Source organism: Pieris napi, chromosome Z, assembly GCF_905475465.1.
Source record: "Pieris napi chromosome Z, ilPieNapi1.2, whole genome shotgun sequence".
Lineage (NCBI taxonomy): Eukaryota > Metazoa > Arthropoda > Insecta > Lepidoptera > Pieridae > Pieris > Pieris napi.
The window spans coordinates 3474809-3966667 of record NC_062259.1 but is presented as its reverse complement, the minus strand read 5'-3'; the positions used below and the strand labels follow the sequence as shown (position 1 = coordinate 3966667).

General features: G+C 33.2%; 17 protein-coding genes and 1 non-coding gene across 29 annotated transcripts; 12 read left to right on the top strand and 6 right to left on the bottom strand.

Annotated features, from left to right (window-relative positions):
• Positions 1–10651: 10651 nt before the first annotated feature.
• Positions 10652–16244, top strand: LOC125062185 (zinc finger protein 266-like). 2 transcript variants are annotated; one of them, XM_047667896.1, is made up of 2 exons: positions 10652–10753; positions 14086–16244. In XM_047667896.1, the coding sequence occupies exons 1-2, from the start codon at positions 10705–10707 to the stop codon at positions 14739–14741; spliced, it is 705 nt and encodes a 234-aa protein (XP_047523852.1). In that variant the 5' UTR covers positions 10652–10704; the 3' UTR covers positions 14742–16244. The 2 variants fall into 2 exon arrangements, with proteins under 2 accessions (XP_047523852.1, XP_047523853.1); XM_047667897.1 differs by lacking the exon at positions 10652–10753 and adding an exon at positions 12627–12808.
• A 6895-nt stretch (positions 16245–23139) lies between these two features.
• Positions 23140–32653, top strand: LOC125062184 (transcriptional repressor CTCFL-like). Of its 2 annotated transcripts, none has more exons than XM_047667895.1 (16): positions 23140–23316; positions 23696–23806; positions 23979–24115; positions 24376–24504; positions 24908–24994; positions 25118–25188; positions 25666–25835; positions 26127–26263; positions 26684–26834; positions 27246–27412; positions 27719–27855; positions 28413–28531; positions 28843–28952; positions 29927–30134; positions 30316–30446; positions 30952–32653. In XM_047667895.1, exons 2-16 carry the CDS (start codon positions 23704–23706, stop codon positions 31096–31098), a joined length of 2004 nt encoding a protein of 667 aa, XP_047523851.1. In that variant the 5' UTR covers positions 23140–23316; positions 23696–23703; the 3' UTR covers positions 31099–32653. The 2 variants fall into 2 exon arrangements, with proteins under 2 accessions (XP_047523851.1, XP_047523850.1); XM_047667894.1 differs by having other exon boundaries at positions 30313–30446.
• Positions 32654–33171: 518 nt separating this feature from the next.
• LOC125062183 (SET and MYND domain-containing protein 4-like) lies at positions 33172–43029 on the bottom strand. The gene is made up of 15 exons (XM_047667892.1): positions 42747–43029; positions 42256–42514; positions 41825–42005; positions 41556–41706; positions 41211–41363; positions 39958–40095; positions 39256–39457; positions 38975–39158; positions 37450–37546; positions 36640–36826; positions 34955–35102; positions 34481–34618; positions 34015–34094; positions 33828–33904; positions 33172–33429 (listed from the first exon to the last, which is right to left on the bottom strand). The coding sequence occupies exons 1-15, from the start codon at positions 42893–42895 to the stop codon at positions 33231–33233; spliced, it is 2343 nt and encodes a 780-aa protein (XP_047523848.1). The 5' UTR covers positions 42896–43029; the 3' UTR covers positions 33172–33230.
• A 339-nt stretch (positions 43030–43368) lies between these two features.
• On the top strand, positions 43369–51287 carry LOC125062586 (gamma-soluble NSF attachment protein). The gene is made up of 7 exons (XM_047668596.1): positions 43369–43559; positions 44182–44249; positions 45763–45917; positions 47115–47270; positions 47577–47795; positions 49861–50103; positions 50849–51287. Exons 1-7 carry the CDS (start codon positions 43510–43512, stop codon positions 50936–50938), a joined length of 981 nt encoding a protein of 326 aa, XP_047524552.1. The 5' UTR covers positions 43369–43509; the 3' UTR covers positions 50939–51287.
• A 2838-nt stretch (positions 51288–54125) lies between these two features.
• Positions 54126–56136, bottom strand: LOC125062523. The gene is made up of 2 exons (XM_047668515.1): positions 55842–56136; positions 54126–55768 (listed from the first exon to the last, which is right to left on the bottom strand). Exons 1-2 carry the CDS (start codon positions 55972–55974, stop codon positions 55359–55361), a joined length of 543 nt encoding a protein of 180 aa, XP_047524471.1. The 5' UTR covers positions 55975–56136; the 3' UTR covers positions 54126–55358.
• Positions 56137–57391: 1255 nt separating this feature from the next.
• LOC125062534 (potassium/sodium hyperpolarization-activated cyclic nucleotide-gated channel 2-like) lies at positions 57392–61841 on the top strand. Its single transcript, XM_047668532.1, has 4 exons — positions 57392–57655; positions 58049–59150; positions 60809–60982; positions 61692–61841. The coding sequence occupies exons 1-4, from the start codon at positions 57396–57398 to the stop codon at positions 61839–61841; spliced, it is 1686 nt and encodes a 561-aa protein (XP_047524488.1). The 5' UTR covers positions 57392–57395.
• Positions 61842–69956: 8115 nt separating this feature from the next.
• Positions 69957–74206, top strand: LOC125062850. Its single transcript, XM_047669046.1, has 4 exons — positions 69957–70091; positions 70362–70423; positions 73074–73389; positions 73711–74206. The coding sequence occupies exons 1-3, from the start codon at positions 70074–70076 to the stop codon at positions 73354–73356; spliced, it is 363 nt and encodes a 120-aa protein (XP_047525002.1). The 5' UTR covers positions 69957–70073; the 3' UTR covers positions 73357–73389; positions 73711–74206.
• Positions 74207–74954: 748 nt separating this feature from the next.
• On the bottom strand, positions 74955–78803 carry LOC125062560 (mitochondrial thiamine pyrophosphate carrier-like). The gene is made up of 5 exons (XM_047668566.1): positions 78494–78803; positions 77563–77657; positions 76620–76815; positions 75801–76019; positions 74955–75242 (listed from the first exon to the last, which is right to left on the bottom strand). Exons 1-5 carry the CDS (start codon positions 78719–78721, stop codon positions 75018–75020), a joined length of 963 nt encoding a protein of 320 aa, XP_047524522.1. The 5' UTR covers positions 78722–78803; the 3' UTR covers positions 74955–75017.
• A 1219-nt stretch (positions 78804–80022) lies between these two features.
• Positions 80023–92396, top strand: LOC125062408 (probable 3',5'-cyclic phosphodiesterase pde-5). Of its 6 annotated transcripts, none has more exons than XM_047668317.1 (15): positions 80023–80041; positions 81101–81199; positions 82896–82944; positions 83104–83226; positions 83543–83685; positions 84042–84092; positions 86662–86820; positions 87716–87826; positions 88067–88281; positions 88527–88814; positions 89060–89624; positions 89834–89992; positions 90267–90445; positions 90932–91124; positions 91429–92396. In XM_047668317.1, the coding sequence occupies exons 2-15, from the start codon at positions 81140–81142 to the stop codon at positions 91876–91878; spliced, it is 2745 nt and encodes a 914-aa protein (XP_047524273.1). In that variant the 5' UTR covers positions 80023–80041; positions 81101–81139; the 3' UTR covers positions 91879–92396. The 6 variants fall into 6 exon arrangements, with proteins under 6 accessions (XP_047524273.1, XP_047524274.1, XP_047524270.1 ...); XM_047668318.1 differs by lacking the exon at positions 80023–80041 and adding an exon at positions 80074–80238 and having other exon boundaries at positions 88070–88281; XM_047668314.1 differs by lacking the exon at positions 80023–80041 and adding an exon at positions 80075–80238.
• Positions 92397–92720: 324 nt separating this feature from the next.
• On the bottom strand, positions 92721–94313 carry LOC125062410 (MIF-like protein mif-2). Its single transcript, XM_047668320.1, has 3 exons — positions 94138–94313; positions 93080–93255; positions 92721–92819 (listed from the first exon to the last, which is right to left on the bottom strand). The coding sequence occupies exons 1-3, from the start codon at positions 94243–94245 to the stop codon at positions 92753–92755; spliced, it is 351 nt and encodes a 116-aa protein (XP_047524276.1). The 5' UTR covers positions 94246–94313; the 3' UTR covers positions 92721–92752.
• Positions 94314–130546: 36233 nt separating this feature from the next.
• On the top strand, positions 130547–134660 carry LOC125062785. The gene is made up of 4 exons (XM_047668942.1): positions 130547–130658; positions 132495–132842; positions 133174–133407; positions 134210–134660. The coding sequence occupies exons 1-4, from the start codon at positions 130638–130640 to the stop codon at positions 134519–134521; spliced, it is 915 nt and encodes a 304-aa protein (XP_047524898.1). The 5' UTR covers positions 130547–130637; the 3' UTR covers positions 134522–134660.
• Positions 134661–143540: 8880 nt separating this feature from the next.
• LOC125062386 (alpha-1,3-mannosyl-glycoprotein 4-beta-N-acetylglucosaminyltransferase A) lies at positions 143541–201618 on the top strand. Of its 4 annotated transcripts, XM_047668273.1 has the most exons (13): positions 143541–143558; positions 143637–143749; positions 178425–178550; positions 183505–183617; positions 185715–185817; positions 188977–189185; positions 191037–191149; positions 193320–193548; positions 194609–194821; positions 195679–195786; positions 196128–196327; positions 196647–196863; positions 197705–201618. In XM_047668273.1, exons 2-13 carry the CDS (start codon positions 143728–143730, stop codon positions 197741–197743), a joined length of 1692 nt encoding a protein of 563 aa, XP_047524229.1. In that variant the 5' UTR covers positions 143541–143558; positions 143637–143727; the 3' UTR covers positions 197744–201618. The 4 variants fall into 4 exon arrangements, with proteins under 4 accessions (XP_047524229.1, XP_047524233.1, XP_047524232.1 ...); XM_047668276.1 differs by lacking the exons at positions 143541–143558; positions 143637–143749 and adding an exon at positions 156918–156936; XM_047668274.1 differs by lacking the exons at positions 143541–143558; positions 143637–143749 and adding an exon at positions 175960–176077.
• A 931-nt stretch (positions 201619–202549) lies between these two features.
• Positions 202550–213063, bottom strand: LOC125062798 (probable cytochrome P450 303a1). The gene is made up of 4 exons (XM_047668960.1): positions 212974–213063; positions 205792–206849; positions 204471–204588; positions 202550–203568 (listed from the first exon to the last, which is right to left on the bottom strand). The coding sequence occupies exons 2-4, from the start codon at positions 206847–206849 to the stop codon at positions 203251–203253; spliced, it is 1494 nt and encodes a 497-aa protein (XP_047524916.1). The 5' UTR covers positions 212974–213063; the 3' UTR covers positions 202550–203250.
• Positions 213064–222943: 9880 nt separating this feature from the next.
• On the top strand, positions 222944–296793 carry LOC125062388 (Krueppel-like factor luna). Its single transcript, XM_047668279.1, has 4 exons — positions 222944–223107; positions 287342–287555; positions 290348–290512; positions 291470–296793. Exons 1-4 carry the CDS (start codon positions 223009–223011, stop codon positions 291643–291645), a joined length of 654 nt encoding a protein of 217 aa, XP_047524235.1. The 5' UTR covers positions 222944–223008; the 3' UTR covers positions 291646–296793.
• Positions 256740–258057, top strand: LOC125062387. Its single transcript, XM_047668278.1, has 2 exons — positions 256740–256873; positions 256938–258057. Exons 1-2 carry the CDS (start codon positions 256843–256845, stop codon positions 258008–258010), a joined length of 1104 nt encoding a protein of 367 aa, XP_047524234.1. The 5' UTR covers positions 256740–256842; the 3' UTR covers positions 258011–258057.
• Positions 296794–298344: 1551 nt separating the features above from the next.
• LOC125062570 (adenylate cyclase type 6) lies at positions 298345–442776 on the bottom strand. 2 transcript variants are annotated; one of them, XM_047668575.1, is made up of 30 exons: positions 442691–442776; positions 396304–396542; positions 387938–388132; positions 369220–369316; positions 354044–354180; positions 344332–344507; positions 343421–343545; positions 340953–341073; positions 334907–335063; positions 333783–333932; positions 326622–326743; positions 324248–324340; positions 322645–322791; positions 320662–320820; positions 320410–320554; positions 317092–317189; positions 315870–316026; positions 313614–313711; positions 312132–312216; positions 311360–311476; positions 310423–310485; positions 309987–310147; positions 309388–309527; positions 308602–308711; positions 307573–307792; positions 306693–306824; positions 306256–306380; positions 305623–305778; positions 304885–305017; positions 298345–304138 (listed from the first exon to the last, which is right to left on the bottom strand). In XM_047668575.1, the coding sequence occupies exons 2-30, from the start codon at positions 396403–396405 to the stop codon at positions 303738–303740; spliced, it is 4122 nt and encodes a 1373-aa protein (XP_047524531.1). In that variant the 5' UTR covers positions 396406–396542; positions 442691–442776; the 3' UTR covers positions 298345–303737. The 2 variants fall into 2 exon arrangements, with proteins under 2 accessions (XP_047524531.1, XP_047524530.1); XM_047668574.1 differs by lacking the exon at positions 442691–442776 and adding an exon at positions 425954–426052.
• LOC125062889 lies at positions 349884–350002 on the top strand. Its single transcript, XR_007119354.1, has one exon. It is a non-coding gene; the product is annotated as a 5S ribosomal RNA (ribosomal RNA).
• A 5150-nt stretch (positions 442777–447926) lies between the features above and the next one.
• LOC125062445 (SET and MYND domain-containing protein 4) lies at positions 447927–490831 on the top strand. Its single transcript, XM_047668381.1, has 13 exons — positions 447927–448006; positions 451931–452128; positions 464412–464583; positions 467813–467995; positions 473526–473669; positions 474271–474350; positions 474895–475016; positions 475685–475821; positions 476519–476956; positions 479274–479457; positions 486954–487169; positions 489449–489593; positions 490246–490831. The coding sequence occupies exons 2-13, from the start codon at positions 451931–451933 to the stop codon at positions 490426–490428; spliced, it is 2202 nt and encodes a 733-aa protein (XP_047524337.1). The 5' UTR covers positions 447927–448006; the 3' UTR covers positions 490429–490831.
• The last annotated feature ends 1028 nt before the right edge of the window (positions 490832–491859 follow it).

Sequence of the window (491859 nt, the reverse complement as noted above, 5' to 3'; positions counted from 1 at the left end):
GATGACTTCATTGGACAAATTTTATGGTAAGAAAGTTCTGATACGTTTAAACTTTTATTTGATATCTGACTTGGCAAATGTTGTTTTGCCATATAAATCTTACAGTACTAATATTGCTATTATAAAGCAGGCTTGGTGGTAATAGGGTTGAAATTATATGTATATTTATAGCTAAATTGAATAAAAAATGTCCAATTAAGTATCAATAAATATGCGTTTCTTTAGCAATGCCTACGCCGAAGCCTCTGGAGCCTGGACTTCAAAGAAAAATTAAACGTGGGACGACCACAGAAGCGATGAACTGACGACATATTTAAGGTTTCTGGGGAGAAATGGATGGAGGTAGCTAATAACAGATGCAAATGTAATATTCAGGATAAGGGCCTTACACAAAAGGGGTCAATACTGCAGAACACAAAGAAACAGATATAACAATAACTTACGTAGTCTAAGAGTATGATAACAAAACTACGCCTTATTATAGCACTGGCTAAGCTAAACATCGTGAAAAAGCAAGTTTATATACTTAGTCTGCCCATAAATACTATTACAATTAAAAATAAACAAAATATTACATTTGAATTTGGAATCTGTCATTGATTTTTCTCATTTTGGCGCCAATACATTGTACAATATTCTGCAACATTAAAATGGAGTGGGGTGATAAAGAGAACCGATGAACCGAACCGTGATTTACACAAAGTAGGTATACAGCCAAATGCAATGCAGCTGAAGACTGGCCGTCGTCTAGTCCCGATCTTAATCAGCTGGATTATGATTTATGGTGAGTTTTAGAGAGTACAGCTTGCTCTAAACGCCATGATAATTTGGAGTACCTAAAACAATCCGTACGATTGGCAGTGAAGAATTTTCCCATAGAGTGCGTGCTTCTATTGATAACTGGCCTCAACGTTTAAACGAATTTTGCAGCCAATAGAGACCACTTCGAATAAGCTTTTTATATTTTAAAATATTTTATATTTATGTATGGAAACTATTTTCAGTATTTATGGCAAGACTAGTTATAAGTACTAAAAGGGGTAATAATATTAATGGAAGCAATTAGCACGTTCTTCCAAGAGAACTATTTATCCCCAGCAAAAGTAGTATTTTGTCCTGAAACCAATCGCGTTGCAATTTTATTCACATACTCACTATAACATTCCTTCATGTAATGCAGTACATTTTCAAACCCATCGAAACCAAAAGACAATTGGCTAATCTTGCACCAAACAAACATCTGTATTGTTAAAGAAATAAGCATCATTTTACAGCCACACGAAGCCTAGCTTTCACTCTCATCGGTTTATCGAACCTTAAATTTTAGACTGTTCCATCTATGGTGGTCGGGAAAGTAGGTGATAAGGCTGTGATGATTAAGGATCTGTCAGCTTTGGCTTTCTAGTAAGAGTGCGGTTCATCGACTACTTATCCAGAACTTAATATGTTCGGAAGATCAATTAAATTTAATTAAAAAGCATTGTTAAACCGCTATTTCACTATTAAATACCCAATCTAAAATTGGACTTGTAATATTTTTTACTTTTTTGTAATATTAATGTTTACCATACATTTTACCATAACTGTCATTTATTTTAGAAAATGTAGTTATAGTTTATACATATACTGTAGATAGCATTTTATATGATGAGGTTAACTTTAATGAATTCATAAATCCCGGTAGTTTACAGGACATGAGTACATCAATGGACTTTCTACGTGCGTACTTAAAACAGTCGCTTGGTGTAGGAAATCATCATGTTTTCCTTGCTATAGATCCAAAGTCGATGTCGTGTGTCATGTACAATGTACATTACTAAGTGTTCATGGCAGCAGTTTTTTTACCTTCATTTGTTCAGCATTTAAGAAATTAAATATTAAACTTGACAGTAAATGGTTTCCCTAATCTTTTTTTCTTTAATTTATACAAAAATATTTTTTTTATCCTAAAGGTAAATGTAACATCCTTAATACGTACTACCTCCAATACAACCAACATTTTTATTTTTTTTATGTTACGTGGTATAAATTATGAATAAATTGTAGGAATACTTATTTTTGTGTGTAAAATTGAATTTAACGATTGACGCTTAAATAAATAGATAATATACCTACCACTTACAATGCGTTGTTTGAAGTTCGCTAAAATAGCTATTTTGTAATTTATAAACTCCCGAATAAATTATCTCACTTAAAAAACAACACCAACGTAGAAATCGTTAAGGGTTAAAACCTATTATTGGTGTAATATGTATAGGTAATTCTCGTTTTTTAGTCAGAAATATAAGTATTTCATTAATCGTTCGCGTGAGCGTGTCGTTAAAAATAAAAAGAAAATGAATCGAAGAAAATTTACAAATATACGGATATAATAGGTTAGGGAAAAAGTTTCTTCGCATTTTTCAAGAATATTCACAACATTTTTTAATATAGTTTATTTACATTTAACTAAAGTATGTAGGTACCATTTTGTTCGATAACTTTTTGCCATCTTGTAGGTAGGGATATGATCCCATTGCTATAGAAATTTTGGGGCTTCTGATCAAAATACCGCGACAATTGGTTTTGACAGTCCTCTCGTGATGTTAACCTGACACTGCCTAAAGAATTCTGAAAAGACCGAAACAGGTGGAAATCTGAAGGTGCAAGGTCAGGTCTATACATCGGATGCATTAACACCTCCCCAGCCAAGCTCCAAGATATTATTACAAGTTCATACATAGTATAATGCGAAAAGATTTTTTCCCCAACCTAATATTATAGTAGCTTAAAATATCATTATAATAATTTATAATTCATTTACTAAAAAACAAAATTTTGTGCCTATTAAATTTTACGAGCAATGGTTGCGTATGTAACTTTAAAGGTATTATTATTGCAGGCGTTAAAATTTTGAACGGGGCAAACCCGCGGAGGACTCACCAGTCACCTGATTTATAATAGTTGGGAAATCAATCGATGGATATCCTAAAAACGCTTATTTAATTAGAATTTCACATTTTTATCTTAAAAAAGTTTCAAAAAATCGATACTATGTAAAAGCTTGACCAAAAAAATTATTGAAAGTATATTTTTACCCATCAAAAACTTGTCATGAGTAGTGATAGACTCTCGTGCTAGTTCAGCATTGCACTAATCCTGGTCGGGCACCATCAGACACGTCTTTTTGTAAAGGATTTCTCTTGGCGATTGCGTTCAGCGAGTGATTAAACTAATCTAACTTAAGACTCTTCTCGCTCAAGGCCGTGTAATATGAAATTATAAATAAAGAAACCTTAAACCAGTACAAGATCCTTTAAAAAATGTGAAAACTAAACTAAACTATCTCAATATTCTTATGAAATATTGCAATAAATAGCAACACGCATTGAGAATCACCTCTGCACATTCAAACATCTAAAAGTTCAAGCTTCATGTAAAAAAAACAGAAATATACACCGAGTCTAGAGATGAGAAAATAGTACTAATAATACAGTTAACTTAAGGCAGGTGTGTAAAGTAACTGTGTTGTATTGTTTGATAAATAATAATAATATGGGAACTGGGAGCGCACCCCTGAAGACTGGGCCCCCGCCGCTGCGCCCGCGCCGCGGGCTAGAGGGGAGAGTTAAAAGAAAATCAAATAACGGTTTGAACTTTGTAAGGAATGGAATCTTGCGTATTTAAGATATTTTATTGCGAAACTTCTAACCTTTTTACATTTTTAATAAATCCTAGACTTGATGTATGGAATTGAATACGTTCTCGTAAAACCAAATAGCAGCTATTTTTTTATGAATTGTTTAAAAAATAATGATGTTGTGAAAATATAATTTATATTTCCAGACATTTTCTGTCCACCAAGATGTCAAAAAGACCACTTATTTAGATCAATGATATTATGTGACCAATGATACGATTAATTTGTAATTTTATAGAGATTATATGCCAGAAAAATACAGTTTAGTCGTTAAGGAATAAAATATTGTTTCCGAACGTTGTACGTCTAAGCTGTAAAATCTGATTTAAATTTTTTGATAAAAAAAATTAATTGGAAAATGTTGCTAAGCGCAAAACTCAAAGACGACTGGACCAATTCGAATATCCTTTTTATTCGTTGAACTCGCGCGAATTTTTATGGAGAAAAATATTATAAAATGGAATTTGAAAAATTAAGTTTTATTTAGTACTTATGCTTTTATATTCCGCGACAGTCTCTATGCATATCAAAATGTTTCATATGGTGGTATGCAGCTACAAAGATGCTGAGGCGGCCTTTCTCATTGCGAAGCTCCGGGCAGTAGGTCTTTGCGAGGCCCTTTGTCCTTCGTGAATAAATCAAATTTGAGTTTTAAAATATTTTACATTGAAAGGTTTACAAAATTACGAAACACAAAGATGATACATTTTAAAATTGGCTCGGCTATTTCTCTCGCTGTTACAAGTCATGACTGAAAACCATTTTATCGATAATTTAAGTTAATTCATGATCATCCTCACTGTTTTTACTTAATGATGGCGGCGGCACCCATGATGATTGATGATATGGACGGAATATTTTCAGCTTGATCAGGATTAGAGTCACTTTCAGTCAATAAATGTTTTGTAGAGGTTTCTTGATCATCACTTTTTATATATTTATATAAAGATCCACGTAGATTTTCTTTTACGGTCTGCTATCTGTTGATAGCTCGTTACCTTTTTGAACTACCTGACTCTAATTTTCTACCGGCATCACGGTCACGGGAACAAACAATTCGTGTATACTACCATTATCACTTACTCTAGGTATAAAAAATTACGACCTATTCTCAGACCGAACGAACAAAATTCAACTAAGAGCCTTCAAGAAAAGAACGTACCAATTCGTAAACGGCTGGCAACGCACTCGCGAGCCCTCTGGCCTTGAGAGCGTCCATGGGCGCCCTGCCCTGCCCGATTGTTCTATAAAAACAGTAAATGTAATAAAGCTTGGTCAAACCGATTCGATGGAGATCAACTTCAGCATTTTTATATATATATAGAAAATAGATACCTAGTCATTTTTATACTCTAAGGTTCTGATCGGATTAAAAACTGCACATCTTAGCTGCGCGCGTTGTCCTGCGCTCACAATTTTGTTAATAATTTTTATTATATCTTTATTTATTTAAGTTTGTACGATTAAATAAATATTGTGTACTAGCGGACCCGACAGACGTTGTCCTGTCTTAACTATGAATATTGATTTCAAATTGGTATAATGAATTAAAAAATGTTTCAGAAACAAAGTGTTTATTATTCTAATGCTTTATGTTATACAACACTCTTTGTTTGTTTTTCTGGCTCGCATATCATTATATTATCAATATAATAACTCCGATCGAAGCATTTATTTTGAACGATATTCATTTTTCTTACATCCTCTGACGATATTTGCAGCACGCATTCTGTCAATGTTGTGTTAATGTCAAACGCCATAAGGTTACACCAAAAAGTTCGAATTGTATGGTGGTTAAGTATTCTTGAATTTTCTAATTTTCCGCGCAAAGTTTTTCTTTTTTTCTTTTTTTCGTCAATTACAAACACAACAAAAAAAAAATCAGACAAATCGGTCGAGCCGTTTTCATGTGATGTCGTGACAACGGAAAACGGGTTTCATTTTTATATATATAGATAATGTTACTTACGTAAATTTTATTAAACAAAAATTATTTTTTATTTTATTATGTTACTGTTATAACTCAAATCATGGAACGTCTTAAGATTTACTAGTATAAAACGCGTTTGAGTTGACAACACACAACGATCGCTAGAATTTTACAGTAACACGCAATAAACTGAACAGGTTTGGCAATTTAATAAACAGTGTTGTTGTTGAGTATTGTAATAAAGGGTCATTGAAAAAAACACGTGTGCGATTCTCCCCCATTTCTAACCAGTTCTAACCCTATGATAAAGGAAACGCTGATCGTTACTAAGGAGTTACGTATAGGTATCCAAAATACTAAAGTAGTCGACTACTTTGGTCTGAGTGAGTAAAAGCTGATGATTCTTGATTAAAATTCATAATAAAAGTCAAGGTTACCCTTTTACCGGGGTTCGAACCTACAAAAATACTTGAACGCGTGAGCGTGACCAACAAGGCTCCAACTTTATTATGTTCTATTTCACCGCCTTATTAGAAATATAGAAAATTGCATAATAAATATCAAAATACTTAAAAAAATATTTTTAAACAAACCAACTCTTTTTATTTATCTTTTCTTTGATAAACTTTGCGAAAACTTGGACGCGGCGGAGGGCGCTTGCTCATGCGCAGGTGTGCTTTGTGAGAAATCATTCCCCTCTCAAAAGTCGGAAGGCGGAGTGCATTTCGCGAGATTTCTGTGCGGGGCTATTTATTCCCACGATTTTAATTCTTAATGGGGAGGTATACTATGGAACTTTGCAATTCACACTTAAGGCAACTTTAACCAAAGATAATTTTCTCTAAAGACAAATCAAAATACTAAGAACCGCAGCACAAATACATTTTAATATCCTTATCTATAAAACAAAGGCTCTATCTAGTAAGAAATAAAATATTTTTTCATAATTCATTTATAAATATTGTTATATACACTTATTCGCCAATTGCAAAAACAAATTAAAAGGTCTAAATTTATATTTACTACCAGTTCCCAAATCAAGGGCGTATAGTGAAAAAAACTGGCATGAAACTGTGTGGCTATGCCACTCTTTTTGATCGCCATGATTTGGGTTGAAAAGAATTTATACGTGTTATCCCGGATAAACTTCATACTGTGCCTATTATTAATTATGGATATAAATTAACTGAAACTAGGAATTATTGTTGAATAGATGAATGCCAAAATCGGGAAATTTAAATAAAATCGTTAAACAGCTGTTACTGTAAAAGCTCGAACTGCAGTAAATCCTAAGATATTCCAGTAAAACCTAAGATCTACCAATTCCTAATGGTAAATGTCCCAAAAGGTTTGCGATTCGAACTCTTACCACCATTCCGTTCGTAAATCTTAGGATTTAGATTAATGGCACGGTAAATGTTGAAAAACAAAACATGACTAGCTTATGTAAGCATTATGTTTGTCTTTCGTTGTTAAATTCCAAATAGAGAACTACTCATTCAGTTAGATAGATATGATAGAGATTGAGATATTCAGAGATATACGTTATATGTTTTTTCAAAATAATTTAAATAAGTTGGTATTAGTTTGTACTTATTACTATCATATGATACCTTTATAATACTATGTACCTGTTTTGTCTAATAGTTCATTAAAGTAAATAATTAAGAATTACTCATTGTTTTATTCCTAAAACCAACATCTACCAGCTGACAGTGGTAAAACCTAGCAAATACTGAATTCAAATGGTAAAAGCTCGAAAAAATCGTCGTATTTTCAGAAATACTTACATTTACCAACTCGGTACGGTAAATCCTAAGACTTACACTTAAATCTTAAGATTAACCGTAGTTCGCGCTTTTACAGTAACATAGCCATTGAAGGAGTCTAAAGGGCGAGGATGAAGCATGCTTTGGATCTCGATCTAATGATGAATGTGTATTTTTATAGAACATGAGGCAAACTACTTCTAATTAATTTGCGATATTTGTTTTAAAATATGTTTTGCTATTATAAAAGAGTACCGAGAGTTGTTTACGCCGGCTTTTTCTCTCGGCCTTCACCCTCTGTCTTCCTTGCCGATGAGTAGGGATGCCTACGGATTCAAATTTAATATTATATTATATTATGTTATATTATATTATATTATGTTATATTATATTATATTATATTATATTATATTATATTATATTATATTATATTATATTATATTATATTATATTATATTATATTATATTATATTATATTATATTATATTATATTATATTATATTATATTATATTATATTATATTATATTATATTATATTATATTATATTATATTATATTATATTATATTATATTATATTATATTATATTATATTATATTATATTATATTATATTATATTATATTATATTATATTATATTATATTATATTATATTATATTATATTATATTATATTATATTATATTATATTATATTATATTATATTATATTATATTATATTATATTATATTATATTATATTATATTATATTATATTATATTATATTATATTATATTATATTATATTATATTATATTATATTATATTATATTATATTATATTATATTATATTATATTATATTATATTATATTATATTATATTATATTATATTATACTATATTATATTATATTATATAAACGGGCAGAAGACTGTTGTGTCACCGCCACGAATAGGCACGAAAATTGCATGAGGTAGGGACAACCCCACGAATTGATTATGTAGGTATACTAAACTTTAATTCCAACTCACAAATGCACAAAACAGAAGAACAATAAAAACAATAACTAACCATAAATAATACAGTATTTACAATTTTCTTAACCTACAAAGTAATAATAAAAATAAATAAAATCAAAAGTTTGGTCCCTGTATACTAAACTCATATATAAACATTTAATTGTTAAGATACTTCTTAAATGGCTTTTTGCTTAATATGAAACACACGATTATAATAATATTAACTAGGTACAGTGAATGTGACTAGTGAAACAGTTTTGACCATTCTATTTTAATATATATATATCGACCCCAGTGAGAAAGAAATTTTCTTTCATTTTTATATTAAATGAACTGGTGGTGCTGATACCACTATGACGATTGTGTTATAGAATGTCCTCGTAGTTCATAATTTGATATTACAATTCGACACTTGTTTATATTTGCCATTCCCTATATGGGAGTAGACTGGGTAATCAGAAATTAAAGCGGGCCTACCCCGTAACATTAATATAAATTACGATTTAAATGTTTAGAATTCATGCGATACTCGGAAATCATCAGCGATGTTGAACATAGTTTCAAAATCTTTATTTATTTATAAGTTATTCCTCCAACTTCGATTTTGTTCCCTTGGGAACAGATGGCCATGGGGTTCAAGTGCACATTTAATTAAAGATTTAAGTTTTTTTTTATAAAACAGGGGGCAAACGGGCAGGAGGCTTACCTGATGGTAAGTGATACCGCCCACAGACACTCTTAATGCCAGAGGGCTCGCGAGTGCGTTGCCGGCCTTTTAAGTTGGCGCCTGTTAGATATAAATATTACACTTTAATTTTAGTTTTTACTAGTAATTTAATAATACATATTCGCTTGACAACGCTTGAAGTCTAATAATAGAAAAACCGTATCGAATAAATAATATTGTTAATCGATTAAAGACTAATTAATAATAATCAATTATGACATCACTAATGAACCGTATAAGCTATAATATATTTAAAACACGTAGTACTGTAGAAACCTTTAATGCTGGCAAAAATTCCTTCCAATGCCAGCGTCTTGAAGAGACTTACAGAGTAACCCTGCTTTTTTCGATACTGCAATAAAACGATAATTTAAGAGCAAATATTATTAATTTTTAATTTGTAGAATACTTCTCTTCACTATGACGAAGCCTAAACTCTCTTCCTATAAATCTATAATAACCTCTTTCATTTTTTTTTATCCTCCTTTCCCAATCTTTACATAATTTCATTTAAAAATTTCGGCGTTGTGATTTAGGCGTAAAAACGTAACAGACAGACATATACATTCGCATTTATAAACCTTCTACTTACTGATTACTTAAGAACTTATGGAGTGTAGTAAATTCTAGAAGTCTCGTCGTTCCAACGCCGAATTACCCCCACACTACGCTAGTAACCAGGTGCCACTCGTGAGAATCTTTAAGCGTAGGGAACCTACACAATAGATAAGATTTGATTGTAATTATTCAGAAGTAGGGTTCTCCCGTGGTTCAATGGTTAACGCAATCTTAAGTCTCAGGTTCGCCAATGACGTAAAATAGTATTTTTCGCACTCTTTTGGTACCCTGAAGAGAGTTAGTAATATTAATCGTGAAATTAATAAAGGCATGATATATGTTTTATGAAAAATGGGTCGTTTATAAGGATTATACCAAATTACATTCTTAATTAAAAAATATTTACAAAGAGGAATCGAACCGCCAAAATATAATCTGAAGCACTACTTTATCAACTAACCGAAATGCTTTATTAATCCTCAATATTACAAAAATAATTAATAAAACTAACTTGTATTGCTTCCATAGTTGGAAATGAAATTTTACGAACGTCGTTCTCTTTATATTTTTTAATCCTGTAATCAATTTTTAACGAGTTAAATTTTCCATTAATTGAAAGTTATAATGAAATTACAAAATAACATTTTATACAAAATAACACATTAAACTGTTGACATGTAATTTAAAAATATACATTAATATCGCTTTTAAAATAGAATCCACTTTAATTAAAGAAGCATTTAATTTAAAAACAATTCTATAGTAAAACAAAACAATTGAAAATCCTTTTTCGTAAGACCAGAACACTAAGGTCAAGAGTGGGTGTCGGGTACCTTCTTAGACTAGAGGCAGCTGCTAGCAAAACCACCCCCGTTCCCACGCTAGCTACCCTAAACTCGGACGGCGCAAACCCCAAAAGATTTCAACAATCTACTTCTTATTATTTTTTTTTACCCTTACCGTGATTTTCATAACTGTACTCATTCTGTGTTAAGAGCTGCGCGCGTGCGGGAGCTCCCGAGTCGGCCAGGATTGCTCAGTTATAATATGGACACGATCTTCAATAAAAGTGTTTTGGCGAATATGCAGTCGACTGGTAGGTTGTTTATTTTATATTTATGTGGTTAAGTTTATTTTATGTTTAACGGCTGAGAAATTTTTCGAACGAAATTTTGAAATTACGGGTAGAATTGCAAACGGTGTTTTCGGTTATAAATAATATTTGCCGATTTATATTTTAACGTAAATTATACGCGATAATTATAAATTTTAATATTGTAGCTTTTTTAATTGTATTTATTGTGTTGGTGATTATAAAGTAACAATGATTAAAATTGCATTTTCTAAAAATCATATACATATATCAAAGATTCCTTTTTCTGAACCTCTCTTTTTACATACTTTTTTTAATATAGAAGCAAAATTAATAAACTATTGACTGTGATGAAACTCATATTTTAATTACAAAACTAGTTGTGCTACGGATTGTATGCATCGGACTGAGGACATGTAATAAATAAATTCATTTGAAAGTTAACATAACATATAGCTCTCAGTACTTAAGTATTACTTATTAAATACCATTTGCGTCGGCAGTACGTATAGATAGAAATATAGCAACAGATAATTATTAAATACATTTTTCGCCTGACTTTATATAATTTATAGTCAACGTAGGAGTATGTGCATCGGGCACGAGTGCAAATTCTTTTCCAATTCTAACCAGCCTATTATAGGCTGGGGGAAGACCGGGCAAGACGCATATATTAAGGGATAATGTAAATTAAAGTCACAATCTGTTATTCATTAGAACTCTTTGTACTTTTAATTTGTACTATGGTTAATCATCTTTGGAAAATAGTCACATAAACTTAAAAACTTTAATGATTTCTATATTATTTATGAGAATTAACAAAAAGTATCAATTAGCCGTTTTGCCAGGAGGGTTCGGAAACGCCTCTAGGGCAAAAAGGATAATGTTGAATTAATTAAGATAATTCTTGGTATTCATCATAGAAGTAGCTGCCAACTTTTGCATCCATTACACTGAATCCAATCTTGTATTTATTATTTTTACTCAGTGTATTTGTCAGCGCACATTTGTTCGGTTGTTTGACTGAGGTTTTTTTAGTTTTAGTCTTGCTGAGGCCTGCTTACTCTGAAATTTTGGACTTCTTAAATTTATTTGCGTTCTGAAATTTTAATGTTTGCTCAGTTTTGACGCGAGTAGACGTCTACACTTCTTTCTTTTCTCTGTCATTTTAAATTTCTAAACAATAATACATATCCGTTTTGCCCATATTCTTTTTGCCCAACACGCTAATATTAAAAAAAAACTTGAAGACTTGTTACCATTTTAGTAGGTAAACAAAAAGTAACGAATACAATTTAAATGTTGGGTCCCTGTGGCAGTATCTGTCAATGCTGGCAGCTTTAGGTGTATTACGATTCTTACTCGTTGAGCGAAGTACCAGCTCTTCGGTCAGCTACTAGTCTTCATCATAGGGAACAAAATCAAAGTTGAAGAAAAGCCTTGGATTTTTGCTTTTTATACCATACCATTAAATTTTATCATATTTCGGTGCCTTTTAGAGAGAGAGCCTTAGTTACACAGAGATATTTACTTTTTTAATTCGGTCCGGTAGTTTATAGTTTATTTGTTACGTGTAACATACAGTTGTATGTGTTTTTCATAAAACTGTATGTCACTTAGAATAAGATTCAGGGCCGACACTGATCGGTGAGCATCTCATGTCAAAAATATATTGGATTTCAACATACGGTATAGTTCGCGCTTATTCTTATCCATACAAGTTTGCAGGCAAAGCTCTTAGAACAAACCAAGAATAGTAGTAGCAATTTAAGTGCGACCTGATCAACGGTGATTTGATCACATCACATGCGTAGACGCGCGATGCAACTCCAGACAGGTGTAGTGGGGTGGATAGCGCTCCGCCTGTGTTTGACGCCTGTCAGACAACTCAGTTGGTTAGGACCTAGCCTAGGACGTGCGCATACGCTGTATTCGTGTCTCGCGGAGGCAACCGGACCGGTATAGGCGACCTTACAAACCGTTCACTGACGTACTCTACGTGCATAGCAAAAATGCAATCCTGATACCGGAGTGCTGTGATTTCTTGTGGATAAACATGTAGGTTTTACTATTATTTATTTTGTTCTGTTGTTCAACGTGTTATCATATAAGATATTGTTCTAATATCCGTGGGAGTATATTGGGTATCATAGGTGTAGGTACATTGGGTGTCTATATGAAAGGTAGGATTAGTTTAAACTTTCAATTTTATCCAGCAATCAAAATGTACTGTTTTATATCGAGTAAGAGAGTGCAAGTACTCTGTTTAAACTTACACCCTTATGCGTTTGAACTCTTTTTCTAAGAAATTGTTTGATTGAGGTACTTGAAGACAGAGTCTCAGGTGTTTTATTGTTTAAGAGGTTTTGCTTAGTGTCATTTTAAAATTAATTCCGTAAAGTCAGTGAACACATTTTAAATACATGCTATATATTTAAAAGAACGTTGCTATGGTATCTTATTAGATCTTGTCCTTATTAATTAGAGTTCAAACATGAAACGTTTACTCAGCGAGTAGGCGAAGTAGTCAAAACATTTCTTTAACTGATATATTTTAAAATTGAATTTTATTTAAATATTATACGATTTCCATTGGCAATTAAGATTACGCCTCTAGCGGTGTTTTGTAAATACTTTCTGAGAACTTAGGCTTTAACACTAGTAGGTAATCAGATCTAAAAGCTAGAATATAACAAGATATGCATACAAAGTAACCCCACCCCGAACACTTCATCTTATTCACTCTTAGAAACGCCTTATTCAAAACCAGTACAGGCACTTCTCAAAATATTAGGGGAAAAGCTATTGTATCGTCCCAAAGACATGCCATTGGCTTAAATAGCTTACGGTTCCGCCAATTGAATGTTTAAGATAAGGGTCACCGTGATCGAAGGCAGATGCGTAAAAGGTGCAATATATTATCAATGTTTGCGTATGTTCGACATCTCGCTATGTAAATAAAAAAAACGTTTTTAAGTAAAAAATAGTATAATAGAGACCTTGGGTTCGTTACCTAATCCATTATATTCATATTAAAAGGTGTTTTTATATTTATATTTACTAACGTTTAATTATTGTTTTAGGTTTTTTAGAAAGACATCAACAGTTAAGCTAATCGTGTTTTAGTTTTTTTATTGGTATTCATGAGTCAAAATAAAATTTATACATTATCGTAAATAATCAATACACCTAAAACGAAGAGGACATTATTTTTTTAAACATTCCGAACTAACATTTATTATATTATGTTTTAATATATTAATTTCATAATTAAAAGTGAATATTAAAAACCTTATGAAAAAAACAAGTCTGAACAACTATTTTTTTCGTTTCAGGTTGGAGCACAATATTGGAGCCCAGAAATCATGGAGAGGGAAGCAGCGAGTTCGCGGGAAGCATGGCTGAGCCTACATCTGAAGATCTCACATTAATGGTGAATAAGCAAAAGAGATTGTCTAAATTGCTTGAAAAGCTCTCCGTGCAACTGAGCAACAATAATCAGTACCCCTTTCCACATTGGCTAATGCGTGAAACATCACCAAACGGCGTGACACTACCGGATGACGTACCACTAGACCTCTCTATAAAATCCGCAGTCCCGAAGCCCAGTCCACCACCCGTATACGCCTGCGAGATATGTGGACAAACTTTTACAGTTCACGACCGGCTCGCTAAGCATATTGCGTCACGGCACAGAGGTAAGGCCCCGAAATCATCTCGAGCCTACGAATGCGACGTTTGCCATCGTCGTTTCGCTCGTTCCGACATGTTGACTCGCCATGCGCGCTCTCACAGTGGGGTGAAGCCGTACTCGTGCGCAGTTTGTGGACAAGTGTTCTCCCGCTCCGATCATTTGGCTACTCATCAGAGGACACACACGGGAGAAAAGCCTTACCGCTGCCCAAAATGCCCGTACGCGGCCTGCCGCCGAGACATGATCACCAGACACATGCGTACACATACAAGGCGACCACATCTTGCTGAGATCTAAATGATTTATTAACTTTGATTGCCCCAAGTTATGCATTTTCATTTACTGGATTTTATTACTGAAGGATGTATCGCCTAATATATTTGCATTGGTAAGACATATCACATTGCACGGCATTTGCGAATTTTATAATATTGCTGCTATTTGCAATGCGATTTGTCAACAGGTTTTTTTTTAAAGTGTCTTGTTACCAACAAATTAGGTACACAATCCTATTTGGAATAAGTATCTGGTCAGCAATATTCGGAAGTCGATTTTTTTAACCAAACGCCATATAGGTAATGCATTTTATTGATTCATGATTCGAATAATTTTGTAGGATTTTCATTAATTTTGTAAAATATTTTCTTTTTACTAACGCAGACCTCCGTCATATAACGGTGACGGATATTTTTTGTGAATTAGATTTTAATTATGGTTAAATTGTATGAATAGTAGATTCATAGAATTGAACATTAATTCATAAAACATTGTTAAAGTACCATAAAGGTTTGTTATATGTGCTTAACTGTCAGAGAAATGTCGATCTACATTCCATATTTAAAATATACAAAATCTCTCTCTAAATAAAACCTACCGGTCGATGTAATTATTTTGACAGACTTTGGAGACCTTATTCTGAGTTCCTAGTATCTGACTGTGAATTTCTTGAATCTTCCTCCTCTATAGGTCTTAAATTAGGCATAAGGCTAAAGTATGTTATGTTTTTATTTATTGTTTGCCGAACTTCTCGGATTCGCGGAAAGAGGCATCCTTTTGTTTGCTTAGCGATGTTTTTAGAAACTAGGAAAAATATTAAAACTATTACATTGAAACTATTAGAGTTTTTACTTCAAGCTAAATGATAGTTATCGTGTTGCTCTATCGTCCGAGTTCGTGAATAAAGCTACAAATTCGTTGTAGGGTCCTGTAACGAGAGATAGCAGACTCCAAAACCTTGCTAACCTAACCGTCAACAGCAGAAAAGCGATCATTTTTCATCTCGTTCGAGACCGTTCGAGCTATGACTAACATTATATTAACGTTTATAACTTGACGAAACCATCGCAAAGCTCGAGGTATGATTCAAAAGTGAGACCAATTCTCTCTGAGTCTAGGGTCATAGTTTTACCAAAGCCTCGTGTCTGAATATAATATCACTTAGTTGCGATTGGCCGGAGTCGCGTAATCGACCAATCGGGAATGTGACTTAGCAAGTGAAATCAACAAAAGAGATTAACAGAAGGGGCTGCTAATGATGTGTTATTATTGATATATTATGTTTGCAAATATCTGTATAGTTGTTATTAAGGATAGCTACAAAATTAGTAAGTTTTTGTGTATTTTTAAAATTTAAACGCATTTTGTTATTTCTTACAGTTATAAATTTATTAAGTTTCAATAACTGCGTAAATTGTAAATATTTGCTTGTATATGTTATGTTTGTATTACATTGTGATAAATTGAATAGGTATAAAAAAATAATTTGAGCCTCTTGACAATGTTATGTTTAATGTATCGTAGTATAATAGTCCGGGAGGTAGCGTTGCAAATGCGAAAGTCATAGTAAGCCGGCTGATATTAACATCGATAGTTGATCTTATATGACTAATAAGTGAACCGACCGTCAGCTGCTCAAGTAGCGGTGGGTGCGGGTGTAGGAGGCTGCGAAAGAGGTAAAAAAAATAAAAAAATAAAGTAATAGTACGCCGGCTGAAACTTGTTCCATGAATAGTTGATGTCATACTGAGCAAAAAAAAAATCATCAGCTGCATCGTGGAGGGGGGATTATGCGTCAGCTGCCCGCATGCACTTGTGAAAAAAAGACGTAAAAAAAAAAGTTATAATACGCCGAATGAAATTTAACTCCGTGATTCTACAAAAAATATAGAGTACGAAAACAACAATCAGCTGTTTATGTAGCGGTGGAAAGACCGTCAGCTGACCCAGTCAAGATTTAAAATTTTGGAGCATTGCTGTCAGGCTGTTCGCTTTCAAACACATATTTTGCGATACATTCTGGCCTTGCTTGAACCCATAGCACGACCTTCGGGCTACCTAAACCTCTCCCCCTAAAATTTCAAAGCAGCATCTGCCTGGGGAATCTTTGTCGTACACAATCAGTTTCGGTTCTCCTCGTCGAACGAACGGACCTTGGGAACCGATTTGTGCTCTGCGTTGCCAGGTTTCCATGCCCTCACAGGCTGTGATTTTAATCCCGCATTTTACAGGAAAGAAAAAAAAGCCTTTACAATTGTTGCGAAAATCACAGGCATATATGCAAGCGTTGGGGGATATCGCAACTATTCCGAGTCGTGAATTAGACAAGGTCTTCATAACGATTGAAGAATTAGTTTGTCGCTTGTACGGGTTTAAATCGATAAACGATGTCAACGCTACACGCGTTGCTACCTTCGCGAAAAATTATCAAATCAATGAGAAAAACGGCGTGCTCAAGTGGAAAAGCCGTATCGACGGGGCGATCTTCCCACCATGTAAATCCGAGCTACGCCAGCATTTACTGCGCACATCATACATAGCGCACCTTTGGAGCCATGCTCACCTTCAAGATCCATCTCAATTATCTCCCACGGACTGGGGATGGGAAGAAAACGACGACAAATATGTCTTCAAATGGTTCGAAGGAGATCAAGTACCCCTATCAGTCACCAGTATAACGGATAGCAGCGACAATATTGGCGGTATGGAATTTTTGTCGGTGACACTTTCTTTGAGCTTTCTAGTAGCCTAATTTTGATAATTTACATGGTCATTTACAGATGACGGTGAAGAGAATCGAGGCCAAGAACTCGATCAAGACGAAGAGAACGATTTCCTACAGGACAGTTCGGCCGATGATTCGTCAGACAATGATGATGATAGCGATACCATCGACAACGAATAACTTTTGCGATCTTCTTATTTCTATATTTCGATTTTGTTTATATCACCCTTCATTTTATTTTGCGTTTATTTCATTTTACACTCGATTTTATTTCATCTCGTGCATTTTGTCTCGTTTTTTCACAGTTCACAGAAGTTCGCAGAAGTGCATTTCTAGAAAAATCTTTACCTTTACTGCGTCAGCTGACGGTCTTTCCACCGCTATACACGCAGCTGATTGTTATTTTCGTACTTTGAATTATTTAAACGATCACGTAGTCCAATTTCATCCGGCGTACTATGACTTTATTTCACGTGATTTTATTACAAGTTCATGCGAGCAGCTGACGCATAATCCCCCCTTCACGATCCAGCTGACAATTTTTTTTGTGCTCAGTATGACGTCAACTATTTACGGAAAAAGTTTCAGGCAGCGTACTATTACTTAATTTTTTAATTTTTTTTACTTCTTTCGCAACCTCCCAATTCCACACCCACCGCAGGTGCGCCAGCTGACGCTTGATTCAGTTATAAGTATTTCGAGATTAATAGTGAAAGAAGGAAAATAGTCGGCGTAAAATCACTGCCAAAAATGCAACGCTACCTCCCGGACTATAATTCCTGTGTCTATACAAATTAAACGTTATGTAACACAGTTGCGAATACAGAAAAAAATTTAAAATATGGTCATATAAGACTTCAGAAAACCTATTATTAAATGTGTAAATACTAAATGTATGTGTAAATTCGATGTCTAATATATTCTCCCTATTGTAAAATAGTAATATATTCCAATTTTTATGAATAAAAGTTAAATTTATAAAAGTAGTTTCATTTAAACCTAGCCGCAACATACCTACTATTTTAGCCATTATAAACACGATTGAATTATGAGGTTTAGTATTAGTATATTGTTATTATCGCCTATTTCACTCGGGAATAATTTAGTTTGGTTTAGTAATCTTACTTACTTACATTCACATTCCAACAACCACATTCCGTTTTTAAACTTGAAAAAAAAAAAACTTTGAATTCGCATTTATAGTCCTTTTCATGAAAGAAGTCCCCCAGACGCGGCGCTGCAATCGCATAACGTAATGTTGCCATTTATGAGTAAAAAAATTACCTATTTTATTTACATTTAGCAGGTGTAATTTATCAAATATTATTTTCTGCATACTTCGATGAAACAATATTATTGTTATGTAAAAAGTATATTTTTATTTACTTATATTAGCGGTGTTCTACCTACTTACAGAGAAAAGATGAGAAAATAGGGTAAATAAAAGCAATACAATTTTTTATTCAGAGTTTTATTGCATAATTGTTGGGTTACAATTTTTTTCGAAGTACACGCCGCTATTATACCTTCGTTTGTAATTCTTGTTACAGTTTTCTCTGACACACCTGCAATTAAATTATGAACCATTTAAAATAATAGTAACTTTAAGTTTATAATGCTTATGTAATATGTAATAAGTATGTTTTAATTTCAGTTACCTAGTTGCATCACGTTATGTATTTATTCAATTTTGTCACAAAAACGAATTTATATCATAAAAGTCCCATCAATACAGCAAAAAATTATTAAATGGCAACTCTAAAAAGTACCCGTTATGGCGCCAACTCTCTTCCGAACATTGTTTAGTGGTATTAAAACACCTTGATTCTTATGTTCCGCTTCACAGAACTCTTTCACCTTTATATCATTTCTCGAGCCGAACTTTTTACAACTTTTGGCATTGTAATCATTCTTTAAAATGCACTAAGCTAGTTAAAAATTCACAAAAATCTACCACGACAAACGAACTTGATAACATCGACGAATGACAACATTGCCGACCTGTCAAAATTAGTTCCAAAAATCACCGCGGGACTTCTTTCATGAAAAGCACTATACGTTCATAGTAGCCATTGCTAATTGTCGATGTCGCTAAAATAGTCTCTGGTTACAAGGACAGTGAAGTATCCGAGCAAAACTAAATTAAAAAAAAATCCAGGCCACTTATAACTACAAAACTGAAACTGTACTTGAATCGAAGACCTCCGGGTTTTTTGCCTGATTAAACTTAAGGCTTGACCACTGAGTTTATATCTCCTTTCTATATAGATAAGTATGAGAAAAAAAAAGCATTTGTACAGAAGATTCTTCTAGCATGTCTAATGCTCGGTTCACATTATTCCAGTCCAGTAATCCAGTGAGTCATTCCAGTCCAGTGCTGTGCTGGAATGGAACGTCCACATTATTCCAGTCATTCAAAAGCTGTTAGATCGGTAACACTACAGTGACATAGCTTTCAAGAAAGAAGTTTAGAAATTGTTTTAAAACTGTTCAATTATTACTTTTAGAATCACATCACGGCTCATACACATCGCCACTAGCAGTTAGCACCCGACTTAGATGATTTTTTAATATTATCCAGTTCAAGGTAGTAAATAGATCGCATACTTTTTATTTTATTTTTTACATCCTCTACTGTAAAACCTTCTATTTGCATACCATCACAAATTTTGTGCAGGGCGGATTGGCGCATGCCTTTGTGTTTATAAAATTCCGAAGTGATATCCCACAAACACACATGTTCTCTGTACAAAGAAACAAATTAAAGAGTTTGGTTTTCAGTTAACTTCATTGTTCGGAATTACCTACAAAATTCCATAAAATAACAACAATGTGTGTTCACTGTTAAACGTGTATTCAAGTACTGGATTGGCCGTTCACACTTTTCCAGTGGCTCTGGATTGGGTTAGCTGGAATGAAAAATAGACCGTCAACAGGACTGGATTATTCACTGGAATGGTACATTCCAATGCAGGTTCACATTATTCCAGTCTAGCGCTGGAATGCTACTGGAATAATGTGAACCGGGCATCAGGTACAAAAATATTGACAGCGTGTGGCTGGCACAGAACACTGATTATCCTGTAGAATTAAAAAAGTTATGGAATGCTTAGGCTAAAGAACTTCGGGGAATTTATTTTTGTGAAATGAATGCATAAATCCCCTTAAGCGTCCTTGCATACGAATACACAGGGAATTACTACTACACGTAATTTTTAGTTTCTTTAAGAACCCCGGAAACTTCAAACTTTTATCTGCCGAAAGTTTGATCGGGCGGGGGCAAAAGCTCTGGTACACTGGGCCAACTAAACTGGGAACTGGGGGCCAGTCCAACCCATTTAATTAATTTTCCGGCAATACCAATTAATGGGTGTAATGTGCACACTTTAATACATTTTCATACTCATTAAGAGCCCGATTAAACAATCGACCGATATAAGTTTGCAGCTTGATGTGCCATGTGCTTGCTATGACCATCCGGTCCTTTTACGAAACTGCTAAGCCACGAGGCTCTTCCGGAATGTTATGCTCCAATGGGTATATCTAATGGGGCATACTGCTGGTCGGCGGATGATATACTAATACAGTCAAAACCGTTTATAACGACATCGTTTACAACGACCTATCGGTTATTACAACCAGATTGTATGGTCCCGTCCGAATCCCTAGTAAACTATTCAGTAAACAAACCGCTTATAACAACGTAGGATACAGCGACATATCGCTTACAACTACGAAATTTTATCGATATTCATCGGCTATAACGACCAACCGCTTCTTGTCCCAGCAAAACAAAACAATACAAACGATTTTAAATCTTATTTAAAGGCATTGAATATTTAGGCATATTATTACCTACGCACTTTCTCCCAACGAACAGTTTCAGCCAACAACGATTTCGGAGGCTCTTAAAGCTGTAACAATTTTGCAAAAATTTGTTGCCTTTAACGAACAGTTTGATACTGGTGATACTCATACCTTGAGGAGTATGAAACGTAAAATGAAAAAAATATTTGAGACTGGGCTAAAAAAAACAGACCAAAATGACTGATTACTTTAGTACCTAATTATTTCGTAATAAATATTTTTGTTTCTTTTTTGACTCGTTTACATATTATAATATTAACATACCATATTATAACCCATACCTACCTATTCTAGATAGATAACTATGATAATATAACTATGTATTGTACATACATATGAACTGTACTTGTGTATATATGACATTGCTTATAACGACTATCGGATATAACGTCGGCAACTATACGTCGTTCCCTTCGTCGTACCCTTCAATGTCGTTATAAACGGTTTTGACTGTATGTCTATTGGTTATAGGAAATTTTAATGGAAAATACTTCAAAAGAAAAAGTCTATTAGCGCAACGCATTTAGAACACAAACAAAACTAAGCAAAAACACTAAAATACTTTGAAAAATTCACAGCTTTTCAAGTACTTAAATCAAATAAAATTAAAATTTATGTAATATACGGATAAACAATATAATTACGCATTTGAGTAATTTATTTATGCAGTAAGTACTGCTATAGGTCATTCATGATCGCTATACCCATGCAAAAATAATATTATAGCGTGGTTTTTATGTTTGAATAAAAATGCCGCATCTATTCAGTTTGAGAAAACTAACATTCGATGCGTGCGCAATAGCTTAAAAGCGTCCCACAGGCGACATTCGCTATTCTCGTCTGACAAATGATGTTATGCGTTCTCTTTCACTCTATCTGAAATATTTATCATCTTGATGTTATGCGTTCTCTTTCACTCTATCTGAAATATTTAACAGCAGGTAACTCTTATTTGCGGCCAGATTTAACTAGGCACCTAATTAATGGAAAAAAATAGCTTTAATTTGATATGTAATTAATAAATGTACGTTATGATCGTATGACGTATAAATGTATCGAAATCGTACCTGTTTACACCTGGCTACGAAAAAGTGCAGCCACGTGGGCAATGGCACTCGTGATTTTTTAAAATCTTTATCTAAATTGCCGTGATGTAGACGATATTTTATTTAAATAACAAGAGAACGAAAATTTTTCCCAAAAATCAATTCAAAATAATTTCATCAAAAATACTAGCGGCCAAATTTTGATAGGCAACTTGGTAGAAATACATTCTCCATTATAAATATACATGAAAATTTGGTTTTTAGCAAATAACCGATGAGCGCACTAATCCTGCAGCCGGATCTAGTACTATAACGCCAAACAACTTTGAATGAAAATGGTTACATGACAATGCGTGAACTAACCGTGATAGCCATAAAAATTAATTTAGCGTTTGTGGATGACAACTGTCGAAAAGCCCTAATATGTACCCGTAAATAAATTAAACTAAAAAAATGCCTAAGTTCATTGTAAAAAATTAACATGAAGTAATAAGAAATTTCTCGATTCTAATGTGGTAAGGTACATTACTCACTACGCTTACTTAATACTTACAAACTGAGGTACAAATGTAAGAATTAAAATAAATGGTAACTGTCATTGAACCACCTCAAATTAATGAAAACTAAGTCAAGTTGGAATTTAACAAGAGTATATTTTTTTACATACATTTATGATAAAAAAAAATTATTTAAGAATATTCATGTCAATATGTAATAAACTGTGGCACGTTGGTCGAAAATCCTCGTCTTCACCCCATGTCCGCCATATCGTGTCACGGCGCGGCGTCACAACTCGCAGTGCAAGTGGCGACGATTAATCCGTCTGTCTGATTTTGATGTTTGGTTTTAGAAGAAAATGGCAGTTCTATTTTTTTCTATTCAGTAATGATTTAAGTTTTCCAATATAAATAAATAAAGTCATGGAGGACTAGCTCAAACGTTTTTCGGTTTCGAAAAGGTATAAATGCTTCAGTAGTCCTAATTTCAACATGTGCAATTAAGTTTTCAGGATTTTCATTTGTAACTTTACTTTGGGACGACTACAGCGCCGCCTATATTTTAATTCGTTTTTGGATTATAAATGTAACGGCGTGATAAGTTTTGTGTATTTGTTTTTGATTTGCTTTAAATACTAAAATTATGCCCGCGATTATTTTTGACATCACTAAAGATGGCCGACTATATTGTAATGACAAACTAGTATGCTAGTTTTCAGTTGGGACAGTAATACAGCGCCTTGAAGCCACATTTTCTTTTACCTGTTTTTGTATTTTTGTATATTCAACATAAAATAAAAAATTAAGATAAAGAAGATTTTAAAGTTTGGTTTTTACCAGTTTACATCATGGCACCTCTTCGTGAAGGGAATTCTAAAAACAAAGCCTGTGTTAAGCAGGCTATGACGGTTTCTGCTAACCAAACAGCTCAGGGACCTTCTACCCCTAGAGGTTAGTAACTTGAATTTTTTCAACAAATTTCACCGACATATTGGATACCTTGCTTGATTCAATCTATAAAGAAATCTACGATAAAACACATACTTGATCCATAGCTTATCTATAAGTAAAGAAAATTACGATAAAATGCGTACCTACTATCACATTGTTTATTTTTTTTTAGTCACTGTGAAAGAAGATATTAAGGAGCCAGAACAAAGTGTAACTTATTTTGTGGATGAAGAGGGCAGATACTATTACCAGCCTTCTGTGGACAATGAAAATATTACCATGACTATTGCTAATGCAAATGATTCTGAAGTAAGTTTTATCCTGAAATCAATCAAAATAATAATAGGTTCTTACTCCCTTTTTCAAAACTATAAGTTATCTTTTTCTGTCTACTTTTTCTGTGAGGAAAAGACACAGATGGGTTATGGTTTAGTTAAAGTTGTCCAATTAGACTGAAAAGAATGAGTTGAAATTGTGATGACATAATACCCTATTACACAAATGCCATATCAGAATAACTGTCATGTTTTTTAAATTTTTGACCAAAGTTGTTTAATTGTTACATGTAGCAAAAGCATATAATAGTCAATGAAGATTACCAAACAGTCACATTAGTTCCGTCGGAGACTGATATGGGTGAAGTCAGCTATGTGCTGGTGGTTCAAGATGACAAGCAAGTTATGAATATTAATATAAAGGTTAATGAGGTATTTTTAAAGTATAAGCTTGCTGCATAATTTTATATATTCTGTAATATTTTTAAAGTATTTCTACTATTTACTCAATAAGTTATCTATCTACGGTTTGTATGATGGTAAAGTTTGACAATAACAGTAGTCTTAGGCAATTCTAATATTGATTTATCTTAACAATATCAAATAACCACTTTACAATAACACTAATTCCATTTGGTTTTATACATTGTACAATGATTTATACCTGGTGATAGTATCATACTGGTACTTTTACTTTGAATTAATTTGTATGTAAACAAAATTTTTTTTGCCTGCTTTAATTATTTTTATTTAACATGCTTGGTGGCTGAATGTATAGAATATATAATAATTGAGAAGATATTTTTATATATTTGTTTTATATTAGGAGGAGAATGAAGGTGATGTTTATACATTTGAAGATGAAGAAGAAATAACAGAAAAAGTTGATGAGCCTTCAGATTCCTTGGCTAAGGTGAGTTTTAACAAGTTTTTGCAATCCTTATATTAACCTAATAAATCATACTAACTACAACTTTACTTGACTAATTATGAATAGTCTTTCCCTCACAAATTTAATTTATTATTTTTGTTGTAGCCAAAACGCAAGCAAAAGACTTCGCGGCCTAATTATAATTGCAATTATTGTAATTATGTGAGTCACAGAAAGTAAGTAACTATCTAAATTTATTTTATTGACCTTTCACATTTCACCCATATATGATTTTACCCACCTGTTTAATTAGAATATTTCAGAAGCAAGTAAAACCAAGATAATTCAAATAATAAATAATTTTAATTTAATAATGAACAGTAATAAATTATATTTCTTGCATAAAAGCACATGCCACTTCTGAGTTTTAAATAATTAATTAATTATTAAATCATTCACTACATTTAGTTTATGTTTAAACACATTTTAAAAAATAATTCTAAACACCTTGTATAGATATTGTGCTACAAACTATCTCATTACAGTGTTTTAACTAAAGCAGAGATGAATATAGATATATGTTTTTTTTCTAGTATGTATTGTGTTTTTGACCACCTATTACAATTTCATTATAATTACTATTGTAGTGCTGCTAATGAATCAACTCACTATATATAAATGAAGATGTAACAAATATAATTCATCCTTTTTAGGTATTTGCTCTTAAGGCATATGAAGTCACACTCAGTTGACCGACCATTTAAGTGTACAGTTTGTGATCGGGCATTTAAGACCCGGGTTTCGCTGAACAATCACACAAACACTCACAATGGTATCAAGCCTCATATTTGCAAATATTGCAGCACACCATTCACTACTTCAGGTAAATTTATTTATTCTTTATTGCACACAAAAATGTGGTCTAAATTAATGTAATTTAAATCTCTACATCAGTAACAATGAGTTATAATAATAATAATACTTACTAATATAACATCAACAACAGTATGATTACACTTAAGAAGGTTTTGGGAGACTAGTATATATATATATATTCTTATAACTTGTTTTGTTGCCAATCAAATAAATTATTATTAAAAAAAATAGTACTATGTAAGATCAAAAACAGAGAAATCTGAGGGCAAGATAATATATATATATGATAATTTCTTAGGTGAGCTTGTAAGGCATGTTCGCTATAAGCACACCCATGAGAAGCCACACCGTTGCACTCAGTGTGACTATGCCTCGGTGGAACTGTCCAAGCTAAGGAGACACATACGCTGTCACACTGGAGAGAGGCCGTATCAGGTAACATTGATAACCGTTATTTAATAGTTAGTAGTTACAATGTTTAAATTATTGTAATTATTATATATTTAGTATTTTTTAAGCAAGTAGACCAAAAGTAGAAAATGAAAAGAACAGAATGTCATGTTTAATAACCATGGATTTTAAAATCTGTAAACTAATGTGTGATCTATATGAATAAATAAAATTTAATTAAATAGGGAACTAGGAAATATTAAAAAAATTAAAAAATCTAACGATTATAACTTTATTTGATTTGTAATTATATATTTTCAAATTTATTTATTAAAAACATCCTCCCACCGAGCTAAAGAATGCCAAGTGCCTGTCTTTCAGACAGTCTCAACACAAACACCTGTGTATCATACACGGCCAGTCTCAATAGAAATAGGGTGTTAAATTATTGTTTATTTATTTCAGTGCCCGCATTGCACATACGCTTCACCGGATACGTTCAAATTGAAACGTCACTTGCGCACGCACACCGGCGAGAAGCCATACAAATGCGATTCTTGTAACATGTCTTTTACCCAATCCAACTCGCTGAAAGCACACAAACTTATCCACAATGGTAAGTTTTCTTGTAAATTAACCTTTTATTATGATGAAGTAAGTTATTTTCATTTTAATATTTAGAAATGTTTATCAAGAGAAAAGAGATGTGTTGAGACATTTTTATTGTACATGTCTTGACACAATTCTTCAACAGTTTTTTTTTTGTGTTAAAACTAAAATAAAGATTGCATCTTTACATATTTATTTTAACTACCTAAATTTTTTATTATGTAATACATTTATAACAACAAATTATACATTAATAAAAAAAATTGATTATTCAATGTTAAAAACCCAGATAAGTTTAGTTAAGAAGCAATTATTGTTGCTTTGTCGGACACAGCATTTTTAATTAGTGAATGCTAGGGACTAGTAATCGACAATTTTTTTTTATTGATTATTATATAAGGTCTTTACGTTTCTATAGTGTCGGAGAAGCCAGTGTACGCATGCGAGCTTTGCCCGGCAAAGTGTGGACGTAAAACGGATTTGCGTATTCACATTCAGAAGTTGCATACATCAGACAAGCCCCTTAAATGCAAGCGTTGTGGGAAAACCTTTCCGGACCGATACTCTTGCAAGGTTCATAATAAGGTAAGATTTTTTGTGTATGGCAATAAAAAACATATTTTTTTTACAGAGAAATTAAAATATAATAGAAGAGAGGCTATATGAAGGAAACGTTATGGAATAAAGCTCAAACTTTACTTTATAAGATAAATTATTTTTAAACAGTATAAATTACCAAGAGTATAGTTTTTAAGTTATTAATGAATTTAATTCTTGTTATTTTGTGTTAGTGTTTGTCAAATTATTTTCTTTTGTAAATGAAATTTTTAATGTTTGTTTAGTTTTGCGTATAAATTATGTTTTTATTAAAATTGCATATAAATTTTACAGACCCATGAAGGCGAGAAATGCTACAAATGCGAGCTTTGTCCCTATGCATCGACAACTCTTCGACACTTGAAGGCCCACATGCTCAAACATACTGATGAAAAACCGTTTGTCTGCGATCAATGTAACCAATGCTTTAGGTGAGTTACAAAATACCATTTAAAACTCCAAAGAGCCAGGCACAATGCATTCACAATTATATTAAAATATATACTAAGGTTTTCGAAGTCGAGTTTACGAAGAATAGAAATTATTAAACAGCCAATAAATAACGGAAAAATACAGTGATATATTAATATATTTATGACTTAATTAATTTTGATGGCCCGTAGTTTAAAAAAACACAGCCAGGCTTAATGTTAACCATTATTACATATTATATTTATGTACATACATTCTGCATAATCTGACATCTTTTCAAGTTTGAGGATATCAAATTTATAGCAACAAGACTTAAATGACTAGTTTCAAATGATTTGAATTTATTTATTAATGCTCATTTTAGTGATAGATCCTTTTTCTATTTTCTTTACTTTTTCTGTGCCAGTCAGAATGTTATACAACACATAAAAAATTCGATCCAGCAGTTTCTGGTATTAGTCCATTACAAACAAAAGAAATTAGTATGAATTCCATGGATTTTGTTTTTCTTAAATATTAAATGGCCGCTTTATTAAAACATTGTGAAACATTGCAGGCAGAAGCAGCTTCTTCGTCGTCACCAAAACTTGTACCACAACCCTGATTATTCGCCAAAACCACCCAAAGAGAAAACTCACGTTTGCCACGAGTGTAACCGCAGCTTTGCACACAAGGGTAATTTGTATAAAAAAATATATGTGTTCGTTCTTCGTAATATATAATACAAGTAATACAGCTATGCAGTATGCATTTTAATGGGATAATATATTATATAGTATATATCATACTCTCTATAATATAATTTATGTAATTAACGAAAGACTAATAGTTTCGAATATTTGTGATAGATGTGATCAACCTAAGCCTGGCAAGTCGATTTTTCAATCCATGGCATTACGATGTTTTTTAGCCTAGGTCCGAAGTCCTTAAAAAACAATACTTAAAATGGCTAAATGTTTTTTTTTAAGTGAAGTGATGAATTTCAGGCAATCTCATTCGTCACTTGGCTATTCATGACCCTGATTCAAATCATCTTGAGCAGGCGTTAGCTCTAAGAATTGGCAGACAGAAGAAACTTAGGCCATACCCGGAAAAAGTAAGTCAATTCATTGGTTTAATGCTTTGCGCAAAGTATTTAAAAATAACATAAACGGTCTACTTTCAATTAATACAAAAATTCCCTAGCACAGCATAAATTAGAAAAGTAATTATAAAAAATAATTAATTTATTATTAATATGGTTAGTCATTTTGAAAGGGATATAATTATGATCAGTTGAAATGGGCAGTTTTTCTTGTTGTTGGTTAGTGGTTTTTACTGTTAAAATTTGTGAACTTTTAATAAACTGATAAACCATTTTTATGTGATATCAAAATGAGAAATGTGCTTATAATTGCTTTGCGGTAATATTGTATTTTTGAGTTAAGTTTTAATATGTAATTGTATAAAATTTTACTTTAAACACTGCTTTGCATATACTTTTTTTATGGTTACAAGGTTGGCCTACGTAATCTTTTTAAAAGAATTTATTATGTGAAATTAAAATTTAATGCATATGCGAAATCTTTACATGTATTTTAGTTTTACAGTATTTTAATCGGTACAAAATTTTATATAAAGTAGAATGTTTGAGTATCAGATAAATCATACCCGAAATAACAAAATATTTTAATGTGTATTTATTTTAAGCAATATTGCATTAATTTAATATATGTATTAAATCAGAGATTGCGAATGTTTAATTGCTCTGCGAATATATTTATTTCGCGAGTTCATTAAGGTGATTTATAAAAAGATGCTAAAGCTAATAAAAATAACTCAAATTTTTAAAAAGGGTTGTTTTATTGTATATTTCTTAAGAGAAAACCAATATATGACAATTTGGCCAACCTATAAAAATGCGAATTTCAGAGAAACACTAAATTGCGAATTTATATACAGTGTACGACGCTAAAGGGACTATATAACTTGTTATATGAAAAGAAACAATTGTATGGCAAAGGCTGAGCAAAAGTTTAGTAATATTAGAACTTGTTTTAATTTTGAGTTAACAAAGTATTTATTTTCCAGACAATACGCGAAGAGAATTCCAGTCTGCTTCAAGAAGAAGTTGTTAAAATAGAAGTGGCCAGCAATGAAAATAAACAAGATGAAAATGTGGAAATAACTGGTGAAGAAAATCAAGAGTACGTGGTCTTAGAGGTCATACAATTGGAAGATGGGTCTGAGCAACAAGTGTGCCTCATCACACCGCATTACTCTGACATGGAGAGACGAGGTACTAATTATTAAGTTAGCATTTTGATCAATGTTAAAACATATATATTGGTATATTTCATAATGCTAATAGTTATTATGGTAATACTGTTAAAAAACCATTATACTGGTGACAAAATTAATTTGATGCATAAGGCTCACAACAAAATATGTATAAAAAAACATGGTTTGGTTTTCAGAAGAAAGTGATTCAGTAAACGCTGATGATAATTCAGAAGGCAACCAAGAATTATTCTACAAAGAACAACTAAGAAAGACAATCGAACAAAATTTGAAAGCAGAAAAAGACTTAGATACTTGCTTTGGATTTGATGTAAGTCCTTTTGGATTTTTAAATACTATTAGGTTGTTGAACTATTATTCTGCACTTGTCTGTCAGTCCTAAGTTGATTTTTTTTATATGATTTAAAAAAAAATCTTACTTTAGATTGCATAAAGAGAGAGTGACTTTATATGAGGTAGAATCTTTTTACAATAATTATGCCTAATAACTAATATTATGTAGAACAAATTTACTACAATATTAGTACATTGATCTATATTTGAATGTTATTTTCTAAATCCAAATATAAAGAATATTTGGATTAATGGAATAGTAGTCATTTTTCTATTAACTTGGACATAAAATACCTTGAGTCACTTATTTTAAATAATAGTATAAAATATATGTTAATTACCCTAAATTTAATGAAATGAGAAAGGCCAAGGTAGGTTTTGAAATATCTAGTACTGTACGGGCATTTTCTATGAATATTTAAAAGGTTTCACATTCTACCCAATTAGCTTTCCAGTTTGTATTTAATTTGTTTAATTTGCAGGAAGAAGAAGAAGAGGAAGAGGAGACTGTACCCAAATTTGAGCCACCGGAAAATAAATATTATAGTCTCCAGTATGAGTTAAGCGATGAAGAAGATTTTCCACTTCAGTATGAGTCAAGCGATGCATCTGAAAAAGATGGTGAGTAATGCCTTCAAGGTAAAGTGTCTAAGCGTTTAGTACACAAGTAATCATAAAGTATGTTTAAGTTAGAGCAATTGAATTGGGGACCGAGAAATGCCTCAAAAAGCTGAATGAACTCACAAAGGTGCATATCCAATGTTTTTATTTATTTTTTGTGCTTAGTTCTTTATGAAAGCACACACATTCTTCATCCTATCCATAAATTGTTCTACCTTGTTTATTCTTCAAGAATTTCTTATAAATGCATGATTATGAGTATTCAGGATTAGATAACGTTTAGGAAACTCAAAAAGCGCGTTTGGTTAAATACATATCTGCACGTTCAATTGTTTTCGACAAATTTTAATATTTTCTTATAAGAGAAAAACGGGATGGAGGCTCTACTGTATCTTCCTAAACCAGTTTGCCTGGTTGTTCTATCGATTTAGGGCCTGAAGGTTTAAATGGACCAAAACAATCATTATTTGATTTCTTTAAGATCTTTCAACAAAAACATTTGGATATGCACTTAAAATTACATATTTGTTTCACCTGCAATGTATAAAAAATTGTTATTTCAATGATGTTTACAATTATAAACTGTTCATTTACAATCAATGTGGCCTTTGACAAACCAAAAATTTATCAAATCATTTAAAATTGTTTATTTACAAATATTATGTACTAATCATTTACAGATCAAAAAACAGCGAAATAATCATATAGTTATAGTTAGTTTTGGTAATGTAATGTAAATATTTAATACACAGAGACAGAATTTAAAAAAGGTTATCTGTGTCTGAAACTCCTGAATAGTGTTATGATGCTTTATATAATTGCAACTTATAAGAGCATGGATGATTCATTGGTATCAATATAATCATGTTTTTACACAAAAGCTATTTTAGATTAATACACAATTCATAGACTTGATGTAGAAAGCTTAAAGCAAACATAAAATTCAAGAAACTTGTTAAAGAGCACAGTATATTTAACGGGTTTTTTTTTTAATATCTGGTATGTAGTGGTGGGGTATTTCTATGAAACTTGTACTAATATCACTTCTCAAAATGGTTGTTCATTAAGCAAAAGAGAATTGTTGTTGTCGCATTTTGAGTAGCTTCTGTGTAACCTAATCTATGATTAAATTATTTACTTAGATAAAAAGCAGACAAAATGTAATATGAAATTTTATTTTTAAATTTTTATTGACTTATTTGTCGAATTTTAAATTTTTATTGACGTCTCAAGTACAATGAAAGGCGCTTCAAATGTAACACCTGTAATCGCCCTTCATTGTAAATAAAAGGTAAATTTAGCCAATAACAATAGTATATGTATAATGCATGTGGAAAGTGTAAATACGTAAGTTAATTGTAAATTTAATTATGTATTGCTAATATATCTTTTCGTTAGATACTTTAAAATCGACTATAACCTATTCTATTCATACTACTGTTACTTTCACTTAGCCATGGGCATTTTCAATAAAAATCACAACCCAAAAAAATGTTTAGTATTAATAAGCGTCTATCCGTTGTGTAATAATAAGAAAGTTATTTAATAAAGAAATTTAGTGTCTTATGTTTCCTTATTTTTTATTTCCTTAATTTGTGATTTAGATATTAATTTTATAAAATGATTAATATCTAAATTTTAATGATCCTTATCTTTGGGATTGATTTGCCCCAGTCCAAACAATTAGTATGACTAAAACTTGGCGGAAAGTTTCTTGCCAGTTCTTCTTGCCCTCTCTACGCCCTTGACTTGCGAAGTGGTAGTAAATGTAAATTTACAATTAATTTAACTTGTTGTGTATGACGTTCATACGTATACTTATTTACTTATATGAATAAAGTTATTTTGAGTTTAAGTTTGAATGAATCATATTTTTTATTTGTACACCTTTTTTCCTACTTTCCAAGCAAATTTGTGGTATTAATCTGAAAATTATGAATTAAATGTATTTAAAATTAATTTCGTTATTAGCGGTCTTTAATTGTATTTGTCGCTGTGAATATTTAATAATCTTAGTGTCAGTAGTATATGATAAGGTAATGGAACAGGGGAAAATGGTTTAGTTAAAAATAAAAAAACAGTCAGACTACAAGTGAGTTTAATAAGATAAACATACATAATTCCCGTGCAATTGAGAAGTCTATATTTTAAGATTATAATGAAGGATGTGATGTATATTATCAGTTTGTGATAGCCCAGCTGCTGTATCTTGCACAAGATCACCAACTACTCGCTCTTGGACCGCCAACCGCCGAACCAATGGTTCCCATCCCCCATAGTTTAATTCAGTCAACTGTACGGCTTTACGAACTATTTTGTGTGTCTCCAAACACCACTCCCTGAAAGAGATGAGAAAAGTTTGTCTTTTAAAAACGCCTATGAACTCTGAACCTATATCCGGGTTTTATCAATTATTTTTTACGAATTATTAGTTCTTCGCTTATTTTTTAATTTTTAATATGATTAAACCATTTGATTTAAGCTCAGCATCAGACTTAGATCTTAAAAATTGTATATTAAAGTGCTAAGTCTTAGAAATTAATACATTGACTTATTATATTGTTCTTATATTATTATTATTATTATGTATCTTAACACACTGGCAGCTTTTAATAAGCTGATGCGCGTGTATTTTGTGATTTGGAGAAACTATCCAATCTATTTTTAAAGGTGTTTAAAGATGGTGCACTGACTACACTTTCCGGAAGCCTATTATATATATGATAAAGTTTTATACCTATATGCCGAATTTCGTGGTGCATTGAGTATTCGCTCCAACATCACATCTGACAGTTTTCGTAACTCGTGCGCCACCTAAAACCGCAAATATAACATCAAATATATATACAATAGAATTTTAGAAGACAGTTTTTTTAAAGAGGTGTGAATATTTTTATTAAAACTTATATTTTTTATAAACTTACTTCAACACTGAATGATCCATACTGATATTCGAGGCTTTGTATGTTTTGCTTTATCAGTTCCACGCTCTTGCTAAATTCCCCTTAAATACAAAGCGAGATATTTATATTATTATCTATTAGAAAATACACACATAAAATTAAGAATACAGGAAAAACAGCACAAAACGAATAATCTAAATAAAAAGTCTAAACAGATAAACACAAGGGATATTTTTAAATAAAAATAATAGCGCAGTTTGCCAAATTCCGAGAGAGAGATCAAGTTGAGAACATTAGAAATTATTATTCTATTGAACAAAAACCTAGAGGCGTTTTAACAATTAATTGAATTGATTTGCCGAGTCCAATTTTAAATCTACCTATATTAAGAAGAAAATTACCAATTACAGGATAAATGTTTTTTTTATAGTACAGGCCGATTTAAAGTCTGAATATTTTAACATTTCCTTTAAAATTAAATCCTTACCGGCATCTGCATATGATTTAGCCAATCTATCAGCTGCGGCGCGTAATGAGGCATGATGTCTGTACCATACTTGTTGCTTTAAGCGATACGAAGCTTGCATTAGTTCACACCCCTCTTGCGGTGATTTCGCTTGAATTGCTATTATTAATTTAATGAATAAACGGTAACTAATAAAATATACACAATAGGTTATTTGAGAGTATGAAAAATCGTTACGGAGTAAAATGAATAATCATATACATGTTTTGATGCGTCAATAAAAAAAATCAGTGGCGCTACAACCTCTTTAGGTCTTGGTCTCAGATTTCTGAATCTGTTTCATGATCATTTTTAAATCTAATAGGCTAGTAGGTGATCAGCCTCCAGTGCCTGACACTCGCCGTCGACTTTTTGGGTCTAAGACTACTTACTTTCGTCTTAAATTGATTTTGATTGAAATAATATTTTTATAAGATATAAATAGCAAATAGCAACCTTGAAAAGCCAGTTCTTCAGCCCTGTCCAGTATTGGTAGCGCCTTTTCCGGAAAGAATTCCGCATTACAATGCTGGCAATGCGCTTTCTTGCCTTGCCACAACACTGGTCCTTTGCATGATTGGCATGCATATGCATTAAATAACATCTGGAATATTTTGAATACTAAAAAAAAATTGTTTTTCCCACAAAATTATATTTTACAGTGTTATATATATATATACACTAATGCGATAGAACTACACAATAACCTTGTTAATCCTGTATAAAAAAACGAATTAAATCTTATGAATAATAATAAAACTAGCATCTCTTTTGATCTCAGCCAAACAAATAGGTCTACCTCGATATAACCTTATTAATAACGAGTGCCCTCCTATGGTCGGCTCCTCGCTAAGGTTGTGTCTTCATCCAACAGTTGTGACCACCATCTCAGATTCTTGCTTGGCGAAGATCCCATAAGAATCCTAAATAGGTACACTGATATAGCTAGCTCTCTTGGCGTAGCTGGTGGGTATTTAAGCGAATACAAGGTATACTCGAAAATAAACATTACTATTTTTTTTAAAATAAATTTTCGACCTCTTGGGTTTTTTTACCTTTAGTAGTGCGAACTAAGACTTCCGTATGACATAAAGAAAATCGTTAATGAGAGAGATATTTGTTTTGATAGTGAGGGAGAACAGACGTCGACGAAAATTCATCTATATAACATAATATTAAAATTACAGACATTCTAAAACGCTTTGAAATTTTTATAAAAATAAAACTTAAAATCGCGTCTGGCACATAGTTAGCAACGTGAAAAATGTCTGGCAATAAAAAAAGTATGTCAGGTAGACGTATTTAAAAAGGAAAAATTTAAAAATTACGCTTCTTAAAATGCAATGCTTCATCATACTGCAATACTTTATCATTTTAATTCAAGACTTAACAACCGAATGAATGTCTGGCAAATTCATTTTCAGTTTTTCTTATATTTAAATAACATAATATTAAAATTACAGACATTCTAAAATGCTTTGAATTTTTTATAAAAATAAAACTTAAAATCGCGTCTGGCACATAGTTAGCAACGTGAAAAATATCTGGCAATAAAAAAAGTATGTCAGGTAGACGTATTTAAAAAGGAAAAATTAAAAATTACGCTTCTTAAAATGCAATGCTTCATCATACTGCAATACTTTATCATTTTAATTCAAGACTTAACAACCGAATTAATGTCTGGCAAATTCATTTTCAGTTTTTCTTATATTTAAATAACATAATATTAAAATTACAGACATTCTAAAATGCTTTGAAATTTTTATAAAAATAAAACTTAAAATCGCGTCTGGCACATAGTTAGCAACGTGAAAAATGTCTGGCAATAAAAAAAGTATGTCAGGTAGACGTATTTAAAAACGAAAAATTAAAAATTACGCTTCTTAAAATGCTTTTAAAATCCAGGATTATTACCTGGACAGATAGGATGCGCACTAATGAACGCAACCGCTACCGCCAGCCAGATTGCCCAGACTCTAACCGGAAGTGCAAGAAGGAAGACATATCACAAAATCAGCTGACCTAAAATTCTTTTTTTTTCAAACGTTGCTACCTCCCGTACTAATATGAGAGTTCATTATGTATTTTTGGAGATGACAATTTTTAAATAGCGCAATGATATACAGAAATAAAATACATACAGCAAACTGTTGTTGGGCGCCATCCGCGCAGCCGCTGCACATACATTGGAACATGTACTGCGCCCGTAAGTGGGCGCGTCTTTGGGCCGTTGGTTCACGTGCGCGATGCGGCCCATAGCAGTTAAACACTTCCGCACCGGCCGATAATTCGCGCGCACAACGTATTATTAATCGATTCTTGTAGAAACTGTAATATAATTTTTCTAGAATAAGAGGCAAATGGGCCAGCGACACCCGATGAACCGACCAGGAACTTATCTAATTATTTTCTCTTAAAATCTGTTTATGTGTTATTTAATGTATTTTGTGACTACCTTTCTTAGGGCTAATAGGCATTGAAGTTGTTTTTGACTCACTTTTTATCATCGTAAAATTTACTAAGCACCAACATCCGTAATTTGAAGAAAAAACTAGATACGATATCGTAGAACTAATATAAGAAGTACCTACTAATCAGTATTTAAACGACTTTCACTCGTTTTTTTATAGACACTAATACAATCTAATAGAAGTAATACAACACTAATAGAATATAATAATAAGACACTAATAGAAGGCTCGCAAGTCGCTGTTTTTTTAGGAATTGGTACACTATTTTCTTGAAGGACCTAAGTCGAAGCGTAGGTGGTCCCCAGAGTGTTGGTGCGTGATAAAAAGTGCCTTAAAAACGCTGTTGATCTAATATTATGAAGTGAAAATTTGTATGCTTGTAAAAAACTACTGAATTGGATATAATTTCAAAAATTCTTTCGTTCTTAAAATAGTACATTATTAGTAAAAGGAAATATATTAAAAAATATTTTTACTCACGTATTAATAATATTGGGGTCGCAAGAATGGTTCATCATTGCAGCTGAGGGATATATGGCAGTTGCACGGCGCACCTCTCTCTCGGTAACTGTACGTCCTAGAAAAACGTGTATTTCATAGAACGGGCAGGACTCATCTGATGATGAAAGCAAGAATATAGAAATCTTTTCTTGGGAGTTTAAACAAAAGAAAAGAGACCTTTGCACACTAACATTTTACAGTAAAGTCGCACAGTGATTATTTATTTACGTTACGTTAAATACATATAAAAAACAGGTTACATAAGTTATTAGGCATCGGGCGGCCCTTTCTGGCAACCCTAGTATAGAAAATACCTACTGAGGGAATGGTACAAGAAGTGCATAAATAATTACCACAAAAATATAAAATTACATGTTCATAACACTATACTCTGATTTTTAATTCCGTATAATTTTGACAGCTATTATTATTTGACATGTCAGAGATGGCAAAACTGTTTTGGGCCGGGCCCATTTTTCAATTTCAATACGAGTCTGAACATCTAATTCTATTCATACATTTTATTGTTAGTTGTTGTGCTCCACATTAAAAGTGGTTTAATGGCGAGTAATAATTACGTCCCTTTTCATCACAAACAGTAAAAAAACGCCAAATAAAGATAACATTTTATTTTTTTTAAAAGGTTTACTAAACCTGGAATTAGTAGATAGTGATGCCAGCTAAAGAATGAAATAAAGTAATTAAAGTTGATTCGATATAAAGTACTTAGATTTACCTTTTTGTAGGTAAATCATAAAAAAATCGTAACATTTTTTTTGGCCCTCAAATAAGTCAAATTTGTCCCTTTATCGGTGAACTTTTTTGGCAGCAACACCTATGAAATGTCAGAATTTTACGGAATGAAAAATCTGAGTATAGAAATATACAAACAAAAACTAAACTAGAATGTAAAAAAATATTAATAAAGAAGTAAAAGCTAATCTTAGGGTTAATTAGTCAAAATTAATATTAAAGTAGCTACGTTACGTTACGTTCTTATACACATTATAAAATGGTTAAATACAGAACAGTAACCTCTAACTGAATATTAACATTGTCGTCTCTCATTCCCAAGGTTTAAAATCAACACAATCTTCCAAATTCCATCTGTAAAAACCAACCTAGGAGTTCAGGCACCTCTCATTCGAATTCTTCGTGAATAAAACAGATTGAAGGGTATCAAAACCTTGACATATTCAATACCTAATCGCATTAAGCGAATAAATAATTTTTTAATAGGTTTTCATTACTAGTAAACATTAAAAATAGTAGCGGAGATTTTATTGCCAGTTCTTCTCTTCCGTTCTACGACCTTGATTTGAGAACTGTCACTAAATGTAAAGTTAGTATTTCATATACATTTCTTTTTTTAACGTTCATAAGTGTACATTGTGTTACCTATATGATTAAATGTTTTTTTCTTGACTTTATAATGTAGAAAATGTATTATATATGATATGGTGTTAATAAATATTTCTATAAATATACTTTTTGTATACAATACCAGTTCCGTCATCGTAAGTAGAAAGGCTTAACGCCGCGTGTCCATTGCATACAAGTTGGCCCATACATCGTAACATAAAAGCGGCCGCGAACATTTTCCTCTCCCTATCACTCAATGGACCCGATTCAAACGTCTCAAAGAATGACGTATACCTCTCCAAGTATAATATCAACATTGTTGCGGTCTACAATTTAAAAAAAATCTCTAAAATTACTGGACCATGACAATCGTGAAACTTGGACTGTTGGAAGTTGAAGAATACTTGAATCAAAAATACATACCACAGCATACTGTACATAATCGGTATTGTTCATCTTATCAAAGTTTGTAACCAAATTGAACATCCTGTAGAAGTCTGGTGTTTCAGCCCTGTATATGTCAATTTTGTCAACTTGACTGTAGCTCTTGAAAAGTTCATACGCTGTGGGCTTTGCCAAACTTATCGGTGTTGGTAGACCGTGGTACTGACTTATCAACAGCACCCTGTAATGAGAACAATAGATTGAAAATATTTATAAAGTTTGCATACAAAAACGTGTCAATCTCTGCTGTCATTACGTACTAACTGATCTAAATTATAGTGATTAAAGTGCCCTTTTCTTTTTCATGTCCTGTTTTGATTGCCCTTTTCACTCTTTTTATGGTTTAATTGCTTTGTTTTATTCTAATGGAACAAAACAAAAGCTTCTAGTGGATGACTTTTTTTAACTGTAGTGTAGTTAAATATAACAGCAAAGGCGTATAAATAAATAAATACAATAATTCTAGAGAAAATGATTTGATTGGTGTTCAAATTATATTTAAATTGGAAATCCTGATCTGTGTCTTAGCGCCATATCTCTTCAATAGGGCATCGGTGAAATTTTCTGTTTCATATAACACAAACAATAATTCTAAACGTTTTAAATCAATCACGAGACAAGAAAGCACAGCTCCGACATCTGTCGACAGCAAAAATTAACATTAATCAGAATATGCCATACCGTAAAGCCAAGTGAGCGATGCCGATAGTGGGGAAGAGGTCACTTTGAGCTCCGACACACTCCCACTTATGAAACATGGTATATGCTTTACTCCTACAAGCTTCACTACAGTAAACGCTGCGTGAACAACTGCTGCATCTAAAAAATACATATTAATATTTTTTTGACACCAACTATTATCAACATTAACCAAATTTCTTATACTTGTCACTCATCAATAGTGAAACGTAAACCAATGTAAATTTTAGGATAAATTAAATACTTATTCATATGTGGAGGAAGAAATGAGACATTTTTTATTGCGAACTGAATTTACACATTCACAAAAATACAAAGAATTTAATGAAAAAATTAACCTTGTTTTATTTTTATTATTTATTTATTAAAATTTTGTTACATTAAAAAAATACAAGTAACATAAATTATTATTAATGATACAGTGGCGGCCAGTAAGGAAAAACCTAAAAAAAAATTAATGGTAAAGTGCTAGAACTGCATAACCATTTCAACAAAAATACAAAATTTATCAAAGTTATCAAACTTAATCCAAAAAAAATAATAAAATAAACTAAAAGCCAATCTCATCATCATGCATTACAATGCAAATACAAAAGAATAAGAACTAAATGAATATCAAAAGTCACGATTGAGCGAGATAGGATATGGTTAAGAAATGAAGAGTTTTAAAAGGTAGCCTATTGTATGGAGTCGGTGAGCGTATTCCACAACTTAATAGCGGAGATTCTAAACGAATTGCCTACAAAGGATGCGATGGAATTTCCAAAAAGCATCTAGTAAGGGAGCGTAACATATAGTTATAAGGACCTGAGAATTTGAATGAATTTTTAAGATTTTCCTTTACTTTAATTTTTAAGATGACCCCAGGACAACGTTTGGTTATTTTATTTTTTTATATTAGTTATAAGATGTCTTTTAGTATTAAGGAACTTTAAGAATTGAAAACTGGGAAATAAACATATAACTTTATTTTTAATACATATAATACAGTGTAAACTCTATATAACGACGCTGAAAGATCGAATACTATTTCGTAGCTAATAAAACTATTTTATTAGCTATAAAGATAATATTAAAAAACAAAATTTATTTCAATTAAACCGCCATTCATGGCTAAGTATTTTTTATAAATTTATCTACGATGGCTATAATTTCTTGGAAGAAGTAGACCAAATAAAAAGACATTCTAAGAAAGAACATTTTAAAGCATAACAATTTTGTTTTAAATGACTCACGGTAATGGATTAATATCTGGTTGGCAACACATGTCACATACAGGATCTTCAGAAGGCAGCGTGACCCATGCGTAAGGTTCTTCGGAGAATAAAACGTCACCACGCTTTAAAGCCTCCTTCACGATCACATGACGTCCTACTGTGTCGTTGTTCCTAAATAATAAACAAAAATGATTTATTATTATTATTATTATTATATAGTTATATGTTCTTTTGTATCTTCAGTTATTAATGTGTAATATATAATGTCATATATATATGGTCACAAAACCGTTTTGATGCAGTATAAAAAAAAAATGGACATTAAATTATTTCTCATAACATGGATATAAATCAGAGACATACTTTAGTTCTATTGACATTGACGCTGCATTGAATTGTGGATTGACACCATTACGACATTCAGGTAATACAACATTATATTCATCAATTGTATGTGTAACTTCTCCAGTATGTATTTTCCTTTCCAAAAGTCGTACATGACGCTCAAACTCAGCTGTAAAATAAATACAGTCTCACTAGAAATATGTTTTTTGAACTATGGGCGATTTTTTTAAATGTTTTTTTTGAAACTTTACTTTTACTTAAGTTATATACTTATAAATCTGACATACCCATTTGAGTAGCTGACAGTTTAAGAGAAATTGCATGTTCTGAGGCACGTATAATAGATGCCTGGGCATTCTTAGTCTGGTTCAGCTCGATGTAACAATCAGCCTTTCGTAAGAGCAACTTATGTAACATCTCCCTCTTGTAACCACTAGCAATGGAGAGATCTATATCGGCAATACATTCCTACAAAATAATACTAATGTTTCACAATTCTAAATTTAAGTTTAAATAGTTCGGTAATGTGAACGGACAATTCAAATTTATTATTTTCAATTTAATGTGTTGGTTTTAACACCGTAAAATTGTTGCTAGCTATTCTGTAAATATTATGAAAATAGATTACATATTTCATTTGCCAACCCTTATGACTCACATTTACTCAATTTATATTGCATTACAGTATACTAAGAAAAAATATGTTGTCTTTCCTTACCTTGAAACGTTTCAGTCTAAGCAAAGCAGCGGATCTGTTTGCAAGAGCTAAGGCATATTCAGTATCATTCTGATTAGCATATATCACACTTTTGGAATAGCATTGGTAGCTATCATCTATTAAGTTAGCATGATACTTGTCATTTCCTTGTTGTCTCCATAAAAAAGAAATTTGGTTACATTTTAGTGCAGTATCATTTTCAGATGTCTTCCTTGCATATGATAAATTCATTTCATGTAACCATTGCAACAGTATTTTTCTGAAATATGTTAACAATGTAGTAAATAATGAAGCGTTTTACGACAATGTTGTTACACAGACAATAATATTTAAGAGAATATTGAAGGTGTTTTCTTAATTTTATAAAAACTTTGCGACTGTATAGTTGATACTTACAACAAATTTACGTTAAGTAAGCGACGGGATTTTTGGAACTAATAACTATTGCACGTAAATTAGATGTACAAATTTATTTAGGTAACTATACTTACTTAACACCTTCATTGTTATAAAAATAGTTCATAGTATCGATTTCATTTTCGGTTGTTCTGTCGATGTTTTTCTCTTCTGAAGACAGCAGAAGCAATAAAACTTCCCATTGCTTTGCACAATCCGGTGATATATAGGTACATGCGCTCATCGTTGTAACTTTAATAATAATAACTCACACCTCAATATGTCTAAATTATGATAATATTATGATTTATGTTTTAGCGGTACGCATTGAAAAAAGTGTTGTTAGTTCATAGTTGTTACTTGTTTAATTCGTATTTCGTAGTCACAGAGTGCTGTAAATAATTGTTAAAAATGTCAACTGAAATCTTATGATGTCAAATGATGACGGCATACCACAGAGCATGCTACTAAGGTCTTAGTAAGATACAATATTTGCACCTTAGTAATAATCACAAAAACCTTTATTTTCCGATACTTACATTAATGCATGTTGCACCATCCACCTATGATAATATGGTTATTTATATGTTTTACAGATCTTACAAGTTAGACAGACACAACGGCGATAACCATGATAATATATATCGTCCTATCCTGTGGACTCTCCCCTTATCTGTATTATCAGACATAGTCATTTATCAAGGTCACTTATATTTTGACATTATAATTTTCAGCTTTAGAAGTCTGAAAGACTTCAGTATACGATTTTGTATTGATTTTGTGGCCTTTCAAGCTGAAACTTTTGAGAAATCATACTGGTCTTCCACATACAAGTGATTGATCGTAAAAGTTGCAAAAATGTCTAAAATTCTTGAGGCTCAGGAACATTGTAAAGCAGCAGAAAAATAGTAAGTGGGAAAAGAGATTTTTTTATTATAATTTAACGTTTGTAATTTTTTTACTTGTATGGATATGTAGTTTGACTTATTTAAGCATTTATATTTTACTACCTTTAGGATACGCAGTGACTATTCATTCAAAGAAAATATGCTATTGATTGATATTTTTATCACCATCATTACTTGTATATATATATATTGTGAGTGGGAGTAAACTCAAGTTCTGTTATATTTCTCTTTGGCTTTCCAACACCAATATCAGCTTCGTCAAAAAGCATCCATGCCGTGTAACTAAATGATGATGATTAATTATCTTAAGATCACGCTAAGAGTTAAGATCATGTAGGCTGTACAATACCCTCTTTGGCATATACTGTCGAAACCGATTACAACAACATCATTTAGAATAAGATACCGGTTATATTGACCAAAATCAAAGATCCCAGCTTAATTATATTTTATAAGGTACTTAATAACAAAGACATCAGCTATAGCTTAACTATAGCTTTTTCAACCAAATATGAGTAGTCCCTTTGATGTTGTTATAACAGATTTTGACCTTACTTAAATATTTTACTATCTTTTGGGTGTATCACATATTATCATGCCTTTAAGAATACATTGTTAACAGTTTAAAGACTGGTTTGCTGAAGTGGAAGCCCGACTATGATTCAGCTGCTGATGAATTCAGTCAAGCAGGTATGTAATGTAATTATTTATTTAAGATATACATAACAAAAACAAGAGTTTCAATTTAGAACAGTAAATGTTTAAAATAAAAGTAGTAAATGTCTTAAAATATGATAATAAATATGTATTTTTCTGATGCTAACTAAACTCATTAGTTAAATGTGATTAAAACAAGTGGTAGAAAGTTTCCTGATGTAAGAATTTGAGCTAAACTTAATTGATTAAGAGACATTATTTTATATATTCATAAATAAGTATACAAAATATATCTATAAGCATGATTTATTATAGAATTTTTTGCTTATTACGATAAATAAGATTTCAGGCTGTAGATTTTTAATACTTGATAGGTACAATAAGATATCAATGGTAAATTATATCACTTTACTTTTGTTCTCTCGACTTAAAGGTAACAGCTAGCTGATAACTATATCGTTGAAATCTCATCTCATAACTCTTTATTTCTTGGTGAATCCTTTAAGATCTTTGCAGTAAAGCTATGGAATTCATTTCTCGTCCCTACCTGCTTAGCTCCTTCTCCATCTTGCTTTAAATCTCTACTGTACAAGAATTAACTGTCCACGACATATCCCTTACGTTTGTACTAACTGATCTGAAATTCGTGATTCATGTGTACTTTTTTATTATTGTCCTTTTCAAAGTTTACATATGTTTTAATTGTTTGCTTTGTTCCATTAGTATTGTCTAATATGTCTTATGTAGTTTTGCACGTCTTGCGCTCGCCTTATCTGATAATTATTTATAATTTTTATTTTAGACAATGATTGCCTTGAAGCGGCGATCTCTTCTAGGCATATCGTTATTAGGCCCCTTGTTACCTTCCTTTTTTATTGTACTGTTTTCTGTAGTAAATCAACGAAATGTAAATAAATATATAAAATAACTCTAGAGAAAATGCTTTGTTTGGTGTTCAAATTATATTTAAATTGGAAATCCTGATCTAGGACGCCATATCTCTTCAATAGGGCATCGGAGAAATTTCCTGTTTGGTGTAACACAAACAATAATTCTAAACGAACTCTTCTTAAACACATTAACACGACACAAAAAAGTACAGCACAGATGTCCATCGACAACAAAAAATAACATTGATCAGAATTGTCTATTTTTTTTGTCTCTCACATGTTAGTTGCCCTCCTTTTTATTTAATAATGTAAATTGTACTATATATTATGTATACTTACAACGTGTTAATTAATTACATTACATTTCCATAAATAATACAACTTTTTGTAATGTATATTATTTATTTATTTATACTTTATTACCTTAATCAAAAACATACACATAACAAAAATAAAAAAATCAGGTTACAAAAGTTATAAGGCAACGGGCGGCCTTATCGCTAACAAGCGATTTCTTCCAGGCAACCCTATATTAAGATGAGATAAAAAAATGACAAATTATGTATTTCAAATAGCAATATTTTATACATTAAATCAGCATTATGCCGAAGAAAAGATAAGTTATTCTATAATAATTTACATATGCTTTATTGTAGCTCAATGTTACCGCATATCCCGTGATGTAAAGAACTCCAAGGAATGTCACATGAAGGCCGCAGAGCTATATGAGAAGAATCGTTCATTCTTTCATGCTGCTAAGGCTATTGAGAATGCAGTTATTGTCAGCAAGGAGTTGTCTTCACCTGAGGAAGTAAGTTTTTCAAATAACTTATAGATTTCGAATAATTTAATAGTTTTTTGAATATAGAACTACTTATAGGGGAGCCCACGATGCTAAATGGGAATTTACTTGAGCGTCATGGAGACCTATTGGGTTGCGAAGCTTAGATAATTATAAGAAAAAAATGTTTTATAAAAAAAAAACCTTTTCATTGGTGGGGGGAGCGGCTATAGACTTTCAAAAATGTAAAACAAAAAACTGTGCCATGGACATACTCGAGCGCGTCAGATATTGATAGCATCCATGTCCTACGGATTTTTAATAATGTATGTATGTTAATCTGATTTTTTGCGTGGTGGGGGTGGTCGTACGTAAGGGTTGAAAATTAAAAAAAAAACCGGAAGAACCGGTTTACTTCGACGATATTTTAAAATATTTATACATTTTTCTAATGTTTATAATGTAAATTTTATTGATTTTTGCAAAGTAGTTTCACTACAAAATACACACTTTATGTTAATATTACTCATAGTTAATATTTTTAAACTAATGTAGGCATCACGCAGCCGCACGTATTAAACTTTTTCGACGAATTATTCTGACTTTGGCTTGTGGAAATCGTCAGATTATATATTTTTTGGCATCCTTGAATTATTTCCTTAAAAATAAAAAAAAATCAGCCACGCTCGAGAATGTCGAGATGACGTTTTTTTTTTCAACTTTGCAGCCCTCCCCTTTCTTTACGTTACTTGCATATTGTCAGATCTGACAATTTAGCATGCAACTAACTTAGCCTACCTTAATCTGATGCGCTCGAGAAAGTCTGATCATTAACTTTTTTTTACTAATCTGATCCTAAGGGTACAAGGTATCTCCCTGTATATTAATCTGCCACGCTGGAGTAAATCCCCACTTGGGCTCCCCAGCTATTAAAGTTCTAATACATTTTCTCTATTACCAAAATGTGTTTAAACTAACTTAGTAATTACCGTAAAGTAATATCATAAAAAAAACACCTTTAGATTTGCTATAACGCCGAATGTCTTATGTTTTTATTCTGGTAATAGGGAATACGTCAGTATGCTATATGAAAGTCCTCTTTTATTTTTAGTACTCCCGTATTTTTTTAGCTCAATGTTATTATACACAACTAAATGTTTTGTACAAAAAATATTTTTATATAATACATTTATGTAGTTGGCTATAATACAAGTTTTTTAATGTCAGTTGTACAACATGGCATGCAATTCAAGCAGCTTGTACCAGCAACATGGTTCAGGAGATGCTGGCGCAAATGTCCTAGACAAAGTCGCCAAGATTATTGAAGAGAAGGCTCCCGAGCTTGCTGTCAAGTTATTCCAGCAGGCAGCTGATGTGTCTTCGGTAAGTTATTTATTATATACATTGATCTATTATGTTTATTTAAAAATATATATCATTACTCAACACAACTTTCTCTTCCAAATATACATAATAATCATCACGTAAACAACAAGATTATGGTAATGTCGTATTGAACTCTACAGGACGATGAGTAGCAAAGGAAACGAAACGAAACCTTATTATAAATGAATATAGAGCGATATTCACGATAATAAGGTCATTCATCCATGTCTTGCTATTATTGTAACCAGAGGTTTTTAAAGCTTTTATCTATAACAAAATTTAAATGAAAAACGTCTTTAATAGGTCGAAAGCTCTCAACATCAAGGCACAGAATACATAAGCAAGGCGTCCCGACTTCTTGTTAAACTGGAGAGATTTGATGAAGCATTGGATAGCCTTAGACGTGAGATTGGCTTCCACCTTGAATCAGGTTATACTGGGGCAGTGGGACGACTTACAGTTGCCATTGTCCTTGTGCAACTGGCTAGAGGCGACGCTGTGGCAGCTGAAAAGGCTTATAAGGTAAAGACTATTCATATTTTTTTAATATGTCATAATGGTCCGAGAGCTTTTTTTTGGATTTATTAAATATTACTCTGCAACATACACTCGGCGTCAAAAAAATCGCACCTTTCCTAAAATTCGTGTCAAGCGATTATAACTCCGAAGATCCTTCCTGTACCTTATCATTATTAGTATCATTTGAAAGCTAATGAAATCCCTTATTTGAAAACGGTAGGAAATTGGCCACCACCCCCATAAAAAAAGAAAATTCTGTGAAAATGTGAAACAATGTGTATTCTGATCAAAATTACAAATAAAAGGAACAATACAAAAATTAAAAATAAACAATGACAATCCTTAAAAATTAGTCTTAAAACTTAGTGTTGCCTCCTCTATCTCTCCAACCAGCTTCCAAGCGGTCAGTCATGGACCTGATGAGCGTCACGACGTGTTCCTGGGGAATGTTGTCCCACTCCTCGATGACGGCATCTCTAAGCTCATCGAGAGTGGTAGGAGCTGGATTACGGGCCCGAACTCGCCGTTTCAGCTCGTCCCAGAGGTGCTCGATAGGATTGAGGTCGGGGCTTCTTGCTGGCCAGTCCATAACCTTGATGCCAACTCGACGTAGGTAGTCCTTGACAATCGAGGCTCGAATGTTCGGCATGAACTCGAAGTTGGCGCCGACAATACCTGCACATGGGACCACATGCTCCTCCAAAACCTCGGTGATATACCGGTGGGCAGTCAGAGACCCCTGACCGCGACGATCTCCAGCTCTGGAGACGCACACGAGGTCTGTCTTGCCGTCGATAGAAATACCGCCCTAGAACATGCAGGATCCTCCTCCATACCCGACGGTTTCCACGGTCCAGGCTGGTGTGAAACGCTCCCCTGGCCGCCTGTAGACTCTCTTACGCATGTTGTTGGTGTACAGGCACACTCGGGTTTCGTTGGAGAACAGGATATTCCTCCACTGGTCGAATGTCCACGGCACGTGCGTTTCGTAAAATCGCTTCCTTTTCGTCCGGTGGATGGCAGTCAATAGGGGGCCTGTAGCAGCTCTCCGGGGCAGCAAATTCTTCTCTCACAGCCTTCTTCTGATAGTGGAGACGCTGTCAGCTGTCCTTCGAGTAGCTCAAAGCCGCTGCTGCAGCTCCACAGCGTTGAAGAAGCGGTTCCGCAAAGACGTCGACACAATGGAGCGATCACCTCTGACGGTAGTGCAGCGACGTCTCCCGGATCCATGTCTCCTGATGTAACCTCCAGTCTCTTGGAACCGTTGGTATACCCGTTGCACTCGAAATCTGCTGATTTTCAGTTGCCGAGCAACTTCAACGTGCCGTAGTCCGATTTGCAGTAGGGCCACCACTTGAGCTGCTTCTTTGCCATGGTATCCATTTTCACTGAGTTTTTTCTTGTCGAAGCTCTTCAGGAGTGACCTCTGTGACGTCTGGATAGCGAATAACCCATCATTGACTTTTACTCCCTCGTTATATACGCGTCCAGGGTGGTATAATTAGTGAGCCACCAAACGCGTACATCGCCACTTTTTAATCAAAGTGCTGATGATTTGTGGTTTTTGATTCTCCGTAAACAAATGATAATTTTTTTGAAAGCTTATTAATTAAGCTTTTAAATGATACTAATAATGATAGGGTACAGGAAGGATCTTAGAAGTTATAACCGCTTGACACGAATTTTAAGAAAGGTGCGATTTTTTTGACGCCAAGTGTATATAAATTGCGTATTGCCTGAAATATATTTTTGGGGAAAAAAATTAATATTTTTAAAAATGTAGGGGTTGATTTAGCCCCGCTACTCACCAGCCAGGTCTGCAATTCCGTGTTGGAATATAATAGGAGAGGTATGTGACAAGTTTTCAGCTTGCCTCAAATACCTGCCCAAAAATTGGTGCCAGCTCTCCTACTATAATGGTTGTATGGGGAGAAATTTTTTCACTATGTTTAATTTACTATTTTGATACTCCTTTAACAATTCAATATTGCTGTTTATTATGTAATTTTATTTGCGAATTGTATGTCAAATGCCAGTGAAGTTTAGGCCATGTATTTTGGTTCATTAGGAATGGGGTAACAATTGCGAAGTGCCCGAAATGCAAACCTTGGAAATGCTCTTACAAGCATATGATGAAGAGGATCGTGATGCTGCGAAAAGAGCGCTTGCGTCACCATTTATACGTAGCATGGACGTTGAGTATGCGAGATTGGCGGGAACTATACCTCTGCCTGAAGGGATTGATCCTGTTCCAAAAGCAGCTGTAAGAGAAAATGCGGCGCCGTCCTATGTCAGCGTGAATATAAGCGAAGTAAGTATAAAGTGCCTATGATAGTTTATTAAAAATGAAATTATAAAAGGTCTTTGATGCTCTCAATCATATGTTAATATGGGACGGGTATTATCCAACTTCAAAAATAAGTGGTCAGATGGACATGATCTATTTAGGCTTCCAAGTATAAGTTGTTAAATTTGATAATTGTGTTGGTCCACAAATTTTTAGTAACCTTATGGGGAGCCCCTATTTGATTTAATAATAAACTAATACTTATTACTACTTAGAAAACTGTTCATCAAAATCAATTCGGTAGTTGTGGGATTTGGGACTTGTGTAACACATAAATTTTGACAGGTATTTGAAGTCGGTTTAATTTTTTTTAATGGTATTGGTCTATTGGCTTGAGCGTGTGGTCGCTAAAGAAACTTTTGTGAGGTAACCGATATGCCTTAGACGTGAGAAGTATATATTATCTAATATATAAAATTCTCGTGTCGCGGTGTTTGTGGTTAAACTCCTCCGAAACGGCTTGACCGATTCTCATTAAATTTTGTGTGCATATTGGGTATGTCTGAGAATCGGACAACATTTATTTTTCATGTTGAAATGTTGAGGGTAGTCCACCCCAAAATATATTTTTTTTATGATACAACATTAAAAAATACATACAACCCCTAATTTTCACCACTCTACGATCAACACCTTTTTTTTTATAATTGATATACATGGCAAAACGACGTTTGCCGGATCAGCTAGTAATAATATATATTTCTGTTAGGGTGAAGTAGCGAACACGTCACGAGCAGAGATAGAAGAAATCGATTTCGCTGATAATAGAAAGACCGAAGAAGAAGACGATTTGTGTTGAATATCAGGTATTATCTCGGTGTTCCATATGAGGATTATCCCTAATTTGCACTTTAGTTGTAAATTATTGCATTGTGTTGATATGAAAGTAAAAATCGATTTGTAATACGTAAAAAATTTGTTTGTATTTTACATATATTCTGCACTTTGTTGTCTGAAAATATAGCCTATTCATTCAGGTATTCTAATTGTTTCACAATTTTGACATCTGTTCAGTAGTTTTTGGGTTTGATTGTCACAAACATACATATACATATTTCCTCAATTATTATTACCGTATTTCAAAACACGAAAGTTTATGCCCTCACTCTATAGAAGAAATTTTAATTTTTATAATTGTTATGTCTGTTTAAAAAACCGCAGCAGGTATAGCGTTTGGTGGTTTTGAATAGCCAATTTGTATTATACAATTTCTGGATATAATCTTAAAGAAGTCGGTTATTTTAAAGGTGTAGTTACTGCAGTTGTCTTAGTTAATAGGGACAGAAAATATGTTGAATTAAGTATATAATGAATACTTCAGGTAACAGCCGAAATAATTACCTCTTCATATAATATTTATCCATACATATATTATGTACTTAGTCATCTGTTTGGTTTAGTGAGGTAAGTAAATGGCGCTAGATAGTGCTTTTTAAAGTAAAAGGGAATTCTATTTATAATACTAATGTTTTAATTGTCTGTTTCTGCTAAATGTATCTAGAAAATTGATTATTTAAATACGATAACTTTTAATATTAAACTTGTAGTGAATAACCGATTTTGAATCTAAATGTATATTTGACATTTAACTGAAATTTTTCGGTCTATATTCTAAAATTTAAATCAATCTTGAATGTAGTTTTACGATGGCTTAGATTGATACCTTGAGATATTTAGATTCAAGGGTAATATGCTCATAGATCTTAATATCATATCAATTAACACACGTAACATATATTTGTATCAATTTTATTTTAAGTACCATATACTGTTGAAGCTTTTCGTAATAACTAATTTTATATGAAGTTAATTGCATATAAGGATGCATTTATTTGTATGTAGATTTGCTAGTTGTATTTGAACAACAATATCCATTTAAAATTTCTTGTATCGTTAGTAGGATCGGTGCAACAAATGTTTTTTGCTTGTATAACTTGTTATATCATTCCATGTAATGGGATAAGTCTACGCCCCTTTATGGCCTATTTCTCTATGAATTTCGTCCACAATATACTCGCTTAGCAATGTAATGTGAATAGACATTACCACCACAATGTACTTTTAGGCATCACATTCCTAATTTCTGGGTAACGTACTCCTAAGACGCTGGGAAGACTACGAAATACTGCGATATCCGTTAGTTTATTTGGTAAACACACAAACTTTTAAATAATTCTCGACTATTTCAACCCTTAAAAAAGATTTAAATTTTAACATGAATATTAAGTACCTACATTCTTATTCTAAAACAAAACAATTGGACAGTAACAATAAGGAGAAGAAAATATTTTTAACAAATTTATTGAACGAAGACATTGAATTTTCTGATGGGTTTTAAATAAAATAATGAACTTAATTGGAGATGGTAGAATGTACAGTGGAGATTGTCTTTATATACCATTGTTTGTAAATTAAACGCAATTTGATCGATGGTAAGGTCACCCTTTAGATTTAAATGATAATTGTATATTTCAGGTATAATAGTAGTGTCAAAAATAACCTTAGTATTCCGAAATTTAAAAATAAAACTTTTAATATGGTCACAGGTTTTCGGTAAGATCCAACCAGCTTTATGAATTTTTATAACATCCAAACACACTCTAACATCGCTAATGTTAGTTACTCAGAACCTGTAGCTTCACTTTCTAAATTATCTTTAGAAACGTACATTGATTTGTTAAAAAGCAAAAAAGTTAGTGTGTTGTAATATTAAAAGCATATGAAAATATATTAGTAATTTCCCCTTAATATTAGGTTATGATATCTAGTTAAAAGATTTTTGATTAAATTAATATAAACATATTTATATAAAATGTATATATATGAATAAACTTTTACATGAATAATATTTTTCAATCTACTGATAGATTGATATTTTCCAACATGTTGTAGTTATTCTAGATGTTGGGTTCTTATGTTATATATTCTGTTAGTTCTATTATAGTAAATACATTCATGCATAAATGTTAAATTAGTATTTTAATATATTTAATCATGTGAACATTTTGTGATGAGTTAGGCCGGCTTGGCAGATTCTATCTTAATTAATTGACAACGACAGTAGGTTAACATGAGAAAATAGGCACAGCAGATTTCTGCAGTTATTTGTTATTGTGTGGTTTTTACTATTAAAAAGAATTCAAAGTTAGACTATTTCTTTGTTAAATAGCAAAAAATTTCATAGACACTACTTTTAAGCTGTATTTATAAACTTAATACATACTAAATAGGAAATAATTTCGACAGAGCGGAACAGATTTCAATTTGACATGTATTTTTTATTAATAGGAGATTACCTGAATTATGTAAACTTGATTGTATAGTTTAAGTGTTATGGATCTTATACAAATATTGTTTATGTTGATATCATGTTATGTCAATTTAAAATATTTCGTGCATAAGAATAAAGCTTTCAATGATTTTGTGTTATTATTTACATCTGTAATTTAGATTAAAACTGCATTAAATTTTAAAAAGAAGTTGGATTCAAGTTCCAGCTTGTTCTAGCAAAATAATCGTATCTGTAGCTACTTTGTAAATTATTTAATTTTTGTGTCAGCAAATTACTGACTTCAAAAACAAAATATCTTCAGAACTCAGATCTACATTAATGAAACATACACTAAATATCAATGCAAGCAGCCCTCAACCATCTGGGGCCTGTGGAAAATTTTCAAAAATTCAAAAGTTATTAAAACCTTCGAGATTTTCAACGTACTCAATTACACGTTGTTTATGTCCCATTAACGGCCATAGGCCTCCTCTTTTAGGCGAGAGGGAATGGTCTGTAGTCCCCATGCTAGCCTAATACGTATTGTAGACTTCACATGCATCCATCTCTTGGTCAGAGCCCTCTTGGGTCGGAGCCCGTGGCATTGTGCCAGCCCTGCCACCCTATTGTTACGCTACTGCCTCAAAGTGTATTCATTTATAGACTCCACTAAAAGCAATTGTGTTAAGGTAAAGAGATAATAAAAAAACATCAGTTTTATTCCACATAATATATTTTATAAAATGATTTTGAGTCCTGTTTATACACAGTCACATTTGCAAAACGAGCATTGTATACACAGTGATCAATTAAAATCCTTAAATTCTAAATACTACATTGCCTTACATACTATATTAGTTAATTCTAACTTAAACAATAGTTTAATGAGAATGCACCTCATTGTAATTGATTCAATACACTTAAGGTTTTAACGTTTTTTCATGTCAGAACTAAAATAACAGAACCAACATTCTAGAACAATGGCCAGAAATATGCTTGCTTCACTACACAAACTACCATAATATTGTGATACAACTAGAAACCTTTGAGGATCATAATAAGATGAAAATTGCTTTTTAAATGTTGTCTCATCATGCGCTGTCTATCACTTGTTGTCAGTTTTAAACAAGACTCTTAAACAATATGTATATGTACGTATAAGATTCTTAACATATTAACTACATGATTAGTCACATTTTTCTATTAAGTTTAAGTTCATGAAAACAAATGATTAAATCTTTTATTATAGTATTGTATTATTCTTCTCAATAGAAATCGAGATTGTAATTAAAAGAGATATCATTTTACTTGTTGAAGAACCTGTAAAATATTTCTAAATAATACATGATGACAAAACTTACTTTTGTCATTTCATTTTGTGATAGTAAAATATAAGATTCAATAATCATTATAGTATACGTCTTATAATTCATTTAATACTAACAATAAAAACAGATCTATACCTTAAAGCTAGTATGCATCTCCACATTAATACTTTATTTGTTATCATTTAAAAAGAATACATCAATTCATAATTTTGTAGAGTTATATGTCCATTTTCATTATATTTAACCTGCTAATTGGTATACTTAATGTTTATCTGTTGGTTGCTAGCGTAGCTGATTATTCTCAGATCATGCTGTGATAGGTTAGGGTTAGGGTAGAAGGACTCCTTTCTCCTCAATTAGACTCGTGGTTGGTCCGTTGTGCGTACAATCATGCTGTGATATTGGACATGCTGGTACTACAAATGACTTAAAAGCCTTTAGATGTTTTAAAATAAATAGATGTGTTACAGACAGAGCATTTTGTTAAACATTTATATAGTTTTTAAACTAAAATGTACCTAGTTTGAGTGCAATATTATAAGATATAGAATTGACTGCAACACATTAGTATTTAAGAATAGTTCTATTATTCAATAGATCAACAAAGAATATAAAGGTAATTATTGTATGTTTTTGTGACTAAACATAGTATGTATGTATGGAGGCACCATAGCAGGTACAGATGAAGTTGCTTCTGGTACAGGTTCTTTCTCTTTGTTATTTTTAGGTTTTCTAAATTGAAAACCATTTTTACGAAGTATTTTTCTCAGTGTTTCCCTTGAACCCTTAAAATTAATTTCTTCTTTTAATATTTGCAAGAGTTTGTTAATGGTAGGTACTTCTTTTTTAAAAGTATAGAATTCATGTATTGTTCTCTCAATTACTTGTAGATCATATTTATCAACTTCAATTTTGCCTTTTGTGCGTACCCTCTTTTTAGGATTCTTTTTCAAGGTCTCTGGATCTAATAAACCTTGCTCTATAAGTCTTGCCTCTTTTACTATGTTTAGTACTGTGCGTTCAGATACACCTATTAAAAAAATCCATATAAGGTTGTGATAATAAGTTATTTAATGTATTACAAAAATTTATAAAAAACCTACCAGTTGCAGCAGAAACTCGAACGTATACTTTACTAAGTGGAATAATAGGAACTTGCATTCGCTTTTCTTCATCCATAAACTCTTTCACCTTTAATATAATTTCTCGAACTTCACTCGTTATATTTTTTGGCATTTTTACAAATCACTTATAAAACAAATCCCAAAGAATTGTAAATGTTAAGTTATAAAAATTAAATGTCTATGTACATATTAATGTAAATTTGTAAATATTATAATAAAAATTCAAAGATCCCGAATTTATTGATTTGAGTTTGAAGTTTACAAATAGATTATAGAATTATAGTTCTTAAATGTGACACTTACCGACTGTCAGTGCCAAAATGCCAGATGCCACTTATAACAAAGTGTGTTACAAGGCGCGCTATTTTAAATAAAGGCTGACCGAACAAACTGATGATATCAGGTTTCTAGTCATAATGTTAAGTATAAGTTTTATTCACAAGAAATATTTTTAATAGTAGAACATCAGAATTTTCTAAATCTAAATTTATAAAATATAAGGTTAATAGAATACTCTAACTCAGTGATTGATTTTTTTATTTTGTTCTTCTTTTGTTCAGGTATGTTTTTGACGATCATAAGTGTACAATGTGTTACCTATATGATTGAATGATTTCTGAATTTGAATATATGTAGATGTAGAAACGATGTAGTTTTTTTCTGTGTAAAGTCTATGGTTTATTCAATATTGACGTCGATTGTCGTTATCAAAAGGAATGTTACTGTACAGAGAAAAGTGCTAATAAACTTTAAAAACACGCAGCAAATTGTAATTAGTTGAACTTATAAAAATTATAATATAGGTATTGTCTTTACTTAAAAATACTTTTAGATTGGGTCTCGTGTAAAAAAAGTAACAAAATAATTGTTTTGTATTTTGTAAATAAAAATAACTCTATTACTTTAAAATTTTGCTCGAAACTTGCTAAAGTTACAGCGTTTTCTAATCGTCTCCAAGAATGCAATTATCATGGCAACAAAATTCATCAACAAGCTCATTTGTGTGAATAGTAATATTATTTGGTATTATATTTTCGTAAGCTCTAAGCGGCACTTACTTGACTTAAGGTCCCATTCACATGGGGGACACCTGGGGCAGAGGTCACCCAGGACAGAAGTCCAAATACAGGGTCTATTTTAAGTGTTATGAATATGCTTTATCCATTTCTATTGTCTTTCGATGTGGAATCCTTGGAAGTTATTCTTCTGAATCTATTCCATTATTTAGTTTAGTCTCAGAGTAAGATTCGGATTTGAGCAATAGCGCTAAGTCTCCATTCTGAATCTTGCCGTTAGACCAGATAATTAACAGCGGTATTGCCATAGAAAACCCTACTCATAACAGATGCAGAAATCTGATCTCAATTCTAAAGTGTAGTAAGACCCTAGAAAGAAGGAAGAAAAAAGTAATTGTTGGACAGCCCTGTTTCGACTGCATGAGCTTAAGCGTAAGGACTTAGGACGACTTGTTTTTACAGTAATTAAACTCAAATTTACTTTTGGTGTCCTCAGAGTACACTACTTTTCTTGAAAATGTATGGACGTCTCTTGTTTGGAGAATCCTTTTATGAACATGCGTGCTTAGTTATGCACGAAAAGGATGTCTTGGATTTGGAGTTGAGTGGGAACAGTTGGTTCAAACGCTTAAGAAGATCGTGGGAGGATTTGTTTCTGCTCTCATATAAAGATGAAAGAGCACAGGCTTATTACACGAGCCGACACGCATTGAGAATGGAGAGGGCAAAGCAATTCTATATTTATAGAAAGTGTATACATCCGTTGAGTAAGTTTAGGTAACGGAAAAAAATTACTATTAAAAATTGTGTAAGGAAGACATATTTTAAAGTTATAATATTCACTTAAGCTTTTATAAAAAAAACTGTCTTGCTAAGAAGGATAGGCGGTTTTTAAGTCGGCAATTGTTTTTTGATCAAAGATATTCCTACCATTTGTAGTTCGCCGAATAACAATTCGTCTTCAATTTGAAAAATAAATATATAAAAAGGTTTATATACCTTTATTATGTTGTTATTTAGTTTAAGGTTAGTTAGTTTGTATGCCTATTGCCTATATTACTTCTCTGCCCTCTGTAAATATAACGCCACCAGTTACAAAACGAAAGCAGGATAAACTTATGACTTATATTTTTAGAGATAAAGTAATTGCCAATGGCGCGTTTTTTTCAGGCAATTTTGGGATTACGCTATTGTGCCGATTGTGATATTAAATATGATTATATTTTACCACAGCACATCGCTTACGTACGGTGAGGCTGAGTGGCAATTTTACATGGCCAACGTATTTCTAGAAAGCCTTCTTTTTCTGGATATCTACTATAGTTTGAGGACTGGCTACGTCCATACGGATTCAAAACGAATAATTCTGAATAGTAAAAAAATATTGTTACACTACGCTTCGACCAAGTTGTTCTTTCATGTTTTGGCCTCCTTTCCTATACAAACAATCATGTTCATGAGATATGGTAGAAGTATTAACTGTGCTATCTGTAAGGCAAATAAATTCATTATTGCGTTGCAATTTATCTGCATATTTCGTATGTATCGATTAATCGATGCCACAAGCCAATGGAGTACATATAGAAGATCTGTACAAGTTACGTGCTGGCTTAAGTTTCTTCGTATCGCTATTCTTTGTTTTATCTCTATGCATATTTTGATGCGAATAGCTGATATAATATCTGTTCATAATATTCTTTCTAGGGGCAGTTTAAGCTCTCATTCTTTTTATGCCTCAGTATTGAGTATACGATATGGTAGAGATCCACCGCCGACACACGTGTTCTACTGTTTAGACTTTGCAAGAATCTGCAAGTCATTTCGACTGTTTAGCTTTAGCCTCACGCCTAATGCTTATTTTCCGGATAAGATGACGTCATTGCTCGCGTATTTGGTTGCCATGATGTTTTATATGTGGAGTCTGGTTGAGTGCTATTTTTTATTGAGCTACCTGAAGTATCCCGAAGACCAAATGTACACTTGTGTAGACAGAACTTTGACTTTATCGCGGTGGAGAAGGTTGCCTGACAGTTTTAGTGAGAAGTTATTGACGTATTACAAGTTTAATATGACAAAGCTAACTGTAACGGAGAGACAGAATGGGCTTTATAGAAGTCTTCCAAAAAGTTTAAAGAATGAAATTGCTATATCCTGCAACAGTCGCTTGTTAATGAGAATACAATATTTTGCTGAATGGCCGTCTGAGTTGATCGAACAATTAGTAATGTGTCTTAAAGAGGAAATATATTTGACAGGAGATGTCGTTGCAGAAGTTAGTATTTATTACGTGCTACTATCTGGTTCTTATTTTATAGATTAGATTTATGAATAAAGGCGATATGTTCAGGCATTGCATATATGTTCACTTGGATTTATAAATCGTAAATGTATGTTTCTTTGAATGATTGTGTTTTATATTGCGTCATGTTTTTCATTGTGAGATTTTCTAACAGAATTTATTTGTTCCTGTTATGTATATTCAAACTACACCTAATATGATGTTAAAATTACTAAACAACGTATTAATTATTTAAACTTATTAAGGAACGTTTTATTTTTAGGCGTTATTGAGTTGCAAGTATAGTTTGTTCAGGCATTTGGCAGTACATAAGAAAGCTTTTAACTACTAGGTATATATGTATATAAGACGTACTATGTATAATACTTGATTTTAATAATTTCATCTACACTTTATATATAAAAGATTTAGACAGATTCATATATTACAAACGTGACCTAAATTTAGCTTGTCTTCATTTCAACTATATTTATACATTATAAATTTACTGGTTTTGAACTTTATGTATTGTATTGCTTTTGTTAATTAGGGCAGTAATTCTTTTTTAGGCATGTTGTTTTAGGTATCAGTTTTAGAAAAACCTTTTTTTATATTTTTTGCATTATATTTCTGGAGTAAACATTATATCACACTAACATTTTTATTTACCTCATATTTCGCATGCTTTTGTTTTAATGGCAGATATATCAAGACACTTAGGGTCTGTTTCACAATGTATGGATAAAGTACCAAATAGCTATGTAACACATAAATTATTTGGAAGATAAATTGTGCTATTTGACCTTCATCGGACTCATATATATCATACATAGCGCTATCTGACAGTCGTGAAACGCAACAATAGTGGTCTAAGATCCCGCTATACAACGACCTTCACCGAGATGCTTATTTAATGAAACTTATTTTATATATAATTTAATATGTCAATAAATATAATCCATATGGGTTGCCTTGCAAATTTCAGTCCAGAGTATTTTTAATTAATTTAAAAAAAAATATTTTTTTAAACATTTCACCGGTATGATTATTAGATAAATTCTATACCAATCGAAAGTATGAAGCCCATAGAATATGCAAAAGTTAGATTGTTTTTAATCAATTAATTATTTATGTGTTTATTTTTTATGTGACACTAAAGAATATATACATCTTTAGTATAAAAGAAGGTTTTAGTGATACATATATAATACTACCCTGATTAAAAATATTGATTGAAAAAAGTTCAAAAAATTTACTACATGCAAATTATAAAAAAAAATTTTTTTTAAATATTAATTAAACATACTCTGGACTGAAATTTGCTAGGCAACCCATATGGATTATATTTATTGACATATTAAATTAAATATAAAATAAGTTTCATTAAATAAGCATCTCGGTGAAGGTCGTTGTATAGCGGGATCTTATACTATAGTGTTTATCCTACCAATCAGTAATAAATAGCTAATTTGGAACTTATGTAGAACTTATCCATACATTGTGAAACAGACTAATCTATAAAAGAGTCAATAACAAAAGCTTCTTTATTCAACAATTATTATTCGTCTAATTCCACTGTTTACCAGAGGTAGTCTTCTGTCTCTTATTATCACAAACAATTTTTTAAACCTAATTAAATACCAATATTTTAGTCTTCCATACCAAGTGACGGTCTTATGATAATAGTTGTGGGTGTGTTAGCAATTTATTCGACACGAGATGAAGAGGTTGGCCATTTGGTAGATGGTGATTACTTCTGCGAATTATGCCTAGTCACGGATAGGGAGATACGTATGTCCTCGGTGATCGCATTAACAGCGTGCAAGGTACTGATCATTTATCCAACCTCTACGGATCAGTTAAGAGCTATATATTTATTTTTTGTTGATGTTGGTACTAAAATTAGGGTCTGTTTCACAATGTATGTATAAAGTACCAAATAGCTATGTAACACATAAATTATTTGGAAGATAAATTGTGCTATTTGACATTCATCGGACTCATAACTTATGATGGACTTTATGTGACGAATAGCGCTATCTGACAGTCGTGAAACGGAACAATAGTGTTTATCCTACCAATAAGTAATAAATAGCAAATTTAGAACTTATGTAGAACTTATCTGTACATTGTGAAACAGACCCTTAGTCTTTAAGTTGTACTTACTAAAATGTTATGTTATCAAATCGAATAAATTATTTTTCACTTTGAATTCAGATTAACCTTTATATATACTTTTTACTTTGAGTTAAGAAACTGAATTACGAGTATATCTTTTATGCAATTCAATGGAGATACAATCTCATGAAAACTTCACAATCTGGTACTATAGCCAGATCTGATCTCTTTTTCGGCCTTGATTTGAGACTATTATGTAAATTTAGAATCACTTTTATTATAAAGTAAATAATTATATTGATTAAATCTCTAGTAACGGTAATTGATGATTACTATTAATGAATTTATCTGTTTTTGATTAGTTGACTGAGTATAAATACTGTGGTTTTCTTTTCCGTGCACTTGTTCATTTTTCAGATATTGTTTCTGGAGAAAATAACATTCAGAAAATTGCTGAGATCATACCCAGAGCTGTTTTATAAATTGAAAGATTTGTTAACGGAAAAATACACATCGCAGCGTCAAGCCTCTATTAACCCACTTCCAGTAAAATCAATAAATATTTAGTTTATTACTTTAATTAAAAACATACAACTTAAGTTACAAGGTTTTTTTTTTTACTTGGGGAAATGCATTGCGCATACCCTACCGACGCGACTGCTTAGTGCTTAGTGCGGGAGGGTTATGCGGGACTCGCAATTGTGCATACCTACTAAAACCCCAAGGCGCCACCAACAATCGCCTTAAGGCTGATTTACATTATCTTAGTGTTTAGGAGAGTGCTTTAGGATAGTACTTTAGTTGAAACATGTAAACGCTACTTGCTTTAGTAAACGCTACGCTAAAGAACTTGCCTTTCAAGTTGTACTAAAGCACTCTCCTAAACACTAAGATAATGTAAATCGGCCTTTAGGCGGGATGCGGTAACAGCAGAGCCTTATCCGCTTCCCGACATGCTATGCGGCGGTTGCGTCCGCTTCGTCCCGCCCATTGTTGATTTGTGATGATACTTGACACAGCAAGTATCCTTCACAGATCGGGCCATACGCTTTTAGGAATAGCTAGGGGAGATCGTGTCCAGTGCTTGCAGGGATCTCCATCCCTTCTTTTGAATTGCGAAAGGTTCCTCAGCCGTCCTTCAACTATAATATGTTGATGGTAGTGAATGGGACGCACGGTGAATAGGTACAGTGGATGAGATGGTGTTGGGTTATAAATTTTTCGAATCTAAGTTTGAAAGGTGTAAATTTTGTTTTATTATTGATTTAGGAGTTTTGAAGCCTATTTGAGGTCTAAGGTATATCAATTTCCACGCTATCACCTTCAACCGTAAGAGCGATAATTGCGTGGACGGAAAGTCCATTTCTGCCCAGTAGAACCTACGCCCTCAAGGTTGAGAGTCGAACGCTGAAGCCACTGAACGCACTGTATGAATATTAGAGTTTGTAAAAGTTTAGGGAAAATCTTTAGTGAAAAGGTTTGGATAACCCGAAACCTCCTGTAGTCCACTTTTATTGGTTTAAGTTTATATTTATTTATCAGTATTCCTACAGCTGCTTATTATATATATCTAAACAATAACACAAAATATAATATACACAAAAGCCAAAAATGGAATACACATTTAAACAAACATAAAACACAGTTAACAATTAACAAGTTAATTTTCTCCAAACATTTAGGTTTTAATATCATTGTAAGTATTAGTTATTTTTATTGTTTCATATTTATATAAATATCCATTTACCTATTTTGTTTTGTTTTACTGGAATAATTTAATTATTTACACTTCGTTATCTTATACAAAAACATACATATAAAAAAGCAGATTACATAAAATATTAGGCAAAGGCCGGCTTTAATACAGGCAACCCTAGTATGGAACAATAAAAAAAGAAACGCCTACAGAGGGTAAAGCACAAGAAGTGCATGAATAATAAGCACAAAAGAACATAACATGTAATACTAACTTTAACTAAAATAAAGTAAAATTAAAAAAAAATGTAAAAGCTAATCTTAGGCTATGAGTCACAATTAATATATATATATAAGTACCTAATTACGAGGCAGATAAATGATAAAAAAGAAGATTTTTAAATAAATTAAAATACTGAGCTCGTCTGATATCAAGAGGTATGGAGTTCCAAATTACCTATAATATATTATCCATTCTTCCGTCTTCCGACAGATATTTTTCTGGGATGAGGTTACTCAAATCAATGTATGTTATTATTATTTTAATATATTTATTCACAAAAAGTTACACCTTAATTCAAACCATGCCCCGCAAAACTGCTTACGCAGTTTGACTGCAGGTAACTCGCCTTATATAAACATATCTTCTAAATCACTAAATTAGGTCACACTAATACAATTGGTTTACTTATAGGTTACAGCATATTTAACAAATGGTTTTTTCATACACCTCTAAATTTATCCAGTGAAGGCTAGTGTAGTCAAGTGTAGTCCACATTTACATTCAATTCAGACAAAAAATTACGTTCGCATTAAAAAAATAGTGGTTACTACTTGACCCACAGCCGATATCCGCATTCGTCTTACGATTATTGTTCCAAACGCAACAGATGTCGCTCCTACGTGACCGACATTGTCAATAGATGACCAAATGTTTTCCCAATCGTGACCAAAGCGGGCCATTATAGAAGTAAGGTTTTACGAGAGCTGTGTAGATTCCGCGATCGTGGTCACCGCGCGAGGAATGCGAAATAGTTTTTTCCTTTATTTTAATTAATATTCACGTAAGAGGCGCGTTACAACACCTGGCAAGTCACAAGTGTTGTACAATGTATGGAAAAGTAAATCGAGGCATTCTAAGTAGCCAGCCAGCGGACGGTGAATTAATTAGTGTGTATGACCAAGTCAAAATAAAACTCGAGATTTATTTATTAAGAGCGTTTCTATGCATCATTTTATTCATCTTTGCAACCTATAGAGTTCACTAGGAGTATTAGCGCCCTATCACTTGTCAGTTCCGCCTCGTGTCAGTTTTGTCCCCTAAGCTAATAAAACAAGGCTTGAACTGTAAAAATCCTTGAGCTTTAAAATATTTAAACTCTAACCTGTTTGGTAATTCCTCCGTGTGAGTGAAGTACATTTGGTGTCCGTTTCCTGGAGGCATTACTTTGCATCTATAAACGATGGTTCTTTATAGGTAATAAAATATCGTCAGTGGAAAGTTGCAATTATAAGTTTACGAAGCCAATGCAAAAAGTGATAGTAACACACATCAGGTATTTCAAGTTCCGAAATTGGGTTTCTCGATCAAGCCTCTTGGATGCACTTCCCTACTTTTTTGTAGCAATCACTGTTACGTGCCAAGGATATTATCTAATGTAATACTCTTTACATAATTGCGTAGCCATGTTGCGAGTTGAAATTAAGGTAATACCAAAATGAATACGTGTAATACTTTAAATACTACTGACAAATATTTAAAAAAATCCTGGAATCAGTAGAGTAATTTTCGGCTAAACTGTAATAAATAGTAATTTCGTCCGAGAAATTGTAACATAACAATACTAATAAAAACCTATTTTAATTCAACGAAAAAAGTCGTTATAAACATGATGGCAGACACATTTTACCGATGTTTTCAAAAACTGAACTTAGGATACCTTTGACCTAATGTATGGCGGTGGTAATTATTAAATCACAGAAATGTAAAATATTACCATGAGCTTGAATCAGTTTAGAAGTCGAAGTCAGCTTCTTCCGCGATCTCGAAGTGTTCGGAGGAGTTTGGATACCTGCAGCTCCTTTCATCTCTTGATGTCGATGCGAAATTCCACCGGTATCCCCTCGACGTTATATAACTGAGCATTTCCTACGAAACTTCTAGCGCACCAACGCTATATGTATTCAGAGATATTTCTGAACCAATATGACTCAGGGTCCTTAAAAATAAAGCGTACTGATTCTTAAGAGGCAACAGCGAGCCTCGTGTAAGTCTCCGTGGGCGGCAATACCATCTAACACCAGATGTTCTATATAAAACAAAATATATTAAAATAGTTAAATGTAATATATATATTCTATCTTTCTGTATGGAGCAGATTAACGTGGACAATCTTAGCTCGAGAAAGGCAAAGGATTGACGCTTTTGAAATGCGGTGCTGGAGGTGTGTGTTAAGAATAACCGCTAAACCAATGCATCGCTCCTTACCCAGCTCCATATTAAAACCTGTTTATCAAATATAATATGCCGACAACGCATCATTTAGAAGCTACCTAAAGAAGCTCATCGTGATTGGCAACACCGAAGGTAAAAGATCGCATGGATGTTCGCCAATAAGATAGACTGATAAAGTCAAAGACTCGTCGTCCACAAAATTGTTGTAAAAACATCGCAGGACCGAAATTGGTGGAAGAAAATGATTCGCACCAGATGTTACTATACAGCTGAACACGGTACTCAAGAGTCACCGACCCAGTGAGAGAGAAATGGAATAGCGATTCTTTCATTATGGACATTATTTTGAGAGAAATGTAATTGTTATAGTTCAACCGTGAAGTTTAAAATGAATAATTATGAACAGACAAGAATAAATTAGCTTAAAAGATTTTCTGTGGTTTAAATTATTGTAAGATGTAGCTGTGTTTGTGGCTGTTGAGTTTGATAAGGTAACAAAAAGCTGTAAAATATTTCTATGAAGTCTAGTTTGAGAGTAAAATTTCTCAGCAGTGCCGGTAGTCTGTAACAATATTGAGTTTTGTTACGGTGCTTTTGAAATAACTATATAGGGTACAAAAGCTTAATATCAAAGTCGTGATCGCTATCAATATTCAAAGTATACTGGTACAGGCGAAAACAGGTTGATAAGCCAAGATGTGTATGTTCGCACTATCAGGCATTTATTGCTTAATTCAGAACAATATGAAACGAGAACTAATGCGAAATCCATTACCTTTTAGACATACGGGAGTCATAGTTCGTGCCAAGTGTTGACTGTCAGTCAGTCAGAAGTCTAAGTGCTTGTTCGCGTTGACTCGCGGGCGCGGTCACGAAATATCAAACATATGGCGTAATATCCAAGTGTTCATATACGAAACGCACGTGCGGTCTAAGTAGCGCCATATGTTTGATATTTCGTGACCGCGCCCGCCAACGCGCCCGCGAGTCAACGTGAACAAGCACTAAGGGCTGAGTATAACTCGTACGTCAAAAATATATTAAATTGACATACGGTCGTAACGCTAATTGACTCTTAATCAGAGGATTTGTGTTGTTAATTACGTGACCTCTGGTCACCAGTTGTTTTGCTGAATTTTAAAATCAAAATCAATCGCTTTAAGAATATTTATTGCACATTCTATTTGAAAGCATACTAACAATTAAAATAGATATATGGGGTATTAGCTGCCCGTCCCGGCTAGGTATAGCTGGATTTATATTACGCAGGGGTAAGGTAGCGTGTGATGTTGAATTAATTTTTAATATCCTGTAGTTGAGATTATTCGTTACAAACTAAAGGGTGAAAAGTTGGCCAACACTAGTCCAGCTTATAATGAAATAGCGATATGTTTACCAAATGCAATGTGTATTAAGTTTCATTCCAATGGTTACGCAAAGATTACATTTACAGTCTAATAACATATTACTGTGAGAATTCCATACTTAGTGATGGCATCCGCAATTTTTTTGTTTCCCTTTCTATTCATATGGCCTAGTCACGGAAGTGGATTGTTAAAAATGATTGTTGTAGTAGTATAAATAGAAAACAGGTTATTGCCATAAATGGTCGTCGGACATTGACGGTTTATAAAACTAATTAAATTAATTAAAATCCGACTACAAAATCATTGCTACCTATGTATACCCCTTCAGGAATACCATGTTTAAAAATATGTGCAACCGGTTTTGGTGATAATTTGTTCCTTGAGTTGAAATATACCTCATTTAAATTACATCTCGATATGACTTTAAGTTTCCGAGAAATTTATTGACAAATGCATGTTTTTTAGTAAACTTTTCCAAGCCAGTACAATATCACACCAAATTGATACCTCCGTTTTTGTAGTCGGTTAAAAATAGTAGCATGTCTTAATGGTTGTGTTATGCTAATGAAGGTTTTTTCGTTTATCCAATTTTTTAATTTCATATTAGAAGACGCATTCTTCGGCCTATTTATCGGTAGATAACCTAATAAAATGTAATTTGTCAAGGTTCTATAACCTTTTGTTTTTTTAGAATTTGTATAACGATATAATTGCATTAAGTGGAGAAGATGCGGACCAAAATAATTACTGGCGTTTTATTAAATAAAATATCTTAGTAGGTGGGATCACTGTAGGAACTGGTTTTATAGTACCTAGAATTTTAGAATAAGCTTACAGAAAGCACAGCTTTAACTAGCGAATACGTGAGGCAGGTCTTTGAAAAGTAATTTTTAAATTAAAATCATTGTATACTACTAAAACAGATTATTACAGTACTATCGCTGTTAACACATGGATACTTGACCCTTATCATTAAAATTCTCAGGCAGAGAAAAATTCAGATCGTGACACAAGATTGTAAATATATAGAATTATATTTATATAGATTTTTACGCTAAGACGCACCTCATCTCATGCATTAGATTTCACTGCAACGGTGATGGCGTAAACACGATGAAACCAGATTGAGGATATGTTACAATGTTGCCAAACTATTTATTATTAAATTGTTAATATCTCATTTGGTCACGCACTGTTTCGCGACTTACGGTCCGCCTGGGAATCAATAGTTTGAATGTCAAAAATCACAGGAATAAGATGAGTTTCTTAAAACAATCGTACAATTTTTTTTTCAACCAAATGAATCTGGTATTCGTCAAGGATGTTATTAATCTTATAATGTTAGGTAGATAACCCGAGCATTTATGGCTTATGTATAGGTTCGGTGATAAAATAACTGTTGCGGATTGCGAGGCGCAAAGGGCTGATCACTTTTAGAAACCATCACTGAAACAAAAGTCAAGGGTAAGGTGACTTCAAACACAAAACAAATACTCAATGAGTCAAAATGGCTTGGATTTCTTATAAGATGAAATTGAAATGTCTAGAATATTCGCACGCAAAACACAATTATGAAAGTATTTCCCGGTTTCATTATAACGCAAAGGTTTCGTATAACAGCGAAATTGTGTGGACCTCCGAAACGGATGAACGGATCTGAATGATGATATGTATATAAGTAGGTCGTAAAATACCGCAGTTAAAAAATCCCGCTAGGAATAAATGTAAAACCGCGGGCCACAGCTAGTCATAATATACTTTTTCTGTGTATATATAAACCATACTTCTATAATTTTCATAGTTATTGTAATATTTTTTCCTGGTAAAATTGCCTAAAGCCGCCGTGGTTCTATTGATTATTTTAGTTCTCTCATTGATTAGTAAAAGTGTTTTACTTTACTTACCATTACACTCTTTTCTTTCTATAACATGCTTGCAGCTGCACTTTACAAGTCCCCATTTAAGTAATTTTTATTACTTCTATACTTTACTATACTTTTCGCGGCAATGTTAGCCAAGCTCTTAATTCTATACCCTGAGTTCATCGTTCGAACCCGGCTCTGCAATTTTCTATGCTGTAACTAAAACTGCGTACCCAAAATCTAGGTGGGTCAGAAGCGGAATGTTAAAAAGAAAAATATCAATGTAACACGTGAAGATCTAAGAGAATGTAACAAAAACAAGGGTTCCAACACTACTCAAGATACATTATTATTATTAATAGCTTTTTCCAATAAGTTGGTCTGACCTTAGTATTATTTTGTAAAATCCGGGAACCACTAGTTTAAGAGAGGTATAAAACAGGCAAACAAAATAAATATTTACCTAACACTAATCTGTTCATCAGCGTAATTGTATTAAATGTTCTCACACGGTTTTAGGTAATTCATATTATGTAAACAAAGCCAATAAATCTATTTATTGCGCATATCGCCCTAAAAGTCGATATTTTGGAGCTGTTAAAAGCTGAAGTTATCAAATATACGAATACTCGACGAAACTATTCTGAAGTTAGTGCTGTTGCCTAATGGGATTAAAAGAACATCCGAGAATTACTGTATGTCTTTATGAATATATTTAGGAACATTGCTTCGAGGTACACATCTCTCTATTATAAGCTTTAAAAAAAAAAAATTACAACACAAAAGAAATTTTTCAAGTAGTCTCTTTGGACTGTTATAATGTTTTCTATAACGCTATATATGATAAGGTTTTTTACATAAGGAATAAAACTGTTAGTTATGAAATTATTTTCGCAGGGCATAGAAATCGCAATTGCAATAAGTACAGCTTATCATAAAAAGAATGAAGTTGCTTACACAAAAGTGTTTGACACATGATATAATACATTGTATATTATTATTTCATCTAAAACTTTACACATTTCCATAGTTTTCTCTAATATGTTTAAAATAAACATAATTATAGTTCCGATTAAATCGATAGTTACCTCATAAAATTCCGTACATCTTATGAAAATTCCCGACGCTTGTACGTTTGACTTTTCGAAATCACTTTAATAGCAATCACTTGATCAAGTTACACCCCACTTTGACAAGCCCCACCGAAATGTGAAGGTGCCTATCTGTGTTCCTTACACCATAGTAAACGACCTTTCTAAAACAGCCGGGTTGCCGGTTAGTAGGGATGAACTAAGGGGCAGAATTATGCAATTATTGGACTCGAGTAAGCCATATATAAGCATGGCAATGGACTGTGGTGAGTATACAGACAGCAAGTGTCAGACTAAGTGTAGCTAATCAGTCCAGCCAATTACGCAAGATGTACGCGAAACTCGCTGTAAGTTCAGGCTTTTATCAGTGTTAATCTTATTTATAATTCTGTCATTTAAATACTATAAATAATATATAGGCAATTCATCATCTCGGTGCCAACATGGTCATCTTTCAAACAAAATTATTTCCTAGGAATCATTACGCATAAGCTAACCTTTACGTTACGAGTTACGGACTATTGTTTATAAATTTTCCGGGTTCACATTTAAAGTAAAACTGTTTAATAACGATGCAAATACAGGTGTTTTAGCATTAAATGCATTTGAATTTTCAGCTCTTCACCCTCTTAGTCGCCGTGGCCGTGGCAGTGCCGACACCGGGAGGCTTCGGTGGACAGTAAGTACATAAAAACATTTCAAAATGAAAGCTATTCGAGCTTCAACAACTTTTTGATGTGTCATTTAGTTCGTGATTACTTAATGTTTTGACATTACTCATCAATGGCATGTTTACAATCTCCTTATAATCATTGATAAAATATATCTAATTATTTTAGATTTGAAAGATTGTTTACATAATTATTATTCAGCATCTTATGTCTATTGTATGATTAAACTAAGTTTAATTGTTGAAATTGAAATGTTAACTGAAAAGTTGGGTTAATAATAATACAAATGAAAAAATGTAAAACGATTTATATACATATAAGTGAATAATAACAGAATATGTACGTAAAGTCCAAAAGCGATACTAAAAATTTCGATTCAGATTACGTAATTTGCAAAAAATTTTACTTTCTGCACTGTTTAATATAAATACAATTAAAACCGTACCGTAATTAAGATATTACGTATCGCGAAAGGATTTTTTAAGTTTTGTAATCTTATTGGTGTAACGCGTGAAATGTCCGTTGAGAAGTCTGACCGCGAACAGCCTCTCATAAATAAAATAAATTATCTAAATATTAATTTTTAATTTAACTATCAGTCAGTAAAATGTTATTCATGTACCGATTTATCCATTGTGGCTTTGACGGCAAACAGTCTTGTCGAAAGAAAATAATTTAAAATGTACTGATACTAATATTACGCATTCTGATGCGACTAAAGCTGCAAACGGAAGTTAGTGGCACTAAACTGTCTATATGCAATAATTGATCTGCATAATCCCAGTGAAAGGATTGCGTTCGAAGCAGCCTTTGTTTATTAATGTCGGCTTATGTAACGATAAATGCTAAGAATTCTAAATACTATGAAATTGTAACATGCGAATATTCACTATTTATTTAGACAAAAGGGCTTTTATTGGTTATACAATTATGATCGAGAGCGACCGTGCACGTCTTGCAAGCTCTGGTCTGTACCGGTTTTCGGGGCAAAGGGTCTCGCTGTATAGGCAGATACACTAATATAACAAGTTTGCCAGACGCCTCTTGATTTCAACTAGGTTTAGCTTAATAGATGATATAATATGAGGTCATTATAACTTAATGTGTTTGGGTTTGTTTGGAGAGTCCACACTTTACAGTCTCAGGAAAGTTAATAAAAAAGTGTGTGAAGAGTACAACTAAAATACTACCGCTCCTATATAGGTAATGTTTCATTAATTAGCCGTAGTTAAAAATTTAGACCTCGAAATTGCTTTAAAGTTGTGCAACCAGAATGTAATTCATAAAATACATATGTAATTTGAGTAATCTTTTAACAATGCCTGTCAAATTAGAGCAGAAAAATGTAGAGCATCACATGTAACAAGTTAATATTATAGTACTTGCGAATAATAACAAAACATTCACTTGTTGCGCAATAGTCTGTATGGAAATGCTGATGTTAATTGGTTTCTAATTACTTTTATATCAAGTTCCTAATTAGAGTACTTTCATCTGTTGTTTTTTAGAGAATTGATTTGAAATTTATATGAGAATTAGTTTTTTTTTAAATAACTTGACCTCAGCTTTCTGTACCTGTTCTAATAGGCAATTAGGTGATCATCATTCTGTGCCGATTCCATGATTTTATCTTCACCGTATGAGCAAGTGTTAAAAGCCATTCCATTCACAGTCCATTGGTTCATTGGTTTAGCACAAACGGGGTTCAAAAAACGATCTTAGGGATGAGAGTCGCTCGCTGTAGCTAACACTGCTCAGTTTCTTTTATAAATTCTCCCCTTAAAAATATAAATATCTCGCGCTCATTGGTCTTATTCAGAAACGTAATATCCGGCTGATTAAATATTCCCTTTTTACGCATAAACTGACACAAGAGAAACATTCAAAAGCTGCCTGAGAATTGTTCTAATTGATGTGATCTGTAAACATTAAAATCCTCTATATTGTGCTTTCGTTACAAGGTTTCCTATCGTTTATGTAACCGTTTATGCATCTAACTGCATTTGTTTCTAAAAATAACCTACGAAACACATTCATTCATCACACTTAGCTAGCCAACCTATGTCATACGGGTCTTGACTTAACAATTTTTTTTAATTTTACTTATTCATGTTTTATGAGGTCATAAGCACAAGCCTAGTAGTTTATTACACAATACTTGTTAGTTGTTGAATGCGATCGCTTTCTCCGATGTAGTGAAATGGACAATTTTCTTGCGCGACAGAATTACTTAACTCGATGGTGTCCTAGTATTCCATAACTCACTTGGTGCTTTGAAATGTTACCGCGTAATAATATAGCGATTTGTGCTTCCTAGTTAAAAACGTGAAAGTCTTATAAACATAGTGGCTACTGTTTAGGCATAATACGAGCTAAAGAATGTACCATTGCCAAATAAAGAGTTTCAAACTTTTAAGTAATTGCAAATTTAAATAAAGATGTCTTATTAATCTACGGACTTTAGGTGTCCATTATTTACACAATGACACGTTTTAAAGCGACAGGATAGCGAGCCTGATATAAACAAAATATTCGATAGTAAATATTGATTTAGAAGTTTTATGAAAAAAGGGTTATGAGATTCCACGAAGCAAATGTAATTGCAAACCTAAGTGCTGTTTTATTTAACGTATACTAATCATAGTACAATCTTTCCAGCAAGCACGTGACCATCCACGTACCGTACAAAGTGCGCACCATCCACCATCACCACGTCTCCAAAGTACCGGTGCCAATCCACGTGCCAGTGGTAAAGGAAGTGCCTGTGATCAAGGAAGTGCCCATCTACAAGCACGTACCAGTCCCCGTGATCCAGCACGTACCATACCCGGTGATCAAGAAGGAATACATAGAGAAGGAGGTGATTGTGCCTGTCCATCATCATGAAGAGCACATCTCCCACGGATGGGAGGGCGAGTCGTTGTCGCATGGCTGGAACTGAAATCGTCTCTGTTAATTAAGGAATTAGTCTAAGGTGGGTAATTTAATTCCGTAAAATATTTTTGTTATTGAACACAGACTCATATTCTACATAATTGAATAATATCCAGCTTTTAGCTAGCTAGTTGTTTCAGTGATTTCAATTTTACAGCATTAATAAGAAGCTCTATCATGAGTTTGACAATGTTATTTTATAACAAAATTCTTCAATGGCTAATGCGTTTAAAGCTGGGTCTTTTTTCCGGTCAAATAGTCTCCGTTCGGAAGGATACACACCACAAATGTTACTGCGACACTTGTATCAAGATGGAATTCGTTTAGATAAATTTCCTAAATACTAATTAATTTGTTTCAGATAATATTAAGAACCCTCAAATCATCATTGTAAATACAAACAGTATTACTTATATACAGAAATGTGAATGTATGTGGATTATGAAGCCGTATTCTCCTTCAATTTTATTTCATTTCAAAAGTCAAAGTTTGTCTGATCTATTTTATAGATTGTATAATTCTCGTTCGTGTTCTTGTTAAGATGTGAATTGTTCGTAGTAAAATTTATGCTATATTTTAAAAATATGTATAATAATTTTGGGCCAAGCCCAAGTTTTAGGCTTTTCCCCTGTCGTATTTGGAACAACTTGTTTTTTTCTTGTGTTTAAATGATACATTCTATTCGATTCAATTATATAATATTCAAATTACACGGCTGGAAAATTGTAAAAAACTGTACTGTGATAAATAATTTGTTGACTCGATTTGATAATTGTAATTATGTTGGATACATGTACCTTTCTTAACACATTTGTATATACAGTAACCAAAGAAAATAAATGATGAATATTTTTTAATAACTCTTTTTAATTTCTCCATTTTAATACCATAATACCACTATAGAAACTTTTTAAAGTTTTAATTTTTCCACTTTACATTAATCCAATTCAGCCTCGTATATTATGTCTTGCTTATCTGGAATAGTTATCGCCAGCGTCCAGGAATCACTTAAAAAATAATATGTAGTTAGTACTTCATTATAAATTGTTTCTTTAAGACTGAGTTCTGTCTAATTTTATAAAACGTAAAACTTCTGTAAGGCCTAACTTTAAACACATCCTGCAATATATTGGATACAATTTATGTAAATTGTAGTAAATTATTTAAAATATACAAATAAATAGGTAATTCATCATGTTTTTGAAGTTATACTTCTTTAGGCGCGTTATGAGTGAAATTTTACGATGCGCGCGCACCGTGACACAAAATTAACAGAATGAAGTTTCCCACGACGCTATGCGAATAATAATAGAATTTATGTTACACTTAATGTAAGAGAATAATAATAAATATTTATTTATTTGATTTTTCAAATGTAAACTGAACTTTATTTACTATAATGACTCCTTTTCCAGTGTGTGTAATTTTAATTAATTATAAGTACACGCACCCTTTTTTTTCAACTATCTTCGAGTAAATACTAAAATCTTTTACATCTTAGCCGTGACAGATAAATACGACGCTATTGAAAATTTAAATACCAATTTCGTTAAAGTTAGACACAAAGTTATTATATATACGGGTATAAATAAAACTTCTTTTAGATTGTTTTAAATGTATGACCTTATAACTTCAAAACATTGGCAATACATGTACTGTAAATAATTGCTATCTTTTCCATAATTCTCTTAACAAATGACACGAAAGTTCATACGTTGAGAAAGTGAGAATATTAGTTGATAGTGCTTTATATATCGTTACTTGTAAGCCTCTATAAAGGCCAAAGTATCCCTCTATCTTCACGGTATCAACAATACATTGGATTAAAGTAGTACATTTAACTAGATTTCTTGAGGTCGACGGAGTGAAATATTTGTCTTCAGCTTTATGACTCTGTAACAAAAAAATAACACCATAATGTAGCTTTTTTTAATTAATAAAAGTTGCACAAAAAAAAGACACAAAAAGGAGTGGCATAGAGATTAATGGCAGTACTATTTCTACGCTCTTAATTTGGGAACTGGTAGTAAATGCAAATTCTAACTTTTTTTTACATTGACCTTCATAAGTCTAGCTGAACAAATGAATTGATTATAAGTTAAAGCACCGTTAGTCCAGCACTCAAATTCATGAGGATTTTCATAAAATATTTAACTCTACTGTAAAATACGTCTATCAAATATTAATGAAATAGTAAAAAGCAGCCAACTATGCCGTATCATTAAATTTGGTATTTCAACTAATAAAGAGCCTTCTATGTTTTGTTCGAAGTTACTTCCGTAACTTATCACTGTTTAGAGAGTCAGCTAATGAACACATCGTCTACGTCTAAGTTTACGGAGTCGGGTCCTGCTTTTCTATCATCACAAAGGTTTAATTCCTCGTATCACCAAGTGGTGTGCACAAAAATCCTCTCTATTAAGTATATCTAATAAAGTAAAGAGAACATACAGAGATTTGTAGTCTTCTCTTTGCTAAGTCGAATGGGTACATAGCGACTTTTGAAATGAAACCGGCAACCAGTCCTGCAATGCTGGTAGCTAAAAGGAGGTGTTCTGGTCTTGTCGGCGCCTTTATCTCTTCTTTATTTCTATAAGAGTCTAAATACTCCAGTATTATTGGCTGCACGAATCCAAATACAGAAAATGTAATACCCACTTGAGGGCCGAGCTAAAACAGAAATAAAAACATTTATTCTTTTTTTATAAAACAGGGGCAAATGGGTCGAAACCTCACCTAACATTAAGCGATAATAATAATAATTAAGCGATAAGCGACAGGCGCCCATGGACACCCACATTACCAGAAGCGTTGCAAGTGCGTTGCTGTCCTTTTAAGAATTTATGAGGACCCTTAGTCGAATTGGTTCGGAAATACTTCAGTCTGAATATTTAAAAAAATAAGTTGTTGAAATATCATTTTAATAGTAGCCTTCTGTTTCAGTAGTAAACAGTTATTGGTTTCCACATAGTAGGGTCAACGCATTTAAAACTAACACAGGCAAATATCGAGTAATTCTATCTGTGCAAGACTTAAATTCATACTATTCTCTTAACACCTTCTCTTATCTCTATGTTCAAAGGAGAACTTTCCAGGTCAATCATTTCCTTTTTTAGTTCATAATCCAGGTAAACCTTTTACATATGTTCTGTATAACTATACTAGTTCCCTATAGTTCTATTCGGGCTTTAAAACATTTAGTTTGGAGTTTTAATCAATATTGCTAATTTGTTAAAGCATTTGCTTTGGCGTCTAAATAAAAATATTTACCATTAATACCCCAGCAGTCCAGCCCTCATAAAAGGCAAACAACCCACCGGATCTATATACAGCCTTCGCTCCATTAAACAGCCCTTTATACTGTTGTTGAACAATCATCTGACGAACTCTTATAACCTCCAGTGGGGTCACCAGCGTGGCGCTGCAGGTACCAGCACATATACCGCATAGGAATTGCAGTATGTTTCTGAAATTTATTTACAGGTGCGCTTGAAAAGTATTGGATCTCTATCTATATAAAATCTTACAGACACTTAAAATCTATCTCATTTTATGTAGAAGAACAAACACCATTAAGGACCGATATGGTCGCCAAACTCCAAGAGTACATTTTTTCTTTCCAATTTTCGTCATCGTTTCTTGAAGTAGAGCGAATGGAAAAATATATGGTGGAGTTGAGTAGTTTATGTATCCATTTTTAAAGATCGATACACGATTTAAATAACTTCGCTCGATAGAAAAAAAAACCAAATATTGCCAATTCTTGACACTTTGAATTCATTTTATGACGAAAATGTATATAGAACATGATTTTGAAATTTACACGATATATTTTATCGCAAGCCAAGTAATTCAGAGAAAAATATAACATTAATTTAATGGGGCCTGCACGCCTCAGTGCTCCAGCTCTCCACTGCGCCCCGCAGAGTCCACCCCGAGAGACTGACACAGCAATTCGTGCTGGGATAGGGCCTTTAGCTGCATTTTTCTAAACCTAAGATCCACTTGGATACTCTTGTATGCGAGTACTGTGGTGCTGGCCCCGGCGGACTTATAAAGGTCGTGGTGCTACTAAATCACTATCATTACAATTACAGTAAGCAAATACAAAACAAAGAATCTCGGTCATCAGTTTTCCATTTACAAAAAAATATGTTGAGCAAAAATGGCTCTTCATAACATTATCATTAAAATATGTAAGGCGTATATTTACTTGTGTTCTGGTTCGACCGATGACGATTGAAAAGCATATCTTGTTGTTAATTCGTACACGTAAAACTGGCTGCTTGTTGACAATATTGAGTGAACCTGATACAAACATAGTTTTAAAGTATTGTAGAATGTTAGTTTAAATGGCCTTAGCACGTTAATAATAATAATTCTTTATTTTCTCCCATATAACATTTGAAACAAACAGTACGATTAAAATAAAGAGACTGGTTTCCAAGCTAGGTAAGAACTTGGTAACCAGACTGAGTCATTACAAAAAAGTACATTTATGAGTAGGCAACAAAATTAAAAGTTCATAAAAAAGGGAAAAAAAACCATACAAAACAAACAACTACATTCCTACAGTAATAGAGTTATATGGGTGTCTGTGTGAGTGAGTGAATGAGTGAATGGGTGTGTATGTGTGTGTGTGTGTGAGAGAGAGAGAGAGAGAGAGTATGAGAGTGTGAGTTAAATCTAAATGAATAGTAAAATAATCGTAATAGGATAATTTTTTGTATGGATGGGCGGTAACATAGTCAAACTAACTAAAACAAGTTTGATTCCAAAAGGGAGAACCCACAAACCCCTGGATCCGGTCTTGCATGAACAGTCAACTTTCAATCAATCGAAAACTAAACAATCAAACTAATATGCACCTTAGTAAAATAATTACAAGGAAGATAAAGTTTTGTTTTTTATTTGGATTGCAACATTAGGATAAAATTTACGAAGATACGTATATTGCCAACATAATACATATAAATTCGGCAAATAAGTTGGCTAATGGCAAAAAGAATTACATTTTTGCAATTTTCTTTTAAAAGTAAACACGCAAAATGTGTCGAGACGTATACAAGATAAAACTGTGTTGTTTACTATAAATTGTGAAGTAAATTTATAAGGAATTTTATGGACCAGGATTAATAACCTACTTGGCCAAGATAATGCCCATGCCAGAACGCTGTCATGCCTTCCTCCATGAATATCTTTCGGCTGGTTTCTATCAACGTTCTCTGCCTGCGTTTACGTCTTTCCAGCTGAGTTCGGATTTTTAACACATCCAATGGTTGGGTGAGAAATCGAGTTACAATGCCTGATATACAACCTGCTATGATTTTTTGGTGAGGCGTCATATCCTCGTCTTTAGTGAAACCAACCATTATTGAAACATGGTTCGATGAAATTGGATTTTTTAATCATGATGTGTTATTATCATTTGTGGCCGTGACATTGGCTGTGTCAGTGCCGTCTAGGATTTATGATTATGAATTCTTCTTTAGTTTTTTATTGCTGTCAACACTATGTAACGGACGTTGGCGTATCTCGTAGATAGAGTATAGAACTAGATGAGCTTCTAAAATAACAATAATAAGTAAAGAGAGAAGGCATTAACGTGAAAAACTTAAGTGCGAGCGAAACAGAGTATCAGTTTTTCTGTCTCTATTTGCGTATCGGGTTTTATTTGTTTACCACCGAGCCCTTGGTGGTAAACAAGTTTTCACCGCTTCTTGATAAATCTGTGAAACCCAAGTCAAACCCATATTTTAAGACTTTATCCTTATAAGGGGTGTATTTAAAGTGTCAGTCATGGTGAATCGTTGCATAATTGGCTGTAAAAGCTATAGTCAACGTAAAGAACCAAACATAACCTTTCATCGGTAAGTAGCTTATTTTGTCACGACTCAGTAACTTTGTTCAAGAATTATTCATTCGAATGTGTATTTTGGTCAATAATAAGCAATCTTCAATGAATTAAAACTGTAAATACCACAATATTAGTGGCATATACGTATAGATGTATATTATGAACTTATGTCAATCATTCGCTATCTCACACGCTGTACGCTGATGCCTAGTCTATACCATAGTCCGTCTACGGCGTATCTAGAGTCATTTTATATATTATAAAACTGACTTTTTCTTAGAGGTTTAAGTATTTCTTTCCATCAAAAAAGAAAAATTGTCAATCTTTAAGAAATCAATATACAGATCTTATTGATCGTAGAATTGAGTCCACTCTCATAGAAAATGTTTTATTTCTCCAACTAATACACTTAATGCATTAAATAATCTTTATGATTTACGACGTGTGTATAAATTAATAATTTCTTAGTAACCTGACTATATCTAACCTTTATTTATTGATTAAAAATACCTCAGTATAATTACATAACTTAAATTATTTCTTACCCAGCTTAAACCTAGCCGACCGTGTACTTTATTTCAATGGTTTTATGATTACGGTGGTAATAAAACTGAACTCAAAATAGCCTACATCAATTCAGCCTGTCCAAAACTTGAACAGCCTTCATCAGTTGACGTCACCTTAATTCTTAACCATGAATGGAAATAGCAAAATTAATATTGTTCTATACATTAATAATCCAAATTTGGCGCATAATTGCTTATTGTTTTGAGGCGCTACGGTTAGGCGTTATTATTCGAACAGACGCTTTTCAGTGAAGTTAACTCGCACACGGGTGAGTAATGCGTTATCATGCTAATAAGCAAAACATAATATATGTTTCTTATCAGTTGTGTGCTTATTATGCGAGCGATTGTATGTGCGATTTAAAATATATTTATTAAGAGTGGGTACGAGTAAAAATAGTTTGATTCTCAGTATTTGCATTTTTATGTAGTGCGCAATACTTGTAATATAAAGGACTTTCATCAAGTAAGTAGAAATTTAAGGTTTACATATAATATTTTTAGAAGTGTACTCGGCGAAAACAACTTTTTATTATTCTAACGTTTTACGAAGATTAGTGAACCAAGATTCTATTTGTATTGATGAGAAATGTACTTGATGATTCGAATTTATTTGTTGCCACTGTTCTAGTACTAAGCTTAGGTAGAGTGTATAGGCAAAAGAAAGTGAGTGATAAAGAGCGAGTACTCTAGAGTTAACAATTAACAAAATTAACAATAACATGCTAAACTTATCACTAAAGCATACAATGTTGGGAATGTTTTGTGACCTTAATGCTTGGGAATAACGCCAGTATTTATACGAAAATGAACTAATTTGAACGACTTTGCCCAGTAATAGCATTAATTCTAGTTAATCTTATGATATTACAGATTATTAAAATTTAATGATGATTCTTTGTAGCGAGTTTTTGGTTGTCGGTGCTGAATTCTTTGATACTACTATATACGTATAGTAATCAACTGCCCACTTCTACCTCCGAACTATTTCTATTTAGGGTCCTTCAATAAAGAGCGTAATAATTCTTAAAAGGCCAGTAACACACAAGCGAGCTCTCTGGCAGAGTCCATGGGCGGTGGTAGATATCACTGAACATCTGGTGAGCCTCCTGCCCGTTTGCCCCTTATTCATAAACAAAACATAAATCATGAGCGGAATTGTTATGCTTGATAATATACATTAACGTTAGGTATTATTGTCCCTCCTCTTTCATTTTTTTTTAAGTAACTAAATATTATATATGATAATATTTAGTTTAGTTTTACACACACATACATATTCAAGAACGCAACGTACGCACAGACCCCTGTACAGATATAATAGTTAGTTTCAGTGAAAATCACATTATTCCTATGCCGAGGAAATCATGTCCAGTAACCTGATGCCAGGAAATAAAGGAACAAGTACTGATGAAGCAATGAGAAAGGTATATTTCTATATTTATTTAGACGTTCTTGAAATTGTTTGTTTATACTTAAATAGCTTAGCGTGTTTAAGCGTCGAAAATGAACTTATTTATGACGGCATTAGATCTAATGGCCGATTTAGAGAGTGCTTTAGGATAGTACTTTAGTTGAAACATGTAAACGCTACTTGCTTTAGTAAACGCTACGCTAAAGAACTTGCCTTTCAAGTTGTACTAAAGCACTCTCCTAAACACTAAGATAATGTAAATCGGCCTTAACGGTTACAATACTAGAAGTTAATGTATGTTCTGATAAAATGATAAACTGAGAAAGTGTAAATTCCTATTATGGATGTAAGATATGAACATATTACATACTTAGTTTAAAACCATTAAGAAAATAATATTAATACTTATATTTTATTGATAGAGATATTTCTGTTGTGTAGAAAATGGTACCATGGTAACCGACATAGTACAATTTTCAACCTTTTATTATGTCCTTTAAATTTCTATTGCAGCTTTCAAGTATATGAAAGTAATAACGTCCAATCACTATTAGGTACTTAATTAATCAATAACAACTTATAATACCTTGTTCTGTGACCTTGTAGGGAACATTTATGGTTTCTATGTGCGAATGTTCATATACACAATTATATACAGTGTAAACTCTTTATAAAGGCATTCGTTATTACGAAAACTCTCTCTATAACGTCTCTCTATAAATTAGTTAGATTTATTAACCCAATACACATACATTAATTCTTCCCTCCCTATAACGGAATCTCTCTATAACGATTAAAATGCTCGGTCCCTTGAAATTCGTTATAAAGAGTTTACACTGTATATGTAAAAATGATTTGCAAAACTTATGAATTCCTTGAGAAACTCTTTAATTATTTTACTGAAACACATTTCTCGGAATACAGCTTTATTGTGTACCCTTGTTTAAATTTTTAATTAATTGCTAGTTTTACTTTGTAAAGTTTTTAAGAGATTTCAATAAATATTTCTGATTATTTGTAATTTTTTATTTCTGTTAATTATTTAAAAAAGCTTTAAAAATTCAAATTTCATATTCATAACTTTAAGAGCCAAAACTCTAGACAAGATGGCGTCGCACCATCACCACATAATTATGGTACCATGCCTATGCGTTAACAAAAGTCAAGTTTGTACGTGTTAAATGCTTACAAAAGTATTATATTTTGAAAAATAAAGTCTCCGGCGATTTACTGTAACAGTTTTGTGTCACGTGACGGACTTATGAAAATCAAAATTTTTAATCATCGATTTTTTGATAAATCAATAATTATTTACGCGTTTTTAAATAACATTTTATACAGATTATTATCAACAAAAATTAGTTTTTTATACTGTTACGGAGGACCATTTCTGTATTACACATTGATAATTTGTCTGGGAATTTAGAGCTCTAAAATCTGCCAAGTCGTTGACGATTTCCTTTTGCGGTAGAATTAACGCATATAAAAATAACAATGTGAAGGTCGTAAACACTACGCAGTTGCGAATCGCTTAGCTAAGGTATTGAAATTAGTCCGTAATCTTCTTTATTACGTATTTAAGCTGAAGTAATGAATTATAATGTAATTGCATCACGTACAAAACTGACAACGGAAATTTTGCAAATGAATTCTAACACGTTTTAAAAACTGCACAAACGAAATTTCTATTGTTTTCTGTGTCATTACAGAACGCGCGACCTCTTCATCTACCAGCCATTGCGAAAAATGGAGACATAGGTAATTATACGCTAAAAAACACCCGTTACCTGGGATAAATGAATGTATAATCAAAATGAACTACCAAATCACATTTCAAATAGAAATATTTTAGCTCTAACGATAAATTAGATTTAGATGAAGTGTAAAAGTTTTACCATATTTTTGTACTAAATACAGATAAACCATTTCATGAATGGCCAACATCTCCAGTAAATAAAACATCAATGAAACCTGGAACCTTTGAAGATGATCAGAAGCTGCCCCCTGTAAGACCCCAACGAGGAATCAAAGCAAGAATAAGTAAGTATATTTTAGTCGGTTGTATATTTCTCTTGTGGTTAATTAACCTAACCTTCTAATCAGTTTTATATCATTTTGCATCGCATTGTTTTATACTCAATAGCAATTTTAATCTTGAATTAACATAGAATTTATGTAATATGTGAAAGGGAAGATTTATAAAATCGAAAGACAAAAAATAGATGGTATTATTGGCAGAATATTATAGGCAGAACATGGAAATATTTACCTAACAGACTAATGATACCGGAAATAGAATTGACGAGATTATCTACTGTTATAAGGATGGGATGGTTCATTTATTTAAATATTTTAGACTACCGGAAAAGAAAAGTGTCAACAGTGACAATAAAAGATTATTTTGATAATAACAGGAAGAATTTAGAAAAATATATTATGGAATTTGTGACTGTTGAAGAATTGCAACAGTGGCTAATTAGGAAAACCACCTGTAATAACGTGAGTGTTAATACAACATACATTTTACGATTAATATGCATTAATTAAAATATGATTTGTTTTGACATAGCAAATATACATAGTAAAAATCACTTTTAATTATTAAAATACATGTTAATTAGTAATAGTAATAAATCAGTTTATTAATATCTTTACAGTGATTAAATAAATATTTCCTATTATTTGTTAGTATATTTGTTTAATACAAATATACTTATACTGTAGCAAAGTATCACTATATCACTATATTATATCTATTTAAAATTATCGCAGAATGTACAATAATATGAATAGTTAAAATCGCTAGTTTCCTACTCTTGTATAAGAAAATATAATATTACAATATTTTTTTATAGATGTGCTCAAACGACGAAAATAATGAAGTGGGGAATAAAGAAAAGTTTTTGGTAAGTTACATAAATACTTCTTATTTATATATTTTAATTCACACCATTATAAAACAAACGATTGTCGGAACGCCAGTTGCCCTCCTTTTATTTAATTTTGTCAATTTTAAAATGTTATTGCAACGAAGTATTAATACATAAAAATAAATAAATAGATAAATATAAGAACCATATAGGTAAAAAGCTATTCTTAAAAGGCCGGCAACGCACTTGCGAGCTTTTTGGGTATGTGAGTGTCCATGGTATCACTTAACATCAGATGAGCCTCCTTGCCTCCTGTTATAAAAAATACCCCGTAAACACAGCTTAAACAGAATTCGACATAGAGAAAGGGTACAATCGACTGATTTTGTTTTTATAACTAAAGGGTCTTTGATAAAGGCATACATTTACAAAAAAAAAACAAAATACCTATTTATACAGGTAATTGTAAAGTACAAAAAGTGTCCACCGTACGACATGTGCTTCTTTTCTTCTCAGACTTCTGCGCATAAGAAGTCCTTTTCTCTTTGCTATCTTGCTTTTCTTTTTGCACTTAACAATTATCACACTTGCTGGATTTAACATAATATTAAACCTTTGATCTATTTTATACAGTAATTTCTCATATTTACACAGAAGTTATACTATCTTTCAAGATCTTAATGAAGGCGTATCGTTTGTAGGAATTCAATATATTCCAAACTAAGGTTCTGGATTTTATGTGACCCTGTACGGTTCTTAGGCTCAGCCCTGCGATTGGGTGGGAGCTTGTAGTTTATTGTTTATCAGAATGCCAAATCATAAAATGACTGCTTCACGACTGATTTGAGAGCGTCCGCCGATGCGAAAACCTCTGTGTGAGTTCGAAAAGCGAGTTACAGAATCGCAGGGCAGGTAGCATGCGTTTATCATTTATATTTCATAGACAAGTTTGTGATCAGCCTTCTGTCTGTCAGATAGCGTCAATTTTCGGATTTGAGAAATGCCGGTTGTTTCATATTTCTGTCTACAAGCGAGTGTTAGATGCGCACGTACAGAAAGTCCAAGGTGCACAACCGGAGATCGAACTTAAGACCACAGGGATAAGAGACCCACGCTGAAACCACCAGGCCAACACTGCTCTTGTTTTTCGACAAGAGCAGTGGTATTAAAATATGCTTATGTTAATTTAGTTTTATGCTCCATTGCTTAATCGTAATATTTAATTGTATTGTGTCCAGTCGATTGTGTAATTTTACATAAGCATTTAACAAAAATGTTTTGTTAATAAAACAAATAAAGCCTTTATCAAAGTACAAACAATTGAAACTTCAACATATTATTTTTCTTTGCAAAAAGATTTATTGTCATGTTGTCTTCTGACATAGACCTTTATACTTTGAGTATTCTATCCTATCTATCTCTTCTATAAATCGGTAGATTATTTGGATGATCTTTTTCTTATTTCTCTCGTTAGCTAAATAATGTTGATCCATACTTTTATTAATATATAATTTTCTAATATTTAGTCACGTGACCATTTCCAAATTTTTATTTTATTGTTCAAATATTTTGTTGTTCGCCTGGGGGTCTATCGTGACTTCTTGTTGCGAGATTACTGACCTAAACAGAGCTTGAATCGCAATGAAATTGATATTATTACAGGAACGCTAACTAACAAAAATAATCAATATTTATATATTTTAAAACTTAGAGGTCTAATAAACATAATACAATATTTTATAATTTCCTAGATATTGCGGGTAATACCACTATAGGGAAATACGTTTCCAGATTGTTCATACAGTATTTCCTTAATAGCTAGCAATAACTATATAAAAATGTTAATAGTATTTATTATAATGTAATTTAATATTCAGTATGCCACTAATTATTATACACTAGCTTTAGCCCTGTAATTATATAGATAAACGTTTAAAGTTGTATCAAGCCAGTCTCGTATCGTATTTGGCGAGGGTTGATGAGAGCGGATTTTCGGTGGAAGCTTCTAATCGACCTTTTCATCTTTAAAATTAAAACTACCATAGTTTTTACAAGAAAATATATTTTGTATTACGCTGTAAAGTCTTCCGTATATATTTTTAAGTAGATTGTATAGATCCTCCTTATCCGCAGTTAAAGTATTCAAGTGTCTCTTTTCAACAGTGTAAACATAATTTGAGAGAATGAGTAAAGTATTATTATATAATGTATTTATTGTCTATAAGTTATCTAACAGCTACACAAATACATATTATAAAAGAAAACTTAAACAATATAAATCAAAACGGATTGCATTGTTAAAAAAAATATTCTAAACAGAAAACACAAATCAAAGTCAGAGTCTTTCCGCTCGCTAAAGTATTTCCTCTCGCCATCTTTGGTAAGGTGGAAAATGTATACATCTTCATAAATATTATATTATATTCTTTATTTTCTTCATAAATTGTATTGTAAAACCCAATACACTGGCGCATTATAATACATGTACGTACGAGGCACGTGGAACAATTGTGAACATCTTTGCATTTGCCATTTGTAATCTAAAGTTCATCTATTACGAAATCAACTTTGTCTCTTAACAGTACATAAGTCGATTTTATTTCAGAATACTATAAAATCATTTGACAATGTTAAGGATGAGGAGTCTGCAATAAAGGAAATAGCAATTTCAGTTGGCACAGCATTGAGTGCTGGTGCCTTTGGAGTATACAAACTGTTTCCCGATGACCCGGCTGTCTTTCAATACTATGTGATTGATAATCAGGTAAAATTGGTGTTTGAACGTAGAAATAACTAATTGGTAGTAAAAAAAAATCATTTAATCACATAGGTAACATAATGTACACTTATAACTTGTCAGTAAAGAAATCCATATTAATGCTTCTAATTTTACATTTACTGCCAGTTCTCAAATCAAGGGCGTAGAACGGGAGAGAAGAACTGGCAATAAACTCTCCGCCACTCTTTTTAATCTCCATTTTTTTGTTTTACAAAATGTTTGTAAGGAGCTGCAACCATTACACCATGTCCCATGTGACATTTTAAGTAATTAATAATAATAACATAAATTAAAAACAAATATTTGTCCTCTATCAGCAAAAGGCATGGTGAAATAGGAGCACGCACTTACATTCTCGTGGGAACAACACGCAAAGTAAATAGTATAATAGTAAGATGAATTCATATACAATCACATACATCCTCAACGTTCTATTAAAAATATGTTATGTAATTTTTAATAGTCTTTGCGTGTAAACGTTCTTCCAGTTGTTAATATATTCGTATTGTCTCTTCCTATTTTATTTCTCAATTATTTAAAGTATTAAATAACTTTTTCATATTTCGTGTTTTCACGCAAATGCGTTAGTTCTTATAGAAATTACAAAACCATTAACAAAAAATATCCATGAATATTTATAAATATTAGTGTGTCTGTGCGTGTACGTATGTGTTTATGTGTGTATGCGTCTATGTGTGGCTATTTACTTAATTATTTTGTATATAATTTTTGTGGGAGTCCTGTGTTTTATTTAAAATGTCAAATTTAGACAATAGTTTATTATATTTTATCAAATTGAAACCTTACTAGCAAGACAACTCCTATTTGTCTGGAATAACTCTTATAAATTTCAAATAAAAATACCAAAATTTTTGTTTAGAATACATTGCTCCAGACAGAGGCAGAATATACAGAGAACGTCCTGGAAGTGGCTAAGACTGGTGCAATCCTTCGGTTATCCACAGACATTGATCGCTCATCAACAAATACGGTAACTCAGTTTTATCATTTAAAAATACGTATTACCTGACTTGCCCGCTGACCCTCAGCTCTCTACCCTCCCTTCTATACCCTCAGATCTCAGAAATTAAAATTTTAAAAAATATTATAAATTAATAAAAAAATTAAATTAATTTACAATGTTTATTCTTTATACACCAAAGTCAGTTCTTGCTGAAAGAGATCTCTTTTGCCCAAATTCTTTATTAGCAATGTCGTAAATTCTTTTCAGAAGCTGAAGCACGTAATGTATCAACCGATCTTAAACGAATCTGGACAGACTACTTACATTGTAGAACTGTGGAGATCCGACTCTTTTGACGAAGCAGAAGAGAAATTATGCTCAAACTTTATTACTTGGAACAGTCTAGCACTGCACTATTGTAATTTGTACTGGGCAAAGAACCAAGAATATGATATGTACGGATTTTTACTAGAGTCTGTGAAGTAAGTTATTTCACCCATAAGTTATTTATGAGATTACAGGTTCTTGTTTTTCCTAACTGAGCAGTATCAGTAAATTCGAGCCGACCAAAGTTGCTGATGATGCAGTTTTTCTGTTCGAATTTACTACACATTATAGCAATATAATCTTGCCTTTGCCTCAACCACAATCAAAACTTAATTCGAAATAAACACACTTATCGGTAAATCCAGATATTATAATTATAAAATAAACTTAAAAATTCCAGATCTATATTTGAAGACATCGAATCCCTAGATCATGTGATGAAGAGGGTTTTAGAATTTGTGCAAAAATTGGTTAAGGCAGATCGGGCGTCCCTGTTTCTTGTTGATAATAAAAAATCAGAACTGGTACCACCGTTATTTGATATTAAATATGAACCGTGTCACCTGAGAGCTAATGGCGAAATTCAAGAAATAAGACTACCCCTGAAGAGAGGAATTGCTGGCCATGTGGCAGTGACGGGTAAAAATCTCAACATTGCTGATGCCTACTCGGATCCCAGATTTAACAGGTGCTGTTGCGAATGTTTGTATGTGAATTTTTAGACACTCAGGTGAACGTTTTGATGCAAACGTTATTCTGGCATTTTGACAATCAGGGATACATTTCAATAACTAAGTAACTAAGTAACTAAAAATCCTAATAAGCTAGGCTAAGATAGGCTTAGCAAAAATTATTCTTAATAGAATCCATAGATTTATAAAAAAATATATTTGGTTAAAAAATTGAGCATTTATTTATAATTTATTATTACAGTGAAGTCGATGAACTAACTGGATATAAAACTAAAAATATTCTTTGCATGCCTATTAAGGTGCAAGGTAATGTAATGGGCGTTGTTCAAATGATAAACAAGAGGAACAATTCTACATTTGACCAAAAAGACGAAATGGCATTTGAACGTTTTTCTACGTTTTTTGGACTAGCGTTGCAGCACGCCAAACTATATCATGACATATTAAAACAAAAACTAAAGTATGAAGTTGCTCTGGAAGTGCTAAGCTATCATAACACTTGCAAAGATCGTGAAGTTGACGAAATCAATAAGGATATCGAGACATTTAATATCAATATGGATAATTTTTATCTGGATCCTTATATGTTTGATGAGATCCAAAAATGCAAAGCCGCCATAACAATGTTTGATGACTTATTTGATTTATCAAATTTCAATAGATTATCTGTAATAAGATTTATACTTACTGTGAAAATAAACTATAGAAACGTGCCGTATCATAACTTTGATCATGGATGGTCTGTTGCTCATGCGATGTATGTCATGTTGAAAAATGATACTGAAAATCGATTCGATTCCAAAATGGTATGTGTACTGGTAAACTAAATAGAATGTTGATATTAGCTTGCTTTTACCTCGTGTAACGCGAATTTCCGGGAAAACAAGTCTAATAATACATAAAAATCCTATTATTGCCGAGCAAGACGCGCTTATTACTAAGCTTAAAATATATTCATTTTTTTAATAACATTTCGTATTATACCGACATCTTAATAACTAAACGTTGATTACAGCGACAGGCTCTATTTGTGGCTAGTATATGTCATGACTTGGATCATCGAGGCTATACTAATAAATATCTTAACGAAACGGCATCACCTTTAGCTACTATGTATTCCACTTCTCCTCTTGAACACCATCACTTCAATATCACTGTGAAGATCTTACATCAGGTAAAGTTTTTGTTAAAATTAGTTTTTATCATTACACACATTCATAAAGCCCAATATAAGACGCAGCGTTACATGATTCATGTAAATGTATATTATGAAGAATGTTCCATCCAAACTGAATTTTTTCATTTTCTCGCGAACAGAAGACATCGAGGTTAGTTCATAGACCAAAAACAATAGTCTACACCTGCAAACTTTGTATGCTCCTTTCATTGATATACAAAAAATATAGTTGCATACCGTTTTATGACTGGTTAATTATAATGTCTTTCAGAGTGGTCACGATATATTTTCTCATATGGCACACGATGAATATCGAGACATTTTAAAAGATATTGAACATTGTATATTAGCAACGGATTTAGCAGCATTCTTCCCAAATATGAAGAAAATGAAATCAATTTTAGAAGTAGACAAAGTTCAACTATTTAATTGGCAGGATCCGAAAAATTGGTATGTATCATGATTTTCAATTGCAGTTTTTTGCAATTATGTTGAATGATCAAATTTTGGGTTCTAGATAGTTAATTGTTAGTAACAATTATTTTAATGAACTAACTCTTGAAAAATTATTATTGAACTAGTAGACGCGGCCAAGCGTTGCAGTGGCAAGTTTCTGGTAATATTACATAGTAATAAACTATTCAAGGGAAACTGTAGGAGAACACCAGTCATGGGACCACCACGCTTTTTTGGTGGATATGCCATTAAATTATAGCTTATCTGAAACGTTGGTACTTTCAACACAGCGCCATCCGTTAGAATTGTGTTCAATAATTTGCAATAAAATAATATTGCGGGTCTAAATTAAGAAGTTAGATCAAACTGCACACGATGTGCTAATTTGATTGAAATCGGTTAAGTAGTTTAGGAGTCCATAGCGGACAAACAACGTGACACGTAATTTGTATATATTAAGATTACGATTTTCTATTTCAGCAAACTGGCAATGGCAATATCAATGACTGCTGCTGATCTATCCGCATCCACAAAACCATGGGATATCCAAATAAAAACTGTACAAGTAATATTTGAAGAATTTTACGAACAAGGTGATAAGGAAAGGGCGGCTGGAAAAATACCTGTGCCTATGATGGACAGATATAAACCTGAAGAACAAGCGACTAGTCAGGTAGAAGAATAATAATTTAATGAATTTGTATTTAATTATGGTTGGGCTGTTACGTGGTTGTCGCATCGAAACAAATGGCACAGAAATATATTTATTTTATGAAATCAGTACAGTAGTTTGTATCTGCACAATGGGACCTATGGTACGAACAACATTGTATTAGTTTTATAGAAAAATTTCTCGATTCTAGGCCATGTAACTGTAAAGACCATTTACTAACGGTTCAAATCAATTCTAAGTCTATGTTAAAATCCGTAGTTTGAAATCCAAATCTGCTTTAAAAATTACAATCTTTTTCTTACAGGTCGGTTTCTTGGAGGAAATATGCGTACCGTGTTACGAAATTCTTCGACAAATACTTCCGAATACAAATCCTATGTACGAAATGGTTGGTAAAAACCTCGAAACTTGGAGATCAATCAAGACAAACAAAAATTTAAGTAACGTAAAGGAAAACCCGGCTCTTAATGATGACTTACAAACCTCTGCTGCTCAGAATGATTTAGAACAGAAAAGTAATGTAATCAATGAAATAAAAGTACCGAATGATCAATCGTATAATGTCACTTTAATTGAAAATAAAATAAACAGTACTCTTCGCAAAATTGACTCGTTTGAAGACCTTAGCGATAAAATAAAATTTAAAGATAAGGTTGGTAAAATAATAAAGTTGTTGCCTATGGAAAGTTCCACTGATGACGAAGGTGTAGTAACACCAACACACAGCCGACACACAACACAGAAACCATATTGAATAGGTATGATTGTAATCGGTATAGCAGTAGTTGTCATTATGTAGTAGTATTTAATTATTATGTTCTCAATGCCCGTGAATGCTACTTGTTTGAGTCCTATTTCTGCTGGTAGTAGGTATATCACATTTACAGGGTGGATTCAGTTGTTACATTTAGAAAGTCGGCCCATTGAATTGGCTCACTTTGTTAACGCTTTTTCTCTAAGGGTATAAACTAGAAACTTCAGTATTTGTATCTGCACAATGGGTAATTTCTGTATTTTTGTAGTAAGATCGTAAGAAAAAAAATATAGATTATATTTTTTGAGAGAAGACCGTTGCAAGTTACCAAAGATAACTTAAGCTAAGTTAATATTATCGATAGGTTAAGTATTATTTGCTATACTTCAATTGGTAGTGTAAATATACTGTCTTGACGCGACCTCGTTGAAGAACTGACATAAAAAGATGCTGGCATGAAATACTTTAATGCCTGATAAAAACGGGAACAATTCATTCATTATAGTTATGTGACTTAACTGTAAGAAAAAATATTTAGACATTCACCATAAACAAATAGACGAAACTGTTTAAAACTTGCTTCTACTTAATCTAAGAAGGAGCACTTCCCTGTTTTAAATAGACAAACGAAATTAAGGTTTTAATTTTGGTTAAATTAATACTATTGAATGTTGGAGCAGCGTAAAGGTACTACATTATCTATGTGATAAAGCAATCAAGATAAGGCTCCCTTATATCGGAAATTATTATTTTCATGCAATTGATAAATACAATTTAAAACATATATTGCTGAGTATTACTGAATTATAATAATCAAGTAGTTTAACAATAAAATAAGATCGTAATAAATAGTTTGTTTTATTTCGAAATCCATTTAACCAATAGTGTCCCCATCCCTAGCGACGTTGTAAGCTGCGAGGTCGTAAAACGTGAGGAAGAAGCTGAAAAAAATATAAATTATTCACTTCATGTTTTATAAGAATGAGGTTTCAGGTATGAAATAGCAATATTGAAATCCATAGCATCAACAAGTAGAGGATAGATAGTAGGAGCCATATGTTTCCTCCAAAGCAAAAAAAATCTTTAGCAAGAGCATCGAAATCCTTAGAAATCATTTACTAAACCGATTGCGCAAGTGAAAATGTTAAACTATCGCTTAGCATTTAAATATAGTAAAAGTAATCAAGAAAATATCACTTACTTATTTGGTTTTATACCCAGCTCTTTGTTAATAAAAGCGGTTACTTCCTTAGTTATGACTTTGTTATCATCAGGCCCTAAATGTCCAATCGATTCTATCGATGCCACTGCCCCATATTCTGTTGATACTCCACCGAATGACAACTGACAATCTCCAGATATGACGACCATGAAGTTCTGAAGACAATTTAAGACACTTTAAAAATGGAATTTGTGCACACACTGGAATCGAAAGACCTTAGAAATGATATATTTTTGATAAGGAAAACTTGCAGAATTTTATACTTGTAGAACCCTCTTAAGTAAAAAAATATATGCGCCAGCTCTTCGGTATCATATATTACTAATATGACAAGAAAAGTATTTTCACACACGAATGTGTAACTTTTAATTTTGGTTTTGGTTTGTTTTGTTTCTTACACTTTATAAATACATACTTACGATTCCTATTAACTTACGTGCATATCCAATTTGACATTTAACGTATAACTTTGGCGATGTACTCATTATATATTTCAATCTATTTTAAAAAGCATAATTATATAAACATATTTGTTATCTAACATTAGAAAAATGTCCAGCCGCTCCAACGAGTATTTTTGAAATCGAATAAATAATAGTTCTGTTAAACACTAACTTTAACTGAAGCTTTTTGTCACTCTTCATCACGATGCTAACAAAAAAATTGTAGCAGGGCCTTTACTTCCAATACAATACCTACAATAATCCCGATCCCAATACTGAGATTTTTGTACCTCGCGATTTCAAGGTTGCATGAGCCCTACGGATTGACACAAATACATCGAACTTACATATAAAATCGGTTCTTAAGACTATGTTACGCAATATGCAACTACCACTAAAACTATTGATAATAAAGTCTTTCATAATAAAAGTATGGAAAACAGATTTATATCTGGTACCTATAGGGAATAGTGTCGGAATTATACACAAACTAAAATGTTATTTCATGGTTAAAATACACACGCTCGCAGTTTTCAATGTAAATCATAATTTAAATATAATATAATATATCTTTGAACGTTCGCAAATACTTACTTCTACTGGCTTCCTCACGGATTTGGAGAGCACGGGCACGATTTTATTGACAAAATCATTGGGAATTTTGCTGTTCGGCAGATTTGTGAGCACCTTCAAGCACGGCATGTTTAATATCTAATATGCGACTGACAGAAATCGTAACTGTATTTATGTAAAACAATATGAGCTAACAAATGATAAGAGATAATTTTATAAGTATAGCTTGTTTACTAAGATAAATACGATAAAGTTTTAAGTGTGTATAAGAGGTTAATATTGATAATTAATTAGGTAGCTTTAATGTTATGAAATACCTAATCATTATATTGATTGAAGGACTGTGTTACTTCCGGATCCACCCATGGTTTTATGTGACAAAAAGTACTATATTGATTCAGCCAGTTATAATAGGTTGGGGAAAAAGTTTCTTCGCGTTTTTTCAAGAAAATTCACAACATTTTTTAATACATATAGTTTATTTACATTTAAGTATGTAGGTACCATTTTATTCAATAACTTTTTGCCATCTTGTATGTTGGGGTTTCTGATCAAAATACCGCGACAATTGGTTTTGGCAGTCCTCTCGTGATGTTAACCTGACACTGCCTAAAGAATTCTGAAAATACCGAAACAGGTGGAAATCTGAAGGTGCAAGGTCAGGTCTATACGTCGGATGCTTTAACACCTCCCAGCCAAGCTCTCTTAGTTTTTGCTGAGTGGCTAAAGATGTGTGAGGTCTAGCGTTATCTTGATGAAAAGCCACACCCTTTCTGTTGATTAATTCCGGCCGCTTTCTCTATACTCCTTGCTTTAATCTCATCAGTGTTTCGCTGTAGAGTTCAGAAGCGATGGTCCTGCCTGGTGGTAACAGCTCATAAAGAATAATGCCCTTCCAATCCCACCACACACACTAGATAGACTAGATTAGATTAGACTTAGATTGTAGATAAATTTGAATTGGTTTATCAGTTAAGGTTTGACGCAAATTTTAAATTATTTTTAATTTATATTTTGTATATATTTCTTGTGTTTGTTCTACGACTTGTGTATAAAATAGTGTCTTAAGGGATACATGTAAATCATCTTAAGACATATTGACGTTAACTGAATATCACAGGGTATATATTGTTTTGGAATCGATAATAAAGAGCGAATAAGACTACCAGCTTACTAACTTAGCTTTAAACACATATTTTAATAGTTACAGTATACCGAGATAGAAATAGAATAATAACGAAGTCTTGGCAAAAAAATTAAACGCCTGCTAAAATTTAAGAGCAATCTTGCAGAAAAGAAAAGAATCCTCAATTCGGATTTTTCTTTATCCAATTTCCACATAAAATACCCGGGTAGTAAGAATTTAATACAAAAGATGCAACATCATGACGCCGACATTCTCACTCTGAACTAAGAAATTACAACACTCAGAACCTCATAACAGAAGCGCAATGATGTCCAGGTGTAGATAGAATGATTGCGCAATAGAAATAAATTATTTTAAGGCTATTGACATATTGCTAGACCGCTTGGTAATTAGTTGTGAAGGATTGCGCAGGTACTCTGCAACAGCCAATAGAAGTACCAATCCTGACATTTTTGTATACAATTATGTTGTAGTTCTTTCCAGATCCGTAGCGCTGATGGCTTGGGATTGGCTTCAAAATCTTTGATTCGATATTGCTATAGGAGTTACAGAGTACGAGTTATTAAGACGCTGCCCAAGGGTTGTAAAAAAAGGTCATTGAACTATGCAACAATGTATGAACTCGTCCTAGATCTAATGGCACTGAGAAGTGAGAGGCTTCAGTCGTATTGATTTAGCATAACAATAGATAATACATTTAAATGACGTTTTATTACAATTTGTTTGCTTTCTAATGTTTGTCCTTGTTTCTATTGTTTGCATATTCTATATTTATGACACCTATAGGACACACAGTGAGATAATTACTGACTAGTTAGCGAAAAAGGCTTGTTTGATTAATTGATAGAAAAAGAACTCTATAACCTTTTTATACTGGGCCTCAGATTTCTATATCTGTTTCAGGCTCAATCAAATAGGCAAGTAGGTGATTAGACGTCTGTGCCTGACACACGTCGACTTTTTGGGTCTAAGGCAAGCCGGTTTCCTTTATCGTTCGAGCGAATGTTAAATGCGCACATAGAAAGAAAGTCCAATGGCGCAGAGCCGGGGATCGAACCTACGAGGTTCCCACGAGAATGTATGTGCGTGCTGCTATTTCAGCATGCCTAGATTCTGCTAATAGAGGACAAATCTTTGTTTTTAATGTAATGTTTGTAATGGTTGCAGCTCCATACAAACATTTTGTAAAACAAAAAGCTTAGAGATTGAAGAGTGGTGGAGACTTTATTGCCAGTTCTTCTCGGCCGTTCTACGCCTTTGATTTGAGAACTGGCAGTACATGTTAAATAAGAAGCATGTGTTTCTATTTTAATTGACGTTCATAAGTGTGGATTGTTTTACCTAAATGAATAAATGATTTTGAATTTGAATTTGAGGGTCGGTGAAGCCACTAGACAGTAGCTAACACTGCTCTTTTATTATAATCATTAAAGGGTCCTCCTTTATCGATAAACGCCTATTAAATATTTTTCACTGCTTAACGGAATTCTACATTTAAACAGATATAAAAATTTAATTACTAACATTCTTCTTTTTATAGCGATGATATCAAAATACGTCACATTTTTTTTAGTATGCGTAGGCGACATAGCATTGTGTTTATGTTCGCCATTTGATATTACGAGATCTGCAACCACACCCAGTTGGCTAATGGGCTAATAAAAAGATAAAATACTAATGCAGTTTTGCGTAATAAATATTAAAGTTAATCCTCTTTTATATTGCAACAGTTTAGCTGTTAATCTTTTAATTTCTATGCCAATACCTTTCATTGATAATTATATAATTACAGTGTTGTTATTTACTATGGATAAATTTCAATTACATGCACACAGGAATAATCAAATACTTACAATCCATTCCTCAGTTTTAATAGTGTCAACACTGAAAAAATACCAAATATTGGTCCAGCCAACTTCGACTTTTGAACTTAGCAACATATTTTGCGATTCATTTTTATTTGTATAGGGGTTTAGCTTCAATCTCTCACGTGTAGAAAAAATAATACTTGTTATTTTTTTCGTATAGAAAACAATGAAAATAAAGGTATGTTTGTGTGAGAACGAATTGTATATTATACAACTGGATTTGAATTTTTACTCCCATTGCTTGAGAAATACCTCGATGGGTAAATAATAAGATGCTTGTCAGATGCCATCAGAAAGTTATTTTGAAGCAATCAAGATGTAAACAACAATGGCTCTTCACACGGTGTTACCTTCACATAGGTCAAATAATCGTTTCCGTAGAAAGAAAAACATATTGTATAAAGAAGGTATGAATATGAAGAAGTATTCACGTACATTATATCTATGGTTGTCATATGGACCTATAAAAGATATAAAGCTCGAATAGGTGATGAAGAATCATGAATTATACGTTTTAGGGGAGAGTGGAGGAAGTCATACACGACCTTCAGAAATTAAGAGTGCGACTGAAGAAGAGAAGTATCTTATCACACGTTAGTGATTGGTAAATTCATCTATTCTCACCGCCATGTCATTCCACAGCCAAACATTTTCTACGATTACTTACTGGGTCAAGTTGTGAAGACCGTCCGCAGTTCTAAAGGACTCAAGTACCTAAGAAAAGTGTTCACTCAATGCGCATACGCAATCGCACTGTCAATGTGTGCGTCATGATAGTATCTGTATTTTATATATGTATTTTATAAAACGTATATGTAATATCAATTTTTAATACAATATATTTTGTGGAAGAGATCAAGAGCACGGTAGTAGTGCTGTGCAAAAAGTGACAATCGTTGCAGTTGAATGCCATTCAAATCTCATCTTCCATTGGAATAGATAATTATGGGAACACGTAGGTAATAAGGAAGGTGACTCCGTACAATCAAGATATTGGTAGGGTTGAACAAGTGACGTTATAAGATACGGCATTATAATTAATAAAAAACATAATGGTTACATCTAGATTAATGTTATGAGCTGAAAGATTTTTTGGTCTCTGGCAAAATAAGTTCGGATTATTATATTTAGCAATTGGATTATTATAATTAATATTATGTTTAAACGAATTAATTTGGGTTGAAACGCGTAGCATGGCTAGTTTTAATGAAACAAATGGTAAATTGTATCTATTTAGAGCTTCTTGTATTCCGGCATATCGCTAAAATAAAATCAAAAGCAGCTGTGCATGTCCCCATGTCCCAAAATTATTTTTTCTGAACTGAACTTAAAAATAGATTTAGCCTCATAAAAAGGTATAAAAATTATATTCCCGAAATATTTTTAAAAAAATGAGCTACGGATCTTACGATATTGTAACTTATATCAACGCAAACAAAAATTTCACTTAAAAGAGATATTTGAAGCACTGTCTAAGTGCGCACTTGACACAAACTTACGAGTTGAATTTCAACACATAACTTTATATAATGTAAATTTTACCACTTCATACAAATTTGAATATCTGAGAAAAGCAAGTGAAAACACTCAGTCTGATGACTCAGACTCGATCACATTCTCAAATTCATATAAAGGTACTGGAATATTCAAGAAATCCTCAAAAACACCAAAGGTTTCAGTTGCTAAGTCTTCTTTTGTCTTGTCTTTCTTGCTTTCTTGAAAGACTTGAGAGAGAGAAGAAAATGTAATGAACCTGCTGTTCATCCGTTTTAATTTCACTCTATTCTTTTCTTGGTGGCTGCAATCATAGTTCAACACCAAGTTTTTGGTAATTATCAAGAGGGGATTTAGCGTTCGCATCACTGGTACACAGTCATAGTTATCAACCCTAGCCATGACCTACAGTGTCGGAGTCCTGTAGCGGTACCATTTACAGGCAAGCTGTTCGTTTAATCGTCTTTTATTATAGAGAATTTGTGAGAGTCAATATTGAATATTGATAGCAAGGCAACTTAACGATTAAAAGCATCTTGTCGACAACCCTATGACGTCGTGTCAGACTAATGGATGAGCAAGTTCACGTGATTTCCTTGATGAAAGTTTCGCTGACATTATCCTATAGAGGTCATGCATGCTATTATTATGCTTCATTTCTTCATGTTTAGGAAACAGATTACAATTTAATAGTTATACTTTAGTTTTTTTTTAATTAAACGAATTTTAAATGTCACTTTGCGCCATTTGTTCGGAGACATCTGATTGATGATTTTTAGTAAGTACATAGACAGAAGAATGGTGGTGTGACATACATAATTTTGTGTTCGTTACAATAATTAATTACTTAAGGCAAGAAGGTCAGACTTCTGTGTTTATTAACTAACAATAATTATTTCTCCGGAAGTCTTATCTAAGGAATACGTTACATCAGGTGGCTGCTAAAATAGGGCGTGAAGCGAAAGAGGGAAGGGGTAATTTTTGTTGTATTAAAATAATAATTTGTCCTTTAAAGTATGCATATTTATTTTGCAAGCTAAGTTGTATCTATACTAATATATAGAAAGAGGATTATATCAAAAAGTATTGGACCGTATTTAAAAATTCTTATAACATTATCACTGATTAATATAGGCTTTTAATTGCAAGAAAAAGAATAAGAATCCCTACTAAAACTACAATGTAAAACTAAAATGTTATCCAATGTGTAAAAAAATGCATATAAAATATCTTTCATCGCATGCGCTGCGAAAACTTTTGATGATAGAACAAAAAAATGTTCCAAAATATTAAAGAACATATCTACAAAAAATTGTTAAAAAAATAAATGTCCACCCGTGCGAAGCGTTTCCAGAGGCGAAGTAATAACTTTAAAACAAAATGTCGAAATGGTTTTAAAGTTATTATGTTAAAGGTTTTTATATAACCAGATGACCCGCTGAACTTCGTATCGCCTACAATTATTTGTGTCAAAACTTAACACAATTTCTTTTAAAAGAGACCAAAGAGATCGGTACTTATACTATGAAACACAAATTTCTGCATCTATAAATATATGACAACCATTTGAAATTTTTTTTATTTTTAAAAAGAAAAAAATACCTCAAATATTTCGCAGCAGTTTTTAGTATTCTCATTTACTTATTATTTCCTACGTTTAAATCTTCCCTGAACTTGCGCAAACATTTCAAGATCATAATTACCAAAATCGGTCCACCGATTCTCGATTTTTAGAGCGACAAACGATCAGCAATTTCATTTTTCAAATCATTTTTATATAGGTATACTAGCTGACCCGGCAAACGTTGTTTTGCCATGTATATTATTTCTAGGAAAAAAAATTTTGTTCAATATAAATAACTATTCTACACTAATAAAAAATGGGGGTTGATCGTAGAGGTTGTATGTATTTTTGTATGTTGTATCATAAAAAAATAAAAACATTTTTTTTTTAAATAAAATATTTTTTTGGGGTGAACCTATCACTTAGGGGTTGAAAGATAGATAGTAGCCGATTTTCAGACTTACTGAATATTCATAAAAAATTCATAAGAATCGGTCGAGCCGTTTCGGAGGAGTATGGGAACGAATTGTGACACGAGAATTTTATACATACAGAGTTTATAGATTAATACCCGACAGCGATTTTCATTATTTCGTTCTTATGCCAACCCAATGTATTTCATTCAATAGTCACCTCAGCCTATTGCACTCTTTCAGCAAATATACTGCTTCGTCTCTTTCTATCAAATTGTATTTCCGCTGTGAAGAACAAAAACAGATGAGAAAGTAGTCATTTTTTTCTTTCGCTTTGTTATATTATTACCTTATTGCTATTTATGAATTAACATTGTTTTTTTGTATAATCAGGGACTCTTGGGGAACCCATGCGACTTCTTCGATACAAAAAAATCTCGTGAATTGAGTGCCGCGAATTCGCGGACTACTCGATTGCGAGGATGTTTGATCTGCGTCTGATTCGTAATATTTCATAAGTGTTTAATTGTTCTCGTTATATGTGTGATGTTTGAGAGCATAAATAAAATACGTTTTATTTACACTAATTCATTTATTTATGAATGAAATTGGGTCAGAACAATTTTTTTCCGTATAGTCTCAGGCAAAAACACGTTATTATATAGTTATTGAGTAATCTATCACAGTTTATTGTTAAGTAATAATGGATTACATGCGTTTGAAACCCAGAATGGGTTTCGTTTAACGATCGATAAACTAGCGTGAACTTTGTAGGTGTATTGTAGGTAGATATTTTATGAAGCTATTAGGTATAAGACCTTTTTGTAGTAAATTTTTTAGAAATCTCCATAGTGACTTTTTTTAATGTTACAGTAATGGCGTCAATTCAAGTGTTTGAATATTGCCTAAATAAATAATTTTAGTTTAATAATTCAGTGAGTTAAAAACCTGCCGATTCATTTAATGTTCAGTATATTTGATGTTAGCCACCAGATAAAATTTACATTTGTCAAAAAACCTGTTTGTGTCACATGGTTATCTACTTAGATAAATCTTCGGCTAGTAGCATTAGGGTATGTCTTTTATTCTTACTACTACTGACCTATGGACTCTTTTGTTCCGGACATAAATAACCTTAATAATAAACTAAACGTTAACTAATGTTTTCACTATGTTTACTAAGCCCCAAATTCAGAGTCTATACTTAAAGCTAAGTGTCACACCCGTATCTTCGCATTGTATTTGAATTGACATTCTGGTTTACGAGGACGTACTTAGCGTTCCGACTTTGCTGAATTTATTTAGCATGTTTGACTACAGTTTTGATTTTACGCTTTTATCTTAATAAAGTATTACTACATAGAGCACACAATCCATATATTTCACATTCGATTTCGAACCAAGGTAGTAACGATTGTGAGCCTCTCATAGTAGGTCTGTATTTGCACAACCAATAGTAACGTAAGATGGTATGAAAAATTTACTTTACTTGCAACTTATTGTATTTTTATTGGTTAATTAACGATTTTTTGCAGTTGTTTGTAATTCTATTTTATCCATTAAACGTACAGCTTTCGTGGCCAGTAAAGGCTTTATAAGTACTTGAATCTAAACGAAAGATTTGACTTAGGCCGGCAATGCACCCGATAACATCAGCTATCTGTTATATATATAAAAAAGCATGATAGGTACGTCGTGTAAATAGAAATTTAATGTGGAATGTGAGATCATATATAATGTGGAAGTGGAAGTATCGTAAAGTTCGTGTAAAGTCCTCTGCTATGTGTAACAAGAGGGGATTGATTTGTGATACTTGGCACATTCAGATTACATAGACTTATATGACTCAACACGTGACAGAATTCGTTTGGAATAAATTTCATTTAAGTATGTATTAAGAATGCATCAGGCTGTGCAATTTTGCGTAAGAAGATTAGCATGTCCAGCACTCTCTTCCTGGTTAAAATTCCGTTTGATTTGTTGATCAGTTCTTGCTTAATTCTCAAACTTTTTCATTGGCCAATGTCGCGGTTAATAACAATAATAACGTTTACGACTCAATTAACCGATACTCCGAATATCCCGAGCGTGTTGCAATAACTCAAATGACTAAATGATACTATGCCGTGAGGTATATCTATTATAATTATAAGGCCTACGATTTCACGGTACAATTTCATCTTAAGTACCTTCGTATTTACGTAAGACCGTGATATGATAGAACTAAAGATTCAGGGCGCTACGCGAACGTCAGGGTGAGTATCTGAATACAAACTTTATCACAGGCCAAAGCCTCACGCCCTTAACTATTAATTAAAATAAAAACAACATTAAAAAAGCATTGTTAAGTACTTATCTGATACCTAATCATATTTGTCATATATTTTAGAATAATAGCTTGTAACATGCTGTAAAGCATTATATATGTACCGCAAAGAACGGTCGGTGGCCGTCCAAAGTCCGGAGTACATACCTCGTTACGATGTATCCTTACCATGAAGGCACACAATTGTCAGTCGTAAGGATTGCGAGAAATTGTAATAGTTTTGCAACAATAAGAGAGGTTAGACTGATAACCTACTGATACCTTGCCTTACAATAGTTCAAAGTAGTTCAAATAGTTAGAACAAAACGCACAAAGCACTCACTACGAAATTATACATTGAGGACGTAACTATTAAATGCGCCTATCAATATCGACTGAAACTAAGCAATGACTATCTATATTTTGGGCACCCTCAACAAAATTTAACTAAAATTATGTATTTCGAACAATATTATCAAATAAACCAAAACTCAAAATCAAACCCATTAACCAAGCACCTGACAACTGTGCCACGGAGATGAAATATCCATAAACTTCGTTAATTACGCCTTGAAGTCAACGGATGCGTGGTCCAGACATAACTTTCTACAGTTGTTTCATAATACGGTCGTGGAATCAAGATAGTAGCGCAGAAATATTAAGGCTTTTAATATACGTTCAGATTATTAATTGGCATTATAGCAAGATACACAGATAATAGGTGGACCTTAAAGACAACTGTATGGAAAGGACCAAGAGGAAGAAGGAGAAGAGGTGGCCCAAAAAAAAGGTGGATAGAAATAGAAGCGGTAGCAGGAAACGAATGGAGATAGAGAGCCATAGAGAGAGTCAGTTGGAAAAAGCTGGAAGAGGCCTTTGTGAAGGGGTTCCCGATCGACGGTACTGAAGGAAGCTAGGATATAGGATAGCAAGCAAAAGAAAAAAAAATGTAAAATAATCTACGCTGTGTATTATAATTTGTTTTTGTCATGTTTGGAAATAAAACGGGCTTTATTATTATTATTATTAAGGGAATAATTTTTGTCATATATCTATGTCTCAAAAAAGGTCCTAATTCTAGATACGTGTCAATATCAACTTTGTAAAGAAATCCAGTGGCTCGGCAAGTCTACATCCTTAATCCAGGGTGCAACATTCACTGATTCCCTGGCTCATGGGCCCAAAAGGAGTATAGGCTTTCGAAAGAAGAATCTTCCACGGCTCCCTTATCATTTTTCTTTAGTGGATTACCCTTCAACAGAACCTGTATTGGAAGATGCACCCGCCTCTCTTTTTTGGTCTACTACCTTGACGTATAGGTCTTGTAATTATTTATTATTTGGCTTAATCTGTTGCCAATCCAGGTATATTTTCCGTTTATTCGAGTAACGTAATTTTTAAAATGAAAATTTCACAGTAATGTAAATACTTGGTATTGGATATACTATTCTCATCTAAAATCCAATAATCATGGTTCAATCTAAGACTAAGATTTAAAAAAATATAAGCGCAACTTACAAACGGTATTTTTACCATTGACCATCGTAAGGCAATTAGTGTATGGTCAGCCTTACTTGATACATATCTTCGCATTATTTGACCACACTGAACTCTGGCGCCATGTTACCTAACATAACATTGTTATAAATAAAACTATAAACGGTGTTAATATTCAATAGTTGCGACCAACACATCGAATGAGAGGACCTTGGAACACTTTCTATTCTCCTTATTAAATTAAATACCTTCTGTATTAGAATTTTAATCATTTAAAGATTTTGAACTTGAGAGAATTTGATATCCACTTAACATGTAATAGATATGGTAAAAACGTTGACTATTGAACGTACTACTTGATGACCTATTCTGTTGATAGATGCCGAAAAGGTCCGCCACAAACATTTGTATGAAATGAGCGTTGATCTTTTGTTTCACTTCTGAAGCTTTCATAAACTTTTTGATAAGAATACGAAAAATGAATAAATAGATAATCTACATCTCTAAGAAATGGTTCACATACACAACCACACTTGTTGTATATTGTTATTAATATAGGTAATAGCAAATGTTTATAATAAAGAAATAAATCTTTGCGTTAGTTTTTTGACACTAACAAATGACAACGTACAATAGTAAATTCGGGTGTTCTCCCCTTGTCTTGTTAATAAGCTTAATTATATTAATAAATTGACCAGCTAATATATATAACTGTGTGCTTTTTGGCTTGAATTAGGGCATTGGGTAGGGAACTAAAAAGGGGAAACAAAGAGTATAAATAATTTCAAGGTTCTACCTCAAAAACCATGTATAGCGGAAAAATATAACTAATAATCTAAACATTCATTCTCTTCAATGAACCAACGAAAAACATGTGTACACAAATAAATCAATGATGTCGTAACAATACGACATATTTGAAAATTTCGCAGACAAAATCGGAGCTAATATCCTTTGTTGAGTTAGTCACGTGGTTCAGAATATTTAACAAATAAACACATTGAATATGATGTATTCCATTAGTTCTGCTGTTTAAAAGACAGTTACGTAAGTGCACTAGTATTCTTGACCTCCAAAATGAATAGCTTGTGTTAACTGAATACATAATGCGCTATTGTGATTGTTCAAGTTACATCACCCTACAAGACCACCGTACCAGTAAAAGCGTGGTCTGTTAGCGACGTGTCAGCTCCTTTTCCCTTTGCATAATAAAATATTTCTAACACAAAGTATGCGACATGATTTGACGTAATAAAACCGAGATTTGGCCGTGGTCGTCATTTGTCACACCAGAGACCATCACGACGCTCAACAGAGAGAAAGCCAACAAAGAAGGTGTGTCCTCCACCATTCTACAATAGAAATTTAAGAAAATAACTATATTACCGCGGCACAAGTATATATTTCAAAAGCCTATGATGATTGTCCGTGTACATGTCCGAAATGAGTTGTCAAACATAGAGAAGACGGCCTAAAATTGTCAAACACCGTGGAACCAATAATATCCAAATTTAAATCTCAAGCTAAACAATCCACAAAAATAGGACACCGTGAGCCGTTTCTGCCAAAACCCTCCATCTTTTAGTCGATACCAACTCCGAGGAAATAAATTCAATTAACACAACTTTTTCTACAGCTGTGATACTTCAACACCTTTTGTCTTCAGTCACCGTGACCACGCACGCTGTAAAGCACGCGAAACGTCGGTTAAATTTAAAATTATGTAAAATAATTGTAAATTTATAATTAAACATAACTTCAAATCCAAAAGTGTTTTTCTATGTCTAAAAGACAATACTATATTCATGAACAATTTCAGATCATTCGTAGGTTGACCGGCATTACATTTGCCAAGGAACAGTTCCACAAATCAATACCGATTTCATCGATTGAATAAATTATTAGCAAATTGACCAACTGTAGCATTCCCACATGCAAATTACCAAGAATCAATATCTCAAGAACAAACTGGTCTAATTATTATTGTGTATATAGTAATTATTTTATTATTTAAATTATACTTAATTTAGCCAAATGCCAAAAATGAGTTTTTAATAAATTTAGTTAGCATTGTTCTTAAATAGGTAAAACTTTTATTGTTCTAATTCAGTACAATTAAAAAAATCATAATTAGAAGATTATTATGCAGTCACTTTATTTTAAGAATGTTTCAAATTTAAATAATATTGGTAAACTGTTTATATTAACAATAAAATAACAGTTAAATAAAACAAATACATTCGACTAATTAACATAATCAGGCATTAAAATTTAGAAAAGTTATTTTAACGATCGAAAGACAAATACATTTACATATGCTCAGTTGACCTTATAATTTTATTTGAAACGGATTAATCATTAATTTGTTAAGATTATATAAAAAAAAGGTGTGGCACTCGGGGACTGCCGCGGTAAAGCTATTGCATAGCATTTTTTATCAACTTATGCAATTATAATAATTATTTATTTATGCAGTATTTTTTTTCTTTGATATTAATTCAAGTTTTTCCTTGATCATTCAGTCTACCGCTCTACCAGACTCAGGCTAACACGCCTATATAGTCTGTCTCACTCTAACGCGTACGCTACGTCACCGATCTCGTCAGAGAGATGTGAATACGCAGTATACGTTCTGTCCCACTCTAACGCTCCTGCGCTACAGCACCGATCAAGCCTGACCGATGTGAGGCGTTCTGTCCCGCTCTAACGCGTATTGGCCGCACCTATATTACGTCATCGTGAGTTAGGTTTATTTTCGTTACGGAATTTCTTGATTCGGTCGCCGTGCGCAAAACCCGCGAAAAAATCTATGCAATAGTTTTAATCAGCTTGTCTCTCGACAAAATTCTCTTACAAATGTCACCGATATTGATCCGTCCTCGCTATTATGTACCAGAATGGGATCTAATGATATAGTTACTAATAAAATAAAAGTATAAATGTATTTATAAGTATAATCTTATGTATTTCTATTTTGCGTATAACATAATATAATGACTATGTGCATAAGTAATATAGGGAAACAATAATTTTTAGATAGATCCTATAAATCCTTAACTTAGGTCTAATCTTTAGTATTTGTTATATACTTGAACATTACAGCCGTCCCTTGTCATAGTCGTTTGGTGACACTAATGGGATAATTATTATTTATTTTAAATTAAATAATAATAATTCAATAGCGCTACATGCATATATGAATCGATCTCTTTCTTTCATCGTTTTCCATTATAGCTTAGTAGGAAGTCGTCGAGTTTTGGGCCAAACGCATATCGGATTGCGAATGATGTTTACTTTCACTGTACGAGCAAAAGTTAGCGCACAAAACAAAGGGACTTTAACACAAGGCCTCAGAGATGGGAGTCACAAGCTGAAACCAGTAATCTGACGGTACATTTAACAAGAGAACGGTGTAAATTTTACCGATTAACCACAGTTTAAAAAAAAAAATTGTGACGCTACAACTTTTTCTTGTCTAGGCCTCAGATTTCTGTAACTGTTTTATGATGCTTCGTTATTAAAATAGGCAATTATGTGATCAGCCTTCTGTGTCTGACGCACGCCGTAGACTTTTTGGTTCTAAGGCAAGCCAGTTTTCTCACGATGTTGTCCTTCACGTTAAATGCGCACATAGAAAGAAAGTCCATTGGTGTAGCCGGGAATCGAACCTGCGACCTCAGATGAGAGTCGCACGCTGAAGCTGAAGCTAGGAAAATACTGCTCTAACCACAGTTTTAAGTCAGCATACTCTCAGCGTCTATACATGGTGAACTTTGAAACTTTCCTTAATTATACTTAATCAGTTGTTAAGTTTTCACCCTTTTAACGCATTCAACACTTTACTAGTGTGTGTCATGGTAATTTATGTTCAATTTACTCAAGGTATTGCTTGATTATATTAGCTGCGTATTACTTGCGTTTGTGTGTACACACAGTAGCATAAATAAATATTTAATGTTTGCGAGAAATACGTGAGGCGTTAAAGCATGGTTTAGAAGTGAAAAAGGTATGTCTTAAAGTTATATGACGTTCTTAATATGCAAAGTTAAGGCACGAATAGAAGTGGAAAATTGTATGGATCTTGAGCGGGTCGCTGCCTGGGTCATCAGGGTCCTATAAATAATAGAGGGTTTTAATTTTACTCTATATTTACCATTTATAACAATAGAATAAACCCGAAACAATTAAGTGGTAATTGCTGTTAAACACATGCTAAATGTAATGTAATTTCTTGAAGAGCATGCCTCCTATATACTCTCGGAGCGTAATTCCGACAATTGAGGTAATCGCCACGCTTTTTTTTTTTTAATTGACAATTCACACCAATTGACCTAGTCCCATGCTAAGCTGGTGAAGCTTGTGTTATAAAACTAAGAAAGCTGTACACTGTAATAATAATAATTATATTTTGTTTATTAATGCGCGTAATGTTCCGAATGTGTCAAACGCAGATTACAGAAAGTTAATTTGGTAGTCTGTACCAAATTGATATTGACAATTGACAGTGAAGTTCAGAAGATGCAATTTGCTTTTCTGAGAATTACAAAAATCCGCAAAACAACTGTATAAATAGGTCAAGTTAGGTATGCGTTAGGTTCATTTTGGCTATGAACGGCCCGTCCGGACTGTCATGAAAATATTGTCAAACTAATGACAAGCGAGAAGATTCCAGCCAAATGATATCTAATATATAAAATTCTCGTGTCACAGTTTTCGTTGCCATACTCCTCCGAAACGGCTCGACCGATTCTCATGAAATTTTGTGTGCTTATTGGGTATGTCTGAGAATCTGACAACATCTATTTTTCATCCCCCTAAATGTTAAGGGTAGTCCACCCCTAAATATTTTATTTTTATTTTTAGATATTTTTCTGTTTTTATTTTTTTATGATACAACATTAAAAAATACATACAACTCCTAACTTTCACCCCTCTACGATCAACCCTTATTTTTTGTTATAAATGATATACATGGCAAAACAATGTTTGGCGGGTCAGCTAGTTTTAAAATAATATTTTTAAACATTAATTAACTTAATGGTATTTAATTTTGTAACAAAAGTTAAAATTACTCTAAACAAAAATTAAATTTCACAAATATTTATCTACAAAATTCCATAGAAACTGGTTTATTAAATTTGTGATACTTTCGTAAATAAATGACTCTTTTACTCGTAATCTGTAATTATATGCCAAGAATTTAAAAGCATGTACGGTCTCGACACACGAAATGTCAACATACCGAACAGTGAAATTGAGCTTGCGATAATGTCGACTTGATTAAATGTTTATAATTCGCGTGGAATTTAAAAAAACATTTTTCGCTTTGTTATTCATGAACTAACTATCCTTCTACCATTACAGCTTAACACTAATTCGATAAAAAAAAATCCTATCCTTTTATTATACAATAAAGCCTACGGTACACTACGACTACTACTACGATAAAGGCAAGCCGATACGCTCATCGCAGCCCATGGCCACCTAATTAGGGGCCATGCCGCGGGTGCATTGCCGGCCTTTGAGAGAGGATCCTTCGTATCTCCCGGGGAAGAGCTTCACCGGAAGTCAATGCCACAGTTCGCTAGTTCGCAAAGTACCTTATCGTAATGTAATCCGGTGATTTCGGATCGGACTTTACCGCAACATTATTAAGTGTGAACAATGCACGCGTAAGTAGTGAATATCTGAGTAAATTAATGCGCGCCCGCGACTCAGCCAGCAATAGCCGCCGTTTCCCATGCCTAATGCGGTTAATCGGTACTTGGAGCCCTAATCTCTCTAACACATCTACATTCTATAGCCTACTCGTAGAATAATACATAGAATTTGTAAATGGGAAACCAACATTAATAAATTTAGTTTTTATCCACCAAAAAAACAAAAACAAAAATATCTACTTATTAACAATTATTCTTATTAGTAACTTTTAATTTTATTTTATTTACTATACACCCTTACACACGATTTTCATTACTCACACTGCTAACTTTAATATTAGGTATTATTATTATTTCTACTTAGTATTATTATTTTTTCTTTGCTACTGAGGCGCAAACTAGCTGCTGTGGTCTCTGGCAGAATGACCAGCGCTGTGGAACTTTTTGCTCCTCAGCATAATGCTGAGCCAGGGCCAATTACAACCATAGTACACACACATTGCACACTTGAAGCGAACCGAATGGCAAAAGGGAATTTTTAATTTTAACTTTTATTGTTTTTGATATGTCTTATTTTTTTTTTTTTTGAGCATTGTTATTTTGTGTGTTTTCGTATGTAATTAATGTTATGTCTATGTCTAATATTTTTTAATGTTTTATATTAAATAAAGGGTCGCTATCGTTGTTATAAATTAATCTTTGATACGTGGGTACTAATTGCTCATCGTTTACATAAACCTTGTATAACGTATCGTACGTATATAACGTATACGTAAAGACGATTTCCCAGAGGTGGTGCTTTCCTCGCTCAACGAATAAGTATCGCAATACAGCGAGGAAATGCTGCCAGCTTTAAAGGTAGATACACTGCCAATAGGGACCAAACCTTATTATGACTATGTAGGTTAAGAATATTGGAACACGATTTTATTATATGGCAAAGACTGCCGCATCAATTTGTAATAAGATTATATTCAAGTTGATATCCGTTAAAGAAATATAAATTATATTACCAATAACACAATTATTTAATAATTATTTTATTGAAGTTATATTTCTTTTGGAAAAATGATGGGAGTAAATTTTTACTTTGCGCGCGCTCACCGTCACAAAAAACCGACACCCTGAAGTTAACTATTTTCTGTTGTTAGTATATATATAGTTTTTTCTACAAAGGAAGAATAACATTTTTTTAAAGATTTTATCTTGTTACGTCAAAGAAGTACTATAACTTCTAGCGCGTGTACATAAATAAATAAACACATATTTTTTAATAATTATTTTATCTATTGTATTTCTAAGTTAAAGGATGAACGATTTCTGGACCTATAATGAAATTATAATAAAATATATATATAATATCAGTGGCGCTACAACTTCTTAAGGTCTGGGAATCTGTTTCATGATCATTTTTTAAATATAATAGGCAAGTAGGTGATCATCTTCCAGACGATGTTTTCCTTCACCGTTCGAGCGAATATTAAATGCGCACATAGAAAGAAAGTCCATTGGTGCACAGCCGGGGATCGAACCTACGACCTCAGGGATGAGAGTCGCACTCTGAAGCCATAAGTCCACCACTGCTCTCATTATATATTAATTATAATAAAAAGTCACGCTTATATCCCCGTGTCTTGTTCTTTGGCTATAATGATTTTAGAAATATACTGCTTAAGAATAATACATGTGAGAAGGTCATTATTCGAATCATCTGGTGTTTGCGTATATAAAAACATGACCCCGCAATTTAAGTGAAGTCAAATATTATGTAATTGCACTTAAAATGTGTTATGCACTCCACCTACAACTTGAAGTTCATGTTTTAAATGTCTTAAATGAAGACTGAGCCCAAGAGTAAGACAGTCCAAGACTAAGTATTGGGATTTCTAATCGTATTCAGGAACATTGTGCTAGTGCTATTGTTTATGATATAAGTATATTTATTACCAATTCTTAAAAAGTCGACAACGGACTCGCTAGCCCTCTGGCATTGAGAGTCTCCATGGGCCCATATCACTTACCATCAGATGAACCTCCTGCCCTTTTGCCCCCTGTTCTATAAAAAAAAGCTTTTCCTAACCTTTGTGGCAAGGTACAGTCTCCGCTACAATTATACCAAGTGAGGATAATCCGCCACTAGTTGCTCCGAATCATGCACCATCGATGCAGCTGGGGTAAATCTTATAGAAATTTGACAAGAAGTTTCACACGGGTCACTTCTGGTTAGCGACATACACAATAAATAACTATCTCATAGTAAGCCACAAAAACATGATTGACAACGTGTTGAGTTATTTAGAACATAGCAACATATTAATTAAATTTGTGGAAGATAGAAAATGTTAAATTAGTTCTCGTTTTATTTTTGTCACTGTATTTATTCCAATTTTGAGCAGTGTTGGCCTAGTGGCTTCAGCGAGCTCTCATGCTTGAGGTCGTAGGTTTGAACCCCAGCTGTGCACCAATGACTTTCTTTATGTGTGCGCATTTAACTTTCGCTCGAACGGTGAAGGAAAACATCGTGCGGAAACCGGCTTGCCTTAGACCCAAAAATTCGTTGGCGTATGTCAGGCAAAGATGGTTGGTCATGTACTTGCCTATTAGTAGACAAATAACCATAAAACAGATTCAAAAATCTGAGGCCCAGACCTAAAGAGGTTGTAGTGCCACTGATATTTTTATTTTATTTATTCCAATTGCGGCGCTCTTAATCCAAATGCTAAAGCTATTGCGAACCCCACGCTTTTGTATGAATGTTTTACATAGTTTAATCAATACAGCCTCGATGTGTAGGTTTTGCGCGGTACCAAAACTCAATGGATGTCAGGATTCCAAACGATACTGATAGTTACAGACTTATTAATTATTGGTAATTAAGACATGCTCCTTAAAAGTGTAGTATGTCTTAGGGTACGAGAGACATAAATTATAGTGAACTTTGACTCCTGTATTTAAAATCCAACAGTGTTTGAAAAAAAAATGGTAGTTCTCCCTTAGACCCAATTTTCGTGTAGAACGGTTGCACAAGCGCTGAATAAGAAAAATAAGTCGATCTATTTATAACATATAGCTATGATTATGTGTTTAATATTTTTGTATAGAATGAGGATTGAGCAATGAGTTGAGCGATGAGGCATTTACCTATACATCATCTATTTGTAATTGACAGCAGGGTTTTCGTAATTATTTCTAACTAAGGCCTTCGTGGAAAGTGTTTGCTTATCGTAAGCATCATAATGTAATTGGGTGTTATGCGCCTCTAAGGATTTTCGTTTATACGTAGAATGCTTTGACTGATTTCGAAATTTTATTTCATAACCTAAATCAATATGTCTGAACCCAGAATTAAATGTCTTGAAATTCAAAGGGTTTAACGCAAAGAGGGTTTGACTTCTTGCGTTAATCAATTAAGTAGATACTGAGAAAGCCCTCTTAACCATTTTATTATATTAAATCTAATCTAATATATAAAATTCTCGTGTCACAGTTTTCGTTGCCATACTCCTCCGAAACGGCTTGACCGATTTGATGAAATTTTTTGGACTTATCCGTTATCTATGAGAATCGGCCAACATCTATTTTTCATCCCCCTAAATGTTAGGGGTAGTCCACCCCTATTTTTTTTTTTTTAACTTTTAGATATTTATTTCTGTTTTTATTTTTTTATGATACACCATTAAAAAATACATACAACCCCTAACTTTCACCCCTCTACGATCAACCCCTATTTTTTATTATAAATGATATGGCGAAACGACGTTTGCCCGGTCAGCTAGTATACCTACCTACCTTTAAAATTCTCGTGTCACAATGTTCATTCCCATACTCCTCCGAAACGGCTCGCCCGATTCAAATGAATTTTTTAATGCATATCCAGTAAGTCCGAGAATCGGATAACATCTATTTTTCATCCCTCTAAATGTCAAGGGTGGTCCCACCCCTAAATTTTTATTTTAGACAAAACTTTATTTTGTTTTTATTCGATTCGAACGCTCTTGGTTGAATACGGTCAAGTGGAAGGAGGGAGCGAGATACAGGGGTGCGAACAATAATTCCTAATTTAGCCTTTACTTCCAAATGGCCGTTACACTTTGCCTCTAAGGAGAGTGATTCGAAAGACGAAAAAGGACCTACCCACGTGATCGGTGATATGATCGGCGGACAGGATCTTTTCAAGCATGGAATCTCTAGCCATTTGGATGTTCAATGAGTCGGTCAGTTTCGGCATTTCCGCCATTACCTTTACACGCGTAGAATAGCGGTTGGTCATAACAGTCTACGCGTAGCCAGAGGCTCCTTCCTGAAGTATTCACAAACTAAAAATGCTCCAATTCGTACCCCAGATAGGAGAAGTAAGAAGTATCAGCCGGGGAGGATATCCGAGACATGGTAAGGAAGAATAAGGCCGGCTTCGCAGTTTCTAGATGGTGGTGAACAGCGTTCTTGTTAAACTAAGCCCTGAGATAGATAATCTCTGTTTAAACTGCACCACGGTGAGTGGGCTCCGGGAGTTTCACCCACCTCACGAAACGTGAGTACAATATAGGTTCATCACCTTCACGCCATCACCATGCCGGCGTGAAGTAGGTAAGTACGCCGGTTTTCTGTGTGATCTATAATTAAGTATGGTGCCTCGGTAGAATCAGCTTGCAGGTAAATAATGTATAATTTTTGATTTCGTCGTTTGGTCCAAAACTTTGCAGAATTGTTTCACAGTCAATAAAATAAATGGAAACTGACGAAATTACAGATCACCCTGTTCACGAAAGAAATCTTTAACATGGCGTCTTATAATGAGAACTGTTGTCATGGCAACCGGCAAAGCTTCCGACGGTGTTATTGAATTGTTAAGAGGGCTAATTAACAGATTATTCAGCCAAACGTTGTTATTTATATTCTGAAATGAATTCTATTTTTAATGCGTAAAGTACAGACAGGTTAATTAGGGTGGCATTTCGTGATATAGAAGGTCGTAACTGCCAATATTAATCATACGACTTATGCTTTTATTAAACAAACTTACATAACATTGAACAGGTTTACTGAGTCGACAATTTGAAAAGTTCAAATTAGTTAAATTATGGTCTCTTTTTAAATAATAATATACAAGGCCTACCTCTATATCGTAAAAGGTTAAGTTGAACGGTTAACACTTTCTCGTGTTCGATAGTCCAGTATCAAAGCAGGCGTAAGTAAGTGGAACAAAAAGAACAATAGAATAAAAACAAAATGAACGATTCTCGAAATATATGATATAATCCATGTTATCATAAGCTCTATTATCGTGTCTACAATTGCCATATAATATATATTTGACTATTCGTCAAAAGAAAAATTAAATGCATCATTTCTGGACAAAGCTTCAAGATGGTGTCGCATCTCTTGATTTCATTATGTTAGATTTCTCTTCTAAATTAATTATTTTTATTAATTATAATACTTTTAACGGATAAGAAATCAATGGTCGTTTGAATCCCGACGGTACAACAATATAATTTTTCTCATGCGCAATCATCGTGACCAGACCAACACCAGATCTTCCAAAGAAAAATTATCATTTTGTTTTTAAATTATACTTGCCAATGTTATATGTTGCCATTACCATTTTATTATGTACTAAAGATTAAATTACGCATATTGTATAGACGATCATTAAGTGTTAACGCACTGCGTAAGCTATCTTGGGCCGTTCATTACATAACAATATTTTTACGTACTTACTAAATAATTATTTTCTAAATCTGACCCGGTTGTTGCGTTAGGGCTGTCAAAGATTATTTAAATACATATAATTTATATTATTATTGTTTCAATAAATATTACATACTGGTAATTAAATATTTTCGCGAATTATAAAGTTATGTTATGTCGAAATAAGAGTTAACGTACGAAACCAGTCAAGCGCACTCCAAGATATTGTCACTGGAGAATCGTAAAAAATTATTTGATATATGGTTTGTATTGTTTTAAGATATTTAAGAATCAGGTTGAGTGCTCCGACCTATTAACTAAATTTAAATGATGTGTACCGTCTAGATACCCCAAGTATCCCATCATCCCATCTTTCAGAAGAACGCGTTTTGGTCAAAACTCACCGATATTCAAATGGATCATTCTCATAAACGAGCTAGATCTGGTATCCATAGCTTCACACTTTGAAATTAGGTCCTTTAGATTTTATAATTTAACTTTGGTTTAATATGTTTTGTCGTGTTCTCCTATAAGTGCTTGTCACATTAAATATTGTATTTAATTTTTCTTGTACCAATGTATCAGTGTCCGAGCGTTGGTAAGCTTTTATAAATAAATAAATAAAAGTTGTCGTAGTTTTTAAGGTAATAAATTCAAGTCAAAGTTTTTTATTGAACTGGCGGCGCATCACATTAAAACACCGGAACTTGCCTTTTAAGAGTATTATGTGTAAATAAAACACAGAAAATATATATCACACAGCCATCTATAAAATTATGTTTTTTAATTATATACGACAGCTTAGTAACAACTGAACCTATTTTACGTATTCCTATTGAACGTTTCTGAGTATGAGAGATATACTTAAGAAATCTTTTATACGAGATTACATAAGAACAATGTGATACCTTTATTGCTCTGTTACAACCCTGAATAATCTACGCATAGTTTAGAGGCGAATTTTTATAATTATCACGTTTACCAAGAATCACTTTGTTTGTAAATGTACTATTGGGCAATTATCTCGGTGAATTATTTAATACCGTTGTATAATCCGATGGAATTTACTCGGCGATGAGAATGGAAAACTTCTAAGGTAACTTCGACTTTATTCAAAAGGCTGGAATTCATTTTACTTTCTTGACAGAGCAAATTGGTTATAAGCTCTGCCCTGGGGTTTCTCACGCAACATCAACATTTTAACTTATGTTAGTAATCGTGACTGCGTAATGTTAGGGAGAGGACTGGTATTGGAATATTAAAAATTGAGAAAACATTTTCAATCTTTGACGTATCATTTTTAGGCTGGCCGAGGCCTGCGTGTGAAGGTGTCAAAAAGTTCTATGAGCTAACCCGACATCAAAGGGCGGGAACTGGGCACACATTTTGCAGTCTGACACTCTGTGTGCACATTTTCGAATTCCGTACATGGCAAGCTTATCAAGGGTAAAGTTTCAAACTAAACGTAAGTTTGTATCAAGAAGTCTCCAATACGGTTTGACATACGAGAGTCACAACGTTTCTCAGGCTGTGTTGTTGTCAAACATTGTTCTTGTCAAACTACTTCTAGTCTATTATAGAGGAAACTTTTATACGAATATTCACACATCTACTTAAAAAAAAAATTGTATAAGAAAAAATAATCTTAAGTTCTAAAGTGTATACTAAATGTGTCCTGGTAAGATTATTCCTCTTACACATACATGCACAAGAGGCAACGCGGGTACCGCTCAGTTGCTGGGTCGCAGTAGCTTAAACCAATATGTCCCACGTTCTTTATATTACGCCGTGCATGCAAAATTTGACACTGGAACCACTAGCATTTAGTATTACTACGGCTATACATAACAATGCTGTTTCTAAATAAATAAACAGTCGGTCATATCAGTCATAAGATAGAGTGATTCTTGCGAAATACGATTTGCGATGAGATAGGTTGGTCACGTTTGTAGGGGCAATGGTCATAGAAAGTAAATGCACGTTACACGGTGTATAAAACTTTAATTAATTACGAGAACTTCTACGACTGATTATCGTGTAATAAATGATGAAACTTTTGATTTATAAAATACTATACATAATAATACGTTTCCCGACCGCTTTGCTGGGCGAATTAAAATAGGAAATAAATAAAATTTTATGTTTCATTATTATTTTTTTTTCATATATTTATTATTCTTCTTTTTAACTTCCCGCTAAGAAAATTCAAAATTTTCGAAAATCGAGTTTTTAACAGTGTTGACGTTTTGAGGTTCTAGGAAGCCTCCCCGAATGTTTCCGCGGTGAAGCCCGTATGTATAAATTTTCATAAAAGTAAAACAGCAATAAAAAAATGGAACGTTGGAATTTAAAAAATAAATAGCCATAAACCATCTAGGAAAAATTGTCATGTCGATATGATCAGTGGTTTAGGCGTGAAGGAGCCTCAAACGAAGACCATTTTTCTTATATATATATATAGATATATAATCCCTTACCTAATTAATTTGAATAAAGGATTAGAACCGCCCGAAATTTTGCAAAACAAAATGTTTTTTCGTAATTTCTCAGAATTAAGTTAATCGGTATTGGTTTTCGATATATAAAAATTAACATTTTGCGTTGAATTATGCAAATTAAAAATAGTCACGTGCTTTAGTGAAATGAATATTTTATGTTTCACTTGCACAAAACTAACGACTGATCTGAATAATTTTTCCATTTACGGTCGCGAAATGTTTTGAAGCGCTAGAATGGTATTGTTTTTAAATTGTCCATAACCAGGTTGCACAATGATGCAAATAAATCTATTATTTGTTTTACGTTTTGTAATTTGAATTTGAAAATGAAATTGCTTAATATAACACACAAATTTAGACGATGAGACCGAAAGTCGGGGACAAATTCTAATTCCTATAATATGTATTCACAATTGTTCCAAATAACAATTAGTCGTGTGTTTACCTAGGCTATGTAATTTTTACTATGTCCGCAATTTAAATTTGTAGGTAAGTAGAGTAAAAATAAATATAGTAGGTAGAAAGTGAGTCTCAAAAATCAGTGCAGATTATCATCACTTACATAAGCTAACATCAGAAAGATATGTTTGTATGGAATAAAGTAAAAATTAGTGGACCGAAGCAATTCAAAACTTCTTAATTATTATTAAGTAAAATTAGCCTATTTAAAGAAACAAGCTGCAATCGGACCCATATCCATAAAGCGTTGTAGCGCCAGTGCATTAGTAATACAGCTAACTATAGAATCATATTTTTTTTTAATCATTCTAATAACGCTAATTCGCAAATTTATTAATATTCATTAATATATTTTACACTTCCTTTATATAACAATAAGAATATGTACATATGTAATTGCATATTAAAGAATAAAACACGATAATTGGCTATTTCATAAAATCGTCCGCATTCAAGATCGCTTTTCGCGATAACGCGCGAAAAATACGTATGATTATCGTGATTAAGGTAATTTTATTAACTATGCTCGCGTACACATGTTTTATTAGTAGCTAAAAACTCGAAGAATGAGGTAGACTTCGATGTGTGTGTTCTGAGGACTGTACACTTGTGTTCTGAGGCACCAAAAGAAGAGTCATTAGCTTTGAAAGTCCCATAGAAAAGGGAAATATAACTAAATGCAATAATACTTAGAGTAGTTAGAGTATCGCCACCATATTGCACTTTTATGCTGCTGCCTGCAAGACTCGTAATCGTGCTTTATTTCACGATCCTTACATCAACATCAACTATGAAAAAAACTCAGTTTTGTATCGCGCAGCGCGGACATACAACTACCAATATTATAATTAACCCATGACTTGTTTTATCTATTGTGGAATATGCTTAAAAGTAATATAAACAATATCTCTATAGCGATACATCACCTGCATCATGAGCACACCCCACATACACACCCTCACTTTCACACCATCATAACAATAAGAATATGTTTATCACAGCCAAATTAGGTATTACTTACTTAAATATATTAAATATTTTTTATAGATTTTTTCCTTTTATAATATTTGAAATTTTGTATATATGATGTATTTCCACTTTGGATACATCTTTAGTTTAATTGATTTTTGTTATATAATTTATGTTAGCTGTAGTATTACGAAATAAATTAATACATTAATAGCTCAGTTTGTAAGGCTTTCCACTAGAGACTAGACCTTTGATGACTTTGTTTTGACGTCTTTTTTATCACAGCAATTCAGAAACAGCTGTTAATAGTGAAGGTTCAAAATAGTAATTACAATAAAGATTATAGATTGTCTCGGTTAATGTTTTTACATATACTGTGTAATGATGTATAATGCTAGTAATGATATGGCCATATATGCATAAAATAACATTAACTTGATGTACTTTTCTTCCTTATTGGAAACCTTGATTTATGATAATAAGAGAAAAGAAATTACGATTGTCCATTATCGTATAACGAGGAGCAGTACTACTCTATATTTATTTGTTTACATGAAAATACACCTCACCATGCGACACCAGACATTAACAGTATGTAATTAAATTTTACCCCCTCGGGTAAAAGTCTCCACCAAGGTTTTCCACAATTTTCTATTTTCGGTATCTCCAGCCATCTTTGACTCGCCTTCATCACAATTTCATCTGTCTGGTACAATACCACTCAATAAATTTATTGAATTAGTGAAAAGTGCGAATTTTTATATTTGTTCAGTGTTTAGATGAGAAAGTTCTAAGTGAAAAATGTAACAAAATCAATTATTGAATTTAAAATGGAAGTCTCTCAACAGGACTAATTATCTCGAAGCTTCGCTTTATTTAAATAACGTTTCTACGAGTTAAAAGGTTTATCTAAAAGCCTTTTTACTTATCAAACAAAAGTAAGGTGACTTTGCAATAAAAAATAGAAATATTATACAAATTATCAAGGCTACGCAATTAGCTTCTCCAATTTTCTTACTTCCAACGATTATAGCTCTGTGTAGTCTAGGAAAAAGAAAGTGGGATTTTTAGCGCGCTTTCAATTTTTTTCTAACCCTGTCCGGGTATCTCTTATGGCTATTGTAGTACTGTGGTTAGCTTGCAGTGCAGTAATTACTTCGCGCAAATGTGCGAAAAGCATTACAATGCAAACATTGGCTTAGTTACAACAACAAAGGACACGAACCTTGCGTAAGAGTTAACGTTTAATCCTTTTTCAATTGGCGATAACTTTTACGGTTATTATCGCCTCCGTGGCTTATTGGTTAAAGGTTTCTGATATCAGTCATGCGTTTGCAGTAAAATATTAATACAGTGGCTCTTTAACTATACTGTATTGTGCTGTCAATCTTCTAAATAAATAAATAAATAAATAAATAAATATCCTTTATGGGTTTTGGCTTCATGTTTGTTTTTTTTGATAGCTTCAATTTTTTAGACAAGTACGCGACTGACACGTCGTCGTTATTTTGTTCTCAGACAAACCGGTTCCTTCACAGTGTTTGTCTACAGTACGAGCAATTATTAATTGCGCTCATGGAAAGAAAAATCCATTACACTCAGCCGTCATTCGAACGCACGATATGGTCGCATGTTTTAACCACTATGCTATCACTGCTCGCTACGGGACATACAACATACATTACGCTTAACAAAACACGATAATTAACCGTAAACTATAATAATAAAAAAAAAATATTAAAAGGAGTCTCTTTAGGCAAGGTTCCGAAGATACTGGCAGCGTTCCCCCTTTGAATAGCTAGACTAAATCTTTGTCCGAAGTAGCTGCCAGCTCTTCGGTCTCCTGTAATGTTTATACCTTTCCTTCTATGGCTGATTTCTGGTTTAATAGTATGTGCCTATGTCTGGCATCCGTATATCGAAACAGAAAATATGCATCTGTTTATATGACGACATGTGAAGTCTTCGTTATTGCAAGTCATCACCCATCAATTTTTTTGCAAGTCATGGTTATTCGGGCCTATTACTGAATGTGGAAAAGGTTAACTAATGTGATACGAAAAAAATTACGAAAATATTATAAATGGTCGTATAACAATTATATTATAAAAAATGTTTATCGTGTTACGTTCCAGAGGTCCTTAACGGAATCACTTAACATCAGATGAGGCTCTGAACGAAGGGCTTTTCTAAAATAATAATAGAATTTGTGAAGCCCACGTAAGCCGTTTTAAGGACTGAGACTTAATAATAACAAGGGGCTTGGAACATAAAATTGATAAATTTTATGTTATCAGGAGAAGGGGTTGATCAATTATAATACATTAATAAAACTTATCAATAGCTCAAACCTGATGTGGTGGTAATGGTAATGGCGCTACTAACACTTAGTACGCTGACGGTAAACACGGACACCGTGGGTTCGGCATAGAAGACTAATCATCTCGAGCTAGGTCTGGATATACATAGTTGCTCCCCTCACACTATAAAATGGATTTTTGTTTAGTTTTTTGTAATTAGAATTTATTCTTTGATTAGTAATTGTTTTGTTTTTTTTTATGATCTCTATATGTATGTCATGTTTGCCTATAAGTGCTTGTCACATTAAAAATTGTATTTTGTGTTTGTTTTTACCAATGTGTCAGTATGCCGAGCGTTGGCAAGCTTTTTCTAAAAAAAAAATCTCCATGGATATAGATGAGAAACGATGGAAGAAACAGTTGTTATCTGAGGCCAATATAATCTAGATTATGTAGTTTAAAAATATGCAATATATGTACTGAACACCAAAATGACCTTTCTAGGAAGTCACATAACAAAAGTTAACCTTTTCGACCCTTTTAGAAAGTGGAGAATAAACTGCCCCGATCCTTTGCTTCCGTATGCTCAGTGCATTACCAACTATTACGCAATACTTAAAGCATGACACTTCAAGATATTATCGAATTAAAATACAGTTACGCAATTTGGCTGCAAAACTATGGAATTTTTTTATTTCCAGACTGGAAAAAAAAATTATAGCAAATATTTAATTGAGTAATTTCCGGCATAGTTCAGATTGATCTACAGATGGAGGAGATATCATCAGTCAGTGATTGTGGTGTCAATTGATTCGGCTACTTCCAAAAGACTGAAAAGATATACGAGATACGTACTTCGTATATAAATAAACTATTCTTTAATATTTAAGAAAACACTTTTTTAAACGGATTGAAGCTACATATGTATAAACTTATAATTATTTTACATAATTTTTTCCCGACGTTTCGCCTGCTTTACAGCGTGCGTGGTCACGGTGACTGACACAAAAGGTGTTGAATGTCAAAAAGTATCACAGCTGTAGAAAAAGTTATATTATCTGTATTTATTTCCCCGGAGTTTAGAATAATACATAACTTCAATCAATCCGTTAAAAAAGTGTTTTCTTTAAATGTGTAAAAGTTATGTTCATAAAAGATAATACTATAACGATTAGATAATAGTATGAAGATATACGATAGTAATTCTTTAATATATTTTATTATCTTGCTAATTCAAGGTCAATTAAAAGAAATAATAAATATTGTTAATTAATACTTTTTAAACTATTTAAAAAAAAAGAATTTATTTTTTCCGTTCTTGTTTCCAGTCCACCTAGCAAAACAGTTGACAAGTAACCCATCAGCATAGCCAGGTCGAGCAAGAACCTCCTACAAGAGCTCCTGAACACTATCCAACCATCGAAACTGTCCTGCCGTGACTTTGCCGGCGTCCGAGGTTTCCGTATTGGATGGAAAACCTCCGCGGTAACCTCCGACCACCTGGTCAGAATATCCAGCCCATTGTAGCCTCTGAAGCTGGATGGTTTTTACGATATCTAGTTCACGATTTGGTGTAAAGATCACCTTTTAGTATGACCCCAAAAGTTCTTAGAATTTTTCGTTCAAACATTATCCGCTGAGGCGATAAAAAACGAATATTGACTTTGTTACTTATAAGCCTAAATTCCCGGGGCAACTTTTATATGACTCTAAGAACCAAATAAATACATTTAAATAAACTAAGCATGTGAAAGTAACATCATCATAATAGACTCTCATTGCTTTATAAAATTAATTCATTAATTCATATGACTGGCTCTATTATATGGGTTTTATTCAAAGACGAGAATAGATTACATTTTGTTATGTAATCGTAAATTGTGATAATTAAACGCCTTAACAGCTTCAACTTATGAGTGTTGAATAGATATTTAAAGAAATGATCCATGATGCCTCGCAGTAGACCGATTCAATATATTTGTATACCTGGTTTCCTTTATGAAAAATACAGCGCAAGTTATATAACCTAACATTAGTTAAGTTACATATATATAATAATAAATAATGATACCATATTTTCTACAAACTATAATGTATAATAACTAACCTTAAAATATAATAACTAAAATATATTATTAAATGGAGTCCCTTTAGGCAAGGTTCCGAAGATACTGGCAGCGTTCCCCCTTTGAATAGCTAGACTAATTCTTTGTTCGGGGTAGCTGCCAGCTCTTCGGTCTCCTGTGATGTCGACTAACCTTATTACTATTTCCTTAAAAAGTAAATAATTAGAAGCGTAAATCAAATGTTAGCAACAATCGCACACTTGAAGCCAAAATTAGCCCTTTAGTTTTTCCCACACTCATAAATTAATACATATAACATTCTTGATCCCGATAATGTCCGATAGGTCGACTACACTTATATTGAAGTGTCACTTCGATTTAAGAATCCTGAAATAAGCCAATTTTGTTTTTGGTAAATCCAGCGTCGCAACACGGGCTATTCAAGTAATCACCTACTACGAAATTGTATTAGTTTTTACAGGAAATTCCCAAACGAAATTAGAGAATTATCACAGAATAAATTCAAAACTCTCGTTAAACGTTAATTAATCAATAAAGCTTTTTATAAACCATTATTTAAATGATTCTTATCCTTGGGATCGATTTGCTCCAGTTCAAATATTTATGGCTGCTCTTCTACCTCACAAACAATTTTTTGTTAGACTCAAAACTTGGCGATTTAAAATAGTGGCGGACAGTTTCTTGCCATTTCTTCTTGCCCGCTCTACGCCCTTGCGAACTGGTAGTAAATGTAAATTTAGAATCAATTTATCTTTTCCGGTGACGTTCATAAGTGTACCTATATGAATAAAGTTATTTTGAGTTTACTTGCAACTACATATTTGTATAAACAAGGGTTTTTAAAATAAAACTAAGCGTGTACTATCTACTACTAATTTCATCCGAATCAGCTTAGTAATATGTGAAAGCGAAACGGCCGTTGTATTCACGTACGGATGTCTCAACAGCAAAAATTGTTGCTTGAGGATGGAATAACAATTATTAGATATGAATATTTATTCTTTTGTAATCTTATTAATATTCGTCTCCGTGAGACCTCGGTTAATGGAACTAGTGTGAGGTCACGGATTCACCCGAATTTTTGCTCAAACACATAAAAATATTTAAATTAACCTTCCTTCGATTTAATTATTTTTATCATAATGTTGAATATTAATGTTCGTCAGTGTCCCTTGAATTCAGTTTCAATTTCTTCGACTTGGGATTTAATTAAAACTGCAACGCCTTGCTGCACATGGCAATAATTAATGCTTGGATTAAATTATATAGAACTGTTAATCTAAATGTCGAATCTTATGAGAATTAATTCCATATTTTTTAAAATAATACAAAATTATAAAAACCAAATTATAACTGACTTAGAGCTTTATTTTCATTTAATTATAATTTTTGGATTCTATTGAAATATTCCCTGTTATTGCATATTTGAAACAAGTTAATAACATGAAGGAATGTACAATATTCCTATTTTTGATACCTGCCCTGCGATTCTGTAACTCACTTTTCGAACTCACACAGCGGTTTTCGCATCGGCGGTCGCTCTGAAATCAGTCGTGAAGCAGTCATTTTATGATTTGGCATTCTAATAAACAATAAACTCCCAACTTTTCAGAATGCCAAATCATAAAATCTGTGTGAGGTCGAAAAGTGAGTTATAGAATCGCAGGGCTGCTAAGACAGAAGCCCCTGCTCCGCGTGCGTTGTATTACGCAAATCAAATATTTACTTAAAGCGCAAGAGCCAGGTTTAAGAATGCTACTAACATACGGAGTTCTTAATTAAGTAGTTAAAATTAGACATATTAATTTTCCCTTGTGTCTGTTTGTATAAAAGTATACACATAATATATAGTATCTTTGTTAAACTCCATAGAAATATTGAGAATCTACTTCTCCATCGATATTGCAACATTTCAATAATAAATAATAATATCATTTAATTATCTATCATTTAGAGAACGTAATAAAATTCTTTCTATAATAAGACTTAATAAGCTCTCACAATCTCGAGTTTAACGCTTAATTATAATGTTAGTCTAGACGTCGTAATTGGTAGATTTTGCATATAAAGTAGTATATTTTGATTGCGAATCGGATACGTCCTCGATTTTACTAATATTCCTCGCACAAGTGTTGCGAGAGTGACCAGTTAGAGTATGTTATCGGTAATATGCATCTTACGAAAACTTTAATTGATTAAGAATTAATAATCACTTATAAGATTTAAAGGAAATTGAATGAAGTTACTCGAAAATGACAGCCGGCAGGCACTTAGTGAAAACTTATAAAAATAAAAACTCAAATTAAATAAAATTTATTAAAATCAGATTCATAATGGAAACAAAATATTTTAAACATTACGGGATTTGAGTCTTAAACTATTTTTAGAATTATTTATAAAATATATTGATTCATGGTACATCGCGTAAACTTCACTGACTCTGTATTATTATTCGATTAAAGCATTATATGTACTTATATAATAATAAAATGATTTCCAATGTTTAGAAATGATGCATATACAGTTTAGATTTGTACACTCGACATCCCAACTTCCTTCAGTAGGTACTATTGATCGGAACACCTTCAAAGATACAATGGTCCGAGACTATTTTCTTTAGGTAAAGGGGAAAAACCCCCTTTTAAAACTTTTTGAAACTCATTTTATTTATATTGGTATACAATTACGAACGTAAGTAAATGCAGATTTACATTGAGTTCCCAAATTAAGAGCATTTAACGAACGAGAACTGGTATGTATCTCTCCGCGACTCTTTTTAATCACCAAGTTTTAGATTCATGTCAGCAGCTCTATATTATTTCTTCTTACTCTAGCTGGCTAGGTCTATCGAAAGTTCTAGATCATTTATAAAAACACTTAGGAGACATAGGATGCTTGACACATTTTTAAATTGGTTAATAATACGTAGATAAGAGATAATTTCTGTCACTACGCGTATTATCTACGATACAGGTAAGGTAACGCACAGATTTCGCAACAATAAGTGTTGTAATACATTTAATTGTCTTTGACAGTCCCACGCTTCATATTTGTAACAATTTATAATTGTTATATATTTATTAACTCTTGTAATTTGTTACATAAGTAAAATATGGTATATGACTAGCCGAACTTAATATTCATAGTAAAAGTTTTTCCTTTATTTAAAGTCGGTGTAATTGGAACAAAATAAATCAATATAAATGATCATTTACCACACCTTTCAAAGAGATATTATACTTTTTAGAAATAGGGGGAAACTCAAAAATTGCTGCAACGTTTTGGTTGAAACTTGGGTCCTTTTTTGAAATATAATTGATTTAAATAAAAACTATCTATGATTATTATTTTACTGGAAGTTTGTGAGAAAACAACACGTTAACCCGTGCTTGGAAGCCAAGTAATTTTTCACAAAATAATATGTGATTTTTAAGCTTTTATTATTTGATTACTTTAAATTGGTTTTTAACTAATCAGGCATTATAGCTGAAATGGTTTAAACATAAATCTATAATAATTTGAACACAACTCTGCAAGTTTTAATATCAAAGCCAGCACGCTCAAGCTATTTTTTCCTATTCATAGCTTGTACAAGGACTAACATTTGAATTTTCAACTCATATAGGCCAAGTTCAGTAGTAAAATACACTTTGAATACTGATCTATTGACATTCTTATATTTCGTAATTTTGCCTTACTGTGTGACTTAATTTGCTTTTAATTATTTCGTGAAGCTATTCGTTCAAACGATTTTATAGAAATAGAACGTTGAAACAAAATAACAATCAATTTGCGGCTAAAATTTGTAAAGCCGACTTAGCTTAGACATTCCAGAAGACTAGAAGTATTTATCTCACCATGACTCTGGCTGATAGAGGACAAATCTATGGTTTTAATTTATTATATTATTATTTATTACTTAAGATGTCATGTGGAACATGGTGTAATGGTTGCAGCTCCTTACATAAACGTTGTGTAAAACAAAAAACTTGGCGATCAAAAAGAGTGGCGGAGAATTTATCGCCAGTTCTTCTCTTCCGTTCTACGCCCTTGATTTGCATTTCATATAAATTTTATTCAAACACCACATATTTCTTTTTTTGACGTTCATAAGTGTACCTTGTGTTACCTACGTGAATAAATGATTTACGACTTGACTTGACTATCGTCCTTTTGGATTAAGAATTTACTAACTTCTAAGGAAAAGCTCAAAAAAACTGTCAGCTGAATTGAAATACTCTTTTTAAATTTAATTTAAATGAATTCTTCGGGTATTTTAGCAGCAGTTTACACATAAATATAATAAAACACTTAGATTTAAATTCTTAAAAAAACCAATGAAATAAGTGATTAAATAATTCCTATAACCGACGAGCATGCTTGGTGAATGTCAAGTGGATGAAGCGAGAGAGGTAGAGTACCATAGCAAGTGGAGATCCGTGGTCTCTGCCAACCGCTCGGGAAAAAGCCGTGGACTCCACGCGGTCTGGATCTTCCATTGAAATAACATAATCATGTGGTGTTTTAGTCCATCATTGATGGTCGAGATAATCATTAAGGTCGCTGGTCTTTATCAAACATAACAAAATAGTTGCGAGAAAACATACCATACTTATTTCCTAGAGTGAATGTGTTACGTACTTACACAGGAGTTATACGCGAACCACATATCTGCCACAAACCACTGGTTACGTCACAAGACTAGTCCAGCTAACGAATCGTTGACATCGATACTACATACTTCCTTTAACTCATGTTTACTGATTAACTCTTGAACAGGAACGGTACTTCGTCCCAATAGCGATCACAAATTCCAATTTTTTTAGATATTGTGAGAAGTATCAAAATTTCATACGGAAACCTATACAGATGCAATAGTTTTTCAAATGTCTATGAAAATGACAAGAAAGAATTTCTGAGTCATATTTTTTGTTACTACCAATACGATTGAGGTATACCAGTTGTTGTGCTATCGTCAAGTCTGGGGTCGTAGGTTTGAATTGATGATCTTGTCTATGGAACAATTGTCGAGGCACAGTCGATTTTTGTAAGACATTTATTACAATTTTAATCCTTCACCATACAGCATGAGTTCATAATATACTTTTACATAGTTAATTTTTGCGAGTACATATTGTCATAGATATGGCCTTATTTTTTAGTAGCAGGTAGTAGTAGTTAGGTAAGTGTGCCAGGAATCTTCCTTAAATACACTTCTCACTACATCAGGAGCTATTCGTGTCGTATACGTGTTTGTTACGTAATCTGTTTTGCCAATAAACAAAATGATTATTATTTGCAATCGAATGACCGGAACTAATTATGATATTCACTTTCCGTTTAAGATGTAATCAAAATATTTTTAATGATAAATATGTGATTAGATTTCAAAAATAGTCCTTAGTATTAATTAACTATATTATTAATAACAATGGTGTCGCTAATAAACACTCCAGGCAACCTCAGTGAAAAAAGTATATCCAATACAAGAGAAATTTTCTATTAAAAATTTCGACTCATTTTTGAAATATGTTACATACAGATATACCATTAGTTTATATAACGTTTGATGGATGGCTCTATACGCAATCCATATCTGAACTGCGTGGGAAGATATAATAATAATAATAAGGCTTCGGTAATATAATTTTGCCATAGGCAATTCTTCACATAGGACACATTCTTATTTTAAAATACACAAATATATACGAATGTCAAGTATACAGTAATATGTTGTTTCCTTTATTGTAGGTCGCATATGTTTGACGACTCATTGGTCTAGTGGTTAGTACCCCTGACTGCGAATCCATGGGTCCCGGGTTCGATTCCCGGCTGAGACGAACATAGATGTGATGAGCATTTGGTGTTGTGCTTAGGTCTTGGGTGTTTAAATATGTATTTATATATCTATCTATCTATAATATGTATGTATATCCGTTGCCTAGTACCCATAACACAAGCTTCACCAGCTTAGCATGGGACTAGGTCAATTGGTGTGAATTGTCTTAAAAAAAAAAAAAAAAAAATATGTAATCCGTATATAATTTTTCTCGCCCATGCTCGAAAAAGCGAGGAATTTTTGACTCCAGTACCTAGTTGCGTGACTCGCAAAGCTTGAGGTCCGAAAAATCCGTTACAGTTTTTACCATTCAACAAATTATATTTAAGAACTATGATACTTTGAAATGCGGTGAAGAAAGGAATTTGTAAAAGCTTGAGCGAAAGGAGTTTGAAAACATTAAAATTGCAAAAAATCGATAGTGTATTGTTTAAACCAGTTCTTATTGCAGTGTATGAAATTGTCACCATGGTAACAACTGTGTATTGATTACATTAAGCGGTGAGTTTATTCCGAACATAAATATTTGATTGTTTCCAGTGCATGCGCATGTGCAATTGTAAATACCAATGCATTGCCGGTTTCGAGAACCTTTGAACTCTTGGATTTTCTCAATCGCAGACCATCCCGAGTACAGGTAGTAAAGAGAGGGGCTCGTTGATAAATAGATGCGAACGCGCACCACAAGTAACTGGTAGTTTTGTTTTGACGGCGTCCGCCTCACATCGAAATGAGGTCGCTGGCTATTACGGTGGGTGTTGTGATGTGTTTGTGATCTAGTGCTAAATTTTAGCGATTTATGGACTATTTTATTGTGTTTTTTAATCGAAAGCTTTGCGTATTCCTTTTTTAGTATTTTTTTACATTTCGGTAATTGAGAAGGGTTTACTGTAGGGAGTCGATAGAATTACTTTAGCCCGCTTAGAAATAACATTAAACGTTAACTTGGTCCGTCTTTAGTCAGCATTAAATAATTTGTCCATTCAATTAAGTTAATTTGTAAAATGTGAATATTTTCTAGAAATGTTTTAAACCACCAGAAACCACAATAAAATCGCAAATGTTCGTAGTCCTTTCATAAAAGCCAGTAGTTCTAAATTTAACGGATTTTAAAATTAAATTAATCTAAAAAATTTACTCTCCTCATTATTCCCTAACGTGCCAAAAGAACGCGCAAAAAAACTGCATTGATCGTAGAATGTAATATTGAAGCAACATTCAAAGGCCACATGTTTTTTTGTAGAGATTAAGACTCAATCTATAAGGGCTGCGAGCGCTTTCATCGACTTTTGATTTCCCGGAGGTTTCCTTCAAACCGCATTAAGAGATCAGAAACAATGTTTTAAATTCAAACTATTCAATACTCCGTCAGATGTATCTGTGGGTTTAGACGAGTATTGCCGTGAGTGAAAGAACGCACTTAAAAATGATTTATAAACGTTCATTTAATCTCATAAAGTTATTTCATTTAGCGATATCAGATAGTTATTGAATCTTATAGAAATATAGTGGGCTGTTTATTATAAATACGAGCTTCAGCTAATTGCTTGTTATTTTGCTCAAACAAATTTAAACAAAAGATTATCCGTAATAAAAAGATTAAGATCAAAATAATTAAATATAACTTTTACTCGAAAACTGATTTAAATTATTTAGATAACAATAATATAATGTTAATACAATAACAGTATGTTAATCTTTTAATACGGTATTTAATACCAAATAGTAATATTAACTTTCACATAAAATGAAAGATATTTAAAAAGGGGATCATAGATGCTATTGAAATCTAAAATACTACAGTGCCCCTTAGTTATTTAATTAGGCATATGGTATTAAGTCACGACATTTTATATAAATAATACGGAATAATGATATATATAGAAATTCATTTTATTAATCGACGATTTAGAGGGGTGAGACCCTTGTTAGACTAGACTCTAGTTAGTTCTATCCAGTTTCATACTTTCAAAATGGTTAACCAATATGAACCATTCGTGTTAAATATGGGATAAATACCAAAAAGGTTACAACACTTCTTGTGACAGTCGGACATACAAGGACACACGTTTAAAAATCTAAGCAGGCATCTGGTTACCACGTAACTTCTAAAGCGATTTCGATTTCAAAATTTAGATTTCGTTCGTAATTCGAAGAATACGTCAGCTTTATGACGAACTGACGTAATAGGGTTTCGTTGTTTTGATTTCTCGGGTTTTTTTTTGTAGATTTGGCTTTATGGAGTAAGGGGCTGGTTAACAGTATTATTTCGCTTTCCTTGGACCGCGTGATATAAAGAATTACGTCCCTTATGGCATTATTTGTACCTTGAATTAGAGGATATTTAATGTCATCTATATTATTTCCGTTCTATAAACATAAGATTCTTGATCAAGTAAGTCCATAGATTGTATATGTCACAGAGGCAGTTTAAGCACCTCAGTAACCATTAATGCTGAAACCATTAAGATATATTATTTGGTTGGAGAATGCTAATAGATATGTTCCGCAAAAAGTGATTATGAAAGACTATACATTAATTACAACAAAAAAAAAAAAAAATTACAACATAATCATTTGTTCGCAGTTATGGGTGGCAGTAGCCATCGCAGTTGCCGTTGCGGTGCCCGTCAAGGAAACTGAAGCTGAAGTATCAAGAGAAAAAAGATCACCATTTGGATGGCATTCCGAACCCGAGGGTGTATGGGAGAAGAAACTTATATGGCGCGAAGACTGGAAAAAGACGTGGAAGAAAGAAGCCAAGGTTGAATGGAAGATTGAACATGTGAAGGAGAAAATACCTGCTTGGAAAACGGAAAAGGTCCAACAATGGCGAGAAGAACAAGTGCCCGCTTGGAAAATTCAGAAAAAACCTATCATTAAGGAAATCCAAGTGCCCATTACTAAGGAGATTAAAGTTCCGGATTGGAAAAAGGTTAGTATCATATTTTACGAAGTTGTATTATAGAGTTCTAGTCCAGATTAAAAAATAAGTCACAAACACCTCCTCTACTGTATTAATTAAAAATAACTTAATGCTTCGTACCTACGTAATAATAGTAAATCATAGTATTGGCATAATTGTATTTTAATGAAAAACTTCTAAGGCGAATATTATTTCTCGAAAAATTTTATCATTTTCCAATTTAATTTTTTTATGTGACGGCCAGTATTACGTACGTAATAACGGTAAGGAAACGCTCCAAGCAAGCATTTATTATTAAGTTTTCATCAACATATCCACCAAAATATTCCTTTCTTATCAGGTTTATAAACCAATTTGGCGTGAGATCCAAGTTCCCGTGACTAAAACTATCGAAGTTCCGGAATGGAAGCAGAATTACGTGCCTGAATGGGTCAAAGAGGGCGTGCCCGGAGAGAAATATTTAGGAAAAGATCATCATGGCTGGGAATACACCAGCCACGATCTTTGGAGGAAGAAGTTAGTGTGGCGCCCTGTTTGGAAAAAAGTACATAAAACTGTGCAGAAACAGGAATGGGTAAGCTTTCCTTTTAACTCTTCGTTTACCATAGTCCAAAGAACCCGTCATATTCCTCTGCCCTTCATCTTTGTAGCTTTGGGCAGGGTTAGGAATAGAAACTTGTCAAAAAAAGGGGGGGAGAGACTACACGTATACGTCATTATACGTCAGTAAGCTTATTAATATAAATTTAAATCAATGCTACACTCATAACTCAGTATAGATTACGTTATTATACAATTGAACGAAATAATAATAGGGTCTCCTGGAAGAAATCGCTTGGCTGTTATAATTTTTATTTAATTCATATTTCTCTTTTCAAATAAATAAAACATATTTCTCTTCCGCGAGTTAAAAATAGATTACAGACTAGAATAGTTTTTTTTTTTAAGTGAAACTTTTTTATCGACGTATGGAAGAAATTTTGTAGCAAATCATCACGTTTTTCGGTTACGCACCATGTTGCTTTTTGAAGTCAAACTTCTTTATCGGCGTTGGAAATAAATTACCGTCACATTTTTCGGTTACGCGCCATCTTTTTCTTGACTCTCTTTTGACAACTGCACCAGGGCACTTGTTATTTGTAAATTTGACTATCCCATCAACACAGCAACTTGGAAAAGTCACACATACTTGCTATATTAGGGGAATTTCTATTTTTAATTGTATTTTTTCACGGGAGCCGATGTGTACGGTACCCACCTCGCGTAACCAACCTCGTTTCTCCTATTATATCAATATATTTCTGGGCTCAAGCCTATATTGATAATATAACATGATTAAACTGTTTATGGTGAACTATTTTATGTGGTCTTTATAGGTAAGTGAGAAGAAGCTTGAGTGGAAGGAAGAATGGCAGCAGATATGGCGTAAAGAACACAAAACGGAATGGCTAACACAGAAGAAGGAAGAGTGGGTTGAAGAGAAGGTTCAAGTGTGGAAAACAATAAAGAGAGAAGTTTGGGTTCCAGTAAAGAAGCAGGTGTGGTTGGAAAAGACTAAAGAGGTCAAAGTCCCCGTGACACACTACGTTGACGTTCCCGTATACAAGAAAGTTTTTACTCCCGTGTGGAAAAAAGTGTGGGTCCCACATGAACATCACGATCACCATGAACACCATGGATGGGATTAAAATTAGGTAGGAGCCATATATTGTACATATAGATACCAAACATAGTCATTTGTTAACTAATTGTTACCAATAAATCCAAGGAGCGCATGAGCGGCGTACGCAAAGGCGAATGCACATGATTTCAACATTAAAATAGCCTGTCCCAAAGTGTTGTAATTTACATCGAGAAACGCGAAGTTTAGGAATTGGCGAAATTTTAGCTGCGAATTTTTTTCATTTCTTTTGCGTGCGCCCCTTCGATTTAACCAAAGCGCAAATTGTATAAAAGATATATACAGAAATTGCAAATCAATATTTCCAAAACGGTTTTTGCACATTTTCTGTGTCTGTCCTAAATAATCTCAGATACGGAAGCTAAAGTTTTGGATATTCGATTTTTGTCGATCCGATTATAATATTTTAAACATTTTTTATAGGTATATTTAGTTGTTATTGTACAGTTTGTGCTCTTTTTTTATAACGTAATAGAGATTATAAAAAAATTATTCTTCATGTTTTAGTTTTATAAATTCTAAAGTTTCTATTTTAAATATCAGTTAAATATTTCTATAAATAAAATTAATATCAAATCAAATAAATTCTCGTAATGTTAAAAGTTAAAACATGAAGGACTTTTTACCACCTCTTTGTTAATATCTTTATTAAAGATTTTTTTATCATATTGATAATATGACCAAAAATTATTTCTTTTGATTTTGAAAATATTATACAAATATAATGACCGTGTGTATTTTTATTTTCCTTCTCGTGTTAAGGTTTCTTCATCCACAGCTTCATCTAAAAGATCAGGTTGTATATTATATAGTGAGTATATTATTTAAAAAAATGTGCGTGCGTACAAAGAACACATGTCAGAAGTGAAATTTCTTTTTAAATTAATTATTGAGTAATTAAGCTGCCCAAATACCATAATTAAATTTTGCCATTATTTCCATGGTAATGAATGATACTAAGGCTAATTAAAACCCAGAACTAAAATTAGTTGTTGTTATGTATATAAAAATACCACCATAAATATGGTAACAATTACCAAATAATATAACAAATTCATTATTATCATAATTGCTAAGTTATGTCCACATTTTCTAAAATAGGCAACTGGGTCTTAGCAAAAAAGGTCTTGCTTCTGTGCCCTTATAGAAATACAAAACCAACAAAAAAATGGTAATTTAGTTACTTAATAAAATAATAATGATATTTATATGTATTAAAAACACCATCGGTGTTCAAGTATGAATTAATGCACCACAATATTATACAAGCACATCTTTATCAAAGAAAAAAAAATCGACAAAAACGCTGCACATCTTCGTGACAAATTTTACCCTCATGGGCCTAAAGAAGTTTCACTAAAATCAATAAAAATTATATGCCCAAAGTTATATATGTACATTGTACGTACAAAATATTGCATAACTGAAGGGCAGCCTTATGGCTATTAATCCATCTATTATCGACATTCGAAATAATATGAAACGTAAGTATAAAAATTTGGGAAAGATATAATATAAGAAAGCAAGAGTTAGAGGTAATAATAATGATCAATCAACACTTAAAAATAATATGAATTTACCAAAGAGTCTAGAAAAGCAAATCTATAAAATAACTCATTTTTAATTAGACGTGCTTGTTTAGCTTTATAGAAGAGACGATAGAAGAATCGCTAACTAAGTATGTACTAATCCTTTAAGAAAATGAAGAAAATGTGCGACACACCGACGACGCATAGAGCCACAACACATGCTGCTTTCGTTAAACGGATAGAACCTCTTTAACACGATTGAATCGTTAAGTATGACACAATAATGATCTTATATGCAATGTAAAAGAGACAACGTAATCACGTCGTATATTATTTATACATACATATAAGCCTATATGCCAATATTTGTCCATTTATCTGTCTAGCAAATCGCTGAAGCCCAACATGTGTACGTCGAAATGAGAACTATTACGTCTCTTAGTTGATAACTGTGTGATTACAATAAGAAACGAAAAACCAAAAGTCAAAGCACGATTTTAGGATTGGAACAAGTCATTCAGACGAACTTTAGACTGACTTTTTGAAGAAGTCTATTAAGTAAGACATCAGTGTTGGCCTAGTGGCTTCAGCGTGCGACTCTCATACCTGTGGTCGTAGGTTCGAATCCCAGCTGTGAACAAATGGACTTTCTTTCTATGAGCGCATTTAACTTTTGCTCGAACGGTGAAGGAAAACATCGTGAGGAAACCGACATGTCTTAGACCCAAATAGTCGACGGCGTGTGTCAGGCACTAGAGGCTGAACACCTACTTGCCTATTAGACTTAAAAATGATCATGAAACAGATTCAGAAATCTGAGACTAAGACCTAAAGAGGTTGTAGCGCCACTGAAAGTAGAATGATTAACAATCTAGGCAAGAATTTCATGTACACCCATGGTCAAACATAATACGGACCGCCAAAGTCATAACACGTAATTTGTAACATAAAATTTTAGATTTCATAATATTAATCCAGTAGCGCTATAACCTTTTATGTGTGACCTCAAATTCCTTATAATTTTTCTTTTATAGGTTAATGGGCCACCTGACACTTGTCGATTATTAAGTGTGAGAAAAGCTTCTTACGACGTACGAGCGAATTTGGTGCTTATAAGCCACATTGCTATGCATTCCTTAATACTATGGGAACACCGGTGTCCTCTAGCATAGCGACCCAAACTGCCTTGCGATTCTGTAACTCACTTTTCGAACTCACACAGCGGTTTTCGCATCGGCGGTCGCTCTCAAATCAGTCACTAAAGTTTTTGGGTAAAAATAAAACCCTATTATAACTGAATGTCATATACGTATTAAACCTGCGATGTAGGTATAAAATTTATACGAATAAAAACACTATAATATATAAGCAAGTCTTCTGCGCTTTTCACTGAATGCCGGATACCTCTAGTTATTCAAGAAATATTAATTACACTTCTCGATATCCAGTCGAACAAAAGCTTATTGCATCGACCGAGCAATAAAGGCGAGACACGAGAATTTGTCTACCTTACACTCTATTTTCCGTGAAAATCATAGTTCGAACGAACGACGAGAAATGTTTTCTACAGTGTAATACGAATTAAACTTTCTATTAAAGCGTTCCTGACAGTGGAAAATCTTATAAGGTCAAAAGACAAAGACTTTGTTATTGACGTATACTATATAACATCATATAATATATTAAATTAGAGATGATATGATGATATTTCGGATCTGGATACGAATATGGATATAAATATATAAAATTATTATATATCGGTTTCGGATACGGTTACGGATATGTAATTATTTCGGATTATACGTTAGTTTCGGTTACGGTTATTAGATTGAAGTAAAATATAAATACAAATAGGATGTAATAATTTAGTTTTAATTATAGTTTTTATTTAGTCTAGGTTATCAGTTGGTATTACAAACAGTCCAATAGGTATATAATTAGTATATACCTCCCCAGTTTTATCTAATAAAATAAATTTAAAAGCTGTAAAAAAGCATTTAGCTTTATACATTGCACATCTTAACTTATAACCTATGTATAACATATTAAATGTTTTCTATTTAATAATTTTTGTGAATAATGAAACCATCAACAAAAACTTGTCGAAACATGTCGTTTTATTTAGATTTTAGACTATTATTATTCTTATTTTACTAATTCGAAGCTATCCGTAACTTGTGAAACGGTTACGGATATATTTTTATTTCGGATATCCGATGATATGGAAGTATCTCTATCTCTCCTATTTGGTTTAAGGCGATTTCTAAAACCTTTAACCGGAAATAGTACTTATTCGGGGCGGAATCCTATAGTCTGAAACGATGACTGTAGAAATCGCAGGGCTAGAAAAAGTAGGACAAATGTTTCCGCAATTATAATGCGTTTATCTAGAGCTATAATAACATGTCCACTTTCACTCTGTTAATTGTTCAACAACAATGCGAGCGCACTAAATTCTCTTGTAACTTATATTATGTAGCTCGGAGCCGCACCTCTCACGTTTTAATGTATATTATGGCGCCAAATTAAGCAAAGGAGGTTCTAGCGATATGTCTCGTCATTTATATTTATATTCAAGATTAAGATTGTATTAAAACATAAAAGAAAGATTTTTTGAATCGTTTCATTTATTTATAAGAACTTTATTAATGAATCCATACAAAAGTTAGTTAACATATCTTAATATGAGAATTAGTTGTTAGTATAAGTTGTAAAAAATTGACTTAATTTTTGGCGTTATGAATAAGGGCGTTATTAACGTGGTACTTATTATTGATTGTTTTCCGGTATGCTGTAGGAGGGATTTTATTATTAAATTAAATATATAAAATTAAACTTCACACAATTAATGTTTTGTTATACTCGTACAAATCACAGTCATTCGTCAGTCTTATAATTTTTGGTAATTATTTTTTGCTAAAACAAATATAATTAAGATAATTTCAGCTTAAATTAGATAAGTTGCAGAACAATGGATAGTTTATACAGTAATTTGACGGAATTTTAATATCGCTTTGGTCAAGGTGTAATTCATTTTGCTACGAAAACGAAGGAAGCACTTATAGTCCATTGTTTCAAACTAAGCTATCATACTGCTATTATGATTTGTTCTGAGCCAATGTTAGGGATTTTAATTCACTTGCAACCCGAGTCTACTAATTACCACCACTTGGCGTCTTACGTACCGAACTTTCTAAGAAATCCAAACAAATTGGGATTGACGTGCTTTATCACGAAGATGCCTCAATATAGCAAGATATGAATAAATTTAAGTAAAGAAATTCAACATAATTACTGGTGTTGCCAGAGACGTCAGGCGGAAACAATAGACGCAATAGCGTTAGTCCGAAACCTATCCAAGTGATTACATGTAATTTGTTTTCGTACACACAGAATAAGATAATAAAAATAAAAATAAATAAATAATTAATTTATGTAAACAATCAAAACAAAAGAATAAGTAACGTATGCTCTACTTTACAATAGACATACAAAGAAAAATTGTAAAAATAATATTTTTGGTGATATGTTGGGTACAACAGCAGGACTTCTTACCGTAATAGTTTTAGGTTTTAAACCAGTACGGAGGGAGGACCTTCACCTTATTATTATTTGTAATTTCAGGTATTGTATTGTATAACTAAGCATGTTGTAGTGTTTAATCCAGTATATTCAATAGTATAATAATAGTTATACTCGATATACGAAAAATATGGCACAGAGCGCCCCACGCTTTTTCACAATAATACCAGTATTTTTTGTTCATTACCATTTTCAGCCTAAATTAGGAATTATTTTTCACTTTTTAGTTTTTCACAATAATACCAGTATTTTTTGTTCATTACCATTTTCAGCCTAAATTAGGAATTATTTTTCACTTTTTAGTTTGATGTGCTTTAAAAGCGTGTTTTTTAGTTTTTTTTAACTATTATTTATTTTTTAGTTTATTTTTTTTTATTTTTTTCGGATTATTGCATTATCATCGATCTTTGACAGGTACGCAAAGTTTGAATTAAATCTGTCCGTTAAACGTGGGTCAAAATCGAGTCCGAAGGAGTCGGTTACATACATACATACATACATACAGGTGAAGCTAATATAAAGCGTGTAAAAAGAAATAAAATGGGATCGCACTGAAGTTGACAGATCACGCTTATCGTGTCGTTACAGAGCAAAATGCCTGTCTTTGAAACAATACAGCTGAAGAAACAGTATTACATGTCTTGACCGACTGTCTGAAGTTCTACCTGTCGTAGCCATACATTTTGCCGTACAACACTGAACAAATTATTGAAATGAGAGAAAACTTCAATGAAGTAATGATAAACAGCTTCTAAAAGTTGCTGTAAATGTAATACTAGAAATTGTAAAAAGATTTAAGTAGTACTTAATCATACTAGTTACAAATACGATTTTGCTAATGGTATATTAAATATATATAAAAGACTAAGCTATAATAAATAATAATAAAATAACATATTATATATAGAATCTTCCCCGTAGTTCTGCCAATCTTATAGATTTCCTTCTAAATAATAAATTTAGTTTATTTAATTTGACCTCTTTGTATATTCCCATTACTTCTCATACAGATGTTTAAACTGGATTCTTAATAAAAGTTGTTAATAATATTTAACAAAATATAAAACTTTTAAATAGAAATAGACATTTGTCTTTTGTGTGCATGAAATTCAATTAAAAGTTTCAAAACTACAGTTAATTTGACACAAAATTGTCATAACTATACAAATGAATTGTATGCGAGCTGGTTTAAATAATAAGTCTTGAGCAACTTGAAAAAAACATTTGTTTCTCAAATTATATGGAGGTACTAACAATCAGTTTCCTTTACACGTACAACGTAGTGTAGATACTTGTCAGTGGGCAAAGTAGTTAAATGTGTGTCGTAATTGTCTCTTAATTTCCGACGTCTGTTTAGAAAGATTATTTATTTATTTTCCTTTTTTCCTATTTATACAGTAACTAAATACTAATACTAATAGAAAACTAAACTAAAAACATAATATAAACAAAACAATTAAAAACTTAAAACCTAAACCATTTTATAACTAAATATAAATAATGCAATTCTTGTGAATTCAGCCAGTGTACAACTAAATATATCCGTCTCACAAGCAATAGAGTTTAGGGTGCGCAAAACACGCGTAAATGGTGCTACTCTGAGTAAGTTCGATACATTATTTATTACAAATAGTGTACTTTAATAAATAACATTAGAATGTATTAACGTGCTAATGTTCTTAAGTGTTATATGGATAGATATACAACAATTTATTTTCAGTTTAGTAAAAGTAATTTCACTTCAAACCTAACCTAGGCAAATCCTGTCACAAACATATCAAGTTAGCTTTAGTATTAAAATCCCTACATTGACTTAAATTGTATTATGGCAATACTTTAAATACATATATGATCTCCTAAGATATTAGTTACAATAGTATCAAGGACAATTTTGTTAAAAATAAAATATATGTGATACCGTATTATTTGGGTGAAGATAATATTATGTTAATAATGGATGGATGGATAATGGAGCGTCCATGTTTAAATTGGTTTGTGACGTTTTAATGGTGCAATTTATTGGCTATGTTATGTATGTCATTGTGTATGTCATTGGCCTTAGGATATAAGTTAATTATTTCAATCTGTTCCACGTCCTGGTTGATAGAAAAACTGTGTCCAGTTTGTGTGTCACAGTGTAAGAAACTTATTTTTTATTTCAGATTATGTATAAAATAAATGAATAAAAAAATCTTCAGGAAATAAGGTTAAAATAAATTTAATTTAACATATGCTGTTGCGGATACACACCAACACTCTGTTTTTAACGTACGTATACACAGAAATGAATTATAAATGCCAATTCTGTTCAATAATCAATATCTATTGTGGCTTTACCCGTCAAGTTTCGCCAATGGCAAAATTATACAAACTGTAGCGCTAAACGATGCACTGTTGCTCAAGCAATGTAGACATTGAATACACAAAGAGCCGTCGGAAAGACAATTTTCAATTCACAAAGAGATTAGAGCGTTGTTAGGTAACAATGGTTAGAATTTGTTTGAATATATTTAATGTAGTATAGTAATTGTTGAGCCATTTATTTTTTCATTCCATGTAAAAAGTCTTTAACGAAAAAGTTTATATTATTCGTAGTCATTGATAGTTGACGATGCGCTCTGTGCACCACATATTTCATCGGTTTAGAATTTAATTATTTTCACGCCGTGTTTTCCTTCACCCTATCAGAGGCATTTCGCATTTATAATCTGGGTTCTAAGAGAGCACAGCCCAGGTTGAGAATCGCGTTTCCGCCTAATACTGCGCAGCGAATAATATATTATGTAGTTATAATTATAGTGAGAACATGACGTAATGTATGGAAAGTATGTTACGTGTCCGTAATTGTAGGTTATAAGTTCACGTCTCAAAACAAAGCTTGAACTACTATGTTATGATGAAATATACCATAGTTCCGGCAATCTTTAAGAGCCTTATAGACATCTAGCTTTGGATAAAAAGTCTAATTTAATATTTATAGGTAACGCCCAGTTTCTATATATTCTAAACTCAAACTCAAACTCAAAATATCTTTATTCAAATGGGTAACCAAGTACACTTTTGAATTGTCAAGTTAAATTAATTGTAAATTTACATTTACTACCAGTTCGCAAGTCAAGGGCGTAGAGCGGGTAAGAGGTATTAGTTAGGTATTAGTTATGATTGGTACGAGGTGAGATTTTTCATTAATGAACGTACTAGACAGTTTTTTTCCATTTGTACAATAAAAAGTTAATGAATGTTTTAAAGCAACTTATTGTAAGTAATTGAACAAAATTAGGAATAGGACAATCACATAATATTATACACTAATCTTAATAATTTTACGTTAACATATACAACCAAGTTTAACTGAAACCTTTTTTGGTTGGTCAAAAATAGTATTGCTATGATTTTTCTGTAAGCGCCATCTTTTGACATTGTTACAAAAGAGGTATCCCTTTGTCATGCCTTGCGGACCGCGTCAGTATCACCATTCATAAAATTCACAATACGTCGGTAAAGCAGTACAATACATGAAAAAACTTTTATCAATGCCAGAAAGTAGATGTCTCTATCTGTGATGAAACAGTGAATTTGGTATTTATTAAGAGTAGTGATAATATAATTAATAGAAATTTTGGTAATAATTTAATTTCAAGATAGATCTTTTTTAATGAATAATACAATATTATTACCGATTTTCCCATAGTTAACAATTTACTATTGGAATAATAACAAACATGACGTGCATTAATTACTAATCTATTGATTTCTTGAAATGGAAAAACTGATAACTAATATCAAAGAACTAATAGATTATTATTGCCTACCAAACACGGTAAAGCAGGATTTCTTTATATTCTGCCGCAAACATCGCATGGTGTGCTGTCGCCTGTCGATAAAACAGTTTAGTGTGTACTGTGTACTGTGTTATGTGTACGCTCATTGAAGGTTAGTCAATTTAAGACAGTGCTAATGTGTGTAAATATTCTAGCATAATTGTAAAGAATGCCATAATAATAATTCCAGCACCATTAAAACAGGGATACATATTATAACAAGTGATATAAGTTTGAATTAATGAGAATAAAATTATCACAATGTTTCATCATATTACAATATGAATGTAACTTTTGGCCCAGGTGAGTTTTTGCCTTATTTTTACTTAAGTATAAATGAAAGTGCATAAAATAACTGCATTGAGTTAATGATGTGTGTTAAACAGAGTAAATGAGATAAAGTTTGATAAAAATAGTTGTAGTTTATTACACGAATTTAAGGAAACAAAATCGTACGTATGTTACAGTGGTGTTATGATTAATGAATAGGCCCGGCGCGGCGGCCGGCGCCCGGCATTGATTTTATTTACATCACTACTCTAGAGATAACGTACCGACAGTATTACCAACTTCTTCAAATGAATAATTGCAATATAGTATATATTTTATTATACAATATTACTTATTTACTTTTTGCAATATCGATAGATTTTTATAGGTATTTAATACTGTTATTTTTTGAGAAGTAATGATTATTACTAACTAACCTAAAATTAATTTATGTTTTTGTTTTTAATTAATTTATTTTATTATTAATTATTAACTATTAATTACTTAAGACGTCATGTGGAACATGGTGTAATGGTTGCAGCTCCTTACAAACATTGTATAAAACAAAAAACTTGGCGATTAAAAAGAGCGCCGGAGAGTTTATTGCCAGTTCTTCTCTTCCGTTCTACGCCCCTGATTTGAGAACTGGCAGAAAATGTAAAATTAGAAGCTATTATATATTTTTTTTTTTTGACGTTAATAATTGTACATTCTGTAACCTATATGAATAAATGATGTATTCTATACATATCACAGTCCTAAATTGATGCTAACAATAGAAACTCGTTTGAAGTCGATATTTATCCTAGTATGAAGTCTCGTAATCACATGCCATGAACACATTTTTTAGTTTCATTAATAATTATGTAGGGGTAGTTGGTCAAGAGGAAGCTTCCCCACCTGGCAATAGCGTGTGATTCTGAACCCTGAGGTCGTGCGTTCGTATCACAGCTGTACCATACGATCAAGAGAATATAGGATATATAACACAATATATTATCGAAATCAGAAATTGTTGAAAGGAAATCGCAAACGCCAGTAACGTGGCGAGCTTCTTAATGTTTAACTAAGAAAATCTTCAATTTCAATCATCCCAAAGAGGTAAACTTAGAAAATATTAAGTTTGCGCACATATGTGTTTTAAGTTATAAACTATTCGGACGTCGTATAGCTTCTTTGAGACTGCTATTAATTAATATAATGTATTCTTACATTCCCACTTTGCAAGTTTGCGTTTCCTCAAATAAGATGAATTTCTGTATCCCATGTCGACTTGCCTTTTAAATTAAGTTAGTCCTTAACTTATAAGTTAAGTTTTCGCTCAGTCTTATTATAAAGAACTTGTTCCTAGGTCTTGAAAAGCCATACCTATTTCTTAATAAAACATACTAATACCAAAATGTTATCAGTTTAAATTCATAGTTTCAGGGGTTGTTTATATTTAGGGCAGTACTCAGAGTCAGTTATTACAATAAAGACTATTGTATATAATCAGCAGTGTTGGCCTAGTTGCTTCAGCGTGCGACTCTCATACCTAAGATCGTAGGTTCGATCCCCGGCTGTGCACCAATGGACTTTCTTTCTATGTGCGCATTTAACATTTGCTCAAACGGTGAAGGAAAACATCGTGAGGAAACCAACATGTCTTAGACCTAAAAAGTCGACGGCGTTTGTCAGGCACTGGAGGCTGATTACCTACTAGCCTAATTATCATGAAACAGATTCAGAAATCTGAGGCCAAGACCTAAAGAGGTTGTAGCGCCATTGATTTATTTTTATTTTTTTACTAACTAAATATAAAATACAAAATATTTAAACAATTTAATGAAAACTTCATTTAAGTTTATTTTGTATTGACTATAAGACGTAGGTATGTGTGCTGTGTAAATAGATAGCTTGCTTTTTCTATACAGGACATCCTGTTGTCGTGATTACGCGCGTAAATTGCAAAATCAGCTATTAATCGGGTAAACCATAAAACTTGACCTTTTTTAAATCCAGATTCACATGTCTGTGTACATTTAGTTAAATTTATTAACCGACTTAAAAAAACGAGATATGAATTCGAAGCGTTATTTTTTTGTTCAACCGTACATCATCCGTCCGTTGATCAAGGTCATTCTCAATTCGTCATAGCTTAGTCATTCATAATTCAAATTTATAGCAAATTGGTCCCAATCAAATGGTTTGTTTTATTAACTAAAATGTGTCGTGAAAAATCTATAAAAAATAAATAAAAATTAATCAGTGGCGCTACAAACGCTTTAGGTCTTGGCCTCAGATTTCTAAATCTGATTCATGATCTTTTTTAAATCTAATAGGCAAGTAGGTTTCACGATGTTTTCCTTCACCGTTCGAGCAAATGTTAAATACGCACATAGAAAGAAAGTCCATTGGTACACAGCCGGGGATCGAACCTACGACCTCAGGTACAAGAGTCGCACGCTGAAAGCACTAGGCCAACACTACTCTAACTCTTGAAAAATCTATACCACGCGATTAGTCTCTTATTTAAGTCGATGATTCATTAACGTAGATCGATAAATGAAACGGTTTTAGATTCAGGACGAACAAAGGCATTTGTATTATAAAATAAAAAGCGATATTGAGGATTATTTCGTAAATACAATTAAACATTTGGGTAACGATTTAGAAATACGTCGCCCGAATTTGATGATACTGATTATGTAGGTGTCTCGGGGGACCTTGATTGGAATACCTCCAAGATTTTTGCTGCCGGAGTCTAAGTATAAAATTATTTAAATATTTGTGTAATGTATTGAAATTCGTAAGCAAACCGTACATTTTCTACTTTTCTATTGGTTATTAGATATGTGACATTCTGCATAAAAAAATAAAAATTAATAAAATCTAAATCCAACGTTTGTGAAGAGATATTTTTCGACCTAAATGGCCTGTAGATTTGTTATGTCAATATGTTAGTTGTTTTAAGCTATAATTATTAATACATACTCTGACAAACTGTCGCAAAAGACATTCGTGAAGTCTCTAAAATCGAAATAGCCTAAATAAAATAGGATCTCCATATAAATAATTTATCGTTTAATACATGATTCTCTATACGATTATACATGTTACTGTAAAAGCTCGAACTACGGTTAATCTTAAGATTTAAGTGTAAGTCTTAGGATTTACGGACATGAGTTGGTAAATGTAAGTATTTCTGAAAATACAACGATTTTTCCGAGCTTTTACCATTCCAATTCAGTATATGCTAGGTTTTACCACTGTCAGCTGGTAGATGTTGGTTTTAGGAATAAAACAATGAGTAATTCTTAATTATTTACTTTAATGAACTATTAGACAAAACAGGTACATAGTATTATAAAGGTATCATATGATAGTAATAAGTACAAACTAATACCAACTTATTTAAATTGAATATCTCAATCTCTATCATATCTATCTAACTGAATCAGTAGTTCTCTATTTGGAATTTAACAACGAAATACAAACATAATGCTTACATAAGCTAGTCTAACTTAATAATTATTTTTCTTATTATTTGGTTTAGAAGTAATGCGATGCGCTGAGTACGTTATGACATGTTTTGTTTTTCAACATTTACCGTGCCATTAATGTAAATCCTAGATTTACCAACGGAATGGTGGTAATAGTTCGAATCGCAAACCTTTTGGGACATTTACCATTAGGAATTGGTAGATCTTAGGTTTTACTGGAATATCTTAGGATTTACTGCAGTTCGAGCTTTTACAGTAACATATACAAAGCAAATAAATACATTTAAATTTAATACTTTGCAGTCGGTTTAATAATTATGTGTCCTTTCAACAATTTTAGATACTTATTTTTCCGGGAAATTATGACATTAATCTGTGCAAGTGTTGTGGTTTTGAACAAGGAAAATGCTAAAGCGAAACGTGCCACGTACGGTTCTACAATAAAACAAGTGTAAAAGACATCGTTTGAAGCGTTAAAAACTAATTATTTAACGTCTATAATATTAACTTGTGCAGGTTTTAAAAATCGAGTTCTAACAAACCTAATTTTAATGTTAATTAATCGAAAAAAGCTAACGACAAAAACATAAGGAAAAAATTTCATCCATAAAATAATGATCATTTTGACAATGTTTGTTACTTACCACATTAATTATTCCATATCTATGTATATCTATAGTGAGTAGTGTTGGCCTAGTGGCTCCAACGTTCGACTCTTATCCTTGAGGTCGTAAGTGCGATCCCCGGCTTTGCACCAAAGGACTTTCTATGTGCGCATTTAAAAAACGCTCGAACGGCGAAGGAAAACATCGTAAGAAAACCGGCTTGCCTTAGAGTTTAAACCCAAAAAGTCGACGGCTTGTGTCAAGCACAAGAGGCTGATCACCTACTTGCCTATTAGATCGACAAATGATCATGAAACAGATCTGAGACCTAAAAAGGTTACGCCACCGGTTCATCTATGTATCAGTTTTTATTCATCTATGTTCCTGTATGTATCTATATCTGATATTACTCCTGGAGCTTCTAAAAGTTCTAATTAGACCCAGTCTTTTATAATCCTTACATATATGTAATGTTGGATCCTTACATATATGTAAATGTATATATACAATAAACTCCCTCGGCCGCATCTGTCTAAAACGCGAAAAACCCAACAACTATCGCACGGATTTTTGTAGGGTTTTCACCAATAAATAGTGTGATTCCTGAGGTAGGTATAGATGTATATTTCATAATCTTTTTATGTAAATTGACTGTTATATAACGATAATTGTTGAACACGTCGCAAACCTAGTCAATATAAAACTAGTCTTGTCCTCAACGTTACGTAGAGTAACGTTTATATATAATAAACGAATTCGTATAAAACTTTTTTAATTACTAAAAGTTATAGCACATTCTTTAAGTAATTATTCCATACCGCGGATAATTGTTAAAGTTTTCCCTAATAAGGTTTGATTTCAGATATAATTTCCGTAATTATGAAACAATCATTAATTGTTCCATAACTTGTACTAAAAACTCCAGGTTTACATTCGAAGCGATTTTTGACCACGCATAGTACATTTTAAAATACAGTCCGCCGTAAATCCGTTAACGACATTGTTAAGAACAACATACCGGTTATAATGACCAAATCAAAGATCCCCGCTGAATTCTATGTATGAGGTACCAAATATGAGTAGAGTAGTCCCTTTGATGTCGTTATAACAGATTTTGACTGTATATTAAGAGTCATTTAATATACAGTTGCACTTGAGTAAGTGACAACTTGGTACGAGGGAAAACTCTATTTATGAGAGTAATTACCGGGTCCCGTCATTTTGACCCCCTAAAACCTGGATAAGTGAGAAACATGAAACCAGCCCTGCGATTCTGTAACTCACTTCACGAACTCACACAGCGGTTTTCGCATCGGCGGTCGCTCTCAAATCAGTCGTGAAGCAGTCATTTTATGATTTGGCATTCTGAAAAGGTGGGAGCTTGTACTTTATTGTTTATCAGAATGCCAAATCATAAAATGACTGCTTCACGACTGATTTGAGAGGGACCGCCGATGCGAAAACCGCTGTGTGAGTTCGTGAAGTGAGTTACAGAATCGCAGGGCTGTCTAAGTGATAGTCATTTTTCACGCGTGAATCTCTATAAGTGAGAGTGATACTTGCCTATACGTCTATAAGCGACATTTAAACGCATTTAACTGTTGCTATGTATGAATTATTCTTAAACTAGCGACCCGCCCCGGCTTCGCACGGGTGCAATGCTGATACTAAATACACTACAGAAAAACTGTGCGGCCGGCCGGTACCGCCGCAAACGCTACGTCCCGCAATTTTTAAATCTGTAATATCTTCGAAAATATTCACTTAAATCATACGGTGTAATATAGATCTATATTAAATGAACAATGTATTCAACGTATTTAATTGGTTAAGGATTAATGCTGTATTGGTTAAAATCACTTCGAAAATTAGCCATTATTTGTCGTAAAAAGTAAATGACAAAAAAAAGTTATTGTGGGTTATCCATAAGAGATAGACATATACCATCACGGACTTTTCTGTAGACCTTTTCAAAGTGTACAATACTTAGTACATTATTTTGATAAAACTCGTAGGGTTCAGCCTCCGTTTGCAATGTAAGCGGAAAAAATGTAATTATTTACGACATCACATTAGAAACCTCAAAAATAACAGTACTTCTCCACTATTTAATGGATGTTATTATACATATAAAACTTCCTCTTGAATCACTCTATCTATTAAAAAAAACCGCATCAAAATCCGTTGTGTAGTTTCAAAGATTTAAGCATACAAAGGGAAATAGGGACAGAGAAAGCGACTTTGTTTTATACTATGTAGTGATTTCAAGGATCTTTGATTTAATTCAAACCAAATGAGCGTCTGTTATTGTTTTCTATAGTTTTAAAGTTCACTATGAAGAGACTGACCCATCTGTATCTCTGTAACAGTAATTGTACTAGAAACTCAGGTTAGTGAGAATAATTCTCAATTCCTCTGTAAGAGAAAATGAGATAGCGATCCCTTGATCCTTCAGTATAAGACTCAGTAAATATTATGATTTTAATATGTTTCAAACGTCCTTGTACTTGAGCAGAACTTGTACTGTTATTTTGTTCATTATATCTAGTAGCTACTTTATAAACTGGCTCCCATTGCTAATTGGTTTCCTGGGACCCTGACACCTAGGGTACGAGTTCCAGTCGCAAATTATGTTTGTTATCAGCTTAGGTAGGAAACGTAAAATATTACGTAGCTAAGGAACGCGAAAAATGCATGCACATTATATTCTTTAACTTGCTTTTTACGTTGGTTAAAAATTTGAGCAGTTGGCCTAGTGGCTTAAGCGTGCGAATCTCAACCCTGAGGTCGTGCTTTCGAATTGTAATTTCTATGTGCGCAATTAAAACATGAGGGCAAATCTTGAGGAAACCGGAAATCTCAAAACCATTAATCATGACGACAGAAGGCTGATCACCTACTTATCAACAAAATAAAAATATTCAAAGAAACGGTTGCAATTAGGCCACGTCCCATATGGTTATGATTTTTACCGTTAAACTGTTTACTAACTGACCGGGTAGTACATTTATTAGCTACGGTAATAAATACATTTATTTTTCATATAAATATACTTCATGACCACAATTATAACCGTTTTTAAGGTTTTAACCTGTCAAATTAATATATGTACATTGTCTTACCGCCATTGCATCACCATATTACATACACAGAAGTTAATTAACCTGAAGTTGAAATGTTTTGACTTTTATTCAAGGTTTTTCAAATTAAACACGACTGGAACGACACTCAATTTCGTTTAATCAATTTCATCAATTTAACGAATTAATGATTAATGAAATATAAAAATTAATCCCGATTTCCCTTGGTCACGGCATCAGTGATGCCGCATCACGCATGAACGGCTGGACCGATTTCGCTACTTCTTTTTTTGTTGTGTTTGTCCTTGTCAGAAAATTAAAAAAATTAAGAATACTTAACCACCATACAATGCAAACTTTATTGATGTAACCTTATGGCGTTTGACATAACATTGACAGAATGCGTGCTGTCGTCAAAGTGGATGTAAGAAAAATTAATATCGTTTAAAACAAATGTTTCGATCGGAGTTATTATATTGATAAAATACATATAGAATAAGTAGTAGTATTATATAAATTAAAAAAAAAAACGACTACTGACAGGTATAATGGATCACGTCTCGGAGTGAAATAACCTAGTAGGGAGATGTCATTGCAATAGTGGTAGCCCAAAGTTAGAAATTGGTGCCTCTGGTACTCTGTTAATCCCAATTGCGATATGCCGTCTTCTTTTTCTAAGACAGCTTTTGTTTTGCGCGTTCCCAAGGTTAAAATATCAGCGCTATGGAGAGATCTATACCGAAATTGCATACATACTTCGGAATGCAAGCACTCACTTATCAATTATGACCAACACCTTAAAGATAACAAGCGTAGAAAAGGCATAGTGTGCACTTCAAAACCCTTTCGCACAAGTTTTGCTCAGAAATTCTTCTGTTTTTTGGGGGATTACTTGTATACTAAGGTCAACTCTTCCGTTTCCACATATCCCCTAACTAAACATGAGTGCAAGAAGACGGTTGCACTGTGGCTACTGGACCTCAAAACTATGAGGAAACAGAAAAAATGCTTACCATAATTAAATAGTTGAGTATAATGTTGATGCTAATCTATGTTAATAATAGGGAATAAATTTTTAGTATAATAGTTTTAGCTTTATTAGATTAACACTTAAGTATGTTTTATACATACACAGACACACACCCACACACATACACATAATTTACGCATACACACATACCCCATGTGGTTTCCTTATATGTGTATTCTTATAAGTATTGCAATAATGATTGTTTATTCTCACTAGATTTTTCTCTACTATCTATTGTATTGTATTGTATAAGACCTTCTGTCGATCTAAAGTGGTGGAGGCCTGATTACCTGTAACACAGGTACTCTTACCTTTAGCAGGCATCAGTCTCACACAAACTAGCTTTTTCCCTAAACAGAAGTAAGACAATTATTTATTTATAATAGTATATAACTGTCACTAACTGTCAATGTATATCGCTATCGGAAGTTTCAAAATCCGGGCGATCCAGATCTCGTGATGTTCTTGACGTTTAGGACTCATTTGATTAAAGGAATAATTTGCGCAGCAGTGTCGGCACACACACATGTGCAATATATATTTTGATATTTGTTCCCAATAGCAAGATAATTGCCGACGGCGGCACACGCGCAACGCGGATTTGAAAAACGTGTATTAATAGTATTTACCTAAGTTCATTGTTAATATTTAAATAACATATTTAAAAGATACACTATAGAACCTAACCTAACCACCTAGCTGTTCAACTCACCCTACCGGAGTATATAAACCGTCTCAAAAGACGAAGAATCCTGCAGCAAAGCAGCATTGACTGAGTTAATATTATTATCTATATCTTTACTATATAATATTATAAAGAGGAAAGATTTGATTTTTTGTTTGTTCGTTTGAAATGAATAGGCTCCGAAACTACTGGACCGATTTCAAAAATTCTTTCACCGTTGGCAAGCTTCACTATTCCCGAGTTACATAGGCTATGTTTCATTTTCAAAAAATAAGGGACGCTTACTAAATCTTGAATAATCTAACCCAAGGTGTAAAAAAATAGACACAAAAAACTTCCTTCAATCGCGTGCGCTGCGAAAACTATTAATGATAGAACAAAATGATGCCTATTACAGTTTTTCAGGACACATCACTATCTATAAAAAATGTCGCGACAGCATGTCTCTATCTTTTATAGTTACGTCACAATAAGCGTCCTTTTATTAATTTTTTTTTATTAAAATACCACCGCTAGAAAAGGCTCTTTATTCGTACCTAGGTATTTCAAATAAGCTACAATTTAATGGCATAACCACCAAAAAAGCATGGTGGATTGGTGTTCTCCTGCCGTTTCTCTTAATTAGTTTACTACTATGTAATATAACAAAAATCGTAGCCACAGCAACGATTGGCCGAGTCTACTAGTGGTAGATATTCCTAATGAGGAATATCTCCACCCGCAAATCATCCTACAACTCATCTGATCATAGTCAGACTGATTGCAAGATGCGCTCTTATAAAAAAAAAGATACTCTATTATAGCACAGAAGTTGTCACAACTTACCTACTTTGTAGTAAAGTGACTGATTCCAACCGACGGTGTAAATACACGAAGCTGAGACGGTTTAGATAATATGTATGAAAAAAATTAATATTAAAGAAGAAGAAATGGACTGTTTTTGCAACGTTATTTTCAAAGCATTTAAATGTTTTTAAGACACTTTTTGTCATGCGCTGGCCGTAGTACTTCCAAACCAATTTGTAAAACAGTGACGATATTATTTAAAACAAATTGACGTGTGTCAATCCGTCAATCCGTCAATCGTCAATAGCAAGGTATTGTAATTCAATTCCCTTGAATCTAATACAATAAACGTCATTAATAGTATCAAATTCGCTTTAACGGGATGGGTTCTTGGGAATGTAGTGCATGAGTTCCATTCACTAACTTCTCTGTATGAATGCACGAGAAACTGCATCATGTATGACTTCTCACAAAGATTCTTCACGTACATCCACGCATCTTTGCGTTAACTCTTTGTAGATTTCATTTCAAAAAAGATCTTCCGTCGGGTTTTGTTATTCGTTTGAATACATATTTTAACAGCGTACTGATGAATGATTAGATTTAAGATTCATCATTGGCTTTGACAAACATTGTAGAATTATTAGTAGCTAGCTAGTTTGCAGGATTAAAATAATATATGTATGTCCAAATGATGTGGCGTGAAAGACATATTTTATCTACTTTTAATACCAGAAGCGATAAAAGTATCTATTATCATTTAGGAATCAATTTATTAATACCAAATGTGCATTTGTGCAATTATTAATTTTTATTGTAGTTATGGTTCACTATTTTGGCTATAATGGCTTACATATATAAGATATAGATATATACTATGGCTTTTTGTAGGACTAATGAAGATAAACATTTCCATCATACATTACATTGTGTAAGTCTAGCGGTTTTGGCACCGCACGCCAGAATAGCTCGCAGATGGTAGATTTTTTCCTACTTACTTGATATTTTGGACAATCCATACAATCTTAATATATATAAATTACGTGTCACGTTGTTTGTCCGCTATGGACTCCTAAACTACCGAACCGATATCAATCAAATTTGCACACCGTGTGTAGTTTGATCCAACTTAAAAGATAGGATAGCTTACATCTCAATTTATACCCGCAATATTATTTTATTGCAAAATATTTGTTTATTATTTGATAGTCACAATTCTAAAAGATGGTGCTGTGTTGAAAGTACCAACGTTTCACATAAGCTACAATTTAACGGCATAACCACCAAAAAAGCATGGTGGTCCCCATGACTGGTGTTCACCTACCGTTTCCCTTGAATAGTTTGCTACTATGTAATATAACAAAAACCTTAGCCACAGCAACGCTTGGCCGGTCTGCTAGTATCTTTATAAATTGTAGCCTACATGTTATTCTAATGTATAAGCTATGTTATTGTATAGTTTCAATAAAATCCATTAATTAGTTTTACATGAAAGCGTAACAAACATCCATCAATACATCAACTTTCGCGTTTATAATATTAGTAGGATATATTTACAGCGATGTTCAGTTGTTAAACACACTAGAGTAACTAAAAAGCCCTTTCTTCCTTCAATGAAACAGCGTAGCTATTTTAAAATGCCGGTAATGCACTTGTGAGCCCTCTGGCAGTAGGAGTGTCCATCACTATCACTTAAGATCAGATAAGCCTCGTGCCCGTCTGCCCCGTGCTCTATAAATAAGATAAAAATAAATAAAGCTGTACAGAATTGGTTCTTTTTGCTTAGGAACTAGTGGTTTGTTTTGTAACAGCCTACCATACATTTCCGTATACCGCCTATTGATCTCGTAATGGAGGCTGTTATGAACAGTTCTTTGGATGTTACTGGGATATGGCTCTTACTTTTGGATTGAAAGAGGTATATATATATTATATACCCAGCCAGGTCATGGTTCAGGTGCTTTCAATTCGTTTTAAGTTTAAAGAATAATTCTGTATTCGTTATAATCTGAACTACCCTCGTTTTTTGATAATTATTTGTGTTAGACATAGAATACACATATTGTTATTTATGTATTCTATATTGAGGGGCTCCCCTCGGTATCAAGAAACGTTTTATTTCTCTTTAGAAGTAGACTTCGTTCGTTCGTTTCAGCCTGTTGCCCAACGCCTTCCCACCATTCTGACCAGGTCATCCGTCCACCTATTGCGACGCCGTCCAATGCTTCGCTGGGTCCTCAGCCTTCATTCCAGGTCTTTTTTGCCCCATCGGCCATTCGTGCTTCAGGCAATGTGCCCCGCCCATTGCCATTAATGCTTTTTGCCCTTTTTCTGACTAGTTCTTCTACGGATATCTTCACTTCTAATTCGATCACGTAGAGATAAAAAAGCCCTCTCCATAGCTTGTAGCTAGTGACCAAGTCTCAGAGCCTGTTCGAAGATGTTTGACTTTTAGTATTGAGGGAGCGAAATCGCTGAAAAGTCAGGTTTCAATTTACTGAGGCGTAGACTTGCCTTGAAAGAAATAATAATAGATTGGGGTAGCGGGTAACGGTTCGAATATTACCATACGTATTCATTTATTTTTTAATTTATTTATTAAAGGTAAATATATAAAATGTATATATATAACTACAGTATATGTTACAAGCTATATTTTCTAAAAACATGATATTTATGGTTAACGTAAATGTTACAAAAGAATAAAAATATTACACTTCCAATTTAAGCAAAAACTTTTACTTTACTTGTTGTTAAGCAAATATACAAGTAAAGCAGCCGATTAGGTATCAGATAGGCACTTAAGAATGCTTTTTTTGGCCACAACCGAATATGCCATCCTTTATATTAAACGGGTATATGAAGATTGTGTACATCATGCGACGTACATACGCAACTAATACGCTTGTCCGCAATGTCGCGTTATGTATAGCAAAAATAATGAATTTCTCATTAAAATTGAATTATAAACTTCGAATATACCGAAACAGCTCAAACGGCTTGTATTTCATATTCCTGGAAATATTTTGTTTGTAGTCGTCATGTTATGCACACATAGGACGAACCAATAGTAAAATAGTAATTTTATGCGAATTATGCTGCAAATTTTCATTGGACAGCACCTGCCGGTAACCGCCTACAATATCGTGTTTTATACATATAGCCATATAAATTTCTCTTTAAATTTTAATATAGAACTTCGATATAGCGAAACAGCTCAAACGGCTTCCATATCATATTCCTGGAAATGTTTCGTTTGTAGTCGCCATGCTATGCACACATAGGACGAACCAATAGCACAATAGTTATTTTGTGCGATTGAAGATGCAAATTTTCATTGGACAGCAGCTGCAGGTGGGTAATCAGACCATAACGTTGGTCCATAGAGTCCTTTTTCTGTGATTTACGGAATTGCATTAATACGCATGCGCCTATGAGTTATCATTTTAAGTTTTAAAAAACTGTGGTAGTTGTTCTGGGACTGCTTCGGTGGCAAGTCCTTTCGGGTGCAGTAAGTGCATAGTGACGTGTACGAGTTCTCCACCAAGGAAGGTAAGTTCTTTGTTTCAAAAAAAAATCAACCCATAAAAATAATTTATTGTTTTAAATTATTTATTATTATTTATTCCTCATGATTTTTACGTGATATAAAAAATATAGCGCAACGGTTTTATCGGTATCAAGCATCTTTTTCCAGCAGCACTAAATCAAGAAAAAAAACTTCCCGTGGATTCGCGTTTAATAATAAATCAATTTAAAAATTAATTAAATTATTTTCCCAACTCCGGACTCAATAATAAATCAAAATTAAAATTAATTAAATGATTTTTACAATTCCGGACTGCGGCCACTGCAAATACGACAAATTATCAAAGCGTTTTATAAAATCCTACAATAATGTCGTAATGCTCATTATAATATTTTGACAAAAATCTAAATTGAAGTAACGCGTTTAATAATTAATCAATTTAAAAATTAATTAAATGCGTTTTACAATTCCGGTATTGCGCCACTGCAAATACGGCAAATTATCAACGCCCTGTTAAAAATCTTACAATAATGCCGTTATGCTAATTATAATATTTTGACAAAAATCTAAATTAAACGAACGCGTTGAATAATAAATCAAAATTAAAATTTATTAAATGATTTTACAACTGCGCACCGGGGCCACTGCAAATACGACAAATTATCAACGCCCTGTTAAAAATCTTACAATAATGCCGTTATGCTAATTATAATATTTTGACAAAAATCTAAATTAAACGAACGCGTTGAATAATAAATCAAAATTAAAATTTATTAAATGATTTTACAACTGCGCACCGGGGCCACTGCAAATACGACAAATTATCAACGCCCTGTTAAAAATCTTACAATAATGCCGTTATGCTAATTATAATATTTTGACAAAAATCTAAATTAAAGGAACGCGTTCAATAATAAATCAAAATTAAAATTTATTAAATGATTTTACAACTGCGCACCGGGGCCACTGCAAATACGACAAATTATCAACGCCCTGTTAAAAATCTTAGAATGATGCCGTTATGCTAATTATAATATTTTGACAAAAATCTAAATTAAACGAACGCGTTGAATAATAAATCAAAATTAAAATTTATTAAATGATTTTACAACTGCGCACCGGGGCCACTGCAAATACGACAAATTATCAACGCCCTGTTAAAAATCTTACAATAATGCCGTTATGCTAATTATAATATTTTGACAAAAATCTAAATTAAACGAACGCGTTGAATAATAAATCAAAATTAAAATTTATTAAATGATTTTACAACTGCGCACCGGGGCCACTGCAAATACGACAAATTATCAACGCCCTGTTAAAAATCTTACAATGATGCCGTTATGCTAATTATAATATTTTAACAAACATCTAAATTACAGGAACGCGTTCAATAATAAATCAAAATTAAAATTAAATCAATGATTTTACAACTGCGGACTGCGGCCACTGGAAATACGACAAATTATCAACGCCCTGTTAAAAATCTTACAATGATGCCGTTATGCTAATTATAATATTTTAACAAACATCTAAATTACAGGAACGCGTTGAATAATAAATCAAAATTAAAATTTATTAAATGATTTTACAACTGCGCACCGGGGCCACTGCAAATACGACAAATTATCAACGCCCTGTTAAAAATCTTAGAATGATGCCGTTATGCTAATTATAATATTTTAACAAACATCTAAATTACAGGAACGCGTTGAATAATAAATCAAAATTAAAATTTATTAAATGATTTTACAACTGCGCACCGGGGCCACTGCAAATACGACAAATTATCAACGCCCTGTTAAAAATCTTAGAATGATGCCGTTATGCTAATTATAATATTTTAACAAACATCTAAATTACAGGAACGCGTTGAATAATAAATCAAAATTAAAATTTATTAAATGATTTTACAACTGCGCACCGGGGCCACTGCAAATACGACAAATTATCAACGCCCTGTTAAAAATCTTAGAATGATGCCGTTATGCTAATTATAATATTTTGACAAAAATCTAAAATTAAAGGAACGCGTTCAATAATAAATCAAATTTAAAATTAATTAAATTATTTTTACTACTCCGGCCATTGAAAATACGACTAATTATCAAATAGCTTATTAAAAGCCGACAATAATCCCGTAGTGCTAATTATAATATTTTCTTTGGTATACATTAAAAAAAAACTTCTAAGTAAAATCGAGTTTAGAATTGAATTAAATTTAAATCACTGTCAAATTCCGATATAACTACATCACTCTTTTGATCTGAGAGTTAGCGGCTGTTAAAATAAGATAAATTTAATATTAACTAATAATAAAAATGGCATATGCGTGAAGGCTAAAGAATTTCTTGAAAAAAATGCATTTGAAATGTTTCTTATTTCAATCGGTCCGAAGTGGATATATTAAGTAAAACTAAAATGTATCAAAGTGTATGAAGATCCTATAAGGTTGTTCGGAAGGGAGCGCTATAAATCAATTGTATTTCTAAGATAATTCTGATTTTAAATCCGTTTAAAGTAAGTTGATAAATCGTCAACTTATAAGCGAAATTCAACGCGTCGCGTCGGCTCGAGAAGTGAAGTTTCAGTCAATATCCGGGAAACTGTTCATCTGATTACAATACCCTTTATTATTTATATACCTAGTCCAGCCATAAGTTCTAATACAAATGAAAATGCATTTTTTAAATGAAGTAATGTAATATTATTAAAATTTACACCTACATTTTAAAGTCTCAGCAAAAAATAAAAATATGTTCTATTCGAAATGGCCCCCTTGGGCTTTTATACAGGCCTTTAATCTGTTTGGCCACGAATCTGTGGATTTACGGACTGTTTTCAAGGGAAATTTTGCCACTGCTTGCTCCAAAGATTTTTTAAGAGACTCAATGTCGCCGAGACAGGCTAGTTCTAATTCATTTCCGATATTTCTTTTGAAATAACTGTTGTTTGGCATAGTCATTTTGTATGATGATTTGCTATTTTAAAAGAGTTTGCTATTTTTTAAAGCGTTGTATCTGTTAATAGTACGATATCCGAACATACGACTGATACCAAGCTTTTGCATTGTCCGGAATATGCCCGACGGCTCCATACTCACTTTGTGCAAGGCGATCACTGCAATCCTATTTTCTTTAACACCCCATTCCATACGTATTGTAATTTGATAATTAACACGAAAAAATATGTGAAATGACGTAAAAACGAAAGAAGTTTTAAAATAACATACGAGTTCCTAATTCAAAATAATTAAAAGTTGAAAAAAGTGCATTTTATTTGTAACAAAACTTAGAGCTAGTTATACTTAAATAATAAAATCGGTCCGAAGGAGATATGCTTGAACATACAATAAAATACACGAATTGTAGAATTCCAGACATCTCCAGATATTAAAACTTGATTAAAATATTTGCCAAGACGGAGGTTTATTGAAAAGCGAGCACGCATAATAAAGCGTTAGAAATTGATCTTAGATTATATTACTAATAAAGAATAATGCTTTGTAAGGATCAAAATTGAACTTTATTATAATATCTTCGTTCGATTAGTCTTCATTTTCCTAATAATTAATAATTGTTAATTATTGGACTTGAATATTTGAAAACTATTTTAAGTATTATTTCTTTTTTTAAATTTTATCAATGCGTTCTAATAAAACATCTTGTTTTAAATAATTAATTATTCTTTGAGTTTATATTATTATACAATAACGTGTTTCGTATCACATTGCCGTGACAACGCTAAAGAGCTCACCGACCTTAAGCGATTTTCAAAATTTGAATTAAATATGTTAAGCCGTTTGGTCACAATGTTTTTTCGTTTTAAAAAAAAACTAGTATGTAGTAAAAATACAATGGATAGTTCCCGTTAATAGGAGTTGTGATTTGTAAAAACCCAATATGAATTAATAAGTGATGTTATTATAGTGGTGGCTTAAGAACCTAGGAATAGAAACACCAATTAACTATAGGTACAAATAAATGTAAATTAATATTTGCTAACAACAAATAGAATTTCGTTGACATATTCACTAATAAAAGTCAACCGATGAAGTGCCGCAAAAAAAGTAAAAACCTTCTTGGAAACAGCAGTAAGTTTCTTACCTCAATATTGTATTTGATTTTATTCTAAAGACGCTTACATTTTATTTAACACTTACTCGTACGTCATTAAATAAAAAAAATGTGTACGTGAACTATGTGTACACGCGTAAGAAGTGAAACTTCTTTATGACCTTATTTTTCGAAAAATGATCTACTATATGCAACTTTACAGAAGTTAAATTAGATAAAGTTTAACAAAAGGCTTTTATTATCATAGACATGAATACTAAGATTATTACAGAATTTCATTAATTGTAATATAATTATTACTATCATTGTTATTGTTGTTATATATATTTTTGTTATTAATGGCTTTGAATCTCTTCGGATCAACCGTGGTAGGGACAAGAAAAAGATGGCGCGTAACCGAAAAATGTGACGGTAATTTTTTTTCCAACGCCGATAAAGAAGTTTGACTTCAAAAAGCAACATGGCGCGTAACCGAAAAACGTGACGATTTACTATAAAATTTCTCCCATATGTCGATAAAGAAATATCACTTCAATAATTTCCATACACAAAATAATCGTCGTACATGCAACATAAAGTAGATCTACTCATTTGTTTTGATTTGGTTTGGTACCGTTGTAACATTTTTGAACAATGCACAAAATTCTTTGATGTCGCCGACAGCTCTAGTTCAAAGCTTGTCGTGCGCCGCGAACTCTTCGTCACAAAATCGTATGATGCTACGTATGGTTTTTTAGTTTTTACATTAAGTTTAATAACGTCAATTAACCCAATTTAATTAAACGTGAACCTATTGAATTTATTACAAAGATACATTTATCATAGGCTACACGGCACACATTAGGTAAAGTTGAGATTTAATGAAATATACTGCTCAAAACAATTACGGGAACAAAACTTTAAAGTAGAACTAAACTTTTTACTTAAGGTTTTAATTATTACTGGCCACTAGATAATGTTAAGGCATTGTCGAAGAAATAAAAAAACAAAAGAGCATCGGCGTTTTGGTTAGTAGTCCTTTAATAAAGTGGCAGTGTGTCTAGAAACACCTAAAAACAAAGTGACGTCTTTTAATTTTCATTACTTTCTAATCACAGAAAACACATTTTAAGTAGTTTTTTTCAATCTTTTGAGTATTAATAGAAATTGAGGTGAGCCTTTTGAGTATTGTTATTCATTGAAGCGAGTGAGTTTAGGTCATAATGCCAGATCTGACTGAATTGCATGTCTCCCGAGCTATCGCTTTGCTTGAAGAGGGTCGAACTATGCGTTATGTAGGAAATGATCTAGGAGTAGCCCCTTCTGTTATCTACAGACTTTGGAAGCGATACCGTGAGACGGGAGAATACTCACGAAGGCGTGGTCAAGGTCGAAAGAGAAAAACTACACGTTTGCAAGATCGCTACATCGTCAACTGTGCTTAACGTAACCGCACCACAACTGCAAGAGATCTACAAAATACACTAAGGACGGCTACTGGTGTAGAAATTTCCGACCAGACGGTAAGAAATAGGTTGTTGGAAGCCAATTTGAGATCACGCCGACCAGTTCGGGCTGTGCGTCTAACAATTCAACATAGACAAGCTCGCCGACAGTTCGCGCAAAATCACGCTAATTGGCAACTTCGACATTGGAGGCCAGTGCTTTTTACTGACGAATCACGATTCCGTCTAACACGTTGCGATGGTCGTCTCCGTGTTTACAGACGCCCAGGCGAGCGATACAGTGCAGCAGCAGTCCAGGAATATGACAAATTTGGATGTGGCTCTGTGATGGTTTGGGGCAGTTAGTTTGGACGAGCGCACAGATCTCGTCGTTGTTCCCTGACGCTTGTGTGCTCAAACTTACATTGAAAATGTGCTCGAAGATCATGTTTGGCCAGCAGCATATGGTATGGGCCCAGATTTTCTTTTAATGCAAGATAATGCCAGGCCGCATACTGCAGCCGGAAATCCGTGTAATGGAGTGGCCTTCCATGAGCCCTGACCTAAATCCAATTGAATACATTTGGGACTTGCTTGACAGGCGCATCCGGAAGCGTCCGATTGCACCTCAAACACTGCAGCAGCTCACTGAAGCGTTGATTGAAGAATGGGAGCGAATTCCACAAGAAGATATTCGGAGGATCATACAAAGCATGCCGCGTCGTTGTCAAGCCGTGATTAGGGCTCATGGAGGCCACACACTTTACTGAAAGTCACTAAAGACGAATATTCAAATGATATAAGAATATTTCTTTGATGGACCTTTTTTATCACCAATTAGTTTTTCGTCTACAATGCACATTTTAATTTTTTTTTAATAAAAAAAATACAAATTGAATTTTTTGAACAAATTAACAAGGTTAAAAAATAGCGTACAAGTTAAATTAAATCTAATTTTAGTTTAAGCAATAGAAAGGAGAAAAATCTTGTTCCGCTAATTGTTTTGAGCAGTATATTTATACGACACTTCTGAACATCTTAAAAGTAAACAATCGTATCCTAATCTTAATTTGTTATGATTTTGATACAAGTGAACTTAGCTGTAATATTTAGGTCCCGGTTGTAGGTATTTTTTTGATTCTACCGAACTAGCACGCCAATGCGTGCCTTTGTTCATCGAGTATGAATGAATTTCCAAGGGTGTTAAATTTATTGACTCATTTTACCCCAATTTCTTTGTATGGACAAATGGGTTTCTTAATTATTAACATTTTCCTTATACTTTTTCGTTAATATGCATATTGGCACTGATATCCTTTAAATAGAAAAATAAATGACATTACGTTTAAAACACGTTGTATATAATTTATTTTTAAAAAAAATCAGTGGCGCTACAACATTTTCAGATCTGAGCCTCAGATTTCTGTATCATGATCATTTATCAATCTTATAGGTAAGTAGGTGATAAGCCGGTTTCCTCACGACTAATTGGTATAATAGCACAGTAATATATTCATAAGTAGCAAAAAAGACAATAAAATATTGTGTTCCTCTTGATTTTTATTTTGTATAATTTTTCCACAATCTTATATTTTCGTATAAAGTGCCTTGTAAAAACACATTTTTACACGCTTTATATTAGCTTCACCTGTATGTATGTATGTATGTTACCGACTCCTTCGGACTCGATTTTGACCCACTTTAAAGACAGATTTAATTCAAACTTTGTACACTTATAAAGAATCAGCGACAATATAATAATTTCATAGGTTTATCTCGAAAAAAGCAATGAATTCTTTTTTTAGGTCCACAAAGCAATACGATTAAATTGAGACAACACGTATTGCTGCTAGGACTAAAAAGTGGAAAATAAATATAGTTAAAAAAAACTATAAAACACGCTTTTAAAGCACATCAAACTAAAAAGTGAAAAATAATTCCTAATTTAGGCTGAAAATGGTTGCTCGATAGATGAAAAGTATGGCACAGAGCGCCCCACGCTTTTTCACAATAATACCAGTATTTTTTGTTCATTACCCTTTTCAGCCTAAATTAGGAATTATTTTTCCCTTTTTAGTTTGATGTGCTTTAAAAGCGTGTTTTATAGTTTTTTTTAACTATATTTATCTTTTATGAAAATTCAATAATATAAACATAATTTCAAACAAGTTATTATTATTGTTTTACATAAGTTGCTCATAACACAAAACAACATTAAAAAATACAATCGTATGGTTACTGTCATTGTTCGATTATAATTACTACATTGTTAAATTTTGTTCCAGACAGTTTACAAGTCATAATATTTTGTATTGTTGCGTAAACGAGGACTAAAATGCTATTATCAATCCCTAAATTAGACCATAGACAGATGAACAAAGAGGACGTCATCGGTCAGCCTGGTTGCTACGGAAATCCAATTATGACACTGAAATAGAGATGTTTGCTCGTTTACGCACGTTCGGGCCGTACGGGAAACGGACACCTTTGTTCGTTGTTATATAAGAATATTGCTTTGCATAAGTTCATAAATTGAATAAACCTATTTTGACTCCGCATCGTCCCTGTCTGCATTCGAAACGAGAAACCTTTGATAACGCTGCGCTGTTACTTGCTAATTGCTTATAAACGTAATATATTTTTGGTATCCAGACAGCTCGCCTACGTGGTCTTTCCATTAAAATATACAATTCTATTATTCTATCTATTGTTGAATAAACACAGTACGTAATGGAATCCTACGACACCAGCTTCTCTATTTGAAATGTGCAAAGATACCCGTTTCATTTCAATATAAATAATTAACCGTACCTACCCTCATACATTGATTTCATTTATACAGGGTGGTCCGACTAGTGAGGTCAACATTTTTTTTAGATTCCTCACACCTGGGGGTATACGAAAATACCCCATAAGTTTAGAAACTCCGCAGGATTCTAAGCCACCAAATGATAGAAAAAAATGGCACTTAATTGGTCTTTTTTTGTTGTAATTGGCCTTTTAAGGTGGATAGGCTAAAAATCATTGAAGCATTAAAAAAATTTTTTTTCGACTTTTATTATTCTTATGTTAAATTAAAATTTATAATGTGATTTTAATTAATTTGAATACCCATGTTTGGACAAATCCAGCTAAAAACTAAACTTCTAACTTTAAAACCTTTTTTGAGTAGCTTTAACGAATTTTAGGAAGCTGAGTTTTTTTTTATTTGAACAACATTTCACAGAAAAGAAAACATTCAAAAAACACAAAAAAAATATAACTCGAAAACTACAAAAAATCGCGGAACATACATGGGGTATTTTCGTATACCCCAGGTGTGAGGTATCTAAAAAAATTTTATTGACGTCACTAGTTGGACCATCCTGTATATTACCATCATTCTTCATTAGCGCTCTCACTAACCTAGGATATGGCAACGAAGTCTATTGTTAGTTTGTTTTGTAGCTTTGCCTCTCGTAAGCTAAATAAAATAGAACTGAAAAATATTTACAGTAACACGTAGCAGTGTGATCCATCCATCAAAAGTACGTCAGTATCTAGTGCAAATATGCGCTGAATTTTTATCTAGAATCGCAATCGGTATATTTTCTAACAAACTTTGTCGACGGAGTTTTAGACATTTTTAATAGAGCGTACTTATATTCTTTAACAAGACAATACGTTCCATGAATAAGAGCTCTGGTTATAACGTGGCTATTCCGGCAATCTTACTCTCGCGGCTTTATCCCAAACGCTTGGAAGATCCCTAAAAACGCTCTAGTCCGTCCCACTACCGCCCTAAAGCCATCACTTGTTCTCTAAAATTATGGAGTGCATTATAAACAGCCAGCTACTTTGGTACGTAGAGGAGCGCCAGCTGATTAGTGACCGTCGGCTTTTGCCGTTCAGCTGGTACGCCGACGGGCAGTGGCTGTAGAGTCCATAGGGGAGGCACTGGCGTTTGGACACTGCGAAAGCTTTCGATCGGGTTTGGCACAAGCGCTTCTCTTAAAACTTCCAGCTTATGGACCATCCTTGAAATTGCGAATTAATCTCTAGTTTTTTGGCTTATCGGAACATTAAGGTTGTTGCCGACGGTAAACTGGGGTCGACGTAATTAAGTCTAAATTAACCCAATGAAGACACAAGTTTACCGTTAAAAAGAATCTCTTCGTCGTCTTACCGTTATTTGAAGACACTTCCCTTAAAGCCTCGGCCAGTATCAGAATTCTCGTCGTTGACATATAGAGCGACGTCCAAATTCGCCGTTATTTGGAGGGTAAAGCTAGATTAGCTGCCAAAAAACTTGGTGTGCTCAGTAAGGTGAAACGGTACTTCACTCCGGTTCACATGAAGTACTGAAGTACCTCTGGCCGGGAGCTCCATAGCACCGGCTCCTTCCTTTTGATCGCATCCAACGCAGGGCCGTTCGAATCGCTATGTGCTATGAAGAATTGTTCGGACTAATATCTGCAGCTAAATTCCATCATCGAGACAGAATGCACAATTTCGCCCTTTCCATGTTGACGCCTGGCATTCCACAACACAGCGCTTTTTATTTCACGCACCACTAGTTTTTAAAAGGAACAATAAAATATGGAAGGTCGGCAACACACCCGCTAGCCGCTAGGTGTCCATGGGCGGCGGTTATCACACTATTAAAAGTGCTGCTCTGCTCGTTTGCCTCCAGTCCTATAAAAAGCGTAAATAGTTGTAACATAATAAAGTAGAAAATCACTGTTCACGGCGATGCCGGCGGATTTGATTATACTCGTAGCAAAAAGAAATAGAGTGTAAATTGTAAAACTGTTATTTTTATTTAAAGTAAATAATAAAATGATGTAGGCAATAGACTAAAAGCTTAAAAATTATTCGGTAGGTTCTAGGTACCAGTTATCACACCATTCTCCCCACTCACTCATCAATCTAGGGCATTAATCAGACAAAAAAGTGGCGTAACTTGAGTAAATATATATAAATAGCATTTAGTAGCAATATAGCGGTTGACTTGATAGAAATTTCTCACACCCAACGATTTAATTACAATAACTTTAAAACTGTTACTTAAAAAAAAATTTTTTTGTTTTTTTATTGTGTTACTTCTCATTCCTTTTAATTAATTCAATGCTTTTGCAATTCAACGCCATTTTTTTTAGAGTGGACTACTAGTAGTTATAGATTAGTTTTTCAATTAGAGTTAATCAAAGTTCGAAATATGTGACACCAACTTTGCTTGGAATGTTGTGTGGTAGCCGGGTACTGAGTAGCAGTTCGTACGCCGGGATCAATAAATCAGTTTGGTGATAATTTTTCTACATTAATAAGCGAGTAAGTTATCAGCCTTCTGTGCCTGACACACACCGTCTATTTTCGGGTCTAAAGCATGCCGTAGTTTAAAACAATATCAATTTGTGTAGTCGGAATTAAAGAAACCAAAATAGTCGATCACAGATTTGCACTGGATTTTTGCTTTCAATGCGCGAAATTATTGTCTTTCTACTACTTTAAATGTGGCTTTAGACCCAAAAAACGGCGTATCTTAGTCTCAAAAGGCAGATAATCTACTTGTAGGTTAATATAATAAATGATAAGACAAAAGAGTCTCATGTCACTGGTTCTTTTAATTTCTCTCAACTAATCTTTGCATTGAGCTCTTTGTTAACTGCAGTAATTACCCATCACGCACTCCAATGAAATATCAGGTGAAAAGTTAAAGGTCTGTTAAACGTTTTTCAATTTACAACTTTTCGATTTGAACAATTCTGAAACGGTTGAGTTCCAGTCAATACAAGCATCGAGTAAAAACAAATAGCAGCCGATTAACAAGTTCGTTCCGTTCATAGTTTGAAATCTGACAGTAAATGTTATAGACCACAAGCCCATGAACAAAAAATACCTGTGAAATGACCCAACCTGAATTACGCTTAGAAGGCTGTTACTATATCTGAAAATAGCTCTGAGCACTATGCCGTCATTTCTGAGCGGTACATGTGAGTACGTGAGTGAATGGACTTTCTCATGTACAATGGGGGAATTTCGACTAATTATTAATGTACGGCTTTGTTATAAGTGTATAGATGATTAAAAATAAATGTCGAAAAACCTAGTGCCGTACAAAAGTGATGGTGCCGGAAGTCGGTGCAAATATTTAATTCGACGACAGTTGCAGACGCAATATAGGTCATTTATTACTGTACGGCATTTGTGTCATTCCTTTTGGACACATATACAGATACTTTACCCGTAAACGCCGTACATATTTCCAGCGGAGCGGTCGAAAGCCAAGGGTCGGAACCCTACCCCTACACCTATATACCCTAAGGTCATTGTAAAATGTACGGCAACATGTTCAAAATATTATTTAACACGGACAATAATGTTTTATAATTATGCCGTCCAAATATTATAGTTAATATTTGTGTAATTAAATATTTATCGAAATTTCAGGATTTACCAAGTTCTTACTGCTGTAAGATCAGAGAATAATGTACGGCAACTTGTTTTTTTACATAATGTTACTAAATATTACCGTTGTACATTATAGCCGTTAATTATAAATGGTAACAAATAAAAATATTATGATAAAAAATATATGAAATTTCCGAAATTTAGATGACTTTTCAAATGCTCCTAGAGTAATATGGAGAGTAATATTTTCAAAGATTATTGTTATTTTATATGTAACAAATATAAATAAACAAAAAAAACCAGATGCCGTACATTTTACTCCAGATTATTCTTTACAGCTGATAAAAACTTCGACGACGTTTGAGGTGTCCCTTAAGGTCATTAATAACTGTACATATCTGAGTATACTACCATAAGGCTGTAAAGTATATTTACAGCCTTATCGTACCAGCAGAGAGAGGTAAAGGAAAAATATTTTTAACAAAAATATATATAATACAGGGCGTCCCAAAGTTATGAGACACAAAGGGAAAGTACCTTAAATATCGCAGATAGGGTATTTTACTAAAAGAAGACTTTATGTTATTTATAAAAGTTAGTAATTCTGCATTCAAAGATTTTTTAAAAACTACTTGCCTCGTCTGGAAATCGAACCGGCTTAAATTAAAAAAAAAACACCCTTACTTTTATGATGCCAATCGAAAGAATGGCCAAAACCTAATAACTTTTCTAAAGTAACAGACTCGTATGGGATTTTTTTAGGCCGAATACGATAGATAATGTTTTCAATTTGATTAAAAAGATACATTCACGCTGTTCCTTTCTTTTAAAATACTATGTTACTTAAGAAGAGTTATTCGTTTTTGGCCATTCTTTCGATTGGCATCATAAAAGTAGGGGTGTTTTTTTTACATTTAAGTCAGTTCGATTCCCAGACGAGGCAAGTAATTTTTAAAAAATCTTTGAATGCAGAATTAATAACATTTAAAAATAACATAAAGTCTTCTTTTAGTAAAATACCCTATCTACGATATTTAAGGTACTTTCCCTTCATTTCCCATAACTTTGGGACGCCCTGTATTGGTAGGCGGTGGTAGCGGACTATCGAAAGTGTACGGCATTTATCTTTTATTGAAGATTGTCTAAAGTATTAATAACCTGTGTTATTGCCGTACAGATAAAAGTCACCGGAAAATGACTCTTTTCTGAGAAAAGTAATTTACCCCATACACCTATGTGTTCCACAAAAAATGTACGGCATGCTGGAAAATGTTATCTATTTGTGAAGTACTCTCAATATCATTTAATTTTATGTTGATTCATATCATCATCACCTATATGCTAATCAGACATATGTTGCGACCCTTGGCTTTCGACCGCTCCGCTGGGAATATGTACGGCGTTTACGGGTAAAGTATCTGTATATGTGTCCAAAAGGAATCACACAAATGCCGTACAGTAATAAATGACCTATATTGCTTCTGCAACTGTCGTCGAATTAAAAATTTGCACCGACATCCGGCACCATCACTTTTGTACGGCACTAGGTTTTTCGACATTTATTTTTAATCATCTATACACTTATAACAAAGCCGTACATTAATAATTAGTCGAAATTCCCCCATTGTACATGATAAAGTCCATTCACTCACGTACTCACATGTACCGCTCAGAAATGACGGCATAGTGCTCAGAGCTATTTTCAGATATAGTAACAGCCTTCTAAGCGTAATTCAGGTTGGGTCATTTCACAGGTATTTTTTGTTCATGGGCTTGTGGTCTATTAAGTACTTAATTTTTTAAATAATTACTAGCATTAAAAAATTAATGTAATATAATTTTAATAGTTAATATTGGATTTTGTGTAATACAAACGACATACCTGCTGTATTCCCTCATCCGATTTATCCGGGGTCAAAAACCGCCAACAACTAAACTTAGGACTACCGTTGAGTTTTCCTTTAAAAAAACCAATTGATTTTTCAGCCCCATACAGCCTGTGAACATAATGCTGTTTCATCAATTAAATTAAAGTGACATATTTATAGTGTGTTGACTGGTTACAAAAGGTAAAGCAATAGGCACCGACCCCCTGTTGCACCGAGGGGGAACATGTAATACACGTTCAATGCTTATTAGTCTCCCTTATTGATTGACAGTATGAAACATGTTTTAGTAATGAGCAATGTCAATCAAAAACTCGGGGTCAAGCGTTGGAATTACTTTATGCGGACGGCGGAGGGTATCCTATATCCTATGTTGTGAAGGAAAATGTGTGGCAACCGGCATGTCATGAAGATGACAACGACGAAGTCTGTCAGGCATTTTTAGGTCTAGGTTTATAGTTCGCCTTACATGTCATAATATTTTTACACTGAGCCCTTGCTACCGCTGCCGAAAATATTACCGTAAATACTTTTTGCTGCAATAACGCCAGGGAGTGTTCACACTCAGTCTTTTCCTCTTATACCGATTTTTCTACGAAAAATACCTACGTTATTGCACAGGATGAAAATGCAATCAACTTGAGTAATAATACTAAAGATAAATAATCCAACACAGGAATGAAATTGTTAGAAGTTATGAATGCGGTGTAATTTTTATCAAGACAACCAGCCCGAGGACATTGCAAAGCTAGTTGAACAGGAAATTGTTTTTTATCATTTAGCTTCTTGACATAACTTATCAAATTTTCTTTTCGAAACATGTGATTTTTTTTAGCTCAAAGCCACGTTCATGTGTCAGAGATTCGCTTTGACTGCGACATTGGCAATAAATATTGTATGAAATCGGATGTTCTCGAAGGGAAAATTTTACTTATTATTAAATGGCTTTTAACATAAATTTTATAAGAAATATCTAATTATATCAGAGTGAACAATACGTATTGTTGAATTGAAGTAAGCGAAAGTAACGTCATATGTCTCATCTATACTTAGATATTTGAGTTTTAGCTAAGTGATAGTTTAGGGAAATTCAGTCGAAGTAGATTTCGGAGCAAACTATCTTGATAGTTGCGTTTGTTTAAGAAGCTCAAAATTTTATATCTTCCCACGTATGTATTTTTTAGAAATGTCTTTATTCGTTACCAAAAAGACAAAAATATTTTTGTTAACGGGGTGAAATCGGTTATTTTATTGTGTAGGAAAAACACCTTTTCATACAAAAGGTGAATCAAGGTTTATAATAATTTACCAAAAAGATTTCCATGGGCTAATTAATGCGATCATTCGTATGTTTTTTTAGTTTTGATATTTTTATCGACCTGCAAACATAATAAGAATGCCGCTCCCAAAAAAGATGTGAAACATTAAATATATGAAATAAATAACATTAAAAAAATTCAAATGGTCTGCTTTCGGAATATCAGTGGCCAGGATGTTTGTCTCTTGAGTTTTTTATAAGCAATATAAACAACAGTCAAAGAGGCAGACTCTATCAAATGATATAGCAAACTTTTTTTGTCGACACTTTTGAAGCGCTTTTAATAGAAAACGTTCGTGGGGTTTTTTTAAACGAACTCTGCAGGTCAGCCAAGCGTGCGTTTCATATACATTTTTTAATTTTTAAAAAGTCTTTAAAATTTAATAACTTGACAAGTCCTTTTTATTTTTCATTTTGACAAGGTCTCTAAACAGCAGCCATAAAGGCAGACAAAGGAAAATGATAAAGTATATCTCTTTTTTTTACATTTTTAAGGGAGTGTCAATCGACAACGCAGCGCTACGATGTTTGCAGACGTGTTAATATTCCTTATCGTATAATTATCGTTATTAAAAATGTCTGCCATATGAAAAAAATCATATAGGTATTCATCAGTTCCCTAGCTATAAACTTCCTCGTAGGCCTTACCAATTATTCATACAAATTACAGCAATCTAGTTTGACAGCGTCACTGGTCCCCAGAGTAAGTTATTTTTACAAACGATTACCTCCACAACTTAATGATATATTTCTGTACCTATTAGGTCTATTGCATGTTACGATGTCTACGTTCGTTATGATTCACTTTGACAACAGATTGATAAATAACTCATAGGCTAATTGTTTAGACTACGTGGGACTTAAAAATCAATGTTCATAAAACCATATTGTACATTTAAATCTTCCTGATAAATTGTACAATATATTGGTGAAACCAATCAACCATATGTTTTGGTCGTTTTTGAGGTCGTCGCGTTCATACGGTCAGACAGACACGGCCGGGGGGAATTATACGAGGAGGAAATATATGTATGGATATTACTATTAGCTAGTTTATCATAGGAAAGAAAGTTAGTAACAAAGAATTTGTTAATAGTAACAGCTTGCTCTAAGGGCAGGTCACATCAAAAATATCCTGAGACTTTCGACTTAAACAAATATACAGTTTTGTGTCTAAGTCATATAATTTCTTAGTATGGATTGTTTAATTTATTTTTTCCGCACGGAAAAACAGTGTTATAATTAATATTATTAATAAAAAGTAATTAGATACTTCTTTCATATTCTTTCTTACGGCTTTTCTTTCAAAACAGCTGATAAGAAATTTAAATGCATTTATAGTATGATTTCTTGGAAAATTTAGAGACATATGTTTTAGGTTGTCTTAAAAATTGTACATAAGTTTACCCGACATTAAGAAATTATATTAATTTTTTTTTAATATAATGCCAATGGTGGCGTTACTGATTAGAATGCCTTTGTAAGGCTAACTTAATATAGCATAACAATGACGAAGCCTATTGAATACTGATATCAGTGTGAATTAGGACTAATACCGCTTTTGTTACCGCATTCCTATTATTTCTCAGTACATACGCAGAATTAGTGTGCAAATTAATGTGAAACGTATATCAATTGTGATTTTGATGTTGTTTCGCGGACCATCGAATGTTTAAAAATGCAAACAATTTAAGCCTTGCATTTGTTGTATTATTTTACTATGCAAGCGGGCAACAGGTTGACCCGATGTTTGATGACCATGGACTCTGGCCATCAAACTCCATCAGACTCCCACCATGCCAGAAGACTCGCGACCGTAAGGAGACAGGCGGAGAGGTTTTTAAATACCGCCTTAATTCTAAATGTCTCCGCCTGTCTCTTTCTGTCTGACTTAAAAGTCCCAGCGGAACTTCGTATTCTGCTGCGACGTCCGTAGTTGAAACTCTCCATGTTGTGGCCAAGGGTGATTCTTTATGTGTAAACGCACTTGACACAAGTTACGCGCTAGAATTACGAGTTCTGACACAAAAACTTTTCACTCACTTTGCACTCATAGACAATTTAGAATAGGCTACGATTGCTAAGTTGTACCATATTGTTATGCAGAAGCGATAGGGTCGGAGATAAGACACAGGCCTCGAGGCATTCACGACTTTGATAGCCAAAATTCTGAAAACCCATACGGTAGAAACTTCGGTGAAATTAAACATATTCCTGATCTAACCACCAGTGTCTTGGAGTCAATTGCCTCTGGTCATCTGTGTAAGATATACATACAGGCACAGACAATGCCACCAGTTGAGCAACCGTGAGGAAGCCGTACTAACAGCCCCGAATGAGCTGACGTTCTAAACGTTATACCCGTTAATAATATGGTTATTGGGGGATAGTTAAACGCGACAGTCCAAAGCGTCTTCTATTTCTAGACGGTGTAGGTCAGCGTGTCATTCTCTGTCAAAACGGAGTAAAATAATAATTTGTGCTTAAATAGCGGGTCACCTTACAAAACAAACTCTTCTTTATGATATTATTATAGAAGTAAAGTACTATTTTTTAACACTTAATAAAATGTGTGGATTACATGTTGAATTATGGTAAATATTATTGAAGTGCTTTAGGCGCATGAGGGTAACATTTTTACGGATGAAACGCAATAATAATAATATTAGTGTCACGAAGATGTGCAGCGTTTTTTTCGAAGAAAATGGATAGAGCGATTGAGAGAGTGAGAAAGGTCGAACGTATCATGAAGCAAATAGCCATGGAGCGAGAGTAGGGAGCAAGCAAGTGAGAAAGATCAAGACAGAGAGTGAGATGGAGCGAAAGTCGCATCACGCACAGTTCCATGGAGAGAGGGGTGGGAAAGACCTATAGTGAGAAAGATTGAGAGAGAGTAAGGGAGATCGAGAAAAAATACACGCTATTGGTTGATGTATTCGTTTAGTAGTATCATATTAAAAAAATATAAATTACTTTCTTTGAGTACTAGGCGTAATCTGACAGACTGTGTCACTATTAGAAAAATATGTGTAAATGAAATAACTTGTTCCCATCTTCTCGAACTGATACCATTTAATGTTCCTGCCAGATCTCTGCGCTCGCACAGAACTTTTAACCTTCCGACTCCCAGAACCAACATTGGGTTCCGTGAGCCTCTTCACAGGATGTGTTCCACCTTGGATTCCATCACGAACATCGACCCTTTTTCGCACTCCTCTACTGCTTCATTTAAGAATAAGTTAAAACTCTTATTATCTTAAGCTTTGTGTCGTCCTTGTTTTTTTTTTTTTGTTTTTGTAGCTGCTAGTTTAGTGTCAAATTTTGCTGTCATGTTTTGTCTTGTCTTACTTTGTATTGTATTTTTTATTAGTGAAACTTTTTTCGAGGATATGTCCAATACCTATGTCTATTTATTTTATGTTTACATTTATTTTTATTTTTTCTATATAGTGATGTATCTGTTTAGTTTCCAATAAATAAATAAATATTAGAACTTTAGATGGCAATTCTGTCGCATAAGTCATAACGTCTTCTGCAGTAAACGCAGATTTTTTATTAATTTATATTATCATTAGCACGTATACAGTGTGTAAACAGTGTGAATATAGATATACAAATACATGGAGTGATCAAATACTGGGGCTTTTACCTTAGTGATAATTGATTTACAAAGAAGTTTCACTTCTGACATGTGTACTTTGTACGCACGCACTTTTTTATGTGAATGTATGTATATTATTATAAAATGATTATTATGTATTTAATACCATGAAATCGTTATTGACCGAGTTAGCCAGCTGGTTAGCTCTCGAGTTCTATTGGATCAAAGATAACCGGTTAAATGTTAGATAACATAATGATTGGTGGACAATTGTAAAGATAATGTTATCGATTTTATTGATAAGACGCAAAGACGATAACAGTAATTCGTCCGTTAACTTAGCGTACACGCTACAACGTTACAACGTTTGTGGGGACATAATTATTTTGCTGATTTTGTCTACTATATATTGGAGTATACGGGATTTTTGGTGCTATCCTATCGAGTAAAACAAAGGGTTTTTCTATTGGTATGAAACTTTTCGGTGATACATCTTTGATAATACATTACCGTATTAACACATGTTTATAGTTTAAAATATAAAAGTGTGAAATTCCCGCGATTGTTGCGTAAAATTCGGTTGTATGTATAAAATAGTTTTTTTTTAATACCGTTCCGAGGTTAGTACAATTTCGTATAGAGCAGTAGAAGATCGCGGTTAGAACCTTAAGTGTGTAAGGACAATGAAAAAACATTAATACATGATGTATAATATATGTCTCAAATATATATATATATATATATATATATATATATATGCACGTCGGTTTATTAAGACAAGACTATTAATTTACATAATAATATAATACTAGACATTTCGACTATGTGTTTGCGTGTTGTTCCCACGAGAATGTAAGTGCGTGCTCCTATTTCACCATGCCTCCTGCTGATAGAGGACAAGTCTTTGTTTTTAATTTATGTTATTATTATTTATTACTTAAGATGTCATGTGGAACATGGTGTGGTGTAATGGTTGCAGCTCCTTACATACGTTGTGTAAAAAAAACATGGCGATTAAAAATAGTGGCGGAGAGTTTATTGTCAGTTCTTCTCTTCCGTTCTACGCCCTTGATTTGAGAACTGTATATGTAGAGTTAGAAGCATTTCATATACGTTCATAAGTATACATTGTGTTACCTATATGATTAAATTATTTTTTTACTTTTCTATTAAGAACGCTGACTAATGACGCAATGTAACATATAGAATATGTGTCAAATATACTCCTTAGTTCTTTTAAAGTCGGAAAAATTGTCTTTTAAAAGTAACTTTAAGTTTCATAAATGTTATATTCTAAAATACTCGTTGTTTTCAAGCCTTATAAAATGGTGGAATAAATTTAAATGAAAATGTATTAAATGAGCCATATTACCTAATTAATTTTAACACTAGGGAAGTACAGTAATACGGGCGATTGGCTGCCGTTATTAAAATTATGAAATTGATCAAAGGTTATTTACAACATTTCTCTCTTTGATGTTTATTTGAGAATGATCGAACTGCTGACCATAAATTAATTGAAATACTACATTGCTTTCGTTTATTTTAATTTAATATGCATCTACTCGGAATGTGTTCAATCAATTAGAGTGTAGTTGTCAAAAGGATAATTGATATGAAATAAGTGATGAAACGCGCGAATTTGCCAATTAATTCACTCATATTCAGCTTCACGCTCAGGGGAAAATAATAAATAAGATATATATCGGAATAAGTAGACGACAGAAGCTTTCATAATTCCCTTTGACGTATTACGAAACATTGAGTGGTAATGGTTTTTGTCTATTTTGCATACGAAATTCAATATTGAGAACAGGGGGATGGTAGAACGAAAGATTAACGATTATGCATTCCGTTTGATTGTACTTTTTACCAACATTTAGTCCGTTCGTCCAAAAACTAAGGCAACGTTTTTGCTTTAGCTTCCTTATCTTAATTTAAAGATAAGGAATTTCACCATTAACAGAAATCGCTACTACAACCTTTTAGGTCTGGACCTCAGATTTAAGTATTTGTATCGTGATCATTGGTTTTTTAATAGGCAAATTTAGTTTGTAATGAATGTGATTTAATGGACGAACACTTAAACAAGTTAGGCATTTTTATCAGTAAGGGGTTAGTGATTTTTTCAATAACTTTCAAAGTTTTTAGCTGTCAAACTTATTAAAGAGAAATCGTAAATCTTAATCATCTTAGCCGGGTTTTGTTTTGTATTCTTTTCTAACAACTGCCTCAATCTATATATATATAATGAAAATGGTCTTCGTTTGAGGCTCAATCACGCCTAAACCACTGATCGTATCGACATGAAACTACCACCATTCGATGCGAAATTTAGAAAAACACCTAGATGGTTTATGGCTATTTATTTATTAAATTCCAACGTTCCTTCATTTATTTATTGCTGTTTTACTTTTATGAAAATTTATCCATACGGACTTCACCGCGGAAACATTCGGGGATGCTTCCTAGAACCTATAAACGTCAACATCTGTTAAAAACTCTATTTTCGAAATATTTCAATTTTCTTAGCGGGAAGTTAAAAAGAAGAATAATAAAAATATGAAAAAAAATAAAATAATGAAACATAAAATTTATTTTAATTCGTCCAGCAAAGCGGGCGCGAAACGGCTAGTATTGTATAAATAAGGGAAGTAGCGAGCCAACCCCAAACACAAGTGTCTCTGACTACTGTCTCAACTCATGTATTTAATGTAAAATGTGAGACACAATTTTTTTTTTTTTTAGTTACGTGATGCCCACAATTGAGTTCTTCACTCTGTAGCCTAATAATTTGTTTTTATTGTTTGTTTCAGCTAAGATGGCGCCTGGCTGCGGCCGAGGCATTTGTTGTTCGCTGCCTAGGAAGAGGCTCCTAGTATGCATGCTTCTGTTGCTTGCTGGGACTCTTTGTACCATCGGCATTGTTTCATCAGGCTATTGTAAGTATACCTCAATTTCGTTAGTTAATAGAAACCGCAATCGCACTTATATTTACCAAACAAATAGCAACCAGGCGAATTCTCTTGAACTGTCTCAGGCTTGAATTCCATTTTGATTTTCAAAATTTTACATGAAATTATGATGGCCTTTATTCATTTAAACTTACTATATTTATTACTCATAGTTTCGCTAAATCAATATTCACAGCGTAATAAAACGTTTTAAAAATCTGCGAAATAGAAACTGCCGTTTCTTTCTAATTTAATTTCTAAACTGGCTTAGGTCGGAACCACATATTTAACCTGGAATTGTCTTAGTATTTTATAGGACATTTTGACGTGATAACGTCTTTAAAATCGCTTTAGTCGGGTGACATGTTCAGAAACTTGTGTCACACCAAAACCTCACGAGCGCGATCGCAGGTATAACGAGAGAGAGACGGACCGATCTCCCGTCTCATCTCGAGCGCTGCCAGTCATTCCGTGAATGTATGAAGAAAAATGTATATCATAGTCGAATAAGTAAACTTGTCATTTTACACCCGAAATTTATCATCAAAAGTGTGAATAAAACGATAGATGTAATTTAAAATTTGAAAAAATTGTTATCTTCATTAATTCCTTACTTCCCAAAAACTTATCACCAATAAGACGTTATCACGTAAACATCTCGATCGTAAACCTACTTTACAAACAACCAATATTTTTTTTTTTATTCAATAAGTATTTTATACACAAAAACTCCTATTGTGAGATGATATTACCATTAAATGTTTGTTTATCACGCCCCACTTAAATAAAGTTGTTGTAATGAAAAATCATTCTAGTGAAAATATGAACAGATAATGATTAAAAAATGTATTTTGTAAGTTCTCTTTTGTCCTTACTTTTGAATGTATTAAATTTATAAGCTTATGTATTATATTGCTTTAATTATGGTATTCAAAATTCAAGTAGTATTTTCATGATCGATATCGTCTAAGAAAATAAACGGATATTAATATTTTCTTGGTTCGCTTTTCTTTTCCCCTTGCCATGTGACCCATTTCAACTAAGCTTGTTTGCTTTTGTTGTGACATCTTCTATCTTAGATATACTTAAAGAGCTAATTATTATATTACTAAGATCCTGTCAAGGTTAGCTAATGGACCTATTGTACCTTTGTGGATGTGCCGCAGCTAATGTTTCCAGTTAATTGCACTGTATTGTTAAAGGCACATGAACTCATTGATGTATATGGTTTTGTGGTGGACTTCAATGGCATTGATAGACAAACAAAGTCATGACATGCAACTGGCAGCCTGAATACGTGACGTCATTTATGCGTTTAATCGAGAGGAATGTGTTTATGTTGTAAGAGTTACAAAGAGCCAAGCTTTAGGAAATATTTTCATTTGATTACGTGACATCCGGTCACGTAAAATTCTGAATAAAAAATAATTCTAATTTCGGTTGAATTCTGTCTAAACCAAACAATAATTTACAAATATTACTCAAAGTACTCCATTACATCAGCTCTTATTGCTGAATAATTCTATTCTATAATTTGTCTAAATCTCCGTTTTCAAAGAAGGTGGCGCAAGGAAGATTATTTTAGACGCGTGCGTCTACGAGTATTAGGTAAAACCTCATTAAATAAATATATGATGACGATGCGAAAACCCATAGATTCTCTAACCAAACTTCCAAAAGTCAGCCTAATAAGACATAATTACTTCAAAAATAAACTAATTAACGCTTAGTCAATTAAATTAATTTAGTATTACAAGGCCAATTGAAATAAGAAGTACTCTTTTTTAACACTCTTTAGTGCACTTTGGAGACAGAAAATGTCAATACATGTCAGAAGACAGTATTCAAAGTAAATTTAGCGCGATCCCATCTTGTACGCATAAAATATAATGCACGTAAATATAATGAATGACGCATGTGGCGTGCATACATTTTTTCTAAGTTTATATTTAAGATAGTTACATTTGGGTTCGTAAACTACACACCAATATTCCAGCATAATCGTCATTTTACAGTGCTTAGATTAAAAGCATGTATTGTTCCTATTATCCTCTAAAATTTGCGAACGTAAATCCAAATCAAATTCAAACTATTGCTTATAATTGATTTGCTAAACCGCAAAATTGGCTAAAGTAAATTAATTTAGTTCTGTTATTACAACGATATTAGCGCCGGCTCTCAAACGCCGGTGCAACAATAAAATTAAAATCAATTTAATTCATGTATTTTGCTAGTATAATATAATTGTTCTAACACTTATGCCTTCCAATTGTAGTTAAAAGGCTTTACACAACGTAGCTCTATTTAATTAGTGTGAGTTGCAATTAATTAATACTTCCTCTCAACGACATCTCTTTTGTTTAAGTTGGGAATTTGGTTATTTTGTACAATGTTGGCCTTGTGCATTAAGCGTGCATCTCTCAAATCTGAGTTTGCCTTGGAATTACGGCTGGGCACTAATGAAACATCCTCATGCCACTTTAAAATGCTCGATAATATTCAATTGCAATTGTAAAAGAATTATTGAAATCCGGTTAGAAATAAACACTTAAATATCTATCCTAACTACAAATATTATATAGCGATTTCGATTGTCTAGTGCGTGTGTTAGATGTATTAATATATTCAGATATAAAGACAGAAGATGATTAGTAAACGCTGAATTAAGCAATTCAATTACGGAACTGTTCCTTAAATAGCGTGTGACGTTCTAAAATAAATATATCATTAATTCATACAAGCAACACAATGTACACTTATGAACGTCAAGAAACAATTAAATGCTTCTAAATATACATTTACTACTGAGAACTAGTAATTTGTCTATAACCTCAAATCAAATCAATAAATTATACTGATAAAAAAATCAATCAAAAAATCCGAAAAGGGCTTACTATATGTCGCATTTTTGAATTTTTTTACGAATGAAACGCAATAATAATAAAATTAGCGTCACGAAGATGTGCAGCGTTTTTGATTACCTTATAGAAATTATATTTTTAAAATTTAAATTTCGTAAGGGTAATTTATGAAATATTAGTATTTTATATTTTATGCAAAATAATTTATTGAAATCTCAAATGACGAATTGTAAATTAAAAAGCCACGTGATTTTATTATTTTAATGGCAATTAAATTCATTAAATTCCTAACATATCTTCCATTTTTTCTCCCTCTAAGTCTCGGAAATCTAAAGTTTTAAATTTGTATAAATATGAACAAGACTTAAAAATTAGTTTTCCAAATAAGTTTCACTTCTGACATGTGTACTTTGTACGTACGCACTTTTTTATGTATGTCCAATCATAGCTCCACCGGCCGTGTACTGATCTGAATGATTCAGGCGTCAAATTGTTCGACTCTAAGGAATTGTACCCATAGATAGGGATTCGTAATTAAATGGATAGATTTCAGGATATTAACTGAAAAATCGAAAATTTACGCAACTGCGATTATTTTTCTTGTAAATATTAATACGGGAACACTACTGTGCCTGACAGATGTCGTCGACACTTGTGTCTAAGCCACGTGTCACGACGTCTACCCTCACAATGACAGCGTTTAATGCCCACATAGAAAAATCCATTCGTATACTGTCGAAATTGAACTCACCCAGTCGTACAGAGAATTTAATATAGCCTCTACAAATTGTAATTACAGTCAAAATCTATCGAAAATCTATAGATTTACTGGTGAAATTTGACGTTTTAATGTAAAATGCAATTTCAGAAACATATTGAAGCTTCTGTTTATTTAACAGAATGTTTATTAAACTGTTCCTGTAAACACTACTGACATACTCAAAGGCCTTTGAAACATGTCAAAGTTAATTAAATATCTGTCCGAAGTCAAATATTAAAGCAATAAACCAAAAAAAATAAGTAATATCAGTCAGTTCGAGACTCAAGTCGCATTGACTTGAGTGTCTCGCAATCCCTTTACTATGGCTACTAAGCTAATTGCTAACCGCCCACAACCCTCAACCAATCGGGGAGGTTTCCAGCTCTGCACGATACCCCTCTCCTGTTTTCAGGAACTAAAGGAACTGGGAAGTTTTTTAAATTTATTATTTAAGTTAGCCTATATAGAAATTACAATTCTAATGTTTAACAACGAAAACAATGTTAAAGATACTCTAGTGAAGAATAATCTAAATTCTACAAATTTAGTTAACACTTTGCAATTAGACTTTTTTTATAAGTTACTAGCGGACCCGACAGACACTGTCCTGCATGATATTTCAAGCGATTAGTATATTAAACAAAGTGTGATAGTACCTACCGACTGCAGCGCCATCTGCTGGGCTGAATTGTCAATTTGACAATATTTGCAGCACGCATTCTGTCAATGTTATGTCAAACGCCATAAGGTTACATCAAAAAAGTTTGAATTTTATGGTGGTTAAGTATTCTTAAATTTTCTAATTAACCTGACAATAACAAACACAACAATTAGCGAATAGAAATCGGGCCAGCTGATGAAACTTGGACTGTTTTCCAAGTTTAAAAATAATTATGACTTAAATCAATAAGAATCTGGAGATTACATTTACGAAAATTATTACAAATTTTAGCACACGTAAAAACCGTTCTACGCCCTTGATTTGAGAACAGCCCTGCGATTCTGTAACTCTCTTTTGAGAGCGACCGCCGATGCGAAAACCGCTGTGTGAGTTCGAAAAGTGAGTTACAGAATCGCAGGGCTGGCACTAAATGTAAAGTTCGAAGCATTTTATATACATTTCTTTTTTTTTGACGATGTTAAGTGTACATTGTGTTACCTATATATAAATAATTTTTGAATTGAATTGAACCTAAATATCCTACTTAAATATTATTTAATTACAAGAATATCACATCTAAACTGATAAATGGTCGAAGTCAGTTAAAAGGGAAATATACTAACGACGTTATAAGTTAGTTAATTTAAAAACTTATTACAGCCCGGATACCACACGAGTTTCAGGTTCAAACTCAAATAGCTGAAATGCAAAGCCATCTTAAATTTTTGGAATCATTATACAGGGCACGACAGGAGGATATCATTAATTTGGAGGTAAATGAATTTTAATATATGAAGGCAAGTAAGTGGTGAAGGAGGTATTTTGAGTTCGATTTTCTATATTTCTTTTCTTATTCATATTTTTTCTTTACTTTTACTTGAATATTCATCATGACAATTTACTGGCATATATATGCAGCATGTATAGACCACTCGCTTATTGCAATTTTCAACTTTTTAATTAAATTTTCAATTTTAAAATTCGCAAGTTCTGCGGTTGTCATTATTTTGACAGGTTATTATAACGGACGCGGAGCCAGGAGTAATTGACTGACGCAGGCAAACTCTAGGTTTAATATAATTTTTTTATTTCACCTGAATGCAACTAAAAACAATAAACAATTCCCGAGTCAAGGGAATGTTTTACATGTTAAACGGTCAATACTATTTCTTGAAATAAATTTAAAGCAAACTAATTTAAATTTAAATTTAATAGACTTCCTATATAAGTCTAGGAATGTTTTGTCCCTCTCATGTCAGTAAACCGGTGTGAGAAAACATTCGTAATATCGCTTGCCCTGGGGAACAAAGTCGAAAAGCAAAATCCTATTATACCTTCCTTTATTTTTCTTGAAAAAAAAAATTTTACAGATGGTATATTTAAAGGTATGAAATATATATTATGTTTATCAATGAAAGCTATTTTTTACAATTTGACGATCTAAACATTGTTGTTATGTATATAGTGTTATTAGTTAAAAAGTAACTAAATGTACATTACAGTAATTTATACAATTAGACTGAAGAGCAAAATCGTATTACGAATATTTCACTGTTTAAATATAATTACGGACGACACAGTAACCTTACGCGACGGGACATTTTGACGTATGTCTAGAACGTAAATATCCATTGGTAAAACACATATTACCACTCTTTATTTGTTTTTAAACTGTCGCATTAACCTTTATAATTATTTGGTAGAATTACAATCTAAACTTAAACTATCTTTATGGTTGCGGTCTATTCCAGGAGAGTAAAATTAGTATTATCTTTGATTGACATAACCTTTACACATTTCAAGAAAAAACTTTTACCCCGGAGTTGGTATCGACTAAAAGATGGAGGGTTTTAAGCGATGGAAATAAATACAGATAATGCAACTTTCTCTACAGCTGTGATACTTTTTGATATCCAACACCTTTTGTCTTCAGTCACCGTGACCACGCACGCTGTAAAGATCAAAAATTTAAATTTTATAAAATTTAATTAATTATTAAATCGGATAAATTTAAAATTATGTTAAATAATTGTAAATTTATAATAATACATAACTTTAATCCGGTTAAAAAGTTTTTTCTTTAAATGAGTAAAATTAGGTAAACGAGTACCTATTACTAAAACTGCGCAAAATAATTATCGTAGAATAAAGACATACACGTGATTTTAATCATAAAATGTTTTGCAAAAAATTTAAAAAATTTACAGCTACAGTACCTACATTACCCAAAGAAGTCAAAAATAAGAAAACATTAAAACACGACTTTGTTCCCCCGGGCAAGCTATATATAAATCAATAAAGATTAATTAGTTTACGCAGGAGTTTATTATTAAAGGAATCTTTCTCAATTAATAAATTATGAAAATATTCTTTATTCACCAGCCTAACTTTAGTTTACGTCAAACACAACAGTTTAGTTAGGTACGTCAAACAGCCCAAGTTTAGTTTACATAAATTTCATCGTATACTTGTAGATCGGGTGTATCGTTGAAGCAAACTTTTTAATTTTAAACAACGTCTAACATTCGGAGTATTGTGTTGAACACAGTTTTGTAACTTGTTTACTGTGCATTGCTTGCTTGGTATTTTAAAATCATTTACATTAACAGTACATAGGGTACTAGAAATGCACTAGTTTATAAACAACTGGCGACTGCGTTGATCTAACATGCTTATCGTAAACTGGTCCTAGTGAGCGTATCTTGATGTTAAAGATTCGTCGCTGTTCCTTAAAGCATTATCATTAATCATATATCATGCCATTATGTGTCAGTTTGTCGTCTTGATTTGAATTATTTTTATTTATTTTATATTTTCTAATAATTTTTCTTCGTCAGTATTTCTACAATTATTTTATAACTTTTTTCCAGCACAAAATTGGAACCACTTCCATCAATGTTTCACAGCGTCCAACTGTTAATGATAACCAAAATATAATAAACTCGGACGTTACAACTCTGCTTAACAACTCGGGTATGATAAAAGTTGCATTATTTTTATTTTAACCATAAAGTCTGAGCGACTTTATTTTTATTTTTTTATATAACAGGACGCAAACGGGCAGGAGGCTCACCCGATGTTAAGTGATACCGTCGCCCATAGACACTCACATTTCCAGAAGGCTCGCAAGAGCGTTGCCGGCATTTTAAAAATTGGTACTGTTTTCTTCAAGACCCTAAGTCGCATTGGTTCGGAAATACTTCAGTGGGCATAAGGTTCGACATAGTGGTGGTGCGCGGCAAACTGCCTTAAAAAACGCTCAGTTGTGGAACGACGGACGTCAAGGTGATACGGGTATTTCGTATTCTACCTTGACGTACGATTATGAAACTCAGCTGCAAGTATAAATTAATCCGAACAACTCCTGTGAACACTTTCCATGGTAAAGATGGTCACCGAAGGGAGGAGTAGGGTGTTTTTTTAGCGAACAACTCTCAAACTTGTGTCTTCTTGGGGTTACTTTGGACTAGATTTAGTCGACCCCAGTCCATGCATCCATGAAGCAAAGTTTCGACTTCAACAACAAGTTCCGATACTGATCGACAACTTCCCCAGAAATACAGAGCTTCCTGCACAGCCAGTGTAAAGAGTATTTCCTGTGCTGTCGTCTCATGATATGTTTGCAACATATCATTGATATGCAGAAGAAACAGGGTCGGGGATAGGACACAGCCTTGTGTGACCCCAGCGTTCACGGGCTTAAGGTTTCAACATGCTCCGTCGGTGCCGACCTTCGATCTGCGAGAAAGCTGAAAATCCAGTAGCATATTTTCTCGGGGATCCCATAGGGGAGCTTCAAAAGAAGTGCTCTGTGCCACACTCGTTCGAAGGCTTTCGCTATGTCCAAACTGACGACCAGCGCCAACTCAATTGTCTCTGGGTACCAGTGTAAGGGAATCGAGAAGGACACCAGCTGCGCCACCACCACGAAAGCCGTACTGACAATCGCTAATCAGCTGGTGGTCCTCTAGATATCTCAGGAGCTGGCAGTTAATAATGGTTTCCATTATTTAGGAGATAGTTTAGTATAGTAGTTTGACGGATCAGAGCGATCGCCTTTTTTAGGGATCGGATATATTGAAGCTTAGTTATATATGTTTATAAATACCAGCCCGTTCCTTGGCTAGACTAATAAGCAGATGTAGTCAAATGAATACAGTCTTATTCAGTCTTTAATCAGGCTAATTGCACTCGTTTAACATTCATTCATAACACCTTAGTATTGATGTCTTTTTTTATGAAATTGCGTCAATGTTAGAGCGTACAATGTACACTGTACAATGTACATACTTAAAACTGCAATAGGACTGATATATTTTTTGAACGGATATTGTATATGAAATTGTATTATGAAATTTCATATTATCATATTCCGATATAAATTATTGATAGCCAATCTAGAGTTCTACTTATTAACAGATTTGTTAGCGTTCCGTTTAACTCGCCCGCTCTAGTACCATTGAATTTAATACTGCAATTCAACAATTCAACTTCATAAAAATGGCGTCCCTGTCTAACTACTGCCCTTAAACGGAGAAAGCTGATAAACACTAACGGCACCGAATGTAACATTACCAGAAACAAATCCGGACATCACTTAAACTCCGTTTTACACGATTTATCAACAGCCCACGCTCGATTGACGATTTCGACAGCGAGAAGAAACAATCATCAGTGAGCTTCAGTTCAGTTCAGTCTGAATTGAAGGAAATATCAATTCCAAGAGATCCACGATTTATTTTACTTTGGCGCATGTTTCTAGTTCACGATAATAAATGTGTTAATGACGGGATTGGGAAGACTGGTGCTTGCAAATAGTTTTAACCAATAAACCGAATTTGTATTGAAAGGTATGTCCGATTGGTTGTGTGAATGAACGATGGTGTAATTTCCCTCTTATCTAAAAGGATGATCCTCGAACAAACACTGACCGTGGCTGTGACAACCCAGTGACTAAAGTCGAGAAGTTTTATCTTTAACGGTCGGAATATCTTGGTTAGCGCGTTTCAAGTATGACATCATCATACGATTTGTAGCAAATTAAGGTATCAACATATATGTTAGGGAGTGTAAAAAGTGTATGTCAATTGATACGATACGATTTTATCGGTTTGAAAGTTTATAAACGTTATCGATAGCTGTTCGGTTGAGAGGTGCTTAGGATTACGTAATTAATTATATTTAGCCATTTTATAGGAATTTTTTGGCTTTAAGCTGTAAATAAATTGAATCATGTTTATTATCGGATGATAAAAGATATGGATATATCTTCTTAATGATAATTGAGATAAGATACGCAAAAGTGTCTAATTCTAAATTGTACCCGTAAGATAAGCTTAGATTAAAATAATTCCCCGTATCCTTAGCTATTATTAGTACATACTTATCCAGTGTTTTTTTTATATATCGTTAAGATTTACAATAACTTTTAAAAATAAGTTATAATATTCCAAGCTGTATAGGTCCCACAACATCCTCACATGGTATTCCCATGTAATGGACAGGAAAAACACAGGTAACTTTTAAGGTAAAATTTATAAATGCACTATTATTTAAAATGCTAATGTACATATAATACGATTTAAAATACACATCACGCGCAGATAGTATGTTGATGACATCATGTTGTTAAGCAATAAAATAATTTCCCTTAATCCAATGAAGGAAAAGAGCCGTAAATTCTTAATTGAAACAGATTAAAAAGACCGAAGTACAATTTTACGATAGTTCCGTCAACTTTTCGTATATATGATAATTTCAGTTTTTTTACATATGTAGTACTAAACGTGTTCGAACGATGTTCCTGCTTTCATTTTGTTCCAAATAGGTAGCGGCACTAGCGTTTTCCATACAAAGTCTTTCGTTACTTTTCTTTTCTTACAACTTTAGAGATAGCTTTGAATGTTAGTAGTAGTTCGTTCTATGGCATCTGGTATCGGAGTCAGCGACAAACATTCTGCGCGACTACAGTTACTAATTACATACAATATTTGCTAAACAATATCCAATCCCAACAATTCACTATGCAAGTAATTACATTGTTTTACAACACTTTGGACTTTATTTAACCACATAAATCTCTGTCATTATAAAACTCATTTCTAACTATCATTTTATTAATTTTGTCCACAGACACAATGCTCTCGCTAGCATTGCACACCCAAGAACTAGCCTCGATGAAGTCTGTTTTTGTTTTCCAACTTCTGCCTTATCTGATGAATGATCCTGCAAGTCTACGTCCAGCCTTCCACATGCAGGCGAACCGCGGATTTGTTAAAAACGTCATAGGAATACCAACTGTAAAGCGAGATAAGGAGTCATACCTTATGGTCACCTTGACGGTAAGTCTTTTGTTTTTTGTGTTTCCCTTAGCGATCAAGTAAAGATATGCAATAGGCAACGCACGTGTGCCTTCCTCGTAGGTGTCCATCAGCGGCGCCTACCTCTTAATTCTTAGGCACCCGTCTGTAACCCTTATCCCATGAAAAAACAGTAAAAAAAACCTACTACCAGCGCACCCTGTCCTGTGCAAACTCCCGCTAATTGCTAGGTTCCAGCTGTAGCAGATCCTGCTTCACTCTGTCGATCCAGGTGATCCTGAGGGTCCTGGTACCCGACCACTATGCCGGCTTAGGTAGGCTTCATTTACTGCCCAATCTTGGTCCAAGCTCAAATTTCCCCAACATAGTCGAACGTAGTCGTTGTATTCTCCTAAGATTTACGATAATTATCGCCTAAGAACCTAAGGTTTGTAACCTGCAATTTCGTAATTGATTAACAATACAGGGAATAAATTCTGCCAGCATTAAAGTTACACTGCCACAGGGTACAGACTTTTTAAAATTGTTTTAATTTTCTGTTTATTAAATAAACAATTTGAACGGCATTATTTGTTCTTCTTAAGCTCCATGGGGTGCCGAGTTCAATTCTGGTGGAATGAAAGAAAAACAATGGATATAATATAAATTTACATTGTTTTTGAATGTTGGTAGGGTTTACCGCTATTTTTAATTCATTTAATTATACGACTCTAATCATTACAATATCACTCTACAATTTGCAAGGTAATGGCTATTTAAGTTAATTATTCTTATAGAAATCTGAAAAGTACATTGTCCCAGATGCGAAATGCTGAAAGCTTTGAACGCGATAGTGTGAAGTATGACTCAAGCTATAAAGAGAGTCTGGCAATATTGTTAAGGTTAATAAGATTGAAGTACGTATTGTATAAACTCGTAATTAGCTATTTATAGCGATCCTTATGAAAACAATTTAATTGAAGTAAACATGCCTTGTTTTTGTAGATAATAATTAAAATTAAGCCTCTTTTATTCCTTGAAACATTTACAAAAACAAATTGTTTTTCAACGCCCTCTTATAGAGTATAGGCCTCCTCCAATAGGCTCCATCTCTCCCTGTCTTAAGCATTTTTCTCCCAATCTTCTCCACCAACTTTCTTAAGCTCGTCGGCCCACCGTGCAAGAGGGCGTCCACTCTTTCTTTTTCCTGGTGGCCCTTTCTACTTTGTTCTTGTAGATATTTAAACCAATTTAAACAGAAGATAATATTAAGACTACAAAATATATTTAAAAGAAAATAAATAATAATCAAATATTGATGACAGTAATCTGTAGTGAGGACCGCAGAGGCTCCATTTTTTCCAACATTGTTAGTTATTAAATAAACTTCTTTATAATTAACGCTTATAATACATGGAAAAAACAGGAGACACAGATTACGATTTACACATTTATAAGTCCACTTATTCAGTCCATTATTAATTCCATTTATTTTACCACGCACATCTTTTGAATAAATACAATAAACCACTATTACGGTACTGGGGCGTCATGTTTCAAATTCAAATTCAAAGCCTTTAATTTCAACTAATACAAGAGAACAAAATATAAACGTATATTAAAAAAGTTCAACAAGCACAGCTGTCTTCTTGTACAGCTTGCCTTTGTGGCACAAAGGCCTCCTCCAGCTGTTTCCATTCCTTCCTATCCCTGGCACGTCTTTGCCACAGAGGACCAGTGGCTTTTTTAAAGTCGTCAGCCGTCAGCCCACCGGGCACATGGTCTTCCTCTCTTTCGCTTGGTGTTGGGGCGTCATGTTTAGTAGATTTTAACTTAACTGCTCCTGAGGCAGACCTCTTTGAATAATAGTTCAAAATACATGTCGTTCCTCAGCATTTAATCGACGGCTTAAATGACGAAGACTTAGAAGACACCTTGATTGTAGTCTTCGTGGGCGACACCGACACCGAATACGTCATGAATATTGCTAAGGAAATCAAGAGAAGGTGAGTACAGATTTGAGTAGTTTGTAGTATTTTATTTAATACATAGGTTCACCAGGACTTCTTCACAACATATTTACCAATCACGCAACATAATAAAATTAAAATTGTGGGCACTACAAAGGTACATTAGAAACAGACCACTAAAGTACGAACTGTATTTTTTTTATTTCAAACTCAAAATAACTTTATTCATACAGGTAAACAAATACACTTACGAACGTCAGAAAATAAGTAAAATTAAATGAAATTTACATTTACTACCAGTTTGCAAGTCAAGGCGTATAGCGGGCAAGAAGAACTGGCAAGAAACTTTCCGCCACTCTTTTTAATCGCTTAAGCTTTGAGTCATACAAGTTGCTTGAACTGAAGCAAATCCCAAGGATTAGGATCATTTAAATATTCGTCAAATTTATAAAAAGCTTTATTGATTAATTTACGTTTAACGAGGGCTTTGAATTTAATTAGTGATAATTCTCTAATTTCGCTTGGGAGTTTGTTGTAAAAACGAATACAATTTCTATATAAGGAGTTGTTTATCTTCTGGAGCCTGGTTGGTCGTACACTCAAATTGATTCTGTTTCGAGTATTATACTGGTGAAAGTCACCATTTGTTTTAAAGTCGTTTATATTTTTTTGTACATACAACAAGGCTTTAAGAATAGATTGACCAGATTTCTATCTGATTGCAAACAAAAAATTCATATAGATTTCTCTTTTTCCCTTATTTCATGACAGTTAAAAAACATTAACATATTATATGCATGGCCTGTTAAATGTATGCGTTTGAATTGAACTCACGTGGGTGAAGTCGCCCTGAAGAAATAAAAAGTCCAGTAAGACTAACCAACTCTTCACATATAGTATTAACTTTAGGTTTTTGTCAGCAAATAATAATAAGCTTTAAAACTGTATATTTAAAGTAACACCTCGTTATGTCCGTCTGGTTTCAATCACATCTGGTTTTTGTTGATCGATTTGTTCATATTTACAATGTATTACAGTAAGAAAATCGCGGAAAAGTGTATTTAATTAAAAAAATAGAACGATTATTTGAATACTCAGCCCAATTGCGGATTATAGCTTACATGCCGCACAGACCCTTTAAGGGTGGCTTTTAAAAATGGTTGGTTTACACGCGTGACGATTATCACACAAATTCGATTGGTCAGGTCACTCCGTCGCAAGCTGTTTCTGGCTAAAGCCCAAGATGTGTTAGACGCGTAGTGCGTTAGTGTTGCAAGCGCAAATATTTCGGATTTACGGGACTAAAATTCTGATTACTTTTTAGGAACGAGAACACTGTGATTCAATTTTACCTTAATCTATTTGGATAAAAATTTCGTATCTACACCTATGTTATAAAGTTTAAGAATTGAATCGCACTTAGGATTACGTATTGGATAGTAGTTGAATAGTATATTAAAAGCGTCGGGTAAAATTATAATACTTTATAAAAGAATACAAAAAAGATTATATTTTGTTGCTTCAGTTACCTGCGTGTTGTAATTCAATTATATCAATACATGATATGTAATAATCATATTACTGATAATAGACGTTATCATCTATATGTTGGTTATTGGGACAAACAGTACAACAATGAATAATATTCTCCAAGCAGAGTTATATTATTATTGAGACTTATCATGTATGTAGAAGATGGGCATGGGTGTAATACACGATATTTATTATTATATACTATTCTTTTCTATTTCCATACTACGATAGGACGGGGGTTTTCAAACACCACAAACCTCCCAACTTAATAACCCTAAGCCACTTTAAACTCAAAGATTTTTTTCTTCAAAGCGTAATGACGTTTAAACGCTAACCACGAATGAGCCAGTATATAATTCTACCTTTTTTTAGAAGTATGTACATCATTAAATTTTGTTTTAAGCAGCAGCTCTTCCAAAGCAAACTTAACACTAAATTGTACTCACAATATTATGATTTTTACGAAAACCAATTCTTAACAATAACAATACAAATTAAACTTTTTACAATAGTGTACACCGCATTATCGCGTGGTGTAACGCGCCGCATTGCATGAATATGTGGATACAAGTGTGTGTGAATGTAAAGCTATAGGTTAGGTTTGAGTAATATCTCCAACTCAAACTCAAACACAACATGTAAGCATGTTATAGTGAGAGTCTTATTTACATAGATTTCCGCAACACGTCGAAAGTGGGCTCATCGAGGTGCTGTCACCAAATGCCGCATATTACCCTGATTTTGGATCAATTCCGTTGACCCTTGGCGATTCGGCTAAGCGCGTCAAATGGAGGACAAAGCAAAATTTGGACACACTCTATCTCATGGCGTATGGCCAATCCCGTGGTACATATTATCTGATGCTTGAAGATGATGTTAAAGCGAAGAAATCGTTTATGAAGGTTTGTGAAAATTATAAATGTACCTACATTTAATTTAAATAAGAAAAAATACTAATGTAATTGCTTATGTTTATTTGTAAAATTTACTGTGAGCAGGATTTGGTATGAAACCAAAATCTTATCTAATCGTTCAAATAAAAGGTAAAAATTCGGTAAAAACGTATCAATATTCTAGAATTATATTGACAAGTGTCTTAATTAGCAAGTATTAAAAAAAAACAATTTAACAGCCATATCTAATATTTGAACAACAATTATTAACGTTCGAGAGCGTTTTTTTAATTATCATACAATACTTAGTTAGTTGCTTCTAGCTTGTGCGAATTATTTTAATAATATATATAATCAATGTGTTTTGGACCGTCTTGGCCACATCGACTATCTTGACACTTGCGAAAGAGATTTAAAATGTAAAGGTGGTGTAAAACTGGCTTACGGCTTACGCTTTCAACTTAAGGCATTAAAACCTCGAAATTTTTCCTCCGGGACCCGATCCCGGTCACTCAGGCAACCAAACTTGCCAGCCACTGCACCAATGAAGTTGTGTAATACAGAAACTACTTCTGTCTTGTGCACAAGCGCTCACATCCTGTTGCTACTTTGCCGACACCGATTATATTCAAATAAATATGCCTTAGCTTATGTATAAGACTTAACTTTTCGAGTAGTGTTGTCCCAGTGACATGAGCGCGCGACTCTCATCCCCTAAGTTAGCAGGTTCGAACCCCGGGTTTGACCTATTCCTATTTCAATACAATCTCAATGGCATGTTTGGTATAAAATGGGAATGAAAGTAATGTTAGATTAACAAGTACTAATAAGAGAAAAGAATTTGAGAAGTATTTGACTCTTCTATCATAAATTCCTTGTAAACACCATATTGTTCGATTGGCTTTCTATCTGCACAATCGACCCTCATACGGTAAACGAAAATATCGTGAGGTATCCTGAATACCTTAGACTCTAGTCAACGGCTAGAAAAAACAAATGATCGCGAATCGTATACAGCAATCTGACTCCAAGGCCAAAGGTTTTAGCGCCAATTGTATTTTTGTTACAGGATATAAAACGCTTTACGGCAAGTACATCTGTCTCGGTACCCAATTGGTTTTTGATAGAATACTGTACTGTTGGTGGTATTGGGAAACTATTTAAGTCTGCTGATCTCGTACATTTTATCACCTACGTGCAGCTCTTTTATTACAATATGCCCATTGATTGGCTACTTGAGAGCTACTTGGCTGATCGCGTGTGCCCTATTGACAAGACAACTGTAAGTATATTCTAAAATTAAATTAGGTTAAAAAATTGAAGTTTGATCTAATATATAAAATTCTCGTGTCGCGGTGTTTGTGGTTAAACTCCTCCGATACCGCTCGACCGATTCGTACCGATTGGGTATGTCTGTGAATCGGACAACATCTATTTTTCATCCCCCTAAATGTTAAGGGTAGTCCACCCCTAAATATTTTTTTTTTATTTTTAGATATTTTTTTCTGTTTTTATTTTTTTATGATACAGCATAAAAAATACATACAACCCCCCCTAACTTTCACCCCTCAACGATCAACCCCTATTTTTTTATTATAAATGATATACATGGCAAAACGACGTTTGCCCGGTTAGCTAGTAATTTATATAATCCTCGACTGGGAAGGGGCTAAAATGTGAGCTTCTTCAAATATCTAATATTGATAATCCAAAAATATTTATTCAGTATAAATACCTACAGGGTTTGTTACGGTTTCGGTGTAAAAAAAACATAGTATAAGAAACATTTTTGTGATCTTTTCTCTTGTTAATTAGAGTCTGTTTTAAATTTCCCTTTTTGAGTTTAACTTCAACGAATTTCGTTGAATTATGTCTGTTACCTAAATTTCTTACCATTTTATCTGAATTTTCGTTCGTGTCCCTCGGATGATATATAAACAGAGAGGCTGCGGTATATCGTTATTATTTAATTATAACGTGTTATATATAATTTGTACATATCTTTGAGAAACAGTGTTGACTAATAGTTTATATTATTGACCTTCATTACCTCTATGAAATGGCTAAGACCGATTTTTAAAAACCCCAATAAAGAAGTTTTATTCAACGTGTAATTCTAGTAATTCTTTTGCGTTTTAGAAAGCATGTGGGGATAGCAAACTTAAAATCCGCCCCAAGTACAAGGAGTCTCTCTTTGAACACATTGGCTTTTACTCTTCTCTGAAAGGAAAGATTCAAAAAGTCAAGGTAGGTACCTATATTATTGAAGTTTGTGGATTTTTGTTCTATCTAGGCGAATAATGTATCAAAATCGAGACGGGTTTGCTTTAGTAACATAGTGCCCCTAATTATATTTTTTAGAATGTATTTAATAACGATTATTTGGAGTAAGAACAGTATTGGCTTAGTGGAGCGATGAACTCTTAACACTGAGTTATGCGTTATTAACAGCATGTCATAGATCCAAAAATCGATCACATATGTTGGGCACAAAAGACGAATATAATAACACGTTAAAATTTTAAATGTAATGCACTTCAGCTATATTTGCAACTCTATTGGATCATCAATATTTTTGTCAACTACAGGACCACGAAATCACCGGCGTTATACCTAACCACTTCCCACACCGGAATCCACCTGCTCGTGATGTGAAAACGGACATCGAAGTTCACAATGAGTTTCATATCATCAGTGCCTACAATGGAGATACATTCTTTTGGGGTGTTACTCCGAAGGCGGGAGCTTTAATCGAGTTCTGGTTTGCTAAACCAACAGACGTTATAGGGTAAGTTATAAAAATTGGTAACATAATACATAAAAAATTCAACAACTAAAATTTTAAAAAAAAAAGTACGCCGGCGAGCGAACCGTTTATTTAGAACGATACGCAGCGCCTACAAAACTAAGAAATTCCACCTTCACCATCAATTAGCGTCACAAAACGTTTCAGTGTCCTTATCTATTTATAAGGTATACTAACAATAACAGTAAATATTACACTAAATTACAACAAGCATACATGAATCATTACAAATACAGATAAAAATAAACGTTTATAATATATTGTTACCAAATTATCCATAATTTTGAATAATTAATTTCAGATACACGTTCCGCACCGGCAACGGTCTGCATCCGACTGACATATTGAAGGACGGTGTAGTTGAAATCTACCCTCACTACCAACGACAGTTTATAACGATTAACGCTTTCGACGAATTCGGTCTTGCTGAGGGCGCGATTAAACCTGAATATGGCCCCCTCGACGCAATCCGTATCCGTGTTACCAAGACTTTGACTCGATGGCTGGTTCTTAGCGAGGTAGATTTATCTATATTTTCTCATACATGATAAGATTTTGAGTGCGGCTAAAACCTATGTGCTATGCGAAAGAATTCAATACAATGCTATTTGCTATTTACATTTTTTGCTTTGCGTCAATGCGAATTAAGCTAATATTTCGGCACAGTGCCTACATAGTCTGCATCCTGGGTTCAATCCAGGTGAAATGAAAACTGTTTTGGTTTGAAGGTTGAGCATTACCTTCCTAAAGAAATGTGTGGGAAAGACGATAAAAATATATCAATGAAGTTTTTTTAGATTGTTTCTTGCGTGGACTGTTCTGTCTGTTACAAATTGACTTGACTTTAACTAAGAGATAAGATGAAAAAAAAGGGTGCGTGTACTTATGTACGCGTGTAAGAAGTTATACTTCTTTGGCATTATTAAAAATAGTTTTTGATAATTAATTACAAGTAAATAATCAAAGACTGGAAAAGGAGTCATTATAGTCAATAAAGTTCAGTTTACATTTGAAATATTAAATAAATAAATATTTATTATTATTCTCTTACATTAAGTGTAACATAAATTATATTATTATTCGAATGTTGTTTTTAAATTATGTCCTTACTTCCGTGGGCAACTTCATTCTGTTAATTTTGTGTCACGGTGCGCGCGCATCGTAAAATTTTACTCTCTTCATTTTTTCATAACGCGCCTAAAGAAGGATAACTTCAAAAATCTAAACCTAATATTAATAGCTGGGCGTAAAGTCGTTGATTATAATACTTAAGTTAACCTTTAAGGAAAATATTAACATAAATAGAATTTCGCAGAGTTTAAAAATTCAGCGCAAGCGTCAAATTTTGTCCTTTTTCAGATTGACCTCAAGACGGCTAACAAGACAGTTGAGGATTGACGCCCATTCTATTCGCACCCCCCACGCAGTCCACACGCCCCAGTTGCCAAAGACGCGTACAAGGAATTCGAAAAACATCGCATTCTTCAACGTTAAATCCAACGAAAAAGTCTTGAAATATTTTCATTTTGTGTTTTTCGAGTTTCGAAATGTATTTTTAATAACTTGTTTAGTTTTGGTTGCAATTTGTTTCCAATTAGGTAGAATTTTCCCGTATTTTAATTTATTTAAAGGCGTTATTGTGAAAATTTTAGGATTTCTGATACCTTAGAAATTGTTTCGTTCATTTCGTACTTAATATATTTTGTGTATCTTTTTAAAATTTATTTAGAATTTAGTAGTTATCAGTATTTCTATTACAACGACTAGGCAAGTTAACGGCAACGAATAATCCAAAGCGAAATTTTTACCTTTTTTTGTATTGCGATCAGTTCCCATATTAGGGAATCCGTCAGTAAGATCCAATGACGAAAAGTAATTGATTTTTTTAATTTTGTTATTTAATGTTGATTTGTTTGCGGTTTGATATATTCAAATTATTTTTTATACTATTTTGTAAATATTATTATTGTATATTTTGTTTAATTACTTAGTTTATAGTTTAAGTTAAAATTTAACTATTTTTTACATAAACATCATAATACCTCAAAGAAACAGAAAAACATTGTTTAAACCAACGCTCCATACAAGCGGCAAAATGCACTTAATTAAATAACTTAACGTAATTTTCGTCAACCGCATGAACTTTGCTAGATATGAGGTTTCTTTGAGAAGAACACTTGAATTAATGGACCCATTCTGAGAGCAGAACGGGAGTAGCGGTGTTTTTGGGTTTTGTCTTCCGGTACATCCTGATACGACCTAAGTGTTGATCTCATACGAGTACAGTTTAAACTCCATATAACGTTAAGTACACCCCGTAAACGTCGAAAGAACACGATTTCCCTTTGACGTTTCCTTAACAACTCTATAAATCCTAGAAACGGGCAGTCGCTACAGTTTTTACTGTAGTTATTTTACGGAAGACAAAACTTCATTTAGAATAAGGTATTAACCAAAGTTAATTGCATTTAAGTGTACCAATGTTTCGACATTGTAAGTGTTAGTATAGTAAAAAAAAAAATCCACGGTTCACACGATTTTTTTATATAAAACAAATCGTTACTTATTTAATTTGTAATTTTTTTATCATTTTTCTATCCACAGATCTTGTGTATTTTTTGTTTAATTTTACATTATACGTCTGCGCTTTAAGCTGGTTTCCCTTTTCGGGTCGTTGTTTTAAGATCTGAGATTCTATATTAAAATGACAGCTGTACTCTCGTTGGAAGAAATTCTCTTCTCGTCGAAAATCTCGTCCAGAATTCGGGTTACGGTGGGGGTGGTATTTTTATGATTGACCGTATACGCAAGTTTGTGTTATTTACTAAAAATTCTGATTGAGATCATTATTATAAAGAATTTGTAAATTACATTCCATGCAATTGCGTAACATCACTAAAAAATTGTAATAAAGCCAGACTATCCAGGCTTCTGGGAGCCCCTAGATTCGCCCATCGAGGCCATTCAAATACTCTTTCAGTCTATCTACAGACATCGTTAGACCTGGTGATGCCTCAGCGGGTTTGTACAGCCGCCATAGTTTCTTCTATTTCGTGAACTGTGGGTTACAAAAAAATAGTTGTTGTCATTCGATGTTTAATCTTCTTTAATCTATCTTAGTGTAATTTTTGAACTCGATACCTCGGTCTGAACTGAGGGTTACGAAAAAATAGTTGTTGTCATTCGATGTTTAATATTAATCTTAGTGTAATTTTTGAAGTCGATACCTCGGTCTGCTCAATTGTCTAAAGACTAACAAAAAATCCGGACCATCGAAAAATGTATTTTTTGGAATATTATGTAAACATTCAGTGATATAAATTCGTGAAGACTGAAATTATATTTCACTTAAAAAAGGCTCAAAACTTAAAGAAGGCTCAAAACTTGAAGTAGGTCTAGTTTGAAAATAGAATTCAGATGTATCGATTTCAAAATCCATGCTTAATCAATTAAATGACTAGCCAGTGTTGTACAAATGTAAGGTAGTAATATAGGTTGTGTCGACGGACTGATGTAATAGACTGACGGTGAGGTATTTGACGCAGGCCATGTCGGTTACCATATACGGTAAACATAGTAAAAAACGAACAATTAATATTAAATTCCGAAGGGGAAATTTGTGTATGAACTTAAAAAATTAAACGTCGCTCATTGAATTTCTAAATTTACTAACGGTCCCGGAGGGACATTTTTCGGTCAATATTAAAAGGTATTTAAGATTTGGTATAAGAATTATTTAAATATTTACAGGGAGTGTGTGTTCGAGAATCGAATTTGTATACACTAGTTAATCATTTAAAATGTAGCCAAAGTTGTTAGTCGTCTAATTGTGACTTATGTATTGATGTTATTAGGAATAAGCTTCTTTTCTGCTTTTCTATGCCTACATTTATGCTTAAATTCGGGGAAGAATATAGAAAAGGCTGGGTAAAGACTTATACAACCGAAGACTGCACCAACCAGTCATTAACAACAAGAATGCAATTATACCGACATGCAAGTCGAAAAGAATACATTCGAAAAACAACGATGCCCCAAAGCCTGTTGAAGGTAAATCAACTAACAATGTTCAAATACCCCGATGTTATGGCTTTAATAAAATGTGTTTTGGTGTTCCATGGTCTCTCCGATATCAAATACAAAATCAACGGAATTTTGTTTTACTATGGTAAAAATGAGAAAGCTATCACTTATGTTGGTCTTCTTATCACTTAAGGGAGCGTTTTGCGTAACGGATTGTGGTTCGATTTTCGTGGGGGGTTACCACCGCGTAAAATCCCCAAAAGTTGCGTACGATCGCTCCTTAACATCTAGTTCCAATCGCTATAAACAGGCCATTTAAAACTCAAAACTCTTTGTATAATGGTAAAGTTGTTATTAATCATATTTGCGCATTAACTAGCAAATTTAATTAATACGTGGTATTCCCTTTATACAAAGATCGGGTATAAATTCAGTTCTATTTCGGATAGTCGATATCATCGAACCCGCGTTATACGTATAATATTTTCTTTAATGCCACCCCTGTACGAATTAACATTTTTTAAACTGCAATGTGGAATTGAATACGGTATTAAAGAAAATAATATATAATTCGCGTGTTAACCGGACCATGTAATACCTTAACACATACCTACTATGTTTAAATTCGCCTTCTGCTTATGCGCTGTGGAAACTGTTGATGTCTTATTTCTAAAACTGTACGCATATTGCATCACCTAATCGCGGTAAGTCGGAGTACATAAACTCGTCGAACAACTTTCACAAATTTTAGTCCTGATCCACAACTTTCCCTATTAACTCTGAGGTAGGTTTATTATTTTTTATTAAACGTTCATATTTGTTAAACATAGCACGTCGATCAATAAGAATTGCGCTCTGAGAATAGATGCTGGTACAACGACTTATAACCAAAGACGATGATTTGCATTTAGTTTAGCCATTTAGTGCAATTTATTATTTAATTACAATAGTACGTTTTAAGAGATATCCTATACAGTTTTATTTTTGTAATCTAGAATATTTATACATTTTTGAAGACTTTATGTACCTATCTATAGTTTTACCTAAGGAAAGTCTAGTTTGTAATTTAAATTAACGATCGAATCGTTATATTATTTAAGTGTTATTTTGTAATCTGCCATTCTATGTTAAGGACATTGTATTCATATAAAATTGTAAATATCCGCACAAGTACACCCTGATATTATTTTTCTAATATATGTTACAAAAAAAATTTACTAACACTCAAAACAATGTTGAGACGACGAATTAATTAAAAAAAAATTTGTACGGATATTAATATGCGCGCGATACATTTTTCCTACTTAACTATTTTCCTATTCATCTCGCTACCAACGCTGTTCCTGTCTTAGCAATTAAAATGTAGTTAAATGTCTATCGATGTTCAATTATATACTGGATGTAAAAAAAATTGTTTTATTTACTTCCCCTGATAAATTTAGTCAGTAGCTCAAACAATTTCACCACTTATATAGGGTCAAAACATACATGACCATTCTGTTGTCATAATAGATTCTCTCACTCATATATCGAATTAATTACTTTTTGTCAGCCTTAACCCTATCTAGAATAACAGTTTTGTTAGAGTAGTTTCGGTTTTAGCCAGTCATACGACAAATTAACCCGAGATCGGGCTTTTACTTTAGATGTACGGTTCCTTTGCTTGTACGATGAATTAAACGAAAGACAACGTCAAAAAGGTTCATCTACTAAATAAAATAATCAAGTAATGTTACAAGTCTTATAAAGCTGGATCATTACTACATATTCAATGAGATTATGTTAGTTTTTGACAGCATATTGTCAGTCACAGTAATTAAATAATCGGCTACCGGATCTGAGACAATAGAAAAATGTCGAAGTGTGGCTGTTCAAAATGTTATTTTATGCATGAATTTCGAAAAAATATAGCCATTTTAATGTGTGTAGGACAGTCCCTTCTGTAGAGGCTGTCTAAGAGGAATCAATCACCCACGTAGTCCTGGAATGCGAATGTGCCTTCCAACGAATAGAAATCCTCGGAGCAGTTAGGTCGCTCCTTAAGCGTTCGAAGTGCCCAGTAAACTGAGCGTCCTGATCAGAAGTTTGCCGCACAACGGACCAAATGAGAGTCCATTCTTGAACTTATTCAGAAAGGTTTTCTGCTGCTTGATTTTGTTTTGGAAGGTAATAATTAAGAGCTTATTTCTTAATTTCTTTATTAAAAAAATGAACACCTGGCTTACACTTAACTTCAATAGTGATACCGATTTCATATCACATTAACTAGCATGAGTTATATGACGTCATAAATATTGTAATCGGAGCGTTCTTAGGGAACCCTTATCTAGCAATTACCAAAAAATAATAACATAGAGTAATCCTGTTCTATAAAAAATTGGGAGTCAGTAAAATAACGGTAACCATAAATAAACATTCATAACTCGATAGTAATTATGCATTTTGTACAAATGGAACAATGATTTTGCTACTTGAAAATAATTTCAACAAAACATTTGCAAAAAAGCAAGTAACAATCAAACATAATATTAGCCTACAATCTCCGGTTAGAATATGTCATATCCGGGCTTTCCGAGTGTTTCCGACTGCCACTGGGGTCTTCCGTCTAATCAGTGTTTACACTGGTCGATGTTTCTCCCTTCAAATTACAGTAATTACAGCTTTTCCTTCGGAAAAACTAAGCCCGATTCAGAATACGATGACATTGTGTGTTTAAAAAATGAGTTATCTAAATCTTAACCGAGTTTAACTACCTAGTAAATTATCTTAAACTTAAAAACTAACATGACATCAAGTTAAATAAATCTAGTCTTAATGAATCAACAGCGTCGCAGCATGCCATTATTTCGTTTTACAAATTGAGTAAACATCGCTTATTAACATTAATACCTATTGACTATCAATGCCCTAAAAGGAGCAGCAGATGGCGTTGCGCCATCAACATGATTCAATGATGGAGGTCCTTCCGGTCCCGGTAAAAGGGAAAATTTCTGCAGAACAGCAGTTGTAAACATGAAGATGTTGCATTTCGCCAGAGCATCGCCTAGGCATCGGTGCTTCGCTAGTCCAAACGGGAAGTAGTGATCAGGTAGACAGACTTTGCCATCTCTGATAAATCTCTCCGGTTTAAAGGAATACGGATCAGGGTACAGCTTATCGTCCATCAAAATATTTGTGTAGTTTGACACGACCATTGTGTCCTGAAAAATAAACGCGTACATTGGATTAAATTAATCACTAGCTTTGATAAAGATTGTATTGTTACATTTATTTATGTTTCGTTACTGAAAGGAAGGAGGGAGTAAGGACCAAAGATTTCCGTTTAGCAGATATTGTATTAAATATTTTTTATAATTTCTTTTGAGTAAGTTTGAATACTTTTATAAGTGACATATACCTATATGAAATAATAAGAAACAAATAATGGTATTTATAATTACGTAAAATTACTAGCTGACCCGGCAAACGTTGGTTTGCCATTTTTTAGTTCAATAAAAGTATTTACTATAATAAAAAAATAAGGTTCATTATAAAGGGATAAAAATTAGGGGTTGTATGTATTTTTGTATGCTGTATCATAAAAAAATAAAAACAAAAAAAATTGTCTAATAAATAAATTTTTGGGGTGAACATCCCTTATCACTACGGTTTGTAATATAGATAGTTATCGATTCTCAGTCTTACTGAATATGCATAAAAAATTTAATAATAATCAGTCAAGCCGTATAGGTCATAGGAGGAGTATGGGAACGAACATTGTGACACGAGAATTTTATATATATATAGAGATATAGAGATAATTTATAGCATTTAGTCCCTACTCTGCTAGCTTCCGTGCCTGGTGTATCCTTTTTTTTTTTTTTATTGTTGGGAAATCAATTTACTGACCCCCGCGCCGGGGCAACGAATTCCTGTGACATATACAGCTCATGTAAATAGTTGTTTATATTTAAATTCTAGACTTCATCTATAGAAACACTAAGCTTGGAAATAACTGTTCTTAGTATTCGTTGCAAACTTATGCAAAGCAAACGTTTTTTATGCAGAACTTATGAAGTATGATTCTTTAGTTGCAGGACCCTCCCTATACTATTATTTATACCTTTGGAATTCGGTAACCAGCCAAGGTAGTGTCCTGCATAGCACGATGAGGAACGCCAAATGTTCGTCCCATGAAGTGACGTACACTCTCGTGGATGATAGCTTCATTATATGGCATGCTGAAAAATTAAGTAATAATATTAATATATATGATATTTTTAATACTTTTTTTTAACCTAAAATCTATTGATTTAGGTATGGTTTTCACCAATAGTTAGCGTGATTCTCGAGGAAGGCTTAGAAGGTATATGGTTTTATGTAAATTGACTGAAATATAACAATAACTTTTTTTATGTAACAGGGTTACATAACGGTAAACGGACAGGATGCTCATCTGGTGTTAAGTGACCATAGACACTTACATTGCCAGAGGGCTCGCAAGTGCGTCTCCAGCCTTTTAAGATCGCTCTTTTCTTGAAGGACCCTAAGTCGAATTGGTTCGGAAATACATCAGTGGGCAGCTGGTCCCACATAGTGGTAGTGGCAAAAACTGCCTTAAAAACCTTTAAACGAATTTCGAATTCTGCCTCGACGCCCGATGATTATTTCGGTAGCAAAACATTGCTAAAACACAAAATCCTCGCGGGAGGTTAGTTAATTATTAAACTACAGCTCGGTACACGTATTAAAATTTGTTTCATGCGTAATTAACTGTTAATAATCTTTTAGAACGAACGAGCAGTGTTGGCCTAGTGGCTTCAGCGTGCGACTCTCATACCTGAAGTTGTTGGTTCGATCCCTGGCAGTACCAATGGACTTTATTTCTATGTTTGCATTTAACATTTGCTCGAACGGTGAAGAAAAACATCGTGAGGAAACTGACATGTCTTAGACACAAAAAATCTACGTGTGTCAGGCACTGGAGGCCTATCACCTACATGCCTATTAGATTTAAAAATGATCATGAAACAGATTCAGAAATCTGAGGCCAAGACTTAAAGAGGTTGTAGCGCCACTGATTTATTTAATATTTTAGTACAAGAAAGAAAATCTTTCAGACTATAAAAGATTACAAATAAGAACTAAAAAGATATCGTATTTAATTAGAAAATCAGAATAGTCTTATTTCTGTTTGTAAAGCTAAAAAGTAAAATTGATATTTTTTATAGAATCGGAGGTAAAAGCGCTGCTAAGTAGTCAAAGTCATTAGGAATTTTATAAACAGAAATAAACTATTCTTTAAAAGCTTCTTAGAATAATGCTTTTGAAATAATGGAGTTAAATCTTCGTACATAAACGGCATAATTTATATATCTAATAAATGGTAATACATAAATAATTTTAAGTGAACACGTAAGACTTTTAACAATTGGCTTACTTACTTTAGCTTATCCTCTGAGGTGGGAGGTCGATCCCTACCAACAACTTGATCTATTTCTTCCTGAGCCTTTTTTTGCACTTCTTGATTTCTAACCAAGTAGCTGAAGCAAAAGCTCATACTCTTCGCTGTCGTTTCAGTCCCAGCCATGAACATATCCATGCACATTGCAACTAACTGCCCCTCTGAGTATGTAGGCTTATCACCAGGTTGACTCAACACTCTTATGTAGACGTCCATGAAGTCTTTGTCCTCGTTACTTGGATGGAATCGTTCTTTATGAGTTGCTATTTCATCTCGCAGGAATGCCCACAGACGCTCGTGTGTTGTTACGAAGTCTTTGTATCCAGATGCCTTCGGTGCTATCACACTCAGTATAGGAAAATGACTGAATGCACAACCAACCATATCAATAGCAGCAAACAAGTCAAATAAGAGGTCCTGAAGCTTCACCATCCGCGGATCATCTGGTTCATAACGAAGACCAGCCATCATTGTCCATAGGGTATTTAAAATATACGTGTTGAAAAAGTTGTGCATGTAAAGCTCTGCGGAGGTTTTGTCTCCTATAGCTTTTGACAGGTCCTTTACTAGATGTCTGGCTTCAGAAAATGATATTTCAGACATACCCTTTCGGCAGAAACCGAACTCTTTCAAATGTTTAATAAGGAAGCGCCTCTGTTCTTTCCATAGTTCACCATCAGTTAACATAACACCTTTTCTCTCTCCCCATGTTCTTGTTTGATAGAATATCCCCTTTGGGCGTCCATCGATATCTTCATTGTAAAGCATTTCTTTATTTGCCTCAAGACTGTTTACCAACACGATGCGGTCTTTGCCAATTTTGATTCCTACGACGGAACCATCATCTGAGTATTTATTAGTTACTTCTTGTATACATTTGTAAAGATAACCACATTTATCTCTGATCCTTTGTATTTCATGTGCGCAGCCAAGTATTGGTAGCCATCTTGGGCCAGGAGGAAACTTGGGCGGTTTGACAGTGTCTAAGTAGAGGATTAGAACAATGATAGCGATGACAACTAAAATTGTTAACCACATCTGAAACAAAGAAAATCAGAGTAAATATTATTTTGAGCTGTTTATATTTATATGATAAAGGATTTGACGATAATTCAGTATAATAAAATTAAATTTAGCTAAGTTGAATAGAACTTAATTTTATGCGATAGGTACATGAAACATAATAAACGTAGGTAAATTTTCTTTGATAGTAATAAATTAAACTACGTAATTAATTGAAGATAAGGTAAAATGATATATTTCCAAGGATCTACGATAATTCCAAGTATAAAAATGAAATCACAAAGATTTTTAAGATTAAAGAAGACTATGACCTCCATGTGGAATGATTTCTCCCTAATTAAGTATTTATGTAGTTTTGAAACATGCGATTTGGTATAATTTACATTAAATGGTCTCTAATAAATTTTAAGTAAAACTCATTTTTACACAATATTTTACTTTAACACTAAAATATTTTACATTCAGTCCCGCAACCATGGATCACGGGCCAGAGTTGACGTCCTAAATAAATACATGAACATACAAAAAATTACATATCGAATCAATAAAACTACCACTATGGTTTGCTGCTAAGTATAAAAATCCTATAAATTTCCCGGTATAGTACCTAGTAGTAGTATTACACTACTAAGGGTACAATATAGAGGCTTTACACCTTTATCGTACACCTAAAATCTAGACAGCACTGGAAATTTACGAATATTAACCTACATTTTCATTAAAACTACGAACGACTCGCTTCGATGGGTAGGAAAGTAACGTGGATGCGTAAGAACCGGTAGCGTATGAACCGGTAACTAAAATGAATGCATATTTATATTTAGGCCGTGGGGAAATGGCGAAATTATCGCTTTGCTCAGATCTGACTTCAGAGTAAGTATAACAGAATGTTAAATTTTTTTAATCCATCAGCAATCAGCCTCTTAGCTTTTATCAGATTTTATGAGACATGATGGCAAGTGGAACGCAAATACAATATTTTTTATTCCCTGCGGCAAGTTTCGCCCTTCTCAGCCGATACACACTGACCGTCGTTTCCAAGAGGCCCGAAGCTAGGGGTTCGAATGTTACACGTCATAAATTATTGAATTCCAAAATAAAAAAATTAAATTAAAAAAATTTAATTAATTTTTAAAAATAAAAATAATGACTTCAATAATTTCAAGTATTCATTTTAGTTACGAATTGACAAGATTGAAAAGGAAAACCATACGAATTAGTGTGAGTAGACGTTGGGCTTTAGTGCTAAACTGTGGTAAGTGGTAAATAGTATACAAGAACAAATCGTCACCCCCTACTGTAAGTTATATATAAGTTAAATATTCGTTTTAGGAAATAAGGTTAGTTGGTTATTAAATTGCTTATTAGTCTTACGTTAGGCTATATATATCGTAAAATTAAATTATATTTGCGATTTAATGTTACCATAAATCTAAAATTAAAAAAGTTATTTTATCAGAACAATTTCGTAGAGGATCTCTTCCTAAAGGTCTTTCCTCTTTAATTGGAAACGCTGATAAAGGGCTCCAAAGTTGACCGGGTTCGTCAATGCTCATGACAAGCCGGTCAAAACAACATTTTGACGGCATTTATGATCTCTCGTTAAAACAAATTTTCAAAAATGTTTGTTCAATTCCAACAATTTTACTTATATATGTTAACGTAAAATTGTATATGAAATTGACCAAAAAAGTTTGAATAATAACTAAGTTAGTGTAGTACAATCTACCGAATAATAATATGTTAAATTGTAAGCAGTAAGCTGAGGTTCACAATCTTTCGACAGTTTATAATCTCGCGAGATAGATTACAATCTAACGGTGTTTACAATTTTACGGTGACATATATAACTGACTGACCCCTACATGTCCCATAATTAAATTGCTTCCTCTAACAAATGTTCACCCCATGCAACATTTCAATGGACTAGTAGTTTAATTTCGTTTCTTTTAAAGTAAGAGCAATTTGAACTCGACATATTGGATGCAAGAGACGGACAGGTGCTTGAACTAAATTACTCCAGGCAGGGCTACGCTAAGCGAACTTGTATGAAAATGGTGAAGTGGCAGTTCATTTAACCTTAGTGGCTCCCAGGTGATATTGTCAAAGGCTCCACTTGGGATGGAGTATGCAATATGAGAGAAGTGTTAAGAAGTCAGGGAATAATGTCACCTTGACAATAATATAATAAAGGTGTACATGTCACCGTAAAATTGTAAAAACCGTTAGATTGTAATCTATCTCGCGAGATTGTAAACTGTCGAAAGATTGTGAACCTCAACGAACTGCTTACAAATTAATGGGAAATTGTTGGGAAGTAAAATTAATCTGTAATTGACCAAAGAAGTTTGAATGATAACTAAGTTAGTGTAGTACAATCTACCGAATAATAATACGTTAAATTGTAAGCAGTACGCTGAGGTTCACAATCTTTCGACAGTTTATAATCTCGCGAGATAGATTACAATCTAACGGTGTTTACAATTTTACGGTGACATATATAACTGACTGACCCCTACATGTCCCATAATTAAATTGCTTCCTCTAACAAATGTTCACCCCATGCAACATTTCAATGGACTAGTAGTTTAATTTCGTTTCTTTTAAAGTAAGAGCAATTTGAACTCGACATATTGGATGCAAGAGACGGACAGGTGCTTGAACTAAATTACTCCAGGCAGGGCTACGCTAAGCGAACTTGCATGAGAATGGTGAAGTGGCAGTTCATTTAACCTTAGTGGCTCCCAGGTGATATTGTCAAAGGCTCCACTTGGGATGGAGTATGCAATATGAGAGACGTGTTAAGAAGTCAGGGAATAATGTCACCTTGACAATAATATAATAAAGGTGTATATGTCACCGTAAAATTGTAAAAACCGTTAGATTGTAATCTATCTCGCGAGATTGTAAACTGTCGAAAGATTGTGAACCTCAACGAACTGCTTACAAATTAACGTATTATTATTCGGTAGTTATATGAAATTGTTGGGAAGTAAAATTAATCTGTAATTGACCAAAGAAGTTTGAATGATAACTAAGTTAGTGTAGTACAATCTACCGAATAATAATACGTTAAATTGTAAGCAGTACGCTGAGGTTCACAATCTTTCGACAGTTTATAATCTCGCGAGATAGATTACAATCTAACGGTGTTTACAATTTTACGTTAACATATACATATTAATATTCTAAACGCGAAATTTCGTAAATATGGATGTTTGTTATTCTTTCACGTAAAAACTACTGAATGGATTTTATTGAAACTTTACAATAATATAGATTATACATCAGAATAACACATAGGCTACAATTTATAAAGATATTGTGTGTCCAAAATATCAAGTAAGCAGGAAAAATCTACCATCTGCGAGCTATTCTGGCGTGCGCTGCCAAAACCGCTAGTCACACATATGTAATGTATGATGGAAGTGTTTATCTTAAATAATAAAAAAAAATAGATCTACAAAAAGTATATATATGTCTTATGTGTAAGGCATTATAGCCTAAATAATAAACCATAACTATTGACAATAAAAATTTATAATTTATTTTAAATGCACATTTGGTAGTAATAAATTGATTCCTAAATGAAAATATATTCTTTTATCGCTTCTGGTATTTAAAGTAGATAAAATATGTCTTTCACGCTACATCATTTGGACAAATATTATTAAGTCGCGGACACCAACTAGTACATATATAAATCTTAATACTCTTTAAATGAAAAGGGTTTATTTGATTAAATTTGTTGAGCTTCTGATGTACTTTTTCTTTATATTAACCGACCCTTCAATTAAAGAGGATCGTTTAAAGGACTGCGTTTATTTTGAGTGGATTTCAATTCACTTTGAGGATAGGGGCAGTAAATATGACCGTTTATACACATAATCGTATTTTATTATTTACCAAATATAATTATATAACAGATAAATAATACTTTTTGAACGCTCATGCTCATGTAATATATCACGCGCATAGACATATAAAATGAGTCTCGCGAGTGCGTTCCCGACCTGTTAATTGATATGCCCCTTTATCGAAGTCGAATTTGGACGACTGGAAGAGCCTTTGATAGATGTACTAGAGCCACTATTTATTTTTTAACTGATCTTTTAATTTTTATAATTAATCACTAGGCACCTTGGCAGTTGCGACACGCTTGCGGTGCCTCCAAAACCTTAGTACTTTATTTTTATATCCCACGTCATGTGACTTAATTTACGCCCGAACCCAATAATCAATCCACAATCTCAGATTGAAAACAATCTGAGATTGTGGATTGATTATCATTTATCTATTTGATTATATTATTGATCAGACCGTGACAGTCGATCGATCTCCTATCTGCATCCCAATAACCAAAACCTTCGAAGACAATCCATTTTTGGCAACGTAATGTATAACGTATAAAATGCTCTTTGTCGTTCCACTTTAGCGAGTTTTCACTCATATTTGATAATCAATGTAAACCAAATAAAGTAAATAAAACCGTACAAATAACATTAAAATATACATGTGTATGTTTACAACAAAACAAACAGTTTTTTTAATTATTTAAAAAAACTGGTGTAAGTTTAAATCTGTTAAAATAATTAACTGTTGAAATCGAGCTTTCGTCAACTGTCATTTTCATACAAATTTTCTATCCACATACAGATGGCTATTACAATCCGTCGATTGGTTATTGGCACACTTGTTACAATATTTTGGATTAAGATTACTATCTCAGATGGTGGATAATGGTTTGAGATAGGGTATTGGGGTCGGTTAAGCTCACATTCTCTTGACCGTCAGTCTGTTGAAGCGTGTCTTGTCCTGTGCCAGATGCAGCAACTCTTACGCAGTTGCAATACCCGCCCACTCCCTAAAGTTGCGAAGCCATGATTTCTTCCTTCTGTTGGTAGCGGCCATGGCGCAATACGTGGCCCAAGTACACAACTTTCCGTTGTTTAATGTTCTGCGTAAGTTTTTTCGACATTTGAACTCGTTTAAAAACTCGTTAGTCACCTTCTGCATCCAGCTTATAAGAAGCATGCAACGATTTTTATTTAGCTCACATTAATATATATTAATGTGCTTATATATACTTAACATATAGCAGAGTCCTCGTTTGCAGTAACTATAGTGACATATTCAATAAATGTTACATGTACAAAAGAACTGTCATTCTAGAACGAATTAAAGATTTGTGTTAAAAACTATTATAAGGACTATCTTACTAACATTATAAACGCGAAAGTTTGTAGTATGGATTAATGTTTGTTTCTCTTTCACGTTAAAACTACTGAATGGATTGTACTGAAACTTTACAATAATATAACTTATACATCAGAATATCACATATGCTTCAATTTATAAAGATATTGTGTGAATTGTACAAAATATCAAGTAGGAAAAAATCTACCATCTTCGAGCTATTCTGGCGTGCGCTGTCAAACCCACTAGAGTTACAAATATGTAATGTATGATGGAAATGTTTATCTTGAATAGTCAATATAACTACTCGAAATACTAATCCAGCGCAGACGAAGTCGCGGGCACCAGCTAGTATTAAATAGTAGTAACTTTTTAAAATTTCCATTCAAAACGAACCACAAAGATATAGTCTCTAATATGTGGTATAAGAAAGCGTCTAGCCGCAATAGGTGTTGTTTCTTTGTTAGTAAATAAAGAGGTAGAGTAACATACCCTGATGGTTTTGAATTTTAAATAATACCTTTTTTGAAGTCGCATGGATGCCTTAACAAAAACCATAACTTCCCCTGTATCGTACGTCAAATAATAATGTTCTTGTAGATTTTGTATGGCTCTTAATATAGTCTAATTTCATTTATCTATGCATGATATATAAATATTACCCAAAGTCTTACAACGATAAATGCAATAAAATTATTGCATAATTTAGACACATTCAAATCAGTATATTTTTTCTTTGTTTAAAAAAATAAAAAATTCCGCGAACAAAGCGTGTGCCTTATAATAAAATTAAAAAACACAAATAAATTGTTTCGCGAAGAGAAATTTTCTGTTACACTGTTTAATATTGACACACTTTCACTCTCATTATGGAGAATACATAATATCATTCGCCGCTTGCGCAATAAGCGTTACAAAGATCGCAAAATACATATATACATACCTTTATATCACTATTTTGGTGAACCAAACAATATATGCGCGAATACGTGAACTTCTGCGATTGTCAGATTCGCGAGTGTGGTCGGGAACTGAAAAGAAGGGGAAAGACGGGTTTTTAGTGTATAACTTTTACTTCTAAGCGGTTTATGTTTGTTGTCAGAAAATGAGGTTCCAGCTGTTCGGTAAATTTCGATTTTTATGCGAGTTAATATCGAATACATTTTAATTTAATGAAATAAGAAACTTAAGGACGGACTAAGAATTGTCGTTAATTTAAAACAGCATGCTTTTTGTTTATTTAGAAAATATATTAATTTATATTTTCTAAAATATTTTCCGTTATAGAAGAAAAATAACTTGTATCATAGTTTAATTTAAATTAAAAATGGCCAAGTGCGGTTTAACATTTGTACGCGCAACCTTGTGTGGATCTGAAACATTAAAGTAACGTGTAAAGATGCAATGGGTCGCTCCACTTCACATAGACGCTACAACCTATAATAAAAATAATAATAATAATCTTTATTCATTTCTCTCAAAAACTTAGTACATAAACAAGTGACAGTTATATACTATTATAAATAAATAATTGTCTTACTTCTGTTTAGGTAAAATGCTAGTTTGTGTGAGACTGATGTCTGCTAAAGGTAAGAGTACCTGTGTTACAGGTCATCAGGCCTCCACCACTTCGGATCGACAGAAGGTCTTATATAGTAGAGACAAATCTAGTGAGAATAAACAATCATTATTACATAGGCTGCAATATTTATAGTGATACACATATACCCACAACCACATGGGGTAAGTGTGTATGCGTAAATTGTGTGTATGTGTGTGGGTGTGTGTCTGTGTGTTTATGTGTGTACGTGAGTGTGTATGTTTTATAACTTAAGTGTTAATATAATAAAGCTAAAACTGTTATACTATAAATTTATTCCCTATCATTAACATAAATTGGTATCAACTTTATACTTAACTATTTAATTATGGTAAGCATTTTTTGTTTCCTCATAGTTGAGGTCCAGTAGCCACAGTGCAACCGTCTTCTTGTACTCATGTTTTGTTAGAGGATATATGGAAATGGAAGTGTTGACCTTATTATACAAGTAATCCCCCAAGTTCATTTTAGCTTAGAGGGCGACTATAAACAACGGCAAAATTGTCCAATAATAGTATATATTTAAGCGCCACCTAGTGCGGATGTCTGACAACAACATGTATATATTATATTGTGTACGGTGTTTATTAGAATACAAGTTTAAAGCGAAACAAGGCGCTAGATGGCGTTGTATTTAATAAATGCTGCCATATAGATTTAATAACAATATTTTCTTTACATGAATTTGTTCAATCTAATAAAAATATTCAATGATGGTCACTTAAAGTTTTATTATTATTGATAAAAAACTCGTTAAAAATTATAAACTTTTTAGTATCAGAGACTTTCCGTTACGTTCGAAAGGGTCCACGTATTTACATCCTCATTTTCTATCATATGAGCAACTTAATTTAGTTGAGCACCAAAACAAAACAAACAAAAATAATCTTAGCTTGTACTTTGTTTAAACAACATAAGAGTAACCTAGTTCTGGCTAATTCGACTGGCCCAGGAACCTTTTGGTCGGAACAAGAGCATAATTTCCTTCCTCGATATTGGAAATATATATGTCACCGTAAAATTGTAAAAACCGTTAGATTGTAATCTATCTCGCGAGATTGTAAACTGTCGAAAGATTGTGAACCTCAACGAACTGCTTACAAATTAACGTATTATTATTCGGTAGTTATGTATATGAAATTGTTGGGAAGTAAAATTAATCTGTAATTGACCAAAGAAGTTTGAATGATAACTAAGTTAGTGTAGTACAATCTACCGAATAATAATACGTTAAATTGTAAGCAGTACGCTGAGGTTCACAATCATTCGACAGTTTACAATCTCGCGAGATAGATTACAATCTAACGGTTTTTACAATTTTACGGTGACATATATATATATTCTTTACAATATACAATGTCATAAACATAGGGAATCTGAAATACAGACCATGTCTATTTGTATAATAAAACATTTTATCATAGTATTAATATTTATAAGAATTATCCTAAAAGCAACCTTATCCTCCGTGGGACCGACACGGAACATTACTTATAATTCCGTAAATCTTAATTGCGTCCTTATTTAAAGATTTAAAGTGTTTTTTACAAGACACGATAAAAAAGTTATTTATAAGTCTCGCGTCTGTGACGGTCGCATTCTCATAACTACCACGGATTAGCTAAGTAGCAATCGAAAATGTAATCGTAATAGAAAAGTATTGATGGACTTTGAATGAAAACATTTGCGCTCCTTAAACTCTCCTCTCCTCCTCGTATCCTTACAGTACTAAGCTAATACAATGTGTTGAAAAAAAATATCGGTTGTCTGTAAAGTCGGTTCACTGACGATAGTTGAACGTGACAACGTCATAAGAAAATACTGATGGAATGGTTGCATTCTTCAAAAGATTTTTTTTTTTTTGTTAGATACATATTTTGTATGGATATAGAGAAGGAAGTAAATGGAAATCATAATTGAATTGATCAAGTTACATTTATTTGTCCGCATAAATACAATTATGTCAATTTTTGTGTGCAAGCGAGAGCGCGGAAAGAGTGCTCTCGCTTGCACTTCAAGCCTTAAATGGAACGCCTCAGAGAGAGGTAACGCCGCATGAGTCATGTTTTTTCGTGCGTGCAGCCGGCTCCATCGAATTATAAGACGTTGTCACGTCAAAAATATGAAAAAGTGCGTGCGTACAAAGTACACATGTCAGAAGTGAAACTTTGGCAAAGAAATTTTTAAGTCTTGTTCATATTTATCTAAATCTAAATCTTTAGATTTCCAAGACTAAGAGGGAGGGAATAAGGAAGATATGTTAGGAGTTTAATGAATTTCATTGTCATTAAAATATTAAAAGTGTTGAAAATTGATACAAATTATAAATTTATTTCCTCGATAATAAAAACACGTGTCATTTTAATTTGCATTGCGTCATTTGAGATTTCAATAAATTATTTTGCATAAAATATAATATAATCATATTTCATAAATTATTCTCTTTACGAAATTTAAAAATAGAATTTCTATAAGGTAATTCTCCCTAAATCGGTCTCAATCGCTCTCTACCTTTTCTTCGACAAAAACGCTGCTAATCTTCGTGACGCTAATATTATTATTGAGTTTCATCCGTAAAAAATTTACCCTCATGCGCCTAAATACGTTTCACTTGAAGAAAATATATATTATAATATTAAATACATAATTTACACAATATCGCTCTGCGAACTTATGATAAAGATCTCCATGGTCGGAACTCGGAGACAGCATTCAGTAAGCGACGACTTTGTTAACGGAGATCTGTGCAACAGACATTATCTACATGATACTATCGTAAGTTGTTTAGATGAAATTTTCACGTCTCGAAAATGCACAGTAAAGATATAAAATTATGTTTTAAAATACTACCGCTTAATATAAATTTTCATGTTTTTTAAATATATTTTATCCTGTGGAATAGTTGTACATTTAGTAATCCTACAATAACGAGCCTCAAATTGCCCGAGAGAGCATTTTGGAGATTGAGAGGTCAAGCTTTTGACCTAAATTTTAGCTTTTATTTCTGCATTTTTGACCTCGTTGAAACTAAAAAATATTTTAATTTTAAATACAGTCAAGTCGAACTCTATAATTACTTTTTCAATGTCATTACAATTATTTTTTTAACCCTAAACTCACATTCAGATTCACACTTTGTCAGATCGTTTCAACCTGTCGAAATCTACAGGACATAGGGTCTTCCCTAGATTTCCAGTAAAATTAATAAAAAATCAGTTATATATTTAGTTACACAATGTAAATTTATAAACGTCAAAAAATAAATAAATATTAAACGCTTCAAATTTTACATTTACTGTCAGTTCTCAAAGGGAGTAGATCGGCGTGGGTGATACACAAAAGTTATCTTTTACTTGTCTATTTTTTTCCTCCAACAAATTTCACACAAGAGAGTGCGCTTTACATAAATTATAATCTAGCCTATACAATAATTATGGCTACTAAGTAATATTATGTTGGCTAATTATCTACAACACTAGTGAATAGCTTAAACTAAAGTAATGTTCTTTAACAGTCAGTGTTCCATAATGTTTCGACACTATGATCGTGTGTCTTGTCTATTACGAAAAATAAATGATCACAAATACAGAAATTTGTTCTTTTTAGTACGTATCAAATATTATTATGGAACGGTCGAAGTCGTGAACCACTTAAAAAGCCATGATACGTTTTCGATCCAGGATTTTGTCTCATTCAGCGCTAAACCTACTCTGAATCTAATCAATAAAGCTTCCTGCTTCCAGCTTCCCACAAATCAAATAATATCAATTGTAATTTCAATTGCTTTGTCTAAAGGATTAATATTCGATATGCGTATAATCCTGAATCAAAGAGGCTTAACTCCATTTAGCCTTATTCGCTAGATGCATCCTAAGCGCACTTAATTAGCGAGGATTATAATTAAATTATTAATTATAAAAGCTCCTCTGTTGGAGCATGGACTGATGGAGGTTTTTTCTTCCTAATTTTCTAGTAGACAAAGGTTTCTTCACTTTCCTGCTACTCCAATTCAATTGTCCACTGTCCAGCCGTTTTGTTTAATGACCTTGGCTCATTACATTTACAACCTTCGCTAGTTTTTTTTTCGGTGTTATTATATCAATCGATTTTAATAGAGGAACACTAATGACTGGGAAATAATCAATTTCGCATGTAATTTTAACGAATCTATTCAGTTACCAATATTGTATATTTGGCGAGACTAAGCGACATACCTAGGCTTTCGTGCTTTTAAATATAATACGTTTTTGACCTGGACGAATGTTAAGCGAGTTATTATTAAAATAAAGCTTTAATCTAAAGGGAAATACTATTAAAGTAAAGCTTTAAGACAAATCGTTGTTTATTTCCCACGAGAATGTAAGGGCGTGCTCCTATTTCACCATGTCTCCTGCTGATCGGACAAATCTTTGTTTTAATAATATTTAATAACATTATTATTAATTACTTAAGATGTCATGTGGAAGGTGGTGTAATGGTTAAAGCTCCTTACAAACGTTGTGTCAAACAAAATTTAGCGATTAAAAAGAGTGGCGGAGAGTTTTTCTCCTCCGTTCTACGCCCTTGATTTGAGAACTGGCAGTAAATGTTAAATTATAATCATTGCATATATATTTATTATTTGAGGTTCATAAGTGTACATTTTGTTACCTATATGTTTATTCATAATAATTAATTTTTGAATTTTTGAATAGAGATTATAATAAGAATAAGTACAGGAACAAATACTTTCATTAGCACGAATGTTAGAACCGTCCATAGCAAGCCGATGGAGATGGGTTTTGGTAGATAGGGGTCAACTGCGCCTCGCAGAACCCCACACACAATCAAACAATTAAAAGTCAGGCAAATAGGTGTGTGAGACAAAACAACCCGCGCCCCGGATGAAATTCAGGCATCCTTGTATGACAAATCGAAGAATTCATTATCATAGAAGTAGTATTATTTTGATATAAAATTGTTTGTAGACTATGTATTAATAGTTAATCGTTTAGTCAAAGTTATGGAGACATAAAATTACAATTTTTGGGTGCTATACCATATCTGTATAGTGTATTTATATAAAAACGTTATGAAGGTTTGTGTACGCTTCAAAAACTCAAAAGTTCTGCACCGATCGAGCTAAAATTTTAAGGATTGTTTTTATCTATTTTTTTTATTTTTTCATTACTTTTTTTATTGTAATTGTATTGCAAAATTAAACTTATATGAAATGTTTTCTTTGTTTTGTTTCTCATTTCTTAACGATTCAATCAAAATGTGCCACAGCGAAGCGTGGCAGGGAACAGCTAGTTTAATAAATTTTAATATCTTGATATGTAACGAATTACTCAAACAGTAATTGCATATAGGGCAACTGCGTAATAAGTCAATAAAATTTTCTACAACACCGTAATAAATCGTTTATCGAAAGCAATGTTTACAGGTGCACTATAACCTAATTACACAGTTCAATGACCTTTTCCTTACTTTTAAATCTTGTAACTATAATCTCTTATACTCTTATATTTATTATTTTTAATGAAATCTCGCTGTTTTAAAGGCCTGAACTCATTTGCTGTGTTAACATCAATACAGTATGGCCCTAGCTATAAAATTAACTTAATATACAGTGGAATCTCGAAAACTCAAACATTGTGAAGTCGAAATCCTCAGTAAGTAGAACCCCTAAATACGCGGTAAGTAAAAGGTCTAAATAATTCGGGATTTATTTAGACTTTGTCACTCGACCAAAATGTTATTTCCCTATGAAGTATTCATAATACATATTTATTCTCTATAACTCGAATTTCAAAAAGGAGACTCTGTAAGTGGTAGTTAGTGATATATAATGACATCTTACTTGGAATTCCCCGAAATAATTGCAATGAAATCCCAAAATGAATGTTCGGGTTCGGGGCTTCTAATATATTGTTTTTTTGTCTTGTACACATGCAATGAATAAATACAGTAAATAAAAAAATATAAACTACAAAACTTAAGTTGAATTGTTATTCAAATTCGACTACAAATCGAACTTAGAAATCGCGCCTCTGTAAGTCGAAATTTCAGCATTTAAATCATATGTATCTCGAAGATATAGATAAGTCGAAAACTCGTTAACTCGATTTTTTTGCCGTTCCCTTGACATTCGAGTTATCGAGATTCCACTGTATTACTATGACTTATATGTTGTATGCTCCTAGCAGATCCGGCGAACTTAAAGCGCCTAGCAGTTCATGAATGTCGTGTTGTGGATTATCTGAACGTAATTTATGATTTTATGAAATAAATACTATATCATAATAACACGACGATTAAGCGATGATTAAGCTTAATATATTTTCCGTATACACAAAATAAATGTCAGATCGCATGCCAAAATATTTGACAAGCGAAAATATAATATATCAATCCTTTTAACTAACATTTTTAAATATAAAATACGCCATTGTGCGAATGCTGTAGGAGATTTCACCGTATCGGGATGAACATTAATTGTTACACAGTTATCTCGTAACTGTCAAACAATTGAATGAATATGAATTGTATTTGAATTTTTTACTAGTCAATTTTCCAAGAGTTATTTTGTACGGAGGACGGAGTTAATCCGTTCTCGAATTATATATTAGCAAACCCCACTTTGATTTATTTATTTTGACATTATTTTTGAAGTGAAACTTCTTTAGGCGCATGAATTGTACCCCAATTAAAAAACGTCACGAAGATGTGCAGCGTTTTTGTCGAAGAAGGGAGAGAGTGATTGAGAGTGAGTGAAAAGGTTAAATTACCTTATAGAAATTCTATTTTTAAAATTAAAATTTCGTTAAGAGAATTTATGATATTTTGGTATTTTATATTTTATGCAAAATAATTTATTGAAATCTCAAATGACGAATTGTAAATTAAAATGCCACGTGTTTTTAATATCGCATAAATTAGAAAAATTAAATTTATTATATGTATGAATTTTCGACACTTTTAATATCTTAATGACAATTAAATTCATTAAATTCCTAACATATCTTCCTTTTTCCCTCCATCTAAGTCTCGGAAATCTAAAGTTTCAGAATTGTATAAATATGAACAATAGTTAAAAATTTGTTTGCCAAATAAGTTTCACTTCTGACCTGTGTACTTTGTACGCACGCACTGTTTTTTAGAGTTATTTGAAAACTCTTAAAAGTCTGAGGAGGTAACACTACTTCTAGAAGTTCACAAGACACCCATATTGTACAATCACTGCGATGACAATATCCCCGAAACGTGCCAAAGATTGCCATAAAAAAAACGTGGTAAGAAGTTTTTCCGGTCGACGGATACAACTTCTCGACGTTAGTCTATGGCTTCGGACTGGTCATAGCTTGGATACAAATTAAACCTAGCCCGTTCAACGAAACCAACTTTATTGAAAACTTCGTCGACTTTAGCAAGGCACAACTTTTACTGAGACCATGACCACGAGCTAGTAACAAAAAGTAGTAGTCAAACATTAAATATAATAGACTAATTAAGAGAATGAAAAATGAAGTGTAATTATAAAAAGAAATAAAAAAAGTTTTTTATTTTTTTAAGAATAATATGTATAAGAGTGCAGTGATGACCTAGAGGCTTCAGTGTGCGACTTTCCTGAGGTCGTAAGTTCGATCCCCGGCTGTGCACCAATGGACTTTCTGTCTTTGTTTTTCACACGTACGTGAAGGAAAACATCGTGAAGAAACTGCGTCGAAGGCGTGTGTGCACATGAGGCTGATCACCTACTTGCCTATTAGATTGACAAATAATCACAATAGATACATAAATATAGTATAAAACAATTAATTTATAAAAAATACATAATTTAAATATATATTTCATACGTCAGTACATGCCACAGATTATCAAACATCGATTTGGTTAATCTGCCACAGATTAGTCAAATCGAGGATACGTAGCATAATGCAAAGATGTGTCTATCTAATCCTAACAGAAGAATTTAAGAGAATGACTTTTTTTGATCGAAATGTATATATATATATATATATATTTTAACATTTCACATTATTTTGACATTTGCGTTGACAGGCATAGTCCACACAAACGAATTGAGGTCGTGTTTTTTAAATGGCATGCTTGAACTGGTGCGAAGCCATATTGGCTAGATAATGAATTAGCGGGTTCTTGAAAATATTTAAAATTGACTTTAAATTTATAAAGTATTAACCAGTTGCTCGGATTAATATCTGCAGCTGAGTTTCATCATCGGACGTCGAGGCAGAATATTCCACCAGCATCATCTCGATGTCCATCATTCTACAACTGAGCGATTTATCACCACTATCGGGAACTCACTTAAGTAGGTGTTTCCGAACCAATTCTTAAAAGGCCGGCAACGCACTCGGGAGCCCTCTGGCATTGAGAGTGTCCATGGGCTGTATGTGTCCACCTAACATGAGATCAGCCACCTGCCCATTTACCCCCAGATTTAAAAAAATAAGAATATCGCTAATAAATAATGTGATATTTTTTAATTTTTTTCTCAACTTATTAATAAATTAGTTTAGTAATATTGTTACATATATATAATATTATATTACTAATAGCTCATACTATTTTTTTTTAAGATTACTACCAAAACAACATATTTATATTTTAGGTATATGTTACCAATATTTACTAAAAAACAGTTTTATTGCAAAAAGATAGCGAAGATTCGCTGGTACCTATTCAATAAAGATTCAAACCGTCAAAAGCACGCACACGCACGCCATTACTACTTTGGCTCGTGGAATTTCATGAAATAGTGATGTGCCATTTAGGATTAGTGCGTTCAATACTCACACTAATATCACCATACTCCTACATATATTAAAGAACATTTAACGCTGTCAAATTATATACTAGAAATTTGTCATAAATGCGAGTGTATTTTGAATAAGCATGTATTGTGATAAAACCCACGTTTTCGATTAAGGGATATACGTGAAACTCCTACCACATTAAAATTAAATACATACATAATTCAAGTACAATATATTGTCATAAGTCGTAAAAGAAAACTGATTCATCGATCAACAATAGTATAAAATTTAAGGTTTTCAAATATCTCTACGCAAACGAAACCTAATAAAGAATTTAATAGACTAAAGTTGTACAATATTACACTGTCTTACATATAAATATACAAAAATCCAGTTAATGCAGAGAAACAAATGATAATTATGAATTGTATTAGAAAAGTATCTATCTACTCTTGTTACTAGCTAGTATCGATAATGTTAAAAATACGCGCGTCTCTACACTACGCCGCGGCCGTTAAGAACTTCCCTAGTCGTACTTAATCAGTTGTGCGCGTGCTGCCACAGTAGTAAGACGCGTGGTGTATTGTTATTTTTCGTGTCGCGATTATATGTAACGACGATGGATGTCCTACCGAGCGGTAACCTGTTCCGCGAACTGCAGGACGTGACCGACACGGGGTACTTTGAGTGGAAATCCCTCGAGGATTATTGGGAACAGGTGAGTGGCTGAGCGTCTTTTCATTTGTCATAGCATGCTAAGCGAATGGTGGCTGGCGCATTATTGTTTTACCATTTAGGATCTTCTGTAGGACACTGTCGCGCTTGCGTGAGACTGTAGAGCGGTCGATTTCCACGAATCTTCAAGTTAACTTAGTTCTCTTTGAACTTGGATTAGTTTTAAGATTTATTTTTTACGCTGTTTGTTGCGATGATCGCGCGATGCCGACCGACGTGCTTACGGCATTACTAAAAATATCCTAGCTATGTTTCGGATTTTATGTTTATCTCTGTTGCGGCTTTATACTCCAACTTTGCCATGACTATTGATATTAAGTATGCGGTAGTTTAATTAAGCAACAAGTTGGACGTTGTATTTCTAAAAGTCAATTTAATTTAAAAGGATAATGATGACTTATACCTAATTTAAACGGAAGTTTCATAGCAATGGTTAAATTACATGTCTAGAAATTTTGTCGTCAAATATATTTTTGAAGTCGTAATTACGAAGTCTGTAAAAAAATTAGATGATAGTTTTGTCTGCGGATTTTTTGCAAAGTTTAAAGAGTTTGGAATCATGCATTGTTAGTTATCATCTGTCCGAATATATGCAGTACTAATATTTTACTAAAGATATGTTATCTCTCTCGCTGATAAAACTAACAAAAAGTGTTCATACAAGTCTTAACAATACGATATTAAAAAAAAATCTGCCCGTCTTAGTTATTTTGCTACGTATTGTTTATCCCTTATGGAAAAACATTTATCAACTTCATACCTTTAGTATAAAAACTACGCGAATTTTCGCACGATACTCAAGTCCTGCGCCGCGCAAAATGACAGATGTCTCTGTGACAGTTGACACTCAACGTACCTATATTATGGCAATAGTTTTAACTCTCAACGTACTTGTGAATTTTCTCTATTATCCTTGTAAATGTAATTTAAAGTTAGTTTACTCCAAAACGACGTAAATATTCAGTACCTATTTATACTTCGCAGTATCATCCATGCTTAATTGCTTAACCGCTGGTAGGAGCTTTAAACAAGCACACATATTGGAATAAGCTCGGATAAAGCTTAACTAATACGTGTATTTAATGCAATAATAGATTTCCTGTAATCGAGCTACAAGCGATAATTCGGTGCCAATTACACAGAGCGCTAACAATTCCGCTTCCCAGATTCCGAATATATGACGAATTTAGAGTATTCGTAGGAAATTGATATCTAATAATTAATTGTTTCATGTGAACATTTATTGTAAGCGTTTAAGTGGAAGGGATAAATTATATATAAATATGTCAAAACAAATTTTAGTTAATAATAATAGATACAACCTCTTAATAGGCCTGATATTTCGTAAAGTTTTGGAATACATGCCAGTTACCTTACGATGTTTGCTTTCGTAAGTGTTAATGCGTAAAAATCAGTCGTGATTCGAACGGATGCCGTTTGGAGCCTGAGCCATTACGCCAACACTGCTCAAATGTTATAAGGATATTTTTACAATCGTAGTATTTTTTTATATTTTTCCATAAAGAAACTGTCTCTCCTAGACTTACCTATTGTTAAGCACTCGAATTTAATAGCTGATAAACGTGTTTAATCCCCAATTATTAACCATCTTTAGATTGATAACTGGCGCAAACATTTCCACTTGTTAAAAAAAATCATCGCCCCTCAATATTGACGACTAATACTTTTTAACCGACGGTTACAAATGAAACCTGAAAATTTTACTAATAGATTCTTCCAATATCCATAGCAAGCGATAGCTGAATACCGGAAGTTTTAACCGCGCTCTACTCAAAGAAAATCCACGATTTATTTATTAATTATCCTCATATTTTTGTATTTTAATGTATTTTCAAGTAAAATCCGATTTACAGCCAATGAGGAATAAAAACAATGTGTTCTCCCATAGTTGATGTCATATATCTTCATACATAATTTATTCTTTATTTTTTATATGAATTACATCATGGGCCGTTAACGATTCTTGAATGTTTATGCCACAGCAACTGATATGTATAAACATAATGGTAGAAATATTTATGAGTTTTAAAAACGGGCAGCATTAGCTCATGTTAAGATACCACATGGGCACTTACGCAGCCAGAAGGCTCTAACCATGCGCGTGCGCTTTTTAAAGACCTTTAGCTAAAGTAGTTCAGGTTTTACAAAGCGCAGCCAAAATTAAACATATGATAACAACGATTGGTTTAGGGAACGAACAGTTCGCTCGATATAGTATATAATACACACGATGCTAAATGTATGCGAGAAATGTGAAAACCGACCAAATTCGGTTTGAATATTAAGTGTAATCCTTCAATAGCACTTCAGCTCACGTTCCAGCTGTATTTGTGTTCTTTAATTGCTATTTGTTCCAAACTGGGAGCGTTAAAATTCAGTCATTCTTTTAACCTCTTTTGTTCTCTTTATAAAGTGCTTGTTCATATTTCGCCATATTTCTGATAACTAAGCGTTTTCATCCGTTCTAGGCCGTTCAGAACTCGCGGTTAATATTATTTTGAATCGGATAATATTTTTTGGCTTCAAACTTACTACCAATACATCCCTGCGCCAAAAATTTTAATACGCCGTTGTGTTTGGGAGGGAACTTTTATTGAAGCCCTAAGTACCGTTGTATAAACATTCTGAAGCTGCTGATAAGTAGGTAAAACTGGTCCAGCATCTGCTCTCGTGGTATTCCATTACAATATTTGATTTACCAAAGTTTTGTATGCCATGATTCTTGACTCATTTCCTTCAGCTTCATAATGATGGACTAGTTCAACTGCTCATACAGTATTTGCAGCTTTGGTTATTTAAATAGAACATACTGGAAAAGTCGTAACGATGGGGGCGAGTAGAAAATCCCAAGTTCCATTTTTGAATTGAAAAATTCCAATAAGTTTTAGTATAAAGGAACACTCAGGCTTGATTAAAGGAATTTGGAATATTCGGAGGCCATTCTTAGTTCACTTTCGAAATTGTGAAATAATTGTCGCCACCGTTGACCAGATGCTCCTAACAAAATTAGACGTAAAATTGGTAACCTCCGTCTTCAGATATTTTAAGTCGGCATAGTTAAAAACAACATTAAAATACTTGAAGCAAAATTTAAAAAGTACCTAGTCACAATTAAAAATTTAATCCTAAGATCAATGCCGTGTTACAGAGACTTAATTCTTTTAATTTATAGTTTTTAATACTCTCCAAGTAGCCGGTTTTACCCTCAGACTTAGCGTTAAATGTGACTCATTGTACAACCCTTCTACATGTTTAGTATTAATGATAATTACTGATGTATTTGTAGGGAATATACAATTTTTATATGCACAAACAAAAACAAAAATATACTTATCAATATCTGATAAAGAAGTTGATAGAAAATTATGAGTGATAAGACGAATACCATTGATTTTTTAGTATAAACATTGTTATTTATATCAAATTGAAGATTTGTATAAACATTTTTTTATTTTATTTCAGCTTATTACTAATACAATGGTTCATTTTGATAGTAGTTTGTTTATCCCTTTACTGTAGAAGTCTGCCGGAAGAGACTGTGCTTATTCCCAATTAAAAAAAATCTAAAATATAGAATTCCGTTGCAAGGTCCGATGAGTACGGTGGGTGACGGAGAGCTTCCAGCTGTAACTTTTGTAGCTTTGAGATGGTCTGTTGTGAAGTGTGAGCACGTGCGTTGTCGTAGAGACTCGCTATGGGGAAGAGTCATTCTCCATCATTCTTGGCAATAGACATATGTCGTCACTGTTGTGACTTGTGCCATGTGATGTGCCATTCGGTAAGAAGCTGTGATGTACTAGTCCGACAAGATTAGTTCATCAGTCAGTTACCATCATCTTTGAGTAGTTTTTAGCACACTGATGAGGTGCAGGTTCCACCCACTGAGAAGAACACTTCGACTCCCATCCACTTTTCATCGCAGTTTCCAATTCGATTTAGAATTCCCTCGTCTCTATGCCGATTCAGTGTTCGTTGTTTGTTCGTGTGGAACTTCTTATCTAGCTTTTTATCTTTCCGATTTGACGCAAGTGCTTCAATATTGTGTTGACACTCCAAAGCCCGCAGCAAGCTCAGCCGTAGATTGCGTTGGATTCGTTTCCTCTATCGCCTTCAATTCGTTATTGTCAACAATGGTTACCGGCCGACCGTGAGGCTCGGTATTTATCCGAAGATTTTCAGATAAAAAACGATTGATCCAATAATGGACCGTGTTATTTGCGCAACGGTATTTCCACGTAGGAACGCTGTACGAATATGAATATTCGAAAATTGTACGAATTTTCAGTGGCGCTAAAAGCTACCGCAATTTCACTAAAAAATTATTGACTCCGAAGTAAAATAAACACGGTTTACGAATCAAATTGTATTTCGTGTTGCATTCATATCCATGAATAATGAAACCTGTAAATGCTGGCTATAGTCTCCATTTACTGTAAACAAACCTATTATTTCGAAAATTGTGGAAGTGTTTATTGCATTATCCGTGCATATTAAAGCATTTGTTTTTGTGCAATTTTATAAACTCCTTATAAAAAAATAGAAACGAATCCGAAATGCATTTAAAAGTATTTAATGACAAGCATTTCTTATTTGCTTCTTATATACGACAGGTATAACACTGAACAAGCTATGGGCATAAATGGTTAATAGGCATATTTTTGATATTTGTTGTAAAGATCATACAAAAAGTTGTTAAAAGAAATAGCTAGTAGTGTTTACTCATCCGACTACGTAGTCGGGGAATATCTAGAAAACATAAAAAAAATCATTTCATATTCCTATTGACTTTTATTGTATTGTATTACATAGAGAATTACGTACCTATACATTATTTATTTACGGCGGATGTATATGAGTGGAAGTCGGTGCCGAGTCCATAATATTCAAGTATGTTTTCATGGCTTTCGTAAGCCTATCCTTATCCTTTTGAATAGTCATCAATTATATATAGGTTGACGATTGAAGTCATTACAATACATACTCGATTCTTAGCGCCCACACGGCCTTTATATGATCTACGCTGAACAAAAGAATACTGAAGAACCATTCAGTCGATTGAAAATTACTGCGGAAATTATTATTATTATACATTTATTTGGCTTTATAAAATACCTTCGCAAAACAATATTGTAAAACAAATAATAATAATAAAGATTATAGAGAGAAACTTAAATCATAGACATTTAGCTTTACAAGGTACAATTCTGTGATAGGTATATGATTTTAACTTTGACCGTTTAGGTGCTCACAACCTTTTTGCAACATCGGGTTCCCCTCATATCGACGATCCGGCAATTCGCGCGATCAGCGTGCGATATTGTATCGTAGTGGAGAAATTAATTCAATGATAGTAAAATATATGAGGAAAACATATAAACTGTACTACTGTGTTGTGTAATAGTATCAAATCAGCTGATAGGTTAATCTAAATGTTGATAGCATTATAGTTTATTGTTCTTTATAATGCGATAAGGCGTCGAAAATGCAATTCTGGAAATATTCTCTTTAGGTGACGTAAAACAAGTCTTACTTAATTTACAGTCAAAACCGTTTACGACTAATGGTTTAGAACAACATACCGGTTATATTGACAAAAATCAAAGGTCCCGGCCGAATTCTATTGTGTTAGAGTTTAATCGTCATCGGCTGTTACGACTATCGGTTTTTACGACCAAATATAAGTGTAGTCCCTTCGATGTCGTTATAACTATATATATACCTACCTACCTAGATATTATATGCATATGCATATACATACTTTTTATTCGTTTGATATACAGAGTTTATGATAGCCGCTCTGCTTTATTTAATTTGCGAAAACACGAATAATATACGTATTAAACAACCTCTAAAATACTAGGTCGTTTTCGGTTAATGTTCCGCCAATGCCGGAAGCAAATGTGTAAATAGTTATTGCTGCAATATCAGTGTGTTCACTCACTCTTTATTCTTATACCGAACTTAATCGAACTGAACGACTTTAAAGAGGTCATAGCAGCGACATGAGCATTGGCAGCCTGGGGGACCTAATTACATACTCACACTGCCCACCAACCTGCTCACTTGCCTGTCCATCATTGAACAGTGAAAAAATACAAAAGGCAACTTATGGATTGTTATTAGTAAGCTAAGGCACCCAGTATGATATATTAAATACATGTTTTAGGTACATAACATAACTTAATCTAATACATCAGATGTGTCGCTTTTAGTGATTAGCGTGTCCCGTGACACATAGGCCTCTTCCAGCTGCTTCCATTCGTTTCTAATGTTAGCTCTTCTTGTCCAAGTTGTGCCTCCTTATCGTCTGCCCATATCTTGCTCTGTCTTCCTCATTTCCTTTTTCCATCTCGTGGTTGCCTTTATAATAACTAACTAACGTTAAATAACTTTTTCCATTTCAACCTGCTATCTCTCGTCATGTGCCCCAGCGCCGTTTCAATTTCCTTATTTTGTTTATAATATCTACTTTGGTTATACTTTATTTTTTTTATTCACATATTTTTGTGAACTTTCTCTTGTAGTAGTTGAAATAAAGGCTTTGAAATTGAATCTAGGGGAGCGTGGGGCTAGTTGTAACAATTTTAACAAATAATTGAATATCATGAAGTGTATTGGCTAAATTACTAGTAAATAAATTTTGATCGATACTCTTACTATTTATCTATGAAGTCTAATCGAAATATTATCAAATCTACAGGCAACTATCTCACAATTATTATTTTTTTGAAAAAAAGGGAAGTGTTACAACTTACCCCGTGGTTGGGGCTAGTTGTAACATCTGCTGGAGCAAGTAGTAACAACAAAAATGACACCTTCAATTGTTTAATTTTTTCACATCTTGGATCATTTTGCTTTGTATATAACAAAAACTAACTAGGTATTTCTATAATGTGTTTTTTATGAAATAGTTAACTGGAAAAAATATATAATCAACAAATTAAAGATTTAAGATTTTAACTATCTTTATTATTCTGTACTGAAGTATAATATATATATATAAGGTACTTATATCATGTCATGAAGTATATAAGGTACATATATCATGTCAACATGGCACTTATTATACATCCATGCAGTCTGTGCTCTGTTCACGTAGTTTTTAAAAGACCGTAGACTCCTACATCTTCTACAGATTGCAAATTGTGGGAGCAATTGCAGGGAAACTATAACATGACAACATTGTTTTCTTTGGCTTTTTCGACAACTGCAATATTCACATGTGAGCCATGGTTATCAAGCAGCAACAGAACTGTCTCTTTCTTGGTAGGTTTCGCGTCTTTGTTAAAATGATCTACAAAAATCAAACATTCTTTATCAGTCATCCACCCTGAAGAATTACCAGCTCCAATGCAATCTTGAGGTCCACCGCGAATGAACATTTCTTAGTATTTAAGCTGGGGAAAAATGAACATCGGCCGTCAGTAACTTACAGCAATCTGGGGGCAAATTGTAACATGTTACAACATACCCCGAGGTTTTGTTACAACTAGCCCCTTGATATAGTTCTTAATATTTATCCTGATAACTATTAAATCAACTTAGTAATCTTGAAAACTGTTATACAACATCATAAATAGTTATATTTTAGCATAAAATAAAATACATAAAACTTCAAAGCTACGAAAATAGTGAAACTAACCAAAAATTTACGTTAGTAAAATTATAGGTTACCTGTCAACAATAAAGCGTTTGCACACACCCACTCACTGAGCCGCCTGGCGGGACCCTGGCTGTGGTAAAGTGGCGTGGCACGTTATAAGTTTAAGATTAGGTAAAAAAAAAACGTGAATAAAATTCAAATTCCTATTGAAAAAGGTCTGTTACTATTTACCCCTGTTACAACAAGCCCCACGCTCCCTACTTTGGTCGTTAATATTATCTCGTCTGATCTTTTACGATGTGTCCGTGTTGCCCACCATGCTTCAATAATATGTTATATGGATTACTAAGTTACAATTGGTTGTACTAACTGGTACTCGGTAATGACTGATTCACGAACTAGATTATCGTGTTTACTTTTGTGCATATGACTGGTCTTATGACTCATATGATACGCGACGCAAAGTCTAAGTGGGGTGCTTACGAACCGTATACCAAAAGGTTAATAATGGGATTGTACTGCGCACTTACTGTTTTTCACCAATTGTACATAAACCCATACAATGCTCTGGGAAAATATATAGTTTATCAATTATTAAATTAAATATTTTTTGAGTCGGAATGGCCGGGTGTCAGACCCGTAAAGTTTTGGACAAACAACAAATTAAATAACGATTTTGAGAACAATGCCTATTTTGAGATAAACGAGGCGATTAAAGTCCTGAACTCTAAGCCATATAAATGTCCGCGATTATACGATTTTTTAGGATCATTATTATACAGGCTGTCCCAAAAAATTATAACTCCTAAATTACAAAAAATCGTACATGATGTTCGGGTTCCTCTAAGGGTGCTCTATCTCTAGACCAGCGCTTGATACCCTTTTTTGGACATCCTGTACACCCTTAAAGGTTTGACTAAGTACATTTTCACGTTTTTCTCCGAAACGATTCAGTAATCCCAAACCGCATTCGGAATGTAAATTATTTACTTGGCACTATTTTTACAGAACGATTAACTCTCCTATCGACTACAGGTGCAAACTTTCCTGTGGCAAGCTGTTTAATAAATTTTTTATTAGGTTAAAATTACAGTAAGCATAGATTTCTGTTTGTTGTTGGTTTTTCTTCATTGTTTTTCTTTTGTTTATTATTGGTGGTTCGTTGGGTACACCTGACATAGTTTCTTAAACCATGGACGTAGTATGGAGGAAGGACAGCCATCGTAGCCTGTGATAAGTAATCACAGTTATTGTATTATATTTCATTATCGTAACAATACAGTTGATAACAACGAATAACGACTTCAAGCCAGTATTATTGGCGGAAACCGTACAAAAATGTAATTTTTGAGTTTCGTAACAATAATATTCTCACAATCTCACCACCAATCTCTACGAATGTGTCATCGAACGTCCGACAAATTACCGCCAACATCAAAGTTGAGTCATACATATTAAATAAATGTATTCTCATTAAATTGAACGAACACCAAACGAGTCCACCTCATTTTGCTGACCTAATTTTTACAAGGATATCACAAACTTTGCACATAATTTATAATAACTAGCGATCCGTCTCAACTTCACACTGCTGCATTGCATACACTATTATGTGTGAAGATAGCCGCAAGTGCTTGGTTGATTCGAAGTTTCTGCAATAAATACTTGATTAAACAGAGAAGTAAAGTTTCTCGCTCAATTTTCTCATCCATGATTTCAGAAATGGTAATTATAGAATTACAGTCATTTTTATATAGATGTAACTATGAATTGAATAAGTTATAAGCGAACAGATTTATAATCTCACAATTTTTTTTTCTTTTAAAAATATATTAAACTTTAAAATATATTAAACTTTTTAAATATATTAAACTTTGAAATGTAGGCTACATTTAAAATTAAAAATAATTAAATATTTAAATTACGTAAATGTATACTGTAGGTCCTTAATAATGTTTTAATTTTTAAAAAACAATTACAGATTTCTATTAGTATTTCATACCAATATGGCAATGTAATCCTATAATAATGAATGCCGCTGACTATTCATTAGTCTTATATGAAGAAGTCTTTCTCTCACGCAATCAGATAGGTACACACAAACACAGCTACGCACACTGACGACTTTTTTACATATATTGACTATTTTCACTGTCTTTTTTGACTAAATCGAAATCGGTTTTATACAGTATAAAATAAGTTTACGCACTTGTCTCTTTCTACCAAGCAGTGTTATCGTTGTGATTAAAAGAGACAGATATCAATGTGTGTCATATATCAAAAATATAAATCAATATAATCAGAATTAGAAGGAGTATGTCAAGTAGGTACTCTGCTTTTATTCCATATCATATATAGAAAAGACATTTAGTAATATTGCGTACATAACTACTCACCATACTCTCACAACGAACATGCCCTCATCTAAACAGCAACAAGTCAAGGGCCTTTGATTAACTTAAACTGTTCCTATTCAATGAACCCGTATTAATTTATATTCTATTCTTTGTTTTCCAAAGAGATTCGTAAATAAATATTTGAGAGCGATTTCGTCTCAAACGATTTGAAATAACAATCTTAAACAATATATAAAATACATTGTAGTATTATAAATACTTTCCAATTAATAAGTATAGGGAGGAAGTATCACGCAATTTTATGAGATTATTGACCCCCCCCCCATGTAACGCGTCGTAACGTTTTTCTGTACCCAATAGTAAAACGTTTCGTGACCACGCAGTGACTCTTTATACCGAAAAGTTACCATTATGTGGTGAAAAGTACTGGAAATAGTCGAAAATAATATTAACAATAACGCGTAATTCAATCCCCGTCCCGCATCGTAACGTTTTACAAAAGGACCCCCCCCCCAAAATTCGTTACGTCATACTGGAACGCTACCTTAATCCATCGCCCGTCGCCATCATGTTACAATGGATATTTCTTGGGTTTATATTTTATAGACAAGTAGGTCTCTCAGTCCACTGTGGCTGACAGATGTCAGGTGTAGATTACCTTGACAAATAAATGGGAAAGAAAATCCATTAGGGCCCAGACGGAGTTTGATAGCACTGCCTCAGGGTTGAGCCTCGCAGGAGCCTGTGTTTAATGATTTATTATATTTAAAAAAGACGTGACGCCAAATAAAAACGCGTCAAAATACACATCGTTTACGATTTCAATATCCTTGTAGTTTCTAAATTCATTAAATCCATGACAGGAAATAACACTTACTGACTCATTGTTACTAGATAAAACCGTTTCAAATGCTTTGTAAGTTAATTCAAATACATATGTCATAAATAATTTATTAAAATATCCAGTAACAAATCTAATAATACTCTAAAACACTGTAATGGCCCGCGTCAAGATACCCGGAGAACAGGAGGTGTTTGATAACCCTACCGTGACCGTATTCGATTGTTTTTAAACCTGAGTTCATGTGAACGACGAACGTAAACTCTTGGTGTAACTCACTCACGCAATGCAGCTCAACATGACCGGCGTATTCACCATCCCTGGACATTAAATTGCGATAGTCAGACGCCTGATGTATACACATCCCGTATGATCGGTCGCCGATTATGAAATCTTTGTATCTGATCCAATTATCCACAACTCGGTCGACGACTCGCTGGCGTATCTCCCTGTGTTTCTCTTGCGTCCCGAACAAACAATAAGAGACCGATCTAAAAAGACAGTTACCGTCGCCACGTATTGGTACGATGCGGCGAGACATGCAAACGTCTCTCCGAAGTATCTGTCTCGGTTTGCTTTGGTACATCGTTATCAATATGTTGAATTGTTAGAATATTTTTGTCTCATCTTGTCGATTTGGTAAAAGCTTAGATAAAATAATTTTGAATCACCTGTTTCTTACGTTCATGACAAATGTTTTAAATGTCACGTATCAAATTCGGTCCATTGTCAGATACAAATTGGGTGCCACACATCGATTTGAGCCGGTTAGTTTCGCATCAAATTGACGGTAACGAGGCGAAAGTGTCGGGTTTATTCATTTTGGATTTACCGGAAACTGTGAAATAGTAAAAATTCATAACAATTTTGTAAAACAATATAGATTTTATTATAACAGATAAACTTCATATTTCGTGTTTATGTCGTAAGCTCGACACAGCTTAGAAAACGTGGGCATAGACTCTCTAGAGTCTATGATATTATTGACGACTTGTTGACCTTGAACTTGTGTTCGTAACCAATGGGTGAGTTTGTCATTGTATTCGATAAACTTTTGAGTTCGTTATACGTTCAAATGATTAGGTAATAAAAATACTAATCTTACGCAATTTTTATCTTATTTAATCAGTTTTAATTCAGAATTAGACGTGTCATTTATAGCGCGTATTTTATAAAAAAAAAGTAAAATCACTAGGAATTTAATTATACGTTATTGGCAATTAAAAGTTCACGTAGGAACGGAAGTTTTATTTCCGTTGCCGTCGTTTCTGTTAAGTATTACGTGTATTCATAGCTACGTACTTATAATATGTGAATATGGAAGAAAGGCTCCAGAGCTATATCTCTACTAAAATTAAACCTCAAGCGTATTGCATACTTCCTTCGTCTAATTGCTTGCATATTTCGGATTTGAATTCCTTTCATTCACTGTACATACGTTTTTGTATTTACAATCTGTGTTCTAACTTTGCATTGTGAATGTATTTTATTCGGCGTTTTAGCGTAGTACTTATTTTTTGAAGTGAAAAGTTGTTCATACTTATTCAAGAGTTTCTTTATTGTACGTATGAAGTCCCGAATAACGAGCACAGGCTAGAAGCATATCAGCATATATTTCCTTGATATATAATTATTTAAAGCGGAAAAGTATCGCAGTAATAATAATATATTTTGAGTTTGTAAGCTGATTTACTGGAGAGGGTTCTTGATACATACTAACTGTAAAAGATGTTCACTAACACAAGATAATTAGATATTTTTGTATTAGGAAATAAGATAAGGCTATAAATAAAATAAAAAAAATAAAGCTAACTACTACGCCATGAAAACAGTTGTATGGTATTAAGTATATGCAATTCTAATATTTAATTACTTTGTTTCGTAATTTATTTATTTAATAAGTAATTAATAATAACATTTTAGTAAGAAACATCTCACAGCGCCTCTATGCGCAATTATGTTCCATACATATAATATAATTGCATTACCGTTTTAAATTCTATCAAACTCATGGCATACAGTATACACTTGCCTTACGAAACAGTTCATGGGATAACTAAAAATAAAAATGACTCGTTCCTCGTGGTATCTCTAACCGGTTCGCAATTTTACATTCACTATCTCTGTCCTTGGCATTTGTGTAAGAGAGAGGGAAGACCAACCTACGTTTTAAGTTACTATGTTTTGTACGCTGAGTCACATTTTGATTTTTTGTCCTTGTTAGCCATGAATGGTTGGTTTTCACCCCTTCCTGTTGAGAAACTTGATAATATTTAATATCTACAGGTTGTTGTTGCTTATTTTTTTAAATATGTCTTTATTAAAACAGTAGATTTTTGTAATACGTAGAATATTTTAGTCGCAGAAAATATACGTTAAATAGCAATGTTGCTATTTCAATTCGCATAATTAACTCTTAAAAACATCGCGAGAAAGACTTGGGTACTTATGATGCAGGAATGTGATTGCCAGGTGCCACCAAAGAGTTACGTCACTCTGCATCTTCTACCGCATTAGCAAGAGTATTCAGAGGAGTTGTTAAGATTAACCTGCAGCTCAGTTTCATCATCGGACTTCGAGGCAGAATACTAAATTCCACCCGTAGCACCTTTTTAGTATAGGCTATACTGTGGAACCAGCTGCCTATTATTATTGTGATGTATTTCGGAGCCAATTCGACTTAGGGTCCTTCAAGAAAAGCGGATCAGCGTATAAATTCTTAAAAAGCCGGCAACGCGCTCGCGAGCCCTCTAGCACTGTGAGCACTTAACATCAGGTGAGCCTCCTGCCCGTTTTCCCCCTGTTCTATAAAAAAATTAAAAACGCCAGCGTACAGAGTATAAATATTGCAAGGAAATTGAATATTGTTTTTAAAAAGCCGGTCCCTATTGAAATCTTGTTCATGTAACTACACCGAGGATTATGTTGTATTGTAAATTGAATCGATTCAAGAGGCTTGTTTATTGCCTTGATGAAAATCTTCAACTTCAAATAAAATGTTTATACTTAAGTTCTCCGAGATTTCAAACGATATAAGACCTTTGACGATTTTAGCTATTGAATATACTAGTGATCTGTAAAGGCTGTTAAATAGTAATAATAATAATGTCCTTTAATTCAGCCATTGAAACAGGTTTCTATTTTAATCTTCTATTAGGTATCTGTGTGCCCTTTTAGGCAAAAGGCGTCCTCCAAAGCCCGCCATTCCTCTCTGCACTGTGCCACTCTCTGCCATATGCCACCTGCTGTTTCTTTCATTTCGTCCATCCACCTTCTAAGTTGTCTCTTTTTCGTTTGTACCTTGGGCTTCCTCTTGCCTTGCCCCGCTCATTTCCACTTTAGTATTTTTTTTAAACCTGTATTCTTTATTCTGTCTATTCTTTTCTTACCTATCATACATCGTTCTCTCGATCTTTGACACACCTGTAGCTTTATATGCCTCGCTGTTAAATATAAATACTTGTTATTCTCCATAGATAAATTGGTCTTAAGGCCGATTTACATTATCTTAGTGTTTAGGAGAGTGCTTTAGGATAGTACTTTAGTTGAAACATGTAAACGCTACTTGCTTTAGTAAACGCTACGCTAAAGAACTTGCCTTTCAAGTTGTACTAAAGCACTCTCCTAAACACTAAGATAATGTAAATCGGCCTTTATACTGACATTTATGTTTACAATTTTAGTTAGGCAGTTATCGTTATGCGCACAAAGAAAGAAAGCCCATTGGTGCACAGCCGGGGTCGAACCTACGACCTCAGGGATGACAGTCGCACGCTTAAGCCACTAGGCCAATACTGCTCTTTGCGGGATTTTAGTTAGACTAAATTTTGTCTTTGATTCTATAGATACCGATAGATACATCAATATGGTCAGTATACCTCATCAAAGGAGTTGGAATCTGAAGGAAATAATGATTAGGGGTTCCTAGTGTACACGATGCTCTTCCAATATTTACAGTGAAGTCGGTTTTGTGGATAAGGTGGTATTTGCACTACTTGCTAACAGAGGCGGGTCTTAATCTTATTCCCCTGTTAAATATCGAGAGAATTCATGAGTAGAGAGATCTGAGTTAAGCTTGCTAGAATTTTAAAATAACCGCTCAAGTTTTAAACATTTCAAATCAAACATTTATAAATTTAAGAACCCTTGGTGGCTACTTTTTGGAGCTTCCCTCGGCAAGATGGCGACGCAACAGTTCATATTCCTTTAAACACATATTATATATATTAATACATAAGTAAACTCCAAATCCTGCTAATTTACGATTTATGATTATACAGATTTCCCTCAATTTATTTTGCAAATGTCAATTGCCTACTAGTAATCTATGTAATACATAAATGAGAACTATATGCTTTATTTTTTATACGTTTAGTTTAGTTACGTACACTTATTTACTACATTATTCAGTGCCTAATTGTAATCACTCTTTGGGTGTATCTTCGTCAGGTTCTTAAGGCACAAATGTATAGATTTCTACCTCTTTTTTCCTTTGGCACATAAAAACAAAATACAGGTAGGTACCAACTTAGCGCGCTCTTGATATTCCATTTCCACCTAATAATTATGAAACAATGGGCATAGAAAGAGTGATATGAATAGGGCAGTTATACACCCATTGTTAACGGTGAAAGTAATAACGATGAGACAGCGCTAATGAAAAAATGTGGGAATAGCTCGGGAAAATACGAAATTTATACAACACGTAAATTGTGATTATGTGTTATATGTAAAGCTCGGGCCTCGGCCAACAACTCAATTCATCGAAGCGGCAGTACTCTGTAACTTCCAATACTGATATCGAGTCTGAAGTTTTTGAATGCTGCTTGGTACAGGCAATATCCGTTGCCATGACGAAAACTTAGAATCGCGTGGTATAGAATTTAATTAAAGTCAGCATGTCAGTCGCTCTTGGAAGTTACAGAGTACCGGTGCTGTTCCGATCACAACGGACAACCCAACTTGTTGACACAGTTGGATTATTGTCTATTCTGCTTACGATAATAGGGCAAATGAGCAGTTACTGCAGCCCACACCTTGAAGAGAGTATGCTCTTTTTTTTAAAGGTTTAAAGGTCGTTTCTCAGGAAAGTCCACTAGAAGTCGCACGGCCTGCTTATAGAAACTGTGAAAGACATCCACAGACCGCATGTACTGCTATAGAAAGTATAGTAACGTTAAAAATCTATAACAATTGCCTCGACTCGGTCTGTTCATATAATGCTGATTTGTGGAATTTTATTTAAAGAGCTTATCGTAGTACGAGTTTTATGGAACTGCAACTATTAAACTACTCCACGTGACATCTTGAAGCTGACCTTTCAAGTCTTATGCCTATTTTAAAAAAGATTGTATCTACCTGGTAAAATGTTATATTTTAGTATCATTATTTAAATATTATACCCGGTGTAATTTTTATTTTTTTTCCACGTAATGATTCTATCTTAACAGTTAGGTACTACTAATACAGAACTACACAATAACAGCTACACTGATAATTCTACAATTAAAATACATACATCAAATATATATATATATATACATAAATAATAACAAGCAGCTCTTGTGAACTCAGCCAGTGTACAAACAAATAGGTCTATCTCGTTAGAAATGTTATTTATTATATGTATCGCTCTCGTTAGTGTGCGGTACATCCAAAAGTTGTAACTTCCGCCTCAGGTTCTTGCCCGTAGACCCAGTCTCTATTATATCCACATTATGCACCCGTAAGTAACCTAAATAAGTACACTGACAAAGCAAGATGTCTACTGAGGCGTAGCTGGTCATACCCAGAACAAGTATAGTTACAATCTTCATATCTCCTACATACATTTCAACGACAAAGAGATCAGTTCTCATACTACAGATATGAAACACAAATTTATGAAGGCACCTTTATATGACAACCAAGTGACACTTGTTTATTGCTCAAAAGACAAAAGAAATCAAATATTTCCCAGCTAGGAACAGTTTTTATTGGAAAGTACAAATGTCATTTTCAGTATTTTTCTTTATTCCAAGATCATTTATTACCCAAATCGGTCTAGCCATTCTCGTGTTTTAACGAAATAGACGAACAGCAATTCGTTTATATATATTGTCAATTGTCATCTAGTAAGATTATGTATTAAAAATATCGCTGTAATAAAAACTAAACTGTCTCTTCATTCTGCAGTAATGTGGAGAAAGGATTTATTTATTCATAGCGAAATGTCACATTTTCATAAGCCTTTTCATAAAATAAAAAGCTCTTTACAACTTTCATAATTATTTTTATTCTTGAATTGTATGAGAATCTCTTCTAAATTATTATAAAAATGCTAAGTTTTAATTAGTTACATTTCCAACCACTTCCCGTAAGCAAGACTTTCTAAATGACAGTAATCTAATACATTATACCTACACCTAAATTATATATAATTATAAAAATAATAATCATTTCTTTGGTCACAGAACCGTCAACATAAGTTGGAAGTAAACTGGAAGTTGGTGGTTGGAAGAATCAAATATGTATTTGTATATTGAATGTAAAATATCTAAAATTTGTAAAAAAAAACAAGCAAACACAGCGATACATTCGTATATAATCAAGTGTAAAATTATCGTTAGAAAAAAATCTATAGAAAATTTCTATCGGATTTGAAGGGTCCGGTATTGTCCGGTCGTATTGTAAAAAGTATATTTGTCATTTTACAAGCTCACCAATCCTTATTAAAACTCCGAGACTGGTTTTAAAATATATTGTTGTTGGAAGAATATAGTTTCCTTTACGGAAAATTCCGTTGGCTTTATTAAATGAAATCGCTGGGGAAATAGTCGTATTATTTTAAAAAGAAAATACTTAAACACTTTTCAATGATAATAATTACTTCGTAACATAAAGTTTTTACTCACTTCTTAATTTGATAATCTTTCTTTGTTGAATAACAACAAACAATAAACAACTTTTATTCTTGCATAAAACTTATCAGATGTTTTAACATTCTTGCTTCACGGTCATGATTCAAAAGTTTTTCATGATTAGTTCTTAGGCTCTCGTGTATTTTGATAACTTAAAGAAAACGAAACCTATTGCAATGCGGCCTTGATAGAAGCTTATATTGGTTCGCGAGATCTCAGGGGTTGAGGTCTTTATAAAACGTATCTTATTTAAATTTTTTATTGCTAAGATATGCATCATACGTATGACATATCATGACTCATTCCAAACAAAAGGCATGTGATTTAACGTTTATTTACATCGGACACGGCTGTGTTTAAATATGCGACTATTATTTCATTTACCGATTTAAAATGTAAATAGCCGTTCTACAGTTTAAGGAAGTTTCTATACACAAACCACTGTCTACATATGATTAGGACGATTACTGAGGTAAAATTCGTTTAAAACATTTCTCATACAAATTTGAGGCTAAAGTCCTCACTCCCATTATCTAAAAATACGTACGTAATCTAAGTCATTTCAGAAATTCGTGTAAACATAAAGAGGCGAGCAATTAGCCGCGTTCAAACAAATACCAACGAATGCTTGGAATTCTCCACGCGTTGGTTTTCGGCTATAACTACGACAATTTATTCATAATTTGTTATATTATAAAAACAATGAAAGATAGAAACTAAATTTAGGAAAAAGTTAAAAGAGATGCCGCTCGCAGTGTCACACGGACAAGTTTTGTAGCAATAGGACTAGTTTTCAGTGTAGTTATTGAGGATACATTAGATATAAAATTAAAATCGGTCCATACTTATAAACTATAAACATATATATATATATAAAGTTAAACGTTAAACACGGCCGTAATTTTCGTCTAACATTCCTAATCCTGTCGCAAATATATGTTGGCATAGTTTAGGAAATTGGTTAACATTTTCCTAACTGGCGTTATCATAGCATACAAGATATTGCTGATGGAGATAATTCACGAATATCCCTCATCTAACGATAGATGCTTTCTATGCCAAGAATATTCATGATTATATAGGATCGTTTTAAGTAGGTAACAAATAAATTGAGGAATAAGTCATTAATAACGTAAATCAAATTTAAATTTGTATCGGATATTAATTATTAATAGTTGTATTATCAACCAATTTCCTTAACTACTCCAAAATATATTTGTGACAGGATTAGGAATGTCAGGCGGAAATTAAGACTGTGTTTAACAAACACCGACACAAACAAACGGTGGTGGACCGATATCCACATAATTTTTTTCAGCATTAAAATTACTTTATATATCTACTAGCCGTTTCGCGCCCGCTTTGCTGGACGATTAAAATAAATTTTATGTTTCATTATTTTTTTTTTTTTCATATTCTTATTATTCTTCTTTTTAACTTCCCGCTAAGAAAATTGAAATATATCGAAAATCGAGTTTTTAACAGATGTTGACGTTTAGAGGTTCTAGGAAGCCTCCCCGAATGTTTCCGCGGTGAAGTCCGTATGGATAAATTTTCATAAAAGTAAAACAGCAATAAAAAAATGAAGGAACGTTGGAATTTAATAAATAAATAGCCATAAACCATCTAGGAAAAATGGTGGTAGTTTCATGTCGATACGATCAGTGGTTTAGGCGTGATTGAGCCTCAAACGAAGACCATTTTCATTATATATATATAGATATAGATTGTATGTACTATCCATGTGACCTTAATACCCACACTGAAATTTACTGATGTAGCCACAAGACTGTGTGTCTACTGCAAGCGTCTCTCTCTTTATTTCTGCCTATGTTGTAGTATTAGTAAGTACTTTCATTCATTTATTTGTCGATAAATGGTCAGTTTACAAACACAAGAATTTTAAATTTGATACTTTAGTTCCCGTGTTCAACTAACAAACTTCAGACTTATTATATTAGCTACGAGAAAAATAAGTTACCATTATACGAGTGTACTCACTACTCATGTCTAACTAAGAATCAGTGCATCAGGCTCATTAGTTGCATCTGATTCACTGAATTATTAAGTAATAAATTACTGTGAGTCAGTCTTTGCAGTATGCGTATTAACTAATACAGATTCTGCATATTAGAATAAGATTTAGTTAAGACGTTTATTTATGGTTTTATTTAATATTTATGTTATTATTCGTCTCTGGGAAAACTAATTAATTTATAGGTCGTATATCAATTTAAATTGAATGCATGGTCACAGGTAAACAAATTTAATTAATGAAGCGTTTATATACCTACTTTAGCCGTATTAGCATACGCGGTAGCTATAGCTACACACTACACACACACACGAATTCACATACATACTCAACACGCGTATTGTTACAACTTTATTCTTGTTCGTTAAATTTGTTCTAATATATTGTATTTTACACGTGTACCATAAGGAAGAGCTTTAGTCTAGTCCTCACACCCACACTTCACACATGAAATTTATCATCCACGGTCGCCTATTGTCGAATTTAAATAATTTTCTTAATCCCGATCTAAAATGATAGAAATGCTATAAAACTGTTCAATTGCTGACGCATTAACTCTTGCTGGGTATTGAAAAACTCGTACAAGAGCTTTTAATCAGAACGAAGTAAAAAATATTGCTGAGAACCGTGCGTTACGGATTTAGGTCAATAGACATACGTTGGGATAAAATTCATACCACTGGTTGATTGATATTGGGTAATTCTCAATTTCCTCGTAAGGGGATTATATAAAAATATACAGCAATATGACATTATCCCTATGTAAGCTATCATATCACATATTATATAAAAGAGTTATTAAGTATATGATAGCTATATATATGTCAACGTAAAATTGTAAAAACCGTTAGATTGTAATCTATCTCGCGAGATTGTAAACTGTCGAAAAATTGTGAACTCAACGCACTGCTTACAATGTAACGTATTATTATTCGGTAGATTATAATCTATCGAAGTGAAATCGTCAAATTGTGAAACGGAAGAATTTACCATAGAGTTACAAAACTATTACAGTGGGCATAATGAAAATAGTAAAAAATGTAATTGCAAAAAAATAAAAAGAAAGCTAATGTTCTTAACTCGTTGACGTGCAACAATAATTGAACAATTTACTAATTTACTTTCTTATTTTTTATATAATAGACAATTTTGTTATGTTTTCAAAAACATTTCATGTTTTCGATTTGTTTTTTTTTTAATTTTGATTTTATTTTGTGATCGTTTTTTTTCTAAAAGAAAATTTCATTAATTTTTCAATTTTAATTTGTGTTTGAAGAGAAAATATTGTTACGTTTCTGATTTTTTTATTTTGATATATTTTTTTTCATCATGTGATGTCAGAATTATTGATTACCTACTAAGTAATAAATACCAATTTTTGAAGTGCATTCATTTTATTTGACCGATACCCTTGTTTCATTCCTAACTCTATGGACATATAACGGTCTACTATAAAGCCGACCAATCAGCGCGCGAGGTGCGTACCGTTTCACAATTCGACGATTTCACTTCGATACATTATAATCTACCGAATAATAATACGTTAAATTGTAAGCAGTACCTTGAGTTCACAATCTTTCGACAGTTTATAATCTCGCGAGATAGATTACAATCTAACGGTATTTACAATTTTACGTTAACATATATATATTTTTATTATTGAACAGGGGCAAACACTCCTCGCTCGTCCTCATCTGGCCTGGCTCATCTGATGTTAAGTGATACGCCGCCCATGGACACTCAATGCCAGAGGGTTCGCGAGTGCGTTGCCCGCCTTTGAACGAAATTTTCTTGGACCCTAAGTGGAATTAGTTCGGAAATTCTTCTGTGGGCAGCTAGTTCCATATAATGGTGCGGCAAAAACTGCCTTAAAACTCAGTTGTGGAATTTAGTATTCTGCCTTGACGTCCGACGACGAAACTCACCTGCAGGTATTATAATAATCCGAACAACTCTTCTGAACACTCTCAATGGTAAATATAATATCTTAATCAACGATGTTAACCATCCGCAAACATAAGTAATAGCAGGTACCACTCCCGTTGATTGCATATGGTAAAATAATCACTAAATGTACCCAAGAAAAAATCACGAACGTCTAACATGGTACAATACTTTTTAGTATCACTTAACATAACTAGAATATCTATCAAATCTTCAAAGGATTTGTGTAAACAAATAATCCGTGGCTATTAATTTATTTCATTTTGCCCTTACCAAACAAAGTTATATCACATTATTCTTCCCCAATTTCAAATTATATCGCAAAATGAAGTACTCGTTACTAAATATAAGGTTCGTTAGTACGAGAATAGAATCACTCTCGCCGCTTTGACAACCAATACTTCATATTCCATATTAATTATTCACACGCCACGTTGTGCACTTTGCATCACATCCATTACTTTATTTATTTAGTATCACTTCGTTGGATACAGAAATATAAGACAATTGACATGATTAAATGAAAAGGACCTTAAAGGAAAACTGGCGGCCTAATCGCTTTCGAGCGATCTCTTCAAGGCAACCACTTACTATGCATTCTGCCAAAAATTAATAATATAAATATGCAAAAGTCCATTTAATTTTAAGTGAAACTTCTTTAGGCGCATGAGGGTAAAGTTTTTACGGATGAAACGTCACGAAGATGCGCAGCGTTTTTGTTTAAGAAAAGGGGGAGACCGATTGAGAAGGGCGAAATACCTTATAGAAATTCTATTTTTAGAATTATAATTTCGTAAAGAGAATTTATGAAATATTAGTATTTTGTGCAAAATAATTTATTGAAATATCAAATGACGAATTGTAAATTAAAAAGCTACGTGTTTTTACTATTGAAGGAAGAAATTTTTTTTTATAATTTGTATTAATTTGCGACACTTTTAATATTATAATGACAATTAAATTCATTAAATTTCTAACATATCTTCCTGTTTCCCTCCCTATAAGTCTCGGAAATCTAAAGTTTTAGATTTGTATAAATATGAACAAGACTTAAAAATTAGTTTGCCAAAGAAGTTTCACTTCCGACATGTGTGCTTTGTACGCACGCACTTTTTTCTTTTATACAACTGACATATAACTTATACGACAAAAAATACGACGAATTTGACCCAGAGATAGAACAGCATGGGAATAAATAAACCTGATGGTTTTCAGAAAATCGATTCTTGACCTCTTTCCGCAACCCCTCTCGTTTTAGGGATACGCACATTCCAGGATCGATACGACAGGGAGCCGAGAGTTTCGCGAATATAGTCCTTATCAGTTACTTAATAAGTATAATATTAGAGAAAATTGCTACTTATCAAGAAATTATATGTAAGCAAACTTGACACTGGCCGACAAAACTGTTAATTAAACAGTTTCTAACGCAATATTCTCGTAAACTTCATGCACAAAACCAAAACAGATATACTTAACACTGACGAGGTTAAGTTTATTTTAAATTACGCTTATTGACTCTTGTGTAGACCATACTATATTAAATAATGGAACGAATGGTCTTGGTACCACGGAGGTTTGACTTGGCGAAATAAAACTTTAACAAGTTTAAGCAGTCTGGTTTAAGTTCAGTGGATACTTAATTAATTGCTTGAATATTAACGATAACGGTACAATGTTTGGTGTATCTTAGTTTCATACGTTCCATTCTCTTGTTATAAAGTATAATAATAATCCGGTGGTGTTACAACCCTACTAGATTCCATCTGTCAATATTTTATTTTTATAGACAACTACTTCATGATTCATGTCATCGATTTTCGGGGTTAAATCGTGTCGCTTTCATCTAGATGTTTGCCTTCACTGTAGGAGCAAATTGTTCCCGGTCGTCGCACGAATTTTGCTTAGCTATCTCTGTTTTTGTGAGAAAATTTATTCCATATTAAATATGAAAATCACCTTTACTATAAGCATTTAAATATTCAAACGTGATGTTAATAATAAATACCCATGGGCTCACTTCAATACCATTCGTTAAGGAACTTATTGAATAGAATCTGGTGGGAATTTGCTAAATCTATATTATAGACTATCGGCGGGACTAAACAATATATATAATACTTGTATATTAAACAAGTACTACAGTCTTATAACGGTAGAGGTAGAAGTCAAAAATATCTGTATAAGACCGTATGTTCATTGATACTAAATCTAAACTATTTAAGTATTCTACGATTCAACACACGTTGACCAGTACTAAGATTTTTATTATAAATTCCATAACTGAGATACGTTCTTGAAGGGTAGATTAAAGGCAAATTTAATTCAAATTTCGCGATTTACACCTATCGGTACCACACTTCTTCACATTCTCAAAGAGCCATAAGCTATGCTCGCTGAATCGATGATTGAATTTGCATCGTATTGAAAATGGAAATTGTGCTCAAAATAAAGTCAGGATGAAGGTTGTACGCGATCCTTTTAACGTTGTGTGCAAAATTTATGAAATTCTAGCAAAGAACGCCGTAGGCGCTCAACTGTGGTTGAATAAGAACGCTACGAGAGTTGCCTCGCACACAAGACGCTTTACGCTTAGTCATTTATATGAAAATAATTATGTATAGCATTTTAAGTTCTAAATAGGTTGTTGGTTTGAATGACTATTTCATACTTTTTGATAAAGTAATTCGTTATTTTCTAAATAGCATTTTATTTTGTAAGTTATAATTAAAGTTACTTACTGAAAAGTGTGGTACGTATTGCGTAAGGAAGACTTTTTTTGTATAAATATACCATAAGCAAAAGAGTTTTGTCTAAGCCTAATTCTGACTCACAACCAACAAAAGTATCTTAATTCGAGACTTTAAGCTAAGTATGAGAAACGTATTTTTTAGTATCATAGAGTCAACGCCGCAGTGTATCATATTCAAAGCCATAATGGCGTCGCGTAGTCTACGGAGCGCGTAACCTCCATAACAATTCCCTGGAATATAGGAGTGGAGAAGTGTGTCAGTGACTCTTTAATTAACATAGTTCGTTGTTTGATTTCATTCGCATTTTGTTCCAAACCTTGTTCATAACTGAAGAAGTATTATTTTGTTTATAGGTAGCCGTTTTTGAGTATATCAATACATTGTAGGCTTTTACTGATTTTATTTTCGACCCCCTAGTATTTAAATCGTTTAAGTGTAAAATGTAACTATAATATTAATAAGTTTTATAATTACTTTGACTGCAATAGTTATAACACCTATGGGATTATAAACACACCTAAAAATGGCCACCCACTTTAGTTGACAAATTAGTTTAATAATGAATTTATTAGTACGAGTAGCTGTTTATCGATTAGGGAGGAACGGGCACAATAGGTGTTTAACAGGTGTGTGCTACTTTTAAAGAATTAATTATATACTTTTAAAGCTACGTTTTTTCAAGTTGTAATTCCGAAATAATTGGATGGGCAGCTAAACCACAAACTCCTGTACAAAAGAGTGGCGGAGAGTTTTTAGCCAGTTCTTCTCGCCCGCTCTACGCCTTGGATTTTCTATTGAGTAGTAAATGTAAATTTAGATCTTCCTTTTTTAAATATTATTTATCAGTACATAGTTGACAATACGATGAAATAAAATTGATTTGATTCATTTTTTAAAGCAAAGCTAACATACCTAACAAAAGAAAAGTAAAAAAGTGTAATATTTTACCCTTAAATAAACGTAGACAAATGTGTTTATGTAAAAAATATAGCATTAATATTTTGTTATACGTAATAAACATCTAAATTTAATCTCATGAATCTTCAAAGAATGCAGTACTTCAAAGTAATTTTGACGAAATGAGTTTGCAACGTGCAATAAGTTCCGAGTCCTTGTAACTTATTTAATAACAGTTTATTGTTCAAACAAAAACCTCTAACCGACCTAAAGACTTACAGACTAAATTAAACACTAACGGATTCGCAGGAAATCGTATTTATTTAATATGATTCTCAGGGATTATGTAGCATGCTTATGGTGAAAGAAAAACATAGAGAAATACAATTTTTTCTTTAATATACTCGTAAGAGCAGATTAACGCCTTTGATCTTCTAAACACAATAGACAAATGATTTCTACATAAATTGCTAGTTATGTCATTGTAAAATTAAAACATTGTTATTATGTGCAAGGCCTTAATTAATTAATTATGTTATAATTTGACGGCTTGTATCAATAAATCATGCAGAACAAAACGAATCACAATTCACCGTTTAGGATATTCTTCAAAAACGAAATCAGGCTAATTGCTTTCTCTTAAACAAAGTACTTAAGTATGTCTTATCAAAATTGCGTATAAATTTCACAGAAACTTGGATAAGAGTACTTCAGTAAAATGAGTGCAAACGAAGTCTTAATTTGTAACAATCAAATATACAATTTTCTTACCCTACATAGTGATAAGAATCTAAAATTAATTAAAACAAATTTAAAAACTATGGTCCGTGTGGCAGTGTATCTTTAACGCTGGCAGCATTTCCACGCTGTTTTGCAATACTTATCCGTTAAGCGAGGAAAGCACCAGCTCTGGTCACCGGTACCAGGCGCCAACTTAAATCTTTAATTAGCGTCTGTCTTGAACCCCACGGCCCAAGAGTCTCTACTCCAAAGGGAACAAAATCGAAGTTGGAGGATATACTCTTATATTTGAGCCGTTCATTAATTTATTTAGTTTTATTTTTACCGGTATACCTATGGCTGATAGGAATCCAAATCTGGGTTATCTTAGAGGTAGTCAAAACTGTACTATTGTTTTAGCAATTAAATTTTAGGGGTTATAAATTTTTCTATTAACAAAAAAATCTTAAGCGAATCAGAAGAAATAATAGGTTTAATAGCAATAGCGCCAATTTTAATTTCGCCAAGGACGGCATTTCAGTGTTCTCTGCATACAATGTATCAATTTCAATTTGTATAGCTTAGGTACTATACGAAATTCGCTCGAAGGATACGGTGCGCAAACGTTTTCCATACAAAATACAACACAAATTCTATAACGATAGTTATCTCAATATTGTATTTCACCAATACCAATTAGGTAAGTTTCGGGTCAGTTTAGGAAAATACTTTCAAAGATCTCTATTAATGTTGGTATAATTGATGTTCCCGCAAATTAATTCTGCTATTATCTAATTTCTATATCAATCTAATTTGGTCTACCCTCATTACTAGTGTGAACAATAAATACCGCTATCAAGGTATCATATACAGCTATTTTTTAATATAATAGGATTCAGGTGGCTCATCTGACGTTAAGTGATACCACCATAGACGTTCACATTGCCACAGGGCTGACAAGTGCGTTGCCGGTCTTTTAAGAACTGGTAGGCTCTTTTGTTGAAGGGCCCAAAAATGAGCCTCTGCAATTTCCCAGTAAAGGCATGCTTTTGCATTTCCACCTAACATTGAAATCTTACTGTACCAGCCGCGACAAAGGATTGTTAATTTGGTCGGTGTTCTCTCAAACTCATCAGATGAAGAGAAGTAGAACTATAGCTTCAGCATAACAGCTTAGTAGCCTACAAAAATAAAAACTTGAGTTAGTGGCATTACAAGTTAGCTAATTAGGTACTTAGATTTTTACGGAATGTCTAAAACAATAACGTCATCAGATGCAAAAACTAGGCTCATCGGATCTTCATGCCCCTTGCTTTTTAGCTTTCTAATATAATATACAACATATTCTGTTTTATTTATATAAGGGCGGGGTATTTTTTATAACATTCATGGTGTAATGTCAAACTCAAACGTGAATAATTTCCGACCACACTATGTCATATGTCATACCAAAGTAAAAAAACAATTTAAAGTGAAATTGTGATTCGTTTAAGTACATATGAATAGCGTGCCATGCTTTTAACTTTAACGTGTTTTCATACAACTTTTCATTCCGTATTTCAATATTCTGAAATCCATTTTTAGTGAAAGCACTCATGAAATGACACAATTCCACATTTATAACCGGATTTCTGCGCTATAGAATTGGTGATAACTGTTGTGGTTTTTTTTATATGTTCTAACTTTACCCAACTATGTTTTACGAATCAAGTAGTTTATTAAGGTAAATCTGTTAAATATAACACTATTAGTTCCTATGTTTGTTTGTATTTGACTTCCGAGTGGCGGTCATTAATTATTCAAATTCAAAATCGTATAGGGAACTAAACAGCACGAATCATACATGAAATGGAATAACATGGTTTAAACTCTATGCAACGATACTAAAGAGATTTGAATATGATTGTGAATTGCCTGAAGTATTAGGATGTATGAATATATTATATGAATAGAAACGTTGTATCAGCGACAAGGCAAACAAAAAAGGGTGCGTGTACTTAACTTATGTACGCGAGTAAGAAGTTATACTTCTTTGGCATTATTAAAAATAGTTTTTGATTGCATGCAAATAATTACAATTAAATAATCAAAGACTGGAAAAGGAGTCATTATAGTCAATAAAGTTCAGTTTACATTTGAAAAATTAAATAAATAAATATTTTTTATTATTCTCTTACATTAAGTGTAACATAAATTCTATTATTATTCGAATGTTGTTTTTAAATTATGTCCAATGCCGTAGCATCTTCCGTGGGCAACTTCATTCTGTTAATTTTGTGTTCAATTTTTCATAACGCGCCTAAAGAAGTATAACTTCAAAAATCCAGTAATTTTGACGTTTTGGAGATATAAATCCGACTTATATTACATAGAAATTGCTGTATGCTCTTATATGATAACCTATTAGTAAATACTACTCAAACAACTACGTATTAACATAATATTAACTTATGAACTTATATATCATTTAAGTTTACTGTTCAAGTACCTACTGCGTCTGCGAATGAACAGCCACGGTAACAGATACGAAAACGTGTACTTATACAATATCACCTAATAACAGTTTATAATCGGACTCATAGTCGTTCATTAAGTGTTAACGGTTAAGTCACTTAAAGGTTTAAGTTTCGCATAGATTTAATTTGCAAAAAAATCGCTGCAAAGCATTTAATATTGGAAGATTTTAACACACAAATTGTTATTGTGTTAGACATATTTCTAGTTAATACTATATCTTAAAATTACGTGCCGATTTGACATTGCGCTATCAAAAATTCTCGAAAGTGATGATTAACCAGTGATTCAAGACATTGACTCACCTCAGCATAATTAAATTAGTGCCATTTTTGAGATCTGACCTCTTGAGCAAATTGTCCTGACAGCTGGGGCCACTATAAGAATTTGTGGGTCAAGTATTTAAGATGTGTTGAGGCCCTTGCCCTTTGCAAGTGTATGTTGTATAGTTTTGCAGATAGGAATGGCCGAGTGTATTTATTTGTATTTTGGTTATGCGCGGGAGTGTCAACATTGCGTTACAACACTTATTAACCGTCTCCAAATTTCACCAATAAGTATTAAAGATCAATATTCTTATTTATTTTAATATGTCTTGAGAGAGAATTGAATGTTAAACGAAATTTATTGATAAATGTAACTTTCTAAGTCTGTGCACCCTATTCGCTGCAAATGGTCGATCCAGATGTGCTGCACAGAAAATACTCGATTTGATAAGCTCCTCTTTATAGAGAGTTAAAAATCTTTCCGAAATAAATAAGCTATTGCGGAAGTAATATGTATCGATCCCATGCGATCAATGCATGCAACTTATACAACCATTTTAACAATTTAACTGAAAGACAGAATTAGTGTCGTCTTTCATTACGTGAATAATAAAACAATATCGCTGATAGTTATCAGATGACGTCAGGATTCTTATCGAATAACTATATTTGTACATACACAATATTACTTCGTGATATAATCCCGAAAATATAAGATTTAAAATTTGCGGTTTCTGCATTTAGTTAGAAGAATCTTATGCTCATCTTTGTCCAACATATTTCGGTAATAACTTACATTGTGAATATGTATAGTGATTATTGAATACATAAAAAAAATAATACAAGCTTTTAGAAACAAATATCGAGCTATCACGTCTTCGTCAAGATTGGTCTATTGTAGCACTTTATTATGTCCCACTTTGGAATAAATAGGTCAGGGCCCGGGACACGAGTCACTCCAGAGCCAGGTAAAAGGGTGGGGCGGGCTTCTCCCCATTTAGGATCGTTTTCCTCTATCCACACTTAACTAATGTAACCTCATTTACACAACCACAGTGTACTGCATTCAGTGTTACTAAAACACGATTTGAACACGAGTTTATTGTTGATTCACCAAAACTAAATAGCACAAAGCAACAAACACTTTTCGCCCAGTGTCCAGTATTGCAATCTCTATTAGCCCATTAAGTACAATAGCATTTGTTTCGTCTGTTCTTTAGTGATCCCAATGTTTGGTGTATATATATTTCTTATTGTTTTAATAATAATAATAAAAAAATATATCAGTGGCGCTACAACCTCTTTAGGTCTTGGCCTCAGATTTCTGTATGTGTTTCATGATCATTTTTGAATCTAATAGGCAAGAAGGCTGATCAGCCTCCAGTGCCTGACACACGCCGTCGACTTTTTGAATCTAAGACATGTGGGTTTCCTTCACCGTTCCAGCGAATGTTAAATGCGCTCAGAGAAAGAAAATCCATTGGTGCACAGCCGATCGAACCTACGACTTCAGGTATGAGAGTCGCACGCTGAAGCCACTAGGCCAACACTGCTCTAATTCTGCTTAATAATAATAATAATCGTTGAAACTTTGAATAAGAATGGGACTTATTGTATCTTAAAAGATATACTTTCGAGTAATGTAATAAGATCAAACCTGTCAATGTGATGCGGCATTTTCTCACCCACCACCATTCTAGTTTAACATACCCTTGGAACGCGTGAGATACAATGAAAGTACCTTAAAATAAAAAATAACAGTACAATTTGCAGTATATTTATTTATTTATTTTCCGTACAGTATGTTATTCCGTATATTAAATGTGAATTTAAGATGCGAACTGCGACTAATGACAAAACTAATTACGTTTTCGACACTTTCGTAGTTCAAGTTAGGACTCGACTCCGAATGAAAGACGTAACTAACACGAAAGACTTTGTATAACTCTACGTTCATCGTTAGTACGTAGATTCTCGTTACATTCGACTCCATCTCCCAGCTGTCTCAAAGTTATCTGATATTTTCTAAAGAGCTTTTACGTTATTATCCAAAATTGCGTCTGTTTTATCTATATGAGCCTTGCGATACTAAATTTGTAATAATTTTATCCATGGATTTATTTTAAGGGTAGAAATACACCTAGAAGGTGGTGAAATGGTTTTTGACTTAATATCAAGTATAATAAATGACACATACTATTTTTTAAAGTATGTTATATAAAATATATAAATTATAAGTGCAGCAACAAAAGGTTTACTAAGCGCTTGCAATGTGTTCTCTTCAATTTAAAGTTAGTTGCTTATCTGACGGTGAAATAAAACATTGATTGAAAACTTCATGTCTTATAAACTGACGGTGCACAGAAAGCTGCTAGGCGAAAAGAGGAAACCTGGAACATACATAACAATATATGCTCTATGGGGCCTGTTTGGTTAAAACAGTGACGGGGAATTTGAGTTAAACTGTGGTAGTAATGTTAATTTACACACCTTCATAGTTAAATTCATACCTTTTATAGTTAGATCGGAGTAGCAGCTTTAATATTAAATTGGAAAATCTTGCTGTTTTCATGTATCTTAATGTATGATCCACATACGTGAGATAGTTATAATCTTGTGTTGAAAATAACTTCATGAGTGCTTCAATGGCGCGTCAACCGGCTATAACTTTGTTTAAAACTTCAAGAGATGTCGCCTAGGGCATAAAAGTTTGTATAATGACTAGGATATTAAGAGGCTATTAGCCTGTAGTTTATAACATATTTATTATAAGATCCTACCTAACAATTACATGTTGTTCCCAGCAAATTGACGGCCTAAATTCTTTGTAATTCATATCCTTTATTTTAAAACAATCGTGTGACATTATCACTAGTAGTTTCGAAAAGAGAGGACATATGTCAGACACAGGGGGCTGATATAGTCAGTAAAATATATTTAAAAAAATAGAGAAACGGATGCAATTAAGACTACGGTTGGAGCACTACTAGATTATTATTACTCTATTATCAAATAATTCAATGAAGTTTTGTTAACATAGGAGGCAAATATAATAAAACATAGGTCGACCGACAACCGCGTCGAACTCGTTTATCGGTTGAGCACAGTTCGAACTGGAATTTTGAGGCAAATTGAGAGCGGAAACAACGGTCCACCGCGTGACCGCCACAGCGGAAAGGTATTCCATACTTTCCGCTCATATTTCCAACGAAAATGTATATTTGACTTTAGTCAACATAATTGTAACCTATTGACAAGCATTTGAAGAGAAATTGTAAATATTTTTATTACCTGTGTGATATTGCTGGACTTAATATTTGAATATGATGATCTGTTTGGGCTACCAAACACATTAAATTGTTATGCATTGCACGGCTTACACTTTATATATGTGCCTTATGTTACCCCATTTAACTAGAAGCTCCGAATCGGAAGTTAATAAATAAACTAATTTATAAAAATCTTACAATAACTTAATACACGGCCATCTATGGCAATATAAATCTTGCGATATTTTTTGTATAAAACACAAACCGGTATAATTAACTTTAATAAGCTAAAGTCTGGAAGACTTCCACAGTCCGTTTTACACGGCATTTTCTTTTGCGAACACGCGAAATGTGGAATCAACTCCCAGTGGGGGTCTTCCCTGAGAGATATGACCTGCAACAATTTAAAATTCGGGTGTACTCCTCCCTCAAAGGCCGGCAACGCACCCACTAAAAATGGGTGTCTATGGCCTTTGATGACTGCCCCCCCCATGATATATAAAAAAAGTAATAAAATAGGGGCCTTGTAACAAGAGATTAAGTAAGCTGTCGATGGCATAGTATACTATATAAGATTGAAAAAGGTCGTGGAGCTGTATGCCCTTTCGTTCGTTTGATTTAATACTCAATATCTATTTTTGCATTATTTTACTCTTCGTCGTAGAAATTGAAGTCTTTGATTATATAGAGTAGGTACCTATAGGACGAAATATAAAGATTCTTAGATAACGATTAACAAAACATTAGGTGAAGTGTAATCAAATTAAAAACAGTGCAGGCAATACTAAAGTTTGCTTTGAAAAATGTGAACCACATTAATCCTCCAGCCAAGTGAACAGCTAAGTCCTTAAGCCTTCAGCAAACTGCGAAACAACTTTCAAAATCCACTACAAATGCACTCGGCTGTTCTAGGCAGGGAGTGGATAATATGACAGCTCCCCAACGTGTTTAATGAAGAGAGTTTAGTGTTGTTTAGCATGAATATTTCATATAACATATTACTCACAGAAACGTTCTTACTACTAAATCATAAAATCAAAATGTAAATACAATAAAAAGAATAACGAATTCTTGTACTAGGCATGAAATTGCGCACAATTTTGTCATAAATTCGACTGAACATACGGTCCAAATACTAGCACATTTAACGGAAACGTTATGTATTATATATTAAATTCCCAATTAATATTAAATAGAAATTAATACTGAATTTTGTACTACCGACTCGTGTTCCGTGATAGGTCAGGTCAGTTTTATATGTGGCACTTCGAAGAATGTTAGTAACAGACATGAAATAAATAAACGCTAAGCCCGTCTAAAAGGCTAAACGAATTTATATTCAGCCGTAAAAGATTCTACTGATTATACTTCTACTAACATACGCATTTAATTTAAGAAGAAAAAACATTGGATAAACCTCTTGAAATACGATAAGCTTTTCAGATAATTGTCTTAATTTATACGGAGAGAAGTGGAAAAATTGCTACTCTTTATAAAATCGTTTAAAGTGTGCACTAACGAGTGAGCATAAACTTTATGTACATTGTAATAAAATTTGCCATAAAATAAACTTAAAATAACCAGAGTTAGAACGTTAACATGTTTGTGTGGTTGTGGACAATTTCACTTTGTAAGTATATTTTTTTTTTGTACACGTATATTCTTCTCTCTCTCTCTAACATATTTGTTTTTAGTTTCAATATCAAGAACCTTGAAGATGGAACACAAATTGACGTATAATTTGGATTCACCACGTTGGGATATGCGAAGTAATCATATCAATAGACACAGTCATAACTTTTATGAAATAGATGGACTCAACCCTAATAATGAAGAGTTACAATCATATTTTAATTTTCTATCAGACTTATCAGGAAAATTAATTAATAAAATTCGCGAGAACATAAAAACTAATTACGGTCTAGAGAAATACGAAGCCAGTTTGATTGATTCCAACTTCAACTCTACGAATTCAGAATATCAAATTATTTTGAAAGACTATTTCAAGAAAATGGTAAAGAACTCCAAATATAACGATAGCACGATATTTTTATTAGATTTCACAGACCTCTCAAATTTTCTTTTACAATCCGTCGTGGAAAATAACTTATCAGATCTAAAAGAAAAGGCCTCTTTATCGGACATTTGGTACAACCAACCTTTCAAATTTACGGTTTTGAGACAGCAAATGAAAATATTAATGAATGTAATGGAAACCGAAATTTGCAACAAGTTATCTATTTGCATAGGAAATACTATATACAGCGAATTTATTGTTGAGTGCTTACGAAATTTACTAGATACCAAAGAAAACAATTTGAAATCTTTCTTTTTGGCTGTGAGTGACATCCTCTATGAACACATGCATACTATTAAAGGTAATGAAGTTTTTCGAAAGAAAATGGAGATTCTTGCTCAATTGGACTCTATTTATCAACGCGATGTTGTGGACTTTATGGATGAAATTTTAACTGGACAAGATACTGATATTTTTCAAACCCAATTTACAGACTTAGTACAAGCATTGAGGGCTCTCATTAAGTTTATTGATGAAAACTACGATTTGAATTATGAAAATGTAGACAAATTGGATGATTTGTCTAAAAGATTTTACGAAATGAAAAACTATTCCAATTCAGATATTAAAACTTCACTAGAAGAACTGGTGAATAACATGGAAGTTAATGTTAAGATTTGGCCTCTTCAAGTTCAAAGCAAGTTAGATTACTTATGGACGCAAGTAACACAAATAGCTGCTAGAATATAAATCGTGAGCACTTCCGTGCAAATCGACTTGGTAGGAATTAAATATGCATAAATCTTGTTTGTTTTATTTATAGTAAGCAATCGTGTTAAATTTATAAACTCGGACCTTTTTGACACTCGAAATAGCAACATACTGAAAATCTTACACGAGATTTCGCCTTTGTATTAGGCGAACAGTCGAAAACAGGCGAAAACTCAGGTATCGAATCATGTTTAACGATTAATACAGATATTTCATCTTGATAAGTTCAATTTAAACTCCATAATTACATTACCTGAGCAAGTTGGTTTGACATATTATTAAAAGAATTAAATGCAAATCGTATTGTCGACATAATACTTCAAGCATATCAAACAGCTATAAATTCCTAAAACACTTATATCGAGTGTCTACTTCTAATAACGGATGCATTAAACATTCGCAATATAATGAGTGTTCAGGACCTGTGCGTTGACTCATTGTCATCAACAATGGGTTGAAAATGAAACGATGTGACGCCAAAACATTCCAACCGAGAATCCATAATCAATGGTATTGTATGTTTACGTGAGTAGACTGTGTGTGCCTTTTGATTCAACAATGTTTATAAGCATGTTGTGTGATTCTTCGACGCGAAGTATTTAAAAGGCCATTGACGTTGGCAATGCTGTTCCATGTTTGAAACTTTGATTATTTCGACAAAGACATGTCCACAGATTAAAACAGCTTGGCTAATATAGGGTTGAGTTTCGAGTTGACGATTCATTTAGAGGTTCTTCCTTTATTTGCTTTAAAGATACACTCATTTAGTCTACACTAGTATAAAAAGAGGAAAATTGAATTTTTCTTTGCCTGTAATAGATATTAAACCGATTTGAAAAATTCTGCCACAGTTATAATGACTGGTCATAGACTAGATTTATCTTAGGCATACGAAGCGGAATGTTACTACTAGTTTGTTTTAATCTGTCATAATACTCTGAATAATTTACAAATAGAGCGATAATTAAATATTTGTGTATTAATAATAATATTCATTACGAAACCATTATCTTCGACCAATGTTCATTTAAGGAAAAAATTCTGTTTGTATCCATATTACTATAAATCTAATTTATCGCTATTTATTGTAATTTAGCACCTTTATATGAAAATTGAATTTTATTCAGACCTACGTGACGCAATGGATGTCATTAGCGGAGGCGTTTTTAACGGAGTAAATAAAACCCGACGATATTCAATTCAATAATTCAACATAATGAAATAAATATTTTTACAGATTATATTTTAATTTTACACATTTTTTTAATAATACTTGTGTTCAAACAAATACCTTTGAGGTAGGTTCACCTAGGTATGCAAAATATTTTTCACTAAATATGTTCAATCGTAACGTTTGTTCGTATCGTACTCCGGCCGTTACTGTCTTTTCCATGTATATTTTTCATACTTGTCAAAGAACAACGTTGAGAGGAAATGTCATGACTTAGACCCAAAATCGTGCGCCAATTTTCCTAGTATCAGTGTTGGCTTAGACTCTAATCCCTGAGGTCGTAGGTTCGATCTCCGGCTGTGCGACGAGCCAAAGTGACGAAAGAAAGGACGTGCGAAAAGTCGACGGCGTGTGTAAGGTACAGTAGGCTATTACCTACTGTACCTACTTGCCTTATAATTATGAAACAGATACAAAAATCTGAGGCCTAAACCTAAAAAGGTTGTAGCGTCACTGATTTTTTTAAAGTCCTAGTAACAAAATTACTTGCCATCCGCCGCCGCTGAAAACCGTTTAAATTCGAATGTAACCTGCGCCCGCGCAAACCTGTACTTCTACATTCCGACAGTATTGTTACGTCATGTAACGGCCGCGGCAATTGGGCTCAATTTGGCACAGATTATTGGCGTGAGGATGTTCTTTCATAATAATATGGCGACTGAGTCCTTGAATGCCTTAACTGCGGCCACAACAGGTGATAATATCGGCTTACATACACGTTAGAGAATAGTTTGAGAGGATAGTGTTGGAGTATCGGTTGCGAGACTTAATTACTGCCACAGTATCTAAATATATCAAACTCGTGTTTCTTCGAACACATATAAAGTTTGTTATGGAAAAGCTGGGAACCCTGCCACAGGTATTTTTTACTTAAAAAGGGTTCCCATATCTTACGCATTATAATGAATAAACACATTTTTATTTTCATTATTTTATTCGAGAACGGGTGTGGTATTTGTCTTCATTGGAAAAATCCAACACAAAATGTCAAACGTTGAATGTTCATCCAGTCGTTACGGTAAACTCTAAAATTAAACAATGCATTTAAATAAACGTTTCGAATGGACTTGATATATCCACAATTTCGGGTAGAGGTGTACTTTGTTTTGAACAATGAAGAATAAAGTAATAAAAAACGTTTGATACGGTTGTCAAATATTTTTGCGTGCGATCTGAAATTTATTTTGTGTTAACTTGGGAAAATATATCATTGTATTGCAATTCGGTTATAAAAGTGAAGTTAATATTAATCTTGTTCATAATATAACTTTCATAAAATCATAAATTAAGTTCAGCTAATCTGTAACACGACATTCATTGACTGAGAAGAAAACATCTATATCCGTTTCCGATTAATTGATATTCTATATTTAAAACTTTAAGGTCGTAGTTTACCTATCGAAAGGGCGTTAATAACGGTTTTATTGATGTTTGGATGAACGAAATTCATTAGTCATTTCGGTTACTAGGTTCAGTTATTTGTAATATTCAACTTAATTAAATAAATTATTTGAATATGTGGTTGCTATCAAAGACTTATTAACTAGTGAAACTGAGCGTGAGGGCTTTAAAATATAAATTAATTTTCAGTTCGATGAGCTGCGGTTTAATTATTTGGATATCAAATGAAGAATATTTATAATTCCAGGTATTTCAAATTTTATGTATTTGTGTTCGATTGCGTGTGAAAATGGATACAGTTTTGAAATATAATTTATGTAATTAATAATATGAAGTTTGTTCAACTGTTTAATTATGGCCTTTTCAACGTAGAAAACCAGCAGAGTTATTTTAAATTTCGCGGTTGTTTATTTGATATTCAAGCTTATCTATCAAATAATTCTGCGTAGAAGTTTGTGATTTTCCTTTACTCCATTTACCATGTACCAGAGGTATGATGGATGGATGGATAGGATGTACGAGTACCGAGAGTCGGAATATTAATTCGTCTTCATTTGTTTCACTAGTGCTAACCATAACCAGCTAGAGCAGTGTTGGCCTAGCGGCTTCAGCGTGCGCCTCTCATCCCTGAGGTCGTAGGTTCGATCCCCGGCTGCAACAATGGACTTTATTTTCTACGTGCGCATTTAACATTCGCTCGAACTGTGAAGGAAAATATCGTGAGGATGCCGACATGTCTTAGACCCGAAAAGTCGACGGCGAGTGTCAGGCACAGAAGGCAGATTACTTTCTTGCCTATTAGATTGAAAAATAAAATAATCATGAAACAGATTCAGAAATATAATTTTTTTGAAGTGCTTTAGGAAAAGATGAGAAAGTAAAATGTTTACGGATGAAACGAAATAAAAATAATATTAGCGTCACGAAGATGTGCAGCATTTTTGTCGAAGAAAAGGGAGAGAGCGATTGAGGCCGATTGAGAGAGAGTGAGAACGGCGAATTACTTTATAGAAATTCTATTTTTGAAATTAAAATTACGTAAAGAGAATTTATGAAATATTGGTATTTATATTTTATGCAAAATAATTTATTAAAATCTCAAATGACGATGAATTGTAAATGAAAAAGCCACGTGTTTTTATTATCGAAGAAGTAAATTATAAAAAAAAATTGTATTAATTTTCGACACTTAATATTTTAGTGACAATTAAATTCATTAAATTCCTAACATATCTTCGTTTTTCCCTCCCACTAAGTCTTGGAATTCTTTGATTTGTATAAATATGAACAAGACTTAAAAATTAGTTAGCCAAAAGAAGTTTAACTTCTGACATTACGTTTAGACGACATTATTTAGTTTAACTTTGTACGCTCGCACTTTTTTAACCATAACCTATTAAAGTATTTTTTTCCTTTCTTACCAACTTGACTGAGGATCCTACAACAAAGGCCTTTTGGTACTGTGGGTGTTAATGTTATGACTTAAAATCAGACGATCATCCTCTCCATGTGCGCTGGTCTAGTTAAAACTTACATATACTTTATAGGATGTTACAGAAATGTTAAAAGATCAGAAACTTGCGCTGCCTGGTTTGCTTCCCTTATAAATCCCTCATTTATAATCAATATCAAAGAAATATATCGTTTCTTGGCATACCAGACAACAAGTAATTTAAGTGATTATTTAAGTGAACACATAATATCCAGTTTATTATGCCCAGTTCGTGGAAATGTAACTAATATGAAATGAAATGCAATATAGTTAAAATTAAATATTGATTTTACTTGTTTGCACAGAGTTCATTACAAACATTAAACCTTTGATTTCAATACGTCATTTGCAATTTTGACTAATGGCAAAGTTCAATCTGTTTAACAGCAGCAAATACAACATTCCGGTTGCCCTGTCTGATATAAAGCCAGGGGACTTTGTAATTTCAACAACGATTTTATAGCTGACTGAATAGATATTTTAATCCCAAAATCAAGGGTAATTTGCTAACTCCCATATTCGTATATAAAAATGTGTGGCACTCGGGGACTGCCGCGGTGAAGCTATTGCATAGCATTTTTTATCAACTTATGCAATTATAATTATTTATTAATTTTTTATTCATGCAGTATTTTTAATCTTTGTTATTAATTCAAGTTTTTTCTTTGATATTAATTCCATAATCTACCACTCTACCAGACTCAGACTAACACGCCTATATAGTCTGTCTCACTCTAACGCGTACCGGCTGCACCCGATGTGAGACGTCACGTTACTTCATCGTGTGTTAGGTTATTTTCGTTACGGAATTCCTGGATTCGGTCTCCACGCTCAAGACCTGCGATAGAAGCTATGCAATAGCTTAAAACCTAGTTTATTAGCCACTACTAGAAGAAACTAAGCACGTATAGCGTACAATGTTGCCTGCTTGCATGTAGAAAATAATGATCAAGTAATTTCTTAGAAGCCTGAGAAGTTTATTAATTAAAAATTTGTGAAATCTTGCATATTAGGGTTATTTGAGGAAATGTATGAGAAATATTTAACATCAATTCAAAGCGTTCATAACACTGCAAAGTATACAATACCCTATCATCGTTATTTTTAACCGCATAACATGACGTCAGTGTAATAGTAAACTGTAAGGGGCGATCGATATATCAATCAACAGAGTAAAGCATTACTGGTTGTGGTCTTCAGTTTAATTGGGAAATGTTTCGGTGTTCGTGTTATATATTAAAGCTTAACAATTTATATATTTATTTTTATTAAGTATTTCATCAGATACGATATGGCCATTATTAAAACGTCAATATCAATATAAAAATATCAGTGTAAAAAAATACACAATTCACTGTAAAAGATCATTCATGAAAACTAGAAAAAAGTTCATTAATTTAAATTGATTTCCACCCTAACGAGGAAGTTTAAAGTTCACGTGTTATTATTTATAGAATACATTTCCATGATACAGATATATGTGATATTCGTGCATCGCGTGCTTTTATTTTAATTAAAGGTACAACTACCATAACTAAAACATATAATTTTAACTATTATAAATCACACTGTTGTTATCCGTTAAAATGAAGTTTCGTTACACGTTTTCATACGTAAACATATTTAAGTTGAAACATGTTATAACGACTTGCATATCGCTCAGTGTAAAATGACCCCTTGTGGTGGTAATATTCAGTTTTACGTGATTTAAACGACCGACTCGGTTTCAGCTGGGTTTGAATTTCATTCCTGAGGCGAGCAATTCCATTAGTTGCTCTTCACCTTTATTGGTTAGTTTCACTACTGTTATATTATTTTCGACTTTCTAGTTCTTTACACCTGTAACTTTTAGGTACAAAGAGTGGTCACGAAACGTTTTACTATTGGGTACAGAAAACAGAAAAACGTTACGGCGCGTTACATGTTTCAATAATCGCCAAAAATTGCGTAACGTAATACTTTTAACGCTCCCTAAAGTTGTTTTACTATTTATTTATTTAAACTTCGTTACCTTATACAAAATCATACATATAAAAAGCAGGTTACATAAGTTATAAGGCAACGGGCGGCCTTATCGCTAACAAGCGATTTCGTCCAGGCAACCCTAATATGTAACAATAAAAAAAGAAACACCTACTGAGGGTAAAGTACAGGAAGTGCATAATTAATTAGCAAAAATATCATAACAACATGTAACTATAACTAAAATAAAATAAAGTAAAATCTAAGAAACATGTAAATAATAATACGTATAAACAAAAATGTAAAAGCTAATCCAAAGGTTAATCGACACACAATAATATCTATAAGTAGTAGCAAATTACGAGGCAGGAGAAAAATGATCAAAATGAAGATTTTTAAATAAATTAAAAGCCTGAGCTTGTCTGATTTACTATTTTGAATATTTGCCTGTTTGTCCGGACTAATCTAAATACCGTCGCCTATGGACATTGACATCGACAGAAGGTTTCCCAGTGCGTTTCCATCGTTATATGTACAGTGTTATTAGTGTTGTCAGAGTTATCGTTTCATCGCACACCGTACGTATTCCCGGAAATTGCGTTTAGTGTCAACAACTGTCATACGGTCCTAGATCCAACTTCATAGCTTGTCAGCTTAGAAGTTTATTATGAATTTACTTATGTATATGTATATCTAACTAATAATGCAAGGTAGAGTGATTAAAAAGAAAATTAAAACACATTTAAAAAGTTTGGTCCCTGTAAAATAAAATATGTTTATTATGGAACATAAGATACATGTATCACTTATTCCACGTCATTAAATTTGAATTTGTAGGCATCCCTACTCATCGGCAAAGAAGACAGAGGGTGTAGGCCGAGAGAAAAAGCCGGCGTAAAAAACTCTCGGTACTCTTTTAAAATATCAAATTATCAAACAACACTTATTTTAAAACAAATATCGCAAATTAATTAGAGGTAGCCTGTCTAGCACTAGTCCCAGGCCCTTTTATCAACTAGATAATCGTTGACTTTATAGTAAGCCTTTTTACACAGCTTTTCTTTAATACATTTCTTAAATTTATTGAAAGGCAGAAATAAAAGAGCCTCTGGGATTTTATTAAAGAAGAGTATCCCTTTCCCCAAAAAGACTGTGGCAGTGTAGACTTGTTCGTTGAGCGAGCACCAGGTCGGGGGTCACCGGTACTATCTATCAGGCACAACTTAAATATTTAATTACCGCCTGTGCACATGAACTCCACGGCCCAAGAGTTTCCAAAAGGAACAAAATCGAAGTCGGTAGGATTTTGTATTATATTAAATCAAGATTTTTTGCTTACTATACAATAAAGTAATACACTGAATAATACAATAATTAAGTTAATGCTAAAAAAATAAATTAAAAGTAATAGGAAATCCGACTTAAAATACATGTAAATAAAAATCTCCAATAGTACGGAGATATGTCAAATATTGGTGAACCGATATTGATAAATCTTACACGATTTCTTGATTTGGAATTTGCCTCTGAATAACGATTTTAAATCTTGACTATTAGACTCAAGTGTCACAGTCTCGATTTTAAATCAAGACTGTGACACAGAAATTTGTGGATAAACATAGATATACTTACGATTTTGCTCACGTGTTTGGAGACCTAAACAAAATACAATTTCAATATAAACAAGAGTAATGTATCAAAGTTTCTCTATTACTTTAATTGCTATGTTTAAAATTCCATCAGTATGCTTAACCGCAAAACCATTCTCATTAAAGCTACTATCTAGTTAATTTCAAGCTACTAAGTTCACATCTAAATATAATAACTGCGTTTTAGTAAAATGTTCATGTAATTTTGTAGAATAATTGCCAATTACACATTTTCACTATTCTTTTAAAAATCCAATTTAGCTAGCCTTAATATTAGATTACTTTAAAGGCATTTGTTCTCGAAGAATTAATTTGTTCAAATTGATTTTATAAACCTATTATCTACTTAGTTATTACTTATGATAACATCTCCGTAGTTTAGGGGTTTGTAAATAAATAACCAAAGCTACACAAATATGATTAGCATATAGCATAACAAAACTTCAAGGATAATAAATGGGAAATAAAGGGAAAAGAATTGTGCGTGACGTGCGTAATTGTTTTATATAATAACGTGTGTTGCTATAATTTATTACAATTAGGATTCCAAATTTCATTTTACATCAATATTTAATAAATATATAAAAATATGATTGTGAACGATTAGAAAAAGAAATAGTCTACCACATTTCCAACATTTTATCGAGTCTTATTTCCATACTTAAAATATCGAATGTATAACGCCCCTTGAAATAAAGTCGAATCTACATTTTTCTTAATTTTTTTTGGTTTGACTTTGCTTTTAAAACGCTGCTGCAATGCGTATGAGTTCGTTCGTCATGGCTGCCATGGTTACTAGCCAAGCCATGAATGTAGACCGTGAAAAGACAAAATAATGAGCCATATAGTGTTGCAGGAATATTGCCGAGATATACATTTTCAGCCATGTGCTGCCTTAAAATGTTTTTTTTGTATTTCCGGGATATAGTCGGCAATGATGTAGCCACATATTTCATTAAAAGTGTAGCCCGTGTAGAGGTCCCTTAAGAACCGAATGGCAGGCACATGTTGCTCTGCCCGACACCTGCCTACACAATAATTAATGAAGAAACAGAAGGAATTTGAAACCACCTTTATAGGATTATAGCCTTATACTGCTATTACTTAACGAATTTCTTCGCTGTTCACGTTGCTAAAATTAAATATGTCTTGATACTTAGAGCAAAAAATCTGAGTCTGAATTTTTATACGCAATACTGAATTTCGAATTTCGTACGAATAGTACGTAGTACTGAATTTCGAATTTCGTACGAATAGTACGTAATATTGAATTTCGAATTTCGTACGAATAGTACGTAATATTGAATTTCGAATTTCGTACGAATAGTACGTAATACTGAATATCTCGCTAACGAATTTGCGGCTACCAGCAAGTGTTGGTATAACAAAACTCCGTTGTGTAAGGCCGGTGAGTAATGGTTGAGTCATTCAAGATATCGTATTGAGGCTGGATCCAGACTAACGCATTCAAGGCCTTCGACCTGTCTAAATGCAATTTGCTTCATGCGATTTTGAACTCGCATAAAACAATGTGTATAATGAAAGGAATGTTTCTAATTTAACTTCATTACGCAATTAAAACATTAAGTTTAAAATTGTTACAGTAATAAATTGGAACGCAACTTTTTTTTTATTACTCCAATACGTATATTTAAATATTGTTGCAATCATATAATTGACTCGAAATGTCGGGTTTTTTATACGTTTAGATTTTTTTTAGTACATGCATAAATATTATTCATTTAATTTATTATTATAATTGTGCCTACGCTGTCATTGAATGTGACAGGTACTTTACTTAAAAAGGTGTATTTTATATGAAGAGGGTGTATTATTGATTTAAATCACATATAATTGATTTATATACAGGCATAAAAATATCGTGTTCACATAATATATATATAATTATTAGCCTGTAACATATCCAATTATACACGTAAAAACTTGCAGATCAAAAAATTTTGTATTGGTAAATCAATGACTAGTATAAAATGCACGGCATACGTGTTTTATTATTCAATTAAGTTAATTAATGTCTCCAATTGTACCTTGACATACTAGAGTGATACTCTATGATATAATAGAGATACAATAGATATGGAATTATATTTAGATATACCTATTGCGAGAAATGCTTTAAAATCCTTTACGACGATGCATTGTATACGTGAAATGTGTTGCGGTTAACCACGGAAACGGTGAAATTTGTTAACAAAAGTTTTATTGAAACTTAAAGCTCGTTGCAAGTGTGTGCGGCGTAACGTTTTTTCAAAATTTCCTACTCAGTAGTACAGTCTCATAACAACACTTACATTTATTAGATATTTCCTTCAAAACTGGTAATTAAGACTGCATTTTAACTAACTCTAAATAAAAATACAAATATTTCACACAGCGATATCTGTTTTAGTTTAAAATAATCAATTTATGATCAACTATAACTTTTATTGTATTCGTCATTTGTTTGCTTGATTATTTTAAATGTATCTTATAAATTTGATAAGCGAACTGATCTGATAGCCCGTTGCAATTATGGTTTGATAATGAGTTTTATGAAGAAATACTCATTTATTATTTTAAAACTATCGAGATTACGTAATAAAATATTGAAATATACAAGTTTGTTAGAAGATTATTAGGAAACACTTATAATCTCATGTAAAACCTATACAGTTATAAATTGAGAATTTTAAAAAACAAATTTTAAATAACGTTTTTACCATCAAATTGAAAATTTGTACAGAATAGCCGTTTCATAAAAGCGAAAACTAATTGGACCTTTTAATAATATCAACCATCGGTCCCTATTTATCAGAGCGTGAACATAGTTTGATAGAAAGAGAGAAAAGAGTAATATTTATATCGTGTAATTTTTAATAGATTTTTTATTTGTATGATTTGTAAATTGTATGTTATATTATTAAATGGGGTTTATGCTAGATTTTGTAAGTATGTTGGTCCATATATCTCTCCGAAACTAAAACTATCGGGGGCTTCTTTTAGATTTTGAAACATTATAATTTCAAGTTTCATAAAAAATATTTGTCTTAGCCGAATCTTTGTTACCTCGATATTATTGAAAACGATAATTATACTGATAAAATCGCAATGATTTTGATAAATAGAGAGAACTTAAAGCTAACTATGACTCCCGTATGTGAAAGTTTTGAAATACATTAGTTAAATAACTTCTCACAAATATGGTACCCAGCCGGGATAAGACTCCGGAGTTTAAATTAACTTGCACTACTCACATATTTATGTAAAGACAACTAATATATGTCGCGAAATAAGCGCAGAATTCCTCTAGTCAAATAAATGTCAAAGGAACTTTGAAAACTTCGGATATAGCTGGACTGTTGGCTTTAGCTAATAAATTAAATTCATAAAGTTTCAGAGTTACACGGCATATGTACTTTTAATTATGATACCAGACTTAGTCTAATGGTTAAACTTCCCCTACAATATTGTTCCGTAACATTCACATTGCAAATAAATTTTCACGGTGTCGAACAAGAAGTGATTCGAGTATATTAACTACCCTTTATCCACTCAAACTGCAACTAAAATTTATTAATAATACATTATTTGTTACAGGTAAGATGATTACATACTGCATTGGCGAAAGGAAGTCTCTAGCGAAGGTTCGTATCTATAAAGCGAATGTTATAGACCAAGCGAATGTAAATACTTTATATATACTTGTATGGTTATCAATTTGTCGTGTATATTTTTGTGTATGTTCAGGCATTCTGCGTTCGTGAACCGATCTGGATGATTAAGATAGGAAGGAAAGGATACATGTTAATTCATTTATTACTTAAACGGTTGATTAAAACCTGCAGAGCGTACAGCCGGTGTATTGTCAGTGCCCCATCTTCATAACTGTAGTCTATGTATTGGTTGTGGCCCGTAGTGGTTCGATGTAGGATTACTGTATCTTCAAGCATGTAGGTCTGGGCCTCAGATTTCTGTATCTGTTTTATGATCATTCGGCAATCTAAAGGCCTGATCAGACTCCTGTGCCTCACACACGCCGCTCGGGTCTAAGGCAAGCCGGTTTCCTCACGATGTTTTCCTTCACCATACGAGCGAGTGTTAAATGCGCACATAGAAAGAAAGTCCATTGGTGCACAGCTGGGGATCGAATCTACGACCTCAGACATGTGAGTCGCACACTGGCCACTAGGCCAACTCTGCTCTATGTGATGGTGATGGTCTCGGTGATGTCTATAGTATTTAAATGTAATTATTAATACTTTTAGTTTTTTACTATAAAATATGAACAAGAGAACTATTTGTACACCGCTATTAAAAATAAACCTACACAATATACAATGTTTCTTAGGATTGTCAGATAGAATGCGTTCTATGATTCAGTGATGAAAAACATTTGAATAGAAGTCAGCCGAATCTGAATCGAGTTATATTTAGCCCGCCACCGACGCTACCGGAAAATGTAACACAGCACATCATTCGGTAATATGTAGATGTGGTATTTGGAAAAACTATTTATGTACTATCATGTATTTACAATATTCTAAACCTACATAGAATGATATGAATAAGAATGATGGATAGAAAATTTAAACAAATTTGAATAGTTTCGGTGGCACTTCCTCGCTGAGGAAAGTGGCTCTGGTGTCACCGGTACCACCAGACGCCAACTTAAATCTTTAGTTAGCGCCTGTTGCACTTGAACCTCACGGCCCAAGAGTCTACTCCAAAGGGATCAAAATCAAAGTTATTGTTTACCTTTTCTATTCTCCTCTCCCATTCTCTCTATGGCCATTCCAGCGGAGTCTTTTCTCTTTGGCTTTCCCTTGATGTTGGGTTGGGGTACCACCTCGATAGGGTCAGAGGTAATGAGGAGATTTAGGCGACCATATCCTACCCTAATCATTTCAATACTGGTACTACAGACAGATCTGGATACTGGAACAGATTTGTGATTCCAAAATATGGAACTCCTTTAAGCAACCAAAGACCAACTCCCAAACGCAAACTCAAATAATTGGCCAACTCGTTCTTTTTTTCCTTCAATTAAAATACTTAAGTTTAGATTTTTAATTTTAGAAATGAAACTTCTTTAGGCGCATGAGGATAAAATATGTGCAGCGTTTTTGGATTTTTTTTCTTTAATAAAGATTTGCTAGTACAATATTGTGGTGCAATACTTGAACACCGATGGTGTTTTTAATACATATCAATATCATTATTACTTTATTAAGTAACTAAATTACCATTTTTTTTGTTGGTTTTGTATTTTTATAAGGGAACAGAACCAAGCCTTTTTTTGCTAAGACCCAGTTGGCTATTTTATAAAATGTGGACATAAGTTAGCAATTATGATTATAATGAATTTGTTATATTATTTGGTAATCCTTACCATATTTATGGTGGTATTTCTATATACATAACAACAACTAATTTTAGTTCTAGTTTTTATTTAGCATGAGTATCATTTATTAATTTAGAAAGACTGGCAAATTAAATTATAGGATTTGGGCAGCGTAATTACTCAATAATTAATTTACAAAGAAGTTTCACTTCTGACATGTGTACTGTGTACGCACGCACTTTTTTTTCATTTTGTTTAACATGATTTTAAAAGAGATTTTATCTTAAGGCCTATACAAGAGCATGTAAGCCATAAAAGTGTTAGGAAATGTTATTTTCTTATAGTTTAGGTTGTGGTGTATATTTACAAAGATATTTTGTTTCTTAAAATAAAGGAATGTTTTTTTATAAAATTTGTTACTTTTCCAAACAAAAGTTTATTCCGTATACGCATTAAACAATGTAAGCATGATACTCTGAACGAAACTAAAAATATTATTTAATAAATATTACATCGCATAATGGTAGGGGAGCCCAAGAGGGGATTTCGGGATTTACTCAAGCGCGGCAGATTAATATATAGGGGGATACCTTGTACACGGTTAAGTACCTCCACAAAATATGAGGCTCATATATAAAGCCGCACGTGAAGAAGACAGGATCAGTTTAGTAAAAAAAAATTGACCATCAGAAATTCCCGAGCGCGTCAGATTAAGGTAGGGTGAGTTAATTACATCCTAAAAAGTGTATATTCCACTAATCTGACAATTTGAGAGTGACGGAAAAAAAGGGGAGGGCAACAAAGTTGTAAAAAAAAAACGTCATCTCGACATTCTCGAGCGTAGCTAATTTTTTTTTATTTTGAAGGAAATAATTCAAGAATAATGAAAAATATATAATCTGACGATTTCCGCAAGCCGAAATAACAAAAATTCGTCGATAAAGTTAAATGCGTACAGCTGCGTGATGCCTACATTTCCTTAAACCGATCGGAATCTACTAAACGGCGTTCTAAATATTTCCCTCAAAATTACATTTCCTGTGAATTTGAACCGATTCGGACCGATAGATTTTGAGAAATTTTGAAAAATCTTAAAAAAATAAGAAATATTTTTTTTTAAAGTGGTTTCTTTATCGATCAACTTCAAAAACTAATCCGCCTTTGAGCTTGAAAAACCACGTCGATCGCCACCAAGCTGGTCAAAAGCGGTTGATTCGTTCGAGAGATATCGTACACGAAAGAAACCAGAAAAAGTGTTTTTTCGGGATTACTCCGAAATTTGTGGTTCGATCAATTAAAATTGCAAAATTATTTATGAGGATGATAAAACTGCGTCGAATGCCGCCAACCGCGTGAAAATTGCTTGATCCATTCAAAAGTTATTGCGGTTTGAAAATTCCAAAAATAGTGTTCTATGAAATTTCTATCAGACTTTCGAGCTGGGAGAGCTCAAATGCATAGAAATGTTATTTCTTTGAACTCAGCGAGCTCAAAATATCAATTTTAAGCGCCCAGGAATGGAATTAGCGGGAAGTTGCAGGGATGGCCCTTTAGGTGAACCGTTTTTCTATTTTTTTTTTGTCAGATCAGGCGAATCCCTCTAGATAATCGTCAGATTATGAGACAGTACGTTTAGAACATAAAGATGAACCACATATATCTTAATCTGACGCGCTTGAGTATTTCAAAATTGCGATTTTTTTTTGCAAATTAAGAAAATGGCTGTGGGTTTGCGTCCCATCGAAATCGTCAGATTAGTGAATGAGAGCTTTTTTTTGGTGCACTTAACACTCCCTTAGAAAATCTGACGCGCTCGATAATTTTTTTTTTTTTTTAATTTTCAACCCTTAAATACAACCACCCGCATCATGCAAACGATCAGATTAACATACGTACATTATTAAAAATACGTAGGGCATAGATGCTATCAATATCTGACGCGCTCGAGGATGTCCATGCAACAGTTTTTTTTTACATATTTAACAATCTATAGCCGCTTCCCCCACCGATGAAAAGGAATTTATCATTTAACATTTTTTTCTTCTTTTTATCTAAGCTTTGCATCCCAATAGGTCTCTACGACGCTCGAGTAAATCCCCATTTAGCATCGTGGGCTCCCCTACCATAAAGAATTTTAATAAAATGCATTTTACGATGACTCATAAAAAGTATAGAGCCATCTAACACCAAAGCATGGCTAGTTAAGTGGACGGAGAGTAATTTTTTGTTGTCACGTATATTCTTTATAAGAACAAAGGTTCAGGGTAAAAAATTTCAACGTGAAATAATCAGTTTTTAATTGCATTTCACTTCTGTTTATGTCGCTTTTATTATATTCACAAAATGTTTACATACTTTTGCCATTTTCTTCTATTAGGTACAATACTTATTATTACGCGATTGTCATTATAATAATATATATTTTAATATCGCAATTAAATCATACGGTAACTCCAACCAATAAAAAATATTTATTTGTAACACCACATCTAGACTTCGCAGATCAAGATTATATCAATTACATCACACAGCGTTCGTGTGAACACTTGTTATTTCGATGTTTTGATCGCGATGACCTCAGATATTTTAGCCGACATTTTTGTGTCTACCATTTTCCCATTTTATGCTTCAAACACTGAGACTATAAAAAATAAAAAGATCTTTGGACCAAACCGAGTATTCGAAAAATGCAAAAATATTTTTGTTAGATTCAGGAAATTGAACACGAGTTTTTTGACATATACGTTTTTATATGCGTGTGTTAGTCTTTGATATATACATTTTTGCGGACGATTACGATATATTAATAAAGCCCTTAAGCAGCTTAATACGTAATTGTTATGTTCAAAGGGAATGTTCTAAATCATTTTAAAACATTTGTTTACACTATAACACGTGTTTCTATAGAGTAAACCCAGGTATGCAGGGGGAGGTCTATTGTAAACAAATAGTTCTGTATCTAATCAACTCAAGCGTCTCAAACAGCGGCGATATTGTACCTAAAAATATTGAAAACATTGGCTATTGGCCTCTCGGAAAAAATTTCAGTACGACCAGGTCTCCGCACTTTAGTGGAGAGTCCTATATCGTGAAGAGGACGTTGACAGGCCGAAACGAGAGAAGTGCCACTAGTTGTAGTTGTGTTTGACATGTAAATAAATTTGAGGACGTGTTCATCGGTGATTTGCTCTCAGCCCGATGCACCGGCTGCAAACAGTGGAGTGAGAGACGGCTTGCTCTATCCAACGTAAATATAGTTCATTTAGGTAAATTGTGTACAATAATATATCTAAATTTACTGACAGTTTTAAAACCAAGGTTGTAGAACGGAAGAGAAGGACAGGCAAGAACTCTCCGTCTCTCTTTTTAATCGCCAACTATTAAGTTACAAGATACTTGTTAGAAACCGAAACCATTACATCTGTCTCCACGTGACATGGGATGATAAATTTACGAAGAACTATGTGAGAACAGAACAAAAACGGAGGATTCTCGACCATTCTTCCCGCTGATTGTTCGGCCCGAAAACCCCAGTAGCCGATGTCGAGTTTTTGTCCTTGAAAACACTGATAATGCGATTCAATAACGTCATCATCGTAAGATAACCCTAGTTTTCTCATTGAAGTAACGTAACAAATGCGAAAAATATTGGCACATTTAAGTTAATTGCATACATTTGTTCTCTTGCTGGTGCAGATATCACTGGCATTGAATGAAACGGTTTACACTAATACCCGTAAAAGGACGTTAAAATAGCGATGACGTTATCTCTTTTTATCACAAAATGCAGTGACCTTCTGACGCGGTGACGAATCGTCGGACATACCTGAATATAATCACGTATATTTACAAATTGTAAACATATTTTGATTTTTCTGGAACTCATATTTTAATGACCAATATGAATCTATAAATAACGCGTTCATAATGATTTTCAGACAGATCTTTGAAAATAAAAACGTTTCTAATAATACGATATGATATGAACTTTGAAAATTCGTGCTTACCTCATTTGGCATCTTACTAAATTTGTTCTTTTTTAAATAAAAGAGCAGTAAAAGCTTACAATTAGACACGTATGTTATTTGTGTATAGTTCTTTCTGTCCGCAGACCAGTTTTGATGACAATGGGATTTGTTAATTTAAAACTGTAGTTATTGAGGTAAGCGCTAAAAATATCATTGTTTATAACGCACACGATAAATCATTTGAATAAACTTCAGTACAGTATATGTTAGGCCAGCCGTACACGGACTGCTTCAAGCAGTTATGACCGACTGCTTTAAGCCGCGACCGCGCGGTGAACTATAGCCATTCATTCGCTGCCGTACACACGACTGCTCGAGCAGTCCCGACCGCTTCAAGCCGTCAACTACATGATGAAATTCCATCGTGCTGTCGACCGCTCGCGAGCAGTCGCGAGGCATACACTGACTGCTCGAGCCGTCGGCGGCTCTAGAGCAGTCGAGAGCTCTACGACCTCCCCCTCCCTTCTCTTCTGGCCTCGCGGCGTCTAGTGTCTCTCTGTCTGAATCCATGACTAGACTGCGGTAAAAATTCAACTGCTCGAGCGGTTGGTAGAGACAGCTCGAGCAGTCAACAACCGACTGCTCAAGCAGTCAACGCCGACCGCTCCAGCGGTCCGTGTACGTCGGTCAGCCGTTAACTGCTCGAGCAGTCCGTGTACGCCCGCTCTAACTCGCCGTATTGAGCGCATTGTCATCATACAGATGAGTGTGTGCACTCGAAAGATGAATCCTTATATAAATAATGTAATTTTTATAATATGGAGACATTATTAAAAATAAATAGCTTCAGCATGCGACTTTACCCCTTAGATTGTAGGTTGGAAGTTTGGCGGTGCACCAATGGATTTTCTATGTGCGTTTAAATCGTACGACGGAAAAAGGTCATCGTGAGGAAACCGGCATGTCTTAGACCCAAAAAATCGACGGCGTATGACAAGCAAAGAAAACTGACCATAATTGTCTATTAGAAAAAAAATTCAGACCACACAAAGATTAACCCTAGATAACGAAAAGTCTACAAGAAGCGTATTTGATGCCATGCACAGCTTTGTGAATACATTTAAGAGGAAAGTCAATCTGCATAAAATGAAGCTGCATTTTTAACAGATTTAATCCAATTTATATGCATTACACAGTTTTGATAAACAAAGGCTTACTAGGTTCAAAGGGAAACTAATACCGTCTTCGTTGATTGTGAACATTTTCACATTTTTTAATTCGTGAGAGTTTTCGTTTGTTTGGCATTAAAAACAATTTGAGATTGGCTTGTGAGATTGATAGATAAATATCGGTAATATGTCTGCAATAGAAGCACGATAATTAAATTTATTATATTATATACTTAACTCGACGTTTCGAATGCTTTTCAGTACAGGTTTATTGAAAAGCTTGTTGACAGAAAGCAATTAAAATTATTAATTAATTTAAGTATTGAAATGATTTCATATCAACGCAATCTATTTCCAACTTACTTTTGTTTAAACTATCATAACATGAGCCTTTTTCAACTATTCTCAAACCAAAGGGCTATCAAAGCTTAGTTCAACTCGCTCTTTTGACGATGGACTTTTTAAGAAAACTGGTATTTCATCCAATTTAACGTTACATAAGCTAATTGTTTAAACAACAAGAGATCAGAATCTAATCGAAAGTTTGAAAGTTTCATACCGTCTTTTGCTTCCCGGACAATCGTTGACTAATCGGGTATTAAATTTCATGGATTTTCACCGTCCGTAAATATTTTGATAACTTTACCTATTAGAGATCTACAACAAAAGTTTGAGAGGTGTACGCCATTTCATAGGCACGGGAGGCGGATTTCTGCCCCTCTCGTAAGCCCAGAAATAACATGTTTACAAAGGCTAATGATTGATAATTTATGCAAGACGTTACTTTAATACTATTTATATTGCCTTCCCCGTACAGAGTGTAACATTATTCATAATAAATTTATATTAATACAAATTAAAAAAAAAGTGTGCGTTTGAGATAAATATATAATATATCAGAGATTCTTAATTGTGAACGCTAATAAAATATGAAATCATTGTAGTAGCCGTTCATTTTCACTGAACAATTAACAACAATAGAATTTTTTTTTTTAAATTGGTGTAAACAATAGACACGCGTGCCTCAACTACCATATGCCTGGACTAATATTACTATTAATTAAACAATACAATTCGTGAATACATATATAAAATTCTGAACCGGGAAAAAAGTATTAATTTTTTTTATTTGATTTACTTGGGACTTAATGCCTAAAAATAATTCTGCTCTTTTGGTATACTTTGCCGGAAACGCAAATTTACCTCCATTTTTTAAAGTATTTATAACTGTAATGTACACTTTTAAAAGCTTTTAATAAGTAAGATATTACAAGAAATAAGTACCCATTATGCGTAAATACATTATTATTACTTAAAAGATTTCAAGCACATAATTTATCGTACGGCGAAAACGAACATACTTGTGGCAGACATACAAATGGCTATATCTCCTGTGTGTCCGATTCAATGATTTTTAAATCGCTTAAATCTTTGCTTTAATCTCCTCGGTTTAAGATGCTTACGTTACCTCGTGAGTCACTGACCAAAATACCACAGCGTTTGCATTGTTACACAACAAGTTTGGAGTTACTTACCCATATATAGGAAATTGGTTTAATGTTCCAGTTTTAGCCGCAAATTTAATAAAATTGGGTGAGATTGTCGGCTAACAAGATTACACCAGAAATGCCAACTTTATAATGCAAGTTAAATCGCTTGGTTCATATTAGTTTCCCGCGGGGTACAGTATGTGTAGTCTATCTCGGAACGGTAATAAGTCCATTGGAATTTGTTTAGTTTTTATGTTTTCTTTTAGCTTACTTGATTAATTCACATCGCTTTGTTTCGGTTTATATTATTAGTTTCGCAATCTTGCAGATTATCACATATATAATTTCTTCTATAGGGTTGTTTGGAAAAAATCGCTTAGTAGCGATAAGGCCGCCCGTTGCACCATGATTTTAATTGTATTACATTTCCTTCATACATTTGTATCTGTATTAGTAAAAGATAACGTATTCGTAATAAATTTTACAAATAATATATGTATTTTAAAAAGTTCCCTCAAATATATACAAAAGATAAATGGAAAAGAGGCGCAGAATTAAATAAACTCTGAATGCTGTTTAACAAATGTTTGTTAAATGCACTGTCTTATTGAAGTACAAGTTTGTTAGTTTAACCTGCTTTGCTTATAAAAGCCTATTGTGCGCTCAAATAGCGAAACTTTCCGTAGAATATGAAAATAATGTCTATTTAACGTAATCCTAGTAATTGGTATGGATGTTAAATCGATTTAATTACTCGTAATATACAGAGGTTCAAGAGATGGCAGGACGAACTGAAACTAACAGCAGACTAAAACTGGAGTAGAGTCGGAAAATATAGAGAACAGTGGAAATGGTTAGAGGAGGCCTTTGCCAAGAGGCACACCGAACTCCGAGATATACTGGAGTGAAAATATATTAAAGTTCATATAAACAAAATCACACTTTTGGAATTTAAAGGTTATATTATTATTATTATTATATACACAGGTTGGGACACATTTTAGCGTATCATACAAATGACGTCAAGTAGGGGCTGGCACTTGTATCGTCACAATTATTAAACATGTTCTTCGCCTCATTCCAGTGTAGAAACGAAAACTAAAAATATGTTCGATTTTTCCAAGCAACAATTTTATTGCTACGTCTCGAAGCGATCGGACAGCCGTCCTATTGTAGTATGAGAGTTATGGAATAATGGCTTTTGTGAATATACATTCGTACCCACACGCTATAATATATCCAGTGTACACGACTAGTCTCAATAGAGATAGGCTGAGTCGGCCTTGAAACATAAATAAGATAAACAAAATCGAATCTAGTTATTAATTAAACCATACCACGGAACCAGTTCCAGTGTCCAGTCTAGTGCAGTATTCCTTTAACGGGTTGCAAGGTGCGCTTGATAACCACTTCTCATTGAGAATTTATTTATTTACAAACCGCTAATCGCCACACTGATACATTGTTACTTAAAAAAAACAAAATACAGGATTTCATTCGACAAGCATTCATAGGCAAACAAAAATACGCAGAGACAAAAAATACTTCGATTCATAAGTTATGAAAACTAAAGGAAACTTGATTTCAAAGTGGCTTGACTTGGCTCGTGTTCTTCTGAAAGGAGGGACAAATGAGAATAAATAGATTAGTTATTTACTTAATGCAAGTAACACGATAAAATCAAATTAGACGCTTGGGTAAGAAAACAATTGCGGTGTGCACGTGACAGTCCTCTACAGACAGGCTACAGCAAACCACTTGCTTTAGACATTTTATCGTATATCTGGGGGCTAAATATAAACATTGTCGACTCATTGGTCTAGTGGTTAGTACCCCTGACTGCGAATCCATGGGTCCCGGGTTCGATCCCCGGCTGAGACAAACATACATGTGTCGAGCATTTGGTGTTGTGCTTAGGTCTTGGGTGTTTAAATATGTATTTATATGTCTATCTATCTATAATATGTATGTATATCTATAATATGTATGTATATCCGTTGCCTAGTACCCATTACACAAGCTTCACCAGCTTAGCATGGGACAATTGGTGTGAATAGTCTTTTAAAAAAAAAAAATCATTTCAGATCACAATTCATATATGTTACTAGTAGTAACAATTCCGTCTTGTTATGATAGTAAACACAACTGATTCACCTATGTGAGAGCTTGGACAGCATACTTAATATATATAATAATTCTACAATACACCAGAAGCGAAAATAGATTAGATTAGATACAAATTAAATCTGCATTCTAACTGGCAATCAAACCCATATGCCAAACATATTAGAAATATAAAGGAAAGTAAAAAACCAGAAGATGTCATAACTCATAGCTTTTATCGTGAGAAAAGAAACTGCTGCTTTTTATAAGAATCAGGAAAATGTCAAAAATCCAGGACTTTATCCAAAAGCGGTTGGAATATAACGTAATAGCGAACATCAGTTTGTAGTACTTAATTCATTTCTCTCGAATGTATGGCGGGAACAGAAATAGGTTAATGGCTGGGATAGTGCGGAATGGAATTATACTGCATTTGAATAATTCAAACTTATGTTAAATCGTCGACTTGCATGTAGGCTTTCATACAGTGACGCTCACTTCATTTTGCGGTTTGTTATTCATTTTATCCAACGATTTTAAACAAGTTGTTCTCTAAGCATGAACATTTAAATCTGAACAACTCCGTTCCTTTAAATTATGTTCTAACAGATATTGAAATTGTTAGAGAAGGCTATGGGCAAGCTGAGCTGTTTAGAATTCTTCTACAAGTCAATAATTAAAAAAAATAACTAACTTCAGATAAATAAAAAAAAAAAGGGTGCGTGTACTTATGTACGCGCGTAAGAAGTTATACTTCTTTGGCATTATTAAAAATAGTTTTTGATTGCATGCAAATAATTAATTACAATTAAACAATCAAAAACTGGAAAAGGAGTCATTATAGTCAATAAAGTTCAGTTTCATATCACATTTGAAAAATTAAATAAATAAATATTTATTATTATTCTCTTACATTAAGTGTAACATAAATTCTTATTATTATTCGAATGTTGTGTTTAAATTATATCCAATGCCGTAGCATCTTCCGTGGGCAACTTCATTTTGTTAATTTTGTGTCACGGTATCGTAAAATTTCACTCTCATCAATTTTTCATAACGCGCCTAAAGAAGTATAACTTCAATAAAAATAGCCTTTATTCGAGTACACTATAACAACAGTAAGTCCATGTCTTTTAAGTTATACACTAGTACTCGAGCTCCGACGGAGTGAAGGCCTCCTCCAGATTCTTCCATTTGTCCCTATTTGTTGCGACAATTTTCCAGTTTTTTCCCGCTATCTCTTTTTCATCTTCCCAAGTCTTTGGTGGGCATCCTCTCTTTCTTTTTCGCACTGCGCCCTTCCAAGTAAGGGTCTTTTCGACCCATCTGCCATCACAAATGCGGCCAATGTGACCGGCCCATTTCCATTTTAGCCTTTTTGTATATATAACAACGTCTTTTATTTTTGTACGGCTTCGTATCACCTCGTGTTTTACTTTCTTTTAGTTTCAATTGAGGAATAATAATAATAATAATAATAATAATAGCGCTGCATAGTCCTTTGGCATACGCCAATCTTTTTTATTAACGTCTTATTAAAAATCCAGGTTTGGCATCCATATGACAGACATGGAAGTATCCGTGTGTCCATGACTGTTCTTTTTATAGTTAAGAACCTACCTTATGTTGGTTCAGATACTAAACCTATTTGATAAAATGTTCCTTATGTTGGGATATACCTGATATAAATATAAGGTATTTATGGATAAACACATTCATATGAAAATTAGCACGCGTGCTTTGAAGTCTAAATAGATCATCATCGGTTATAAATGGACTGGTAATGGACTCTTATGTAAAAGCGACATTTTTTACGTATTTTCGTGCAATGAAGAAGCACCTTATTTTTTTTATAAGTATTTATCTTGCAATCAGTCAGCTAGACCTTGAGCAGATGTGTTGAGAGCTGTTAGGCGTTCAGAGCAAAATCTCCATCGAGACTGCTCCTCTCTTTCAACCGTGTCTATTAAGACTTAGGATTTGTCGCCTTTTAAACCTATTTATTAGGTCCGGTATGGTTTCGTGTATAGAGGCACCTTATAAGTGTTTACTTTTTACTTATAACATCTGAAAAGGCCTATGTTTTTCTTGCAATAATTTCTGTTGTTTAAAAAAATGCGCCAAATAACTGTATCCCTTTGACATTTGAAAAACCTATTTCCCAACTGCGTTTTGCAAAAGCCGGTATAACTGAAATAGACCAATCAACGCTTTGACATCAAAGCGACGTAACGAAAATTGCTTTGCCGCGAATCGCAAACATTTTCACACTCGAGCTTTTGTTCTATACACAAAGCTTTAAATCTATTTCCGATCGAACTGCCAAAGCTTCAACAACTTCTGGTTGGGATGTTGCGTAATATTAGCCTTAAATGCTTGTTAATAGAGTCCATAAACTAGCGAAAGAGACAATCTGACTATCAATGCAATAAAGAAGGTTATCGGAACGACTCTTTAAGCCCCAATGTACCTGTAGCTGTAGGAAAGACGTTAGAATGCGGTAATACAAGTATTTGGGAACTTGGGATACAAACGAGAACTGATCAGGAATTAAGGTCTCGAATTGAGAGGGTCTTTCTTTTATGAAAATTAAGAAAGGTTTATGCCTTAGTCACTTACCTTTTACGAGTCCGCGTTCTCCTTTGTTACATATGGCCAATTATTCTGTACGGCTGTGAAACTTGGTCAATAAAAGAAGATACCCGCCGGCGATAAGCATTTGAGATGTGGTGTTATCGTCGCATGCTTCGTATAGGCTGAATTCAGAAGGTCTCTCACGAGACAGTTCTTAATGAAAATGTCAAAAAAATACTTATGCAGAAACAAGAGAAAGTTGCGTACGTACCTGGGCCAAGTGTTGCACCATGACCGCTACCACCTCTTTCATATAATTATAATGAGTAAACAGGGTGGATGGAAAGCGTGTTAGTACAAGGAAAAAATCTTGGGTTCGTAATGTTAAGGAGTGGACGGGTATTGCGACTGCGGAAGATTTTCTGCATCTGGCACAGGATTAGCTCACGAGACTTTCGGTTAACCTACAGTAATATTTACTGTTTTAGCGTTCACAATTTATAATTACTATCTTGAAAAGTGTGTTTGGTGTATCCGCTACAATGAAGAACTTTATGACATCCTAGACGACGCTAACATCGTCCAATTCATAAAGTGCAACAAGCTCAAGTGGCTGGGACATGTGCACCGAATGGCGAACGACAGAACCCCAAGGTCCTTACTAAACTCACAACCCGGTGCAAGAAAACCCGGTAGACCGGGCTGCGTTGGTGGGATGGAGTTGTCAAGGACCTCGAAACAATAGGGGTTCGCAATTGGACGCGGGAAGCACTAGATAGATTGCGATGGCGAAGTGTAATTGAGGAGGCTAAGACCCACAAGGGGCTGTATATGCTGATGATGATGATCTTGAAAAGTGTATTCGTTTTTTCCTATACTAGTACCGAGATTTTCATAATATTCCATTGGCAACAATTACATAGAGATTTTTAGAAATATAAGTCTTTATTATAATAAGAATCACGATTGCTGCTTAACACACACAGTAACACATTATGAGTTATTTATGTAATATAAACAAATGACTAAAATTATAAAAAGAACATCAAATAAATAGCGTAAAATTAAATATTGACTAGCTAGGAGGATTTTTGGATTATCCTACCAAACCTTTGGAAGGATAATCCAAAAATCCTAAAAAATAGGGAAAAAATATTTGTGGTAAAAATTACCACATAAATATTTTTTTCTATTACCAAATATTACACCTTATTAAATAAGCCTTCAAATTTTGAAGGCGTTTCCAAAAGTAAAAAAATAAATGTTGATCAAAAATTTCCAAACACCCTAAATTAATAAAAAAAGAACCTAAATTAAAAATAACAAATACAAAATATAACTCCATAAGAAAGAAATGTATAATCCACAATGTCAAATACACGACATTCACGGTCCGTACTTATCTTTTATTCCCTAACCTCACACACACACAATTACAAGATTAAAAGAAGTTGTTTCACGTAAAATCGTTACCATGCTCGCTTGTATTCAAGCATTCTTGTAACAATGAGAACGCGCTTGAACTGAAAACAATAAGCGAAGAAACACTGGGTTTAATTTTCTTAAATTATTATAATTATACATTTTGTATGTGTAACCTATTTCCAAGCACTTCTAACAAGTTCAGTATTTACAAAGTGGCCAAATTTAGCATAAGCGCCATGCACTGCAATCATTTCAATATTCCTTTTAGACTTTAGCAAGCAAATTTAGCTTTTCATATATCGAGATCATTGTTCATTGTATGTATATTCGTTCATATGATTGTATGCAGACAGAATAGGTGAGCCTAAATAAGAGCTGTTTGTTTTAGGTATACAAGAAACCTTAACGGGTTTTTAAATTAAAAACCAGCCGTAATCGTTAAGAGACGTATACGTTAAAGGTCTACGACTCGTTACCGCTGTCGTTGCATTAGTTACAACTAACAGTGGCGGTACGACTTGTCGAATTGTTAATGAATACTAAATGAAACACTAATTAAAACTTAAATTGGCTTAAGTATTTCAGTTTTAATTAAGACAATGTTTGGGTAAGTTGTGCTAATATGCTTTGAGCTATACTGTGCTCTGCTTCAGCATGTATATTGGAAACTGACTGTTCATAATATATAAGATTAACCGTATTTGTCGGTTCGAAAACATATAAAATTATTTAAATACAAAACATGTATGGACTGAGTGTCTGTATGTGTGTCTAACCCAGGAGTAACATTAATACTGTGTTTTATTGAAATATCAAGGTCAAAGTTATCAACATATAAATTTAAAATCCTGTTGAAAATTACATAGCAATGATATTAGAACAAGAAATACTCATAGAATTTGTCAGTGTGGTGTGTAATACTTGTAGATTTATAAAAATCTTGTACGGATGTATTTTCTTGGAAGCGAGAAAATGCGAAAGTCTGCTTTCACGCGCCGGAAGATGTAAGCTATGTAGGATGGCCATACGCATGGGAGATGTGGTTTCTAACGCAATAAACACCTATGGGAATATAGCCCATACTAGTTGTGCGCTGACCGAAACGATGCGACCAGCATTAACGGTGACATCGACTATATATTATTATTAAAAACCGGCTGGAGATTGGATCTCATTTTAATACGATTATATTAATCTTAAAGCTTTTTTCTATGAACGCCATCAATGTGTGCTTTTTACAGGCATTTTTAGGGGATAAATTAAATACGTAAAAAATTACACGATAAATTTTTATTAAAGATGTGAAATTAAAGTATAATCGTTGATAAATGATTGTACTATAGTAATTGTGATATAAGACAGGCTCAAATGCACAATTATATATTAGGTATATTAATCCGTCTAACATTAAAATATGAATTAAATTTATCCAGTTGATAACATTATTTATTTACATATCGCCGAATATCCTAAGGCTAACATTTGGAAAGTAGTCAAGTCTGGATAAAAAAAATAAATGTGTTAATGTCATTGCTTTTCGATTTGTCAAAATCGGTCATCAAATCGCTAGTTAACTTATAAATTAGATTGTAAAATTAATTTTTAGTACGTAAATATCTGTCGAAAACGTTTACTACGTAATCAACTTAATCAATTGGTGGTTTTAGTAAATGACTATGAAAACACTAAAGTACATCACTTCACGTTTTTAGCGTTCACGAAATGATATCAAATGTAAGTTGCTTTTTCTAAGTAACAAAACATATGAACAAAAACAATTGTATCATGTAGATGATATATAAATTTAACTACAAGGACTACACAGCCAAATTTAAGCACAATTTTTAATCGAAAATACCTTAGAGGTCCAATCAATTCCAAAATGCACTAAAAATATGTATTGTATTTACGTTGGCCATCTGGTCTTCAGTATTTGTTCCCTACAAATTGTATTCGTATTCTATTCGAACGTGCTTCCGTCTATTTTCCAATACGGCCATGAAGCACTTCTTTTTTCCATACAAAAATGTATCGTTTCTTTTCCATTGCGCTATTCGATTCTACATATTTTCAACCAAAAATCTATAAAAGGAACGTTATAACTTTTAAGTATGCTCATAAAATAACAAAATGCTGTCAGATCATTATGACGAGAGCTGCGACAACAGGCATCTTCCATCAGATAACAATTACTTCTTCCTTTTTTGAAGTTGTTAAAAAGGTTTGATAAAGTGATAATTGTTATATCTATTACAATAAGAAAAGTAATACAGTAAGTAATTTTTTGTGTGCTTATTTTTGGACCTGGGTCATAAAATTTTTGACTTACTTAATTTTTTCTTCTTTTCAAACTTCAATGATGAACAAATAAATTCAAAGATATTAAAAGAATATCTTCATAAACCTAGCTTCTGTTGATCAGTTGTATACAACTGATACAACTATAGGAACATTTTATTAATAAGAAGCGAGCATCTTGATCACAAACTTTCATTTAAGTACCGCGTGTCCTTGTTATGGAAATTTAAGCCTTATTCGTACGAGGAGAGGATCTGTTCTAACGTAGGTCTTAAGTCCCGTTACGTTTCGATACAATATGCCCTACACCTTGTAACCTTGGCTTAGGTCGTTGAACCCTATAAACCTCAATTACCAAAAGACGATTCTTTATAAACTGAGCTTTATTTTTTATGTAAATATTGGACATGACTTCAAAATGGTTGAATGTATAATATAGAACGTAAGCCTGTATTTTAAATATAATGCGAGCATTGTGCACAACAAACATTTTCTATTAAATCAATGGCGATATTATTTTTTATAATCTAATTGGCTAAATAACCCATTACTCTTACCCTTGGCTTCCGAGTCTAGACTTCGCTATGAGACAAAAAGTTTGACATATAGGAATCATACTGACGTTCATAATTCAACATGAATAAATGATATTTAGATTTTGATAACTTAACATTAAGTCTAGACTCTGAATCATACAAACAACTCCTGTAGTTTTAAGAAAAAACTTTTTAACCGGATTAAAGTTATGTATTATTGTAATTATTTAACATAATTTTAAATTTAACCGACGTTTCGCGTGCTTTACAGCGTGCGTGGTCACTTGGTCACACACACATATAAATAATAGATAACTATAATCCGGTTAAATAGTTTTTTCTTAAAATGTAAAAAGCGGGCCATAGACGGACCCCATATTGCAGTCAAGACCGAATGCAATATGCAGTCGCCGTACGGCGATCTGCAGTTTCCATACTAAATTCATATTCGCAATACACGGACCGCTCGAGCAGTTCCTGAGCAAACCGCATGTTGCAGTCGGTCTTGACTGCAACATGCGGTCCGTCATGGCCCGCTTAAAGGTTATGTCAATAAAAGACAATACTAACTCCAAAAGACACTACGTCTTTTAAGATTAAGGTGTTAAAATATTTTCATTCTTTGTATAAATGTTTGAATACTTGATTATATTATTGATTGTACGTTTCAGTCAATGTACGAAATGGAACGTTACCTCCGCGAGGAGCCACGGGGAAAGCGCGGTGCTCTTTACCAAGACGCGGAAGACTGGGGAGTTTCGACTACCTCTCTTCCCCTGACCCCGTCGGCGTCGCCAGCCTCCCCCTTATCACCCATCTCTCCGGGGCTCTTCACTGTGTCCGCAGTCAAAACAGAGCCTCTAAGTGACTCGGACGAGCCGAGAGGTAAGGCATGCTTGCATATTTTATTTGTACCAAGTTTTACTAGTCATAATAATAATGCTGTGGTTTTAAACCCTATTTAGGCCTTGGCCTCAGATTGCACTTTGATATTTTTTCTTTAATAGGCAAGTAGGTGATCAGTCTTGTGTCACATTTGATTTTGAACTTTTCTTGAATAAGTGTTACGAGCCCAAATGGAAAGAAACTGTAGCTGGAATTAAAACTCACGATTTTAGATTTAATAATCCCGTAACTAATCATCACAATTTGGTGATTAAAAGTTTCTAGTCTTCTTCTCGTCCCTTCTACGCTGGATTTAAGAACTGACTATAACTGTAGATAAAGTTTTCTCTAACTTTCATAAGTGTACAAAAACTACTTACGTGAAAAAAATATTTTTGGCTTTGAACAGATTACGAATATTTAGTTTAATATTATTATGGTTAAATAATATATTTGCCGATTACAATCCGATACAGTACAATGATTGACGTATTACTCCAGTCTCTGGCACTTCGTTACAGACAATTTGCTATCAATATCCGATGTCAATGCCGATATAGTTAAACCGATAATTAGTCGTTGTGATCATGAACTATGAAGTAGAAACTAACTTAACCGCCTATATTATAAGTTAGTCTAGTCCCTAGTTTATGGCTGGAGTTTTTATAATATTTTTCAAAAATATAGCATCATTCCTCACATGAAGCATTATGATGAAAGAATTGTAAAAATTGTCTTCTTTCTTTTATCGGTATAGACCAGCTGACTTGGGGTAAGATACAGAAACGAGACTCAGTTGTGTTGTTCGCGCTAGTTCTCATTTCTTCTCAATCTCCCTTTCTCATCTTCGGAAATCTAATATATAAAATTCTCGTGTCATAATGTTCGTTCCCATACTCCTCCGAAACGGCTCGACCGATTCTTATGAAACTTTTCATGCATATTCAGTAAGTCTGAGAATCGGCTACTATCTATATGTCAAACCCCTAAGTTATAAGGCGTGTCAACCCCAAATATTTTTTTTTACTTTTTATACAAAATTGTTTGTTTTTATTGTATGATACATCATACAAAAATACATACCACCCCTAATTTTCACCCCTCTACGATCAACCCCTTTTTTAATATAGTAGATAGTTAATTTTATTGAACTAAAAAAGAGGTTTCCTACAAATAATATTTTATATAGTGTATTTTCAAATAATTTCATAACACGATGTACATAACTAACTTACTCTAAATTTTCTCGCTAAGTGAATGTAATTCTTTGAGAAATAAAGTATCTTTGAACCTATAATATACATGGCGAAACGTTTGCCGGGTCAGCTAGTATATTTATATTAGAGCGTGGATACAACGTTAAAAGCGTCAAGCTAATTCCATAAAAACCAATGGCTCTACAACCTTTTAGCTGGGCCTCAGATCTGTTCCACGATCATTTCGTCCCCAGTAATAAGAAACCACAGAAAACACTGTTCAAGCTAATCATAGGGAGCGTTCAAGTATTACGTAACGTATTTTGGGAGGGGCGGGGGGGGTCCTTTTGTAAAACGTTACGATGCGGGGCGGGGATTGAATTACGCGTTATTGTTAAAAAAAAATTGAATTACACCACATAATAGTAACTAAAGAGTCACTAGGTGGTCACGAAACGTTTTACTATACTTGGGTACAGTACTGTACTTGGGTACTGAAAAACGTTACGGCGAGTTACATGGGGGGGGGGGGGCAATCATCTCCAAAAATTGCGTTACGTAATACTTGAACGCTCCCATAGCTGTATTAATTAGTTTTAGATTCTATAATGCGATAACAGTTCGTTCAAACTGTACAACATGAACTTCTTAAATGATTCAATAAGATATTAATTCAATAACAAACGATTAGATTTCTCCCATTTTTAGATCTGAACTAAATATGTACTTAAAATTTAATTGTGTACGATAAAAGCGAGCGCAAACGGAGAACTCCCGAGATCGATTCGTATTTGTTTTTACATTTATTTCTCACTTTTTGTGGTATTATAAGAGTTTGGCAACATTTTCAATGTAAACTTTCCAGACAGAAAGTTTTTGTGAAACAGGGGCAAAAGTTGCAAAGTTCGCTTAGTATTATGTGCTAACCGCCGTCTAGGGACACGTGTTATGCCGGTAGCCTTACGGGAGCCTACAGGAATACTTTCTTTTTATTAATCTACTCCCCTGCCATTGTGTCCAGGGACTGTTTTCCATCTTTTATATTATTACTAAAAAGATCCATAAAATAAAATATTAGACATTCGTATTACGCCTGTCGCGTGATCGTCCCGGTAATATTATCTCTATATACATAATATATACAATTCTCGTGTCACAATGTTCGTTCCCATACTCTTCCGAAACGGCTCGACCGATTCTTATGAAATTTTTTATGCATATTCAGTAAGTCTGAGAAACGGCAACTATCTATCTTTCAAACACCAAGGGGTGTCCACCCCAAAAAATATATATATTTTTGTGTAAAATTATTTTTATGATACAACATATAAAAATACATACAACCCCTAATTTTCACCCCTCTACGATCAACCCCTATTTTTTATTATAGTAGATAGTTATTTTTATTGAAGTAAAAAAATGTTTCCTAGAAATAATATACATGGCAAAACGACGTTTGCCGGGTCAGCTAGTTATTTATAATATTCATGGGCGAGCAGGGGAATTCAAGGCGCTCTAAGTAGGGAAGGTATCTAAGATTGTTTTTCTTTCCTTGACGCATTATAAAATGTTTGACGTTTCAATATGATCTTCCAGAAGAACCTCCCAGTCCTGCCCCTGCGCGTAGGCACCCCCCACGTCACAACTCCCACGCTCATGGGACCGATCCACGCAGGCGCGTTCACCGCTGCGAGTTTCCAGCTTGCGACAAGGTTTATACAAAGAGTTCGCATCTAAAGGCCCATAAAAGGACGCATACAGGTAAATATCTTGGTAACATCATAAACTGCAGGACGTTTGATGGTTTCAACTTAGCAGGATAACAGTTTTTTATGTCCCGTCTATTTTTATAACTGACGATAACTTTTGTGACTCTTTTTGCGATGACCAACAATAATATATTTCTACTCTGTGAGTAGTATGGGTGTTTTTTAAAAAGAACATGTGCCTTTATTCCTTTTAAAACCATCTATGAGTTGGACAGAAATATTATTTATAATTCAAAGGTTTGACAGCGCCTGTAGCTTTTCATCTTTATAAATTAATTCTATTCAAATTCTTTTGCTTGTTATTCCTAGTTATTTTTCTTACTTTATTTCGTGTTGTAATTTTTTGGGTATAAATTCTTGTCGATTGTAGAGTTTCCTGTAATGAAGTGATTTTTGTAAGTAAATATTTCATTTCATTAGCCTTTATTGCTGACACCCAGTACAATGTAATAACAATTATTTAAGTTACATAAAAAAAACACTTAATTTTAACACATAAATAAAACTTAATCTAATACGTCACTCGACCCGTTTTGGGTAGTCAGCGTGTCCTGTGACACGTAGGCCTCTTCCAGCTGTTTCCATTCTTTTCTGTTATTAGCTCTTCTTGTCCAAGTTGTGCCTCCTATTATTTTTATATCGTCTGCCCATCTCTTGCTCGGTCTTCCTCTTTTCCTTGTTCCATCACGTGGTTGCCATTCTGTAATTATTTTTGTCCATTTCAACCTGCTATCTCTCGTCATGTGCCGAGTCCAGCGCCATTTCAACTGCCTTATTTTCTTTATAATGTCTTCTACTTTGGTCGTTAATCTGATCTCTTCTGCTCGATGTCTCGCTTTCGATGTCTCAGTGTTACACCCACCATGCTTCTTTCCATTCCTCTTTAAATAAGTAAATATAGATGTACGGAAAGATTGAACACGTATATTAACAGTATTAACAATTTCAGGCGAGAAGCCATACAAGTGTTCCTGGGAAGGTTGCGAGTGGCGGTTCGCACGCTCAGATGAACTGACCAGGCATTACCGCAAGCACACTGGCGCGAAACCTTTCCGCTGTCACCAGTGCGAGCGGTGCTTCTCTCGCTCTGACCATTTAGCGCTGCACGCCAAGCGACACGCGTAGCCCGAGGCGAAGAAATCCACTCCCAAAAAGCGAACCAGCAGAAGCAAGCGGCATCCGAAACTGGTCTCACTCCTGACGGCTGGGTTTGCAAAATAAAGTATTGGGTTGGATCGTACAAATCGCAAGCCAAAGAAACGTCGCTACACCGTAGCTGAGTCAACTTTACTTTAAGGTTTTATTAAAGTTTAATCTCTTCCGGCCTTCTGTTTTGGTTTGTTTGATTGTATGTAGCTTGATAAGTTTGTCAAAAGGCTCTTTAACGATGGACGGTGTGTTCCATTATAAAATATACTGACAGAGGACAAAATTAATTTGTCGGTAACATTAAATAAAATATACAAGTAATTTGTTAACATTCGATCTGCATGTTAGTTTAAGACCTTTGATAGCTAGGTATAAATAGACGATTGATTTAAAAACATCAAAATTCATACGAGTATTTTTATTGAACTTTGGGGATGCGATTTGACAAAATATGTTTTATATAATGAATGTTAAAGAGCCGAATTGATAATTGTGCCATCATTAAGAAAACGCGTGGACGCATAAAATATAACACTGCATTTGAAATATTTCATACTAACAAATTTCTCTAGTTTAAATTGAATGTTTAATGTTTAGATGTACCTCCGTTAGATGGCTCTGTTACAAGTGATGTGCGTTCACGCGTTTTTTGCATTTCGATACGTGACATATTATTTATTGGATCGGGATGTTCGGCAAATAATCCCACCGACGCCGGCGCCCTGCACAACATTAATTTTAAGTTAGCAAGTGCGTCACGTTACCTGATTATCTTAATAACCCCAAGTGTAGGTTATTCGCTTATATAATATTCAGCTTAAATAAAAATCTTACGAATTTTTTATGTCTCTGAGATAAGACTTTTACAAGCGATGTCTCCGTTTCTGGACTTTAACAGGTTATCTTTAGTGGCGCATCAGCTGCACACTTGGGGTACTATTCCTGATAGGAAATGTTATGCGTATTTAAGTTTATTTAGTTGTAAGATAATAATATATTGCATATTAAAGTTTCTCATTCCGTTTTGTATTCTTTAGTTTTAAATAGTTTACTGCTTATTACTTTTTGACAATTGTAACAGTATTTGTACAGGCGTGTACTTTTCATTGATGTGAGGTGCCTGTAAGGGTGTTGATAGTGTATTAAATATTTATAGGACATTCATAAGAATTAATATTGATTATTTAATAAAATGTAATCAGACTGTATCGAATATATATTCATTGTTGTTGATAACAAAATTCAAGTAAACCTATGTTAAAGAGATTTTTAGTTTGTTGCACGCATTTATATATGCACAAAGTAGCTAGTATTCTTTCTGATATATGATGCTGAGTATTCACTTATTCTTCTTCTGTTGATGCCTCATCACTACTCTTGGACGTCATACGTGTCTTATTCTGTGCCAGAAAAAAATTAAAAACTTTTTGAATCACTGAATAAACTCACTATAACCAAATCATTACAAAAGTCGAAAATTCCATTGATTCCATTTATGCAAGTATTTTAAGCAAATACTTGTAATGTCCCTTGAAATCATTATTTTTTCAGTTTCTTACATGCATTATATGCTACTGTATATAATAGTTTACATCTCTAGGTGACTACTCAGCATGAAACAACTGGCTCATAACTGCCGTACATAGCAACTAAGTATTTCTACCGTTGGGTGAACGTTTTTCAAAGTACTGAGTGATTACCGGCTGCTTGAAAACAAGGATTTAAATCCGGGGCCAACAACAGTCTTCCTCTCATTTCATGTCGGAATTTAATTAAAAATCCACAAAAATTGTCACAAACTATCCAGCGACCTTTTCTTAGGACTTCGATATTGAGGAACCACAGCTTGTGTGCGCATCGAAGCTAGTGAAATATAATTAATAAAGTTTTCACATTTTGTGGCGTAATAAATTTGACAATCATTTAGGACTTCTTTTTTAAACTCATCAATCTTAATCCTCCTCTCAATAATCGGATGGTACTGCCAAAATTTGCTTATGTATTTTTTGTACACAAAATATCTCTTTTATTCCGTCTAAATCTAATATCCTAATCTAATGTTATTAGATAGAAAATCTAATGCTGATATGGTTCGAAGTTTAAATTCATAAAATAAACTCTAAATAAAAAATATTTTTTGTAACTTCCGATGAAATCCTGTAGGATGTTATAAGCATAAAATCGGTTTCGTAAGAGGATTATTTACACCCGGTAAACAGGTACACCAGGGTTTTATATTTAAATTTTCCTGGAATTGACAATAATAAAAAGTTCCGGAATTAATTTATCACAACCAACAAAATGAAAGGCAAAATTCAAATTATCATTCGACTTACGTATATCGTTCACACAACGTAATCTTATACATATATACTCTTAAATACTTCGCTTTAAATTAATTAATATTAAAGTTTTGGAAATTTTTAAATAAATAAAATGTATTATTTCTTTTTGAGACTAACGTTTTAGTGGTAATTCTGACTGCTCGCTCTGTGACGTCATCTGCGCTAGAACCTTTGCTAATGATTGCCAAAATTTATTGATAATGCACGATAGCTTAATCGTGACGTCATAGTTGGCAGTAGGTGTTAGGTTTACAAAACTTTTTTTTATTAAGAAAATATATCGAACGAAATTTTTTAAGTATCTATAAACGATTTATAAAATGTGATTCATAGTTAGTTATAATGAATGTGGGAAATTGGTGTTTGGGTATGTGTAATATGCTTATACTGTCTTAGATGTGATTAGGCTATTTATTTATGTATGTCTGGATCGCGTAGCACGAGTAGAAAAATATATAATACTGTATCTAAAATTTAATATTGACGTTGTACGGTTTATACATAAAGTATAGGAAATTTTTGGTAATTAAATAACGCGGCTGTGTGTTTTTGAATCAACTTTAGATAGGTTAAAAGTATGGACCTACTGAAGGTTTTGAAGCGAGAGATTTTTCGTATCTTTTCTATGTAAGCTTCGTCACAATTGATATTTAAAAAAGTATTTTTACTATAGGAAATAAGCTTTACTTTTTTATAATTTTCTGATATTTGTATTAATGTTTAGTATAGTTTACCAGTTCATATACAAATTTACTTTACCAATTATTTAACCCACGATAAATAGAAACAATTGGAAAGTTAAAATGGAGATACCATTCCTAAATGACGGATTCAGCAAGGTTTCGAGGTTATTTTTGTATATTTATAAAATTAATTCGTGTCTTCGGTCATTTATCATTTCTACATAACATTCCAATGCTTCTTCGGTGGGTTGATACATATCATTGTTATGTAAACTAAAACGCTGATCGACAGAACTATTTACATTGTGTTTATGTATAATGCAAAATATACTTACTGTGCTAACCTCCTAAGGTCCTAACTCCTCAATGTCTTTAGAAAATTGCTTCAATACCTGCTGTATATTTTTCCGAGAAAAGTCGAGTACGCGTTTTGTCGATAAGTCAAACTATCGCTTCGCGAGACCTCTCGTTCGAGAATGTACAGTGAGGTATGCATTTCGTTATTGTTGAAGTTTGTTAGAAGGAACGCTTGCTGGTACCTGCGATTTGTAGCTAATGTGTTCTAGCATTCGTAATGCATAATAATTAAATTATTAAAATGGTGCGCTTTCTTTGCAATATTAGCTTGTTTTATTGTTGTTTGAATATATCTATAGAATGGAGACTACGCAATGGATAGGATCTAGGACCAGAACATCAAACCATCACAATTTTCTAAGAATGTCTCGGTAGATCAATTTAGTGTGTTGGTTCCAGAAAGTAATACAAACTTACATTTTTATTGATCAATAATTATATCAAATAATAAGTATCTTACGTCCATTGGGTATGTCTCCATTATTGTTAAGTATGTTGCAATGAATATATTAAAATGTCGATTTTTGTTTTACAATTACACAACCAAATTTTATACTTAACTGTAGTTTAATATATTTAATCTCATTAAATTTTATATACCCATATGTAACTGTAAAATTGTTGTACCTAGTTAAGAGAACAAGGTATATTGTAATTTCTTCGAAACTTTAAAACCATAGACACTTGTGGCAAGCTATATAATAATAAATCGTCGAACGATTATACAAAGTTTAACTGTAACAGAATATTAAAAATACCTGTCTGATGTGTTTGTGGATCGAAAATAATGGTAGCACGTACTCAACTTCTCCTTTCTACTCAATACGAATACACGACGAAACTGCTTTTGCAATTAGCATCTTTTAAGCTAATTTAGCTAGCCACATGTCTTGGTAACATTCTGTCTAATATAAGAGTTTTAAGAGATTTTTTATTCATACTGTCTTCATGTAATGTTCTTTGTTGATTTTCGAGTCACTCAATTAAATGGTTGTGGCGAACTAGGAGCATTGTTTGAAGACTACGTATACGGAGATGTTCTGAGGCGAAATTTAAATTATTCATTTCGATATATTGACGGCCCCAATGCTTGGCGCCCATGGAGCTACTACTATCTGAACAGTACGTTTTTAAATCTGATAGTTTTACAACCTACGGCATTTACGAGGGTTTTAACATGAAAATTATAATATCGCGTTTGAACATCGCCATTCTGAAACTCTTTGTGAACTGTTGGTTACATCATATGGTCTAGTACGATTTGAAATCGAATGAAATAACAGCGACTATCGAAAACTTAACACCTAACAGGCAAGTTTGGCAATTAAAACCCAACATCTGCGTAAAATATTTGTACGAAAACTCTTGTGAAACAATTATAGGCGCCAAATCAACCATTTACTCTGATATATAATGCAAACAGTTGATTGTAATGGTCTAACTATTTCTAGATATGAACAGTATAAAGTATACAACTGTTAATAACGTGATTATCGTGTCGGTAAAAACGTTCATTCGATAGCAACTAATACTAGGCCCACTGTATCTTAAATGTGTAACTTGTAAATAACATATATAACGATGGTATATATTGGTATGTAAATTCGTATGTAATAAGTTATTTGTTCGTATTATATACTAAAGGTAAGTATATAGCGTATTTGTAAGACCGCCACTGCGCGAGTAAGTAGTTACTGTACCTATTTTATATTCATAAATTTTTCTTATATGTGGTTCAATTGTTTTTTATTTCACCCTTAATCACACAAATTCAATTCAGCTATTCATAATTGTTCACCAAAATAAAAATATATAAAAAAATTTAAACTTTAAATATTTATATAAAAAAAATTGTCTTTGTGATATTATAATTGCAGTAAATTATAATTGTGGATTTTATGTACGGAATATTACACCGTCAAGATGTCTTCCATCACGGTGAATGCACTCTACAAATTCTAGTGAATTTGCAACGTAGGACGTCAACTGATAAGGCACTCAATTATGTCGTTATTTTCGTCTTCAACTGCTCAAAATTCGAACGAGGGGTATCATAAACTCTTGCTTTGAGATAACTTTCTTCAAAAAATGCGCCATCTATGCATAGCGTTAGGTAACTTGACACAATTCGCTGTCGTGTTTCCAATTATTGTGAAGGGTCGGCGGCATATAATGATTAACTTCGTTGTTGGTTTCATTATTTAAGAGTTACAGAGTAAGGGGCGCTAGCATCCCCTCCTTCTATTAGTCATAGATGCAACCAAAAACTAGACAGTCATTTTTCTATGATTTACTAAACCCCAGGATTGGACGTAACCACTGTGGACCAGTGTTATGCTTACGCTCCGACCAAAAGGTCGTTAGAGCGAAATAATTGTAGTCTTTGTATCCGCAGATTGTAGGTGTAGCTACAGGTTCAAGACACTGCATCTGTCCATGACTTAATCAGTATTCCGAGAGGATCATTTAAAAATAAACGTCGCACGAACACCATTTATTAAAGACATCAATTACATAGAATCTTATACATTCTATTACATTTATGTAAACACGAATTAATGAAATAAAATAATGCGTAAGCAGCTACTAATTGAGACTTCAAGGCGTATATATAAACAGTCATACTGCATACATAACCATACAATGTTTCAAAATGGTTACATTTTTGCGCACTTCAAAAGCTATTAGTACACTGTTCCAACGTTTCTGTTAAATAGATTTAGTTCATTCATTATCCGTAGCGTAGTTGGGCACACTTAGAATCGAGGTACAAAATATTACAAGTCGGGATCGAAATAGTTGTCGCTAAGGAGAGTTACAGAGTAGGCGCAGTTTTTGTTGCAGGCCCTTGATTTGAGGATTGGCAAATATAAATTTGGAGTAATTTTTTCGTCCTAATGTGAACAAAAGTACGATATAAAATCTTTAAGTATAAAACAAAGCTTTTCTGCAAATGTTTGTCATCAATGTGCGCTTAAAACAAATTATAATTATACTAGCAGACCGGCCAAGCGTTGCTGTGGCTAAGGTTTTTGTTATATTACATAGTAAACAGCAAACTATTTAAGGGGAACGGTAGGAGAACGCCAGTCATGCTTTTTTGGTGGTTATGCCAAATTGTAGCATATGTGAATCGTTGGTACTTTCAACACAGCGCCATCTGTTAGAATTGTGACTATCAACTAAATAAAAAAATAAACAAATATTTTGCAATAAAATAATATTGCGGGTATAAATTGAGATGTAAGCTATCCTATCTTTTAAGTTGGATCAAACTACACACGTTGTGCAAATTTGATTGATATCGGTTCGGTAGTTTAGGAGTCCATAGCGGACAAACAACGTGACACGTAATTGATATATATTAAGATTAAATTATACAAATTTTTGAATACACCTGTAAACGTTACGCTCAAATGGCTATTGAATTGCACTTTGAAAATAACATGACAAAACATTCTTTGGGATGAGGCGTTCAGCATTTGTTTGTTCACTTACGCTGCGTTTGACATTTAACTATAGTCCTTCATAATTAAAATTGTACGTACAATTATGGAACATACCAGTGCGACAGAATTCGCCTTTTGTTATTGGTCTAATGCTTTGCGAATCATAAGTTTACAGGCGGACTCGTCTACAGATAATAATGTTATTATAAGATACAAATTTGAACGTAGGTAATTTATAGAAAATGAATTTATGCAGTACTTAAAGAAAGCCTATAGCAAAGCGTAGTGCTATAAAGCTTTTATATAAAATCAATTAAAAATAATGTTGCTTAAATGTAACCACATCGAAACATTCAAAGTGTGTAACATAAACAATTTCTACTTGTATCATAATATCCATCTTTGATTACTCTATACATCTAATAAGTACGTAAAATTTAAGTTAATACATAAAATACTGTTTCAATCGTAGTTCTGCAAAGCTTCATTCTTACTTATGCATACAACAATAATTATACTAGATTATACATCTTGTGAACCGATTTTAGTTGTTATGTGATAAAAATAATAATTGAAAAAAAAATACGTCTACAAAACGAATATAATAATTATAAATAAGATCATACGAGAGGAAGAAGATAATAAGAAAAAATAAGATGCGATGTTAGCTGGAGATTTATTTGTAATTGTAAAATAATAATAAAAAATATAGAACAGGGCAAATGGTCAGGTCCTGATGTGAAGTGATACCATGGACACTCTCAATGCCAGAGTGCTCGCCAGTGCGTTGCCGGCCTTTTAGGAATTAGAAATTAGATTACCAATTTCATATATGACATACTTGAGACTTGTAGCATTTTGCAGATTATATATTATATTTCAACGATAGAAACAGTATTCCATATTCAAAATAACACAAACAATAACTGGTGCTAACAAAATATATAAGCGAATTCCTAATAGCTAGTAGTTTCCAAAATTCGTATATCGAATTGAAGAACAATTCTAATTTTAAAAGGAATACACCTCGTCTAATTTCATATACGATAAATATTCGCTAATTCTTATTAGCCAAGAACACTATAAAACATCCAAAATTTAAAGTTTAGACTATCAATACATTAAGCATAGAGTAAATTAATTGGTCATAAAGTCCCTAATATACAAATATATGCACTTACATCTTAACATTGAGTATCTACGAGCTGTAGGCCAAATGAATACTTTTCGATAAATTATAGTTATGTCGCGTAGCCTTTTACCGAAACAGTGCCGTATAATTAGCGGCCTGAAAGATATTCAGCCATAGATAGCGTATGTAACAACAATTAATAAGTTGGCTGGCAGAAATAAGAAAGATGAAAGATCTGACAAAAAATTAAATTGCTTGAAAGTTAAAAGCTAAATTCACATTATTATTGTTACTACACTCTTCTATTGTAATTGTAATTGTTTTCATTAAACTTTGGAAAACACTATCAAAGTTGTGGTTTGCCGACGCCATATTATATACGTCCGTTTGAAAAGTTTCGTTTCGAGTTAGAGACTGGCATTTAGTGGAACTAAATTTAAATTAACAGTCAACAGGCTAGGCAAGTAATAAAACGTCATCGATCCATGTAATTTGCCTAGCTGTTTGATCAACTGGCTGAATATGTTTCAGGCCGCTAGTTAAACGGCGCTGTTTAGTTAAGGGGCTAGGCTAAGAGGCTAGGCTTTTAATTGAACGGCCTATAAAGCTAGTTGGGTGCGACAAAAATATACGAACGTCAAATCGTTATTACCGCAAATAAAAGAAACCTTATACATTGAGTAAGTAAAATCGAATGTTTTTAAATATTCGCTAGACACAAATATATATTAGATCACTGAGATGCAAAAAAGCCTACAAGTGGCTATCAAATATTGTTATACTTATAACCAAACATTGGAATTTATATTTCTCTTGAGCAAATTAAACTTTTCGAGGCTTTAATTTGGTGTACACATTTATATATGGTTTATAGATACTTAGTACAATCAACACCGTACACAATAATTAAGCAAAGCTTTACTGTTCTTTGGCTACTATTAAGTTAATACAAATGGCAAAAAATGTTTTTTACGAGCGGTCAAGAAATCCTATCACTCTCATATATTGCCATATGCGCCATAATCTTTTACAATCATTATACAGTTTTTCTGTATAATTAAAGAGCGCCCGGTCTTCTTAACTCCCAATAGCGATAACGATGCCGAAAGAATTGTATCGAAGATGGCCTAGATGGCGTTACTTTGCGTGGTGCATAGGTATATTCAATTTAGACGTCAAGATCGCTGGAACTACTGATAGTATAGAGTACCGGGGCAGATATTGCGAGTTTGTGTGGGAAGGTTTCGCAGTTTAAGCAATAATAAACCTAATCGGCATTATATCCTGAACTCTGTACCTAGGTTATAATGCGTTATCAACTAAGCTAAAAGAAACAGTCTGAAAATTGTCTTTAGTTGGCATATATTGGAAAATCAACATTCTTAAATAAACGTACAACAATAAAAAATAATCGCAAAATGAACGCAATGTCGAACTTAGCCATCAGAAAATGTATAAAGTGATTATGGGGCTTATGGTAATACATTTAGACACAAATCTACAGTAACATTTCTAACCTAACATCAGTTATTTTAAATACTTACACTAATACTGTAAGGGATACATAGTGTTGGCACTAGTAAAAATAAGCATTTTGTAAAAAACATCGAAAAATACTAGGGTGAAAGTAGATAAATGCGTACATTACGTTTACACGAAAATAGAATAGTTTTATAATTATACCTAACACTTGAATAATAAAACACATTAATAAATAGACTTAAGATACAATTACGTATAACATATAAATTTACTATCGGAGTCAATTGAGGCGCGTATTAAAATTAATTAGACCAATTGCAAAACTTATATAATTAACAGAATTGTTCGAAATTCACAATTATAATGGTAAAAATATACGAATTAAGTTCCTATATGAAGATTAGAATAAAACATTTATTAAAACTACGCTGAGATTACTCGTTTCTTTTGCAACTTTGTTATTAATTTACCTAAAGTATTTTTACTAACGCATGGATAAGCTAGCTAAGGGATTCAATTAGACGCAATAGGGATATTTATTTCAGAAGCTGCGACATGAGTATTGGACAATAGCGTAAAATCAAATAAACAATCTCATGTGACAGCTGAAACGCAAAGAAAAACGCGAACGAGACAACATCTTAGTTATTCCATGACTGAAAACGTCTAATCAAAGTTTAAGTTTAAAAACAAAAACTAAAGCATGGAAACCGTAAGAGACCCAGCTATTTGTCTAAATGGTATATGACTTATGTGGTTAAATGAGACTCATGAATTAATTAAAAAATCAAATGTATCGGTCGGCCAGTTAAAGAGATAACTTTATTTAGTCCCGTTAATCTGAAATCTGTTGTGGTTAGCAAAAAATATAATAATAAGGAAAATTTTGACTACAATGATAAATCATTCTTCCTCTGTCTAATGTTATTGGATGATGAATTTTTAATGTTTCAAACAAAGAAATAAAGAAACAAAAATCTTCGGTAGTATATATAATTGTTGATGTTATTGCAATAAATAAAATCTAAAATTGTTGTTACATTTATTTTGTTTGGTGTCTACTTCGGTTTATTGTATGATTAATATTTGTATGATCTAAGGGTAAGATTCAGAAAAGAAGCTTCCGTACGCCAAAAAATTATTGGATTTTGACATACCTATGGAAGTTGCATTTCGCGCTACATCTCATTCCTGAATCTCATCCATAGATGTCAAAAATCTAATATTGAAATAAAAAAATCTTTCAGTAAACTTAGTTAAATCATGCCTAATAAATTAAAACAATAAATAAACCAAGGATATTTTGAGGAACATTAATTATAAAAAAAATAATATTAGTAAATTAACTATGGAAAACTTTATATTAAAAAATAAATTCAATGAATACATTTTGTTTGATCGATTACCCTAATTCATATTAATGCGACTAACACATATCTATAAGTTAAAACCTCTATGTCTTGTGAAGGTTGTCATTAAACGATTTAGAAAAAAAATGCTAGAACAGTTTCTCACATTTCTTGTGTAAATAATTAGAAAATCGCGAAAAAAGAACTACCTAATTATGCAAAAAAACAACGGACATAATTATAAATTAGCGTGATTTCCATGCTTTCTTTCTTGTTCTAAGATTTAGTATTACTATAACTACCTGTCAAAAACGGATAATTATTTGACAAAATGAAGAGTTCGCATTTAAAGTTGACACTGAATCTTATACCAAGGTATATGTGAGAGATAAAGGTTAAAACTAATAGAATTATCACAGCAACTAATGCTTGGAATAAGAGCAAATTTTAAATATATAAAATCATACATTTTTAAGATCGAAATCACGAACAGTAACATTACTATATCGGTAATGCGACCATAGTTCAATAAAAATGACATTAAATGGATTTTGATGGGTCTTCTAATTATATCTAGAACATTTATATAGAGATAATAATTATTAAGAAATTGTAGTTGAGAGTTTCATTACTACGTTGTCTTCTTTGTTCATGTAACGTTCAAAAGCGAAATATTGAAATGTGTTATAAATACAATCAAGTTGCCGTGCATTGAATGACTTACGCCAAACTATGAAAAATTCGTCACCTCAATCGCCATACCAGCAACACCCAATCTGTAAATACCTCCTAACCCCTGAAGATTAATCTCCCTTTATTCAATTGACAATACCTATGGCCTCATTTAATTTTAAGCGTTTTACCCCGCGTTGAATGCAATCCCGATTTTTGTTCATGTAAACATTTTCCTAAAATACGTATTATCGTCATATATAGTCCGTCAAGTCGGAAATTCCATTTCCTATAGACAGGTTTTGGTATAGTACCAATGCACACAACGGCGTATACTTAAATAAATAAATTCGTTCATTGTTTAGAATGAACTTACAATGCTTTTCACTTTGTGAAGTTCATGGTCATTACATTCAGTCTTGTCATAGCCTAATGTATCAAGCTAAGAAAAGAGTGGGTACTCAAATCTTAGGCTGGCTTCCTCACATTGATTTTAATATTCTTTACGTAATAATTGATTGAGCTTAAAAGAAATATAGTATCGACAAAATATAGGTTTATATCTCGTTAATATTACATTTCTTTTTAGTGGGATTAATTTAGACTGCGTTCATGGGATTTTCTATAATATTGACTGATGAAAAGTTTTGTTTGTCTTGTTTCCTCTTAAAAAAGAAATCAGCAAGACTTGACGCCCGTTTTGGGACTCTTGAACCCAATTCCTCTATATCAAGACTTATCCAATCTTCGTCCTTCGATGTCTGAATTTCCGTTAGGGATGTGTTAGCTGGTTGATCTGCAAAATACGTTGCTGCGCCGAGGTCAGTGGAGTAGGCTTTTGATTGTAGGAGATTGATAAAAGCAGGTAATCCAGGGTTATCAGTAAGTGAAAGAGGTCGCTGTATGTGTCTCATAACTCTTGCACGAACGGCACCGGCGAGGCTGTCACACGATTTATTTTCATTTGAGATCTTTGGGCTACTCGCGTCGTTTTGTTCTTCTGAAATTCGGAATAAATTACATTATTATTCGTTTCCTAAACCACAACTCTTGTTCCCACTAGCAACTACGTATCTATTTTAGTAACACTTGAAAATTTATCGGTTTAATTGCCTAGTTATTTTATTGCCAATTTGATATAATCGTCCGCAAAAATGATTTATAAATATGTTTCAATTTAATATTATAAGGATGACACTCATTATCTTTACTAGAAAATTAAAATAAATTATTTAAAAAAAAACAGTTGATATATTATAACAGTTGATATGAGAGACTGCTACTAGTTGACTAATATCAATTTGGTACATTGAAATACCATGTAAATTGTCATGTTACAAGGTAAAATAATTTCTTTAAAAATTGACACTGATTATAGTTATTGGATGGGACTCTTAAGTATAATATACATGTACTAGTGTGTCATAGTGTCTCTTCTATAAAATAAAAAAAATAAATCAGTGGCGCTACACCCTCTTTAGGTCTTGGCCTCAGATTTCTGAATCTGTTTCATGATCATTTTTTAAATCTAATAGGCAAGGAGGCAGGAGAGTCGCACGCTGACGCCACTAGGCCAACACTGCTCTCTGCCCTGTGTCTCTTCTATATCAATATTAATACAACAATTAAAAATGTGCTTGTATACGTGTGTGTGTGCCCATATACAATCACCGTTCTGTTCTTATAAATACTATTTAGCTTTCGGACACATCTAGTTAACATTATAGTTTTTATAAGTCCTGGTACCTTTGGGTATTGAAGATCTCGGTGTGGGTCCATCCTCATCAGTGTGTCCTTCAGAAAGTGTCTCCAAAGGACGATGCTCAGATTTGTCAATGTTTCCACCACCACCAGAACCGGAGGTCGACGGGGTTGGGTTCTGCAGCATCAACATCATAGTTAAATTAAGAATGATAATTTCATAGATAATATAGTAATTAGTTGTTCTACTACAAGAAGCTGAAGACAGTCTTCGAAACATTCTTACGCATAAAGAAAAAATCTGTTAATGATGGACCACATGCATTTCCCTCATAATGTCGGTGTCTACCCACAGCGTAAAAAATAATTTGGATTATCATTCACGCTGTCTCCACTCTCGATGCGTTAGTGAATGAAATTTTAATTCTGTTTTATTAATGGTGAACATTGTCCTGTTTGACGCTACTATAAATACCACTTTTCATATTGTCTCTTTTCTTTACTTATAAATCGAATTAAATACGACGACTCATTGGTCTAGTAGTTAGTACCCCTGACTGCGAGTCCATGGGTCCCGGGTTCGATCCCCGGCTGAGACGAACATCGATGTGATGAGCATTTGGTGGTGTGCTTAGGTCTCGGGTGTTTAAATATGTATTTATATGTCTATCCATCTATAATATGTATGTATATCCGCTGCCTAGTACCCATAACACAAGCTTCACCAGGTTAGCGTGGGACTAAGTAAAATGGTGTGAATTATCTTTAAAAAAAAATACTTACACTATAAATATCGTTATTATTGTTCAGTATAGTTGTTTCCCCGATGCCATCAAGAAAGAATGTCACCATGTTCCCTTTGCCCTTGACGTCAATTGTTCCACGGCATCGAAGCTTGTAGCCACGCTTTGACAGGATGTCATACACCTCCTGTGTCACCTATACGCAACAGCCATCGTGTTATACAGTATTGAGGCCCCAATAAAGAATTCGCTAATATTGTGGTACCACATTTCATCGCAAAGCATTTAGTACACGACTCGCATTGAGATCAAAACATAGATTTATATCAGTGACGATTTAACATTTATTTAGGTAGACATATTTAATTGGGACTATGAAATCATAAGCTCTCAGAGTCGTCCGTTAAATTATCTGTCATTCTAGATTAATTATACAACTAGAGCCTGCAAAAATACTGAATGATCTACAAGTCAATTGGCTTAATGGACGACTCTGAGTATTGATCTTTTTTAATAATAATAATGTGATGCTTGCTTGATCTCTTTACTACGGATAGCGATGCAAGATTGATATATAGAATAATTCAAAACTCATTAACATAGTAATACGCAAACAATTTAGGAGAATTGAATCAATCTTGCGTAGCCATAATATTATTGTAGTGAGTTTCACCTGGATATGATCGAGGAGTCCAGTAGAGTCCATGCGCGATGCAACATTGACAGCATTGCCCCAAATATCGTATTGTGGCTTCCTTGCTCCAATCACGCCAGCCACCACGGGACCGATGTTAATCCCTGTAACAATCCACAATACATATAGTTTCTCAGACGGTCGTTATTATCATTTAGAACAATGGCATTTTAATTCGCTTGAGTAACATTCGCATATAGTACAATCGCAACGCTGACATTTATAACAAGGATTGAATAATATCTAATTTAGCTAAAACGTGGTCCAGTCCACGTTTTAACAGGCCTATACTTGAAAACTACTATGAAATCAGCCGCATAGATCACATACATTTGTAAAGTGTTCAATGTTGTTCCACATCAGTATCGAATCATATATTACTGAATGCAACTGGTCCCAACAGTAGCGGCTCTTACCTATCCTTATCCTGAAGTTGTTGAACGAATGCTCGTTGACATATTGCAACTGTTCACGGAGACGTAGTGCATAGTCAGCCATCGCTGTCACATGTCTAAAGCCTAGAAGGTCACTAGTTGCCACCGTCAGACCTGAACACATTAATAATTTATTAGTATAAAAATATTAACTTCCGATCTGTATACTTATGTTTTAACGCCGGTAACTTCAGTAAAAGTGTTCCAAAAGCAAGATTTTAAAGGTACCTATCATCCATGGGGCGAATTAATTTTACTAATTTATTAACATCAAATCGTTTAGATGTTATTCACAAACTACTCCTGCCGCTGCCAAAATTACGCTTGCTGCAATATCGTCGCTAGTGAGTATTTACACATCAATTCTCAGTGGTAGTGGCAGTGCGTAACATATTTAAACAGGCTATTCACTTTCCAAGTGATTTCCCTCCGACAGACGTTGGCGTAGATGTCATTATGATCAAATAAAATATTAATTTAATAGTTTAGGTATATTAAAATCTGTTGTCCTTGGTTTATAAACTTGGTCGCAAACAATACATTTTATAAGTGTGAAAATTTGAGCTTTCATATTATACTGTTGGTATAAATCTATAATAACATAACCATCCCAATAAACACATTAAAAATAACATCTCCGCTGTTGTTTTTCTGTTAACTATTACCGTGTAAAATGTATACTTATATTAATTGGACATAATTGCCTGGAAAAGGCTGTCCGTAATAAAGTGCCGATTCCAATAAAAGCAACATCAGCCAATGCCAATACCATACGTACACCAACTAAATATTAAACAAATCGAATATGCTATTGAAGTTACACGACTTCTATACTATTTATTATATTATTTGATTGATTCACCTGACGCTGCCATGTACGTTGCACCGGTGCTCTTGATTTTCTCAATATACTTGAACTGTTCTTCAGCCAGGATCTCATCGAAGTCTGCAATTATCTCATTCAGCAGACGTAGGCATTCCACTCCCTCATTGTTCCCTTCCAGTTCAACGTAGAATTCCGAAAAGTTTGGAATCGATGCGAACATGACGCACACGGACTCACATTGTTCGTGGTACAACTCCTAAAAATCAAAACAATGTCAATGTCACCGTGACCACGCACGCTGTAAAGCACGCGAAACGTCGGATAAATTTAAAATTATGTTATATAATTGTAAATTTATAATAATACATAACTTTAATCCGGTTAAAAAGTTTTTCTTTGAATTATTATATCATAGGATGCACAAAAACAAATTATATAATCTGTTATATCACAATATAGTGATAGAAATGGCTACATTGAGTGGATTACTTAATCAAAGCCTAAATTTAACTTATCTAAATTTTTTGAGAGTTTCTTCATTTGAACGCATTTCAGAAAGTATTGGTTCGGATTGAACATTTCTTTTTGTGATTAACAGACTAAAATAAAGTATAAAAAAGGGTAAAATATTATGTCATCACTAAATAAATAAAAAAATGGAGTAATAAAATCGTTCCGATGTACAAGACACTGAAATAAGATAATTTCGACAGAATCTCTTTTACACGAATTTGGTTTACTAAAGGACAAAAAGCAATTTTTTAAATAGAAGTGACTGTACCAACTTGCTTAATCACTGAGTCCCCGTAACTGCCGCAATTCTTTTTAAGAAAACTATTTGATTGTTCCCATACTATTATTTACCCAGCATTACTAACTACACCTTCTAGCCTGAAATATACTTGCTACAGCAAGTGTATGTGAGTAGTAGTGTATGAGCTGAAGTATACTTCAGGGTGTTGGGTTCACAGGCCACAGTAATCCTCGATTAATAATCTTAGGTTTTTCCGTTGAAAAAAAAAAAACAATCACTGTCATTATTGTCTATAAAAAACTTATACTAACGTCAAAGTTTTTGTCACTGCACAAGAAATGCTGGGCAACGTGTTCCGGTAAGATATTTGCTAGAAGCTTGCGGTTGTATGCCTCCAAATGCTCCATATCCTCTTTTTCGTCTGGAAATAAAATTGGCACATTAGAATTACGTCTCACAAATTCGTTGTAGCATTTTCTATAACCATATATATCTCAAAATTTTTATCCAAAAAGCCAATAATTTTTGAAAACCCATAATCGAAAAATCCATATTTTGAAAGCGGAGCATGTGTGGTCTCTGATTTCCCCATTTGGAAACAGGCATACAAATATATAAATATTATTTCAATTTGACGATGTCACGAATAAAATTTAAATAATTATTTATACTCTGATTTTTAATTCAGTAGAATTCTGACAGCTATAATTTTTTGACATGACAGAGATTACAAAACTTTTTGGCCGGGCACATTTTTATTTTATTTTATTTTATTATTTAGTAGGCAGTGATGCCAGCTAAATAATAAAATAAAGTAATTAAAGTTAATTCGATATATTGTTCGAGATATTTAAATATTTGTTATTTTTGTATTAGGTCACTTGAGTAAGTAGGTAAAACATAAAAACTACGTAGCATATTAGTTTTTATTGCCCTAAAATGGGTCAAATTTGTCCCTTTTTTTAGTAGCAACACATATAAAAAAGAATTCTACGGAATGAAAAATCTGACTTTAGTACTAAATATTATAGATTCGTGCGTGTATTGCGTCTTCATGTTTGGCGGCGGGAAAAACCATAAAGATTATAATTATGTACCATTTGCCTGCAGTTTCCATATGAAATCCAGTCTGTATGTACTCTCAGTTTGCTGGGAATGTAGTACCAATGCAATGAGGCCACCCAGAGCTCCAACGATGTTTGTTAGGTCTTGGCTCCAGTCGTCAACACATGTGAACCTGTAAATACATAAATTTAATTACTTTATACACTAAGGGTCTGTTTCATAATGTACGGATAAGTTCTACATAAGTTCCAAATTAGGTATTTATTACTTATTGGTAGGATAAACACTATTGTTGCGTTTTACGACTGTCAGATAGCGCTATTCGTCACATAAAGTCCAACATAAGTTGAGTCCGATGAAGTGTCAAATAGCACAATTTATCTTCCAAATAATTTATGTGTTGCATAGCTATTTGGGACTTTATCCATACATTGTGAAACAGACCCTAAATGGTAGAATTTAAATTTGACAAATATAATTTCAATCAGAGGTTCCCTTACGAGTTTAAGAATTATTATATATTCGATTTCATGGCTAAAATAAAAAAAACACGTTAAGGTTTAGATTTGCTCAATTATTAAGTGATGTATTGCGACTTAATTTAGGGAAAAATTTGTTAGCAACAACTTACTGAAATTCTGAGTAGTACAGTTGATAGTAGACATATTTTCGAATGGTAACACCGATGTATATACCACTGATGATAACGAGAAGAATTGTCTTCAAAGTCGTGATGAGAATCTGATGGGTGGCACATAAGAACATTGCCAAAAGTGTCAGCTGCATGTAGTGCTGGAAAGGAAATTAATAATTAAGAAGGAAAATAAATAAAATTTTCCAACATCTTGCTTTAAATAAATTATATCTGCCCCTCTCCAAATCGAGCTTTTGTTAAAAAAAAATAATGAATTAGTTATATTATTTATAAGTGACTTCAAAATACTCGAATGGGATTACAATTTCATTTTTATCCTCGATGGCTACACGAATGGCTCAAAGGGCCTGGGGTACAAAAAAAAATTGGCCCCCAATTGGCCAATGATACTGCAATATTACGGATTACTAACCTCGTTAATACTCTTGGGACATTCGCCTTCACTTGGATCTTTTTCTGATAGCAGATGGATTCCCTGCGAAAAGTAATGCAATTGAAATAAGAATAGCAATGGCCATATTATATAGTAACAATGATGTTCAAATAATGATATGATATATTTAATATTTATTGTGATATGCACTTATAGGAAAACACAAAAAACTCGATGAATGCTCAATCTGGATGATCAGTGAGTTTTGGCCAATTGAAATTAAGTTAAAAGGTACATAGACGACGAAGATTCTGGTAAAATTAACCTACCGCCTAGTCAACCGCAATTATCTATTATTTTATTTTTTCTCACATAACTATTGTATCTTAACCGTTACCACTAAATACGATAGAACTACACAATAATACCTACATACGTCGATAATTATATAATTAAAATACATTAAAAAGTATATAAATAAAATAAATCACAGCCAGTGTATAAATAAATAGGTCTACATAGATGTAAATTTTATTTATTATACTCCTATCTCTCGCGTGAATGGGCTTCGCTAACCAAGTTGGAGTGTGCGGTACATCAAAAAGTTGTAACTTCCCTCTCAGGTTCTTGCTCGGAACCCGTAGACCCAGTATCCATTACATCCATATTATACACCCGATCCGAAAGAATCCTAAATAAGTACACTGACAAAGCAAGCTGTCTAATGAGGCGTATCTGGTCATAACCCACCATACCCAGAACAAACAGGGTCGGGTACATTATCAGATACAAAGGATACACTCCATACAGTTTCATATAGAGGTAATAAGCTAAATAGCTAACACCATACCATTGCGTTGCACTCCAAGTGACGTCAGACTAACGAATTGTATAAAGTCTGTATTCTTGACGCTCTTGATCTAAACAGCGATATGTATGAAATAATGATTAAGTGATTAGAGTAAATGGTACCTACCATAATGACCTCAACTTGAATTGCGACGGTTGCAACTAGGAGGAAAGACATAAGCTGCGCCAGGTTTCGATTATTATGAACTCTTTCTGAAAATTTCTGAACGCTCGGCACTGCATACTGTAAAAAATACCTTGAATTAATTGTGTGAATCTATCTTGTTTGCTTCTTAAGAAGTCGTTATTAGGTACAGCGGCCGTATTGTTACTTCCAATAGGGACAGTGATAAAGATCAGATGTTTTTGTATGGAATCTCAATCTCGCAACCTTGGAAACGCGCGGAATAAAAAAGCTCGTAATTGGGTTCGGGGGGTTATGGGTTGTTATGTAAGGGCCCAGGTTTCCAAGCAAATTCCCCGTTGTTTCCAACTAGGATGGCAGACACATTTTTGCGTCTTTTTCAATGATATTTTTTGAGAAAAGCACATCCGAGTAAGACGGGTCCTTCGATGTGCATGCCTTATCAAATGTGTGGTTTATAAATGTTATTAAAATCCACAAAAATAATGAATTCAATTAATTAAAGATCGATTTTTGCTTGACATTAAAATTACGACGTTTATTTTGAAAAATGATTTTCGAAATGCGAAAGGACTGGTTTTTAAAATGACGTCAACTTCATTAATAAAAGACGCCAAAAGTAACATACATTTTATATTTTTGTTAAAAAAACAACACACTATTTATTGGTTAATTGTATCATAGATATACAATTTTTTTTTTCATATGGGAGGACAGTATGCTGTATAATTGTAAGGAAAAAATATGTTATTACCTTAAAATCTTTGCATAGTACAATGAATATAACCGCCATGATTATCGTCGCACAAGTAAGTATTGTGATTGTTCCAGCCAATGTTCTGAAAATGATAACATTTAAAGAAATTAAAGCAAAAATTTCATAAGAAAATTTAAATTATCATACTGTATGATGATCTATTTAGATTAGCAGGCATTTGTACGAAAAAATTCGGAAACTAAAAATAAAAGATAGTTGATATTTTTATTATAGCAGCCAATCACTTTTTAAGTTCTCAATATACTAACCAAAACATAATAGATAGCTACAATTCATTTGCTATAAAACTGAGTTCATTGCTTTTAATGGTAAATGACTCCTCCAAGGGAAATGACTGCAAGTTTCGCTCTAAATAACATTTTATTGATAGTAGAGTATTTCATAATATTAATATACGTCTTTTACTGGATACAAGGTTGTCATATTAAAATGAATTCATCAGGTTTATGATTACATAGGCCAATTGTAGTTATATTGAACAAGCAAGGCTTCTTCTCGTAATAAATACTTTAGCCATTTAGTAACTTGAATAAGTTCGCCAAAACTTAAAATGGTTAGTTTAAAAAATTTGGGACTAAAATTCGTGAGATGCACTTTACTCTAAAACTAGTGGAAGGCCTGTAATATCCGGCATTGTGACGTGGCGCTAACTTCACTCTCGCTGAAAGCTCCAAATGACGAAAAACAAAAGTTATAAACGTCTTAAATTATGCCCCAAACAGAAGTGGTAGTTGTCAGGGCATATAGCAAGGTACATAGAAGATGGACTTTGAAGATATGGACCAAAAGTGAGAACAAGAAGAAGAAGGCACTGTAGAAAGAGGTCTTGAAAAAAGTATCGATATGGACTAATACGATAAACATAGTAAATGTAATATTGTAAAATTTATTAGATTTTGACATATATAGTGGACATACATAGAAAGTCATAATTAAAAAAAAAAAATATGTTTATTATGGAACATAAGGTAATAATACAGGTATCACTTATTCCACGTCATTAAATTTGAAACTGTAGGCATCCCTACTCATCGGCAAAGAAGACAGAGGGTGTAGGCCGAGACAAAAAGCCGGCGTAAAAAACTCTTTTAAAATAGAAAATCATCAAACAACACTCATTTTAAAACAAATATCGCAAATTAATTAGAAGTAGCCTGTCTAGCACTAGTCCCAGGCCCTTATATCAACTAGATAATCGTTAACTTTACAGTAAGCCTTTTTACACAGTTTTTCTTTAATACATTTCTTAAATTTATTAAAAAGCAGAGATAAAAGATCCTATGGGATTTTATTAAAGAAGAGTATCTCTTTTCCCGAAAAAGAATTACTATCGTTCGACCTAAGTCACTCTGAATAACCCTTAGACTGACAGAATTTACCGAACATAATTATTAATTTGTCTCAACTGTGTAAGATGCGAGCCATTAAAGTTTCTAAAACAAATACTATACTACTCACATGTTATAAACAAGATACTGCACAAAGACCATAGCAATGTACACGAAGATCGAACATAGGAAGTATACTTTCAGCATCCTGTCCCGCTCAGCAATGTACTGAAATCAAGGAACAATAATTTAATTTGATAATAAAACAAACTTTATGAAAACGTGAAAAATGATTTCAGAGGTACATAAAAAAATCTAGCGAATGAGCCTTATTACCCAGGCCACTAATCATTATATGTTTAATTTATCTATCATAATGCTTTGTGGAATTCATGATAAACACAATAATTCAATAATATAGCTTGGAAATTGTTGATATTATTTACCAGGGAAAAATATAACAATAATATCAATGGCATTATCGACATTTCTATTTTTACAAAGTTTTGTTATGATGATTATCATGTTGTGATGGAAATATAAATAATTTTGTATACACAGTTTTCTGCCGAATTTACAACTTAGTTACTAAAACCAATAACATAAATTTGTAAAATTAAATATTATATGCTGAGATGGTATCACATTTGTATCTAAACACATCAATATGAACCTGATAAAACCTTTTATCAACGACAATTTAGCTTTTTGAGGCAGTTTAAATATGTATGTGGCAGTTAAATCTACTGTTATTATAATAATAATATATATAACTAGCTACGTATTATACGATTAATGTCAAGCTGACAGAGGGGATTAATTTACTTCTTGGTAAAGAAAACGAAATCGCTAATTTCCCTTTCACTTAGAAAAATGAAACATGAAAGTGCAATACATTATTGTGATTTTAAATTAAGATTGTCTTTGGAAATTTAGACAGCAATATTACAAATTTCCTGTCATGAATAACTATTGTTGTTCAAAATAAAAAGTAGGTCAGCCCCTCATAACAAAACGATATTCTATAATAAACTTTCCAATGTATTGCTCACCAAGATATGCACATAATATGACCAGTATTACCTTGATAAAAGATCTTTATCGGGGGGTGACTTCAATCAACACATTTGACAATAAAGGAAAACTTTTAATGTCTTATACTTTAAAAAATTCTGATGTTGCATTCTTAATTAGAAATTCACAACGCAATTGCCAACTGGCCGGTGTCCAATTAACTTGAGAAACCCCCAACTTTAAAGAACTTACAATTGCAGCGAGGGCTCGGGTGGATTTAGTATTATTACACACTGCGGTATTTATTTAGTCAAATTTAATCCTAACTATTTAAAATAACATTTACGAAATTTAATACGAGAAATGTTAAGTAAAATTATAATTTAGACAGTAGTGTTTCCGTCATGCCTTCAAGGGATATCAGACATCTTCTGTACCAACCAACAAAAATCAATGTCCTTCAACATTTTTTAAACAATTATCAGGATTCCATTCTTGTATATGTTCCAAGTGTTTAAAAAGTATATTGTATTTATAAAAAAATAAGAATTTAAAAAGGGCGCCATTTTTTTTAATATAATGGGAGGCAAACGGGCAGGAGGCTCATCTGATGTTAAGTGATACCACCACCCCGTAAACTCACATTGCCAGAAGGCTCGCAAGTGCGTTGCCGGCCTTTCGCGTTTCATTGGTACGCTCTTTTCTTGAAGGACCCTAATTCGACTTAGGGTCCTGGTTCGGAAATACTTCAATTGGCAGCTGGTTCCCATAGCGATGGTGGGCGGAATTATGGCATTAAATTATCTATTGTCATATTCAACTCCATATTTGACAACATTTAATTCTGTTAGAACCGACAAAACTCGGCACACATATTTGATACAGAAATTTTACTAGAGTTGGAAGCCGTGGTCAAATTATTTATTTAAATAACGACAAACAAAAATATGATTAATTTACATTGTCAAAGACTTTATATCCTGGTAGCTTTAAACTTCAATTTCTTATGTTATGTTTATAATCTACACTTCTAATCTACTTAATTATATTGCTTCTCTAAGCACTTGTTATGTTACTTGGGAGTTTAAACCATTAATTAATAAAACTATATCAGTCTAATTATTCATCAACATTGATCTAAGTGATAAGAAAGTAAGACATTAAACGAAACGTTGTTATCAATTATGATTGGACAGACGTATTATCATGTTGTCCATAAACTGCTACGACTACTATAGATGATTTTGACCAATCACAATTAAAAGAAACGAGCTGTCATTACTATTATCTATGTCTGTTTCTTTTCATCACAGCGTAAACACAAATATGGAGAAAGAGACAAACAATATTCTGGTAATAAATTAAAAATTACCTTTTGTTCAATCTTTCGGTCGCGGAAAGTAAGTGTAAATGGGCGACAGTGTTCCGCCCGCAAGCGATCTATAGAGCGGGCATCGATTGCTTTCATCAAGTACTCATTTACTTCATCTTCTGGCTTCTTATTCTCGGTATTAGCGTCGGCGCCGCTTCTAGAATATAAATTAAATGTATAAATTAACTACTGAACAAGAAGCATAATTAATTTATGTATACATACAGCTAAATCTGTCAGCATCACAAACATTAAAGTTTTGTATACAAAAAAATAAGTTAGAACGGATATTTCAAGCTTATTATAACTCCGTATTAAAAGGAAGCCTTTACAACTCGTTCCCGTGAGTTGCCGGAATTAATTTCGTAAAACAAAGGCCACCCGAAAATTGATTAATTTAGACGAACAATTATTTTCTAAATTGACATCTTCGGCAATTCCGGTTAAAAAATGGGTACCAAAACACTGCGCGTTTAAAAAATGTCTGTAGTGAGTTTTTTAGAAACAATGAACATCAATTTTAAACCACAACCGTGGTTCGTGTTCTGTTGGTCATTCAAATTCAAAATCTATTTTTACATTTACAGCCAGTTCTCAAATCACGGGCGTAGAACGGACGAGAAGAACTGGCGATAAACTCTCCGCCACTCTTTTTAGTCGCCAAGTTTTTTGTTTTACAAAATGTTTGTAAGGAGCTCCAACCATTACACCATAATTTGTGATTTTACTTTTATATATCCTGAACATTTTATAAAAACTCCTTGATTAAAAACAAACGAAAACGCGAGACATTTAATTTCAATAAAGTATCCTCCTATATCTTATATTATGTAAATATTATTTAGATTATCTACGATTGGAGGAGAGACTCAACTGGAATTTCTAAAAGACTTTTAACGAGAAAGTGCTCTTAGGGAGCGTTCAAGTATTACGTAACGCAATTTTTAAAGATTTTAGAAGTTCCCCCCCCCCCCATGTAACGCACCAAGTAAAGTTTTTCTGTACCCAAATTTAATTTTAGTTTCATCATATCAGGGACCATATTTAAAAACTTTAATCCTATTCATGCGCTGCGTGGTAATTATTTATATTATACAGATTTTAATTAATCAGAAGTAAAACGTGTTCGCAAAGTAAGATCGTATATAAAAAAACTCTCGAAAATCTCCTGGCAAAGCTATCAATATCATTATTATATTAAATTATTTTGTATTGAACTTACTTTGAGGAATGTTTTCCGTGTTGCGAGCCATGTCCCATCACCCGCATCTCCTTTGAGATGTTTCCATTGAGAGAGAAATTATTTTGAGGCTTCTTATCCTATATAGGTATAAAATATTATGTTTAATAATTTGGAACAATTAAGTAAAATTTCTACTCAACTTATTAAATCATAATTATTTATTATATTATATTATTATTAAATGATATATTTAATGTGTATGTGTGCAAATAGATATATTTAATGTAACTAAAAAATGTTTAAAAATAATTTAAAAAACTTAAATAATTTAAAAATTCCTTTGTATTAAATATATATTATAATGAACAATGAATCTTAGAACTTAGAATTTATTATAACTACATATATTCTTTGTATATTTTTTTGTATTTTTTGTATGTGTATAGGTGAAACTGTGCTTTGTGTATGTTTAAATGTGTATTCCATATTTGGCTTTTGTGTACAGTGTAATTGTTTGAATATTGTTTAATAAGTAGCTGTAGGAATACCGTTGAGCAAATAAATAAATAAATTCAAATACAAAGTAACATTAAATAAATGAGCTCATAATGTGAATTTTCACTATACACGCGTAAATAAATATTATCTTTCTTGTTTATATACTTTTACCAAAAGCTTTGTTTAATATATGGAAAGTTGATGATGGACAACTATTTTAATGTCACCTTAGCTTAGTGGATCCTATTATATAAAAAAACAATCACAGCATATTAACTGTATGACTAGGTTCGATGGGTAGGCAGAGGTGTTTAGTCATCTGCATTTCTGCTTGCAGTCACTTGCCTTAAAAATTATCAACGAAATACAGAAATATATCCGTCCCATTTCCAAGTTATGGTAGCTTTAAATAGCCCTAGGGATAGCTAATCTTCTGATGTATTATTAGGTTTAAGACTTTAATCCATCAGAAACTCAGCCTTAAGTACCAGTATAGTTCAATATAATTGTATAAAATAAACAAACATCTTTCGATATTATATTCTTAAAGAAATCACATATTTGTTGAGTGCATTGAGTTACGATGTTCAAAGGAACTATATGAGATTGTTATGTTTGTATCGTTTCTTTGTATGCGAATCTTTGAAGCTCACGACATAATACTGTTGTGGCTTGACTTTCTATCTAAATAAATAATCCCGTGATATTTTATTTATATTTTCTAGCAAATATCCACTACAATAAGCTAAAATGTGTACAAACGTGAGTAAACCAAATTTGAATAATTATATATAAATTTCTGAAAAATACATGACAATATACAGCCTTGATAATTATTCTGTTAAGAACGTAGGCCGACGATGTGAAACCTACCACCAAGTATGAGTTAGCATAAATATTTTAAACTACTGTTAAAGTATACTTTGGGTCAGTGGCGTAACAATAGGTTGGTAGGGCTGGCAAAATGCCACGGTCCCCCGACCCAAAAGGGCCCCTGCCCAAGAGATATTATGTTCTATGGATGAATGTGAAGTCTCCAATACGCATTGGGCTAGCGTGGGGACTACAGACCATTCCCTCTCGCCTAAGAGAAGAGGCCTATGGCCATTAGTGGGACATATACCACGTGTAATTGAGTACGCTGAAAATCTCGAAGTTAATTAAAATTAAACTGAGTACAACGTGATGATTTTTACTGATAGGGTTCAGAAGAATTTGCCAGTTACGCCACATGCTTTGAGTTATCGTTGAAATTGAGTGATGTGATGGAAAAGTAAGAATTATTGCGTAGAAGTCACTAAATTCTAAGCTCAGAAGGACGAGAGATACGCATCCTGAGCACATACAGCAAGAACTCATATATAATTATCGTAAGTAAGCCCAAGAACAAATTATAATTTGCTTAATATATACTAAACTCATCATAACGACATAAGGATATTTTTTTCACTGAAGTCGTACTAGTACAGATAAAGCCTATAAATAATATTTTTATTGATTTGTGTTTTGCTTGCGGAATTTGAATTCGAAATTCTTAAAATATAAAGATTAGCTGGAATTGTTCTGACACCACTAATAAAAAACCAATAACTTTGTTTCTAACTTACTACGGCATGAGCTGGCTCGAGTGAAAACTTTTAATTGAATAATATTAATCTGGCAGCCCAATCTTTTAAGCACTACTTCAAATCCATTAAAAATATCGTCACATTTTGTAATTCTTCAATAAACGCTAATTGGGGTTCCGAAATGCGAAAGAGGTCAAACAAAATGTTTTAATAATATACTTTGATTTTAATTTCATGCGACGTAAACTCTTTGACGAGAAATTAAATATTGATATGGCTCTTTCAAAATTTATGTATGTTAATTGATTGAATAAGGTAAGGTGGTGTTTAACGAAAATTGCAATTTCTTATCGTCATGAAAGTTATTAACTGAGACAGCCTCGTATGTAATGGCTAGGATATCGGATTTGCTTGCATGTCAAACCACACATTATAGTAAATAAATAATAGTTAAAAAAAACTAAAAAACACGCTTTTAAAGCACATCAAACTAAAAGGTGAAAAATAATTCCTAATTTAGGCTGAAAATGGTAATGAACAAAAAATACTGGTATTATTGTGACATATATGTCACATATGTATAGGCATAGGTGCGCAAAAATTGAATAAAATCTGTCCATTTAAAGTGGGTCAAAATCGAGTCCGAAGGAGTCGGTTACATACATACATACATACAGGTGAAGCTAATATAAAGCGTGTAAAAAAAACGTGCAGCACTCGGGAACTGCTGCGGTAGAGCTATATAGTTTATATTTTAACTAGGCCTTTAATACTAGTGGTATTATTTTAATCAATATGCTCTCTATTCACTAATTAAAGAACATTTTCTGTGAATATTAAATCTTGGATCTTCGTATCGACGGACAGTCATAAATTGTCCCTGATTTGAAAATGACATGGATCGAATTAATCAGTTTGGGCTACAAATGACTAATTACCAGATTGATAATTATTCATTTAAGGCTAGCACTTTGTAGAGCACACATCAAACAAAAGAGCAACTCTGCGCGTGATAGTTGTTGTGAAGTTTTTCTTCCCGTACAAGTGTCAATGGCAATTAAATATAATTATTCGATAGTGCATTCACATGACACTAGACTATATTTGCTCTTAGCTATAGAAAATAAATAATAAATCAGTGGCGCTACCATCTTTTTAGGTAGATTTCTCAGATTTCACTTAAATAAAAGCCCATTGGTGCACAGCCGAACCTACGACCTCGGGGATGAGAGCTGCACGCTGAAGCCACTTGACCAACACTGCTCTTAGCTATAATAATTTAAATACGTACCACACGGCTTGTGTCATCTGGGACAATGAGATAGGTTTCAATGTTGTGGTCTTTCAAATATGCGTTCCGCTGACCACCGTTCCCCGGTTCCACTCTGTACTCATCGCCGAGGCATGCCAAAGTCTCCTTCGTGATGTGAACTCGCCTGAAAATTTCCGTTATACGTCAACAATATTTTGCCAACGCTAAAAATATATATACTTTATAAGCTTGCATAAACACATATATGTATATAAAAATATCTATATATACCCTGCAACTCCTCCACTCTCCATGTAGTTAGCCAGGGTAACGTCATTGGACCATACGTCAAACTGCCACTTGCGGAGGCCAAGTACCACGCAATGAACCCGGCCAGTGTGAATTCCAACGCGCATGTTGACGTTGACAGCCATCACTTCGCGTACCAGGCTGCGGATAGTAAAAATTTCTTATAGTGGAGTTCCTAAGTAGCCCATGTCATAACAATTATTTAACAGTCTATTTCCTTCGCTGAAACCTTCGGTTAATCACAACTGCACCGTTCATTATTTTCACGAAAACTGCAGTGTTTTTGCTTGTAAGTTGATGGTCAATATTTGTAAGGTAAGCGAATCGTCTTACGCCCGAACTCAATAATTAATCCACAATCAGACTATCCTATCCTATCTGCATCCCAATAACCAAACCCTACGAAGACAATCCAATTCAATCCAATGCTCTTTGTCGTTCCATTTTACCGAGTTTACACTCATATTTGATAATCAATGTAAACCAAATAAAGTAAAGAAAACCGTATAAATAACATTAAAATATACATGTGTATGTTTAAGACATAACAAACAGTTTTTTTAATTATTTAAAAAACTGGTGTAAGTTAAAATCTGTTACAATAATTAACTGTTAAAATTAAGCTTTCGTCACCTGTCATTTTCATACAAAGGTCTATCCACAGACACCGATACGACCTCCCATGGATAGCTTGTATCGACAGATGGCTATTACAATCCGTCCAATTGATATATGTTATAAGGTTCGGGCGTTAGGCTACAATGCAAAGTCAAGGTACTCTTGACTTATATGAGGAAATCTAATACGTTTTTGATACACAGTAATCACACTTAGCTAAGTTTCAATTTTGAATTTGATCCTAAACATCGGTATTGACATGGAAGTCTGATCTACAATATCTCTCATTTCTATTGACGTATTTCAGAACAGAAATTCTGAATTATTATTTTCCAAAACAAATAGCTAAACTAGATTTCTCGATTAATTAATTGGCGAAGCTATTATTATTCAATCAATAGATACATTTATTAGAAAAAGTATAAATTCTTTGACACTTAGATTTTTTATTCTTTTATATAAGACAGGAAACTAATCGGCATGAGAATCAAAGCCAATTGTAGACTTGCTAATGGCTCGTGGCTGTATTGACCTTTTCAGAATTTACAAGTAAAAACTCATCGCATTGAGTTTAAATAAATTTTAAAGGTTGTATCTCAAACCAACGTTTTCCTTAAAATAAAGAAGCATTTATTCAGTTTAAGACGCACATAAGATACCATATTTGTTGCAGGCAAAAAGATAACATAGTTTCATAAAAATTTAACGAAGGGATATAATATAATACAACGCTGTTTTCAAAGGTAACTTATTAATTTTGTAGTAGGGGGTAAAGGCCTGCTCGTTTACCGTTTGTTCTAACATCTAATACAAACTTACACTTTTAGTAATCGTTCTTTATTTTCTTCTCGAAGGATAAGACGTAGTGGTTTGGAAAAACCACGACATCAAAGAGAGGCGAAAGTATATAAGAATGAATAGCTTTTTTAAATAAAACAAAAAGGTTTTGTGATCAGTATAGAATATATATATCTTGTGTATAAAATTCTCGTGTCAAAATGTTCGTTCCCATACTTTTTTTTCTAACAGTAAGTCTGAGAATCGGCTACTATCTATCTTTCAAACCCCTAAATGATAAGGTGTGTCTCCAAAAAATTTTCTTTAATTTTTTAGACAAATTTTTATGATACAGCATACAAAAATACATACCCCTATTTTTATTTGTTAGTTAAGAACTTATGACTTGAAGTCTGGGGTTTATATAGAGAAAAATCGCAGAAAACCCTAAATGTTTTCATTCCGGAAAACCGAACAGTCTCTGGGGTAGCATAGCAAAATGTACTAAACAGGTAGGCGAGGCATTAAGGAGAAACGAAGTTCGCGGGAGCAGCTAGTATATATACTCACGCAATAGCATCAATCATGTCAAGTCCCATTTCGACGCAGCACTTGGCGTGGTCATCGCGAGCCTCGGGCAATCCAGAAACGCAGTAGTAGCAATCACCCAGCAACTTGATGCGAAGGCAGTGGTGCTCAGCAGCTAAACGGTCGAATCTGGAATATGGCTCGAGTATTATATATAAAATCAATTATTTATTTACTTTAATATGGCATGGAATGCATTGTTAATCAGTTACTATGAAAATAATGTTTTTTTTCATATGCTTTGTGAAGACAAAGGGAAGGGAAGTATTGTAAATGTAACAGTGGCGCTACAACCATTTCAGGTCTGCGCCTCAGATTTCTGTAACTGTTTCATAATCAGCCTCCTGTGCCTGACGCGCGCCATCGACTTTTTGGGTTTAAGGTAAGCCGGTTTCCTCACGATGATTTCCTTCACCGTTCGAGCGAATGTTAAATGTGTACAAAAAAAGAAAGTCCATTGGTGCACAGCCGGGGATTGAACTTACGACCCAATGGATGAGAGTCGCACGCTGAAGCCACTAGGCCAACACTGCTCCTTCGGAAGTATTGAGTAACGTATATGTTGTATTAATAAATGTTTATTAAGTATTTTAATAATATTTTGAATTATATTAACCGCGAATTTTGCGAAGGTTTTATCATCAAATGAACACCCGTTTTGTCTCTTTTTATATTCTCTTCGCTCGTAGGTTAAATTTAATATTAAAATTTATCGTTGGTTATTAAATGTTGGTATTCCTACATTATGCTTATGAAATAGGTTGGTAACTAACGGTTAGCCACAAACCAATGTCAATTAACCGTGAACAAGTAATTAATACAAATGAATATGTAATAATTAGCTGTGCTATTAATTATATTAATTCGAATGACATCTTCAATTTAGTTTGTCATATACAGTTAGAATAGTTGTTAATTAATTAGCGATCATCCAATATTAATAAGCCTAAGTGGCTAAATGGTATTGATTTCAGTTGAAGATCCGATCCGAAACTGAAACATCTTCAACCTCTTACGCTATAATCAGATAGAAACGATATATCAAACTGTACCATTCGTTTAGCAGATTGTTATTAGTACGTTCGAAAAAATGTATTGGTTTTTAGATTTGTTCCACCAATAATTATTGAAGCTTCACAAACATTCATTTTGAAAGAGGAAAACAAGGAATTGGAGATCATTAATAAATATAAGGGAGTTGTATTTTCCTCAGTCGAATTAGATTAATTGACGTAAAATATATTCGTAATTTCCTTTTATTTTTCATCCAATTTCTTTATTTAAATAAACTTCAGACATACTTGCTTTAACACGTGTAAACTGCTAATAAACTATAACAATTAGGAGATCAATAGTAAATATAAAAATATATTCACTATGTAATATACAAAATTCAAAGTTCAAAGGTACATTCAATTAAGTTAATTTTGATTCGAGCTTTACATCAAAACCAAACCACCTGTGAAAGTTATTATTATTATAAAAGTACAATAGGGTTTTAAGCTTCACCCTTGGACGATCAATAATTAAAAGACCCATCAAAAGACTGATCAGGGCTTAACAGGTCAATCACAATGGCACTTACCTTGCGAACAATTCATTAAGGAGTCTGACGAGTTCTTCAGCAGTGCATTGATCTGACAGGGAGGTGAATCCACAAATGTCCGCAAACAGGATGCTAAACGAAAACAAACATAAAATACTTCAATAGATGGCAATCAAATAATTGTAAATATAATGATGATGAAATGTAATTATTGTATAATTTTCATACATATATATTGGTGGACTGAAATGTTCGTTGGATAAAATAGAAAAAAAACTCTTTGAAGTTATACTTCTTTAGGCGCGTTATAAAAATTGATGAGAGTGAAATTTTACGATGCGCGCGCACCGTGACACAAAATTAACAGAATGAAGTTGCCCACGGAAAATGCTACGGCATTGGACATAATTTAAAAACTACATTCGAATAATAATAGAATTTATGTTACACTTAATGTAAGAGAAATATAATAAATATTTATTTAATTTTTCAAATGTAAACTGAACTTTATTGACTATAATGACTCCTTTTCCAGTCTTTGATCATTTAATTGTAATTAATTATTTGCATGCAATCAAAAACTATTTTTAATAATGCCAAAGAAGTATAACTTCTTACGGGCGTACATAAGTTCACGCACGCTGTTTTTTGATAGTATTTCATTTGATTATTCAATATAGTTGCATTCGAGAGCGATACAACGAGTATAGCGGTGATGGCAATACGCATCACACACTGCCTTCACCGTATATTAATTACGGACATAGTAAGAAAAATCCCCTAAAACTGTCGGGATTTGAACTTTACATATTGAAAAGCAAGCTATTCAATTTATATTGACATTTACATTGCCATATGTTAAAGCGTAGCTAAACCAACTCTCTATTGTTAGTCAACAACAATTGAATGTCGAACATTAAGTAATTAAACATCAAACTCTACTGAGTTGCATTATTTTAGATGAAAAAGTATAAATTTACTTTTAGACTAAATAAATTCATTCCATTAAACTCTCAAATAAAAATCGTCTTCTTCAGAAGATTAAAGCTACAATAATTGTTGTTTCTCAAATCACTGCAGAGAAATATATTAATCTATTATTTAGGTATTCACGTAAACAAAAGGCAGTACTTAACTACTTATTCACAAATGCTTTATAAAAGCCCAGAGAGGGTTGGCGTATTTCTTAACCCCAATGAATGATTGAAGAGATACCCAAATAAATATTATTATGTAAATATCAAGCTCTGTGTGAATAATTTTGTTTCAGATTCCAAGAATGATATCGCGTACGGAATAACAAGTATATATTTTTGGGGTTTTTGCCCGATTGGAGTCATACAGGTGGCGCGTGATTAAAATTAATACACTTTTAACCTGCATCGATGCGCATTTCTATTACGCATAGGCAAAACGTTGCGCAAGGTGATTGGTCTAAGTAACGTAACATTGCGTATCAACGCGTATTGACTAGAGATGCTGTTCAATGCTGACCGTCGCTGCCAACCTCAATCATCACACGACTGGGTTTTTTAATATTGTGCAAGAATTATATAAATATTTTTCGTCCTCTACTAAAAGATGGGATTTATTAAAAAATATGTCATAAATCTATATAACATCATAAATAAAGTATGTAACAATTTAATTCGCATTTTTGGTATTATTAAAATATTATTTAAGTAATTACCTATATTAAACTAAAGAACATTTTTCTTTCGGTCAAAATTAACAAATAATAATAAATACATTGAAACTTGAAGATTCGTAAAAATAGGCCGAAAACCTCAAATAAGGCTCAAAGGCCGACAACACACCCACTAAAAATTTCTATGGGCTGCGATGACTGCCCTTTTTGGCCGTCCCGCAGGCTCGTTTACCCCCCTATAAAAAAATAGGAGACGCTTCATGGGTTTCGCACACAGGCGCTGCCGGGGGTCGGCGCGGCCAATCATTTACTATGATGACCCCTAATGTTTTTAAGGTTTGGGTTATTGGCAAATATTCATGAATTTCCTATAAAAGGGATCAATGTTGTCAAAATATAACGGGTTGTAAACAGATACCTTGAGGCGAACACAACTTGTATTCAAGTTATTATTGTGAAACTATATAGACATAGTTTTGTATGTGATAATATAGGATATAGTGGCGCATATATCTGTATTTTTAACGATTTTATAAATATTTTTTGCAAGTCATAATCCATGAAAGATGTTGCTTAAATAAATGATTAAACAATTTATAAGAAATAGGGACACACATCGAATATAATGTTTTCCAAAAAAGCTTTTAAGATTTAATTCGAACATCAGCAAAATATCCTTGTAATAGGTCGTGTAAAATGTCCTTCATTAATATATATGTTTTTTTCATACAACATTCTCCGGCCGCCCTTTGTCAAAATACACACCTGACATTCTCGTATCGTTGTATGTAGATCTTGTGAAACTGCTCCTGACGTGGTTGGTTTGCGATGTCAGCCTTCATCTCCATGGCGACGTGACGAGGGAGTACCGATAGCAACAGGCGCTCCTGTTAACATTATCAAGGACACATGTACTAAACAGTATGAGACTTAACACTTATACTAAACTGGAAGGTTTTTATTTCAAGTTTTAATTTCGTCCACATATTATTAAGTTATCTATAATATTTGTATAGTTACATGAACAAAAAAACGTATTTCACTTGAAGTCTCGGGTTCGATTCCCGAGTGGGATCTAAAATTATTGAAGAACAAATTTACAGTAACAGATGAGTTTAAAAATAAAGATAAATATTTATGTGTGTATAATAAAACCAATAGAGCCCACATCATCTCGACATCATCAGCCAATCAAAAGATTAAAGACCCTACTAATTCTTCCTGAAATTTCTATTATATCATCCAGCATCATCCCAAACACACTTGACAATCTAAAAATGTGTTATAATAGTTAGGTTTGAGGAAATACCATTTTTAAGATTTTTTACAACCTTATATAAGATTGTCTATGTCTGACAGTAGACTGGAAATACATACTAATATTATAAAACTTTAAAAATTGTGTATGCAAAAAAACTAAATCACTACTACTACAATACACTTGCAAAAATCGAAAATATTATTTCTTTTTACAAACTACCGTGGCGCGTGTTTGATTGACAGTTACGAAAAAAATCGGGGTCAACGAAACTTGAAAAAAGTAGTTTAGGAAATCTTTTAAGGTTAACCCACTATAACCTGAAATTTTTTTCAGCTTTAGTTCATGCGGACGTATACGGACAGTCTCATTAAGGCAGGTGCATACGGGGAGCAGTAGTAGTATTTAAATATAACAAGAGTAAAAAAGACATTTGAATGTAATTTATATATGAAAGTAAAACATTTATATAAAAATAATTTAGAATAACAACATTTTCTTGAAATACATTTCAACAATGTTTACATTAATAATATAAATGTACCCCTCAAAAACCGTGGCCACTCACATCTCAAAAACTATTGCGCTGTTCGCTAAATTGGAATATTAAATTATCGACTTGACTTTTAGTTTATGATAAATTTACACAGATTTACGAAATTCTGCAACGTGGTATTATAGAGTTTATTGCCAGTTCTTCTCTTCCGTTCTACGACCTCGATTTGAGAATTGGCAGTAAATGTAAAATTAGCAGTTGATGTATATTTATTTTTTGACGTTCATAAGTGTACATTGTGTTACCTATATGAATAAATGATTTTTGACTTTGATTTTTCCAATTCCAACCATATCACATACAGATCAAATTGATAATGATGTCGGATAAAAGTCCATGTTAATAAGTAAAGTGAAGAGTGGATTCTCAACTAAACCTCCCATTACGAGAATATACGAGGGCATAAAGATAATAAGTCTTGACGAAATAAATTCTACATTACGACCAGAGCTTTCGTATCGGTTGGGGTGTGGGGACCGGTAATCATACCGAATAGAAAACCGGTTTTATAATTAATTAAACCAGTATAAACAATCTTATTGTAGAAATAAAAAAAAAACAATTTGCTAGTGTTAGATATTTAGTTTTTCAACCATACCCTACGAAATTTTATGTATATTTATTTATACAAGTATGTTTTTAGATGTTTATTATTTATGAGTTTTGTACAAAAGTTTACTGAAAACTTTGGCATCCTGTAAATCAATACGCATACAGGCCGCTTCACATATATCAGTAAAACCACAGTTCCCTTAAGAGCGCCCAACCCGTTTATCTTTTCATACAAACGTTCGTACGTGATTATGGCGTTGTAACAGATATTTCTTTGAAACTTTTGAACTAATAGGCATCTTGTGCACTATATCTAGGTTTCTATTAAAATGCAAAATCAAAATTTTAAGAAACAAATTCAGTACAACCTCCAAAAATCAGCCTTTTTGCACAAATTTTATATGAAGTTTGGGCGTTTATAATGTACTCGTTAATTGTAACCGGAAATAAATATTTGCATAGAAACCTTGCAAATGTAATGGAGTTTCTAAATGTAAAACTTTCTTTTCATAATCTTGTAAGGCTTACGAAAAAACACGTTTTACAACTTTTCTTGGAACAAGTTTTATGAAATTTCTTTCAATGTTATCACGTTCTCACTTGCTTGTTAGCCATTTTTATGAATGGCTCACTATCTATCTATGCTATCTCTTTTCGCTTTACCTCTTGTTCCGACATTGCGCTGGATGAAACAACAAGCTTTTTGGCCATGCTCGCGTTGCTTTTCGTCGGACGGGGAAGGGCGCTCTTAATGTGTCCGCTCAGTTCAGTATCAGTGTTACAGTATTGCGTCAGTCTTTCAATTTACATATCTCAGTATTCAGTTTACGTAGCTTCAGCGAAAAATCATCAAGTAACGTGATTATGGTTCTGTTCAATACTACGGAGCTAGCAGCGATAGCTGTTGCTTTAGATGACTTTTTGCCATGCTTCATACACCCATTTTCTTTATTTCCTTGATGCTACTCTTCTTCTTCATCTAAACGGAACGGAACGTCTGACGGAACTGTGACTTCACTGATACATGTGAATCGGCTATTAGTTTGTTGAATTAATATCTAGGGAAAACCCTGACGCTTTTTAATATTAGAACCATTTTATGAATAGATATCGAATTTGTAAAATCGGATTTGTAGAACCGATTCGATACCGGTTTTGAGCAATTAGCATGCTGATGTATTACTATGGAATTAATAAAATACGGCGATCATAATTTAGGATCTTTCGGTCCTTTCAGTAAACTTAGCTTGATGTTATTATTTTTCATTTACTCCCTCGCTATCAATCAAGTTATGTTCGAAAAATAAAAATTGCTTTTACCAAGTTTTGTATTCCTATTTCCGAATTCAAACCTTCCATGATTGTTTGTTTCGTGTCACAACGCCACATTTTTAAAATAAAATCCAATTAAGTTTTACAGACTTTAAAGCGATAGGGTCAATAAAAACATATAAAGGTAAAAGAATTCACAGAAAGTAAGGAGAACAGACCATTACTACTTAATGACGGTGACGGAAAACATCGTGAAGAAACGAGACTTAGAATAAACAGTCCACGTTCAATCACGCATTGGTCTGCTCATCTACTCACCTAAAGCATCGGTTAATTAAATAGATGGACAAATATATCTACCCAATGCCCAAATAGGGTAGGGCTCTAATTATCGCATTATATTTGATAAAAAAAACTCAAACAATTTATGAAACGACTGTTATCAATATAGCTAACTATGTATGGAATAATTTCCGTTAAAATAATTACATTCGCTTGTGATAAACAGTTCGTTACAAACGTGGTGTTCGTTAGGTTTGTAATTTGTGATTAATTACTAATTTCGAGCTCACAGCTAATCGCTTGCTAACTAGGTTACACAATCCGTTCATGCCGATTGAGAACTATTGAAGTACAATTTAGCTTTTTTACATTTTTAGTCTTTACTTTATGTATCTGAGGTCTACAGTTTCTTTAAATGTTCTTATAGTGCCATCTGGAAGGTTGGCAATCATCACATCCACTTTAATTTTGGATGCCCCGCTTCTGAACTATGACTTGGTGACTTTGACCAAACTATTGCCGAAGATTCGTCAACCAAGACGTGCATCTGCGACCTGGTCTCCCACCTGTCACTTTCCCTTCAATGTAAGTTGAAGGAGCTCATATTATGCTTCTTTGATATGTATCCTCGAATACTCCCCAACAACTTTTCATTTCTTGCCAAACTCTTTAAGTGTCTTCGGAGCAGGTATGTAGAGGTGGACGGTCGATATTCGTTTTTTATTATGTTTTCCTTTAAATACTTCTTCCTTTACGTACTTCTTACCTACGCTAACAATTATCGTGAGTCATCGTTATTTAAGTTCTTTTACAAATATATAAAATATCATTATTCATATTTATTTATTGAAGTGAAATTTCTTAACTTGATATTTCTTTAATTAAAGGGTAAAATTTTTACGGATGAAACGCAATAATAATAATATTAGCATCACGAAGATGGCAGCGTTTTTGTCGAAGAAAAGGGAGAGAGCGATTGAGAGAGAGTGAGAAGGGCGAATTACCTGATAGAAATATTAATATTTTATATTTTATGCAAAATAATTTATTGAAATCTATCATATTCAGCTGTGGTTAATTGAATGAGAATAAAATTATTATTATTTTAAAACATTAGATAATAGATATATTTATGTTTTATATAATCTGTATATATATTAAACACTTGCCCTTTAAAAAAACGGCAGACAGTTTCTTGCTTGCTTGCTTGCTGGTATAAATTACATTGCGAGAATTTGACTTTGGTTTTTAAACTATTTAAAAATTAAACCGTAATTAAAAACATTTAGGCGTAACAAAAGTCGGAAACAATTCTATTTGAAATTTGTGTGAATAATTAAGTATAATGAATAACGCGTAATCGGTAATATAACGCGTCGGCGTTGCATTAAAATGATTGTTATTTTGATGTGATTATAACACAAACAGTATTTGTATTTGAAGATTAACATGAAACAATTATGCGAGATTAAATCAATCCCGATTTACGGGTTAAGCGGCTTCATCGATTACTAATTAACATTTAATGCGTCATCATCCTCGACTAACATAGAAATAGAACCAACGCCGGTACTCCATTAATTTCCGATAGCGATACCAACTATCACCTCCATTTTTGTGAATGGCGCCAGTGCTTTGTTAATGTGATACTTGGTCCATCAAAGTCAAAATCACTTAATCATATAGGTAACACAATGTACACTTATGAACGTCAATATATATATATATATGAAATGCTTCTAATTTTACATTTAGAGCCAGTTCTCAAATCAAGAGCGTAGAACGGAAGAGAAGAACTGGCAATAAAATCTCCGGCATTTTCTTAAATCACCAAGTTTTTTGTTTTACACAACGTTTGTAAGGAGCTGCAACCATTACACCATGTACCACGTAACATCTTAAGTAATAAATAATAATAAAATAGATTAAAAACAAAGATTTGTCCTCTATCGAAATAACTAACATCACTGCATACACGAATTCGAGTACGACCAGTCACCACAAGTCGTGACCATCGTATTCTCGTCCTATTGACCTCCCCTTCCATTATTAATTCAATTTTCTTTATCGATTCCTCAATATCCGGTAAGGCAATATACATAAAGCTCCACATTGAAATCGGTGTCGCTATACAGATCGAGTAACAGTACCGGTGCTAAGTTTCTGCTTTTATAATAACAGCTGGCAATCATACAAAGCCTTGCATGAATGCTTAACAGTAGTAATGATATTTTTCTTACATATAAAATCTCTTTGTTTTAATGCTTTACATATTGTTACTGTGATACACAAAGCGTCACTCACGCTACAAGTGTACACTGTTCCTACAAATTATATTTGTCTCCGTAATATCAAGTCCCTCAGATGATAAAACTTTCTGTGGATGTGTCTCAAAATAATAATAAAGCCTGTTTAATTGCCAAATCATGATAAAAAATGATATATACCTACAGCTTAGATATAATACATTAATTAATTTTAATCTTGTTATCCTATATATATCCTATATTCTATCTTAAGTACCGTCGATCGGAACCCCTTCACGGGTAGAGCTGGAGGAGGCCTCCAGCTTTTTCCTTAAATAATAATTAAAAAATGCGCCATATATCGAAAAATAATTATTACAATGATAGCGGTACAGTTTTACACTGTATACGAGAAACAGAAGTGCCCTGCGATTTCACCGCCGTGATAGCCTAAACCAACAAATAGGTTTTTAAAGTCAAGGTAAAATGCAAAAATAATTATATATGTATTAATGGAATGCCGCTACAATCCTATAATGGTGTTGGTTTTAGGAGTAGTAAGAGAGCCTTATATACCTGACACATGTCGTAAATTTTTTGTTAAAGTAAACGCTTAAACCACTAGGCTACGGCTCTAAATATAGAAAAAACTTATTTCGCTTAATAAGGCTTGTTTACCCCTGTTTGACGATAAAAACTTATATTGTGAAAATAAAAGTAAGCGCTTATCCACTCGACGTTGTCAATGAAACAAACAAGATAAGAGTGTAAGTTGGAAACTCCGCGTGAAATCGAGAAAAGTTGGAAAGGGATGAACCCTGATATACGTATTAATAAATTTCACACGACATTTCATGCTTTCGTATAGGTTTACACTTATTTTATACCCACACAAAGAGCCAACGGGGGTTTATTAACCAGGCGTGATGTACCTTCCATTAGTAGGATACAGACAAACGCATGGCTATATTAATTAGAAAAACAACATAACAACTTACTGGACTTATTATTGTTAACTCAATACTTAGTTCATAATGTGCACTATTAGACAAAAGATAATCTCTCGACAATAATTGATTAATAATTATAATAATAAATTAATTAATAAAACAAGCCTTTATTACTCTAATTAGAATTTTATAATTTTAATTCTTGTACAGTACAGTACCATTTCAGTATTTACATTATTGTCTTGTGTCTTGTTGAGTCTTTTACTACCACGATGTTTCTATCTATGTTCTTTTACCTACATATGTTTATAAGGATTCGGTTGCCCATATTTGGTAGCTACATGAGTTGTAAACCTTTTTTTAAGTTTCATCATCTATCATTACTTCACTAAGAGACCCATAAAACTATTTCCATGTATTAGACATTCTTCTACCTCTTTTTGCATGGTATTAATTGGTGCTTCAACTGCCCCAAAATATTCTATTGTTACAGGATTTATTTCTATTATAGATTAGTAAACTGGTCAACATCATTTTTGACTTTTGAATAATAAATGGTGTTGACTTTTGGCACAACCGAAAGATTTTCGAAAAACAAAAGTTGTTTATGGAAATCGCGAATTTAAAGCTCATATTGACGTCATAACGAAAAGATTAATATCACGAAAGGCACAACTTATATATTCGATAAGACTCTATTAATATATCAGATGTTTAACACTAGCCACTACTAGATTTAAAATTCCACCTTCACCACTGAGTTTTTTTTTTACAGTTTCATTATTTGTTAAAAACTTATTATTAACTGACCTGCTGTTGATTCTCTCGTTGTGTCACCAAACGTGCCTCAACACAATCACGAGTCTCCAAGAAAGCTCTACGCTGCGCCATTTCACGTGGATGATGGGTCATAATGCCGGCAATGTTGCATGCGATCAGGGTTATCAGGTTGCAGAAAATCTAAAAATATTAAACAACACACACATTAGAGACATATTTCAAACCTTAAAGTATAAACTTTACCATTGCCTTTTTGTGTTTGGCTTGCGAAGCTACTTAAATAAAATCTTTTCGGACCGCGATAACTGTAAACGTCGAAAATTATATACATTTGCGGTTATTTCCGATTAATTATGACTTTAAAATTAAGAATAACTTCAATCGTGATTAAGCAAAAAAAAATACTTCATAATATTAGCATCTTGGATTATTAGAAAATGGTTATTGGATCGGTTTTTGCTAAGGTCTGTCAAGCGAATTGCGAGAAATATCTTTAAATAAAACCTTCGTTAAACGAGAGTTCATTAAAGGCTGTTACGGTCAGCCCGGAAATCGTTTGTAGTTTATACATTTAATATAGTTTGCCAACATTTATTTATATATTTACGAACTATACAACTTTGGACCCTATTACACTACAATGTTAAAGGTAACCTTTTACAAGTCTCCCGACGTTGCTGGTGGCATATAATTTGACGACAAACTACTAAACCCAGACCCATAAAAAGGACATGCCTGAAAAAAAAGGATATCCAGCTTTTTGGCTATTGTTCTTACGAGTAGATCAGGATGCGTTTTCGAAGATTCGGTATAGGCTTATGTAAGGTTCATCATGTATGTGATTCCAATAAAAAATAATTATAAAAATAAATATTTCTGTTTCCTTTTTTAATACGCAAGTAGATAATCTGCCTCTTCTGGGCATGACATGTTCGTCTTCACATTAACGCTGAACTTTTTCGGAACACCAGAGATAGTTCCAAATATTACTTCGCGGTAATCATTATTTTAAATTTGCGAATCCGTTAACCAATTTGAAGATGCACCAAAGCCACAAGCCACACCAAAAAAGATAGATTTTTACACTATTTTAAACGCCTGTTTTCCTTTTAAATGGAGTTTTGTTATACCACTTTTTGTATCACACTACATACCTGAGTATCAGTAGTCTTGGTCATCATGATTTGGGCACCAATGCTGATAGCTCCAAGTATAAATCCACCAATAGTAGCCTCATGTAGTCGCAGCGGTAGAGTAGCGTATGTCACATATGTGAGTAGCGCACATATACCCATGCTCACGTTCATTGATCTGGTAATATAAAAGTAATTCTTAGCATTTTCCGCAAAATAATATCAAATTAAACATATATTTTTTAATGTTGGCCACTTGCAAGGTTTTACAATAATTAATTTATTTTATTTCTGCCAGTTCTCAAACGGCAAGAAACTCCCCGCCAGTCTTACTAATCACCAACTGTTTTATATTCCAAGATGTCTAAATACATGGTTAGTGGGTTGTTCATCTCAGGGCGCGTTACTTAACACGCACTTTTAGTCGTAGACTTTGGAATAAAGTTCTACCTTCAACTTATTTATTCAAACAAGAATGACGCAATTCTGCAGTTTGTTTGCGTTTTGTATAAGATAAGCAAATTTTGTGCGTAAGCCAAAAATTTTTTATGAAATCATAAGTTTAGAAGTATGAAACACTAAAATTAACGAAGTATTTAACATAATATACATACAATATCTTACCCATAAATCACTTTTAATACTTAATGAAACCACTGTTTAAATATCAAGACAAACACTAGCAAGTGTGCAATACTTTTTGTCTCGTCTGCGCTCATTATTAAAAATGATATCTTAATTTCTATAAAGATTTTCGTTTGAATCGGATAATGTCATACAAATAAAATTAATTTAAATTTAACATCGACTTCTTAAATTTATGTCAACGGCAGTCCCCAATTCATTTCACGTATATTCAAAGTGACGTATCATTAATATTTTGAAAGTTAAAATTAGATAACGCGTAAAGTTTGACCCTAAAGTTACTGATTGGGAACCGGGAGCTTTCACCACAACCAATTGGAAATCCCCTTGCAACTTAGATAACTTAGTTTGAAATGGTCTTTTTATCTTACCTTACTAATGGATCTGTAAGAGTTAAGATTGTACGTATGTAAAAAGTAAATCGTATCGTACTATGACCTTTTTCCAAAACTGAAACGTATTGAAATCGTATAAACGAAATAATTTTGTTTGTGGTTTTTACGTGAGTTTTCAAATTTAACTGACAAACTTGCTTCGACAGATCTGTCTATGATAATACAACAAATGTAATCAATTCAATTACAATAAGCTACTATGTTTTTAGTATATACATATACAGGGTGGCCAAAAAGTCGTGGATCAAACGCAAATAGGGGATAGATGAGGTCATCAGCGGCAAAAAAATGTTCTACGGGAGGTCTCTAAGGTCAACCCCTGCAGAGTTATGATTTATTTTGGTTTTTATATGAAAATTGACTTTTTTTTACTAATTCTTCTTAAATTTCGAAAATATCTACATTCTGTATCTTTCTCATAATATCCACTAGATTGGTACTGATGAGTTCTTGCGTTAGACATACTATTTATAGTTGTTTATTGAGTGTATTCAAGATAATATTAAGTGATACGATATAACATTTTTTCAAATCATAAATTTTTCTTTACTTTGGACCCCACTGTGAAAAAAAATTACTCCACCGAAAAGTGTCCCTGTACTACAAGTTTTGGCGCATTTAATAGGGATTCTGAAAAGGTATTACACGTGGCCATGAGTCGCTCTAATATCTTTCTAGGAAGAATTACAAACAACGATTGTGAAATAATAATTGTATTAAAACAATTATTTCTCAATGGTTGTTTGTAGGAAACAAAATATTTTACAATAAAATATGCTCAAAATTCCTGACTCTGACCATAATACTTAATCTGCACCGTCTAATCAAATTCCTACGTAACCCTCCAGCCATCTGTCCAATTTTTTGAATCTAGTCCGATTCACACAGTACTGGTCACAGGTAGGTAAATAATCTATCATAAGTCCGAATCGTTGTTGTTTTTTCGTCCTAGAAAGATATTAGAGTGACTCATGGCCATGTGTAATACCTTTTCAGAATCCATATTAAATGCGCCAAAACTTGTAATACAGGGTCACTTTTCGGTAGAGTAATTTTTTTTCACAGTGGGGTCCGAAGTAAACAAAAAGTTTTGATTTGAAAAAAAATTATATCGTACAACTTAATATTATCTTCAATACACTCAATACACAACTATAAATAGTATGTGTTAAGCAAGAACTCATCAGTACCAATCTAGTGGATATTATGAAAAAGATACAGGATGTAGATTTTTTCGAATTTTAATAAGAATTAGTAAAAAAAGTCAATTTTCTTATAAAACGCAAAATAAATCATAACTCTGCAGGGGTTGACCTTAGAGACCTCCCGTAGAACAATTTTTTGCCGCTGATGACCTCATCTATCCCCTATTTGCGTTTGATCCACGACTTTTTGGCCACCCTGTATATATTTTTTAAATTCTTATGATAAATTTTAAACGTAAAGTTTTCTGGTTTTGAATCGGTTCCGTCAAAATTTGATAGGTATCAATATCTAAGCTATTTCAGTTTTACAAATTGTTGAACTTATAAATATAATGGGTTAAGTATTGTTCACAAATTTCCATAAATAGATATACCGAAGTAATTTCTTGATATAAAACCCTTTGCAAAAGATATAACAAACCAACTTATAACTTGTATATCGTAAGTTGAATATATAAATTCATTTTAATTGTACAAATTTTGTTCATACATTAACTAGTTTAGATAATATAAATAACAATATTTCCTTTACAGTTTACACTTGACTTGACAATCTCGCTGTATTGAGAGCCATGTTGGCAAATACGAGCTTCAATTAAACATATGAATATATTATGTTTACCCAATGGAACATTGCCTGAAGGCTTCATTTTTCTATTTTGATGGCGTCATCCTAACTAAACACTGTTATAAGAGTATTTTGGCTATTATTTACATATTGTTAATATGAAAAGTACTCATGTTTATTTAAAGAAACAAAACATCAGAATCAGAATAATCATGAACGTAAAATATGTTTATTATGGAACATAAGATACAGGTATCACTTATTCCACGTCATTAAATTTGAATCTGTAGGCATCCCTACACATCGGCAAAGAAGACAAAGGATGTAGGCCGTAATTTTATAGAATTTTTATTTATTGTATATTTATTGAATAACCAGGCGGGATGTCCTTTGGTTTTGGTTTTTACCTATACTATACTCATTCCTTGAGGTTTAATGAGGTGCTACATTTTATTCAATTATCAGAATAAGTCGCAGGAACCTGGTGCGGTCTTATCTTAGGTGTTATCTATACTAAACTGATTTCTAAAGTAGCTATATAATTAATTATGCAATATTTTAATCTAGGGAATTATCGTTGAAGAAGCTGATTGAAAGTAATTGATATGATATTTTAAGCAGAAATGTTTATATTTTTGTTATACCTAATTAACCAATTTAACAATGTTAAACATAGTTTAGCAATTGTCACACAAAGAAATCTTCAACGAATCAAAGTCGTTGATCTTTAGAAAATTATAAACTCGATATCTTGGAAGTTGGTAAAAAGGGATTGTCTTGGGCAAAGGGCTTGTTTCGTCGATTTTTTATTATTTCTTCATAATCACTTTCATTAAATTTACATTTCGTTAAAATTAACCCAAAACTAAACTGCATTTCAGAAATATAAATATTACACTGTTTTAACTATTATAGACATTGACTCTTATATAAATCTTACTTTATAAACTAGTTTTATTTAAAATATTGAATTTTATATGTACTTAATTATTACTTGGACGTTTCGATACAAAAAAGTAACAAAAAGTAATTTTCTCAGAATCGCTTATTCTGTCATAGTACGAATCGCGAAAATTTGAACGAACGAAGTCTGATTACCGCTGCTGAACCTAAACTGGCTGGTTTATTCGAAGTCTTTGTATGAATAAGCGATGCAGTTCAGTTGAAGATTGTCATTCGGCTTTCATTAGGCTTCCAATAAGAGCTCATAGCCCCCAGTTTCAATGAATATTTCTTCACGTAACGTTGCTGCCTTCTCCTTGCATTTATGTATTTTCACCGAAGGAGCTGATGTCATTATTTATAAATTACTAATGAATAAAAACTACTAATTCTTGTACAATTTCACCAATAGTATTTTACCATCGGTCGTCGAGGCAGAATACGTGATTCGCGCTTTAAGTCACTTTTTAGAAATACTATGCCAAACCAGCTGCCCACTTTAGTATTTCCGAACGAATTCGACTAAAGATCCTTCAGCGCACTTGCAATCCTTCTGGAAGTGTGAGCATCCATGGGTGGCGACATTACTTAAAATCATCTGCCCGTTTGCAGGTTGTTTTATAAAAAAAAGTGTCACCCTTAGATTTAAACCATTACGGTTTATATTACGAAACATAACAATTATTTTTTTAGTGGATGTATACGTATATTATGTTTACTAATAGAAATTCGAGATTTCAATTTCATTAGTTCTAAACTTTGTAAACCTTCAAGCGAAATATCAAACTTGAGGTTCTATTGGAAATTGTTTTAATGAAATTACAACATTCCACTTTACGTGGAATTCGAAATGACACATGTTAAAAGCAAATTATCAAAACAACTAAACACGTGCAACCATGTTGAATCCCTTAAAGGCCGATTCACATATATCAGTGAAGCCACAGTTCCGTCAACGTGTCCGCTCAGTTCAGTATCAGTGATACAGTATTGCGTCAGTCATTCTATTCACGCCAGTACTCAGTTTACGGAGCTTCAACCCTGTAACTCTTAATAGAAACAGTGATCCTGACATTTTTGTATGCAAGTTCGATGTAGACTCAATATCCGGAGCGCTGATATCGCAACCTTTAGATATAAAAACTCATTATTGAGACCGGGATCTTTCACTGTATCGTTATTGGAAGTTCTCAAGGGATAATATAAAAAGTCGAAAGAGTGTACCGGTGCAATCTCTCTCTCCAATGGTATTAATCCATGGTATTCTGCAAATGTAGTTACTAATCTGACACATCCTTCTATGCACAGTGAGGGCTAATTGCACGCTACGTTCGGCAAAGAACTTTTTAACTCATAATATTTTTAATTTCAACGTAAAAGGAGCTTTTAGTTAGTGATTTTTCAAACGTGTTGAAAAATATACTTTCTTTCATGTTTGAACATAAAAATTAAACCCTGTTGTTGACTATTAAATTTCTACATTTTAAATAATAATTACCCGGCTATTAATTCTCTTCCATTTTAAAATATAAAATGACAACAACATTTCCTGTGCAAGACTAGACATACGATATGATCCAGCAATCTGTTTGGCTAATCACAATAGAACACTGTTTGCATTGAGTGTAATTTGATAAAGCAAACTCTCAACCGTGCTCTGTTCAAAACCAAATTCAACTATAAAAACAAATATAAATTGAGATAGAATTTATTAATTACATTTATTTAAAAAATTTAGAAGTGTTTGAGGTATTGAGATGTCTCACGATTTTTCATAACAATATCTGTTATGCTGATTTAAGCAGTGTATAAAATATATTGACAGTGCGTATTTTTGTTTCATTAGGAATTTGTTCCATATCATAGTCATTATATACATACTTATAAAACTGATTTCATTGTAGTCAACAAACAGCCGTTGACAAATAAAATATTGTAAGTCATCCCACTCGCACAAGCTTATTAAAGTTTGTTCTTTGTATCTCGTCAAAAAATGAAACAAATTCTTAAAATTGTATTTTTCAATAATCCTCGAGGTTAACCTTATATTAAATGTGTCTATGTATACTACTTCTTAATATATTATAATACTTCTAAAAATATTTTTTAATAGACTGTAAAAGGCCCCAAGAGACGCTCTAAGCATTCTTATAGGCATTCTACCTAAGGGGCACAATTATTATATTAAGTCTCCGACATAGGCGTAGACATAGCTAACTTTCGCTCCAATGGGGAATACCTTCATACCACTTAGCCACGAAGCCCTGTATATACTCCTAATTAAAATACATTCAAAAAGACATAAAACTCACCTTAGTACTGCGGTGCCGCACAGGGAGCTCTCAATAAGTATGAAGGTGGTCAGGACAATATATGAGACGGTCAGCAAATATATCTCGTTCATTGCTGGTCTGCTCAAGCACGCGAGAAGACCTAGAATACATCTCTTATATAATATACATCTCTTACTCTTATATTCTGGTCAAACTTGAAAATAATATTGAGAATATGGTCTATATCAACAACTGCATTCCAATTCACCATTTATTCAATTATTATCTTATATATAAACATAATTCATACTTAAACCAATGTGTTGCGTTCTTTATTAGAAGATTAACGTGCTTAAGACAGAGTCGCAGAGAAGGGATTTACTAAACGTCATGACTAGTCGACGTCAGAATCACACATTGTACATTTTCAGGCACATATCAAATTATAACGTTATTCCAAAACTATTGTACAGTTTTCAGTTGTACTTCTCCAAAGGTTACTAAATGTATGCACACCTATCCGTTTGAAGCGAACCATAATTGCTTTTAGCCTCGTGTGCCTAATAAAGGAGTCTTTAGGGAGCACAGAGTCAAAGCAAGGCTTACCTCAGGCTTAGATATGGCAAAGGTGCTTTTGTTGTTTCATAATTAGCCAGTCTAAAACATTGCACACTGGGATTGGAGAGCTAAGAAATGAATTATGCAGTTTTTATTGTGCACTACAGTGTACACTTGCTTAAATCTGAGAGATCTTCAAAAAGCAAGTCTTTTGTTTTTTTATAGTATTGCTTATTTTAAAGTATTTATTTTCGGTACTGATGCGTTTCTGTTTATTTTTTATATATAATAGGGGGCAAACAAACTTGCGGATGATGTGGCGGCGTTATAATGACTATCGCAGCCCATAGATACTCATTTTTAGTAGGTGCGTTGCCAACCTTTGCCAACCTTTTGTACTCCTCGTACACTTATATTTGATGCTGACATTCTGCATTTGTTTCAATGATATTTTGAAGGAAATCAGTGATCTAACCTAAATGTGACTCATTATTTTTTAATTCACCTTACGAACAATGCAAGACTTTAGCTATCTAAATTATGCTTTATTTTAACATATATTTTACTGAATGTGTCATAAATTGAAATTAGATAAATAAATGTCTAACCGAAAAATATTCCCAGAGATCCTGAATCGGATTTTCGATTTCGAATGGACTATAAATTTTCGTTTGAAAGGAAAGCAAAATATGTAAACATCATTCGGTATTAAAACTCTCCGGGGATTAAATGGGTTCACTGTGTATGACATCTTAATCCTTTGTTTTATACAACCACTTTAATATTTCATTATTATTTCGAATACATATTACATAACCTTTTAGGCGCATTGGCGAAACGCTGCGTAAAAGTTATTAATAATTTACGTTACGTTTTTAATTCATTTCAATAAAATAAAAAAATCTGTGGCGCTGCATCCTCTTGAGGTCTTGGCCTCAGATTTCTGAATCTGTTTCATGAATTTTTTTTGAATCTAATAGGCAAGTAGGTGATCAGCCTCCAGTGCCTGACACACACCGTCGACTTTTTGAATAGACATGTCGGTTTCCTTCACCGTGCGAGCGAATGTTAAATGCGCACATAGAAAAAAGTCCATTGGTGCAGAGCCGGGGATCGAACCTACGACCTCAGGTATGAGAGTCGCACGCTGTAGCCACTAGCCCAACACTGCTCAATTTTAATTCATGTTTTTTTTTTAATTTTTAACTGATTTCTAAATTTGGCTCACAGTAAAGTAAAAATAAAATCTAATTAACAACCTTCTATAATAAATTTCATTTCAACAAAATTTTAATTTGTAGTGGCTTTAGCTAAGAGAATATAATAATATAAGAGAGTTTTTTCATTTATTTAATTAAATGTTCCTTTAGGCTATTTTTGGAATTTCAGTTAAACAACTGAATTTATTTATAAAATATTTGTTTAATTGTTTCCAGCCTGAAAGCCCTACACCGCCTGTTTGGTGAGTTTTGTTCAACCGTGAAAGATTCTCCAACAACGCGCCTAAGGGCATCCCCTGAGACTGAAACATCTGAATGTCCCGAACATCACAGAATCATTGTTTCATTTTAAAAGGTTACCTAGAAAAAATATCAGCGAAATTGATGCAAAATGTCTTATGCTTTTTTTTTTTTAAAAGACAATTATTCACACCAATTGACCTAGTCCCATGCTAAGCTGGTGAAGCTTGTGTTATGGATACTAGGCAACGGATATACATACATATTATAGATAGATAGACATATAAATACATATTTAAACACCCAAGACCTAAGCACAACACCAAATGCTCATCACATCGATGTTCGTCTCAGCCGGGGATCGAACCCGGGACCCATGGATTCGCAGTCAGGGGTACTAACCACTAGACCAATGAGCCTCGAATGAGCTTCTGCGACATTTATGATTAGAGGTTAGGATATAATCTACAAGCTAATATATGTACTTACAGGCATACACTAAAGCTGCAAGTCCAAACAGAACTACGTTGATCAAATGCGCCAATCTTTCCCTCTCGAAAAAGGCACGAGAGCCCCTCATGTATCTTGACTTCGAGAAATCTGTCGACAATCCTCTACGGAAAATATAATGTATATTAGACACAAGACTCTTTATTCGTAAAATATAGAACAATGAACGACTCTTGCTCCTTTTCCTCCACCTTATAGTGTTTGATAGAAAAATGATGGTACTTTAAAACACGGTGCAATTAGACGGATTTACTTTTATGAATAAGGGGGTATTATAGGCGAGTAGATTGAGTCATAACAAAGAAAATAACTAGTTAATCTAACTGAGAAGCAAGAGGCCACGTCAAATTCACTAATAAAATATACTAAGTGGATTTTTTTTACCATCTGGAGTACGCTAGGTAATTAGCAAATATTATTTAATTGAATATATTATATCAATCAAAACTATATCAATTATTATATAATATTACTACGCCCGGTAATTAAACTGGGTACCGGCAAAAATACTTTTTTTACCATCTGGAGTACTTTAGGTAATTAGCAAATATTATTTAATTTAATATATATCAATCAAAACTATATCAATTATTATATAATATTACTACGCCCGGTAATTAAACTGGGTACCGGCAAAAATACTAACATTTATGACATTAGTGAGCAGTTTTCAAGCAATTTTTTATTTTTAAAATTCAATTCATATAATATTGTTTTGTGTTAAAATTGAATATTCTGCGAATAAAAAATAATACATCCAACGCCGGACTTCCTATCGCGAAAGCCATCCCGGATATGAAGTACCTGCACTGTGTTAGAGTACTTTCAATACAGATATTAGTAAAAAATCCACTAGGTATTGGTATATTTGCATACAAATATATTCTTACATTTGGTCAAAACTTGTAAGGTTGTACAATGCGTCAGTGATGAAACTCTGGGCGGCAAACATTGCAGGCACTTGGATCGATATCAGCCCGAAACCCACACCCATTAGCAGTCCCAGCATAGTCATCATATTCGCCTGATTCATGCGAAGAAAGTAACGTTGGTATAACATCTCCACCTGTAATAAATATAATCATCAAAATCTTCGAACTGCCCCGCGATTCTGTAACTCACTTTTCGAACTCACACAGCGGTTTTCGCATCGGCGGTCGCTCTCAAATCAGTCGTGAAGCACTCATTTTATGATTTGGCATTCCGATAAACAATAAACTACAAGCTTCCACCTTTTCAGAATGCCAAATCATAAAATGAGTGCTTCACGACTGATTTGAGAGCGACCGCCGATGCGAAAACCGCTGTGTGAGTTCGAAAAGTGAGTTACAGAATCGCAGGGCTGAAAAATGATAAGATAGGTGAGATTAAGGGGTAGAGAGACAAAACTCAACTCATAAGTAACGCTAAGTCTAGACTCTCTAGAATTGTGCATGTCTAGAAAAATATTCGTATACAGTGAAGCTTTCTAAATAATCCCGTAAATGACGTAATATAAATTAGTGCATAGAAATGAGATTAACAAAGGAATAATTTAAATTCTACCTAAATAAATAATTTTACATATCCACAAAGGTTAAACTTAAACCCCTTGTAAGTACTACTACGTGTTTATAAAAATTATACGTTCCGTATTTATTACAGAGCTATTTTTAACACGCCTATATCAAGCTGTAAATCTGAAACTTCAAGAGAACTTTGTTGTATGACAGGGCCATGAGAAGTTTGAAGTCCGATAAAGATTTTGTAAGGACTCAGATGATTATACCTTTGGGCCGTATTTGAAATATATATTTCTTATAATATCAGGAGTCGTTCAGCTATAAGCTAAAGGGATAAAACACTGGAGAGGGTGGGAAGAATATTGTCTGTTGTTTCTTGATTAAGAGAATAGCCGCAAAGCCACTTTAATCGAATTTCTAAGTTAATATTTTATTATTTCTGCTTATTGCTCAGAGCTGGTGCCCACGAATACTCCCACGTGAATTTTAGTTTTATCACGCACTGACTTCGGACTGCATCCTGATGTTTTAGCATGAATTATTAATATGTATAATTATACATCAATTCTTAAATAAGTATAAACACCATAATCACCTACAATAATTTAATGAAATTTATAAATATGTGGTTTCTGATTTCTTGGTTACAAAATCTAGTTGAACAACTACAGGGTACAGATAAAATCTCTTCTTCAAACCCAATTACAGTAAATACTTGTATGTACTAGTTAAGAACCTCTGTGTGATTAATGGTGTACTTTAAATGCTCAATTTAAATGGTGTAACATTTGAGGACGCGATAACACAACATTAGCCACGTCATAAAAACTAACGAAGTTTTTAGTTATTTTTCGAGTCACGATAGAATTCTATTAGAACTAAACTTTTATGTTTCTCGTTGTACCTTAATATTGTAAACCAATTTTCATATTGTACGGAATGTCGACGCTTCGGTGGACGAAGTAGTTGTGATCAATTTTTCGTCCACCATTAAGTTTGTATTCTTTTTTATAATAAACTAGCTGGCCTCGCGAACATCGTACCGCCTAACAGTCGATTCTTTATTTAAAAAAAATACTTATTCTGCTATTCGGGACACCGGTCTAGCTAAGATAAAAAAAAGAAAGTTGATAAGACAACAAATACATTATGTCAAAAAATAAAAATTTACCTTCCCGGAACTCTTCCACTAACACTTGAACTTTATGATATGGTATTAAAGTTCAAATTGACTTTTAAGTATTATTACGAATATTATGTATGGGAATATAGAAAAGTGTTGTTTTTAGACTTTTTCAGTCAATTTTTTTAATTTTTCTCTCCGTAAGAACCATCCTCGTACTTCAAAGAATATTATAAAAAAAGAATTGGCCAAATCGGTCAAGCCGTTTTCATGTTATGTCGTGACAACGGAAAACGGGTTTCATTTTTATATATATAGATAAAAAATATGTGTTTGCTTAGATATAAATTTTGAGTAACAGGTGTGTTTGTTGCTCTAGCGAGCTAACTCTCACGAACCCCGTGTTCGTGAGTTTGAATTACTCCAGTGAATTTTTCTTTCCATGTGCGCATTAATACTTGCACGTATGGTGAACGTTAGCATCGTGAGGTAAACTGCATATTTTAAACCCAAAAAATTATTGACGTGGTTCAGTTATGTTCGCCTGTTGTTCACTTTTTGACGACATTATCCATTTGTAGTACTGATTCGCGTTCCTTTAAGAGTACCTTTTTTGCTTTAAACTACCTCTGATAACATTTAAAGCACCACAGACGACATATAAAATGTACACCTATGAAAATATACATACATTTTCCAGTCTATCCATTTATGTAAACTGCACTAATTTGATTGTTTGCCTTTTTCCGAATAAACGAGTTATATTAAGCTTTTGTTAGATAATATGGTGCAATAAAATTGAATTAGTTTCCGGTGTATTATTTTTTTTTAATTTTCTTTTCACTACAAGTTTAGACTGATTAAAAGCAGATTTTTTTTTAAATAACCACATCACAATGCTCTACAAAGTATTAATATAGGTAAATCAATCAACTCATGTCAGTTAATATCCTGATATGTCTCATGGTACCTATTCGCTACAAATCCCGATCGATCCAAGGACGTCGGTGCTATGTTCAACATACAAAAAACAAAACTCCAGGTGCGGTTTTTCGAAGTCAAACAAAAATTGGAATTCATAAGTAAATATCACTTTAATTGTTGAATAATGTAGAATACATTGGACAAACTTATTTCATCTTCTCCGCCTTATTAAAAAATAGTCTCATTATCCTCTTTAAACATGCATAGTTTAGTTAAAACTTTTTATGAATAAGGGACTTAGTATTCTTACATCCTACTAATATTACAAACGCGAAAGTTTGAAGTATGGATGGATGTTTGTTACTCTTTCACGTAAAAACTACTGAATGGATTTTAATGAAACTTTACAATAATATACATTATACATTAGAATAACAGGTGGGCTACACTTTATATAGATATTGTGTGAATTGTCCAAAATATCAAGTAAGTAGGGAAAAATCTACTATCTACGAGCTATTCTGGCCAGCGCTGCCAAAACCGCCAGATTTACACATAATATGTTGTCTGATGGAAATGTTTATTTTATATAGTCGTACAAAAAAACCAGCCACAGTATACGATATCTTATGTGTAGGCCATTATAGCCAAAATAGTGAACCATAACTACAATAATAATTGATCTTAATTTATTTCAAATGCATATTTGGTATTAATAAATTGATTCCTAAATGAAAATAGATACTTTTAACGCTTCAGGTATTTAAAGTAGATAAAATATGTCTTTCACGCTACATCATTTGGACAAATATTATTTTAATTAAAGTCATACATTAGCGAAATATGTTTTTTTTTAGTTGTAATCTATTGAGTTATGGCAATACTCAATAGATTACAAATCGAAAATCATCGATATAAGAGTCTCACTGACCGCGCTTTCGAAAATACTTGAAACTTCGATATACGTAAATAATTACATGGTTATAAATCATTCGTTAAATAACTTTTATTTACATGTGTGCTTCCGTAAAACAAAGACAATAGCTTTTATAAATCCTACACTGTAAGGTATTGTCATGTGAAGTTTGCATCTGTTTTCATACTACAGCCTAATCAGATTTCGCGAAAGCGACTATCCAAAAGATAACTAGATTTCCGAATATTCCACCAATTTTACGTTAGAAACAGAATGCTTAGTGGAATTCGTATGTTATGTTTTTCAGTTCCAGCAAACTGGAAGTCAAAGGCAAATCATTTATTTCAATTAGACCACCTAAAATGGCACTTTTGAACGTCAAACAAAATACAAAGAAGATTCTAGTTGCCCCTTCCAAAAGGTAGTTTCGTGTGGAGAAGAATGGGCTAGAAACTCCACACTTACTCTTAAAATAGGTTTACAATATTTTGTTTACATTAGTTAAATAATTATATGTGAAGAGTTTCACATCTAGGTTTATCAACGTATGCTTAAAATATCTTGAATAGACCGCATACGAAATACAACCGTGCTGGAAAGAATGCAGAAGAACAAAGAAGTGCTTATGACGGTAGAAAAGGAAACTTGAGTATGTCGGACACGTTTTACGTAACACCAAAAAATACGAGCCCCTTCAACTGATCCCTTCAACCTGGCCGCAGACGCACGTCTTGGTTGAAAGACTTTAGACAATGGTTTGGTCAAAGCACCAAGTCATTGTTTTTCTCGCTCGGCATCCAAAATTAGACTAGCCATGATGTTCGCCAACCTTCGCAAGGAGATGGTACTATAAGAAGAAGATGTTATGTTTTGAAGGATCACTGTAAACGCCCTCAGCCCCAGACAGGGGACATTATGTTTTATGTGATAAAAAATTTCAACAATTATTTACCATTAATTGACAATCAAAAATAATCCTAAATACCTTACAAATTGTGTGTTTTTATATTACCTAGTCATACTAGTGACATACATTTTGTTGCATTAATGAAATAAATGTAGGTTTTAGAGTAAAAGTTGACAACTGCTCAGAAGCAAAGATAAGCGTTATCAACCCCTGGATTTTGGTTTGGAATTTCCCTTGATTTAATACTCGGAACTAACGCAGGCTGCAATTTTCCCGTACTAGACTCTAAAGTAAGTAATTATTTTTTGGGAAAAAGGATACTCTTCTTTAATAAAATCCCAGAGCCTCTTTTATCTCTGCCTTTTAATAAATTTAAGAAATGTATTAAAGAAACGCTGTGTAAAAAGGCTTACTATAAAGTTAACGATTATCTAGTTGATAAACTACTTCTAATTACTACTTCTAATTAGTGTGCGATATTTATTTTAAAATAAGTGTTGTTTGATAATTTGCTATTTTAAAAAAATACTGAGAGCTTTTTACTCCGGCTTTTTCTCTCGGCGGATGTCTACCTATTCAAATTTAAAGACGTGGAATAAGTGATACCTGTATCTAATGTTACATAATAAACATATTTTTATTCACTTAAAATCAGGCGAGCCCGTTTGCCTCCTATTACGTAGAAAAAGTTTTTGGAACGAAGTTCCTTATCGCGCGTTGTGAAAGGGGGCTAGACGGAAAAAATTCTTACGAAAAGTTGTCACGACACTTTTTTGCTATTTGCTATTATATTGTAATACACCGGTTCTCGTCCGATCATCGAAGTTAAGCAACGTCGGGCGAGGTCAGTACTTGGATGGGTGACCGCCTGAGAACACCTCGTGATGTTGGCTTTTTTTTGTAGGGATAAGAAGTAAAAATTATTTTTGGAATCACTTAACTAAATTAGTCTTGTTGGAACGAAGTTATCGGGCGTTGCGAAAGGGGGCTAGACGGAATAAATTAAAACCAAAAGTTGTAACAACACTTTTGCTATAGTTGTTATATTTTACATTTTCGATTTAGCTATCGCCAACGTCCATACCACGTTGAATACACCGGTTCTCGTCCGATCACCGAAGTTAAGCAACGTCGGGCGAGGTCAGTACTTGGATGGGTGACCGCCTGGGAACACCTCGTGATGTTGGCTTTTTTTTTCGTCGTAAGATTGGTGTCGAGAAAATCTATCATACTGTTATGATACCAATTAACATATAAATTAATCGAAAGGAATTTCGTTCCATCCGGGTGTCCCTTGACACCTCTAAAGTTTTTTCTTTGGTTTTGGTTGTGTACTTTAATAGTCATGCTAATTTAACTTATTGACATCTCTAATTAGTAGATCTCACTGTGTTTAAATATTGACTAATCCTCTTTTAATTTATTTTAGCTTACAATTTGTTTTGATCCCTTAAAATTACATTCTGTATCATAAAATATGTATGCAAAAGGTTATGAATGAGGTAACTTATCCGAAGTTTTCACGTTTCTGAATATATTATGTAAGAAAAACCCCTGTAATTTTCTCTTAAGTACGCCCGAGTGGATTAAATTTTAGTCAAGAAATAAATATGTATGATTATTCAACAATAGATTTTAGATCAAAATACTTTTAAATAATTAGATACAATTATTGAAACGTTCTTGTGATGTAAAATAGAAACTGCTTATTGTTGGGGTCTCCATAACTTTTTAGCCCTTTTTGCTTATAATACGAGTACATATATTATTTGTCTAAAAAATTAAAAAAAAAATTGGGGTGAACACCCCTCATAACTTAGGGGGTTGAAAGATAGATAGTAGCCGATTCTCAGATTTACTGAATATGCATAAAAAATTTCATAAGAATCGGTAGAGCCGTTTCTGAGGAGTATGGGTCATTGTGACGCGAGAATTTTATATATATAGAGATTATATCAACTATTAGCTTTCTTTGACTAATTACGAGTTAAATATAGTAAACATAGTTTAAATGAAAGTATTGTAACTGTATATGTTAGTATTATTTATGACACTAACGAGATCGTGTTAGCTATTTAAAAATAATTTTTGGACCAATATTTTTTATTCTACGGCGTCCGTATGTTTGTGGATATTGCACATAATAAATCTAGTAAATCTATGATTCGAAATTCGATTTCCGGTGACACCCGTGTATACTTTTAGATGGTAGTAGCAAAATTCAGTTGGAATATAGAATTCCAAATTATAAGTCAATCAACCACATTTAGGTGAATTAAAATAAAGAGGCCATTAAGTAAAACGATATAGTCTTTTCGGAAATTCAATCATTCTATTTTTTTTAAACATTTTGCAAACAGGTAGGAGGCCTGATCTTAAATTATACCACCACCCCTGGATACGCAAATTACAGGAAGGCTCACGAGTACGTTGCTGAAATCCGCAGTTGGCCAATTCAATGGGCAGCTGGTTCTACATAGTGAACATCGACAAAATCGCCTTAAAAGCTCAGCTGAGAACAACGGACGTCTAGGTGAAATAGGTGGGATGGAGTTATTTATGAAAACAACTTTCCAGAAATTCAAATAGCGGTAGAAACACTAAGCGTTGCACACTCGTGATTAGCAAAGCAGTTACTAAATGTATTGTTGTCTGCTATGTGAATTTGAATGAATAGTAATATTTCCTTCGATTTTCTAAATACTATAACATATTATGCACAGTTAAGTATCTAGTTTTGCATTTATATTTGTCGTTTTTGAAGTTATACTTCTTTAGGCGCGTTATGAAAAATTTATGAGAGTGAAATTTTACGATGCGCGCGCACCTGTGACACAAAATTGGGAGTGTGATTATAGCGTGCGCGAGCGAGATAGGAATAAGACAATCTACAAGTAAAAAGAAATAGAATATGCGTGAAGTTCGTATGCCAAGAATTTTGAATGACCATAATGACATTTGTCATTTACCTTTTAAACAAATAAAGCAGTTTTTATTATTTTTTCAAAGAAATTTAGCAATGCTTTTTCACAAAGACGTATTGTTACTTAGTTAAAAGGTTATGAAACATACGTAGTAATTAAATATTGAATGAATAATATAATAAAATAATAATAATTATTAATATTAATTAATAATTGAATAATATACTAAATATTAAATATTATTACATTATTAACGTTAAATATTTGTTATTATTTATTTAATATTTTAAAAAAATAAAGAAAGCCAAAGAAGTATAACTTCTTACGCGCGTACATAAGTACACGCACCCTTTTTTTATATATATAGTTGGCCTAGTGGCTTCAGCGTGCGACTCTCATACCTGAGGTCGTAGGCTCGATCCCCGGCTGTGCAATGGACTTTCTTTATATGTGCGCATTTAACATTTGCTCGGACGGTGAAGGAAAACATCGTGAGGAAACCGACATGTCTTAGACCCAAAAAGTCGACGGCGTGTGTCAGGCACTGGAGGCTGATCACCTACTTGCCTATTAGATTTAAAAAAATGATCATGAAAGAGATTCAGAAATCTGGGCCAAGACCTAAAGAGGTTGTAGCGCCACTGATTTTTTTTATGTTTTTGTAAAGAAAAATAACATACAAAATATTGCTGCCCGAAAATCTAAATACTAGCGGTAAGGCCATTTTCCTTATTATATTTGAATCATGCTTTTACGAAGATAACTTAGTAAATATTGTCACTGCGGCGCATAAAGCAACGCAGAGTAGATTAAAAATTATAATTCCTTTACGGCCGAGTAGCGCGCATAACGCTATTCAAGTTCTAACGACGACTTAGCAAACTTGATACTAGCACGAATAAGGATCGGTATCGTTCAAGTTTCTTTCGCAATTAATTTATAACTTCCCTCTGACGCTTTTGAACTTTGTTCACTTAGAAGTTAATAAAACTTCCTTATAATAGGATTGCTAAAGATTTCGTATAATGTCCCGTCTCGGTCCCAATGTCTTTATATAAATATTGCAAAATTTATACAAAAACAATATTGTTGATTGTTAAATTATAAAAAAATTGTTTTTCTTCTAATATATGTTATATACTTGATATTCACAAACAAATTAAGATGTTTCAAAAGAGTTGAATGTTAAAGAAAATAAAAAGTTCATATCTCCAATTAAAATTCAAATCGAGAGCCGAGGTCCGAGTCTCGCAGGAGAACGCCCATTCCGGCCGAGCTATGTTCGCCGAAACAGTCCGATCTGAGCTGTAAAGGCCCTTAAGGCATACAACGAGATTCTATTTAATAAAAAAAAATTGAGAGCTTTCATTTTTTTTAATTATACACTAACGACGTGATGAAGCATCCGTAATTTAGTTTAACTGTGTTGTAGAAGGAAAGAGCCAAAATTGTCAATAATCCTATAATGAAAGAAATGGATTTAAAATTAGAGTATGACAACTATACTATAATATAAAAATACTTAGTATTATGTATGTTTATAACAAATAAACTAATAAGTAGTGAGCCAATAATTATGCCTGATGATAGTGTCATATTTATTTATTTAGTCCAGTCATGCAAAACCGGGACATACCGCTAGTTTAAAAATAAAAAGATAAAAAAGAATTACTTTAATAATGATCTAAAACCCAACAGCCTATCATAAACTGATATTAAAGGTTGAACAAATTTAAAAACCACTTTCTTTTTCATAAGGCTTTATTGCCACATCTTTTTTACCTTGCCCTAATAGAATTGAAATTGTAAATTAATTTTCTTTGAATGAATTCCCCGTTGACACTGTAAGGGAAAATCGTTCCAAACGTCAAGTCTATTATTCTAATTTTAAGCTATTATTTGACTATTTATATACAGTCGAAATGATTTATTACATAAAACTCTAGAAGAATATGATATTTTTAATTGTTTGAAATTATTTGTTAAATTATTTAGTATCGTAATTGTTTCGTTGGTTATAATTAATGTAATTCTTCTTGCTACATTTATTGAATTATAAGAATTAATTAATTTCAAAAACAACGTCTAATATAAAATATGAAAGATTAGTATTATGTTGTTTAGAATAAACTCAAAAAGTACTGGACCGATTGCTTTCACCATGACCTTGTTATAACTTTCTCGCCTTTTGTACTAGACAAAATATCTTTTTCAAAACACGTCCTACCACTAATACATTTTGTGTGCTTCAAAGTCAGTACTAAATTGAAAGACAAATTATCTTCTTTGAGTGTGAGTTCACTTACATTTAGGTTTATAAATCGATGTGAAAAGCAGAGATCCCTAATTGGTTCAGGGCAATTCTGTGTCACGACTTCACAGCAGGTGTTTTCTTCATCATCGTTGTTTTCCGACGGTCCAGGACCTGCCTCACCTCCGGGATCTATAACAATAATCACAACCTCAATTACACATTCAAAATCGATTATTCTAAAGGAATCTTTAAATATATAAGAAACCCTGAGTCGTTTAGAAATTATTTTTGTTTAAGTTCAATTAACACTTGATTATATATAAAAAAATACGTATAAGGGAGCGTTCAAGTATTACGTAACGCGATTTGGGGGGAGGGGGGAGTCTTTTGAAACGTTACAGTGCGTTAAATGGGCGGGAGGGGGGTTATTTAAACAACGCGTTACGTAACATTTTTTATTTTAATAAAAAAACTGGGGGATTAATTGGCAACCCTTTTTGTTTATATTGTACGGGGAATCCCTTTATTGTATTGTACGTAACTTTTTTTTTTGCTTTGGGGAGGAGGGAGCTTCTAAAATCTTTAAAAATTGCGTTACGTAATACTTGAACGGTACATATATAGAATACCCGTAAACTGATTAAACACATAGCACTATAAGTTGTACTACCAAAGTGCTAGATAAAATTTATCGGTCAACATCATATACGACCTTTTTAATTCAATACTATTATCATGTTAATGTAATCATTATATGGATCATAAAATATGAGCTTCGTAACTGATTTATCATTGAAACTGTCGGTGCTAAAAGTTATATGAAATTTGAAATATGACAGCCCTTTCCTTCGAAGCTCAGTTACTTTATTACACATCCAAGTGCTAGTACATGGTGTTCGGATTAATATAGTTAAATTATTCGTATTGGTTTACTACGACTAACCAACAAGGACGTGTTAATAAAGAATATTCCGTCTCTTGCCTTTTCTTTCACAAAATTATTATTACTCAAGTTTTTTACTTGACAGAATCTAAAATAAAGGACGGGTAAAAAGTTGGACACAATAATGCAGACATTGTGAGCGAGTGAAGTCTTAGTAGGTTAGAACGTCGCTGAAAAGAGAAGTAAAATCTAACAATTAATTAAAAGAAAAGTTATAAATTGTTTTTTTAAACCTCTAAATGTGGCAATTTGCATGAAGTAAATATCGACTCAGATTATTCGTGCTCTTGTTAGTTCAAATAATTTCTCTTACCGACAAAGCCTTAAATACATTTTAGATTTAATAATTATATATTTTGGAAATACACATAACCTCAGGGCATTATACTGGGAAAATAATTTAAGAAATCGGCCCAATAATCGGAGCTATTGAAAATAAACAAAAAACCTCTTCTTCTAGGTTTTCGATATCAACCGCGACGCTAACGGAACAATATAACATCGGAAGCAAATTCACACTGACGTTTTTCACATCTTTATTTCACTTTGAAAGTTGTAACACCCTCAACGGGGTCCTCTAAAAAAATCCCGTAACACAATTAGGAATGTTAACTCGATCTGGCCATTTAGTATGTCGTTTGATTCCGTTGTGTTTATTTCTGTGTTATTTTTGGTTAACGACCTTACCCGTACGTAACAGGATCTCGCAATTGGCAAATTTTCTCTTATTTCCTATTAAGCCTTTTTCATGTTTTCCCCTATTATCACGTTGCGATTTTATAAGCTTTAATGATTACTTTTGCTAATTGTAGCTAGTTGTTATAATAAATATTCTATTTCTATGGATTGAAATTTTGTTCATAAAAACACTTTGGCATACATTAAATTAATTTAGAAAAATAAATGTTTAAGTTTAATCAAAAAAAATAAAAATTAATCAAAAAAATATAAACAAAATGAATATCTCACTATGGACCATAGTTTCGGAGATTAGTGTCTGCAAAAACCCCCGACTTATAATAATATTTTTATTCTTTTTCCCGAAGGGGTTTCTGCCTAAGAAACCACGGATCTCCACTTGCTACAGCTCAGACATACTTCTCTCATCTCTTCTACTTTCATTACATTCACCATGCATGCTCGGTGTTGGTACTTTTGACTTGTCCCATCTATAATACCTCTTGGATTTGGTCCAGGTATGTTCGACAACATCTACCAGACTTCACCATCAACGGTTGCCTTTTATATCCTACTTGTTAACCGCTTTTCATTCATCCGTTCAACGTGGCCTAACCACCTAAACATTTTTATATGTATATAATAAAAACAATAAAATAAAATATGAAATACATGCTACACTTTCATATCCTTGTACACTACATCCTATAACCCACACAGCTCATGATTCTCACGATAACTTATCCTATCACGCAATGTTTCACCACACATACTTTTAACCGTCTCATTTCCACGGGATTTATTTTACTCTCATATTTTGTCTGCCACACCCAACATTCACTACCGTACGTCAACGTCGGGATAAGCACTCCCCTATGGCCGTCGAGTATAAGCTTCGAGCCTCGTTTGAGATCTCTTGGTTACACATGCAACGCTCCATTTACTCTATTCCCAGCATTCTCTTATCTCTCTATATCATCAGTACGATGATATAGAGAGATATCATCGTACTGATGTTTACTCCATCTGGAGTAAACATACACCCTAAGTACAGGAACTTATCCACTTGTTCTACTTTTTCTCCGTCTATCAAAATATAACATACAGTCACCTCTACCACTTATTGACACCTCTTTCAAATACCATAGATTTTGGTTTCACTTTCATCCTCTTTACTGTTACCAGCTCCTGCAATTACTCCAACGAAGACGCAAGTATTACTTAGTCGTTATCTAGTCCATTGAAAAGTTACATTTGGGGTTGCGTTTTTTAGAGGACGCAATTTTATTTATGGAACATGTAGGGGGGGGTCAATACAAGCTTATCTCCAAGTTTGTGGGGTTGGCGTGCTGGTCCCCCGGCCGCCATCTTGGATAAAGGGGTCCAAAAACCATGTTTTTGGCTATATCTCCTAAACTATCCATCGTACATAAAACTTGTAAAGACACATTTTGTAGCAAATCGCTGTGTCTACGATTATGTCTATATAACTTTTTATCATAAATCCAAAATTCAAAAAGTTATAAATAAATAAGTGATAGCTAGCTACCATTCTAATAACTGATTGATAATATAATTATGTCGAAGATTACCCCCGTTCAACCATATGTTATATCAACATAAACAAATGCGGCGTATATTTATCAGACAACCATGTCAAACTCAAGTGGTTACTTCAAGCGATAAGCGGCTAATTTTCTGAAACAACTTACTACTGGTATCGATGTAATTTGACAGGGACAATGTTTGTCTATTGTCCGGTTACATTGATCGACAAACAAAAGTCCATACTATGTGTTCAACTACAGTTATTAGGTAAAAAAAGTAGCAAATTTATTTCAATATAAAAAATTTAATATCGAATTTTACCCTCAACATAAGTATCTGCAATAGAAAACAATTGAAGAATTGAGCAATGGAGGATTTGAAAAGAATGTAATGTGGCGTGGAGGCGAGACGTCGGAGATAGTGTAAGGTGGGAAATGGTTATAAAAATAGCATTGCATCAGCAACCTAGACCAGTTGTATATACATAAATGTGGAAATTCACTCTTTTGCAAATTGTGAAACGTTGTGTCCTCATTTAGTATACATCTCTTGGCATTCTTATATCTTTTCTGAAATGCTTTGAACAAATTTCACACAAAGATTTCATTTAAAATAGAAGTAATTTCAATTGTTAATAGTTTCATTTTAGTGTAATAGCAGCAATGAAACAATAAATATATGGGATAATGAATCTATTGAAATCTGATTTAACATATACTGACGTGAGAAGAAGATTGCATTCATCAAATATTTTAATATGAACATGATATGGCAATCTCTGCATGTGTCGGGAAGCACTCGAAACATCGTGTGGTGAATAAATTAATAAATTCACATGTCTATCTGTTTAAAAATATGAAATTGGTACTGCTTGCGAACAACTAACAAATATTATTTAAATAGTGTGTTAATTTATTTATTTTGAGATGAGGTGTGTGTATTAGATGCTGATGGATGATGAAATGGGTTCTAGATAGGAGATACTACCTATTACGATATTACGAAAACTCATGTTTCGGGATACAGTGTGATTGGGAACGTTAACAACATTATTACAAGACAAATTCTTATGGAATAAATGCGTATTAAAATATATCGTTATAACCATACATTGAAAAGTACACATGTCTTTATAGAAATATTTAAGCTATCGAAAAATAACTTGTAGAAAACCATCTCTCGAGTTTCGGTGACGGTTGTTGAATGGATGTTCATATGAATGAAACACTATGCTGGATGTCAACTGACTTAAAACGTTTAAAACAAGGGCCTTTAGGCTTTAACATAAAGTAAGCGGGGTTGCGTCGCTGGACTATCAAAAAACTGTTTCTTAATTATGTGTTCTATAAACTAGTGACAAATCTATTACCTAAAAAGGGTAACAGCGATGTCGACCTATTGTACATTATCGGAACGAAAATATTATATTACAATTTATGAGTGAACAAAACTGACGTTTAAACATTTAAGTATTTAAATTTAAGATGATTGTTAACATTTGCGCATCTTATTATTAACTAAAATATATACATGTAAGTTCGTACCCAATGTCACTATTTAAAAAAGTAAGATCTAAATTTACATTACCAGTTCCCACAGAGGGCGTAGAGCGGATGAGAAGAACTAGTAAGAAACTTTCCGCCGCTCTTTTTAATCTCCAAGTTTTGGTTCAAACAGAGAACCCAAAGGAAGCTAAACATTAAAGGTAAAAAAAACTTTAAAAACTTTCTTTGGACTCCCACAACTATTGCTACACAGGTAATTATTATTTTATATAATAATTATTAAAACGCCGAACCAACTTGTTGTCTTATTAAAATGATTACTAGCATGTATTGCTTATCATCACAAATAAATAAGTGTATAGCTTTCACGAATCACGCGCTATTTCATAAGATCATATGGTACACCAATTTAATTTAAGTTCAATTAGCTATATTAAGTATTAAGTAGACTCGTGGTTTTACCGAGCGTCTCTCAGCCCGCAGGTCGTGCCTTCAAGGCTGTGCACCAATGGACTATTATTTATATGTGGACTTTAAATACTTGCTCGTACGGTGAAGGAAAACATCGTAAACCAACTACTAATATATTTTAACACCGCGTTTAACCTGGTTCGAATGGGCACCCCTTGTTTCCGATTGAAACGTGATATGAGATATATCTTCCAATTTTCGTAATACTACGAGTAACTAATAATAAAAGCTAAGGGAAATCTAAAAACGACTCCTGCGCATCAAATTAGATTTGACATACGGGAGTCATACTTAGCGCTCAGTCTTGACTCTCATTTACCCTAATTGTTCTTCTTAATTATTTTTCGAGTTAACTCATGTTAGTTTGATCAAGCGAAATGTTATACAGGTATTATTTCTCATTATACAAAGGTATTAGATAGTCCATTCATTGGTTGTAATGAAATAAATAAAAGTTCTGAACATTAGGGTGCTAAACTAAACCTTAAAAGTAAAAAAAAATACCCCATTAATTACATTAATTATTCTACATGCTCTGTAATTTTAATCACTTGCTGAATTGAATAGAGATTTCAGGATAAAGTATATCATAAATTATCTTGAATAATCACGTATTACATTTCTCACTTCTTCTGATATAGATCAGTTATACGTTACATTTTTTAATTGAAATTATTGCAAAATAATCCGGTCAAATTAGACTAAAAAATAGAGGTAAGGTTACAATAATTCGCACTTGGCTGAATATTGGTAGGATTGCTCAATACACTATTATAAAGGAAATGTGAAAAGTCCTCATCGATCCGGCACGTGCAAAAAAATTTACTCCGGGTCAAAGATCACAAAAATGGGTTTTTCGCGATTTTCAGCAAAATGGTAAGTTTTATCATAAAATTAGTTTGGACAAAAATTGTAGATCAGATAATTATCTATAAAAAATGTCTGAATACTTTTTTTCCTAAGAGCCACCGTTTTTGAGATAATATCACGATTCAAAAAGATGAAAGAGTTGTAATCGTCATAATATGTATAAGTACACCACGTATCACTGAAGCCGTAATACAAGCAAAAATATCGTTCTAACAACAACAAGAAGTTATCACCAACGGAATTCGCTTTCTTCTCGCTATGTATGAGGCTCCTAAAAAAATTACGTGCTTAGATAAATTCAGATATGCATGTTTCGTTAAAAATACTCGAAATAAAAAACAAGTGCAGTTAGCATGTCTTCCTCCAACCTCAGCGGCTGCTCATCAACATCTTTTTCGGGTATATTACCAAGTTCAAGTGTGGCTTGGTAATCAGTTAGACCCAAAAGACTGGGGTTGGAAGTTGGTTGGACAATTCATTAGAGCCAGTTCAGACTTTACTTCCACCTGCACCAGAAAAACTACTAAACACCATTTTTTGCAACTGTAAAAAGGGATGTAGTGCTAAATGTGGTTGCAAAAAAGTTGGACTGTTTTGTTCTGTAGCATGTACTAACTGTCAAGGCCGGTCATGCTCCAATGTTGAATTGCCAACAATTGAAGATTCATTTGATGTTGACGAAGAGACATGCGATGTGTCATTATTGGGACAATTTATTAACACCCAGAATGAAGAAGATAAAGAAGAAGAAGGAGAAGGAAGAGAAGAAGAACAAGAACAAGAGAAAGCAGAAGTTAATGATGATTTAGATTCAGACGGATAAATTTTCTTTTTTTTTGTAATTTACACCCCTTTCATCATTTTCAACCCTTGTCAATATCTACAGTTATTCAATAGTTTCAAATTAAACAGAATCATAAAAGATTAGTGGAATAGGCCTACCGGGGAAACGACATTTAAAAAAAAGCGCTAAGTACACTACCTCAAAGATGGCGTGGAAACGTGTGCATATTATGACGATTACAACTCTTTCAACTTTTTGAATCGTTATATCTCATAAACGGTGGCTCTTAGGAAAAAAGTATTTCGACATTTTTTATAGATAATTGATAGATCTACAATATAGATCTGATCTACAATTTTTGTCCAAACTAATTTTATGATAAAACTTACCATTTTGCTGAAAATCGCGAAAAACCCATTTTGTGATCTTTGACCCGGAGTAATTTTTTTTGCACGTGCCGGATCGATGAGGACTTTTCACATTTCCTTTATGATAGTGTATTGAGCAATCCTACCAATATTCAGCCAAGTGCGAATTATTGTAACCTTGGATGTCTAAATTGACCGGACTAAAAGGTTTAAGCGATGTGCTAATTGTAAAATCTGTTACAATAAAAAAAATTAAGCCCTTTTTTCTGAACACACGAATACCAGCCTTGCGATTCACTTGCAAGTCACTTTTCGAACTCTCACAGCGGTTTTCACAGCGGCGGTCGCGCTCAAATCAGTCGTAAAGCTTTGTTATGTATTTTACGATTTGGTAATCTTATTCTTATATCAGGCCTAAGAATCTGTAAACATGCTAACCACTATACCAATGATTAAAAGCCTAACACGTCTACGATTAAACCTTTCTACATAAAATGTAATCAAAACCAGCGCATACCAGGTTTACAATTAAACAAGTTTCTGTCTTCCTCAAACATTTCATTAAAACACGGAACTTCTTTCATGGGAGAATAACACTGAAATTTGATACTAATAATTTTTAAATATAATGTAGGGCTGTTTATATTTTATTAGTATTTTGTAAACATTTAACACAAGTAAAAAGAAAACAGAATTAAATAAATTAATTTAACTTTTTCTTCAACTTTTGCCGTCCCTTTAAACCGAGTCAGTAATAACAATTTCTCTAACCAAGATTGAAAACCACTTCAAACGTTAAGTTATGTAAATAATATAATGAATTCCCGTTAATAACCGTTCAAGATTTTTACAAAATAGTATAGTTAATTCCATAAATAACGAAACCGATTCAAAATTTATAATCTTCGGTTCAAAGATACTTTATTTCTCAAAGAATTACATTCACTTAGCGAGAAAATTTAGAGTAAGTTAGTTATGTACATCGTGTTATGAAATTATTTGAAAATACACTATATAAAATAAAAATATTAGTTTCTAACAATATGTACCATATTTGTTACAAAAGTGCAGGTAGGTCGCATCGATGTTACAACAGGCATTATGTGACAATGAATAGTAATAATTTCTAAGACGCTTCTTTACATTCATATTCTCAATGTCTGAGCTTTACTGTTATTTATTCCAATACAGACGCGAATTAAACAATACTAATCCAATCTCCATTGCGACAGATTTGACCGTATTCTGGCAAAAACTGTACTATAGGTACAAGCCCAAAATGGATATGATACACTGTATTAATTAGGTTCTTCCATAATTACATCTTAGCTCATATAAACATTCTAAGACTAACACTGCGTAAAATCAATTTACTCTCTCGTTGGATGTGCTCAATCAATTTAAATCCAAAGTAAACAAACGCGAGGAAGAATTTATGATGTTATGAATAATTGCCTATACGTCAACATCGTCAAAGATGGCACGTGGAATATACGAATTGTGCTAAAACAATTCGGTCAATATTTAAATTGCTATTTTTTTTTAATTAAGTTCAAAATTTCTATGTTCAAATAACACTTGCTCGTAGGGTGTAGCCGGGAACGGCATGTCTAAAGCAGCCGATCAGCTACAGAAATCCAAGATCAACGTCCAAAAATGAATGTATAAACGACAAAATTGGACAGAAAACCACATTGCTTGAGTATTTCTGCTTATATTTTAATATAAATACTAACTGACCCGGCAAACGTTGTTTTGCCATGTATATTATTTCTAGGAAACCTTTTTTTAGTTCAATAAAATTAACTATCTACTATAATAAAAAGGGTTTGATCGTAGAGGGGTGAAAATTAGGGGTTGTATGTATTTTTATATGCTGTATCAAACAAAAATAAAAACAAAAAAAATTGGGGTGGACACCCATTATCACTTAGGAGTTTGAAAGATAGATAGTAGACGATTCTCAAACTTACTGAATATGCATAAAAAAATTCATAAGAATCGGTCAAGCCGTTTCGGAGGAGTATGGGAACGAACATTTTGAAAAACAACTCTCATATCACTTTATAAACTTGATTCCCCATCCCAACAAGTCGCAGTCAGAAAGTGCCATTACAATAAATGGAACAGGCAATCACTTCATTTTAAAACGGAAAACGGTTTGAATTTGCAAAATACACATTCGCTTCGGATATTTTATTCGAAAAATAGAGAGTAATCAAGCGTTTATGGAAATAGCGGAGAATATAATGATTTAACGTATTAACAGGAACTCATTTGTGATTTCAAACGTGGAATCTGTAATCAACGTCCAACGTCCGTCAACGTCATCGCAATTAATATTCTATATTTGAATATTTCAGCTCAAAATTATATTACGAGAATAAAAATAACGTTTAACTCAGTGGCAGCTAGGTGAGGGGTACGCACATGGGGAATGCACAACAAATCGTGCCAGAGCCATAATAATAAAAAAAAAAAAGTTTAACTCATAAAGGACTGTAAAGCTACGGTTTCCTAGAAAAGCAGTGCCGTTAACTAACGGCCGTCATTTTACGGTTGTTAATAACGGCCGTCTTTACGGTGCTTTACCAAGCTGGTTTCCTAAAAAGTAGTGCGACCGTATTTTTGAAGTGTTATTCCAATTTAGTTTCACATGTTTTGCTTCATCTGAGCTTGTCTCTCTGAATTTGATATTGTACAAAGCTTTATTTATTTTTAACAAAATATGCTCACCGCTATACGCGAAAAACGTGGAACTACTGTTTATCATCGCTATTACGGCCGTCATGCAAATGACAGCACCGCTATATGACGTTACGGTGACACTCAACGTTCTTTAGAAAACCTACTCCTATGTTATTTATAGACAACGTATGGGTGACGTCACCCAACGTTACATTACGGCCGCTAGTTAACGGCACCGCTTTTCTAGGAAACCGTAGCTTTAAGCAATTTGATACCAATTTAATTTAAATTTCGAACACGCGTTAGAAGTTATACTTCTTTGGCGTAACAGATAAAAAACTTTTTCTTTCGCCTTATTCTACGTTTGTAGAAAAAAGTTTGTACTTGCGTGAATTTGTATAATGATTATTATTATACATAATGCGTGTTATTCCGGAAGCAAAATACGGAGTTTTAAGGCAAGGGAAATGTACAAATTTTCTTGGAAATTCAACGGTGGTTGAAATACGTAATCCACTAATACCTACTACAATGTTGTTGATAGGGCACTTAAAGTATATTTAAACCTACAAACTCAACTCAACATTTTTTGACAGACTTTCAAGTAATTTACCTTAAAATGATTCCGCTTTTACTTTATTAAATCTAAGATGATGCAAAGGAAAGGAAATATCTTAAAGGGGTAAACTCATTAACATACAATGTATTTATTATTTTATATAGAATGGAGTACTCGTCGCCTTTTTTAATTATTGGTCTTTGGCTGAAAGCGTACTTTGCGTGTGGTAAGCACGGCTTGAATAGCATGTTTCTCAGACAAAAATACTTTTTAATAGCACTTTAATTTATTTATTTGAAAAAGAGTGTTTTTTATTTGGTTTCGAAAGATAATAGTGTGAATATAAGCATAGTATAGGTGTAGTGAAATGTACTTTAGGAAATAAGTGCTAACATTTACAATTTCAAAATAACCAACTTTATTATACAAATTAGGTATTGCTACACGGTGCATTTGGTAAACAATATTTTAAATCTTTCCTACAAAATATTTAATTCGTACCAATATGTATTGTGATTTAATAAACAATTTTTTTTCCATTGAATTATTCTTAACAACAAACATCCGCAAAATACATTTAAAATGTCACTACGATTCGATGACAAAAATGACCAAATGGAAAAGTCACAAAATAAAGGATAACTAACAGAAGAGGATTACTGGGTGCATTCATGAAGTTGGAAGCTTGAGTTCTATCGATAAAAATTTAACAATGGTAGCTATTTCATTTATAACTTTGACTTGGATAGCACGACTCTACAAAAAAATTTCGTTCTTAAATGATTTTTTGGTTAATTATGCACAAAAACGAAGAGAAAATACTTTTTTGGTATAAAATTTGCTTTTTTTATAGTTATGGTAGTTACTCATTTTTGTTTTTTTTTTATAAATTGTAATTAATATTATGTATTCAAAAATACGGCGTGATCAGTGAGGGAATATTTTTTTTACCTCAATTTGTTTGGAAGGTAAGTCGTGTTTCTTAGTTTTGTACTTAAACTGGCCATGACGCTTTTCTATGTTACATACAGCAGTATATGGCATAATAATAAAATAGAGGAAAAGCCTTGAGGTGTTATGGAGAACTGAGTATTTCCAATTTTTCCACTCTCATCTTCAGAACTACAGTGTATTGGCGCATTTTATGTAATAATAAAAATACGTGTGATGGTGATTAAACTATTAATTGAAAAATATTAATAATATATGATACGTCGATGTCCTGGCTGGCAAACATATATTTATTTAATACAGAAAAGGCGATTAAGTAAAAATCAAATGATATTATACTGTTTGGAAATAACTATTTCCGAGAATGGAACCAAAATTCAAACCCACACAAAAATATATATGGTACTATAATCATTTTAAAACATTGTCTTTGATTTGATAGTATGCACATCAGTTTATTGACGCGCTGTTTATAAATAAAGAAGAAAGCGTATTTGCTAAGAATCATAGATAACTATTTAAAACGGAAAATGTATAAAAGCTACATGCTTATGTATAAGAAACTAAGGTTCGTGAGCGTTGAAAATATAGAATAACAATATCACAAAGAAAATAAGAATAAAAAAATTGAAAGGATAACAATCTTACTATTAGAAGCAGTGAATTTTTGAGAGCCCGCACTTTATTAAACATTTAAAATAACTTTAGATTACGGATACAAATTGTATTAGAGCAAAATTATTGTATTTATACTGATGATTCGCCTATTGTGTTCGCTTATCAAAAACAACTTGAACTTCAGTTTGTTGGTGTAAATTTGGTGTGAGCACGAATCCGTCGTGGAGGGGTGAGAATTTGAAACTAAATGCATTTCGTTTCATTATGAATGGTCAAATGAAAAGAGGGGTTATGTCAAATCAAAATCTGTGATTGGATTAGATATATTGTCAGTTTTGCGCACGGCGTATAAAGTACAGCCGCTAGTCTTAAGCTATAGTCACTTCAATGCTTAGCCGTAGATGCAATCCTAAGCTGGAAGAGTTTTTACGCTTTTTTTTCATAAACGATTTATATACTCTAGTTATAGAAATAAAATATAAATAATTTATTAACTGTAAGAGATTATTTAACAGATCAACAACAACTTTCACCTTTAATTGCATTAAAGTATTTCATATTAAAAATTGGTGAGCTTTTTATAATATCTATTGGTAGAAATTTATAGCCAAGTTATGATTTATAAAAACTTATATGGTTTATCATCAAACTTTGCGTCAACAAATAATTTTAGAAGCCGGAAAATTTAGCGATCGTGTTCGAAATGAAATAGCGATTACCTAAGAAAGTTATCAAATAAAGTTACCAATTTCGGTTAACGTATCAAAAGTTTTATCCAACCCATTCTAAATGAGTCTTAGGTACGATTCAACAAAAATACTTGTTTACAAACATTTTGTGCTAAACTAAAGTAAGTAAAGTACTAAACGCGTTTCGCGTTTGGCTTCCGTCTCCATCGGTAATGCTGTGTGTAACTTTTGTGATCGCACAGTGTTGCACACATATTCCTGATAAGATTTCCTGCCAACAGTTGCTAATATGGACGGGCTGGAAAACGTTGCGCTTTGTGCTGCATCCTGTGTGTTATTATGTTGTGCGTGCACACTTAAATGTTTTCACTTTAGTAACGGAAGCAAGTCTGAGTTCTTTAAACGTTCGTGTGCGCGTCGTCATATATCCCCTACTTAAATATTTGCGCACAATTTCTTATTGTTTGCTTGAGTGTTTCGACCAAAACATATATTTGTGCCGTACGCTGTGTATCACTGTAACGCACAGTTCAGCACACTGGTGGAATCGTACCTATAGCCCTCGTTTCTGCATCTACTTCTATGCTATGCAAACTTGGAATTATTCGGTCCAAAGTCACAAGGCAAAGTGGCAGGTAGAAGGAGACCTGGCCGAGACGCACGTTCTGGTTGTAAAACTTAAGACAATGGTTTGGTCAAGTCAAGTCATTGTTTAGAAGCGTGGCATCCAAAATCAAAATAGCCATGATGATCGCCAACCTTCGCAAGGCACTATAAGAGGAAGAAAGTCATAATATTGAAATCGCTACGGTGAGTTTACAGACGCGATCTGTTTTATCAGATTATATCAATCGCAAATAATATCTGTTAGAACATATAAAAAGATAAATATTTGCTTTTCCCAAATTTCTACGACAAATAAGTTAAACAGTAAAACACATTTAAATTCAAAGACATTTCAATTAATATTTATAAATTTCCTTTTAAAATCTATTATGTGCACTTAGAGGGGTTTATGTATTATTTATATATTCTACTGCTTCTGCTTTTAGTATTCATTTCCTTTCAATATTAATATTTAATACACGCAAGTACTTTTGATCATTTTAAATTTAGTAAAAGCTATGGTATAACACGATACAAATCAATGACTATAATACATTTTATACCTGTGAAATCTTCATATTGTTTACTTCTAAACTGACCCGATGCTTTTCCATGCGTCTTAGCGCTAACTATGTAAGCTCCCGTGTTTCAAAGATATATTGGATTTTGACTCAGTGATAATTCACGCTAAGTCTCTGAATCTTGCCATTAGCCTGTGTATGTATTACACTGAACTAAGAGAAAGATTTTGCCGTATACTAGATATGAAAAAATTGTCCTACGAATTATTTCAGTCAGTTGCTTTATGATTTTTCATATACTATATGTGGTTAGGGTTGTACACATACGCGCTGAACCAATCAGTATCCACTTCAATACAACGTTGGAACCCACTTGTCATTTAATGTAATGAGTATAGTTGATGTTAGAATTATAAACCTTAGTTCGTGTTAGTAGGCCTGGTTTTAGAGATTCCGTGATAAGAGGAGATTTAATAAAAAAATATACATTTTAAAAGCAGCTCTTATGAATTGGGTTTATACATCTAAAATATCAGACGTACTTGCTACGAATCGTAGATTATCGAACTATTTAACAAAGAACTCTTGTTGTTGTTGTTGAACTCAAATTGCATCTTTATATTTATTATATTAGTTTTATAATTAATATAAGTTAAAGCTTTGCATAATTGGAAGCTTTTGTGAATAACCCCACAATTTTATTTTTAATTTTACCTTGATTGTAATAAAAAACTCAGCTATTAAAGTATCTGTTGTTAACTTTAAAAAAATCGAGTTAATATATTTATGTTAATTCGATTATTATTTTAGTACTACTTATCAGTATGCACTTGTGAGTAATGAAAGTAATATTTTTCTAAATCAATTTTCCAAGCCACTGATAATGTTAACCATTTTCTCCCGAGAGATATTCCAGATCTTACCGATGTACATTGAATTAAAGTATTTTCATTCTTATTCTGTCCCATTTTTATAAGAATAAGATGTGAAATCAGTATGACTTCAAAAGTAAATTATACGTTTGCTGGATACGACCAGATGTGCCAGAGACAAAACAAAAGAACAGATGACACATAACAATGCCTAGTTGGAGGAAGATGGATATCGAGAGGAGGCGTTTAGGTGTGAACATACATGGTTTATGAAAATGCTATTATATTTCCAATAACAATTACTCTTTAAAATTCCATTTATATTACATATTGCTATTTGTGTTAATAATTAAAAGCTTTAGTCCAATCTGTGTTAATTGACAGTAATGCAACAATGTGAAAAGTGGATATACTTCAACAAATGTCGCATGTTTTACATAAAAAATTCAGATATCTTTAATATGTAGATAATAAAAATACTCGCACAATATCATTATGTTTCGTAAAAAGTAGTCAACTATAGTTTTAATTGTACGATACGAAAACTAATCACTCACCTTCTCCGAGCAATGGCTGTTCGTCGACATCGGGTTTTCCCGCGGGGCAGAGGGGTAGGGAAGCTGATGAAGGCTGGGGGGCGCCCTCCGTTTCCACCTGACAACAGAAAGGATTATCTTAGATTGTTTTCCAATTGAAATTTTACATGGAAATATTCGAGTTACAAAACTATACAGTATATGGCGACGTAAATATATTTTAATATCCTTGCATTATAATTATAAGTAAGGTTCTTATACTTTTTATACGGATATTTAGCTGGTAGATTGGTTAGATTTTTTCTGTATATTTTATGTGTTCTTTTGCTTAAGTATTAAAATATGTTGTGCAGAATGTCTCTTCAGGCACCAAGTTTGAACCCAGCAGTGGGTTTGTTTGGTTATACTGGCCATTTTTACTAATGATACGAGAACATGTAAAATATTTAGCTACTAATGTATTATAATTTAGATGATAGAAAAATAAATTGTTTTCACAAATATGTATTTACACACTCCTTAGACATTTTTTTTTCACAGACAAGGGCCAACGGGCAGGAGGCTCACCTGATGTTAAGTGATACCGCCGCCCATGGACACTCTAAATGCCAGAGGGCTCGCGAGTGCGTTACCGGCTTTTTAAGAATTAGTACGCTCTTTTCTTGAAGGACCTTAAGTCGAATTCACAGTCGGCTGGCTTCGGTTTTAACGCGTCTTTTCCCGCACTCTTTCTCGCACGGCATCGTCCCAAAGGCTGAAAGACTGCCGCAATACACCTGACCCACAGTCAGTTCCTTCGGTATATAAAAAAGAGCACCAGATATGGTTTAGCCGTGGTCGCTCAGCAGGTGACCTTTTAGTATACCTTACTCACAAACAGGCTGATATGGTGAAAAACTTTGTTCGATCGTGTATGGCACAAGACACTTCTTGCGAAACTGCCAGCTTAAAGGCTACCCGTGAAGTTGTGTGAGTGGATTTACAGCTTTTTGACCGAACGGATCATCAAGGTCCCAGTCGACGAAGAATATTCCGAACTAAATCATATCCTTTGGTGTCGCGTAGAATACGTTATCTCTGCATCTTTTATCGCATATACAATAGAGTGTTCCAATGAACTTTTCAGATAAATACTTGCGGCTTAGTTTCATAATCGGACATCAAGACAGAATGCAAAATCAAATGTAGAAGATCCATAGAAAACTTTAAGATAGAGCGCTAGAGAAACTTCTTGTCGCACACCACGCCTTATGGAACCGCCCAGCTCCCATGCCAGAGGAAAGCGTAACACTTTTCAAGTAAGTATTTATTGTTCTTTTAAAACAACAAGTGTATTTGTTTTGAATTTGTAGACTCAGAAGTTTGTTTTGTCACACGTTCTAAGTAATCCATCTGATATTAATGTAAAAATAACCTTACACCATACCATCTATTACCTCTTTTAAGTCTAAAGCCTGTTTTACTTTGATTAGTGCGAGTGCAAGGGATTTGTAATTGAGGATGATTATTGCAGGTGTGTTGTTTAGTGGTTCTGTTATGTAAATTCAGTTGTCGGTCGATCAGCAACTTTGGACGAACATCGAGAAGCGCGCTTGCAATTGGAAGAAGTACTGAAAGAAGTATTAAAAGAGATAAGAGAATAAGAAGTTTAGGAATCTGAACTTGCAAGACCAAGAAAAGTATGGATTCGAAAATGGATTAATAGAAGACCCATTCAGTGAGCAACCTCTCTCTTTACTGTATTAGCTGCTGAAGATACGACGGAATATTACTTTGCTCTCAGGTTGACCGAAGAGTACTGTTACATGTCCTGACGTGTTTTGGCAGGCACGCTGCGAGTGAGGGGGAAGGGATTGACGTGGCTACTCGCAAAAAAATAGAACTCGCTTCTAATCACGTTACTACGCAGACAACTAATCACCTGCACTAATCAGTCGCTGTTCACACTTGTTTTCACCTAATCACTAATCACCTGCACTAATCACAAATCAAAGTGTATACAGGCCTTAAGACTATTCATTGATTTTTTTCAATCCACCAACCTTTCGTCTTACTGATAACCAAGTACCACTTGCAGACATTGGATATTAAATATGAAATATTGTAAGCTAATATAAACATAATAAATCCCTGATTATCACATTTTACGGAAAATTGCATTAAATTTGACGTGACCATAATGTCATTAGGGTATTTTGACACATCTCAAAATGACGTAGGTGTATAATTGAATGAATAATTAATTTTGATTGAATATTGGTGTTTAATCTGTGAATTTTTATTTAAAGTTGTCGTTTCGTATAATTTATGTGTAGGGTAAGTCGCAATTTTGCTTTGACAAATAATAATGATGAACAAACCAGTAGCGCACCACTAGGTCCCTTTTGACCTAAAATTAGTCTATCAAATTCAAATATCATTTAATCATATTGTACACTTATGTTCGTCAAAAAAAAGAAATGTATATAAATGCTTCTAACTTTATATTTAGTGCCAGTTCTCAAATCAAGGGCATAGAACGGAAGAGAAGAACTGGCAATAAACTCTCCGCCATTCTTTTTAATCGCCATGTTTTTTTTACAACGTTTGTAAGGAGCTGCAACCATTACACCATGTTCCACATGACATCTTAAGTAATTAATAATAATAACCTGTTCCCTTAATCTTTCTTTAGGGCAAGTAGGTGATGAATTGATATGCCTAACACAGGATGTAAGTTTTCAGCTCAAATACGTGCCAGGTCTCGCACGCGTATATATAGAAAGAAAAGTCCATTAATACTGGTCGACAGGGCTGAGATTTAAAGTTAATAAAATAGCCAACAATTATTCATCTTTCCTATGTTTATTAGATATATAATATTGTATGTCAAGGGCAAAATAGTCGATTATTTACCTGAAACTTTTAAGTAATAAAGATTTTCCTTCTCTATCTCTTCCACAGAATGTATAGTACATTTATTTATCGTTAGTATTTACGGTGTTTCAAGTTGACAATTCGATTAAAAAGAGCGTGAACAGAACCTCGTTGTAAATTGTTCACCTTGTTATCTTAATGAGTGTAATTTATTTAAATACGTTTTTCAGTCTGTGCTCTGTAATTTTAGTGTTTTTTGACGTTTGTTTATGCAACGCTTTAAAAAAAATTTTAAAACAATGTTTCTGTATTAACGAGATCGCAGATATGTAACATATCTTTTTTAAATGTCAAAACCAAAAATCCTTACCACAGCCAGTCCAAATCACACAGATTTGCTCAAAAACAAAAAGTTTTATAGTAGTATACGTTAAATAACGCGGGGATCATTTAAGAAAACAAGGGGAACTTTAGAATAACATGACATGTGAAATGACATGCATTAATAAAAATAAAAATTAGTAACAAAAATAACACTTGGCTTAAAGATCTCGTTACCATGAATAAAATTATCGTTTAGTTTAAAGTACATAAGATCAGAGTGTCCTCACCTTAATAGAGGCTGTAAGTAGTGTTATTAAACACTTTCTTAAGTTAAATATACTTTTTAGTAACTAAGGTTATACTTAGATGACTAATTAGTATTACGTTAGGCTAATAAATGATGTCTTTGTGTAGAGACAATTTATTTAAAAAAATACATGTTTGCCTGAAAAAAGATTTAGGCCTTCTTACCATTTGTTTAAATTTACCTACAAAAGGACTAATACTGGTTTCTACCAAAACATACGATAAGTTGATCTAAAAATTATAAATCTTTGTTAAGAAATTATAATAAAGTCATAATTAAACTGTCAATATATGCGTCTTCAATGTATAATTAAAACACTCTATCTGTATGGCAAGTCAAATTAATTTACGCTGCCCTAGGCAATAATTTTAATCATAAAATAATGAACACTGATTGAAAATGTTTCATTATTTATTATTAATTTTACATCAAAAGTTTATAATTTTGTGAATGATGTCTGTAATTTATGATGATAAATGTATCGTGAAAATTATGTAAAGTCACGAAATTTTTTATTAACATAACAATTTTCTCTCTCAACTCTCTGAAATCGTATTTGGATCTTAATTAATGCACGTACATTATTCCGTTGGAATTCGTATTGTAAACTATACAACAATATATTATGAATGATTGCTTGATCGTAAGCTTAATACTAAAGGCATATTTGATTCCCTACATTTCCCTTTCATCTTTTTGTATCAGTTGGAATTGCCGAGGGATTAATCGTTGATTAAATATGTTTTAGTAATATCTAACTACCTAAAATAATTCCCTCATTAATAACGTTACGTTTTCCTTGAAAAACTAAAGCCTTACACATCTAATAAAGCATGAAGAACATAAAATGAAGCCACTAGGCCAACACTGCTCCATTACCAAAATTACAATTACGTACGTGATGATGTGAAGGTCCTCCCTTCGTAATGGTTTGTCAGTCTTGCGTCGTCAGTTCGACATTACCAAATGTGTTTTTGAAGTGAAAACTTCTCTAGCGGCGTTGTACACTTTTTTTTGAATGGGTAACAAATGTTAAACTCGCGTCAGGACAAATTCGTAAGACGGATGTTTTTTTAAAGGATTATGAACTTTCGTGCTATAGTGTTACGGTTTTAATTCATTTGTCTCTTTCCTCAGATACATTGATGCATGTGGAATTGTCATGTGTACGATAGCGCAATAAATAAATATTGTATACTACCACATAAATGATAGTACTTTTATATTGATAATTAAAGCAATTCGTGCAAAATTATTCCCTAACCATTCTGTTAGGTCTTTATATATTCTATAGGTCTGTTTCTTTGGGAGCAGTATGCTCTTTTTTTAAACAGTTGCAGGTCGCATCTTCCAGGGGAAACCCCCACCTGCAGACGTTTCCACAGTTGGTATCCGAAAGAAACGCAATTCCTTAATTCCCAAGGTCCTGTCATAAGATACCCATATCTCCATGGACTATTTAAATAATCTTTTATTACCATTTCGACCTAATTTCGAAATCGAAGCTTTGCGTTATCGAAACAAAAAACAGATTCAACAAGAATCGTCCTTATTTTGAGGTCAGATAATGAATTCGATGAAATCTTCGCAGCATATCTTATATAATTGGCACATCAAATATCCTTTGTTACATTTACGTCTGTTACAGTCCATTCATCATTTAGTAGTGCCATATCTAGGATTCCCTTGCGTGGGTATTAGCCATGCACGAGTTCCGGGCTTACAATTGCACGTTCCTATCGGTTCAATTGCAAAATGGATTCAATATTCGAAACCCACTATGATACTACAACATTATTCGCGTAGCTCTAGTCTGGGAGCTGCCGAAGGGATTGGAAGGGATAGACTATACTACTACTATACTACTATAGTCTTTAGTATTTATGTTGCATTATGCTATGGAGTAATGCCTCGATGATATGCGAGCTAAAGTATTTACTCTATAGTATGGAATTAATAATCCGTTACAAATATATTTTTAACATACATAAAATTCTCTGGCAACGAAAGTGTTTTATTTACATCAGTGCTGCGCGTATGTATCGTACAGTTGCGTGCGATATCCGCTAACAAGCAAACATGAACTGCTGAAAAGCTTAAGTTAAGGTAGCTTGTCTACACATACAGCAGTTATTTGTTATTCATGTTAAAGGTTAAAGATCGGAAGCGATTTTGGGACAGTTGAGCATCAGCGTAACCAAACAATATTAACAATTTGTTATTTATTACCACCATCTCCTAGACTACAACTGTACGTAGAAATACATTTTCTTGAATAAATATAGGCTAAGAAAGGATTGCATAAAATGGTATCGAATACATGGAATATGTAATATTGCTCTATACCGAATAGTCCGGGAGGTAGCGTTGCAAATTCAAATGCCATAGCCGGCTGATATTAACCTCGATAGTTGATCTTATTTATATAACTAATAAGCACGTAGTTGAGGGAGGTTGCAATAGTAAAAAAAAGCAATAGTATGCGACCTGAAACTTTTTTCATAATCGAGAGCCGATGCTGTGGCTTTTACACCAGCGTTGACGAGGCGAAATAGAATTTGGATTATTATATTATTATTTGAGAAAGGCTATCTATCGCGACATACATGTTTGAAATGAAATAGCGTTGTAGCACTGCTTCAATATTTTAAGTCTACTGGTTCAGCTGACGGTCTTTCCACTGCTACCCACACAGCTGACTATTACTTTCGTACCTTCAAATATCCAATGACCTATTTTAATATAATCCGTCGTACTATATCTTCATTCTACATTTTTGAAGTTATACCTACTTGTTATGGCGCGTTAGGGAAAAATGATGAAAGTAAATTTTTTCGATGTGCGCAGACACCGTCACAAAATACCGACACCCGTACACCGTCACAAAAAATCGACACCCTCAAGTTAGCATAGAAATAATTGATTCGTTTTATTATAACGCATTAATTATTTCTGTGCAAACGTAAACTAAAACGTTGCATTAACGCAACGTTTTTTCTACAAACTAGAAAGATAAATTTTTTAAAAAGATTTTTATCATGTTACGTCAAAGAAGTATAAGTTAAAGCGAGCAGCTGACGTATATATCCCCCCCCCCCCACGATGCAGCTGACGATTTATTTTCAGCTTAGAATGATGTAAAGTATTATTTTAAAAAAATTCAGCCGGCGTACTTTTTCTTTTTTGTTTTTTACCACTTCCGCAACTTTCCAAGCCCACCACAGCTGATGATTGCTTCACTTGTTAGTCAGTTAGTCAGCCGAGATCTATTGAATATGATGGAAATCGGTCGGCGTTAAATAAAAGGCGCTTTCCTCGATGCTTTCTAAAGCTCAGCTCTTTAAATCCATAAATCTTTAGTATTTATGTTTTATTTATTTTTGTTAAATTGTCATAGATATTATCATGTGTGAGAGCACACTGTTACTAACAGCATATCGTTGATTCATATATCAATGTACAATTATAAACCAAAGTTAAGTTAATAAAAGTTACGAAGCTAAGAGCTTTTTTAAGTTATACTTCTTTAGGCGCGTTATGAAAAATTGATGAGAGTGAGATTTTACGATGCACGCGTACCGTGACACAAAATTAACAGAATGAAGTTGACCACGGAAGATGCTACAGCATTGGACATAATTTAAAAACCACATTCGAATAATAATAGAATTTATGTTACACTTAATGTAAGAGAATAATAATAAATATTTATTTATTTAATTTTTCAAATGATTATTTAATTGATGATTGATGATTATTTAATTGTAATTAATTATTTGCATGCAATCAAAAACTATTTTTAATAATGCCAAAGAAGTATAACTTCTTACGCACGTACATAAGTACACGAACTCTTTTTTTTGTTTTATTGAACGCACCAAGGAAATACTGGAAAGTTCAGATTTTTGCGAGGGGAATCGCGTGTGTACAATAGTAATAAAACCTCAAATTGGAATATTCAAAATTTTAACGCCTGTATCACATATATCAATTGAATTGATTTTTTTTTACTAAAACGTATTATATATACCTTGGTTGACTAGAGCCAAGAATGTAATTTTATTTTACAAGAGTTACAGTACAAGTACATCCAGAGTACTTATATGGACATACTTATTATTGGCGTATTATTCATGTGAATTTCTTTTACATTTTACTCATGGTGAACTATTTCAATAAATAGAAGTCAAGAAATGTTGTTATCACATAGGATGTACGATCCATTGGGACATCATTTACCTGATGCGTTTGTTATTAGACTCATGGGATCACGTGGATCGAACCTTAGGGTCTTCTCTAACAAATAAACAGATAGACCGGTGTCCTCCATTTTCGAGTATCTATAAACATATATAGACTTTAATTTACTTATAATTAATATATTTTTTGCTAAGGACACGCCTAAGCAAAAAAAGTAAATAAGTCTTGAGCCTAAGACGAAATTGGATTATATTATATCATCCTGTGCCCCAATTGCTGTGTCTAATAAAACAGACAAATTAATTCTATTTTCATTATTATTAAAGATATAATTGAAATGTTTCATTGTAGATACGTTATATCTACAATGAAACATTTGTTTAATAAGATGATTATTTTTTATTAAATTAGCAGGGACGTGTTTAATACACTTTAATTAAATTTATTTATTTAATTATTTTTTAAACAAATATATTTATGCAACTTAGACATATAAACGGGTATCAGGTTCACTAACCTAACTAAATTTAAAGCTTATATAAATAAAATAAAAATAATTAAAAACGTTTTTCACATTATATTGGCAGACAGAGCATTGTTCTAAAAGTGCCTTTGTATTACTAGTAAAATTTCCTTATTTTAAGGACCTGGTGACTGGTTTGCTTACTACATTATAAATAGGTTGCCATTTATAATAATAGTAACAACTTCAGATTATGTCTATATGTAGCTTCTGACCTCAGCCACCTTTGTGCAGGTCGAAATCAGACAGTCAATTATCACCCTTGTTGACTGTCAACAATTTAGTGCAACCATAGTAAATATATTCGGTTATCAATAGATTCTATTTGAGTATTGCTAATATCTTGGTACTAACAATCCGACATTTAATTAAGCTAGTCAGTCAATGCTACAAGCATGAGCTACAGAACATTAATACTAAGTGAAATTAGTTTGTTTCAGTTAGTATTAATAAGCAAAGTTAGTCAAGCTAAGTTTCGAACATTGTTTTACCGATGATCTAATAGCATGTTAAATTCTTAACAAATAAAGTATTCACATTATCAGTGATATAGACTTCAATATTTCCGAACCTGTTGAAGTTTTCAGTTTAAATATTTCGTAGCTCGATCATAAAGTAACTGTAAGTATTCAACCGGTGGGCTGAATAATTTAAGTATATCGTGAATATGTAAGAAATAATTATTTTTAAGATTTGGGAATTTTTCTCTTACAGCGTATCAGCATCGCAATACAGTGAGGATACGCTACCAGCATCAATACTACTTTGTAATAATATTGTGTAGTATAATTAATTAAAAGTTGGCATCTGGTAGATAGTACCGGTGACTGAAGCGCAGGTGCTTTCCTCGCTCAACCTATAAGTATTGCTTATACAGCAAGGAAATGCTGCCAGCGTTAAAAGTACACTGCCACAGGGACCAAACTTTTTAAATTTGTTTTAATTTTCTATTTTTTTTTTATTATCATTATTAGTACTATGTAGGTTAATATTGTAAATACTACGTATATCTGTATGTTGGAAATAAATAAACTTTATTTTTAGTATAAAGATAGTCTTCCTGTAATATAATAAATATAGGTAATCCTCACATTAAATGATAAATGATTTATTTCTGTAAGTAGGTTTTTACAAACACTTTTACACGTCAAACATTTTTTTTAAACTAGATGACATCGACGTTTCCTATCTGACTACTCTGAGAAGAAACGCCGAAACAAACTCTGAGGTCACAGTCTCTTTTAAAGTCCAGACATAACAAAATTATGTGAAGACCATGTAGATTGCAGTCATTGGATCTTTAATAAATCACAGTGTGCCTTTTTTATATAAAAGCCTTTTCACCTTAGGGTAAAACAAAACCGAAATGAAACTTAGATAACAATAAACAGTTCTCACATGATTGACATAGCGGACCTGAGGTGTTGGCTCTAAATTATGCGTTGGTTACCCCAAGAGTAGTGTTTGTGAGGTCCGAGGTGGCGACTTCCGACCCACATCTAATTGAATAACTAGTGATTGGTGTTTGACTTGCCGACGGTTTGATTGTTCGATCTAAGTATTTGCTTGACCTGCCTCGAATACTTTCCTTTGTTCCCACGTGTAACTAGATTAAATTGAAGCCAAGATCAAATACACTTTTCTATGTAACATGTTTTTCCAGTTTATAAGGAAAATGGTATTGCGGTCATGAATCTCTTAAATAATATTTCACGGCAATACTGTTATGTTAATAAATCTGGTGATATAAAATATGTTTAATCCAATTTATATTCAAAGTTATATACATCAATATTAAATGATATATAAGTTCGTTTCGTTCGTAACTAGAAAGTTTATTCATATGTAAATGATTATTGCGTAATGATTTTAAATGTACGAGTTTCAATTTCAAATATCAACAATTTTAATGTTGTGAATGTGAACACAAATTCCACTATTTGTATTATAACATACGTTTGCAAGTTATTTATTTGAAGCGTAAGCATTTTCATTCTTTCTAAACAAGGATGTTTATACGACCTCGTTCATTTTCATTAAGCTGTTTGGGTAACAGGGTTCAGGGTTAAGCATAGTTTACGTGCACTTATTTAAGCTTTAGAAGCTTTTAAATTAATACACATGTACGAGTAATATAATAAACTTAATTAAATCTTCTGAAATCCTTATAAATAGTCTTTTGTTGATTTATATATATAAAAATGAATCCCTATTTCCCTTGGTCACGGCATAACGCGTGAACGGCTGGACCGATTTCGCTAATTCTTTTTTTGTTGTGTTTGTTATTGTCAGGAGAAGGTTTCTATGAAAGAAAAAATTAAGAAATTTTGGCGGAAAACTTAAGAATACTTAACCACCATACAATTCAAACTTGATGTAACCTTATGGCGTTTGACATAACATTGACAGAATGCGTGCTCCAAATATTGTCAAATTCACAATTCAGCCCAGCAGATGGCACTGCAGTCGGTACTATCCTTCTTTGTTAAATATAGTAGTCTCCTTGTTTTCTTTTTCGTGGGGAAATGCGTTACGCATACCCTCCCGAGGCACGGTTGCCTGATGGTGAAGGGTTATGTGGGACTCGCTGCTGTGCATACCAACTAAAACCTCACGGCGCCACCAGCAATCGTAAGAGACAGGACACGGTAACAGCGTAGCCTTGCCCGCATCCAGCCACGCGATCAGCCGTGAACCTCGGTTAATAGGTTGAAATGCATGTCTGCAATGGGTAAATATTGATACTTTTGTTGAGGCACTTCGGGCTCAGTTTCTATTTTTCTTGTGGCAGCCATGTTTTGTTGGAGGTTTAAATATTTATATTTTGGATCAAAATACCTACCCAAATTTTTTTTGGCTAAATTTCATTTAACACAAAATGTTGAAGGAGTGCCTCGCAAGGATGTTTGATGTGAACTGGCTTCAAATTCCTGATACATACCACTTGAACATCGAATGTGGATTCCAAATCAGCTGTTTTTGTATTAAGTTCTGAATAATTTGTATAATTGTCCGGAAATTTAGCCTCTCCTGTGCTTTCCTAGTTCACGTTATTGTCTAAATATTTTTGTTGTGGTTTCTAGAACATAGTTATAACAGCATCACTTCTGGTATGTCGATAACACAACAGATTTTTCGTGGTCTTTTGGACGAACTACACCGTGCATAGCCTGGTTATATACAAACGAATCTTAGCCAAGGCTGTCGAACCGTGTCAGCGAATCGCTCATGCAATATTCTGCTGCTGAGACTCGGTCGTCGAGGTGAGCGGAAAGATTTAATGTGGCGTATTAAGCACAAGTCATAGTACGTGTGAAACTTCGTCTTGCAACCCAGTAGTCATTATTGAGTTGGCCTGAGTTTTGAGCCCCACATTGCACTGAAACTTCTTTAGGCGCATGAGGGTAAAATTTTTACGGATAGTCACGAAGATGTGCAGCGTTTTTGTCGAAGAAAAGGGAGAGAGCGATTGAGACCGATTCAGAGAGAGTGAAAAGGGCGAATTATATTATAGAAAATTCTATTTATAACATTAAAATTTCGTTATGAAATATTAGTATTTTATAGTCTTGTGGTCACATGCCCGATTAACCCCAGCGAGCGTACCTACTAAGTGAGGCCAAATTAACACTGCGCGTTACTATATGTAAAATAGTAAAATGATTAATGTATTAATTTGTGTACGTGTAAGTATTTTAATTATTTTTAGAAACATATTCATAAGGTAATGACGGGTAGTCCCGACCATTATTCATTTCTATTGTAAGTATAAACCAGTCAATTTTTTATTTCAAATTTCCCAGGTACCCTTTTATTTAACTTTACTTATTTCTCTTTTCTACTCTTCAAGCTTAACGATCGTTGCGCTTAATTTTTGTTTATACATTTAGGGTAAATTTTAATAGGTACATACTATAATATATAAAGTTTGTTACAAATTTCAAAAGACTCACAAAACTTATCGTCTTAATTAAAACTTAGTTTGTTTACTTTGTCTAAGTAAATATTTAGTTACTTACGTTACTTATAAAATTGTTTTATAAGTAACACCTACATAAGTTACCTTTAGTACTGAGTACTCGTTACAGTTGTCATCATAATCATTAATACAATACAGCCCCTTGTGGGCCTTAGCTTCCTCAAGTACACTTCGTCATCGCAATATATCCATTGCATCCCGCGTCCAACTTCGAACCCCTATTGTTTCGAGGTCCTTGACAACCCCATCAACGCAGCCTCGGTCTACCGGGTTTTGAGTTCAGTCTTGGTGTCCTGTCGTCAGCCATTCGGTGCACATGTCTTAACCATTTGAGCCTGTTGCACATTATGAATTGGACGATGTTGGCGTCGTCACGGATGTTATAAAGTTCCTCATTGTAGCGAATACGCCAAACACCATCGTGGCAGACCAACGAATTTTCCGCTCGAAAATAAGGAGAGCAATTTCGTCTGTTTTGCTAAAGGGCTAGGTTTATTATACATTAATCGTTATGAAGTCCTGAATTTGATTCCTAGGAGTCTTATTAAGTTTAAACAGCAACGCAGTCGCGGCGTAGACTTGTGAAGCTAGATTAAGTAGTATATTAAATTGGATGGCTTCAGATTCACGCGTTCAATAATAGGTTTGTAGTGGAAGGAAGGTGCATCTCAGACCACAAGGAATGTTCGTTGACAAGTCTAACCACTGACTGGCCTGCAGGACAGTGGCCCAAGGTTGAGATATATTGTTAGCGGTTGCAATAACTAACTTAGCGCGAATCAGGGTATAACGTCATCGCAGAGATGTCATGTCGGAAGCATTCTGCCATTACACTATAGCTACGGTTTGGATAATTTCGCTTACATTATGCGGGCGCGCTTATGTGCCGTACTGATTACATATGCGACCTTTACCAGACCGTAAATCTTCAGGTAGGTTATCTGTTATAATAATAATAATATAGCCTTTATATTCCGAAACTCTATGATCTGTGAAGTTAAATATATTTTCACTCCAGCCTTGCGATTCTGTAACTCATAACAAACAATAAACTACAAGCTCCTTCCTTATCAGAATGTCAAATCGTAAAATGACTGCTTTACGGCTGATTTGAGCGCGACCGCCGCTTTGAAAACCGCTGTGTGAGTTCGAAAAGTGAGTTACAGAATCGCAAGGCAGTATATCTCGGAGTTCGGTGTGCTTCTTGGCAAAGGCCTCCTCTAACTCTATCCACTGTTCCCTATACTTTGTAAATCTTCTCCAGTTGTAGCCTGCTGTTAGTTTCAGTTCGTCCTCCCATCTTTTGCGTTGTCAGCCTTTTCTTCGTTTTCCGTCTCCAGGATACCATTCCGTATATATATATATATATATATATTAAAAATCATTAGCGATACTGAACACAATTTTGACGCCACAAAAGATTTAAAATCGATAGAAAGACTGTTATTATTGTTATGATTAATTCTTCAGAAATAGTAATTCTATCTAGTTTTCCTGTTAAGCAAAAGCCTTATGATCAAAAAGGTTGGAAGCTTCAAAAGATAGATCATTATGTGATGTATTTTGCGTATTTCTTTTATTGTAAGTAATGTCGTTTGCGTAACATGATATTAAATTTTCCTTTAATAATATACATTTGTTTGGCAAAATCTCGGGTACGTTTGACTATATATATGATAGGACAATTGTTAAGATATTTCTATTCCTGAAGGAAAACATTGGACAAATAATTATTTAGCACATTGAATCATAATATTGATTAAAAAAACGTTAAATTTAAAATTAGTTTTAAGTTCGAAGTGTTGACAAGCGAATCTTGTTCGTATTCAGGCGCTGTTGAAGTTAGTATTCATAATCCGAGAGTATTAAAAGTTTCAAGCTTGTTAAAGTCCGTTCTGTAAAGTTGGGTAGGAACAAGTTTAATGTTTTTGTAGCTGGGCGTGTTGTCGGTGGACGAAGATATAGGAGTTATAACTACATTGTTGCAGGTAGTTGTAACCACAATGAGAATAGTCGACATACCATCTAATTATTAAGAAAGTAATTAAGTATTTAGTGACTTTAATCCAATGCGATTACTGTGTACCTCTTTCTCTTAACTTCGCTTTCTTATTGCAGACATCCCGTCCTTATTTATATGCAGCACTGCCCTGCGATTCAAAAGATGGGAGGAAAAGGTGGGAGCTTGTACTTTATTGTTTATCAGAATGCCAAATCATAAAATGACTGCTTCACGACTGATTTCAGAGAGACCGCCGATGCGAAAACCGCTGTGTGAGTTCGTGAAGTGAGTTACAGAATCGCAGGGCAGGTGCCTGTTTCGATCTTGCCAAGATAATTGTATTATACACTCCTGACATTCCTTTAGATAAAAATTGACTGCAACGTTCAATAAACTAGGTCGATTGTTCACGTACACAGTGCCTCATAAACGGTGCTTTAATATTCAGAAAACGCAAGTATCAACGACCCGCCTATAGCAGCTGGTTTGTGTTTCGTGAACACTATGATAGGCATAAGCCTATCATAGTGTTAATAACTTAAATACACATACAAAATTAATAATTATAAAATTAAGTTATAAATATTTATATTTCTTGAACCTTCAAAATTCCGAGGGAATAAGTGGAATCGTAAGTTTGCTACAAATTATTTTCTCATTACAATAGTAATATATGATCTTTGTATATCAATCTTTTAAAACAAAGGAATATCATGTAAATACAAATGTTACGTTTTTTTAATAATTATTATATTTAATATAACAAAGTTAAAGAGTTTGTTTGGTTGAATTCGCTGATCTTAGGACACCATGTAAACGCTGGATGCATTTCCAGAAGGGAGGATTACGCTCTTTATCAAACAGACTCCTGACAGTGAGATTAAAAGATATACAGATAGATATATGCATTCACACGTTTCGTAGAATGTTAAGAACGATTACAAAAGTTCAAATAAATTATGTATAGTCAAAATATGAGTTGCTACATTAATTCGTTGCTTCACTTGACGGGTCAGATTAGCCCCTGGCATTTTCACCTTAACAAAAACGACCCGTATGCCTGAGGCATTCTTACGATCCAAGAAAACAAAGGGAAACGTGCAAACATCCAAAGTTTCATTAAATTAGGATGGAAATTAAAGTTAATACAAGCAATGAATTAATGGTTTACTCATAAATGAGGATTAGGCCTGTTGATAATGACGTTTTCAACTTAATTTCTGGACATATTCTCTAAATTTATCTTTTTTTTTTGTTACTTAGTGAAGTCGCTTTACTGGCCTCACTCTGTGTAGCAACCTCCAGCAGGGTTACCACATAAAACCGATGTCAAATGATTGACTCAATCATGATGCCAATACCACTAATGATGGCATCTGAAGACAAATACATAATGGCAACGCTGTTGAAGTTACAGAGTAAGCGTTGTTATTTAATTAAATATATTATGGTCTTTCTGATAGATTTATTATTCAACTATTTCGTTTAGAAGTTTGGTGTAACAGTTACCTACGAAAAAGTCTATAGAAATCCTGAATCCAGAAGTAAATTAATGTCATATTTGATTACCTTGTAATAATTTTGATTATGATTGGTCAGCGTATCTTTAGTCCACTCGAGGCATCTTTTCGTTTGTATTTTTTTTAATGTAATAGGAGGCAAACGGGCAGGAGACTAACCTGATGTTAAGTGATACCGCCCCGCCGCCCATGGACACTCACAATGCCAGAAAGCTCGCAAATGCGTTGCCGGCCTTTCAAGAATTGGTACGCTCTTTTCTTGAAGGACCCTAAGTCGTTTTACCAATCCCAATCTCCAGGGCCTAACAAGAATAAGACGTAATTCTAAACGGTGCTATTAAGACTCGCCGCCGGTGTTAATAATTTCGACGCATCCCAGAAATCCCCGATTTCAGTTAAGTAAAGTTAATTTGTTCTTAAATTACATTTCAAGCAATGTTCAAACGAACTATTTGAATATTAAAATGAGATCTGAAATGTTTAATTTCCATTTCCTAACAAAGATGCCGATAAGAATGTATATTTGAATAGTGAATGACTACTCTCAATAAATTGAATATTAATTATTTCGCAAACTAGACGAAATATCCATAAAGGGCTCGGATATAACTCGAAACATATTTACGATAGCTTCAATTTATTTATACGTTAACCGATATGCTTGAAAGTAAAAATATTTTGTTATAATAATTTTTTGGTTAGGGATTGGAAGATATTCGTGAATATTAAAGTATATTAAATCTACGTATATATAAATTTTACTATTAAATATGTTTTAAGCCCCGCAACAATAAGTGATGAGTCGACTGACGTTGTTTTTAATTTTTTAAAGCAGGAGTTAGTGATATGTCAAAGTTTCGCTAGGAATTGAACCCTAAGAATTAACCCGGTCAAAAAGAATTGGAAATGAATTTTATAGTTCGCAATTATTTTATTTCCAAATCTGAACAAAAACAATACGCAAAATTCAATTATTTTGACTGCTTTGATTGACTATGGCGGTGTTCTCCACTTGATAGTCTAGGAAGTTGACAAATAAAGAATATTATTTGGTAAGAATTTTTGGATTAGCGTCACGATAATCCACCTTCACACAAGACTATTTTAAGCAAATTTTTGCGCACAAACCTATCAAAATAGCAACCAACAAAAGATATATGTCCATTCTACTATTCACTTCTATCTTTTTCTTCGACTCAAATTACCGGCACCAGTTTATTCGCTAGAAGACATGAAAAAGAACTCGCTGAGACCTGAGCCTGAACTCCGGAAAAAGTATTTAAAAAATGTTTGGTGCTTGGATTGAATATTGTTCCCTGATACTTTTATGATAGAGTAGTATACAACAATGTTACTTCATATATCTTTACTACTGTCAAAGTATGCTTACGTAAAAAGCAGTGTAATCTCTTAATTCCCGCTCTTTTTCTACATATTTTGTAAGTAACGAGTAAAATTACAGACGGTCAATTCATTCCAAAATAGACATCTTTTCGAATTTAATAATGTAAATTAAGCTGCAATAATAAACAATTTACTCATATCTGTTACTATTCCCAGATGCTAGCAAAACAGTATTCGTAAAATTCTTTTTTGAAAGATCAGTACTGAAAAAATCAATCCGGCATTTTTATTTGGTGTGAGCGTCATGATAGATTTTCTTTTAGACCACAAAACTCTAATATGTAAAAGCTAATGCTTGGTCATGTTAGATCGATTATTAATTTACTTAACTTCACAGAGTCGTTATTGAATCACGAGATCGATTGAACAGCAAAATGGATACGATGTGGCCTCATCGTAGAATTAATTATATCAGGAAATGACCATTACGTTGGATTTTACATTCAACCCTGATTGAATTATAGTGTAAATTATTGGACAACCACGAAATGAAATTAATCTAAGATCGGGCTACGATAGAAATACTATTATGTATAAAGTTAAGGCATATTAAACATGTCCCATCCGTGTGTATTTAAACTAATACGTTGTTTAAAATAACGTAACAATGTGGTATGGGTAATTTTTTAAGCATCCTCTGCTATTGTTTCGCTGGAAATTGAACCCAGAACCCAAGAGCAAACTCAACAGAAGGTAAGTGGAGTGGAAAGTCTCTTAAGACTTTATATTTAGAGTAAATATCATGTATTTACACTATTAAAATGTATCTGAATTGTCCAGCATCTTCTTAATATAAAAAAAAAGATTTAATCAACCTCAATTATTTCAGAATTGTTATTAAAAATGCTACGTCAAATACAACCTTAAAAAAGCAGCTAGAAAGCTTAAATAATAATAAAGTTAGTTCGTCTAACTTCCTGATAATACTGTTATAATTTTGCCAGCTTTGATCACCGAACTTATATGCCTCAGTTGCATGAAATTTCCTCTACTATTCTTCTACTATATTAGACCAAATAAAATTTAAATCCGTGTTTTTTGTATTCTGGCTTTAATAATCCGTTAAAAAATGTTTAGCTGTAGATTAACAATGTATATCTAAAGAATTATGCAACTGCGCTAGGAAATTTAACGCTCGATTAGTTAACACCTAAATTGAGGAATTTTAGTATAGTAGTACTCGTAACTTTACTAAATGGCTTAAGTAGCACACATAATTACATATAAATTGAGTTTGTTTTTTTATAATTTTCCTTACAAAAACAAGCTAATTTATAAATTAATAACCTTTTATGTATTGGCTTTGTAAAGGCTAAACGAACTCTTTGAGTTTAGCCGAGTCCTATCGCAAATGGGAAATTCAGGCAATTTATTGCCTTTGAACTCGCGTTCGTTACACAAAAGCGACATTTATTCCACATTTTCCACAGCCACCCGGCACTAATATAATTGTCGGGAATCGAGTTAGCCATGCATGGCGCAAAAATCGTCCCAACCATAAAACCAGTAAGTGGAATTACCAGATGTATTGGACTTGACGATTAAATTTTAAATTCCTCAGAAATTACCAACAAATGTTTTTGCTGTCTCCCTGGTATTTTAAAAATGAATATTAAAAACTTACAGTGGTTGGACTTTTCTTGCTGCGGCTGGATGAGAAGTGCTCAATGACTTCCCAGTTTGACTTCTTCGGAGTTTGTTGGTCACCTGGTGAGGAGGCAGCCCTCGGAACACGAGCTGGGGTTGCTCTTCCCGAATCGTCTACCCGTATGGAGGTTCCCGCTCGGAGAGAGGCGCATCGACGGCCTCTCAAAGCATCCTAAAAATATAAAAGCTTTTTTGTATAAAACTAATTTACCATTTAATTAATAAAAACCCAATGTGCCTAATCCTGGTATTATTAAATACCATGTATTATTCTGTTTTACGAATACACATGTTTAGAAGAGATATAAAGTCAAGAAAATTAATACATATAACTAAACTTCATTTTATTTATCTTACCTAATAGTTATTGTACAGTATCGAAACAAAATATTATAAATATAAATCACCGCTCTTATGAACAATGGCAGATGGATAAATAGGATAACAAGGTGAGGTGGTCATCCACTCGGGCCCACAAAAGTGGCGGAGAGTTTTTTGCCAGTTCTTCTCGTCCGTTCTACGCCCTTGATTTGAGAACAGACAGTAAATGTAAAATTATAAGCAAGCATTCAATATGTATTTTCACTTTGAAAGAAGTTAGGAGGAATTGGGAGGAAAATGCTTAAGATGGAGAACGATGAAGCCAGTTGGAGCAGGCTTCTAATCTATGAGGGGTCTTATTGTTTTGTATAAAATTGTAAATGTATCTTTTGTAAATATGGATGAATGTTTCAAGGAACAAAGGTGGCTTAATTATTATTATTATATATACTTACTAGCAGACTCGGCCAAGCGTTGCTGTGGCTAAGGTTTTTGTTATATTACATAGTATTAAACTATTCAAGGGAAACGGTAGGAGAACACCAGTCATGGGGACCACTATGCGTTTTTGGTGGTTATGCCATTAAATTGTAGTTTATGTGAAACGTTGGTACTTTCAACACAGCGCCATCTGTTAGAATTGTGACTATCAAATAATAAACAAATATTTTGCAATAAAATAATATTGCAGGTATAAATTGAGATGTAAGCTATCCTAGCTTTTAAGTTGGATCAAACTACACATGGTGTGAAAATTTGATTGATATCGGTTCGGTAGTTTAGGAGTCCATAGCGGACAAACAACGTGACACGTAATTTATATATACTAAGATAAAGTAGTGTTATTTACGTACAAAAATGAATTGCGCATATGAACTTAAACATCTCCCTTCTCAAAACATTGATACACTTTGAAGAATATATCAATGTTTTACCCAACAATATGAATACGAAATGTGTTATTTATTGAATATAAATTGGCAAAAATACGTCAAAGATATAAGTCCAATATGCGTTGTAGTATTGTCCAATATGCGTCTTTCGTCTTTTGTTTTTTATCCGTACCTACCTGCTGGATTTATAAGAATTATCTCAGTCTCTACGATACAGAAAAAGTTGACGACTCATCGCCTTACTGTCGAAATCATATTCAAACTCCCAGACAAACACTTTAGTTGAAATCGGTGCAATTAGACTGAGCTGATTATTTTTGCTAAAGGGCTTAGTTTTTAAATGTGCAAAAAATAAAATCGGATAAGCTCATGAATAAGAATGAGGAAAAAATTAAATCACGAAATGCCAGACAGTCTCCGTGCTATATGAAAGATATACCTTTATTGAAGAGAAAAAATACATTATTTTTGTTATTGTTTTGTATGAGCACTGAAAATGTAAACAAGTTCACGGTCAGTATTTTAAAAGGATATTTTCATCGAACACTGTTTACAAATTATAATTATATGGTAAACCATCGAAACCTTTATGCGGGTTTTACCATTGTTTGGAATAACAAAGAATATAAATCTTGTTGACGGTAAAAACTCAAAATCTGGTTACAATTTTAAAATAAAACAACCTTGACCAGGTAACTAAATATACACTTTCTTGTTTAGGCCTTAAATTATTCTTTCTTACACTCATATCTTTGTCTGTGGTTTGTATGTCAAAGTATTGTCTACTTATCTACCTAGCTATCGAGAATTTGGCTACTTTTTGGGTTAGCCTAGGTTAGGATATCTCACTACGGCACTCTATTGCGGTTGAGGCAACTATACTCTTGAATGCATTGCCGGCAATTTTAGAATTGGCAACATTTTTACATTAGTGCTCCTGATATAGTGTCGAATAATGTGCAATGCTTTAACTTTATATTTTCGACTTTTTTTTTTTAAAGCTTTATTTAACCCATACAACAATTGGTTAGTTTACATTCCTTAATTATAGTATTAGTTGTGTTAGTATAAGTTTTCATTTAGATATCTTTTTCTTTTTTAATGGTCTAGTTTTTGTAGGGCCCTTTTTGGGGTAAAAGCCTCCCCCCTCCCCCCTTTCCAATTTTCTTTGTCTTGAGCAACATTCATCCAGTTTTTCCCCACTAGTTCTATAATGTCACCTGTTCATCTTTTCTTTTCTCGTCCTATACATCTCGTTCCAGTAGGTCCAATCAATTTTGTTATTTCTAGCGTCCATTTCGGGATAAACCCGCGCTTTAGCAATATGACCTGCAAATTTCCATTGTTGCCTTAGAGCATGTACAAGTCCATCTGTAAGTTTAGTTTTATTACGAATGTCATCATTTCTTATTTTGTTTATTCTCCTCAACTTAAAGGTGCTTCTTTCCATTGCATGCTGACAAGACAGGATTTTTCTTGTTGTTTTCTTGCTGAAAACCCACTTTTGACTTGCGTATATCAGACAAGGTAGAATATATGAATCCATTATTATCTTGTGTCGTAGACATAATTTTCGACTTAATAAGGTATAAAACACAGCTTTACTGATAATAAATTCCACATATTGTCGTTTGCCAATAATTATTTAATTTAAAAACTTTATATTATTATACTCATGCAATACTTGCTATGGGTCCTTGGCTCAGGAACGCCGTATAAAAGCATCCCTTTGTCATTTTCTACTAATGGAATGCTTTCAACAATTTTTAAATTCAATTTATCGTCATATTGACGCCGATAACCACATTTATAAATATTGAAAACTTTCAAACGATTCACTCTCAAAATCACTCTCGCTCAATGTAGATGTGTGTATTAATTAAAATTTAGTCAGATTCTTTAGAATTTAGAACAGTGTTAGTTTAATTTTGATGAGTAGGATTCTCAGACTTAGACTTATTTTTATTTGTGAAAAAAAGTGTTTTTAAGCAAAAATCTATGTGTAAAATCTAATTGATTGTTGCCTGACAAGAAAAAATAATAAATAGGTAAAAGGATTATGTGAGAATTAAAACCTCTATAGAATATTGGCAGAGAGCTACCCCTATATAGGATATAGATTTGGACTCAGATAGCATCTGTTTCCTTCGAAATTTTCTTTTATATACAAGTAGATCCATCCTTCTCAGACTGAAACATGTGTCGTATTTTCGGACCAAAAAAAACATGTTATTAATTCCGAGGATAGCCGGGATTTGCCCCTCCGACCTTCGGAGAGAGTCTGACGCTCAATCCAGCACTTTACGAAGAAGAATAGTTTCACATTTGACATTAGCTACTGTCATTTTGTAAAATAATGATACCACATATAATAGTGTAGTGATGAACACAAAAATTTATAAACAATCGCGATTTATGTTTATGTAATCATAATATTGGTGTGCCAATTAAAGACTAAATTATTGATTTTTATTTAAATAAATACATAATTATTTATTAATTAGAACCGCTGCTTTATTTTATAAAAAGTTGATATTTTTGTTTTTTATATTAAAAACAAAACTTATATACTGCACGAATATCTTGTTTCATTGCGAATCGATATTTTGTTGGGTTTTTGTTAAACTTTTGTAACGTTGTGTTTGTTGTTACGTTTATAGTTTTTTTGAACTTTCAGTGAATCTATTTGTTTTGGATTTGAAACCAGAGGAATCGATCCGGAAATATTCCATTTCCGTATCGAATAATTTCGCAACGTCACTATTTAATACTTGTCATAACGTTGCAACACTGAAATTGTCAAATCTGGAATCGAATTAAAAGTTGTAGTATAGAGATAATGGAGAAATTCTCATACCAAATTTGATCCTATGTATATATTCCAGAAACGTCACATCACTAACATTTGTGTCATACCTTATATTACATTTAAATATCTTTGCACAAAACCTATCTAATACTGAAAAGTGTATAAACCATGTTGTATTCAGTTTTCTAGTACAATGACGTATGTAAGGCAAGCTTTCGTAGGCTGAGTCTAGATTCACAATAGAAGTATCGTTTGAGTAAGGGCTTTGATGCGCTGTCCGGATAAGGCTGGCATTATCTACGATGTTACTTTTAAGTCATTACATGCATACTTCCTATACTTATGCGATTGTTTGGAATTTTTATGTTTCCTATATCAAAGTGGTTTTGATAAGAAATCTATCAAAAGTAACAAAATATTCACTAATATTAGACCGTAAGACATGGAGAAGTGAACGATAGATGAGTAATACTGATAATAAAAGGATATAATCAAGGAAAGAGTGTTATGGAGCAACTCAATGCAGACATTTTCTGGAATGTAGAAGAGCCTTTGCCAAAAACGGAGCAGATAAATCCCGTTCATATACATTGTGTTCAAAACTGAAATAAAAGAATGAATAGATTGTATTCTATAAATATAATTCTGCTACTTGTTGTAGGTCACATTAATGTCAAAATGAGTTTGTTAGGAGGTCAAAATATAATTCAAACGCTTTATTATTACCTGAATTCTTTAAATTCACATCCCGATATGACTTTTTAAGTTCGCTTAGTAAATATTTCATGTTTGAAATGTACTAATTTAATACTAAATGTGTAATTGTACTACAATCATAAATCAAAATGATATTTTGGGATTACACACTTAATGCCGATATAACTATTTTATATTAAATTTGTTTATTCACGTAGTTGGAAAACTCATTACAAATTAATTAATAATTAGGACAACGGGCGGCCTTTTCCCTTAATCCTTTATTAGTTCGGTCACAGGAGATGTCTCCCATCACAAGGAAAATGCTTATAAAATTACCTTAATGTAACTGTATTTTTAATATAAATTGATTTGTTACTTTCTTTTGCGTATCTTTTTAAAAGCGTAACGTAGAAGGCGGATATATGTATATGCATATATATAATACATATGTTGTAATTAAATATATCATCGGTTTCCATGCATACATTTGCAAGTACTACGCAATTCAAGTAAAACAATATTTTTAGAGTCCTATGATTTAGCTGGACATACAAAAAAGGGTTTTAAACAAGATTTTTTAATCAAAACCTTCATTTTAGCGTAAAACTATTTTAGCTTTCACTCATGTGTGTAGCTATAAACTATCCGGTACGTGCGAATGGCATTGTTAAACGCGTTTTGATTGAGTGTTTACCAGACTGAAATAGGTAAGTCATTAAACGTCATTAAACTTAAATTTCATTTCATATCAAGTGCCAACCTTATGGGTCTGGGCTACAGATCTTCATAGTAACTTAGAGTATCTGATAGAGATGAATTATCCGTATAATATGTTTAAGTATTCATGTTAACAATATATATGTTGCAGATTCAACGCTATTAATAAATTGCAAAAATGGTGTCACTACCGTCGTCCGACATTATTACTTAATATTTAAACACAGTCAGCGCGCTCGTCCGACGCAGGCGCCGATCAAAGAGCCACTATACTCAAGTACTCAACGATCGATTTTACGCACTACTGAAAAATAGACTTTGACATCTTACAACCTGTAAGATGTCTATGATATTGCGTGGCGTTGCCATTATAATAAAACAAATGACATCGTGTTCTTTTATTTCATAATCTCTGACATATATTGATGATACATTTCATTAATGATCTTGAAACGATCACCCTTCCGTACCCGACGCTCGCTGTGATTTTCCGGTTTTGGTATAAAACTTCGAACCATTTCGCTTAAAAAAATCTATATACTTAGCATTCAAATCCAAATACAAATGAAAAATTTCACATTTGGAATGGACAATGCTTGCCATAGTTGCATGGCCAATCAGTCAAGTCATATTTGATGGATGTGTTTTGATTGAATTTTAAATGAAACCAGCTGTTCATATATTGATGCTACATATAGTATAAATAACACATATTATGTGATCCAGTGGAACTCAAATCGTCAAATATTGTTTTAATTTCAATATGTTTACTTTGTAAAAAGGCACATATTGAAAAATGTAGTTTTACAAATCATAAACAATTCAATCTTACGTTCAAACAAATGTTATAAAATACATACACACAAAGGGAAAATAAGTGTTCTAGTTAAACAGCATTATATCATAAATAACTTTGAATGACGCCTACCTCTTCCCTCATTTAAGAAGGAAGATATAGTACCCATTACACGGGCCTTGCTTATAAAGATAATCTATATATATATAAAAATGAAACCCGTTTTCCGTTGTCACGACATAACATGAAAACGGCTTGACCGATTTGTCTGATTATTTTTTTATAATATTCCTTGAAGTACGAGGATGGTTCTTACGGAGAGAAAAATTAAAAAGAATGAGTGAAAAAGTCTAAAAACAACACTTTTCTATATTCCCATACAAAATATTCGTAATAATACTTAAAAGTCAATTTGAACTTTAATACCATAGCATAAAGTTCAAGTGTTAGTGGAGGGGTTCCGGAAAGGTAAATTTTTATTTTTTGACATAATGTATTTGTTGTCTTATCAATTTTCTTTTATTTTATCTTACTAGCTAGACCGGTGTCCCGAATAGCAGAATAAGTATTTTAAACAAATAAAGAATCGACTGTTAGGCGGTACGATGTTCGCCAGGCCAGCTAATAATCAATAAAATTGCAGCATTAGCAGATTTAACCTAAACTCATCAAACGCTTCGAAATCGACAATTTAATTACTACAAACAAACAAATAATTACAAAACCAGAACTAAAAAAAATCAGTGGCGCTACAACCTCTTTAGGTCTTGGCCTCAGATTTCTTAATCTGTTTCATGATAATTTTTAAATCTAATAGGCAAGTAGGTGATCGCCTCCAGTGCCTGACACAAGCCGTCGACTTTTGGGTCTAAGACATGTCGGTTTCCTCACGATGTTTTCCTTCACCGTTCGAGCAAATGTTAAATGTAAAAAGAAAGTCCATTGGTGCACAGCAGGGGATCGAACCTACGAAATCAGGTATGAGAGTCGCACGCTGAAGCCACTAGGCCAACACTGCTCAAAACCAGAACTAGGAAATTTAAATAAAAAAGATTTTACGTTCAACACGTAATATTGAGATGGAGCTGAGTAGTGGTAAAGCATACTAATATAACTATAATTATATAAGAGATTTTCCTTTCTATGCCCATTTTCTCGGTTGGTGAAGGAAAACATCGTGAAGAAACCATTAATTTTCTGTCAATTTTATTTAACATACCCTTTATTATCCGTTAAGATTGATTGCCGATAGTAGAAACCGTACGACATTATTGTAATAAAATATTTCACATATTTTACTCAGCTGTATATGTCGATATTAATTCTAAGATAGTACTGGATAGGTGATATAAATTTATGGACGACATACCATCAGTTACATGCACGTCGCTTTGTCAAACATCCGTCATCTTTATTAATCTCAATCTCATCTCATCTCGGATAATCATTAATCGCTAATGCATTGTTAATTCCATAATGTATTTGAATATCTATAATTTACAGTTAAGAGGGCAACTCTGCGCTCTATAACAACATAAATCGAAAGGCCGGCAACGCACTTGCGAGCCTTCTGGCGATGTGAGTGTCCTATATGCGGCGGCATGACGTATGTTAAACATAAACAAAAAAAATCTAATAAGAAACCCCTACGGTTATATAAGAAGTTGCATATATTTTGTATATATATATATGATTTAAGTTACACTTAAAAGCTTATGTGAATGGCAGACAATACATACTATGTATCCCTAAAATGTGTACATTTGTTATTTACTTGATATATACTATTATTAGATAGAAACAAGACTAGCAATACATAAACAAGTCCAGGTTATTGCTTTTTAACTCACAAAAATTAACCAGTAGGTCGGTCTAGGTACTGCTGGATCGACAGAGTGAGGACCTGATGCAGCTAAAATTCAGCAGGTGAGAGGACAGGGAGCACTGGAAGTTACTCATTATGGAGGCTAAGACACTTTTTGGGTCGCAGAGCCAGCGGTAAGAGAGCAACTAAAAAATACTCGGAAGAAAAAGAAATTAACAACGATATCCCAAAGTCAAATTATACTAACACGACCTTCAGTTATGAAGAAAGAAAGAGCACTTACCATGCTGTGACCGCTACGGCTGCGGAGGCTGAGCCGTGTCTTCCAGTCACGTCTGGACGCATGGCCCTCCGTACTGAATGATCTCTTCAAAGGCAGCGACATCTTGGCACGAATTAAGATATCACTAACATAATGCGTCTATATCGCGGAAAGTTGTGCACGGCACTGAGTTTTTATTACATCTTACACTTAATTCAATCACTAATTAGATATCACGAATTAGATAGACTGAAGAAAATCTGAAACAAAAAGTTTTATTAGTTTTTGCAACATTTTTAATTCTTTCGGTATGAAAGTGACTAATGTATTAATTTTAAAAAAAAATTTTTACATACAAAATGTTTTATTCAATCGAAAACCTATTGCACCCATACAAAAACTGAGTAGCTTCGGATATATGTCTTTAATTGATACAACAAAATAAATGCAGGGATCGGCTCTCTATATTTTAATGGATATATTTCTTGGATATATTTTTCTTGTTATTTTAAAAGACAACTCTGTACGATTGGAGTAAATATTATTTTCTAATTCCTACTCCGGCTACCTGTGTATAAGTGTATTTGCTTTTGTCAAGTACAGTATTTCCTTGTTGAAAATGCCAAAATCATACTACATAGTAATCCATGGTAAGTAATCCGATGAAGCTTGTTTCTATGTGTACACAATTGCATATAAATCCCTTTGAAAGCACTAGTAATGTGTGTCAGTGTACTTTTTACACTTTGTAGGATTTATAGTTAATTTAGGAAAGATATAAAATGCAGCCACGTTGTATATTAAGCATTCCCTTTTGACATAACAATAATAAAATAAATTATAGGACTATATAAAAATGTTAAGATCAAAAGTGTTTACCTGAGACATATTTCACTAGATTTTGAATTATGGTAAAAATTATTATGAGCAAAGAAATGTTTAGGCGTCTTTTTGCGATTAATATTATATTCATAAATTTAGCATGGTGTATAATCAAGAGTTCGATTCTCATAGCAACAATTGTTTTTGCTTTCCCAATGCAGGCATGCTTTATTGCGGCCACAGTGAAGAATTGTTTGTTAGGGCTCGTTAACCAGAATAAGAGGCACACCCCATGCCCAATCGAATACTAAATAAAAGTATATACGTTCACACTATTTTGCAACGAAGTGGGTGATAAGTAAACAAAGAACTGGTAGGAGCAGTATGCATGAATGATCGCTTGTGCGGCCCTTTGATGGATTGCACTAATTACTATATGTTAAGCGAGCTTCTCAATTCATAAACAGGAAACTACTTTCCCTGTCTGAATAATCACTTTTACAAAGCCTTTTTTTCATTTTATTTCTCACGTAAATCAACGGTCGAGTCGGTCTGAAAACAATGCTTTTATAAAATTGAATGAAAATAACTCAAGATGGTATTCGACCGATTCCGTTGACATTAGGTATTTATCTAGGTCAAGTGGAAAAATGAGACACGAAAAGCGCCAATATTTCCTCGACATACCGAATTCCAAATGAAACATTTTTCAAAAACCCTGAATATATTTCAGATAGAGATGCCAAGAGATGGTCACAGTGTGCGTAGCAGAAAAATGTCGTCTATAGCTTTATTACTATAAAATGTTTTTCGCGCTTTAAAAAAGTAATTTTTCAAATATTTTTTTTCGTATTATATATTTCCTTATTTTATTGACATCACAGCCATTAAACGTTTTCGTAGATTCTGAATTTATCGATGACGGTTTCAATGAAGCTTTCGATTTGTGAGACAATTTTTTATATATTTGGAATATAAAAAAACTGTTAACCTCTACACTAAAGCCAAGGTAATATAATACTGGTTGTAATTGCTACGAATTATATATTTTAATATAATATGCAGCTGTCTGTACTTTGTACAGCACATTGTCTTTGTAAAGTTCTATATTGTCGACAGCACTTCCAGTGTAAGTGAAATCTACATACAATCGCAAAATTTCCTTTTGAAGTTTCAACTTAAAAAGCCTTTTATGATCATAGGTTGAACTTAAACTTAAATTCTTCAGACATGGTTAAAACATGGCAAAACTTAATCTTTTTAACTCTGTCTGGAGATGTGATTAATTACGTAATTAACGAGACATTCCTAATTGACGTTTCAAAGATAAGAAATTATCGAAACTTTGAATGAAAGTATCTCATTGGAGTAAGAAATTATCTTATGAAAGTTCGCTAAGTTATTTACAATGATGATTTTTATAAACATAGATAAGGCGTAATTATGGCGGAATGTCGTTAAAATGTTTCAAACAATTTAAAGTACGTTCGAAACATCCAAACGCTGCTTATAATTCAACACATATATTTGTCTTTTGACCGATTTGTATGTGTCAAAGGATACGTTTTGTGGGCCCTCTTATAAGAATCAGCCAATAGGATCTTCACATTCCTTTTATTTGAATAAACACTTTGTATACATTTAATTATCCAAGCATTAGAAATACAATATTTGGATTTGGATATATTTTCTAAAGAAATTTTTATTCATGTATTTTATTACATAAAGAATTTTAGGATTATTGGGTTCTATACAATCCAGGGTTCGGGTACCACAGCTCACTCAGAAAGTAATTCATAGGCAAAAAGGTTACTACCTATTAATGTATTAAACATGATTCATATTGCTTATTGATTTGTAAAAACAAATGCACTCACGTTTACGTGTTGTGTCGCTATACTGATGTGTTGGCTGAATTCCGAAGGTTTTATGCTAGCATGTCAAATGTAAACGCGCCAATAATTCTTCAGCATCTTTTTCATTTTTATGGACCCTATGTCTTATGTAACAATAATTATAATCTACTGGCGCTACCACCTTGTACGGGTTTTGGCCTCAGATTGTATCTAGTTAAAATCATTTTTGGAATATATGTATGCAATTTTTTACAATTCGTACACTATATTCACATCTAATAACTGTTATCAAGCACTCGTGGGATTAAGTTGAAGATTACTCTAACGAAATGTGAATGAATATTAAAATTAAAGAGCACATTTTTCTACCTTTATACCCTGAAAACTCAGCAAATGCCGCCTCGATTTAAACAAAATTGGGTACAAAGCCGTCTTAATCCAAATAAGAGATTCATTTGAGAGGCGTAAAAGCATTTCGTGTTACTTCATTTCAGTGCGAGGCAATTTAACATTGAGATTTCACTGGTTTAAAATTCACCGTTTAATATTAATATATTATAACGTTAAAAAGCATACGGAGTGCCTAGAAACAAAGAACTGAGTTTAAAGAAAAACATATTTACTGTTAATGAAACCGTACTGAACGTACGTACCGAATGAACTGTATAAACTTATGCACTAATCAAGTGTAAGATTCAGAGGCCTAAGGTCGTCCCTTACAATCCTGTCTGTGCATCCTTCTATGTACATATTTAATTGTTCTAGGACGCTAAACATCGTAAGGGAACTGGTAAGTCTCCAACAAGTGGCCTGAAAGGCCACTCACTTATATAAAAATAAAATGAAAATGCAATAAACAAAAAAAATGAATCATAATTTAAACTACAGTGTGGTTTTTAAAATAAGAACTCCGAACACTACTCTTAAACACATCGCCTCTCTCTGAGTGGAAAAAAAAACTTTTTTTTTCTTTATGAGATGAAAATGCGCTTACGCAGGCCCGCGCCATGGATGTCGAGCGAGACGTGGGGACTGTGGGTCTGGGTCTACACTCAAAGCCCTCTGCTATTAGGTAGCGAGACCCCGCCCACTAAAAACACCTCAGCCCTTCACACGCCCTTAAGATGACCCAAACTACCAGGGCTTATATCCGACCTAGAGAGCTCAATCACGACCTGCGGTTTCGAGCCACTTGACACCGAGACCTCAGCCTTGAACCACCAGCCATAGTACGGTCAACCCCAGACCTCTCTCAGCAGCCTCCTTCTGCAGCACTACATGCTTACAGAAGGGGACCATTGCACTCCGGGCCTCCTCACTCCTCACGGTAAAGTGAGGTCCAGGATCAGGTCAGGTCATGGCGCTCCCTTGTCCAAGCCACAGTATGCTCCGCCGTATCATTCGGAGCTTCACAGTGGTGGCACCACGCCTTCCTTCTAGGCATCTTATGCAGATACCGCCCAAAGCATCTATGCCCAGACAGTACCTGCGAAGTCACGGCGCCCCACCGGCGCCCAGTCTTAAAAGACTGGGTGAATAGACGGTGCTGCCACTGTCGATGCACCAGCGGAGGAAGCCTGGTCGTCCAACCACCAACACTTTTAAGACTACTAACCCCTTAACTACTACAAATATTCATATATTTGTACCTTATTTAAATAAGGTTATGTATTTATTTAACTAGTTAAAACAAGTAAAACAAAATAAGTGATAAAATAAAAATACGTGTGGCACTCGGGGACTGCCGCGGTAAAGCTATTGCATAGCATTTTTTATAAAATTATGCAATATAATTATTTATTTATTTCTTGCAGTTTTTTTTTCTTTGATATTAATTCAATCTACCACTCTACTAGACTCAGACTAATACGCCTATCCGATCACGGTAAACCGATGAGAGACGCAGTATGCGTTCTGTCCCGCTCTAACGCGTATTGGCCGCACCTATATTACGTCATCGTGTGTTAGGTTTATTTCGTTACGGAATTTCTTGATTGGGTCGCCGCGCTCAAAGCCCGCGATAAAATCTATGCAATAGCTTAAAATTCTAAGGATCTGTGGCTAAAATCCGATAGGCGGACTGAAAATACATTCAAACCCTAAAATGTATTGTAATTCATTGAAGCAACGCACTTGTGTCTATAACATGATAAGAATTATCAGTTTTTATAATAATTGAAATACCTTTTTGAGATCAACCGTTATAGTTCACACTTATAAGTGATATCTTATCGAATACGTTTTGGTAATTTACAAGATAACTAGTAGAGATAACATCAAATTGTAATTGATTGGTTATCAAATGATTGTAGCTGATGTTTATCCATATTTTATAATATATTATTAGTCTCGATTAAATTCATCTTTTTTCATAAATGGTTTATTAATTTTTTTTTTAAATATATAGATATCTGAGAACATTAATGATTATTACTCATCTTATCAACAATAGTGAATCAATTAAAAAAAAAGTATGTATAGCTACCGAAACAAATTAATTCGGGCTATTAGCCCGTAAAAGAAAACCAAATACGTAATTAGCCTAACAGTATCCTTCCTACGGCAGTACAATTGTCATAGAATATTCATCGTATCATAAATGATAGGGTTGACATTCAATTAGAAAACTCATTCAGAGAGAACAATTTCAAATTTAATAATAAGCTCATTATTTTCAAGCCACACAGGCTTGCAAACACAATTGCCCGTTCATATTTTTAATCATTTATTATGGTTTCTCCTGAATGCATGTAGCCGGGCACGATTTACAGTTTTTTTCTTTCTTTCGTCCGACTAGACCCAATGTCCGTTTGTCAAATCTGTAGAAAGAGATCGCAAGACTAGGTTGGCTCACTTTATTCACTAAAAAAACCACACACGCCGATAAATTTCCACCGATTATCTTAACCAAAGTCGCGGGTAACAGTACTGAATATGTATATAGGTCAATTTAATACTTTATCAAATATGCTATATTTTATTGCCAATGGACATCCGTCAATTAAGAATGACATAAAACTGTTATGGATATACTTTTATTTCGTTTTCACATTTGAAACAATACAGGTCACTTATTTTTACCGAGAGCGTTCTAGCAAAGGGAATTTTATTGTTTTAAAAATATGGAAATGTAAGGCCATTATTATATGCTTTTAAATTACTAGTTAAAGTAATGAAAATATGCTTCAGTTCTGTTATTTCTTCTGTGTTACTGACAAGTTTGGAATGAGCGCGACTTCATTGTTAGCCCAATTATTGAGAAGTTCACACCTTTTTATACATTTAATATTATTTGTGATGTGTCTATGGTTATATAACTGCTTTGTAATTTGTATAAGGTCTATTTCGGTTTTTTTTTTCAAAAAACTCACGAAATATGTTGTAAGAATTGTTTTTCATAATAGTATGAAGTTATTCCTTTCGTTCGTTTAATTTATTATTTTTTAATTTAAATATTCTCTCTGTTGGTTATATAGAACTATAGTTTTTTTCCGGATAAACAATAATAGTAATGGTGTTCTGTTTCAATATCTCGGCTTTCATGGATTCATTCATACAGTTTTACGTAATTGATAACTTCATAATGTGAATATAGCCGTGATGGTGGTTTGTTGTTTTAATTTCTAAATATATATGATCCGATAAAGGGCATAATATTAATTAAGGTCGTGTGGATTGAAAACTTGGTCTAGAATTGTGGCTGTGTCATATCTTATCCTCCATTCTAGTGTAGGTAGTCCTGACTGCGTGTGCAGGTGTTTTTTTTTTACTTATAAACTACGACTAAGCGAAATACTGTAATAGTTTAATACCTGAGAAAGTGTATAACTCATGATGGATTTATTTAAATTGACGAAAATATAACGATTATTGTTCATGTGGTCGTATGATTGCCAAAACCGAAATCCGTAAAAAACTAAATCCGTGCGAGTTGAAGCCAGTATACAAATATTATAAAACTAAAGAGTTTGTTTGATCAAACGTGCTAGTTTCAGGAACGACTAGTTTGAATAAAATTATTTTAGTTTTGGATATGTCATGTTTGTTTGAATTTGTTTTTTTCATAAAATTAACAAGTGTGAAACTGCGGATCCCTGGTGAAAAAAACACACAGAGATTTTATCGTTTTAAATGTTGAATTTGTATTTTAATTTCAATTTTATTCCATAAAGATATTCCAAAAAATGTTGCCAGTGTGAAAGTGATGTCTCGTGACACTCCATTAGGATTTAGGTTATATATTCTGCGTTTACGTTGTCTCTGGCCTAAAACAGACGTCTTACATATTATGATTTGTTTTTTTTAAAGACGAGATTTTGCGATCACCGCTGACCAGCTGAAGTTACGTCATTAGGCATATAATTAGTTTAATTATTGGCTTCTATACCTCATAAAACAGTAGCCCCCTGTGCCTGATCATCCCATCAAATATTCGATATGATTCTTTATTGTGGCCAACCAAGAATGATATCTTTTATTGCTTTGTAGAAATACCGCGCCACTATAAATCACGCTCATACCCATTTTTCAAAAGCACACATCCATTATTTATCACTGAAACGTGAATTGGCTCCATTTGAAATACAAAGTTTAATTATTGGGCGCGTCTGTTCATTGAGCCGCTGAATTGATATAGTTTCAATTTGCAGTGCTTTAGCAGTTAGAAATAACAAAACTGAAATGAGCTCAGTAGAACTCCACAAATATATAATTAAATTTCAGTAAATAATATTGAGAGTACTAATGAGAGTGAATTTGATTTGGCGAAAATGGCGTTGTCTCTCAGCCAAAATTCACTTTGTCTCGCTAAGTCAACGGGGTATGTCCGATTTATACTATTTGTAAAGCTACGGATTCCTAGAAAAGCGGTGCCGTTAACTAACGACCGTCATTTTACGCTTGTTGATAACGGCCATCTTTACGGTGGCCAAGCTGTGGTTTCCTAGAAAATAGTGCGACCGTATTTTTGAAGTGTTATTCGAATTTCGTTACACAAATTTTGCTTCATCTGAACTTGTCTGTACTCTTTGGATTTGATATTGTACAAAGCTTCATGATTTTAAAAATAAAAAATTAACAAAATCAATTAATTGTTCATCACTTTCGCTCGTCCAAGTCATTGTATTAATTAAATATGCGCACCGCTAAACGCGAAAAACGTTGAACTACTGTTTATTACCGCTATGACGACCGTCATGCAAATGACTGCACCGCTATTTGTCGTTACGGTGACACTCATCGTTCTCTAGAAAACCTACTCCGATTATCTTTATAGACAACGTATGGGAAACGTCACCCAACGTTACATTACGGCCGTTCGTTAACGGCACCGTTTTTCTAGGAAACCGTAGCTTTAGACTGAATGGCTGTTCTAAACTTATTTAACTTAAAGTTATTTATAATAGTAACGATAATCAATAATGTAGTAGTAGGAAGCTTAAGTTTCTTCGGTTAACTGATGTTACTTAAAACCGTTTCTGCTGAAAGTATTTTCTAACAGACAATGTTTCCCCGAGGGCTCACTTTATGTTAGTCAACTTCGTTTGATAGTACACGCAAATTAGTTTATTAATTTCACTTTGTTTCATTAATATATAATATGTTAATTTAATGCAGTAATAAATCAATAGTTTTATAAGTATGTCATACTAAATAAATTAATATTAGTTAAACAAATTATCTAAGGAAAGAATAAGGCTGATATGAAATAGTTATTAAAGTGGTCAATAAGATTCGTACTTTAAGTTATTTTTAATAGCTCAATCAATTTTTTTTCAGGTAAAGAACTAACAAATGGTTGGCTATGAGCAGCCCAGTTAGCGTCTACTATAATCTCAATAATTTTAGGAGAGGTTCATGCAGCTAAGATCTAGTCATTTGAAATAAAAGTAATAAATACAAAAAAAAGAACAATAAAAACAATAATTAACCTTAACATATAATACCTAAAATATATTATAAAAAGAAGTCCCTTTAGGCAAGGGCCCGAAGATACTGGCAGCGTTCCCTCTTTGAATAGCTAGAGTAATTCTTTGTCCGAGGTAGCTGCCAGCTCTTCGGTCTCCTGTGATGTCGACTAACCTTTTTGATATTTCCTTAAAAAGCCTTATAGCGCTAGGACCCCACGGACCAAGGGTGCAATATTATATAATTTAAACATTTTTTTCTCTAAAATTGAGATAAAGGAAAAGAGATTTTGTTAATTTAATTACGCACCAATCATCTTCCAGGTCTGTATGCTTTTGGAACCAATACTAGTTTATGCCTTATATTTTTAGGCTTTGTGGGTTGGGGTAGTGTTTTAGTCTAGTTATAATTATTTAATGATTCTATGTTTGATGTATGACAGACTGCTAACGACGCTGACCTCGTAGTTTTTTACTTTACTCTTTGAAACTTCTGAAATCCTTATCAATGAAGTTCATTAAAATCGCTATTAACATATTCAAAATGAGCTAGGAGTTTAATATCCACGTCAAACTTTGGCCACAGTAAATGTTTAATGTATTGCGTACAGATGTATCCCCTAATTATAATTTTAATAAAATTACAGTATTTTTGAATAATGACATATCTTATCAAATTAACTATAATGATCTCTAAGCATTTCCGTTTGCTGTTTCCTAGTTCGTTAGTTAGTGGCAATGGAAATAATCAGTCATACAAATCATAATGGACCATGATGACAGTGGTTTGTTAAAAAGAGTGAACTTTAAACCTAAGTTACACAACTATACAAATTTACACTAAAGTAAGTTTAAAAAAAAATATTGGTCGTTTGTAAAGTAGGTTTGCGATCGAGATGTTTACGTGATAACGTTGGGAAGTAAGGAATTAATGAAGATAAAAATTTTTTCAAATTTTAAATTACATCTATCGTTTTATTCACACTTTTGATGATAAATTTCGGGTGTAAAATGACAAGTTTACTTATTCGACTATGATATACATTTTTCTTCATACATTCATGGAATGACTGGCAGCGCTCGAGATGAGACGGGAGATCGGTCCGTCTCTCTCTCGTTATACCTGCGATCGCGCTCGTGAGGTTTTGGTGTGACACAAGTTTCTGAACATGTCACCCGACTAAAACGATTTTAAAGACGTTATCACGTCAAAAATTTTTTATTCCCTTTTCAGTGTATCTTGAATGCTGGAAGCACTTCCTTGCTGTATTGCGATACTTATTCATAGATCGAAGTACCAGCTCTGGGGTTACATGGGGAAGAGTGGCTCAAATTCTGCGCTTAAGTTTTTTAGTCCTAACATAACCTAACCTTCCCAAAATAGTTTAATTTTCCGGAAACCTGATCTAGGACCTCCAAGCGGGAAGTACGTATCGATTTATAGCTATTATTAGCGACATCATCGGCCTACTAAACAGACTTTATTCAATAATTAAATTCTTGTTAGGTTGACATCGTAGTGCCTCGATGACGTACTGTTGTCGAGTTATATGAAGTTTAAATTAGTTAGAGAATTATTGTTTATCGTTTAGTTCTTGTAAACCAAAATAATATGCGTAATTATTGTGATTGGTCTGCTTGAGAATAATATATTTCTAAATCCTACATTCACTGCCTAATGTAATAATAATAAAACTTAATTGATCCTTATTATATTGTAGTATTATTTTACTGACGTGGTGGTGTGGGTCTTCTGAGACTATAAAGGGAAAAAATATACAGGAAAACGGAACCACATATACACACAATGTTTGATTAGTGTGTGTGCGAAGACTTCATAATAATATATTAAGTAGTAAACATTATAACCGACATTAATAATTAATTCCAAATTAATTCTAAAATACAAATCTTCAACTACATCAAGAGTATCAAAGGATTAATTATAAATTGACGACGTTTATATAACAAATCAAGAGTCATTAGTTTAATCAGTCTAAGGGTCTGTTTCACAATGTATGGATAAAGTACCAAATAGCTATGCAACACATAAATTATTTGGAAGATAAATTGTGCTATTTGACACTTCATCGGACTCATAACTTATGATGGACTTTATGTGGCGAATAGCGCTATCTGACAGTCGTGAAACGCAATAATAGTGTTTACCACCAATAAGTAATAAATAGCTAATTTGGAACTTATGTAGTTATCCGTACATTGTGAAACAGATCCTTAGAGGCTTATTTGGTTGCGTAAGAAGTCCTGCATTTCACCACCTCCAAGCCCGAGCAGCAGCACATCTAAGACCGAATCAGCGGCATATGATGGTGACGGAACTGGGGACACGTTACATTAAAATAGTAACTGTTGGAGATTAGAAGATTCTTCGCTTGGTATTTCTGCGTCTGTTGTGTTGATCAAATTTTTTAATTTGTGGTTCAAACGGCCTCGGGAATACAAGCTGAGCTCCTAAGTTAACACTATTCAAAGTCAAAGTCGAATCATTTATTTCAATTAGACCACCTAAAATGGCTTTGAAAGTCAAAAAAAATAAAACATAAAGAAGATTCTAGTTGCCCCTTCCAAAAGGTGTGGAGAAGAATGGGCAAGAAACTCCACACTTACTCTTTTAAAATAGGTTTACAATTTTTTGTTTACATTAAATAATTATATGTGAAGACAATGTACTCTTAGAATAAAACTATTATACTAAAAAAGTTAGTATACACGTTCCTCACATATTTACATATATCGAAACCGGAAAATATTATACTATTCATTTAATCATCCTAACATATACTACATACAAGAAAATATGTTGTACCTGATATACTAGTAATAAAACCCTCTGATGTTTGTATTTCAAAATTCTGTATTCCCTGTTTCGCTCGTGTTAATTCGAGATTCTTTTCTCATTATATCCAGTACATTGGCTAAATATTGAACATCTCATGTCTATCTACTCACCCATTTATCATATCATGAGATTTAGAAACAACATTCGTTTTTTTATGTTCCTCTTATCTTGACAATAACAAACGCTAGAAGACACTTCAGCGATTGATTTAATTAACAAATAAATAATAATAATCAATGGCGCTACCTTTTTAGGTCTGGGCCTCAGATTTCAGAATATGTTTCGTGATCATTTGTCAATCTAATAGGCAAACAACCTCCTGTGCCTGACACACGCCGTCGTGTTGGGTCTAAGGCAAGCCAGAATGTTAAATGAGGACATAGAAAGGAAGTCCATTGGTGCACAGCTCGGGATCGCAGCACAGGTAGGTCTCAAGGATCAGAGTCTCACGCTGAAGCCACTAGGCCAACACTGCTCGATTTGATTGATTTAATTATATAAATATAATAAGCTAAAGTCAAAGCTTATGTATACAAGCATGATATCTTGTATTAAAGGGATATTGAATTATTAATAAAAGAAAATAATCTCGGCGCTTTGCAAATATTTAATTTGGTTTTATTTTCTAGAAACGAGCGAACAGAGTTTACTTTCAAACAGTTGTTACTAAATATGGTTTTTACTTAAAATCTAGCTCAATCGCAACAACATTTTGAGATTTCAGAGCATTCTGGACAGCTCGTGGAAGATTAATTATGGGCCTTATCATTATAAGCATTATGTTTGTGCACGCCATCTGCACCTACTATCGAAGCCACACATTGGTTCTAAATTATATAACTCGATTCTTTCCTTTTTTTGTTTTATCTTATGTGCCTTCGTGGTATACATCAATAAATATGATTTCCAAAGACTATATTTAAATGTCGTTTTACTATCTAATAATTCTTCTAACAGTTTTCGAGGTTTTATCCTAAACTATATAACTTAAATTTATACTGACTGTTTTTTATTTATTTTTTTTACTTAAAAACACGCACAATCTTGAGTTTTCTTTTCTTTTCTTATTGTGTGATAACACAACCTTCTTTTAATAGACGTCAAAAACAGAACAGCAATAAAATAATTGTAGGTTATTCTAAATGTATTTTTATTCTTAAATTAGTTAATATAATTTAAAAAAAATTAATCAGTGTTTTTTGCGTGGGATAGGTGCCAGTTTCAGACAACTGTTATCTGTACACTATGGTCTAAGACAGCGTTTAATCAACGAAGGAGTAACTTCAGTGTTTATATTATACGTGACAAACAAAGTGATGTTTGTTTAAAATTACACGTGTGTTACACAGCAATTTTACTTTGTATTTTTAATAGAAGTTTTCTAGAACAAATTGCCTTTCACTCTAAGGTATTTTGGTAGAAGTTCGTTAATTTATTTATCCCAATATAACGTATATTATGACTCATTGCGTAACATTGAAAGCTTTGGAGCTATGACTCTTTTTTTTAACATTTTTTTATAAAAAATCGCGAAACCCGTCGCCAGAATGAAAATCCTATTAAGCTTCGGCGTGGTTCCGATTTACATCCGTTCCAAAATTATCCTATTGTCTTTTATTTTAACAGTTTTGCCGAAGCGTTTAAATTATTATGTAAATTGGATTTTAAATTATAAAAATTTTCCAACGTGATATACAGGATGGCGAGATCAAGTTGACTGAATTTCATTGCAGTTTACATTGCTGACAATCGGTGGTTATACTCCGAATCTGCTGTAACTGAGCTAGTATGTTCAGCTGTTGCTGTCAACTCAACTAAATTGTCTAGCTATGAGCCTCGGGTTGTTTTTGTTTCATGATAAAACTATTTACATAAAAATAATATGTGTAAAGTAAAGTTTATTTTGTTTTGAAAGCCTCGTTCAAATAGCATTTCTCTGTATAATCCACAAGCATTCTTATGACCGTTATGATTCAAATAATCAATAACACTGCCCGTTCGATAAATTCTTGTTTAAATTCTATGAAAGCTTATCAGTGTCGGATGACGAAGGATGGCAGGTGAAAGATCGTAACTTATAGGAACCCGTAATTAAATTAGTAATATACAGGAATGTTTGATAGTACCCTTGATTTACCTTGTCTTATGTCTTTATGAAGATTTGATTATGTTTCAGGGTCGATCCGTACTATAGGCATTTGAATATTCGAAACAAGTATTACTAAATTTCCTTCGCGTACTACATGTTTCTCTCGTTACCAACTTTGCGTTTTTTCAAGACAGTATTCATAACAACAATTTGTTTTATCGTTAACATAGATTTTTCTTCTTATATGCGCAATTATTACTCGCTTCTACGGTGAGTAAGACATCGTTAGTAAATCGGTCCTTAGACCCAATCGACTTGTCAAATGTAGAAGCCTATGTAGAAATATACGATATTTAATCCAAAATATTTTTTGCTTAAACGCAGTAATTGGAATTAACTCATTATCAAATTAGTAGAGTTTTGAAGTACCACTCAAATATATTATAGATTATAAAACTGTTAAATAATATATTTTTCTGAGTAACTATTAAATACTAGTAATAATATAAGTACTATTAAAGCTCTCAATATTTTAAATCACAGAATATCGTACATAAAGTGTTTGTAGAACTGAACGTGGGTCAAATAAACGAGGAACCTTTGCAAATTTCAAGCATACCCTAATCATCCCCATATTATTATGGGGAGACAATTTGTAGGGAAAATAAATTTAAATCTTCAAGATAATATTATAGCCTCAAAAAGCCTTTTCAGAGGCTTTGGGGACCTTTATGATGTCTTTTGAATGATTGATGATACTTGAGAAATGTTATTTATATTATCACTAGGACAGAATATGAACGATATCCATATACAGTGTACGTTATTCGTTATAACAAAACCCTCTATAACGTAAAAATTAGTTAAATTTGTTTGGTTTAACACAAAAGCCATACATTAATTGACCCTTTATAACGCAATACCCATTCTGTATTACGAAGAAATATTTTCATATTTAAACACCAACAACATACTTAAGTGTAATTGTTTTATAATCAGCTAACAAAACTAACCCTTTGAGGTGCCGCAATTTCTAAGAAAGACACCTGAGGTCTTTAACAGCCTTCTCGCCTTTGCTATTGTTAATTGAATTAACACGTGTACCATTATTCTTAGATTACATTGCCAGTCATAGCAAAACACGTCAGGCAAAGGTAACAGAATATATGTTTAGAATAATTTATCTATTGATAGTAATATAATTAGAAATTATTGTTATTGGTTAAATTTGTTTTTTTTTCTTCCCTCCTTATAATGAAAACTCTCTATAACGAATAGAAATGCTCGGTCCCTTGAATTTACACTATATTTTATAAAAAAACTCTGAATTGAAACGACTAATTGTTTAAAAGTATTATAAAATTATCCTAAACAAAATCAATGACTATTTATATTTTAAGTATTAATGAAATTAAAAGCAATACTGATTACTGCATAATTAATAGACCAATCACTGTTTCGCAAAAATACTGATTCGTGGACAGCAGATCGCAGTCCATGAATCCGTATTTGCATAAAAACAGAATGAGTGTAATCTACATCCTTATTCATCAATTGAATAGCACCCACTGGTACGTGGTGTTTGTATTTTTATATTACTATACGCCTTATTGTTTGATGATACTTTTGGCAAATATATGGTTCGAACAACGCTTGTTAAATATAAACACACTGTTTAGTTAGGGCCGCCTTTGAGTAGTTTACAAATTGAGTGTGTATGGTTACGCGGTTACGGCTGTTAAAGCTTGAAGAGAGAGCCTAATGACCATATATGTGAATTAATGAACTGATTATTTTTATTATTACTATGAAAGATAAGACAATTGTAAATATTGTTTATTATATTGTCATGTTTAGGTTTTATTTTAATAAATAACCTATTTTATCAAATATAATAAATATATAAATGAATATGTAAAAAATATAGTCTGACGGCAAAACCTATACGATGTATTTATTTATCTAATCAAAAAGGCTTTCCTTTTTTTCAAAGTACACTTAGTAGTTTATTAGTTACACATTAAGATGTAATTAAATAATATTTCACATTCATTAAACTACTCCCAATCAAACGTGCGATGAAGATATTAATCAATATTGATGCTTCGGTGAACTCCATATTTGACTTAGGTGACTAAATTAACAAACTCAAACAGTTGAACTCTGAAACTATGTTATTCTAAAAAACCGAACTCATACCTCGTGAAAACTATCAATTAAATAAACCTTCTATAGGTGAAGTAAGTATATTTATTTTCTGTCTTTAATGGATTTTTAAAAGAAATATCCAGATCTATTAGTTCTGTAGCTGGAATTTCCACTTCTATTTCACTGTTATATAAATTTTGTGCATACTAAAACTTTCTTAAGTAGTAAATACAAACTCCGGTTTAATCTATATTCACACAAGGTAGTTGGGCGTGAGGAGGCATCAACCTGCCACCATTGTGACGCTGGCGTTGTCGATAACGCTAAATTGCCCAGCATGAGACGTGGATAGCGAGCCTCTAATGGGCGTGCTATAGGGCGAGGATGTTACTTTCTATAGCTTTGTAAAAGTAGTAGTTACAAGCACGGACGGCACGTGGGAAATCCTCCAGAGATTCTGCGAGGCCATCATGCATAAAGAAGGAGAGGAGAGTGCCAGGGACCTCCCCGTTGCCGTGGGAGACCACAGCGTCGCTGTTCCACCATGCAACACGTTGTGTAATCCTGGGCACGCAGACGCTTCATGCATGCAAAGGAAGGGATGCTAACTAATCTCTGCAAGCATTGTACCGGACCTTCTCCAGATTTACAAGTATACGATAGCAGTGTTGGCTTCTGGCTAGGTGCACAACTCTCAACCCAGAGATCGTGCATTTGAATCTCGATATATTCATCAACTTTATGGTAATCTTCTTTCTTCTTCTTTATCTTTCTTTTCATTTTTAAGACAAGAAAGAAGGGTTGAAGCGGGATAAGAGCTGGCTGCAAATCATCGCTTTCAAACGAGAATTGCAAGAAATAAGCAGGCTTTTGTCCCACAACATACTGATAGTGACTGTTAAAGTCAACAACAACAAGTCTTACAACTTATAACTTCTTTAGTTTTGTTAGAGTATTTTGTGTTTCAATAAAGATTGTTTTTAATACATTTTAATTTAAAGAAGTTACAGGTAATTGGCTGAAGATGCTCTAATGGGACACGATACAGAGGGACCACTCACGAGATGAGCGAAGGATGGTTATCAAAATGGCTGACTGGACTGGATGCAGCTTGCTCATGACAGAGATACTTGAAGCAGACCTGCACCTGCAGGGGAGGGGTTCTTGCAAACTAATTACATAATAGATATTACTTAGTCCAGATAAAAGTTAGAGTAATTTATTTATTTAAAAATTATAATAGGATCAAGTTTACTCTGATTTTACAAGACATAAAAGGCTTTTTCATCATCGGAATTGTAAGTGAAATAAATTGAATTTGAATTGAAACGTTTGTAAAATCGAAAAATATTCCCAGGATTGATTCAAATGTTTACTTTCCATACATTTTTAAATGTACTGCGGTAAGCCCCACTACCGCACGTGTTTGCGATAAAACAATTGAAACGTGTTCCTGAATAATGTTCAAAATTTGGTTTTATCTACTGGAATTTTGCAGGTTTTTTACACAATCTCCGGATGCATGTTGTTACATAATGTTCCCAGCTATTATGAAACTCTTGCTTCTATTCAATTATTTTACGGAATCTATTAGGTTCTGTAAAGCCGTACTTAAATCCACAGAAAACCAAACTTTTAAAAACTAAACTAACTCATCATATAGTTAGAGACTTCTACATTAATGTGTCAAACAAATTAACATAATGTGGTGTTAAGTTTCATATTTATTAAATAGGAACATTGTTTGTGGAATTAAACCTCAAACAGAAATGATTTTTAATTGAAATTTAACTATCTTGATTTAATTTGATATCTTAGTTAACGATAATGTTATTCGACACTCTCGCAGAAGCGGCGTCAGTCGTTTATTAAATTATATATGAATCGGAAGTTAAAAAGTTTTTAACGCCCTGCAATTAACTTACTTTCGTCAACTTACGAGGTAAAATATCAGGACGTTTTTGAACATGCATTTACCATGACAGTTATGTCATTCACGACTCGGCTATTAGTGACTACGCAGTTTTTGACATTTATATATTTTTTAATTACATGTAAACACAATTAACGATCAAAACCTTTCTTAACTTTTCTACAGAATTTTATGATAACTTATCTTCAATCAATCAAAAATATTTCGTCATATAGGTTACACTTATGAACGTAAAAAAAGAAACATGTATTAAATGCTTGTAATTTCACATTTACTGCCAGTTCTCAATTCGCGTAGAAAGGAAGAGAAGAACTGGCAATGAACTCTGTACTGTTGTGTATCGGGTTGTGCAGCTCCCTCAAAAATGGTTGAGCTGCATGAGCTATTCGGGGCATGCTTGCCGTCTGCTGGCACAGGCTTGCTCAGATCGATCTGGTTCTTTCTTCCAAAGACCAGTCCAGTAAATACTCTGCATTTATTTACACCAATTTATTATTGTATTATCTGGACTATAAAAGAGACTAAAACCCCCGAGTTTGTTTCGACATTTCTTCTCAGGGCAGTCAGTTAGGAAATGTCGACTTCATCTAGTTTAGGAAGACATTGTAAAAGTGATTTATATAGTCCTACTTGCAAGAATAAACTATTTCATTTCATTTCATTTCTCCGCCACTCTTTTTAATCACCAAGTTTTTTGTTTTACACGATGTTTGTAAGGAGCTGCAACCATTACACCATGTTCCAGTAATACATAGTTAATTAATAAAATAAATGAAAAACAAAGATTTGTCCTCTATTACCAAGAGCCATGGTGAAATAGAAGCACGCAATGACATAGTCGATTATCATTATCATTCTGTAATGATTATACACTCTCTGTTTACTGGCTATCTAAGCCAGCAAACAATTAAACACAGAGTGTAGAGCGATTCACGTATACGTATAGCAGCTGTTGCAGTAAAGAGTGACGCTACATCCTTATTCATAAAATAAATAACAAAAATTTAAAATTGGAAAAATTTAACAACATTTTTCATCATCAATACATAAATATTGTTATAATTATATGACAGTAAACATTATATACCTTGAAATGTTTTAAGATTTTTCGTACGCATGTAATAATCCCAACGAAATTTCCAACTCCTCTGGCATAGAACTCAAATCGATAGCAGGCGCAATGCAGTTGCTTTAAATTTTTTCACGTATGATTTAAGGACCGAGAATACATTTGGTTTCCATATATAACTATATGTACATAATAAAGGCTACTTTATTAACGATATGATAATAAGTTATTAATTATTTGATTTACTTTATATTGGCTTTTAGCACCGGCTTTGTACTGCTGAACGTATAGTAGTTTTGCTAACGCAGGAGATATTGAGCACAAATCAAATCTAATTTAATTTATTCGTATTGGTAATAATTGTACACTTATGAAAGTCAATATTCAAAAATTAAGATCGAAATTGAAATTTACTGCCAGTTTCTGGTAACACGCACACGCAAAGGGAGCTGATGTATAACGAAAGATGAAACGCCCGTCCCTTTTGATTGTAATTGGTCAAAAGCAATCCACCTTTCAATACGCGTTGTCATGCAACATGATACGTCATGAAATTAGTTCCGTTTGTTACCGGACCCTCACACATACTCGAAGAAACGCACGATTTCATCTGTCCTTTAACAGTTTAATATTAACTTCATGTACATTGGCCAGATATTTTGCGACTTGTTGAACAATAATTGTTATATACATGAAACTAAATTATACATTAAGGGTCTGTTTCACAATGTACGGATAAGTTCTATATAAGTTCCAAATTAGCTATTTATTACTTATTGGTAGGATAAACTCTATTGTTGCGTTTCACGACAGATAGCGCTATTCGTCACATAAAGTCCATCAAGTGATGAGTCCGATGAATGTCAAATAGCACAATTTATCTTCCAAATAATTTATGTGTTGCATGGCTATTTGGTACTTTATTATACCATACATTGTGAAACAGACCCTTTACCTTTCTAAGGAACACTATTGTAAAAAATCCGTTCGGTAATGCATGAGTTGGTCGCTTTCAAACGGGGCCGGGATTTTGATTTATAAGGATTTATATACTCTCTGAACTATCCAAGAAGAAATGTTACGACAGAGGTCTAATCCAGTTGGCGATTCTAATAATTGGTCACCTAAGCGTATATAGGTGAGCTGAAAACCGATGATTTCAACGAGCTTCCCAGTATCCGATTTGCGGGCGAAGCATTTTTATTACATTACACATTCTTTCAATACATATTTCATTGGTTATATAACTGGCGTATCAGTAAATAATTCATATCATACTTCGCGTAATGGACAGCTCATTTTTTATATAACGTTTGTCTTGATGATGGATATTTATTTGAAGTTGTTTGTGTGCGTAGTATCTCTTTATTACATTTAACCTCTCCATTGTACTGACCAGTTAAATGTTTTCTAAGAGAAGACAATCGTATTATATCGATTATATTGTAATCGATCAATTCAATTGTGATTTCCATTAAGTTAAAATGTTAAGATTTTGGTGCGATCACTTTTTCTGGGCATCTCAGTCTTGTTGACTTTGAGAACAGACCGATAAGAAGACAGATAAGAACAAACATGAGATATCACGCGTCTTCACTTAAGACGTGTTCATATAATTCTTCTAAATATAGTTCTCCTTTGTATATTTCTCTTCGTTTATGTAAACCTGTTTTTATATAAATATAAATTTAGACTGGGCTGGGTTTTTTTATACTTATTTAATAAAATAAATATATTTGATGTTTCGTATTTGTTTTATATATATTGGAAAGTTAGGATATACTCGTACTTGTCTATAAGGAGGAATTATCAAACCGAGTACATGGTCCAGAATGATAGTTGCGACAGTAAAAGGATTTATATCTTCTGTATCTGTTTCATGATCATTTGGTGATCTAATAAGCAAGTAGGTGATCAGCCTTCAGTGCCTGACGCACGCTGTTGACTTTTTGGGTGATTCAAGTCCATCGGTGCACAGCCGGGGATCGAACCTACGACCTCAAAGATGAGAGTCGCACGCTGAAGCCACTAGCCCAACACTGCACACTTCTCACTGATCTTACTTTTCTTTCTTCAAAATAATATCAAAAAGCGAACTTCTACATGTTTACTCTTTACTTAGTTTAAATTTGGTATTTATTTATTAATTTCGTAATCCTACAGCTAACAAAAATTATATATAATAACAAACAATTACACTTAAAATATAGCCAGAGATGAAATATATAATAGTTACAAACAAAAGGGTTCAAATATTTACAAAAGGGAACAAACATAAAAATTATTCAATACTAAGTGATTATTCCCTATAAAAAGTGTTTCGGGTTAGATAATTGATAAATAAATAATAATAGCAAGTTGGTAGGCCTTCTGACAATCATAATGGAAATGAAACTTTCAAATGGGACGTGAAGAGGAATACATTTAAAAACCGTTTCATTGTTAAGCTGGTTTTATCGCATATAAAAATAAATTCCGGCAAACGGAATAAATATAATTTTTATTTATTTGAATAAACTAATGCTCATCCTAATTATGTAGTAAACATAAACTTATTTAAATTGCGAACAATTCAGTGCAGTTTTTGCATCACAAATAAAATAGCAACTAACCGCAAAATATAAGTCTGTAATGCACCTTTTTAAATTACTCATCTGTCTTTTTTCATCGCAGCGTAATTTTTTTTTAATTTATAGCTGCCCCGCGAACTTCGTTTCTCCTTAATATGATTAATTTTTTACTATTTTTCTCTCAATAAAAACCTTCTTCAGAGTTCAAAGAAGGAGGAAGGAGGCATTATCGAGTACGGTTTGCAACATATTTGTGATTCATTTTTATTTATGTAGATTATTACAACACAAAGTTTACTCACACTAAAAAGTGCAAGCGGCCTAATTAGTTTTTTTAATAAGAATCTAAATAAAATACATGAAAGCTAAACTTTCAATGAAACCAATTTTTGCCAAAGCGCAGATCTATTTTCATCAGCACTGTGTTTTAGTTAAAACTTTGTAACACTCGTTGAGTTTTATGAATAAGTGCATTCGTATTTGTCACTTCTGAAATTTTTGTACTTTGTAAAATATACCTTAACACAACGCAGTAAAGATTACTTTCATAACACGTCATTTTTTCAAATCTTGCTAGTAGTAGTTATACGCTGTGTAGGTATTCGGAGAATAGATTGCACTTCCGTCATTTCATAGTCGATACCAAAAGGATAAAATCGTTCAAATGCGATAACCACCTGGACACAGATGATACTGGACCAGTATAGGTTTATGTATGGTAAAATTCGTATTTCTAGTTGAACTGGTAATAAGATTGGAAAAAGATAAGATTTATTTTTTCATGTTAAATAGAAAAAAGTTAAAAATGTCAAAAAATCACTTGTTTTTCAGAGGTGATATATTATATGCACCTGCATGAGTAAAAAATGTTTTAACTTTGACTATTCGGTTCAAATATACTTTATGTTCTCAAAGAATTACTTTCACTTACTGAGAAAATTTAAGGTAAGTTAGTTGTACGTACATCGTGTTATCTTGCCAGCACTACGCCCTTGACTTGTGAACTGGTAGTAAATGTAAATTTAGAATTAATTTAACTTATTTTCTGCGTTCATAAGTGTACTTGTTTACCTATATGAAAGTTGTTTTGACTTTGACTTTTACTTTATCAAATTATTAATTAAAATATGCTATATAAAATAAATTAGTTGCTCTGCAAATATTAAAATATAAATTATGTAACCTCGTGTAAATATGATTCGCTAAAGTAGAGAAAAACAAATATATATTCAATAAGTTGTATGATATTTTGTAAATATTTATTCTATAAGCTTTTACGGTTTTATAGACAAACATACAAACATAATATATATGTGTCCTTTAAAAGTTTTTTTTTTATATTTATAAGGGAGAAGTGAGACTATTCGATAATTGTTTAAATTTTTTTCATTACTTTAGGAACGCATTAAATAATAAAATGTAGTTTCGTATTCGAAAAGATTGTATAGCTATTTTGATATTTTCAACAATACTATGAGGAATCCGGAGGGACCTTTATAGGGTATTATGATGTCTCGCAGCGTGAGTTTTATTGTTATGAAAACATTACAAAGTATATTAAATATCACATTTTCTGAACATTAATATAAATTAAAGTTATTATTTAGAACTTAGATCTCATGTTGTATTTGATGAGGCATAGGGGCATGGAACTGTATGCAGCTTATGATCTACATTTATTCTTATTTCTAGTACCAGTCCCAGGTGAAGAGCCGGCCAGAATGACTGGCAAAAACCTCTCGCCACTCTTTTTAACTGGATGGTTTTGGTTTAGAAGGAATTCGTAAGGAACTGCAACCAATACACCGTCCTCCACTTAAAATACTAAAACGTTATAATAATTACTTAGTTTTTGTTATATTTATGAAATGAAAGTTTAAGTTCTCTTATAAATGCCATAGTGCTCTTATGTTTTAGAGAATACATTCTTGAAAATTTACGTGTCACCCCTCATTAAATCAAATTTTGTGAAAATTTAAATTAAACTTGGATTGTTCTCTAAGTTAGAACATAATTGCTTCAAACCAAGAAGGATCTTCTCGATAAAACTGTTATTTTAGTTTAAAAGTATTCATAATACTCAAATATCATCCAATTTCAAAATTATCATTTAATTGACCTCCTTTAGAACAGGCTTTAAAAATATCAATTATTTTTCAAGTTCTAGATATTTAACATCTGACTACAATCTCAGTTCAATGCGTGTTTGAAAACAACAAACTGCACTGGTACTTTGTATCCCGATTTCAAAGTTGTTGTTGTGTTATTGTCGTTCGCGATCCAAATTTCGGAAATTAGGAAAACTCTATCGGAATAGTTCAAAAAAATAATAGAAGTTACAGATGTTTTTATAGAACAGAGGGGACACGCGCAGGAGGCTCATCTGATGTTAAGTGATACGCCATACGCCCATGGATACTGTCAACGCCAAAGGGAGTGTGTTGCCTGCCAATACCGGCATTGATGTAGTCACGGAATAGATACAAGTTAATTATTGTAAGGAATCTAGTAGGCCTGTCAACATTGGACGGCTATAGATTTATTCTATTAATATTTGCATATTTAAAAAAAAAATATGTGTATTTACGTCTTTTTAAAAGCAGTATTAAAAACGACACTAGTTCTGTTACAAATCTCGACATATTCCGTGGGTGTAATAATTATTCAAAAATCCGCGGGTAAAATTTCCGTTTCCAACACAGTTGCCCATACGAAGTCAGTGACACAGATAACTCGTGATCACAAAGAACCTTAATGTGTGATGGTCGCAGAAAAAAGATTTATGAAAATATCAGACGATCGATTGAGAGTCGAGCGCGATGTTTAGTCTGGAGTTGATAAATACCTTGTTAAATACATTTTGTTTTCGGTTCTATTTTAGTTGATCAATGGTTTTGTCTTAACGCGATTTGTGTTCGGTTTAATTTAACTGATTTCGATATACTGTCGTGTCCAAAATGAAACAGTACCCTGGAAATTTAGACCATATTATACGTTATTATTATAATTCAAATATACAATTTCAATGAATCGCCTACGCAGCGATTTGAGGAGAAAAGTTGATTACTATGTTACAATTAAAATAAATCATATTTAATTGATCGAAAGCCGTCTTCTTGTTATCATAAAAGACAACCTTTTCATAGAGGTACCGGAATGTACGCCTCCTATGTAGGGCCACGGATCCCTGTGCGGATTGGTTGCTAAGGAGTGATCGATTTGTTTAAGGTTTTCGACATTCACTAAAGTAAAATGAATGCATATCAGCTATTTACCAAGTCTTTTTTTTCATTTTCTAAAGAACAATTAGACGTAGCTAAATCCAGCCATGTGATATTGTACTGTGCAGTCTTGTTTATCCTATAAGCTCCGCAATCTGTTGACTTACAGGGGAGATGCGCTTTTAAATTTCGATAGTTAAATTCACTTACGACATCATCTAAGACAGCTAACGTTTTGTAGATTATCTTTGGGTAATCAGCGTGGATGTAAAGTCGGAATCTGTATATCACTGAAGATAAAGTAATACCTGTATCTTATGTTTCATTAAAGTTTCAGTAAACATATTAAGAGAATAGCCGAACTGGTCGGGTGGAAAGCAGCCAATCGCCTATCTTTTGTATTCTCACCGGGTCAAGGTCACAGGTTGAATCAGGTACAAAGACTCTTAGCCTATTATATTTTTGTCAACATTGATATGCTGGAGTTCAGCCAAGTGGAAGTAACGATTACAGCCGAGGCCACTGGAATAATGTTCCCAGGTCACGCACTGAATGGCCCGAACTAGAATAATAGATCTTACTATTGATAATATTGATACACAAATCTGTTGGTAACTTCTTGCATATTTTATAGAAACATTTGAATATTTTAGCATTCTATTTTCGTTAGTTTAGTTTATATGGACACTATTCAAGTGTTGGTAATTAACTCTTAAAGTCTTATTACGTTAACTCTACAACAATAAACAGTTAAAATAATTTAATATGAAAAAGGTTTGGACCTTTTACCACGGCTACGAATGAATATAATATCAATTATAAAAACGGAATCGCAAATATGCATAATGCATTTAGCATTAGAAAAAATCAATAAAGCTCAAACCAATTCACTTATTAATCGTTCAATTTACACTTTATTGAGGTTCACATTCACAAGTTTAAACTTTTCAACTTTGGTATCCTTCTACGCGTAAAGTTTGATTACATCGAAATGTTCATCATAATTGTGGGCACCTTACAAATTAGGAATTTACAAGTACGCGGTGAGAGTGGAAACAATTCAGTAAAGGAGCAGCATATTATATTACATACAATATGCTATATTGTTTACAATCGGCATTACATTGTCATTAGTGCAATTCCTTGTTCTAATTGAATGTACTAAAGAAAGCGTCGTGTGCAACCAGGACTAAGCTAAATGGATTACAATTCCATTACACGTAAACATAGAATCAATAAGTTGAGTTTTAATAAGTGTTTTGATCTCTTTGGTCAGATCGCAACCTATTTGTTTGAAGTCCCGTTTATTTATCATTATTTAATCTACACAAAAAAACATTTTAGCTAGGAATCAGTCTGGAGATATTTGCAGATTGTATTTTTGTTAATACAAAAAAGTGCGTGCGTACAAAGTACACATGTCAGAAGTGAAACTGACATGTGTACTTTTTAAGTATTTTTTATATTTATACAAATCTAAAACTTTAGATTTCCGAGACTTAGTGGGAGGGAAAAAGGAAGGTATGTTAGGAATTTAATGAATTAAATTGTCATTAAAATATTGAAAGTGTCGAAAATTCATACAAATATTTTTTTTTTAATTTATTTCTGCGATAGTAAAACACGTGGCATTTTAATTTACAATTTGTCATTTGAGATTTCAATAAATTATTTTGCATAAAATATAAAATACTAATATTTCATCAATTCTCTCAATAAATTAATAATTGAGAGAATTAATTAATTAATTGCGAGGTAATTCGCCCTATTATTTTATCTCTCAATCGGTCTCAATCGCTCTCTCCCTTTTCTTCGACAACGCTGCACTTCTTCGTCACGCTAATATTATTATTATTGCGTTTCATCCGTAAAAGTTTTACCATCATGCGCCTAAAAAAGTTTCACTTCAAAAATTACAATTTTGAACTTAGGATTTGGATGAGATAATACTACTCTTCACGCAATCACTTTCAATATATCGTATTATAATTTGTACTACTATATATCCAGCTTATATTCACAAGGCTCTATCTAGACACCCACGTAGAGCACGATGCACAAATAAAGGCGATGTTGTCAATCTACTCATTTAATTTATAAATTAAAAACATAGAAGAATATATAAACATCAATAATAATTAAAAGTGCTAAACTCAAAGGACGACAAATTAATTTTTAATGATGTATTTTCTAGGAAACTGCTTGTGGGTGTGCAGGGAGTGGGAGGTTCAATGAGACCCCGTAGTGTGACCCCTAGTTAGGTTATTATATTGTATATTGTCAGATTTAACGCACCCGTCGAGAACAGACGTTAGACACTTAGCTCACTTCACGTTATAATTATCTTATGTTCAATATGAATGAAGAAATATTAAACTCTCCCTTGAGTTTTATTTTACGGAATATAGATAAAGTCAGATTGTCGTATACTAATTGTTGATTATGCAAAAAGAAAGAAAACGTATCAAAGATATGCTTGTTATTTATCAAAGAATCAATAGGGGCAATCAGTGCGCGATAAATCCAAAACAACGACTCAAGCTGGAAAACTTCGCATTTATTATTGTGCATGTATTTATTTGGTCCCCTTTTAATTCATATTAAAATAGTCAGTATAAACACCTAGTAAGTATTGCTAAACTCTTTACGTTTTTTATAAAAATTTCAAAATAAAAATTATTGTTATAAGTTATATAATATTGATATTTTTCTTTTAATAACAACTGAACACAAACTGGGATTAAGTTTGTGATCAAAAAGAGTAAAATTTGTATTTAAATCAAAACAATACAGTAAGATTTATCTAGTTTTTTTTATTTTATTTTATTTTATTTATTCCATATCATTATTCTATCTTTACAGTAATTACTAATTCGATAGAACGACAATTGTGTCGATCTATCTACCCTATTATTGAATAGGGCTCTGTACATAATATTATATGTTACATATAATAAAACATGTAAGTTTTTTATATTACCTATTTTCCTATATTACACCTGAAACGGTGCCCCATATTTAAAAAATACTACTGATGCTGATAAAATTTATAGCAAAATAGCAAAATTAAAAAATTTTAATTTTTTTTTTGCAATTCAAGGTAGCAAATTTCCCAGTTCTAATATATAGAAGCACGAACCTGAGACTTGTGTATACGAATATAACAAAATATCTAGACTATATATAAATAACCTTCCTTTAAAATAATAATAAATATCCTTGAAGGATATACATAATGTTTTCCAAAGACGAGAAAAAGTTTTTGCAAGTTGTGCCTGCTCAATCGATCATTCCTTTTCTGGATTGTTTTCCTCTAAAACTTGTTGCTATATACAAACGCTATCTCTCCGGAATAGTGTTGTGTCATATTTATCTACTTAAATATATACTGGTTTTCCTAAGGAATGGTGAAAAAGGCTTTTAATTTAACATGAAAGTTTTGTGTTTTGTTTTGTTTTTATAGAGTTAATAAGGGCATATGATCAAAATTTTCATTAAATTAAGTCCGATTAATGAATAATCAGCCGTATTACCTAGATCAGTCTTCGAAAGAGATCAACACCGAGTTTTAAGGCGTAAAAATTACGACCTTTTTCGAGTTAAATGTTAGCTTTTCTTGTCATTTAAGTTAAATAAACCAACAAAAGCAATAGCGAAGTAGTCGGGGTGACATGAATGAAAAGCACTTCATGTTGCACGTTACATTCATGCTTACAATTCTTTACAGGATACCAACTCTTTAAGTAGGGTTGGCAAGCCCATTTTTACGAAAGATTTAGTTTTGTTTAATATTTTTGGAAGCAATTTATGTATGTATTATCTATTTCATTTAGATTAATAATATATAACTGATACTATGTTCATGTTTCGAGTAATTTAAGCATCAAATGATTTAATAGTACTTATTGTTTGATGAGTTACGCTTTGATTCGCATTATTTGATTGTTTACATTGTATTTGTAATAAAAATTTCATTATATTAAAAAAAAAATTTAGTTTAATTTAGTTAATGTTAAGAATATTAAATTAACGTTTACATCTCCATAAATTATATATTCATTTTTAATTGTACAGCTTTTACTTGAAATCAAAGTCGTATCAAGATTTCTTCAGGCAGCACATAAAAAAGTATAATTTTATTGTTATTTAATAATATATATTTAAGTTTGCAACCCTAATTGTGGGAAAACTTCATTTTGTCTTTTTGTACCAAGCTCTGCGTTTTACCGCTGTACATTTATTCTTCATTCGCATTAAAAAAAGGATTCCATTTTTAACAGTTAGAATGTATTTCTACGAGAATTTATATTTTTAAAGTTATTCATTACAGATGCTTAATTTGTATTTTATTATACATGTGAATAAAAACTCGCAACCCCTTGTCTAAAATAAAAAGTATTATGTTGGAAAGAAGCGTTCATAACATGTTTGTAAAAACACCAGTTTTACGGCACTTTTCAGCCGTTATGTATTTGCGTTTCCTTTATATTACTTTATTGCTTTCGTAGATGTCTACACGACATGTCACTGCTACAGAACGTGTTCGTAGCAACTTCGTAGAGCTCACTCGTTCTACGTGCTACGAGACACGGTTAAGTGGGGTCAAGAGGGAGAGCCTTTTGACGCTATGCTTAAGTAATATTTAAACATCCACTTTTAATAACTGAAGTATTTGAATAAATATTTTCAAAACAATTTTGAATTGAAATGTAAAGACTACATTAAAATATAGAAAAAATTGTCTTGTTATTAATAAATGCCTATTCAATTAAGGAACACGACAATTCATTCAGCAACAGGCGTAAGCTTAATTTCAATATACGATTGTCATTAATAATTTAGGTAAATATAAGAATCACAGAATTTATGAAAATGTTTATGTAATAATGTATTATTATCCTTCTTATAGGATTAATTATAACCGCTCTATAACGAAAATTTACTTATTTTTTTTAGTTATTCAGAAAAAAATACTGTACCGTAAAAGCTCTGTGATCGACCACTTTTAATTTAAAATCGTTAATCTCAAAATAAAACGGAAGTTTGTCCATAAATAATGATTTAGATACAAAAACCACTTTGTCAAAAAAATAACAATAAATTGCAAAATAAACTCCAAAAAATTTAGCAAAGAAATCAATCTAAAAGTTTAGATGCCATTGGATCGCGGATAAAGAAGTAAAAACGTTATTCTTACCGAAGAAGAAGTAGGTATCGTTAACAACGCGATTACGACTCGTCAACTTTGAGCAACGCTAGCACACGTCTACTCAGATCGACAAACGAAACACGTCTGATAAAGCCAGCAAAAGCAATTGCTACCAGTTCGCAGACTCTCTACTACGCAGTGCTGAAAGCGTCATGAAAGCGCTGTTTACTGAAAACGCGCTGGTTAATGTTAATTTTTCCGTTTTTTTCCGTTTGAAACATTTTATTTTATAAGGTTCCTAAAACACCACATACCTACCATCTAAAAGACATATTATATATGTGGTAATGTGACGGTTAACATTTAAAATATAAATAACATGATTATGTCAAGAATTTCATCATAAAAACACATCACAAACATCTGTTGTAACGCAATTGAATAACTTTAAATTACAGCTGTAAAGCGCTACGTTGGTTACATTTGTTCTCAGCCCAACCATGGGAGGAGGACCCCTCACATCTGTTGCGTCGCGCATGATCCAAAAGACGGGAAAAACGATTACAAAAAACATAAAATTTCCATTTTGTTGACCATGTTGAATATTGTAATGAGGTTCTAGAACGAGTGAGTCAATTGAATTCGTCAATATAAATGTACTTATTGCGAAGGAAAAATCGAATTCAAATTATATAATAATATGATTTAGGATGAATTTAGGCAATGCGATTTCAGTTTTAACACAATTTTCTTATAATTTAAATATGAATTTAATAAACTTACCAATCTGGTAATAATAATTAAATAAAGGTTGTCAATCTAGCAAGTATTAACCTATTTTACACACAAACAGCGACGCTACAATCTTTGTTGCTGAAATCTTATTCCGTTTTTTATACTAAGTATTTTTAGCCTTTTATGTCTAACTCTCGAAGTCAATATTTTTAGACGTTTTGATTTGCTCGCGATGTTTTACTTCACAATGTGAGCAAAAATTTATGACAGACGTGATTGATTTAAAGCCTTGAAATTATGAATCACGTGCGTCCTAATAACCAAATTATTATTTATTATTAATATGGGCATCTTTTTCTAGTCCAATAATAAATGTCTTTAAATTTCCAATCACTGCCAGTTATCAAACTCAGGTTGTATCAGACGAGGAGTACTTGTAAGAAACTCTCCTCCACTGTTTTTAATTCTAAAAGTAAGAAGCAACATTACAACTTGTTCTTCTGAATGTATAAAACTAGAATACTTTTTGTTATAAAGGTTTAAAAAACTTATTATCAACTAAGGAAGCCACAGTAACATAACTATTCCATTAAAATTTCCTTAAGGAACTTTGGAGTTAACTCCAGAAATCAATTTGTTAACCAAAGGTGTAAAATAACATTTCTCTTAACTATTACAAACAGTTAATTGTTTCATGCACGGGTACTTTTTCGTTTAGAACTGAAAACGTAACTTTTTAAATTGTTAATATTTCAGTGTATACATTCTCCAATGAGTTGAACTATTTTTAAATGTAACAAGACCTTTAATTTGCTACATCACAATATCGATTTAGAAGCAACCACGTCTTCCAAACCTATTTATCCACGGCACCTTTATTGAGAAAAATACACAGACACTATAAATACCTTACAGCTCACAAATGAAGCTGGAACAAAGGAACAAAAAAATTTTTATTCCTTCGACCTCCTTCGATTTAATCTTAAAATTTATTTCTTAAATCAGTCTTTCCTTTTAACAAGCCAGTGCTAAATGAGCACATATATAGTTGCTGTCGTTAATTTATCTAAGAATCCCTCCATTATATGCGTCAAGATATTCACAATTATTCCAAAGGCCTCGTACACGAATTATGTGCGTAATTCACCATTGTTTCGGATTTTAGTAACTAACAAATTAATAAGATGTTGATATTTTCCACATTACCAAACAGGGTGTGAGGAAATATTTTAAGAAGCGGGAAGACTTTGACTTTATTTAGCAGTAACAATTTAGTTTTTTCTTTAAAATATTAACAGTTAATACAAGTGCCGTTTGTTTAAGGTTAATTTCAGTTTTCTTTTTTATGTCTTATTATAGTTTCTGTTTCATACATTTTGTTTATCAATGTAATCTGTTTTGGCTTAGTATATTGTCTAAGTGTTTTCTTTTATAATATGTATATGTATTTGCTGTAAGATTACTTATATATAAATAATTCATTTAAAAATAAATTGCACTGGCACACCAAAGCTTTTTGTTTTGATCTTTTGGCCAGGGTACAAACACACGATTTAAGGGTTTGTGCTATATCAACAACACAATACTTGCAATACCTACTTTATACATCTGAATATTAAACCTTATTATAACCCAGATGTTAAAATATCGTATTTCGAAACTGAAACGGGAACGCAATTAACTTTAACGGCTTTTGCATTTGTCGTGGTTCGTGAATTGAATAGATTTGAGAAATTACATTGAAATTATTTAGCATTTATTTTAGACCCAGAGATGTGATGTAACGACACCATAATGTTCCCCGATTTTCTCTCTTTGTATTATATAATTGGTTTCAAATTTCAATGCAGATATTTTTTACTCTGTTTTAGGTTACGTGCTAAGGTTAATACAATTAAACTCGAACAATTCTTAGTTTAAAATCGAAATTAATAATATACATAATTTTTATAAGAACCACTTTTAATCTTTTACGGGACAAAAACCCTGAGAAGAATAGCCTAAATTTATATAAATACAAAAACATCTTAGCCACAGCAAATCATCCCCAAGCGGTTTAATCTACCGTTTTTTAATGAGACTTGGTAATTAAACTTCATCAATCAATAATCAAGGTTTTAAATATATTTAAAGATACTTTTCGTACCTCAGTTAGGAGTCTATTAAAAAACCGATAAAATCACTACTATAAGAATTACGTAGACAGTTATGTGAAGCATACAATTACATAATATATAAGGTTTTACAAATACTATTTACAATATATCGTTAAACAAATATGCTACAACTTGGCTTCTAGAAACAGCAAATTACACGATTAGGTAGTTAAAAATAAAAATAGTCTGAACGTTCACAGCTACTCAAAGAACTATGCCATGTTGCATTAGGTAGGTCCTTCAGATTCAACCTTAACTAAAAAATATATATGTTGCCAGAATCAAACGATTTATACCGTACGATCAAATGTGATAAAGAAAGAAAAATTCATTGGTGCACTAACGGATTTGAATACTCAACCTCTCGCGTAGTCCCGGGTTGAGTTTTGCATGTTTTAACTACTTGGTTTATGCTCTATAACCTTATTCTCAAACATACACATAACAAAAATAAAAAAAAGGTTACAAAAGTTATAAGGCAACGGGCGGCCTTATCGCTAACAAGCGATTTCTCCCTGGCAACAATGAAAAAGAAATACCTACAGAGGGTGGAGTACAAGAAATGCAAAAACTATTAACAAAAAAAAACACGTTACTATAACTAAAATAAAATAAAATCTAAAGGAAAAATAACAATAATAATAAATAAAAATATGTATAATCAAAAATTTAAAATACAAAATACAATTTGTAACGTGAATGTTTGAAACCACATTCAGTCTGTATTTATTCAGATCATTAAACGACAAAGACTTTTGTAATAATTGATAACGTTATTGGATAGTTGAATTTAATTATTGTCCATAGTAGCATAACTATTCATGCGAAATGCAGCTAACAAGCGAGCGGGAGGACACTGGTGCAGCGGTTCGGAAAATCGACGCTTGGTAATTGGACCTACGTACAGTTAATTAAAATCACTGTAAGAGAGTATATATGTTTTTGTTTCGACATAATTATATGACTAGATTTCCTAAGGAAATCTAAGTTCTACGCCCCAGAATTGAGAACTGGCAGAAAATGTAAAATTAGAAGCATTATATATTTCTTTTTGACGTGATAACGTCTTTAAAATCGTTTTAGTCGGGTGACATGTTCAGAAACTTGTGTCACACCAAAACCTCACGAGCGCGATCGCAGGTATAACGAGAGAGAGACGGACCGATCTCCCGTCTCTCTCGCTCTAGCGGCATACAAACGAATGGAGATTTGTATGAATGTATGTATGAAGAAAAATGTATATCATAGTCGAATAAGTAAACTTGTCATTTTACACCCGAAATTTATCATCAAAAGTGTGAATAAAACGATAGATGTAATTTAAAATTTGAAAAAAATTGTTATCTTCATTAATTCCTTACTTCCCAAAAACTTATATCACCAATAAGACGTTATCACGTAAACATCTCGATCGTAAACCTACTTTACAAACAACCAATATTTTTTAGCGTTAATAACTGTACATTGTGTTACCTATATGAATAAATGATTTGGACTTTTGATTCGTATTCTATACATATCACAGTCCTAAATTACTGCTAACAATAGAAACTCGTTTGAAGTCGATATTTATCTTCGTATGAAGTTTTGTAATCACATGCCATGAACACACTTTTTAGTTTCATTAATAATTATGTAGGGGAAGTAGGTCAAGGGCAAGGTTGCCCACCTGGCAATAGCTTGTGATTCTGAACCCTGAGGTCGTGCGTTCGTATCACAGCTGTACCATACGATCAAGAGCATATAGGATATATAACACAATATATTATCGAAATCAGAAATTGTTGAAAGGAAATCGCATACGCCAGTATCGTGACGAGCTTCTTAATGTTTAACTAAGAAAATCTTCAATTTCAATCATCCCAAAGAGGTAAACTTAGAAAATATTAAGTTTGCGCACATATGTGTTTTAAGTTATAAACTATTCGGACGTCGTGTAGCTTCTTTGAGACTGTTATTAATTAATATAATGTATTCTTACATTCCCACTTTGCAAGTTTGCGTTTCCTCAAACGAGATGAAATTCTGTATCCCATGTCGACTTGCCTTTTAAATTAAGTTAGTCTGCAGTCTTCGCTCAGTCTTATGATAAAGAAGTTGTTCCTAGGTCTTGAAAAGCCATACCTATTTCTAATTAAAACATTCTGATAGCAAAATGTTCTCAGTTTAAATTCATAGTTTCAGGAGTTGTTTATAATTACAGCAGTACTCAGAGTCAGTTATTATATTAAAGACTATTGTATATAATCAGCATTCTTGGTGGAGTGGCTTCAGCGTGACTCTCATCCCTGAGGTCCTCGGTTCGATCCCTGGCTGTGCACCAATAGACTTTCTGTCTATGTGCGCATTTAAGATATAACGTTCGCTCGAAGGGTGAAGAAGGCTCGTGAGGCCTTAGACCCAAAAAGACAACGGAGTGTGTCAGGCACAGGATACAGAGAACAGATACAGAAATCTGAGGCCTAGACCTAAAAAGGTTGTAGCGCCACTGATTTTTTTATATATTTATTTATTGTATAATACCGCAAGTATGTTAACTTTTTATTAATTTCAAACATAATATTTTATACTAATAGGTAGGTAGGTAGGTTAGATTTTGTATCTTAATTACCTGTTATAAATATTCAAGAATATACTACTAATATCTCAAGGGTCTAACATGGTTGCCTTGGGTGGAATGCCGTAGCATACTCCGAGGGACCATCTTCAGGGCTCTTCCATCTTAAGGTCTGGCTAACCAATATTAGAGAACCGGTGTATTTAAGACAAGACTGATAATTAAAAGAAGCTGTATTTATAGTCAAGTAAGTTATATTATTATCTCTCTAGAAGACTAAATAGTTAAATTACTAAATCACGCTGCAACTCAAAACAGAATTCCCGGTCATTTAATGTCTGATACATAACCATTTTCTAGTTTCTAAATTTGTCTTAATATATATAAATCCTGAATGGCTTAAGTAACCGTTAATTATTAATAAATGTTTCTATATGCGGCTAATGACTTGTGATATACTTATTTTAGATTTTTGATCGTGGCATTTGATGGGTACTATATAAAAATATCTAGCTACTTTGCACTATAAATTATTCTTTACCTTCCATCAGAAATGATTATGATTCAGCAGTCTATCTAAAACAGGACTAATATCCAATGCACCATCCTTTATGCATAATAAATATAAACCTACAGCTTATGAACCACTCACTATTGCAACTGTGGGCTGCGGTTAATACTATTTGCAGTCCCGAATATCAAATATTAAATGAAGCTAATGCTTCAAATGTACCTTTCACTAGGCAGGCTGATTACTTTATTTCAGAACATGTCAAAGCTAACCAAATAACAAAACAACTATTGTAGATTCGTTAGAAGAAAGTCTATAATATAGGTTATGTACGTACAAATCTAGATATCTAGATATTATATCCATATGTAATATATTTTCAATAAATGTATGTATGTACAGCTTCAGGCTTAATTTTTTTTTATTAATGTTATTTTATAACACCATTATTTTGTTTATTGCATAATATTTCAAGAATATTTAAAAATGCAATGTTAGATGTTACATCATTCAGGCTTGTTTGAGTGTTTTGTTTAAAGCCTGGTATAAAATATATACAAGATCAAAGTTACCTAGTCAAAATATAATGCAATTTTTATGACTTAGGTCGTGTTAATTTATTTCACAATCACCATGTCACAAGCTGCTTACTTAACTTTTAATTATCTTTTGACATTTCATTCTCATAATTCCAGAGCTTAAACAGCGCTCTGTTATGAGCTTTTATCTCAAAGTTTAGCTTTTTACTCTTTTCTCATAAACAAGTGCTACAAATATTTATACATGTTGCAGGCTGGCTGTTAATTGAATATTTTTTGAAAAACTTTCCTATTATTTTACTTGGTTATTTGTTGGAACAATAAACTCCTTTTTACCTATACTTTAATGTAATATTATAAATCCGAAGATATACTTGGATGGTCCATTATTAGAGACTATCGTGCTACGACCAAGTCACGACTAAAAACCACGAGTATCTAGTGATTATATTATATTAGATTTTGGGTTATACAATATTAGCCTTATAAGCCTAATATATATTAGGAAGGCTGTCCCCTGTTTCAAATTATCAAAATGACAGATGATTACGTCATGTTAATTGCTAGTAAATCTGGTAATAAATATGGTAAAAAAAGTAAATAAATAAAGGTCATTGGCTAAAAAAATTTTTATTGGAAACCTATACAGTGTTAGTAATGTAAGTTAATTGATTTACTCACGACGTACGTGAGTAAATTAAATTCACCGCTTTAAACTCAACTTCCGATACAAAGTGCATCCTTATTCCTCATTGCTCTACCTTGTGTAATGCACTATCTATTAAATTTTACTTTGAGTAAATGGATGCATATAAGTTATGTGCCTGCAAATATTCAAAAGGGAAAAAACCTAATAGACCAGTGCAGATAGCCTTTAAAAATAATAAAAAGTGAAAAAAATTACAGTAGGATGAAACCCATTAGAAAAGCAGGGGAATATGATCAAAATGAAAGGAAAAATAAATTACGGTCGATCTGAGGTCGGGAAGGGGTAGGGGGGTTAGTTTTAAGGGTAAAAAACGGTTTATCTCGATTTCCGGCAAAACTAAAAGTCCTATCGAAGAAAACTAAATGGCAAAGTTGTAGGTAATAAAAAGATCTAAAACTTTTGTATTCACACATTTTTCACATAACCTCAAAATTTATGTGAAAAATTCAAAAAACCAACATTTTGGTTTTTTATTTCTATCTTTTACAAAAATTTATTTTTTTAAACGAAATTTGGTGAAAACTTACCTTATTATGTCCCAAATATACTGTAATTTATTTGATTAAAAATATTTATTTTTTCACCTTATTTTGAATTAATATCGAAAAAACGCCCTAATTTTCAATCGAAAATTCTGACGTCAAAATTTCAGCTTTTTTCAAGAAGTTTGGGGGCTTTCACACAATATTATATTTCATGTAACAATGTATCTTCTTGGTACATTACACATATTACAAAATAATGTGTATTAATGTTATGATACACATATTTAAGTCTTATAATGTTACTTTTCTTAAATACAGAACTGGACAGACATTTGGACATAATACCAGCTGCTGCCCCTTTAACCGCCGATTAAATGAACCCGTATTATACTATCTAGGAAAGATAAAAGATAAAAAAAGGGTTTTTCCACCAACACCTTCATATAGTTAGTAGTCTACAAAAGTCAGGCTGTGCCCCAGCACATTAAACGGAAAATTTCGAGTACCAATCATACTCGTATAGGTGACCCGTATAATGTGCAATAAAAAATTAATTAAAAAGAAGTGTGTTCGTACACATGTCAGAAGTGAAACTACTTCGGCGAACTAATTTTCAAGTCTTGTTCATACTTATACAAATCTAAAACTTTAGATTTCCGATACTTAGAGGATGGGAAAAAGGAAGATATTTTAGGAGTTCAATGAATTTAATTGTCATTAAAATTTTAAAAGTGTCGCAAATTAATACAAATTATAAATTTGTTAATTTATTTCTTATATAATAAAAATACGTGGTATTTTAATTTACACTTCGTCATTTGAGATTTCAATAAATTATTTTGCATAAAATATAAAATACTAATATTTTATAACTTCTCTACGAAATTTTAATTTTAAAAATAGAATTTCTATTAGGTAATTCACCCTTCCCACTCTCTCTCAATCGGTCTCAATCACTCTCTCCCTTTTCTTCGACAAAAACGCTGCACATCTTCGTGACGCTAATATTATTATTATAGCATTGCATCCTGAAAATTTTATCCTCATGCGCCTAAAGTATTTTTACTTTAAAAAGAGTACACGTATGTCTGCAGTTTGTAACCACACCTGCAATCAGCGGTTACAATCAGTACGATGACGTATTTCCCTGAATCGCGCTATTAAATTGTTCCGACCGCTGAGTATATATAAAACACCTCGAACTCAGCCACCTGGACCCGAAGTCCACCCGCGCAGCATGTTCATATTAGAGTTAAAATCGCCTTTACCCGTTTAGGTCCCATATTCCGTATTTTACTTTAGTACGCTTCGGTCTTGACCTTCAGGTAAATGTGCCACCTATCCCCAAGCCGAGGAGACACCCTTGTGTTATTAGTAGAACTAACCATGACAAAAACTCACTTTATCCGGCTGAGCCTCTCTCGCCAAAACAGCCCGTAATGAGCTTTCAAGGCAACGTACAGTGAGATTTCAATCTAATAAAGATCCAGTTAGGGCCTTCGTCCTAGTCAGCCAGTGATTTGACTTGTCAAGGATCGTTTTTGTAGGTTAAATGCATACATGTCCTTCCTCCTAAGTTTATATTCTTGAGATTTAATCAATTCTGCTGACAATGCTTTATTTTATTAAAATATCTATTACACAATTAACCACAGCACAACCTTCACCTATTATATTACATTTTTATTTAATTTTAATATATTTAGATATGTTGTTTGGTTACCAGGCTGACTGTATTGCCAGGTAATTATGGGATGTCAAACAGTATGAAATGGTTCCTCGTTGTGTTAACATAATGTTGTCAGAGTGTTAATGATACTGACATTTCCGCCTATCACGTACCGATTCAAAATTGGATGATTCATTTTTGTACCAAATATGAACTTTATTATAATGACATACTGTTCTTATTTAATTGGCGCCTTTTGACGACTGCTAACATACGGCCTTAAAAAGTGGACTCCACATCTCACGAGAAATTATTAAAATCATTTGAATACCGAAAAATGCGACGTTGCCGCTTTTCTGTTATTTACTATACCACGTGTGTTTACATTAAAAAATTGCCAAAAACGAATGACTAGAAAATGTTATATATAACTACAATGTATAATAACAGTAACAATATAATAAACTCTAATATATAACAAATAACAAAACGTTCATAACTTTCTCAAAACCTTTTTTATAAAATATTTTTGTTCAGGACCTGGCCTGTTTCTACCTAACAACTATTTTTCCACGAAATGAACGTGCCTACTCGAGCGACGCTAACACTGAAAACTTTATAAATCTAACAGGAAAACCAATTAACAAAAGATAAGCAAAACTCCATATAATGTCGCTGTAGAATGATAATCTCGTATGTCCAGAGAACCAAACATTACAGGAAACGAGAGGAATGTTTTATTTCGTCAATGTTCGTTAAAATATTATTATGTGTTTTGTCTGTGTTTTAGATGGTAATAATGACTTATTTATAAATAACATAAATAAGTCCTTACTTCATGATTATACCAGTTGAATGACAAGAGTCTAAGAATAAAAAATAAATGGTTTTTTGACATACGAGGTTATCATTCTACATGTTTTAATTATTTGGTTGTTAATTTCACGCCCATGACGTCGTCGTCACTGACTGCACTAAAAGGATAATAAAATATGTAGTGTGTATTGATTAACTAATTTATTCAATAGCGTGAATGAGGCTAATATTTAGCTGTCTGAAAAAGGAAGAATAAAAAAGGTTTGTTTTATTTGAATTCTATACTAAAAGATCTATGTTTGAAGTGATTTTCGCACTCTATATACACCACAGTTGCGATACTCATTATTCTAATTTTTATACGTCAACACAAAGTAAGTGTTTTTGTAAGTGTTATGTAGAATTTATTACATCTTGTACCTAAAATCAATAGTATGTCAAATGGAAGAGATTAGAAATAGAAGGTATGACAGTGTGTTGTACACTTTCTCATTTAATGAACGTCCTTTTTATAATCTGTAATTAAGTCGTTTCTGTTCTGAAATAACTCAGCTAAAGATTCAGTTAGATGACCTAATTTATTTTTCTCATCTAAGGGACAAATATAGGAGTTCTACATTGAGACCAGACAAGAAAATAATTGTAAACTAAACGAATAGTTATTTATAATTACTCTTCATACTTCCTCCTTGTAATTCTCACAAATGCAATTCCATTGTTATTTGAATGGCGCTTATAACTATTAGAATACTATAATTGTAGATTTTTTCCGCGTCCAAAGAAAAATAAATAAAGAATTGTTATGTCTCGTGCTTCATTCGTAATGTGTATGAATAATTACTAGCTAGTTATATAATATCATCAAATAAATATTTGAAACATTGTAACTATGTTTTTTTTTAAAGTTATTTTGACTGTGTACCCGGCGATCAGGTTTATAGGTATTGGAGAACGATTAGACTTGATATGGTCTCATACTAAATTAGTAACTTTAAAAAACTATACATGCATAAATATGTGCGTGTCTTTGTAATTAATTTCATCTAAACGGCTGGACTGAAGTCGTTTATACAGGACAACGTCTGTTCAGTCCGCTAGATTTTTATATAACATTACTAACAAACTAATTTTGTATTTATTAATAAACTAATACAGAAACAATAAAAAGTAAGAATTTATTTAAATTAATCAAAAATGCAGTGTAGTCGTGGCATAAGCGTACCCTCATCCATAAGTCCGCACGTTTGGATCACCTATGGAATTTTCTTTCCATATGTGCAATCAGTCACTCCAATGTAGAAATACTACAGAGATTTCAAAATATCGCTCTAAGAACCATATCCAGTGCTCCTTGGTTTCTTAGAAACACTGAAATCCATGAACTCCTGCAAATGAAAACTATAAAATAAACACTCAATTCACGTACATGAACAGGCTTAAGGAACATAGCAATATACTAGCTAAAAACCTTCTAGATAGTAAAGAAGATGTAATCAAGAAAACAAATTCTAAACCTGGACTCTTGATTGAATTGGAACATTACACACAGTATAATCCATAAAGAGAACACATCAGATTATGACTAAGTGAAGTCGATTGCTGATAAATAAAGAAGAAAAAGAAAAAAATACTCCTACGGTGAAATCAAACATTATAAGGAAACCGGCATATCTCAAACGCAAAAATCTATGACATCTGTCAGACACAGTAGGCCGATCTCCTACTATAAAAATAATCGAAGAAACGGATGCCATCTAAGATACATTATATAAAAATATTAATGTATCAATCAATAAGATAGAAAACCTCTCTGAAACTAATTCGTGAAATTATCTAGGTCACAAGAAAAGCATACTAAAGAAACAACGAATAACGGTTCGCAAGAGAAGGTTCGTGTTTTCTATTTGTTTAATGAAGATAAATGTCATTTGTCAAAACGAAAGGAAAACGAAGTCGCATATTATAGGCTCATCGGTAATAACAAAACCTCTGAGGCGTGAATAAAGTCTGCGGCTGAATAACGACAGAAAACATTGGAAATCCTATAATGTTTATCATACATTTCTCGCTACCTTCGTTAACCAATAAACTATTTGATGCTAACGGAGCAATAAACTGAATATAAACAATGCTATCGTATCGAATTCTTTAGTTGTGTTTAGCCTTAATGGAGGCTGTTTCGCCGCCAAGGTTACGATTGAGACAGATTCTAAGTAAAGAAAACAAACAAAAACTATTGAAAGGAAACTCGTAACCTTTGAATAGAAATAGTTTTTGGGCTTTGTTACAACTTACAAACTCATCATTTGACATTCTTTTGTAAGGAATATACATTGGAAAACATCGTACCGAGGTATGGCGAAGTTTATTTAATGTATTCAACAATAAGGTGATACTGATGTTAAGTGATAACGCCGCCCATGGACACTCACATTGCTAAGAGGCACGCAAATGCGTTGTCGGCCTTTTAGGAAATGGTACTCTCTTTTCTTGAAGGATCCTAAGTCGAATTGGTTCGGAAATACATCAGTGGGCGGCTGCTTCCACATGGTGGTGCGCGGCAAAAATTGCCTTAAAAATACTAAGTTCTGGAACGACGGACATCGAGGTGATACGGACGTACACCTAAGCTAAATAATAACTTATATCGGACCCAGAAGACACTAAACGATAAAGGAATAACAAAGTTTACACGCTGAAAGTCGAGGCTTTACACGGCTGGCTTTGGCTTTTGTTACTCAGATTACGAAGCAACAAAACAAACAATTATTTACTCTTTATAGTATTCGATTAGATATAAATTGATAGTGAAGTTGTTATTGGTAATACATTACTGTTCTTTATATACATTTGCGACAGTCAAATTAGAGATTTAAAATGTTTTTGCTATAATAATTTATTAGTCAACATGTTTAACAGTAGATACACTGATTATAAATTCATTTTTAAAAAGTTATTTATTACACCCCTAAGTTACCCATAGCAGTCAGTTCTGCGACAGATACCACGATATCGGACGTGTCGGAGAAACGACAGCTATGGACTACCGAATCGATTAGGCATAAATGGCCGGTCTCAATAGAGATAAGATAATGTATTTAAATCAACCAGGAGAGTTACTTTTAATATAAATAAAATATTCATCTACAATTTATTATTAATAGTGCGGCTGCAACCCTTGATCTTGGCCTCAGATTACGTTGTCTGATTTTTGTTTTTTTTTTTTAATCGTGAACAACGTCTTTTTAAGTCTAAGGGTTTTCTCACGATGTTTTCCCTCACTGTACGAGCGAGTTTAAGTACGTATAGAAATAAAAGTCAAGTCAGCACTCATCAAACAAATGCAAATCATTGTATCTATGTGAATTACAAAAACATTCGTTTCCAATTATATTCAGAACTTCGCACAAACTTTACGATAGTTTTGTCAAGTATTCGTAAATGTCTAAAAAATAATGTAAATACGACACGAGCGAGCTGTTCAAAAGATTTAAAACAAAAACTATTCTATTACGTTAACTATCCAATTTCACGTATTGTTTTTTAGAACCAGAGACTCTAACATCTCGGTAGTTCCCGTATTCGTAAAACCTATATTTATATATCTAAAAATATCTATAATCCTTATTAATATTTATTTAAATAAATATACTACTTTAAATTATATACTTTTTAAGAAAGTATGTCCTTTAGAAGTAACAAATAGTAACAACTGTCCAATATAATTAAACAAGAAAGCATCATCGCGTATTTGGAATTAACCGAAACTATGTTAATTACGATTTAACGCATTTTTATGTGTCCAGCAAAAATTATCATTTTTACTTTTTTATTATTATTTATAGTTTTATTCCCATTTATATAATATGATAATACACATAATTATTAATGCTTGATTTGCATTAATAATTATGTGAGACGTTATCAGAGCTATCTAAATCTTAAGCTAAATGTCTAAGATAAGACGCTATCGGCACGTCTTAATTTCAACAAAAGTCTTGTACCCGCTACTTCGTTTGCTACTCTAAAGATATATAGATACGCCAATCGAATTTGTATGTAACGGTCTCATGACGAGTCTGATCTCCTATTTGAAACCTTTTTAAATCAATTTTAGTTGACAAAAACTATCGCGTTTATAGTCATTTTTGAACGAGCCAAGGGAAATTAAACTTTGTTCGAAGACGGTAAGATACTATTTTAAATGACACCGATATTTGATGCGTCCAACATTAACGTCAAAGGGCAAGGGTTCACAGTTTGAAAGGTTTCAAGGCTTTTTATATGATTTAATCGACAAAATTTTCTCTCATGGAGCTGTCCAGCTGTATTTTATTGTCATCAGACACAGGATAAGACAGACATAGTAATATTTTTCTAGTGGAGCACAGCAATTCTTTTACAGGTAAGTAGATGGTAAGAGTTCTTTGACAGACACTTATGGGTAATTTTATGGTTTAACGCCCGAACCCAATAACCTTTCTCAATCCATAATCCACCATCTGAGATAGTAATCTTAATCCAAATGTTGTAACAAGTGTGCCAATAACCAATCGACGGATTGTAATAGCTTTCGATACAAGCTATTCATGGGAGGTCGTATCGGTGTCTGTGGATAGACCTTTGTATGAAAACGACAGTTAACGAAAGCTCGACTTCAACAGTTAATTATTTTAACAGATTTTAATTTACACCAGTTTTTTTAATAATTAAAAAAACTGTTTGTTATGTTTTAAACATACACATGTATATTTTTATGTTATTTGTACGGTTTTATTTACATTATTTGGTTTTCATTGATAATCAAATATGAGTGAAAACTCGGTAAAATGGAACGATAAAGAGTATTTTATCCGTCGCCAAAAATGGATTGTCTTCGTAGGGTTTGGTTATTGGGATGTAGATAGGAGATCGATCGATTGTCACGGTCTGATCTCAGATTGTTATCAATCTGAGATTGTGGATTGATTATTGGGTTCGGGCGTAAGACATCTTGGTCTTCTTAAAAGCGAGAGTCATACAGACTTACTTTGATACTGTGTAATTTTTTTAATATTCATAGATTAAAAACGGCATATAGATTTGTAAAATATTGAGTATTGACAAAAGAATGATTATCTTAGACCCTCGAAATCTTAAGTAATTTCAATGAAGCCGGAAATAGATCACAATGACGAAGACTATAGATCATAGATAATCGATTATAAAAATATCACTTAATTGCACTGTGTAATTATTTATGTTTTGTTTAGTACCTACTGTGTTAAATGTGTTTAACAAAATAATTCAAGTCACAATTGATCTATAGTACCAACTATCAAATTACTGCTAATTTGTTCAACTGATCATAATATCCCTATAATAATAAGTTACTACTCTTATATAAAACGTCATTTAGGCAAACGTGTTATTGGGTAACGATCTTAATACCACAGTTTATAGTTGAAATACTTCGAAACTATGCCGTTGATTATAACGATTACTTAATTCGATTAAAATAACTTGAATTCAAGGTGTTTATGTAGTAGATTTAAATTATTTACGATATATAACAATTAGGAACTTTTATTTGCATAATGTCAAAGTAACATAAGTTAACTTTTTATGGTACATTTTTGAATTAGACTAATTTGGACTATGGAACGCCACAATAAATGTATACTATAACTATAGTAACTATATCTAAACATATTATAATAAAGTATTGAATAACACGTATGTAATATTTTTATTTTTTATTTATAAAACAATATTTTCAGAATGTTTTTATACAGTAATGATATAGATACGAACCTTTTATTTAAAATAATAATTATTTTTAACAGTATTATTTTTCATGTACAGTCATATTAAAGTTCTCTGGGCAAAGTTTCTAATAAAACATAGATTTTTTCTTTATCTCCTTTGTGATATAAATTATTTCAGTGTGGTTTTTAGTAGCAATTATTATTGTTATATTACTACATTGATACAATACATATAATTTGCTATACATAAAACATAGTATGTCCTTTCGATAGGTCGAATAATAATGAATAAGAGTCTAGACACCTTATAGAAATTTAAATTACGATCCACGGACAATCTTTTCTCAGAACAAAAAACTTTTTCTCCCACATAAGTACTGTCAAATTTTAACTTATAAAGTTATCTTAATTAACCACAGCTGCATTTTATACATATAAGTTTAAATTTATTTTGTATAGATTAAATTCATTTGCATAGGAAATATAGCAGTTATTGTATAACATAAAAATATATAAGGTCATGCGCATACCTTTTCAATCGCTAATACTTCTTAGATCGAAAATATTTCTCTTCGTTGATTTATGAGAGTAGGAATAAACTTCATACAATAATACAATACACTTTAAATAAACAACGTTCCTTTTTCGTATCACCCATCTTTAAAGATGCATAAACTATTATACTGTAGATTATTAACCACATTTGAATTTACACAATTTACGTCCAAAGTTAGTGCACGAGGACAAATATGCTTTAGGATGAGCGACCTTCATTCACTTGCTGATGATTCATAATTCGAATAGAAAAATTACACAGACAACCATATTTAAATTTCGAACATTTAATTCAATATTACTTACTGTTTTTGTTGATGTTCGATAGATCTCGGGTTATATTCGGTAACACGCGCGAGCGATAAGCGGTCCACCTTGCTAGAGCGAGAACGCGAGACTGAGGTGTTTGAAAACGAGGCTCGCTAGGTGATAACACCTGATAAGCAGGGCGTCATCGCTAGGTAATAATAGCGAAGAGCATAGTAAAATAAATGGCATAGCTAGCACCTGCGCGTGCACATTAATTGCTTAGCAGTTGTTTGTTAGGAAATTCAATACTTGCGTTATGCATTGTTTTTAAGGTATTCATAAGGTTGATATTTAACGTTGACATTGCGTTAATTATGCTATAGACGTCAGTTGTTTGATTTTTACTAAGCTCAATGAGTTTTATTTTATTAAGACATTTTCTTCGCATACACACTTTCTGTTACTATGCTGAATCGTAAGTGAATTTATTTTTAATTTACTTGACGTTTGGCCGACCGCGACCCGCTCGTGATCTAACATTGGTCTTTGAAAATAATAAGTACATATCACATAGGTTCAAAAACCTTACCTTGTTAGTACTTATTCAAATAATAAGATCTTCAATTTTATTTTTGTTATAAATTATAATTGTATACAATGTGTTTCGTAGGTAAACATTGCCGTGATAACGCACAAGAGCTCAACGATCTTAAACGATTTTCAAAATACGAATTAAATCTGTTAAGCCATTTGGTCACAATAATGTTTTGTAGTAAAAATAAAATGAATAGTTCCCATTGATAATTTTCACAAGAGACATTGCCGTTATGTGTTACGCTATTGTGCGAAAAGTAAAGAAACATCTATCTGTACTCTACTCTGCCCTTTTGAACTCTCAAGTCTCAGTCGATTTGTCGCTGTGACCGAAATAGGTTGTGTAATTTGTCCCCGCGTAGGTGCATAGCCCTTATGCGCGCATTTTAATAATTAGTATAGTATGTATACATATTTTGTAATAAATACCAATTATACATATTTATTTATTAAATACCAAAAATGTTAAAATATATGGCAAAGTGTTAATCTCTAAAATATCAATATCGGGTACCTATCAAGATTTGCACATCGCCATGTGTTGCTTAACCTATGGAGCCTTTTCCTACTGGTCATAATAATGCATGACGCAATATGTAAAGTACATGATTATAAAGGATCACTGGATACAACCTTAATATTTTAATCCCAGGTTTAGTCTCGAGAAGTTGACGTATCAGTGACACGATTGTCAAATGTTACTCACAAATATTCTCAAAAGAATGATATCTAACTTGTATACAAAAACTTATGAGAAAGACGAAGTGTCGTTCATGTGATTGGTCAAAGAATGATAGATTGCACCACGGACGCATAAACAAACAAAATTCTCGTGGAGTACAGAGTCAAATAGCCATAACCAATCACAAACAACTGAAACGCGTATTGTTTAGTGTGTGCTTTAATTTAATTGGGATTCCGATTTTAATAACAATTTTGAATCGATAAAAATGAACTATTTTATGTTTTAGCAAACGAAAACCATCGCATAACAAACATTATTAAAATTCTCTCTCATAGGCTTTAAAATTTAAATTAGTTAGCTGTAGGCGGTTTCAGTACCTACAGTGTTTGATATTCGTTGCTGAAACGCAAATGCAAAATAGTTGCTTATCATGCAAATTCACGTACTTGTGGAGTGCGTACACAGGTTTAAATGTAATGGAAGTGGAATTGCTTTAAATCGATGGTAAATGATTACAAGGCCTTAAATATGGTATAATAAATACAGTCAACCTTTTAGTCTTGGCCAGATAATGATATAATCCTTTGGAAATAGACAACTGAATTTTAGAAGCCAGTGACTCACATTCAAATTAGAGAAAGAAAGAAGACGAGATGTTGCATCTGTTTCATTAATCAGGCTTTCCATGAGTGTTTGTTTTTATGTATGTTTCTTATGTAGAAAACATTGAACAGGTGTTAAAGTTTACAAGGGTCCAGGGTTTGGTCAAAGGGTTTCTCTAAACTTTTTGCCTTTAGGCCTCTAACTATGGAAACAATTATGTATATATATACACAACTTTACGTACATACCCTCACGTTTACACCATCACACAACACAACCAAATTAGGTATTACATAGTTAAATGTATTGAATAATTATTTATTGTTTTTCCCTTTTGTAAATGTTTAAAACTTTTTTTAAATATAATGTATTCCATATTTGGCTATATTTCTAGTGTAATTGTTTGTAACTATATATCAATTTTATTACGTAATAAATATAAAAACTACAGATTTACGTATAGACGTCACAAAAGTCTACAACATATTACCCCGAATGATATATGTATAAAGATTTTAATAATTGTATATACATTTAAAATCCTTCTACATGTCACATTGTAGCATAGTGATCAAATATCCACTTCTGGGATATATGGATTGGAATTGTATTGTAATCTACATAAATCACAATAAGTCAAATAATAGTATTCCCTTGAGAATCAGTATTACAACTATCTATATGCTATAGAGCAATGAGAAATTACGAATATAAACTAACTTTGTTCCGCCGTTTCACAGAAATTATCCAACAAAAATATTTTTAATTCCAAACAGGTAATCGTATGTATTTATTTAATTTGAATAGTTCCGTCAGACATTTCTGGGTCTGTTTCTTTATAAGCAAGTAGATAATCAGCCCGATACAAACTGGTTAAATTAAAGATGACTCCCGTGGATCAGAAAAACGTTTTCAATACGTTTTTATAATAGATCTGATTGTGATCATAGTGCTAAGTATAGACTCTTAATGAGCGTTAGCGCACATAGAAAACAATCTATTGATCTTAGATCTCAGAGTTGGTCACCCCGCTAGTCACACTGCTCAGGTATAAAACGAAGATAAAGTGAATTTTCAATTCATTAAAACAGCGTAGCTGTTGCCCGATGGAAAACTCTGCCAAACTTTCGCTGTCACAGCCGCAAATATACAAAGTCCAGTACACTAAGCTTGCTGTCAACAGTTTTGAATTCTGAATTAATCCAATTCGTATCAAGCAAATGCACTCTCTGACTTGAATTAAACTCTTTTACAAAATTGAATCTGCTGCGTGGTATGCGTGGATCGATAAAAAAAAACAATGGCGCTTCAATCCTTTTGAGGCATCAGATTTCTTTTTAAAAGAACAAGCGTTTCGAGATTTTTCTGTATAATATGTAACTAATCACACTTTTATGGCTAATACACGTCAACTTCTTGGGCTTAAGGCATGCCGGCTTCCTCACGATTCATTATTTCCCGGCACGAGCGAGTGTTAAATGCGCATATCGAATGAAAATCACATTACTTCACAACCAGCGTTAGAACAGCCTCAATGATGAAAGTCACACTCATATTAGCCATTGCTCATATTATATTATGAATCACTATCAAAAACTATACAATGAAAATGCAACTTTGCTCAAATAATTCTAAAGGCGTTATTATATCTTCAAGTTTTATTCTTACCTTGCAAATACAGCTAATTATAATTTATTTACACAATTTTGTTTTAATTAAATTTCACAATTTTTAAAAATTCAGTTCAGTCAGACAGAATAATTTAATTTAACTTCTGTGTATATATGTTAGAGAGACGAAATTATTTGTATTTATTTGGGTCCATTTTATTTATTAAGAAGAAAAAAAACATATACGCCACCTTAATACAAACAAAAATGGGAATAAAATATAAAGTCAGAGTATTGGATGTATCCTAGAACAGTTTCACAGAGAAATAATAATTATATACAAACATGACAGCAAAGTAACAAGAAGTCAATACAATATTAAGCAGATCACACACATGAAGACGACATAAATAATAATAATATAAGTTTAACAATGGTTTTAATTTATTGTTGAAAAGAGAGAGAAGTCCGAAAACAGGTCCACTTCAGTGTTAGCATCAAGTAAAGTAGATATTCTGTAAAGAGAAAGAGACCAAAAATTGATTCTTGGCTAGGCAGGAACATTGAATGATAAAACAGGTCCAAAAGAATGATCTCCAAAAGTGAACTTGGATGGGATTACATAATGTGTATTTGCCGTAAAGACCATGCTGACACTTGCTGTATTGTTAATTGGTTTGTCGCTGACGTCGAGCCTCCAGCAAACTTCACAAATCAAGGTTTTCCTGAATGAAAATCACATCGGATGGTGATCTGATTTATATATGTTTAGATGCGTGCGTGAAGTAATTGCAGTGTAGAAAGCAATTAGATATATCGTTAATAAATAAACAGAAGAGCAAGGGTCCAAGGATTGGGCCCTGGAGAACACCGGAGTAGTTGCTAGAATAATTAATGTTAAGTTTAAATGTTTCATGTTTACTCTTGATGCGTCTTCACTCTTCAGTTTTGATAGAAAATTGAAAAGGTAAACACCCTTCGTTCAAGTCTCAAATATAAAAGATATTGCAGATTATTTTGAAAAGTTAACATGAAACCAGTTTTACGCTGTAAAAAAGTATATGTACTTTAATATAAAGTGACGTAAGGGAAAAAGATGAGTATTGAAAACACATGCCAAGAAGAAACAAAATGAAAACAAAAAATAAAGGATATTTAGCTATCGTATAAAACAATGAAATCAGGTCAAACTAATTTGGCCAAATCATCATTGGATCGAGCTTCGTCAGTTTTTCTGACAAATATACAACATTTTTATACATACTTTTTCTTTGCAATCAGCCGGACTTTACTAAAAAGTATATTGTTTTTCAATGTGAAGTGTTCATTGACGTAGAATAAATTATTATCTTTGACACTAGAGGCGTACCCGCTGAGCAATTGACCAACTGTCAGACAGCCTCGCAGTGCAGTAGCAAAGAAATCATCAAGTTTCCAGCGAATTGTTAAATGCAGTAAAATATATTTTGCCAAAATGCCAAATGAATATTACGTAAATTAATGCGAATATTTATTTGCAAAAACTCACCAGAACGTACAGAGCTCAAACAAACGCATGACTAGATTTGCTTTGATATACAGACATCATGAATATTGTAAAAATAGCTGTAAAAGTAAATAGTATGTAGATATTGTATATAAAATAAAGTAGTGTTTACCTTTTTGCGTTAGTGTAAAATTATATTATATAAATAATTAATATAACAATTGTATTATGGCTAATGATGGATCTTAAATGTCTCACAAAATCTTCAAGAGATGGCGCTGGTAGCAATCTCATCATTAGAAATAGAATGCGTAAGTATCTGCGGCTGATCTATAATTAGTAGCGGTTTTAGATGTATTAGAAGTGTCGAGCCGCTCACAACGAACAAAACAAAGGTAAAATTGTTTTTAACAGTAAATCTGTACTGAGTAGCATGAGTGTGTTTTGACCCAAACGATATAAATAAAATATGGACGCCGATGTGTTATAGTACATTTATATTTATATCTAAATATAACGGCAAATGTAAAAGCGCGCCTAACATCTTTGTAGATTGAAATTAACCTTTGGTATTTTATAAATGCATTGTTCCGATTGAAGTTAATATGTATCCAAAAGCACACATATACCTTTTCCGTTTCTATGCATGTTAGGCCTTAAAATTGCTTCCCCTAAAACCTCTCTGCGTCCTAAACTTATCCTTCTGGTCCAGCTTAGTGCTTGACCTATAGTGACGGTTACTGGGCCAAACTAGACGTATTAAATTTTGACTATCTGAAAGTGGAATATCATCAAACGGCGCTATACTCTACGTTGTACTAGGATGGTGTGTGTGGCTGACGGAATGGTTAATCCTTTCACGTGGTGGGAACGGTAAAATTGTCTAACTATTCCCGATAGACGTAAGTCGAAGACGAAAAAATAGTAAGTTCCCTGGTCGAATGAGATAAAAGCCTTAAAACGACCGAACGTAAAGACGTGTTAGCGTGAGCAATTTTCTTCCTACTTTTGAGTATTTTCTTATGCATATCATTTACGTTAAATCAGTACTAATATAGTAAATCATGTGACGAGACATTAACAGATTTAGAATATGTAATTTCACACACCTATCTTATTGTTGTATATTCAAAGTCAACTTATCATAAATTATAGTTTAATTTCAGTAGTATGATTATAATTTTTTAACAATAAACATTCATTATTGTTACTTCAACAATTTAATGGATAATTTGTGTGGGAAGAAATCCTACGAGAGAAATCTTAAGATTGAAAAAGCTCATTAATATAAATGGAAAAGTATCAAGTTACACCACCTACACTTGAAGTTGTTTGTGTAGGATTTAACTCCCTATTTTGCAGTGGAAATTTTAAGATGGACTTACCTCAAGTGAAAAATAATATTAGAGATAGAACGTCTCTTCATACTATAAATTAGTAGAAATAAGAATTTAATTTCTGTGTGTTACTGAATGTACTCCTTCAAAAATTTCTGTGTTTTTTTTGCCAATAAGTAATTACAAGTCGTACGCCGAACGTTTTATATAAACATTTAATACTCCCAGTTATCGCGTAGCATAAAAGAGCGTGCACCCTTTTTTGTACCGTACACAGATTTGAGAGTGGATAATAGAAACTCAACTGCTCAAATTACGTCAAAATGTAAACCCTTCTTTTGTTTTTTCTTCTTAGTCGGTTTAAAAAAGAAACAGACGCGATATTGACATATGACCCAGTTACCTTAATGGCTTCCCAGGTTGACGGTGATCGGGTCCTTGAAGAAAGCGAGAATATTTTTTATAGTGGCATTTGCTTTCGGAAAATTTTGTGAAGTAAAACTGTCGAAGTAGACCAGACTGTTATAGGTTTGAAATATGGATTTTGTTTTGCAGCAAATGTCTTTAATGGAATAATAAATAGATCAAACAATTTAGGAATGTTACTTCTGACATTTGCAGCAAGCAGTCAAGTGCCTAGCTAAATTTATCCAAGCGATTAAATTTCTGCGCCGCCATTGTGAATCCGGCATACTTTTGACATGGATTTGACATCCAAAATTGACCGGCCAGAATTCTTCATGTATTCATGAATAAACCATACTCAAAACTAATTATAAAGAGAAAACAAATTTAAATACGCAACATTTTCTTACTTCAATTATAATTTGTTTGTACGAATTGTCCAAAATATCAAGTGAGTAGGAAAAAAATTTACAATCTGCGAGTTATTCTGGCGTGCGTAGGCAAAATCCAGTAGTTACACATATGTAATGTAAGATGGAAATGTTTATCTTAAATAGTCCTACAGAAAGCCCGCCACAGTATATATCTATAATATCTTATGATTAAGCCAACAATAAAAGTTGATAATTTATTTGAAATGAACATTCGGTAGTAATTGATTCCTAAATGAAAAAAGATAATTTTATCGATGCTGGTATTTAAATTAGATAAAATATCTCTTTCACACTACATCATTTGGACAAATATTATTTTAATAATAATAATAAGCGTACGCTAGTCTTTATATATTTCGTGATCATGAGATTTAAGATTGAAGAACAAGGAATTCCGCGTCCCGTAAATCTCACATGATGGTCGATAAAATATCCATGCTTGTAAATACAAACGGCGCATTACGTTTGTTTATAGTTGGACCGAATCCTCGTGTCTTTTATTGAACTTGAGGTGCTCTCCAGCGTACCGGAGTATATTCTTCTATCTAACATCCTGACTATTGTAGTCAGATCAGATTCTAGAGTGGGTTTTGCCTGCCACATATTGATTGCGCTATAGACGCAGCTCAGCTTACTTGAATTGAGCTTATACTAATTAAGTGAAATTAGTAATTGATATAATTAAGTGAAATTAGTAAAGGATAAGCCGAATACTATGTCTGCTAGTACCACAGACAATATTTTATGTTTGTAGCATTGCACCTTTACGCCATTACTGACATTTGTTTTAATTACATAAATTAAAGGATGAGCCTCCGTGGCTAATTAGTTAACAAACCTCGCGTTAATCTCAGAGGTCCTGGGTCTGATTGGACCTAGTAATACGTAATTAATTACATACATACGATTTTTTGTCACTGCACTAATCAGTTTAGGGTCTGTTTCACAATGTATTGATAAAGTACCAAATAGCTATGCATCACATAAATTATTTGGAAGATAAATTGTGCTATTTGACATTCATCGGACTCATAACTTTTGATGGACTATATGTGACGAATAGCGCTATCTAACAGATGTGAAACGCAACAATAGTGTTTATCCTACCAATAAGTAATAAATAGCTAATTTGGAACTTATGTAGAACTTATCCGTACAATGTGAAACAGACCCTTATGTAATGTCACATAACGCATAAAGTTTCTAATTACCTCGTTTATCAACAATCATGGAGTTATGTACTGGGTATAAATATTTAGATTAGTAGGTAGAAGATAAAAGTAGATTTAGAAGTATTATTATTTCTACTTGCGGATACACTTATCCGGATGGCGAAAACTTGCGCGAATTTAAACACCTGTCTGTTAAAACTTATTGCATTTCTATACTCGACTCTCAACCTTACTCTTAGACCGAAAAAAGGACGACGTATGTCAGCAACAGAAAACTGATCAAATGGCCAATAAAGGAAAAATATAACGAAACATACTTTTTTTATAATCCCTACTTATTCAGCACATTTTTAGTTTGTGCGAGTTAATATAGAAGTAATTTATGTTAGAGCGTGTAAAGGCTCTAATTTGCGACTCACTGCAATCAGTGAGCGCAGGACTCTTAATTAAACATTGTTCGTTCAATAATTTTGTACGGAAATATAAATGCAATAGAATTTATCTTTCAACAGACAGTTACGGCAACGCTTCAAATTATAGAGAAATTTCATATTTATTTACGTACAACAAAGCTTCGTTCATTATCTCGAAAGGAAGATAATTAATTATATTTCTCAGAAACGCTGCATCTACAAAAGTCAAAGTGTAAAGTGCCTGGCATTTCTAAGCTGATTGTTTAGTATCGTTGGATATCAAGTTGGCATTTTTACAATGGGTAAAAACTTTATTTCTAAGATTTAAATTTTTTAACAAATTGAAAAAATCTCTTTAGCTTTTATTTACTTTCCTCTTTTTAAAAAATAGGGGGGTAAACAGGCTTACGGGACGCCCAAAAATGGCAGTCATAGACACCCATTTCTAGTATTATATTAGCATCTTAAGAATCATCAGACCACGCTGCAGTCAGTGTACGTAGAGTTTTACATTCTATTTTTTTAATAGTACTTAACGAAATACCCAAAATATTTCAGATGTCAAGAATATACGACGAAGTGGACTCGGGCTATGCTGAAGCATGCAGTGACGTCACAGTTTGTTCTAACAAGAAAGGGTTCTTCAAAGACTTAGCGAATGAAGTAGTATCTATCGCGGAATCCACCGGCTTTTTGAACACATTTGACGAAATCGATGAACGCAGCAAGGTTAAGGCTGTTATGGAAAATGAACCGGTATGTACTTCGTAGATGTGAACAATAATATTCTCCAGTGTATAAGCTTCTGCACCAGAGATACTAGGGCATTCACTATTCTCTTATACTTAATAAAATCCCAGAGGCTCTTTTATAAATTTAAGAAATTTATAAAAAGGCCTTTTAATAAATGTAAGAAATGTATTAAAGAAAAGCTGTGTAAAAAGGCTTACTATAAAGTTAACGATTGCTAGACAGGCTACTTCTAATTAATTTGCGATATTTGTTTTAAAATAAGTGTTGTTTGATGATTTGCTATTTTAAAAGAGTACCGAGAGTTTTTTACGCCGGCTTTTTCTCTCGGCCTACACCCTCTGTCTTCTTTGCCGATGAGTAAAGATGCCTACAAATTCTAATTTAATGACGTGGAATAAGTGATACATGTATCTTATGTTCTACAATAAACATATTTTATTTTATCTTGGGAGGGATGACCAACACGGTATTAAGTAAGCTGAGGTGCTCAAAACAAATCTAGAAACAATTAAAATCATTGAAGGGTTTTTTAGAAAATTGAAGTGGCATGTTCCTTTTGACCCATGATTCAATTCTGAGAACCAGTTATCTGCAGTCAAGTCAGCGTCATTAAAGAGTAATGAGATATTAATAATAATTATAGAAAATACCTTCATAAATTCGCGATGTTAGGTATAGACTTTTTATACCGATAAATATAATAAATGTTTCAATTCAAACCCGTTCCAAAACTAAGCGCAATGAACGAAACAAACAATTAATATTGAAACTACGCTCGCTTGCTAAAAACACAATATGTTTTTAAATAAATTAGTGTACACGAGCTCAAACTCACATTAGTTGATTTTCTCTTACCTTTTATATTGACATACGGACAGAGAGACTGCTTTATATACACATTTATCGTTTTTCGGAGGTACAATCCAACCAGCAACTTTTAAAGCGGTTTTAGATATGTATCACCAAAATCAAGACCAAGGGAAGAAGGAGAATAGAGGGCGCCCTAAAAAAAGATGGGTAGAGATAGAAGCGATAGTAGGAAGCGAATGGAAAATGAGAACCGGTTCCGATCAATGGTCCTGAAGGAAGTTCATAGAATAAAAATAATAAAAATGTATATAACATAAACTGTATATTCAACATTTGTAAAGATAAAAAATTACTATTGGTATAAAGACAATAAGTAAATTCAATTTTCATTGTAATACGACAAATGCAATGAGGTAAAAAATGTATGATAATAATTTCAGTGAAATAAAATCTTACAGAAGTTAGCGAAGTTAGGAAGGAATTCAATAACATCTATCGAGTGTTGAAGGATGTTTGAAAGAGGACGCTCGAGTTAACACTCGATAAATTCTTAATATATACTTTATTACGAGAAAATTCTAATATTAAATAGCATTTCGTTTGAAGAAATATAGTGAATTCGCTATGGCTCAGTTTGTAATGCCCTGGGCACGATTTCTAGTGAAATAATTCAAATGACACACATAGTTTGACACTCTGCGTATGTCGGTCTGCACGCGACACAAAAAGTAGCGACTGAAACCGATAGATTTTTTGATGAAACGGGTTATTTTGCATAGGCGATCCAATTAATATATATGCCAAAATACACAATCTACGGCAGCATATTTACAAGCTTTCGTAGTAAGTAATAAATCATACATTAGTTTTAAGTCGGTATAAACACCAACGCATATTTTCTATTAGAATTGTTCAGCGATCCATAAAGCTGCGATGTTACACGGAATAAATAATTAAGACGTCGAACAAGTTCTAGTTAAATCAATAAAGTAGGACTTAGATCTTGGTTAGTTCTTGGAAACTCACGTCGCAGCTGTTAGGGCTTAGGCGTTGAAGTTGTCTCACTATTGCTTTGTTGTATTGTAGAAACGCTCACACGATATAATAATACTTATATTGAGTTTAAATACAGAATTTAATAAGTATTTAAAAGTTTTTAATACTCGTATTGTTATTTTAAAGGTGGCGACTGACATTGAATAGTCGCTCGATGTGAGCACGAATGTCGAAGTTGTCTCACTATTGCTTTGTTGTATTGTAGAAACGCTCACATAATATAATAATACTTATATTGAGTTTAAATACAGAATTTAATTAGTATTTAAAAGTTTGTAATACTCGTATTGTTATTTTAAAGGTGGCGACTGACATTGAATAGTAGCACGATGTGAGCACGTTACAAGTCGAATATTCAGCATGTCAGTACATCGAGCCGAGCAGCTCGATACGAGCACCGAGCGCTCTCCACTCGGCTGTCGGTTTTTTGGCGAATTCCTTTGAATGTTACATTACAAATCAGTCGCCACCACCTCTACGTCCGCCATTTTGACTGCAACTGTGGATGGGATGGAGCACAGGCGAATCGCGAATATTCAGGTGTTGTGAGCATTGTCGAACAAATATTCATGCGAATATTCACATCGAATGCGTCGTTCGAGGTGAATTGCGTTGCTCGCTGGTTTCCCCGTAACACGACGTAATGACTGCACGAATGCTCGCTGTGTAACGTGTTACATTACACCTCGTAACGTTGGTCAGTACCTTTAGGGTACAATTTGTATGTAACATGTAAAGGTGGGAACTGACCAACGTTACGAGGTGTAATGTAACATGTAATGTAATGTTACACAGCGAGCATTCGTGCAGTCAGTACGTCGTGTTACGGGGAAACCAGCGAGCAACGAGCCGCTCGTTGCTCGCTTTGAGTGCTCCACCCGGCTGTCGGTTTTTTGGCGAATCCTTTGAGTGTTACGTGGTTCGGTCAGTACGCTCTTTGTCAAAAGTCGTCCCGACCGCACGTCAATCAATCAATCAATCAAACATGGAGTGGAACAAATAAAAATCTCTGTATTTTTCTATAAAATGGAAGAAAAGAGGAAGTGTTGTGGAAACCAGCTCATCAGAGCAAATAAATTCAACAGTTCTTCAAAATCTATCGGAGACATGCGTACAAAGTTTTTATACTGTCCAGTAATCATTTGGTTTTTTCAAAGTTGCTATCAATGACAAACCACCACATACGCCTCTGTTTTTAAATAAGTTTGATCTCCAGTAACGTTTTTTCTTCTTCTAAATTTGGATGAAACAATAATTAAGTAGAATCAAAGATACTAACGCGTCCTCGCTGTCGCCCATCTCGTGAACACTGGCGGCGAAAGCGGAGCACAGAGGTTTGACGAGCATGTTACGCCGATTTTAAAACACAGCGTAACATGCTCGATGCGTTACACGCTCGATGTGAATGCTACATTACACATCGTAACTTTGGTCAGTTCCCACCTTTACATTACATGTTACATTACACCTCGTAACATTGGTCAGTTCCCACCTTAAAACGAAAACTAATTTTAAATTTAAAAGCTTTGGTATGAGTTAATACACTGTTATACTCGGCTGTGTTTTTTTCTCGCAGCAGTGAACTCACCTTAATCAAAAACGAATTATACACTCTATATTGTACAAATACACATTAACAAAGAAACGTTACGAAAGTATTTTTTAGCAACGGATTAATTAATACTTTTCAATTAGCGCTAATAGACAAATAAAGCAGACTTCGCATTTACTTACTGTCAGTAAATTCTTCTTGAAGATGCATTTTAATTGATTGCGTTTAATCTTCCGTAGCCGTATTATTGTTATTAGCTTATTAGTATGGGGTCATGCTGCTGATGTCGAAACCGTTTTCATCCTGCAGAAGAGGGCTATTCGTGCAATCTATAACTTAAAATCTCTGAGAGATAAATTCAAGGAACCTTTCTCTCGCAATATATTTATGGAAATATTATGTATGTATACAAAAATAGTGATAAGTTTACGAGAGTAGAAAACGCACAATGTTAATAATCGGATCAAAGCCAGGCTGCTATTTCCCCGTACTACTATCTAAAGTTAGTAATTCTTTATAAAAGCTGTGTAAAAAGGCTTACTATAAAGTTAATGATTATCTAGTTGATAAAAGGGCCTGGGACTAGTGCTAGACAGGCTACTTATAATTAATTTATGATATTTCTTTTAAAATAAGTGTTGTTTGATGATTTGCTAAATGATGATACTAAAAAGTTTCTATACAAAACCTGGTACCCTCGATACGTTGATTCGATTCCTGGTTTCTTTTTGATATTTTATTCCATGTCAAAATAAATCTTAACTATTCTAAATATACTCAAGAATGTCTTCGTAGGTAATTCGGTTCCCGATAAAAATATTATAATTTATGTTTAAAAGAAGTTCTCTCCAATAAATCAAAACAGATCATAAATAATGAGCCATGATGGCCTAGTGGCTTCAGCGTGCGACTCTCATTCCTGTGGTCGTAGGTTCGATCCCCGGCTGTGCACCAATGGAATTTCTTTAACGCATTTAACCTTCGCTCGAACGGTGAAGGAAAATATCGTGAGAAAACCGGCTTACCTTAGACCCAAAAAGTCGACGGCGTGCGTCAGGCACAGGAGGAGAGGAGATCACCTACTTGCCTAGTAGATTAAGAAATGATCATGAAATATATACAGAAATCTGAGGCCCAGACCTAAAAAGGTTTGTAGCGCCACTGTTTTATTTTTTTGACGTGATAACGTCTTTAAAATCGTTTTAGTCGGGTGACATGTTCAGAAACTTGTGTCACACCAAAACCTCACGAGCGCGATCGCAGGTATAACGAGAGAGAGACGGACCGATCTCCCGTCTCATCTCGAGCGCTGCCAGTCATTCCGTGAATGTATGAAGCAAAATGTATATCATAGTCGAATAAGTAAACTTGTCATTTTACACCCGAAATTTATCATCAAAAGTGTGAATAAAACGATAGATGTAATTTAAAATTTGAAAAAATTGTTATCTTCATTAATTCCTTACTTCCCAAAAACTTATATCACCAATAAGACGTTATCACGTAAACATCTCGATCGTAAACCTACTTTACAAACAACCAATATTTTTATTTAGATCAGAAATAAACAGTAATAAATAAATATAACCTATTTCCCCTGTATAAAAATTTGTTTATACCATAGATCAAGATAAGAGAATATTAAACACCTTAGATAAATCTAGCAACGCGAAACTTCATTGCTCAAACTATTGCGCACAGATCTAGATCTAGATATAACTTACCTACGGTTAGCGAGTTTGTTAGAGACGTCGGGTCTCATTAAAGTGCCCGTGGGAGCGATGCAACAAACTACTGAGAATTGCACTCAGTTTTATTCGAACGAACAAATATCCTCATTCCCACTTGTTTTCGCTGTGCTTATTATTTTTACGTTTTATACGGTTTTATTGTTGTCAATTTACACTGATACCGTCTGAAATTTATACGACTATGGTTGGGATTTATTTTCAATAATGCTTTGAACATTTGATTTCATTTTGATTTGATCTACAAATATACAATTCATAACTTGGGTATCTTGTATATTTCACTACTATATAATTGGTTACGTATACTCTATGTTATATAATTAATTAATAAGGCAAAACGATTGCCAAGACTAGCCCAGTTTATAAAAAAATATTTATCTAAATTATCACTATTTTATTTACATTACTAATTTAATACACAAAAAATACAATTTAAGACAAACATAAACTATGTATATTATTTTATTATTATTAGTTTATGTTTATAAGTTTAATTTTATCAAGCTATTAGATATTTAGATATAAGCTAATATTTTGTATTAATATCGACATGGTTCAATTTCGCAGCGTAAATTTTTAAATGTATTTAAGACAATATATATTACCGACATACGTACATTTAATATTTGCCGAGTGAAAATAATTTCCGATTGTGCTGGAACATCCGTTTTCAACCGTGTCAATTTCACTCGTTCTAGTGGTTTGATCTTATCTGGGAATTGGTTGAGAAGTGTGCCAATTCAAGCAATTTTTATACTCCAATTGTGTAGCAGCCAATTTAAAATACTTTATTTAAATAATGCAGCCCTCCGATAAAAAATGGCTTTAATTTTTAAAATGTTTCCAGGAACCTATAATTTAATATTGCGAACATTGCCTGAAGTGCTTTTGTTCCTTGGCTCTTGTAAAGAAAGGATACCCAGTTAGTTTCGTTTTGTGCTTTTGTTGTTTGTTTTGTAGGTAAACGAGGTTGAAACGGTTTTCCTGCGAATTACATATTATATTCAGTCTACGCAACAAATATTTCTAGCTATGACGAGGTATTTTATGTGTAATTCCAGGCTGGAATATATATATAATAAACAATAAACTACAAGCTCCCACCCTTTCAGAATGCCAAATCAAAAAATTACTGCTTCACGACTGAATTGAGAGCGACCGCCGATGCGAAAACCGCTGTGTGAGTTCGAAAAGTGAGTTACAGAATCGCAGGGCAGGCGCAAAAGCTTCAAACCGGCTGTCCATAATTCAGCAAAAATAAAATTTGAAAAAAAATGCGTCAATTGGATAATGCGATTACATTATATATATCTCGTCCTCACCTTATAAGCCTAAAATTGCAATCTTTCTGACTCATTAGAAAATTATAGGTCACCTTTTTAATGCATCAATTTTTTTCAAATAATGTGAAAATTGTATTTTTATTGCGTAAAGGTGGGAACTGACCAACGTTACGAGGTGTAATGTAACACATTACACAGCGAGCATTCGTGCAGTCAGTACGTCGTGTTACGGGAAAACCAGCGAGCAACAAGCCGCTCGTTGCTCGCTTAGAGTGCTCCACCCGGCTGTCGGTTTTTCGGCGAATCCTTTGACTGTTACGCGGTTCAGTCAAAATTCTTAAGGTGGGAACTGACCAAAGTTACGAGGTGTAATGTAGCATTCGCATCGAGCGTGTTACGCATCGAGCATGTTACGCTGTGTTCTAAAATCAGCGTAACATGCTCGTCAAAACTCTGTGCTCCACTTTCGCCGCCAGTGTTCACGAGATGTGATAGTGATAATGTTGTAATAATGTAAATATCTTTCATTCTATTTAATTATTGTTTCATCCAAATTAAGAAGAAGAAAAAATGTTACTGGACATAAAACTTATTTAAAAACACAGGCGTATGAGGTGGTTTGTTATTGATTGCAATATTAAAAACCAAATGATTACTGGACAGTATAAAAACTTTGTACGCAGGCCTCAATTTTGAAGAACTGTTGAATTTAATTGGACCAAAAGTACTTAAAAAAGACACAATTTACAGAAAATCATAATAATGATGACTCGCGACGTGCGACGCGTAATTACTGAACCGCGTAACAGTCAAAGGATTCGCCAAAAAACCGACAGCCGGGTGGAGCACTCAAAGCGAGCAACGAGCGGCTCGTTGCTCGTTGGTTTCCCCGTAACACGACGTACTGACTGCACGAATGCTCGCTGTGTAACATTACATTACATGTTACATTACACCTCGTAACGTTGGTCCATTCCCACCTTTAATTTGGATGAAACAATAATTAAGTAGAATCAAAGATACCAACGCGTCCTCGCTGTCGGCCATCTCCTGAATACTGCCGGCGAAAGCGGAGCACAGAGTTTTGACGAGCATGTTACGCCGATTTTAAAACACAGCGTAACATGCTCGATGCGTAACACGCTCGATGCGAATGCTACATTACATCTCGTAACTTTGGTCAGTTCCCACCTTTAAAGACTATTTTATAATAAATTCTTTGGTGGTTGGGATAAGAAAAAAAGCCAAGGTGGAATTCGTTTATTTGTGAAAAACGGCTCTATATCGATTCCAGGCAATTTCCGTTGAACTTTGGCAGCCGTCTAAATCCAGTGACAACACGCCACCGCCCGTCGGCTCCACGCTTGACTGACATGTCTTTGCTACGATGCGTCTAGACGCGCCCGTTCGTAACATTAACAATTCTTAGGGTCTGTTTCACAATGTATGGATAAAGTACCAAATAGCTATGCAACACATAAATTATTTGGAAGATAAATTGTGCTATTTGACATTCATCGGACACATAACTTATGATGGACTTAATGTGACGAATAGCGCTATCTGGCAGTCGTGAAACGCAACAATAGTGTTTATCCTACCAATAAGTAATAAATAGCTAATTTGTAACTTATGTAGAACTTATCCGTACATTGTGAAACAGACCCTTAAAGTTGTTACACACTTCCTGATTTACCCGGTATTCGCAAAGCAAGATTTATTAAATTTTACTCAAATTTAATTTGTTTAATTGACGATATTTATAAAAATATTAAGCTAACGCAAAATAGTCGAGAGCTGCACGTTACGTTAAAACTACAAATTAATCGTACATAATCAATAGATTTAAAAACAAAATCATTTTAAAACCGGTACATGCCCGCGTTATTTTCCAGACCTGTTTTCGAACTTCAAATTAAATGGAAAATTTCTTGATAAACGTGAAGAAAATCACTAATGACATTTCGTAAACAGGTTAGACATACATCGTTGCTCCCGTCTACTGAACAGACGTGAAATATGTATAATGTGACACTGTTTTTGTATATAAAGTGTTTACCTCAATATATAAACTCAAATGTAACACGGTGGCATATAGTTAAAGTTGCATTAACTTAGCAATTTATAATATCTAATATATTAATTAGCATTTACTGAATCCTACGAGAATGTAAGTGCGTGCTCCGATTTCACCATGCCTCCTGCTGATAGAGGACAAGTCTTTTTTTTTTAATTTATGTTATTATTATTAATTACTTGATATGTCATGTGGAACATGGTGTAATGGTTGCAGCTCCTTACAAACGTTGTGTAAAAAAAATGGCGTTTAAAAAGAGTGGCGGAGAGTTTATTGCCAGTTCTTCTCTTCCGTTCTACCCCCTTGATTTGAGAACTGGCAGTATATGTAAAAAGCATTAATATGTATTTCTTTACTGACAAGTCATAAGTGTACATTATGTTACCTACATGATTAAATGATTTTTTACTTTACTTACCGGAGGATTAAAAATATGTTAAATCGAACCTTACTAAAACAGAACTTATACATAATTGTATTTAAAACGTAATTAACGCTCCGTAACCGTAATTGGAACTACACGGAAGCAGGGAACAAGTTGGCCAGAATAATTAGATGGGCGAAAGTTTTTTAGATATCTTTTTCTACATACGCGGAGTTTCTCTGTCATGTAAAGAGTAGTAATTTCTCTAGTGCAAAAGGACCTTGACTATATATACTTGTGGTTTCAATCGAAATTGCTAACTATCAACACTGCTAAAACATCGTACTTAATTTTTAAACCTAAAAATGTTAAAATCCCACCACATTCGCCTATAAATAATGTACCACTAATTGAAAAGAAAAGTGAAAAATATCTTGGATTATATATTGACAATAACTTAACATGGACAACGCACATAAATCATTTAATAACTAAATTATCTTCTTTAAGAGGTTCCCTTAGACACATAGTTCGAAGCCTTCCTCGTGAAGTTCGTCTTCATATTTATAATTCTTTGGCAAAATCACACCTTCTTTACCTTATTGAAATTTGGGGAGCCGCGACTAAAACTAATATTTCTCACCTTCAAATTGCTCAAAATAAAGTTATCGTAGGGGAGCCCAAGAGGGGATTTCGGGATTTACTAAAGCGCGGCAGATTAATATATAGGGGGATACCTTGTACCCGGTTAAGTACCTCCACAAAATATGAGGCCCATATATAAGGCCGCCCGTGAAGGAGACAGGATCAGATTAGTAAAAAAAAATTGACCATCAGAAATTCCCGAGCGCGTCAGATTAAGGTAGGGTGAGTTAATTACATCCTAAAAAGTGTATATTCCACTAATCTGACAATTTGAGAGTGACGGAAAAAAAGGGGAGGGCAACAAAGTTGTAAAAAAAAACCGTCATCTCGACATTCTCGAGCGTAGCTAATTTTTTTTTTATTTTGAAGGAAATAATTCAAGAATAATGAAAAATATATAATCTGACGATTTCCGCAAGCCGAAATAACAAAAAATCGTCGATAAAGTTAAATGCGTGCAGCTGCGTGATGCCTACATTTCCTTTAACCGATCGGAATCTACTAAACGGCGTTCTAAATATTTCCCTCAAAATTACATTTCCTGTGAATTTGAACCGATTCGGACCGATAGATTTTGAGAAATTTTGAAAAATCTTAAAAAAATAAGAAATATTTTTTTTTAAAGTGGTTTCTTTATTGATCAACTTCAAAAACTAATCCGCCTTTGAGCTTGAAAAACCACGTCGATCGCCACCAAGCTCGTCAAAAGCGGTTGATTAGTTCGAGAGATATCGTGAACGAAAGAAACCCGAAAAAGTGTTTTTTCGGGATTACTCCGAAATTTGTGGTTCTATCAATTAAAATTGCAAAATTACTTATGATGATGATAAAACTGCGTCGAATGCCGCCAACCGCGTGAAAATTGCTTGATCCATTCAAAAGTTATTGCGGTTTGAAAATTCCAAAAATAGTGTTCTATGAAAATTCTATCAGACTTTCGAGCTGGGAGAGCTCAAATGCATAGACATGTTATTTCTTTGAACTCAGCGAGCTCAAAATATCAATTTTAAGCGCCCAGGAATGGAAGTGGCGGGAAGTTGCAGGGATGGCCCTTTCGGTGAATCGTTTTTCTAAATTTTTTTTGTCAGATCAGGCGAATCCCTCTAGATAATCGTCAGATTATGAGACAGTACGTTTAGAACATAAAGATGAACCACATATATCTTAATCTGACGCGCTTGAGTATTTCAAAATTGCGATTTTTTTTTTTGCATATTATGAAAATGGCCGTGGGTTTGCGTCCCATCGAAATCGTCAGATTAGTGAATGAGAGCTTTTTTTTGGTGCACTTAACACTCCCTTAGAAAATCTGACGCGCTCGATAATTTTTTTTTTTTTTTTCATTTTCAACCCTTAAATACAACCACCCGCATCATGCAAACGATCAGATTAACATACGTACATTATTAAAAATACGTAGGGCATAGATGCTATCAATATCTGACGCGCTCGAGGATGTCCATGCAACAGTTTTTTTTTACATATTTAACTATCTATAGCCGCTTCCCCCACCGATGAAAAGGAATTTATCATATAACATTTTTTTCTTCTTTTTATCTAAGCTTTGCATCCCAATAGGTCTCTACGACGCTCGAGTAAATCCCCATTTAGCATCGTGGGCTCCCCTACCATTATTAAATTGCTTTTTCATTACCCATACTTAACTTTTACACAAAAAATTTACAGTGAAACAAAACTCATGAACATAAAACAATTATTTCAATACAATACCAGCTTATTAATCTACAAAATTCTAAATGACCATATACACACTAACATTACTTTCACTAAAATAAGCCAAATTCAGAAGCGCACTTCACGACGCCCTCACAATCTTATTATACCGAAGTTTAGAACTAATAACGGTAGAAAAACATTGAGCGTTGGGGGAGTGCTGCGGTACAATAGACTTCCACAAAATATAAAAAGTGCAGCCTGGCAATATTTAAACTTAGACTAAAAGACCATCTCCTGAGTGTTCCTAATTACCTGCGTAAATGACAGTCCACCCAAGTTATACTTCGATGATTGATCCTTGAAGCTTAAGCACGACGTGATAAATTGTATTTTTAGTATATAAGTCTCATGTAAGTGACTATTGTCTGTAATGAGAATAAATAAATGTCTTTAAACCTAAAGACTGGCCAAGTAACGTACCAAGTTTAGTGAAAACATCTCATCTTACGAAGTATTCTATACAAATTGTTTGACCCCTCATTGATAGACTAACATTAACATTATCGTAATGATCTTATCGAAATACCTATCAATTGTATCCCATGCTGTGGGCATAATGGCGAAATATATTTTTATAATAATTGCTTAGCCATTTTATAAAGAAATGACTTTGTGATAAGAATACTATGAGTCCTCTTCTTTAGGGTCAACATTGTGGCTGTACATATTTTATAATATGTATATTGTATGTACTCGTATACCTTGTGTCCACATATTGCAGGGAAGGCGCCATCTGAATATCTTTATATGTGCCTAAACCAATCTGTAGTTATTACATTTGTTTGTTTGTCCTAATAACAAAAAAGTTAATAAAAGATTAATTCAATGAACAGGTATTTAACTGAAAAGGTTACGGCTAGTTTTCTAACAATGCAATACGTAAAAATTTTCCTTTTAACGTTTAACTACGTAATCTTAATGGTCTCAAGTTTCTAATCTTAGAGCGAGTACATCATTTTTTTTTAAATACACTGAATATAGTTAGTTATTAAACATTATTTTTAATTACAGATAATGACAACTCTCCAAACGGTATTTTCACGTATAGAGCCTATTTACCGTGGTAAAGATGCAAGAGTTTCTTATGAAAGAAGAATTGCTGCACAAGCTGCTTTAAAAGAAAATCAATTGCCCAAGGCGCTGTCATTAGCCAGCCAAGCTGTTCTTCGATCTACTATGACTGGTAATTATTAACTTGCGAACAAATCTTGTACTTTTAGAGTGCATCGCCGCTCCAACTATCTTTGACAATTTATCTATTTTCTATATCTACAGTAATATTATAAATTAAGTATTTTATGGACCTATGTATCATATGAAATCTGTCCATAGAAAAGTCTCTACGCTATTTACTGACCGCGACCGAATAAATATATTTTTTTTTATTGATAAAAAGCTTGCCAACGCTCGGCATACTGATACATTGGTAAAAACAAACACACAATACAATTTTTAATGAGACAAGCACAAAGGCAAACCTAACATACATATAGAGATCATAAAAATATCAATCAAAACAATTATTAAACAAAACAAACACTTCAACTCACATGTAAGCTACCTCTGTAATAATAAACTTAATTTATAATTTTTTAAGTAAATCAAAATTCGATTTTCATTTTAACTTCCCATTTAAAATAACGAAGATTGAAACATCTAATTTGTGACTTATACGACCGAGTAACAAACCGCAAAGTGAATAAAATAACTCTGCGATAAGTAAAAAGAAAATCCAATAAAATATTTATACGAGTAAGTAAAGGATACTTGTCACTGCAGGAGAAAAGCCTTCAGCGTGGAAAAGCGAGAGCATTTATTTGCAACAAATGAAATGACGCTAAGGAAATGGAAATGTACTGTTTGACATGAAATAAAAGTGGTTCGACTGAGAATGTTTTATAACGAATTGAATTTTTTAACAGCCAATAGTGGTTATGGTCAGACAGGTACATTAAGTATTTATTTCACAATGTATGGATAAAGTACCAAATAGTTATGCAACACATAAATTATTTGGAAGATAAATTGTGCTATTTGACACTTCATCGGACTCATAACTTATGATGGACTTTATGTGACGAATAGCGCTATCTGACAGTCGTGAAACACAACAATAGTGTTTATCCTACCAATAAGTAATAAATAGCTAATTTGGAAATTATGTAGAACTTATCCGTACATTGTGAAACAGACCCTTATGATTAAATACTCAGTATAAAACCCGACTGAGCTTTACAGTGGTTAACCAAATTTGTTAGGTTTAGATTTAGAGTAGGTCTATCTTAGTATGTGTCAGTTGCGGTAGTGTTAGGCGAGGCAAAAAGGCATATACGTATTAAAGGACGCCCTTCGAATTCTAAATTTAAATATTTTTATAAAGTCTTAGTTCAAAGTTGGAAGTTGTTTTGCTTCAGGCAAAACACACCCACAAACTCCTACACGTTGAGTTTCGGGGAATGCGTAATGAACCTTTTCACTTAGGATATCAAAGATTTTAATTCTCTATTTAGATTATACTTAATGGTTTATTGGCATCAATAGTCAAAAATCATTTATTAATGTAGCTAACACAATGTACACTTATGAACGTCAAAAAAGATATATACATTAAATGCTTCTAATTTTACATTTTCTGCCAGGTCTCAAATCAAGGGCGTAGAACGGAAGAGAAGAACTGGCAACAAACTCTCCGCCACTCTCTTTAATCGCCAAGTTTTTTTTGTTTTACACAACTTTTGTAAGGAGCTGCAACCATTGCACCATGTTCCACATGACATCTTAAGTAATAAATAATAATAAATTTATAAACAAAGATTTGTCCTCTATCAGCAGGAGGCATGATGAAATAGGAGCACGCACTTACATTCTCGTGGGAACAACACGCAAATAGTAGTATAAACGCATAGTCAAAACAACTAACATAGCATACACGAATTCAAGTACGACCAGTCATCACAAGTATGCATTTCTCCATAAGTTGCTTTCCATAAGTGTAGCAATATCGTACTAATTTTATACTAAGTTATATAATAATGGGGAAAACCTCGTAAATCTACTTATAAAGTGCAGCAGGGAAAATTGGATTTACCTCGGTACGGTGTACGGGATCCTTCTTTTCAACCGTTACTGCATTAGAAAAAAATATTATCGGATTTTTTATGATGCCTCTACTAGGTGAGGGATTAAAGGCTATTTCATGGTTAAATATACAGTTGGTTAATTAGAACAGTTTTGCTAGTATAGTTAATTTTAAAAGTTAGTTTTAGATAATAAAATTTAAAGTGGGTTTGTACAACATACGTGTTCATTTTATTCAAGATTAAAAAATATTTTTTAATCATGAAAATACATATAAACTATAAATATAAACAAGCATAACTAAAAACTTGGTATTGTATTTTATTTTATCATTTGCAATCACCATTATATTTTCCATAGCTCCGTCTCTTTCAATTACATAATATGAATTTGAACTTTCCTTGTACTTAGCATCATGATAAATATTATGTAATGTTGTATTTTATAGTGAATAATATTTAAAAAAAATATTTAAAATCTATATATAATACAGTGTGTGCATATCTATGAAGTATAAGTCATTAATTTTTGCAAAGCAGAATACTCGCGTATAAAGCAAGCGTATCATAGTTTAGATTAAAATGATGATTATTATTAATTAGTATAATATTAAAATATAATTTAATATTACTCTATTGAAATTACACATTTTCATTAATAATATTTATTGCTGTCGTAATTTAAACATTTTCAATTGACTAGTGGAATTCATGAAATTCACGAAACAGTTTAGTCAACCTTTTGAAGGGGAATCAACGTAGCTTTACTAAAGATTGTTTGTGGAATTTAATATTGTCAATTTTAATGGTGTTTTCTTATGAAACACTCTCATAATATAACAATAATAAAAAAAAATATCAGACAAGAAGATGCTAAACTTAACCTGTAAAAACATTGAATGAAATTAAAAATTATTAATTTAATTGAAAAAAAAAATACAAAAACAAAATATAATAAAAAATATTAAATAACTGTATATTTTTTTTGTATTGATTTACTTGTATTTGAGTGAAACGGTAAAGTGTTAATTAGTTTATATATATAAAAGAGGTGTGACGATTGTTCGGCCATTTTTAGATGTCAAACAATGTATGTATAATACTCTGAGATTGCCTGGTGCAAAACTCAACATAGGTGTTGAGATAGTAATGGAGATTGCAATTTAAAGTTACAGAGTACCAGCGCTGCTATGAATATTTTGAAAGTGTTATGCTATGGACTGTGATTACCCATTAAACTATTCAGAGATAACAGCGGACTTCTATTTTGTAACATTTAATTTGTAACCAGGTAATTTTCACAATATGAGTGAGCTTTACGAGACATTTTCACAGGTGTGGATGAAGTTATTGATGGTGGCGTGACCCTTGCTCTGGCGCTTTGGGTTAGGTCAGAAGTTCTATTGAAACTCGAAAAGCCAAACGCTGCGTTGGAAGATCTAAAACTTGCGTTAAAGGAACGCCTTCCTGCGAAGATGCGAGCGCAATACTATTGGCGAATGGGCCACTGCTATAAAGGTACGTGAATTGAATTATACTTCTCCTATTAATATTTAATTATATGTAGTGTAACAAAGACGTACAATTGTTAACGTGTATTCTGTATTCTTGCCTCATGACAAAAAGTAATTATATATAAGTGCAAAAAACCTAATGAAAATGATTGAATTATTTTTTCATTAATTAATTGTATTTTAATCGGGATTTAACTTTTCTCCTTAGTGTAGTAAAAAAGCAAAAAAGCTAGAACTGGAATCAGTCACTCTTTCCCTAAATGTACAATATACCATTTCCACTTATGTAGATTATGAAAACACATTTACCGGATATGTGACGGCTCAGTTATAAAACGTTAGTTGTATTGAATACGACGCATAGCACAGCATCCAATATTGTACATGACGGAAAAAGAATGTAAGACAATTCACGGAAAAATAGGGTAATACTGGCAAAGACGACTAGGGAGGAGCAAAAAATAATGTAAAAGCACGACTTGAATATTAACAAAAACAGGATCTGCAGATACATTTTTAAAAATTTGTTTTTTGGCATCGGCCGTTTAATTTCACTCAAGAGTCCTTGTAAAGGTTGTAAGGGGGTCTGCTTGGTGTGACCACTCAATCGAACTAACAGTGCCTGTATTTAGGAACCCGAATTTGTCATCAACATTTTCGTGATATTTCGTGTACGTACTCGCTGCTACCACAGTCGTGGGAACAAGTGTCAAATGGTTACTTTAATATTGATTGACTTTAAGTTTCCAATAATAATGATAAAAAATTACTTTTAATAATAATACGGATTATGGAATTATTATCGAGCATTAAATAGTCATTAATTTATAGAATGTTGCTAACATTGCCAATTCAAATAAACCTCTTGTATTAACAGACTGATTTGACTTTGATTTGTTAAATCAAAATTCTATGACGTATTGTCGTAAGTCGTATAATTTTAGTGATATAAGAATCAAAACTAAACTCTGGTGTGATGTGGCATGTCAGCATTTGAAAACCCATAGACTGCAGGAACAAATTTGTAGGTATATATTTTTAAAAGTCACGTGTTTTTATAACATGTTTACTTAGTAGCCTATAACTGACACAAAACACATAATTTCTTTATCTCTTATACAATCAGTTATGGAAATTTTAATATTTGAAATTGATTTTTATTTTTGTCTGTCCAATAAAGTGTTAATAAAAACAAAGGTATATACTGCTGCGTACTCCTTAGAATTGTGAAACACTATAAGAAGTTACAACACGAAACACAGGCATACATACCTCTGTTTACTCAGTAAATCAGTCTCATTAGACTCCTAATTAATGAACTTCTTCATCTCTTTCTGTCAAATTGTCTAAACACAAAAATTGTGATAAAAAGAACACGTGAGGTCTTTTTGTCACGTGAGTTAGTTATGCAATTAGAAAGGTTTATTTTAATAATAAGGGTGAAAGTTTCCGGTTTTTCAAAAACGTGACTGACAACAGCCAAAAAAGTGAGTCACGTTGTTTCTTTTTTCTCTTTATATGAATCTCTGATTTACATTAAAAATGTATCAATTTGTTTTAATAGTCTAGTCGACAAGTTGAAAATGGAACAAAATAGAGATACTGCTCTTAAAATTATGTGCGATAGCTCATTCGAACCGGAATGACGCCTAGAAAAATGTGCTAAAAGCGTGTATTAGCACATAAAAAATTGCAAAAGTTATAGACAATTAAAGATGAAAAAAAATGGCATTTAGTTTTTTGCCAATATTTAATAAACTATTAATATTTAAGAAATTTCAAATAAAGATTCTGAAAGAAGAGAAAATTTCCAATAAAAAACTCCTAACTCTCGGAACTCTATCTCCATTATTTATAACTTTAATTTAACGCTGAAAATAGGTCTGCGGGTGACATTTTTAGGATTCGCGCGTGGCGTCAAAAGCGACTACGGCACATTAATTAATTTATTTAAGGTATTGAATATTTTTTTTCAAATTTGAAAAAATTATGGTGTGTTCTGAACACTATAATTAATTTATTCCCGTTGAAAATTTTACTTAAAGTTAATTTTTCAACAAGTTAAATAATTGTTAACAAACGAAATTTTCTCGAACGACCGTCTTAATTGTAAGTGAAAAAAAATGTTTAAATAATGGTCGTAAAAATATTTCGCTTCGTAGAGCCTTTCTTACATACATACTTAACAAGATCGTGCCATAAAAGTTAAAAAAATATTTATACTTTGTTTATAACATTTTTTTTACTTAAACAAAAACTTAAAAATCCATGTAATGTTGTTAAAAAAAAAATTTATTTTCTAAATCATCATATAATCGTTTTTTTATTAATACAAGATATTTATTGATTTACAAAAAAAAAATACCCGCCATTTGTTGATAAATTTTTTTTTAACAAATTGAATAAATAAATATTTTTAAAAAAAATTTTAACACAACTTTATTACGTTAAAAATTTTATGATTTGTAAAAAAAATTTTTTTCCTAAATAACAATTTTTAATTGTTTATATTCGTTTTTTTTAATTTTCTATTGTTTAAATAATTAGTTAAGAAAATTTATTTTTTTAAAAGTCATAATTGACAGTCCTCTATAATGTAACAGAAAAAAATTTTTTTTTAATCAACAATTCTATTGTTTATTAACTTACCAAGTTGTTATAAACAAATATTCAACTTTTTTTATTTTTTTTCTAAAACTTCTAAAATTAACAAAAACAACCATATATAACAAAGTATAGAAAAAAAATTTTTGTAAATTTTTTGATTATCATGAATATTACTTTTATTTAAAATTAAAATTTTTTTTTCTATACTTTGTTATATATGGTTGTTTTTGATAATTTTAGAAGTTTTAGAAAAAAAATAAAAAAAAGTTGAATATTTGTTTATAACAACTTGGTAAGTTAATAAACAATAGAATTGTTGATTAAAAAAAATTTTTTTTCTGTTACTTTATAGAGGACTGTTAATTATGACTTTTAGAAAAAAAAATTTTTAACTAATTATTTAAACAATAGAAAATTAAAAAAAACGATTATAAACAATTAAAAATTGTTATTTAGGAAAATTTTTTTTTTAAAAATCATAAAATTTTTAATGTAATAAAGTTATGTTAAAATTTTTTAAAAAAATATGTATTTATTCAATTTGTTAAAAAAAAATTTATCAACAAATGGCGGGAATTTTTTTTTTTGCAAATCAATAAATATCTTGTATTAATAAAAAAACGATTGTATGATGATTTAGAAAAAAAAAAATTTTTTAACATCATTACATGGATTTTTAAGTTTTTGTTTAAGTAAAAAAATTGTTATAAACAAAGTATAAATATTTTTTTAACTTTTATGGCACGATCTTGTTAAGTATGTATGTAAGAAAGGCTCTACGAAGCGAAATATTTTTACGACCATTATTTAAACATTTTTTTTCACTTACAATTAAGACGGTCGTTCGAGAAAATTTCGTTTGTTAACAATTATTTAACTTGTTGAAAAATTAACTTTAAGTAAAATTTTCAACGGGAATAAATTAATTATAGTGTTCAGAACACACCATAATTTTTTCAAATTTGAAAAAAAATATTCAATACCTTAAATAAATTAATTAATGTGCCGTAGTCGCTTTTGACGCCATGCGCGAATCCTAAAAATGTCACCCGCAGACCTATTTTCAGCGTTAAATTAAAGTTATAAATAATGGAGATAGAGTTCCGAGAGTTTGGAGTTTTTTATTGAAAATTTTCTCTTCTTTCAGAATCTTTATTTGAAATTTCTTAAATATTAATAGTTTATTAAATATTGGCAAAAAACTAAATGCCATTTTTTTTTCATCTTTAATTGTCTATAACTTTTGCAATTTTTTATGTGCTAATACACGCTTTTAGCACATTTTTCTAGGCGTTATTCCGGTTCCAATGAGCTATCGCACATAATTTTAAGAGCAGTATCTCTATTTTGTTCCATTTTCAACTTGTCGACTAGACTATTAAATACTTATTTCAATTTTGAAATTATTTACAAATAATTAATTTAGCAATTATTGAAATTAAATTGGATTGTTTACAATCAATTTTCCCCATAGCTTTCCTAAAAAAAACTTAAGAAAATAATAATTTAAACTCCTTTCATTTGACCCATTATTTACGCTTGACCCATTTAACTTTTAACTGATTTCTCGATGCGTACAACTTACACCGAAAACGGGTTAAAATTGGGTCAATATGGCCTCGTGGGCATCATTTACTTTGCAATGGCTGTAAATATTAGGCTAGTCGTTCAACTGACATCCGAACGCATTCATGAAATGTATTTTTAATTTACAAAGTGAATTATAAATTAATTAATTCTTTACAATTTATCATATATTTAATTTGATTTATAATAAATCTGTACCGATTTTTCGTTTCACAACTAGCATGGCCACAGTTGGAAACTTAAAAAAAATTGTGATAACTAAACGTTTTAACATAGTATATGTGTTTTCATTTAAATACGTAGTACAATTGTTGTAATGACAGATTTAAAAAATATAGATATTGCACAAAATATTTCATACTCCTAGCATAAAATCGATACGGAGGAAACATAATTTAGTTAGCATTCTCCTTCCGGCTAATGGGAAGCGCAAAAAGGTCAAATATTGTACATTTACTTAAATATAAAGAAAACAAAAACAAATATAGAGAATGCAACGGGTAAATGTGTATCAAGTATCTAGATAATTGATAAATTATATTAGGGATGCCATCTGGACAGGTAATGCTGTTACAGCAGAGATTCAACGGAAAATTCAGTGGGATTTAAGCGGATATGGAGATAAAGTGATTTCCATAGCCTAACAGTCAAAATGTACTAATTTTACTATTTCAAACATTCGAAGCTTAAGCGTCGTGTTAACGAAGTATCCGCTGTTCCTTTGCTTGAGCAATATATTTCCAATTGAAATGGCTTCTTTCATTTTTAAGAGTTTTTGAAAAAAATCCGGAAATTGTTGTTACCTTGTTCCTTTCTTTATACAAACGCCTTTTGTTCATTATTTCAAAGAAAGTTTCTTTATTACCGACCACCTGATCATCGCCTTCGTTTTGTTATGTTTATATTTGAATTTAAGGCAATCTTATTATTATCAATTAATATTATTAATAACACAGTGAGTATTAAATATAGCACCTAGTATACCAGTATCTTAGTGGTTTGATATTGCCCATGCATGTCTCAAATTCCGGCAAAATATAAATACTTTTTGGGTATTGCAAGAAGCGAGCAGCTCACTGAAAGGTTATGACAAAGTACGCATCTGTTTATGATTAATATAACATTCTTATTTAGACTTAGCAATTGCTTTTCGTATATCTTACTATGTGGTTCATTGACTAGTTAACTTTCAAGTACACACAATCGATGAAAATCTGTTCAATGTTTTGACAAAACTCATTAGAATGTTTATCAAGAAGTGGTTATCGTAGTAGACCTCTGTGTCAATTACCAATGTGCCAAAGTTAGATATTTTCAGTTAATGTAATGTAAATTTCCAGGAGCACTAGAGCCAACAAGAGCCAAAGTGTCTTACGAGTTAGCTGGACGGCTGTTGGGCAACAATGAAGAGGCGAAAATTGAATTGCAAAAGGATATAGAATCACTCGACCACACACAAAATAAATCGGCTACAAAATCGTCTGGTATTTTAATCACATTAATTTTTGTTCTGTTATATTCCAAGGCACAAGACCTAAGTAAAATTAGTATTGTATGAAGTACCATAACACCTAAAAAGGACCGTCCTCGTATTCGAACACAAAGTTTTTCGTTGCCAGTATTAACTGTTTTTAAATTAAACATGAAGATGAAAATCTCTTGACACTTCAGTTCAAATAATTTACCGTATAATTGTGCCTGGGTACCTTCCCAGTACGAAATTATTTAATATATAAGAACTGAATCGTTTATTAAAACCTAAACATAACAATCAAATACAGTGTTTACAATTTTCTTAACCTACGTAGCAACAACAAAAATAATTATAAATTAGTAAAAAGAAAATTAAAACAAATTTAAAATATTAGTCTCTATGGAAGTGTACCTTTAAGGCTTGCGATACTTATTTGTTGAGCGAGGAAAGCACCAGCTCTGGGGTCACCGGTACTATCTACCAACTTAAATCTTTATTTAGAGCCTGTGCACTTGAACCCATCCGCCCAAGAGGCTCTACGTTAGTATATATATATTAACGACTAAGCTATAAGAAGGTTTTAGTGTGGATAATACTATTTCACATTTTAGGCATAACTCTAACGGGCGGTGCTAAGATGAACAAACCCGCATTATCAAAGTTAGTCAAAATAACTGAAGAAGAAAATAAGGTAACAATTAACTCACAAGTCCAAATAAAATGCATGTATGACTAAATAAGCCCAAATAATGCTCATTCAAACCCATGCGTTTCAAATACAGTGTTTAATTCCCGGAAATAATTTTGCCTGTGTTTTAGCTCCATAAAAGTTCCATAAGTCATTTTCTACAAAGCTCTGAAATCTGGCCAAGTTAAGTATGAATTTCTTTATGTAACAGGAGGAAAACGTGCTGGAGGCCTAACTGATGTTAAGTCATATGCCCATGGACACTCACATTGCCAAAAGGCAAGTGCGTTCCGGCCTTTTCAGAATTGGTACGCTGTTTTCTTGAGGACCCTAAGTCGAATTGGTTCGGTAATATGTCAGTGGGTTGACTGGTTCCACATAGTAGTGGTATAAATTATATTGACTTTGTTCATCACTGAACATAATTTAGACCATTCATAAAGATCTTAACTATAGTATAGGATATATGCGCGGAGCCTAAATGTATATGGAAATTTATAAAGTTGTATATTTACCGTGACTGTAAGTAACTATTATGTATTTTCAGGGACGTTTTGTTGTCGCAAATGATCAGATAAAAACCGGCGATGTCCTTTTAGTTGACAGTCCCTACGCAGCGTGCCTCATATCTGATTATTACGGCTCTCATTGTTTGCACTGTTTCAAAAGGTGAGAGTTTTTAATGAAAAACTGGACAAAAAGAAGAAAATTCCAGACAATTTTTCAACGAGAATTATCTGCGGTTACCGTAAAAGGAACAAACAATTCGTTCAGAAAGTTAAGTTTTTAAGTTCAAAAGATGAACAATGTTCCGGAAATAATGCCCGCCTTTCACTGCGAGCGGAACGGACCCATTACGGACTCCGCTACACTCGTAACGATGATTTTCATACATGTGCTTCCACTTAAGCGGAGACGAGCGCGGCGGAGAGAGCGAGTTGAAAGAGTCAAATATGAGGTTAGCGAGTTGACCGACTTGACCGAGTTTCCAACGGAAATGAAAATGAAAATGTATGATAATCATCGTTATGAGTATAGCGGAGTCCGTAATGGGTCCGTTCCGCTCGCAGTGGAAGGCGGGCATTAAGCTTAGTCTTCACTAAATGACTGGCAAATACACGTTTTGGGAATTGAAAGCCCTACAGTTTACCGCTATCGGCTGACCGTATCGTTTGTACATATTATTACAAAATAACAAAAGTGGGCCAGATTCTCTTTTTACTCCAACAAAAATCGAAACAGCTAAAGAATTTTCATTCGCTAATCATACGATATGTTTCCAGATTTTTTGAATAAAACGGGCCCAACATATGAAGCTTTTCATTTATTTTTTGCAGGCTCGAAATCTGTGACAATGGAGCTCCAATTTGGTGTCCTATTTGTTCCGGTGTCGCGTTTTGTAGCGTCGAATGCCGCGATGTTGCTGTAACGACTTACCACCCTCATGAGTGTAAATTCATAGACATTTTTATAGGTAACTAGCTGACCGGGCAAACGTCGTTTTGCCATGTATATTTATAATAAAAAATAGGGGTTGATCATAGAGGTGTGAAAATTAGGAGTTGTATGTATTTTTTAATGCTGTATCATAAAAAAATAAAAACAAAAAAATTTATCTAAAAATTAAAAAATAATAATTTAGGGGTGGACTACCCTTAACAATTAGGGGGATGAAAAATAGATGTTGTCAGATTCTCAGACATACCCAATATGTACAAAAAATTTCATGGCAAGCGGTCGAGCCGTTTCGGAGGAGTTTAACTACAAACATCGCGACACGAGAATTTTATATATTAGATATAATTATTTTGAGCGGCATCAGCGATTACATTTTACTTCTGTTTTTGACAACTCCATATAGTATAATGAAATTACTTGATAGATATATTGTAGGTATGTACCGTCTTAATTAGGAAGATAAATAAATTTAGCTTCGGAAGCCTCGTATATCAATGTTATATGAAGAAAAACTTATTTGACAGAAAATAGACACAAGGTCTTTTAGTTCTTTCAAAATATGTGCATATGCGTGTTAATTTCATAAATGTATAAGAGTCTATCTAGAGACTATCAAACATAATACAGAAACAATAAACGGATTGTTTTCTTTTGATTTTACTAGATTCACAATATACCTTTAACCCTTTTACTGAGAATGCATTCTATTTCAGGATCTGGCATGTCAATACTCAGTCACATTGCTCTACGGATGATAACACAAGCAGGCTTAGAGACGAGCTTACAAATCTACTCAAGTTACGTCAATAACGGTATTAAAACCGTCGAAGCTACGATCGTAAATGATATCGAAGGATCCGCGAAGAAGTCAAGGATAAAAAGTAGAAAGGAAAGATTAAATAGATCGAGAAAATATCACAAGAATTTTTCCGATCAAAATGTAAATTGCGAGGCAAAAAGTGTGGAAGATAAAGAGAGCTATCAAGACAAATTAGAGATGACAGCTGCACAAATATATTCCTTATGTACTCATTCTACTTTGAGAAAAGGGCGGGACTATCTCAAACGGGTAGTAATGGCGATGTTTCTCACTGAATGTTTAAAGAGAAGCGGCTTTTTTAATAAATTGGATATAGAAAGCGAGATAAAAGGTAAATTAAGTTAAATCTTTTTGCGGCTTGGTGAGATTATATTAACTCCTCTTTGAGTTTTATCCAGGAATTTAATATGTACATTACATATTCATAGGAATTGTGAGTCAACACATATCACAACACAATTTTTTCCCGCGACGTCATCTTTATATTTATGGCATCTGACATGTTTCTTTAACCGCGAAAATGGGTAGACATCACTAGACGCTAAGTCCGGTGAATACAGAGGATGTCCATCAAGTTAAAGCCTGCTTCTTAAACTCCCAATGCAGTCCTGTGCGCTGAAGCGTTATCTTGATGAAAAAAACAACTTGAAGTAAAGTTGCGTATTTCCTCAAGCAACTTTATTATTTGTCTAGTCTACAAAGTCCCGTAATAATTGGTCCGTTCAATCTTTACAACCCCTCGCCTTAAATTTCATCGGAGGTGAAGATAACGGTCTCCTTCAAGCCATGGACTGCTTCTTTGTTTCTGGGTCATAATGGTGAAGCCATGTTTCGCCCATAGTTATAAATTGAGCTAAAAATTAGCTTATCTTAGACTAGACCCAAACAGCTTTGTGAATTGAAACATGAAACAGTTTCAATGCCCAGACACATTTTTCATACCTAAATGCTTGTATGTTGCACACTGGATGAGTGGACTTATAAAATGGACACTTCCTATGGAAATCTTCATTTCTTTTGCTATAAAAACTAACAGTAACACGACAATGTTTTCAAATGGTCGGCATGCGGGCGTCGTTGTTAATGTCGTTTTTCTTACTCGCTTAAACTCAGAAGACCAACAGAGATATTTTATTACAGCGTACAACAATTTTACAAATTTTTAAGAACACGTTTTGACACGACGCAACTAAAACACTTATATGATGTGTGTTTAAATTTAAGTTAGCAGCGTACTCGTTGCAAACAGTACTTTAAACTGGGAAAATCTGTGGCAGACATATCTAAAAACCGCTGTTAGTACCCTTTTTATACAAATGACACCTCATTTAAAATATGTTCAAAGGTTAACATAGATTACTTATAGATATTTTTTACTAAATAAGTATTCAATAAAAAAACATATGTATCTAATAATTTATATTTTAGAGCAGTGTTGGCCTATTGGCTTCAGCGTGCGACTCTCGTCCCTGAGGTCGTAGGTTCGATCCCCGGCTGTGCACCAATGGACTTTTTTCTATGGGCGCACTGCTCGAACGGTGAAGGAAAACATCGTGAGGAAACCAACATGCCTTAGACCCAAAAAGTCGACAGCGTTCGTCAGACACAGAAGGCTGATCACCTATTAGATTAAAAAATGATCATGAAACAGATACAGAAATCTGAGGCCCAGACCTAAAAACGGTTGTAGCGCCATTGATATTTTTTTTATCTATTAATTTATATTATAGATAACTTAACCACTCAAACAAAAAAGTATACATATAAAGATAAATTTATTTTATTACTACATCGTCGACACACTAATTAAAGACATATAATTAAGGCGATTACAGCTGGTTACGGGAATACTGCAGACATTGAATACACGAGTATTCAATGCCCGTAATATTCCTTTGCAAAATGCTACTTAAGTCCGTACTTCCGCTTATGAGTTCACAAGAAGGGAAACTGCGGCTTACATCATCGTCGGCTCAAAACTTACATGAACATCAATGGTTTGTTTAATAATTACAATTTTGGTTTGACAACGGTAATAATATTAAAACCATAAAATTCATATAAAAATATGATAATTTGCATTTTTCTTTAATGACTGTTTGACGCCGGTTAACTGCTACGCAACGTGTGAGATTTTGTACGTAATTGTTATTTCTATACGTCCTTCGCAGATTGAGTTTGGCTCGATTCCCGACCTATTTTCTGTTTGAAAGCTTTTCCATTGAGAGAAAACCGGCACGGTAAATAGTTTAGGTATAATAATTTTCGTTGATTGCGAAGCAATTGAAATCGGGAATGATCGATGAACGGATATAGAAAAATTTGAAATTGGGTATTTAATGATAAGGTGTGGAGTAAAACCTTCTTAATAACCGGTAAGCTTCCATTGGTGAAAAAGGTTTACGCTCAAAATTGTATACAAAATATTAGATTATTTATTATTATAAATATACACGCTAAAAGTGGAGACTATTTTATAATTTTCATTAATAATATATGAAGACCTGGGTAAAATTCCAAGTTTCATCAAAATCTATTCTATCTATTATTATATTATGTATATATTAAATGGGACATAAAAGTATCTGAATAATGTTTGGTTGAAGTCGGATTTTTTCTAAATATATTTTATTTCATTAAAATTTCAGCTAAAACCTCTATATGCGAGCTTATTATTCACAACCTACAACTCCTACAATTCAATGCCCATGAAATTTATGAGACAGTAAGGGGGCAACACCAGTTTTCTGGATCAAAGCCAGTATACATTGCAGTTGGAATTTATCCTACAGGCGCTCTATTTAATCATGAATGCTACCCAGCCGTAGCCAGGTCGGTGTTTCTTTAAATTAACCTTAATTAATTAGACTTATGTGGATTAGACGTTTACTTTTGGTTTATAAATGATACTGAATTCCATTTACGGTAGTAAAGGTGATATCAGACGGTTCACTCGGATGATTGTTCACTCGAGTGAATGCTTCAGTTTTTTTCATTCTATGTTCACACGGCTTAGACGAAATGATACAGAAATGAACATTCATTTTTCTTTCTTTTAAATATGTCATCGAATGAAGTCGTACGTCTTGGAATTAGTTTAATTTGTGATCATTTAATCAAAGAGTTGACAAAAAAGAAGCAAAGAAAACGTCGACGGTGGTGGGTGCGACCATGGATTGAAAGAAGAAATTTATTTAAAAAAAAAAGTAATTTATTTTGATCGTTCCACTTGAACACCATTTTGCCGCATGAAAACAATATAATAACACACAGAAAAAAAAAGTTATAACTTCGTCGACAACGTGATGTCCGTCGGCTACAGGACTCGAAACAAAATGGCCGAATCCGAATGAACGTTCTCTCAGTGTTCAGACCGTTCATTTCTCGTTCATTCGGAGTGGGAATGAAAGATACCGGATGCCAATATCCAACACTGTTGGATCGGTTCACTAATAAATTCATTCGGCACTCGTATTTCATTTTTTGTTCAGACATTTCATTTCGAGTGAAATGTACCGAATGAAAGGTGAAAATGAACAAAAAATGAACCGTCTGATATCACCTTAAGTAACGACAGTAGTTGTTTCGAGTTGAAGTCAGACAGTGATGGGATCTTGTTTTTTTTTCTTCTGTGGGTATTTGCAATCAGCCCTAAGGCTATCGAATCTTTTCTGTGGTTCTGTCATGTGGACTGGTTTCCCATTAGAAGCATCTACTCATCTGCTGCCTAGAGCTACTGCCAGTCATACTGTTCTACACACTGTTCTATGGTAAATTAGCGAGCAAGTTCGTTCGGGTGACAGATTAACCGTTCTTTGTATTTAGCTGCCAGTCTCCGGATTTCCTTTTTGATTGTTCTGTGCGATCTGGAGCAAGAAATCGATATAAAAGTAACCAACAAGCATTTACCCGAAATATTAAGAAGCTTCAGATCGCAACTAGAAGATTTCTGCAGTAAGATAATGAAACGCGTCATAACATGGGCGTATGTAGTAGTATGTAGTAGTGAAGGCAAGACGGGCCCCTACTCGACTCGCCTATGAATATAGAATAGGAATAGTAATATAATATATATGTATATTAGCAAATTTCTTTAAAAAATATATATGTGCAGAAGAAGAAAGGAAGTCTTTCACAGTCCGTTTCACAAGGCATTTTCTTTTGCGATCTAGTGAACTGTGGAATCGACTCCTGGTGGGGGTCTTCTCTTCCCTGCCCTTCCACGACCTACAATTGATCAAAATTCGAGTGTACTCCTCCTTCAAAGGCCGACAACGCACCCATTTAAAATGGGTGTCTATCTGCTGCGATGACTACCCTATTTGGGTATTATTTATATAAAAAAAAATATAATTAGCATAGTAATTTGTCGGAAAAATATCAAATAACACTTCAGGCTACGCTTATGTGCTGTAGCCTGGGATCAGAGACTTCATTTGAAATATTTTCCAATAGTTATTAGAAAATTTGTCATGTCGATATAGTTCCATTGTAGAATACGACAATAACTTTTTTTTTTTTTTTTTTTTTTTTTTTTTTATAATATATCACTTTTCTACTCCCCTGCCATTATGTCCAGGGACCTTTGCACATCACACGTCTCGCGAAAGACGCCCCGGCTACATCTGTAATATTTTTGTTAACAATATTCATGGGCGAGCCGGGACGCAATTCCTCGCGAGACCCCTTCTTGGGGTTTTATTTGCCGCCTTTATATATTCCACAATTTTTTCGCAGAACCGTTCCAGGCACGATCTGTGCTTTATTAACATGTCCTGTAGGCCGTTACGGTCTACAGTCATCTGCATTTGTTGCTCCAGGTCGTGCCTGGACGATGCGAAAATAAGGCAATGTATGAGCACATGTTCTACTGTTTGTTCTTCATCGCCGCAGTCACATGCTGGGCTTGTCCTAATTTTAAACCTATGAAGGTAATGTGCAAAGGCTCCGTGCCCTGTAAGAATTTGCGCCATCTGGGGTGTGAAACGCTTCTCTTTTATTAATTTGTACGCAGTTCTAACATTTGCGATAAATAATTTTGTAGTTCCAGCTGTTTCACCCCCCAGGTAGCGTTCATTCCATACATCTAGAGTCTTTTGCCTTATCTGATGTTTTACATATGACAGGGGGTATGCGGCGTATTCAGGTTTTGACCTTAGTCTTTCCGCCGCTTCTTTTGCTAACGTGTCCGCCCTCTCGTTCCCTGGCGTACCAACGTGCGCCTTTACCCAGAAGAGGCTTATATGAGTTCCTCTTTTGCGGCACTCTTCCAGGCTCCGGCGGATCTCGGCTACCTGGGGATCGAGAGATCGTCCACTCACAATAGCATCTAATGCTGACCTAGAATCACTGTATATTTTAGCGTCACGCTTATTTTTATTTATGTGGCTAGTCGCGTTTCGTAGTGCCGTCAATTCAGCTTGAAAAACTGTGCAGTGGGGCGCCATCTTAATCATCTTGCTATTTATTTCCATTCCATCTTTCCATTCCGTCCAAGCGGCACCCACTCCTATACTTGTTTTGCTGCCGTCCGTATAGATTTGTGTGCCGCCGTGTCCTTCGATTTCTTCCGGATTGGTGAGCATCTTGTAGTCCAGTTTTGTTTGTTTCGCCGGGTGTGGGAGATCTACGTATTTCACTCTCCTCTCTAATTCTTCGCCCTCCAGTATTTCCGTGCTGACCCCCCTTCTTATCTCGTATAAGGCAGCGGCTTCTTGAATACGGAGGTCTAGTGGAAGTATCCCGGCCAGTAGGGTTGCTGCGTGTAATGATGTCGTCCTATAAGTTTTTGCTACTTTTTGGGCAAAGCCCCTTTGAAGATGATTTAGTTTTCTGCGTACACAGATTTTATTTGTCGCGGGAGCCCACACCGCGGCCGCATACATTACGATTGGTTCAATAACGGCAGTGTACGCGGTCGCGATAACTTGCTGGTTTAGTCCCCATTCGATCTTCGCGGCTTTGGCCAGCTGCTTATATATCTGGATGGCCTTCCGGCATACCCTCTCCACATGTCTGTTAAACGTGAGTCTAGCATCCACATCAACTCCGAGAATTCGAATGTGGTTATCCATCTGTATCGGTACATTATTCATATTTAGCCGTGGGGTATCATACTTCAGTTTGCGCGTCACCACCATGGCTTTGGTCTTGTGTGGCGCAAACTTCAGTTTGTTTAGGATACCCCATCTATGTATCCGGTTCAATGTTAGGTTGAGGTTCTGCTGGATCTCACTACCGGTCTCTCCTTCCGCTATCAAAACGACGTCATCCGCAAAAGCCTGGACGTACTCACCACCATTTCGCAAGTCTTGTAGGAGCGGGTCCAATATTAGATTCCACATTGTTGGTCCCCCTATTGAACCCTGAACGCAGCCTTTGTTAGTTACTTTTTCAACCGTTTGTCCAGCGTAGGTTAATTTTATTTGTCTTTCGTGTAAGTAACTATCCATTACTTTCCTTAGTTTTAATGGGCATTGTTCTTCTGCCAGTCGGACTCTAATTTGCGGCCACCAAGCGCTGTCAAATGCGCCCTCTATATCGAGTGATACGATTGTTAGTATCTTCTTTTGTTTCAGCTTTGCGCGTATATGTGTGACTGCGTCATATAGGGCGTCTTCAGTGCTCCGCTGGGGCATGAATCCGTATTGGATTTTCGAGGTTTTCGGGACTAGATGCCACTTTAGCCGAGCGGTTATCATTTTTTCGTATACTTTGCCTAGAAGAGGTAGTAAGCCTATGGGTCTGTAAGACTTCGGGTTTGTATAATCTGTCTTACCAGGTTTGCGCAATACAATTATTGTAGCCTTTTTCCACAATTTGGGGAAGTACCCTAGCTCCAGGCATTTATTTAGGACGGTGAGGAATAAGTTAGGCGCCGCGTTTATCGCGTGCCAACTTATGTCCGCCGTTATGCCATCTTCTCCGGGGGCCTTCCTCGGGTTGAAACTGAGAGCGGCGGTTTCGAGTTCAGTCATTGTAAAAGGGGGATCATAGACTAAGTTATGTCCCTCTTTATTTACTGTGTTTGCTCTTCTTCTTATCAATTTGTGGTCTTCAGTTTCATCCTCACTAGTGTCTTCCGGGAAGAAGGTTCTTGCCAAGGTCTCCGCTGACTCCCTTTCGCTAATGTATCTACCGTCCCTGCGAAGTGGTAAATCCTGGACTCTGGTCTCTGTCCCTCTTATCACTCTATATATACCTTCCCACATTGTCTCTCTTTCCTGTTTCTCGCAGAACTTTTTCCAGCTCTCAGTTTGGGCTTGTTTGATCCGGTTTTCATACTCTTGTTTTAATGCAAGGTATTCACCTACAACCTCTTGCCTTCTGCGTGCTGCGGCACATCTTATCCTTCTCTTTCTAGTCTCAACCTGTTTCTTGAGCACCTGTAGTTCTTCGGTCCACCAAACCATTTTTGTTTTCTTCCCGGTTTTAATTTTTGGAATTGCTATTTCACTTGATTTAATTACTACATCTGTGAATTTTTCTACAATTTGTTCCAAGTCTTCAATTTTATCTGTCTTTGTTACGACGTCCTCTGTTAACTGAGAATTTTCTATATTTCCTAACATTTCTTCCTTGAATTTTACCCAATCAGCTTTTTTACTGTTGTAAATTTTTGTTTTACTCTTTCTCTGGATTCCTTGATGCATTTTTGCATTAATTTTGAATAATATGGCATTGTGATCCGATGAAACCATTCCTATGTCTACTCTCCAATCTTCAATCTTTCCCAGTAGGTCACTCGTGCACACTGTTACGTCTAAGTGGCTGACTATTCTGGTTCCTCTCCTTATAACCTCAAATGTTGGTTGCTTCCCATCATTCAGTATGTGCAGGCCAAGCTCTGTTACCAGACTTCCGAAGGCTTGTCCTCTATTGTCTATTTTTGGGCTTCCCCACCACGGACTTTTGGCGTTTGCATCACCCCCTAGCACTATTCTACTATTGAGCTCATTCACCGTCGTTTCCAGGTGCTTTAGATAGGGTTCTATACAGGCTGGGTCTGGTTCCATGTAGAATGAGATTAGTGCAATGCCAGTTTGTGCCGTGGTCTTCAGTTTGATAGGCACTACATTAGTTGTTGTTAGTGCGGGGTATTGGGTAATACCAATATCCTCGTCAAAAATTAACACTGCTGCCTTTATTACTTTACCCGCCGGAGGATTCTGGCACTGCACCACTCTCACTCCCCTATAGTCTTTCACCCTACCCAGGGCTCCAATGTATGGCTCCTGTACTAGAGCGACTGTTATTTTCCTCGATTGTGCTTCACAAATAAGTTCACTCATTGCGAGTCTTTTCCTTTGCAGGTTAATCTGCACTATTTTTATCGATTTTACCGTTGGCTGGCCCTTAGCAATAAGCTACTCTGCTTCTGGCCAGGCTATCCCACCTCTTCCTTACTGGACAATGAACGTCAAAGGCTCCGTGGTCTTGTCTCTCGAAACCCATCCTTTTGCAGTTTATACAGGTGGGTTTTTCAGCTGCTTTATATTTGAGGCACTTCTCCCGCATGTGGGTTCCTCCACAGTGGGCACAGGAACAGACCAGATCGTCCTCTTCTTTGCAGTGCTTTCGCCCATGGCCATAGCCCAGACATTTCATACACTGCACCAGAGGGGACTGATCTCCAACCCACACCCTTTGAAGGTCCACATGCACTTTTCCTGCGCTAGTCAACGCTTGCCATAATTTTGGTGAGACCTGAAGAATGACGTGACCCTCATATGGGTTCCTCGCTCTGCGACGGTATTTTTCTGTTATCCTCCAGTCTTCTTCTCTTATGTGTTCTACTATTTTCCTGTTTTGTGTTCGTATTGCCTGCTTTATATCCTCTTCTGTATTGTAATTCAGCAAATTCTTTAGGATGATTAGTGGGTCTTTGTTTTCGACTTCTTTTACTTCCAGGTGCTCATTTACACTCACTAAGTTTTGCTTGAGTCTCTCCTTTTCTTCTAGATCTCTACATCCAATTATTACTTTTCCGTTTTTGATCTTTCTAATCCTATCCACTCTAATGCCTCCCTCTTTAACATTTGCGGCTTCCCTAATTCTATTTATTACTTGGTCTCCCGTTTCCTTTTCATTTCGTGGTGCTATTATCATGGAGTGCAGCTCTACACGTCTGTTTTCCATGATAACACCGTGTTTTGGGTTGGGTGGCCTATCTCTTCTTTGGCCGCTCGTTACCTTGGCATAGGTGCGTCTCCCCTCCAACACTTGTCTCATCATTGTTGTCTGTTCTTCTATTTTTTCTTCTAGTCTCTTTTCCTTTCCATTTTGCTCACTAATATTTTCTTGGAGTAGCTTGGTAATTTCTTCTAACTTTTTAGTCTCCTTCCCTAGTCTTATCAGCTGCTCCTCCATCCCGTTTGATTTAACCTGTCGTGTGTTATCTATTTTATCATTGTCTTTTCCTGTTTCTTCCTCGTTTCCTTTGTCATTCTTTTTCTCGTTTCCCTCCCTTGTCTGGGCCTCTGCTTCTTTAACTAGCTCACAGAGTCGCTTGATAGCAGTGGTCACAGCTATTTTAATTTCACCCTTTAAAGTACGGGCAGCGTCTAGTTGAAGGAGGGCACTTTGTTGAACGGCTGTTGCCTCAGCAGCTTTGCTTCTATATGTTTTTGCGTTTGAGTAGGTTCTGACCTTCTTTTCCTCATTTGTTACCCCCTCCCACTGGTCAATGCTCTTCCTGACACCGGCGGCCACTACGGATGTCTGCACACTAAGCTTATCTTGTTTATTAGTCTCCACAATGGTCGCGGAGTGTGGTTTTGTCGGTGTGCGCAACCCAAACATTTTTCAATATTACTACAGTTTCTCTGGTCCGACACGCAGTGTACTGTAAAATCTGGCGAGCAATGTACGCCAAAGCGTCAGTATGTCATTGTTGGTACCCTTGGGCCTTGAGTAGTCTATTCTCAGAGCGCGCAATGTACCGCGAATATCTAACGAGCAATGTATGTTAACGTAATATGTCACTGTTGGTGCACTTGATTTCTGTTGTCTTTGAAATGACTTTGTATAACCTCAGGATTAGTTTCGTTTATTTACATTTAGTACTATCTAATTTCACTTTATTTTCCACTTTTCGCGTAGATTTTTTTTTTTTTTTTTTTTTTAGCGACTAATTCCTGCAAATGTTTTTACAATACAATTGTTGTGTTTTTAGCACTGATGCACTTATTTTTATCACTTTTATTCTATAAAAATCCAGGAGTGATTGACAGCACGTCTTCACGAGTACTCGCTCCGCTCTTGACTCCGACAATAACTTACTTGTTAAAGCTATTTTCGATGTTAACTCCACCGTAATATTATTAAAGGTACTTCGAAGGAAAGAAGATTGTCCTTCGTGCAATCCGACCGCTTAGTCCTGGGGCCACGGTCTCTGAAAACTATGGCCCACACTTCCTTGTGCGGAGTTATAAGGAGAGGCGAAGAGCTCTGGCTTGCCGATATTGGTTCCAATGTGAATGTGTCGCGTGTCGAGAAGATTGGCCGACGCTGAAGCAAATGCAATCCTTGACTCCATATTTACGGTAATACAACAGTTTTTCTACGTATATGTCAATTGAAGACAAGTTTTTTCTTTGATTAAAGGCAATTCATCTTGCCGTTACTGTTAGTATAAAAACCTATTATTATTGACCTAACTTAATTTGCTAAAAAAAACAATTTTTAAAACCAAGTATTTCCGAACCAATTCGACTTAAGGGTCCTTCAAGAAAAGAACGCACCAATTTTTAAAAGGCCGGCAACGCACTCGCTAGCCCGCTGGCATTGAGAATGTCCATGGGCGGCGGTATCACTTAACATTAGGTGAGGATGGTGGGAAAACATTCCGCCTCAGTTTATTGGCTCTTCATCTCAAATGTATAATTTTCAATATTGTTACTAAAAAAATATATATTTTTTTAATTTAATAATAACTAGCTGACCTGGCTAACTTCGTTCCGCCCTACAACCTTATAATATCGTTGTTACTTTAATTTAACTTATTTTAGGATTTCATTAATGTTAAGTATTACATTAATACAACTTTTTTGCAAATACAGAAATGTTTTATTGCTTGCCATTGCGAAAGAAGAATGGCAGTTTTACACATTAGGCATCTTCTCTCTAGCGTCAATATGGCGATACTGCATGTTAAGCACTTTCTGATATCCAACATCTTTTGATCAGGATCAAAGCATGGTTATGCATCTCCTCATTCACCTCAAGATCGGAATTTCTTGAACTGACACGAATTCGACGTAAAATGATGCGTAGTTTTGTCAACAGATGGCACCATATGGTTTTTGCATTCGTAAAATTAATTAATTTATTTATTGTTATTCGATAACTTATCCGATATTTTATTAAATTATTCTGCTATTCGGGACGGAAACAAATCCAACAAATCAAAAACCATGGCAATCGGTCCAGCCGTTCTCGAGTTATAAGTGTTGTAACAAACACGACTTTCTTTTATATATATAGATTATTCATTTCAAAAAAAGCTAAAAATATTACATCATCTATGGCAAAGACTTGCCTTAGGTATATGGGAGATTATTAGCTTGAAGGATACGAAACCAGAGTCTGTCGACCAGAGTTGCAAGTACGACAATATATCTACTTTTATCATAGTTTTTCAACTGTGTGTGTTTAAATCGCTATCGCTTTCGGAAGTTACGCAGTAGACCTCTATGTTGACATTGTTTTATGCCATTATTAACATTAATACAAAGTAGAAATGGTGACCACTTGGGGTGACTAATTATGGTATTAATCAATGTAATAAGAAACCTAGAGGGTCAAATTACCTCGGGCTGCCGGGATACTAATACGATTGTTAACCACGTTATCATTAAAAATATTTCTATCTGGAAATAGACTGTAACTGATAAGCTATTGAAATAAAATCTTTAGACATATGTGTGTGTGTAACGATTCTTAGTTGGACAAGATCTTTAGTCTAACCAGAGACACTGATTTGTTTTAAAGACCTATCTGGTCGCCAAACTCTAAAAAAGTACATTGTTTTTTTCTATTTTTCGTCATCGTTTCTTGAAATAGGGCGAATGGAAAAAAATATAGGGTGGAGTTGAGTAGTGTATGTATCTTGTAACTTCGCTCGATAGACAAAAATACCAAACTTAGCCAATATTTGACACTTTGAATTCATTTTATGTAGAAAAAGTATATAGAACATGATTTTGAAATTCACACGATATATTTTATCGCAAGCCAAGTAACCCATTTCAGAAAAAAAAATTGATAAAATTACATTAATTTAATGTTTTACATAACTAATTGCTATTATGGGCCGGCGCGCCTCAGTGCTCCAGCTCTCCACTGCGCCCCGCAGTCCACCCCGAGCCACTGACACAGCAATTCATGCTGGGATAGGGCCTTAAGTTCTCACCGTAACTGTTTTGTGCCTCACTGTCGCTACAACTATTTTAGGTCTGTGCCTCAGATTTCTGTATCTGTTTCATGATTAATTGTCAATCTAATAGGCAAGTAGGTGATCAGCTTCCTGTGCACGACACACACCGTCGACTTTTTAGGTCTAAGACAAGCCGGTTTCCTCACGAGGTTTTCCCTCACCGCTCGAGCGTAGTTTACTGTAAGACTTTAGTCTGCTAAAGTATGATGACTGTTAAAATCAATCATTATACTAAATTGAAATAATAATGTCCTCACTTAGAGGACAAGGCTTCCGAGACAAAAGAACGCCATCTTCATCAATAGATACAGATTGTTCGTTTAACGTCGCGTGTCGATGAATCACGCGGTTCAAAAACTTAATATTCAAACATTATTTTTTTTGCAGTTGTCCCAATACGGATTGTACTAGTAAGTTCCAAGCAAACCCGAAGAGCTTGCCAAGCAAATGCTCTAAATGTTCGACAGTGATCGATCCCAAATTGATTAAAATGTGCATGGAAACTATTGACGAATGTCAAACACTGTATCAAGTGAGTATCGACTTTAAAACATCTAGAACGTATTGTCGTAGTCCCATAACCCTTAAAGGAGCCAGGAATATGTCTGACATTCCTGTGTCAATATCATTGATCATTGTCCTTACGCACGTTTCAGATATTACTTCGCATTATCAATTCGTAAGAATCGATAAAAATACTTATTAAAGGAAAAGTGGAACTACAGTATAAATACCTACTATATAACATATATTGTAGGAATAAATCTTATTTTTTTACATAAAACTAGGACGTAACACAAAAGTTTATTCGAAAGGAGATTAAGTGCTCAGCCCTGCGATTCTGTAACTCACTTTTCGAACTCACACAGCGGTTTTCGCAGCAGCGGTCGCTCTCAAATCAGTCATTTTATGATGTGAGTTCGAAAAGTGAAATACAGAATCGCAAGGCTGCGCTAATATTTGCATAAGCTTTTAATATTTTGTTTGATTATTTAATTATTTAATTTTTTTTAAATCATTATATTTAACTAAATAATGTATCTAAAGTTATTTACTATAGAACCAATTGAAAATTATATATTCTGTATATATATATATAAGGACACAAAATATAATAGGTATGTAATTTTATACGACCGAGTCATATAGAAAATTTGCGTAATATATTGTATGGAAATTTTTAGGAAGGTGCAAAACTGATGGATCAGGAAAACCTTGAGGCGCTATCATCACTTTGCAAAGGCGTCGATTTGTTTCACGAGGTTGCCACCCCTCCACATCGTGATACTCACCTCGCACAAGAATCGCTTAGAGTTTGCTTTGCAGCAGCTGGCAACATTTATAAAGTTCCCGAAGCTAGCATCTAAAAATATTTATCCCTAGTAGCTAGCTAGCTAACTCCTGTTAGGACAACTTAGATCGTTAGAAATTGAAGTCAATAGTACTAATGCTGTTATAAACTCTCACCCGTCTTCCGGGGCATGCCTCAAGTTACAAGCTGAGTCTATACTATCATAAGAAATTCTGAGGTGTAGAATGTATAAGAAACTAAAGCACAGAAGAATATGATACTATTTGTTGCCTAACACTTCATCAAACCATTCCTGAGATCCGATAACACCCACAGACTTTGACGTAGCAAAAAATGGGGGTTCACAATTCAAATGCGGGTTTGTACAAATATTAATATGGTCTGATAGTGTTGAACTGAATTTTGCTTGACTTCACCTATTCATGTAGACAAATTAAAAGCTAACCAACAGGTACTATTAGATATTCAGTACAATTGATTGAGACTTGCAAAGCGCCGCCGATACCGCCCCCACCGTCTGGAACGTCTACAACGCCAACGCCGCTTAGATATGCAAAATCATTAAATATCAGACTAATAGACACAATAATAGGCATTCATGAGCTTAATGTGCACTTATGTACGAGTACATCGGAAATCAAAATACATGATATGAAATTAACATTTACTGCCAGTCCTCAAAACGGTCAAGAAAAACTAGCAATAAACTCTCCGTCCCTCTTTTAAAACGCCAATGCTGTTTTTAACAAAATATTTGTTAGCACCTGCAACAATAAAATTAATAAGAAAACCGAACGTTTCACCACTATCAACAAGGCATGGTGAAATGGGAGCATGAACTTCTAATAATGGAACAAACGTCTCAAGAATCAAGGCAGAAAATAATTAATATATAGCCTTTAAATATCAAGTTAAACTTAACTCATCCTTATATAAGGATCCTTAGTAAGAAGACAAAACGTTGTGTTTGATGGTTTTGCGTCATCACCGATACGACTTATTGCAGCTTATAATGTGTAGCTTGCAGATATAAATTCAAGGCAAGAGACGAGCAATTTGATACTAGTAGAAGGAAGAAGTCGTGGTTGCGGTACGTAAGGGAGTGGACCTGCATCACATCCACACAAGTTGTTAACAGCCAACCTTTAACAATAAAGTGGCGCCAGTAGAAGAAGAATCACAATCAAGCGAAATACGCCAATGTTTACTATTTCCTCCAAACAAGTGTTCGTATGAATATTTGTTCATTGTGAGCATGCTCACAAAACCTGAATATTCGCTATTCGCCTGTGCTCCATCCCATCCACAGTTGCACTCAAGATGGCGGACGTAGAGGTGGTGACGACTGACATGTAATGCAGTGTGCTCGGCGCTCGTAGCGAGCTGCTCGACTCGATATACTGACATGCCGAATATTCGACTTGTTACGTGCTCACACCGAGCGAAAATTCAATGTCAGTCGCCACCTTTAGAAATTATCATTATT

Excerpts from the sequence above, each read along its gene's own strand:
- LOC125062185 (XM_047667896.1), top strand. The coding sequence starts at position 10,705 with ATGGACACGATCTTCAATAAAAGTGTTTTGGCGAATATGCAGTCGACT. Across the intron at positions 10,754-14,085 it reads GGCGAATATGCAGTCGACTG|GTTGGAGCACAATATTGGAG; the intron begins GTAGGTTGTTTA and ends TTTTCGTTTCAG.
- LOC125062184 (XM_047667894.1), top strand. The coding sequence starts at position 23,704 with ATGGCACCTCTTCGTGAAGGGAATTCTAAAAACAAAGCCTGTGTTAAG. Across the intron at positions 26,835-27,245 it reads ACACAAACTTATCCACAATG|TGTCGGAGAAGCCAGTGTAC; the intron begins GTAAGTTTTCTT and ends ACGTTTCTATAG. Across the intron at positions 30,447-30,951 it reads ATACTTGCTTTGGATTTGAT|GAAGAAGAAGAAGAGGAAGA; the intron begins GTAAGTCCTTTT and ends TTTAATTTGCAG.
- LOC125062183 (XM_047667892.1), bottom strand. The coding sequence starts at position 42,895 with ATGAGCGCATGTACCTATATATCACCGGATTGTGCAAAGCAATGGGAA. Across the intron at positions 37,547-38,974 it reads TACTTACGATGACGGAACTG|GACGTACAGTTACCGAGAGA; the intron begins GTATTGTATACA and ends ACGTTTTTCTAG. Across the intron at positions 33,430-33,827 it reads CCACGAAATTCGGCATATAG|GGAGTGGTGTTTGGAGACAC; the intron begins GTATAAAACTTT and ends CATCTCTTTCAG.
- LOC125062586 (XM_047668596.1), top strand. The coding sequence starts at position 43,510 with ATGTCTAAAATTCTTGAGGCTCAGGAACATTGTAAAGCAGCAGAAAAA. Across the intron at positions 45,918-47,114 it reads AGTTGTCTTCACCTGAGGAA|TTGTACAACATGGCATGCAA; the intron begins GTAAGTTTTTCA and ends TTTTAATGTCAG. Across the intron at positions 50,104-50,848 it reads TCAGCGTGAATATAAGCGAA|GGTGAAGTAGCGAACACGTC; the intron begins GTAAGTATAAAG and ends TATTTCTGTTAG.
- LOC125062523 (XM_047668515.1), bottom strand. The coding sequence starts at position 55,974 with ATGCCAAAAAATATAACGAGTGAAGTTCGAGAAATTATATTAAAGGTG. Across the intron at positions 55,769-55,841 it reads TCGAGTTTCTGCTGCAACTG|GTGTATCTGAACGCACAGTA; the intron begins GTAGGTTTTTTA and ends TTTTTTTAATAG.
- LOC125062534 (XM_047668532.1), top strand. The coding sequence starts at position 57,396 with ATGTATGGACGTCTCTTGTTTGGAGAATCCTTTTATGAACATGCGTGC. Across the intron at positions 57,656-58,048 it reads CATCCGTTGAGTAAGTTTAG|GCAATTTTGGGATTACGCTA; the intron begins GTAACGGAAAAA and ends CGTTTTTTTCAG. Across the intron at positions 60,983-61,691 it reads TCGCATTAACAGCGTGCAAG|ATATTGTTTCTGGAGAAAAT; the intron begins GTACTGATCATT and ends TTCATTTTTCAG.
- LOC125062850 (XM_047669046.1), top strand. Across the intron at positions 70,424-73,073 it reads CCGGGAGGCTTCGGTGGACA|CAAGCACGTGACCATCCACG; the intron begins GTAAGTACATAA and ends CAATCTTTCCAG.
- LOC125062560 (XM_047668566.1), bottom strand. The coding sequence starts at position 78,721 with ATGGTTGGTTTCACTAAAGACGAGGATATGACGCCTCACCAAAAAATC. Across the intron at positions 76,816-77,562 it reads TCGGTCGAACCAGAACACAA|AAACATACTGCAATTCCTAT; the intron begins GTAAATATACGC and ends AATAAATTTCAG. Across the intron at positions 76,020-76,619 it reads GGACTGCTGGGGTATTAATG|CTCGGCCCTCAAGTGGGTAT; the intron begins GTAAATATTTTT and ends TTTCTGTTTTAG.
- LOC125062408 (XM_047668317.1), top strand. The coding sequence starts at position 81,140 with ATGTCCAGTAACCTGATGCCAGGAAATAAAGGAACAAGTACTGATGAA. Across the intron at positions 82,945-83,103 it reads TGCGAAAAATGGAGACATAG|ATAAACCATTTCATGAATGG; the intron begins GTAATTATACGC and ends TACTAAATACAG. Across the intron at positions 89,993-90,266 it reads CTGTGAAGATCTTACATCAG|AGTGGTCACGATATATTTTC; the intron begins GTAAAGTTTTTG and ends AATGTCTTTCAG.
- LOC125062410 (XM_047668320.1), bottom strand. The coding sequence starts at position 94,245 with ATGCCGTGCTTGAAGGTGCTCACAAATCTGCCGAACAGCAAAATTCCC. Across the intron at positions 93,256-94,137 it reads CCGTGAGGAAGCCAGTAGAA|AACTTCATGGTCGTCATATC; the intron begins GTAAGTATTTGC and ends AATTGTCTTCAG. Across the intron at positions 92,820-93,079 it reads CTGGGTATAAAACCAAATAA|CTTCTTCCTCACGTTTTACG; the intron begins GTAAGTGATATT and ends TATTTTTTTCAG.
- LOC125062785 (XM_047668942.1), top strand. The coding sequence starts at position 130,638 with ATGAGGTCGCTGGCTATTACG. Across the intron at positions 130,659-132,494 it reads TGAGGTCGCTGGCTATTACG|TTATGGGTGGCAGTAGCCAT; the intron begins GTGGGTGTTGTG and ends ATTTGTTCGCAG. Across the intron at positions 133,408-134,209 it reads CTGTGCAGAAACAGGAATGG|GTAAGTGAGAAGAAGCTTGA; the intron begins GTAAGCTTTCCT and ends TGGTCTTTATAG.
- LOC125062386 (XM_047668273.1), top strand. The coding sequence starts at position 143,728 with ATGAATGTAACTTTTGGCCCAG. Across the intron at positions 143,750-178,424 it reads GAATGTAACTTTTGGCCCAG|CTAAGATGGCGCCTGGCTGC; the intron begins GTGAGTTTTTGC and ends TGTTTGTTTCAG. Across the intron at positions 189,186-191,036 it reads ACCTTATGGTCACCTTGACG|CATTTAATCGACGGCTTAAA; the intron begins GTAAGTCTTTTG and ends GTCGTTCCTCAG.
- LOC125062798 (XM_047668960.1), bottom strand. The coding sequence starts at position 206,849 with ATGTGGTTAACAATTTTAGTTGTCATCGCTATCATTGTTCTAATCCTC. Across the intron at positions 204,589-205,791 it reads ACCTCAGAGGATAAGCTAAA|CATGCCATATAATGAAGCTA; the intron begins GTAAGTAAGCCA and ends TTAATTTTTCAG. Across the intron at positions 203,569-204,470 it reads CTGGTTACCGAATTCCAAAG|GACACAATGGTCGTGTCAAA; the intron begins GTATAAATAATA and ends TTTATTTTTCAG.
- LOC125062388 (XM_047668279.1), top strand. The coding sequence starts at position 223,009 with ATGGATGTCCTACCGAGCGGTAACCTGTTCCGCGAACTGCAGGACGTG. Across the intron at positions 287,556-290,347 it reads TGACTCGGACGAGCCGAGAG|AAGAACCTCCCAGTCCTGCC; the intron begins GTAAGGCATGCT and ends ATGATCTTCCAG. Across the intron at positions 290,513-291,469 it reads CCATAAAAGGACGCATACAG|GCGAGAAGCCATACAAGTGT; the intron begins GTAAATATCTTG and ends TAACAATTTCAG.
- LOC125062387 (XM_047668278.1), top strand. The coding sequence starts at position 256,843 with ATGTTTGTGTGGTTGTGGACAATTTCACTTT. Across the intron at positions 256,874-256,937 it reads GTTGTGGACAATTTCACTTT|TTTCAATATCAAGAACCTTG; the intron begins GTAAGTATATTT and ends ATTTGTTTTTAG.
- LOC125062570 (XM_047668575.1), bottom strand. The coding sequence starts at position 396,405 with ATGTCGCTGCCTTTGAAGAGATCATTCAGTACGGAGGGCCATGCGTCC. Across the intron at positions 326,744-333,782 it reads AACGAGAGAATCAACAGCAG|GAGCGCCTGTTGCTATCGGT; the intron begins GTCAGTTAATAA and ends TAATGTTAACAG. Across the intron at positions 316,027-317,091 it reads CACGGAAAACATTCCTCAAA|AAGCGGCGCCGACGCTAATA; the intron begins GTAAGTTCAATA and ends TTTATATTCTAG.
- LOC125062445 (XM_047668381.1), top strand. The coding sequence starts at position 451,931 with ATGTCAAGAATATACGACGAAGTGGACTCGGGCTATGCTGAAGCATGC. Across the intron at positions 467,996-473,525 it reads AATGGGCCACTGCTATAAAG|GAGCACTAGAGCCAACAAGA; the intron begins GTACGTGAATTG and ends GTAAATTTCCAG. Across the intron at positions 479,458-486,953 it reads TGCTACCCAGCCGTAGCCAG|GTACTTCGAAGGAAAGAAGA; the intron begins GTCGGTGTTTCT and ends ATATTATTAAAG.